Below are 576,716 nucleotides of genomic sequence, written 5' to 3'. Positions count from 1 at the left end.
TGTGCCATTGTAAATTACCATTTGTACCCCATGCAACCAGATCACCACATCCTTGCTATCCTTGTCTGCTCTCACTTCACCTTACCACCATCTGGAAAGAGGAGTTTTCTTGTTGGGGGGATGAAGTTTCTATTTCTGTGTCAACTTTGGCTTGGGATATGTATTTGTTTTGCTTTATTTCATTTGGCAGAGGGAGGTTCATGAAATGTCACTTCTTTCTTTACCAATTGCCCTCTTTTCTTGGACTCTGCCTCTCTTCCATCTCTGGTGTTCTATCTATCTATCCTAATCTCCTTGCTGCCAGTAACTCAGTTTCCACACCCCATCCCCCTCACTACCAGCTGGTTATCCTGAGCCTACACATGGCCCACGGAGAAAAATGGTGAGATGGGAGAAGGGAATGTTTGATATTGGTCAAGATCAGAGCAGGCTGGGTTAGTTTGGTGAAGCCATGAGCCATTGGAAGCTAAGGTAACTCAGATGCCAGCCAGACACCCTCAGATCTTTATGGGTATGAAGAAAATGGCCCAGAACCCACCTCACCTCACCCATTCTGTGGCCCTTGGAAACCCAAAGCTCTGCTCCAAGTGTCTGCTCATTCCAGGGGCCCCTTAACTAACGGCCTCCTTCCCACACATTAACCCCCATATGGAACCAGGGCCTTCTTCATTTTCCATAATCAAAGTGCGAAATTCCCCCACCCAACTCTTCCACAGGTTTGTAGACTTTACCAAAATGTCCCAGGCAGGTTTACCTTCTCTCTCCCTCCTCCCACCTCTGCTCTTATTCACCCCACCCCTCGTTTCCACCCTCGAGCTCCAACTGTTCTGTATTTATCACGGAGAGTGGCTTCCCTTCCCTGGAGCATGTGGGCCAGTCCAGACACCCCTCCCCAAGCACCCACCGAGGCATCTCTTTAATGAAAGACACCTCTTCCCTTAAAAACACTCTGTGGCCAATCATTAGAATAGAAATCAATAGAAAGAGAAATCTTCTCCGCCCCGTTGCTCTGAGAAGTCCTGGTGATGTTCAGAAAATGGGAAGAGTCATATTCTGCTGAGATACTGTTGGAAGCAAAGATGAATTTAGGCAACAGTGAGGGAAGGTGGGCAGAGGTTGAATAGGTAGAATAAGATTTGGGCTGCACAGATACAAAATAAGGAAGGGAAAAGAGGGAGAGGGAGAACAGATATTGAAGGAGAAGAAAAATCAGCGGTTGGAGGTCTACAGGAAAACTTTGGTGACAAAGTTGCCCTCAAGGCAAGGGCAGCAGGAAAATCCCTGGAGCTAGGCTGCCCCAGAACTACTTCTCGGCTCTATGGAGACTCATGAGGGCTCACTCCCAGCATAGGTGGGAATCTGGGCCCCCGGGAACACCGCAGTCTTACTATCACTCCTGAGCCATGGGTAGACCCTGCTGTAGAAATGAGACATTTGGCGGCTCAGTCTCTGACTTTGGGACCCTGGAGTATCACAAGAGCCTTCAGGGTGTTTTTGCTTCTCTCAGCATCATGCCCCCACCGCAGTCTCATGAGCTGACCTCAGCAACACTTGGGCTCACTCACTGTAGGCAAAGACTGTGTTGGGTTCAAATCCTGATGGAACAATTAACTAGTTATGTTACTGCAAACAATTTCTTTTGAGTCTCAGTTTGAGTCTCCATTTCTTCACCTATCAAATAGAGACAGTGACACGTGTCTTACAGGGTTCGGATGAGGACTAGATACAATCTATAAGGCCTGACACGTAGTAGAGCTCAGTAAAGGGCAGCTGGTTACGTATATGAATGTGTGTAAGTCATTTATGTTTAATTATCATTGCAAACAATAATGAACTTAATGTCCCATTAATTTTGTTGTAAGTTTTATTGAGCTATGATCCATGGTGTGTTGGTAAATACATACCACTGATTATAGTTCAATTACAACCAGATTGGGGGAGGGGGAGCCTGATTTGTAGCATTTGCCGACTTCCATGGTGTCAGGACTCCCAGCATAGTGAATTTCAAACTACGCATGTGATTGCACTGAACATGGTGCCAGGAAGAGACGAGGGCCATTGTATCCCTGACTATAATGCTCAAATCTGTACAGATGTGTTCAGATGTCACATGTTGATGCTCACGCATTACAGTTTTGCACTTACAACTTAAAAAAGAGGAAATATCGTAGCATATTCCCACTAAATCAAGAATTGCCTCTTAATAGGAAGCAGGGATCGCCCCTTTAGAATTCTATGTATAGTCTCCCTATTTCACATTCTGCCCCTTCTTTGCCGGCATGTTTTCATGATTTTTAAAGAAAGAAACCCCCATGGGATGTATTTGTGGATATGTGCACAGGCACTGAGCTTTTCCACCCTCTTCTCTGACTATCCACATGAATATGAATTATATTTGAAAATCAGTCTTGACTAAACTAAACTCTTCTAATAGCTTGTAACATCAATTTAATGATAGATAAAGGAAAATTACGTTCTCCTTCACTTAAACACTAAGCCGTTTTAATTGTTTTACTAGAAAAAAACTAATTTCTCCCTGTAATTATCAATATATTTCCATCACCCCAGGAAATAAAAAGACTCCTTTCAGGGGCATTTTTAACACCTGTAAATCCCCCAGATGTTAGAATGAGTCTATGAGAGTAGAGAGAGAGAAAAAAAAAGCTTGTTTTCTAGTCTGGAGTTTCTCAGTTTGCTTTTTATTTTTTAAAATCCTTTCATTATATTTTTGATTAGTAGTGGATACATAATGTTTGGATTAAAAATCCCTACTGCATGATTATACTTCATGTTCCAGTTTCCCACACTGAAAATGCAACGAAAATATATCTGGATCTCAATGCGAGAATCATGATGGTCATACCCAGGGCAGGAGGGAGCCAGAGACGTCCTCTTACCCCAACTTTTACTTTGCAAAGGAGCACATTGAGGGACACAATGACACCACGATTTGCCCATATGGGGTTGTATGGACTTTTACACACTACACTAGACTGCCCTCCATAGCCTCACTCCCCACCCCTCCTCACACTCACACGCATACACACACACACACACACACACACACACACAAGGTGCAGTATACAGTCACAAAATTCAGCAGAAACTATAACATTGGCTATGCCCCTCAAAAATACAAAGGTAGGAATCTTAATAATTGTTTATTTAAGCAATATTTATTAGACACCTACTACATGCTGGGTACCGCCATCTTGATACTATGAATGTTTAAGCTTATGATGGAAACTCTTTTCCGTGAGCTCCCCCATTGCTAGTGTAACGGGCAGTCCTTTCAGATGTAGACTTACCCCCGGTGCTCAGCAGAAACTTGACTGCAAGAATACCATGAGGTTCGGATTTACACCGATAACAAAACCTGGGAATTTTGTTCTCTGCTGTTTCTTTGTTTAACTCTGGACTTTCTAAAGACAACAGAGGATTCATAGGAATAATCAAACCCTTATGATGGAAGAAGAACGCCCTGTGGCCTGCTAGGCAAGTTAACTGAAACGGGATTATGGGCCGTAAATTGTTAAGTTTTGTTTTCCCTTAAGTCATGCCACCCATGGAAACAGAATGGTTCTTGACTTAGTACTAGGAAGATACCCAGCTCCAAGCACTTACTTTCTGGGTGAACTTCAGCAAGTTACTGTGCTCTGAGTCCCAGTTTTCTCGTTTGAAAAAAAAAAAAAAAAAAAAAAAAAAACGGGAATAATCCCACCTAGCTCAGAAGCCTGTCAGGAGATAAAATGTAACCACACAGGTAACAGGGCACCCCACAGGGTAATCACCCTGCACACAGAACTCTCTTTTTTGTTCTCTTCGCTGCTCCCCAGATGGAAAGGGAGTGGACAGGAGGGAGAAAACTCAGAAGGATCAAGAGGAGGAGGGGATGGATGTAAAAATAAGGAGCAGGGAAATGGAAAATGAATGACATAGGTATGGGGCCCAAAGAATAAGAAAGGGAGAGGGGCACCTGGGTGGCTCAGGCCCATGAGCCAGTTCATGATGTCGTGGTTCGTGAGTTTGAGCCCCGAGTCGGGCTCTGTGCTGGAGAGCCTGGAGCCTGTTTCGGATTCTGTGTGTCCCTCTCTCTCTGCTCTTCCCCTGGTCGTGCATGCTCTGTCTCTCTCTCAAAAATGAATAAGCATTAAAAATATTTTTAAAACTTAAAAAATAAAATAAAAGGGAGAGACTGCCAGTGAAGAGCAAGTAGGACTCTCAGAGCCTTCTTTGGGTGATGTTAACCCCCAGAGGTTCCAGAAGAAGGCCTTGGGGAAGCTTCAGGCCTTCTCTGACCTAATGATGAAGGTCACATGGTGTCACTTCCACTGCATCCCATTGGTTTTAAACCAGGTCATGAGGAGAGCCCGGCTTCAAAGGAGGGACGTTACATTCCTCCTGGAAGTCGGAGTGCAAAGTCACATTTTTGAAAACGTTTTTTGGGGGGGAGAGGGAGCACCTGGATGGCTCAGGTGGGCAAGTATCCAACCCTTGACTGCAGCTCAGGTCATAATCTCACAGTTCATGGGATCAGGCCCTGTGTGCATCAGGCTCTGCACTGACAGCACAGGTCTCCTTGGGATTCTCTCTCTCCCTCTCTCTTTGTCCCTCCCTGTCACACTCTCCCTCTCAAAATAAATAAATAAACTTAAAAAATAAATAAATAAAAAGACATGTGGGATTGGCAGATCATTACAAAATATAATCTATAGCTGGGGACCTGGGACAAAAACCTCTGCTTATCTTCCCATGGTGTGGTACCTAAAACAACCTGTTACAACCTTAGGGTCAAAAGTGCCTTTGTCACCACTGAGCGTCTTTGCTCAGATCCGAAGTCGTTTGCTCCCTTAGTTCAATACTGGAACTCAGGCCATCCCAGTCAGAGGTTGGTAGACGACTCTGGCAGAGCCAGTAGGGTTGCAATTTGGAGCATCCATCTACAAAAGGCTCCACAATAATGCTTGGACCTAAAAAAAAAAAAGTCTCTGGAAATATAATGATGTGGAGAAAATTTAATATATCAGAAGTCCTGTAAGGAAGCATGCCACATATCACTGGAACAAGTGACTCAATTAGATCTCAGAGGTGGGAAATGATACTCAGAAGGGGGCATGCTTAAGTAACAACAGAGCGCCTTCCACAGAAGTGCCCTCTAGGGAGAGTGGCCCCAGCCAACTCAGAACTTTTGCTTTCCTGGGTAGATTGTGCAAGTCTGGGGCCAAAGCTGAATGGCTTATGAGTAGAAAAAAGGTAGATGTTGCCATTAGAGGTCCTTCATTTCTGCCCATCCCTCATGTAAATTTCAGCCTCTCCTCTAGAAAAACAGTACACTGATAATTAAAGGGTGATTTGCCACTGTCTTGGCCTTGGGCTCCAGATTCATTTCTCTGGGCATCAAATTCCCTGCCAAAGTAACCTTGGATCAAGATTGGATGATGGTCTCCATGCTGGAGCAATGGGTTTGAGGCTCAGAGCAGGTCAGACCTCCATGGGCTTCATTCTCTGGAGTTTACTTTGCATTCTGAAAACTTTCACCTGAATCTGGATCCATTTTTTTATAAGTAGGGCCAATAAAAATGCTTAGCTCCATGTCAATGTTGTATGAATTAGAAAAGATAATGCACATTGGCAGTCGGTGAATACTGGAGATCATGTTACTCCTATTGGCATAGTGGCCGGGGCAGCATTTTCATCTCTTCCTAAATACTTGCACGGCTGCCTCCCCAGCCACAGTACAGTTTCAGAAAGGCTTAGGGTTGATCTGTGTCACTGTCGCCATTACAAAACTTTCCCTGCTTACAAAGAGTTTGGCTAATAGTTCTCAAATTAAATAAAACACAAAAGATAATCTCCCATCTCAGAACACACAGTGCTCGATATTGCAGATCAGGGAGCTTGCATTCTCCTGGAGCCATTCTTTCTACCCTGGCAACAGAGGCATTTTCAAATAAATATAAATTCCAATAGAGGCTATGCCAAGACCCAATTGTGACAAAACTCCCAGCCAAGCCGGTGGAATTATTAGGAATTATCTCTCTCTTTTTTTAAAGTTTATTTATTTATTTATTTATTTATTGAGAGAGAGAGAGAAAGAGAGAGAGAGAGAAGGCATGAATTGGGGAGGGGCACAGAGTGGGGGGGAGGAGAGAGAGAATCCCAAGCAGGCTCCGCACTGTCTGTGGAGAGCCCAACTCGGGAATCGAACCTACCAACCATGGGATCAGGATCTGAGCCGAAGTCAGATTCTTAACCCGCTGAGCCACCCAAGTGCCCCAGGAATTATCTCTTAAGGAGAGAACTAAATGTTGACTGAATGGGAAAACTGTATAATGCTTGGACTTCACTGATAAGCATGGCTTTCTTTAGGATTTGGGGTGAGCCACCTAATTTCAAATGCCTGAATATATTCAGGAGTCAAACCACACAGGCTTCTCTTAGGAAGAATGAGATGGGCCAAAGGGCTCCCCTGAAGGTGACCCAGAGGAGACACCTCCCCATCCCTGTGTCTCCTGCTTGTGCTCCCCTTTGCAGATGTAAACATGCCACAAAATGGGGCAAGGCAGCAGTGAACCAGCCTGGAAGCTGCTTCATTACTCCGCTAATAACAATACTAAATATTGTAGGCTTCCTTTTTCAGAGCATCAGGCTACAGGTGCAATTTGCACAGACCCTGGTGTTTGGGAAGGGGATTTTCGAGCCTGCTCAAAGGTACCTCCCCTGCCACTTCCTCCATGGCATCGTGCAAAACTCTGGTTCAAACCCAAGGGTGCAGGGACAGAGGAGGGAAGCAGTCAGGCCACTTCTCACAGGCCAAATCACAGAGGCTGAAAAACAAGCGCCTGCCTCTCTGGTGTTTCTGCCGCCAATTCCCCATTTGGCCACATGTGCACATTTAATTAATGTTCTGCTCGTCACCTCCTGCAAGTCATTAATAATGATGCTCTGTAGATACTGGCCCATCTCAGAGCCTGCCAGAAGCATGCCACGGGCCACTATCTCCCAGGCAGTCCACAGCTGCCCACCGGCCGCTCACGTGGCCTTCCAGCCAGGTTTCCATCCATGAGACAGAGCTCGGAACCAGCTCGGTTGAATTCATCTTTCAAGTGAGATTTCCGGATGCATCCATTTCATTTCCTTCACCCACTAATGTTGCGGAGGGTTTTTTTTTTAATTCTATTAAAAAATGCAATTAAATTTGTCTCATGGAATTTGCTCTTTAAAAATCCAGACAGCTGCTTGCTCATGGTGGCATTATGCTCTTGATTCTTACGCATTTTTTTCTTCATCTCCATTCCATTACTTTACTGAGGATTAAAGACAGGCTTACCAGATGGCAAATGCCAGGATCTCTTTCCACCCCCACCTCCCGTTCGTTCGGAAGACTAGTATCATATCAGCCATAATACATACCCCAGGTTCCTCTGTGCAGCTCTTGGAAGAGACAACAATGTTGCATTTTAATTCGTTAGCTAATGCCCAAACACAAGGAGAAAAGCTAAGTACTGCTCCCAGGAACTTCCTGGAAATGCTGCAACAAGTCTCCCCCCTCGTGCCTCAGTTTCTTCATCTCTTCCATCTCACTCGCTTCCTCCACCATTTCTCAGCCATAAAGCATTCGTTAGGCTGGGAAGCAAATGAGGTAATGTCTGTGGCAAGATGGCTTGTGCGTTTCCAAAGAAAGACACCATATAAAAAGCATTCTGATTGCTAACAGTCAGAGATGCTGAGGATTTGGCCTGCCTGGCTTCATAAACTATTTAACTGCCTGCTTCTTGCAAAAACTATTTTTATCAGTTAATTACACATTTTTCTTATTAAATAACAATGTCAAAGCATTTCTTGCTCATTTTCTTGTCATGATTAATTTAATCTGCCTTCCTTTATTAAAAGTCCAGTTTTCATTCTGTCGTCTTAGCCACCCTGACAGACTAGTAAAAGCCCCACAACCATTCAACGTCTCTGATTCACATTAACCCATTCAACTTCTGCTCTTTTTTTCTTTCCCCCTGAGTCCCTGAAATCGTCTCTTTCCCTCACACGAATGTGTGCCTGGTGTCTAAGGAGGCACCGAACTCTAAAGAAAGGACGTTACCCTAGTGAATGGCTTCCTTTCTCTCTTTTCTTGGGCCTTCCACCGACAGGCAAATTCACAGAGGTAGACCAGACTTAAAGATGGCCCTGGGTCATATCCTGTCTGGGAAGAGACAAGAAACTCAGAGGGAGAGCCCTGTTTGTGTTCAATTTCAAAACAGGCACACACGTGATGGGCCCAGGATTTGGGGGAAGGAGTAAGAAGAGAAACACTGATGCCAATGGCATTCACCACACTATGAGACTCTTTCCTAATGTTACTTACTATTATTATTAATTACAGTTAATGATTATTAAAATAACATTAATAATATTGTTCATGATTCTTATATTAATAACAATTTTATGATGATATGCTTAACCCTTGACATGGAACAGGACATGAGACATTATTTTTATGTGGTTCATGTTATTGCTTGCCCCACAGAGAGGGATTAGAACTTTGAGAAAAGAGACTACAATTTTTGAGGCAAAGTAGTCAACCACGATAATTACAGAAATGGTAACAGAAAGAGTAATTTCATGGGATGATGATGATGATGATGATGATGATTTATCACTTGCGTAGTGGGCAGCCTCCCAAACGCCTCCTGATGTTCCCTTCTCTGTGTAATCTCCTCCCCTTGAGTGTGGGCTGGACTTATTATCGATCCACTTGTAATGATTGGAACTCTCCATAAACCGTGAGATGTCACTTCCAAGACTGAGTTACACAAAGTCTTCTTTCTTAAATACTCTCCCTTGCCAGCCACCATGGGGAAAGCTGCCCTACGATGAGGCACACGTGGCAAGGGCCTGAGACACAGCCAGTGAAAAACTGAAGCCCTCAATCCTATGGTCCATGAGGAACAGAATCCTACCAATAACCACATAAGTGAGCTTGGAAATAGACCCTCTGCAGATAGACTTAAGCTCCAGCAGACAGCTTGATTGCAACCACATGAGAGATTTTGAGACAGAAGCACTCAGCCAGTCCACACCCACACTTCCATATCCCACAGAAACTATGCATAGTAGATGTTTGGCATTTTTAAGCCACGATATTTTGGGGCAATTTGTCACTCAACATGGTTGGTAACTAATACATGACTTTTCCTACAGAAAGTTAACCCAGAAGTAACACTACATACTACAGAAATGGGGGGGGGGGGTACTGTTTCCCTATGTTGCCCATGAAATTATTAATCAGCCCAAACCCTTTTTCTTGCTGGATGTGGTCTTAAAACCTTCTGAACACAGCTCTCCAAGCAACCATCCCCAATTAGTTGGTCTGGCACATGAGAGAACATCTATTTGCAGACTCCTGAAATGTTTAAAGGGAAGACTTGGAATTAGAAGACCCGATTTCTACCTACAAGAAGAGACATTGGGTGAATCACTTATACCCTCCAAGCTTCATTTTGCTCTTCAGTAAAATGGAGATGATCTGTCTGGGTGCTTTGAGGTACAAGGAACACAATACTCAACTAAAATAGCCTAACAAAGATTCCTCTTCTTTCCAGTTGGTCACCTTCAGCATATTGGCATCTCCCCTTATGGCCACAAGATGGTTGTAGCCACTCCAAGCCTCACATCCTCCCAAATAATACCCCTTGTCATGAAAAGGAAGCATTCTTGTCTCCTGGTCTATATGTGAGAAACAACTTCTCCCCCAAAATCCCCAGAATTCCCCACACATCATTTGGTCACGCCTAGCTTACATCCCTATCCCTGAATAATCACTGGCTGAAGGGATCCACGTAACCATGATCAGCTTAGACCACCCCCATTTCACCTGTGAGCCTTGAAGGCGCCTACCTGCCCCCGAAGCAGATGGGCATCCAGAGAAGAAAAGCAGAAGCAAAATTTGAGCTACTGTGTACATAAAATGAAGACGGGGAAGTTAATGCTAGGTAAATGCGTTGGTCCACATAGGACAGGTTTTGCTGGAGTAGAACATATATGATGGCTTAACCCAACAAAATCTTATTTCTTGCTCACACTACATGCCCGGTACGAGTCAATCAGGGCCAAGCTGACAGAGGTTCCAGCTCATCAGCACAAGACCTCGAGAATGGCTGCAGCAGCACAGAGAAGCTGGAGTGCACTTTCCTACTCTGTCACTTTTACTCACATTTCTTTGGCCAGAACCAGTCACTGACCCCACTTAACTACATGAGGACTGTGAAGCCCAGTCCTTCTTGTACTGGAAGGAGGAAGAATGGAACAAGAATGGTTTTGACCCCAACCGACAAACACACTGTCTGCAATAACGCTTCATCTCATAAGGTTTTAGGAGGCCCAAATAAGACAACGTGTTTATTCATTTCTCAAACATTCGTTAAACACGTAGGATCTACCAAGCACTGAGCGGGGAGAGCTCACTAAAACATAATCACCACCCTCCTCACAGATATAACCTTTGAGAAGGTAATCAAACATCTGAATCTGAATGCCAGTCAAAATTTATTTGCCCTTTTCTTCCCCTTCCCGGTCTTCTGTGCTCACCTCACATATCTTGTGTTCCTGTCACTGGTTTTAATTTTGCCTTCCTATTGTTGGTTTCGAAGTCTCTGCGATGCCCTCAAGAAGAGTCATGGCCAGAAAGGATGAGAGGACTAATCTGGAGTGGCACAGTGTCCAGGGAGGTGCAGTGATAGTTATCAAGACACCTCTGTAGGCAACTCGAAGCTGTCACCTTTTCTTTGATCCCCTTCAGCTCACAGTGCTGGAAGGACCAGTGGTCACCTTGTTTCTTTCCAAATCCCTTTACATGTGGCTCTGGGGCCTCATGAGAGAGAAGATATTCTTGCTTGCGCCAATTCTAACCTCCCACTTCCTTTAGCCAAAATTATGATTGCTGATTTCACCCCTGTCGTGAGCATCAGCTTCTTCAGGAAGACACCACAGCATTGTTAGAGTTGGCCAGTCTGCAGTTACAGAGAGACCCCAAAATTTCAGTGGCTTCAAACAAACTGCTTGCTAGGATTGCCTATTCAGTTCAGATCTCTATAGAGGGTCTTTATCTGGTCTTCAGAGACCCAAGCTGACAAGGTTTTTGCATTTTCAGCCATGGTTTCTAGGCTTGCCCTGGGCATTGACAGCCTCACAAACCAGAGAGGAAAAATCTTGGGCAGGACACAACAGACGTTTTCAGTGGGCTGGGTTTGAAAACAGCATCCTTCACTTCTGCCCATATAGCATGGGAGAGAACTCAGTCACGTGACCACACCTAACTGCAGGGGAGGCCCGGAAATGTAATTTAGTTGTGTGCCCAGGAAGAAAGGAGAACAGATTTTGGTGGACAGCTAGCAATCTCTCCCACACTCACCCACACAACTTCTTATTTTTTGACTCTGGAAAAGATGAGTTCATGGAGTATTTCTATACAGCATTATATTCTTTGGCCTGCCAAGGCAATGATCTTTCTGGGAGAGGATTCACAAACCTCATGGTGCAATTAGTAGATAGAGACCCGACTCACTGCCCACTTTGCCTACGGTATCCCTCCATCTCAATTCTCGATCAGGTTCTCCAATCCTAAACAGATAATCTTGAGGATAGGAAGTGATCTAGACATTTCCATCTTAGGTCCAAGCCAACTGAGGCCCCCCACAAAAGAAGCCTCCTTTTCTAAGCAGTAATAAAGGGAGCAAGGCTTATGCGAAACACATCTCACCAGCCATAAGACTTGGGCAGAGGTACTTCTTTAAGCACCTGTCATTTGCTGTTTCACTGAACAAATATTTATTGAACAGCCAGTGTGTATCAGGCACTGTGTAAGGCACCAGCAATATCTACACTGATGAGCCAGGCTGACATGATCTGCTGGACCTTCGAGTCCAGACCAAAATAAGAAAGTACACAGAAATATAAATACGTATCATCATAAGTAATTATAAAAGAAAAATGGGGCAAAAGCAGAGAATAACAGCAGAGGCGGGAGGGGTGACAGGTACGTTAAGACCTGGAGGTTGAGGTTCTGGCCAGGCAAAGAGAGAGGAGGAGGAGGCAAGCACTCCAAGGGCAGGGCACCGCATGTGCAAAGGCCGTGGAAGACAAAAGAGCTTGGCAAGACTGAGGAACAGAAAAGCATCTGGTGTGACTGAAAATGATGAAGGAAGAATCGGTGGGAGATGAGACTGGGGTAGTGGGTGGGCCCCCATCATAAAGAGTGTTCTAGGGTTCTAGTGATGCAGGCTTTGAATTTGAATCTGAATAAAATAAGAAGCCACCTGGGGCCTTAAGTAGTAGAGGGGCATGATTCCGCACTGCCTTGGCCTGCTGGGATTGCCATCACAAAGTACCACAGACTGTGTGGCCCAAACAACAAAGATGTACGGTCTCACAGTTCCGGAGGCTGGAAGTCTAATATGGAGGTATCAGCAGGGCCCGTTCCTTCTGAGAACTGTGAGAGAAAATCTGTTCAAGGCCTCTCTGCTAGCTTCTGGTGGTTCGCCGGCAATCTTTGGCATTCCTTATAGGCGGCGCCCTCCCCGTGTCTTCACGTCATCTGCGTTCCGTGTGTGTCTCTTTGTCTCCACACAGCATTCTTTCTAGAAGGAAGGACTCCAGTTGTATACAATAGGCATCCACCCTACTCCCCCTGTGAATGACCTCATCTTAACCATGTCTGCAATTAGTCTATTTCCAAGTTAGGTCACATTCTGAAGTACTGGGTTAAAACTTCGGCATATGAATGGGGAGGGGGGCAGAATTCAACCTATAACATGACCTTTCAAGATTACGCTCTGCTCATTATGAATGGCGAGAAGGTGGAGTTGGGGTAGAGATAGAGCAGCAAGCTGGGAGGCTGGCGTCACCGTTGCCAAGGGAAGAGGTGATGTTTGCCTGCTCCAGATGTCCAAGGAGATTTACAATGTATTTTGTTGATAAAACTAGCATGACAGCTGATAGATTGTATTTCACTGGTGAAGAAAAGGGGTGAATCAAGGATGACTCTTTTTTTCTTTTTTTTTTTTAAGGATGACTCTTAAGTTTCCCACTTGAGCAAGAAGGAAGACGGGGATACAATTTGTGGGATGAGGAGGAACTGAGGGACAGACGAATTTTGGGGTCGAGTCTCATGGTTTCATTTCGGATGTGTTAAGTTGAGATATGTATGAACCATCCGAGCAGATAGAACACATAGGCATTTGTATATCGGAATCAAAGGAGAAATCTGGGTGAGAGATATAAATGTGGAGTCATCAGCATATAGAGTATTTAAAATCACTCAAAAAGGAGAAGGGGGGGGAGTGCTCCTCTCCCAGTACATCTTGTCCCCCAGCAACCCCAGCACTACCAACATCTTTTATCTCGGTGCTTCTGCGGAGGGTCCCAGGCCTACCAGGGGGTTTTGAACAAGAGACTAGAGGCTCTGTTGCTTCTTCTTGAGCGTGGCAGAGGGTAGAGAATCCTGTCTAACATGCCAACCCCTGATGTTCCACCTCGGTCTCTACACACATTCTATGGATCCTCGGTTTCTGGAGAAGATGAACGCTGTGTTCCCAGTTCGCTCAGAGCCAAGAGCCCACCGTCTACACCAGAGCACACCCACATGGCCCAATGTATGTGTCCACCACCTAAATCATAGGAACATTGGTGGACAGGCATACACACACCCCGTCCCTTCCACCGAAATGACCTAAACTTTGTGAGGTTCACATGTCCCTAGAGATGATCTCATTTGCCTGCTTCAAAAGCGCTTTGGTCTGCACAGCCTGTAGCAGCAAATTTACACTTCAAAAAGCAGACAGCTTTTTCCACATCTTATTCACTTAATGGGTGAGAATGTAAAATTAGTTCCGTTGCTGATGAGGACCTTGAGCCAAATGAAAAGTGTTCATTTGTCAGCACAGACTTACAGCCTGAGACATGATTATATAGCTAATCCAATAATGGGTTTTGATGCCGAGCATTTATTTATATACAGTATGTCTTGTTATCTGTTGATAATCAGGACCTACAATTTACTCTTTCTTGTGCGTGTAGTGTAAAATAGCAACATCTTCCAGACATATTGCATTTAAGTACCAACATGCGAAGACATACAAAAAGCGCCATCATCAGCAAAATATTTTATTTGCTTTCTTTTAAAAGAGAAATAAAAAAAAAAGAGAACCAGTACTTGAATTCAGACTTTTATATTTTTAAACATAAGTAGTAAATAAAGAATGAGGTCTCTCTCAGGACTATCTAAGGGTAAAAAAAAAAAAAAAAAAAATCCGTGGAAACAAGATTTCTTTTATCATCTAGAACCACCCTAATCAAGTGACCTCTCCTTCTCATTCCCTAAAAATGCTATCTACAGGTCAAATCCTACACGTATTTTTACGTGTCATGATACAAACCAAAAAGGTGCATAGAGAAAAGCTTCGCTATTTGCCACCACCTGACTCTCTGGGTACCTGGATCTTGCAAACACTCAGCCGGTTGCAAAGATGCACATGATCAGCATGTGAGTACGGCAACTGTAATAATTATCACAAGCAAAACCTTTTCTTAAAAATTAGTAACTTAAAATTAAATATGAAACCACCACATTTCTATAAACTCCTTCAGAGACAGCACACTGCGACGTTATATTGCTTCTTACCCTGTGGATGAGCGTAAATGTCTATCACTAAAATATAGGGACACTTTCGGCCTAATATAAACATAAAATGCATAAAATCCACCATTTAAAACAAGGAGGCATTTTTATAGGTATCGTAGAGTATGATGCATTGTAACATATTCTGGCTATAATAAAACCTATGGGAAAGAAAAGGCACATCAGGATTAAGTATTCTGTTAATTGCAAACGTGTAGCACACCTGCAAAATCTGTGAGAACCCCTACACTACTTGGAGAAAGTCAGTGTGAGTTCCTTCTCATGCTACCGTCTCTTGGATGGGCCTAGAGAAATCCAGAACCAATGCAGGGAGGCATCTGAGAACTGTGGTCTCCAGTTGCCACTTTGCCCCACTTAGCGGTCTCTGACCCGCATGAAGCTGGGAAGACGGGTCAGTCGGTGATATATGAGCAGAACGGGGGCAAGTGCATTTTTTTAAGCTGAAATTTATTCTGCAATAAATACTTCAATGTTGGTGAGACATGATGTTTTATTGGATTACACTCGTTTGCCGAAGAAATCACATTGGGAATAGCAAAGCTTGCGGTTTTGTGGGTAATGCGTTTGTAATGTGAGGGCTTTACACTGGAAGAGTGTTGGAGAAGGATAACAAGGCAAATGAGGAAGTGGCTAACTGCATGCAAATCTACAGTATGGTAACACTGTAACCCCCCCCCCCCCAAGTCCGAGGGGGGTTTTGTGGTGGTTGGTTCACCTAGGCTGGATAATTCATCAGATTCTGACTCCGGGAAGGAATAAATGAATACAGCATACATTACATTCTTACTTTCGTCTCAGAAACAAATCTTTCTTGTACCAGCCAGTGTAATCTTCAGAGTTTTCCTTATATAAAACACCTCAAGAAAAATGCACCTCAGTAAGATTTACACTTTATTACTCTAATGATTCTACAAACACTACCACAATGTGATGAAAGACAGAGCAGTCCCGGACTGATTGAGAGCTAATAAAAATCAGTACTGGAAACTGAAAAGAGCACCCTTATCATCTTTCTTTCATTTAGAGCTGATTACTAGGGGATTATAATGCAATCACAGCTATGTGTGAGAGGTAGCTATGGGAACCAGTTTTAACTGTTTATCTAGCCAAAGATCTTAATTTAAGTTTGAACACTCTGATTCATTTATATGTAAGACACCAAGGAGACAAAATGCAGAAGAAACAGATGCGCACTCGTTCTTTCCATTTAACTTCATAAGCTACCAGCCAATTTGTCTTTCAGGGACAAAATTAATTTCTGATGACAATGTGAGCAAGTAATAAACTAGAAGTTCCTGTCCTGGGAAACTTGCTAATGCCGTGTAATGTTCTGGAGTTATTTAGGAGGGGAAAAAAGAGATTTGCTCCTGGAGTTACGGGGACGTCTGTAACAAACTTGCCTCTGTCCCAGCTCTTAGTCACTCCTCAGAGCTTTATGACACCTTTTCTAGAGGCCGAATTGGGAAAGTTCAAAAGAAACCATGTGGCTTACCATTTCTTTCCTATGGAGTATTTTTAAGCTGCTCATTTTCCTTCATATTCTCTCCGTGATTCAGATTTGCTCATAGCACAAACCTCCAGCTCGTTGCTTCGCAGCCCTGGCGTATGGGCAAGGCAACTGGCAAGGAGGTGAAAATGAATCACGGGACCTCCTTCGTGGAGCCCACGTTGCTAACAGAACACAGCCCCTTGCGTAGAAGAACACTCCGTGAGCAGCCCCATGCCATGGCAAACATCTCACGGAGGAACCCGGATGCGTGCAAGGGAATCCCAGCGATGGGGTTAAATGTGCCAATCCACTGCCATCGAGAAAGAAGGGTGCCAGCATGTCTGGCAAAACGCATGCACGTACACCCTCAGATGGGAAATAGGATTGGCTGGTGGTCTGGGAAGCTATCTATGCCCTCGTGTCGCTGCTAATAACAACGATAATAAGAATAATAAAAGGTAGCATTTATTAAACACTGCACACACCAGAGAATAAGGTGGACCCTCTACCTACATTAAGCTCATTCAATCAGCACAACCACCCTTGTGGTCATTTTTAGGGCCACTTTGGAGGCGAGAAAACTGAGTCACAGAAAAATTAACTGGCCCGATCGCCAGCGGGTGGAAAAGTCAACACTAGAACTCAGTGTGTCAAATTCCAAAACTTCTATTTTCCAGCATTCTCCTAGGGCAAACCTCAGCAGTCTTATTCATCTTAGCCAGTATTATTTTCCCATCTCATTATGTATCCGGTTTTCTTAGGATCTCTGGACTATGTTCGTCCCTTAATCCGTAGCTTCTGTGCTCTGTCTCCCCACGACTTCCCCAGCCTGTATTTTTCTGCTCTCCGGGGGAACTCCCTACGGCATAATGGCTGTCCATTAGTGTGTTTTCAAAACCTCGCTCTCTCCCGTCCTCTGACAGTTTTCATATGCTCCACATGAAGGATCCTTTTCCAGAAATACTTTTGAAGAAAGTCTAAAGTAAGCTGAAAAGTATTACATTTTTCATCTCAACGGGGAAATGGATTTAAGAAAAGGAGAGAAGAGCCTGCAGGTTGTTCAGATTTTAAAAAGAATTCAACACACTGCTGCATTGGCACTGGGAACACATCTATCACAGAAACCAAGAGAGCATCTGCATTTACACGCCGAAACGGTTCCCTGCGTCCTTGATCACGATAATGACTTCAAGTTCTGCTGAGCCTTTCATCCAGAGGGACGCCGTGGCCCCTGCAGAAGCCGGCCCAGCCAGTGGCTCCCTCCACCACCAAGGCTCTGCCTCCTCCAAGGTGAAGGGGGAACAGCTCCATTGGGGGAAAATTGAAAAGGACAAGCGAGCGCTGTAAATTCTATTTCCAAAGGCAACTAAAATAACAGTCCGACTGTCCGTATTTAATTGCCCCATCTGGAACTCGGCATAACAATGCAGTCCCGAAGAAACCTTCTACCAGGCATCAATAGCAACACATAAAAGAGGGGGAATGCTTTCAGGGCCTAGAGAAAGCCTTGCCCTATCAGCACCAGGACGTTTTACTAATTGCCCTATTTCCGGTTTTTAAAACCACGTCAGGCAACTGGGGGACATTCCTCAGGACACTTCTCGCACGCTCCCTCTTGCCCTCAGGAGTCAGTACCATTTGTGATGAGAATGAGCAAGAAAGACAGAAATGGGCTAGTTTGTGGCGTGGGGGAGAATGAGATTTAGCACGGAGCTGCTTCCTTTACCAAGTACAAGCAATCGTGTCAAATACGACAGGGGTCGCAGGCTGTGCTCAGTGGGTTCTAGAATCCAGGGTCCGACTCACTCTCGGCACGCCACACGAGTGGAGTTGCCTTTCCAGCCATGCAATGAATTGGTCCTAAGCTGGTCATTTATGTGTTCCCTACATGTGCTGGCGCCTCTGCCTGGAAGCCTTCTCTCCCCGTCCCCTCCTCACTCCTTTTCCATTGCCAATATTCAGCTCACGCGTCCTCCTCTCCAGGCAGCCTTCCTTGAACTCCCTGAAGTTGGGCTAACTGTCTCCCTTCTGTTCTTCCATGGCATCTTATACAAATTTTGTTCTGTAATAAATAGGCATCACTTATTGAATGCTTACTATATGCCGATCACTGTGCTAGGTACTTTACACATAAATATCTCTTCATCCTTACAATCATCCACAGCAGTATTATCTTCATTTTATAGGTCAGAAAACCAAAGGTCAATGAGTTTAAAGTCTGACAACTGGCAAAGGGCAGAGCTGGCATTTGCTTCCTGTTCCCTGCCCATGCTCATCCCCCGTGGTCTCAGCACTCAGTATCCATTTCAGTGTCCCCAGCACCAGCACATTGCCAGAATTTATAGACACACGGGACACACACTTGTTGTGTGGGGAGGAAGCGTATGGAGATCTCATTGACCTGTGGGGGGGGGGGGGGGGGAGGGGCGGGTAACCAGAGTAAATGGATTGACTCTTCTGATTTGTCTGCATGACAATAGAACTGTTTGGGGTTTTTTGTTTTTATTTTTTTGTTTTTGTTTTTGTTTTCGTTTTAGAAAAAAAAAAAAAAAAAACAGGTAGAAGCAGCTAAGCAGGGTCCTTGGTGTCAAGCCGACAGAGAATGTGTTGTCTTCCTGAATTCAGGTGTTCTTTTCACTGAATTCAGTCAAACCAGTTCTGCGTATTGACACAGAAGGTGTAACACAGAACAAACCAGCCTGGCATCGCTGCATAATCGCTTCTGTCGCCCACCTCTGTCCCTCTCCATCAAGGCTGCTGTGACACCTTGGCAGCAGCTGCATCTTTCCCCAGGGAGTGAGCGTGGCTGAACACTCTGGGTGCAAGGGCTGTGGCAGGAGAGCCCATTCTCCTCAGGATAACAAGAGTTCGTTCTGTCCCACAGGCAGGACGCTGTGCTCATCCTTCTTCCTTCTCCGCATCCAGGAATTCAAGCCCAGCCATTTTGTCTTCATAAACGGTCTCCCCCGCACCCTCCCTCAGTGTCCCTGCTGCTGCCCTAAGCCAGGCCTTGATGGGGTCTCCTCTGGCCTTCCGGCTCCAATTGGTCTGGGTCTTTCTGCATGCCCCCACCAAAGTATTCCTCCACATATCACCCCTCTCTATGCTCAGAAACTATTTGCGGCTCCCCATTGCTTTCAGAATAAAGTCTAAAGTCAATAGACAGTCAAAGCTTCACCAACTGGTTTTAACCTACTATTCCAAACTTGTCTTCCACTCTTCCCTGACTCAACCCCCTGAACCAGTCAGCTGTCTCCTCACTGGTGCCCTGCACTGGGCCTTATGTCCATCCACCCACACCCTGCCTTTACTTCGAGGCCCAGTCCCAGTGCTTCCTGCTGTCTGCAATCTACAGTGACCTTGCTCAGAATCTCATGCACTTCCTGTCTGTTTCACAGTCGCTGATTTGGTACATCTTACTGTGGCCATAGATGTTGGTTTAACTCTGTGCATATTTATGTCCCACATTCCTGGTGAAATTATAGGCTCCTTGAGGGAGAGACCATCTTTCTCTTCTACCACTGCTCCATGAGAACCGAGGCAGTCGATGTCTTAGTGACTCTGTACCAACACCATTGAGCAATTTTTCCTGTCTCTGTACTCTACCCCAGGCATACCAGAATCCCTGTAATTCCCCAAATGAGCCATATCCCCTCGTATTTACAGGTTCTCACACAAGATGCTCCTTCTGCCTGGGCCTTTTCACCGCCCATGCTATCCCTTCCTCCAGCTCCAGTTTTCCTGGAAAGGTACATGGCCTCAGCTCCAACGTCTCTGCTTCTAGAAAGTCATCCCTCATCCTGTAACACCAGATGAGTGTTGGTTCACCCAGCAGCTGTGTTAGGTCCAATCAGGTTGTCAGGCTGTGTGTTACTTAGGACTCTTCTTACATGTAAGGGAAAAACAACTCAAACTGGGGGGAAAGAGGGAATTTGTTATCATAGGTAACTGCATGGATGGGGCAGAGCTAGATTCGAAGTACATGGTCGATTTACATTTCTCTTGGTCTCTCCTGAATCTTTTTCTCTTCTTCTCTAACCACTGGCTCAGCTTCACCCTGTGTGGGCCTCACCTTCTATGAGCAGAAAGTAGGGGGGTGCGAGTAGGGTTGGGGGAGAGCCTGACTGCGGAGGGTACTGGGTTTACATCATCCCGATGACCTCAGAGGAAGCAGAGCTGCTTTCTCCTGGCAGCCACATATTAGACCCCAGGGAATTACCCCTGTTGGCCTGGCTTGGGTTTACATGTTTATTCCTGGGATAATCACTATGGCCACAGGCACATATCGCCTGCCCCCCCCAACTTCCCATGGTTTTGTGGGGGTGGAGGAGAACTACTCTGATGGGTGCTGTCTCCAGACCACTTGAAATTGGAAAAGAGAACTTCCCCATGGGAAAGAGAAGAGTGTTGCCAGGAAAAAAGAAAGGGAGAGATGCTGGACAGATAAAAACAATATATGTTCACTACGTGGCATCTGTCTGTCCCCTCTATCTACTGAAAGCTACCTTAGGATATTATTGTACCTTAGCCACTATCTGTCTTTAGTATATGGCAAGCACGAGTAGAAATTCAATAGTATTTAGATAAATGTATGAATGAATGCATGTTCTGAGTTCCAAATACCTTGAGTTCTGGACAAGGAAACACAGTGTCACGTTCAAAGAGTTTACGTTTGCATATGGTGGCCATTGGCTGCTGCTTTGCTTTCCGAGGCAGTGCGATAGTGGCTACAAATGGGTTCTTGAAGGATCTACGTGGGCTGCTCAACAGATTCATAAAGTGTTCCAAAGAAGGCCCAAAACTTAGCTTAGGCATATCTGGTAGGATATGAACCGACGGTCAGTCACCTACCCTCTTAGACCTGACTTCATTCACTACTGTGATCATAAAAACATCCAGAGCAGCATGTTATCAAGGAAGAGGACAACAGGGGAGAAGCTTCAGGAAAATCAACAAGACGATTTCTTCGGTTCTCATCAGATAGGAGTAAAGAGAGCTAGTAAGTGAGTTGCTTTATTTGTTAGTATATTCACATTTGACCATCCTGTTAGTATATTCACACAATGTAAGACTAATTCCATTCAGCAATTATAGTATAAGTGTCATATACCCCTGCTAGATGGCAAACTCTTCAAGGAGAAGAACGTTGTCTTTATCTCCATGTAATCCCCACAGTGATTGGCACAAAAAAAAGACTCACAAAGAGGAGGCCGGAAGTAAAGTACCCATCTGGGGTTTTCACAAACATAATTTTACAAACCTAGCTGCAATGAGATCATGACTTTCAGAGACAGAGTCACTATCTTGATGGATTCATTGCTTCCAGAAGAACTTCATTTATAATGTGGAAGTTCTTTTTATCTCTTTATAGGTTCTATAATTAAGGTAAACAAAAATGCTTTTATAATCTATTTTAAAATGTAGGTCTTACCCATTTTTCTGTCACCTGCCAAAACCCTGCAGTCTTTTCTAATATATTAGATACCATAATACAGCAAGTGTGGTGATCACATCCGATGGTACATTATTAAATAATGTTGGCCAAACACACACACACACACACACACACACACACACACATCTTGGAAAAATAAATTCCTTTAGAATTCCTATTGGGTAGGATAAAAGAAAGTCATACTCTTAATCTTAGGATGCTCATAAGGAATTTTGGGATAAACTTTAAATTCTTAAATTCATTAAAAATTTTCGTTTATCACTAAGTAAAGCTTGCTGTTAAATAATTGCTGATATTGTCATCTCTTTTTCTTCTCAAAATCTCTGTTAATATTATAACCTAAAATGGTAACTTTTTTAAAAAAAGATTTTATTTTTAAGTAATCTCTACACCTGACAGTGGCCTTGCACTCACCACCCTGAGATCAAAAGTCACATGCTCCACCAACTGAGCCAGTCAGACATCCCTAAAATGGCAACTTTTTTTTTTTTTTTCTATTAATACGATTGATAGAATTAATTGTTAGCTATCTTTCTGTCTGGTCTTCACATTATTCTCTCCCCATGCTTCACAACTATAATTCATAAACACATCTTAAGCACATTGTAGCCTCCTCAACCACAACCTTAATCATGTACTCCTCGTCAAAATCCTCTGGCTGAGCAAAACCTAAATACCTTAGCTGACATTCCAGAACTTTCACAAGGTTCCATCCCCTTGCTAACAAACCTTGTCCTTCCTTGCTACATTCTGTGCTTACCTCACTGACCCACCCACCAAGCACGGCACACTGCAGCCTCCCTCTTCTTGGCCACAACATTCTCTCAGTCTCACTTCTCCACCAGCCTAACTCCTATTCTTTCTTCAAAAGTCAGGGCACTGTAGTCCCCTCATCCGCGGGGGGATACATTCCAGGACTTCCGGTGGATGCCTGAAACCACGGTACCAAACCCTGAATATACCATGGTTCCCCCCCCCCCCCCATACATACATACCTACGGTGAAGTTTCATTTATAAATTCGGCACGGTAAGAGATTAACAGCAATAACTAATTATGAAATAGGACGGTTTTAACAATATGCTGTGATAAAAATTATGGGACTATGGTCTCTTTCAAAGTATCTTACTCTACTCACTCTTCTTGTGATGACGTGAGTTAGTTAAATGCCCGCCTGATGAGATGAAGCGAGGTGACGGACGTAGGCTTTGGGACGCAGCGTAGGTTACTATTGACCTTCTGATATCGGGTGGGGAGTGAAGATCATCTTCTTCTGGACAGGGGCTGACCACAGGTAACTGAAACCAGGGAAAGCGAGACCGCAGTTAAAGGGGAGACCATATATGTTTTGCAGGCTTGAGCTGCCTCCATGAACCTCCAGGACTACAGAGAGCTCCTGACCTATGAAACCATGATCCTGAAGGCTGGCCTCAGACGTGGCACTTAGGTACTGACATGTGACCTACTCTCTCTTGCCTCTAAGTTTTTCTGCATATATTTTCAACTCCGCTGGGTAATGAGTATATTGAGGGAAGGAATCTTATATTTGTTTGCATTCCCTCCACCACTGAGCCCAAAACTGTGGCGGCTTTTCAACATATATTTAACTTTTTCTCAATCTCTGATGCTCTCCTCACATGTCCAAAGAGCATTAGGAATAACAGTCCTCTACTTTAAACCACTTAACTATTCCCCCTGTAATTCAGGACAGGTTTGAGCTCTGAAGACAGTGGGGTTCTAGTTAAGAACCAGAGTGGAGTTTTAGTTAAGAAAGTTCTCTTCCAGGGGCTCCTGGGTGGTACAGTCGGTTAAGCGTCCGACTTCAGCCAGGTCACGATCTCGCGGTCCGTGAGTTCGAGCCCCGCGTCGGGCTCTGGGCTGATGGCTCAGAGCCTGGAGCCTGTTTACAATTCTGTGTCTCCCTCTCTCTCTGCCCCTCCCCCGTTCATGCTCTGTCTCTCTCTGTCCCAAAAATAAATAAACGTTAAAAAAAAAAAAAAATTAAAAAAAAAAAAAAAAAAAAGAAAGTTCTCTTCTGAGAATTGATTCCTTCACAGAGTGTTGGGTTCTGGGTTTACTTAGAGAAGGAGAGGACAGAATAGAAAAGGCAGTGGTCTCCTAAATGGATCTTTCAGTGTCACTTCATTGTTTACTTTGAGGCGGTCTTACGCCTAGGAGAACAGATACATCCATATTCAGATTCAAATTCAAAAAGCATAGAGCTTTTGAACAGGGAGCTCTGGTTCATGAGGGTGTCCTGAGCACCGGTATCTGCTTCCCCTTCCTCCGAAGGTCCTAGGGAAGTTATAGAAAAGAGATGTGTTAAAATAACGAAACCGAACCTATTCAGGAAAAGTGGGATTGCCATGTCAACAGGCTAGAAATGGAGGAATTCATGGAAGACAGCACATGGGAATGGGGTGACAGAGAAATGAAGAGTGAAGAAAACAGCAAGGAAATCCTGGACAAGTTCCAAGTTCAGAGGCAACACATGCAGAGCTGGAGGGGGGGGAGAGGGAGGTGGCGGGTGGGGAGTGAGAAATCATAAGAGCAATTAATTAAAAGAACTACATTTGGAACAGCTGAACCAATGAGGCAAAGCACTCCCCACACCCTATGCTTGCAGATCAGCTAACAATTAATAGCTTTTGCGCTCTGGGTGAAGCCTAGAGAATTATTCCCTGGAGAAGGAGCAGGGTCCTTTACTGGGGCTGGGCATTGAGGTAGAAGCAGGGAAGAGCCAGAGACAATTCTGGACTTCTGTAACAGCTGCCAGGGAGAAAACCAAAGCAAAGATGCTCTGCCTTCAGCAGGATAACCAGTCCTCCTGGGTTTCCCAGTATGTTCCAGTTTACGTGATAATCCCCACACAATCATTAATAAGCAGTTTTCCTTTTATGCTCAGAAAGTCTCAGGTTTTTTGTCGTTGGTGGTTTTTTGTTTGTTTGCTTGTTACAGGGAAAGTTTGGTTCTATTTACAAGGTGAGAGAGTGAAGGCAGACTGAGAAACAACATGTGGACCCACCGAAGAGAGCAGGAGGCATGGATGGCAAAGCCCAGAGGAGGTGACGAGGGAAAAGACCCAGATTTGAGGGAGAGAGTGGCCACAGGCAGAGACAAAGGGAAGAAGCCTAGAGTATAGGACAACTAGTCTGAGATTTTCTGCAGACCCCAGCTAGAAGTGAAGCCTGGCCCAGAAGGCTCCAGCTATTTTAAAACATAGGTTTTATTCTCTGCTTCAGATTCTGTGTCTCCCTCTCTCTCTGCCCACCCCCACTCACGCTCTCCCTCTCTCTCAAAACTAAATAAACATTAAAAAAAATATTTTTAACGTAGGTTTTATTTTTATTCAGGTATGATGGGATCAACAAATCAGGAGATGGCCGGATGCAAGGAACTTTGCCTCTCTTGCTCCCAGTCCCCAAATAGCCAGAGATTCCAGGTTCCAGAAGTTCTGCAGCGTCATATCCTTGTTCCGGCCCCTCAGAGCCGGGTCCAGCTGCTGCCCCTCTTCCTGGGTGAAGTCCACAGCCACATCTGTGAGTGTCACCAATTCCGGGGCCTCGTCATCCAATGGCTGGGCAGCCCATGGTGGCTAGGGACAGGTAGCCAAGTGTACCAAATGTCTCCATTATTACTCCATTGAATGATAAATTATGTAGTCATCTTATCCATGAGCGAAATATACACTGAAGCCATGTTTCTCAAACCAGAACCCAGGCACCAGCATGAAGACAGTCCTCCCCAGACTGGTCTGGTTGTGCAAATCACCATCTGTGCAGAGGGCTCTGATGTCATTTGGGCAACACAAGACATGGATGCCATGATAAAAAACACAAATGCAAATGGAGGTTCTGATCCTGCTTGCCAAACTAGATATTTCAGAATCGACAAGTGATATTTTAAAAGATTATTAAAATGAAAACCAAATTTGAAAATTGTCTTAAAGGACTCATGAACTCCTAAGAATATATATGGAGACACATTCTTTTTTTTTAATGTTTATTTAAATTTTAGCTACTTAACATCCAGTACAATATTGGTTTCAGGGGTAGAATTCGGGGATTCATCAGTTACGTACAACACCCAGTGCTCATCATAACAAGTGCCCTCCTTAGTACCCATCACCCATCTAGCCCATCCCCGCCCATTCACTTCCCTCTATCAACCCTCAGTTTATTCTCTATCATTAAGAGTCTTTTGTGGTTTGTTTCCCTCTCTCTTCTTTTTTTACCCTCTTCCCATATATTCATTTGTTCTGTTTCTTAAATTCCACATATGAGGGAAATCATGTGGTATTTGTCTTTCTCTGATTGACTTATTTCACTTAGCGTAATACATTCTAGCTCCATCCATGTCTTTGCAAATGGCAACATTTCTTTCTTTTTTTGGTGGCTGAGTAATATTCCATTTTATATATATACATCTTCTTTATCTATTTATCAGTCGATGGACATTTGAGCTCTCTCCATAGTTTGGCTATTGTTAATAATGCTGCTACAAACATCAGGGTGCATGTACCCTTTTGAATCTGTGTTTTTGTATCCTTTGGGTAAATACCCAGTAGTGTAATTACTGGATCCTAAGGTAGTTCTATTTTTTTTTTTTTGAGGAAACTTTGTACTGTTATATGGAGATACATTCTAAGGATTATTAAATATTTAAGGAAATTACAAAAAAAAAAAAAAAAGAGAGAGAGGGAACAATTTGCCTCACAGAGAACAGTGATTATTCGGAAAATAAAAGATGACTTTATATAAATATTCAACTACTTTCAGAAAAAATTCAAGAGAATAATGTTTCCAATAACCAAAACAACACGCTGTTTTTCTTAAAGTGCTCAGAGAACAAAATAAGAGTTCTTGAAATAGAAATACATAATGTCTATATCAGAAATCCACTGGGTAATCTGCCTAACTGAATGTGTTATAGATGACAAATGGAGATCTAGAAAACTCCATGAAATCTCTCAAAATAAGACAAGATGTCAAATATGAGCAGAGAGAAGAAATTGAAGAGATCAGTAACTGGCTAATGGGAATTCTAGAAGCATAAGGAAGAGCCTACAGAAAGCAGGAAATAACCAAAGATGTAATACAAGAAAAGTTTTCTAAACTGAAGAGAAGACATGAGTCTTTAGATTTAAAAAGCCCACTAAGTGGTGAGCAGTATGAATGAAAGAAAAGAAAAACCTATTATAAGATACATTCTAGTGAAATTTCAGAAATCCAAGGATAAAGAGAAAATCTCAGATTTCCAGAGAGAAAAAAATAGGCCATCACGACAGAATAAAGATTGGATTGCCATTAGATATCTCATCAACAACACTTGATGTTAGAAGGCAAATGCCTTCAAAGACAGTAATGCCTTCAAAGTTCTAAGAAAAAACGTTTCAAACCTAAAGTTCTATAACCAACCAAAGTATAAACATAGAGTGGGGACAAAATAAAGATTTGCAGAAATGCAGAGGCTGCAAAGTTTGCTCCATGAATTCTATGTGAAAAATAACTACTCAAGATATGTTGCAGAAAAACAAACAAAAAATCAAAATACAAGGCTACAAGAGATAAAAGAAGGAGTGCAGTTGAACCAGAAGAAGTGAATAAAGCTAAAAAGACACTTTAAAAGAATCAATTTGGGGGCATCTGGGTGGCTCAGTCAGCTAAGCATCTGACTTTGGCTCAGGTCATAGTCTCGCTGTTCATGAGTTCGAGCCCCCTGTCAGGCTCTGTGCTGACAGCTTGGAGCCTGGAACCTGTTTCAGATTCTGTGTCTCCCTCTCTCTCTGCCCCTCCCCTGCTCACTCTCTTTCTCTCTGTCAAAAATAAATAAACATTTAAATTAAAAAGAAAAAAGAATCAATTTGACTTTAACACACTAAGAAAATTCTCTTTTGAAGGAAATAGGCTGGCAATCCAGGGTTAGTTTGTGGCCCTTTAGGTCCAACCACAGACTTCTTGGTTTGCAGTAAATATTATTTGCACAATCATAGGACTATGTTTGTTGGTTTTTAATTTTTTAATCAAATTACAAACTAAGCACAGAAAACATTATAATCACAAAACAAAATGCAAATATAAATTTTAACAAGGTGAAAATACTATAATTAAAACTGGAAGAAAAGAGAAGAGCTACAAAAGAGTATAAGGAAACCAGTGTCATTTTTTCATAGCAGGAAATAAATAGAAATCTAATTTCAATAAATCAAGAGGCAGAGGTTTGAATATATATTAATTAAAATTACAAAGTGCTCTAGGTAATAACTAAATATAACTAACAAAATCTGAGAATGAAGTGGATGAGAGGAAGTGAATAGTGCTGCAATTGCCCTGAATACTTCATATTCCGTATCAAGGGGTCAATAGGTGTCACTCCCAGTGACCGATCAATAGTAGAAACACACCGTTTAAAGTTCTAAATCATAGCTATGATAAGAGTTAAAAACAGAAACTTCTAACGGTGATTACCTAGGAGTGACTCGTTTTAAATTACTCCGCTTTTTACTATTCTTCCCATGTGCTCGTATGACTTTGCTAATTTAAAATAACCAGTTTAAAAGCTCTGGCTATGTGCCCTTCACAATGCACAGAGACCAAAAGAAAGTATCTCTTTTTGAAATACTGTTTTGCAAAGATTAGCCCATCCATCAAATTGGAATTATTCATTTTAGCTACAAGGAAAGATCGTCGCTGTCTGAACAGCCTGCTCTCAGTGGGTCGTGTGGCAGAATGAAAGCATTTGGAAGGCTCAGACCCCTTTCCATAGCCAGCTCATGTCCAGTAGCCTTCCATACTAATGTAGTGACAGGGACAATCACGAGCTACAGGATGGGTCTCCTGGTGAGAACCATCTGAAAGGTGTTGCATTCTTATGCAGGCATTATCACACTGGAGTAGATATGGACAAGATTATTATCCTCATGTTATATACCAAGAAATACCAAGAAATAATGGATGTGTCCAAAACTTAAACCCTGGTATCCTTATTCCAGCACATTTCTTCTCAGTCTCTCCAAGGGGAGGAAAAGACTTTTTACAGTGCTCAAGGCAAGGAAATGGAAAGGCTACAGCATCTATTTACTGGATGGCAGTGAAGTTGATGAGAAAGCCGTCAACCTCCGCCACCTATGTGTTTCCAAACCATTAGAAATTCAAACAACCAAAGTTTGGAAGGTAACAATAAAATAGTTCCCTTTCTCAGTCTAATAGCTTGATCTCAACAATGACTTCAAAAACCAAAATATTCTTCTGTAATTTAAAGTGACCTTAGACAAAGTATCTATTACACCCCTTTTTGTCCAGTGAAATGAAAACATATTTTTAGACATAAACAGTTTATAATTATTCATAGGCCAATTATGTAGCTGGTGCATTATCCATACCTTTTGCAATTTTTTATCTTATTTAATGTTTTTTAATGTTTATTTATTTTTTTAATAATTTATTTTTTAATTTACATCCAAGTTAATTAGTATATAGTGCAACAATGATTTCAGGAGTAGATTCCTTAATGCCCCTTACCCATTTAGCCCATACCCCCCTCCCACAACCCTTCCAACAAACCTCTGTTTGTTCTCCATATTTAAAAGTCTCTTATGTTTTGTCCGCCTCCCTGTTTTTATATTATTTTTGCTTTCTTTCCTTAGGTTCATCTGTTCTGTGTCTTAAAGTCCTCATATGAGTGAAGTCATATGATACTGTCTTTCTCTGACTAATTTCACTTAGCGTAATACCTTTTAGTTCCATCCATGTAGTTGCAAATGGCAAGATTTCATTCTTTTTGATTGCTGAGTAATACTCCATTGTATATATATATATATACCATGTCTTCTTTATCCATTCATCTATCGATGGACATTTGGGTTCTTTCCATACTTTGGCTATTGCTGATAGTGCTGCTATAAACATTGGGGTGCATGTGCCCCTTCGAAACAGCACACCTGTATCCCTTGGTTAAATACCTAGTAGTGCAATTGCTGGGTCATAGGGTAGTTCTGTTTTTAATTTTTTGAGGAACCTCCATACCGTCTTCCAGAGTGGTTGCACCAGTTTGCATTCCCACCAACAGTGCAAAAGAGATCCTCTTTCTCCGCATCCTTGCCAACATCTGTTGTTGCCTGAGTTGTTCATGTTAGCCATTCTGACATGTGTGAGTTGGTATCTCACTGTGGTTTTGAACTGTATTTCCCTGATGATGAGTGATGTTGAGCATTTTTTCATGTGTCGGTTGGCCATCTGGATGTCTTCTTTGGAGAAGTGTCTATTCATTTGCCCATTTCTTCATTGGATTATTTGCTTTTTGGGTGTTGAGCTTGATAAGTGCTTTATAGATTTTGGATACTAACCCCTTATCTGATATGTCATTTGCAAATATCTTCTCCCATTCCGTTGGTTGCCTTTTAGTTTTGCTGATTGTTTCCTTCTCTGTGCAGAAACTTTTTATTTTGAGGAGGTCCCAATAGTTCATTTTTGATTTTGTTTCCCAACATTTATTTATTTTTGAGAAAGAGAGACAGTGAGAGCAGGAACAGCCGGGGCAGGGGCGGGGAGGGGACAAAGAATCCAAAGCAAGCTCCACGTTGATAGCAGAGAGCCTGACTCAGGGCTAGAATTCATGAACCGTAAAATCAATACCTGAGCTGAAGTCAGATGCTTAACCTGCTAAGTAAGGCCCACCCAGGTGCCCCTATTTAATGTTTCTAATTGTGTACTTTGTTTACTCCCTTTCACCATTCACACTTTCCTCAATCATCATCACTATTTGTTCCATTAAATTTTTTGACTGAAAATTTCTGAGAATTTCATCTATGTTATGCATCCCCCCACATCAACAAAAGAAAGAATCGGTGTTGGAAATATTCTATTCACAACCATATCAAATTGGAATAGCATTAACTTAACTTAAAAATAAATCTTGATCCTTATAAAGGGAACTTTTTTTCCCGCTTTTTGACTGTGAGAAAGTTTTCTTTAATATTATTATAAATGATTTATAATAAAAATGCCGTAGGAATGGGAAGGTAGTGCATATATTCCCCAAAACAGAGCTGGTAACCCTGAATAAACAAACAAACTCTGTAGTTGCTGAACAGACAAGATTTGTCTAAAAATAAACTAATATGCGAATAATAAACTAAAAATAAACTAAGCAGCCAGGGCTTGGTTGGTCATTTTCTGACCCACGCCTCTGCCATTCCTACCTCCCTTACACCTAGGGGGGATATTGTTGGCTTCACCATTGAGTCCATGAAGGGTCACCGCAAAATGGACTTTGCCTTCCTTTGCAGTGCTGCACCACTTTGGAAAAATGAGCAGGCTATGGAGGGTTTAAAGGTAAGGAAAGAATAAGGGCCACGGAGATGCCTGATGGTAAATCTGATACGGGTACTGGGTGGAAGAAAGTATACGCTTCCCTTGGCTTGAGCATAGCTGAGTCTTGAGCTGGGCTTTCCTAAGCCTAAGAGCTTGCAAACAAGAAAGCCAAGGGGCTCCAAGAAGACATGTTCTTCCTTCTCAACCCTCTCCCCTCACCCCCCAGAGCTCTCCTCTCACATCCCAGTGTTCCTCTTCCATCACTGAACCTAAAACTTCAGTCCTCAGGAAGGACATTTGTGCTTTACTGGGGCCTCCTGATGGCCCTGAAGCACTAACAAATGAGTCTGGTGTCCATATCCACCAGGATGAGGTTATCGAGTTGTCTTCTCCAAAATAAATTGTCAAAGAAAATGGGTCAGGCGGGGAGAGGAAGAGTTTGATGACTGACGAAACTGGAAGGATGTGTCTGGAGCTTAAGGACCTGCCCAGTGAAGGGAAGTGGAAGGAAAGCGACAATTATGTTCCCTGGCATCATTTGAGGTACTTTATGTACAGCCTCACAGCAGCCCCATGAGCAGAGATGACTGTTGCCATTTTCCAGGCAAGAAAATAAAGGCTCAAAGAGGTTTTGTAAATGCCTATTTCAATCACTCATTCCTATGTAACAAACTACCTCAAAATTTAGTGGCTTAAAGCAATAATGTATTATTCCTCACAATTTTCTGGATTGACTAGGGCTCTTCTGATGTCTCACTTGAGTCTCCGATGTCAGATAGGACTGGAACATCCAAATGTCTTCCTTCCATGACTGGTGCCTTGCTGAGAATGGCCACAAAGACCGGAGGCAGATAAGATACTGGGAAGACCAGGACTCCCTCTTGCCATGTAATTTTAGGGCCTGTTTCTGTCTCCTTTTACATGATCTCTCTAGCAGGAAAGCCATATTTCTCACATGATAGCACAGGGCTTCCAAGAGGAGGAAGACGAAGCTGTCAGCTCTCTTCGAGGCTAGGCTCAGAACTGCCAGCGTCACGTCCACTGTGTTCTATTGGTCAAAGCCAGTCACAAAACCAGCCAATCACAAAACCATGGAGCCTACGATTTTCAGCGAAAGTGATAGGATCATGCACAAAATAAACAAGTATCTCATACGGAGATACAAATGGAGCTAGAAACTGTGCATCGGGGGTGGGGTAGGGGGCAATTTTCTTTAAAACAGAATTCGGAGGAGGTCTCACAGAGAAAGTGACGTTTGAACAAAGATGTGAAGAAGGTGAGGGACTGAGCTCTGCTGTATCTGAGGGAAGAACATCCCAGACCGAGGGAGGGCAAAGGCAAACTGCTGATCAGGAGCATGCCTGGCCTCCTACTGTGTTCACAACAGGGGGCAAGGGGGGACCCCTGGGGGGCTCAGTCGGTTAAGCATCTGGCTTCCGCTCAGGTCTTGATCTCACAGTTCATGAGTTCGAGCCCCGCATCAGGCTCTGTGCTGACAGCTCAGAGCCTGGAGCCTGCTTCAGATTCTGTGTCTTTCTCTCTCTCTCTCCCTCGTCCGCTCACGCTCTCTCTCTCTCTCAAAAATAAATAAACATTTAAAAGAAGAAAGAAAGAAAGAAAGAAAGAAAGAAAGAAAGAAAGAAAGAAAGAAAAGAAAGAATGGGGGGCAAGGATAAAGACATTCATTCTTTGAGTCACTAACTTGATAATATTTATCAAATGCCTACTGCCCACCAGCATTTCCCTCAGCGCTGGGTGTACAAAGATACATAGGTCGCTACCCTCAAGGAACTGACAATCCAGAAGGGGGGGACAGACAAACAAAACCCATGACATGGCATTTAAAAACGTGATAATGGGTATAAGTAGCGTCTTTGCAGGCAAGCTGCTCAGCTGAGCTGAAAATGTCTGTTCTCAGTCCATCTGTTGATGGATCAGAGAGACAAGGGTTGTGTTTCATACTTGAAATAGAATCTGCCCATATCCTCAAATATTACAGAATCATAATTTTTATTAAATGCAAATTTTATTATAGCACTTTAAAGCAAAAGTACTGGGTAAACTGCATAATATAATCACCATATGACTATCACTTTGAATTAGTATTGCAGATACTTCTAACTACTTAATTATTTATTTTTAAAATATATTCCAATATTTTAATTATGTTCAGTTAAGTGTACTTGAATATTTGCGGCACTCTGCATTATTTATATTAGAGAAAAAGCAGCCTAAATCAACTTGCTCTGGCATTCCATAATTTGTGCTTGCACATCTCTAAAATAGATTTATATATAGCTATCAAATGGTTATTCTGGATATGCTATGATTTTAAATTTTTATCTGAATTTTATTTTAATGTACCACAAAAATAAAATTTATTGGCTTCTTTATACTAGGAAGTGTCTTATCTGATTATTCATATTCAATATTTGTGGAATACTAACGAGGGCCGCACACTCTTCAATTAATACAAATGCGTAGATTTCAAGTCACCCACACTAACCCCCAGCCCGCTCCACCCCTTGCCGCATTCCTGGAAATATTCCAGGTTGGAATGAACCAAAATCTCTAGCAGCTCAAGGGTAAAGAGTGAGCGAAACCGTATCAACTTAGAACAACACGGTCACAAACAGGGAGAGGGGAGAAATTAGAAGCCCCAAGGGAATTTACTCTGCGGCACCAAGGAGCCTAGCATATTACTGCTTACGAGGAAGACACCGGATGGGAAGCTTACACAGACACGGGCTCTGCTATAACTGGCCTGACGAATAATGAGAGCTGCTTTGTTCTTTGGTATCTGTCCAATGCCTCTCCTAGTTTCTAAATTCATTTAAGTGATTTCTGTATAGAGGATAAAAAATATTAAAGTTACAGTATTTCAATAACCCTCTTTATGACCTACAAATCCAATGGACAGACGCCCACTAAAGAGATTACAGTTTGAATACTTAATCCCAATTTGGATGTTTTTAAACAAGGCAAACCTGGCCTTAAATGCAATGCGTGCAATTTAGCTAAGTATAAAATATTAATGCACAAACATGACTATAAATATAGCCAGAGAATCCGGCAGGTGTAAACCACCTGATTCCCACCACTGCACATTATTCTCCCCAATCAAGGGCCGGGTGAATACTGAACAAGCCCATTCCCAGGTCAAAAGTACGGCTGGCTCATGACAGACCATCTCAAAGTCTGGGCAGGGAGAGCTGCTTAGAATGTAGTCACTTCAGGGGCGTCTGGGGGGCTCAGTCCGTTAAACGGCCGACTTTGACTCAGGTCATGATCTCACAGCTCATGAGTTCGGGACCCCGCATCGGGCTCTGTGTGGACAGCTCAGAGCCTGGAGCCTGCTTCAGATTCTGTCTCCCTCTCTCTCTGTTCCTCCCCCACTCGCACTCTGTCTGTCTCTCTCTCTCTTAAAAATAAATAAAGATTAAAACAAAAAAAGAATGTAGTCACTTCAAAAACTAGGGCAAGGTTAGTAGTAGCTTTATTCAGATGGGGTTTGGTCTCCAAATCTCTCCTGCTTTCCTGAGATTCTCTCTGAAAAAGAAACAGTAGGGTCTCAATACTCAGGGTTGTGGTTTGTACCCAAGGCAACATGGAACAGTGTCACAAGCATGGGCTCAACAGTCAGATTGCCTGGGTTCAAATCTCTCTCCACCACTTGTTAGCTTAGCCACCTTAGATAAACTGCTTCATTACTGTGTCCTCTCAGTTTCCTTGTGTGACTGAGAAAGTCGTGTAAAGTTGTCAGTGCAAAGTCATAAGAGAAGTCATGATATAAAGTCATTTTGAGAATTCAGTTGGAACTAATAAATGAATTCAGTTAAGTCACAGGATACAAAATTAACATACAGAAATCAGCTGTGTTGTTATACAGTCATAATGAGCTATCAGAAAGAGGAATTAAGAAAAAAAATCCCAAATTTACTACTGCACCAAAAAGAAGAAAACAGCTAGGAATAAATTTAACAAAGGAGGCGAAAGACCTGAACTCTGGAAACTATAGGATATTGACAAGAGAAATTGAAGATGACACAAATAAATGAAAAGATAGTCCATGCTCATTAACTGAAAGAATTAATATTGTTAAAACGTCCATACTACCCAAAGCAATCTATGGATTCAATGCAAACCCTACCAAAATACCAATAACATTTTTCACACGATTAGAACAAAAAAATCCTAACATTCGTATGGAAGCACAAAAGGCCCGGAATAACCAAAGCAATCTTGAGAGAGAAGAACAAAGCTGGAGGTATCACACTCCCTGACTATACTACAAAACTGTGGTAATCAAAACAGGATGGTACGGCCACAAAAAAAGAGATCAATGGAACAGAATAGAGTCCAGGAATAAGTCCATCCTGATGTGGTCAATCTACAACAAAGGAGGGAAAGAATACAGAATAGGGAAAAGACATTGTCTTCAATAAATGGTGTTGGGAAAACTGCCATATGCAGTTTTTGCCAAATGCAGAAGAGTAAAAATGGACCACTGTCTCATACGATGTACAAAAATTAATGCAAATGAATTAGAGATTTGAATATAAGACCTGAAAACATAAAAATCCTAAAAGAAAACATGGGCAGTAAGCTCTTTGGCATTGGTCTTGGCATTATTTGGGGGGACCAGTCTCCCTAGCAAAAGCCAAAATAAATAAATGGGACTACATGAAATCAGTGAGTTACCGTAAGGGATCATTTTGTAATATATAAAAATAGTGACTCATTATGATAAATACATGAAACTAATAGGATACTGTATGCCAATTATACTTCAATAAAGAAAAGAGTAAATGAGCTCAATGAATATCTGTTGGGTGAATTAACTCCCGGGCTACGAACTCTCAAGAACACCAGCTGCAAAACAGCGGCCATATCCATGAGAGAGGACGGGATTAGTGAAATGCTCTTGGCTACTTCTAGCGCTCGCCGTGCACGTATTTTGATGAATAAAATCTTACCAGAAAAAATATGGAAAGAAAGAATGGAAGAAGATGGGAAGAAGGAAGAAAGGAAGTTGGGAAGGAGGAAGGGAGCAGAGAGAGCAGAGTGATGGAGCACTCCTCGTGTCCTGGAGGAAGCTGGCAGCAATAATTGTGGTATTGTGACAAAAAGTGGGGGCTGAAATAACATACTGTTCTTTGTGGAACTCACAATCAAGACTTATTTGCATTTTATACTGAAAATGGCAGTAAAATTATAAATTTCACATTTTAAGATGTCTTGTTATAAGAACTTCACAATAATAAACGCTTCTTCTCTTCCATAAGTGGAAATAAAACCCTCACAAGAACTAGAAATGCCAGTTACAGAACTCTCAAGGGTTTTGTTTCTTGCTCTGGAAACCTCAGTAATTTCATCAAAAACCAGTCCTATTAAGATATCACAATCTTATCTTCACAAAAAAACAAAAGCAAACAAACAAACAAACAAAATCCCTCATTCCTTCTATTTTGAGTTCCTCATCTAACTCTGACGCTGGCTGGCTCAAGTTCAAAAATGTGGAGATGTGTCTGACTCTTCCCACTCCTCCCTGCAATGAAATAATTGAACAATCCATCGCTACATGGGAAACCAAGACTACCAAATTCTCACCCTGACTTTATGCTTCTCTGACAAGTTTCCTTAATTTGAAATAGAAATAATCTCTGCTTGGCAGGTTGTTGCAAAGATTAGGTAAGAAAGAAATACACTGATGAAGTGGTCAGTACCTCGTATGTGCTCAAAAAGGGTCAGTATCAAAATCATTACCATTATTAGTATTTTTACTAAGCAGAGAACTGATTTTGGAAAAGTCATTTAACTTCTCTTTGCCTTTTTTTTCCGTACCCTTACAGCCAGAGCTGGGACAGGATTCTCTCTAAGGTCATTTCTGGCTGTAAAATGATATCTTCATAAGGTGCCTTTTTTTTTTTAAGTTTTATTTTTATTTATTTTTGAGAAAGATACAAAGAACAAGTGGGGGAGGGGCAGAGAGAGAAGGAGACAGAATCCCAAGCAGGCTCCACAGTGTCAGCACAGAGCCCAAAGTGGGGCTCGAACTCACGAACCGTGAGATCACAGAGGCGTTTTCTATTTAATAAAGCACCTTTGTGTACATTCTCTCATTCATTCTTTGCTACCCTTTGAAGAGAGGTGGTATTGTTTCCCATTTTAAAGTTAGGAAGTAGAGACTAAAAGCAGCTGAGGAAATGGTCCAAAACAATTTTTGCCAATTGGTGGAAAGTCAGGACTCAAACCTTGATTTTCTAACGCCAAAACCATGCTCTTCTCAACACATAGTGCTGCTTCTCTTCCCGAAGCTGTGTGCACATGTCCTAGGGTCCCCATTCCTTATCCCATATCACTGTTCAGACACTTGTTCATTTAGTCGTTTCTTTACTCATTCAACAAACACTTACTGAATGCCAGGCACAGAGATATATACTGAGAACACAATGGAGAGCAGAAACTATATATTCTTTTCCTCGTGGAGTTTATAGTCCAGTAAGGGAGGCAGAAGTGAATTAGATAATCATGGAAATAAATGTTAGATTAAAACCATGGAAACGAGATGCATTTAGGAGTCTGAAAACATATAATAGCAAGATTTGGCCTAAATTAGAGAAGTCCGTGAATTCTTCTCTGAGGAAGTGACTATTGAGTGAGTCTCAAAGGATGAAGGATGGTGAGCGGAGTCTGCCAGACAGAATGAACAGCATATGCAAAGACCCTGGGTTAGGAGGAAGCACAGCCTATTCAAAAGGCTCAAAGAAGGGACATCTGGGTGGCTCATTCAGTTAAGTGTCCAACTCTTGATTTTGGCTCAGGTCACGGGATCAAGCCCTGAGTGAGGTTCCTCGCTGAGTGTGGAGCTTACTTAAGATTCTCTCTCTTCCTCTCCCTCTGCCCCTCTCCCGTGTGTGCACATGTGCTCTTTCTCTGTCTCTCTCTCTCAAAAAAAACAAACAAACTCAGAGACGACCATTGCAGGGAACACTATGAAAGGGTGGGGTGAAGCAATTCAAAATTTTGCTAGAAAGATAGACCAAAGCCAGGCCAATAAGGTCACATCAGGCTGTTTGTCTATATCTTAAGAGCAAGAAGGAGCGGAAGGGTGGCATGGTCAGATTTTAATTTTGCAAAGATCATTCCAGCTGCAGTGTCTGAAAGGTGGATAGCACAGGGCAAGAGTGGATGCAAATAGATAGGTTAGGAAGCTATTGCAGTGTTCATGTGGGAGAAGACCAGCAGAACTGGAATGGCAGTAGCGATGGAGAGAAATTCGTGCATTCTAAAGGTATATGATAGATAGGCTAAGCCAAAAGGATATAATGGTGGGATTGCTTTGACAGGCTTCCAACTGTTCATCCTACATCTACTCTTTGCAGTTTATGAGCCATCCCATGTGCCACTGCAAAACAATCCATCCGTCCATACTGTTTTTTCTCTAAGGAATATCCATTACCCATTCTATTTTTTTTCTATTACCTAGAACTGCCTCCTCTCTGTTCTCCCTATACCGACAAATAATAACCATTCTTCACTGTTCTGCTTAAGTCTTTCCTCACTCATTAATAATCATCAAATGTTTATCGAACACCTACTATATACCAGGCATTGCTTTAAGTGGTAGAATGCAGTGATGAGTAAAAAAATTCCCTGACCTCCTGGAATTTGTGTTCTAGATTTCTTTGATCCCCCTCTCTTCTGAATATACACTTACGGGTTATGTCTCACAAGATGGTGCTTTCTTATTTTTTTTTTTTTTGTATTTGCTTATTTGTCTCAGTCTTAATCTTGCCTCCTCAAATGAAATTCACCTACTCTTTGAAAGTAAAGACCAATGTCTTAGTTGCCTCCCAAATTGTCTCACCACCACCTGCAACGTACTAAGAACATAAACGACTTAAAAAAAATTGGTTGTAATGTAAAACAATCTTGTATCTTTAGAATTACAAAGTTCTTTCACATTCATTATATCATTAGGATATCTCTAAATTATAAAGCATTATTAGAAAAGTGTTGTTACAATTATTAATGCTAATATTATTACTACTGTTATAGCTCACAATGTCTACTGACTAGACTGTGAGTCTATTCTCAGTCCTGATTCTGATGGATTGAAATGATAATTATTTTATAATTGGGAATCTACACATTAGATAACATTTCTTTGTGAGAAAATCCAGTTTCTGAAGAACAATGGATACCCGTTGATGGTAATCTCAAGTAACACAGACATCAAAGGTATACAAATCCTCATTTATTCTTCTGGCAGGTTATAAGGAGGCAAAATTCCAAAGAAAAACCTCCAAATAGATGGCTCCATCTCTCTTTTAATTATAGTCCTTCTGTTGTTGAAACTGAAATTGTCACTAGTTGAGAGAGTATCAAACCCGGTTCTGAGCACATTGCAGTCTGATGCCCCAGAGTCAGAAGGCTTTGTGATATTCTATCTGAGATTGGTAATCTACCCTCAGTCCCCCAACCTCCAGAGAATAAGGATTAAGACAGCCCCCTTTTAGACAGATTACACTTTGTGGATTTGGGAATGACTGATTTGGGAAGAAAATCAAAATGTAATTTGTTGATAAAGAATATTTTTCCCCTTTAGAAACAAGCATTGAAATTCAGTGTGTCAATGAAGCCTTTACGTTTTCTTCCATCACAACTAATATCTCCCACTGACCTGACTTGACTGAGGGCTTTGCATGGATCTTTAAGTGAGAGAAGAAAAAGCTCTAGGAATATCAGATACCACACTTCATATAAGAAACTAAGCAACATATGTTGTAAGTGGCATATTGCTTCATATTTTCTAGAGAAATATTAAGAGGTGATTATCAAGGACTTAAATAGCAACACAAAGAACCACATTAAAAGTATAAGTCCCCCCAAAGCCTATGAAAATTAATTTTACAAGCACATGTTTTATTAAAATCTATTGTGGCATGTGTTTAAAAAGTCATTTAAAGTAGTGTTTAATATGTGTAATTTAACCATTTAAGCTCATTTCCAGTTTGGCATTTAAATTACTGTCTGATTATGTAATTATCATGGCCACATTTGGAGGTGTCTGCTCTTGCCCTATTCTCTAGGAATTTCTGCTGTTCTCCCTAGTTATCGATGATGGGTCCAGTGACTGACTTTTGACCCCAGCTGAGCCAACCAGATTCTCTACTGAAGATCTGGAGTTGAATCCAAGGGAACATTTATCAGACTCTGTAGGTGCGTGGGCATACAACACAGGATCTCTTCATGTGATCTGAGAAACAGACACCCATGGGGAGGAAGAAGGAGAGAGGAGGAGGAGGGCAGCATGCATTCAGTATGATGAATGTTGGCCTCAGGACACTCAGATGTCATGGGCTTTGTCCCCCCCTTAGCTCTCTCCCGTTCCTGAGGATAAGGAGATGGCAACGGCCTCACTTTTCAGTTCAGAAAAATGAGACACTTGACAGAATTACAGGACTTGCTCCTGAGATCATCCGGCAACTCCAGACATAGAGCTCCAAAGTCGGTGGCCTTCACCAGTTCTCACAGTCACAGGAAGCCTCAAAAGGGAACACACCTGAGAAAGTAGCCCCAAAATTGGGTCTCTTGAGTATAGAGAATTATTGAAAACTACATACAGAATTATTTAAAACTACATCAGAACATATCTCAATGAAAGAGTCTTTTTGGACATTTCAATAAATGTGGTTTTTTTCAGTTATATCCAAAAGACTAATGGGATATAAACCAGGAAAATGCTTTGGGAGAAAGATTAAATATGACAAAGAGAACCCCAAAATATCATGGGGCTGAAACTCAGAAAGAATGAAGTAGAGAACAAATACAAAGACAGTAGAAATGTAGACAATAATGAAAGCAGTGTTTAAAAAAAAAAAAGAGGTAGGTGTGTGTATATTGGTTTGTGGGAGCAAATACTGAATTTTGAAGAAAAAGTTATACTAGCATCAAATGAGATAGGATCAGAGATACCCAAAGCAAGACGTAAAAATGAAACTAATTTTCCTAGTTCAACTTTCCACTCAGAAGCTTAGCAAAAAAAAAAAAAAACTTTCAGGAGAGAACAGCAGGTGGGACCGAGTTTCCATTCTGAACTATCCCAAAACAATTATTGATAATTGCTTGTCCTGAATTAAATGATTTCATCCTAGAAAACCAGATGGTCCAAGCTACTCTTTTATTTGGAGGATTTAGTGAAGTTCAAACAAACTTTGCCACCACACAAAAGTTTAATAAAGTCAGAAGGAACGACTAGTACTTTCTCTCAGGCTGTCTTAGGAACTCTAATCCAACAGCTCTGGCAGGCTGGCCTTGGTGCCTGGCCCTGCTGTCTTTTTATGTTGGTCCTTGATTGCAAAATCACTCCAGCTGTTGAAGGACTTATTAACCCTTTCTCATTAGAACAGTGCGAGAACAGCAAGGCGTCCATCTGGCCCCGCTCAGTGCTGGGTCAACTGAATCCAATCTTAGAAAGGTGTGTTCGGCCCCCAGGAATGCTCAATATGATTCCTCAAACCCACCTGGCCAAGATAGCTCCCTCTTCCTAAAGCCCCTTGTCAAACTTGAATGTGCACGTGAATCCCCTGGTGATCTTCTTAGACTGTAGATCTGATCAGCGGGTCTGGAGTGGGGCCTCAGACTCTGCATCCTAACAAGCGCCACCCCCCCGCCCACCACACTCAAGGTCTTGCCGCTCGAGACCAGACTTTGCATGGGGGAGATCATAGAGGGTTCCCAAAGACAAGCATCTGAGCAATCATGTAGGAAACTTAAGATATGCAGCAAGTAAAAGCAGGTGAGTCTAAAGCACAAATGACCATAAGATGTAGGAACTTTTGTAAAGCTTTCATATCAGCTGCTGCAACAATATCCCCAAAACAGTGACTTTCACAACATGCCAGCTGGAGGTTGAGATAATCACAGGACTTTAGACATGGACTTTATTGCCAGGGCAGATAATCATACCAAAAAGGGGAAGAGAGCCAGAAGGCATTCAAATCTCTGGACGAATATGACTTGCAATTTATTATCATGTGAAAAGCATAAGTGGCAGCAGCATTGTGATTTTTTTTTTCAGGATATAGAGAAATTGATAACATCAGCGTTGAGCTATCTCCTGCCAGCGTCCCCTCCTGGCACAGTCCGGTCCACTGCAGACTTGGAGGGCCTTACTCCATCTATCAAGGGGGTCATGTGTGATTACACAAGCCAGATAGAAAGATTGCAAAAGAAGCCCGGGAGGGCAATGGGCCCCTTGCACCACAAGAGTAACGTGTGGAACAACAGACAACTACTATCCCAGAGGTAGCATTGCATCTGGTATCCCTCCACTCCTGTTTAGAAAAGGAAAGGTCCCAGAAATGGTGATGGAGAAGCAGACTCCAGGGAAACGGCTGGGATCCTGAGGCCCAGGTCCTCTTACCTTCATACTGATCCTTCCTATCCCTGCTGCAGCCTGGAGAGCCCCTCCTGGCCAAGAAAGGTGTCCCAGACTTATATCATTAAGAGGCTCTGCTGTCTTCAGGCGACCGCTTAGACTTTTTTTTTTTTTTTTTTTTTACCTTATTACCAATCTGCCTTTCTTAGCAAAGGTCATGAAATGGACAGGGGACGTCTCATCTTCGTTATAATCCACTGTTTGAAACATTTCAATTAAGCTTCAGATCAGGCCCCAGAACTGAGGCTGTTTTAACGAGGGGAAGTAATGACCTTCTGTTGCAGGTGGTTTCTGGCACACCATCAGTTTTAATTCTTCTTGATCTTTCTGCACCCTTTGATAGCCAGGATCAAGGGTTTTCTTTATATGCTTCAAGCACATTGGAGGACTTTTAGGGACTCCACTGACATGGTTTTCATCCCTGCGTCTCAGCCAAGCTGGTTGTCACCTGCAAGTTCTCCACGCTTGTTCAATTTACCAAAGATTAAAAGACAGCTGAAAAGGCAGGGCCCGTGTGCTAAACTGTGAGTATCTGCATGTGTTCCCAGAGCAAGTGAACATCAGGAGGGTTCCGGCAAGACAGTGAGCTCACCCCTTTGATGCATGCTCCCCGGGAGGAAGGAAGCCTCTCAGAGGACGCAAGAACAGCAGTGTGGGCCTGGTGGGTTTAATGGGATGCACGCTGGGGGTGTGGTGTGCGTGTGCATGTGTGTGTACATGCATGTGCAAGTGTGTCTGGAATCAAGTGCGATGTGAAAGTTGCACTGGTGTCATATTGGAGGATGCTAGCCCTTGTGAAATTTCATTTCCTTAATAGTGACATGGATATTTTAAGGAAAGTAATCCTTTTGAAAAGGATTTATCACTTTTCTCATCCTGGATAAAGGCCAGGAAGGACAGATAAAATAGCTTCTTTCCTGTCAGTACTGAAGAATTTCATTCATTTTACTTATTCTTTAACAATTCTTGAACCCTACTGTGTTCCAGGCTCACTGTTGGGCGGTCACGGCCGGAGGGGGTGGTGGGGACAGGGCGGATAGCAACGAGTAGGACAAATGACTTCCGCCTCTAGTTTATAGTCTATTCTGAGAAACTTATATTCACAAATACTTATGTAAATACATGTTTAATTTTTTTTTTTTTCAACGTTTATTTATTTTTGGGACAGAGAGAGACAGAGCATGAACGGGGGAGGGGCAGAGAGAGAGGGAGACACAGAATCGGAAACAGGCTCCAGGCTCCGAGCCATCAGCCCAGAGCCTGACGCGGGGCTCGAACTCACGGACCGTGAGATCGTGACCTGGCTGAAGTCGGACGCTCAACCGACTGCGCCACCCAGGCGCCCCTGTAAATACATGTTTAAAGTAAGCGGGTGGATGCACTGTGCGGGAGAGGCAGAGGTGTGTGAGGAGAGCCAGCCTGGTCTCATTGGTTGCATTGTGGTACATGTTCCTGGGGGAAGAGTGAGGTTGTCACTTAGCATCATGGTGATGAGTCAGGGCTTAGAATAAAGACGAAGGCATTCTCACCAAGCCAAGGCTGTTAGCGGGTGCTTGTGGGTGCAGATGTCAGCAAGAAACAGCGGAAATCACAGCGAAATATCCACGCACTTGAAGAAAAAAGACCACTTTATTGACACGTAAAGAGCTGTACATATTTAATGTATACGATTCGATGAGTTTGAGGATGAGATTACACCTGTGAAAGCGTCACCACCACCAAGGCCGTAGACATACCCATTACCTCCCAAAGTTTCCTCCCACTCCCTTTCATTATCATTATTATTATCACTTTGTACATGCGTGTGGCAAGAGCGCCTAATGGAACATCTCCCCTCTTAGCAAATCTTTTTTTTTTTTTTAATTTTTTTTTCAACATTTATTTATTTTTGGGACAGAGACAGAGCACGAACGGGGGAGGGGCAGAGAGAGAGGGAGACACAGAATCGGAAACAGGCTCCAGGCTCTGAGCCATCAGCCCAGAGCCCGACGCGGGGCTCGAACTCACGGACCGCGAGATCGTGACCTGTCTGAAGTCGGACGCTTAACCAACTGCGCCACCCAGGCGCCCCACCCCTCTTAGCAAATCTTAAGTGTACAACACAGTATTGTTAGCTCTCCATTCTACCCTCTACTTCTGTGATTTGAGATCCCACCTGTAAATGAGCTCGTACGCACTTCCGTGACCTGCGAGGTAGAATAACCTGGTAGCCAAATGCTCAGACTCTGGAGCCAGAGTACCTGGTGTACTCCCTAGCTTGGTCACTCACTCACTGTGATCTCGTGCAAGTTTGCTTAGCCTCCGTGTGCCTGTTTCCCCAAGTGGAAAAATGGAACTGCGAGGAATACAGACCTCGCGGGGTTCGTCTGAGGATTAAATGAATGAACAAGTAAAAGTGTTTGCTGTTATTATGAGAGGGCCACCAGAACTGTCCCTCCCTCAAAGTCCGCTAAGCAGGGGTGGTGAAGCCCTGTGGGGCCAGCAGCTGTGCTGAGACGGCCCCCGGCCCCCGGCCAGCGGGCACACCCTGTCTGCTGCCAGCCCTCAGCGCGTTCCCCTCTCCTGTAACGAGGGCCGGGCCGTGTTCCCACCAGGACGCTGGGAATGGAATGGATCATTTGAAAGAAATGGCTCCTGGTGCCTTTTCATTCCTTAAGCTGTTCTCACTTGCAACCAGACGGTTTATCAGGAAGGGTATCAGCAAACACTGTGTGCTTTACTGCCGTTAGACGGCGCGGCATTGAATTGAAAAAGCCTTAAAAATGGCCATCAATCATTTGATATACGTAGCCAGTGATCTATATTGATACCGCTCCAGCTACCGTCTGAAATGGTTTGTCTTTCATTTTACCCTTTATATGAGGGTTATTACACTGCACACCACTTACAACAGACATGGTTATTATGGACAATTGGTTACAGTGGACAAAAACTGATTTCCCAAACCAAACATATTAAATCCAATACATTTTTCATAGGTTATAACCGACAGAAACCTTGGTTTCGGCTGACATTTTCTGGGGACTTTAATGACATTACTGTAGGACTCCAAAGAGGGAAAGGAAGGATGGCAGGTATCAAAATGAGGCCAGGGAACACCAGAGGTTTCATTTCCGACGAAATAATTATCCACGGGTGGGAAGCTGTTTCGGACTTAACCCCCCAAGCGCCCCTGCCCAGGTGGCCAGTTGTCTGTTAGCAGGTTGCTCTGCGCAGCCCCGCCCCAGCCGTGGGCCCCAAGATGCTGGCAGCGAGGCTGAGCCACGAAAACGTTCAGCTTGTCCAACGCAGGCCTCCTTGCCGGAAGACAAGTGGGCCACAACAGGTCACGTCTTGTCCCTGAGGTTTCCTGGAGCAAGGAGCACTTTTTTTTTCTTCATATACTCAGGCCAACAGACCCCCTTAAAGGAGTTTTTAAGAGGTTAAACAGGGGCAGGAGGACAGACCTAATGCCCTTTGGAATCCGTGCCTTAAAGTCTCTGTTTCTTCTTAAGCCTGAGGTCACAGGAAATGCACGTAAAACATCAGATTGGGCAATAAATACCACAACTCAGCGCACACCGGCCAGTAAACTTTCTTTCCTGGGACCCTTTACTTGCCCCTCAGAGATTTGGGGTCAGGGGTCAGCAAAGTTTACTCGTCGTCAGAATGCTAAGGTGACTTCGTTCTGCACGGTGTCTGCTCACCCTTTACCCCCCAACCCGCTCCTGTCTCGCCTGTCTGCTCTCCCCATCCAAGGGAGAAAACAGGCTATGGTATTGAGGAGTGGAGTAGAAAAAGTGACACTTTGGGCACTTTGGTCACCTCAGAATGAACAGCATCAGCTTTGGAGTCGATCAAATGTGCGTTCCCCCCGGGTGGCTCAGTCCGTTGGGTGCCCAGTGCTTGATTTCAGCTCAGGTCATGATCCCAGGGTCGTGGGATCAAGCCCCGTGTTGGGCTCCACGCTGAGTGTGGAGCCTGCTTAAGAGTCTCTCTCTCCCTCTGCCCCTCTCTCCCACTCGCTCTTTCTAAAAATAATAAATAAATAAAATTCTTAAAAAATTTAAAAAACCAAATGTGCCCTCCAATCCTTCTTCTGCCTCCTATTACCATGTCACCCTGAGGAAGTTTCTCAACCTCATGGAGCCTCATTTTCTCTTCTGAAAATTGGATGACGATGCCTACATCACATGATGTGAGACTACTCTGAGGCATCACACATGAAGGCATCTAGAAAGGTCTGGCACAGAGTTGGCCCCCCTGAGTATTTGGGGCCCTTCCTCCGGGCTCCCAGAACACACTCACTCCTCCAGTTCACCCTGTGTTATCACTTAGCTTGTCCCTCTACCCACCCCCACACGTACCACCAGTCCTATAAAGACCAGTGTTACAGGTGCCAGGGGCAGAGCCGGTGCCTGTTAAAGGTTTGCTGTTCCCCACTTAGGTTCCTTCCCGCAGAGGTGGTTAAGATCTTCTCTTCAAAGATTCTGTCTTGGGGGTTTTATTTCCAGGATTTGAACCTGATATTTCCTACTTTCAAAATGAAGCCTGTAGCTCTCGGTTCTGACTTCTTTCTTCACTTGTTCTATGCTCTCTCCAGCTCCACCTGGGGGAGGCTCCTCATCTGTCTCCTCTAGAGCCTCAGACCATATCAAGTTTAAACTGCCCACTTGCCCCCTTCTCGAGCACCCAGGCCCTGCTTGTCAGATGCCAGAAGGGGCCTCTATAAAGGCAGCGCAGCGTCCTGAAAGAGCGGGTCCCCGCAGGCAGAGCACCAAGCCTAATCCCTACACGTGTGTTGTCAGCCCATTGCCTTAAACTCGTTCAGCCTCATTTCCTTGCCTGTAAAATGCCCTGCTCTCCCTGCCGAATCTCTGGGATCCAGTGACAGAACACAGGGGAAACGACTTTGAAAACTGCAGAGAACTGTACAGGGATTTTAAGACAAAATTACACTTCCCCTTTAAGGGTGCTATTCGAATTCTTCCCTGCTCGAGTGACTCTTAGACCAAATGATCTATCAAGGTCATTCCTACATGACTGCAAAGCAGCAGAGTGGCAGTTTCTCATTACCGGAGCCTGGCCCCTCTCCTTAGGCCCACTGCCTGGGATCGCGCACCCAAACGGCCTCAGACCTCACAAGTTCCCTCCTGGAGAAGACAAGCCCGGACACAGCTGAATATCTAGTTCCACTCCTCCTGCATCACCAAATTCAACAAAGTGACTTCCTTAAATAATTCACTCCCACCCTCCTCGCCTGAAAGAGGTTTGTTCTCTGGGGAAAGACAATTCTGTGGGCCATTGCTAGGGAGGTGCTGATCTAACACCTCCCCCACATGAAACCCTTCCCACCTCCTCCGGAGCCCCCCATCCCTCTCCACGGCTCTGAAAGTCAGCAGAAATGAGAGGGCATGAGTTAAAAATGACCTTTTCACCTCTGCCATAACATACCTGTTATCAAACATAAACTTTTAACATTTCTAGCTTGATCATTATTAAAAATGTACCAGTTGGGACTCCTGGGTGAGTCAGTCGGTTAAGCGTCCAACTTCAGCTCAGGTCATGATCTCACGGTTTGTGGGTTCAAGCCCCTCATCTGGCTCTGTGCTGACAGCTCAGAGCCTGGAGCCTGCTTTGGATTCTGTGTTTCCCTCTCTCTCTGCCCCTCCCTAGCCTGCACTCCGTCTCTCTCTCAAAAATAAATAAACATAAAAAAAAAAAGTCCCAATTTGTGTGACATTTGCAAACACATTCCGAAGGAATGTCAACACTGAGTTTGTAGACATGTTCACTGGCCCTTCCCACTTCTGCAACTTTTCCCGTGGGAGGCAGGAGAACAGAATGGAAAGTGAAGAACTATTCTGCAGCAACATTTCTGGGTTCTAATCCCAGCTCTGCCCCTGACTTGCTGGGTAAACTTGAGAAAGTTACATGCTTCTCTGTGCCTCAGTTTCCTCATCTGTAAAATGGGAATTATAACAACAATAATAGAACCTTCTTCAAAGAGTTGCTTTGACAATTACAAAGACTTAATCCAGGGGCGCCTGGGTGGGTCAGTCGATGGAGTGTCTGACTTGGGCTCAGGTCATGATCTCACAGTTTGTGGCTTCGAGCCCCGCATCAGGCTCTGTGCTGACAGCTCAGAGCCTGGAGCCTGCTTCGGATTCTGCGCCTCCTTCTCTCTCTGCCCCTACCCTGCTTGCTCGCTCGCTCTTTCTCTCTCTCTCCCTCAAAAATAAATAAAACATTTAAAAAATTATTTTAAAAAAAGACTTAATCCATGTAAAGCATTTAGGACAGTGCCTGACACATAGTACATGTTTTTTTTTTTTTTTTTAATTTTTTTTTTTCAACGTTTATTTATTTTTGGGAGAGAGAGAGACAGAGCATGAACGGGGGAAGGGCAGAGAGAGAGAGGGAGATACAGAATCGGAAACAGGCTCCAGGCTCTGAGCCATCAGCCCAGAGCCTGACGCGGGGCTCGAACTCACGGACCGCGAGATCGTGACCTGGCTGAAGTCGGACGCTTAACCGACTGCGCCACCCAGGCGCCCCACATAGTACATGTTTAATAGAGGTTAATTATTATTATGATTTGGAGAGAATAATCATTCCTTGTTGGGGCCTGGTAAAAATTAAATGAGTCAGCTGCATAGAACGTAGTTTCCAATATTCTTGGCAAACCGTATCCAGTCCATGCAAGCCCCTCCCTGGACTGCTCTGCCCCTAACTGTGCCTGTGAAATTCCCTTCCAGCCTAAGCCCTAACTGGAGCTCCATCCTCCCCTTCCAAGAAGCCTTTCCTGATTAGCACAGCCTAAAGAGGGCTTTCTCTCCCCTGACTCTGCCGTTCACACATGTAACATGATAATTTGTGCACACACCATCTCTCCATTCTAACTAGAAGCTCATAGAGGGCAAGGTGTGGATTCAAGTTTTAGGACACTTACCCCTCATAAGTCCTCGGGCGGATATCTGTGGATTTCTTAGATAAATGAAAGAATGTTCCGGTGGAACTGTGAATTCTTAACGAAAAGACAGTATTAATGGGCGGAACTTTTTTCTTCAAGCTGATTCCTGTCGAGCCTCTGCCCGTTTGGGTGGACACGGTCTCCTTTTCTTTGGGCTGGAGAGCATGAGGGACTTCAGCTTGAACCATTTTTGAAGAAAGCAGAGAACAAACAAAATAAAATACAAGGGCTCTATCCTTTTCAGGATGTGGAAACATTAGCACAGAATGAGTTATTTAAGAAAAAAACAGTGAGTTATTTAGGGTGAGAATGTAAAAGAAATCAGAAAATTGTTTCTTTTGGTGAATGAGGAGAATCTAGTTCCAGCCCTTGGGCTTATAAAAGAACTCCTTCAGCCAGTAACTCTCCTGTTTAGGGAGAAGGCTCACTACTATTTTTTGCCTTCATTTTCAAGCCACTCTTTTGCAGGGAGGGAGCGGGGGTCACAGCTGGTTTGTAAACTGGTCAGGACCCTGAGCTTGGTCTTTGTGCCTCTTCCCAGCTCTGCCCGCTGAGGCCGTTCTTGGCCACACTATGGACAGCAGAAGGAAACTGGCAAAGCTTGAGCCAGTTCAGTTCACGGACAATAATTATGGGCCTAGGTTTGAGGGAGACTAGGCTTGAGCAAGGCTTCTGGCTAAAACCAAGCTTCTGTCCTGTGGATTTCGTCTCACCCCAGTTATCTCTTCTTTTGCCATTCTCTCTGTCACACACACCTTCCCCTACAGTCACTGTGGAGAACTGAGAATTTGTATTTCCCCAAATGTATCCTCTGGACCGGGATGGCCTTGAGCATTTCCCATTACAGACTGCTGGCCTTTCTGGGCCCCCACCTATCCAGGTGGGATCTTCCTAAGAAAGAGGCTTAGGGATGGGATTCTGCTCAAGGCCATTTTCAGCTACTTGTGAAACTCCGTCTCTAGGGAATCCCCTATAATTTGGGTGCACAGAGTCATATTTTCATTGGGTATTTCTGGTCTTTTCTGCGCACGTTGCACATGATGACCCCTCGCACACCTATTCCCCAATGTTTGACGAATGAACGAATGATTGTTCTCCCTAAATAGATCAGTGGCAGTCTTCTCAAAACACAGGGGCTGTGCTCAGTTATTAGTCTCCACTGCCGGCACCCAGACCAAGCTGGGCCCCAGAGAGCCCTCTTTCCATGGGTGGGACGGATAAGGGATGGATTTGCTCACACAGAGGCAGCCCTTCCTGTCTAGTGAACCCCAGGCCCAAAGGGCTACCCAGCAAGTACTAATGACACCCGTGCCAATGCCATCCTTCTGCCACCTCCAAACGCTACCCTGTCACCCCGGAGCATTGGTGTCAGCTGCAGGGGCCAGGGGTATACAGAAACCGAGGCAGAGACAGAAGCTCTCCCTTTGCTTTCTCCAGGTATCAATGAGTGGTGGAGGCTAGACATAGAATTCCCCTTTGCTCTAAGCATTGGACCATACTTTGTCCCAAACAACTTTTAGCTGCTCCACCTTCTGCTGAAAATCTGGCCAGGAATTCTAGCCCTGGAGTTTACCACATAAATTCCCCAGGGCTTCGGCAGAGACCCCACAGGAGGCTGGAAATGCAGAGTGAGAATTACTTAGTGGAACAGATCGGACTACTCAGTTTTGCCAGTTGAAGGGCATGGGAATGAACGATCTACCTTTATACAGTTGTAGTTACTGACTTATTAATCCATTATTTAAGTGTTCCATAATTTAAAAACTTCCTTGCTTTGAAAGTGGTAAGAATTTCCAGTTAAAGACAATCATTGTAATCCCAACACCCACTCTGTTCCTAATTAGCTCTGTAATTAAATTACCAATTAAAGAGACCTGAAGAAACTCTTCCTTGGATAAAGTAAAATGTCCTTAGTTATGATGTTGTATTCTGGACGAACAGAAGCAGAAATATATATACATGCACGCTGACACACAAGAAATTAAATATATATGTACCCATCTATAAATGTCATCTTTTCATAGACTTTTCCGTACTAGAGATTCACACTCAAGCTACACGCCAGAGTTGTGACTCTCCTTGGTTTTTTTAAGAGGGTGGATGAGAGAGAAGAGGGACGAAGCAAGACAACTTTAGTGGTCCAAACTTGCCTCGTGAAAATAATGACATTGATCAAACTTATAGGGCTTGATTCAAAGGGGAATTGTTTGGGCTACTTCCAAATGAGAGCAATATAATTTTTTAAAAAGACACATAAGAGGTAATGCTATCATCTAAAGGGCTAACTTTTGCTACCTATTAACCCTGGTCTCTCTCACATAAAAAGCAGTTAGGAGGGTCTATGAGACATAAGACTTATTTAGAGGAGTCCGTGTGTATTGTGCCTTAGTGGGGTCTGAGGATTGGGCTTTATAAAGCTTCATGTGGCTTTCATGGTTTCCTGATGCATAACACAGAGAGGAAATACAGACTGCTATGAACAAGGAGGAAAGAAACTTTCCTTTTTTTTCTCTCTAATTACATTTTACAAAATTTGCCATTTTTCCCTGAGGGTACAGAATCACTCGTGTGTTAATTAAGTTCACATCTGTACATACCAAGTCAGGATTCCAAAAAGAAGGAGAAGGAGAAGGAGAGGAAGAAAAGGAGGGGGAAGAAGAAGCAGGGGGAGGGGGAGGGGGAAAGGAAAGGAAAGGAAAGGAAAGGAAAGGAAAGGAAAGGAAAGGAAAAAGGAAAGAGAAGAGAAGAGAAGAAAGAAGAAAAGAAAAAAAGAAAAAAAAAGAGAAGAAAAGAAAAAGAAAAAGGAAAGAAAAGAAAAAGTTCTCTTGTTGGGGTTGCCCATGGCATAAATGAAGTTATACACTGCCTTACTATTCTGAATGTGCCAAGTAAATCGCTTCTTAATTATTGGGAGTTTAATTCATTTCCCCAACTCTCCTCAGCCTCCCCCCTGCCCACTGCCTCTCCCAAGTTATCCTACATATCTGTGCACGGCAGTGCATTACTTTTTCAGTCTTGAAGCTAGATTTTATGTTGTATACTTCAATCAGGGAGAAAGGAATTTAGCACAAACATTCCAAAGGAAATTCTAGTAGGGCGATGAAACTTCGGGTGGAAATTTCTATCTCAAAGGGACATGAGTTTGGGAAAGTTCTTATTAAGCAGCAATTTTCCATGGACTAACACTGAACTCTTGTCGCTAAGGTAAGCGTAACAGCCACGTTTGTAAATATCCTTTGTGGATCTATGCATTTGTAATTTGGAATGAATCCTACAGGTGGAATCCTGACGTCTACTGGGCACTTGGCTACTTTAGGGTCGGTGAATAACATGACAAAGTAAAAATGATTGCACTTCTTTCCTCAACAAAACAAAACAAAAAACAGCTTCCAGGTAGGTCTTGGCATTTTCCCTGTGAAAATTCTAAAAAGCCCAAAAGAGGATATAGAAGAATAATGCAGCCATTCATAGTTTGTAGCTAAAACATAGACACAATTTCCAGCAGCCGGCACTTGCCTCCACTGTTCTCACAAGTGATGGAGGACGGTGGCTTCCATTTCACAAACGAGGAACCTGAAACTATCGGTAGCTTCCATTAACAGTCACAGAGAGTGATGGGCTGTCAGGCCACACCCAAAGATAAGAGCAAAACCAAGATCTGAACCCCAAACCTGATCATCTTAACTCTGAGAAACTTATTAAATTTATTAAAGCCATTCAGACAGAGTTTGCTCAAGTTCTAGAAAGTCAGCCTCTCGTCACATCAAAGACATGTGATGTTCTGTTTTTGGCTGAGAAAGCTGTACCCTATATCACACAGCTCTGCAGCAGGACCTCTTTCTACTAAACACGCTCGCTTCCCACATGAGCTGCCATATGTCTTACCCTTCATAAGAAGTTGGGTGTGAATCCATTTTTATTTTAGCAAGGACTCTGCTTCTGTTCGTCATTAATCTTCCCCCTTTGTCTCATCCCTCATCTCTTGCCAAATGACTTTTCAAGTACTCACTGAACTTATTTTAAAGGACAAAGTATTCCTATACTCCCTCTGTGAAGAGATGCCATGGGAAACGAAGAAAATGGCTGGAGGACTTTGTTTCATGAAGGATTTGCGGACAGGCTTTCCACATTTTAGTAAATGCCCTTCACTAAAGGGAACCCGTTAGAGGTGTTTAGTAAATTTATCTAGTGGTCTTTAAGTAGACACTGGTACAGGTGACTCTCAAACTTCAGGATCCTTACAGAATCCCGGGCCCCGTCCCTATGGGGCCCATTCCTTCCTGAGCCCAGGAATCTGTATTTTTGAAAGCTCTTGGTGTCATCCTGATGCCTGGGGTCCTTAGACCACACCTTGAAGAACACTGATCCAGTCAATGTTTATCCACATCTCAAAGATAATTTACAGCCTTGGGCTCAGGCAGGGCCTGGTTCAGGACACTGGAATGTTAAGAGGTCAGGGCCAAAGGGCTTGGCTGACACAGGGGGTCTGAGATGTCAAAGGTCACCGGCCTACTTCTTTTCTGAGTCCAAGGAGTAACTTAGCTTTTCTTGTTTCCGTGAGTTCCAAACTCACCCATTAGCAAAATAAAGAGCAGCCTGTTCAAATTCTTTCTGTGAATCTTTCCTGGGCTCCTTAGGAGCCAAAGGCCTGTGTTCTCCCAGGGGCTGGCTTTCTCTTTGTATGGCTGTGTTTCCTTCTTCCCTGGACTGTCAGGACTCAGCTTAGACAGAGCAGTTTTCTTGTTCCGAATCACATTTTTCATGTGTACCATAACTAATCTGGACTTTGAAAATCAAAATGGGGCACACAACATGTGATCAGAATGCAATTTTTTTTTTTTTCCAATAACCGGAGCTTTTAATAGTTGGCTTTTGCTTAATAACCTAAGACACGGATCCACAAGGATCACTCTTTCTGCCCCATTCAATTCACACACAGAGCAGAATTCACACAACCCGGATTTAATTTTTTTCATATAAATAATTAATTCTACATTTAAAAACACGTTAAGATGTTTTATTTCTTAATCAGCTAATTTGACTGGGAAACAAAGATGCCTTTTATTCACATTCTCTTTTGAGTCGTGTTACTGTAGTAAAAGTTCCCCACAAGATTTGGCCCTGCGCTCACAAGTTTCGAGGGTGCCAATTAGTTTCCAGAGTCGCTATTTGACAAAAATGCTTCTCACTTTTAAAAAATGTAATTGAATGTCTGTTCATCACAGAGTTTCTTGTGTTCAAGCCCAGGGTGTTAACCATTTTTCGGGTTGACTTGGGTCAGCTTTGAAAAATTTCAGACAGTGAAACTTGAGAAGGGACCGTATGCTATAGTGTGTCCCTCACATCCCGTTAAGTATTAAGTGGATATTTAAATGGACTTGTTATACCTCGAGACCGCCTTAAAGTGAGCCATATAGTTTATAAGACTATTAATTAAATGAGAGGATTGCATGGGATGCCCATGCATTTCCAAAATCATTCCCATCGGCCCAGAGTCGCACTTTAATTTTCAGACTAATTAAAGTAACACACGGAACCGCAAAGGGTGGATAGCTGCGTCTCTGCGTAGAGGCTAACCCTGATGAAAGTGGCATGGGGAATTTTTCTTTTTAAAGCAAGGAAAAGGAGTAGGAGAAGAAAGAATTTGTCTGAGCGGCCCTGACTCCATTCCATTCATGGCTTCCTATTTGTTCCACTCCTGGATCAAGTTTTTAGTTTAACAAGACTGCATTTTGGGGGAGTTTTCAACCCCATCTGTTTGGGGCCAGAGTGTGCCCCACCTGGTGGTGCAATTGAGTTCTGAATTAACCGAGCTTTATTTCAGTACAATAGAGCGATTGTTGAGTTGCTTTTAAGCACCAGGATTCTTGGAATCTGAGGGGCAAAAAATAAATAAATAAGTAAATCAGACTGCAACGTGCAGCTCTCTGGGCTGCTAATTGCATTTGACCCATTATCCTCCACAGTCCCGGTTCAAACTTTGACACAGCTGACTTGGAGTTTGAAATGTAAATGGGAGGGCCGCCCTTGCAGGTTATCACACAGACAGGAATGTCTGTTCCTGGAACACTCTCCAAGGTCTGGAAAAGAGAAGAGACAGATATAAGCAATTATCCCAGGACTGTGCGGCTGCTGGCATTGGGGACTGGCGGACACGGCCCTGGGCCCCTTCTCCCTCCAACACCACGCAGGGCGAGGAGCCGGACAGAGGGAGTAGGGCTGCCCAAGAGAGAAGCACAGACACATCACAGGCTCCTGTGTTCCTTGCACCCAGGGAGACAGGGACTGAGGGGAATCTCCCCTCCTGGCTCCCACACCCCACCCTTAAAGAGCGCGTTGCACTGGAGTGATAGTTAGCAACCCCCTCTCTGCCTCTCCAGCTTTATCCTGAGCGCGGTGCTGGGCCTTGCCACCCATAAAGCCTCTTTGAAAAGAGCACAGCATTTATAAAGCTCCTCTTTCTTTACAAAGGAAAGTGCCTCTACTCCTGGGAAGCTCATCCAAAAGCAATAGCTTGCGCTGCTCCCCAGCCTGGATCTAACACAGGATGTGAGCGTTCACCTTCATCTCCGCTCCCCTGGAACCAGCTCTCTCTCTGAGGGGGGGCAATCCTGAGTTGATTTCGCAGTGACTTTAAAAACAGGGCCAGGCCAGTGCTTCTAAGGGATGGATTTGGGCCCTGAGAGGAGACAGGGGAGAAGGATGGAGAGGGCCGATGGGAGAAGGTTGATTTCCAAGTCAGGAAGGATGCTGGGGGTTCAGAGGTGATGGCAGCTAGGAAGAGGAATTGGATCCAAGCCCAGCTCCCCAGGCTGGAAGGAAAACAGGTCCTGAAAAAGATGGAGGGCCCCCAGGGAGCAGGGCTGCGGCCACAGATCCACCTGAGTAGGGCCGCTCTGGGCCGGAGTCTACCATAGCACTGGGAGCTGCACCCAAGGCAGCGGGCTAGAGACGGGTGTCATTCAGGGTGGCAGCCACATGCAGATCCCGGCTTTGCTACTTACTAGCTCTACGACCTTGGCCAAGTTATACAACCCTGCTGCCTCAGTTTACCAAATGCTTAAATGGGCGCAGTAATAAACAGTCACTACCCGGTAGCGTTACGGTGAGGACTCCAGCGTGAAAGCCTGCTGCGTTGTAGGTGTTTGTTAAGTTCCAAGGAGTACTACCCTTGGAACCAAGGTCACGCCTCATGCCGCTTGCTGAGGAGAGCTCAGGGCGTCCCAAAGACAAGCACAAGCACCACAGTGTCAACGCAGCACACTTCTAGAGGGCCCGGACTCCCGGCAGGCTGGGCTCCAGGCTTGACAGAGCTCACCAGTGGGTGTCGGAGAAGAATGCCAGGCTCCTCAAAGCCCCATTGAACTTGAGCCTTGCAGAGCTTGCCACCCTGCCTCTCTGAGGTGCATGCCCCGCTCGGTGCCAAGGCGACAACGTCTCCAGGCCAGGCAGGGGAGGTTTCCCTGCCCACCCCTGAACTTCCCCCCTCACCCCCACCCCTACCGCCCCCCACCCCCACCACCACCAGACTGCAAATCCAGCCTAACCCTGCCACTTGCCGAATTTGACCTGGTTTCTCTTCTCAGTGGGAAATCAGAAGAGGGTGCTTTGTAAGAGTTTAATTATAGCTCCTGTGTGTATTAAAAGGAGGGTAAGGCCCCCCACTTTGGCAGTACTACAAGAGACCTCCCACCCATGTTCTCGGCTCAGAGATGGAGAGATGTACTGTGTTTGGGGCCAGGTCTACACCGCACCTGGATCCCTATATTTGCCAGTAAATAGAAGCACATGGAGTTATTAATTAGCATTTATGAGCTCATTAGCACTCATAAGTAATGTCAACACAAGATGATGAACTAAGCTGGATTGTTTGGGTAGGGGAGGTGAGGGAGAAAACTTCTCCCTCCACTTGGACTCATAGAAATGTTACTTCCCTAGAATCGACCCCCACCTAGAAGTCGGCAGAAATGAACACAAATACACAGGGCAAGACAGTAAATTCCCAGTATATGAGGGTGGCCTCTTCAGAGTTTCTGGTTCCCATTACTAATCTATTTCATATTGAATGGATTTGAGACTCAGTTTAAAGAAAACATACAGTAGCAATATCGCCACCCAGGGTGGCCATATGTGATTCTTTTTCATGAAATTGTTAAGGTGAAAGGAAACTCAGAGATCATTACCTCATCCCACCACGCTTCAGGTAAGGAAACCCAGGTTCTAAAGTTGATAGCAAAACTGGGTCTGGAACCGCCACATCTCTACCTCCTTGTCTATAACTCAAAATGGATAAAACTGACCCATCAGATTTGGGGACTAAAAGTCCATGTGTGTCCAATGTGATCACTGTGTTTAAACGGTCCTTCTCTCCGCCAGGAAGGCAGGCGGGCTTTATTCATTCCGATATCTTTTGGGAACCAAGCAGCATGCACTTCCCTTTTGGGTCCATCTTTGAGCCCAGCTCAACAGGAATCAATGGCAGCTGATGTCTGTACTCTGGTCCCTTCCGGGCAGGGCAACCAAGTGAACCACTGTGGGAACCACCCAGCTTCTAATGGAAACAGGATGGAAATTATTCTGGGCTTAAAGCTTCCAATTTACTAGGGACTGAAAGGGGCTTTTGCAGAGAAGTGAGCAGCAATTGTGTGAAGGAGGGGACAGAGAGGGACTTTCACCTCCAGTTCCTCCAGCCATTTGGAAATCTGACCATTTTGACGCAGATCGACATTTGAATTAAATTTAATAGTAGTTTCAATAGGTTGAAAAGAAACCCATTTTTTAAAGCTTCTCCCACATTCCAATGACACTAGGTATTTTGCTTACAAAAAGCTACTCACAAACAGATGGTCCCACAGCGTCAATTGTAGCACTCACTTCTTGTCGTCTTATATACAGTCTTAGCTGTATTAAACTTTTGTCTGGCTTCTAAAGGGTACCCTGTATCTCTCAATTATGATACGTGATTTCACACCGGATTTTCAGTCGCAGACCATCACAGCCAGTCAGCCCTGAATCTCTGTGTATAGTACATAGATGATACCTCGGGCTATGTGGGGACAAGTTTGGCATTAGATCTATGTAGACTACATGGGAAATGAGGAAAGACCAAGTGCTGACCCAGGATACAAACGGCTCAGTTCTTAGAGGTTTCTATGGATCCCTAATTTGGAACAGCTGGCCCAAGTGGGACATCTTTGGTGACATAATTTTTCAATAATACCACACTTCTGCAAACAAGCAGGGTTTTCATGCTGGGTAGACTGGCTTTAGCTCTTAATCTCATTGTTGATTATTCAATCATTTTGTGTTCTGTATGATTATTAGCTAATGAAACAAGGAAGAAGCCAAAGGTGACCTCTACCTCATATTGAATTCATGTACGTAGAACATTGAGTTCTACCTGGAATTCAGTGTTGACTGTTAACCTCGGTCAGGAGCTTTTTGGCAGAGTAGTTCACATGTCTCCTTGTTTCCTGCCACGTGATGGTCCTTCTTGACATTTTCCCTTCTTTACCTATCAGTTCATCACTGGATATAATATTGTCTGATCATTAAAGTTCATTGCCTTCTGTACACTCCCTTGGGATGCTGAAATCTTAGGTTTTGTGATTAGAACTGGGTGGTAATCTCATGTGGATTCTCTGTCTTCAGAAAGATCATCAGTGAGTTTTACTGACTCGACAAATGGGCGCAGTAATAAACAGTCACTAACCAGTAGCGTTATGGTGAGGACTCCAGTGTGAAAGCCTGCTGTGTTGTAGGTGTTTGTTAAGTTCCAAGTAGTACTACCATGGGAACCAAGGTCACGCCTTGGTAGCCAGCACCCACGTAGACTTTCCAAGCATCAATAACGTACAGGAGCTTCTGGATGGCTATCTCGAAGAACCAATGTTCTTCTGGAACTCTGACCCATTATCAATCACTGACTTCCCCTGCCATGCCTTTGAGTACTGCTGTTTCGAATAGTTAGAGGGAGGGGGGTTGGGCAGGATGAGGCAATTTTCTGCAATATAGAAAAGCTGAAAAGAATCAGCAACTTCAATGCTACCGTCCCTACCAACAGATAGTGACCTCAAGGCTGTCTTTGCAGCAACCAGATTCACTAGTATCTGCCAGAACTGAGACCTCCTGTTGACGTAAAACGCTTTTGTAAGGTGTCATGTATGGTGGCCAAAAGATACACAAGCAGCTGCATTTCAGTGGAATGAGAGGCGGCTGCAAGCAGGAGACTGAAGACAAAAGACAGACAGACACATCAGAACCCCATTCCCCACTGAAACCTGTCAATGGACTTCACATCATCCACAGGATAAACTTGATACTCCTCAACATAGAATATAAGAGGCTTCATTTTTTGACCCCTGCTTCCCCTGACCTTGCCCTGCACCATTGATCTGCCTGGAAGATTCTTCCACAGCTCCCTGGTCTCCCTTTCTTATTGGATAAGACTAATCTCAGGCATCAACCCCTCCTGGAAACTGCATTACCGTCTTTCCTCTCTGACCACTAGGTGGGATAAGGCATCCTTCCTCTATACTCCCTTCTACCACTCCATTTACCACAGTATTTATAATCGTTAAGTATCTTTTTCCTCCATTTGACTGTGATTTTCTCAAGGGCGAGAGCCATGCCTTATTCATTTTCTTATTCTCTGTACCAAGAACAAAGCCTAAGACATGGTAGGAGTGTAATAAATGTTCAATGGATGAATAATAGGCTCCAAATAATAGGAAATGGCTATGGAGAGATGATAAATGCCATCCAGAAGTCTGACCTGCTATATCAGAAATGGAAGCACTAACTTTGAGCCAAAGGATCAGACAAAGAAGCTGAGCCCATAAGAGCAGCAGTGTCTATCCCCTCCAGCCCCAGCCCTGCAGACACGGCCCAGATGGCTCTCTCTGGGGCAAACTCTATCAGTAGTTGGTTGATATCATTATCCCCCTCCTTTAATGACCATTTTCAACTCCCTTCATCCTCAGCTAGCTCCTCCTCTGGTTGGGGTGACTTACCTCATGGAATGTCCCAGACCTTCATCCTTGAAGGATCTGAGCCCCTGAGACTCCTCACAGGCCATGGTTGCCGTATTTTCCATTTACTACCAAAACTGGGTAAGAGAATACCTAAAGATGCCTACGTGGTTCGCCTGGGTGGTAAACATAGGTCCCCTCCCCTGCCCGCCCTGATGTAGAAGAGCAGCCCTACCTCCTCTCTGTCAGGATCAAATCCTGCCGCTAAGATGATGGTCTCCTAGCACAGGGAGTGCAAAGTGTCCTACCAGGAGCCAGAATTTAGAGTCCAGTGGGACTTTTGCTATGTCCTCAGATGGAAGCTTCCTGCTTTTGGAAATCAAGACCTCGAAGCCTGCAGAGCCAAGAGCTATGGGGAAGGGAAGTACCAAGCCTTCAAGGGGGTCACTGGGAGTAGCGATAAGCAGAGCCACACCTACTTTCACCCCTTGGATCCTGGACCCATGTGTCCTTCCTACTGGGCCACGGCTCCTTATAATGGTTGTTGATTTAGAAAGTACACTGCCTCCTAGAAGATAGTTCCTGATCCTCATAGATACCCTCCCCAAGCCTATGCTACAGTGTTGCCTTCAACAGGCCATTCCATCACTCCAGCAGACGGCTTTATCTAGGTAGTGCTATATGAGATAGGATGAGTGTATCCCATTGCCGTGTCCCCTCGGGTGCACCTCCCTTGCCATAAAGTGGGTCCCATGTGTGACATGATGCGATGCAGGATACCTGTTCATCTATCAAATAGTCCAAGCCCTCACTTCCAGTGGTACAAGCTGAGGCTCTGCAGACAGAAAAGGCAAACCATTTTTTCAAGTTAAAATGGATTTCTGCCCCTCTTAACGCTGTAGCTAACTTGCAACCAAGTGGATGATTGGTGATGTCAAAGGATAATGCCATATTCGGAATTATTCCCTGTTGGTTGACAGATCAGACATTTGGTAGCAGCAATAGCTATATTAGTTTGGTGAGTGGGAGCCAGGCTGTGGACCCATGTCTAGCCTCCAACATCCACCATGGCCATTGCATCCGTGCACCCACTGTGCCAGCATTGTGGTGATGGATGGCAGTGGCTAGCTGATGTCAACTAGCCTAGTCCATCTATGTTCTTGTTTGTTTAATGCCTCTTCTGTGTTGGATGCTCTCTGGTGGATGTTATACCTGTGATACCAAGATCTTCCTACTTCATGCCCATGCCCACAAGAATGCCTCTTCCCCAGACCTCCTTGTCTTCCAATCTTCTTTCTTCTGGCTCCTGACCATTTAGCCAAGACATTTGCCATTGCCCATGAGTTTGTGTATATTCTCCTTTCCCACAAAGTGGATGAGCAGGTACACCATTTGAAGCTATGGTCATAGGGAGGATCTCCACTGATTGGTGACCCTTGAGTAGGACTCGGTGCATAGCAATCCACTTTTGATTTGTAGCACGGACCAAGTCCACACATCAATGAACCAAACTGGACCCTTTATATTCTCCATCAACTGGTCATAAGAGACCTCCACGCAGCCACAGGTGTGCAGTGAGGGAGAGGCAGTGCAGTGGTGGTGAATGATGGCATGGGGTCTGGGCCACATGGTCACACCATCTACTTGTGCCCTCTGGCCCTGCTTATGTCCAATCCCAAGTGCCCAATCCCCTTCCGTTTTTCAATGGACTACTCCTGGGCTTACCCCTTAACATTATGACTTGTTGAGTCTGACCAAAAAAACGTTTATGATGGACAATTCTAGTCTCATAACCATTTGATGACCAACAGGCAGAATCCCAAAGTGTACCAGAAGCTGCATTTCATAATGTGTACAGTCTATTCTCTGGACCCTCCTACTGAACTTGGTCATTTGGTGGGATTTCTGACCTTATGTGATATCCCCACTCTGTCATGCCCATTTCTTTGAAACTTTTCATCATTTCTGTCACCAACCACCATGGTGATTCATTTCTTCTTCATTTTATGTGGACCACTACTTTCTCCAAGTTTCTGGGAGCCATCCTAGCAGAATATTAGCAGCATGCTAGGATCCTTACCAGACATCCTGTATCCCAGATGAGTGACCCATATCAGTAAATTCTCCCTTTTATGATTTTATATTCCACCCACCTAGATTCAGTATTCCCAGAACCTAGTCCCTCAAATAATGTTCCAGACCCTGCCAATACCTGTTGGCTAGATCCTGCAATTCCTTCAAGTCATAGTATGTCTCCTCCCCTAGAAGAACCAGCACTTTCCCCAGCAGGGCCATGTTGGGATTTAATCCTATGTATTGGTCTGGCTGACAAGAGAGGGGATGTGGGGACAGATCTTAGAGGGAAGGGGACGCATTTGTCTTGCAAGACTGAGGCCTCCGCTTCTCCTTCAAGCAAGAGAAGAGGGTAGTGCTAGTCTTTAACAAAGAGAAGTGGGCTACTTCTTGGGTTCAGAGGATTTAGGGGAATCTGGGGCCTCCAGATGTTCAAATGCATTAACTCAGATGTCGCTATCTCTTATCTCAAGGTCCTGCTCTTTCCCTATCAGAACCCTGGCCTGGCATGGTACACCTACCTAGGTTGAACATTCAACCTTTCCTGGAACTCTGCTCATCTTATGATTAAGTTCTAGCCCCGACCTTCAACTTTTTCTGCCCACTAACTACAAGAGTTGAGGCTCACTTTATATCCAATCCGTGAAACTTTGTGGTTTTCACACTGAGCCTTTAATTGCTAGCTAATTACTCTCCTTTTCCAAAGCATTAATTGCCCCCAGCAATATAGCCATTCAGTGCCACTGTTCTTATAATTGCTAGTTCCCCATATTTGTCAAATGCCCCATAGATTCACCCACTAGTGCTTTCCCTTCCACCAGCATCCCATCCAAGGTCACCACTGCTACCTTGTGCCAGGATCTATCACTGCTCCTCCTACCCTAGAGATGGGGGTCCTCATTACCAGTGGCTATCAGGTGACCAAGTTCCAGAATCCCATCTTAGATCTCCTTTCTCAGACCACTCCTGATACAAACTGTTTACATTGGGCTCTCTGAGAATTAGACTTTGAATCGGAGATTTATGTACAGGATACTTATTAGTGTCTGCTCTAGGAAATCACCATTTGTAGAAGGAAAAGCAAAGGGAAGCAAAGAGGGTTTGGCCAAGGGAGAAGTTGGGCTACAGTGTAGTCACAACAAAGGCCTCAGCCAACCTGACAGAGACTTCTGAAGCTGGTTTGTGCATAGAAGTTGTCCCAAGCTGGGGTGAGGTAGAAAGATCTTTGTCCCTCCTGAAAACCAATCTTTGGATACAGGATGCCCCAGCAAAGGGGCATGACTTGGGTGAAGAGCATCACTGAGGCGGAGGCAATTAGCAGAGAGGGCTGACAGCTGAGGGCTATCAGGCAACAGCTCTCCTAGCAGCTGGAAGAGTAAACCCTTCACTCCTGAGGGGGACCAGGGAGCTACAGCATAGTGACTACTCAGAACCCAGTTCCACTTCTTATTAACTGTGTGACCGTGAGTAAGTCAGTCGTGGCCTCTGCGCCTTAGTTTCCTGATCTACAAAGTAGCTCTGTAATGACCTATAATGATCTATAATGACCACCTCGTAGGGTTGTCACGAAGATGAAATGAGATAATAATGTAATGCACCTTAAGACACAACCTGGCACATGATAAGTGCTGTGTCTTTTTTGTAGCTATAGAAAGCTTAGGGTTTGTATGGGAAAGGGTTTGTAAGACTAAAGTATGGGCTACAGCAGAAGGAGTTGCTAAACTGTGGTCAGTGGGAGTTTAGAAGAGGGGTGAAGGTCAGGGGAACAAAAAACAGTTTCAAAGAGGACATGGTCAACAGATACGTGGAATTTAGAAAGATGCGACAGGAGGGGACAGCTTCCAGGTAACATATTCACAAGAGCAAAGGCCCGGGAAGCAGACAGGGCATTTGCAGGGCAGTGAGGAAGTCATCGGGGCTGCTACAGGGCTTCCTGCCCAGAAGCTGGCTGGGAGAAGAGTGGGTCAGGGAAGCTTAAAAATCCAGGCAGAAACAGCTGCTCTGAGACCTCAACGGACCATGGTACAGTTGGGTTCAGAAGCGGTGTGAGGCGTGTCCCTGAGGAATGACACATCTTGGCAGGAGAGGGAAAGGGAGGAGGATGGAGACAGGGAAGAGAGAAGGACGAGGAGAGACAGACACAAAGAAGAGAAACATGCCAAGGAGACAGAAAGCTGAGGACAAATTGGGATTAAAAGTCAATCCAGGGGTGCCTGAGTGGCTCAGTCGGTTAAGCATCCAACTCTGGCTCAGGTCATGATCTCACGGTTTGTGGGTTCAAGCCCCACGCCAGGCTCTGTGCTGACAGCTCAGAGCCTGGAGCCTGCTTTTGATTCTGTCTCCCTCTCTCTCTGCCCCTCCCCTGCTTGCACTCGGTCTTTCTCTCTCTCTCTCTCTCTCTCTCTCTCAAAAATAAGTAAACATTAAAAAAAATGTTTTAATAATAAAAAATAAAAGTCAATCCAGAGAGGAAAAGAGAATACCAGAAATGAAGAAGAAATGTGGACTAGTGCTTTAAGAAATGATGGTCTTTTAATTTCTGAAGCTCCGATACAAAGAGTTAGTGTGGTAGAAACAAAATAACAATAATAGTTTAGAGCTAGGTCAGCTGTGTTACTTCCTCGGAAAACAATAGGAATACACTTATTAAGGGGCCCAGTGTTTTCCTATATTATAAATAGTTCTAAATTAACGTCCCTTCCTAAAATGCCTACTTTTCCAACAGGTGCAATATGACACCATCTGCCCAACAAAGGATCTAAATGTCACCAACTTCATAAGAAAATGTAATTGGCTGTTTAGGACCCTAGTTCACTATGATGATATTTAATAATTTGTACTTATAGAGCATGTAGGGGCATAAAATGAATTATAAATGTTAACTCTCTAACTCACACAGTAACTCCTTAGAAAGACAGGAAACACGACAACTCCCCTTTTAACAGATCCATTCATTCAACAAACATTTATTGGCCTCCTGCATGCCAGGCATTGTAATGATGCAGAAATCTGGCTTCGTGAAGTTTGAGCGCCTGCTTCCCAAGCAGAAATGAGAGTCTCCCAAGAGCAGGAACCCTGACGTTTCCTCTCTGAAGTCCTAGGGCCCAGCACTGCACCTGGAAAAAAGAGAGTCATTGCATAAATGCATGCAGATTTTTTAAAAAAGTAAATACCACAAATAAGCTACAAGTCTGTGCTACTGTTATTAAAAACATAAACCCAGAGACTTTTGACCTCCAAGCCATTGTTAGCCACTGGACCTCACTTCCTGTGGAACCCGCTTCACCTCGTGCTCTTCAGCTCTGCCACACTGTAAAGCATTCACCCGCCGACTGTTGCCAAATATGCCATTTCTGTAGCCCTTTGCATTTACCGGGGAAGAGGTCGAGGCTGGGCCCCACACTAAGATTTGCTTTTTTCTTAAAGATGTTGGCTTCTGTGAAGATTTTTATACCGAGCGGAAAAATAGAATTCTGAATCTAGAAATCACTCCAAGTCAATATCCTCTTGTTAGTCCGGGTTGGGTGTGGGAAAGTTCCACTTGGCAGTTGTGGTGAATCACGAGGTCCCGACTACTCTCCGATGGTCAGCAGAGAATAGGAATGATTTGGACACCTGGCTTCTGTCTCGCTCAGGTCTGAATCCCCAGCAAGATTCTTCACAAGGTGTCTGGTAGCTAAACCCCATCTCCCAGGGTCCAAAACCTACGTGTGCCATACCAAAATCCTGGTGAAATGGCGAAAAAGATGAAGTGACAAGTTCGTGCCCGAATCTTGCACTTTCCCCCTGCCACATGCCAGTGTGGACGCCATTAAAGAGCCGGACTGCTAAAATCAGGAAGGAAGAGAGCCCTTTGCTCTCAGAACTAAGGCAACGGTGCCACCGGGGCTAGTCATGAAGCAGAATCTCTCCAAGGGAGGAGCAAAGTGACACCAAAAGGTCCAGGTGGCCCTCCCCAAGCCTGGGGCTATTGCCCTTGGGACATTCCCGGCAGAAGACCCATTTTCACAAATGTCGAAATTCCGGCCCCAGACGCTCGCTAGGCCAAGATACACCCTACATAAGTTACTGGCTATTTCAATTATTCAGGTTATCATCTCTGTTCTCCTTTTGCCCCCTGACTTTCTCAGTGAATGACTGTATAAACCTACTGCTCTCTAAAGACCTTCAAAGCGTTTACAGGTAGACAGTGTATCTGAAGAGGGCCAGAGAAGTCCAAAGAGGAGAACTTGCTTTCCTCATTCTTTAAAAAACATATCCTGTATCACTTGGCTGAAATTTACATCGGGAGGAAAAAAATAAAAAATAAAAAGAATCTCACAGTTTCTTTCTTCTGCTTTTCGGGGGAGGGGGTGGCATTGGCTGTCTACGGCTGAGCCCACAGTTGTACATGAAAGTTAATATTTCCAGGGCCCTGCGTGGGATACCTTTCCCAGAATTCATGTTCTCAATGGGAAACTGAAATAGCGCGTGAGAGTTACCCTAAGTAGATTTAAATAATTAAATTCAAAAATTCTCAAACCACTTGCTGTTTCAAATTTATTTCTTTAATAACAACTCAGACTCAGCAACAGACTGGATTAAGATTTCATTTATTCGAAATTTAAGGTATATCCAGCCCTGGGTGTTGTTTTTAAGTATTTAAGGGGAAATTTGTGCGTGGTGAAAATGAAGAGGCTGTAGCATTATAAATTCATTTCCTCTATTAGAAGCAGGGCCCCGCCTGCACGCCGCAGCTGTTCGGGGAGGTAGTCCCGGCAGGCTGAAGGGCGCGCCGCGGAGCAGACGACCCTTTGTTTCCCCACGAGGGGAGATTTGGCCGGCCCCACACCCTCAGCAACAACTATTTCCTCAGTGGCGCCAGGCAGTTGGGCAGAATCATCTGGGGTGGTTTTCATGTGGCAAAGCAAAGCATCCTCTGGGATTCCAGAGAGACTTCTGAGGATCCATTTTCATCCGTGACCTCAAATCATGCCTGGTACCGGGCACAGAGGACGGGAGGCCACGGTGGCCTGAGCCGAGTTCGCTGACCTCTGGAATAACCCGCCCCGATACAGGCGGCAAGGCAGAGAGCGACTCGGAAAGCAGGTGTTACATCGCAGGTAACAGCCCCACGGTACTTACTATTCATGCTAACAGTTTTACAAACAAGTGAGTTTCTTATACATTCATCGCCACCCCCAGGCATTCATATTCTTTTTAAGTACGGAAACCTTAATTAGATTTTGACCACAGACCCGGATTTGACTTACCCTGACAGGGTTTCCATTAGTGTAATCTGTGGGGGAATTCACTGTTTTAACATCTGTGTGCCTGAGGCCTATCTCACATTTACTGCAAAACTCTGAAAAGCCTCCCTTGTATGGCTGTATGTTTCCTCATGCTCCCAATTTCACAGAAGTCATTTCAGCACCAAACGGTAATTAGCAAAGGGATGGGCCTCAGCTGACATGAATGCAATTTATTGTTTTCCACGAGGCCCTGAACCAAGCAAACAAAGAACACAGTCTAGCTGTCTGGCATTTTATTAACTTGTATTGTGCAGTGCACCTTACTGAAGGGAGATCTTCGGGAGAAATTCAGCAGTTTGTGTGTGGCAATACGCAGACTTTGGAAGAATATTCATTTCGGTTCAATTAGGCAAGTTTTGTGGTACCTCAGTCTGTAATATAGGACAGCCACTTTTATAATTATCTTCCATATTAACTTTATCATCGCCAGACTTTTGCATAAATGCAACCTTTCATCTTTAAAATGCCAACACTTCTTCAATTTTGGCAACCGTACAGCACTGCTAATTATTTGCTCATTATGTGTGGTTAACTGATGAATCATTAATAAATGAATGAATGGCTAATATATTTTTATGGTAATTGGAGATATAACTGATTGCAGACTTCCTTAGCTTCTCAAAACGGCACTGAATGAGCAGTGGCTGCCTAATTGTTTACAGATGATATTTATGCCCCCACCCCGTGTTTCCCACAGTTGTGGTTTATCACTGGCATATTCTCATCAGTCCAGGGTGGCGGCTCGCCGAGGACCAGTCTGGGCAGAGGGGAGTGGGCAGCTGCATAACCGTGCTTCCTTCCTTCCCTTGTGTTTCTGTCACCTCGTTTGTCTCAGCTCAGCTGACACGTAGCCATGTATGGGCCTCAGGGCCACTTGCTAGCAATTCGAAGACTTCTCGTGGATTCTCCTCTGCGCGTCGGCGGGGCCACGGCCACAACACTGCTGCGGTTACCCCTAGTCAACAACATAGAAAGAGTTGGACGCGGACACGGGACCACGCACGCCATCCAACAGCCACTTGCCTTGGCTGGCACGCCCCGAGGAAAGGTGTGGCCAGTGGCCACGCAGCCTGGCGTCTCTGTGGTTGAGGAGCCGAAGGAGACCCTTTGCGAAGTTTGGTTACAAGCCTGCAGTTCAGTTTGCACCACCGACAGAAGTCCAGAAAATAAAATGGACCGGAGATGCTCCACTCCGTTCCCTGACTCGCTGTTCGTGGCTGGTTAATGGGTTTAGAGGTAACTTCTGTGTTACAAAAATTGTATCCATCGTGCACCTCTGTCACCACCTATAGGTTAAAGACAAAGAGTCTGCGTTTGTCGACCATTCTCGTGAAAATGAAAGATAGAATACTGGCCAAATAAGGCTTGTTTAGCTTTATACAAACAGACGGAAGATCAAGTTAAAAATGCAAAGGAGATTACCAATTCTTAATTATAATTATTTAACCAGGTGGGTAGTTTCTCCTAATGAACATTTCCATGAAAACAGAATAACTAATGACAGTCTTAAAGAAGCCTTTGTCTTTCCATGTACTAATGATCACATTTATAAATATGCAGCAAGGCCCCCGTGTACATTGCTAATGATAAGTAATTAAGCACCAGGCGTGGGAAGCCAGTGAAAAGGGTCATGTTAATGCAAGAGAGGAAATTAAAAATGCAATAAAATAAGTTGCCTAGAAAAGATTAAATAAACTTCTGGCTTCTCCTTCCAGAAAGAAAAGAACGGTTCCCCATTCTCACAGTAATGCCGTGTCAAGCCATTCAACAGCTGGTTAGAAAGTCAGACAGTACGGGTGTCAGCCTGCTCACTGCCCCCATCCCCATTTTATCCTACTGGTTTGCAGGCAGGGGGTGTGGCTTCAAAGGGCACTTGGGTCACTGGAGGAGGAAAATGGACCCCTACAAAAGGCAGGGGTCGGCCAGCAAGGACGGACACCTGCCACTGTGCAATTAAACTGAACTTGTTGTTATTGCTGATACACCACTTGCTTATGAAACCATACGGACCAGCCTGGGTTTTTCTCGTCTTTTAGACTGCAGAGAGGACAAGCAGGTTGACTTTTCCAACACAGTAGAATAACCTCGGTCTCTCTTCACATCGTCTGGTTCCCCACCAGACCCCAAGCTCCTGGAAGATGAGATCATGACTCTGTGCGAGTAGACTCTGTATCCCTCACACCTAGCACTGCACCTCACATACGCTGAGTGCTTAATAAATGCTGGTTGGATAAGTGAATGAATGAGTGTTCAGAATAGAGTGTCTCTAAGCCAAGTTAGCAGTTTGTGAGAGAGTCCTTTAACATCACTCCCAGACCAAGCAGCCCTGCCACAGAAAAACACTTGGGCCCAGTGGAAAGATGTGACACATTTCCCTCTTATTCAGGTCCTGAGAAAGGCACCCATTCTTTCTTCCACGTACCATCACCAAAAGGAACAGAAACGTGAGGCTTCAACAAAAAAATCAGTCTTTGCAAAACAAATCATACAGTTGGCATGAGACTCCTGGTTGGTGATTGAGTGGGAATCCCAGCATTTCCGTTAAGCATTAAAGACACACAGAATGGGGTGGGGGGTGGGGTGGGTAGGGGCACCTGGGTGGCTCAGTGGGTTAAGCAATCAACTTCAGCTCAGGTCGTGATCTCTCTGCTCCTGAGTTCAAGCCCCCTGTCAGGCTCTGTGCTGACAGCTTCAGATCCTGTGTGTCCCCCCCTCTCTCTCTCTCAAAAATAAAAACACTAAAAAAAAATTTTTTTTAATAAAAACGGGGAGAAAACACAGAATGAGTAAATGGACTTCTTGGCCAAAGTAACAGGACTTGTATCTGGATCTCCAACGCTCTTAAATAAGGGCAATTTGGGTTCTTTTTTAAAAGCGTCTTAGTGGGGCTCCTGGGTGGCTCAGTCGGTTAAGCGTCTGACTTCGGCTCAGGTCACGATCTCACAGTCCATGAGTTTGAGCCCCGCGTCGGGCTCTGTGCTGACCGCTCAGAGCCTGGAGCCTGTTTCCGATTCTGTGTCTCCCTCTCTCTCTGCCCCTCCCCCGTTCATGCTCTGTCTCTCTGTGTCTCAAAAATAAAGAAACGTAAAAAATAAATAAATAAATAAAAAATAAATAAATAAAAAGTGTCTTAGTGAAGCTCTTAAGCCACTGAAGATTTTTTTTTTCTTTCAAACATTTCAAACTCGCTGATTTCCAGTCTCTCAAGGCTTCCACATTCCCAAACTCTTCTATCTGGTTAATCCCTCAGCGAAGGCAATCTAATTTTCTGCCGCTGCAGTCCAGGGTTAACAAGAAGGCAACCTTGATCTGAAGAAAACAGCAGCGGCAAACAAAAATTAAACCGTGGTTGGATATTTTGGGTAGTGTTTCCTTTTCCTCCCCCAGCCCCCCCCCCCCCCCCCCCGCCTCTCTTTTTTCTTAAACGAGTTCTAAGAAGCGAGTCACAAGGCAGAAAATCCAAGGCTTGGATCTTCCCGGCCTGTTTTAATATTCCTTCTGAATTCAAATGAACCATTTCCTTTTACATAAAATCTTCGACAAGGCCACACTTCTTTTGTTATCAGAGCGTTGTCATCGGCAAGCCTGCTCGGCTCTCATAAAGGCAATTTAGTACCTGACGCGCGCGCGGGCCTAGATGGGCCTCGCAAATAAGAGGCTCCCGGGGCGCGGTGGGGGGACCCCGGGGAGGCCGGCCGGCTGCGGGGACACCTAAGGCGCGCCTTCCATCAACTTCTCAGGCGGGGCCTCGGTGTCTCGGGAAAGTCCGGCCCGCGGCAGGGACGCTCGGCAAGCGCATCCTGACCCCCAGCGGCCGGCCCCGTCATCGGACCCACGCTGGTTCCCACTCCTGCGGATCCCGGCGCCCCCGGGCCCCCTTCGCTTTAATTGACAATTAAAGCAAACTTCAGTTCTCACAGAATCAACCGGGTGAAATTTCGCAACGCGAGTTGCACAACTCCATTCCCTCGAAGCAAAACCGGCAGTTTTTCCCCCCCGAGGTTTCACTCCACACCTCTGCGTTGGTTGCTGAACTTCCCCCTCGAGTTTCTCTTCCCACACACACCGCTTTATTTCAGAGGCAGCCATGGAGACGGTTTCGGTATGTTTCTGGGGGTCCCCGCCTCGTGCCCGGCCCAGTGCTGAGCTGGCGGTGCCGCGACGCCCCGGTGCGATCGGGCGCGTTTCCAAGCGGAGCGCGGCGCCGACCCCCAGCCCGGAGGAGTGGGGGCGCTTGTGGCTCCTGCCCGGCCGCCGTCATCACACAACCCGGATAAGGCTTCCTGGCCTGGAACGACACGCAGTCACCCGGCCGGTGGTAGGGGTGCCCGACTGAGCAAGCAAAAGTGTGGCAGGCTGCGGCTCGTCGTTATACTAAAAAAATATTTGTTGTTTATCTGAAGTTCAGATTCAACTCGGGGTTCTCTATTTTATCCGGCAACCTCACTTCCTCGTTTGGTGGTTGTACTACTGACCAGCTGCTGACCAGACCCTTGGATAGTCCAGGGGGCCTGGGTGCCCCCTAAGAATTGAGGAAGGATATATACACATATATTTATATTTGTATATTTGAAAAAAATATATAGTTTTTTCAACCGTAGAAAAATAGAATGGGGTTCTAGAACGTCTCTAGAGGATCAGACCTCCCTGGGCATTGGCCCATGTCTCAGACTGTTAGTCCTCCTCCCTCCCCCTCTCTTCAGAGGGGAGGCAAGCCCCTGTCCTGAAGGGTCTCTTTCCCACAGTCAGCCTTCCAGAGAATCTGCCACCCGAATCCTTGGCCGCAGATGTTGAAACAAAAGTCATAAACAAGGTAATTTTAGGGGATACTAGATTAAACCGCAGCTTGGTCTTTAAGGGTTAGAAGTGCCTACATTCTCAACTGCCGTTTGTATCCACTGAAATGCTAAAAAGTTCAAAAACCGAGTTTTGGATTACTGTTATCTGTCTGCCATTAAAAAAAAAAAAAAAAAAAAAAAAAAAGAAGGCTATAGCCTTGGGAATACTGTACGTATCTGTTACCAACAACTCTGAAAACCACCTCTGCGGGCTTGTCAGTTAAACCAAATGTTAAATGGAAAATATTTGGCGGGATTTAAAATTAGACCCACACACATTACTTACAGATGTTTCCATGAAAAACACTTGAAACTGAACCACACCAAGTAATAAACCCCACAATGGTGTATTTTTTATACCCCAAGTTAATTTTTATTATATAAGTAGCCATATGAAGAAGGTATTGCATACTGCTTAAATTAAATACGGAGGAATGAAATCAGCAGTATCCCTTTACAGCATATGGCCCAGCAAATCAAATTACAAAGCTTTCCACATCTCATTAACTGCAATGAGTACAGTGAGTTTTCTAATAAGTCACATCTTTTTCATGTGAGTGGTGAGCAGTGACTTATTGTAAGAATTCACAGGATGACCCTTGTGCTGAAATTAAGAACTAATCTAAAATGGGCAGGGTCATCTGGTCAAGACTGATCATAACATTTCCTCATTATTGTTTTAGTTGGCATTGAAGCATATGTTTTCCCGGTGCCCCAGCTGAAAAATGCCTTTGATAATTTCACTGACAGCAAATAACCCACACACTGCCATTTAATGAGTTCAGGCAGGATTAGCTGACAATAAAGAATATAGTATAAATGTTTTTATTAGAACTGATTTATTTTTTAGCTGCAAGAAGAAGAAGAAGAAGAAGACGTCACGTGGAAATGCTGAGCTGACTTCCCCTTGGGATGGCCATGGCGGCAATGGTGCTGCAGGTAAAAGGCAGGAGTCGTACTGCGAGCCCAGGCCTGGCCAAGACCGTGCCTTTGGGCTGCAAATGGTGAAAGGAAAACACCAGCTGGAACCCACACTCAGATGTCGGGTTCCTTCTTTGCACAACAAGGAAAAAAACACTTCTACAATTGCTCATCATGTGGCCTTTGGCTGAGATGAATTACCAATTTACAACCTCTTGTGTTTGGAGAGAAGCAAACTGTGCTCTTCTGAGGCAAGAATCAGGAACCTAAAAATCATTCAAGCCTTCTTGTTTATAAGGCCAGAGTGAGGCCAAAAATCCATTTCCTTCTGTGCTCTAAGCCCTTTCAATGACGAGTTTCTCACCATCTGCACTAATAAATATGGACTGGTGTGTGTATAACCATGCACGGAGGAGAAAGGAAGAGTGAAAGGAGTTTAAATGGTTGCAAATTGCTCTCCTGCTGAGATAACAGCAGTTTGCATGTGAGCCTCAGTTGTTACACATTAAGAATGGGCATTTGGCTTCTTTTCACACAGCTGTGAGAGAAGGGGTAGGTTTCCACCAGCGAGAAAAGAGGTCTGTTCTTAGGGAGACAGGCTTGCTGGTGGCATCTTGCCCAGAAGCTCTTTCTTCCCAGCTCCAACTGTGGGGACTGGAGACAGGATACGCAGATAAGTCCCGGAGCTGGGAGGGAGGGGATCTTTGGGACCGGTGAGGTGAGCCCTGAGATGGGGACCATTCACCCCAAACCTCAGCAGAGACCAAAGGTATCAAAACAGAGGCAAGGCCAGACAGTTGATGTAGCCAGCATGTAAGAAAGTGGGGCACATGGGTGGTTCAGTTGGTTGAGTGTCCCTTCGGCTCAGGTCATGATCTCACAGTTCATGAGTTCGAGCCCCACATCAGGCTCACTGCCGTGAGGTAAGAGCCCGCTTCTGATTCTCTGTCCCCCTCTCTCTCTGCCCCTCCCCTACTTGTGCGCTCTCAAAAATAATGAATAAACATTTAAAAAAAAAAAAAAAAAAGAAAGTTATCCTTGAGGTCAAGGTGGACTGCTGGAAAGATCTGAAAGTTTAGGCACAAGTGGACATAGGATAATATGTCCCGGGAATATGCAAAAAAAAACACCATTAAGAAAATGGTGTATGGGGTAGCAGGGCCTGGCAGGGAGGGCAGCATAGGAAAGGCTCTCAGGGCTGACTGAGACTCAGAGGTGTCCTCCCAAACAGAAAGAAGTGACTCCTTGTTCGCAACATAATGTAGTGTGCAATTATGGGAGCTTCCAAGAGACTGCCCGGTGAACTACAGAAGAGTCACAGGAGTGGAAAAGCAGCCACGTAAAAGTGCTCCCTGAACATCTGTCCATCAGAAAGTGCACTTCGGTGAATGCTAAGGAGCATGAAAAGACCCTTCAGTCCAAACACCTAAATACATCCTCCAACAGAATGCAGACTGCTCCCAGACGGGAATACGGAACCCGAGTCTCATACCTCCCCTCTCGGGCGATGAGAATGTGCGGGAAGAGGACCGTAGGAAGCAAGGAAGACTCTGAAGCACTGCGTTCCAGGGAGGAGACAGAGAGCAAGAACTGGAACTGAAGCAGAGGGTCAGCCACTGAGCCCAGGCTACAGTGGGATCAGGTTTGGAAGACGGGCGAGAAAGATCACTGAGGAGGGGAGATGCTTAAGACGCAGAGCAGCTATGGCTCGAATGCCTGGGTGGCTCAGCCAGCGAAGCAGCCGACTCTTGATTTCAGCTCAGGTCATGATCTCAGGGTCGTGAGTTTGAGCCATGCATTGGGCTCTGCACTGGGAGTGGAGCCTACTTAAAAGAAGAAAGTAGAAGAAATAAAAAGACGACGAAGAAGCAGCAGCAGCTATGGCTGGGAAGGTAAGGAGCTGTTAAGGGTGCCAAGCCTTCAGCAACACCCAAGACAAAATGCTGAGGTGGGGTGTGGGGGAGTTAAATGCAATCCTTGGTATTAAACACAATCCTCCTCACCCAATCCCTGGAGGGGAAGGAGAAGGAATTCGTAGTTACCACCCAAAGCAACTGTTCAGGAAAACGGTATGCGGTTTACCTGTGGTTTCTTCTACGTCTTCAAAATGAAACCCGTATTATCATCTAATTTCACCCTTCAGTTATAATGGAAACTGCCAAGCACTTGGTTACACAGACCCTGGCTACTTAACTAGAACCTAGACGAGGACAATCTCTGCGTATTGCTAGGTAACAATAACAAACTAATATTTGCACAACTTTACAGTTTACCATGTGTTGTCATAACGCCTCTCATTTGCCCTTCATTACTTTGCTCTGAAAGAGGCAACTTGGCCGTAGCTAGGAAGTAAAAGAGCCAGATCTCAGAACCTGAGTCTTCAGATGCCAAGCCTGGTGTAATTTTTATTACAGCAAATAGCTTTTATGTACTATTAAGATAACACAAAAATGCTCTGGCTGTCTGAGGAAATATCCATGTTCTGCTCTTGAGAGACTGCATTCAGGGCTTGAGGCAAAGTTCTCCAGAAGAATCCACCCTCTCCTAAGTTCCCTCAGAATGCCTCTAAATCTAATGTATGCGATGGTCTGCCTTTATTCCTCCCTGACTGGCACAGACAGGACAGTCTTGCCAAGATGGCATCCTTAAGACAGATGATTGGTAGGACATTCCCCTCACCCCACCCTTGGTAGCTGCTTATTGACTGTGCTTGGTTGCTTTGGGGCTGAAAGAAGAACATAAGAGCAGCACCTGGGTGGCTCTGTTGGTTAAGCATCCGACTTCAGCTCAGATCATGATCTCATGGTTCGTGAGTTCAAGCCCCACGTCAGGCTCTGTGCAGACAGCTCAGAGCCTGGAGCCTGCTTCAGATTCTGTGTCTCCCTCTCTGTCTGCTCCTCCCCCACTCACACTCTGTCTCTCAAAAATAAATAACGCTAAAAAAAAAAAAAAGAACACAAGAAAAAAAATCATGTACACGCTTGAATGACAGACAAAAGGACCGTAATAAGTGAACCCACGTAGCTCTTAACGCAGCATCAGCCAAGGAAACAGCTCACAGGAACCGGAGTGGAGTTACCGGGTGGTGCCCTCCATATGTGCCTTTGCCTTCCTTCTCCTGTGTCTTCCTCTTTCTGTCCGTCTCCACCACTGGTAGTGCTCAGGATATAAGTCGCTCTCTAAGGAAAATAGGAAACTCTCACTCCTTTCTGCATTCTTGCCCCCAACTCTAGCTGGTGAGCAGGGCCCAACTTAAAGAGGGTTCTTGAAGAAGAAAGATATAAAGGCTCCAGATGAATGTTAAAGGTTAGTTGTGCAAGTAGATTATAAAACTTCTGCTCCAAGTAGGAGGCTTTGGAGGCCTCGTCCTCTACCGTAGTTTCTAAAACTTGGTATTAGACACTCCCCTCCCGGTTACCCAAAGCAACCAAACATTGTACAGACGGCCCAAGGCACTTTTTGCAGGTAATTGACGTAGGCATTATGGTAATGAAGAGGAAAGCAGTTTAAACCTGGGAAAACATTCCTCCTGGTCATATTCTTCTTTCCCAGACATCCCAAATACTACCATTTGGCCCCACGCTATTACCTATAGCCTTCCTTCATTCCAGCCAACAATGGCTTCCAGCAGTCCCACAATTCTCTTCTCCGTCACCTCCAAGCTCCAACCCAAGATACCCCCAGGAGCACTTCCTTCATGTTTTCTGGGCTTTCCCATCTTCCTTTGAAGTTCCTCTCACTGACTCTGGGAAGACTTCGTAGTACTGTGTTCCCCAAATTGCAGATTGGCAAAGCCTTGACAAGTACCCTGTTTATGTATGGAAAAATTAACAATCATTTACAGGTTAAGATTCATACAGTCTTAGGGGCTGAAAGGGACCCTTGAAGCAGTATTTGTCAGTTTGCAAACATTTCTCTGGCTTCTGACAACTTCCACCTATACAGTGAGGGTTCCGGGCCTTTGTGTCTAATGTTCTAGAAGCCGCATAGTTGGAGTTCCAGTGTGAAAACCTGGGCCATAGGTACAGCTTCCTCCCTTCTCGTCCACACTCTTCATTCCGTCATGCTGTGTGTGCACGTATAAACATGAGCCAACTTGCCTGCCTTCACTCTACTCGAATGCTCATCAATTTGAGACCAAGGAGCAATTTTTATCCTTATACCTTAAATACTTAATATCGGATTGGCCACTGAATCGTATTTTCTTAATTGCAAATGTAAACACTCTACCTTATCCACATTTGTATCCACCCACCACAGGCCACCACCCCCTCCTTGGATGTTTTGCATACCCAAGATGCTTGATAAAAGCTTTTGAATGGCTAAATGAATGAAGAACCTTTCATATCTGGTTATTTCAATGAGTACCGCTTGCCATTGATTGGAACTAAAGTCCCTAATTTTCAAGCGAGGTTTACCTTCCAAATGTGTTCTCCCATGGTCTTGGCTCCGCCATTAAGTAGCTGTATCGCTCAGCAATTACACAACCTTGCTTTACCTCCATTTCCTCATCTGTAAAACGGGGATAAAAACTGTGCTTGCATGAAAGAATTAAATGAGGAAACCCATCAAAGCCCCAAGAACAGTGGCTAGCAATACGTCGCAAAATGCTCAATAAAGGTGACTACTGTTCTTTTAAACTTTGTCCAGCACACGCTTCATTACATATCACTGTGATTCTTGTGTAATGTGTCGACTTCAAAAAGACTATAAGCTCATGTCTGTCTTGGTCTTATCCCCAGCGTGGTGGTCGGGTAGGGGGTAGGTGGTCAATAAATGTCTGAAGGCACCCATACAAGCATGGGAAGGAATATTTTATGGCTGGCACACATTTCCACAGCCTTTTTGGGTGCTCTGAATGACAGTGTTGATGCATGCTCCTACACCATTCAAGATGCAGGAGTGGTTAAGATGCCAAGTGGTTAAGAGCACAGATGGCAAAGCCAGCGAGAAAGGACATGAATCCTTGGCTCCACTACTTACCAGAATGTGATCTTACGTGACTTAACTTCTGTGCCTCATTTTCCTCATCTGCGAAAGGGGAATGATAATAATAGTACCAACCTAAAAGGGGTTTTATGAAGATTAAACAAGTTAATGTTCGAAAAGCCCCTAGCGTTCTATAAACGTCAGCTGCTATCATCATCATCATCACTTGTGAGTAAAGACAAGACACAAAGAAGACCTGAGAGTGAAAACAGGTGCATGGCCTAGTGCTCGGGGGTGAAAAAGAAACGTGCCATACGGGCGCCTGGGTGGCTCAGGCGACTCTTGATTTCAGCTCAGGTTTCTATCTCATGGGTTCATGGGTTCGAGCCCCATGTCAGGCTCTGTGCTGACAGAGCAAAGCCTGCTTGGGATTCTCTCTCCCTCTTTCCCTCTTTCTCTGCCCCCTCCCCACCCTCTTAAAATAAATAAACTTTGAAGCAAAAGAAATAAGGAGAGCAAATTAAGCTTCTTTTTTGGGGCACCTGAGTGGCTCAGTCGATGACGCGTCCAACTCTTGATTTTGGCTCAGGTCATGATCTGATGCTTTCTGAGTTTGAGCCACGCATAGGACTTCTCCACTCTGAGCAGCAGAACCTGCTTGAGATTCTCTCTTTCTCCCTCTCCCTCTGTACTTCCTCTGCTCTCTCTCTAAAAAAATAAATAAACATTAAAACAAAAAAAAACAAAAACAAAAAAACATTGTGCCACAAATAGAGAATCTGTGGGATGGCTGAAAAGCAGTGCTCAAAATAAACATGAAGGTGTGCCATGACGATTTAGCTGTCATCAATATACCGTGGGAATATTTTAGGTTCACCCAATCAAGGCCATACTCGAGGACAGGGAGTCACGGGGTGGGGGCGGGGGAGGGTTTTCAGAAGAGTGTCTGATTGGCAAAATGCAAACACTGCCTTGCCCACCATCTCCCATCGCAAAGGTAGAGGCACACCTGTGGCCCAACACCCCTCCTCCAGTCTTATGGCTGGAACCGCTCTTCCCGCCTTGCCAGCTCCTCCTGACCTGGGTTTTCTCATCACACTCCAGTTCAGAGACCCTCCAGATGTGGGGCTCTCCGCGGCTCCAGGAAACTTCAGGAAAAGACATCTTCGGTCTCAGAGCGATTGAAGGGCAGGCATGGGATTGGAGGAAGGAATGCAGAGAGCTTTGCTTCTTCTGTTTCCTACTGTGTGCCCACGATGGCTTCGGCGCCCCCTGCAGCCCAAAGCCGGGAGGTGATTTTCAGCTCACCACACTTAGCCAGGGATTGATTTTAAGATTATTCATGATTAGCCATCTCACCACTATCTACCTGCCTCAAGATTAGATGCTGCCCCTGTGTTACCATCCTCTTACAAGGGCCTGAAATCAAAATCTCATGGCTGGAATTTATCTGCCAAAATACACCGTGGCTTGAGAGTTCTTTTTTCGAGTCTTTGCACAACCTACCTATCTGATTCATGGCATGCAAATTATATTGCAAATCCTACGTCAGGGACAGAAACATGTCGTGGTTCTGTTACAGTCAATACCTTATTTGTTATATCTATTGCAGACCATGACCTTCTGATATTTATTACCCCCACCCCTTACCCGTGTGCACAAATTGAAATGGGTCTCTGAAGATATATCATGAATGGGTCAACTTTACTCAAGATTCTTGGCTCTTACATAACACTACACTTACATAATAAAGACTGGGGTGGCTACTTAAGTAAGTTTTGCAAGATGTTAATAAATATTATTATTTATAATATTCAAAGGAATATTATTTCCTTGGGATGGCCAAACTATCACATCGTGATTGCAGCAGGAATGCACACAGAGGTGTCTGGCTGCCAACAGAAGTTAAAGCATTTGATATCAGGAAGGGTCTCAGAAGGGATGCAGAGAACATGGGCCACGAGGTTTCTCACTCGATAGATCAGCACAGAAAGCTTCACTCGTGTAGTCATGTGCTCATTGCCTGACTCTGGTGGGCAGATTCCATCCATGTAACATACAATTAAAAACATTTTTTAAATTTATTTATTTTATTTTGACAGAGAGAGAGGGAGAGGAGGAGGGGCAGAGAGAGAGAATCCCAAGTAGACTCCAAACTGTCAGCGTGGAGCCGAAGGCAGGGCTCTAACTCAAGAACCGGGGGATCATGACTGGAGCCAAAATCAAGAGTCAGACACTTAGGGCACCTGGGTGGTTCGGTCGGTTGAGCGTCCGACTGCAGCTCAGGTCATGATCTCACAGCTCGTGAGTTCGAGCCCCGCATCAGGCCCTGTGCTGACAGCCCGGAGCCCGGAGCCTGCTTTTGCTTCTTTGTCTCCCTCTCTCTCTCCCCCAACCTACTCTCATTCTGTCTCTGTCTCTCTCAAAAATAAGTAAACATTAAAAAAAAAAAAAAAAAAAAAAAAGAGTCAGACACTTGACCAACTGAGCCACCCAAGCACCCCTAAAACATTTTTAAATTTCTTTTTTAATGTTTATTTATTTTTGAGAGAGAGAGAAAGACAGAGCAAAAGCGGGGAAGGGGCAGAGAGAGAGAGGGAGACACAGAATCTGAAGCAGGCTCCAGGCTCTGAGCGGTCAGAACAGATCCCGATGCAGGGTTTCGAACCCATGGACTGTGAGATCATGACCTGAACTGAAGTCAGATGCTTAACCGACTGAGCCACCCAGGTGCCCCCAAAACACTTTTTTAAAGGGGATAATGTCACTGTTTAAATCGGCCAGGCAGTGGTATAAAGGACGAAATCAAAATTCTTCGTGGCCTTCCCAAGAGTGGCATCACGCTCTTTGGAGAGAGAGGGAAGGGAGGGGCGGAGTTACACACGCTAGAATGTGCTGGGCTTGTGCCACAGCTCCTCTGGAATACAAGACGGCACAAAACCTCTTGAAGCCGATGGGAGTCCAAGGTAAGCTGCTTCACAAACACTCAGCCAATAATAAAATGTTTTGAAAAGCACTTAAGCTTAATGGGTTGAGGTGTTAACTCAGTGGAAGCGTCTGTTACTATGGAGAGGGACTGTGACAACAGGGCAACGCAACGCCACAGGGCTGGAAAGGGAAGGCCATCAGGAGGAGTCACGCCTCACACAGCAAACACATAACGAGAGGGCCTCCTGTACACAACGGGCGGCCACATCGGGCCCGGAATGATGATGATGTCCCACGGGACGTGCGATCGGCACCAGGATGGTCTCCAGATCCCCTGACGCCCGTTGGCTCGAATCAGCCTTCTTGAGTCGCTACTGTCTCCAGGCCCTCTCTGAACCAGACCTTCTAGGACCCATACTGATTCTTCCAGTCCCCTCTTGGCCATTTGCTCAGAAGCTAAGGACCATGCTGAGACATTGTGAAATGCATAGCCTGGTTCGGGCCTGCTGGTGTCACGGGCTCATGTCACATTCCCCAGAATCTCTGACACAAGGCAGGCCGTAGAGACATCACCAGGCCCAGGAGGTTCTCCTGCAAGAATGATTTTAGTTCCCCATGACTACTCACTTGGTGATTAGTCTTTTTATAATGCTGTTTCCTATCAAACATAGCATTGCCTTTAAAAGGATTTCAGTCTCCAAACTTCCTGTGATTGCATCATACCCTAAATGCTCATGTTCTAGCACCCAGGCCATCTGGCAGCCATTCAAGTTCAGGGGCTGTGCATCAAGGGGGAAAACTGGTTCATCCTAACGCCATTTGACACAGGCCTTCCTGACAGTCTTCTGTGGTACAAGACACGGGGAGAGGCTGAGTCATCAGCCAGCTAAGTGCCTTCCTGACCCATACTGTTGAGTCATCTGAACAGCATTCAGAACTGTTGCTGTTGGCTCGGCAACAACTTAATACTCTGAAATTTATCCTTCATCGGGAGTATCCAGTCTCCTAGTCTGAGATTCACACCATTCTTTGAAACAGATAATATATTTTTTAATGAAAGAACAAAATAACATAATTACTTATCTACGGAATAAACAGACCTCTGCCAGCCCAGGTAGAGAATATGAGAACAAGGGTTTGATTTTTCTAATTACACACAGCTTTTGGATAAGGGTGGTCGAAAGGACACTATTCCTCTCCCTGTCGTCATGATTGCTCTGTTGCAGCTAATCAAACTCTAATTCATTACAAACTGGGACAAAAAACAGAAGAGAAAAATAAATAATGGCGTCCACCAGCCCTTAAGCCCTATGGGAATCGCTGATTAAATTTGGCACCTGGGCCCTGCTAGAATGTGCCCTCCGTGAGAGCAGAGGCCTTGTCTGGCTTGCTTACAAATGTATCTCCAGCACCAAGGTGAGCACCTGGCATATAGGTATTTGCTCAAGGAATGAATGAATGAACGAACGAATGAACGAACTAGGCCAGAGCCATCAAGAGCAGCAAAGAGGCCAAACATCATAGTGGGTAAAGTATGCAATTGAGATAAAATGCCTTGGGTTGAGTCCCAAGTCTTCTGACTGGATGAACTTGAATAAATTACCTCACTTCTCAGAGCCATTTCCTCACCGTAAAATGGAAGTAACAAAAATATGTATTCCGCAGGGCTATTTTGCACATTGAATGATAAAATTCCTGTGAAGGTATTTCGTAAGAAAGTAGCAGTTGCCCACACTAGCAAACTGGAAGTTACCTTATATCCCACTGGCTCACGTCCTCCCCAGTCCCACCAACCCTGCCTTAGCTACATGAGTCATCACCCAGATAGCTCCTGTCCCTTCCTGATGGACTCCCTGCCTTGAGCCTGGCTCCCCTATGGCCTCCTGCTGCCAATAAGCATCATGGGTAAGTGACCACTGCAACTGTCCAGGACCTCATGCTCAGAAAGACCCCATACTTGAGGTCTAATGCACCATGGTTGCCATCTTGAAATTCTTTTTTTTTTTTTTTATGTATTTTTAAAAGTTTATTTATCTATTATTTCGAGAGAGAGAGAGCACAAGTGTGGAGGGACAGAGAAGGAGAGAGGGAGAGAAAGAGAATCACTGCACGGTCAGTACCCCAACATGAGGCTTAAATTCACGAACTGCAAGATCACGACCTGAGCCGAAGTCGGACACTTAACTGACCGAGACACCCAAGCACCCTTCCGTCTTGAAATTCTTAATAATTTAGTGTTTTGGAAGTAAAGTCCATGAGACAATGACCTGTGTGCTGAGGACTTAGGGCCTTGGCTTATATGGGTCACACCTTCCACCACCTCCTACCTCCTGGGACAGTTTCTCAGCCACCCACTTACCTGTGTCCTGGCACCGTAGGCCCTACCCAGCCTCCCGCCTCCTTAACCCCTTCCAGTGACCATTGCCAACTCCACCAGCAGCAGGGGGCTGGTCACAGGTGTGAGAGGTCAGGGTTGGGTGAGCAGCCCTCACAATGCCTGGGGGTGGGCATGATGATGGCTGCCTCCACCCTAGGCTGACAGTGCATTTGGCAGGGACTTTCTGCAGGCAAGCCTTGCAACTAGTGAGTCCTGACACAGACATTGTGATACCCTTTTGGGGGGCAACTGCCTGCCGAGGTGGGGGGCATCTGGCCTCTGGGAAGTAGAGATGCCTGACTCCGCCTGGAGCTGGGGCACAGCCCATTAGTCCAGCAGCTTCTGGGAGTGGGATCCCAGCAGCTAGTGACCACGCGTGTCCCAAGTCTTGGGGTAGGGCCCCAGGATTCTGTGAGGGTCTACACTTGCCCCATGGATATCCCTGTGCCTCACAAAGGTAATATTAAATAGCAAGTTTAAAAAAAACACCATGACAGGTTGAGACTACCGAATAAAGGGAAAATGCTCTTTTCTTTTTTTAAGTACCATTAACAGCAATTTTTTTTCCTGTTTTTGAATAGAGAGCCCCACTTTTCATTTTGTACTGGGCCACCTAAATGACCCTCTAAAGCTTGCCCTTGAATGTGTCACTCATCTGTCAGACTCCTTCATTACTTGTCCATAACGTGGGTCATAAAGTTCAAGCTTCCTGGCGAGGCCCCCAGGAAGACCCTTCCTCGTCTGGCACACGGTGACTTCCTCGGCCTCATTCTTTCCCCCTCACCCACGTGTACCCTTCTCCTTGGCCAGCTTGAAAGATTAGCAGCTTCCCGAATGTGGTTGTCATTGGTCCTCACATATCCTTCCCTGTTACCATTCCTCTACCCCACTTTTATCTGACAATGTCCACTCAAGCCTCCCTTCCCTTCTTGGCCTTCCCTGACTTCCCCAGACCTCCAGACTGAGTTAGGTGCTCCTTGCTGTGCTCCTATATCAGCCTCCACTCTCAGGAGAGCCTTGTCATGACCCTCATCACTCTGTCCTATAATCCCTGAAGCTCCTACCTGGCCTCCCCACCCGACTCAGACGACCTGGTCCTGATAACAGGGATCATGTCTTTGGGAATTTCTATTCCTAGAAACAGTTATAGTGCTGTCACTTTTGGGGGGAACTGAATTCAATACTAAGCCGGACATGCTGGCCCTCTCTGCTCGTCCCCTTCACTGCCTGCTTAGGGAGATGATCTGAATTAAACAAATCACATCAGCCACTTTCTCTAGAGAGAAGAGTCCTTTCAACAACAGAGATTCCCAAGGTATGCTTTTAAACCTATTTTATAGACCTACCGCTTTCTGACCATGACCCCTTGGGTTTCAGCCCTTGCTTATCACCAAGCCTCAGCCACAGAAATTGGAGCTAGAAAGCACTGGACTAATTTTCTTAAGAGAACGAATCATTTTTTCTCTTTAGCACATTCATTAAGCTCCAGAAACTCAACCCTAGGGGTTAGCTCTTCCCTCTACCATTTTCCTATGGAGATTAATGCCCCATCTATTAGGATTCATGATCCTGGACCCAGGATCTGAACATAAGCTATTTGATCATCTGGTCCTCATTTTATAGTTTCAGGAGGCCAAGTGGCAGCCCCTGATTCTGACCTCTGGGACCTTGCTCCTTACACTGCTCCACATGGGCTCTTGTGAACCAGGAATGTTATTTCCTGGCTTTTAATTCACTCTTTTGCCCATCTCTCTTTGAAGATACAAAGTCATCCTTGCTTCTGGGTTTCTTTTTCTCAGGATCTCTAGACCATAGTGGAATCCCATCAAGTGTCTAGTAAGTATACCAGCCAGTACTAAGCGAATGAGGATTCGGTCATTTTCAATCGTCATTTCTCACCGGTGCTTCCCCACCACTCCCCAAACGTCCATCAGGTGGTTTGGTAAAAGTTGGGAAGAAGGAGAGATGAGACTATTGACAGCTATCGGTGACAAGACAATATAGTTTACTTCACTAATGTGGGGGAGAGCCGATGATAAAGAAACGATCCTTGATGCCACGTAATATTGACACAGTAGCCACACAAACCACATTCATCATCTCCCTAAACCAGCTGTCTCCGTGCTCTTGCGGGCAGTGCAATTGCTGCCGCCATGATGTCATGAACAATCCCCTCCCTATTCCACCACCATTCACGGATTCGTTAATAAGCTAGTAAGTTTCTGTTCCGGGCAGAGAGCAGCATGCAAGTCAGAAGCTTTCCAAATAGTCTGGAAATGGGTAGTTTTATGTACACATCCCTAGTCACTTTGCTAACAGCCTCAGCTTTCAGAAATGTCATTAAATATTCCTTTCAAGAAACACATGAACCCCTAAAAAAACCTCCTCCTCCTCCTCCTCCTCGCTACCCCTCCCACAGTCTCCATCCTTCAGGCACACTCTCAACTCTGAGAAATGTGGCCAGGAGAGAGCGAGACTATTTAGTGTGATGCAATACAGCCTGCTCAACTTTTGCATAGCAATTCAGCAAACACAGTTTTAAGCATTCAATTCTACTTCTACAGCTTCTTAAAATTCCCTGCAATATAATTATACTGATGGGAATGCAGAAAGATAATTGCTTTTAGAGGAAAGTTTCTCCTTTGTTCCATGTTCATCTGGCTTCCAGAAATGGAACAAGAGCCCTTGAACAGCAGAAATACGCATCCATGTGTCTCTAGTTATCATTTATTTACAAAGATAGACCTTGACAAATGTAATTTGTTCAATAAAATTAAAAGGATGCACGATAATTCACTTAGACAAAGAGACTTGAAAGGGGACGTCATCGGCAACAGCGCCGTCCATCATTCCAAATGATCAGCTGACTTTGAAGAAGTGGCAGGTGTTCCCCTTTTGGAATGCAGCATTGAAATAGTATTTAGAAGGGGGGGAAGAAAGAAAGAGAGCTCGGAATTGGAGCCATTCTTTATTCAGGCAATAATTATACAAATTAGATCTATGAAAGCCAGAGAATGACTGTGCCTTGAACCCTGTCTGTGTGCATAGAACAATGGGGAAATTAATAATTAAATCTATTACATATGCTCATAATTCAATACAAAAGATACCTCAGTAGTTCAAACACTCCTGTATTTTCATTTGAATAAGGCTTTCACACATTCTCCTCATTATATATGTATTATATTTTAAATTTAACAGCTTATTTTGTTGCCTTTATGTTTGAATTAATAAGGGCCCACTTTAATGTACTAATGGGGAAATGCATTAGCTGGCTTTGCAGACATAACTTTGAAAAAGCTCCAGTTTCCCAAGGGTGAAATCAATTTGCCCCATAACGTGTTGTCTCGCAGACACATCTGGAATCTTGGAAGAATAGCTCCCCTCTACAAGCTTCTGATTTGGGCCCCTGGATCTGAAAGAGGGTCCCCAGAGTAGAAACCTTTGCTAAACTGAACAGACACCTCAAGATCATCTTCTGGATTCTGCAACGGCTTACCCAGCTATCATGTGGTTTTCCGTGCCTGGCCCATGTTAGTGTTTTCAAGAAGCAAAAATAATTCGCCTATGAAAAAGTAAAGGTTTATTTTGAATCCAATAATTCATTTTCTCTTTTTCTGCTTTCTCACTCTCTCTCTCTCCCTCTGGCTCCCTCCATCTCCCTATTTTTAACTCTCCTTCATACTACTTCTGAGCCATGGAGGGTAGTAAAGAAATGGAAGTTAGAGAAGATAAAAGAGAGAGAGAGAAAGGAAAGTATAGAAAGGAAAGTATAACGTAGGGTGAGTAATGGTGGGTGTGGGGGGGGCGGCTTTCACCACTGCTGAGGCACCAAGAATTACTGGGGTTCCAGCATAGGGGGAACACTGGTGAAGGGAAGCCCTAAAATCCAAGAGGGCAAAATGAGGTCACAAAGTGGGGGTCCCACTTACTTAGAAAACAGAGTGAGTGAGTCCCCTGAGGACTGAATGCTAAGGATATAACCAATGGAAAACAATCCATCCCCCTGCAACCAAGGAAAGAGACAAAGAAGTCAGTTGCTGAGAGAGAGAAAGAGAGGAAGCCTAACCAAATGTTCATATTTTGGTGCATAAGCGCTGCCAGCATACCCGGGGCGCCCAGGCCCACGCGAAGGCGCCGCTGCCACAGCGGTATGACGAGGACCGTGCCTTCGGAGGAGCGGAGGAGCGACAAATCCAATGATGCTAATTGCATTGCAGATTTCCAGCATCATTAGCAATTCTTAAAATTACATTTGCCCTGCTTAAGTTCTCTATTTCCACGTTGGTATACGGAGGGGGCAGGTCTCCGAAGGGGATGCGGGTTACGAAGAAATTCAATTGGACACATTGGCTTCAGGTGTGCGGGTGGAGGCAGGCCAGCAGGGATTCACAGCCCAGGAAAAAATGCTTGTTTGTCTTATTTTAAATGCTGATTGCCGGGAGAATAAACAAAACCCGCAGCTAAATGGGCCTTAAAGGAACGCTGGGAATTTTGGAAAGAAAAAAAGCCTTACCGAATAACGGCTGGAACTAGCCCTGTGGGTCCTATGGTGACAAGCACCATCCAAACACCCCGAGCGACAGAGGAACTTGCATTTGAAATAGTTGGTGCAGAAATAACCACTTCTCCCCTCTCCTTTTGTTTGTTTGTATTTAAAACAAATGAATAAAATCCAGATGAATTAGTGTTTTTGCTTTGTTTGTTTGTTTCCTTAAAGAGAACATATTTGCTCATTAGGAGAGCTCGACAGCCAGCTCCAGAAACAAAAGCCCCAACTCCATGTCTCTTTTGGCAAGGACACCTTCCCCCAGCATTCCCCAGCTCAAGCCCCTCCGTGCTGTTGGGACAGGAAAGGAGCATCCCAAGAGGAGAGCGGAGGTCAGAACCTGCCTCTCCCAAAGCTTTGGGGCCCTGACGCTGGGGCAGGGCTCTGCGCAGCTGGGACTTCCACTGTGGAGTCATTGAGAAGCCACCAACGCCACCCCCTCACAGGGTGGCCTCTAGTCTGAATCTAGCAACAGAAAGGGGGCCAGCTCCCGGGTATTTTTCCAACAATTTATGCCATATAATTAAATTGCTAAGTATATATATATATATATATATATATATATATATATAACACATACACACGCTTAGAAATATATATTATATATACAGCTCTATATATAAACACACACATACAAAGTATGTATAGCTTTTAATTGGGCCGTCTTTTAAAAATAATTAAGCCAGTTTTAATGAAATACTGCTTAAGGCTGCTGGCAAGGGAAGGAGCCATCTTGTGCAGAGCATTAATAAACTGAGTCATTCGTACTAGAGGATGGCTAGCCGCATCGGCCAATTCACAGTATTTACTACCAGACGAGCTCAGTTCTCTGCCGCGGGCCCAGGACCACCGTGGGGGGGTACTGAGGCAAGAGCAGCAAGTCTGGGCCTCTCCTGTTCACTGTCTCATATGGTCCTCAGAGCTGCAATGCACTCCTGGCCCTGAGCTGGATGAAGGGTTTGTCTCCTTCCAGACAGGATCACAGCGGGAATCCGAGTCCATTCACTCTGCCCATGGAAGGACGAGGTGACCAACCACAGAGGCTGGTGAGACCTTCAGAGACCTTCAGATGCCTATGGGCATACTGGACCAGGACTGGGAACAAGTGGATGATCAGTTTCCTCTTTCTGTGTCTCAGTTTCCTCATCTACAGAGTGAAAGGTATGTGCTTGTCAACCCCATAGTATCAGTAAGATAAAAACATAGACAGCATTGTTCAAATGCAAGGTGCCGACGTGTTAATATTTCAAACGCAACACGAGGGTAGTACACACCTTAAGCTAACACAATGTTATGTATCAATCGCATCTCAATAAAATAGGAAGAAAAAAAAGATAAGGGTAGTCATTATTTTATTTTTAACGTTTACTTTTGAGAGAGAGAGACAGCGTGAGCAGGGGAGGGGCAGAGAGAGAGGGAGACACAGAATCCGAAGCGGGCTCCAGGCTCTGAGCTGTCAGCACAGAGCCCGACGGGAGCTCGAACTCACGAACCATGAGATCATGACCTGAGCCAAAGTGGGACCCTTAACTGACTGAGCCACCCAGGTGCCTCAGGGGTAGTTGTTCTTTAACAGCACATGACCATCTCTACACAACAAAACAAGGCATTTAGATAAGGCTGTTTTTATATTTTCGGTAGCAAGAAGTATTTAGAGGCGAAGGAATGTCTGGCTTGGGTTTTAGTCCAAGGGATGGTTGACACAGTCTCCCATTCAGAAATCTTTACAAACCTGCTGACTTCCACCAAGACCAGAGATGGGCATGCTGCCATGCACAGGTCTGTACCGACAAGATGCTACAGCAATGTTTCTTGACGGAAGGGGCCTGTGTGAGATTCCCCTTGAATAGGGGAGGAAGCTGACAAGCCCCCACATTACCCTGTTTATTTATCCCCAGTGAGTGGCTACATCATGAAACGCTCTCCTCCAGACTCCTAGGAGAGGAGTGCCGGATGGCTCACAAGTTAAGCATCTGACTCTTGATTTCAGCTCAGGTCGTGATCTCACGGTTTGTGAGATGGAACCCCTAGTGGGGCTCTGAGCTGGCAGCACGGAACCTGCTTGGGATTGTCTTTCTCCTCTCCCTTTGCTCCTCCCCCTGCGTGCTCATGCCTGTGCTCTCTCTAAAAATAAATAAATATATGGGGCGCCTGGGTGGCGCAGTCGGTTAAGCGTCAGACTTCAGCCAGGTCACGATCTCACGGTCCGTGAGTTCGAGCCCCGCGTCAGGCTCTGGGCTGATGGCTCAGAGCCTGGAACCTGTTTCCGGTTCTGTGTCTCCCTCTCTCTCTGCCCCTCCCCCGTTCATGCTCTGTCTCTCTCTGTCCCAAAAATAAATAAATGTTGAAAAAAAAAATTTAAAAATAAATAAATATTAAAAAAAAAAAAAAGAGTCCCAAGAGAAGAAAATAAGCCATTTACCCTCTCTTCCTTTCTAATGAGGAGAGGACATTGTAGCCCCATAAAATGAAGGAGAATACTAGTAACTCAGGGAACTTTCTCCTAATCCCACAGTGAGAAAAGCTTGTACTTTTAGATGTCTGTAATCAGCAAGGTGAAAGATTAGAGCAGTGGCTTAGATTGGATCACGTGAACAGCTGTCATATATTAGCCTTTGCTATTTGCCAGGAGGGCACTAACATGAGTTAATAATCTTCACCACAACCCTATGAGGGTAGGTAGTAGTATTCCCATTTTACAGAAGAGGGAACTGAGGCTCAAGAAGTGAAGCAACCTGAATTGCTTGAGGTCACAGTCCCAGAGGTCACAGATGTCAGAGGCAGGATTCCTCCACCCCAGGTCTGCAAACATGGGGCTCCTGGTTCTTGTAACCCTTCCTGGTCCTCCCTCTCCCTTCTCCTTCCCCTGGGACTCTTGATGCTCTGTCTAGTGTCTCTTTATTCTCACAGCTGAGGCTAATGTAGTTGAAGTTTCCATCAACTTCCCAGGCCTGCACTCCCAGGACACAATACTTCCTAGTCAAAAGGCAACTTCTGGGGCAGAAAAAAAAAGCTGCCTTTATTCACAAATCACTTCCAGATCTGACAGCCCTGGTAAACAGGAAAAGCATAATACCTGAAGTGTGCATACAGCACTAAGGAAGGAAAGGGACCAAACTTGGCTCCTTTCTTGACTCTCCAGAATGGGGAGGTGGCGGGAAGCCTTGGTGTGGGGAGGGACCCCGGATCTGGCCTAAGCCAGGGCCTGAGGGGCAAGACCAACCAAGGGACCTTGGAGAAAGGAGCCGAACTGGAGGAGTGAGGGGGGTGACCCAGTGGGGGCCAAGAAGCCATTTGTCTGGATGGAGCAGAGGAAATTGGCCAGGTGTAAATGGTGATGTGGACGTGAGAGAACAGCAACTGACTTTGAAGTAGGGAAACTTTATTGCGATTTGAGAGGCTGCTGGGAATTTCTGCGGGATCCTGAGGGGCACCGAAAAGAAGAGGGGCGGGGACCCCTGGGCTGCCGGAGGCGCGCCGATCCCCGCTCCCCCGATCGCCTCCAGGGGGCGCCCGCGGCGCAGGGCCGGAGGAGAGGCCAGTCGGTTCGCACCTGGCTGAATAGCGTCGTGACACCTGAGCCGGGCACCTAAACTCCCTGCGGCCCCACAGCCCCCGCGACAATCTCTCTAGGCCGGCTCGGAGGCGTCCATCATGCAAGCATACCGTGTATGACGTCTGCAGCCTTTCAAAAGAGAAAAAAAGGGAGCTATAGTTAGCACCCCAAGGCCCTGGAATGATGCCACTCAAGGCAAATGAATCTTTACTAACACAGGGGGCGGGGGCAGCGAAGAGGAACAAACACGCTTCGTCCTTTGGGTTTAAAATGCTGAACTGGTGAATCCTAAAACCAAATGGGGGTATGACTCCCATCGCCAGACAACACCAGGGCTTTCCCCAGAGGGAAGCCGTGCTTTTGATGGGAGGACAGGGTGGCGAGAGGTGGCCAGCCGGAACCCCAGCCCCGAGTGGAAAGCCCGAGAATTCCGTGGCTCAGCGGCGAGTCCTCTCCACCTGCGACCGCTCCTCGAGCCGCGAGGATGTTCCTGTGGCGCCACCTAGTGTCCGAGGCGCAGACAACGCCCTGACGAGAGCTCCTAGGACCTTAGACTCAGGCCACCCGACTTTGGATTAGGCCTGTCATCCTGAGGACGAGTAACAACCTTAGGCTGCGCAAAAAGCTTCCCAAGACCCCTGTTCCTGCTGCCACCAAAACTAAGTAGAAAATTTGCCAGAATAAGTGGAATAAATGACGCCTCCTTTCAGTGAGACGTCCATGAGGTGATGTCTGGTTTTTCCTAAATACAATGGCAAGTCGATTATTAATTCATCCAGAAAAAATATAGATGCTGTCATCGTATAAACATGAGTCCTAAGCAGAACTGAGCCTCAGACCATCTGGAGGAGCCGTCTGAGAAACACTGAACTAGAATTTTGGGCGGGACAAAGAAGCTTTACTTTTAATTTAATGGCAAGTTGCAGACCTCCAGAGAAGAAGATTCCACAATGTAATGGAAAGAAGAGAGATCTGGGAGTCAGGATACTGGGGTTCTGACACTGGCTCTGCCCCCAGTTATATGTGTGACCTCGACCAGGGGCAAACAGTTTTTACCTCTCACAACAATGCTGTGAGGCTCAGATTACTATTTCCACGTGATAGATGAGGAAATGGGGGCTCCGAGAGGTTACCCAAGGTCAGGCAGCTGGCCAGTGTCAAAGGCAAGCTTCAGACCCACCTCAGTTTAACTCCAAAGAGCACCCTCCTTTCACAACACACCGAATCCCTCTGTTTGGGCTTCCTCACCGACACTATGAAGGGGCTGTGCAAAGTGGTCACTTGGTCCCTTCCAGATATAGCAGACTCTGATCTAAGGTCTCAAGGGTCCCTTAAAACCCACTTCTAGTGCTCACAAACTCCACAGTGATAACAAAAGGGCCTTTAAAAAGGATTTATCTCCCTATAAGAACCATCGGACTTTATTTTCAGCTATGGGCAAGGAAACACCAAAACAGATGCGTCAGAACATCAAGCCTCCTTTAAAATTTAGGCCTGTGGGAAAGAGGAGAAAATCTGCACAGGGCATTGAGTGACAAGTTATGGATCCGGGTCAGAAACCAGACCTGCGGGGTGCTGCTTATCTCTTGAGCCACTGGCCTCCCAGGGGATAATTGCCTTCTGATAATTGTTTAGACTTGATAAATACAAGAAATCAGGCAGCCGGCAGTTTATCTGGCTACCAGTTCAGATCTGGACAGAACTAGATTAAGGAGTCAGGCACATTTGCAATAACCTCAAAGATAAAGCCTTCCTATCTGAAGCAGTTTATCTCCTCCTCAAGGGTCATGTTGCCCAGTAACTGCCACCTCCAAAAGTTGGAAGGGAGAAACACACCAAAGGGCTCCAAATCAGCCCCGAGCCTTCTCTTGCTGCCAATTCTTACAGGTCACCAGCTTGAGAGCAAGGGGGTGGTGCTCTGCCCTTGTCTGGAAAGCCCGGGGAAATATGTTGTCCAAGTGGGACCTGGGCAATTAGACCCCGCCACCAAGGTCACCTGACTCCAAGGTCAATCAATGGTTTTCTCATGGCTCTTCCTCTATCTCAGAGGGACAAGCTAAAGGAACCTCAACTGTCACCAGCAAAGATAAGACCAGGAACTACAGCTCAGATCTTGGATGCTGCTGAGCTGCACACTCACCATGTGACCAAAGGCCAGTTAAAACTCCTCCGGACCTCAGTCTCCTCAACTCTGAACTCAAGGGTTGAGGCAAATAATCTCTGAAACCCTCATTGAGACAGTTCAAGGACCTGAATCAAATAGGCAGGTACCCTTTTCCCCATCTCCCTCACTTGCACTCTCCCTCCACCCGCTTCCCAGCCTAAATTCCTCTCATTCCCTGAGCACACTTCTCTCAATGCCTGGTCACTTCCCTACATCCTCCACCCCCTTCCATCTGCTAGCAGCTGGCTCTACCGGGTGGCTGGGGAGCACTGCAAGAGCATCCCCTCAGAAAGCAGCCCCCCTGGGAGGACCTCTGAGCACTTTGTCTGGGGTATGGACACAGCTTTTATTATCCACTCGTTACCAAGAAGTGAGGCCACCTGTTGTCCCCCCGTCCCACTCGTCTACCTTCCAAGGGCAGCTCTTTGGCTTCCATAATATTCTGCCGGGGAACAGCAGGACATCTTCTTCAGACAAACTCACTTGGGGTCAGATACGGAGGCAGCCCCACCCCTCCTTCACACGCCAGCTCTGGAGAAGGGGCTCCATTAGGAAAGCAATGCGCAGCAAACAAAAGTCTTCTTCAACTTCCCTAAAGGCCTGGCCTGACACCATCCCTTTTAACAAAAAAAAAAAAAAAAAAGAACAAAAAAACCCACAAAAACACGTTGGGGGCCTTTAGGGGGCTCATAATTGAGCTGTATTCCAGGAAAGAATTTTCTAAAGAAAGGAATAAGGCATTGTTTTTCCAAGAACATTTTCTCCCTCAAGAAACTCCAAATTAACTAAGACTATTGTGCCTTATTTTCCTTTTGGTTGCAGAAGAGGCCAGGGAAAGAGTATGATCTTTTTCAGGAAAGAGAAGTCCCACGGGGTTGAGGTAAATCCTTTGTGGAGACAGAATAGTCTCCTTCTTTCAGAGCTGCCCCCAGTAGGCTGGCCCCACAATAAGCATTTACTAGATGTGGTTAATTGACTGGAGGCAACAGTCAGATGGATTTATTCAGGAGAGTAGATTACAAAACTGGGTGCCAGCAAAGACTAGCCAGTCCACCAGACAGGCTAGCCTACTCATCAGACGCCCTCACAGCCACCTCCCTCTCTGCCAGCCTCAGACCAAAGCCGGGGGAGAAAGGTAACGTATGCCCTATCAGGAAGGCCCTCTTCTGCCCCCCAGGGGCCAGAGTGCTGTCCCTGGGTGCCTCTGTTCTGTGCCTTCCCTCTGAGCAATGATTCATGGCGGATATTAGAGAGGAAACAGCACCCTTCCATTCTTTCTACAATTTCTCTTTATAGGGTTCTTATTAAGCAGTATCTTCAAACTTATTTATGTGATGTCATGCTAGGAAGCAGTGCCACTTTCCATGAGCACCGAATTCAATATGAGTAAGAGCCAAATAAATGCCACACGGTCCCCATGCAGGATCTTCTTGGGGAGGCAGGACGGGGAGCCTGGATAATCCCAGAGAGAGGTGGTAAACTCCGGAAGATAACCAGATAATGGAAACCTGGCTCCTTGGCAGTTGAAGAGCTCTCCTCGCCTCTTCTCTGAGTGATTACTCCAGGGAAGCCAGCTTCCTGCTGGAGCACAACTTCAGTATGCTCTTAGAACCAACTCAGAAGCAGGGACACAGAATCATAGGTGCTGCCCATTGCCAAAGGGCCAGGACATTACCCTTCACATCCTGTATCTGTTCTTTTTTTGGATGTTGTAAAAGACGCACAGATATATGTCTTTTATCCCTGTTTCCATATTGAAAAAGAATGGGCCAGAGAAGTAGGGAAGGAGAAGAAGCTAGCCCTGGAGCACGTCAAGTGCCAAGCACTGTGTTGGGAAATTGGTGAGGGCCCAAGCCCTCCAATTTTGGCCAGTGGGGAAAGGGAATAGTCATCACCAATTCCTTTATATTTGAATAAATGCACATATTTGAAAATGGCTTGAGCCACAACCAGACATGGGTGGGGAACCCCACAAGGTCTCCATGTCTTCTCTAAGAGCCCCTCTTTCTTCCAATCGGGTAGACCTCCTTTCATCCCCCGCTAGTTGATCATGTAGTTCCCTTTGTCTTCAGTACCTTCCCACTCTCCGCTCCCTCATTCCCGACCCCTTTCCACTCCTCGTGACTCATTTAGACATCACCCTCAAGAAAGCCTCCCCAATTCTCTCCTGTCCAATTTCAGCTGGGTGGGCACCTGGATGCATAGACATCTTGTGTCTCGTTTGCCACCACTGTGTTGTAATACTCTGTTTATTTGTCTGCTTCCCCAAGTTACTGTGAGCTCTCCTCTTTTCCATATTTGCACCCCCAGCATCTGTGCATTGAATTCTAGGCTACCACTGACCCAGGCAACCCCTCTGTGTTCTAAAACAAAAGATGTTCCTTTTGGGAGAATGCAGGCCCATTCCTCCTACCCGCCCCCTACATATGCAATTGGCCTCCAAGCAAGACCTGACCAGTATGTGACTCTCCTGTTCAAGTCGGAAGAAGATGCTCTTTCCCCCTAGTGGCTGCAGCCCTACAGCAGGCAGCAAGGCCTAGTCAGGCAAACATGAGCTGGATTTCTGTACTCACTTGCCCCTGCTTCCAGGCAACCTGCACAACGGTATTGGGTGACCCTGCTTGAGTCAGTCGCTCAGCCATGACCACGGTGGCCCGCTTCTCCTGACCTCTGGTTCAGCTTCCAAGACACCGGGCTGCTTTTCCACCCTGTTTCCTACCACTCCCCACCTAACCACAGCTGCTCATGAGACAAATAGCTGATGTGTCCTCAAAGTCACAATGCCCCCATGAAACCCAAACACAGTATCCAGGAGAGAGAGGCTGAAGACTTCCCGTTTCTTCCAGGTTCATTGCTGGCCTGCATTCAGGCCTAGGCGCGGGGGCTCGTTTGCATGGCTGGTTTGGAGCCCTTGGCAGATGAAAGTGTGCAGATAGTTTTATATGTGTTGCCTATCATTAAACCTCCCCTTCAGGGTTTCTTGTCACCTTTGGTTTGTGTCTCAATCTGGAGCAAATTGAAGCAAAGGTTTAGGCCTCTGTGTTTTCTTGGTTTAATTAATAATTCATAATAAAATTTAATCAAGGCATAAGCTTTTGTGGAAGGTTATAAAACACTTTTATTTGCCCTGGAGATCAGAATGACCACTTTCTAAATCTGTGAAATGATTTTTTTTTCCCAAATGAGGAAATTTTACTCTCAACTGTAAATTTCAGCTGTTTGCCATATGTAACCACAGAGAATCTGTTTATTGACTTAGTATATTAGAAGTAGTTAGGCAGGAAGAAAAATAAACCCAAACACCAGACGGGAGAAAGTGCGGGGAAGAAAGGAAGAGCTGGAGTAAAGGGTCTAGCAAAACTCTAGCCTCAGAAAGTAAGGAGACAAATGTCTGAACCCGCCTCCCAAAGGAGAAGACAGGGAGAGTAACCAGACTGGGAGACAAAGACAATGGCTGGATGGTAATCACAAGCTAAATCAAGATCTTTGGAGAAATAAGCCGAGAATGCAACAGGGAAGAGGCGCCGTGAAAGGATATCAGACACTGCAAGGGGTCCCCAGGGGGGTATGGAGTCCTGCTTGTTAAAGTCCAACACAGGGCAGGTTTCCACCTGCCTGGAATAGCAGAAAGGAATTCTTGCCTAATGGCAGAGGAAGAATCTAGGCAAGGGGTAACTCAAACCCCCATCTGTGGACAAAGCCAAACCACTAGGAAAGCAACTTAGAAACGCGGATTCCTCAGCATCTCCTTTAAATGCCTTATAAAGCTCTGCAGGTGACTCATGTGCAGCCAGGTTTGAGAACCAGTGTTCCAGATGACCTTTCAAGGATCAGCACTCTCCGAGATTAAACAAATTAGAGCCAGAGAGGAAGGACAAAGTTGATGCAGAAGAATTAGACACCAGCCATGGATTTAGGCAATAATGTGTGATAAGAATTACTCTGTAAGAATTCCTGTAATAACAACATGTTATCAAGTGTGTGACAACAATCCCGAAGGAAGCGAATTAGGATCTTCGCTTTACAAAGGAGGAGATGGAGTGTCAGAGAAGTGAAGGGACTGGCCTAAAGCCGTACTGCCGGTGAGCAGCAGGGATGGGTTTCTTCTTAGAGCACCACCAGAAGGAGACCTTGCAAAATGATAAATTGTGGCTCACAACATGCTTAGAGTACACGCATTTCTCAGTCTTCAGTGTAGCTTGATGACTTCACACTAAAACACGGTTCAGTGAAACTAGAAGGTGGGGCAAGGGAGATACCATGCGGTCCAGATACGCACACTGATGGCCCAGGGAGGCAGGAGAAATGTCTGATCCTGATGCCGTGGGACGGCAACCTGCGTGGACCCCATATGGGGGACCTTGGAACAGCACCGTTGGTATCCCATGTGGACTTGCAAATATTGCCACTGGCCCACCCACCAGAGTTAACACTGATATGAGGCTGGTGTCCCCAAGTTCTCCAGATGGGGAAAATTCTTCCCAACTCAGCTGTCATGCCAGGAGGCTTCAGGAAAGCCTGTCTTCAGTATGTCTACCTGATCCCAGGTATTTCTGAGAATCCCCGAGGAACGTGTCCACGTTCCAGAGGTCAGGCCTATCTGTCACTTGTCACATTGTTTCATTCTCTCTCAGTCTCCTCTGTCTCCCTCATGGCGTAGGCACAGGCCCCTCACCTACTCCTCCAGAACATAATCAAGACCAACCTATCATATCAAGATTATCTGAAGCTTAAAGATAGCAGAAGGGAAGTACAACATAGAAACAGAAAGCTTAAACCCTGGTGAGAGAGAGTCCGAGCTATCTTTGTTCCTATCTTCTAACTTGCCCCACATTTCAGGGGCTAGCCTAACTTTCCCCCAGTTAAATGCTCTGACTGTGTCCCTTTATTAGAACCTAGGTTGCCCATACCTTGCAGGGTAAAACAAGAGACATCTTAAGCTGGTCTCCAAGTCAACGGCAACTCTGCGTACAGAGAAGACAACCCCTCGCCTTATTTTACAAGCCACCTAGCTCCTCTTTGTCTGGAGTCTCTCCAGTCCAAATAGACTTTACTTGAACATGCCTCAATGCCCATTAAAGTGCTTCCTCCAAAATGAAGCACCATTTCCCTCAAGGATGAATCATATGGTTGCAATGAGTACGTCTCCATTTCTAGTTATCATGTTTCCAAAATTGTGGGGCACCAGCTAAGTTCCAACAACACCCTTTTCCCACTTCCACTGAGCAGAGCAGAAGGGGCCAAGCTCATTCCTTCTGCCCCGCATACTCTTTCTGGCAGTGGGCAGGATTGCTTTAAATGTTTGTGGGTTGGTAATTTTTGGACTCATTTGCAAGGCAAATGCAGACTATCTAAAATTAAGGTTCGGTGATGTGGGGCCCTAGCTGAGGCTTTCTTTTGTTTATTTTGTTCTAAAACCACAGTCTTTCTCTACAAGATCATTATTGCAGACCTCGCAAGAGGGCTGATGGCTTTTATTCAAAGTCTGTGCTTTCCTCCCCATAAAACCTGGATGAACATGTCCTACTGGAAGGGACTGTCAAGGTGGGGTGGTTGGCTGGTTGCTGCTAAGTGCCAGTGCCGCTGGGGACAAGTCCAGGCTGGGAAGTTGGCCTGGCCTGGGGGCTGGTCTCTGTGCCAGTGTTATGGGTCACAATCCCCAGTGGGGAGGCTTTGGGCTGATTCCCCTTAGTGAAGTGTGGTGGTGGAGAGTGTTTGGTCAACTTCAAAGCCCCATGCAACTTCCTCAGCTCTTTAGTTCGGATTCAACCCAAGTCCCATCCAAACGTGGGAAGTGGGGGCAGGGAGGGGCGGTGCTTAGTAAACTAGACTTCAACTGAGTTTACTTTTGGCAAAACAGATCTTCCCGAGTCTCAGGGGGGAAAAGCGCAGCTTAGACAGATGTAAACAGGCTCTGAGACCCTTCGGACATCAAATAACACTAGCAAAACAACGTTTAGATGAGTTAAGTGTAAATCAATCAGAAACATATGGACTACATTTCCCTGAAAATACACAGGGGTTTACAAATTACAGGCACAGGGGTTTGGCAAAAATGCAATTCAGGTTTTGCCAAACCTAAAATGTTTGGAGAAGATTTAAAGAAAGTAGACTGACCCAAAATGCCTTCAACTTCGCCCATCCCTGACACTGATAATATCCCACACAACCGCAAGCATTTAAGTGCATGGGTTTTAAGAGATTTATATGTTGAATAAACTTAACTACTCACAACAAGCGGAGATTCTTTTCCAGACGAACGTTCAGAGAAAGCTGGCTGCCAAGTGTCTGTACTCGCAGAAGGCAGAAAACATCTACCTTTTGAGTTGGGCCAAGGAGATATACCTACACGTTTCAACTTGCAACAGAATGAAATATGCTAAGCTCCGAAGCCTAGAGTTGCATATTCATGGAGCACAGGCTCCACTTTTCCACAGCCCACGCTTATCTTTCTGTCTTCGCTCGACTGGCGGTATGGGTCCCCGTGTAGGGACAATATGTTGATAAATTCCCTAGAGTCTCTGTTGCACGGTGACTCTCCCACATGTGGCAGCGGGCCATGACCGTTTCTGTCTCAAGGGAGGTTGTCCCAGTGGAACTAGGGCACCCAGCACCCAAACGTTTAGGTTTTGAGACTCCAGAGTGAAGACACAAGGCAGGGCAGACCTTACCCTGGGAGGAGGTCAAGGCCCCACACTGGCTTGGAGACAGTGAGAGCAGAAGGGAAAGAGAGGACTGAGGAGGGACCCCTGATAAAGCCCTGCCGTGGCTCTGCTCCCCCGCAGAGGTTCGTCTCAGAGGGTCCTCCCTTAGGGGAAGGAGGGAACCACCCAAGAGGTAGGAGAATTGAAAAAGAAAGGTCACCTCTGCCCTTCCTTCCTGTGCCGCAAGGGCCAGCTGGCAGGGGTGGAAGTGACCCTTAGTGTGGGGAAGGCCTGTGACAGTCCCAGAGTTCCCTTAGTTTAGCAGCAGCGTGGGCGGGCAGCGGAATTTCCTGTAGACCCTCTTCAGAAGGGGCCTGGAAGTCGTTAGGGTCTGTGACCGAGGGTGGGACGGGATGATACAGTCCTGGGAGGCTGGCATAGACAGAGGACCTGGGTCAGGGGCCACCTCTCTCCGCTCCCCACTCCCCCCACTCTCCAGCTGCGATCATGAGCCACTCAGAATGGGGACATAATCACCAAGGACAAAAAGCCTATCCAGCAGTCACGGGAAGTGCCAGCCGTCAAGCAGAATAGGGATTTGAAATGGAAAGGACGCTGATGTAAACAAAACATAACCTTTCTTGCACCCTTGAGCTGTGGTGGGAGAGTCTTGCCTCCTCAGGTGGATAAGGTCACAGGGTTGAGCAGACATACCCTGACCCCTAGGAGGCAGCCAAAACTCCCCCCTCCCGCCCCCCCACTCCACTCCAGGCTGAGGAAGGAAGGAGATTTGACCTGGTCTTCAGGGGGGTAGGAGAAGGTGCAGATTGCAACGGAAGGAACAAAGGGATCGTGAAGGGACCTGGGCTGCGTGGATAACCCCCTTTTGTTGTTTTCTCACAGAATCTCAAACGTCTGAGTGACTGATTAGGGAGATGACGTCCACAGACCTCTTGACGTCTTCCCACCCTCCACATCAGAGAAGACCCAGAAGACCCCAGAGAACCCTCCGTAGTAAAGCAGGCATCACCGAGAAGCTGAGCCTCTCTTGTTCTGTCACTTTATGGGGACCGGAGTCCTCCTTCTGCCATCAGAGACCCTCAGGGCTAAGACTGGGCAGGGGCACTGGGCCAAGGGAGCAAGGAGGCCTGGCAGGTGCCTCCAGCAGGGAAGATGGTGCCTGGTATTTCACTCAACAGGGCGGGCGTTTAGTTTCCAGGCAGAGAAAATGCAAATGGTAGCAATAAAAATTACAAAGGATACAAACACCTTTTTTCTCACTTACAAAATGCCTGCTCCTCTAGTGGGAGCCTCTGAGGGGAGGTTTTGATAATTCTGTGGGTTGGTGGTTGACAAGTAGGGACAAACTGGCCACTGAAAAGAAAAATGGCTCCCTCCATCCCTAAGGGTAGAAGCTGGAATTTGTCTTTGGGGCAGAGGCTTTCTTCCTTTCCGGGTGGTTCCTTTTGGTGACTCTCTGAGTTATGCAGGAGTCACTCAGGTGTCTCCTCTGGTCCCGACCATGGTGAAGCTCTCTATGATGCAAAGACTGTAATCTATACTAGGGGCTTTGGAGCAGAAAATCTCCATTATTTTGAGAGAACCACCCAATAGGAAACTACTTGAGAGAGACAATTTTATTGTAAATAGGAGGGGGAGAAAAAGTTCTGTTGGAGCGTGAACTTGAAAAATAAAACAAAAGATTAAGTTAAGCTTTTAAAACTCTCCGATCTAACACAAGTTATAAATACAACTATGCATTAGTTCTTACTGAACAAAAAAATGAATTATTTAAGAAAAATTTAAAAAAAATATTTGTACAACAGCTTTGTATTTTACTTTGATAGCCAATCGCACAAAGAGACATTTTCACAAAAGTATGCAAGAGGGTTATGAATTTCCCCAAAGGCTTCTCATGACTGTTTGATACACACACTTTTTCTTTGAAGCGCCTCTGGTGTCCCTGTCTCTGCCAATTTTTTGTTTTCCCATCATTAACTGGTACACCCCGCCATGCCCCTATTTTTGACAGCTTGCGATGATTTGAGCAATCCTCCAACTTCATTCTCCTTAATGCCACGAAATCTTCCATTGCTTGCAAGATCTGAAACTTGACTTGGAAATGGATTTGCATCACTTCCACTGTCCTGTCAGATATTTATAATATCCCACAACCATCAGGAGTCTGATCCAAAAGGGGCTTCGTTCCGTAGTCGAGTGGGAGAACGAGACGGTGCGTGATCACGGGCAAACATTTTTGCATTTGTCACGACTTTCATTTCCCTAAGCAACCTTCTAGCTACAGGGACTCCAGTGATGAATCCTTGAATATAATTCTGCTTATGAACATTGGGGAAAGAAATAGTACATCCCTACAGGAAAGGTTGTTGTTTTCTGTTGTTTTGTTTTCTGAGCAAGAGAGAGAGGGTGCAAGTGAGCAAGGGGTGAAGAGAGAGAGACAGAGAGAGAGAAGCAGGGCTTGTGTTTTACCCAAAGTGGGGCTCAGACTCACCCTATGTGTGGCTCGAACTCAAGAATCGTGAGATCATGACCTGACCCAAAGTCAGATGCTTAACGACTGAGCCACTGAGGTGCTCTGGGTTTATTTGTTTTTAACTTTTCCTTTTTCTCTCTCCTTCTCCTCTTGGCCTTCTTGAGGAGAACGTCCAGCAATGTTAGTCTTTAGTCTAGGCCTTAAATTTGCAGTTCAGAATAATTCCCGGAGGTCTGCATGAGGGCCGTGGCAGTTCGCCAGAATAGGTCAAACAGTGATTTGAGGCCAAAGCTCTGGGTAGCAAGAGAGCTCATTTGCCTGGGTGTCCATGAAGCCAGAATGAAAACGGTGAGTGGTCGATAGTAACAACATAACTGGTATCTTTAACAAGAAATAAAGGGGGTCAACAGAAAAGACTTGTATTTGTTGCTCCCCCACTGCCCAGTCAAGCCCACCCTGAGGGCGAGCGTTCCCCCGTATCCCTGGGAAATCTCAGGCTACCCCACAGCTTTACCTTTCCATTGAGGTAATTAAGACTTCTGGTCACTTCTAATCACAGCAACAGACACAGCCTGAGCTAATATGTCCGGTTCATGTAATAAACAAAATACCAACTCACTTCTGTCACCGGCAGTGTGCTCCTGCTTCAGGCTGGAAGGTTCCAGCAGTAAAGGCAGAAGGTGAGGGGTGGAGGCAAGCTGGGCTCTTCTATTTCCTGCCAGGAGAGCCACAGGTTTACTCTTCCCGCAACCCCCTCATGGAAGCAGAAGAAGGCTCTGTGAGAGTGAAAGGGGGGCGAAAAGGAGGAGGGGGCACGGAGACCCCTCCCGTGGGTTGGGTGTGGTTGCCTCTGATTTCGGTGGAGAGTAATCTCTTGTCCAAGTGGAGACACTTTTAAGAGTGAAAGTGGACGTGCTTTATAATTACACCAGAACGGCAGATACAAACCGGGACTGTCCTGGACAAACGAGACTAGTGATCACCCTCCTTAAAGCGGACTTTCTCTGGCTCTGCTTGGATCTTCCAGCTCGTCTGAAGTTCTGCTGACCCAGGCACTGCACCCTCCCCCACCAGCTGCTTCCATCCCCCACCTGCCTGCGGACCGCTGCAGACCTCTTCCCCATAGGTTCTCTTTTGGGGTCGCACCGCCCTTCCAGGAGGGCCTCGTCGACCTAGAAGACAATTCCAGTCCACTCTCCTAGGGGACCCTTCAAGTCCACAGAACACACGTTCACCACCCTGCTGGGCAAGGAGGGAGGTGCCACAGAACACATATTTCTTTTGAAAGAAGTTTTCTCTCCAGCCTCGGTTACTCTCTTGGCCTCTGAATCTTCGGATTGTCAGCTCATTGTTGGAACACCAGTTCTGGGCCACATCCTTTCACCTCCTGCTTTGGCGGCCAGCATCTCACTATGAAGACATGGACGAAACTGACACTCATTGTCTTAAAGACTTCAGCTGAAACTACCTTTCTGTGGTAGAAAGGGTCTGTTTTGCTAACCTTTTAGAACAGCAAAAACAATAGTAACAGAAGCAGTCGCTCTCCCTTCGTGTTACTATAACACGGTGACTACGCTTCGGGCCAAAGAGATCATCTCATTTAACCCTTACAACAACCCCAGGAGCTAGGTATTATTATCATCCATAGTTCAGAGATGAAGAAACTGAGGTCTAGAGATCACACAGCTGATGAAGAGCAGAGATTCACATTTATGTTCCTCTCACCATAGGCGATTGTGGAAATTCAGAACTTTGGCTTTATGGGGACACTCTGCTCATGGTAACTGTTTTGGGGTCAACTAATCATGCACCTTTCTAATGTAGGGTTTGGGACCACTGAGGAGTCAAAACATGAGCTTTATTGCTGAGAAGAGCTAAATTGGAAATACAGCTGAACTTCCAACCAAACAAGCCTCCTGCTCTTTCTCCTCTGCGTTGACCTCACCCCCTCAACACCCACCAGTCTAGGAGTAGAGCCTGCCCAAGACGGCTTGCCATGGTGGGGAGACTTGGCACAGAGGGGAGAGGAGGGCACAAAATACCCTGGGGGTCATTGAGGCACATCTCAAAGGCAGAATGGGGTTCCGGTGCTCCTCCAAAGAAATCATTTTCCATGTCAGGCCAACCAGCCACATCCACCTGCTGGGGAGATGAAGGGAGGGGCGGACAGACACGAGGACTTCTGAGGTGGCCAGTGTGCTCCATCCAAGGCTCCGCTCGGAGAGGTAGATGCTGAGGGCAGAGGGGCCTGGAGGCACAGTAACTGTGGAGACGGGAGCAGCTTGGAATTGTTCAGATAGATATGTGCCATTGGCTTTCAAGGGCTGGCCTATGTGGGTGGTTAACTGAAAGAGAGGACTCATTGCCCTAGAGGAAATCCCAGGCCTTTCCCCCGCTTCTGTGGCACAGAGGCCACAAAGGCCAGCCCACAATGTCCCTATTCTCCCCTGCATGTGGGAGTAGAGGAGAATGGGGCACCGGGTGTTAGGGCTTGCAGCTGTTGAATGTGAGGCTGCCTCTGTGCTCATGAAAGCACCAGAGATTTGACACGGGCCTCATCAGCACGAACTACCCAGGGAAGCTGCCGTAACCAGCCCACCCACTTTTGTATCAATATTCGACGACTGGTGTAACATCACCACCGACTTAGCAATGCGTAACGACACAGATTTATTACCTTACACTTCTTGATGTCAGAAGTCCAAAACGGGTCTCACTAGGCTAAAGTTAAGGTGTTGTCAGAGCTGGGATTCTTTCTGGAATCTGTTTTCTCTCCTTTGTTATCTTCCAGAGGCTGCTTGTATTTTTTGGCTCTCAGTCCCCTTCTGTCTTCACAACCGGCCATGGCCAGTGAGCCCTTTCCCTTCCCATCCCCTGTCGCTGATTTTTTTTTCCTCTCCCAACTTCTAAGGGCCCATGAGATTACACTGGGCCTAGCTGGATAATCCAGGAGGCCCTCCCGATTTTAAGGTCAGCTGATTAGCAAACTTAATTCCACCTGCATTCTTTTTTAATTGTTTTTAACCTTTTTACTTATTTTTGAGAGACAGAAGCGTGAGTGGGGGAGGGGCAGAGAGAGAGAGAGACACAGAATCTGAAGCAGGCTCCCAGGGTCCTAGCCATCACCACAGAGCCCGACGCGGGGCTCAAACCCATGAACCGTGAGATCATGCCCTGAGCTGAAATCAAGAGCTTAACTGACTGAGCCTCCCAGGCATCGGGGGGGGGGGGGGGTGTCATTGTTCCGACCAGCACACGCCCCTGAACCCCATCGAGCGCTGAGCATCTGCTAATAGACACACACACACACACACACACACACACACACACAGGACATACCTAAACACTTCTAAAGAGAAAATCTGAACAAGGAGCTCACTCATATCTAGTGGCTTCTGCATCTGCTGTATATGGTCTCCCTCCTAAATGAGGCTGATTTTTACTTTTTCATCAGACATTCACTGCTTGCTGATGTTTAATCTTCTATTGAGTTAGAAATGCTTTAGCCCAATTAGGAACAGCGTGTTGCATGTGGATGTGATCTCAAGCCAGTTATTTCTTTATTTCAATCGGGCTTCTGCCAAGCAGAGTCCTTTCATGCCCGCACGCTCCCTGAGGTGTGCTCAGGAGGGCTCGGCCCAGCCTCTGCACCAACATCTGCACGCTTTCGGAGCTGCTTCCCAGCAGTGGAAGTGTTAACGGCATGATGAAAGATCGTGAGAGAGAGAAATATTTTATATTTTGAAAACCCCACAGTTATCAATCTTTATTATAGAAAACATATGCGCCTCCCCTCCTGTAGTAGATGTGTTCCTGACCGGGTGTATGTAAATCAAATTCTTTATAAATTGAGTCATATTTTAAATGCACTAGGGGAGCTGGCTATTTAAAGGCATCCTGCTGTGAATCTTTTTGTCAAGCCAAGAGGCTGTGTGGGATGCTAATTTTCACCCCTTAATTTGTCTGTTTGGTAGGTGCAGATTTTCATAAAATCCCCCAAATTCACAAACCCAAACAAGGCACACCTGTAAGCTCTATTTCAAGGGTATCTTTTTCATAAGAGCTCAAAGAGCTGTCAGGTGGATTATCTCATTTATCTTCTCAACATTCTTCCAAAGGAGTTTGGGGCACTCATTATTATCCTCAAAGGAGGTATAACTGTCTCCCAAACAGCCACTGCTTGCAGGGGGGCCCATGAAAGGAGAAGCCATGCTCAGCTGAGAGCTATTTATTTTCCAATTAACAATGGGCTCTGTCCTGGGAGGAGTGCTTGGGGAGGGTTTCTTTAGGCCCCAGAATGTTCTTTTTCGCTACTCTTTGTCACTACTGTCCAGAGAGAGAAACAGAAGAACAGAGAAATAAAATGCTCACAAATGTTTTCAGTGTTTACCGAATGCCCACCTTTTACAAGACGTGCTATTGCAGGTGGGCGGGGCAAGTGTCACGACGCCCAGTGTGGCCCTGACCTGGAGCTGGCCACCTAGGACACAGGCAGGTTGGCGATACCTAGAATGCGATATTAGGAAACACAGACACCTTCCGCTCGCCCACGATGTTCTTCTCCCAAGGATGTTACAGACACGAACTCATTCAATCCTCGCGACACTGTTAGGTAAGGTGGGCTTTAGCTTTACTCTTCGTAGATTAGTGATTTTCCAAAAGTCACATGGCAGGAAAGTGAGGGAGCCAGGACTTCAACCCAAGAAGTCTGTCTCATTCCAAAAGCACACGTTTCACATCTCTATGACTGAGCACGGGCACAAGCAATGGCCTTTGTGGGTATAGTGGCAGGAATAATGGATTCTGACTCTTGGGATCAAAGAAACTGTCCCAGAAAGATGCTATTTGAACCAGGCCTTGAATGGTAAGGAGGATTTCCACAGAGAATTGAGAAAAGAAAATGGACAAAACCATGAAAGTGTATGTGAGTGGTCTGGTGTGACCATGTTCTGAGGGAGTCATAGTGGCAAACATGCTTGAAAGGGGAATAAGGGACATATCATAGAAGGTCTTAAATGCTTTACTAAAGGAGGTGAAACTCCTTCCTACAGTGGTGGGAAGCCACTGAGACTTTTCAAGTGAGGAAGCAAATTCTCTTTTTGGAAGACAGTTTTGTCATCAGTATGAAGAATGAGTTTGAGCCAGAAGATCAAATCTCGATAATTAAAGTCAGATAGTACTCTCTCCTCTTATAGAAAGCAAGCAAAACCTTGTGGATACTGCCCTAACCCCTGGTGAGATAGGGGTTCTTCCTATCAAACAAAATGGCTGGACCTTTGAATAAAGAAAAGAAGGGCAAGTCAGGTACTAGCCAAAGCCCCCACGGGCTTACCTCCCCTCCCTCCACACCCAGTGGTGCCAGGCACAGAGGAGTAGGCCATCCGTGTTCTATATTTCTCTTCACCCTTGGAAAGCTTCACAGGTGCTAAACACAAGGTTGCTGGGGCGGGACGGGGGGGGAGCCCAAATCTCACTCTTGCCCTTGGAGGTGACTGTGTCTTCCAAGGCACCTGTTCTAAGGCATACAACCACCAGCTGGGCCTGGTGAGCACCTCTAGGGGCACAGGAGGCTAATATAACCATACCGAACTTTCTTCTTCTAAGACACAAGTCTATTAGACTCATCTAAATGGAGTTCCAAGGTCTTGGAGCTGCAAACCCAAGAAAGAAGATGGTGAAAGCTGGTGGGGCATGGGGGCAACACGAAGCCTCAGGTCTCCGTTCCAGATCCATACCGCCCACCAGAGTTTATGAACTTCTAATATCCACCTTTCAGAGCAAGTGTGTAAGTCCGGGAAGGAGGAGCAGAATTGGAATACGGTGGATATTTTCCCTCGGTTTGTTTTTTTGTCCTGCAGCATAATTCTCGCATTTGTTAAAGAGCTTGGGGCTCCTGGAAGAAAGGAAATTTAAGTATAAAAGTGAGTATGATCAAATTGCTATTAGCAGTCGTGGGATTGGCATGAGGCCTGGGCCACCCGGATACCAGAGGCCTAAGTGACTAAATGGGAGGCTCAGTCTGACTCAGATGGGTCTGATCTGTCAGCCAGAATGGTGCTGGGAAACCTCCCTGAAACACAGCGGGAAGGGTAGGGGGTGGGGAGTTGCACAGGGGGAGGGAAAGAGGCAGTAACAGAGGGTACAGTGGGATGGGGGGCGGTTCTGGGGAGTTCAGGGCAGGTGCCACCTATGAAGCAAAATCTCTGGGGGCAGGAAGCCCTCCTGCTCACGTGCTACTGTGCCAACCCTCCTTGCTTATGGATCCTGGACTTCCACGAGGCAGAGATTTTATTGCTTGAGCGTCAGGCTTTGTATACACTGCAAATTTTCCACTCTGCCCTCCCACCCTGGGAAGGTTAGACTGACTAGGCATTGGTATCTCCAAAGCCCTCTTTGCAGAAAGTGCCTGGGTGTGTAGAGGGGGGAGGGTGTGAACAGTAAGCCACAGAGGGGAGTGAGGGGGTGACCAGGAGGGGGCAGAGACACTGGGAGACAACTAGGCTTTCTTGGGTCCCCGAGCTGGACCATGGAGCCAAGTCTGCTCCATGCAGCACCTAGGAAGACGTTTAGCACCTGCCACCTCCCCAGGGCAGCCTGGACAACCGCCTGCCATGGTGGCTCTTATGCAAAAGGTGAGGCTTGCATCCGGAGCCCCTGCTAGAACAGAGAGCCCTGGGGGAATTTTTCAGGATGTCCCAGCTGGCTCCGGGGAGCCAAGGCCTCAGGTTCGGGCTGCACAGGTACACTGAAAAGCAGACACAGGGCACCTACGGTGATTTTCCAAATGTCGGATCTGTTAGTCTGGCTACTCTTTATAGACAGTTACAACAACAACAAACGGCCATTTGTTGACCTGGGAATGATGCATGAAGAAATAGAGAGTAGGAGGAAGCATTTCCGAAAGCAAAATGGCCTGAGCACGCCCTTCCCCACTCCCAGTTAAAAGCCGTCCTGGTGGAGGCCTTTGCTGGGCTCCAGCCCCAGCTGCAGCCCACGTGGATACGTGCCTCGGCTCCAAGGTCCCATGTCTCCCGCTGCCAAGCCCTATGGGGCTGTGCGGCCAGACGTTCAGTACAAAGCCTCTCCCTTGCCTGCCACAGCCGTCAGAGTCTATGTGGCACAATGGTTAACAGATGGACGTCTGCAGTCAGACCTGAATTTGAATCCCAACTCCACCACTTCCCAGCTGTGTGTTTGTGGGAAAGTGGACCTCGGTGAGCCTCATTTTCCTCATCTGTAAGATGGGGCTAATAGGAGTATCTTCTTCAGAGTGCTGAGAGTGAGAGGAGATAATGTAGGCAAAGCACTCGGTGCAGCACCAGCTGCTAGGAAGTGCTCTGTGGGTGGGCAACAGTTCTCCTCTTTCAAAAAAGAAAGGCTCAGGCTTCTCCTTTGCTGATCTCTAGAGCCTGTGACAGAAACGCCTTGCCTCGCGGGTGTGTATGTGTGTGGGGTCAGTTCTGGTTTCCCTGGACACCCTTGGAGCTGTGGCCTAAGCCTCCGTTTGGGCTCTTGCTTCAAGGAGAAATAAAATGCAGGTGAAATTCATGAGAACCAGGTGGGCATTTTTGTTTATGCCACACAGCTGGCAGGGTCCACATGTGACCTCAGGCTGTGGATCTCAGCTAGGAAAGTCCCGCCAGCGAGGACAGCACGAGGAATTTCCCATACCACCTGAACCCACACCTCCACGGATACTGCCAGGCAGGGAGCAAAGAGCCCTCTTGCAATGAAATCCATCATAGTAAAACGTCAGGAATGAACAAGAACACCGGACCCGGAAAGCTCTGGGTGAAATGTGCGTAGTCTGGGCAGCCATTTGGGACCCTCTGCTCTACGGCTGGATTTCCTGCCCTTGGGGATTCTAGTGGTGATTTTAAGGGTCCCCCGCGCCCTGACAATGTTCATCTCACCCAGAAACCAGAAAGTCAGTAGATGGGGCAGAATTTGTGCCTTACATCCAGAGATGTGTTTCTCTTATTTTTTTTAATGTTTCATTTATTTATTTTCAGAGAGACAGAGTGTGAACAGAGGAGGGACAAAGAGACAGACACAGATTCCGAAGCAGGTTCCAGGCTTTGAGCCATCAGCACAGAGCCTAATGAGAGGCTCGAACCCACTAACCACTAGATCATGACCTGAGCCGAAGTTGGACGCTCAACCGACTGAGCCCCCCAGGCACCCCTGAGATGCGTTTTCTTATTGACCTTTTCTCCTCTCCCCCACTGGATATTTCAGAAAGGAATTTACCAAAATGGAAAATCTAAGATTATTTTAAGGAGCCCACCCGGAAAACACACGGCATCGGAGCTGGAGAGACTTGGGTTCAAATCCTAGCTCACAGGCTCTTTGTCACGGGAGGCCTTTGTCATCTCATCCGTGCACTGGTGCCCTAGGCTAGTGGCTCCTGAACTTGTCTGTGTCAGAACCTCGCGGAGGGCTTGTTAACACAGAGATTGCTGGCTCTACTCAGAAGGTCTGGGGCCCGAGCAAATTGCCTTTCAACAAGTTCCCAGCTGACGCTGATGCTATTGATCCAGAGACAGCACTACACTTTAAGAACCACTGCAACAGTTAATCTGTAGCAGAGCATTTATTCACACAGAAACAGGAACACAGCGAGAGGAAGCTCAGTTTGCTGGCCCAGGCAGCCTGGGGGCTGGTTACTCAGCCCATCTCCCTCTTACTAGCTGTGTCGGTTTCCTCAATTGCCAATGAGGCTAATGACAGCCCCCCTTTAGGTGAGAGTATTGGGAGAAAATAAATGTGAAAGAGCCTTGTAAACTATAACATTCCTCCATGGTAAAGGACTAAACATGAGGATTATTCTAAGGGTTAATCTTTATAGTGCATAGGGAGGTCTGTTGTGCAGCGCCTGGCACGTAGTGGGGCTCATTAAATATTAATTAAATGAAAAAAAAACCAGCAACTAAAAATAGCCACTGACTCCACGCCAGAGATTTTGGTCTCTGTCATATATTTAAACAAACAAAAAATGGTAATAAAGTTACAACACATGAAATTCATATTTCCATCGTGGGTGGCAGGGACCTCCTTCCTGGCTTCTGATCCAACTCATTATTCAAATCCTTTTACCATCGAGCACTTCACTGCTTAATGTGGAACCAACTATGGATCTTGATAAGAGGGAAAGACTGGGCTCTGTTTCCACTTTGCTCTTGGCAGTACTCAGGCCTCCAGGATAACTTTCTTACAAAATGAATAGTGTTGGCTCCCAGAGAGACCAATCTAATCTCATCTTGTCCACTCAGAAGATCCGTATCAAACATTACAGACTGTCTGACTGCAGGAAGGGGCATCTAATTCCATCTGGATTTGGACCAGTGTTTTAAATGATCAAGAAGGGAGCCATTAGCATGGCAGAACTAGAGAAGCAAAATATAACTGGCCCACTTTTTAAACACTGTTCTTGTCTAAGGTTTTATTTGAAAAGCCCCCATATGAGACAAAGACAGAGAGAAACAGAGCATGAGTGAGAAAGCGAGAAGGGGGCCTAAAGCCCACAGCCTTCTTTAAAAAAAAAAAAAAAAAAAAAAAAAAAAACCACACATATGAATGAACCAACATCCTCATTTTTACTGTTTACGGGCATGACAGTCTGATCAGATAACAATGCTGTGCCAAGAGACCTAATTACAGGTCCACCAGAGAATTTAAATTACTTTTCAGAGGGGGGCAGAAAAAAAAGTCTGTGGTTACTCTTGGTTGAATAAAATGTCACTTATTTCCAGTCAGCCATTTACAGAAAGGCTCTGCCCACTTCATCAAATGGCATTACTGGTAAGCTGTTGCTCAGAGAAGGGGTAACTTTAGCCAATCGGTTTTGAGAACAGCTTAAAAACATCAGTTTCTAACACATGAGACTCTGAAAACTCTCAACATTGTTACCTACCTCTCAACGTGGCTGTGTTAAGGGGGCCCCCGAATGAGTAAAAGGGATGCAAATTAAATGTTATTGCCACAAACACTTTAAATCTCTAGGGATGCCAAGTGAAATATGCCAGTTTAGGTCAAAAAGGTTCACATTTGTGAGAGAAAACCAAAGTTCAGAAGCCAGATCACTTGGGGACCAGAAGTCTACCCTTTGCCAGATTTTAACACTCAATGAGATGCAGGCTAAAGCTTTAAGTTGCTACTTTAAGAGGGCACAATCTTTCAAAAAACAAAACATCAGATTAGGTGTTCAAATGTCAGAGTTTCTTTGATGTCAAGTTTCTACTAAGAGATTGAATGATTTAAATTGGAAAGAAAGAAGAGAGGGAGGTGGAGAAAGAAAGAAGCGAACTGTGATGCCAGAGTCCCGGGATAATCCCTCTTGGATCTGCCTGAGTTCCACCCTCACAGAGGATTGCGGCTTCCAGTGGAGGCCCAGCAGGAGGAATTTCCCAACACTCTCACGGGTCAAAATACTTGCTGTATGTTGCCTGTTTGCTGGGAGGGCAGGGAGTGTTCAGCAGTAAAACCTGAACACGGGGTAGTTCCTGCAACTGCTGGAGCCCTGCATTCCTTTCTCAGCATCACTGATAGGCCGACAGCTCTAGTCATCTCGTTGCCCACTGTTTGACTGAAGTTCTAAAATGAACATTGATCCAACAACTATGCTTTCTCTATTTCCCTTTAAATTTGCAGTGCTAATGATGTGAGCCATTTCCAGGCATGGCTTTAATTTTGAGGCTCTGGCTTTAGGAAAATCAGATAAGGCAGAGGCTAAAGTTGACTGATAGGTTTCACTAGATGCCACAGAGCGGTAGCGAAGTGTTTGGGAGGTTCTTTGCCAAACCCTCACCCGGGTCACAAAATCTGAATGTGCAAAAACAGGCATGGGAGTCAAATATCTGATAGTGAAACAGTGAATCCTGTCTTAGTGATCCTAGGTTCTTTGGGCAAACACTAGCCTGTTTTATAAACTTGCACTTGGAAAATAACCATCATTGCATAACTGGGGCAAAGGCAAGAGATGGTGAACGTTTGTACTGTTGCCGTGTTTTGCAAACCCAAATATTGCCTCCCACTCTCCATTTACTGATCACTTCCCATCTGTCGCCAAATGTTGGGGGTTTTGGCCCTGAGACACAACTGCTTCTCCCCAGCCTTGTAATCGCTTCCCGTGACGACTGCAGAAACCTCGGAGGTTTTCGTGTTCCCAGGTTTCAGCCTGAGAGCCCATTCTCTACACCGCTGCAAGTATCTTTTAAGAACGCAAACGTGACTATCCTCTGCTTACAACCCCATCATCCACAGGTGGAAACAGAAACTGCTTAGCTTTAGGAGTCAAGACTAAAACATCTCCTTGGGGGAAACAGCAGAAAAACAGGAAGGGCATAGCCCTTAGCTCCCTCTGCCCTAATAAAGGGATAAATCCTTGCGTGTTTAGATTAAACCAACTTTTGTGGGCTGTGCCCATGTGTATATTGGTTTCACATGGGTTTCAAAGAACTGTTTTTAATAAATTCTGAGAACACAACCCAATTATAAGGTCGGGGCTAGGTGTATTGCCTTATTCGTATTTCTTAGTTTTACTGACTTTTGAATTGAAATAGAATAGAATTAAATATTACACCTGAATGTTAGCAATGCCTCTCACAGTAAAACCGTATCATTTTAATCTATGAACCCAATTAGTTGTCAGGTTCATTTGTCATGAAATTAAGCCTATCATAATAGATGACTATGGAGGTTTACATTTTGGAGCCAACTAATGGGTCCTAGGCATCTAGAGCTTGATTACTTGGGCTAGGTTGGTACCTCTGTGATTTCAAGGTTAAAATTAAGAGATGAGCCGTTCAGTGTATTAAATTAAAAGGTCTGGGATGGGCGTTATGAATCCTTAACAGTAACAAAATAGGTGATTTACCAGGAAGGCAAAAAATAGATTTTTGCTCAGTGCTCTTTATTTCTTTACCTCCTTTCTTCTTAACAAACAGAGGCCTGGACTCTGTTGTTCATCTTTCACATTCCTCGTGCCTGGCACATGTTAATGACTGAGTGCATATACACCTCAACACGGGATATCCGAATCTTTGCCATAGAAGATAGTGTTAGCACTTTAGAGCTCACTAGTAACAGGAACTAAGTAAGTGCTAAGTAAGTTTACACACATACTAATTATCTCAATCCTCAAACTGATCGTTGATATTAGTGTTATTTTACAGAGGAGGAAACTCAGCTTTAGGCTGATTTGTTCAAGACCAGGCAGCTAGTTAAGTGGTGGCACTCCAGAGCCCATATCATAACTACCATAAAACTGGTTTTTCAGGGCCAATCACAGACCTATCTTTCGTAACTGCATCTTTCAAAAGTGACTTTCCGTAGCCCAGCTACGAGCGTGTGCAGAAACAATATGTCTGTGGTGAAAGGCTGTGGGGAAAAGGAGGGAGGCCCTGAATCTTACGGGAATAGCAGAGATCAGATACAGTCTGAGACCTGTTTTCAAGGTGAAAAGCAAGGATATCAAGTTTTTCAAAACAGGGCAAGGTAATCTCACCAGGTTGGTCATCTGGTTTTGAATAAACATGGGGCCCAAAAGTGGGGAGAAAGGAGTAACGAACCAGTCAAACCTTGGAGGGTTATCTTATGAATTCCACAGTTCTCGTTTTCAAACCAAAAAAAGTAACCTATTCCAGGGACTTTATTCTCTCTCATAAAATAACAGAGATAAAAGGCAACAACAGCAACCACAAACTCGACATTTTTCCTGTTGTTTCCCCTCATAGGTCTTAAGTGGTAACTACATTATCTTCAAGTGCATTATACCTTAAATAGGCCCTTGGAATATTTTTTAAACTTTATGTTCCGTCTCATGCAACTAGAATCTAGCAAACCACAGAGAATAGCCTTTATAAAATCTTCCCTTGTTTGCTCATTCCTGGAATAAAAAGGGGTAAACTTGCATTTTGAAGACAATTTTGTCGGTGGTGCGGTTATTTTTTGTTTGGTTGTGGGGGGTGGGGGGGGGGAGACACGTGTGCTCTGTGGTGACAAAGGTGAGACTAGGGCTAATGAAGACAGGTAAGGCAATGGGTAGGGAGATGCCTACAGACAGACAGTGATCTGGAATGTGCATTTCTGTACTTGTTACTGCTGGGAGAAAATTCCAAAAGCTTAAGTGCTACTTTAAAAAGACTGTGCCTGGCTCGGTCGGTAGAGCATGTGACTCCTGACCTTGTCATGAGTTCCAGCCCCACAGTGGGTGCAGAGATTACTTTAAAAGAATAATAAAGCTCACTAGCTTATTCTATTAAAAAAAAAAATAGGTAGTGATGATGAGAGTACAGTGAAAATGTGAAGGCTGAGGCAACAATCATTGCATACTAAATTTGTTTTTCAGATGTCCTAAAACCCTGGGATTCTGACATGATCAGCTGATTTATAACTAAGGCAAGTGTTCTCTTTTCTCACAGAGTGTAGTTTTTTTCTTTCCTGTTGAAAGAGGGAGAGTCGTTTCAGTCTAGATATACTGAGCTTTATACAAGTACTTCTTGGCGGTCCACATTGTTCCCATATGATGTGCGGACACAGCCACTGCTGGAGGCAAGTCCAGTCTCCCTTAGCCTAGTGAGTGGCACCCCCCATTCCCCGCTTCTCTCATAGGAAGTCTGTAGATGGAGACAAGAGCAGGTATGGGAACCATGAATGTCTGTTATAGGCTCGTAAAGAGGCATTACAATAATCACTCATCAGTAAAAAGTAAAATTCAGTGCCATTCACAATATTTCTAAAAAGGTCTTCGATAAGGTGACACAACCCTCTGCAGGGTCAGAAGGGCCGGCCGGCTTCCTCCCCACTTTCTCACAGAGCACGTAAAAGCTGTTACTTAGTAGTCTGCCTCGGGGCAGCACTTTGTATCCATGATATCCAATCCTCACAACACTGTTCTCTCCATCTACTAAAGTCACACTGCCAAAGGCAGGCCCTTCTGACTGTCAAATCAATGCTCTGTGGGTGCAGACCAAACTCCGTGTTTATCACTGAACTGGTATGTTATTCAACACGATACCATACAATGTAAAAAGAACCAATGGCTTGCTGAGAACAATGAGCCAGTGGCTGGGAATTGGCAATCTATGTAATTCAGAGCTTCTCCTTTAAGGACAAAAGACACGTAATCATTAGAAATGTGTGTTCTCAAAAAACACTATGGGCATGTCTACACTGTGAAATAAACGTTAATCAGATTAGCTCCCCCTCCTCAAAAAAAATTTTTTTTATTGTAAGTTGATAGTCCTTTTCTTATTTCCTTTATTCTTCTAATTAAGTGTATATCCTAAGTACATGTTGTAAATTTTCTATCTGAACATTTCAATACTAATGAGGAGATAAATACAAAGCAAAAAAAAAAAAAAATGTGTCGGTCTGTATGTCACAAATAAGCCAGAAAAATCATTACAGACCAGTGATGATGCATACGTTTCTGGTGGCAATAATAATTGAGGCATTCAACACTGAGTCCGCTTGGAAAACGTCCATCAGTGTCAAGGCTACGGAAGAAAATATTAAAACAGGACACCAAACCATTTTTCCCCTTCCCACTGAGTGTTTATTTTATAGCTTTTGCATTAGGTAATCAACTGAAACACTTTTCAACAACAGAAAGCTGGCAGAATGTTAAGGAAAAGGAGTGATTATCTCTCCAACAGATGTGACAAAATGGCTTCAAGTTGGAAACAGTATTGCATAAATGAATCAAGTGAATGGGGGAGGAGGGAGAAGGGAGAGGAAGCCGAGACAGAGGAAGGAGTGAGCATCTTCCGGCATGGATTGTGAGGGGGAAAAGGCACTGTTTAGCTGTCTGTGGCATTCATAAAATAAGAGTCAAAATATACAACCCATGTTCCTCAAAATTACATTCAATGCTGCTTTAGAGATGCTCACGCTCCTGACTCTCAACAGAAAGCTAGGGAAGCTGTCTAAAAAATCAGATCGACAGCACCGGTAGGTCTGAATCATAGGCTCACCAGTAATGTGTTTTAAAGAGATCATCATCATCAGGGTCCTTCTATAAATAGTACTGCAAAGGTCACAAAGCTGCATGAACCTAAATTATAGGATAAATCTGACTAACTGATCGCCCATTACAAGCTCTAAAATTCCCACTGCAGGAAACCAGAAAGTAAGCTCCACTCCAGAGGAGCTGAATTGGCAGTGCATTTGAAACAGGGATGCTTCTCCCTCAAAAGGCTGCCTGAGCAGCAGTTCGGTGGGCTTGGTACAGCAATTCTGCAGAGGGTAAATGGATGCAAAACTCTCACAGCGATCGCCCTGCTTCCTCTCACAGTGAATAGCACTAATTTATGAAGAGGCGGATTTTCAAACCATAAAGTAGAAGCACCTGGGCCTCTTACAGACAAACTTCGTAAGAGGTTACAGTACCATACCCTACTTCTCATAATAAAGGCTTCTAGGACCATAGGTGTGGTTGGAAATGATCAATGGCAAAACCTAGATGGCTTACACAGATGTTCTCTACATAGAATTTGAATATAAATTAAAATACCAGCTATGCACTTGGGAACCAGCCTTTAGTTAAATCCTCTAGTGCGTTTAAGAACTTTTATTTCATTTTATTAGAAAAAGAGAATCATCGTCTACAAACTATTTTCTTTCTAACTATGCAAATACAATGAGCAAATCATCTGTAATATCAAAATACTGTTTGTAAACCACTGATGGCACTAACAATTTCAGGAATTTCCAGTAGGACATATATTGAGAAAGAGCAACACTGGATTTCAAATTATAGGCATTAACTGAATTTTAAGACTACAAAATAAAATTTAAAGTTTAAAAGTCAGTAAGTTTAAGTTCTCTGATTTTCAATAATTGAAACCCAATCACCAAGAATTCAGAAGCACCCAGTATGTTCAAAGTTGCACAGATGGGTATGGATGATAGAAAAGTAATCCCCATGCAATATTTTAAGTGTTGCTATCAGATATATTTAAGTGATACTTTACAGATTAAAGCTCCGTAAAACCAAAATATATCCTCCCCATTATACTTTAAAAGTCACAATAATTTATCAACAGTTGCCATTTCACAGCAATTATAAAACAGGAGTTGATACAAGTTGAACAAAGAAAAGTACTTTTTCCTCTTTTAGGAAATAAACATAGATGTACACACACACACACACACACACACACACACACACACAACATCGTTTCTTTACAATACAGAGTGGTTAATTTGCTTTTGTATTATTAAAAAAAAAAATTCCCTATGGTCAAAATACTGAAAAAGCGCAAAGGCTGAAAAAAGGAAACCACATTTGCCACTTTTAAAAAATACATTATTGTCTCAGTGGTTCTATGTTTTTATTTTTATTATTATTATAAAGTTAGGTATTACGAGGACTCTGCGGTTGTCAGACTCCTAGGGCTGCATTGGACCAGACGGAATTAAATCTAACCCTTTCTCAGTCTCCAGGAAGGATACTCCCTAACCCATCCTACAAGATGACAGAATAAATGCCTCTATTCCAAACTGTTAAACTGGGAAAGAAAACATGCTCACCTGGAAGCAATCTAACTCATGAAAGTTTATGAATCTGTGGGAGAGACCGCCCGAATGAGAAAGATATTCTTTGGATAGAAGTTAGGAGCTTTTGGAAGTATATAAACTTTTAGGTCACTAGAATACAGATTTAAAAATAATTTTTCCATAAATAATGATCTATTACAGGGGTTGGTAAACTACAACCAATGGTCCCTATCTGGCATGTCACTTGCTTTTGTAATAAAGTTTTATTGGAACACAGCCATGCTCACTCATTTATGTGCTATCTATCCTTGCTTTTGTGTTAACATGACAAGCGTTGAGTAGTTTTGACAGGGACTGTACAGACTGCAAAGCCTAAAACATATACTCTCTGTATCTTCAAAGGAAAAGTTGACTGAACCCATGATGTAGGGCACTCCATACTACTCTAGTTTCCTAAGAGTTAATGCACCTCAAGATTTTAGCATGTACTTCAAGAGTAACCTGCATACTGGGGGTTCCTTAGCAGAATAAATGTCAAACACATCACCTTAAAGTGGTGCTTTACTTTTGGGCAAGGGAATAATTTGTAAAGATTTTCAACAAATATCTGTAAAAGTTAATAAATACACAAGAAAGAAAGAAAGCCAAGTAAGAAACGTGTGCCTGCCAATGTTCTCTTAATATCCTCCTAGTATTGGAGGTGGGAGGGAAGGGCGCTAAACTGATTCTTTCCACCAACTTCCTTTAGCTTTTCTTTAAATCTGTCTATGTTTTTTCATTAAGTAGTGTTCCCTCCTCACCTCCCGTACAGTTAATAACCTTTAGAGTAGTCCGCCTAAAATGTTTGCCTAGGTTGTGAGGACTTGTTCAGGAATAGTGTTTATTTAAACTAAACATAGTAAAGATTATTCTTTTAGAAAACGTGTCTAAAAACCTTATCTCAGTTACTCCAAGAAGGGGAAGATGGCAAAGAATGCACAGGGTAATGAAACTCTGCAAAATATATCTGAACAACCAGAGGTAAAAAAGAGCTACCATTTCTGAATGGTAATGGAAAATAAAACCAGACAAGTCTCTCCAAAGTCGAAGAGCGAATTGTACCCTGCCCTGAGTCAGCTAAGAAAGTCTTTTTCAAACAGGGAACCTCCTGAACTCAAGCAGCTGTTCATGAATCTTTAAGAGTTAGTTCACAGGTGTTTCGTATTTCCATAGTTGTTGAAACAGAGAAGATAAAACAGAGAAGATATTTATCAAACACAAATTTCTATCAAGATTCACTTTTTTCCCCAACCAGCTAATAAGTGGACTTTTCCCTTTCTTTGTTAAAAAAATGAATGGTAGGAAACCATATGTTAAAGATGTTTCCATAATACCTTACGTTTATATAGCGCATTACAGTTTTCAAAGTGCTTTCACATGCCATTCTCATGTAATCCTCACAACACCCCTGCGAGGTAGGTACAGCAGGTATTAGTATCCTCATTTCAAGATGAGGAAATTGAGGCAAAGAGAGGTTAAGTGACTTGCCCGAGATCACACAGCTGATAAGCGGCAGAGCCAGGACCAGAAATCAAATTTTCTGACTCCTTGTCCAGTACTCCTTCCACTATAGCTACTGCCCCAATTATGAACAATGTACTGTGTATCAAAATTGAAAGGTTACTGAAGTTCATTTCAGTGATGTCTTAACAGTAAAGTTAAATGAGAACTACAAGAACAGTAGGTCTGATGATTTTACTTGACTTAATAAAACGGGTGCAAAACCACTTTTATCTAATTACGTCTAACCTTTTGGTCCAAATACATAAAATATGCAATATTTACAGCATTTTCCTTTCTTTTTTTGTAAATGCAATGCTTTAAAACACATTATAAAGCACCTTAGTAAAAATAGTCTACAAGTAAAAGTACAGAAGAAGTAGGAAAATCCTACCCATACCACAGCTCACTAATGGAGTTATAATATGGAATCACCAATGTCAGTTTACTGCTTTACAAATAACCCATGGGGGCACAAATACTAAACTTACTTTTTTGATATTAATGTGTGGAAGTCTTAAACTAAAACGCCAGCATTCTTTGAAGTGTCTCCCCAGTCTTAGGTAGTGGGGAGACAGGAATGAGAAATACTGCTTTGATTATTTTAAAATTGGTTTTTAACACTAAAGATCTTTTTTTTTTTAAAAGAATATTAAAACGGCCTACATAAATATGGGCAATTCCAACTACAGCAGAGACATTCTCAGCAAACAGGATCAAACATTCCAGTAAATTTCATGAGACAGGATTCACGAAAACAAAGCACACACTGCCCAACAGTTAATAACACTATTTGGTACAGGTGTGTATCTTGAACCTCCAGGTGAAGGTGGAAGTAGCAAATGGACTCATCTTCATTCATGGTTAGTTGAAAAAAAAATGCTTTATCAAAAAGGGAGTATCAGAACTTTTTTGTGAAATTGTATTTAGCCTCTGACTAGACCTGCTATGTGTTGATTTTTAGGTGATGTGTAGGCTTTTTCCAGGCAGGAGATTATAACTCCCATGAAAATTTAACCAGGGGGGTAAAAAAAAAAAAAAAGAAAGAAAGAAAGAAAGAAAAAAAGACTGAAACTTAAACTTCTCAGGCCACTGAAACTTACCAGCCAGTATCTACTTCCTCGGTGTTTCTGTCTGTTTCCTAACTTGGCTCAATACAAATTGTCTTATACACCTATCAGCAACCGAGCTGTAGAGCTGAGAACTAAGGTGAAGACAGGGTCAAAGTTTTAGTTCAAGAATCGAACAGTCACACCTGTACTCAGTTCGATTTAGGGTAAATCTTTTCATAGAAAAAGTTTTGTGCGAGGATGTAGAGGTCTCCGTCTTTTTCTCGTACGGCGTGGGCTCTGATGAACTGGAACTGCTCCAGAGCAAACTCATAGAACTCATTCTCCATTTTCCATATGTCAGACTGCTGCAGTTTTGCAATGGTTTGTTTAGTGGGGAGCTTCTTCTCCGTGGTTTTCCTAAGATGAGATTTCTTTCCTACTTACAAATGAGAAAGAGAAGAGGTAAATACTTGTGAGAACAAACGATGGATGCTTCTTTATGTGAAAAGATGAAGTCAATGTGGCACATTGAAGGGCGGGTAACAACTGTTTTGCATTAATATCATTCAGACAAAAATGGTGCCCTGAACCTACTAGAACTGTGATTTACTCCTTCATAATGTACATCCTCAACCTGTTTACAGACTTAATTAGCTGTCAAATAATAAAAATAAGGATCACCATCAGTAAAGAGTAGGCTGTCACCTTACATGCTGTAGTCTCAAATGCTTGGTGTTCTGACTAGTTTATTTTTTAAAATATGACAAAAAATCTAACTAAATACTAGTTAGATATTCAAATATTCAAACTAAATGCTAGTTTTACCATAACCTGCATTCTCTATGTGTTAGAAGCTAGGGCCCATGCATACTCTAGGAAGAGTTGCTAGACTGCATCTTTGCAAAGGACAGGGGAAAAAATCAGAATCGGACTGGACCAGAGCACTGTCACTTTCGGATATGTCACACTGTCAAGGCTGCTGAAGCACACTTAACCATGACAGACACAGCACATGCTGATGATCATCATGAACGTGACTCAGTCTCACCATCCCACCCCTACTTTAAACAGCGTTCGGCAGGTAGATCTAAGGTGCAATATGGTCATAATGTTTGGTATCTGCCATTAGTTAATATTACACATTTCTAACTAAGGCTGGTTCTGCAGATCATATTTTTCCACTATTCCTACAATGCCTTCTAATTATCATCTAATGCATGTTTATTCAAAAAATATTTTGTGTGTGTGTGTGTGTGTGTGTGTGTGTGTGTGTGCCAGGCACTGTTCTGTATTGAAAATGGTAAGAAGAAATAGGCAATATACCTGCTTTTCCGGACTTATTTCTTGTGCTTTACTCAAGAAACTGAAATCACACATATTTTTCAAGTTGCAAACAAAGTTAAGGACAGCTTACAAAAGAAACCCATCCTTTGTATACCTGTACGGTAGAGTTCTGTAGCACCCCTGAAGAACCGGGGCAAAGCTGCCTCCAGTAACATGATAAAATCTTCAAGCTCTTCAGTAACTCCCACCAGAAAGTATTCATTAATTAGGTTATACTTGGCTTGATCCATGGCCCACCTGCTTCCCACATTCCTAAAACCAAAGAAAAGGAATTAAAAACCTGGCTGTGAAATCTGCTAAGAACTTTTGATGCCTCTGACCCTATGTATTATGGAGGAAACAAACACATGTCCATCCAAAGCCTTAATGCTCTTTTATTAATGTTCCTCGTGGGGAGAGGGGTACTTGATTTCAAAGGTCCCTCCCACTTCTATGAATCTATGGAACAAACTAAAGAAGTTCAATTCAAATCTTCTCAATAATGTCCAAAAGAGCAATACCCTTTATTGCTCTAAGGTCGGCAAACTTTTTCTGTAAAGTGCCAGAGAGTAATAAATACCTTAGGCTTTGCAGCCCATATGTTCTTGGTCACAATTATTTAACTTTGCTTTTGCAGAATAAAAACAGACAATAAGTAAATAAATGGAGATGGCTGTGTTCTAGTAAAACTTTATAAAAACAGGTGATGGGCCAAATTTGGTCTCCAGGTTGTAATCTGTCAATCCCTGTTCTAAGGAAATGACTAAAAATTGAGAAGATGTTCTTCCTATGCTTGTTATGCTGTTATTATGCTCTGATATAATCTATTAAGAACTTAAGGTGCACAGTGATCCAGTAACATGTCTCAAACAATGAGGAAAAGAATGAAGGCATTCTTTGCATTTCTCGCCACAGTTTTAAGGAAGATACTAACTTTGTGTTCCTTTCTAGTTTTCCTATTAAAATGATTGATCAGAACATATAAATATGTATAAAAATGTGTCATTTTTTAAACTGTAAACTCTGCACACGCTGAGGAAATAAACTCTTTACTGAAGATAAAATATCTTTTTGTTTTCCACCTCCCGTTTATTGGTAAACTAGACCACAACCATAATGTTGGCTTCTCTCAAAGTAAAAAGTCAGTTAATAGTAAAACCTGGTGAATGATTTGCCCACTAAGCCTTTTCTTGATCTAACGTGAATGACTAAAACAATAAGCTTAGGAGAAAACGAGGTTTATGAAATAACCCCTGAACTCTAAATGAAGAGCTCTGCTGGAATAGGGCAAAACATGTAACACCAAAAACAAAAAAATAAAAACCAGCATCTGATGGGGCGCCTGGGTGGCTCTGTCAGTGAAGTGTCCGACTCTTGATCTTGGCTTGGGTCATGATCTCACAATTCGCGGGCCTGAGCCCTGCACTGGGCTCTGCACTAACAGCACAAATGGGCCTCCATGGAATTCTGTCTCTCTCCCTCTTTCAAAATAAAGAAATAAACTTAAAAAAATAAAAACCAGCATCTGAGAAAACGTTGCAAGGATAAGATGTATGAAGAAACTTTTCAATGCGCTTAAAGGTAACTATAAAACTAGAAATTACTTAATTACATGTTATTTTTAGCCTGGTCTTTCACTAATTTCCCTATACCTAGCCCTTGACGAATACATTCACACTTGTGAAATACAGATGCTAGAGAAAACAAAGAAGAGCATCAACTTAAGCTTTATCTCCCTACCAGCATTCCGAGCTGTGGCCGCAGAAGAAAGGGATTTGAAGCCAGAGCTTCTCCGGAGCACAGTCTGAGCCGCCCTCAGCTACACATTCATCAAAGGTCTGGAATAAACACAAAGCAGCACACATGAGCCCTAAACCCAGGTCTCACCTATCAACTACCCTAACAGGGTAAGTAAGTCATTGAATACACGAGGGGCAGCAGGTGGAATGAGCTAGTGAACTAAAGAGATGGGTGGGCTATGACAATAAGATACTGAGGAAAATACATGGATTTTCCTCCTGTCTTTGTTTTATGCCAATGTATATAAGAGGGCTTTTTTTTTTAACTGCATGACTTGAACCCTCTCCCCCGCTTCAGATAATTTGTCCTTGAGTGTAAATACTGGTTTATGTTGAATTTGTGTATTTGTAATTTCTATCCCCCTTAGAAAGGAAATTAAATAAAAATAAAGCTAAAGATACTCTATGTGAAATAACCACTTGAGAAGACTATAAAGTAGGGCTACACTTAAGTCTTCTCTCCTTTTCTCATTAAAGCAAACAAAAGCTCGTTGTACAAAAAACAGAAATGACCTCAGACACTTATGACTTGCGTGCCCTCCTGTCCATGGTATCTGACTGAATTAATTAAAAGGAAAAGAGACTCACAGGGTATGAACGTAAAATTAATCAACTCCACTTCCTCAAGCACTTACTATCTGCCACAGGCACTTTAACAGTAGGCCCCGTCTACCTGAAATGACACTGAGATACCAGAGAGCAAACTTGGGAACTCGGGTTGTGGTGATGAGACACCCACAAATGCCACCTGTTATTTCTGAGAGGACAAAGTGTGAAAGAGTGGAGTCAAGGCTCTTGAGTTTCTGGAAGCAGGTTTGACCATATTTCAAGTAAGTCTTTAAGGACTCCAAACCTCAGTTTCTAATCTATGCAATTAGATAAACTCAAAGGGCCCTTTCAACCAAAAATCTGAGAACAGGGCAAAAAAATCTTTACACCCAGTGTTGGGTGGTCTCTTTATTCTGGCAACATTCAAAAGACAACAGCAAACACAGTCCACAATCTGCCCATTTCTTTTACCGATGACCTCTTCATTGATACAGTAAAAAGATCTATGACTTGGGTTTGAACCCTGAACCCAGAAAATCTAAGTTTTGTGTTTGTTCCTTATCTAAAAAAGCAGGACAGGATCTTACTTTGAGGAAGAAATAAAATCATGGATGTAAAAGAATCTACCACAGCGACTGGTTCACTGTAGGCATTTGATAAACAGAATGTATCTATGTCTGTGCTTGTCTCTCTCCCCTCCTCCCTAATAGTCAAGTACAATGTCTTGTTGGTTCTTGTTCTCCTTGACCTTCACAGCATTTGACCACCCTCTCCTTTCTGAAATCTCCTGGTCTCTCTGCCCCTAAGAGATTCTTGTTTACTTCTTTGGACACTGCCCCTTCTGGCTTTGCTGGTTCTCTGTACCTTTCTGAATGTATTATTATTATCTTCTTTGAAGGCATGTTTTGGTCCTCCTAATAGTTACGGAAATTCATCCCAACTATCTTCTCTTTGCCCACTCCCTTCCTTAGCTTATTCACATTTCCTACTTCCTTGGCTTCATTTATAATTTCTAGGCAAAGAACTTCCAAATCTGTACCTCCAGATCCATTACTTTTCATCTTCTAATACCTCGTGTGCATTTTCATTTGAATTTCCACTATTACCTCATACTCAATACTTCAGGCAACAGAATTACACTGCCTGTGTAATTCAGACTGAAGATCTCAGAATATTTCCTAACACTTCCTTCTTCTCTCTCCCCTAACATCATTGAGGTCATGTCTTTCCAATCTATCTTTTCTTTTTTCAACCTTGCTTTTATCAGGGTCCCACAATGCTGTGTTTCCATTGTTACAATCACTTTCTAATGGGCTCCCCACCTTCCTCCCTTCAACCTGTTCTCTACAGGCATCAGATTAGTGGAAGGAGTCACTTCTAACATCCTCTACTCAAAAACCTTCAATGGTTTCCGGTGTGTCAACAACAACAAAAAAATCCAAATTTTTTATTCTGGCTTTAAGAAATGCTTCATACTCTGCCCTCAATATGCTAGTCTAGCTCATCTCTATATGTAACTTCCATCTTTACCAGATTAGCCTGTTTTGTAGTTTCTCAAGCATGTGATATGTACCTTAAATCTATATACTTTTGTTGACTACATTTACTTCCTCTGAAAGTGCCTTCCTTCTACCATTGTAGTTTACATGAAGCTACTCTCTCCAATGATTCTGGCCCAAAGTGACTCTTACCTTCTTTGGACTCATATAAATTAATGATATACTGCCTTGTAATAGCCATCTCTTAGGATCCAGGTATGTGTATCTACATATAGATCTTTACCTGAAGAACTTGCTTCATGTACTTTTTTTTTTTTTTTTTTATGTGTGTTGTGTTCTCTCTCAACTACAAAGAGAAGTTCTTCGAGGGATCATGCAGTATGCATTTGTGTCCTTTACCGCACACAATCTACTGCCAAGCAAATTGTCTGCATAATCAGTAGTTGTAAATGCACTGCAGGGAACTTACATAAATACTAAAGGCACAGTTCCAGTGAGGACAAAGATAGGGGCAGTAACATCTTTTCATGAAGCATTTTGACAGTCCTTAGAGTTCTCTCAAATTCTCTTAGGATCTCTCTATAGCTAGATACACAAACACAAATTATATATACACAAATAAAGTGAAAACACCTCAGTTTACTCTTCAGACTCAATAAACCCCATTTTAGTGGCCATAACGTTATTGCTCAATCTTACTAGATGGTCTGACTTAGATGTGCTGGCCTAAGTCACTTTCTAAAAAGTAGTTTTATTATCATTTATGCCAACTTGTAGCTCATAAAAATAAAACAACTGATGTATGTATCTCTACCATGTTCCAATTTCCAAGAAATCTTTGGCTCAATGAACTGAGTGATGATATATTGGAAGGTTTCTGACTCCATGCCTGTCCAATTTAAAAAAGATCCTAGATCATAGTGAGGTGCCTCTGAAGCTCAGAAGAAGCGCTTTGCTTCTTTACGCCTCTATCTGATTAAAGTCCCAGACAGAAAATAAACGAATTATTAAGGTGATTGTGGGTGAATGCACAATCTCTACCACCATTTTGTGTAAGACTCAAACATTAAAAAGATTTTGCTTAAATATAAGGAACTAGGATATTAAAATACTGCAGTATTTTTTCTTCCTTTTTTAATTTTTAAATTTTTAAGTGACCTCTACACACAATGTGGGGCTCAAATTTACAATCCTGTGATCAAGGATCATATGCTCTACCGACTGACCAGCCAGGCACCCCTAAATGCTACAGTATTAGAAGTTTCCAGAGTTGCTCTGTGGACAACTTTGGGAATTTATCCACTATTGGAATTAAAACAGATTAATGAATAAGCATGTATTAAATTCTATAGTTAGCTAACTCCTAATTCCTGTGCTCAACTCTTGAAGTATTTTTTTTTTTTTTAATTTTTTTTTTTCAACGTTTATTTATTTTTGGGACAGAGAGAGACAGAGCATGAACGGGGGAGGGGCAGAGAGAGAGGGAGACACAGAATCGGAAACAGGCTCCAGGCTCTGAGCCATCAGCCCAGAGCCCGACGCGGGGCTCGAACTCACGGACCGCGAGATCGTGACCTGGCTGAAGTCGGACGCTTAACCGACTGCGCCACCCAGGCGCCCCGACTCTTGAAGTATTTTTGTATTTCAAATAAAAAAATGTGTAGATATTCTTCAAATCTACTTTTGGCCAGTGATTTTTTTTTTTTTAATTTTTTTTTTTCAACGTTTATTTATTTTTGGGACAGAGAGAGACAGAGCATGAACGGGGGAGGGGCAGAGAGAGAGGGAGACACAGAATCGGAAACAGGCTCCAGGCTCTGAGCCATCAGCCCAGAGCCCGACGCGGGGCTCGAACTCACGGACCGCGAGATCGTGTCCTGGCTGAAGTCGGACGCTTAACCGACTGCGCCACCCAGGCGCCCCTGGCCAGTGATTTTAAATCTGCTAGCCCATTCTGGGAGTCTCCCAAAATCCATTCTTCCAGAGTCATAGAAATTTACCTTCTCTTACAGTTAGGTATAGCCATGTGACTAAGCTCCTGTCAGTGCATTGGAGGCAGAAGTGATGTGAACAGGTTCTGGGTCATTTGGTTATTAAAAGGAAACTGCGGGGCTCCTGGGTGGCTCAGTCGGTTGAGCGTCCGACTTCGGCTCAGGTCATGATCTCGCGGTCTATGAGTTCGAGCCCCATGTCGGGCTGTGTGCTGACAGCTCAGAGTCTGGAGCCTGCTTCAGAGTCTGTGTCTCCCTCTCTCTCTGCCCCTCCCCCGCTCATGGTCTCTCTCTCTCTCTCTGTCAAAAGTAAATAAAACATTAAAAAAAAAAATTAAAAAAAAAAAAAGGAAATTGCTTGCCTTCTACTCCCTTTCTTCCCACAAGCGAGAAGGCAGATATAGTGGTGACCCAAATTCAACCAAGCACATAAGGACAATGTCTTAAAGAACAGCACAATAACAATATGGAAGGAACCTAGGTCCCTGAATAACAGTGTGGAGCTTAGTTGCTCTAAGAGCCTGGGCCCCTCACTTTTAGGGTTTTAAGTATAAAAAATATTATTTAAATTATTTGGACTTCTTTCTTTTAGAAGCTTAGCATCTATTTTAACTAATTCACCTACCAAATATTTTATTAGACAATATAAAGGTGGAAAAATAGATCAGGTTTTGCCTCCTGTGTGGTTCCTTCTTATCATTTGGGGGCAGAGTTTTGCTCCCATCAACTAAAAGAGACGATCGAAACATGGCCAGTAGCAAGGAAGACATGGAGGAAACAACGGACTATGAATAATAAAAAACTGGTGAGCGTACATGAGTGTGCCATGTCTTAGCATAACAGAAATTCTCCCATTTCTACATAAATATTTGATGAATAAAGTAAAGCATTTCCTAGCAAGAGAAACCAAATTAAGATAACTCAATACCATCTTTAGCACATCACCCTGATAAACTGGTCCACTAAGATTTTAATCAAGATGAGCTGTATCACTGACTCCTCTACAGTGACATTAGTACTTGGGTTTCTGTATTCATAGCAGAACATGTCATTCAAATGCATGGTCATCAAAACTTTCCTGCTTACCTGCTAGCTTTTATTAGCTTTGCACACATTTTGGTCATATTTCAGAAATAGGATTTTCTATACATAAATCTTTTTCTCTTAAAAAATTTCAAGTCCTTAAGATAAAAGGCAAAAACAAATAAAAACACTCCAGACTCTGTTCCTCTCCCACAAAACCTGGTTCAGTACACCAAAGAAACAAAAAATTATGATCAGCTTTTTCACTTAAAAGCCATCTTTGTTTAGAAAGAACAATTTTTTGTCAACAAGATACAGATATTTTTAAAAGCATGCAAGTCCAAACATTCTCTAGACTCTTTAGATTATTAGTTTAGATACTTAACTCTTAAAATTGAAGTTTAAAAACATTAATCAAAATTTGATGCTTGATAGTGATGACAATTATATTTACATTGAAACCCTTTTCTGCAAATGAACTTACATAGAAAACCAAAGCTAAGAGTAAGCTCCCTCAATTTCCGGCTTAGACAAAAGCTTATCTGCATCTCTAGCCCCCTGCTGCCCTCATATTTAAGGAGGTGTTTCCTTCTCCTATCTTTGAATACCATCCTCGCCCCTTTCTAAGACCCTGCTCCATCAATTTTCTCTACCCTCCTGTATCACCCATCACCCCTGCTCCCTTTGGATACATAATATGCCCAAGAGTCTGTCATCTTAAAGAAACATTTCCTGATGTGTTTTGTTCCTTCTAAAGCCAAACTTCTGTCTCAAGAGTAGTCTTTCCTCTCAGTCTTAACTTCGTTTCTCAGTTACTCCTTGACCCTTTGGATTCTACTTATATTACTTTCTCAAACATCCCTAATGACCTCCCCATTGACAAATCTAAGGGACAGTTTTAAATCCCCAATGCGCGAACTTCTTTGCAATGGAAATTATTTTCCCATCTATTTCAAGGACCTCATTCAAGGACCTGATTCTCTGGACCTCGGTCCCCCTGGCCGTGCTCCTCTTCCTCTGCCTACCCCTTAAACGCCAGCAGTCCCCAGAACTACATACTTGCTCCCCCTCACTTCCTTTTTTCTTTTTCATTTGGTCCTCTTTTCACATTCTATATGTCTTCCAAGTGCAATTTCATTCAATCTCTTGTTTCAATTCCCACCTAATGTTGCTAACTCCCAAATCTATAGTTTAGTTTAGACCTATTTCTTGAGATACAAATACAATTTCTAGTGGCTAACTCCACTTACTTCTACATGACTAAAGATAATGTCCAGTTTGAACTCATCGTCTCTTTCTTAAACTCCTGTTTTCTCTCTTGTGGTGAAAGGAAACACCTATGGTTCAATCAGAAACCTGGGAAGAAGACAAGTCAAGGCTGACTCTGGGTTGTGTACCTTTTACTGAGCTGTAAAGAATTATATTGCTTTCCTGTGATGCTTTTTCTATATAATAAAATACTTTCTATGCAAACAGTAATTTCTCACATGCCTTTATGAGACAGAATAGTAAAATTCATGCTCTATATACAAACCATGGTCAGGGGGTTGTGAATTGCTAAGAACTTCGGAGGCGATATTTTGTAAGTTAATGGCAGGATCAGGTAGTACGGATTTCTTCTAAACTCATTACTATCTTTTATAAGTTAACACATATTTTTAGGTAGAATATTCTAAATTCACTATTATACAGCAGCTGTCAATTAAGTCTAGTTAATTTAGAGTAAGAAATAAAAAGAATACAAATTGGGGTAGGAATTGTAATCCCTGGGACCACTGAGTACTTAACAACATAAACTGACTCTCCTTCAGATTGTTATTTACAGCAAGTTAACTACTCTAAGAATAACCCCACCTTGGTGTTCTGCTAATAAAACAATAGTTAATAAAAAATGTTTAACAATCTATAGGGGAGTTCAAACCTGAAAGATTTATAAAATAAATTTTACATATTTAGAAAATGTGAGTGATGAGAATTATAGGTGCAGTTAATATTATTTAGAAGCCACAGGAAGGCCTACATTGAAAGAAGGACTGAGAGACAAACCATGGTTATTCAAACTTGGATATTTGGTAGATATTTTCTCCAAATCAACAGTGTACCTGTCACTCAGCAGAAAACAACGACAGTGTTAGTAGCCAAGTGTTTTCAAATGGTGACATCTGGCAATGTCTGGAGACATTTTTGGTTTTCACAGTGGGTGGCGGTGGGGGGGGGGAGGGGGGACAGGATGCTGCTAGTCAATGATCAGAGCTGCTGGTAAACATCCTACATGTACAGGCAGCCCCTCACAACAAGCAGTTGTCTGGCCCAAAGCAACAGTGTTGAGGCTGAGAATTCTGTGGCAGTGACAAAAGTTAAGCTTTCAAACAAAAATAAAATTTCAGAAAACTTGATCTGCCACCGTAAGTTTGACAGTTTCCCAATACTTAAAGACTTCTCTGATGTGATCAGTGGTGATATTAATGAATAGTCTTATATTCTGGTACTATATAATCAAATGCGTCAACATTTGGAAGGTCCACATAACTCAGTGTGTGTGAATATGTTTCCAATGACCAATGCATGATGTTACAAAATTATGCTCTGTTAAAAAATCCATTCAAAGTATAAAATGTATCAATGGATTTTAATGTAGCAGAGCATAAAAAGTTCACTGCTGTGTTTTCAGATTCCGCACTTCAAAGACTTTAAGGAACTACTACTTGCCAGGTTTTAGTATAATATTAAGAAGAACATCTACAATCTTCTAAAAAGGCTATTAAAATCCTCCCTTTTCCAATTACGTATCTGTGCAAATCTGGATTTTCTTTATATACTTCAACCAAAGGAACATATTCAACAGACTGGTTCAGTAGCAAATATGAAAATCCAACTGTCCATATTAAGCCAGATATTGTAAAAAAAACTTGCAAAAATGTAAAATACAACTCTGTATTTTTTTGAAAATGGTTATTTGCACTAAAATATATTATTTATGATACCATATGATGGGCTTCCAACTGTTACCTTTAAATTAATATTTTCTAAATTTCCCAGCAAATTGATACATTTATTGATACTGCTAAATATCAACAGCTGTAACCCACACAAACAAAAGCTTTTTCCAGATCCTTAATAATTTTTAAGAGCAAAAGGAGATCTGACACTATGAAGTTTGAGAATCACTGATTTCTCTATATAGGTTTTTATTGCTTATCTTTAGGTTATTTAATATCCCTACTTTCCAGATGCTGGCCAGAGATTATACTAAGCAAAACTCCAGTTACAAAATACAAAGAACAGAGTATTTGAAATTTCCCAAATAAATCTTTTGTTCCTTACAAGATCAACTGAAAGCTGTCATAGGCATGCATATGCCTGAAATGTGTTTGAAATGACTGTTTGGCAGTGTAAGGAGGGAGCAATGTAGATTACGGAGTACTGCAGTTTAAAACATAACAGTTGCATATTATCTGATATGCTTCCAAGCATCACTTGAGATGTCAACAATATACAGTGTAATGGAAGTGAAGCCAATGCAAGGTATTTCCAACCTTTGCCAGGTACTTCCTGCGTCATTACAGCCACCTTTTAATCCTCCTTATCTTCAAGTGCCCTGCCATTTAAAAAATGTTATATGCCATGCAGTCTTATCAACTCTATGGATACGAGTTTATTAATTAATGAAAGCTCTTGCCAGTTAGATATGGAGTTACTTGTAATAAAACAACATCATACAGGTTTAGGTCCGAGAATGTTGCCAACACTTGTGTCATGAGAAAGAAGCCAAATTATTAAAAATGTATATTTCAATACGTTTCAAGACCAAAAAGTCCATTTTGCCTATCATAAGATGAAGTAATTGTTGTAATAAAGCATTTGTATACGGCCCTGTACTCATGAGAATTAAGGTAATAGCATTGTGTTGATGTTACTAATATTACATCTAAATACAGATATGTATTAATATGTATTTTATGATGACATAAAAAGACAAAAACAAAAACAAACCAAGCCCTATAATATCAGGAGGAAGAATGGTTAAGTCTCTAGGCTTGAGAGGGCGTATCTACTTGAAACTTTCAAATATGAAAGGAAAATGCCTGAAGTTTTCTGTGGGCATTGAAAATGCCACTTTGGAACAACTCTCACATACAAATGTTGGGTAGCATCTGGCATTCCCTCCCTCCTTTATAAAGGGTACAGGGGGCTTAAGACTCTGAGCTCTGGAATTAGAGTACTTGGGTTTAAATTCCAGCTCTACCATTTACTGGTAGCATTAACACTGGGCACGGTACTTAACCTTTCTGTGCCTCAACTTCCCCATCTGTAAAGTGGAGACAATAACAGTACCCACCCTACAGAAATGCTGTACAGGCTACCTGAAAAAATACATATATATAAGTTAAAACAGTACCTGATGCACAATAAGCACTCAATAGATGTGAACTATTATTGTTGTTATATTAAGTGTTATTATTACCTAATTCCCCAAACTACATAGGGCGGCAACCACTAAACCATGGTATCCAGGGCTGACAGTGACAGACAGTGCATGTAGGAACCTCTGTGACTGTAAATCTTTTCCTTACTGACATTAATATTCCTTTGGTCAAAGGAGGGAGATGAACACTAACATTTACTGAGTAAAAAGAGTGTAAATGAGAAGGCTAAACTTTTAAAACACTAAAGGAAGGAAAGGAGAAAGAAGCATTAAAGTGAATTTAGAAATAACTATCAATAAACTGTGAAGTACTAGGCCACAAAAGAGTTTTGTTATTAGGTTTTATAAAGAAAGTAAATAAAAGAAAATCACCCGCTCACGTGACACAGAAAGCCCATCTAACTTAAGAGAAAAAGTAATTGTTAGATGTTAATTATTATATCCAGTATCTAGCATCATGATTACGCAATTCTTTACGTAAAAGAATACATTAAAAGGTGTAGAATTCACTCATTCAACTCATTTGCCAGGCACTTAACAGATGAACTGGGCACTGTGCTAAACACTAGGGAAACCGGGAGGTATGAAATACAGCCCCTGCTTCAGGGAGTTGACAAGCTTTTAGAGAAGACATACATGTAAACAAATAACTCAAATATCACAAATAAATGCTTTAAAAAAGGGTCTGAATGGAGTGCCCTGGGAGCCTTAAAAAGGACACGGCTAACTGCTTATGGGGCACCAGAAAAGACTTTGTCTAACAGTTAACATTTGAGCTGGACCTTAAAAGTGGACAGTTTTCCAGAGTGAAGGAGAGACATTCTAAATATGGGGACAACACGTGTGCCAAAATTATGAAGGAATAATAAGTTTGGAGGATGGTGACATTTCATGTGGCTGAAGCACTGGGTGCCTGAGGGAAAATGAGGCAGGAGAAGTCGGTCTTGGGTTTCATCAGATGGTGTCTCCTGTGCCTTGGGCAGACTTGTGAGCAATGGGGTCCCAGTAAAGGTGTTCCACCAGAAAACTGACAAATCAGTTTGGTTTCTCAGAAAAATAACTCTGGTGCTACACTGGAGGAGCACTTAAATAGAAGACAACCCAAATCTGAACGTGCTTATTAATAAGTAAGATTATTATTCGCATCTTGCCTGAAGAAAACAGCTGCTTTGGCGAAACAGTGTTCCTAAACCAATGAGCACAAATCAATATAAACTGCCATCATTAAGACTAAGAGAACCAAAGTACTTACTCAAAACCATCATACGAATGAATAATTATAATCGTCTCATAGAAAACGGTTAGTTAGGACTATTGTAAAAGAAATATTCAGCTCTAGAACTAAGGTAAAATATTTTTTAAATGACAAAAAATTATGTGTACTCCAAAATATCAACTATATTTTACTTTTGCTTCTTTATACTTTTGGGTTCTTTTCAAAATTTCCACAATAAGCTAGTAGTACCTTCATAATGAATAATAAATTTTAAAGGCAATTATTCATTGCAGTTGATAAACAATTACCTTCATAAACATCTTAAAACTTAACTATTACCTTCTTGTCTCCTTGTTTTCGTCTTCTTAACCCTGGTCTATAATCATCTCCGAATCTCAGAAAGTAATAGTAAGAAACTAGCCTCTCAATAGGATCCCTTATAACATTAATGTAAATTGGCTTCTTCTTCACACCAAATCTGAAACAGAACAAAACGTAAAAGGTGAAATCTATATTGTCATTTGTTTTGGGGTGTCCTGAAATTCTAAGTTTGAGGTATTATTACTTCTATATGGAAAGAAGAGTGTGCATTTATTTAAATAAAATAGACTATGTGGAGATTAGGAAACAGTTTATAATTATTTGTTACAATATAATAACCAGGAAATAAGAATTTAAAAATCACTGCTGAAGATAAAGAAGGGAAATTTGAACAAAAATAATTTTTTAAAATTTTACTGGCAAGAATTACATGAAACATCTTAATTTTATATAGCAATGATTTCTCATTTCTGGCCCACCAAACCAGACAAACATTATCAACGGATACAGCATTAAGTCCACACAATATGACCACTGGAGTCAACCTTCTGCTCTTGCTGATTTTATTTTTATTATTATTTTTTTAAATCTTCATTTATTTTTGAGAGAGAAAGAGAGAGCGTGAGCTAGGGAGGGGCAGAGAGAGAGGGAGACACAAAATCTGAAGCAGGCTCCAGGCTCCAAGCTGTCAGCACAGAGCCCGACACAGGGCTCAAACTCATGGACCGCGAGATCATGACCCGACACGAAGTCGGACGCTTAACCGACTGAGCCACCCAGGCGCCCCATGCTCTTGCTGATTTTAAAGACAAGAGTGAAAGCCATTTGGTTTCAGCACTGTTTCCTTGGGGAATGAGAAAGAGTTGAAGGAACAAAGGAAACACAGAAGGCTTTTACTTTAGCAACCCATGCAGCCCCTAGAATTGTCCAGCTGGCTCCTGTTCTAACATCTTCACTTGTCCCAGTCTTGAAACCTTCGTGTTATCTTGACCTCTACTTTCCTTTATTCTTCACTTAGTACAGTTACCAAGTCCTTTGATTTTTTTCTGCTGTTGGCTTCCCCACAGATCTGACCTGTCCTCATCATTCCCTTCCTTTCCACCACCGTCCTCTCCCAAGGTCTCTGGTTTGGATTACTGCAATAACCTTGCTGGTTTTCTTGCATCAGTGTTTCTCCCTTCCAACCTACCTTTTAGAGCAATTCCCAACTGATATTCCTAAAACACCATTTATTAGATCACTCTTCTTAGAAACATGAAATAACTCTACTGTTTATGTTGACATCGAATCCAAACTCCTTTGCCTGGCTGCTAATGTCTTCTGGCCTATGTCTCAGGCACCACCTTATTCACCTAACTGTATTTTTAACTGTCCTCAAAGAAGAAGCCAGCTATCTGTTATGGTTAGGCCCACCTCTTCTACCTCCCCCAACCTATCACAGTTACTCCTCTTCCTCCTTGCGTGCCTTCGCTCATTCGGTCTTCCTTAACCAGAATGCCAGTCTCATTTTTCCATTTTTTTCTGTCACATTAATTAATTTAAAGAAACACTTTTTTGCATATGCCAGCACTATTATAATATGAAGAGTACAGCCATGGGAAAACAAATTCCTTGGCTTTGTGGAGCCAACGCTCTACATGGGAGAGACAACATAAACATAATAAAAAGTACTAAGGAAAAGAATGAAGGGAAAGGAACAGGGACTGCCAGGAGAGGTGGGAAGAGTACAATTCAGAAATAGGGTTTTCCAGGAAGGCCTCACTAGTATTAGGTGATGATAGGAGGGAGCCATGTAGATGAAAGTGTTCCAGGAAGATGGAACTCCAGGAGTATGAAGCCCTTTAAGCAGCTAGGTGCCAGGTGTTCTCAAGGAATAGCAAGATGGGCCTGGCTGCAGCAGAATCAGAAATGGAGAGAGAAGGGGGAGGGGGGTGGAGGAAATGCAGATCATGTGGGCCCCGTAGATCTTTATGAGCATCAGGACGGCAGCCTGACTGAGTCAGCAGGGAAGTATCATTATGGGATGTAATGTACAGCATGGTGACTGTGGTTACCAACACTGTATGGTAAACTTGAAAGTTGCTATGAGAATAGATTTTTGAAAAGTTCTCACCATAACAGCAGCAACAAGATGGAAATTATTTGGGGGGAAGGATGTGTTAACTAACCTTATTGTGGTAAACATTTTACAATATATACATGCATCAAATCATCACATTGTACACTTTGAACTTACACACCGTATATCAATATATCTCAATAAAGCAGGAGGGGAAAAAACAACCATTGGCTGCTGTTTTGGAGCAAAACACAGAGGGCCAATAATGCAATCTTGTAAAGTCTAGACAGCCTGTGGCACACGGTACTATCTGCTTTCACGGACACCTGCACCCAGGAGCTACTGCTCTCAGGCAAGTCTATCCACTGCTTATCTTACTCATGCTTGTCTTGTAAGTTGAGAATTTTCTCCTTAGCACCATGATCAACCATTTGAGAATAGGCACAGTACTCTACATTTCTTTTTATAGATTTCACAAGGCCTAGTATACATAAATACTTGCCCACTGATTAATTAGTACTAATTTGAAAGATTAGAAAAATACTAACAATCTCTCTGAAAATAAGAATCACGATGAGAAATGATACAACTAAGCCTGGGTTGTAGGACTCTGGTAAGAGACAAGTGAAAGTTGCTTATTCTTTTAAACCACTCCTGGTATGTCCACTCATCTGTCCACAGAAACCTTCATTTTAGTGAATAGCTTAAAATTTAAATTTCCCTTCTTACTAAAATCTTTTTCCGAAGGCACTAAAAAGCAAATAGCTAAACTAACCAACCATGTCTCCCCCTTATTTCTGCCTACTGCAATCAATGTCTTACACACAGCGGGCATTCTATAAATGTTTTATACTTAATTCTTAAGCAAATGAGTAGTGAAAGAGACTACAGATAAGAGAAAAAGCAAGGTGCCTGGATAACTGGATTCTTTCAGTCTCTAAATTACTGAAAATTAACTAAACAGGAAGTTTCTAACCTACAAATAAGTTGTATTCTACAAGAACCGTTGTGTGTGTAAAAAGTGGTCAGCTGTCTTGAATTTCAGTTCTTTTCTCACCATTAACACTTAAGGGCACTAAAATTTGTGTTCACATGGAAATACTGAAAACTACAGAGAATCCTTTTGTAAAACATTAATTACAATATTACAGTTGTGAATTGTTGATCAGAATTGGGATGCATTTTTTTAAGTGAACAACTCATAAAACTATAAAACCAATAATGCAGTAAAAATTTTTTTCACAATGTTTTATTTTTTATTTATTTATTTATTTTTTTAAATTTTTTTTTTCAACGTTTATTTATTTTTGGGACAGAGAGAGACAGAGCATGAACGGGGGAGGGGCAGAGAGAGAGGGAGACACAGAACCGGAAACAGGCTCCAAGCTCTGAGCCATCAGCCCAGAGCCTGACGCGGGGCTCGAACTCCTGGACCGCGAGATCGTGACCTGGCTGAAGTCGGACGCTCAACCGACTGCGCCACCCAGGCGCCCCATTCACAATGTTTTATTTTTTTTTTTTTTATTATTTTTTTTTTTTAAATTTTTATTTTTTTTTTCAACGTTTATTTATTTTTGGGACAGAGAGAGACAGAGCATGAATGGGGGAGGCGCAGAGAGAGAGAGGGAGACACAGAATCGGAAACAGGCTCCAGGCTCTGAGCCATCAGCCCAGAACCTGATGCGGGACTCGAACTCACGGACCGCGAGATCGTGACCTGGCTGAAGTCGGACGCTTAACCGACTGCGCCACCCAGGCGCCCCCCATTCACAATGTTTTAAAAGACGAAACAATATCATTACAAATATATGGCACTGTCACACTGGGTATTACAGTAGAAGCTCCGTGAGGGCAGGACTGTTTCCCTCTTGTTCATGGCTTTGTTCCTAGTATTCAGCACAGCACTAGACACACGAGTGTCAAATATCACAGAATTACATTGAACAGACTATTGGGAAGTAACCACTTAGGAAGCCTTTCTGTGGGACAGTGCACTCAGCAGTGAGAAGAGGTGGGGAGGCATCAGGAACACACAGGTGCTACATGAAATAAGTGGAAAATCTTGTAACAGGAAGCAACAAGGAAGGGAAAGTACAAGATCGTGGGGTAAGGGCTCCAATCTTCAGACTGTGGGATTTCCTGGGAACCCCCTTACCATCTTCTCCATTATTAGCCACTGACGACTCTGAGTCATTCTCTTGGGAATTACCTCCTTCCCGTATCATCTTCCACCACTGCTTCCTCTTTTTTCCTTCCCCCTAGTCCCAGACATGTGGGACAGACAGCAATTCTTACCAAGTGGCAGTGAAAAGGGGATATGGCACTTTACCAAATTCTCCTTGCTGTCTGGAAGATGACTTTCTGGAACATGGCTTTGGATGGCATTTACCTGTATGAAGTATGATTTCAATGAAATACATGAATGAATGAATGAATGAATGAATGAATGAATGAATGAATGAATGAAACTCATTCTGAAGATGGATAAAACTACTGTTTATAAGGTAGGGTATGGTTATAAGGTAGGATATGGCTACACAGACAAGAAAGCAAGAGATTCTAACAGAAAACAGGCATGGTAAAAACAGCATCTGGACTGTTTAGCTCAGCTGGTTAGGAAACAGGCATACTTTTAGGTTTGTGGGTTTAATTCTTTTGCCAACCAGGTAGTTTTGTACAGGGGGAAGTGTTCTACGGTTGTAAACTCTGCCTTTAACCTGACCAGGCATCTGAACTGTTCCTCAGGAGGGCTCAGGTGGAAGAAGAGACAACCCATCTTCATTCCAAAAAATATAAACTATTATTATTGACCTGTTAGAACATGATCTTCCTAGGAAAAGAACAGCATCATTTGGTAGGCATCTGTAATGTTCTATAAAGATCAAAAGGCAAAAGTCCAATGTGAGCAGCAGGTTGGTAAGAAGACATTTTAGGAACCTTGCTCTTGCCACATCAGCATATGTGGAGTGACAAAGCATGGACACAAACTCGGCTCGTTTCTTTACAACCACACCCTACATATTTCGGATAGAAGAGCAGGCATCAAGAATTGTCAATAGAGCAAGTACATACCCAGAACATCTGAAAGGAACCTTTTCAACAAGCTGGACAGATCTCAAAGAGGGCTGACTAGCCTTCAGGAAGCACAATGCTTTATGATTTCTGCTTCATACTAGGGGTAACATCTCTAGGAAAGCAGCAGTCTCACTGCTTAGATGGGACACTCCCATCTAATATATATTTATTCCAGACTCTCTTAGCCCTAAAGGGTTCACAGAAATTTCAAATCCTCCCCAGTGTGGCAGGTTCCCAGTATCTTGTTTTGAAAATAGTATATGACCTGTGGGTATTTGTTGGTTCCGCTGGTGATGTTGTGATTTTTGTAGTAATTATTTATCTCTTAAAAAGGGCATTCATCTACTATGCGTCTATTAAAATAGCCCAAATTTAAAAAAAAATTAAAAAAAGGTCTAACAATACCAACTGGTGACAAGAATACACAACACCTGGGCCTCCCATACATTGTTGGTGAGATTGCAGAGTAACACAGCCACATGAAAAAAGTTCTGCAGTGTCCTAGAGTTACCATAAAATCTAGCAGTCCCACTTGTAGTTTTTACCCAAGAGAAACGAAGACATACGTTCACATAAAACCTGAGTGCAGGGGCGCCTGGGTGGCTCAGTCGGTTAAGCGTCCGACTTCAGCTCAGGTCATGATCTCACGGATTGTGGGTTCGAGCCCCATGTCGGGCTCTGCGCTGACAGCTCAGAGCCTAGAGCCTGCTTCGGATTCTGTGTCTCCCTCTCTCTCTGTCCCCGCCCTGTGCACGCTCTGTCTCTCTCTCTCTCTCCCTCAAAAATAAATAAAGATTAAAAAACAAAAACACAAGAAAACCTACGTGCAAATGTTTCCGCAGCTTTATCCATAATCAACAAAAGCTGGAAACCCAAGTATGCAGAAACTGGTGAATGGATAAAGACTGTGGCATATGCACACAATGGAATACTACTCATCCAAGAATTAACTACCAATATGCATAAATTGGATGCATGTCAAAAGTCTATGCTAAGTGAAAGAAGCCAAACTCAAAAGACCTGGTGACTAATTAAAAAGTATGTGGTGAAGAAAAGGGTTGTCCAAGAGGACTCTAGGTTCTGGCTTCGATGTCTTGATAAGTAAACACAGGTAAACTTCCCAAAAGGGAATAATGGAGGCAAACACAAGAGTCTTGAGCAATACCTTAGTTGGGAACAGGAAGGGCCAGCACAGGTTCAGGTAGGGAGAAGAAGAAAACACCGGTAGGACAATGTGGTAAACGAAAGGAGACAGAATTTTAAAAGAACATAGCACTGCTTTGCATGAGACACAGAACCTACTGCTTCATATACATTATCATATTTAATCCTCACAACCACCACGAAGTAGTTACTTTAATTATCTTCACTTTATAAACGGGGAAAACGCAGACCTGAAGTAACGTGCCGGTAAGGAACCGAAGCGATTTAATTGCAGGTCTGGCTGGCTTCGGAGACAGCTCCCTAGCAGTCTACAGGATCAGTGCTGTAAAAAGGGCTGGTGGTAGGAGGTCAACAAAAAGGCAACTCTCGCATATTGCCTGTAATGATTAAAATAAGGAATTTCTCTAGTGTTGTGACGTATTTGTTGAAAGCTATAGAAAATGGTGCTGACTTCAACCGGCTCAGGAGAGAATTACAAGGTAAAATGGACAATCTCACATAAATCTATAGACCAACAAACTATATTAGGCCTAAAATATTGTCACTTTATTACTCTCTAGGATACCTTAGACCTAGTGAAGCACTCAGTTATGTGTCTCTTGTCCTGACGTATCTGTGCTTTACTGATTTACCTTAATTGTTCTGAAAAAGACAACAGGGGTGATGTGGACAAACAAAATGACAGTGATAAAAACCCATACTCTTTCCTGGGACAACCACAAAGGTACACACCTGACATGTACCTGAATAAAACTGCTGTACCAAAAATCATTTCCAAATAGCTAAGACAGATACCGACATGTTAGCCATAGGTAGCTAGGTCATAGACAATCTCAGCAGTCTGATCGAAACCAGCATGAACAGTTTTCTTTTAGCTGAATATTATTCACTATAAAGGCAAATGTCACTGAAATAAACCAAAGAGATGTTCTAATGTTTTTATTTTGTAAAATCTGAAAAAAATCAAAGAGGAGGTAATAGATGGTGCTGGTTAGGAGTATGAATTTAAAAGGGAGGATGATCTGTAATATTTTCACTGTTTATAATAAAACATAATTCCGGGGGAAAAATGGGGCTTCAGTGAACTCACTGAAGACAAGAACTACAACTTATTCAACTTCATGTGGCCGATACTCTAAGACATTTTGAAAATGTCCAACCTATACAATTTTTTAAGTGGAAAATTTCTACATTCATGACATTAATGATCATATCTGCATTATTTTAAAATTATGGTGTTCACTAACTGAATAGAAAAAAAAACATAATTGTACACTAAAAAGAATGAGGAAATATGCTAAAAAAAATCGAGAGTAAAAAAAATCAAAAATAAGACTAAGACAGAAAGGAGCAAGACAGGACAGGAATACAAACTTGGAACAAAGATATTTCTGTTATTATGCTAAAGTCCTGAATAAAACCAGATAAATATAACCAAAACATGGCTTGAGCACATATAGGCTTACATATAAAATGTGTGTTTCTTAGTGATTGGTCTAAACCAGAAACCACTTTTCATTTTTTCTTTATCTTGCTTCCTGGGTTTCTGGGGACATACTGAGTTTATATGCTTTTCAGGGACTCTTTTAAAACAAATGAAAAGCTATGTGATTAAATATTTGTTTCACCAAATTCAAATGTTTTCTCCTAAAGGCAAGTATTTTAGTGGACTCCACAAAGTACTATGGCAGTCCAGAATACATTTTGAAGAATAAAGTATTTTAAAAATTAGTAAGGTTATGTTTCTTTCCTCTTAGTCATTCATGGTGAGTATGCCTGTTACACTAAAATTTATTTTAAAAGATACTAGTTACATCTACTATAGTTCTTGATGCTATACATCAAAATACATTTCCTCTAGGTGATTTCTTTTAGGTGTTTATTTAAAATCTTGTAAAAGTCCGTTGAAATTTTTTACAATATTTTTAACCTCTGATAGCATGAGACTCATTATGAAAATACTCAAAATCTTAAATATTCGTTAGTATTTAATAAATGAGATTAATCTTTTCAAGAAATTTTGTAACTTTTTCATCTGCAAGAACCCTAGCATATACCAGAGCTTCAAGTACAAGACTTTTGCCAAAAGCAAAAGCACTCAATATATTATTTTAATAATGGAAACCTCAAGTATTAGAAACCAAGCTGTATTTGGAAAAAATAAATCATTTAGGTGAAAGAGTAACAAACATTCAATTGAAGGATAATGCAGCCCTCAGGGAAAATATGCATATGAATCGAGTTTATGAAATTGGTTCAGTGCCTCTGCAAGGAAAAAATAATTAGTTTATTTTAAAGCTGCCCATAAAATGTTTTCAATATTGCATTATGAATTATTTACAGAAAAATGTACATCTAACTTTAAAGCTACCATTTTACTGAAACATCTTGAGTACTGTAGAGCTAGAAATAAGAATATATTATTTCATGTACATAATATTCTGGAGATTCCCTTTTAGTTACATGCTTTTCAAAAAGTTAAGGTTTAGGGGCGCCTGGGTGGCTCAGTCGGTTGAGCGTCCGACTTCAGCTCGGGTCACGGTCTCGCGGTCCGTGAGTTCGAGCCCCGCGTCGGGCCCTGGGCTGATGGCTCAGAGCCTGGAGCCTGCTTCCGATTCTGTGTCTCCCTCTCTCTCTGCCCCTCCCCAGTTCATGCTCTGTCTCTCTCTGTCCCAAAAATAAATAAACGTTAAAAAAAAAAAAAAATTAAAAAAAAAAAAAAGTTAAGGTTTAGTATCTGAATCAGTAATAATTCACTCAACTCTTTTTCTTTTCAAATTCAAGAAGTTAAAATGACTGGGATATCAATTTAATTTTCAAATTTTACACAGAATGTTCTCTGGAGTTGACAAACACATGACAGTATATTACTTTGAAGTCATGACTGCTAATGAAATGACTGAGGGGACCATGTCTGAGTTTAAATCATTTTAAAAATACATTTTAGATGTGTCTTTGAAGTTAGTACAGGTTATTGAGGAAAAGATTTGGATTTGAGGTTTTACTATATAATGCTACACTATGTGCTGTGAAAAAACATTCAAATGGATTCACAGAGTAGCCCATGTTTAGAATACACCTTGTGCCCAGTTTGTGGAACAGTATCTTAATATGGCACAGACTCCAGGGGGAGTCACACAGGACTTGCATACCATGCAAATGCCTGGAGTTTTATGAACTTTTCTTGAGAGAATTACGATAGGAATACCCTGAACCCATTCCACCCCAAAAATATGGAAAATGAGAATTATTTATCTCGTTTCAGACAAATCACCATAAAGGAAAATTACCATCTTTTTAAGAGTGTCTTTTGAATACACCACAATTTTAAAACAAACACAAGGTGGCCTAAAAGAAAGTGTATACTTTTCTATGTCTTGGCTGAAATGCAGAGGCATTGGGAAACCAAAAACTGTGTGATGGGGTTCTCTGTTTTCTCAGTTCTCGGTCAATGATGTGTTAAGTCAGAATCTGACTGGCCTCTAGGTTAAAACGTGGGGCTCTCCTAAAATAGTGTCATTTGGTTGTAAAAGACACATAAACAGAATAATGATAAATAACTTTAAAGAGTATTACCTGCATTTAGTCTAATTTGAATTTCCAAAATTAATATGACAATTTTCAATTTATGAACACTAGAGGGCAGTAAAACACTAGAAGGTATATTTAAATTACATTATCTAAAAGTGGCAAAGGCAAGCCAGTAGTACATTTTTAAAAATCAAAATAGTAACAATTTGATACATTTGTGTCTTTTTAGGTTGCTAAGGTACAAAGCATTCTTCAGTGTGTCATTTCAGGTATAACTTACTTTGCAAAATCCAAATAAGAAACATGTCCATGATAAAACCCTGGTTTCATCTCTTTCCAGGAAGTTATATTCTTTACAAAGCGTACCTAAAATAGGAGAACACACTCATTACTTAAGTTCAACTTAAAGAAAAATGAAATTTGATGATAGTAAAATAGTTTCCATTTAGGCTTTTAAAACAAATCACACCAGTTGGACAATTACAGAGCTTGAAACACAGGTTTCGACTAAGGAGAGCACAGTGTGATCTGTAATTACCAATTCATCATAGAGAGAGCTATTATCACCACACTCAGAAAAGAGTGAGACAGAAGCCTGAAAAACCCACACAATGCAATCATTTACAATGCTGCACAGTGAGTAATTCACAAGGGGTGAGGGGAGGGGAGGTACCAACACACGCGCTCAAGTCTGTTTTTGACTCCCAGAAACTCATTATTCACAAAAAATCGTATTAATGGCTCAACAAATGAAACAAAAAGTAATCCTTAAACCAAAATGATTAAAGATGATGATTAATCAGAGAACTTTAAAGAACTAAAGATATAAGATGGTTGATAAAAAAGGTTAATAAAATTAGAGATGTGATATAGAAAAAATTTTTTAAAATCTAATTATGTCACTATCACTATTTTAATTTGCTGGAATTAAAAGTATGCAAAAGATTAGTTAATAAAAAAATTCTTTTACTGCAAATATATTTTAAAAATTTAAAGAACTGGTTAATACAGAACTTGATAAGCCTAAGTATCACCAGCTATAAAAGAGCAGTGATACACAATTTCTCAAAGAAAAATGGCATCTGTTTTTGATAAGCAAATTTCTGAATGATAAACAGCAAGTGGCTAAGAATCTTCTAGGTACTAGATATAGTGTAGGGGCGGGTTAGGGGGTAGAGAAGGGCTAATGAGTAGGGGGCCCAGCACCCTAAACTGCACTGAAAGCATCTGCAAGCTGTGACCACAGCCTCTAAAGAACAGGCCTATCAATTGCATACTTCTGACAATTTATCAATCTTTCATTTACATTTTAGAATAGTTAGTCATATGGAAATATTCGGGACCACTTCTACCAGATTAGTCAATAAATTAATAGCACTGAATGATGATGGCTGCCTCCTAGAAAAGGCCTGTTGGTAGGGCAGAGCACAAAACAGGGCAGAAGCAGCCATATGTCAGAGAATGTGAACTAGGGAAAAACAGAAGGTTCTGAGGAAATTTATTTTTTAGGGGAAGCATTAATAACTCATATGCTAACAGAAATAGAGTTCTGGGGTGCCTGGGTGGCTCAGTCAGGTGAGTGTCTGACTGCGGCTCAGGTCATGATCTCGCAGTTGACAAGTTCGAGCCCCACGTTGGACTCTGTGCTGACAGCCTAGAGCCTGCTTTGGATTCTGTGTCTCCCTCTCTCTCTGCCCCTCCCCCGCTCATGCTCTGTCTTAAAGATAAACAAACATTAAAAAGAAATTAAAAAAGAAAAGAAGTAACTTCCCTCTTGGAAGGGAAGTGATACGAACCTTATCTTATTATACACACACAACACCCTTAAATCTGAAAACTACTACCATCATGTAGATGATAAAATTATGTTGCCTTAGAAAATACACCTGAGTGCCCCATAGTTGGTTGAGCATCCAACTCTTGACATCGGCTCAGTTCATGATCCCAGTGGGATCGAGACCCATGTCAGGCTCTAAGCTGAGTGTGGAGCCTGCTTGAGATTCTTATATTCTCGTATTCTCGTATTCTCTCTCTCTCTCCCCCTACTCTCCCCAACTTGTTTTCTCTCAAAAAAAAAAAAAATACAAAATTATATTTTAGCAGATATTTATGATTGTTCCCCACCAAAAAAAAAAAAAAAAAAAAAAAAAAAGAGCCAAATGTGTGATTTGAGCTTCTCATGTTCTTTCCTATCTGTTTAAGGAAGGCACCAAATAAAAACATCAAATTGCAAATGAAAAACAAACAGAAAATGAAAAATTAGATAACCCAAAAACTGAATCCTTAAACAATTTTACATGTTGAATATAAAAAGTCCTTATAACTGCCATTTACTAGTAAATTATTTCATATAAGCTTTTGCTTCTGTGAAAATCAGTTCCATTACTTCAGCCGAAAATGAGGGGGAAACAGAAAAGAAGGAAAAGAGAAAAAGAATGGGAAATGGTGGTTTAAGGGTACTTAAGGCATAGTTAGCAACTCAGCTTTATTTCCCAGAAGCCTAGATTTAATGGGGATGTGATGGTGTGGGAGAGAAATGAAAGGAGACTGGAATCTGAGAAAACAGTAAACCAGTACATAAACCAAATGTTAGAGCGGATCAATGGTACAAACTGTGAGTACACTGTGGTAAAAGACTCAGGTGGAAATAAGAGTTAGGTATAAATATAAACTTCAAGCATCCCTCATTCTTCCACCTTTCCTAAGGATGGTCAGGATTAAACTGAACCCTCCTAAGAACATACTTTATCCAGCACGTGTCCTTCAACGTGAGGTGAAGAGCCCAGGAAGCTGGATAATATCTGGACTGCTGATCTGGACTGCTGCAGGGCTTCTCAAACTCAATGTGCAAATGGGTCATCTGGGACTCCTGTTAAAATGCAGATTTTGATTCAGCAGGTCTGGAGTGGGGCCCAAGATTCTGCACTTCTAACAAGTCTCCACATGATGGCACGTCAATGGACCGACCACATGGAGGAGCAAGCCTCCAGCATGGGTAGGCCCAGGAGTTTCTGCTTGGTTTTATTTACACGAAGCTTGTTTTTGTAGTGCTTTGCAGAGGAGGCCCTGAGGTGTATAAAAGCTCTTCAGCAAAGATATAGCTCATATTCACTGCTTTTATAATAAGGGAAAAAAAGTGTACTGAAATAGAGTGAACTTTTAAAGACTGCCTTGTAAGCTCCCACAGTACATAAAACAGAAGTGAGGACAGGGGCAGAATAAACCCTGCCTACTCAGTCTCCTCCTACCCACGCAGTGATGCCTGGGGCATACTAGAACCAAAGCATTCCAAGAAACACTATTTAAAAGCGAATAGAGGGGCGCCTGGTGGCTCAGTCGTTAAGCGTCCGACTTCAGCTCAGGTCATGATCTCACGGTTCGTGGACTGGAGCCCCGCATCGGGCTCAGTGCTGACAGCTCGGAGCCTGAAGCCTGCTTCGGATTCTGTGTCTCCCTCTCTCCCACTCTGCTCATACTCTGTCTCTCTCTCAAAAATAAACAAACATTAAAAGAAATTTTTTAAAAACCTAACAGAAATGAGAAAAAGGGTTGTGCCTTCCAGTTGGACTCGGGAAGTTTAGTGATGGCGGAGAACAGAACAAGGCAGGCATCTTCCACTGTTGTCACCAGCCTCAAACCCTCTTGTTTACAGAATCAGCATTTTAGATGTGAAAGGGACTTGGGAGATCCTGTACCCCTTATTTTATAGATAAAAAAACCTGGAGCTCAGGAACCATATACTGTAGATTTTGGTCCAATCATCTTTCTAGGCCACATGCTAACTTCCTTAATACATTATTGTTCAATTTAAACAAGGAGGAAAAAACCCAGAAGGATGTGAAAAGGAGAATAGCATTTGTATCATGTTTCTGATCAACAAACTTGGGCACTGAGAATTTCAGGTTTTATCCACTGCCAAGGAAACCCCTCAGATCCAGTCATTCGAAACTCCTCAACCTACAAGACCTCAAAGCTGTTGACAAAGCTCTCGAAACTGTTTATTTTCCTCATCACATTCATTATACTCTCAGCTTCCAATTCACCCTGTTCACTACTCTCGTATTGGACAACCATTTTTCAACAATGACCGCTGACTTACTCTTGCCTTTTTACTGTCTTGGGTAACCTCAAGGGGTGCTGAACACCGTCAGTCAAAAGTAAGAGACCTGGTTTAAATGTCTATGCAGGGCTTTTGAATTTTATTTCCTAAAATCATTCTGAGGTAAATTCACGTGAGTTATTGCTTTTAAATTCTCTACACTATTACTGTTAAAGTCTCTCGAAACGCACAGAATCTTCCGCTAATCTCCAACTATGACAACACCGAAGGCTACGTATGTGCATGTGTTTTTTTTCCCTTTCATCTCACAAACATTGTACCAGGGCGATGTGTTAAAGTCTCACTAATAAAGCTGTGGCTGATTTACAATCAGCAATAAATCAAAAGATGCTGAGCTGAGATTTACCTTCTCATTACAGGGAAGAAAAAAAGTGCTAAGCAAACAAATGATGTCAATAAGGTTCAAGTGGTGGTTCAGACTAATCTGCAGCGTAGTTGGAGCATTTAGAAGTATCATTTACATACCACTGAAGTTCTATAACCATCCTTTAACCCCCTTTGAGGAACAGTCTCTTTTGAAAAGTTTCCTTTTCAAAGTATGAATTTCGCTGCTTGTCCCGAGTTTCCCTGCCTCTCCACTCTCCACCCCCCTTCTCTCCCTCTGTCAGGAAACCTCACTGCAGCTCCCGCTCTACCACTGGCTGCCTTCTCACCTCTCCTGCACCATTCGCCTTGTCAGTTTCTCTTCTGGCTTTCCTCTGCAGTGGGGCATTCTGCTCCAGACCTTGAGATAAAGCTCCGGAATACAGAGGAGTGAGTGGAAATCGAGATCAGGTGAACAAGCTTCTACAGCATTCACTGGGTGCGCTCTCACCGACTATACTTGGCACTAGTGAAAGGTAAAGGGGTGGGCGAAGGGAGCTAAACATAACAGTGGCAAATGAAGTTAAAGAGACGGAAGACCCTGAAAACAGTGGCTTGGGGAGAAGACATAATGTCACTGTAGTGACTTTACTCAAAGAGTAGTTCCATACCCCCACTGAAATAGGCTATCAAGAAGGATGTTTCAGAAGCAGTTGTTAGATACGCTACATGAAAAGAGATGTTTTTATAGCTAGCCTGAAGCAGATCCGAAACTGATTTTTGTCAGATTTTATAACTCAAGCAGAGTCAGGCTAGCAAGTAATCAGAGGAGACCTTTAGGGAAAACCCAAGCAATGTAGGGAGTGGTGCTGTGATTTATTTGCTGGTGGAATCAGACTGAACCAGTGCTACAGGAAAAAGCAAAGAAAGCACCATCTCACAACAGTGCACCTAGACCTACATTCTTAATAAGATTAATCTCAACATTATGATTATCTGAAAGAACTTGTTTTCACTATCTAAAAGTAGCAATGTCATCCTGACAATCCTGGCCAAATTCCAACTTTGTAATTACTACCTAGTGAACGAATACTACTATTAACTCGGATAATTACTATCTACCAAACTCCCACTCATGTCTATACTTAAAATAAATATCCATTGTACAGCTGTGGGTAGTTTTTCGAGACTAAACTAGAGAGAAAGTTTTCTATGCAAAAAGGAAAAGTGAATAATAACTGGATAAAACATAAGAAAGGTTCGGCAGCAACAGAACACAGTATCTTCACCAAAGTTCAGGATTGTGTTGTTCAGGCTTTCCTTTGCAGGAGGCACAGTGGGTGTGTCTCAAATCACCTGAGGTAAGGGGAGAATACATTGCCATCGATAAAAGGGGCTCATTCTGCCAGTAATTATCATCAGTGGTACTATGCTCAACTAGGAACTGCTTTCAGTACCTAAGTTCATTTGTTCTCTCATTCATTCTTTCAACAAAAATTTTCTGGAGCATATATACTATGTCTCAGACACCATTCTAAATACAAGGAATACTGGGGCACCTGGGTGGCTCAGTCAGTTGAGCGTCCAACTTCAGGTCAGGTCATGATCTCACAGTCTGCGAGTTCGAGCCCCATGTCAGGCTTTGTGCTGGCAATGCAGAGCCTTCTATGGATTCTCTGTCTCCCTCTCTCTCTCTGACCCTCCCATGCTCACTCCCTCTCAAAAATAAATAAATATTTAAAAAAATTTAAAGATTAAACACAAGGAAAATGGTAATGAATAAAACAGACACGGTTCCTGCCCTTTAGGAGCTTATACAGAGGAAAAGACCAATAGTAAACAAATGAGTAAGTAATAAGAAATATACAGAAAGAACGCTGATGGTACACAGTAACTTGGAAGAAGTATTTAATACATAGGATGGGTAGTAAGGTTTTTCTGAGAGGATGTCATTTAAGCTGAAATGTTAAAAGGATAACATGAAGCCAATCAGGAGAAACCAGAACATTCTAAGATGGAATGGTTAAGTGCAGAAGCCTTGAAGTGGAAAAGGACTGGCGCAGACAATGAACCAAAAGGCCAGTGTGTGGCTGGTAAACAAGAGGATACAGCAATGGACGAGGACTAGATTTAAAAGAGCCTGTTGGTCTAGGTAAGGAATCTGGATTTGGTTGGGGAGGTGGGAACATGATTTTAAAGATTAAGCTTCACTATCCTATGAAGATTATAATACGTACGTTCTCATAACCCCACTGAGACCTGTGTTCTAGATATTTTGCTACTTAAACTATAGTTCAAGGACCAGAAGAATCAGTTTTGGCATCAGGTGGAAGATTTTTTAGAAATTCACATTATCATGTTCCATCTTAGTCTTCTGAATCAGAATCTATACTTTAACTGGTGGTTAATATACACATGACAGGATAAGAAGCACTCGTCTAAAGTGACGCTTGAAAAATCAGTATCTGCAACTAACCAAATCATAGGCATTAATGCAAAGATCAGAAGGTGCCTTAACCGTGAATTAAAAGGAAAAAAAAAATCACTATGTTGTCCTACAGAGAATGCAAATTCTGGATATTTTCAATGCTTAGAAAAGGACTAAATATGATCACAAACCTAAACATATGAGTGTAGAAAAGAATTAAGAAAGATCCTAAAAGATGCTGCCACTTAACACCTATTTGACAGTTACTTTAAAGACAAGACGTTCTCTAATGTAGAAGTATGTTCATGATAGCAAAGTAAACTTCATTTTCCAACTACAAGAGCTAAATGATTCCCTGTCTCTTGCCAATTCCTGCCTATTCACTGAGTAAGGCACACCTCACAAATATAACTCCCAAGACTGCCTCCGGCTCACTCTCATTGCTTCGTCTTCCCACGCCTCACATTCTCAAATGTTCATCTTTCCAATCCCTTGTTCTAACTTTCCCTCTTCTTTTATTCCAATTTCTTCATTGTGAAAAATCCCTAAACTACAGAAAAGATGAAAGAATAATATGGTCAAAATCTGCATACTCATGCACTAAGATTCACTAACTTCACCTTTTGCCACCTTTGCTTATCTCTTTGTTCTTTCTCCATATGCACACACACACTTAATTTTTTCTGAACCATTTGAAAACAAGTAGCAGACATTTTTGATCAAAGATCCAGTTACAAATCACACATTACGTTTGGTTTTCATGTCTCTTTAGTATCCTCACCTCTAGACTGTCTTGCCTCACCCCCAACCATACCTGGTTTAGTTGTCATGATATTGATACCTTAGAAGAGTTCAAGACGATTATTCTAGAAAATGTTCCAACAAGACGGATTTCTCTGTTTCGTTCAAGATTAGGTCTAGATTAAACATTCTGGTAAGAAACATTTTGCATTAAGTAATTTTGTGAGAATATCATGAAGTGATATTTCCTTTTTTTTTTTTTTAAAGATTTTTAAGTAATTTCTACACTCCGTGTGGGGCTCAAACTCACAACTCTGAGATCAAGAGCTGCATGCTCTTCTGACTGAGCCAGCCAGGCGCCCCAGATCTTTTCTTTAAACAGTCCTCATGGTTCCTGCATCTATGTTTTATGTTCTGAGTAAATTACAAAGAAGCTTCTTCAAAGATGTGGCCTTGCTTTTTCGTTCCTATTTCAACAAAGAATATAGCACAAACTCTGTATATACTACATACTCAAAAATAAATGAAAACTGGAAAGCAGAGTGGACAACTACTTCTCAGGATGATAGAGTATGCATAGATAGCTATTACCCACTCAGTAGTTTTATATCAGACTCAAAATATTTGGACTTGGCCTCTAAAATTTTTGAGAAAAATAATTAAGCATGTGAACAATTTAGTACAATGCCTAGTACAGTAAGTACAAAATACATTTAGGAAAGAACTGGAGCTAAAAAGTATTTCTCTACACAGCACAATTTAAGTGCTGTTCATCATGTAATCCCACTGCATTTAAGATAGTGTTTATCAGGGCGCCTGGGTGGCTCAGTTGGTTAAGAGTCTGACTTCGGCTCAGGTCATGATCTTGTAGTTCACAGGTTTGAGCCCTGTGTCAGGCTCTGTGCTAACAGCTCAAAGCCTGGAGCCTGCTTCTGATTCTGTGTCTCCCTCTCTCTCTCTCTGCCCCTCCTCTGCCTGTGCTCTGTCTCTCTCTCTCTCTCGAAAATAAACATTAAAAAATTTTTTTTAAAAAGATAGTGCTTTTCTTTTAATGTTCTTTTTGTCTACATGTAACTCATGAGCTATTGAAAGAAAAACAGAAGCTTTAGCTCATCCAAATGTAACTGGGAAAATGTATCACTACATGATGCCTATAAATGTCGTATGTGGAGAGCTTCCATAGATTCTTACTTCATAAAAAAAAATGGTCAACGTCACTGTCAGATATCTTGTAGCTGTCATAAAACTTTGTAATGCTGGACACAAAATAAGCAAGATAACTTTACTTTTCTAAAAAAATACTACGGGGCTCCTGGGTGGCTCAGTCAGGCATTCAACTCTTAATTTCAGCTCTGGTCATGATCTCACAATTCATGAGTTTGAGCCCCATTTGGGATTCTTTCTCTGTCCCTCTCTCTCTCTGCCTCTCCCCCGCACATGCTCTCTCTCTCAAAATAAACTTAAAAAAAAATAAAGAAAGAAATAATAAAAGATACTACCAATAAATCTAAATCTAAAATTACTATGTGAGTATTGAGTTGTTCCTTTTAAACCAAGATACATTTTGAAAAGCAATCAAGCAAGAAATTTAAAATCTACCACACACTACATATAAACTGATTATTTAGGATACTTGCCCTTGAGATATACAGTATTACATAATGAATAGTTTTTATGACCCACTTAGCTAAATAAGCTCATGTTTCTTCTCATTTACAGAAGAGTTATTTAGTTTGGCTGATGAATGTAGATTTTTGGTTTTATGAAAAAGAGTAATTGAGGATAATGCAGAAAGCCAAGAATTATATGGGCAGATGATATGCCATATACTATTAGTCTTTACAAACAGCTCTCTAAGAAAACAAATCTTAACCTTGTGTATCAGTGTTACTCTCTTGTTTCTGTGTAAGGATTTTAAGTATACTTAAGAATGGGATTAGAGTCAATTCTGTGACAAATAAAACAAGTTCAGCTGCTGTCAAACAGATAAATACAATCTTAACTATATGACTATCAATAATCTTTCTAATAAGGCTACTGCAATATGGTATTTAATCCTAGAGAGTATTTTCAAATATCTTCTTTTCTCCTCATCGAGCCCAATTCCCATTCCCTTCAATATTTATAGAGAATTCTATTTATTTATAATTACAGTCAGAACTCCAGGTGTGGAGAAAATGTGTGCTACCACTGCTAAAGAGATAATTTTTTTTTCATGAGATAATTTCCTCTATTTTTCTTAAATCTATTTCATAGCTACCCATTTGCTTATCTAAAGTTTCTTGACAATTTAAAAGGCAAGATTATGTTAAAAATATAAGCTCCAATTCCTGTTCTCCAGAAGTTTGTAGCTAATATTATATAAATTACTAGTATAGACAAGATGAAGTTCAGGAGGTTAGTCACAAAACTGAGTGATATAGGACACAGGTACTTGGCTGTGAACATAGCTGTGCTGACAGCTCAGAGCCTGGAGCCTGCTTCAGATTCCGTGTCTCCCTCTCTCAGAAACAAACAAACAAACAAACATGTAAGTAAGTAAGTAAGTAAGCAAGTGAATGAATGAATGAATGAATGAATAAATAAATTTCTCTACCATAAAATGAGACAGCAGAACGATTTTTATTGCAGGGTATCTTGCTAAAAAATTTTCATATTTTTAAAAGGATATCAAAGGCATCATTTTCTCTTCACAAATCCAAACCTATTCATAAACTACTTTTTATAAATATTTGAATACATATAATATGCAAAGAAATGTATCAAATACTGTGCAAAAATGTAAAATTATAGAAAAGGTGTGTTTGGTCCTTCCCCCAAGAGACTTACAATTCACTGCAGTCAGCACACAGATCTCTTAAAATGTTCCTTCCTCTTGAGACACAAAGAGAGTGGGGAAGTATCAGAAAACATTTATTCATCTCCTAAGTGTTTACCTGGTCTTGTAGTGACATCACTGGATTATTTTTGGTAGTGTTGATGTGAAGAACATGGTATTTATTCTTTGCACAAAGGTCATAGGCAATATTGGTAAAAGAGGTGCTTGCAGTTTTGGGGACTCTGTTATAAATGATCACCATATCCTCCTCCTCATCTAGCGCTGCCTCTTGTCGAGGACCATCCATTGTATGTCGCTGCTCAATTTCTCGAACTTCATGTCTTGCAATAGCCCTTTCTGCAAAGAAAAACAGATATGAACTAAGTTTTTAAAGACAATGAAAATAATTTCTCATTTCTAGAACATAATTTTCCTACTCAAGAAATGGGTAAGAGTACTTGAAGAAATGTTCTGAAGACCCAAACCTCAGAATTACCTTTGAAGGATAATACATATACATACACAGAACAAGAGAATAAACAGTCATTAAGTTTAGAATACCAAAGACCAGAGATCAGTGTAGTTCAAAAGTCACTCTACATTCTAATAGAATTTCTACAGCCTGAATTCATTCTCAAACACACAAAGACATATTGCATGGCATACTAAACTTCACGGTAAAAAATGCACTTACAAAATGAGTCATTTATAATTTAAGCAGAGATTCTGAAATTTATTACTTAGGATTTAATTACTCCCTGGTTTATCAAAATGTAGCAGGACAGTGGTTATAAATGCTAGAGTGATTTTTGGTAACAAGAGGAGAAACCACATCATCACAAGCCCTTTTTCATTTTTGGTGTTGCATTACATTCTAAGTCCTGGCTGTTCACTCCTTAAATTCTACGGTTCATCTAACTCAAATCACTACCACATGGTTTGAAAAGCAGTTACCTTTTGCATTCTATTACTATTACTCTCTATTTAATATAAACTTTAGCTTTGAGGGTTTTTTGTTTTTTTTTTTTTTTGTTTGTTTTTTGTTTTTTTTTAGAATAAGGAAATAAGAAAGGGGCAAGAGAGAAAAGAGGGGATAAAAACCTCTACCAAGATGACAAGTTACCTTGCACAGAGACAGCTGCCCACACACACTATGCACCTTCCTACCACCAGATCTCGGTGCAAGCTGTCTCACTTGAACATTCTTCCATTTCCCCCATACCCTAATGCTGCCTGGTGAACTCTTCAACCTCCACATGGAATTTCATCATCCCTTGAAGGCGAAGCATTATCTCATCTCCGTAATTAGGTAACATCACACACACAATGCATGCATATGTACCACATACCACATGTCTCATACTAATCAGAGTTGTGATTTTTTTAATATTAAATGTATTACTGGTGTCTGTCCACCATAATGCCGACAACTTAATAAAATGACACAAAAAAGCAATGAGGTATAATTACAGTAACAAGCACAGGCTTCAAATACTGGCAAACCATATATCTTATATTTTGGTTCAGAAGACACGGTCACCACCACATTATAGAAAGTATACTCTGAGCTCAGGATTCACATTCAGAAGACTTGAATAGAAGTTCCAAGCCTGCTACATATTAGCAGCGGGCTTTCCAAAACAGGAGGAGAAGCCCATATACTCTATATGTATATGCATGTGCGCACGTGCGTGTGTGTGTGTGTGTCCACATTCTATATGTATGTGCATACATGTGTTCTTTTATTTTCCCTTGGGAGAGTTAGATGGGAATGTGCAAAGAAGGAGATGAGCTTAATGTTGAACATATCACTGAATTGCCTGGGACCATCCAGGAGATGTTATGTAGATAATTGGGCACATAGGTCAAGGGTTCAGAATAAACATTCAAGTAGAAGAAAGACATCTGGGAAAACCATGGAAATGAATGCAACTGCCTAGATAATCTAGAATATGTAGCATGGGAGAGAGACTCTGGAACAGAATCTTAGGAAATACCAACATTTAAGGAGCAAATAAAGACAATCTATAGAATGAGGCTAAGAAGAAACAGAGAAAGGAAGCAGGGTAGACTTTTAAGAAGCATATGCCACATGATAGAAAGCATAATATTTTTCAAATTGACAGTGCTTCCCAAATGGATCTATAAATCAAGGTAATGTATGAGGCTATAAGCATCTACACAGGATTTGGAGGTTGTCTCAGGTTAAACTCAAAGAGTATTTATTGAGAACCTACACACGTTATTATATTCAATAATTTTTAAGAAATCTTATCTCCCAAACAACCTCAAACTGTCATCATAGTCTAAAACTATTATGATATTGTTATGTACACACACCGCCCTCTTTCCACAAAGGAAAATAAAACAGTGCTGTTGTCATTCAGGTGCTGACAGAAGCGTGAGAGGTCTCCTCTAGCAGCCCAGACATGCATAAAATTGCCTTTAAAAGATTCACCTACAAGCAACAATGCTGAATTTACTTTCACTAGTTTTTCTAAAACCAAGTATTTGGAAAAGAAGATTTTATGTGCTGTTTCACAACTGGGTACCCATTCCATCTACAGAATACATAATGACAGAATATATAAAGAAATTCTGTAATATTAACAGTTTTTGTAATTATTCCATCTACTTATAAAATTTTACATACTCAATCACTGCTGTGAAAATTAGCCACAAAATTAATTAAAAATATTTAAAAAAATTTTTTTTTTTTTTCAACGTTTATTTATTTTTGGGACAGAGAGAGACAGAGCATGAACGGGGGAGGGGCAGAGAGAGAGGGAGACACAGAATCGGAAACAGGCTCCAGGCTCCGAGCCATCAGCCCAGAGCCCGACGCGGGGCTCGAACTCACGGACTGCGAGATCGTGACCTGGCTGAAGTCGGACGCTTAACCGACTGCGCCACCCAGGCGCCCCTAAAAATATTTTTAAAAAGGGGTGCCTGGGTGGCTCGGTTGGTTAAGCATCTGACTCTTGATTTTGGCTCAGGTCATGATCTCATGGTTCATGAGTTCAAGCCCTGCATCGGGCTCTGTGCTGACAGTGTGGAGCCTGCTTCAGATCCTCTCTCTTCCTCCCTCTCCCTCTTCCCTGCTCGCTCACTCTCTCGCTCTCTCTCAAAAATAAACTTTTAAAAAGAAGTTATCGTTTTGTATGTGGAATTATTTTTATTATTTTAGAGAGCAAGCAAGCACAAACATGGAAGAGGGGCACAGAGAAAGAGAGGGAGAATCTTAAGAAGGCTCCACACTCAGCACAGAACCCAATGTGGGGCTTGATCCCATGACTATGAAATCATGACCTGAGCTGAAATCAAGAGTCGAACACTCAAATGACTGGGCCATCAGGCAACCCTGTGGATTTTTTAGTTTTTAAAGTGATAAAACTCTAGCCAGACCATGAAACATGTTGTAAAAATTAATCACTGTTCTTGGTTCATCATGTGTACTAAATTATATGCACTGTATATTGAACACAACTTTAAAAAATTTCTATAAAAACGTGAAAATATGGGAGTCACTACTTTCCTCATTCAAATAATATATTTATATGCACGTTCTATTTTTCAAGTGTTTTTACTTTGCTTTAACAAACATGATAATTAGTAACATAGTGTTATGCCTAAACATAAAATGATAAAAAGTGTGGAAAGTTAAGAGGATTTTTATTAGTAATGTTTGTTTATAGAATCAAATCTCACTTAGTTGAATAATAACAGTAATAGCTCTTGATGGTAAAATACTCTCTTTCCACCTGTGACAAATGTAAAACCAATAAGGGTGTTTGCAATATAGCCATATTCTTGACTTGCTAAGTATTTGACACTTCCAAGTCTTTTTTTTTTTTTTTTTTTTTTTTTTTTTTTTATCAAAGATGCTCTGCATCTAGTTAGTACAGCTTCTTCTGAGACTCTCTTAAATCAGTGGGGAAGCTTTATTAGTTACAGCACATTTGCAGTGCACTTAGAGAATGTAGGCAGTATATTTAAAATCCTTACGATGCTTTTTTGAAGTAACATTTTCTTCATGTTTGAGTAATGAATTACAGAATCTGCTACGCAAGCTATTTCAGGACCACCACAAAACCTATCACCTCCAAACAACATGGGCACAACCTGAGAGTCATAAAATTACAGGTGGGTTAGGGACTACTGGCACTAAACCACCCGCCCAACACCAAAGATAGACGCTAAACTTCATGGCCATTCTAGTTCTTCAAGGCTCCCGTGCAAGATGGCATAGACCTTGGCTCAATGAACCTTTCCATATGGCAGATTATCAACAAACTCAAGTCTTTTAAAAGACTATTCATAACAGCAGTAATTACCTATTCCTGCACTGGCAGGGCATTAAAGGCCTTATTTAGTGCAAGAAGGTAATGATCAAGCTACATATGAAACACTATAGCTGCATTAAAAACACCAAACTAAATTCTACACATCACTGAAGTCACCAAGATGTATATACATCAGGCTACAGAAAAACTGATGAAAACAGAACTGAAGATTAAAAAAAAAAAAATCACATGTCGTTTAATGACGATTGTTTTGAACATTACAGTTGTTTTGGAGAACACCCTTCTCTTTGAATGTGTAATTAAATGTGCAATGAACTAAATAATTTAAGCTACACATTTAAAGAGAAATAAGAGAAATTATATGGAAATAAGTTTTGTGGTTTATACAAATTAAAGGACCCACGAATATATAACTATCTCTCCCTGCCACAGCTCAATTCTGCAATGGTCTCAGCAGAAAATAAATACCTCACAAATATCCCAAAAGTGTAGTATTTCTGTACTGTGGGTAGCAGATTAGGACTTCAGAGAGAAAAGATATAGCAGAAGGAAAGAGCAATCCATTGCCTTGCTTTAAATACTGAAACTTCTGGGGGCGCCTGGGTGGCTCAGTCAGTTGAGTGTCCGACTTCGGCTCAGGCCACGATCTCACGGCTTGTGTGTTCAAGCCCCGCGTCGGGCTCTGTGCTGACAGCTCAGAGCCTGGAGCCTGCTTCTGCTTCTGTGTCTCCCTCTCTCTCTGCCCCTAACCCACTTGCATTCTGTCTCTGTCTCTCTCAAAAATAAATAAACATTAAGAAAAAAATTTAAAAAAAAATACTGAAACTTCTGCATGTTAAACTGAAAAGTATATAGACAACAGGTGAATAATAAAAGGCAAAGAACACGAAGAAAAAAATTACCAAATTTTAATATTTATAAGAAAAAACCATACAAATTGGCAATGACATCATTAAAACTTCAGTAGATAATAAGCTAAGGTGCTTTATAAGAGATTTAAACTATATATGCATGATAGAGCAGAGTAAAAGTATTACTGGCATTATGATTTTTTGGGGTCATGAACTCCTTTGAGAATATGTAGAATACTGTGGACACCCTCTCTCCAGAAAGACGGACTGGTACATTTTAGGAAGGGGGTGGTCTGTGACCCCAGAGTAACTACTCCTAAAAAAGAAAAAAACAAAAACCAAAAAACTCCCCAAACAGCAAGCCTAATAGTAAACTGCTTAGGGCGATAGTATATATATAGAAAAAAAAAATAGGTTACTCATAAGTAAGACCTGGAGGCAAAGAGAAATCACTGAAGAAACTGGCAGTGTCCATCTGAGAAATGTCTGCAGGTGAGGATGCAGGGCACAAAACTTGACCCATCAGGACCCCATGGCAAGTACACCTGTTGCACAGCTAGATGAGCGGGGCTGTAAGAGCTTGGCGCATCACATAACTGAATTAAAGTGGATCTTCAGTATTTTCTAGGGGAAAATCTGAATTGTGTAAATCCCCCAAACACTGTTATGAAGTCTAATTTATTCCCCATAAAATGTGTGCACTATGCAAAGTAGGAAGCAACAAAGCTGCACCAAAAACAAGTTATTATGAAGCTATTTAACTGATCCTTTCTTCCGCAACACTCACCGTGAATGTACTGTCCAAACAAACACTACCTCATCTGCGTGGACGGAGCATTTGGCAATCACTATAAATTACATAAAGTGGTTGTCTGACTGTATACATCATTTTCTTAAGAATATTTTTAGCTTGGATCACTCTCCTTGAACTCTTCTCCCTGAACTCAATCACATCATTTTCTTACGAGTATTTTTAGCTTGGATCACTTCTCCTCGAACTCAATCACTATGAGAAGTGACCAAATAAATTTCTATATGAAAGGCTGAAGGCTGGACACTGAACACTGCCAAGTGCTTTCCTGTGTGGTTTCCAGGCAGTCAACAAGGGGTGCCTGTGCTATCATTAACACTTAAAAGTTTAAGTAGATCATCCTGTAAAAAAAGAAGTGATAGCACCTTTCACTTCAAGGGAGATGGAGTAGACCAATGTTTTGCTATTCTTCTCACTATGTACAACTAAAAACCCTGGACATCATATATAAAACAACCACAAGACTCTAAGAAGGTGGAGGGAAAGTTCCTCTACAAAATCCTACAGCTACCATGACATTAATAGTAAAAAACTGAAATTGAATGTTTTCCTTCTAATATCAGAAACAAGGTATAAGGTATAATCTCATTACTTTTATTTAAAATAGTGTTAGAAGATCTAGCATTACCAACAACAACAGCAGCAACATACAGATAGAAAAAGAAGAAATAAAACTAACCCTATTTGAAGATGATATGATTTTCTATGAAGACAATCACAAGGAATCTACAAAAACAAAACAAAACAATCCTAGAATAAGTGAGGTCAACCAAGTTCCAGGATACAAGATAAAAATACAAAACCCAACGTATTTCTATACTAGAAATAAACACATAGAGACAAAAATGAAAATTACAAAATCATCTATAATTACACAAAAAATACCCAGTTGTAAACCTAACAAAACATATAGAGGACTTATATGCAGAAATAAAGGTTGAAAACACCCAAAACTTGTTGTAAGACATGAATCTACACATTTAAGCTCAATGAACTACAGGAAGGATAAAGTCAAAGAGATCCACGGTTACACATTAAATCAAACGGTTAAAAGCCAAGGCCAAAATGAGAATCTTGAAAGCAGCAAGAGAAAAAACAACTGATTACATATAAAAGATCTGCAATAAGATTAACAGTATATTTTGGTCCACTTGATCGTGTCCCATAAGTTCCTAAGGCTCTGATCACTTTCCTTCACTAGTTTTTCTTTTCACTCCTCTGACTGTAATGTTAAATGATCTTTATGTTCACTGATGGAAACCAAAAATAGGAATAGATCACTTGAGAAATCTGTAAAAACATGGAGGATGTTTTGAGATGTACTATCTTGGGAAAACTCAAGAAAAGATACGAAGAATTATCAGTTGGAGTTCCCATCTTCTATCAAAGTATTCATTTTAAGTGATTGAGAGGCATAAAGAATTGTCTTGAAATGGGCTTACCCATGACTATAATATTTCATATTTTAAAAATAGGTACTTGAGGAAAAAAGGTACTTCTACTATATTATCATTCTGTATTTAACCGTGCAGTTAAATTCCTTCTTAAAATAAAAACAAACCAAGTCTCAGACAACCAGTCAAAGGTGGAGCACAGGCTCTGGAGCCAGATTAACGTGGGAATAGTATCCTGACATCAGTATTCAGCTGGTGATCACTTTGACACCAAGTTTCCTCATCAGATGACAATAATAATGGGGCCTCTTAGGTTTTTTTTTTTTTTTAATTTTTTTTAATGTTTATTTATTTTTTGAGAGAGAGAGAGAGAGCACAAGCAGGGGAGGGGCAAGAGAGAGAGGGAGACACAGAATCCGAAGCAGGCTCCAGGCTCTGAGCTGTCAGCACAGAGCCCGATGTGGGGCTCAAACCCACAAACTGTGAGATCATGACCTGAGCCAAAGTCTGACGCTCAACCGACTGAGCCACCCAGGTGCCCCTCTTAGGGTTTATTTTAAGAATCAAAACATGAGAATGCATATAAAACACTCACCACAGAGCATGCACAGAACAAATGATGCATATAAAGCACTTAAAATACATAATGAGAATTCCACATTAGCTACTACCAATATTATTATTTCATATAGGTGATTAGTATATTTCTCAGATTGATAATAAAAAAAGGTTGTAATGTATAAGGATTTCACATTTTTTAGGGGCGCCTGGGTGGCTCAGCCGGTTGAGCTTCCGACTTAGGCTCAGGTCATGATCTCACAGTTGGTGGGTTTGAGCCCTGCGTTGGGCTCTGTGCTGACAGCTCAGAGCCTGGAGCCTGCTTCAGTTTCTGTGTCTCTCTCTCTCCCTGCCCCTCCCCCACTCATGCACTGTCTCACTCTCTCAAAAATAAATGTAAAAAATTAAAAAAAAAAGAATTGCACATTTTTTAATTTGTGCAATAACTGTAAAACCTATAATCAAGTTTAGCAAGTACATTAAATAAAATATAACTCATATTCCTTTAATTTAGTAACCTAACAACAAAAAGAATTATATTGGTGGTTATCGGACTGATGGGATATTTAATAGCTACTTTAATTTTCTTACCTAATCATCTCAAGAGCATTAACCAATATATTTTTAGTGGCAGTTCATCAGTGAGATTAGGTTGGGAAAGAAAATTTGATTTTTGTAATGTATTTTCATTAATGTTAAGAATTAATGTATAATTAATGCACAAGCATAATGTATATGTAAAACATGTATCTACAGGGCCTAGGAAAAGATACTGCATATAGAGGCATTCAATAAGTGCTTGTTAAAACTGTTGAGTTTATAAATGCTTTTGTTTTTAGTATTAATGAACTCATGTAAGATTTTGTGAGTACTTGCTTATTTTTGGTGATTTTTAAAAGTGAAGTTCTGGGGCGCCTGGGTGGCGCTGTCGGTTAAGCGTCCGACTTCAGCCAGGTCACGATCTCGCGGTCCGTGAGTTCGAGCCCCGCGTCAGGCTCTGGGCTGATGGCTCAGAGCCTGGAGCCTGTTTCCGATTCTGTGTCTCCCTCTCTCTCTGCCCCTCCCCCGTTCATGCTCTGTCTCTCTCTGTCCCAAAAATAAATAAACGTTGAAAAGTGAAGTTCTTATAACAAAATTAATCATTTCAAAGTGAACAATTCAGTGGCATTTAGCACATTCACAATGGGGGCAACCATCATATCTATCTAGTTCCAAAACACTTTCTTCACCCTCAAGGAAATCCAATACCCATTAAGCATTTCCCTCTCCACTATCCCCTGGCAACTACCAATCTGTGTTGTCTCTATGGATTTACTTCTTTTGGATATTTCATTATGCAATATTGTGATAAAGATCAACAAGTATTATCCATATCCAAAAAAGAAGAAGCTGGTAGTGAAAGTTTAAGAGGAATTTTTATATGTAAACATTAAAATATCTAAGCCCTCATTTTAACTTTAAGTCTCCTAAGTGCTATTTTTTTTTCCTTCCAAACTTTAAGATTTCCTTTCTCTTATATATCCAAGGGGAAATGTTAACTTACTCATATGGACACATACTGATTGTGAAGAAAGTAATCACATGGGCAAAGCCCCTGATTAATATTTCTCCAAAGAAGGTACACAAAATGATCAACTAACACATGAAAAAATGCTCAACACAATATTAGTCATTAGGGAAATGCAAATGCAAATGCAAACCAGTTTACATCCCCTAGGATGGCTATAATTAAACCAAACCAACCAACTCACAAAGATGTGGAGAAACTGGAGCCTTCATGCCCTGCTAGTAGGAATGTAAAATGGTGTGATGATGGAAAAGGGCTTGGAGGCACACAACACTGCATGCATGGTGCATTTAGACCCCAAAAGTGGTTCTTGATAAGCTTAGAATATGGGAAAAAGGGTAAGGGCAAAGTAAAACATAAGACAGGCAGTTGGGCAGAAGCCAGATCATAGTATCTTCATCACCACGTTGGGAATGTGAACTTTTAAGTCAGCAGTTCTCAAACTTACTGATCTTGGAACTTCTTTATACACTTAAAAATTGAGGACTTCAGAGTTTTTGTTCATGTGGGTTGTAGCTATCATTATCTTAGTAGAAATAAAAATGATAAAACTTAAAATATTAATTCATTTACACATAACAATAAAACATGTTAGAAATAAGTGATATATTTTTGTGTTTTTCCAAAACAAAAAATCAGTAAAGGGTTTTTATATTTTTTGCACATTTTTAAAAAATGTTTGGCTTAATGAAAGAAAGCTGGATTCTCATACCTGCTTCTCCATTCAAAATGTAAACATATATTCTTTGGATTGGAGTCTATGAAGAAAATCAGACTCATGAATATACATAGTTGAAAAAGGAGTATTTTAATAGCTTTTGCAAACAATTAGGAATATTCTTTGACACTACATTAAAACTCACCAAGTGTTGATTTCTTAAAGGTTAATTGCAATGTGATATAAAACTATATTGTTAAACTTTTCATACATTGTTATACTGATCTACCTTGTACTGTCACTTGGAAAATACTGGCTCATGGCATTATGTAGATCCTCCAAATGCTAGCACATTTAATTATACGATCCCCGCCCCGGCCCCTAGCAAAAAAAAAAAAAAAATCACATTCATTGTATCACCACCATTCTCATAAGAAAAGTCTGTAAGTATTGGTAAGCTGTCATATTTGTGGTGACAGCCACAGTTTGTCAAATTTTATAATAGCAATAAATACAGTCAGTCAGTTGGTTTTCCTTGAAGTGACAAGTTCACTTTGTTTGTTTCTGAGAAAATGTCTGCCAACTACCCAAGTCTGAATAAACATAGTTTATCTGTTGGTTTTTCTTTCAAGTAAAAACAGTGTTCTATGAAAAAATGGCTTGTTGAGCTTACAATTCAAACAATCAACACAATTGCTTTTTCTCAAGACAATCATTGTACTTTGATACGCAGAAGCGCTTGGTATATCTTCCATTTTGTCACAGAGTATTAAAAATATACATATACTAAATAGTCAGGATTTATAAGGTTAATGGTTTTGACTGCTTTATAAAGGACACCGTTATATGAAAATGACTTTGTTTTGTAACTATGATCAAACTGGTAAAGAATACAAAGATTAAATAGTACAATCTGGTGTCATGACTGCTTTTGTACCATGAGCACAAATGGCAACTAGTGAAAAAGGCAACTAACATCTCAGAATTATTATGGAATAGTTGTGGACTACTTTGTGAACTCCCTGAAAGGGTCTTGAGAACCCCTGACACCCATGGATCATACTTTGAGAACTTCTTTGCAAGCAATGTAGAGACATTTTTTAAGAGCTTTAAGTAAAAGCCCATACAATCCCTCCACAATGCAAGGTTCTATGAAGCATCACTTTATAGGGTGACAGCCCTGGAGTTGAGTATTAATCAGCTGAAGACATAATGGAGATTAAGACCCAAAGGAAAGCAGTTGCAATACGGATGAAGCCTGGGAACCCAGAAGAGGTTAAGGCTTTTTTTCTAAGCTATACTGAGGAGGAGGATGGTACCCTTCACTGAGTTTGGAAATTAGGAATAGGAAGAAAAGCAATTGGGGTAGAAGAGGAAAGGGATTCAAGACATTTGGAAATCTACACTGAAGTTCAAACTGACAAATCAAGTATGTAGGGGGTATGTTGAAGAGTCTATTTCATAAGGGCTTTTATTTCGAGCTTATTATATAAGAATACTACCAAGCCTGACAGGTGTAGAAGACAGGATAGAGAAAGCACAAGAGCAGAAAAGATCTGAACTAGAAAGTGTAATGTGGCAGCTGTTCTCTCCCAGCCCCATGGACAGCCATATACCCAAGTGTTTGGGTTGGAGAAAGGAAATACAGGACAATGATAAAGGAACTGTTTTTATTTTTTTAAGTTTATTTATTTTGAGAGAGAGAGAGAGCACAAGCAGGAGAAAGGCAGAGAAGAAGAGAGAGAGAGAGAGGGAGAGAGAGAATCCCAAGCAGGCTCTGCACTGTCAGCACAGAGCCAGATGCAGGGCTCAAATTCACAAACCCTGAGATCATGACCTGAGCCAAAACCTAGAGTCAGACGCTTAACCCACTGAGCTACCCAGGCGCCCCAAGGAGCCGTTTAATGAAGGGCTCTGTAATACAGAGGGGTACTATTTTAGTTAGGGAAATAATAAGTACTAGAACACATAAAATTTCAATCATTTACCATAACAGAAGTTTAGTTCTTATTCAAGTACCAATGTATGTTCCAGACTGGTAGATGGCCTTTTATACAATGATTCAAGGAGTCAGCTTCCTTCCTTCTTGTAACTTTGACATTTCTCCAAGAACTCAAAGTATTTTGCATCTAGTTAGCAGATGTGGGAAGACAGAGTGGAGAAAACACAGTAATTTCCCAACTATCTTGGCAAACACTAGTCATATGGCTATCCCTAGCTGTAGGGGTGGTGGTAAAAAATTGAGCCTTGGGTGGGCAGCTGCTTCCTAGCAATAAAGACATACTATGAGAGGGAAAGCATGAATAGTTGTATAGTCAGCCACCTCCCCACAAAGCCACACGAATCAGATTCACAAGTGATAAAGTATGACACGGATTGAGAAGGATACAAGAATTTTCTCTATTTCTGTATGGAACATAGCATCAATCTTGGCACCATGAGGGCTCTACTTTCTGACATTTCCTTTTAGGGAAGCAGCAGAGACAATGATGCTTGATTGGAGATGGTTGTTCAGTTGACAAAAAGTTGATAGGGCAGATGCTTGGAGACAGAGGGGGGATTCTACTTTTTATTTTTTTCCTTAACACATTTGAGACACCTCTGGAAGATTTCCAGAAACATCAGAATGACATTTTAATGGAGAATAAGGTCCTGTGTGAATATCTGGGATCAAGACCATATGAAAAACAGACTATTATTAACTCTGATTCCATAAATGTCCACAGGGCTACTGTGAAGAAAACTTGGATTATGAGTTTTAGACATAGGTGTCTATGGAACGTCTAGTCAATAATGTGTAGGTTGCTGAAGACATACAACTCACAGGAGAAATTTCTGAAGTAAAGACAGAACTTTAGGAGTCACAACATAAAGGCAGCAGCTGATGTCAAGGGAGTGAATGAGATCATGAAGATAGAGTTAAAAATAAAATAAAGAGCATCAAGACAGGATTTTAAGACCATCAGCCTTTGATCTAAAGATTTATTTTACTAACACTACCTAAATATATGTGCAATACAACCCAAACGAATCTTAGAATATTAGTGTAAAATCATGTGTTTACCTACTAATAAACATCTTAAGTGTTTCTGACCACACTGTCCACTTTTAAATACCCATTTTAACTCACTTCAACAGGTAAAGCAATTTTAAGACCTATATCCTTGGCTTCACATCTTACTAATATGCCTTTGGAACACTTTTTTTTTTTTTTTAATTTTAAAAATGTTTATTGATTTGAGAGAGAGAGAGAGAGAGCAAGCATAGGAGTTGCAGACAGAGGGAGACAGAATCCCAAGCAGGTTTCACACCATCAGTATAGAGTCCAACGTGGGGCTCAAACTTATGAACCACGAGATCATGACCCAAGCTGAAACCAAGAGTCAGCCACTTAACCAACCTAGCCACCCAGGCGCCTCTGGAATGCCTTCTGGGAACTTGATGAGTTTTGTAATTCAGAAAGCATACATTTGGGCCTTATTACTATAGGATGCACTTTATTAACATAAATCTCTGCTAGCATTCTTTTTAAAAGTAAAAATAAAGATGCAATAATATGAAAGATGTAAAAGTACAAAGTTAAGTTATTCAGGGAAGACAAAAATTGTTCCTAAAATGTAAACACAGGAGGAAAATTACAATAGGAGGAACTCAACTACGTGTAAACTTTGTAATCCAGCTAAAATATTAATTTTGATATTAAACTGGCAGGAAGATTCAGAGGTTTCCTCCAATTTTATTGTAAGTCCAAACTGCCATTAAAATAGATGTGCTTTGATTACTGAATACCATAGCAGGAAAACTAGAGCATTTTCAAAATCAAGAAAGAAATGCCAATACTATCTACAAAGCTGAATTATTTTCACACTTCAACAACTGCACCTGGTGCTCCATTGACTAGTAAGTAAAAAGAATAAGGAAATAACTTGGATTCAACTCCAGCTGGGTTTGGAGATCATTAACTAAAACCTAATGCAACAGCTGTCTGAAAATTAGAATTCGTTATGCTGAAAACTTGCCATTATTTCACTACAGCTTGGTGTACGTCATACTGTAAAGGAGCAGTTTTGAATTTGAGCATGTACCAGAATGACTTGCAGGATTTGTAAAATATAGATTCCTGCCATCCTACCTTCTCCAGTTAACTAATCCTCAGGGCCCAAGAAATGTGCATTTCTATCAGGTTCCCAGGTGATGCTGGTATGATGGTCCAGGAACCGAGAAATCATGTTATACAGAGTATTTCTTTTGGTTTATGAAAAAAGTTTTAGAATATCCTTTTTTTCTATGCAAATAGTTCATTGGTATTCCCATTAATTTGGAATTTACAGCAATTTTTGAAATAGTTTAGATCTGTGAAAAATAATGCTACTCAACTTCATGGTATAAACTAGTTAGTTGTAAGCGGTGGAGGCGGGGGGGGTGCCTGGGTGGCTCAGTCAGTTGACCATTGGACTCTTGATTTCAGCTCGGGTCATGATCTCACAGTTCGTGGGTTCAAGCCCCATGTAGGGCTCTGCGCTGACAATGTGGAGTCTGCTTGGGATCCTCTCCCTCTCTCTGCCATTCCCCTGTCTGTGCTCTCTCTCTCTCTAAATAAAGAAACAAACTTAAAAAAAAAATTAAACCTGTTGTATGGGTATTCCAGTCAAGATAGTCTTTAACTGATGGGACTGATTCTTCTGGGCTAAGTGCATGTCCCATCTCCCTCACTGCTCCCCACCAACCATTAGGTCTCCTAAGGCTGGGCAGTCCCTTCTTTCAAGGATGCTATAACCATCATTATGGGAGGCATATAGAGAAATATGTTAAATGTTCTTGAGAATAAACTGTTTGTTACCAAACCCAATGAAATGCAACATTTATTAATTCTGACTGGCCTTCACTGCCCCCATCCTTTTAGTTTGAAATAATAAGATTTGGATACAACCAGTAGTTCAAGAACCAATGTTAAAGGTATTTATTTTGCAGGATTCTACTACAGATGAAGAAATTCTGATCAGATAACGGTTTCCAGTCTTAGCTTGCTAAAATATCAACTGAAGTTCACATAGACTAGATATCACCATTGTCATTAATTTTTATATTTTAATAACAAAGAGTTTTGATATTAATTTTTTCATATCTTGAGATATGGATACATTATAGCTTTTTAGATGAATTCATGCTTTAATAGATCTTTAAAAATCAGTTACAGGGGCGCCTGGGTGGCGCAGTCGGTTAAGCGTCCGACTTCAGCCAGGTCGCGATCTCGCGGTCCGTGAGTTCGAGCCCCGCGTCGGGCTCTGGGCTGATGGCTCAGAGCCTGGAGCCTGTTTCCGATTCTGTGTCTCCCTCTCTCTCTGCCCCTCCCCCGTTCATGCTCTGTCTCTCTCTGTCCCAAAAATAAATAAACGTTGAAAAAAAAAATTAAAAAAAAAAAAATCAGTTACAGATTTTAAGATTCTAGAAAAGTTAATTTTTAAGCACCAGTTTCCAAAATTCTCCTACTTTACTTATGTCTTATATAACAAAAACTCATTATCCAGCATCCTGTTAACTAGAATTCCTTACTAGCTGATGATTCAACGTGCCCAATGCAACAATGATTGGTATTCTCAGTGATAACCAAAGATGCAGGAAAATTGTAGGCAGTAGTATCCATCGGTGAAGACTAACATTTAATCATTTGGCTCTTAACACGTGTTTTATTGTATTTTAATTATGTGAAACACAGATAATCCAAGTATTATATGGATAAGATTCTCAAGTAAGTACAACATTCTTTATCTTGTTGAAAAGCAAACATTTCCCACACAATACTACTAATGGTCATTTTAATATGTATTTTAAAACAACTTACTCAAAACTGACCTACTTTATAGTCATCTTCTTCTATTTGAATCAGGCAAACATAAATAAATACATTCTAGTTCACACTGAGACCAAGGAAATTGTAGAAACTAAAAAATCATGGTAGAATTAATGTGACTTTTTGGCAGAGAAGTGGGGTGGAAGGAGAGGAAGAACAAGTTTAAAAAAACTATTTTCTTTCTCAAAAAGAAGATGATGACCATTACCCAGCAAGAGAGTAGGTAATAAATTTGCTTAATGAAAACAACATGGTATTACTAAATTAAACCATACAGAAGGTAGAATTCTTTACTGAGCAACCTAAGGAAGAAAAATTTTTTAAAAAGAAGTGATTTGATCCCTACTAACCTAGCAATTTATACACAGCATAGTCAAAGCTGAAGCTACATACATGTCAAGCCTGTTTCCTCCAGGCTTGATATTCTAGGTTTGTCATACCTAATCCTCAGGGCTTTTTCCTCTGATGGTACCAAGATTGTGTGAGAAAAGGCTAAGAAGCAGAGAAGTTAGAGATTAAAGGGGTCAAATAACCATGGCGGCACCATGGTTTCCAAACCTATGAGCTAAGAACCCTATGGTGAGTTATATATGTTATCTTAAAATAGATTTCAGGGCATAGGCCTGGGGCAATACTGGGGATGAGTATTTTTAAAAAGCTCCCAATGTGATAGAAGATTCTGGGTGACCTAATGACTATACCAATATGAGTCATTACAAAGCATACTAGAAAAACACTGGAACCTGGTTAATATATTTTTGTTAATTTTGGTTTATGACCCTCTACATATCATTCACCATTTTACCCTTATATAACTAACATATTATGGAAGCATTCTCTATAGCACAATTTCTCATCTTTGGAGATCATTTGATTTCTAAGGAAGTCCCACCTTGTTCTCAATTTTGGGCTTTTTTTTTTTTTTTTTTTTTTTTGGTGGCTGAAGGCAAACTGGAAATAATAAATCTAAATAAAACAAAGTGGTCTTAAGGACAATTAAAATTTAGGAACAAGGTTTGGGCACCTGGGTGGCTCAGTCAGATAAGCATTTGACTCTGAATTTTGGCTCATATAATGATCTCACAGTTCATGAGTTCAAGCCCTGTGTTGGGCTCCATACTGAGAGTGAAGAGCCTGCTTGGGATTCATTCTCATTCTGTCTCTCTCTCTCTCTCTCACAATATAAATAAGTAAACTTAAAAAAATTATCTAGGAACAAGGTTACCTGATGGGATCTACCAAATAATTCAAATTCATAAATCCTTATTTATAATTATGAAAGCTATTTACATATTAACAGCAAATAATTTATAAACTACAATAAAAAGGCAAAGATTGTCAAACTGGGTAAAAAAGCAAGATTCAACTATATCCTGCCTACAAGCAACCTACCTTAAAAGAAACAAATAACTTAAAAGAAAAAAGGTGGAACATTTTACATGATAAAAGAAAAAACATTTATCATGTAAACATAAATCAAAATAAAGCTGGAGTAATCAGATTAATAACATGGATTTCAGAAGAAAGAATACTGCTAGAGAAAAAAGGTTATTCCATAATTTATAATAAAGGGGTCAATTTATCATGCAGACATAACGACGTTAAAAACCTGTGCATCTATAAGTCTCAAAATACACAAATAAAAAACTCACAAAAAAACTAGACAAATCCACAAGTATAACTGGTTATTTCACCATTATGCTCTGAATAATGGACAGCACAAGTAGACAGAAAACCAGTAAAGACATAGAAAACCTGAACAATACTATCAACTAACTGACCAACTGGTATTTATAGAACACTCCAACCAGAATGCAGATACACATTCTTTTCAAGTACACCTGGAACTTTTAACAAGATAGACCATATTTTGTCTTAAAAACAAGGCTTGATAAATTTGAAGGAATTCAAATCATACAAAGTATGTTCTCTGACTACAATGGAATTAAATTAACAAAATAACAGAAAAGACATTAGAAAAGTGCACTAATGGGGCGCCTGGGTGGCGCAGTCGGTTAAGCGTCCGACTTCAGCCAGGTCACGATCTCGCGGTCTGTGAGTTCGAGCCCCGCGTCAGGCTCTGGGCTGATGGCTCAGAGCCTGGAGCCGGTTTCGATTCTGTGTCTCCCTCTCTCTCTGCCCCTCCCCCGTTCATGCTCTGTCTCTCTCTGTCCCAAAAATAAATAAACGTTGAAAAAAAAAAAATTAAAAAAAAAAAAAAAAAAGAAAAGTGCACTAATATTTGAACTAAACAGCAAGCTTCAAGTAATCCAAAGGACAAAGAAAACACCAAAAAGGAAATTAGAAAAGCATTTTGAACCTAATAAAACTTAAATATACTGAAATTTCTAAGATGTAGCTAAAGCAATGCTTACAGGGAAACTTACCATATTAAAAAAAGAAGGAAGGTTCAGGGGTGCCTGGGTGGTTAAGCATCCAACTCTTGATTTTAGCTCAGGTCATGATCTGACAGTTCATGGGATTGAGTCCCATACTGGGCTGTGCATTGCCAGTGCAGAGCCTGCTTGAGATTCTCTCTCTCCCTCTCTCTCTCTGCCCCCCTACACTTGCGCGCTCTCTCTCTCTCAAAATAAACAAACAAACCTAAAAAAAATTTTTAAAAGAAAGATCTAATATCAATGAACAAGCTCTGTCCTAAGAAACTAGAAAGAGTAAATAAAAGCAGAAATCAACAAAACAGAGAAGAGAAAATAAAAAAAAAAAAAAAATCAATAAAAACTGACAAATCTGTAGCCAAACTAATATGACAAAAGAAGAAAAGACACAATTATCAATATCTGGAATAAGAAGCCACTATAGAATATAAAGGAATATTATATATAAACAACTCTATGCCAAGACAACTTAAAAGAAATGGCCAAATTCCTTGGTAAACAAAAATTAACAAAGCTCACTCAAGTACAGATAACTGAATAACCTTTTATCTACTAAGGAAGTCAAATTTGTAGACTAAAAACCTTCCCACAAGGGGCGCCTGGGTGGTGCAGTCGGTTAAGCGTCCGACTTCAGCCAGGTCACGATCTCACGGTCCGTGAGTTCGAGCCCCGCGTCAGGCTCTGGGCTGATGGCTCAGAGCCTGGAGCCTGTTTCCGATTCTGTGTCTCCCTCTCTCTCTGCCCCTCCCCCGTTCATGCTCTGTCTCTCTCTGTCCCAAAAATAAAATAAACGTTGGAAAAAAAAAAAAAAAAAAAAACAAAACCTTCCCACAAAACAAAGAAACATCTTCCCAAAGATAAAGCAATGGGCCCAGATTGCTTCACTAGGAAATTCTACCAAACAGTCAAGAAAAATACCAACTCAACACAAACTTAAAGAAAACTGAAGAGAGAAAACACTTCCCAACTCATTCTGGGAAGCCAACGTTACTGTGATACCCAAAACGAGACAGATATTACAAGACACTACAGAGTTGGAAGCACAGTGCAATGAAGGGCTAGGTGGCAGGATCTCACAGGCTGACTAGTACCTTCTCTGCCTTGCTTGTACGACCTTTAGCAAAATCTGAAACGGCAAGCGGTAATTACGGCTGAGAAGGCTCCCAAGGCCAAGACAAAGGCAGTTTCCCACTCGTGGATAGCCAGCTTGCAGTTCCCAGTGGGCCATATTCATGGACACCAGTGTTGTACGAGTGGGCATGACTGCCTTGGTGCACAGCACAGCCATCTTACTGTACCTCACTGCAGAGGTTCCTGAATTGACAGGAAATACATCAAAAGAATTGAAGGTAAAGTGTATTACACCTCCTCACTTGCAACTTGCTGTTTGTGGAGACAAAGAATTGGACTCTCTTATCAAGGCTGTAATTACTAGTGGTGGTGTCATTCCACACATCCACAAATCTCTGGGAAGAAATGACAATAGAAGGCTGTTTAAAGGATGCATGGATTCCTTATCATCTCAAGACTCTAAATACTTTTTTTTTTTTTAATGTTTATTTATTTTTGCGACAGAGAGAGACAGAGCATGAATGGGGGAGGGTCAGAGAGAGGGAGACACAGAATCTGAAACAGGCTTCAGGCTCTGAGCTGTCAGCACTGAGCCCGACGTGGGGCTCGAACTCACGGACCGTGAAAGCATGACCTGAGCCGAAGTCGGCCGCTTAACCGACTGAGCCACCCAGGCGCCCCTCAAGACTCTAAATACTCTTAACAGCTGTCTGGTGCTGGTGATTCCAGGGGACTGTATCTCTGTGAAAAACACAATTCTGCCTTGTAATTCCATTTGGTCAAGCTGGAAGTTTAATTAGCTTTCCAACCAACCAAATCTCTGCATTCAAGTCTTAACCATGTTCAAGTGTAACTGCGGCTTCAAAAAAAGCTATTGAGGGGCACCTGTGTGGCTCAGTTGGCTGAGTGTCTGACTTCCGCTCAGCTCATGATCTCACTGTTCATGAGTTTGAGCCCCGCATTGGGCTCTGTGCCGACAGCCTGGAGCCTGGAGCCTGCTTCGGATTCTCTGTCTCCCTCTCTCTCTGTTCCTCCCCTGCTTGTGCTCTGTCACTCTGTCTCTCTCTCTCTCTCTCTCTCTCTTCCTCTCAAAAATAAATAACGATTTAAAAAAAAATTTTTTTTTAAGCTATTGATTCTGACTGAAGTAGTGCATTTTTCACTTGACTGTTTTTAAACAACTGTTTGGATTTTAATTGTGAGGCAGAAGTTACAGTAACAAACATTTGGTTCTATACAGGCATTATTTCCACTCCAGTGGATAAGCTCAATAAAGATCATATGCCCCATCCCCCCCCCACCAAAACACTATAGAACAAATCCCAGACAAACACAGAGGCAAAAATTAACATTTAGTTAAGTGAGTACAATACATAAAAGGATAATCATCCTACCCATGTGGGAATTCAAAGTTGGTTTAACATTTGGAAGTCAATGTAATTCATCATATTAACAAACTAAACAGAAAAACCATATGATCATCTTAATACATGAAGGGAGGGGCGCCCGGGTGGCTCAGTCAGTTAAGCATCCAACTTCAGCTCACATCATGATCTCAGGGCCTGTGAGTTCAAGCCCTGCATCCAGCTCTGTAATGACAGATCAAAGTGTGTAGCCTGCTTCATATTCTATGTCTCCTTCTTTCTCTGCCCTTCCCCAACTCTTGCTCTGTCTCTCAAAAATAAACGTGAAAACAACAACAACAACAATAACAACAACAACAACAAAACACATGCAGGGAAAGCATTTGACAAAATCCAACATCCATTCGTGATCAAAACAAATCAGCACAGAAGGTATAGAAGAGAATTTCCTCAGTGATAAAGGGAGACCTTTGAAAAGTCTATAGCTAACATCATTATTAAAATACTGGGTATTTTTACCCTAAGATTAGTAGTAAGGCAAGAGTGTCCATTCTCACCACTTTTATGCAACACTGTCCTGGAAGCTCTAGCCAGTGCAGTAAGGTAAGAAAACGAAATAATGGCACACAAAGAGCAAAAAGTAAAACTGCCTTTTGTTGCAGAAAGCACAGTTGCTCTGCAGAAATTCCTAAGGAATCTACAAAAGACCTAGGAGAATTAATGAGTTTAGCAAGGTTACAGGATACAACAATCAGTAACACATGACTATTTATTTCTATACACTAATAACAATCATATTAAATTTTTCAAAACTACCATGTAAAATACAATAAAAATATGAATAAATTTTCAAAAAGATATATAAGACATAGTAAGACATTATAAAACATTGCTAGGAAAAATCAAATAAGATCTAAATAGAAAGATACCATGGTTCATGGTTGAAAGACTATTATTAAGATGTCAATTCTCTCTCGAATTTATATATAGATATATAATCAAAATCTTAGCGGGCGTCTTGGTATAAATATTTGTTATAACACAATCACAAAACTTACATGGAAATGCAAAGGCTCTAGAATAGCTAAAACAATTTTTTAAAAGATCAGAATTGGAGATCTTATAGTAATTTATCTCAAGAATTATTATCAAGTTACAGTAATCAAGACATTGTGGTATTGGTGTAAAGACAGACATCGAGATTAAAGAAACAGAACAGTTAATCCAAAAATACAAGCACACATACATGATCAATTTATTTTTTACAAAGTTGGCAAGGCAGTTCAATGGAAAAGCTGATCACTTTTTCAACAAATGATACAGGAACAATTGGATAGCCGTAAGTTTAAAAACATACTTCATAATACATGGAATTCTCACTTCACACTACATAGAAAAACAAAATCAAAATGGAACATAGACCTAAACATAGGAACTAAAATTATAAAACTTCTATAAAAAATATAATCCTAGTAACTTTGGGTTTGGATTATTTCTTAAATATATCATAAGCAAGAACTACAAAAGCAAAAATCAATACATTCAACTTCACTGAAATCAAAAGACACAAAAATTAAAAGGAAAGCCGCAGAGGAGGAGGTAATATTTGCAACAAAAGCTCTGCATCTGGTATGTAGAGAAAACAACCAATCTCATTTTTTTTTTTTTTTTTGAACGGACAAGATTTGGACACTTCCCCAAAGGAGATATAGATAGAAGATAAGAATGTGAAGAGATATTCAAATTCCTACTCATCAGGGAAAAGAAAATTAAAAGGAGATAACACATGACTTATATAAATGGCTAAAATTAAAGAATGACTGGGGCGCCTGGGTGGCGCAGTCGGTTAAGCGTCCAACTTCAGCCAGGTCAGGTCCGTGAGTTCGAGCCCCGCGTCGGGCTCTGGGCTGATGGCTCAGAGCCTGGAGCCTGTTTCGGATTCTGTGTCTCCCTCTCTCTCTGACCCTCCCCCGTTCATGCTCTGTCTCTCTCTGTCCCAAAAATAAATAAACGTTGAAAAAAAAAAAATTAAAAAAAAAAAAAAAAAAAAAAGAATGACCATACCAAGTCTTCACAAGAATGTGGACAAAATGGAGTTCTCCTGAACAGCTGGTGGGAATGTAAAATTGGACAACTACCCTGGAAAACAGTTTGAGAGTTTCTTAAAAAGTCAAACTTACATTTGACCACAGAACCCAGCCATTCCATACCTATGTACTTAACCAAGAAAAATAAAAATGTATACCCAAAGTCTTGTAACCAAATGTTCACCTTTATTTTTAATAGTGCCAAACAGAAAACATCAGTATGTTCATCAAATAAATTACTAAACAATTGGGGGTATATCCATACAATGGATTACTACTCAGCAAAAAGGAAAAGACCTATTGACAAATACACCATGAATGAATTGCAAATATTGTGCTAAGTTAAAGAAGCCAAACCCCACTCCCCCCCAAAAGAATACATACTGTACTAGACAGTAATGAAGAACAAAGCTGCTAGTTACATAAAGTTCACCATTTGGTCAACTGTTCATTCCCAAACCAGATGATAACACGTTATATTTAATATTTTAATTGTATAAATCAATGATACATGAGTGCAAAAACTAAGAGTGCTGTTGCTTCCATGAAAATCAAATGGGATACTGTGGGAAGGCCAAGTAAAAATTGCTCTTGAATCCGGTATCGACAAGACAATTGCAAAAGACTTGAGAAAAAAATCTGGAGATCTAGCTGGCTTTGCAAAGGATTAAGTTTTTTTTTTTTTTTTTTTTGGTTACTTATTAAAGAAGCCCAAAGTGGAAAATACAGACTAAGTATTATAATAAGTGTGCTTTATAAAACAAAAATAATGTGGAACTCCCACAAGCAGATTTATAGTCAAAGAAAAAGATTTATTTTGTAGTTTTGATATGTGCATGAATGAATGCACTTACTACAGATTTTGAATTAAAATATTTAAGGTACAATTCCTGCATGCATCAAACAACAAAATATGGGCTTAATCCCATTGAATAATTTAGCGTCTTTTTTGAGTTTACCTTTTTCTGTTGCAAAAGCTAATACACTCCTGAAAAAAAAAAATGGATTCACAAAACCAGAAAGATGAAGAAAATAACATATAAGTTCCTCATTCAAATATAACCCTTGTAAATATCCAGGAATTTACTATTTCTTCACTATTTTTCTCCTATGGTTTTATTAAACAGTAATCATAACATATAACCACTTTTGTATCTGCCTCGTCCCATGTTTAGAAACATGTTATTTTTCCCTTATCACTGAAAACAAATGGCCATTTCTAAGACTCGCATTTGGCACAGGCTTTTCAAATCACAGAAGCCACACATGTACATACTAACGTATACCTGTACTAGGGTACAGAGAGAGCCATTCATTTCTCTTCTTGAATTGAAAATCAGATATTAAAGACAGTATGAATTAAGAAAGGCTAAAAACTGGATTCCTAAAAGTGTCATCCTAGGCGATAGATAACTGCTACTTTAAGAAACAAGGTCTGACCTATTATTTCTCCCCTTTATTCTCATTTATTACCTCAGCTTATTTAAATCTATAAAAGCAGCGTCTCTGAAAGACTGAAACAACCAGAAAATCGCTGCTAACTCAAATAACAACCTGTGGCATTAGCGAAGCACTTCCCACTTCAAAGAACAGTAAAAACAATGACCTCTGTGGAGTTTCCAAAAGGAGTTTCCAAAACACCCTCCTTTATGTGTAGAGACAGATATAAATTCTGACATCTCAGGCCTGGTGTCTTAACTGCCACTTTCCTATGTTTGCATTCTAGGGAACCAATAAAAAAAAAACATATGATAAAGATGACAGGAATAGTTAATGCTGTCAACTAGAAAGCTAAGAGCAAGTACAGCTGTAATGTCCGAAAACGTGGGTACCGCCCAGAATTGCTGCTTATTTAATGGCCTTTATGTTCTTATTTTCTAGTTCCATATAACAAAAGTTACACACATTTCAAAATTATGTGACTGAATAATGCTATTATTCAATACTATAAAACTTTTCTCCTGCCGGGTGTTTTAGCCTATTGATTGCCAAATATTTGTTCTAAGCTCAACTTTCAATGGTTCCACATAAATTTCAAAGCTTAACTGCTCTGAGGCTTAAAATACTAGCGTATTTTCCAGTTATTTCCCAAATTTTCTAAAATAAACATTACTTCTGGAACCCACAGAAAATTTATTCTCACAGAATATATTATGGCACAAATATAGTCACTCAGCTGAAAGATACAAAATACTATATATTTCTATACATGCATTTTGTGGCTACATACACACTTTTGTTGATAAATACTAACGCTGATATAGAGAATCAGAGATGATGCATTTAGTAAAGTCCTATTTTAGAAGCATTTTTATGTATATAAAAACAGAAACATCCACTTTTTGAATGAGAAAGACATCTTTTTAGTTCCAAATGACCATACTCACAGCAGGGCACAGACTAACCATGCAGGATACAAGGCAGGACTGTAACAACAAAATACTTATTTTCACTTCTGACTACATAAGAATGTAATAACAAATCTCCATCAGCGGTTTAAGACAGAAAAAAAGTAAATCCAGTAGTTGTTTTGCTTTACTACAATAAATTTGAATAAATTTTTTTATTGATTGCTAAATCAGTTAAAGTAAAAGGCACTTTAAACAGGTTTACCTGGTCTCATAACATGATTCAAGCTAAAAGGCTTAATTTAGAGTCACATATAAAGTAACACTAAAGACTAGTCCTTACAATGCTAATCTTAAAAGTTTGACAGCTCTCAAAGTTACAAAATTTCTTACATTATACCCAGAAATCTAGGTTATTACCCCTTCCCATCAGCCCTACTCCATACAAAATAGTGTTAAATTACCAGGAAGATCCTCCCTAGTATGACAGCTTTGCCTTGCAGTATATTTTGAGTTAGAAGGCACAATGAACAGAACTGTTTTCTATATGGAAAGATTTGTTATATCCATTTCCTTACACCAATATGTGGCTTTCCACAGGCAAAATTTCATCTTGAAAGGTGAAAAGAAAGGAGAATAGACAAGAACATGGCTCCTCTTCACTTTCATTAATTTTTTTGAAGTTTTATTTATTTATTTTGAGAGACAAAGAGAGCAAGCAGGGAAGGGGCAGAGAGAAGAGAGAGAGAATCCCAAGCAAGCTCCACAGTGTCAGTGTGGAGCCCCATCTGGGGCTAGAACTCACCGACAGCGAGATCATGACCTGAGCTTTCAAACCCAAGAGTGGGATGTTTAACCGACTGAGCCCATCCAGGCCCCCACTTTCATTTTAGATGGCCACCATGAAAAGAGCTGGGTTTTAGTAAGGATGCACTCATTTTTTTCATGTGGTGTAAAGCTTAAAAAAAAAGTTGGTTAAGTGTCAGACTCTGGATTTTGACTCTGGTCATGATCTCACGGTTCGTGAGTTGGAGCCCCAGTCAGCCCACACTGAAAGTGCAGACAGAGCCTACTTGGGATTCTCTCTCTCTCTCTCTCTCTCTCTCTCTCTCTCTCTCTCCCCCTCGCTCTCTGCCCCTCCTCCTCCTCCTGCTACCAGGCTCTTGCATGCACGCTCTCACTCTCTCAAAATAAATAAACTTAAAAAAAAAAAAGTCCGGAAAGGTAATTCCTATGAATCATATACTTTTTACACAGTATTTCATTGAACATATTCCCTAACATACATACAGTATTATGTATAATAAATACAGTATTATAAAATACAGCCAATTATAATCTATTTAATGATGACTATGGAAACACATAATCTCCAATGAATGACACATTTATCATCTTGATGCTTTAGAAGAACTAAGTAATACACAAGCTCTCTTCACAAGGAAGTTAATCTGTTTTGAAGGAAAAAGGTTTATATGTTTAGACATGTTTTGTGGGCAATGCAAGAGAGCACTTTTTCTCTATTTAACACAGCTAATGCCTATCTCTCCAAAAATATTAAAAGGAGGCACGCATAAAAAGAAAATGGGCTTTTCATTTTTATTTTAAAAATAATAACTGCTGTAAAAAGAGCAACTGCAACTCAAAATAGATTAAAGACTTAAATGTAAGACTTGAAACTATAAGACTTAAAAGAACACATAGGGAAAAAGCTTCATGACATTGGTCTTGGCAATGATTTCTTAGCTACAACATCAAAAGCACAGGCAACAACAACAAAAATAGACAATTCAGACTACATCAAACTAAAAAGCTTCTGCACAGCAAAGGAAACAACATTAAAAAGTAACATATGGAATGGGAGAAAATATTTGCAAGCCATATATCTGAAGGAACTCCTATTAACTCAGTAGCAAAAATACAAAAGCCCAATTAAAAGATGGACAAAGGACTAAATAAACACTCCTCCAAAGACATACAAAGGACCAAGAGGTACAGGAAAAGATGCAATCACTCACCATCAGAGAAATGCAAATGAAAACAACAAAGAAGTATCACCTCATACTTGTTAGGATGAACATAATGAAAGAATGAAAGAAAGAAAGAAAAAAAGAGAAAATAGTAAGTATTGATGAGTGTGTGGAGAAACGGCAATCCTTGTTCACTACTGGTGGGAATGTAGAATGGTATAACCACAATGGAAAATAGTATGTAGGCTGCTTAGAAAATTAAACAGAGAAGTACCCAGACGATCCAGCAATCCTACTTCTGGGTATTTATCCAAAAGAATTGAAATCAGGCTCTTTGTGCTCACATGTTCACTACAGCATGATTCATAACAGCCATGAAGTAGAACAACCTAAATGTCCACCAGTGAATGAATGAATAAAGAAAACGTGGCGTATACATACAACGGAATAACATTTAGTCTTGAAAAACGAATGAAATCCTGTCATACACAACAGTATTGATGACTTCGGGGGATGTTATGCTAAATGAAATGAACCAGCCAGAGAGGGCAAATACTGTATGATTCCACTTATTCCAAGTATCTAAAGTAGTCAAACTGACAGAAACAGAAAGTAGAATGGTGGCTGCCAGGGGCTGAGAGATGGCAAAATGGGCTGTTGTTGTTCAGTGCGTATACAGTTTCAGTTACGTAAGATAAAAAAAGTTCTAGCGATCAGGCGTACAACAATTATGCTTATAGTTAATAATGTACTGTACCCCTCAAAATTTGTTATGAGGGTTCAAAAAAAAAGGCTCATGATTATTTTTGCCAATTTACTTTTTCCATTGAAAATTTAAAAACTATTTACAATTGTACACAACAGGTATTTTATTAAAATTATAGATTACCTTGAGAGGAAAAAAAGCAATATATTCAGGTGGTTCAAATATTAAGAAGTATTTTTAAATACTTTTTGTGCAACAAAAAGTCTCAAGAGGTCCTGTTCCATCTGCCCAATTTGCATTCTTCACAATATGTAACCATATTACTGAAGGTATTAGTTACACCTTCAGAGATCGTTTTATGTAAATATGAGCAAAAACTAATAAATACCTTTTTGACTCAAATATTAAGATAACATATACTTCACCTTGCCTTTATTTCTTTTAAAATTTTTACATATCAAAACATAAAGAACTTCCTTGTTCCTTTTTTTCTTTTTAAAGTGGCACAGCACTCCACTACGTACATGTACCATAATTTATTCAATCAATCCTACTGATGGGCATTTAGCTGGTTTCTATTCTTTAGTCATAATAAAAATATTTTGGTATAATCTGGTACATACATCAAGTTATGGAATTTTTCAGATCCTTAAGAACACGAGTAAGAATGCTAAAGGCTTTAGGTATAGAAACCCTTTTTCTTTTAAATATTTATTTTTGGGCGAGCGCAACTGGGGGAGAGGCAGAGAGAGGGAGACACAGGATCTGAAGCTGGCTCTGTGCTGACAGGCTGACAGCAGTGAGCCCAAGGTGGGGCTCGAACTCATGAATTGCAAGATCGTGACCTGAACCAAAGTTGGACGCTCAACCAACTGAGCCACCCCAGTGCCCCGAAACCCTCTTTTCAACAGGTTTGGCTGACACAACCCTTCAATAAATTTTTTTCTCTTATCTATAAAATGGAGGATTGGGGCTGGATTATATCTCTATGGTCTCCATAATTTTTACTGGACTTTCCATACCATCTATCACATATAATATTTTTAGCTTTCGTTTTATAAACTTCAATTAATTTTACTGAACTTATGTTTTCCTTTGATATTTAATTTAACATTTTTTCATGACAGTAACCTTAAAAGTCAATGTTAGAATATACAAGAGTAGTTTAATTACTTACACGTGTAATAAGTTTCCAAGATGGCACCCCCAAACCCAAAATAAAATGCATGTACTGTTAATTATATTATGTGCTTAAAATAATTATTTCAGTGGTAGTGATTGATATACACATCTGTACTTTCAATACATTTCACTATTTTCCTTAGTAATAAAAGACTCATCTTGAGGTAATTGCTGGGTGTTAACAGCACAGCATACTGTCACAGAGCAGATCAAAGCTACCCAAATTATACAAATGATCCTGACCTAACCAAACATAATTTGATAACTTTTTTTTCTTTTTAAGTAGGCTCCACACCCAGCAAGGAGCCCAATGCAGGACTTAAACTCACAGCCCAGAGATCAAGACTTGAGCTGAGACCAAGAGTCAGACCCTTAACCAACTGAGCCACCCAGGCGCAGTAAAGTGTATGTCTATTTATAACTAAAACACCACTGGTTAAAATAAAGTATATTGATCACTAATTCTACAAAGCTATTCATTGTCATCCTTCTCTTATAAAAGCAACCAGAATCAAATTGTACTACATGAACTGAACACTGACCAAGAAATAAGCTCCCAATAAAATGTTAAATGAGAAAAGAGGCCACAAAAATATATAGACAGTAGAATCTCACTTTTAATAAAAATTATACACATACAAACACAATATGTTGTGAGTAGTACAAGCTGGTACAATCACTCTGAGGGCAATTTGGCAATATAAAGATGTGTACCCTGTGCCAAGCAATTTTATTTCTAGGCACCTACTAGAAAAGTATTTGCTCATGTGTACAAAGAAACGAATAATTATGTCGACAGCTGAACTGCTTAAAATTGGCAAAAAAAAAAAAAAAAAGATTATTGGGTGAAAATGCAAGCTGTATACAGAGTGACACATACAGTATGTTAAACATCTCTGCAAATAAAAAATATTTTTTCTCTGGTTATATACATGTGAGTAAAACTGTTTACCAGAAAAATAGTAGATAAATACACATCCAATATATAATCGCTTCTAAAAGAGAGACGGGTATCAGAATTAGAGATGGTCATCAAAGGGAGTGTTAGCTTTATTTGAAATTTATATATTTAAGAAATAATTTCTGTAATGTAAAAAATGTTGCAGTGGCTAAATGTCTGGAAGTAAGTATGCCAACATGTTAATATTTCATAATTCTGATAGAATAGGAGTGATTTATTTATGCTTTTCTGTATTCTCTTAATTTCTAAAATGTGTTTTTAAAAGAAAAAAAATTTTTTTGAGAGCAAGAGAGAGAGCTCATGTGCGTGAGAGAGTGAGAGCAGGAGAGAGGAGCAGATGGAAAGGAAGAGAGACCATCTTAAGCAGATTCCATGTCCAGCTTGGAGTCCAACATGGGGCTCAATCCCATGACCATTAGATCATGACCTAAGCCGAAATCAAGAGTCGGAAGCTTAACCAATGAGCCACCCAGGTGCCCCCAAAGAAAAATATTCAGTACAACTTATGTACGGATTTATTAGGCCAGAGAATTTTATTTTACAATTACAAACATGCAAGACAATAGAAGGACTAGAAAACATTTTAACTTGTGCTTTTCAACAGCAAGATATGTTGAACAATTACAATAGTTATCCAACTTGCAAATCACCTTAGCAACCTTCAATAGCTGTCTCATATCATCACAGGGAGACATTTTTCACTTTGGAAGCAAAAGCAAACTATCACCAAGATAGTCACTATTCAAAGTATTATTTAATTAGTAAACATTCAGGTACCTCTTTTCCCAGAAGATGAGCACATTCAAATGACAAAAAAGCAAAAGTTGGGAGCAGATAAAGAAAATGTCAGTATCCGTGAATGTGATAAATTAGATAATCAAATAAATAAATGAATTTTTATTATTAATTTCATTAGAAGAGGGAAAAAAACCACTTCAATTACCAAAATGTATAATATGTCATTTAACAAATACTGTTGGGAAATGATGTGACATATACAAGTGAATTTTCCAGATAAATGGAACTCACCCTTTTAAAATCAAAACCTTCCAATTTAACCATTCTGATGAAAATCCCTCAAGAATTACATACCCCCCTGTGGTTTAAAACACACATACTGAACATAACCAAGGTTTTCCTTGAAAACTACAGGTTGGTATTCACTCATTCACTCATTCATTTATCAAATTAGATCTGTCTTCAGAGAGCATGCAATCTAGATATTCTAGTCTTGATATTAGTCTGATTAATTTTACAGTTAATTCATCAATTTAATTAAAAATAAAATCTACAAAAATGGAAATTCTTAAGCACTTTTTCACTTCATTTCAGTATTCTCTTCCACTCTTTCCCTAAACAAATCTTCTAGCCAAACTGTTATGCCCCCATAACCTAGTCCATGTTTTGATATCTTTGAGCCTTTGCTCAATATTCATTCCACTTGGAATATCCTCCCTCCAACTGCTGTCAAAAACCTACTCATCCTTCAAAGCCTATCTCAAATTCCAACTATGCCATGAATGGTATTTCTTATTTTCTCAATTAAATGAATGGTGCCAAAAACAAGATATTCACTTTCCTCAACAACTTGTATTACTTCCTAAACAACAGTACAGAATTTTAAATCCTTCTGGGAGGAAAGATTTACAGAACAAACATTAACTCATTTCAAACTAATTAGTCATGGATCACACTCAAGATCCTCACTTGTAAAATATATATAATGTCAAACTTACAAACTTATTGTGAAACTTGTATATATATATATATATATATATGTATGTGTATATATATATATGTATATATATGTTTATATATATACACACACATACATATATGAAGTATCCATATCAATGAGGATTATATAGTAGATGCATAAAAAATGATCAATATAATCCACACTACAAGTGGAAAACCAAGTAGAGAAAATGCTTGCCAAATTATCATGACAATATCCTCCTTTAACAGGCATGTACGAACATCAGAAAATCTGGGCCATGGAACTCAACCATGTGATATCTCTAAGAGAAAAAAGTAACTTGCAACAAGAGCTCCCTTATTTATCTGAGTATATGAACACTCTGAATCCTAAAGGAGAATAAGTTTTTCAAGAAAAAAAAATATTTAAAAAAATGTTTAGAAGTAATGCTTATAATATGAACAGGTCAATGCCACTATTAAAAATTATTCATGGGTATATTAGTTTCCTATTGCTGCTGTAATAAATTACCACAAACTTAGTGGCTCAGGAATGGAAACATGAAAAGTCCTAAAATCAAGGTTTTATCAAGGCTGCTTTCCTTCTAGAGGCTCTATGGTAAAGTCCACTCCATAGAAGCTTCTTCTAAGCTTCTAAGGGCTCTCTCTATTCATATCTTGGCTCATGGCCTCTACCCCTACCTTCCAAGCTAGCATCATAGCTTTTTTAAGTGTCTCATTATGACCCCTGATTCTATCTTCTCACCTCTTTTTCTGACTCTGACACTCCTGTCTCCTTCTTGTAAGGACCCTGGGAATTACACTGATATTACCTAGATAATCCGGGATGATCTCCCCATCTCAAAATGCTTAATCATGCCTGAAAGTCTCTTTTGTCATGTAAAGTAACATATTCACAAGGTTCTGGGGGACTATTATTCAACCTACCACAACAGGTATTTTTATCTCTTTAATTTTATAGAGATTACTGACACTAATTCTTTGATCCAATTTTAAATAATCTTTTAAAAGGAAAAGCTTACTATAAATTCTTGGTAAAACTGATAAAATTTGTAACGTTTTTGCAAGTTCAAGATTCTTGTAAAAGATTTTGATTTCTTGGAGCCTCACTCTACTAGCCTGACAGACTATAACTGCATTTTTGAAAATATAGTTCATTAAGTGGTCACTTACTAACACATTTACAACTTGAGGACAATTTTAGTGAATTTAAAATCCCATAATGAAAAGAATAACAATTGCTTGAAGAATAAAATGATCAATCCATTATTAATTTATTTTCTTCCCTTTAGCATCTGGGAAAACCATACATAATAGTTACCTTGGAGTCCCTATGTCACAGAAAATGAAAGAAAAAACAACCAAAAAACAAAAAACACAAACCCTAACTGCTCTAGGATAATGATTTTCCAAGTGTACAATATATATTGGCTATTTCCTGTAATACTAACATTTCCAATCTCAAAGAGTTTACAATTTGTCATGGAATAATAACTTACTATGACCGTCTTCACTGGTATCTCATTGAGCCACTTACAAAAAATCCCATTTTTAACACTTGGAAACAAATTAAAAGGTAGGTAGTAGTCTACTCATTTTTTAGATTTAATCAAGATTAAGAACTACTTCCCTTGTAAAAGCAGCAAGAGAAAAACAGCTAGTTAGGAACAATGAAATCCCCATAAGGCTATCAGCTTATCTTTCACCAGAAACTTCACAGGTCAGAAGGGAGTGGCAAAATATATTCAAAATGTTGAAAGAAAAATATCAACCAAGAATATCTGACCCATCAAAGTTATCACTTGGAATCCAAGGAGAGACAAGTTTTCCAGACAAGCAAAAGCTAAAAAAGTTCATCAATATTAAATCAGCCTTACAACAAATGTTTTTATTTTTTAAATTTAAATTTTTTTTTTTTTTTATTTTAGAGAGAGAGAGAACATAAGCAGGGGAGGGCAGAGGGAGATGGAAAGAGAGAATCCTAAGTAGGCTCCATGCTCAGTGCTGAGCCTATCGTGGGGCTCGTTCCCCAGCTGGGATCATGACCTGAGTCAAAATCAAGAGTCTGATGCTCAACTGAATGGGCCACCCAAGGCACACCTTACAAGAAATGTTAAAGCGACTCCTTTAAATGATGGGGAGGGTGGGGGGGTGGGGTGGGGGGAGGAGAGGGAGACCATAAATAACAATAAGAAAATTATGAAAAAAAATATCTCACTGACAAAGGTAAGCATATAGTAAAGACCAACGACCTATGTAGCTAGTATGAAGGTTTAAAGACAAAAGTAGTAAAAATATCTAGATCTACAATAATTAGTCAAGGATACAGAAAATAAAAAGATGTAAAATAGGACATCACAAACAAACTGTAGGGGGAGGGGAATAAAAATGTAATGCTTTGAAAATGCACTTGAACTTAAAAGACTACTAACTTAAAATTGACTGCTATATACATAAGATGTTATATATGAACTTCTTGGTAACCATAAATCAAACACCTATAATAGATACACAAAAAATAAAGGGAAAACCATATAAACATAACACCAAATCTCAAAGGAAGAGAAGAAACAAGAGGAGAAAAAAAGAAACAAGAGGAGAAAAAAAGAAACAAGAGGAGAAAAAAGAAACAAAACTAAAAAACAATCAGAAAACTGACAAAATGGCAGCGAGTACATAAGAGCACTTCATATTCATCCTGCAGAGTCTTAGTAATGCAGTTTACCATAGGAGTCAACCATTTAACTCTAGCAGAAAATTCATATTCCTCTCTAGGAAAGATTCTTCATTACTGATTACCTCTGAACAGCCAAAGGAGTTCTTGTAGTTGATTCATTCTAGTTTGCCAAATATATGCCAATAATCCCCTTGAGGAATATTTATGAATAAAATGATAACAATGTCTGAGATATGCTACAGAGGGAGGCATAAATGAAATAAGATTGTATGTGAGTTCATATTGCTGTATCTTGGTGATAAGTATACAGGGATTTATTTTACTATTCTAGTTATGTCTCTTGAAAATGATTCACAAATATATATAATCTCAGCTTTCATAACTCATTAAAACTTTTAAACAATGGCATTTATCATTATTATTTTTCAATCTAGAGGCTCATCATAATTAGAAGATTGGGTTTACAACACACTAAATGGATTAGGAAAACCAAAGACTGGGAATGAGTCAGATGAAAGGGAGAAAATTATTTTTATAAAGGGCAGTAATCACAGATGGTCAAATGGAACCAGCTGTTCATCCATACAATCTGTGGGAGTTAATCTGGAGCCTATTCAAAACTTTTAATTACACTGGTCTTCCAATATATACATTTCATAGCTTTTTAGGCCAAGAATGTCTGTTGTTGGGACTACCTTCATTATCAAAATAACTGGGGGAGGGAGGAAACAGCAATAAAAAGAAAAGGAAAATGCATTTTTAAAATCTTTTTGTTCATGTTTATTTATTGTTGAGACGGTGCACACAAGTGGGTGAGATGCACAGTGGGGGACAGAGGATCCAAAGCGTGATCCGTGCTGACAGCAGAGAGCCTAATGCATGCAGGGCTCGAATTAAGGAACTGTGAGATCATGACCTAAACCGAAGTCGGATGCTCAACCAACTAAGTCACACAGGCGCCCCATAGAAAATGCATTTTTATTCAAACTAAGAACTCAGAATAGTAAGCAAGACCATAAATAATGAGAATTCTGACTACTTTGGGAATTAACCCCTGATAGTAAAGAGCTATCCTAACCAATCTAGAATAATCTACAATATTTGCTCTGAGATAAAGCAAATAATTTCCTATAAACATCTATAAGTGAATCAAAATAACAAAATAAAGTCTCAAATGTATCAATAACAGAAAGAGAGAGGACCTTAATTCTGTCTTAAAAGTTAGTGGTTCAAATTAGAGCTTTAATTAAATTACCATTTTAATATTCAGCTCCATTTTTGACCTTTAGAATTTATGCAGAATTAGGAAAGAGAACTGACACACCAGTTACTCCAAAATAGATGAATTTTCCTCCAATACTGTTCATAGTACTAATATCTTCCTCAAATATAGAAAAGTTTATACATTTCAGTTGCACATCATCCAGTCAATTTTAGTTTCTCTGTGATAGTCAAAAACGTTCTCATGAGTCTGGTATTCTCAGTCCACTCATGAGCAATCCTTTTGGTATGAGCTATTTGCACAATGATGTTTATTGATTAACTGAGACACTTAAGAACAACTATGTTCTTAATTTTCTTCAGCTATCATCATTGGAGTCCTAGTCAATAGATCACAGAAGTTTTTACATTTTAAAACTGACCTGCAATCATTTTTAATAATTAACCATGTGTAATTCAATTCTCTCTTGTGACAATGAAGAAAGAATGGTACACTGAAGCAGTAAATTATGCCATAAAATATTAGAATTATAGTATCATGGTAGCAGGGTGGAACATTTTCCATTTTAGAGGACTAACACCTGCACTTTTTCATTTGTCCTTTAAAAAACTGTCACTCAAGGGGCACCTGGGTGGCTCTGTCGGTTGAGCATCCAACTTCAGCTCAGATCACGATCTCATGGTTCGTAGGATCGAGTCCCGTGTCTGGCTCTGTGCTGACAGCTCGGAGCCTGGAGCCTGCTTCAGATTCTGTGTCTCCCGCTCTCTCCGCCCCTCCCTCGATCATGCTCTGTCTCTCTCTAAGAATAAACATTAAAAACATTTTTTTAAATTGTCACTCCATATTTTTAACTTTTCAAACTTTGCCATTTTCATTATCTAAACAACGTTCTGTTTGTTATGATTTTAATTAATATTGCAATAATGCTTTAAATCAGCAAATCTTAAACGACTGTATAGTGAATATTCGGTTACAGTTTACAAACTAGGAAAGATCTTCGAGAAGTCCTACTCAAAGTGCTCATTTGAGAGCAGATGAGGACCCTGTGCCTGAGTGTAAATTAAATTCGCTCCTTTCTAATCAACAAACGCTGGCTACCAACACCAAAAAAAAATTTTTTTTCCAGCCTAATTCAATGGTGCACTAGTGCTTTAGCTGATTTACATCCTGGCACTAGCACCACATGTCCTCACGGACTGGTAATAAACATTTGTAGACCGGCAGGCAAGCAACCCAAGGACCACACTCTTGAGGTGCACTGTCTTACCGATGATCTAGTGCAGTGGTTCTCACTTCTGGCTCCACAAGAGAATCAACCGGGAAGTGCCAGAAAACAGGAACATCTGGGCCCCGTTGCAGAGATTCTGATTTAATCAGTACTGGCTGAGCCTGGGGCATAAGTACTTTTGCTGATCTAGGCTCATCCCATTCTACACATGATAACCCTGAGGCTAAGAGAACCAACTCATTCCCAGCTTATGAGACCTGAGAATCACAGAACCAACTTTCAGTGCAGTAACTTTTCACTACACACGGAACATAAGATTGGTTACAATTATTACAGCACTATTTTATATTCAGGATATTGGAAAAACAGTAACGTTTGTGAAATTTTTGCTTTCTAACTATTGAAATAAGGGACGCAGGGCTCGAACTCACAAACCAAGAGATCATGACTTGAGCCGAAGTCGGAAGCTTAACCGACTGAGCCACCCAGGGGCCCCTAGGTTATCTAAATTTAAGTTAAATTTGGGTTGTCTTCCTTAAGATACAAATAAATTTGTTACCTGAGATAAATGCAAAAGGGGACATTACTAAATTAAATAATCTGTGCTTTTCTTCAAAATACTGACATCAATTCTCGAGCAGCAAGCTATCAACAAATTAACTTGTTTTAATGTCAAGTGTACATATGTTTTTTTCTAATTTGAAAAGATCCTATTAGCATCAAAGGCAAATGGACTTTTATACCTTTCTCTCCTGATTTAATGCTCAGTGTGAAAACAGTCAGCCAGCTTCTCCTGGCCAGCAATGAGGATGTTTTCAATAAGGAGCCCAGGGCTTTGTAACTCTTTCTATAACGCCTATAAACCAGCGAAAGCATAGATGGGAGCAAGCTAGAACTTACACTTGTACCTGCTGGAGTGCTTTGTTTCCCCTGCATCTGAAAATAAAACTGTACATTGATTTTTTCTTTTCTTTTCTTTTTTTTTTTTTTCATTTTTACTGAACTACTTTTCTTCTGGGGCATGAAACCAAGAAGCAGTATATATGTTATAAGTGAAACTCAATTCTACTTGTAAGACCAATACACTTAAACCTGGTCTTTCCCCTTTGTATGTGTCATATGAAAATGTTTCTTCACCTTTTGGAGCTTCAGCTTCCTGATCTGGATAAATCTTCTAGCCACTATCCCTAAGTGCCCTGCCCTAGATGAACTGAGCGCCTCTCCTTTTTATTTTAGCCTCTAATATACAGAGAGCTATCTCATTTTAATGAGGCTACATGGAAAAATTAAAGAAGAATATAAGATAGCATGTAACCTTATAACAAGTATTCAACTGTGTGGTTCAGGTAGTAAAAGCTATACATTTCAGAAGAAAGGGGGACAAATGAGACCTAGGATTGTTTTGTACACAAGACGGGATCTGACCTGGGCTTCAGAAAATGGGTAGAATTTCAAGATGGAGGAAAGCAATGAAGCACGGTGTATTAGTCTGCTGGAGCTGCTATAACAGAATAACACCGACTCAATGGCTTTAACAATATACATTTATTTCTTATGATTCTGGAGGCTGGGAAGTCCAAGTTCAAGGTGCCGCTGATTTGGTTTCCTGGTGAGAGCTCTTTTTCTGACTTAAAGATGGCCATCTTTTTGCTGGTGGAAAGAGTTCTCTGGTGTCTCTTCCTCTTTTTAAAAGGGCACTAAATCTTCTCATGAGGGAGTTAATGCCAAAAAAATATCCAGAAATAATGTAAGGAAGTATTTTTTAATATTGTAAAATAAAACTAATCATCTCCCAAAGGCCCCATCTCTAAATACAATCACACTGGGGGTTAGGGCTACAAAATATGAATTCTGGAGGGGTACAGTTCAGTCCACAGTACAGTATTCCATCAGAGAAGAATAACATTACTGAAAGCATAGAGGTGGCAATGAATACAATAGGCAGAGACTTCTTTAGATCCAATGAACCTTGGAATACAGTAGAAAATTCAAGGGATATAAAGAATGGGATAAAATTCTGGAAGATCTAGAAAACTAGCTTAAAATTTGACAACACTAGAAATAAGGAGATACCAAATGTCACAGAACAATGCAGTGACAAAAGGAAAACATTCTTTGAGACTAGCATGGCAAAAAAGAAGCATGGCTTGCAGTAAGAGTTCCCAAAAACCCCAAATGAAAACTTTAAATCAACATGTGCCCATATTAACTCTGTATACAGGGGCCCTAGAGACTCAAGAGTTGAGATGGCCTAGGGATAGGTATGAACTTGAGATGTAAACAACATTGTAACCTGTAGTCAAATTAAATGTTAAGGAAGTTATAGAACAACCCCAAAGTTGAAAATCTGGGTAAGGACTACTTAGATACTTTATTTTTCACAATCACTGTTTTTTATTGACTTCTCTCAACCATCATCATCCTCATCCTATCACGATCAAAACAAAATACAAAAACCACCAAATACCCTTTGCACCAGCCCCTCTCCCACCACAATGAATTTAATCTAAAAGAAAACACTTGGGGAGGTTTGTTTCTCATGTCCAAACTGAAGATGCCCAGTTCTTTTTTTTTTTTTTTTTTAAGTTTATTTATTTATTTTGAGAGAGAGCATGAGTGGGGAAGGGACAGAGAGAGAGAAGAGAGAAAACTCCAAGCAGGCTCCATGCTGTCAGCACAGAGCCTGATGCAGGGCTTGAACTCATGAACTGTGAAATGCCTGAGCTGAAATCCAGAGTAGGATGTTTAACCAACTTTCCCCATATATCCAGTTATTTCAACCAGGAATAGAACACTAGAGCAAATTTTGTTTTGTTACCTTTGTATAAAAGAGCCTCTGATTTCAGTAGAGGTTAAAAAAAAAAAAAACAACTACACTTTTTAGTAGAAACTTACTTTTCAATAGAAAAATAACAAAAGAATAGTGGCACTATATTTCAGAAATAATCAGCTTTCCTATTTTTACAGTGTTTTTTTTTTCCCCCATATAATCCTTTTCAACCATTGAGTATAAAAATGATGGGCCATTATTACCTTTAGCTCTTGGTAAAGAACAACAGTATCTTAGTCCATAGGATCTTCCACTCAAATAGAGTATATGCTTTTTAGGAAATCCTTTAAAATACGTTGCCATCTCCCAAAATTAGACTGCAAATGTGTGTGTGTGTGTGTGTGTGTGTGTGTGTGTGTGTGTGTGCGTATCCAATCCCACTGTTAAAATTTCCAAACTGGGAAGTTTTAATTCGCTTTATAAATCTTTCCATTTACTTAAAGGGTGGTAAACAAAATAATGTCAGTTTCATGTGGAAGAATAGAGAGCAAAATCTCTTTAGAAAAATTCCCTAAACTGAGTATACCCACCATAAAGGAAATATGGTGTTATTTGTGGGAAGGCTCTTCAACAGTTATCCAAATTATTTTTTAAGACAGTAGGATTATTTTCTTCCCCTAGTAAAGTATTTTGCAAATTAACCAAATAAAAACAGAAAAATGTGGCAGTGCTCTGATTTGAAGGGTGATTTGAAGCCCAACAGGCTTCTACCCTGGCTCTCAGAGCTGGCATTGAGGCACATTTATTTGTAAGACTCAGAGATTACCTGGTACACTATTTAGAAATCACTGCTCAGATTTATCTCAGTTGGGAGTTTCAATCTGGAGTTCTCCCGACATGAAAATCATTTGACTGGTAGAGATATCTGAACGGTCTACTTAAGTAGTCGTTCTCTAGTGTTCTCCTGTATTGTGTGGCCCTTCAAAGGAATCTTTGAAGTAGGAGGGAGTTAGTGCCAGAAAATATCCAGAAATAACATAAGGCAGTATTACTTAATATTGTAAAAACATCTGTCCCATTCTGGTAACAAAAAAAAACTTTTCCCTTCTTCTCAGTTGAGGATCTGTAACGTTTCATCCCCATCGGTTACTGAACTTTACTCCTGTGGATTGTATTACAAAACACCACCTTTTGGGGGCACCTGGGTGGCTCAGTTGAACAGCCAACTCCTCATTTTGCCTCTGGTCATTATCCTAGGGTCATGGGATGGGCCCTGCACCAGGCTCTACACTGAGCAAGGAGCCTACTTAAGATTCTCTCTCTCTCTCTCTCTCTCTCTCTCTCTCTCTCTCTCTCTCTCTCTGGGCGCCTGAGTGGTTCAGTTGGTTAAGCATCCAACTCTTGATTTTGGCTTCAGTCATCATATCATGGTTCGAGAGTTCAAGTCCCGTATCAGACTATGTGCTGACAGTGGGGAGCCTGCTTGGGATTCTCTCCCCCCCTCTCTCTACCCCTACCTCCCCCTCCCCTGCACTTGTTCTCTCTCTCTCTCTCTCAAAATAAATAAATAAACTTAAAAAAAAAAAAGATATTCTTTCTCTCTGTCTCTCTCTCTTTCTTTCCCTCTCACTCTGCCCCTCTCCCTGGCTCACACACTATACCCAGAGGCATTTACTAAATTCTCCCAGTTCCAAATTAGATTTTTGCTATGATAATTCAATCACAAGCATATACAAGTGTATACTTAAAGCAGTAACATAAAACTTACAAAAATATCAGTTTTAGAATGGACCCTAGAAACCAAATAGTATCTTGTACTACCTTGTATCCAAAAGCATTCCTATTTCAATGGCAATAGTCACCATTTATTGAGGGCATAATATACAACATGGTATTGGGTACTTTATGCTTTCTTAATCCTTACAGCAATCCCATGAGATACATTTTATTATACTTGTCCTGTAGTTAAGGAAATTTTAAAAGCTATTAAGTTTCTTACTCAAGGTCACAATAGTTCCTAAGTGGCAGGGCATTCAAACCCAGATATGCTTGGTTCTAAAAAAGGACTACAAATCTCTCCATTTCACCATGAATCCTGACAGGAATCTTTATACAAACAATTGCTACCAAAGGCTTTATAACAACGCTCTCTCCATTGTTAATAGCTGTTAGCTAGCTCTTGCATTAGGCTGAAATTTGTCTCCCTGTATCTTCCATATCCATTATAGTCCTACTTTTGTCCTTTGAAAAAAAAAACAGAACTTAAATAATGCCTCCTGATGACAGCTCTTCAAATATTAAAACTTTAACATATCTGCCCTTTGTACTATTCCCCTCCTTCTCCAATTTCTTCAATGGCTCTTCATCCCTTAGTTTCTCTACAATGGATTATGTTGCAGTAGCATGATCAAAAAAGATACATTTAAATCAAAATCCTGATAAAAGAATAATGTTCTAAGTGCAGGAAAAAGTGCACTGCTTGAAAACAAAACAAAACAAAACAAAACAAAACAAAACAAAACAAAAAACAAAAGCCAGTAATACAAATGAATACCTTAGTAACTCAATCCTCCCCAGTCTGTTTTTCATTTCATATCCTGTGTATCAAATTTTCTTACAGATATGAATGTTAGGAGAAATGTCCATTTATCTTATTCAACATATCCTTATTTGTGTGCCTGGTAAGAGCTAGGTACTATGCACCCTGTTGAGGAGAGAAACATAAATAAAACAAAGTTCTTGTCCTTAAGGAATTCCAAGTCTGGTAGTATCAAGATATTAGCATGTGCCTCAGTTTTATTCCGTTCATATAAACACACAAAAATTATTACTTTTTATGCAAGTGACAGCACATTATACATACTATTCTCAACTCTTGTTTTTAAACATATCTTAAAGAACATTACACATCAGTTTATGGAAGCAGTTGTCCTTAACACAGCAGCGCAGTATTCCTCAGAATGCATGAACCATAACTTATTTACCCACTGATCTGCTAATAGACATTTAAGATGTTTATAGTCTTTTATTACAAGCAATTGCTGTAGTGAATATCCTTGTAAATACATCATTTTGCATAAGTACTTATCTCTAGGATAATTAGAATTTGTGGGTAAATGGGTATGTACATTTGTAATTTGATACATATCCTCAAATTATTACCCATAAAAGTTACACCAATTTCTGCTATAACAGAAATTTCTGTTCTGCTATAACACTCACTTTGAAATGTGAATTTTTTGCAACATAACTGATATGCTGGGATACAATGTGAGCATGACACAAACTTTGTGTTTGCTTATGGACTGACCTGATCCCTAAGAAGCTCTTGATAAATACAGAAAAACACACCCAGAACCAAGCAAGGTAGGAATACACAAGTTGCATACACCTCAAATTAAACCAGATACCTCAGTTTTCTGCTTATGTCACAAGTCACACTCATTCACATCTGATACTGCCAAGTTTCCATCCCATTTCAGATAACCTTCCTTCTGCCACTTCACAGTAACTCCCAAGGTGCTACTCTTCCAATGCCCAATGCCCAGGCACCCTGCCCTGTGTTTTTTTATTGCACGATTTTGCCTATTAGCATAGTGATTTTTAGGAACACATATGTCAAATTATGGTACAACTGAATGTACTCTCTTGTAAGAACTTTTGAAGATGTCTGTTTTCCACTACCTATTAAAAAAGCATATTGGAAATATTTTAAATCTTATTAACATGATAGATAAGAAAGGTACCTTAGGGTTAACTTGCATTTCAGTTGTATTTTTAATATGAAGAAAAACTCGTCCGTAAGAAATAAAAATATTCATTTTGCCACTTATTAAAACTAGTGAGGAGCGCCTAGGTGGCTCAGTCAGGTAAGTGACCGACTCTTGATTTCAACTCAGGCCATGATCTCACAGTTGGTGGGATCCAGCCCTGTGATGGACTCCCGGGGCTCCGGGGTTCCAGGGCTCTGTGCTGCGTTTAAAGCCTCCTTCAGATTCTCTCTCACCCTCTCTCTCTACCCCTCCCCTACTAGCGCACACACCCATGCGCACTCTCAAAATAAATAAGTAAACTTAAAAAGCTCCAAAACAAACAAAAGAGTGAATTATTTGTCAAATTAAAATAATCTGTCAAAATATACCTACTGACTTCAGCCATTCTACTACTTTTCCTTTCTAATCTCTCAAAAAAAGAATTTTAGGAATCCTGTGCCAAAATAGTATACCTGCTCCCTCCACACACATATATTATCTCAAAGTATAAAACTGTCACTTTCAGACTGTTGTGTGATCTTCAGCACCACATATTACAAGAAGAGTGACTAACATTTCCTAACAAAATAAAAGAGAACAAAACTTCTGGTTGAAATATACAGTTAATGAATCTGTGTTATCAACACGTGTAGGAAATAATATTGTCAACTACCAACTATGAGATGGGTCTTATTTAATTTTTGTTTGAAAAACATGACAAGTAAGCTGAGGACCCTGACTTAAAAGGTACAGTACTTCATTATTTCAAGAAGTGATTCATTAAAGGCAGAATCTTTATATGGCATACAGTTACTGGCTGAAATAATGAATCAATACCATGTGGTCTCTAAACAAGGTGTAAATTCAGCACTTCTTGCAAGCTCAAAATAAGAGTTGTGGGGAGGGCAGATCCAGAGGGCTGGAAGGATGGGCCCACAGGGGATCTATTTGTATGTAATGAAAAAACTTCATACTTAAGGACAAACCTTTAGGTTTGTACAGATAAAACACTCTCCACTAAATCCCTTAAATTACCCCTTGACTAACTTCCTAGGCAATATCTGAGATAGGGAAAAAGGTGATCCTAAATGGAGGAAAGGCAGCCAGGATACAAAGGAACTTGATATTAAAGGTGAAGAAGACTCTTGAGTATATTCTTTACAGAATGATGCTCAAAACTGTTAATGGTCATGCTTCATTTGGGTGAAGGCTAAAGACCTTGTTAGGTGAACTGTGTCCACTCAGTGATATAATAAGAAACATATACAGACATATCTATCTATCTAGACATATATATATATATATAGACATATATATAGACATATATATATAGACGTGTGTGTGTGTGTGTATATATATATATATATATATATATATATATATATACACACACACACATACACACTCTTCACCCCAGTTCCTGGCCAAAGCTCCTTAAATCCCTTGTAATTTCCTAAGTGAAAGAATGAAAGAAGCACCTTTTATTATATTTGTTTTTTTGTCCATATAAGTGAAAAGAGTGTCTTAGGTTCTTCATAACAAGCCCCTTTTAACCACATCTGAGTTTAAGCTAATAAGATGATTTTTGGAAAGTCCCTAGATAACCTCAGGATGGAGGGGTGGTGGGCGAGACTGAGTAAATCATTAATGGACAATGATTTAATCACTCGGGCATATAATAAAGTCCCATTAAAAAAAATCAAACCAAAGGAGCTGACGCAAATGCAGGTGCTTGGAGAGTAGCATACCTGGAGAGGGCATGGAAGCTTGGCACCTCTTCCCCATAACTTGTGCTATGCATCTCTTACATCTCACTGTTCCTGAACTGTATCTTTTTATAATAAGCTAATAATCTAGTATGTGAACTCTTTCTGAGTTTTATGAGCCATTCTAGCAAATTATCAAATCTGAGGAGGGAGCTGTGGGAATTTCCAACTTACAGCTTGTTGGTCAGAAGCACAGATAACAACTTGAACTTGTGATTAGCGTCTGAAGGGAGAGTGGTACAGACTGAGCCCTTAACCTGTGGAGTCTGACATGAACTCCAGGTGACTGGTGTCATAACTGAACTTTACAAAACCCACTTGGTGTCTGGAGGTTAGAAAGTTAGTGTGGAAAAACACGCAAGGTGGCAGTAGTGTGGAAGAGTCCAGAAAGCAGAAGAGGTGTCCCCTTATAGACACACACACCAAAATTCATGTACTGATGTCCTAACCTCCAGTACCTTAGAATGCGACTGGACTTGGAGACAGGGCCTCTAAAGAGGTAATTAAGGTAAAATGAGGTCTTATGGGTGAGCCATAATCCAATTTGACTGGTGTCCTTATAAGAAGAGATTAAGGCACAGACAAGCAAGCTATTAACCAAGAAGGGTAGCCTCAGGGGGGAAAAAAAAAAAAATCAACCCTGCCCAAACACCTTGATCTCAAGACTTCTAGCACCCAGGACTGTAAGAAAATAAACTTCTGTTGTTTAAACCACCCAATCTGTGGTAATTTATAATGGCAGCCTTAGCAAACTAATACAGACCTAAAGAAAAGGGACAACAAAAACAAATTAAGAACAGTATCTAAAATCTGTCTGAAACTCAGGAAACACACTGCTACTTTGTGATTAAGAGTGCAGCACCTGGGTGGCTCAGTTGGTTCAGCCACTGACTTGTGATTCAGGCTCAGGTCATGATCTCACGGTTCGTGGGTTAGGGCCTTGCATGGGGCTCTGTGCTGACAGCACAGGAGCCTGCTTGGGATTCTCTTCTCTCCCTCTGCTCCTCCCCTGCTTGCTCTCTCTCTCTAAACAAACAAACAAATAAAAGAATGCAGCAGAGCACGGATGGCTGGAAGTATGGTTTTCCTCACTTGCTGTAGCATTGTATCTACAGGCATAGAAAACAGAAAAGAAAATGACCAGAGAGCCAATCAGACCTGAGAATAAGAGGTGCATTTGTAAAAGTGTAATAGAGGCAAATGTACACTTTGGGAACTAGAATCAGTTGGAAGTACTCAACACTCTATATACTCCAGGGACCATCATTTTTATCTCCTTTTTTCTATGCTTAACTGTAGAGCCAAAGAGATGTACAACTGCTAGAGTTCCATATGATAAGGGAAACTATTTTTATTCAGTAAATGTAAACATATTCCCAAAATAAAATTTAGCAAAAATTATACTGTCACATAACAACACCCCACCCACTCTCATAGTTAAGTCACACAAAATAATGGAAGATATTCTCCATGGCAATAGAAAAAAGATATTTTTTTAAGGATATTCAAATTGACTTATACTATCTCCCTGCCTGCCTGGCTTCCATTATTAGTATACATATGAGCAAACTGATCAATTTCTAGGAGAGTCAGAAAAGTTTTTATTGTTGACAGCACAAACACACACTGTAGAGCAGATGCTGTCATCAAATCGTAGTATTCAGTTACTCTGCTTTGAAATTAAGTGAAGTACTTGTTTAAAAATGTTTTCTCATTAGAATGTACAATGATCATTTTAAATTCTATCTGCTGTAATGGGATATTTCTATCACCCTACAATCTGGACTATGCTATAAACACTATTGTACGTGAACAGATGGAAATCATAAAGTGATATTTAGCTACAGATTTCCTGTCATATAGTTTTGCAAACTGAAAAAGGAGAAATCAACATTTGCAATCAACTAAAAACAAAATACTATCTAGTAAGCTGAAGTGATGCTAATGTGACACAGGAATATAAATGCTTTCAATTTAATGTGCTGTAGCTTTCAGGGAAAAAGAAAATATTAAAATGGTACCTCACAAAGTTCGTCAAGACTGTGACGTGTGGGGGCAGAGCTGGGGAAGAAGTGATATATGTAAGTTATCTACAATAGACATGTCTGGCATTGTGCAAACAGTTTTAACTGATCAAGTGATACATGTTCCAGTGAACTTACACTTGATGGTTAAGAAATATCCAAGAGTATTAGAGAATACCCTTTGAACTTCAGAGTCTTAATTTCTTAGAGAAAATGGGGTGATGATATTTGTAATATAGTTCATAAAATTACTAAGGAAATTAATAAATTTATGCATAGTACTATAAACTGCAAAGTGACTTTAATTCCACAGAGGTTTTTTTTTTAAACTTAGTAGATGGATGTCTAATCTATTAACCACATGACATAAGGTCACATTGCTGATGCATATATCAAAATTCTGAGTCCTGAGCTTACAGTTAAAAAAATCAATAGTCATCAAAATTAACATTAAGATGAGACATACTCCCCTCGTATGCTCAAGAATAGCAATCTAAAGAAACACCTTAAATAGAAATTTATATGTATTAGACTCCATGCATTTTATAAACACACAGTCACGGTCCAGTTAGGAATTAAAAGCCACCCAGCAATTTGAACAGAGGAAGTTTAATATAAAGAATTATTAACTAAACAGGGTATTTAAGTAATAAGAAATTAGCTACCAAGAAAAGAACTCTGAAGAGTAAAAAGAGCAGATGCAAGGAGCAATGACTAGCCCTAGGACTGAAAGAGTGACCAAGAAAGAACCCCACATCCCATGCCTGGCAAAGATCCGTATATTTTCAGAAAGGTCACAGTTAAGACTCACTGGATGGTAGAGTTCTGTGGTACTGCACCAGCAGAACTTGCTGGAAATCCATCCTCAAGAATGTTAAAAAAATCCATTCATGGGGGCGTGTCTCACCAGAAGCACTCCATTATGAAACCACCCAGAAGCTGCCGGCTGTCATACACTGCAGAAGCTGGATACTGTGGTTGTAACCACTACAGGCAATAGAAGTAGTCGGCTACAAAACTGCCTGGTCAGGGGAGGTGAAGGTGATAAAGGACTCACAGGAGGAAGCTACTGGTTGTTGGGAGTTGCTGGCCATCTGGTTGCGGGAACCAGGGTAGCTGCAAACACCCCGGAACCATAAAAGAAACTTTCCTCCTTCAATGGGACTGTCCCAGCAAACGCAACTGACAAAACCTGACACCATGCCAACTGGTCAAGGGAAAACATTTAAAAGGCATACCCCAATTTTGGCTGAGCAGCCAATGAAGGGTGAATATGGAGTTGAGAGGTAATAAATTGATGAGTGGAACACTGAGCTAGAATTCTAAACTGCTATACATTTTACCTTGAAAACTAAAACTAAAGATGTATTTGAATGAGTCAAGGACAAAAGAATCTTAGATAAAATCCATTCTTTGAATCCCAGTTTTCCTAATTTAACAATGAAAGAACAACCATTCACATTTAAGACTTACTCGAGGGGAACAGATTAATAAAATACAAAACTGAAGACTCTCATTTAGGGCCTGTTTTCCCTCTGAAACCTAAGCTAAGCCAGGGGAAAAAACACACTTGTGAAAAAAACAGAAACATAAACCTCATATGCAGTTACTATGCAAATAACTATTTTTGCCAAGTCTGCTCCTGTTGAAACCCAAGACCTAATGACTGTTTCCATTCCCTTTTGCTATCCTGCCTGCCAAGCACTGCCAAGTGTGAGCTGCTAATATTTAAAATATTTCTCCACACCAAGTAGGTATAACATACTGGTTAAAATGGTTAAACAATAGTATATGATAAAAGTGAAGAAAATGTTAATTAAAAAAAAAAAAAAGAAAGAAGCAGCTAGATGCAATATCTGATCTTGGTTCCCTTCACTATGAATTTTAAAGCCTTGGCCTAGAAACCTTACTCACTTCCATGCTGATGATTAAATCTTCAATTCCAGGCTAACTTCTTTCCTAAATTCCAGACATACAACATACTATATGAAATTACCAAGCACCTAGAAAAATATATAAAAATTTACCACCCTCCCACAAAAGGACACTAATAACTATGAAGGAAATTAAAATGGTAGTAAAAAAATCTCCACCATACTCTAACTCAAAAGGCATCAGATACAAATCATTCACCACTGAGTTTTACCAATTCTTTTAAAAAGAATGAAATTATAGAAGGAAAACAGAATGCCATTTTATGAGGCAATTAATACCTTATACCAACTTCAATAATATAACTAGACACATATAGTACAATAAAAGAATTCTGCACACCAATATACCTTATAGACACAGATGTAAAATCCTAAGTACTGGCAAATTAAATGTAACGTTAATAATAATGGTAGTAGTTAAGTCCATCAAGAATTTATTTTTTTTTTTAATTTTTTTTAATGTTTATTTATTTTTGAGACAGAGAGAGACAGAGCATGAACAGGGGAAGGTCAGAGAGAGAGGGAGACACAGAATCTGAAGCAGGCTCCAGGCTCTGAGCTGTCAGCAACGGAGCCTGACACAGGGCTTCAACTCACGGACCATGAGATCATGACCTGAGCTGAAGTCGGACGCTTAACCGACTGAGCCACCCAGGTGCCCCTAGACTTTAAAGGATTGTAATAGTCAAGACTTGGAAAGAACCTAAATGCCCATCAATGGATCTATGGATAAAGAAAATGTGGCATATATATAAGGGAATTACTGTTTAGCCATAAAAAGGAAGGAAATCCTGACATCTGCAACCATGGACCTTGAGGGAATTATGCTAAGTGAAATAAATCAGACAAAGAAAGATCAACAGTGTGTGATCTCACTTATATGTGGAATCTAAAAAAAAAACGAACTCATAGAAACAAAGAGTAGATTGGTGGTTGACAAGAGGTAGGGGTGGGAAAAATGGGGGAAGATGAGCAAAAGGTATGAAGTTCTAGTTTATAAGATGAATAAGTTCTGGCGATGTAATGTACAGCATAGTGACTACAGTATTGTATGTATGAAAGTGTCTATGACAGTAAATCTTAAGTTCTCATCACAAAGAAAAAAAATCTGTAACTATGTGAGCAATGGATGTGTTAATTTAAATGTATTATGGTGATTTCACAACGTATCCATGTATCAATTCATGCTGTATACCTTAAACTAATATAATGTTATATGTCAATCATATATATCTCAGTAAAACTGGAAAAAAGACTAAGAAGGGTGTATCCAAAGAATGATAGGATGGTTTATTAATTGAAAAACTCAGTATAACTTATTACATAAATAGATTAAAGGGAAAAAAACCAAATTACTATTTCAGGGGCACCTGGGTGGCTCAGTCAGTTAAGCGTCTGACTCTTGATTTCGGCTCAGGTCATGATCTCAGTTTGTGGAGGCGAGCCCCGCATCTGGCTTGGTGCAGACAGCATGGATCCTGCTTGGGATTCTTTCTCTCCCTCTCTCCCTGCCCCTCCCCTGTTCACTCGTGTGTGCACGCACACGCACACACACTCTGTCTCTCTCAAAATAAATAAATAAACTTTAGAAACATTCCTATTTCAACGTGTACCTTGGTTTTACCTAGAACTGAAACTAGTAGCTTTGGTCTTAACTGTATTCTTCCTCCTATGTTTTAGGTAATCAGATATGCACATGTAAACTATATAGTTCTTTGTGAACTTTTCCATATGTCTCATTTTTCTCTCATCCAATTCCTCTTAATCATACCTCCAGAGTGCCTTTGCTACTAGAACAGAAATACAACCACGCTTGACTCCTTGCCCCCAAACAGATTCTCACCATCTCATGCCCAGATTATTAGAGTCTACTAGTGTCTGCCTCCAGCACCTTTACTTAGTATTGAATATTTTTATACCCTTGTTCTCTTTCCAAAGAGAAACTAATTTAATTTCTTTTAATGTTTATTTGTTTTTGAGAAAGAGCGCAAGTGGCGAGGGGCAGAGGGAAAGGGAGGGACAGAGGATCTGAAGCAGGCTCCAGGCTGACAGCAGCAAGCCCGATGCAGGGCTCCGACTCCTGAGCTACGAGATTAAGACCTGAGCCAAAGTTGATGCTCAACCGACTGAGCCACCCAGGCACCCCAAGAAACCTTATTTTAAAAAGACATCTCAATATGATTGATTAAAAGAAATAAAAAGAAAAAAAAAGAGTTGAGAAAAAGAAAGCAACTATGTCAGTCTTAAGGGTCAACATACCTGCCATAACTGAAGCTTCTAAGCACTCACGGCAAGAAAGAAAATTCACTCTTTCACAGAAATCTTCATTATCAAAAATGAGGAAATATGCCACTTCTTATAAGATTGACCCCAAAATAAACTCTCTGAGAAACCTGTCATGTGTGAAATAATATAATACAATGAGCAGTGTCCTCAACAATAGAATTACAGTAAGTTGGGGGCACCTGGGTGGCTCAGTTGGTTGAGCGTCCGACTTTGGCTCAGGTCATGATCTCGCGGTCTGTGGGTTCGAGCCCCGCATTGGGCTCTGTGTCTCCCTCTCTCTCTGCCCCTCCCCTGCTTCGGATTCTGTGTCTCCTTCTCTCTCTGCCCCTCCCCTACTCATGCTCTGTCTCTCTCTGTCAAAAATAAATAAACATTAAAAAAAAAAAATTGAATAGTATTCCAGTAAGTAAAGAGCATTCACAAGGCTGATTTTCCAAAGACTTAAAAAAAAAAAAAAAAAAAAAGGAAAAGTATAAAACTGAGGCATAGTGCAATAATTTTACAGAACATCAGGGTGATTTGGTCCAAGTTTATATTCTCCCAGGAACCGGAATGGAGCTAAGGAAAGGAGTTAGAATGCCTAAAGGGAAGGATGGATTGCCCGTTCTTTGAACAAAATGCTCTACATTCTATTCCTTAGATCCTGAGTAGTTCCCCCAGAATGTCAAAAAGGCAGGCTGATATAGGGCACAAAGTAGAGAGGACAAGGTGGGATTCTAATCCCTTTAGTATATCAGTGCCACTCTACCTCTGTGTTTATATACCGGCATAAGCCACAAGGTGTTACAGGAGTCCTAGGAAAAAATCTTGTGTTCTACAAAGTCACTCACTGTAAATAATTGGCCTTGGGAAGAAAGACAGGGTATTAAAGGCCACTTAAATGCAATGCAATTTGAACCAGAGAACTAAAAGATGTAATAATGACTCAAGTAAAAAGACATGGTAAATTCCTAATGAATAATTATAAATAATTACTATAGTAAATACAGAGCATTATTTTAAAAATAAAATTGAAGAGAGTTTGGCCTAAGAGGTGGGGGTGTGAGAAACAGCTGAGTTCTAAGAAAATGGGCAAAATGAATGAAAACTGTGGAGCACAGAGAACAAATACCGTTCAGACAGAGCAGGTGGTCAAACAGAACCAAAAGGTAGAGTGTGGGGTGAATGAGCTGCAGGCTTTCAGTTTCAAGGTTCAGTTTAATGTTTTCATCCAACTGCTCCAACTTTGAGGTGCTGAGAAATACGACATTAACCAACCTACTTCCATATTACACTGACATCATTCCCTTATTTACCAATGTGTATTAGCCAAAAATGAACACTGCAACAGAATAGACTGTACTGTGTTTTTCTAACATTTTATTTGAAAAAGAATTATACTGAAAGGAGGGAAGACAGAAGTATGGGAGGAGCTGAGAAAAAAAAAAAAGGAAAGGAGGGAGAAGAAAGAAGAGAGGAATTAATTAATTTACTAATTTGGAAAACAATTGTATTACATTATCACTTCTCTAAAACTGACTTCTCCCATCCAGGTGTCTAATTGGTGGTGAAAGGGTAATGAATGACCTGAAGATTAAACATCATTGATGATAAACTAAGATTCCCAGAGCCCATCGCATTCTGTTTTTAACTGGGTCTATCCAGACTGGGTTGACACATTTGGCTTTAACATCTGAGTTAAATCAAGATATAGTACCTAGAAAAACATTTATTCTCCTTGAGAAAAAAGCTAAATTACTTTTCATTGGCAGTAATTTTCAACTCTGTGATATAAAATTCAAAACCGTAACACTCCAAACCACAAAGTTTAACTTAGACTAGGATGGGCCATCTTAAGGTATTTCCTTCCAAATGCCCTTCTAGAAAACACCTAACCTAAAGCCTGATCCCAAAAAAAGGTACTGCTGAGTAAAGGCATGTAATAATAGCTCTTTTGAAATTTCATTTTGTGAAATGAATGTTGACAATAGTGATAGAAAAATCTATGATTTGGATACAAGTGCCAGTAAAAAGGTAAAAATACTGATGGGGAAGTAATTCTCAGATGAAGAAAAAAAATGTGGACAACCTCTAAACATTACTGGCAATTTCTATTCTCTGAAAAGCATTGGAAGACAATATTATGGAGAGGTGTGAATCAATTAGTTATGAATAAATACACTGCCCATATACTGAAGGAACACTTACCCAGATACAAAAAATGAATTGAGAATTCAAGTTAAAACCTTCCTAGCCACTAAAAATATATAACTAATGTCTTAGGTATGCTACTTGCATCTCCAAAATCATGTATAAAGAAGAAAGTTACAGCAACAATTCCTCAAAGTACATACTGAGACCTAGATCTGTCATTTTGACAAACTACCTTTAGCTTTGGATGGTACTGCTACAAAATAAGAAAAATTCTTGTCTACCCTGATGGAGGTGCTCAACATATTAAGATTTAAATTATGCTGATTTTGCTAGATAAGACAGATGGCTGTCCTATAAAGTAACAACACACAATGCCCTAATTCTATTATTAATAAGTGAATTAAGGAATAAAAAGAAAAGAGAGTAAGTTTATAAAATTAAACCTTTCAAATGGTATTAAGAATACTGGGGACAGCAGCCGAAACAGCTCAGCGGGGAGAGTGTTAGACAAAAGAATACTTGGGATCCAGCACCTGGGTGGCTCAGTTGGTTAAGCTCTGACTCTGGATTTCAGCTCATTATGATCTCACCATCGGCAAGTTGGAGCCCTCGCATTGGGCTCTGCACTGACAGTGCCCAGGGAGCCTGCTTGGGATTCTCTTTCTCTCTCCCCCTCTCCCATTTCTACACTTGCTCTCTCTCTCTCAAAATAAATAAACAAACATTAAAAACAAAGAATACTGGGGATACAATTTTGGTAAAAATAAATGTTAATAACTACAGAATGAAAATATAATGAATCTGGGGTTGTGTTGACAGAAAGGAAGTTCAGAATCCCTATTTTTTTTTTACATTTTTTTAATGTTTTTATTTATTTTTGAGATACAGAGAGACAGAGCATGAGCAGGGGAGGAGCAGAGGGAGAGGAAGACACAGAATCCGAAGCAGGCTCCAGTCTCTGAGCTGTCAGCACAGAGCCCAACGCAGGGCTCGAACTCACGGACTGTGAGCTGACAGTCCAAACTCATGACCTGAGCTGAAGTCAGATGCTTAACCGACTGAGCCACCCAGGTGCCCCCAAAATCCATATTTTATGTTCAAAATGATTTGCTGTTCATTACTAAGAGTATTTCTCTGTAACAGATTTGAAGAAGCCTGAAAAATTCTCAGGTTATAGGACTGCCACTATTTCCACATATCCGAATATATTCAGAGTAATTTTTCTTTTAAATTTCACTTGGTTATCACCAATGCAATATTCTGCCTAAAAATTTCCTCAAAAATGCATGGAGCGCCTGGGTGGCTCAGTCATCAGACTTTGGCTCAGGGCAAGATCTCATGGCTTGTGAGTTTGAGCCCTGCATAGGGCTCTGTGCTGTGGTCTCAGAGCCTGCAGCCTGTGTCTCAGTCTCTCTCTGCCCCTCCCCTGTTCACGATCTGTCTCTCTCTCAAAAATAAACAAACATTAAAAAATAAGTAAATAAATAAAAATTTCCTCAAAAATCTTAACAACAATGCTATAAAATAGGTACTACTCCCATAGATGAGGAAATTGTACCATGAAGAGGTTTAGGAACTTATTCAAGATGATAAAGCTGGTAATGAACAGCACCGAGATAAAAGTCTAAGATAGCAGAAAAGTTTCTGATTTCTGTTTTCCTGTGTAATTAACATCAATAGCTGATAGTTTTCTAGGTGAGTTGGTATTGTTAGTTAAATGAAATTTCCACAGGAAAATCAATTCTGAATTACAAACAAAGAACAAATTTTACAAAACAAAACCTTTTTTTATAACTTGGGAACTCTTTCCCTATTTCATCACATCTACTGTCACAGATGCGGTAATACTGTGGGGAGTAAAACACAGGTAGATACCTTGCAGGAAGCGGAAAGAGCAGAGCCAGGCAGGGTGGCATTATAGTATAATAAATACTCCTGAGTTTAAGGAGGCACATAACTCAATCCAGTTTGATTCAAATACTTATTAATTCACAGTTCATTCCGATCTTTTTATTTTGAAGATTTTATTAAACTCAAGAATTAGAGTAAACAACACAAATTTGAGTTTTTTCCTAATGTTTTTGTCTGTGATATGTTAAAATCTCCATTTGTTACTTTATCCGCTATTCTCCTGCCTCAAGTAGCCTCCTTTTAACAGCTCTCTTGCTTCCCACTTTTATTTAGTTATTAATTCTTGGCTTCATCCCAGAAATCTTTGTCAAATCCTATCTTTCCATCTACAAGGCCACTGTCATAGTCTTACTTTTTAAACTACCTAACATGAATGTTAACAACTGATTCCCATAAATGTAATTCTTCACTGTTGTTCATGTTCCACAAAGGAGATAGGATTTTATGATGGAAGGAAGGTTATTATTTTATCCTATTCATCACTTCTAGGCCTTTTGGCTAAGATCAAGTGTATCTTACTCAAAAAAGAACTTCTTGAGGCTCCTGAGTGGCACAGTTGGTTAAGTGTCCTACTTCAGCTCAAGTCATGATCTCACAGTTTGTGAGTCTGAACCCTGCTTTAGGGTCTGTGCTCACAGCTTGGGAGTTTTGGAGCCTGCTTCAAGTTCTGTGTCTCCCTCTCTCTCTAATCCCTCCCCTGCTCACACTCTCTCTCACTCTCTCTCTCTTTCTCTCTCTCAAAAATAAGCACACATGAAAAAAAAAATGAAGAAAACAAAAAAACAAAAAAACTTCTTGATGCCATAAATCCAAACTCCATAGGCTGGCAAACAAACCTCTTGGTAATCAAGCCCCAAACAACCATTTCCAGTTTATCTATCCCCATTTCCTTCTCCACAATGGATTTCTCCCTATTCTCTGTTTAACACAGTTTTGTATCATTCCCTTCACTCTAACTACTGTTCCTTGTTCCTGGGATGCCCTTCCAAACCTCCTACTCAGTCTAAGAGGCCCAGCTCAAATCCCACCTTCCTTGAAAACATCAGAGGAAGGCCTCTAGACATTAAGTTACAGTAATTTGTTTCCATCTAGAACATAGCTGAATACATTTTACAGTTTTTCACTACTTAAATGTCTGTCTTCCAAACCAGAGGTTTAGTTCATCTTTATAACCCAAACTTCTAATCCAAAGCCTGGCTTATAGTAGGTACTTGATTAGTGTTCATTGTTTAAACAATTAAGAGTACTGTATTGGAGTGACATTAACATGACTGTAGAATAGGAAGTCCCAGCCCTCATTTACTCATAGAAACATCAATTTAACAATAAAGACCAAAATAGAAGATTTCCAGATTCCAGTTAAAAACCTGCAGTACCCCAGGCAAGCGCTTACAAAGCCAAAAAGAGCTGTGAAATGGGTAAAAAGAAAATATCACTATTCCCACATCAATCCCTCTACCAAGCCAGGACAGATCAGCATCAGGAATAGCCCTGGCTTGGAACTTCTCCCTGGGAGAAGCAGAATGGAGCCATACACCCAAGGTTCTGGCTTTTTGGAAGGAATATCTGAGGGACTAGTTTCTGTCACACCCCAACTCTTAACCAAAGAAACAAAAGACTTGCATAGTGAAAACTACAAAATATTGTTACAAGAAACTGAAGACAATACAAATAAATGGAAAGACATCCCACATTCACCAATTAGAAGACCTAATATTGTTAAAACAGCCATACTACTGAAAATGATCTATCAATTTCAATGTAATCCCTATCATAATGCCAATGACATTTTTTTTTCAGAAACAGAAAAAAAGAATCCTAAAATTCACATGGAACTACAAAGGACCCCAAAGAGCCAAAACAATCTTGAGAATAAAGAACAAAGCTGAGGGCCTCACACTTCCTGATTTTAAAACATATTACAAAACTGGGACACCTGGGTGGCTCAGTCGGTTAAGTATCCAACTTCAGCTCAGGTCATGATCTCACAGTCTGTGGGTTCGAACCCTGTGTCAGGCTCTGTGCTGACAGCATGGAGCCTGAAGCCTGCTTTGGATTCTGCCTCCTCCCCCCGCCTCTCTCTGCCCTTCTCCTGCTCATGCTGTCTCTCCCCATGTCTCAAAAATAAATAAATGTTTAAAAAAATTTAAAAAACATATTGCAAAACTACAATAATTAGAACAGTATGGTATTGGCATAAAGACTGAAATATAAACTAAAAAAACAGAAGTTAAAACACATGCATATACAGTCAAATCATCTTCTACAAGGGTGCCAGGACTACACAATGGGGAAAGGATAGTCTCTTTAACAAAACATGTTGGGAGGGGCACCTGCGAAGCTCAGTTGGCTGAGCAACCACTTCAGCTCAAGTCATGATCTCACAGTGCATGAGTTCAAGCCCCACATCAGACTCACTGCTGTGAGTGCACGGAGCCCGCTTCAGATCCTCTGTCCCCTCCCTTCTGTCCCTCCCCTATTTGCACTGTCTTACTCAAAATTAAATAAACATTAAAAAAAAAATCATGCTAGGAAACTGGATATCCACATGCAAAAGACTAAAACTGGACCCTTATCTTACACCACACAAAAAAATCAACTGCAAATGGATTAAAGACTTAATCTTAGAAGAAAACAGAGGGGGAAAAAGCTTCATGACATTAATCTTGGCAATGATTTCTTGGACAGGATACCAAAAGCACTGGCAACAAAAGGCAAAAATAGACAAGCAGGACTACATCAAACCAAAATCTTCTGCTAATTAATCTTCTTGTTAATAAATCAATTAATAAAACGAAAAGGCAACCTACAGAATGGAAGAAACTATTTTCAAACTATGTATCTGATAATTAATACCCAAAATATGTAAGGATCTCCTATAACTCAATGGCAAAAACACATCTTAATTAAAAAATGGGCAAAGGAATACACTCTTCTTTAAAAAGGATTTACAAGTGGCATACAAAACACATTTGGGTATAGGAAAAGACATTGGATATCACTCATCATGAGGGAAATAATGCAAATCAAAACCACAACAAGATGTATAACCTCGCATTTGTTAGGATGGCTATTATCAAAAACAAAAAGAAAACAAAACACAAAAAATAACAAATGCTGGCAAAGACATGGAGAAATTGGAACCCTTGTGCACTGTTGGTGAGAATGTAAAAGGGTACAGCTGCTGTGGAAAACAGTATGGAGGTTCCTCAGAAAATTAAATATAGAAGTACCATATGATCTAGCAATGCTACTTCTGGGTTTTTATCCAAAAGAATTTAAATCAGGATCTCAAAGAGATATTTGCACTCCCATGTTCATTGCAGAATGATTCACAATAGCCAAGAGATGGAAAAAACCTAAAGGGCCATCCAGGTATGAATGGATTAAAAAAAACTGGCATATACGTACAATGAAATATTATTTAGTCTTTAAAAAAAGAAGGAAATCCTCTCATATGCAACAAAGTGGATGTACCTAGAGGACATTATGCTAAATAAGCTAGTCACAGAAGGATAAAAAATGCATGGTTCCACTTACATGAAGTATCCAAAGCAGTCAAACTCACAGAATCAGAAAGTACAATGGTGGTTGCCAGAGAATGGGGGTGGGGGAGGAAATGGGAAGTTGCTGTGCAACTGGGTATCGTGTCAGTTATGCAACATGAAAAAGTTCTAATAATCTCTACAACATTGTGCTTTACCGTTATAAATATCTTAATTTACACTTAAAAGTTTGTTGAGAGTAACTCTCGTTATATGTGTTTTTTTCACAAAAACAAAAACAAAAACAAAAACCCAAACAGAAAACTAAAAACACTACAGTGTTGATGATGTGTCCGCTGGAATATTACAGACTATCTTCGGAAAAAGCAAAGATCCAGACCCATGGGGGGCCATATGCTGACAGCTCAGAGCCTGTTTGGGATTCTCTGTCTCCTCCTCTCTTTGTCCCTCCCCCACTCACACTTTATCTCTCAAAATAAATAAACATCAAAATAAAAATTTTAAACTATAATAGACAATGTGAACTTGAACGTTATATATGCATTCAGTCTTTTCCCTTCATCTTTACCTACTACTCTCTTTTTTCTAGTCTAAATTGCTTCCCCCTCAGCCATAAGTTGCGTCAAATTCTTTGCGTATTCAGAAAAGTTATAAATAAATGTGTAAAACATAACACTTAAAAGTAAAACAAATTAAATATAATTGCTTGAAAAAATTTTTTAATTTCCGCAAATATTTTGCATTGATTGGATGACGTTGTGCAGTGATGCAGAATTAGAGTTGGAATTTAGTGATTTTAGTGAAGACTGCATGATGTAAAACAATTCTGTTTTAATTACTCTAGCAACTAAACACAGTATTTATTATTACAATCATAACATTTGAAATGTGTTGACAATGTTTTAACTTAAGCCATCATGGATTTGAGGAGAAAAGAAAGGAAAAAAAGCTATCTATTTAAAATTTGGCTTATTATGGTTTGTTCTGACTATTCCAACTTTGTTTTGTATGTACTTACTATCTTAAGACCAATTTTCTTTTTTAATCCTAAGAAACTGCCTGAAAGACTAAGAAACGTAAGCACTGGGGTTTTTTTGTTTGTTTGTTTTCATCTGTTTTAATGAAAGATGAGCAGGAGAAAAGCCTGGACAATCTGAAACATATCAATACCAAGTCCCAGTCACTATATACAGAAGGAGTACCCTTCAAGTTTTGTTGGACTTTGCTCAGATGGGGTGACTTCAGCTCAATAATCTCATCAATCTGACTGGATAAGAGAAGCACTTTTTCCATTTACAGTGGGGAGAGAAATATACTGAAAACTAGTGAGAATACGGTTTCAGATCTGGTGTTGTTTCAACTTCCTAATGAGGTGGCCTCTAAGGAGTCAGTCTTAAGAAGCCCACGCAGAAGTGTAAGACCATTATAATGTTACCAAACACCCCAAAGAATTTAGTAACTGAAATGGAACATGGCTTTATAATATATAAAACTACTAGGACCAACCTCTATTACAGCATTTATATTGTCTTTCTCAGAAACCAGGACCTAAAAGATTATAAAGTCAATAGTCTGTTAAATCAATGTTTTGCTATTCAAAGCACTTTGAGTCTACCTTCCAAAATGTACGAGTTGATTTTAAACCAACTAAATGCAAGCCAAGCAAAAATTTTAAATAACTTTTTAATTAAAAATAAATTCAGGGGCGCCTGGATGGCTCAGGTCATGATCTCGTGGTCCATGAGTTTGAGCCCCACATTGGGCTCTGTGCTGACAGCTCAGAGCCTGGAGCCTGTTTCAGATGCTGTGTCTCCCTCTCTCTCTGCCCCTCCCTCGCTCACACACTCTCTCTCTCTCTCTCTCTCAAAAATAAATAAATGTAAAAAAAAATTTTTTTAATAAATAAATTCAAGGTATCCAAATCAGATGCAGCAAATGATGGAAAAAAGAATGCAGAGAACTCTTCTGGTATAGTGAAAAACAAAACTCCACAATCTACAAATGAAGTAAGACCCAAAATATATTAAAATACACCAAAAGGTATGCTTTCTTAAAAAGACACTATAACTTATAGTTAACCTTGACAATTTCCAGGGTAGAGTGATTTGTATTTTAAGTAGCTGGTTACTAAATTTGTGTGACAGATACACTTAATGCACTAAAATTACAATACTGTTCTTTTCTAAATGCTAATAACAAATGCATGATTAACATTATGTAAATATACCCCCTTTCTGATCAGGACCAGGCAGAATATTTCATTAAGATATGCACACAATACATGGAAGTTAGTTCACATTACCACAGTAACATTTCTATACTAATAACTAAGGATACGCAGAACGCAGGTTGGCTTACAGAGGGCCAGACAATAAACAAATACCCAACAGTAAAAATCAGAAAATGTATATTGCTTTTATCAAGTGAAAGCACAGAAGTTTATTTTGATTTTTATGAGCTTGTATTGAATTTTAATGAAAAACCTTACTTTAAAAGCTTTGGTACTTCAAAATATTTCAAATTTATATCCATATGAAAATAAGAGCAAGACATCTACTTTTAGTCTGATGAAAATTATTAATATGAGATATAAAAATGTATTGTAGCAGGATTCTCACACAGAGAGTCATGACACCGAGACTTTTCTTTCCAGGAAGCAACTTTATTTGTGAGGCACAGGCTCAGTTGGGTTCGTACCTGAAAAACTGAGCCTGAAATGCCACATGGTGTAGCCTTTTATGCATTTTCAACTTCTCTGTCTCCCATATATGGGTATCATATAGACATACAGTTTGATGAAGTGGTCTCATGTTACAGGGTCGTGACGGATGTCATGTAGGCACATAGACAGGCTGCCTTCCCTTATCCTGAGGCTTTTTTTCTCATCACATTCCTTAGGGAAGGGATCCTACCACAGTATAATACAAAGTAATTTGTTATTCTGAATTTCTCTACTGGTTCCTTAATCTCCTAAAAGGTATTCTATAAAAAATAAAAGAGGAGGAAAAGGTCATTTTTTTCTACATTACTGTCAACTTTTTTTTGTAGTTACTCAGAAGTCATCACCAGTATGGATATGAATAACATAATATGCTCTGTAAACTAATCTCTTTACACTCACCAGTGTCACTGATTTCTCTGTTACTTTCTAATTCTCGGCCAGTCATATGTAAATAGCAATTAAGAAAAAAAATCAAGAATCAAATAAAACTAAAAAAAAATCTGTACTTCTGTACCATAAACAGTAGAGGTAAGGGCTGGTTGGTAAGGGTGGGGAGATGGAAATTTTATGACCTACAAGATAGATTTTATTACTGTCCTAATATTTGCTGCCCCTCTTTACTAGACCTATTTCCATAGGAGAGTTATATTTCCTGCTTTTATTTGACCTGCTTTTATTTGACCTGCTTTTATCAATGAAACATGTGAAAGTGCATGCACCTGTTTAAGACCCATCATACAGTTCCATCACTTTCTCCTTCTACTTCAGGTCTCAGAATGAGGACAGCAACTAGCAGGGCCACAGCAGATCCGCAAAGTATACATAACATGAAAATAATTAAGCCTCAGAGCTTTTAAAGTTGTATAATATCACAATTTAGGAAAGCTCTCCAATACACCCTATCTATGGCAAATGAGAGAGGTAGCCAGTATTATTAATACAGACATTAAACAGTCAAATGGTACATATCCATGGCAACTGTTCAACATAAAGCCCATTACTGTATTCCTAAGTGCTAAGCTGGTTAAATGTCAGGAGACTGCCCTAACAAGGCCAGCTGTTGCCACTTTCTTGCATGTGTCTCTGATGTCTGCAATAGCATATAATTTGAGCCCACTTACCTTTTCTTTCTACTACTCTCCAAAGATCACAGGCGGCCAGTAATCATACTTACTACATTTCACACAGGGTAAAAGGATGGGGAAAGGTAAAAACATAATGCACACTGGACACAACAGAGGTGGTAGCAGCCAGCTAGCCACTGACAATAGTGGACACAGGAATTTTCTAATCTCAAATTCCTTCTCAATTTTGCATTTGGGTAGCTATAGAATTAGTTAGTTAATATTAGTGTAAAGGATTTTTAATATAATTGGGCTTGTCTAACTTTCTTAAGATATAGCTAGCCAAATATAAACAGTCATTGCATCTATTCAAAGTCTTTTTTATTCTATTCTGCGTTGTTTCATAACACATTCACCTACTTGCCATTTTAAAAGGCTTGTCAAAACTTTAATTCATGTGCTGGGCTAAAAGGTTATATACTGCTGAGTTTAGAAAGTTCACTGAAGAAATGTGTTGAAGCTTTTAGAGAACTGATAGAATAAATGCTATTGAATAAGGCGTTCGTATGTCATTTTTGCTCAGCAAATATATATATTTTTTTAATTTTTTTTAAGTTTATTTATTTTTGACAGAGATAGAGTGAGAGCATGAGCTGGGGAGGGGCAGAGAGAGAGGGAGACACAGAATCCGAAGAGGGCTCCAGGCTCCAAGCCGTCAGCACAGAGCCCGACGCGGGGCTTGAACTCACAAACTGTGAGATCATGACCTGGGCCGAAGTCGGACGCTTAACCGACTGAGCCACTCAGGCGCCCCATCAACTATATTTCAAAATACCACAGTACATAAACGCTTTATCAAAAGATGGCACAATCAGTCTTCATTCTTGCTTGAGTGCTGGATATAATTTAATTATCAAATTTCAAATATGAGCCATTAACTAATGGTATATATGTCCTTCAACATGTCATGTTATTTTGCAGTAAGAACATGAGTTGTGGAAAGAAAATTGAGACACATTTCCATCTAAGAATTGTTGAACACGTCTTATAATTGGTTAGTCACCCCATATATGTTGACTCTATTTAGGGAAGATTTTATACAAGTTGATTCTGAGATTTAACACAGGTGTTATTTGATTTAAACCACTTGTCAGGAAGCCCAGACCTAAAACAGTGACCAAGAATGCTCGATTTAAGCAATTTTCTTCCTGATACATTACTGTTTTCTCCACAATTCAGAAACATGAATAGTTCTTTTAGCTGGCATATGCTACAATTTAAAGAAGCAATTTTTACATTTGGATTAAATTTGTAAATGAGATTAGTGGAATGATTTGTACCATTTTACTGAAAATGAAGATAACATAGTTGAGGTTACTGACAGTTTTAAAACTGGATACACAGGGGCGCCTGGGTGGCTCAGTCTGTTGAGCGGCCGACTTCGGCTCAGGTCACGATCTCGCGGTCCGTGAGTTCAAGCCCCGCATCGGGCTCTGTGCTGACAGCTCGGAGCCTGGAGCCTGTTTCGGATTCTGTGTCTCCCTCTCTCTGACCCTCCCCCGTTCATGCTCTGTCTCTCTCGGTCTCAAAAATAAATAAACGTTAAAAAAAAAATTTTTTTTTAATTAAAAAAAATAAAACTGGATACACAGAAGTACACAAAAAATCATAAGTACAGCATTTAAAGGAGATTTCCATGTGACTGTGTTTAAATGATAGAGAGGCAAGGACACGGACACTGAGACAGTAATGGTATTATGCATTAGTGTTGTGCATAAATAAAGCATGCCACACTGCAACATACTCCTTAAAAAATACTGAAGAGCCATGTATTGTGGAGTAAGCTCAGAATGGAACAAATACTGTTCCAGCTGTGCATGACACACCAGAGATGTCAGAGGAGTGCCACATATTTTGAGGTGAAAAAAAAAAACTTTGAATGAAATAGACAGGAAAACAACAGATGAGAGGTGAAACAGAAGAGGTGGTCTCCTCTACCACATTTTATGGAACCTTGCAGTGTAACTCATAGTGCTTCAGTTCGTGTTCTTCTGTGTGCTCTCTATGATACCAAGAGGCCTGCCAACAATCATTGTGGGAATCTTGGCAGGATCTCCAAACATTTGGTAGATCTTTTTCTTCATGTGCTAGGAAGCTAAGGACTACAAACTCTAAAGTAGACAGAAAGATGCAGATACATATATATGTATTTATTAGGATTTTATACGAATATACGTGAGGGTATGTGTATGAAAGGGTATTCTAGAACATAGCTTTCTTTTTTTTTTTTTTAAGCTCCAACAAACAGTCTCATACACTCTGCTGAGCATGAGTTCCTAAATGGTTGAGTTCCCACCAGCTCCTGGTGTGGCCATATGCCTGAAGAAGAGAGATTAAGAGGATATTTAGGTACAATCCATACAGAATTTGGTAACCAACAAACTTTTATGGTATTGTTAGAAAGGAATTGACTCTTCTTCCCATTCAATGGATAGCCTTATCCATCTAGATGAAAAGCACCACTTTAAAATGCTTTCTCTTTTATAACACTGCTAGTCTCACTCAATCTACACTATAGAGGAAAAGAAAGTTATAAGTTAAAAAATACCAGTAACCACATAATGAAAGGACCGGAAAAATTATCCAATAGAATGTTAACAATGACTTATCTTTAACTCTAACTCAGCAGCTGCTAGTGAACAAAAATTATTGCTAATAAAGGAATTAAGCCAACATCTTATGTTAGCAAATATTTGGAAATTCACTTCAGATCATAATATATTAACATTAGAAAAATGGACTAAAATCATTCAAACTTTACTTAGAATACTCATAGCATGAGTTAGCTATAGGTAGCAAGCTTAAACTTCAATAATTTTAGGTAGAGTGAGTTAATATAATAAAATGATTCAATCTATGCCAATTAGAATTTTCACCTTGCCCATTTTAATTAATTAAAATCTATAATTATTTGGCTATTAATCATTTGTGCACGGAATTACTGAATTGTTACCTTTAATAAATACAATCTCATGGTAATAGACCACATCAATCAGCAGGCAGGTATTGCCTATATATGCAAACCAGCCCCTGTTGACTGCTAAATGCTCTGTGTGCATTATTTACTTTGATGCCATTTAAGGATTCCCTGCATATTTGGGTATTGCTGTAATAGGGAACTAGCTCAGCAAATCCTATGGTTCACAGCATTATAAATGTCTTCTCCTGGATATTTTGACAGCAAAAAGTAAGCTGAGTGGGTTATGTCAATGCTACAATTTTTTTATTAATTCACTACTATCCCTAGGCATTAGGGGTGCATTTTAAAGTAATGGAAAACATTACAAGGAAAACAGTGAAGTATTTCTCAAACCTTGCTGGGATGCTAAATAACCTATTACAAAACTTGCCGGCACATTTTTAAAATTTCATTTAAAAATTCACCTAAAATTTTGTTTCCATAACAAATCAGACAAGAATTTTTCCTGTTCTGATATTTAAAATATCATGAAAAACCCTACTTTTACTCAAAAATAATATGGCTCTGTTGTATGTAAGTGATGAATCATGGGAATCTGCTCCCGAAGCCAAGAGCACACTGTATACTCTGTATGTTAGCTAACTTGACAATAAATTATATTAAAACAAGAACAAAAACAACAAAAATAACATGGCTCTAGAAATACATCTTTCCCTTCACTCAACTGCACAATGAGGATATTTTCTTTACATGAAAGAAGTGGAGGCAAAGGTAACGTAATCTTCCACTGCTCGAAACACTGCTAATAGAAATCCACTCTTTTCTGCAATTGTACTCATTCTAAAAAAATTAGAATAAAAGGTTATTTCACTAGAAGAGAATTCTTCCAAATACCCTAAGTTTTGGTAATGGAATTAGAAGAGAACAAAGATTGGCATGTGATGTCTTTCACTAATTACACTTTAGAAGCATCTCAGTTCTTCTAATAAGAGTCTCTTAAAAACACCACAAAAGCAACCTAAATACTCCTGTATCTAACAAGTAATGATCTGTAACGGAGGAATTTTAAACATACTTATCCCACTCCTTTTGTACAATCCACGATTGAGTGAGCTGGAAAAACATCAAAGGCAAATGTATAGAACCTTGCCATTAATTCCTCTGCTCGATTAATTTTGTGACTATAATTTTCTTAAGATTCTTCTCTTTATATAGCTGCTCTTCATTTTCCTAAATTTTTTTCTCCCTAGTTTACTCCATTAATAAAGGATAACTAAAATAGACACTTATTTTATCTAATTCTTGAATCCAAGACTGCTTACAAGGAGATAACGTGTGTTAACTATCCTTTCAACTGGTGTAAAGTACTGACATCTATTTAAACACAGAACTTCCAATATCACTCAGTTTTGGCTTTTATTGGAGTTAATTTTGTAAAGACTATGCATTAATATTCACTATATCATTAAATACAGTGATTCTTAAGAGTCCATTTTTTAAATACATGAAACAAGATGAAAACATTTTCTATGCCTGAAGTTACCGGGATTAATCTGAACAATTAGAAAAATTACAGGATCATGGGGCCACTGGGTAGCTCAGTTGGTTATGGGTCCAGCTCTTAATTTCGGTCATTATCTAAGGGTTCATGGGATCAAGCCCCATGTCAGGCTCCGCACTGACAGCACGAAGCCTGCTTGCGAATCTCTCTTCACTTCCCCTGTCCCTCCCTGATTCGTGCTTTCTCTCTCTCTCTCTCAAAATAAATAAATAAACTCAAAGAAAAAAAGAAAGAAAGAAAGAAAGAAAGAAAGAAAGAAAGAAAGAAAGAAAGAAAGAAAGAAAGAAAGAGAGAGAGAGAAAGAAACATTACAGGATCAGGTACCTACCCCTCAAAGTTTCTCAAGCTATCAAGGCATAAAATATGAAAAGTTCAAGAAAAATGACAGCGCCAACATACACAGAAGAGATTCTGCCTATAAGTGGGCAAAAGGGAATTTATATATGATAACTGATCCTTCTGAATTTGAATATTATAGCAAAAGATATATACTAGGTATTTAAAAAAAAAACTTACTGGAGGAACATGATAAGTATCTTTAAACAGGTCAACTGCCATCATGTGGAACTTGAGATAAGATTAGACTTAAACTATTAACAACAACAAAAAAAAATTGTTAACACCAGAAGTCAAAACGGAGACCACAGAACGGAAAATAAGAGACACCTTTAGTTTAACAATTTTTCAATAATGACAGTTACTTAAAATTGATCACCCTTTACTAATGTCACTGTTTCTAGAAATTTTAAGTAGAAGACTTATGCTGGCCTGTCAAAAATAATACGGAGAGGGGCGCCTGGGTGGCTTAGTCGGTTGAGCATCCAACTTCGGCTCAGGTCATGATCTCGCAGTCTGTGAGTTCGAGCCCTGTGTCAGGCTCTGTGCTGACAGCCCAGAGCCTGGAGCCTGCTTCGGATTCTGTGTCTCCCTCTCTCTCTGTCCCTCCCCCGCTCATGCTCTGTCTCTCTGTCAAAAAAAACCACTGAAAAAATAATAATACAGAGATTTCTATATTGGTTGAGACTATGTGGCTTCTAACTCTCACTCTATGCTGAATATTCTTTCAAACACCTGAACTTCTTTAGCACCCTAGTGTTCATGAATCCACAGCCAATACTGCTAGATAGGATATTTTTTCTTTTACATTCTCATATCGAACTACATCAATGAGTTCCGGGAACACACTCAACTTGGTGCATAAATATTTATTTGGTCATTCTTCAGATGACAATGACTTTAATACACCAGTAAATATTTCTTTTATAAAAGCTGATAAACAATATTTGTTATATGATGTACTCCTCTGACAAAGAAGCACCTCTTTAATAAGCAATGACATATAATAACAATTTAGATCCTAGTTAAATGTTGGAGATGTACCGCTGGCATTCAGTATTTTCTGAATCAATAAGTAAATAACAAAAAGTATTTGGAAACTATGCTTGGTGGCATAAGCAAACATCTGCCTTGGCCACATACTAAGAATCCTATTGCTAAAAAACACAAACTACACTAAGCTGCTGACTAAAGGCAACACAATTACATACCTGACAGTGCCTATAAAGGCAACAGCATCAACCACAATTCAAGACAAGCACAAAATTATACAGATTAACTTTTGGTTCTAACCCTAACCCAGAATATGCACCCCTAAGTGCATATGATTAAATGGGTCAACGGTAATGTAAGCATTTAACTTTATAATGCCATTTCATGAAAAGATGAAAAAAAGCACCTCAACAGCTTTTGTTTGTGAACACAATACATTCAAAGATTTTTTTAAGATTTGTTTTTTTTTTTTTTTTTAAGTAACCTCTACACCCAACCTGAGGCCTGAACTCATGACCCCGAGATCAAGAGTTGCATATCCTCCAACTTACACACTCCTCAAAGCTTACTGTTTAACTTTGGTTAACTGTATATGAAATCCCATCTAGTATGAATACTAATGATAAGTTTCTACCCAACTTCAACACTGTGTAAACATTAATCTTTTTCTGTTGAACTTCAGCCTCAACTAATTTCATATCTAACACAAAACAGATGAAAAGCACCTTAAACAGCTGTTGATTTAATTCTATGACCTACTTCAAGGAAGTCAACCATAACCAACCAAGTGTTTACTCAAAACTTATGAGACAGCACCCTTTGCTTCTCCTTTTGAAAGATCCTTCTTCATCAGACCCATTACTTACTAAAGACTTAGTCTGAAATGCTTGTTCACACAACAGATAGGGCTCAAACCCCCACCTCTGCGCCTACTGCTTCAAAAGAGCAACAATACGTTAATGTGTCTCATATTTATACATGCGAAGCTTCTAGGAAAGATTTTAAAGAATTCCACTGCTAAAAATTTTGAGGAGCTATTGCTCGTCTATATGCTAGATTGAGCAATGATTCCCAAAAGACCTCAAATGGTTCCCAAAGGTCCAATCAGAAGTAAAACAAGGATTTTCAGAATTGCTGGTGACCAAAAAGTGGACTACACAAGGTATTCAGTGGGAAAAAAAGAAAAGAAATTGGTATTTTGTTGAAAAGACATGTAAAAGAATTAGAATTTTACATAGTAATAATCTAAAAACTACATTGAGATAAGTGAGATATAAAGGCTTACCATTTTAGAGTCTACCAAAGATTCAGAAGAGTTACTAAAAAAAAAAAAAAAAAAAATACAATAGGAATTGATCATAATAAAAACTTTTTTTAGTCTTTTTCAAATTATACTTTAAAGTTCCTTATTCTAGGGGTGTCTAGGTGGCTCAGTCAGTTAAGCGTCTTACTCTTAGTTTCAGCTCAGGTCATGATCCGAGGCCCCATGCTGGGCTCTGTGCTGACAGCAAGGAGCCTACTTAGGATTCTCTCTCTCCCTAAAAAAAAAAAAATTAAAAATAAAGATAAAAGTTCTTTATCCTAAGCTCTAAAGTCCTAAAAGGCTCTTTGACTTAATCTCAGAGCGTAACTGTTTTGAATCTTTAAAAATCACTTGGGCGCCTGGGTGACGCAGTCGGTTAAGCGTCCGACTTCAGCCAGGTCACGATCTCGCGGTCCGGGAGTTCGAGCCCCGTGTCCGGCTCTGGGCTGATGGCTCAGAGCCTGGAGCCTGTTGCCGATTCTGTGTCTCCCTCTCTCTCTGCCCCTCCCCCGTTCATGCTCTGTCTCTCTCTGTCCCAAAAACAAATAAACGTTGAAAAAAAAAAATTAAAAAAAAAAAATAAAAATCACTTAAAAGTAAATACTTGAAGTCACATTAAATTTAGATCTCAAATAACCCCCTTGCAGATAGCCCATACAGAAAAGGACAAGGCAAGGAAAATTTTAAAACAACCACTAAAATAGACTTAACTTTTCAAAAAGCAATAAAGATTTGAATTTCTTGATACTAACAAAATTTAACCCAGAAATTACACAGACATATCTTGGAGACAAGAACTTGGTTCAAAAAGATAAACAACAGATTATAAGAAATAGCCTTACAGTAAACCCACAGTGCCTCTCTCTCTTCTACTGACTGTTCCCACCACACACTCTAGCATTTTAGGAAAATGTTTTTAAAGGATATTTTTGCTCTCATGATTTATCTATTTTTCCAATTCCCCAAACTAATCTAGTGAGATTATCAGGATTATGCTCATTTCAATAAGTGCAAAAATTTTCCCCCCATTATACTTGAGACTAGGCTTCTGTGTAGCTGCTCATCGGGTACCCCTCTCTGTCCAGCCCTCCCTATGCCTGGGGGATGGGGTGTTTTCTGGGTGAGCATTAGTGAGTGGGAGTTACTATGACTCAGGCCCCTTTCACATCTGTATTCAGGTCAACTGCAGAAACCCCCTCCCCAGATGGGGATGAGGCTTCTCTTACTCCTCACAGAGTTCCAGGCTCACATGGGAAACCTCAACCCACACATCTCGTCAAAACAGCAACAAAAAGGAAATAAACTCTGGAAACCATGGGGCGCCTGGGTGGCGCAGTCGGTTAAGCGTCCGACTTCAGCCAGGTCACGATCTCGCGGTCCGTGAGTTCGAGCCCCGCGTCAGGCTCTGGGCTGATGGCTCAGAGCCTGGAGCCTGTTTCCGATTCTGTGTCTCCCTCTCTCTCTGCCCCTCACCCGTTCATGCTCTGTCTCTCTCTGTCCCAAAAATAAATAAACGTTGAAAAAAAAAATTAAAAAAAAAAAAAAACTCTGGAAACCAATATATTACAGACATTAGTTTTTACTCTGAGTGACTGGTATCTTAATTACCTCTAAAATAGTAGGAATATTTACCTACTGTTCAATTAAAAAAAAATGAGAGTAAAATTATTAAAACTGTTTTAGTAGTTATAGCCCAAAAAACAAGGGAGTTATTTTCCTAAGTGTAAAACTGAATACATTCCCACTGGGCTATATAACTGAAGCATACAAAAGCTATAAAAGCTATAAAATGCTCACCACACCTTACAAAGAAAAGGTCCGTTAGAAAAAAATGCAAAGAGTGAAATTGGCAAAATCTTGTAAGCTTTTAAACACACAACTGTAGACATGCCCAATAATCCATTAACTGCAAATTAACAGACACATCCTACCCTTTAGATCATTTTTAGAACATGAAGTTTTTTGTGTTTAAAACTACTCACGTGCACAGTCTGATGCCAAATGCTGTCATTTAAGCCACGTGTTAACCTTTTATTCCAGATTGGAAGTGCACGTAATTTGTAAATTATACATCTTCAAGCTTCTGGATTTTAGACTAAAGATCAAAAAAGCTTAGAGATGTGTCCTGTATACTGTTTTGGCATTAAATAGAAACATTTAACTGTTGTTTCCTTTAATATAAAATAAGAGGGCTATGATCTTTCATGTTCTTCCATTCTAAAATTGTTTTTTTTTTAAGTTAGTATTAGTTTCCATTTGTATCATTTAATTAGCCTTAAGAAATAACTACCTGTCCATTAATGTTATGTAAATATTACGTTAATGTAAAGGTTAATTCCTCTTTTTATGTACCTAAGCATGAACACTCGGATATATCTACTTTATAAGAACGATTCTGTTGTTGGGGTTTTCATTTAGTTTTTGGTTTTTGATGAGTCAAATTGTGGTAAGAGTTGGTTACTGCATAATAGGGAAACCTTGTTAACTGTAAAACACAAACTTAAAAATCAATGTTCACAGTCAACCAATTAGCAAAGTATACTTGCTGGCATACATTTTCAACTTAACAATTTACAGTAATTTTTTTAATTTAAAAAGATGCATTTTATTTTTTAAATGTTTATTTTGAGAGAGAGGAAGAGAGAGAGTGTGTGTAATCAGGGGAGGGGCAGAGAGAGAGGGAGAGAGAATCCCAAGCAGGCTCCACTCCATCAGCACAGAGCGTGATGTGGGGTTTGATCCCACGAACTGCGAGATCATGACCTGAGCCGAAATCAAGAGATGGATGCTTAACCGACTGAGCCACCCAGGTGCCCCCCAAAAAGATGTATTTTAAAGGCTGTTTTCTGGGGCGCCTGGGTGGCTCAGTCGGTTGAGCGTCCGGCTTCGGCTCAGGTCATGATCTCACAGTTTGTGAGTTCGAGCCCCGCGTTGGGCTCTGTGCTGACAGCTTAGAGCCTGGAGCCTGCTTCGAATTCTGTGTCTCCCTCTCTCTCTGCTCCCCCACTCACGCTCTGTCTCTCTCTCTCTCTCCTTCAAAAATAAATAAAAACATTTAAAAAATAAAATAAAGGCTGTTTTCTGTCAGAAACTTCATTTACAGAAGTAGAAGTAATGTGGAAATAGGAAGTTGTGTTGAAGACGTGAATTCCAACTCTTTTTCTTCTAGAAGGGATAAAAAGGGGCTACAGAAATAAAGGGGAAATCTGTGTATACAAGAAAAGTTGTGAAAAGACACAGAATTTGATGATGTACTGAGGCTAAAACAGATATATGATAAAAGGAAGTTAGGAAAGGAAGCATTTTTTAAAAGGATGATAATACATTCTTTAAAAAAAAATATTTTTTAACATTTGTTTAATTTTGAGAGAGAGACTGAGAGCGAGCAAGAGCGTGCACACAAGTGTGCAAGCAGGGGAGGGGGAGAGAGAAAGAGGGGACAGAGGATCTGAAGCAGGCTCCGCACTGACAGCAGAGAGTCCAGATGGGGCCTCAAACTCACAAACCGTGAGATCATGACCTGAACCGAAGTTGGCTGCATAACCGACTGAGACACCCAGGCGCCCCAGAATGGAATATATTCTCTCTGGGTCACGATGAATGTCAGAAATGTAAAGTTAAGAAAGAGCTAAGATGGAAAACTTAAGGCTGATAATGGTTTAAAAGTCTACAGCAAAAAGCTGAGAACTGAACATGTGACTGGATTAGATTAGCAGAAAGGAAAGGAAAGGAAGGGTATATAACAAAAAACATGGTAAAACCACTAGGAACAAAATAAATATTATTTTCTTAAAAGTATAGATTACATCAGCCTCTGAGATATTCCTTGAAAACTTCTAAAAAATGCTGATCTGGGGCACCTGGGTGGCTCAGTCGGTCAAGTGTCCAACTCTTGATCTCAGCTCAGGTTATGATCTCCTGGTTTGTGAGTTTAAGCTCCTCAACACTCACATCTTGGAGCCTGCTTGGGATTCTGTCTCTCCCTCTCTCTGCCCCTCCCCTGCTCGTTCTCTGTCTCTCTCAAAATCAATAAATGAAACTTAAAAAATAAAAATTAAAAAGTTAAAAATGCTGATCTTTATGCTTTTATTTTTTAAAGTATAGGGGCCCTTCCCTTTAAGGGTTAGCTAGATTTACTATAAGCACTAGGAAACAGGCTGTTAGATCAGTGTTCCTCAAACTTTAGTGTATATAAAAATCACTGGAGCATATTAAAATGCAGATTATGATTCAATAAATCTGGGATGAGACCCAAGATTCTGCGTTTCTAATAAGCTCCCAGGTAATGGTCATTAATGCTATTCCAAGGACCAAAGTTTGAGTATCAAGGTTTTAGATGAATTTCTAAAAACGGGCCATGAGATTAGATCTTGGGAAAGAAGTAACAAATATTACACTTTGTGAATTTTATTGAAAAGTTCAAGTGAAGATGCTTGAAACATGGCAAAAAAAAAACCCATACACTATAATAAAGAAAAAACACTAACTTTAAAAAGCTGTATTGTGTGTGTGTGTGTGCATGCATGCGTGCACACATACATATATAGGAAAAGAAACCTAGGAAAATTCAAGACCTAACAAAATCAGTCTTATAAAAAAACCAAGAAATTAATAATTCTCATTGAGAAGAAAACAGGAATGACTTGTGGTTTTATAGTATAACTACTGTGAGCATTACATAAATAGAGACATTATGTCACTTGAGAAAACAGTTTGTTTAGTGTTTTGCTTTACGTATTGCTTGAACACTTTTCTAGCGCACTACGCTTATTGACTTAGACAAGCATATATGAGAAGGTACTTTAAAAATAATTCTCAGCAACAGCTCTGTAGAAAATTCACTGACCTGTAAAAAACATGCTGCTGAGTGCTATATGTTCCTGTGGATGCTGAATGCATTTGGTCATGCATTAAGCGTGCTGGTCAATTCTGAGGACATTTTAGTGCTTACATTAAATTTCCCTAAGCATTTAAAAGTCAGTTGTATACGAGAGCAAAACAAATTGAAAACTCTTAGAAGATGAAAACAAACAAAAGGACTTACAGAATTATATATAGACCAACATATGGATATCCAGTGACCTCTAAGTACTTCTTACCTCCTGTAGCAATTAGGTAAAGCAAATGAAAAGTCGGTAAGAATCATATATTGCTTTTTCAGATAATGTGCAGTTATGACTCAAAGATGTATTATTTTCATAGTTGAATCTCCAAAAACTCAAGCAACATTTGCATTTGGGCATAGCCTAACTCCTCTCTATTTTATAAGACAAATGATCACAATGTGTGGTCTATTGTATTTCTTTAAACAGATTTTCTCATCATTAGCTCTTAAAAACAAAATAAACTATACATAGGTTGAGTAAATCCAGCAGATATGTATTTTTTTGATAATGGCTTAAGTGTGCCACTTACTAGTTTCTGGTGGACCTGAACTCTAATCTGTACTCCCCAAGTTTGCTGAAATTTCTGCTCAGCTCTTTATCCTCAGTCAATGTTGTCTGATGGGTTTCCAAAGTCCTGCTCTGGCCTTGGTAGTTATTAAACTAACATATCGAGGAAGAGTGTATGTGCAGATATTAGATGTCGAATATTCAATTCTCTGCAGTTTTCTGCCTCAGGGATTTGGCCTCAGTTTCATTTCTTTGGACCCTTTGCCCAGTGAAAATGCTGCTTTCTGCTTGAGCTCTATCCGGCATTGAGAAGTGGAAAATTTCCTCAAGGGAAAAACCACAATAAATACAGAGATCATTCCTGAGCTTTCCTTTTCTGAAGAAGCATAGCCCCTCAAATCCAGCTTACACTGCTTGCTCACCAAGGCCTTCAACTAGTTGTTTTACATCCATGACCCAACTGTTGTTATAACTGATTTCAGCAGGAGGGTTCATCTGATTCAAGCTAACCAACAACCTGAACCAGAAGGCTCACCCACTTTGTTAACTGTGTTTTTCATTTCTAAGTCACGTTTCTTCTCCAATCTGCTATGATACTTTTTATGGTTTCCTTACAGATATTTTCATGTGTGTCAAATTTGTAAGCACAGTTACTTGAAATCTGCATCTAATAATTTCAGCATCTGAAGTCTATGCAATTCTGATTTTGCTTATTCTTGCTAGTTTTGTTAATTCAAATTGCCTTATCTTTGACTACCTGCTCAGAAGTGTGCTTGTAAGGGTTCATTGCAAGACAATGTGACTCATCTAGAGACGTTTACATTTGCTTGGGGGGGACAATACCAGACCATCTCTAGCCAAGCTGGGCTACATGTGTCTGCAACACAAATATGTATGAAAGGCAGTCTGCGGCCATACTTTCCCAGTTATTTCTTTTAAAAATATCTTCCCACTTAATTCTTTATTCTGCTCAGCACTCGAATATTCCTCTCTTCAGTCCCTATCTGGTTATAGGCTGTTATGTAAAAAGTAGCTATTTTTTCAGAGCTTCGGTATTTTTAAAGCATTTACAAATATATTTTATCCAGTGTATTTACTCTCAGTGAAAAAGCTGATCTGAATAATTTAGCTCACCATTTGGAGAAACCAGACACCACTGGTACTCTCTCATTATCTTAATTACCCCCCTTTCAGAGAGACCTTCCGTGAGCACTGAATCTAAAATAGCTCCCCCAATCACTCTTTATCACTCCATCCTCCATTGCTTCCTTCATAGCACTTATTGTTCTATGAAATTATCTTGTTTACTTATTTTTGGCTATCCCTGAATACAACGTAAGCTCCAGTGAAGCAAGAAGCCTCTCTATCCTGTTTAGCAATATATCCCCAGAATTTGTCTAGCACAGTTACTGACATAGTACAGTTGTTCCAACACATATTAAAGGAATATATTAAAACAATAAACTAGGTTAGAAACCTCAAATTTCCAAATAAAGTAGTAAGCCCAAGGGGGGGACTAGGTTGGGGAAGGGGGACAGAGAACACCTTTCATTTCGTTTCTCTTTAGACAAACCTCTAATTTCTAACAGCTCAGTCCCAAGTGGCCAAATCTAATCCCTTCTATCTAACTCTTCATCACATCTCTGTGTCACCGAGGAACTGCTAATAAACGTTGGTGTTTTTAAGAGCTATCAAGTATCAGACTGTGAAAATGACTGCAGATCATAACCTGATAAATAGATTAATACTCATTAGAACTCTTAAACACTAAGGTAACCACGCATGCCTTAAGAGCAGCTATTTTTACACAGAGATATTCATGCCTAATGGTTTATAATAAGTGTTTTTTTAAATTGATTTATTTTTGAGAGGGAGAGTGTGCATGAGCAGGGGAGGGGGAGGAAAGGAGGGGGAGGAAAGGAGGGAGAGGGAGAGAGACAGAGAGAGAGAGAGAGAGAGAGAGAGAGAGAGAGAGAGAGAATCCCAAGCAGACTCTGTGCTGTTAGAGCAGAGCCCAAGGTGGGGCTTGATCCCACAAACAGTGAGATCATAACCTGAGTCAAAGTCAAGGGTCAGATGTTTAGCCAACTGAGCCACCCAGATGTCCCTCACATTCCTATTCTAAGTACCTTTAGTCCGTTAACAGAACCACAGAAAACTTCATTATTTAACAGAACTATGTACTTTCTGTTGTTTGAAGACACTTGGGAATGACACTATAAATCAGTGTTAAGCAATAAGCACATGCACTTTTAGTCTATTCATTTTTCAAGAAACAATACAGCTTCCATTTTGGAACATAAGAGCCTAAAACATTAGCTTTCCTTACCCAGCGTCAGACTCAACCACTGCAATCCCACCACAAAATCTCACATCTCACAAAGATGACAGCACCTTCTTACACTCTACTTCTGAAGTCACCAATATTATTAAATTTTTTAAAAGAAACTGAATCTTCCCAAAGGAGGGAGGACACTTTTGAAAATTTTAATTGCACATTACAGTTCTTATTACAAATACTTTTGTATTCTAGAATTAGCCAACAGTCAACTTGCAGCTGTTTTCACTATGGGACCCAGTAAGTGGTAACAAGGCCAATTTTGTTGCCCATAATTAAGAGAAAACATGTACCCCATCCAAATTCTCTACACACCACATAAATACACATGACATAAATACACCTACTGAAGAGCACTGAAAAGCAAAATGTGTAAACCTGCATATTCTGTGGAACATTTATTTGTATCTATACAAACATCAGTTTATCAAATTTCATCAAGAGAAAATGCAATCATATTGAATAGATTATATGATTATGAAATGATTATATTAAGTTTTCCCTCTTGGTGTAATTTGGCAAATGTTAACTTATGTAAATGTGCAGTGATAATTTATAGGTAATATAATTCATACAGAAATGGAATTAAGGATCCTCTTTAATATACTTCTTAAAATACTACATTTATAAACTCTCAGTATCAATATAATTGTGTGTATGTGTTTAAAGTACAGTTAAGGGGGTGCCTGGGTGGCTCAGTTAGGTTAAGCATCCCACTCCTGATCTGAGCTTAGATCATGATTTCATGGTTCCTGAGACTGAGTCCCAAGTCAGGCTCTGCACTGACAGCATGGAGCCTGCTTGGGATTCTCTCTCTCCCTGTCTTTCTGCTCCTCCCCTGCTTGTTCTCTCTCTCATAAAATAAATAAATATTTAAAAATAAATAAACATAGTATCTAGATGTGTCAAATAGTAAGTATATACATCTTAGTGATAAGAGTGCATGAATAAGCCCCCCAAAAGGGTATGTAATCCATTTTTAAATTATCTAGGAACAAAGACAACAAAACTTTAAAATAGCATGTTCCTGTAGACATGTAAACAGGAGACAAAAAATACTGCTGTAGTTTTGCAAAGAGAAAACAATTTTTATCTAAGTACCAGATAAGCACATGTAATAGATTTAGGGGTAACCCCTCCCTATACTCTTATCAGGTTTTAGATTTCTGAGTATGGTTGTCCAAATTACCAACAGGACTCTTTATCACAAAGGATTCAAAAGTTTTTGAAATGAAAGCCAGTATACATATAAAAGAACAGAAAATTAAAGTATTACAAAACTCCAACTAACTTTCAGAGTATGAGTTACTCAAAATGGAAAAGTATTCCAGACAGTTGAAATCTAATCTCTTCAAGACTCAAAGAATATTTAATAATTTTGGTTACTAAAATGTATCTTCCTTCTTAAAGTGTTCTGAATGTATTTTATCCTCTTAATACTGAAGGGTAACAGAGTATGCCACCCCAAAATATGACTAGGACTTGAGGACATGCCAGCCCAATAGATGCTATCTTGGTTATTGATTATTTTGAGCTGTAAGATCTGGAGAAACATCAAATGCAGGGAGAAGCTTTTTTCTGAACTCTTCATATCTGTCTAAAAACATATCTGCAGAAAGAACTCTACTGTCACAAATCCCCTCCCCAGTTTCATCAACCAGAGGACTGCCTCCTATCTCAGGAGAGGAGATGAGAAGCCAACACCACACCCTGACAAACTTTGTCTCAAGTTATCATACCTCGTATCTATTCCATAAGGACCCATTTATCTTTCTTAAAAACCCTTTACTCTCCCCTAAAAGGCCTTCCCCTCTTCCTATTAAATATGATAATTAAGTCTAAATTCTAAACCACTTCAGGGAGTTATTCCTTTTTCCCTGGGTATCTCTTATGTATGCACAAGGCATCCATGTTAATCAACGTGTTTGTTTTCATCTTGTTAAACCGTCTTTTATTACAGGGGCCTCAACTAAAACTCAGAAAGGTAGAGGGGAAAATTATTTTTCCTAGCCTACAATACATTAATAAGAGTATCAAAGGGCCAAACTATGCTGAACATTTTTATACATTTTCTCACTTAATTCATAAAACACTCTATGAGACAGGTCTTATCATTTCCATTTTGCAGATGAGAAAACAGAGCCTTGGAAAGGTTGTTTCTTGTCAGAGGAAGTGGCATGCTTAGGATTTACCCTTAAGCGTGTTTTACTCCACATACAAGCTCTTTTCAAAATGAGTTGTTCACCCAATTAAAAAAGAAAACTACCAACATGGTTTTTACCTGACATGCATATACACAGAGCTTCATTATGTTTTTTTATCTGACATGCATAAACACAGCTTCAACAGCAAAGACAGGCACAGCATATACTAAGAGTCAAAATCTTTAAAACTGTGGAAAATTGAGGTCATGTTTCCTTACATTTCTTAGTGTAAACAAAAGGTACAATATATTTGTGATATAAACTGCAAGTGTCTATAAGACAATAGGCTCATGACCTTCTGAAGCCCTCACCCCAAGAGAACTGGTGCCAATCCATTAACTAACTTAAAGAACAAAATGAAAAATAGAGGATAATGCATATGTAGATAGACATGGGTTAAGAGAAAGAAGAGGAAACAAATCCAGAGATGAAAGGAAAAGGAGATGGAAAAAAAACCAAAGGAGTAGTGAAATGAATTCCATTTCTTAAAAAGGAGACTTTGTGGGTGGTAACACACACACACACACACACACACACACACACACACACACAGGAAAGGAAAGCTCTTATGCGAGAGAGTAAAACACTCCAGAGGTTTAGGCAATAAAGATACTATAGAGGAAATACACTATAGAGAGGAGAGCAGAGTCTAACTACTCACTGAGGTGTTATGTTGGCATTTGTGTTCTGCACTGTTGTATTCTGACCTGCAATTTCCTCTTCCCATAGGACTAGGTAAGGCAGGAAAAAGTCCTGAACAGCCACAATGTCGTGTCCTACCAACCCTGCCACCATCCTCATCACCTCTGCTTCTAATTGCATCATTAGAAGATTTAGGAGACTTTTTTTTTTTTAATCTTACTTTCCATCTTCTTGATGTGACCTCAGAAGGACAGTCTTTTTGATCTTCATCCAGACCTTCATCCTCACTGCAAATGAAGCTGAAGGGAGAGACTAGCAACTCTTATGTGGATCAGCAGGAGAAGTGAGCCTCTCAAACTGAAAATCTGAATTGTAATGAGGGGTGGGGGAGGAATGGAGAGTCAGTGGCCACAGACTCTAAAGGCAAAAAGAGAGATGGTAAGAATTAGCAAAGGAGGAGGAATAATGCTATAAAGTTAAAGGAAGAAGGTGTGTGTGTTTGGCTAAGGATAACTTCTCTTTACACACTGAGCAAATGAGCTGTTACTATGCACCAGCTAAATGCGTATACTCTTGAGCACAATCTTAAGACAGCAGAAGAGTGTTCTGAGTAGTATGAAGATATTCCAGGGAATAAGAATGACCTGTAAGGTGTCGAGACAAAAGAGGGAAGAATATATACAGATGCCAACATGTACACTTAGATATTAAGTATAAACAACACCATTTCTTAAAACACAGTAATGGCTGTACTATGGAATTTCTCAGAATTTTGATTGAGGATATCTGAGAAAATAAAGTAAGGAGAGCAAAGTCAGAGTATGGACTGCAAGTAATGTCAAGCAGGTCTACTAATTTTGAGTATTTATTTTATGAGTTATGCCTGAGATCCACCACGATCCCTCACAGGGGCCTTGATATAGTCAACTCATGGTCCAAGCTTTCTTAACAATACATCCACCATTAGCCACATCTAAAATGGTGGTAATCTTGAAGTTGACATTATTTATGACATTATCAGTTGAAAACTGATTGAAACAAGGGAAGAACAGTTGGTGCTCTTTCCTCCTCTGACTAGTTTGGAAAATAAATAGTTCTTCATGTTGAATGCTTAATTATTTGATCCATGTGAATGGTTTAGGGAGATCTGAAATAAACCTGCTCCCTACCATTAATTCCTGCGGTTTATAGAGATCAACATCACTTATAGGGCAAGCAACATTTACCAAAACAAATAAGAAAGAGTAGTGTTCCTCCTACTAGAGAACATAAAGGGCAAAGATCTGAGAGAATTTTAATATAGGGCTAAGGACAGAGCATAGTAAGGATTTCTTGCAACCTACTCAGCTATCCATAGTAAGGTATATAACTGAAAAACTGAAAACAGAAATTAAAAAAAAAAAAAAACAACTCTAATCCTGACCATTACCTGCTAACTCAACAATCACAAACTTTTCCTCAGTTGCTAAGAAGTTGTAGGACTGATTCAACCTTTACTTTCACTGCTAACCTCTGAAATTTTAAAGAACATATAAACACAGGAAATAGAAATAAGAGGTTTTATTTATTTATTTTTTTAAATCTGTAATTTGGATAACCACTCTTTGAATGAATAGTGAGTTCACACTTTATATGTCTTTTCTGAAATGAGTGTCAGTATTGTTTATTTTTTCCAGGGCAAGCAAACATTTTCTTAAAAAAATATATGGATCCAGGGGCAGCTGAGTGGCTCAGTTAGCTGAGCATGTGACTCTTGAATTTGGCTCAGGTGATGATCTCACAGTCATGAGATCAAGCCCTGCATCAGGCTACACGTTAACAGCACAGAGCCTGCTTAAGATTCTCTCTCTTCCTCTCTCTCTCTACCCCTCCCTCACACTCATGCACATGCACTCTCTCGAAAAAAAAAAAAAAAAAATTTTATATATATATATATATATATATATACATATATATATATGTATATATATATATATGTAACGGTCTCTACAAAATCAAAAACAAAAATAACTTTTGAAATTTATGTTCAAATGCTCTACATATCATTTTTGGACAAATCAGATCAGTATAAAGTTTCCTATTCTACCATAAATGAACACTAGAATTTATACAATAGTAGTGAATGGCTTTGAGAAGTGACTCCAGTTTGTTCAATAAAGATGTAGATGTGAATGACACAGGCACATGGCAGTAAATATGGTGGTAGTAGAAATAAAATTGAAAATAATTCCTCTGAATTACCAGAACACTCTGGCAAGGTACTACTTTTTCAAAATTAACCTGTAGATTAAATGATAAAGCTACATTCAATGGAAGTCTTATTTAGAATCAAAAAGCCTCTAGAGACTAAAAAATATATAATGGGTCATGTAGCCTTTCCAATTCTTGAAAAAACAAAGCACTTTCAGAAATGTGCATTTACTTCTTCAAGAAATACTTACTGAGAACCCATAATGTTTTGGCACTGTTATTGGTATTAGAGATATATCAACAAAGAAAAACTGCTCTAGTGGAATGAAACATAATTTTTTAAAAGCCAAATGAGTAAATTATATAGTATATTAAAAGGTGACATGGGGCGCCTGGGTGGCGCAGTCGGTTAAGCGTCCGACTTCAGCCAGGTCACGATCTCGCGGTCCGGGAGTTCGAGCCCCGCGTCAGGCTCTGGGCTGATGGCTCAGAGCCTGGAGCCTGTTTCCGATTCTGTGTCTCCCTCTCTCTCTGACCCTCCCCCGTTCATGCTCTGTCTCTCTCTGTCCCAAAAATAAATAAACGTTGAAAAAAAAAATTTAAAAAAAAAAAAAAAAAAAAAAAGGTGACAAATATTGGGGCGCCTGGGGGGCTCAGTCGGTTAAGCAGCCGACTTCAGCTCAGGTCATGATCTCGCAGTCCGTGAGTTCGAGCCCCGCGTCGGGCTCTGTGCTGACAGCTCAGAGCCTAGAGCCTGTTTCAGATTCTGTGTCTCCCTCTCTCTGACCCTCCCCTGTTCATGTTCTGTCTCTCCCTGTCTCAAAAATAAATAAAAAACATTAAAAAAAGGTGACAAATATTAAGGAGAAAAATAAAATTAAGAGGATTAGATGTACTCAGGTTGCAATCTTAAAAAGGGTGGGCAGGTAAAGTCTTACTGCAATAGTGTTATTTAATGGAAAAGCTGAAGATGAGGACATAAATCATGCAGGTGCCAGGTGGAAAGAGCAGCAAATGCAAATGCCCTGTAACTAAAGCATGTCTGAGAGTTTAGAAATAGGAACAAGACGATGTTCCTAGACCAAAGCGAAAGGGATAAAGGAATAGGAGAAAGGTACAACAGGGTCAGATAGTTTACAGCGATGTGGATCACAGTAAGATTTAGGTCATGGCAGAGGCAAAATGACCTGGAGCCAGCAGCTGTGATAGCAGCCTTCAGATTCAGTGGTTTCCAGACCAAAGCACAGGGAGCAGCAACTTAGTCTATATACTTCAGCAGTGTGGTTTTGAGAGCCCTTCCTAGAAGCTCAATCTGTTCCTCTAGTCCTCCAAACAATTTCCCATGCTACAAAACCTTTTACAAGTGTGTATTAAAACTAGCTACAGTGGATTCCTCTTCTGTGACTCAGTATCCTGTCAAATCCAACCCTGCTAACAAAGGAGAGCCTAGGGACTGTAGCTCTGAAGTCAGCTGGGGAAAAGCCCTCCCAGGCTGTTTAGGGAGCATCTTTCTAGGCCTAGAGTGACTAACAAAAAGCAAAGGTCCTGGGAATTAGGTGGTGTATTATTTCTATAGATGCTTTAACAAAATACAATAAATTTAGTGGCCCAAAACAACACAAATTATCTTACAATTCTGAAGTAAGTCCCAAATGGGTCTTACTAGGCAAAACACAAGGGGTCAACACGACTGCATTTCTTCTCAGAATCTCAAAGGGAGAATCTGATTCCTTGCCTTTTCCACTTTCTGGAACCCTCATACCCTGGCTCATGCCCCTTTCATCTTCAAAGCCAGCAATAATGGTCAAGTCTTTCTCACATGGCATCATTCAGACATTGACACTCCTGCTTCCCTCTTCCACATTTAAGAATTCTTCTGTTTATACTGAGCACAGGTGGATAATCCACAACAATCTATTTTAAGGTCAGCTGATACTAAACCTTAATTTCATCTACTACCTTAATTGCCCTTTACCATGTAAAGAAATATATTCACAAATTCCAGATATTAGGACACAGATGTCCGTGGGGGCCCATTATCATGCCTACCGAAGGCAAGAGAAGCAGAAGACTGGCTGCGTAATAGGATACTTAGGATGGAACAATTGTTGAGCAGTAAGACACCAACCTAATGAAACTAATTCAAACTAATTTATCAAGTTGACAAAGTATGTAGCCAAGTTAACTGTAACAAACGTGGGCCAGGAAAGACTTTTTGCTTTGAGGATCTACATACAGAAATACTTATATAAAAAGTTATTTTAAAAACTCACTAAATGATATAAACTTACATCATACACTTGGTCAATCATTTTTAATAAATTTAGAAGTAAAACAATATTTACCAAATGCATCAGAGAAAATTATCCTTAATTGTATGAAGTTAGGGCTATTCTGAAAATCTGGGAGGCTTTTTCAATTTCTGAAGAAATAAAGCCAAGCTCATTAATGCATTACAAACAGACAACGAACTTTTTACATGCTGTAAACATGCAAAGTCCATAAACTTAAAAGGATTTTATAAAAGGAAAATAATTCGTGTAACTTTCTAAAAAACCAGGTGTCAGTTCCTATCTTCTAGGTTAATAGAAATGGTTGGTTAAAAAAAAGAAAAGAATTGGGCACCTGGGTGGCTCAGTTGGTTGAGCGTCTGACTTGGGCTCAGGTCATGATCTCGCAGTTTGTGAGTTTGAGCCCCAAGTCAGGCTCTGTGCTGATGGCTTGGAGCCTGGAGCCTGCTTTGGATTCTGTGTCTCCCTCTCTCTCTCGGCCCCTCCCCCGCTCATGCTCTGTCTCTGTCTCTCAATAATAAATAAACGTTAAAAAAATTTAAAAAATGTATTAAAAAAAGAAAAAAGGAAAAAAGAAAAGAAAAAAGAAATGGTTGGTTTCCTTTGTATGGTTGTAGATCAAAAGTATTAGGTACGGGGTGAGCAAAATGGATAAAGGCAGTCCAAAGGTACAAACTTACAGTTGTAAAATAAATAAGCCCTATATATGTGAGGTAAAGCATGTGGATACAGTTAGTAATACTGTATTTTACATTTGAAAGTTGCTAAGACAGTAAAATAAAAGTTATAAGAAAAAACAATGTGTCATTATGTGTGATGAGGGATGGTAAAAAAAAATTATTAGTAGTATGAATTAAGGTGGGGGGGAAAAGGATGCAGTAAAATACTGTAAAATATGTAAAAGGTTTTAGAAGCTCTGGCCTTTGAAAATATGTTTTTAGAGGTAAAATCTCCCTGAATTAATGAGACTGAGGGTGTCAGATATTCTGTCAAGTAAACAATATAGGATTTCTTTGTTGTTGTTGGATGAAATTTAATCTCCAACACATTAAAAAAAAATCAATTGTAAATATGTATTAAGATTGGAATTGGGATTATTCTGTTAGAAAGGTATATACTTTTGGGGTGCCTGGGTGGCTCAGTCAGTTGAGCCACTCAGTCAGCTGACTTCTGATCTTGGCTCAGGTCATATCAGGGTCATGGGATCAAGCCCCGCACTGGGCTCTGTGCTGAGCATGGAGCCTGCTTGGGATTCTCCCTCACTTTCTCTGTCTCCTCCTTCGTGTGCTCTCTCTCTCTCAAAAAAACAAACAAACAAAAAAAGATGTATACTTCTAAAAACTATTTGACCACAAATTCCAGAAGCAAAATAGGTTTAAATGAACAAATACCAACACCTTTACCTAAAAAAAGCATGATGTCAAAACAAAATTGACTTAAAATTAACCAAGAATTGGCATTACACAGATTCATAAATAACTCTGAGGAACTAATTCACAGTAAAGAAGACCTTGATTTATAAACCAGAATGTCAATTTACAGTATTAATTAATGCACAAAACTAAGACAGAAAGTTTCTATCCCTATTTGTCAATAACCATTCAGTAAGCATCTCCATACAGAAAAACCTAGCTAAAATATGTATTTAACTAGTAATTAACATATACCAGTAATTAAAGAATAAAACAGAATACATGGGTATCAACATCTAGGGAACTGAGAGAGATTTATACATCTTGTAATTTCTTGAAAATGCTAACAGGTTACTTAATAGTTTATTGTATTCAACTGGATTAAACTGTTATCTATAAGAAGTGGCATAATTTATTTCTTTTAAACATTTAACTCAAATGAAGCTATAAAAATCCCATAAGAAAACAGGATTAAGCTGAACATATTTTAAATCTCTCATTTTCCTTCCTTTTCATATCCTAATTAATCACCTTACTTCCATTTTCTCTCATTTCAATGGAGGAAAAGAAGAGGACAACAAGGGACAGTGACTTTTGAAAAAAATTTCCTCCTAGACAGTTGAGATGACAAAATGAATTCACAGCTAGGTATCATGCAAACTAGGTAGCTACAATATGTAGCTCATAATTTTGAATCAAATATCAGAAATCTATGAACACATCTATTTCTAGGCCTATTGGACATTTATTTTATCTAAAGTTTCTTATGTACTTTTTTTTTTTTAACCTGAAACATAAAATATTAACTGTGACTTTAGAAAAACTGAATAAAACTGCTAGGCCCCAACTTTCTCTTCTACTTTTACGGGATTAGAGACACCACATGCTCTATGGCATTAAGTGGCTATTACTCAGTTGAAAATCTTCATTTCTTTAGAAGGGGCATTTTCTGTACTGGTCAGGAAAAAGTGAGAAGAGTACACTGACAGTTTCTCCAGTGCTGGTGGTCTTCAACAGTCAGAATGCCAGAGTTCAGGATAAAGGGGAGTGAGAAGGCAAGGGTCAAGCCTGACTAACTGGCTCTCTTCTTCCTTCAAAGGCATATGAAGAGTCCATTCCTGCCATAACTTCGATCTCTGCTCCTCTGCCATAGCAGCACACAGCTTCCTCTCCAGAGGCTCCTTCTGAAACATTATTACTAGGTAATACACCGCACTTGCTATGCTGAGGGGTACTCTTCAAATCAGAATGTGACATCAAATTAGAACAACAAGGTTATTCAAAATTCAGTGATATCCTGTGGTCTTATTTACCAGTGTGTGTGTGTATATATATATTTTTTTAGCCAGAAAGAATGGACTATAGCCAATGTTCCACTATTTCCTTTCTTCTTGATTAAAATGACAAGTTTCCCTTAATAAAAATTAAGGTAACTTATTTTTTTAATTCATATCCAAGTTAGTTAGCATACAGTGCAACAATGATTTCAGGAGTAGATTCCTTATTGCCCCTTACCTTAGCCCATCCCCCGTCCCACAACCCTGCCAGTAACCCTCTGTTTGTTCTCCATATTAAAGAATCTCTTATGTTTTGTCTCCCTCCCTGTTTTTTATATTATTTTTGCTTCCCTTCTTTTGTGTTCATCTGTTCTGTGTCTTAAAGTCCTCATATGAATGAAGTCATATGATATGTCTTTCTCTAATTTCACTTAGCATAATACCCTCTAGTTCCAACCATGTAGTTGCAAATGGCAAGATTTCATTCTTTTTGATTGCCAAGTAACACTCCATTGTATGTATATACCACACCTTCTTCATCCATTCATCCGTCGATGGACATTTGGGCTCTTTCCATACTTTGGCTATTGTTGATAGTGCTGCTATAAACATGGGGGTGCATGTGTCCCTTCGAAATAGCACACCTGTATCCCTTGGATAAATGCCTAGTAGTACAATTGCTGGATCGTAGAGTAGTTCTATTTTTAATTTTTTGAGGAACTTCCATACTGTTTTCCAGAATGGCTGCACCACTTTGCATTCCAACCAGCAGTGCAAAATAGATCCTCTTTCTCCGCACCCTTGCCAACATCTGTTGTTGCCTGAGTTGTTAATGTTAGCCATCTGACAAGTATGAGGTGGTATCTCATTGTGGTTTTGATTTGTATTTCCCTGATGATGACTGATGTTGAGCATTTTTTCATGTGTCGGCTGGCCATCTGGATGTCTTCTTTGAAGAAGTGTCTATTCATGTCTTTCCCCCATTTCTTCGCTGGATTATTTGTTTTGTGGGTGTAAAATTAAGGTGATTTTTAAGTGGTACTCCTTACTTAGGCTAGAATATTTGGATAATGCTGGATGGAAATTTATCAAAACTAAAAACTACCTTCCCAGAGCTAAAATTAACATTCTTCTTTGATCACAATAAACTCTGGATTTACTTAGCATGAATTGAAGGTGGACAAAATGCTCTATAATACTGAGCAACATAAGAGAAAGAAGAATTAAACAGCATCCCTAAATTCTTTTCCTTTGCTGTATATGTAATTATCTGTAATTTCTAAAGTAATATAATATGTGCACAGTGTAGGAATGTTAGGAAATTCAGGGAAAAAAATAATGAAGTGGCTCGGCATCCTAGAACCACTGTTACCATGTTTTATATTATCTAACAGTGTCTTTTCACAAACATTTTTAAAAATGAGATTGTGGGGCGCCTGGGTGGCGCAGTCGGTTAAGCATCGGACTTCAGCCAGGTCACGATCTCGCGGTCCGTGAGTTCGAGCCCCGCGTCAGGCTCTGGGCTGATGGCTCAGAGCCTGGAGCCTGTTTCCGATTCTGTGTCTCCCTCTCTCTCTGCCCCTCCCCCGTTCATGCTCTGTCTCTCTCTGTCCCAAAAATAAATAAACGTTGAAAAAAAAAATGAGATTGTAACTGGATACATGCAACATAAAATGCTGCAATATGTATGCTTTAATATATTAACAATTTTCCCTGAATACTGTATACATTGTGTTTGAAGCCACAATGTTTTATAAATAAATTCCACAATAGTTATTGTCTGTCTCTCCCGTTAAACCCCACGTTACCTCAGGTGAGGGGCTTTGATTTCCTTATTCATCACTGCATACTCACTGCTTAGTATACCGTGCCAGGCATGAAGCAGGTGTTTAATACATACTGGTGAATAAATGAATGAATGAAGGAACTCAGTTAGCCATTCTCACTGTGAAATAATTCTTCTCCCTTAAAGCAACCACTTATGCAGTGTAGTAATCTTTCATGCCGAACAAAATTTTTCGAACAAAAAACATAATAAATCCAATGAAGAGAGGGATAGATAATCCTAAGCAGTAGGATGGCTACTATCAAACAAAAGACAAAACAAAACAAAACAAAAAACAGAAAACAGCAGGTATTAGCCAGGATGTAAAGAAACTGTTACCCTTGTGCATTGCTAGTGGAAAGTAAAATGGGGCAGCCACTGTGCAAAAGTCATATGGTTATTTCTCAAAAGTTACACACAGAATTACGATATGACCCAGTAATTCCACTTCTGGGTGTATACTCAAAAGAAGTGAAAGCAAGGACTCCAACAGATATCTGTACACCATATGCATAGCAGCATTATTCACAATACCCAAAAGGTGGAAGCAATCCAAGTGTCCACTGATGAATGAATGGATAAACAAAATATAGTAATACACATACAGCAGAGTATTATTCAGCCTTAAAAAGCAATGGAATTCTGATAACTGTGACCAGTATGAACCTTGAAGACATTATCTTAAGTGACATAAGTTAAGAATAAAAAGGCAAATACTGCATGATTCCATTTAAGTGAGATACCTGAAACAGTCAAATTTACAGAGACAAAAAGTGGAACAGTGGTTACCAGGGACTGGAGAGAGGAGGGAAATGGGAAATGACTGTTAAAAGGGTGTAGAGTTTCAGTTTAGGATGATGAAAAGTATTGGCAACAGTGGTGATGACTGCACACAATGTGCATGAACTTAATATCACTGAACTATATGCTTAAAAATGGTAAAAATGGTAAACTTTTATGATATATATATAAAAATAAAATAAAAAACTAATAAAGATTCATGGTGGAAGAAAAAACACCCTAGGAATCAGTGTTTTCTAACTAAAAGATTTCAACGTTGGGGCACCTGGGTGGCTCAGTAGGTTAAGGGTCCAACTCTTTAGTTTCAGCTCAAGTCATGATTTCCCTGCTTCGTGGGTTAGGACCTCACCTCAGGCTCAGTGCTGCCAGCTTGAGATTCTCTTGCGCTCTCTCTGCCCCTTCCCCACTAGTGCTGGCTCTGCCTCTCTCAAAATAAATAAATAAACTTAAAAAAAGAAACGATTTCACTTTTAGGTAGCACTGTCAAAAGGAACTAAGACACAGTTCAGTACCGATTTTACCACTATCAATGTATTACACTCTCAATCACAAATAATTCCATCTCTATTATTATACATGTATAATTGTTCAGTTAGGAATGTAATCGTGACTAATCACATATTCTCAATGTTCAGATCTTCTGCAACATGCCAAATTACACAACTGGAGATGTAGTAAGCATTCAACTACAATATCATCTGAAGACTTAGATGCTACTGTTTAAATATCCTAAGTCTGATCCTTGGCTATATATGAATATAGGGTACAAGGAAAGAACATTTCTCAAGGATTTCTAAATTGATATTCTACACCTAAGAAACTGGTTAGAAAACTGCCTTCTAACAGTACATATTCCTACCTTTTAGAGTAAAACTTGTCTAGTACAGATACATTTGAATTTTCTCCACCTTTTGACACTGCCCAGTGTATTTTATTGACTAAAACGTGCAAGATACGTAATAGTTGACAAATTCTTAAAACTCTCTACAAACTTAAAAATACTGAGAGTTCTCCAAGATTCTTATTAAATTGTACATGTGTATTAACAATAAACAAAACAAAGCTATGAACTTTTATTTTTACTTTTAAATTTCCACCATATTCACCTCTACATTTCTTCATGTCTCAAAAACAAAAAAGTGTTGCCTTCAGCTACCATGTTCATTCCCTTAAGTATTTAGCCTTAAAAACATTATCAAAGAGCCAACAGAACAGAGAAACGAGACTTGATAAATTGGTGACATGGTCTTGCTTTCTTTTGTGCTGGAGATTAAAAGCCTTTCCTATTTGAAAGGTTAAGTAGTAAGTGGCATCCTCATTTAAATACAAGACTTTTAGTCTTTCATTAGATGGCCTTTCACATGCTCAGATGACCAAGGAATCATAATTCTGCCTCAGTAAATGTCAACACAATAGCTGCATTATCTCAGGACATGACATTACAAATATGTAATGTGTCTTAAAGCTGCCAAGCCAATACGATACAAAATACCTCCAATTAATCAAAGACATGTTTGTTAGCCTTACAATACACTGGGATACCACTGCCCATAGCAGTGTGTACATTAAGAATCAAAATCACAGAAATTGAGGGTAATGCAATTAGAAAATAGTCATTTACCAACAAAGGCCTCTCTCCCAGATAAAAGAATGTGAATTTTCAGAGACACACACAGTGGAGTGAGAAGAGTCTCTCCAGTATTTCTACATTGTCTGAGGGCAAAAATGAGTCAAGAAAAAGACTAGATTTTTAGTTGAGGGTTAATATGTATCATATAGAGAATTATTAGTCTGGCAAAAGTTGAACTACTATTCTTCCTATAAATACGTTAACGAAAAACAAACTATACAGTTATGCTTCAAAAATCACTTCTACCAACCAGATTATAATGCCATGGTTTTCAAGAGAACAAGTGGGAAAATGAGGTGGAGGCTGTGGCGAGCAGGAGGCATGGGGATAGGTTCTTTTAAAATCATGGCTATACAATTTTATAAAGAAAAGATCAATTTGCACTTGTCTCATGGTCTGGAAATAATACTCAAATAAAAGTAAGCCTTTTCATAACTTACATTTGGAGAGGTTATTCATTGAATTAGTCAAAAATAATGTTATACTAGGCTCATATTTTTCTTCTTTAAAAATGTCCAGCTTTATCTTGCCAGTTTTTAATTGAGAAGAATCCATTCTAATTATACCTAATCAAAGCCAATTGTTTTATTAAGCTTTAGTCTTTCTAACTTCTATCCCATTAGGAAGCATTCAGCATTGTCCTAAAGAAAGCCTTCCAACAGAACAAACAGTTCATCCTTCCTACCCAGGGGAATAAGCAGCCAGAAAGATCACTTCAATGGCAAAGATAAAAGATGAGATAGCAAGTTACTTTGCCATGGCAACAACTTTTAAAATTCTAAACAGATCACTTTCTCCTATTTGAATATAAATGCAATCTAAAGCAGCTGCTACAGTGACTGACAAGTTCTCAATCAAAATCTATTACCATGAGGGTTTCTGACTTGGAATATGTAACAGTATCCACTACTGAACAGATACAGAAGCTTAAAAATTCATCATTCCAAACTATGTTTCAACTATAGATAAATGAATTGCAATATCTGAGACTAATCTTAATCATATGTTCAATAAAGTGTACTTTGGTTTTATTCTAGAGTATTAAGATCAATAATATGCCAAATATACATGTGCCGTAGCTTGGGTTTGTAAAGCTGGATCTAATGGGAGCTATTTAATTCCTCCAAAGTATTTGTCAAAATGTATAGCCTATAGGGGCACCTGGGTGGCTCAGTCAGTTAAGCATCTGACTTCAGCTCAGGTCATGATCTCATGGTTCATGGGTTCAAGCCCCACTTCGGGCTCTGTGCTGACAGCTCAGAGCCTGGAACCTGCTTCAGATTCTGTGTCTTCCACTCTCTCCACCTCTCTCCCACTCTCTCTCTCTCTAAGAACAAAATAAACATTAAAAAATATATTTAAGAAAAGTGTATAGCCTATAGAAATACCTAATAGAAAGACAGTTATTTTTAGTTATTAGCCCTTGTATCCCACCCCAAAATAGGTTCTCCCAGGAATATAACCTGAAAACAAAATTTGTAAGATTTCTCTATTAATAATGCATATACATATTACATACACATATTATGTAACATACATATTCTATATTTACTAAATGCCATCAGTTACATTTAAAAGAACAACATATTTGGCAGAAGGTGTAAAATATACAGTACTTTAAAATGAACCTGAATTTGAGGTAAAAATCCAATCCTGACTTTTTACTTCAGATTTAAATGTAACATGTAATTGTAATTTATCCAGCACAATTCAAAGTCATCTTGATACCACTAACAAAACTGTATTAAACACCAACTACATGAGTCAAAAGCTGTGCCCCTGCCTTTAAGCAGTCTATCAATTAGTAGCTTATCTGCAGATTTAGAATTTCTATTTAAATATATTACTATCTAAAAAACTATACATCTTTTCCTTAATCCTTTCAGCCTTTGATCTTTCTAGGGGGAGAGCTACCAACTGAATTTACTACAATCAGAGAAAAACAAAATTAAACAGCTTTTATATACTGCCAATTAGAACTGTGAGCACTACAAACCCTAACAGCACTCCTTCTTTTGCCTAGCATCAAAACAAGAAAAGTCAGAATTATAAAATACTAATCTACTTTCTACAGAATATGACTTTTAAATTACATGGAAAGGAACAAGATCTTAAAATACACATATAAAAATTATTTCTCTACTAAAGTCCTTAAACACTCTAAGAATAAATTAGACATAAGTTCATATGTATATACGCACATGGGTACACCAATCTTAAAAACTACAGATTACCAAGTAAGAATTCCCAGGAGCTTGTCAGGATTCAGCATATTCTGGAGTTACAAAGGAAAGGATAAAATTCTGTACTCAAAGAGTCTCAAGAGTGGATTTCAGTCAACTTGACCTCCTGGGTAATCAACACACACCCCTCCCAGATCATTAATTTAAAAGCTTCTAAGAAGACCAAAGGCTCTGGATTCAAATCACACCAAAGAAGATCCCTAAGGGTTTGGAATCTACTTAAGAATGAGTGACTTAAGGGGTACCTAGGTGGCTCAGTTGGTTAAGCATTAAGCATGCAACTTCTTAAGCATCTGACTTCAGCTCAGGTCCCCACTGTTGAGTTCCAGCCCAATGTCGGGCTCTGTGCTGACAGCTCAGAGCTGGACCTGCTTGGGATTCTGTGTCTCCTTCTCTCTGCCCCTCTCCCACTCATTCTCTCCCTCTCCCTCTCTCTCTCAAAAATAAACATTAAAAAAAATTTTTTTTAAGTGACTTAAGAGACTTAGACCCAAGACTTACTAAGTTATAAAGACTACAGACCTGAATGAACTCTTGGATCACTCTGCACATGGCCATGATGTCACAAGGCTCCTCTGAACTAGGGGAGAGCTGGATGATTTTGAAAACCAAAGACTTTTATGGATTCCAAGTAATCATATCTTGCATCATTAAATAGCAAATCATGTTCAAAAAGAACTTCAGTTCTTAAATTAACTTCATTGCCATATAATTTATATACAATAAAATATGCTAACTTCAAATGTACAGTAGGATGAGTTTTAGAAAAATAATTAAAATTTAGGAATTTCCTTCATCTGAAAAAGCTTCCTCAGCCCCCTTTGAACTCAGCTTCCCATCCTTAGCCCCAAGCAACCAATAATGCACTATCATTACAGATTAGTTATGCCTTTTTTAGAATTTCATATTTATTTCTCATTAATAATTCTGTGAGATGAACGTTTGGCTCAGTGAAGTTAAGCAAACTGCACAATTTCACACAACTCAAGACTCAAAATGAGGATCTGAAATCAGGTCTTCTGATGCCAAAGTATACTATTAGGTGATACTACAGGATTTGGCACTTGTTCATTTTTACATTCCTAGCATTTTGCATACCTGACCCTTTTTTTTTTTTTTTTTTCAACGTTTATTTATTTTTGGGACAGAGAGAGACAGAGCATGAACGGGGGAGGGGCAGAGAGAGAGGGAGACACAGAATCGGAAACAGGCTCCAGGCTCCGAGCCATCAGCCCAGAGCCCAACGCGGGGCTCGAACTCACGGACCGCGAGATCGTGACCTGGCTGAAGTCGGACGCTTAACCGACTGCGCCACCCAGGCGCCCCTTTACCTGACCATTTGAACAAGGAACTAAATTTAAGGAAGCCGACCTGAACTGGGTGGGACCCAAGGAAAACAAAGATCCATTTTGAATGGTCATTAGTTAAAGGGAGAAAAGAAAGATAAAGGGTCCTTGACTGTTATTTGCAAAGTCTCAAAGTATCTCCCAAGAAATTTATTAACTACAAAGGGAAAGATAGTAGCTTTATAGTGGATACACCAGCAGAAACCACCTGAACCAAGTGAACAAAATCAACATCACCAGTAAATAAAACATATTGACTTCATGAGCACATACCATTTTTGTAGTATTCTTGTCAAACCTGTGTAACTTCAGTCTAACTGATGAGGGATAGAAGCAAAAATGTCCACCTTTAGCCCAGGAGGATGACCTACAGCCTGCATAGTTTCTGCGAGGATAGTAAGTGCTGGTTGCTATATTCTTAAAGGGTTTCATGACTGCCTGTACATCTCACCGATAATTAATATCGAGCTGAACAATAAGCACCAGAGAAATCTTGTGAAAGTAGTTTCACAAGTAGAAATCTGAAGAAAACATTTATGATCTAATACTCCTTGCATGTCCCCTCCCCCTTGAGCACTAAGCACAAACCACCAGCTTCAGAGAGCAAAAGTGCAGCTCTTTCTGCCCATGAGTCTTGTCCCCATGCTACTTGAGTGAACTATTTGCACCATGAAACATCTCAAGAATTCTTTCTTGACCGTTGTGCTCAACGATCTCACAACATAATCATGAGAAACCACTGAACAACCAAACTGAGGTCATGAAAGACAAAGCACTAAAGTACTTCTAAGTACTGAAGAATTAAGATGAAAGAACAACTAAATCCAATGTGGGATCCTGGACTGGATCCTGATCAGAAAAAGGGCATTAGTGGAAAAACAGGTAAAATTCAAATAAAGTCTATAGTTTACTTAATAGTATTGTACCAGTGTTACTTTCTGAGGTTTGATAACCATCCAATGGCTACACAAGACGTTAACATTAGATGAAGCTGGTAAGGGATATATAGAAACTCTGTCCTATTTTTGCAACTTTTCTGTCTAAAATCAGTTCAAGATAAAAAGAAAAGAGAGGACCTTGAATATTTTTCTGCAACTAAAAAATACTTCATAATCTTGTAATAATGAATTCATTTAAACCAAACCTGTGATAAAACTATATATGGTCAATTTTTGTTAAATTCAAATGATGCCAACATTTATTGAACATCATCTCTGTGTAAGATGGTATATATAGAATGTGGTGACATGGTGACGGCCTTCAAGCTATTAATGATTTAATAAGTGAGCTATGAGAAATACAAAATGTTGAAGGTCAAAATCTTGAAAGCATTAGTTCAACACACAAAAGTAATTACTGTGAAAAGAAATAGTTTTTATATCTTCTGAGACCAGAATATTTTTGCTTTTTTCATCTTTTGAGAACGAAGAATTCAACTTCAGACAGACTATTAAATATAAGTACTAGATCCTAACGTCCAGAAAGTTCCTATAACTTCTTAATAAAAACGTGAGATACTATAGAATACAATTTGAAAATCCTAACACAACACAACATTGGTATGCGCTGTAGGGACATTGTTTTTGTCTATAGAGAAAACAGAACAGATTTCTGCGGTAAAGTGCTCATTTCTCTATTCTTAAGATTGAAATTGTTAAGAAGTTACCATTTGTATGCAAATCCCACATCTTCATGGGCAAGCTGTCTGTCCAGTCTTGGAGCAGACATCTAACCTAAGTGGAGTCCATCATAAAACCCTACTCCAGGCCCAATTATATTTAAGCTCTTTTGGTTTAAAACAAATTGAAGAAATTATAAATAAGAGAGGGAAGCAATCAGCTTTATTGGAAAGACTGGAAGGATACTGAAGTAAGAACTCCAGTTCACAGAACTGAAGAAAGAATTAAATCATCAGGATGACAGAACCAGGGGAGTTCTGCAGACCTTGATAGCACATATTTATGGGTCTTCCCTCATGAATGCCACCATCTCTATGTCAAGCCACAATTTAATTTGTTTCAGGAGGGCAAGAACTTTGTTTTATCTGTCTTTTCTACTATTATATCTCTAGCAATTAAAACAATGTCTATCCTATAACAGGCCCTCAATAAACATTTGGTAAATGAATGAACAGATAAATTAGCTACAATAATTCCCGGGTAAGAAAATGCCATTGGTCCAGGTTATTTCAGGAATCTACCCCTTGATCCTAGATAGGTTGATGCCATTTGGGGGAGTTTTCCATAAATGAGACACCTGTAAATGATGCTAAAGGGTACTTACAAGATACACAAATATTAAAATATTTGACCGTAAATTATTGTATCATACCAAAGAAAGGCATTTTTTATGTACACTTTAAGACCTCTAGATTTGCATATTTGTATCATCCCTTAATTTTCTTATGTTTTTTTTTTCTCAAAAACAATGTGTGAATCAAACTAACTTTAAACATGGACAATCACCCACACCACTACTGCCAAAACTAAATAAAAAGTGTAAGTGCTAAAATTAGGCTTAAAATCTTTTAACTTGGATTTCATTAAGCAGATTTATTCATTCAGTTTTTGATTCAAAAATGATCAATATTTCTTTCAGATTCTTCTGAGTATTGTTATATTTACTAACACAGCAAATTATCTTAATCATGTTTATATACATTAGTTTACTATTATTTGTAAAACGTGCGTTAATAGAATGAATAACCTAAAAAAGGCTTAATCATTGTTACAAAATGTTAGTTATCTCTTGTACTGAATACTCTTAATTTAAAAAAAAAACTTGTTAAAGATTTTATACAACTCCATCTTGCCAGTAAACAAGTTTAATCTAATTGTCACAGCTCAAAAGCAAAAGCCAAGTAAACAAAGATTAATTTATCAAATTGTGCTTGTAAATTTATATCATAAGCTCCTCCAATTCATATGACCATAATTCCAAATTTCAGAGTACCTACATGGGTATCTATTTGTTTATAATATGTGTTTTAAAATGGAACATTATAAAAGTCTACCCTTTGGAAAGAAAACCATTAAATCATTCCAACCTTCAGACTGAGAAGAATTATAGGAAATTCGCTGAGAAAGAATGACTTGCAGCTGCAACCCTCCCACCCCTCAACATCTTCGTGCATAAGCACAACGTTTATAAAGCTACTTGAGCAAGTCAGAATTAGAGAGATGGGCCCCACTAGATAAATTAAGATGTCTGCTGCAGAAAGAGAAGGCACAGAAGGTAAATTGACCCTTAAAAGAAAACCCAATTGAGGTTTTAAAGACTCTAACTAGATACTTGTAACTAGGTATAGAATTAAGAAATAAAATTTTACACCTGAAAAGCAACTTTAAACCTGAAAGATTAATGTAACTTTGTTTATGAACAGGCTTTTAAGAAAGAACCTCTGTAGGGGCACCTGGGTGGCTCAGTCCATTAAGCGTCTAACTTAGGTCATGATCTCACGGTTTGCAGGTTTGAGCCCCAAGTCGGGTTCTGTGCTGACAGCTCAGAGCCTGCAGCCTGCTTCGAATTCTGTGTCTCTGTCTCTCTCTCTCTGCCCCTCCCCTGCTCTTGCTCCTGCACTCGCTAGCGCTCTCTCTCTCACGAAAGTAAATAAACATTAAAAAAAAAAAAAAAAAAAAAAGGAATCTCTGTAAGTAGATCAAAGTAAAGTTGCTATAAGCCAAGTAAGAAAAGTATACTTAGAATTTTGGAGCACTAAATGCAAAATCAAATTATCTTTGATCCTGGCAGACCTTGTATCAACTGTAGAACTTAACTTCTCTATGTCTCAATTACCTATTTGTAAACACCTCACAGGTTTATAAATGTATATCAATGTAATATTACACACAAAACACTTGGAATTGTGTTCGGCACACAGACCTCAATATAGGCAATAATTTTTTTAAAAATAGCTAGATAAAGTGAGGGAAACTTTTTACATTACATAAAGACACTGTTGTGGCATTTTTCTAAGGACCAATTAGTTATCCCCATTTAAAGTTCAAACTTGGATTAACAATAACCACACCAATCTAACAAAATAATCCTCATTAGGGGTGGTTCAAAGAAGCTTCTTTTAACACTTACTCCCACCCTATATAAGATCAATGAACTAATTCTAGGAATTGAAGAGATTTATAAAAATTGATGTAAATGGTTGTCTGTCATAGCAGTATTTATAATACTGAAAAACTAGAAATATGTCTACAAATAGAGGACTGATTAAAATAGTAATCAACACAAATTAATATCACACCACTGCCACCATAATCATCATGGCTAACAATTTTCATAATACTTTACTAAGTTCCAGGCACTGTTCTAAGTGGTTAACATACAAACTCATTTAGCCCACAACTCCATAAAAGAGATCATTTTATTTTCTCCATTTTAAAAATGAAGTGATATGGGCGCCTGGGTGGCGCAGTCGGTTAAGCGTCCGACTTCAGCCAGGTCACGATCTCGCGGTCCGTGAGTTCGAGCCCCGCGTCAGGCTCTGGGCTGATGGCTCAGAGCCTGGAGCCTGTTTCCGATTCTGTGTCTCCCTCTCTCTCTGCCCCTCCCCCGTTCATACTCTGTCTCTCTCTGTCCCAAAAATAAATAAACGTTGAAAAAAAAATTTAAAAAAAAAAAAAAAATGAAGTGATAAAATAACCTACTCTAAATCAAATGACCAAAGAAGGAACCAAGACTTGAGCCCATGTAGTTCCAGAACCAATGCTTTTAACCATAGGTATGAAACTAACACTGCAAAAACTGAGGTTACTATCTTGATTGGACTGGGGTGTATCTTCAGTACTGATGATCCCTGAACAACACAGGGGTTAGAGGTGCTGATCCCCCCCCACAAGCAGTTAAACATCCACATACAACTTCTGACTTCCCTAAAACTTAACTACTAATAGCCTACTGTTGACTAAAAGCCTTACTGGTAATAACAGCTGATCAACACATATTTTGTGTATGTGTTATATACTGTATTCTTATAATAAAGTAAGCAAGAGAAAATAACATGTTATTAAGAAAATCATAAGCATGGCAGGGGGGTGGGGGGGCAGGAGAGGAGGGAGTAGTGGCGCTCAGTCAGTTAAGCGTCCAGACTCTGATTTTGGCTCAAGTCATGTTATCACAATTTGTGGGTTTGAGCCCCGCATCTGGCTCTGTGCTAATGAAAGCCTACTTGGGATTCTCTCCTTCTCCCTCTCTCTGCCCCTTCCCTGCTCATGTTCTCTCTCTCAAAATAAATAAGTAAACATTAAAAAAGAAAAAAAAATCATAATGAAAACACATTTACAGTACTGTACTTAATGGAAAAAAATTTGTATATAAGTGGACCCATGCATTTTAAATCAGTGTTGTTTCAAGGGTCAACTGGACCTTTGGAAAGCTTTAGTTTTGTTTTTAATCATTGCTTGCAACATCTACTCCAGATGTTTACTCAAAGCACAGGAAGATAATTACAGATGTTTTTTATAGAACTCTGATATGGCCAATAAAGACTTAAGCTTTAAGTTACTGGCTTTTTATCTTGGCTGAATATTAAAAATTACAAGGACAGTTTTTAAAACATACCAATACCCAGGTCCCAAACCTAGAGTTCTAGCTTAAGAGGCATCCTTATCCTAGTTCAAATAAATCAGTATCTCTGAGTATGGGGCTCAGACATAATTTTTCTTTATTCCTCTGGTAATTCTAGGTGGAAACAGGGTTGAGATCCACAGCCTTAAATAGTAAGTGTCTTGAAGAAAGGAGATATTTTACATGAGTTTTCAGCAATTCCTATCAATAATCAAGAATTTAATTAGCATCTGGGTGGCTCAGTTGGTTAAGTGTCCAACTTCGGCTCAGGTCATGATCTCACGGTTCATGAGTTCAAGCTCCACATCAGGCTCTGTGCTGACAGTTCAGAGCCTGGAGCCTGCTCCAGATTCTGTGTCTCCCTCTCTCTCTCTGCCCCTTACCCGCTCATTTGCTAGCGCTCTCTCCCTCTCTCAAAAATAAATAAAACACTAAAAAAAAATAACTTAAAAAGAATCCTATTAGCCAACATATTAGATAAGAGAAACATAAGGCCAACAACAACAAAAAAAAGACTGTGGAGTTAAGAATCAGAACTAACCAAGGCCATGAGATTAAAAGGAGTAAAAGGGGGGTAAGGTCCATGAAGCTGCTACATCCAAAGTCAATGATCAAAGCTCTATCCTGAGGATAAGAGCAAGCTGAGATGCCAGGGTTCCTCTTTGGGAGACTGGTTGATTATGGTAGGAATGCAAAAGTGGAATGCCCTTCAACCTGACATAAGAAAAGCTTAAACTATGTGAAAGAAAGCTTTAGAAAAGGGGGCAGTGCTTTGGGCTAGGACTCTAAAGGGCTGCACTTGAGAAATAATCATGTGAATCAGAAATAAAACAGTCCTTGAACAGCCCACAGCACCCTGGCCTTAAGTCATCTCCGTGACCTAGAAAATCTGAAGTCTCCAAACTGAAGGTGCTTCTGAGTGCTAGTACTCCCAAGGTACCTGGCCCAGGTAAACACAGGAAAATTCTCCCTGGAGGAAAATAACAACATCCAAGGCTTCAAATTATCTCTATAAATAATTTTTTTTTTTAATTTTTTTAACGTTTATTTATTTTTGAGACAGAGAGAGACAGAGCATGAACGGGGGAGGGGCAGAGAGAGAGGGAGACACAGAATCGGAAACAGGCTCCAGGCTCTGAGCCATCAGCCCAGAGCCCGACGCGGGGCTCGAACTCACGGACCGCGAGATCGTGACCTGGCTGAAGTCGGACGCTTAACCGACCGCGCCACCCAGGCGCCCCTATAAATAATTTTTTAAATGCGGAGCCTAACATATAGTCAAAGGAGATGAGACTACCCAATAAGAGCCAATAGTAGATGAAAAAAAGCACAGAATACAGCCTACCAGGACTCAAGATATTGGAACTGTCCATTCATTGTAAACCAATGAGGCTTATGTTTAAGGAATTTTTTAAAAAGACTAGAAAAACCTGGCAGGGAACTAGAAAACTCTAAAAAAGCAACTAAGCTTATTTCAAAAAGAAACAGAGGAGCACCTGAGTGTCTGACTCTTGATTTTGGCTCAGGTTATGATCCCAGTGTTGTGAGATCAAACCGTGCCTGAGCTCCATGCTGAGTGTGGAGCCTGCTTGAGATTCTCTCTTTCTCTACCTGTGTCTCTCCCCCTCTCCCCGACTCGCACACTCCTTTACTCTCAAAAACAAAAACAAAAACAAAAACAAAAAACCAACCAGTGGAAAAACAGAATAACTAAAGAAGTCAACAGATGAGCTGAACAGCAAATTAAATACATCTGAAGAGTTACTTACTGAACTAAAAGGTCAAAAGAAACTATGCATAAAGAAGAAAAGTAAGAAAGAAAATAATAGAATGTACAGAAGAGATAAACAGAAAACAATGAGATATTCTAACATACATTTAAGAGGAGTTCAGAGGAATAAAATGTATACAGCAGAGACACTATTTGAAGAGATAATGGTTATGTATATTCCAAAAGTAATAAGAAATCAGTTTACATATCCTAGGAGCCCAATAAATACAAAGCAAAATACGGACCCATGTTTAAGAAAAAAATAAAAGATCTCTTCAGGCAAAAGAAAAAAATATCCCAGAAGTAGTAAAAGTACAAAGACCAAATAAAAATGGACTGCACTGGGGCATCCACAGAGAGAAAAGAAATCAGAGGGTATATGAATACAGAAAAGGAAGAGAAGAAAAGAAGGGAAGGGAGGGGAGGGGGAAAATAGGGGTGGCAGAGAAATCCGTATCATTTTCAGAAGTGAAAAAATCTTAAGTCCCATCATCTTGATTCAAGACAACTACACAGGAAAGATCAAAGAACTAAAAATCCCAAATTAAACCAAACCCCCAAAAGCACCCAAGATATGGTATGAGTATCCATGGTCCATAACTCCACCCCTAACACCAGCACCACAGTATTTTTGATAAAAATCTGAAAACAAACATTAATTCATCCTCAAAGAAAATATATTTTAAGAGTTCATCTGGAAACTTGCGTTTTAGATTCTGAAACACATTTTACCAATGAAGTAAAAGTTATAAATGATGAATAAATCAGATTCCCAGGCCACTCTACAAAGACATACTTCACATGAGATTATAGGCTGCAATGACAATGACATAGTTAGTTAGTTAGTTAGTTAGTTAGTTAGTTAGTTATTTTTAAGTCTAAGAGAAAATGTTTGAGAGTTTCAACGTCAGGAAACTTTTTTCTCAGTTGCTCCAGTACCAAGACAGTATTTTTTCTCCTCCTTATCTCACATGCTTATTCAGCATCAGAAACCCTAACACCTGAACTAGGGAATGAGTTTAGAATATGGTAGGTACTGGTAGCATCCAGGAAGTGTTTGCCCTGCTTTTGGAGTAAAATATAGTTAACTGGTTGGAAAACAGAAGTCTATAATCATGAACAGGGAGTGAAATGATGAAGTCATGGGTAAATGAGGAGGTAAAGTAGAAAAAATAAGTTATATGGTTTTTCCCAGAAAAGTGAGAAATACATACATGTTCCTACCTAAAGGACACAAATATGTCAAAAAATCAAGTATTTGGAACAACCTTACCTACATGGAATTGGTACAAAGAACAATTTGATTAAAATGTCTTTATTCCACTCTTTCAGCAAAAAAAAAAAAAAAAAAAAATCCAATTTTCTACACTACTCAGCTGAATGGTACTAATGATTTCTTATTCCTATCTCGACACAAATGACAGAGAATAAAATTAATTTACAAAACTTATTTTCAACAGCATTGAAATTAAATTTCCAAATATATGATTTTTTAACATCTCAAATCTTAAAATCTAGCAGCACAAAGTTTGTTTTGTTTTGTTTTTTTCAAGCAAACCAAAGATACTTACACAGTCCTTAGAAATAGGGGTTAGAGGAACCTTATGTTTCAAAGACTAAAGAAATAAGTAATCCAAAGGTGACCTAAGCCAAAACCATACAAACACCCATTATTTTTTTCCCAGGACTTCAAGAACTCTGCTACCAAATACATATATATGCTTTGGATATCATGCAAAGCCTATCTCTGAATAAATAAATCTCTGGAGAAGAAGAAATACAGTGAAGTGGGAATATTAGTGAACTAATTAATATGACGCTTAAAAAACTAAAGATCCTAAAACTTGTTCAAAGACTACATAAAGAACTATAATTATTTTGATAAATTTAGCAAGTATCTCAAGTGTTAGCTGCTTTAGTATTACATTCCCAAGATCTCTGATGGTTAAAAAAAAAAAAAAAAAGACAATCAATTAAAGTCTCAGTAATATGCTCTAACAAACAAGTAATATAATTTACTATAAATCTTCCTTTCAAAATGAAAATAAAGGTCCTTGTTGAAATAACTCCTTCGTACACTAGAGTGCTGATCTAAAATCCCTGAAGAATGGAATACATTCTATTTTTTTAAATAATCCAAATTAAAGTTTACTAAGAGATGTATACCATGGGTCAAAATGTAAAAAAAACAAAAACAGTACTGCTAACAGTATTCTTTAGAAAATAGTTAATGGGTGGGGTGCCTGGATTGCTCAGCTAGTTAAGCCTCCAACTTTGGCTGAGGCCATGATCTCGTGGTTCCTGGGTCTGAGCCCCTCATCGAGCTCTGTGCAGACAGCTCAGAGCCTGAAGCCTGCTTCAGATTCTGTGTCTCCCTCTCTCTCTGGCCCCTCCCCCACTCATGTTCTGTTTTCTTCTGTCTCAAAAATAAACAAACATAAAAATTTTTTTTTAAAAATAGTTAATGGGCAAGAAGCATCATTTAAAAGATGATTACAAATATATTTAACAGCAAATTTCATTTAAGAAGTTCATTATAAAAATATACCTCCTATCACGTTTCTAATCCAACAGAGAAATAATATTAGTAAGAATTTTCCCCCCATACTCCTTAGTATGAGTATCTACCAATCACTAAATCCATGCATAAGCCCCTGAGATAGAAAGACAGAAGTAAAACTTCAGAAATGAATCTAAAAGCTAAAAGGCAAATGACAACACAGAATATACCCAAAAATCTCTTCTGGTATTAGTAGATATCATATAGACCTTATATTTTATCATTTATGTCATACCCTTGTCTAAACGAAACCTTTTCCTAAAGAGGGTAGAAATGTTTTTAATTCATTATGCTATCTAAAAATGTAAAGATTATTTCTAAGTAGTTCAAGCCTTACAGGGTTTCAAGGGTCATCTTGGTTAGATTTAAATCACTGGCTAGATATTTTAATCATCTAACAAAACAAAAACAATGCCAAGTTCCCCCAACCGTGCCCCCAGACCAACTATATCAGAATCTCCAAAAGTGGAACTCAGGCACTGGCAGTTTCTTTAAAACTTTCCAAAGTGATTTTAATGTGCAACTAGGCTTGAGAACCACTGGTCTACAAAAGATCTTGTTAGAATTCTATGGATTAAAAACTAAAATATGCTCAGTGACACCCTAAAGTCACAGCCAGAAGAGGGCAGCAAGGAGCTGTTATGGAAAGCCACACATGGGAAAATAAGGTGCTAAGGAGGTGTCTTCAGGGAAAGACCCCATGGAGATTCAAGTGTTTGGGGAGAAACACCATGCCTCAAGTGGAAACTAATGAATGGTGGGGAACCAAGCAGAGATGAGCCAGCAAACAGAATGATTTGAAGAAACAAGAGTGCCAGGAAATGTCAAAAGAGTTCTTGACACAAAAAAGACTTAAGGTATAGAGAGGATAAGTTTAGAGTCACTAGCATGCAGCAGGTAATCCTCCAAAATAAGAAGGCAGAGGTTAGAACAGTTTCTTGAAGCCTCCATCTTCGACAATAAAAATCTTAGCTGAACTTGAAAAATAGTGTGAATCTTGAGAGGTGGCTTTGTAATTCACAAAAATAGAATAACTTTAGCGTAAAACAGGTAGCTTAAAAAAAATCTTGGACAGCATAATATGACAGACCAATATGAGATGCTGGAGTATTCTATAATAAAGAACATATACTCATTTTAAAATCAAAACTACAGAACCTTTAGCCATGAGTATAACACTTCATATCCCTCTTCTATAGGATGCTTGCGGGGGGCTGGGGTGGGGGGGGGGGCTGGATGTTCCAATTCAGAAACACCTACAACTATTTATAACCTATAATATATATTTTGGCAAAAGAAAAAAAAAAGCGTATCTCATATTTTACAAACCAATCCTTCTTTTCATTAGCCATGAGGAAACTCAGAGCTTTTAAGAACATTTTTTCTGAGCCTTTTAAGGTTGCATGTTATGACATACATTTTTGTGCATTAACGTTATCCTTAGAACTCTTTATCTTCCTCATGTTCATTTTCCAGTCATCCTGATTTCCTTAGCTATTTATCTTACTGTATCAGTGAAAAATGAATAAAATCCTTTTTGAAATGAGACTGAGATTAAGGGAATCAATTAGAATATGATCCAGACTCATCTAACCTCTGCTATCTGATCACTTAGTACTTTAGAAGCACTATTAGTAAAGTAATATTACAAATACACGATACTCAAAAGGAGTCCAGTGGGGAGTTTACCAGTACAAATCCATCTTGACAATCAGAAGAACAGCTCTAAGCATACGGGACATTGTGATCCTTTATAAATGAAGAAAATATATCTACTACTACCAATATCCCCACCTAGAACCACATAATATAAACAATACACTGAACTCAAAAATTATACCTTTAACACTCAGACTGGCACTGAACAACTGTTATTTATTATTTTTTAAAAAATGCAAAGAAAATTACTTAAAATATTTCAGCTTTAAGATTTAAATTTCTGACAATTTTTCTCACTTTCTGCCAGAAAAACATACAGAAAGGCACTGAAAATTTCTTGGAACTCTTTGCTTTAAACTAAAACTGTAGCCTCTACCCTTCAGTTTTTTCAAAAATAAATACAGCAAAACCACTTGTTCCTATACCATCATCATTATACAGGGGCTGTGGAGCAAAAGAGAATCATAACCTTGGAAGAAAAATCAATGATCAGATTTTCACTTGTAATCACAAATGCTTAGCTTAATATCCTAACCAATATTCTGTGTGCAAATTTCATATAACTGTATTAACTCAATCTATATTACCTTAAAATTACTTCATGGGTAGTCTCAACTCTGTGCTGTAGCTTTTGAAATGTATACTGTCAGTTTACAGCTTTTACAGTAAAATTCCACATGCCGAATTATTTATAAATTTCTGGGAACAGGACCATGCTTAATTCATTTTTGTATTTCTCAATATTCAGCACAATGCCACTGATGACAGTAAATATGGCATCAATGAAATCTTTTTTTATTTTTTTCATTATTATGTATATACATATATATACACATATATACATATATATATACCTTACATACATTATAGTACATAAAACTATATATACAGAGTAATTATAGAAGAATTACTATTAATTCCCAAAAGGTAGAAACCCAGATGTTCCTCAATGGATAAACAGATGGACAAGTTGTGGTATATACATATAATGGAATATTATTCAGCTATAAAAAGCAATGAAGTGCTGATATATATCACGACTTGGATGAATCTTGAAAACATTATGCTAAGTGAAAGTCGTCAGACAAAAAGGTCATACACTGTAGGATCCCTTCACATGACACACTCAGTATCAGCAAATCTAGGGACAAAAATCAGATTCAAGACTACAAGGGGACTGGAGGATAGACATTACTGGACTTCCAGATTCAATATAAAGCCATAGTAATCAAGACAGTGTGATCTTGGTAAAACAATAGACAAAGTAATGAAACAAAACAGAGTCCAGAAATACACCCACTTAAATATAGTTACCTGATCCTTGATAAAGGAGCCACGGCATATATCAATGGGAAAAGCACAGTGATTTTAACAAATGGTACTGGAACAAAAGGATATTCTCATAAAAAATAAGTTAAACACAGACCCTACATCTTTTACAAAAATTACCTCAAAGTTGGTCACAGACCTAAATGTAAAACACAAACCCATAAAACTCAGGGCACCTGGCTGGCTCAGTCAGAAGAGCATAAGACTCTTGATCTCGGGGTCATGAGTCTGAGCCCTAGTAGGGTATAGAGATTACTTAAATAAATAAAAATTTAAAAACATATACACAAAACTGTAAAACTCCTAGAAGATAACACAGGAGAAAAACTAGATGACTATGGGTTTGGATATGACCTTTTAGTCACATTTCAATGTTAAATACAATGCATTTTTACTATCCAAAGATTCAGGGATGAGAAGGAATCCTATTTTACAATTTCTGAATATATTCCCTAATTCCTTAAATTCATCTAGCAAGGGTCTGTGTGAAACTAATAAGAAAATGTTACTCGAAGTCTAAACAGAGAAAATCATGCAGCAATATAAGCCTTTCTAAACACAGGATAATTCACCAGGGAGATGCCAGAGTTAAGTGGCATTTTTCCTAGTGGGGAAATCTTAGTATCACCCCATAAAGAAGCCAATCCTTTCTACCTAAACTGCAGGTTTTCCTGTAAGAAAATCACAAGTCAAGACAGCAGAGCAAAAAGTCAGATCATACAAACTGGAAATAAAGCTATCACAAGTAGATAATCTGAAGGAAAAAAACAGTTCCTTTTACCATCAGTTCCTCTTGGGCAGCTTCACATTGCTCAAAACCAGATTTTTATGGGAGTACTATTGCTATTTCCTATAACCATGGTGGCCAACTGGGAATATTGTTTGAAACTATCTTCCAGCTAAACGTATCTAGGCCATGCTACGTTTTAAAGAATTTTAAGGACTTGACTGATTCCTTTTCAGCACTGCATCAGACACAGAATTATTCCTTCAGAAAAATCCTGGCTTCAAATGCAGGTTCTCTATTGGCCTACTTTCCTCTGAATGTGGGACAACCTTGGAATCAAAAAGAATTTTTTTTTAAATCCTGAATTTTCAGAAAAGGAAATTGTGACATGATAGAAAATATATGTATCGGTCTCTGCCCCTAGATCCTGGCACAGAGCTCTTAAAACCCTTGTAATTTCCTGGGTGATAGGAGTTATCTTTTGTTCTAATGAGGTGGCTCTGGGCGAGATGCTGGATAAAACACAGGTGTAACCTGGGCTATGACTGTCATCTGAAGGCAGCAGGGGTATTCTTGCTACTGCCCTTAAGCTGTCGGATCTGTTGCTATCTATCTCCAGGCAGATAGTGTCAGAACTAGTGTCAGTGAGTTCAACTGTAGGAGATCCAGCTGGTGTCGCAGAGAATTTCCTCTTGTGGGGGAAAAACCTCCACACATTTGGTGACGAGGAATATGAATTCCGTGTTAAGTAGTAAAGACAAGTCAGAGAGAAAGACACAGTAGGGAAGAACTAGGCTTTTTCTCTACACAGAAAGTGGAAAAGTGAGTTGTTCTTTTATAGAAATTGTCACCTGCATGTTTATTCCTTAAAGCAATGAATCCACTCCTAGTTGATAATCCCAAATCATTGTTGCTCAAGCCCCTTCTTTGACCAATTCTTATCAAAGAGATTTAGAGAAATTATATACATACACATATCTATGTATAATACAGTTATGTATATAATACACATGTATACAAACATATACACCTACTTACCCACAATTTATAAATGTGCATATACATACATAAAGAAATTTTATCTCAAGGATATACAGGTCAACTGTTTCCTGATACACTCCATGTTTTATTTTTGAATAAAGATGACTTATTTAGATCCCCACCCCCTAACACCTCAGCATCACGACTTCAGCTTTCACTTAGGATATTGTAAGAAAACAGTTTGTGAAGCCGACTACATCATTTAGTACTCCCTACATGAAGACCTGTTCAAGTTCTTTCAGAAATATGCACAAGGAAGATTTTTGCCCCCTCTAAGGAACTACTGTGTTTTATTTTTTACTTTAGATAAAGGAAACTCTCAGAACCAAATTCCCAGATCAAACTCATCAAGCTGTACAAAAGATTTATATATTTTACTATAAATTATAACTCAAAAAAGTTTTTTTCAGGTCAAACTCAGCAAATGATTAAGGACTCCAAGACAGCATATGTGTTCTGTTTCTATAGTCTTGACTTTCTATTCTAATTTATATTTTGCTCTGATCCTAAAACTTTATTCCTTTTCCATCTATTTCATCTTCCCCTGATAGAGGTCACCTAGAAAGGCCCTACAACATACATGAGAAGAAAGCAGAACAAAACAGACTGGGGCTTTGACACAGCCAATCCTGACCAGTGAATTATCTCCTAGAAAGAGGAATAAAATACATACTAATTGCTTATGCATACATGATATTTATAATCACTTGAATAGTGTACAATGAAACAATTTGGTAAATCTATTAACATGTATCCATATTGTACATGGAGACATTATTCTCAGACAAATGTCTTTTTATCTTAAAATCCTAATTCAAGAATCTCAACCAAATATTATTTACAATAAATATCTGAATCTAGTTGGGCACCAAAATGCTATAAAGTTGAGACATCGACAGCATGTCTGGGGTAAGTGCTATTAAGAGAATTTATATGCAAATACTTCTCATATGCATTCCAATTTGCCATAAAAGGAAAGAACAAATCTGAATAATCCACTGCCAATAAATTTGAATTGAAACAAATATTGAAAATATACACTACTGGGGCACCTGGCTGGCTCAGTCGGTGGAGCATGCGACTTGATCTCAGGGTTGTGAGTTCGAGCCCCACATTGGGTGTAGAGATTACTTAAAAATAAAATCTTGGGGCGCCTGGGTGGCGCAGTCGGTTAAGCGTCCGACTTCAGCCAGGTCACGATCTCGCGGTCCGCGAGTTCGAGCCCCGCGTCGGGCTCTGGGCTGATGGCTCAGAGCCTGGAGCCTGTTTCCGATTCTGTGTCTCCCTCTCTCTCTGCCCCTCCCCCGTTCATGCTCTGTCTCTCTCTGTCCCAAAAATAAATAAACGTTAAAAAAAAAAAAAATAAATAAAATAAAAAAATAAAATCTTAAAAAAAAAGAGAAACATATAAGCTACTAAAAAGTGCTTTAACTTATGTTGTTTCCTTGCCTGAAATGCTTATCTTCCTATTAGGTGGCTGAACCAACTTACTTACAACTCCTCATCAGAGGTTCAGCTCAATACCACCTTCTCTTGAAAGGACTACGCAAGTTGGACAAATCTGTTCCACTGCAATCATATGACAGGAAAAATGGAGGAGCATTTCCTGGAATTGTCTGCTAAGCAGACAGAACAAGGCTTTTCTCTTACTTATTATTTTGAAAAAATTCAAACCTAAATTAAGTTATAAGAAAGTACAATGAACACCCTTACATCCTTCATCGGATCATTCAGTTTCAATGAGGGCAAAACTGGTTCTTCAGCAGGATGAAAAACTCTTAGACATTACCAGAAGGTTGTGAAATCTAGACAGACCAATTATTAACATTTTGCCTCATTTGCCTTCTCTCTTTACACGCACATACACCTTTTTTCTTTTTGGTTGAACCCTTTGAAAGTTACCTGCAGCATCATGACACTTCACTCCTATATATGTCAGTATTTAACCCCTCAGAACATGGGTATTTTCCACTATCATCAATACAATTATCCCACTCAGAAAAATCTATGATGATGATTTACTATCGATTCTCAAGTTTCTCTAATCACTCCAAAAATGTCCTTTATAATCTGTCTGACCTTCCAATCCAAGACCCAATGAAGGATTCAGCAAACAACAGTTATGGCCAGGTCTCTGTAGTCTCCTTTAATTTTCCTGTTTAGTTTTTCATGATACCAATATTTCTGAAGAGGGTGAGCCAATTTTTTGGTAGAAAATTTCCTTTTTGTATTTTTCTGGTTGTTTTTTCATTACATTATCATTTTTAAAAACCAGAATAAGTACTACATAAGTGAAGCTGCATTCTTAGTGTATCACATCAACAAACATTTAATATCAGTTCATCCTATAATATTAAGTTTGATTATTTACATAAACTGTTAAGATTTCTCCATATCCTATCCTAATTATCCTCCCACCCAATGATTTCAGCATCTTACCTCAATCAAATATTTCTGTAGTGCTTATTCTACAGATTTTTCTATTTCTCTAATTCTTTCCACATTTATTATTTCCTTTCAAAAAGAGAAAGACAGAGCAAATGGTCCAACTATGAACCTAAAGGTCCTGTTTCCTGACAAAACAAGGGTAGATTAACTGAAGTGATTTGGGGGTCTCTTTTGGACCATCTCTGCATCTTACCTCCTTTTATATGGGATTCTGTTTAAAATTGCATGATTAAAGGGTTCTACTAATTGGGGTGAAATACTGAAAACCACTACCTCAGAATAGCACTGTCCAATTCAACTTTCTGCAATGATGAAAATGTTCTACACCATCAGCAGTGGCTATTAGCCACACGCAGCTACTGAGCACTTGAAAGGTGGCTGGTAGGACCAAGGAACAGAATTTTTCATTTCAACTGAAATAACCACATGTGGCTTATTGGTACTGTATTGAACAACACAGGTTTAGAGAATCTCTGTTTTAAAATCCGTATCATCATTTTCTAGGATAGCTTGCCACTGGGTGGCTCAGTCGGTTAAGCATCCAGCTCCAGCTCAGGTTATGATCTCATGGTTCATGAGTTCAAGCCCCTCACAGGGCTCTGTGCTGACAGTGCAGAGCCTGCTTTGGATCCTGTCTCCCTCTCTCTCTGCCCCTCCCCAACTCACACAAGCGTGCAAGCTCTCTCTCCCTCAAAAATAAACATTAAAAAAAAAAAGCAGCTTTAAAAAATAATAATATGGTAAAAGAAGTAGTAACTCTCATTTAAGAGCTTTCTAAGTGCCGAATTTTACATAAGGTGCTTTACAGGTATTCTCATTTAGTCCTATGACCTTCTAATCAAGAGTATACCATTTCAAGAAATGTTTCATAAGGAAATTACCCATGTAATTAGAGCATAGTTCTCTTGAACAAAATACATTTAGAAAGGCTAGGGTCCGTTAAACTATTAATTGCATCTGTATTTTAATACACTAAAATTTTTAATACCAGAGTAAAACAACTCTAATTGCTAGACTTTTTAAAAAATAACCACCACCTTTACTATTCGGATTAAAAAGAAATGGCAGAAGGAAAACTTTATTTAATTTCTAATTTCATGGACAGCTTAAGAATATGGACTATACTGTACCTGGATCAAGTGGTAAGTTTTTCAAATGTAAAACCCACGATCCTGGTCAATAAGCAAATACCTAAGTCTAATTAAATAAGGGTATTTTGAAAATGTTATTACTGATACATAACTACACAAGAAAGAAAACTATGCTTTAAACAGGAAACTCACAAGGAGTTTCCTGCACACACTGATGCCTTCTGATTCTGTAGCATTCTAACATTCTAAGATCCATAGTGAAATATTTCCCACTCCTCTTCTCCTCCTGAAAAGAGATTTGAAAAGTCTGCATGGAAGGTTTCATACATGATAAACACAACCACTGAGATCCACAAAATCAGAACTTTACTCCCTGATCGAGTATAATTTGCAAAATCCTCAACAGTTTACATTTGGAACTTTAGTTTAAAAAGGAGTTTAGTATCAGTATCATGAAGTACGCAATTCTATATTCTTTCTTCTAGACCTTCAACATATGTTGTTGCTCTTCTTGGGATGGCCTTTAGTGTCTATTTCCTGTCTTCTCCAAACCTTGTGTATATGTTGTCCACTCGCCCAGGAATACCCTTTTAATCTTTAGCCTACACTGTCTGCTTCCCTCAATTTGCACAGAATGGTGTGGGAATTAAATAAAAACTAAAATGTCTGGCATGTAACAACCCCAAATAAAGGACAATCTTTCATATCTATATATAAAGCTAGCACACAGTACCTTGTCTATGACGGGCACACTCTTAAGTATCTGCTGAAACAAAACAACACAGAGGAAAAATGGTTTGAAGTAAAAACAGGGAAGGGAAATAAAGGGACAGGGTATGTTCTTTCAGCATACAGGAATTTGAATATTTTAAGAGAAAATTCAGTTAAACAGAATACCCTACATCAAAACTAAGGAAGTTAATTTTCATGTTACTATACTCGCAGGGGTATGTAATACGCAAACGAAAGGTTTTTTTCTCGAAATAAAAACAAAGCGCACAGAGGTCACACTCCTGACACCCTGTTTATTTTTTAACATATTTCATCTAGATTGAGAATAAACAATGGTCTAGTTTGTCTAATATAATACAATGCCTACTAGGAGGCAGTTTTCCACTGGCCTATCACATTTCTGCATGCTCTGCGAGCAGAGGCAGTGACCGCTGTTTGGTCGAGACTACTTTTTCAAGGGCAGCTGTAAAGCAATGGCCTTAGAAGACAGAAATAATATGTCCTTCTGGAGCAAACACTCATGCTCCCTAAACTCAGGGCTGCTCTGCAGTAACACACCTCACTGGTGTGCAGTTGTCATTCAGCCCACTTCATGCCGCCCTACGCCAGGTGGCGCTCAGGAAACTGGTACAAAATGCTGACACTCACGTCTTCTTACCAGCATCCATGAAACTATGGCACTCTAACTTGCTGGCTTAAAATAAAATCTCAGAATTTATATATACGTATAAGTAATCATGTGGAAGAATCAAAGATAACACAGATCTTATTTTTTTTTTACTTACAGTTTTCCAGAACATATATGGATGTCTTTTGTGAACACTGGAAAGGATAACTTTATGGTATCCACCTGCAATGCTGTCATTAGATTATTAAGCTGCCTGTTTTCAGACATATTTTTCCAAAACACAAGAATATTCTGCATGTTTTATAGACACAGGGCCTACACTTAATGGTTAAAGATGCTCTTCATATGATGGGTTCTTTAGCCAAGTGGTTTTCAAAGAAGGAAAAGTACATGTATTTTGTGAAAGATTCCCAGAAGATATATCTCAACCAGATAGGACCACTGCTTTAGGAGGCCAGCCTCATAACCAGTAAGAGACTCTGATGGTTATGGCTGTGGTCTACATATATAAGAGGGTAGCTAGCTGCACTGGGGTAACGCAGTCTGGTAAAAAGTGCTTTAGCTCTAACAGCCTCAAATAAGTAAGTAATTGCAGCCACATCATCTAATTCCTTGCTTCATTTGCCTTACCTGTACAAGAAGAATTTGGTAGACAATTACTTATTAGTAACTTCAACCCCAAAGTTCTTTAATTCTCATGCTATCAGTTACTAAAATTGCTGTGGTTCAAAGGAAATCCTTCACCTGCTCCATCAATAACAAAAATACTTGTTTGGCATTCTTTTAATATATAAAGAATGCCACTTCTGGGTTAGAAAAAATTAAAACACACATATGAATCAGCTTCTAAAATCAAGGAGCCAAAAGGTACATAGCCACATTAGTAAAACCAGATGCTTTCCAACCCAGACCTAAATTGTCAAATACTTAAAGCCTAGACAGAGTGATGAGAGTCTCCACGAACATATAGTTTGGAGCATTTGTCCCAGAGGCTTTCTATTATTTTAAAAAATCTTGGATATCAAGAAGTTATTTTGTTATCCAAAATAAACACAGTCTTCTCTTTGCGGCCATCAGTTCATGACCCTGTACTAGCGAATTTATATTTAAAGTTCGTCTGAAGCTTGGTACATTAATAATCATGGCTCTTCACTCAGTCCAATGTAACAGTAACTGTCTAGTTTGTGAGAACGAAGTTCAAGACCACTGCACATTTCTTGTATAAAATCTACAGGTCACTACAAAGCAATTTTAATTAGCTAGAAAGGCCTATGATGGCAACATATCATAAGAGAGATATGGATTCAAATCTAACTTATTAGCTCTTTGAGTCTTATCAACATATTTAACCTAAGCCCCAGTTTCTTCAGAGGATATTACCTGCCACGTAGGATAGTTGTTTGTAAGAATTAAATGAGATTATTTCATAAAGGGCTTAACACAGACTTGAATACATAGTAGGTAGTCAATAAGTGATAGATAATATTACTAAATGACCTGGAACTCAAAGAGTTCTACAATCTTTTCCTTATCTTCCCAATGGTATCCCCTCCTATATCCTAACAATACTGTACATTTTTACTATGCCATATCACATCCCATATGTTGAATATACTGTATGTGCCTCCACTTTCATACCTTTGATCATGCCATACTCTGCCTGAATTTCCCCTGTCAAATTCCTATCCTTTCTTAAAATCCTTGATCAAATTCCATTCTCCTTCAAAGGAACTTCAAACACCTACTCCTCTCAGAAAGTCAGTCAGAATGCTGGTGCTTGCAGCTGGTGCTCAAAGGGAAACAAATTATTAATTCCCAAGAAAATTTAGAAAGCTATAAGAGATAACAGGTGCTGGCTTTTTAGAAGGAAGAAACTAGCAGTCTGAACATTAGAAATAAGCCAAAGGAATAGATCATTTCGAAGCTACACTTGTAACAAAAGTGGGGCGAAGACAGCAAAATATCCAGTATCCAGTGGAGTTCCTTCATGACTACCTGAGTTAATGAACATAAGGAAACAAGTCTGAGAAATTAAAAATACCATTTTTCACCGTTCTTTGCAGATTCAGGAACTAGGTTAGCTACATTAGAGAAAAAGGCCCAAAACAGCCTTTATAGCCTTCAAGTAAATATGCTTTCCACCATTTAAAACAAAAAAACCTAAATTATCAAAGTGCCACTTAGAAATATATGTCAACTTTCACTAATGCTTCATTTAAAAAAAAATTTTTTTTATGTTTATTTTTGAGTGAAAGAGAAAGAGAGAGACAGAGTGCGAGCAGGGAGGAACAGACAGGGAGGGAGACAGAATCCGAAGCAGGCTGCAGGCTCTTAGCGGTCAGCACAGAGCACTACACAGGGCTTGAACTCATGAACTACACGATCATGACCTGAGCCAAAGTCGGACGCTTAACCAACTGAGCCACCCAGGTACCCCTAAAGTTTCATTTTTTTAATCACTAAGTCAAAAATCTTTATGTCATTCTGGCCTTTAATATTTTCTAATTTACTCAAATTTAACCACCCACTCTACCTCAAAAGTCAAATCCTCAAAAGCTAACGTCCTCAAAACTTTGTTTGGACTCTCACAGAAATCTTCCCCTATCAAATAAATTCTTTCATAATTCTCTCATAAAGAGACCAAACCAATAGTCTCTTTTCACAGTGTACGATCCCCAAAGGAAATGAACAACACACTATAAATCTTTCAAAGTGACTTTTGAAATACTTTGAAAGAGGACTTCAGAAATAAAAATTTTCAATTAAAACCTTTTTTCCTTGGGGACCAGGTCCTCCCATTTGCCCAGATGTTGGTCAATATAATATTAGAGTAAATTTACTCTTCTCTCTTCAATAAGAACTCAAAGTTTTCTCCCCAAAAAAAATGAGATACAAAGTTCAGTATCAGACATTTAAACCTTATTAATATTCAATGATTCACATGTAACATTAATACTAAGACTTCACACTAAGCACAAAGTTCTAAATGTCTTACTTTCAATTTTTAGAATCCTTTTAGAGGAGTCTGATCTAAAATCAGTACTTTTTGTTCAAAATTTATTATTAATATTCCTTCAACAAGCCTTTAATATGACATTCTAACATTTAATTTTAGATTGTAAAGGTCATGTAGTATTTTAAAGTTGGAAGAACCCTCAAACATCTCATGCTTGTTTGAAATGAAAAGCTTACAGTTAGCCTGTAGTAAGCCTAAAAGAGAAAGAACAGAATCCAGGAAGTTTTGTGATTCACTATACATTAAGGGAAAAAGAATCAAGAATCACTCCCAGCTTTCAAGCCTAGGAGATAAGGAAATATTAAGGACTAACCAAAGTAGAGCTCTAAAGGGAAACGAAATCAGGGGCAAGAAGAGCGGAAGCAAGAAAGGTCGTTTTGTTGTCATTTTAAGTAAATGGAGTGTGATGCTAACCTCACCTTATTAATGAAGAGAAGTGTAGTTCTTCTTAGAGAGATGCATGGGGGCTGGGGGAGCAGGGGGTAGAGAAGAGGCTATTCACTGCCTCAGCTTAAAGCAGGAAATCTATCTCTAACCCATACATGGATCCTTTCTCATTTCCCACAAACAGCTAAATGAGAGCCACAGGAAAAGTCTTCCAAAAAGTCTATTTTCTTAGAAATAATGCAAAATATTTCCATTAACTCTGAAATAATTTTACTTACATTTTTGAATTCTAAAAAGGTTTATAATCTTTGTTTTACCTTCTTCTGCATTACTTCAGCCCTTTTCATGTGAACCAAATAGAATAGCATTATCAGGATAATCTAATCAACAATAACTTATTTCAGCTGTGCACTGTAAATTACAGTCTAAATGAATTCTATTCATTATCTAAAACTTAAAGGGACTGATCTCTTATTTGACAGAGATAAAAGAGTTGGCTGGTTATGGTGATGCTGGCACTGTTAATTGTGCCTGCCAACAACCTAGTCCCATAAACACTGAATTCTGTTCATCCAATGGTTCCTTGTCAACAAGCCATAATCACATTTTGACACACATTACTAGATTTTAACAAAGTAGAATTAATCCTCTGTGTCCCCTTACAGGATATGTTCACAAGCTTTTTTCGAGTTTTTAACAGGAAAGTCTCTAAACAACCAGTACAGAACATTCAGATTCAGAAGGATGAACAAAATCTAGTGGCAGAATTGGTTTTATCACTAAAAATAACCTCTAAGTGGGGTATCAAGTTTCTGTTCATAAACATTTCCCTCCCCCACTATGGAAAACAATAAACGGCATGGAGGTTCCTCAAAAAATTAAAAATGGAACTACTCTACGACCCAGCAATTGCACTACTAGGTATTTATCCAAGGGATACAGGTGTGCTGTTTCGAAGGAGAACATGTACCCAAATGTTTATAGCAAGCAGCCCTATGGACAATAGCCAAAGTATGGAAAGAGTCCAAATGTCCACCGACGGATGAATGGATAAAGATGTGGTATATACATACAAGTGGAGTACCACTTGGCAATCAAAAGGAACAAAATCTTGCCATTTGCAACTACATGGATGGAACTAGGGGGTATTATACTAAGCGAAATTGGTCAGAGAAAGACAAACATCATATGACCTCACTCATATGAGGAATTTAAGATACAAAATAGATGAACATAAGGGAAGCAAACATAATATAAAAACAGGGAGGGGGACAAAACAAAAGAGACTCTTAAATATAGAGAACAGGGGTGCCTAGGTGGCTCAGTCAGTTAAGCATCCAACTTTGGCTCAGGACATGATCTTGCAGTTGGTGAGTTCGAGCCCCACGTCGGGCTCTGTGCTGATGGCTCGGAGCCTGGAGTCTGCTTCAAAGTCTGTGTCTCCCTCTCTCTCTGTTCCTCCCCTGCTTGGACTCTGTCCCTCTCTATTTCAAAAATAAATAAAGATTTAAAAAATATATATCGAAAGAAAACAAACAGAGGGTTACTGGAGGGTTTGTGGGAGGGGGGATGGGCTAAATGGATAAGGGGCATTAAGGAAAATACTCCTGAAATCATTGTTGCACTGTATGCTAACTAACTTGGATGTAAATTAAAAAATAAATAAATAAAAATTAAAAAAAATAAACATTTCCCTTTCAAATTTCCCTCATTTTGATTTATTACTTAAGAGATTGATTTGGTTTATGAAAAAATTTTGGAAAAAAAATAAACTCCACACAGTGGTTATCCATGCAGAGGAAAAGAGGGAAATGGGTTCAGTTAGAAATACCAGAGGCTTTGACATATCTGTAATGTTTTATTATAAATGTGGAAATACATTAATACTTAAATAAAGCCAAATGGTGGGTATACAGGCTATAAGGTAAATATATGGTTGGGGGAAAATTTCATGAATTGTTTTCTCTCTCAACCCATCATTCCTACCCCTCCAGTAAAAACTCTATGGCTAAGAGAAATTTTGGTTACAAAGAGAGAAGAAATTTAGGGAATATTATACATTTCATAGGCCAGACACTTTATAGAAGGTAACTGGGAGGAACAGTGTCGCAGCACAACAGACAGGGTAGGAAAGACTCCAGAAACAGGCAAGCACCCAATACGAACTATGATGTAATTTTTCTAAGAATCAATCAGCCTGGATCAATAACTGCCCATGGAGATGCTTCTAAAATTATCCTTAATATCATCTTTTTCCAATTCTACAGCAGATTACAGATGCTTGGGTCACATACCTTTGACCAGTGTGTGAATAGCTTATCTACCTTCCAATGTGTTTTTATTAGTCATCATTTTCCAAAGTCATATGAAAATGTTGGTTTAGTAAATTTTCCCATACTCAAACATGCTGAAATAAGACAGTCACCATTCCCCAAGTAACATCAGCTGCTCTGAATAGAAGATTAAATGTCAGTTTAGATCTAATTGGCCTTCCTATCATAGTCTATCAAATTTAGAAACCTATATGAAGTCACCTAAAGCTCTTAAACATGCAGTTTTAGTAAATAGTAATTAAGTATTATTAGAATCATGAAGCTATTTTAATAACGTTTGCACATACAACTTCAAAAATCTCTGTTCCAATTTTGAGAATGAGAGAAAAAGGACTAAAATGCATTTGACGGATTTACAAAACACCTTGTGAAAACGTATAGCTGACAGCAAATGTACTAACAGGGACTTTATTCATTCCCTGAATTATAGAAGTTATGAAACAACCCCCCCCCAAAAAAAAACAACCCCAGTATTTTTCTACTTATGTTTTTATTATATTTTGAAAGTAATTTAACTGTTAAGCCTTTTAATCTTTTGACCAAATCCGGTTAACTTGCAGATACAGGTAGCATCAACAATGAATGCTCATTTGAAGGTGACCATGGTAAACTCAAAAACATGATTTAAAATATTCATAATAGTCTTGTAACTATGACAAGAATTTTTAGGAGCTAATTTAAAAAAAACATCAGCATATGTTCAAAATAAGTAGATTCAGTCTGAGTCTCTAGAACAGAGGCTTTCAACCTTAGCTGCACAGGAGAATCACCCAGGGAAATGAAGCCCAGGCCACACCCCAAACCGATCAAATCAATCTTTAGAGGGTGAGACCCAGCCAGCACCATTTTAAAAGCTTCTGAGGTGACTCTAGCAAGTTACTAACGTTGAGAATCATGAAAGATTCTAACAGTATAAACTTGATTCACTATTCCACAAACAGAAAATGCAAGCACATATATGATATGGAGCAAAAAAAAACAAGTAGTCTTTTTTTTGTGGTACAACACACTGTAACTTTTTCCTAAGTGATCCTGACATACTTCAGCTCAAATTAATTTTTCCATCACAAGAACAAAGTCAACAAATTGAACAAATAAGAGATAATCCACAGATCTGGGAGAAATGGAAACACCTTTTACAACTAATTATTACATAGAGCTGCAACTAGTCTGTACCCTGAAATAAGTGTGACATGAAACATTTATTTTTCCTAAGGACTTACATTTTAACTCTTGTTCTTAAAGAAAATAAAAGTACAAAAGCTAATGATGAAAATGGTTCAGCCCTATCAATGAGAAAACACCTAGTCTGAAAGCAAACCTCAAGAAGCCCTCCTACACATTTTATATGGCAAGAAATTTAAATTGAACCTATTTGCATAAACACTTCACAACTTAAAAAAAAAAACACTTAGAAGTTTTACATATGCTCAAGAATTAATTAGTATTCAGAAATAAAGACCATACAGAAACTCAAATCCAATCTCGCCCTTAAAGATTCTTCTACAAGTTCAATTCCTTTTTTTTTTTTTCAGAGCAGCTTTTATCATAATAGTTTGCATTTATACTGTTTTGACATTTCTCTGTCAACACCTCTCTGAGGTGGATACTAATCAGTTAGCCACACATTATTCTCAACTCCTTATTTCTAAGGCTGAGGAAACTTACTCATAAGCAGTCACTGATTGGAGCCAAGGTGAATGATACAAAAGAAATACCTGAACACTTGCCAATGTTCACTGTTTTTTGTTTTTGCTTTTCTACTAATCCACACCACCTAAGCCAATAAAAGGAAGTTATAATGTGAACATTTATCCCACTGTTTTTCATAACTGGGCTATCACAAAAGCTACATAGGGAGTCCTTGCCTTTCAAGGGGAAAAAAAAAAAAAAAAAAAAAAAAGCCCTGTCAAAAGAGTGTGAGTATAAAGAACTCAACTGGGAAAAGAATGAAAAAGCTTAACAGAAATGGACAGGAGGAATTATTCACAGCAACTTAATTGAAAGTGATTGATATTTTATGTATTGGCAAAGAAGATTCTCATTTAAAAAATTAAGCAACGGTGCTAGAAAATACCCCTATGGTCATACAGAAAAGTCTATGTACACTTTAATTTCAAATTTTCAAGCATCAGAACCAGGCTCAGATATAACAGATATTTTTAGAATTACCATATCTGAGAATTTAATATAATAATAAATATACTGGGGCTTCAATGGAAAAAGTGGACACCATGAAGGAACAGGTGGGTAATGTAAGCAGGGATATGGAAACCCTAAGAAGGAACCAAAGGAAAACAACAAAGATAAATTACCATTAACACTGTAACAGAAATAAATGCCTTTGATGGGTTCATCAGTAGACGGGACACAGCCAAGAAAGGAATCAGTGATCTTGAAGACATGTTAGTACGAATTCCCAAACTGAAAACCTAAGAGGAAAAAAAAAACAACAAAAAAAACCCCAGGGTATCCAAGAACTGTGGGATGATCACAAAATGTGTAACATATGCATAATGGGAATATTAGAAGAGGAAAACAAAACTACAGAAGAAATTTGAAGTAATAATGGCTGAAAATTTTCCAAAATAACAGATACCAAATCACAGATCCATAAAGCTCAGACACCATGAAACAGAATACTGAAAATATCTACACTTAGGCATATCACTGTCAAACTACAGAAGAGCAAAGACAGAGAAAATCTTGAAGGAAACCAGAGGAAATAACACCTTACCTAAAAGAACAACGTTAAGAATTACATCAGAATCCTCTTCAGAAACCATGAAAGCAAGAAGTGACTGAAGTAAAATATTTTTAAAGTGTTGAAAGGGAAAAAAAAAAACAAACAAAAAAACACCAATGTAGAATTCTGCATCCCAGCAAAATGATCCTTCAAAGGTGAAGGACAAATCAAGATTTTCTCAGAGAAACAAAAATTAAGGGAATTTGTTACCAGCAGACCTGCCTGCAAGAAATGTTAAAACTTATTCAGAGATAAAAAAAAATGTTAAGTATTAGCAACAAGGTTTATATAAAGAATGAAAACTCTTACAGAAAGAATAAAAATAAAATAGCATTAAGCACATACACACTTAGATAGAATTATATACATATATACATCTTTACTTAAATATATATATAACCAAAGGCAAAAACCCTAAAAGATGAATAATTTTAACTATTTCAAAATCACCATCTATGGCATACATAAAAATACCATGAACCAAACTAAAAGCCAATTACTATCTAAGGAAAGTTGTTAGTAGTCTTAATTCCTTTATTTTAATACCTTAAAAAAAAAAAAAAAAAACATAGTGTGGGGAGGGAGAAAGTAAAAGACTTCTCTAGTGAATTTGGGAGATGGAACTGGGCATGCTCTGTTCAGTGTTACATAGGTTCCTTCCCATTTAGAGCCAGTCTTCATCTGCAGATGCACAGTTTTTGCTGTTCTGTGTTACAGACTTAAAGGAATGTATGCATTCAGGCCCTTGGCAAGAGGACTGCAGTTGTCTACAGCAGTAAATGGCTGGATAAATCTTAATCAGAGATGAAGCACTGGGAAGGCCATTGTGGGGACATATCTACACCAAACCTTCCAATCCAGCTTTATCCAACCAAAATTCTGATCTCCACCTGCAAATTTCTGATCTCCATCTGATTTCCTTATGTATTTGTTCAATCGGTAAAGAATTCAACAGGGCGGAGGGTGGGTATATTAATTATCTGTTCCCCAGACCCAAGCAGTTATCTCCAACATCAACCATGTTTTATAACTTCATCTAAATGTTTCGCAAACCAAATATTCACAATTAAAAGGGCTAGGGTGTAGGTATAGAGAAAGAAATGTACAGATGAAGAGACATAAAATTTGCTTTAAAGAAAAACAAAGAATAGTTCTTTAGTATATCAGAGAGCACTTTCCTTCTTGGACTTTGAGTATCATGAGGCATCAGAAGGATGGAATCACGCATGGATTTACACTCTAAAGCTAATAAAGTTTAAACTTTCAGTTCATACACTTGACATGGTCCCATCCAAAAGTTGTAGGCATGATTTTATATCCATAATTTTGTACTTTTTTTTCTTTAAAAAGGACCCCAGAAATTATAAAAGTTTGAGGCCTCACGAAACTTGAATCCACGCTGGATGAAACTCACGAGGGAAAGCAGAATAAAGTCAAATGCATCCTAGATTGGGATTTTAAATTTTAATCCAACTAAGGAGGTTCTGAAACTCATATCTTACTATAAATATTCTAGAATTGGGGTGCCTGGGTGGCTCAGTTGGTTAAACGTCCGACTCTTGGTTTCGGCTCAGGTCATGATCTCAAGGTTTTTGTGAGTTTGAGCCCTGCTTTGGGCTCCATGCTGACAGAGCTTGCTTGGGATTCTCTCTTTCTCTCCCTCTGCTCCCTTCATCCCCACTCATGCTCTCTCTCAAAAATAAAAAAAAAAAAATTTAAAAAAACCTTAAAAAAATAAAAATAAATATTCTAGAGTATTACAACTAAATGAAACAAAATCAGTACAAGTGGTTACTTCATAGTTTACCATAATGAAAGGCTAAAACCCTAATAAGTCTATTTCCCCTCTTCAAAAGAGAGCTTATCATTACACTGTTATGTTAGCTATCATGATAGCAACCTAGGAAAATGTTTATGATCTGATGTTAAATGAAAAGATAAAATATTATAATCACTTTTATCTAAGAAACCTACATTAAAGAAACTTGCAAAGACTTGTTAGTATGTGTAATAAGGATTACCTTTTCTTTCCCCTTTATCCAAATAATCTATAATTACTTGTATAATTTAAACATTTTTAAGGTTTTATTTGTAAGCAATCACTACACCTACTATGGGGCTTGAACTCAACCCCAAGATGAAGAGTCGCATGCTCCTCTGACTAAGCCAGCTGGGCACCCCTATAATTTAAATTTTTAAATTATAATTTTAAACTATATCCATAAAGAAATAAAAATGATCTTGTGTAGTTTTAAAAGTTCTAAATCCAATTCCATACAGTTCCAAAAATATTTTTAGCAACTACATTATTTTTAATATATAACTTTCTCAAGGTCACTACTTTGACAAATAATATTATTATTGCATCCTATTATAAGCATACCATAACTGCATTACTTCCTTCAGAACTATGCTCAGAAGCTTTTAAGGAAGACAGGTGAACCATTTTAACTTAACCTAGATCGTTACACTTTTCCTGCCCTCTTCGGTCTCCTCCCTTGAAAAGAGCTCCCACTTATTATGACTCACAGTACTTGTGCCTTTAGTAACTACCTTACTTATTTCCTATCATTAATGCTGTTCTAATAAAGAAAAATGACTATTAGGCATTGCTACTTATTAAATCAGCAATCTTAATTTTATAAATCTTAAGTTTATATATTTGATCATGATCCTAGCCTAAAACAAAATGTTGTATGACTTCTGTGCATCACTTTATTTATTCAGAAATATTTTCATCCCCATCCAAGATAATTAGGTTGCTACTGCTTGGACTATAAAATAAGTCAGTATATTACATCAATTAAGTAAAACTGTATGTACTATACCATGAATAAACAGAGGAATAGTAAGAAAAAATAAATAAATAATAAAAAATGATTTAAAAATATTAAAAATAAAAGCAACAGCTCTCCTCAAAACTATCTTTCATTTAAGCACTGGCAATTTCTTTTTAGCCTTTAATGTTAATCTAACAATACTTATTTTAAATCCTATTTGAAACCTGTAGCTTAAAAATGCCAACTGAATCCATATTTTTCTTAGCCATCATGGCTACGTGAATAAGTTACAAACCATTTTATCAGATTTTCTTAAATTAAAAACTGAATAAAAAGATTATTTATATACCATAAATAATCTTTTTCTAAATAATCAACATGGTCTTAAATTCTCTGTCAAAATGTAGTTAAATAATCAATACATATATGGTTCTACCTTAATGGATTTTACAGTGAAAACAACCTTAAATCACAGAGCATTATCACAAAGCATTTATGCTATAATATTATAACCTCATGATTAGATGCCCAATTTTCCCAAACAATCTTTGTTATTACTAAATTATTAAGAGTTTCCCACTTTGCTTTCATTGTGTAATCAAATGCAAGTATGGAATGCTTCCCTGATTCCCTAAAGAAAAGGCAGCAAATATGCTACCATTCCAAAATTTACCTCAGAGGCTGAAGCATTCTATTTAAGTGTAGTTGAAGGTTGAAAAGCCTCTGACGCTGTATAAGAGTCAAGAATTCTGTTCTTTGAGATTCTCATAATCCCAGCATTAAAGCTATAAATACAATCAAATAAAAAATAAGAAAAAGTTGAAGTTCCTAAATTAAAGGATACAAAACACATTTTTTCCCCTGTATTTGAGAATATGACAATGAATCATTGTGGTAATATTGACAAAAAAGGAACTATCACATAAAACTTGTTCCATAGTGGAGAAATAGACTTAGGTTCTTTCTCCCTCTACTAATTTGACTATCAACACTTAAAAAAATTATTTAGAAGCTAAAGAACTATTTTACACAAACACACACAGAAATTCCTGTCACAATTCAAATTTAATGTGCATTTTATAAAAATCTATCCTTAAACCGCCAACTTGGCAAAAATTAGGAGGAAAGACTGAAAAAACTTTAGTCATGTTAAAAAGGGCTTTTCTATAATTTTTATGAAAGTAAATAGATGTCTATTTTTAGGAACAATAATATGAACTGCCAGTGATTTTTACTCCTTCCTAAGAGGAAAAAAATAGCCTGAATGTCAAAACTTTAACTCCTGTAACATCATCATTTGATTTATATATCAGACGACTATAATCTTGGGTATAGGCACTGGGTAGGTAGGGCAGTGGGCAAAGCCGACAGCAGCAAAAAAAAACAAAAACAAAAACAAAAAACAATGTAAACTCAAAACTACATTACACTAAAAGACAACAGCAACAAAGAGAAAGTAAATATATTATTAACAATTTATAACTGTAGTTTTTATAGTTTACAAACATTTTCATTGTATCATTTGAAGAGCATTTTATCTTCCCACTCTCTGAGAACAGAAGTAAGCACCACTTTTATTACATGCAGTTACACATATAAAACACTTAAAGTATCTCTAGTTTACAGTAAGTATTCAATAAATGTTAGTTATTATTATTACAGATGAAGGTTCAGAGGTCATGAGGCTTGCCACTAGTGGGAGAAGCAGAAAACCACTGAAGAAACATGGGCACAATGGTAAAGAAGGAAGAAATTCAAGTCAAGTAAGAAAAAAAAAAGACCAAAGCAGGGGCGCCTGGGTGGCTCAGTCGGTTAAGCATCTGACTCCCTAGTTTCGTCTCAGGTCACAATCTCAGGATTCCTGAGTTCAAGCTCTGTGTCCGGGCACTGCACTGAAGGTGCAGAGCCTGCTTGGGATTCTCTCTCTCTTCTCTCTCTCTCTCTCTCTCCCTCCCTCTTTCTCTGCCCCTCCCCAGCTTGTGCACTCTCTCAACATAAATAAATAAACAAACAAACTTAAAAAAAAAAAGACCAAAAGGAAGTCAGAGTGTCATGAGTAAGATTAGATGGTAGCTAGTCCCAGGCTTAAACCTAGGACAAAACAGAAAGCGCACTCTATGGCATCTCATCAATCAGACATTCCTGAAAAGGTCCATCCCAAATCAGAGAGAGACTATTATAATAATTCCCAAGTTCAGGATCAAAAGTCACACACACCCCTAGTTTTCCTTGCTGAGAAATCTATCTTGAGACACTAAAATATCATTAGAAGCGTGTTTGCTTCTTTTATTTTAATCTTCAAAACGTGAAGGACAACAGTGAATGGTTTTTATTCTATCCTATATAATAAAATGAAGAAGCTGTCCGTTAATCTATACCTTAAGATCATGTCAAGCCAGGTTTTCTAATAAGCTCTTCTATGGAGGAAACAATTGAGCTACGCTGGCCTTCTGCCAAAGGTGTATAGCACACAGGGAATATGCAACACTTTATTAGAGATGGGTGTGTTTTGTTAAAAAACAATACTACGGTGAAATTAAAAATCCTGGCAATTAGAAGTAGATTTAATACAAAATAATTTAAATACAAAATAATCACAAACTTCTCAGTTATATTTGATCAAGAATCTTCACGTCATTGGGGTGCCTGGGTGGCTCAGTTGGTTAAGCACCCAACTTCAGCTCAGGTCATGATCTCACAGTTCTCAAGTTCGAGCCCCACATTGAGCTCTCTGCTGTCAGCACAGAACCTGCTTCAGATCCTCTGTACCCCTCTGTCTCTGCCCCTTCCCTGCTTGTTCTATCTCTCTTTCTCAAAAATAAAATAAGTTAAAAAAAAAAAAAAAGAATCTTCATGTCAAAACCAACTGCTGAACTAGTTTCAGTATGACATGAACAAAACTAAAACAACTAAGTCAAATGCATGGTTGAAAAAGGATTTTATTTATTTTAATTCAATAACTCAATTTACTCAAAGCTCGAACATTCTTCCCTATATTCAAAATATTGTATTTCTCATCACTGACTACTTAAGATATTGTCCTTTTACATCACACCTTAGAAACTGAAAGAGGAGTACCTGGGTGACTCAGTGGGTTAGGCATCTAGCTCTTGGTTTCAATTCAAGTAATGATCCCACAATTTGTTGGATCGAGCCCCACATCAGAAATAAACAAACATTAAAAAAAAAAAGAAGAAATTGAAAGAACCACAGATAGCTCTAATGAATCATGAGTCTCTTTTCTGAAGAACAAAAATAGGGTAGAATTTACAACTCTCTTAAGACTAAAGAAGAATTCATTTTTTGCAGTAGGATTTTAGTTATGATGTTTATACAGTGCAGCCAGATTTTTAGTTTCTATTTTTTTAAAAGTTACTGTTAAGCAAAATACTGTTATATATACTGTAACAATATTAACAAAAATAACACACATACTATTACTGGGCAATCAAAAAGAATGAAATCTTGCCATCTGCAACTACATGGATGGAACTAGAGGGTATTATGCTAAGCAAAATTACTCAGAAAAGACAAATATGTGACTTCACTCATACAAGGACTTTAAGATACTAAACAGATGAACATAAGGGAAGAGAAGCAAAAATAATATAAAAACAAGGAGGGGGACAAAACATAAGAGACTCTTAAATATAGAAAACAGAGGGTTGGTGGAGAGGTTGTAGGAGGAGAATGGACTAAATGGGTAGGGGGATTAAGTAATCTACTCCTGAAAACATTGTTGTACTATATGCTAACTTGGATACAAATTAAAAAATAAATAATTACTAATAAAAAAAGAACTCTGGAAGTATAAATACATACACACATACATACATACATACATACATACATAAAACACATACTAAAACATGAAGAAAATTACAGCAAGGCTCATTTTAGTTACTTAAAACCTAGTGAAAATCTTAAAAGCAGTCAAAAGAAAAAAAGGACATTATGTACAGCTGGACGAAAAGAATAATGATGGCAGCCTCATAAGAAACAACATAAGCCAAAAGACAATGGAACAACATCTGTAAGGTACTGAAAGAACAAAAATATGTGTCAACCTAGAATTTCTATACCCATCAAAAATATCTAAGGCAACTAGGGACTTTTTCAGACATACAAAAGTGAAAAGATTTCATCAACAGCAGACTTTCAGTATAACTAATTTTTAAAAAATCCTTCAGGATTAAGCAAAATAGTACCAAATGAAACCTGCATCTACACAAAGGAGTGAAGAGCACTGGGAATGGAAAATGAATGACTAAATATAAAGCAGGAACATTTAATCTCTTTAAAAGATAACTGTTTAAAATAAAATAATGTATAATAGAACTTACATGTAAAAGTAAAATATATAATAACAAGAGCAAAAATCCAGGAGAGAGGAAATGGAAGTACAATGATTAAGGTTCTTACACACAACATAGTATAATATATACCATTAACCCTACAGCAACCACAAAAAAAAATAATAAAATAAAATCACAAGAAAGTGCACTGGTAGTAAGTCAACAAATGAGATAAAATGGAATAAACAAAATACTCAGTTAATCCTAAGGAAGGCAGCAAAAAAGGGAAATGGAACAGATGCAACAAATAAGAAACAAATAGTAATGCAGCAATGTAAACCAAATCATATCAATAACTACATTAGCTGTAAATGTTCTAAACACCACTATTTACAATGGGGATTATGAAATTGGATGAAGGCCCCAACTATGTACCGCCTACAAGAAATTCATTTTAAATAAGATACAAACCAGTTGATATCAAGAGTGGGAAAAGATCTACAATGTTTACACTAATCAACAGAAAACTGAAGTGGCTAACCAGACCAACTAGGTTTCAGAGCAAAGAATGTTACCAAGAATAAAAAGGGTCATCTCATAATGAAAAGGAGGTTAATTAGTCAAGAAGACATGACATTCCTACACGTTTATGTACTAATCATAGTACCTCAAAATACATGAAGCAAAAAGTAACAGAGCTTCAGGGGAAAATAGACAAATTCACAATTATTATCAGAGACTTCAAAACTCCTCTTTCCATAATTAATGGAACAAGTACACAGAAGGAAAATCAAGGATATAGAACAACTTTACCAACCAACTTGACCTGACATTTACTGCATGTTCCACCCCCACAGCAACAGAATATACATTTTTCATGTTCACATAGAACACTTACTGAGACAGTTTATATGCTGAGGTATAAAACAAAATAAATAAATTTTAGGATTTATGCAAAGAAATTCAAAAAATTCAAATGTATGCTGCCCTCTTCTATAATACACAGTTGGAACTGGTAAGTAACTGCCAGCTAAAAACCCCATTTCCCAACCTCCCCCCTTGCATATGGATAAAGAATAGTCTTCATCAATAAACTGAGGATACAAGAGGCCAAAAAAGTTCAGAAAGGGGGGCTCCTCACTCCTTTCCTGCCCCTACCCAGGGATGACAGCAGAAAACTTCCAAAGACTGGATGGTAGAATTATAAGGCAGGAGGTACCTGAGACCCTGAATCAATCACCCATGTAAAGGAAAACCATCCACCAAAATGATCATTTAATACATGAATGGGAAAAAAAGTCATTTACTGTGTTTAGTCAAAAAAAATTGTGGGCTTTGTTTTAAAAGGAGTTAGCATCACTCTAAATCAGTAAGTTTCTAAAGAGGAGTGACATGATTTGATTTACATTTTAAAAGGATCACTCTAGCTGTTATATTAAGAATAGTCTGTAGAAAGGCAAGTGTGGAAGCATTCTAGTTAAGACATGGCAGTAATCCAGGGAAGAGATGATGGTACGTATCTTGAACTAGGGTGATAACAGTGCGAGTGCTGAGTAGTAGTTATATTCTAGAAATATTTGAAGATAAAGTTAACAACATTTTTCTGACAGATTAGATGCAGTGTGTGAGAAAAAGAAAAGGCAAGTAAAACCCTGGCAACTGAAAGGATACAGCTGCCATCAACTGACTGAGATAGGGAAGGTAAAAGATAAAATAGATTTAGGATGAGGCAGTGGACAAAGATATCAGAAGATCCATTTTGAAAACACTGAGCTTGAGATGTCTACTAATTACTCAAAGACAAATTCAAGTGGGCAGCCAAATTACTAGGAAATAAGCCTGAATTAGAAATATATATTCAATTGGGTAAGGGGCATTAAGGTAGACACTTGGTGGGATGAGCACTGGGTGTTATACGTAGGGATGAAATCACTGGAATCTACTCCTGAAATCATTATTGCACTCTATGCTAACTGGGATGTAAATTTAAAAATTTATTTTAAAAATGTGCCTTCAAAAAAAAAAGAATTATATATTTGGAAATTGTCAGCATATAAATCACCAACTAAGGGAGAGTAAATAGAGAAGAGTAAATAGAGAAGGTTATTCTTATGCTAAGAGGTTGAGGAGAAAAGGAGAATCCAACACGGGATTCAGAGAAGTGACCAATGAGGTGGGAAGAAAACCAAGATTATGGTATCTTGAAAACCAAGTAAAGAAAATCTATCAAAAAAAGAGGAAGTGATCAATTGTGTCAAATTCTGATAGGTCAAATAAAATGAAGACCAAAAATTGAGCATAGGATTTAGAGAGATTACTGGTGAGTTTGGCAATTGGAGTCAGTAAGACAAGTTTTTAGTTATACTGCAAAGGGAAGCCAAAATATGGAACAGAGGTTGGCTGAGAAAAGGGGAGTCAAGAGAAAGTATTGTTTTGGTTTTTGGATGGGAGAAATAATAGCATGCTCATACGCTATTTCTGCTTAAGAATATTGAAGCAGAAAGAGAAGACTTGATGATTATAGGAGAACAAAGGAAAACTTCTGGAACCATGCCTTGTAGGTTAGGGAACAGCATCAGGTGCACAAGTGACCTAACAGGCAGTTAATCCATAGTTAACAGGCAGAAAGGCAAAGTACATAAACACAGTTACTAGTGGGTGGGTAGAAAACTGTAAATAATTAGGCTATAGTGAACCATGATTGTAAAGTCCAGATATGTGTAAGACCATGGCTCAAAAGTGGTCTTTCGGGAAGCAGTGTTTGAATATTCATTTTTATTGCAACTCCAATAGGTACCAAAAAGCTATTAGAAGTCTTAAGAGTGGTAGACAGACATCCTGGGGTTACCTTAATTGAGACCAACTATTTCTAGTGACTACTCTATGGCACTAGATATCCTATCCAGGACTCATAAGTGAGGCACTAATTAGCAATTCTACAATAACTGCATTCCAATTAATCCAAAGTCCTCTAAACAGTAGCTACCATGAGTTTTGCAAACAATTTCTACTTGCAAGAGTAGAGAAATCTATCATTCTTGGGAACATTTTACAGATACCGCTGAACGGTTTCAGGCACTTTAAATACTACCAAATTCCAAAGAACAGTATCAACTTTAGTCCCGGAATTAGTTCATAAGTTTAGGAGGATTATAAGAACATAGAGAGTAACATAATTTTCATCCAGTGAAGAGGATTACACAATCCATTCTGAGTTACTGTCCTCATTTAAAAGATTATATCCTAATGTATTTGTAAATTCACGTAGTGGTGTTAGAAGTAGTCAAACAACAAACATTATTTTAAATGCTTAGACCCTATAGACAATAAAATTATCAAGCATATAATTCTAATATTTATGTAACAAAGGTTTCATTGCAGTTCCATCAGTCAGCATTAGCTACACGTGTCTCTGAAGACTTAGAAAAAAACTGCTTCGTAAAAGCAACAAATTGCAGCTCTAACAACTAAGTAAATACTAAGCTAAGTAACAGTTTTCATTGATTCCATGTCATCTTACATTAGAAAAATTAAGTATACATTTTAATAAAATGACTTACATAAAATGACTTAAATACTATGTTCTTCAACATAACATCCCAAAGACCTTTTCTCCTAACTAATGTGTTCGTATCCTAGATGTAACTCACAAGCTGCATGTTAATATTAAAAACAAAGAAATAAAAAACACACTTAAATACAAACCATCTACTCCAAGTCAGTGATTCCCACTATTGAGGGATCGCATATGCCTTCACAAATCTAATAAAAGCTGTGCATATAATTTCAGGGAATTTATGGGTACCTTGAAGTCCATATACAGGTCCTTTGAGGTTTAAAGAATCTCTAAATTAGTAAAAAACATGGAGTTCAAAATCAATTCTAAAACATAAAAAAATTTAATATATGAAAAAGGAACTATGTGAAAAAAAAACTAACATACAGTGGGAAATGAATTATTTATTAATATTTGCCATAAGTGGCTGTTCATTGAGAGAAATTACAATAAATCTCTACAAATATATGAATGCTTTAAAGAACTAAATGTAAGAAATAAAAATTATAAAATACTATAACAAAATCTAGAGAATGTACATAATCTTGGTTGGGGAAAGTCTTCAAGAAACAGAAGAAACTTAGTGGCTTAAATTAATAGATTTGCCTGTGTAAATTTTATAACTTTTGCATAAGCTAACAGAAAGCTTTACACTTAAAGAAAACAACCACAGGCTTTTTTTTTTTTTCTAAAACAGAAATAAACTTGCAGTCGTTTCATTGGGTAATATAATTATATTCATTATATGGATATAAACAAGGAGCAGACATTACACTAAACCAATTTCTTTGTGTCAGGAATTAGATTTTCTCAGAATTATATTCATTCTCAGCAATAAACACAATTAAACATTGATATTACCATTTAAAAATTCTACTCAAACTGCTAAATCTTAGTGTAGCGTCAGTACAAAGCCCTAAGCAGGCTGGTCTAATTAAAGAAGCACTTGGTGTGGAATCACACTTAACCTGGGTTCCAATCCTGACTCTGCCACTACTAGCTCTGTGGTCAAGTTATATAACCTTTGAGCCTATTCCCACATCTGTAAAAATAGTCTTCTATAGTGTTCTTGGAAGATTACATAAGAATATCCCGTATGGAAGTGCCTAGTACAGAGTCTGATTATCAACTATGCCTTCTCTGCATTCCTTCCCTAAGATTACTAACTGGTAACATCCGTTTTAGTACTGCTTTTTATAAGACTTTTCTTTTTAAAAAATAAAAACTAGTGATATAAAGTTATACATTTTCTTTGCCATGTTTTTGCAGCTCCAGAGCATTATTATTAGTGTCTTCAAGTGTTTTGTATCTGAGCTCCTCTTGTTAGCTTATTTTTGAGTACTTGGTTTGATCCATATTTACTCTTTCTGATGGAATTTAAAGGTTTCTTACAAAATATAATGAAAAAAAAACCACATTGTTTTCTACCCGTGGCTTTCTACATGTTAAGATAATCCTCTTTTTAAAATAATTTAGGTTGTGTCTATGGAACCCACTTTCAAGTATTATGAAGAAAATCTGAGGCAAAAAAGGAACATAAAAAAGTGAGGTTATCCTTACCAGCGTAATGTGTCTAAGAAATCTAAATAGCAATATAACAAAGAATAAGTACAAATCTAAATTTTAATATAACTTTCAAATTTCTCCTAGAGTCATTTTTTTTCTGTAAAGCTGGGTCATTAAAGAGGCCAGAATATGACCCTGAATGCTGCGAAGTGTATCCAAACAAAAAGAAAAACTGTACTGGCCAACCTTCAATATGTAAGGTGAACAATTTTTCCATCATACAAGATACATATTAATAAAATCATGGTAAATAAATGTGATCTCTCTTCAAAACCGTATAGTTTTACCCTAGAGTTCAGGACTGGAATTATCCTTAGCTCCTCCTTCAACTTTAGTTGCACTTCAGTTAGATTTATCTGATGCTCTTTGATAGACTGCTCTTCAAAATGTTTCCAAGGCTTTCTGCAAAGTCTGCCAAAACTGCAAATAGGAAGCTATACTTGTAACAATTATTTGCTAATACATTTTCCTTAATATTAATAATCACCCACAGCAGCATCTAGCTGTTACTCAGTCTAAATGATTTTGCTGCTATTTTATTGCTTGCTTCTCAAAAAGTATTTAAAACAACAGGTGACAGTGTACCGATAAAAACACTACATTTCTTTTCCATATTCAAATTATAGCCTCTTGAGCTGATTTTAAATGCCGTGTACATTTTTTAATCAAAATGTATCGCAGACATTCTTTTAACACTCCCTCTACATGCAAAATTCCTACCAAATGCCAAAGTTCCTTACTAATCTGAAAGTACCTATTATCTGTGCATTTTTCTGGTCTTTCACAACTTCATACTCCAACATTTTGTACTTGAGACCTCTTCTCTCATTAAAGTAATCACTGTTAACTCCTTAAGATACTTAAGGATATGGTTAATTTATTGTACAATGTTACTTTTCCTTCCACAAACTTCAATCTAACTATAATTCCCCTTTAGCGTTCCCTCCTCTTCTAAATTCATTACATCAACATTGCCGGGAACCACGTACATCAACATTCCTATTCTTAAGCCCAAAATATTAACAAAATTCAGCTCCACTAAAAAAAGAAAAAAGTTTAAATGCCTGTATGCCTCCTTTCAGTACCTCACTGAAAAGCTTTTTATTTGCCTTCCTGTCCTACCTGGCAGCCTATTTCCCCGTCAGTTGTGTGGTCCCCTGCTGCCCCCAGCACAAGAGTGCAACTCACTACAGTGTATTTCTTTTACTCACCATCATTCCCAGTATCTCCCTCCATTTCTGAGCATCTATCCCTTCGTGAACCGCCCCATCCCCAAAAGATCTGTCTCCAGGTGCCAACGTCTCAATTAGCACACCCCTGGACTGGCACTGCCAGGGCTTTCGGCAGACTCAAGAAAACACGCAAGGCTGAGCGTTTCTGCCTCCTCCAGCAGTTACCGCACTCTACTGAGTTCCGTCTTCTTTAGCTGTCTCCCCCTTGGAAAGCTTACTTTGGGTAACCCTTAGGCACAGGAAAGACCACCCTAGCAACCTCTGCCCCGTGACCTCGCGAGCCCAGCACGCCACTCAAGCTTAATTCACACCTTTCTTGGAGCTTGTGTTCTCGCTGCCCCCAGTCCTAGCTCTCTTTGCAAGCTCTTTCAGCTTCCTGCCCCCGAGCCAGACCTCAGGTTAGACGAAAGCCCACTTGCTCGGGTTGCCATGCCTCCCTGGCCCGACCCCTTCTACACCACTCAGCCCCGAGTGGCTCTGCTCCTTACCTAGCTTCGATCGGGACTCCTCCAGTTTCTGGATTTGGTTCTCCAAGAAGAGCATCGCCACTGCGAAGGCCACCACCGCCAGCAGCTGCAACTTGGGCGGCATCATAATCCTAAGGAGCCCCATGAAACCCGCTGCTCGGGATCAAGACATACCGCGGGGGGCGGGGAGCGGGGCCCCGGAGGCGAGTGAGACGCCGGGGGAAGCCCACCGAGCCGGGAGAAAGGCAAGGAGAGCGCGACAGCGAGAGAACCACCGCAGCGACCCCCCTTCTTGCCTCTCCAGTCCCCCGCCCCCAGGCGCCAGCACCAACGCCGCCGGTGCCCGCTTCTCCTGGACCGACTCAACGGTCGCCCCCTCCAAAAGCCCGCGCAGCAAACACAGCGCGAAGCGGCTGCCGGGCTCTCGCCTCTCTCTACTGCCTCAGTCCCCGACCCCCGCGCTTGCCTGCCTGCCCGCCTCCTTCTCTTCCTTCCTTCCCTCCCTCCTTTGCTCGCGGCCGCGCGCTCCTCCGCCAGCGCTGCGGCTGCGGCTGCGCCGCCCTCGGCTCCGCCCCCTGCCCATCCCCCTCAGCCACCACGCGCACGCATCCACGTACGCTGCTCGGCAACCAGAGGCTCCACCCTCTGCTCCCGTTCCGTTGTGCCTATTGGACCGAAGAACCCCAGAGCTTTGCTCTTGGTTCGTGTTACGGTTGGTTTCCTTTGCCGCAGGTGTCAACCAAAGCGACATTCGATTGGGTAAACTTGGAGAAGGAGGCAGGCCTAGACTGCCAAAGGCGGAGCTTCTTGGCTGCTTGACGAAATGTCGTGAATAAAAGGAAGGAACGCGGAGCTTCACAAGTTTGGGAGCTTAGGTAAATGCCTGATAGGGGTTATCGAAAGGACCCAGCGACTTTATATTTATATGAAATATAAAGGTATTCGACCATCTTTAAGCTTCCATATACCCTTAGGTAATACGCGTCTCTGCAGAGTAAGAGATTTGATGGCAACGGCCATTAGTAGCCTGTTTTGGATCAGGCTCTGGAGTGGACGCCCCTAGCTGCGGGGTCCTCTGGGCAGTTGGAGACCTACCGAAGATGGTAGCGATGGCGGCTGGGCTTGGTGGATGGCTGGGGCCGGCGTTTGGGCTGCGGTTGCTCTTGGCGGCTGTACTTCAAGCGGTGAGTGAAGATCATCTCCGCGGCATCCTAGGCGCGAGTGGGGGATATTGCTCTGAGGAAGACGAAACATTCAGTACTGAATGGGAGCCACACTTGGAGAGGGTGGGAGGTCTGGGTTTCCTTAGCCACCGCTGTGGCCGGAATGCTACGTGGCTTCATTCCTGATTTGATGTTTTCCCTTTCCCGTCCGGGTTTCTAGCGGTTCTTTCTCCTGACTTCAGAATATCTTGAGTAGTACTTATCTTCTTTTGCAGAGCTCCAGCTAATAACAGTCTTACACCACACAGTGAGGCGGGGGGTGGGGGGGAGGCAATAGATCTTGGAAAGGAATGAAGATTGTTTTTAAATGGACGAAATACAAGGGACTACCTACCGTTCCTTGTGACAAGGCTCCCTAAATCTTAGAAGAAAGCCCCAAGTCTTTGGTTCAGGGTACATTTTCTGTTTATTTTTTCCCCTGAATTGTTAGTGGTGTCTAATTCACTGTTAGACAAACCTTTTTATCTCTGATATGTTATTCACGTGCTGTTGGGTACGTTTTAGTGCCATTTGTGTTTTTTGACGTTTCAGTTAAAGGAACTACTCCGTGGTAAAGCACAATTTTTTTAATTGATTTTCTAAAATTGATAGCCTTCATCTCGTTTAAAATCGGGCAGTGTTAAGTTTTTTATTTAATTTTTCTCCATTAACACAACAGATGCGTTCTCAATCTTTGAACGGGATAGAGCTAATTTTGTCTTATTTTTCTGTTGGGTTAGGTACAACTTAATATTGGTTAATTCCTCCCAAGAATCTTGCAGTCCATGTTTTGCTATGTGAATGAATAACTTTTTTTTCTAGGCACTGCGGGAGCCTTTACATGCTTCATTAATCAACGTAATTCTTCAGGTATTTATTTTTCTGAACCTGCTGAAAATTTTTCTCCAAGGAGACCTGGTTTGATTGGTTTATCCAAGGTTTGAGGGAGTTAGGACCTATACCGAAGGCTTCTATAAACACCCCTGCTTTACTTTCCTCAAAGAGTTTGAAGATCCTGGGGCACCTAGGTAGCTCAGTGTCCAACTTCAGCTCTGGTCACGATCTTGAGTCCTTGTGTTCAAACCCTTCGGGCTCTGTACTGACAGCCTGGAGCCTGCTTTGGATTCTCCCTCTCTCTCTACCCTTGCTCCTGCTCTGTCTCTCAAAAAATACAATAAAAAGTCAAATTAGAAAAAAAAAAAGGTTTGAAGATCCTGCCTGTTTTTGCAGCCATACTTAAAAGGTGGATTTTTTACTTCTCTGATTAATATTACGGTACTCTGTTATTCAGGCATTTGGTGCCTTAGAAATTACTGAAAGACCCCTCTCTGAACTTTCTACTGGAGGTTGGTTTTTGTGTTGGGGGGGGGGGGTGTTTTGTTTGTTTTTTTGCCTATCTTGGGTAATTTGAGTCCACCACCATGCAAAGATAAGGAATAACATTTCACGTTGACTTCCCCTCATTTCACTTTATCAACTGCTGTGTAACCACCCCAAAACTTAGTGGCTTAAAATAACAAGGATTTCTCATAATTCTGTGGGTCAGCTGAACTGCAGGGTCCAAGATGGCTTCATTCTTAGTTGGTGCTGTTAGCCAGGATAACTTGGTTCTCCTCCATGTGACCTCTTGGCCTCCAACAGGCCAGCCCAGCTTCTTTTCATAGCAGTCTCCGGGCAGCACTCCTAAAGAGCAAAAGCTGCAATGCCTCCTGAAGCCCAGGAAGCATTTACATATATTTTGGAATTACACATATCACTTCTACCCCCACAGTATTTGTCAAAACAAATCATAGGGCGGGTCTAGATTTCAGGGATGGAGAAACAGACTCTACTTCTAAATGGGAGGAGTGACATACTCCTCATATGTATATGGAAATATACATATCAGGATAGGAGGAATTTATGGCCATTAAATAATCTACCACAGTGACCACAGAATTTAAGTCAGAAAGTTGGATATTTGATTCTTTCCTTTCTTTACATCCCTCACATCAGGCAATTGCCAAGTCTTGTTGATTTTACTTCCTAAATCTCTCTCAAATGCATGCACTTATTGTTAATCCCTCATTCAGGCCACCAATATCTCTCTCCTTAGCAATAACAGCCTCCTGGCTCACTCTTATAATTATCAGAACCTAAATGGTTGGCTTTGCCAGCTTCCCAATTGCCCAACCCAGCAAGTAGTCATTTTAAAATTCTTCTCTTTCACTCTTTGAATCCAATTAGTCATTAAACCCTTAAAAATTTCCAAGCCAGTCCACTTAATTCTATTTCCATAGGCAGTACCTAAATTCAGGCCACTATTTTTGCTTGCCTGGAATTCCCACAACAGCTTCCTTAAACAAGGTTCCCTATTTCATTTTCCCCCTTTTTAGTTCAATCTTTATGATGCATCCAAAGTCATCTTTCTAAAACTTAGAACTGTCATTATTAAAATTCAGTGGTTCCCTGTTGCTTTTAAGGTGGAGTCTATTTTGAACATTTCTTAACAAGGCCTGTTTCACCTGATACGTATTTGTCTAGCCAGGTTTAATTCCCGAATCTTACCTCTACTGCGAGAGCCAAAAGGTAGAGCTGAAGAATTGGGGTCATTTCTTTTAGCATATCTCCCATACCACGCTCTCCCTCACCAGGCCTAGAGTAGAGTATTTAGATAAAATGCAGAGCTTAATTTACATACCATTGCCAGATTTGCAAAGCCAGGTGTACTCTCTCCCTCGCATATTCTATCATCATATCTTATACTCTGTTACACAGATGCACAGTCTTAACAGCACCATAACTCTGTGCACTCCCCCAGCTCCTGTGCCAATTAGATCGTACCCAAAGGGAATACAGAGACCTTTTTGGGGGCTGTTTTTTTATATTGTTCCTCGTATGTATTCATTAAAATCCTTCTGATCATTAAAATCCTTCTGACGTGTGGATGGCTTCCTAGTTCACTTGTGTTTGTTCCTTGCTATCAGAATCCTGAGGATATCTGTAGTTTGTGTAGATTGGTGATGAACCCCACCCACTCCCACAAATGCAGAATGACTCCAAAAATAGAGAGTTCTGAGGAATTCACCCTTGTTGAAATAATTGTTAACTTCCCTAAGGTGTATTTCTGTCTCTTCAGTAATAAGTAGTATTTTTAAGAAAATAAGTCAATAAATTCCTTGAGAATGAAAAGGGAAGCATGGAGGGTTGTTGGTAAAACACTAAGAAGTTAGAAAACTGCATTTCCCAGTTAGTCTAAAGCCGGGGGTGGGGGAAGGCCAACTAGAATAAGTATTTGGCAGTGGTAACAATAAGCCAAATCTTTGGAACCTGACAGATGAATGAAAAGAGAATGAGGAAAGAATTCCTTGGCACCTTGAGGTTGAGCTGCTGGGTTGGTTAGAGGATTTAGCTCCTTCTTTGTTTATTTAAACCTCTGAGTCCTTAGACTAGACAAGTTTTCATCACTGTGCCATTGTAGATCTCTAATTTAAAGTTAATAGTAATGCATAGTTATCAGCATTCCAGTGAGGTGACATCTGGGAGGATATAAAGTGATTTAATCTGAAAATACATTCTGAATATGCTTAAGCATTAGAAAAGTAATAGTTTAGTATGGCCTATGGGAGCTGTTCTCTGGGGCACCCAGAACTAAGTGGTATTCAAGTCTTCATTTAGCTCATTCATAATATTTCTTCAATATTTTGAAAGGCACTATATACCCAAAGCAGTACAGAATGATACTGTATATCTTTAATTCTGAAACATAACACTTCATTCCCCTTTTCTTCACAGGTTAACACCTCCATCAGTCTGGGGGACAGGATTATAATTGCCAGCATTTTTGTTACTATTCTTTGTGGTACATACAGTAATGGTGCATCATGGATTCTTTGAAATGGTGCATCATGGATTCTTTGAAATAGCTCATAGTGAGGGTTTTGAGGGCCAATCAGGATTACAATCTTGATGCTGCCACCTCCTGTGTGCTGTGTTATCTTAGATTACCTTAACTATCCTAAGCCTCTATTTCTCTGTAAAATGGGGATAATAACTACTTAAGAGAGTGGTTGAGATTGAATGGAGTAATGATATAAAATGCTTATTAGCAGAATATCTGGTGCTTTGTAAGAGCTTGCTATAATGGCCATGTTTCTGGTATTTATTTTCATAGGGTTGATCGATAATCCCATCCCTTTGGCTTAGTCTCAGATTTGAAATCCGTTCACAATTATATGAGAAACTTATGAGTTTTCTGAGACTAAGGGTAAGTTAAGACACAACTATTCATATGTATGTATAGTAAGTTGTATATACCAGACTTCTGCCTGAATAGGTAATGTTACAATATGGTTGATTCAGTTTCCCTGACAACAACCCTCATCTAGAAAGAAATAGTGATACCAGAAAAATCATGAGTAATGCATGAAGGAAAGAGTGGAGTCTTTTAGCTTGTCAATCCTACTTTGAATTAGGGAAAGTTAAACTTAAATGGTTATCCCAAACAGGGTTATCCCACCCTGTCCTTAGAATCTGTGTCTTTCTTACAAGTGTGGCCGATTATTTTAAAATTTAATGTGTGGCCTTAATGTGGCCATTTAAATGTTGTACAGTTTTTGCTAATAAAAAGATCATCATACATTTATAATTTTGAACTCCTATATTATTTAGCATTTGATATTTATTAGTGAAGTACTAAATATGTTCCAATCTCCTTAGATTCAAAGCATTGAGTCTGCAAAACTAATGATAGAAGAGCTAGAAAGTAGTTCATTCATGAAACTCATGAATGTAACTTCACTACACTTGTCCTCTATCCTGTGTCTAATGATTAAAACATAAGTAGTGTGTTGTGTTTTTTTTTTTATTTTTTTTTTATTTTTTTTTTTAATTTTTTTTTTTTCAACGTTTATTTATTTTTGGGACAGAGAGAGACAGAGCATGAACGGGGGAGGGGCAGAGAGAGAGGGAGACACAGAATCGGAAACAGGCTCCAGGCTCCGAGCCATCAGCCCAGAGCCCGACGCGGGGCTCGAACTCACGGACCGCGAGATCGTGACCTGGCTGAAGTCGGACGCTTAACCGACTGCGCCACCCAGGCGCCCCTGTGTTGTGTTTTTTAAGAAGGTTTTTAAGAGCACTGGAAAGTGGGAATAATGCTAACATTTATTAAGTACCTACTGTGTCTTGGCTAGGAAACTAGATGCTGCCAGTACTTTTTCTCCTTTAATCCTCAAAATTTTGTGAGATAAATAGTAATTATTCGTATTCAGAAATTCAGAAGTAAGGTTGCTCTGTGCTGACATTTGAATCAAGATGTCATCAGACTCCAAAACACCTGTTTTGCATATTATGCCACCTGTCAGTAGGTGCTCAATAAATGCCAGAATAAAACCAAATAACACAACTGCATGATCATTCGAGATTTTTGTTTTGTTAAACCTGCTTTGGCAATAACAATTTCTTGACATTTGTTAAGCAGTTCATAGTTTCAAAGTGATTTCACCTTTATTGCCTATTTTAATCACCATGGCTGCAAAACAAGTCACCATAAAATATAGTGGAATAAAAAAAAATTGTTTTGCTTTTAGATTCTGTGGGTGAGCAGTTCAGACAGGGCACGACAGGATGAGTTGTATGTTCCATGGTGTCTCAGCTGAAAGACTGGGGTCTGAAATAATGAAGATTCTTTTCTCCTATGTCTATTAGTTGATGATGGTTGTCAGTTTGGGGCTTCAGTTGCTATCTACATGGGAATCTCCATGTTATCCCTCTAATTTAGGTTACCTTACAGTATGGTGTCTAAGTTCCGAAGTTGAATGTTCCAAGAGAGACAGAGGCACAGAATGTGGGACCAATAGCCATGCTGTTTCCTTTTTTATGACCTACCCTCAAATTACATAGTATCACTTCTTTTGCACTCTCATCAAATCCGTCACAAGCCCCTGTCCAGATTCATGGGGAGGGAAATTAGACTCCTACTCTGCAGTAGAGGACTGCCAGTCACACTGTAAGAACATCGTGTGGGATGATGCATATATGTTCGTGTGGCCATCTTTGAAAAATACAAATTAACCTGTGAAGTAGATCAAGCATATCACTTTACTAATGAAGAAATACTTTATTCGTAGTAGAGTAGCACGTATCTTAGGTGCCTCCCATAAGACTAGGATACTTGATCTATTTGAATATTATACACATCCCACATTATTACTGAGATAAGGTAAAAGATGTATAAAGTATCCAATTAGGGTATTGACTAACACAAGACCAGTGGGATGATCAGCATTTTGGGAGAGTATGCCAGCATTACTTAGTTTTTATATTGGCAGATGTCCTTGGATTTTGATCTACCTGGTTAGCTTAGAAGGTTGACAGACTACATACAGCGGTGGCCCAAATCCAGCTAACCCTGTTTATGTAAAGTTTTATTGGAACACAGACACCCACTCATTTGTTATTTTCTGTGACTGCTTTTGTGTCGCCATGGCTGAGTTGAGTAATTGCAACAAAACCATTTAGCCACCAAAACCTAACACAATTACTAATCTGGCCCTTTACAGAAAGTTTGCATACCCTTGGTCTAGAAGATGAATCAATTGCAGTCAAACAATCTGAAATTCCTCTAGACTTGAGGCTGTAGTTTTGACCAATTCATTTGTTCAGTACACATGAGAACTAGCACAAGTGCTATTAAAACAGGTAACTTAATGCTTGCCCTCAAAAGAGTTCACAGTACTAGGGAATCAGACAACTCTAGATTCACATAGTACAGTGTCATGAGTGGCACCATCTTAGACCTATGCACAGATTTCTTCCTCTGAAAAGTACTATGGCTAAAGATAGGATCTCATAGGGGCGCCTGGGTGGCGCAGTCGGTTAAGCGTCCGACTTCAGCCAGGTCACGATCTCGCGGTCCGTGAGTTCGAGCCCCGCGTCGGGCTCTGGGCTGATGGCTCAGAGCCTGGAGCCTGATTCAGATTCTGTGTCTCCTTCTCTGTCTGCCCCTCCCCCGTTCATGCTCTGTCTCTCTCTGTCCCAAAAATAAATAAACGTTGAAAAAAAAATTAAAAAAAAAAAAAAAAAAAGATAGGATCTCATACTCCCCCCCCCCCCCCCCCCCACACACACACAGAGAAGGCTTCCTGGAAGACTGATTCTAATCAGGTTCTTGAAATAAGTTGAAAAAGGAGCCTTAGATGTAAGAAAAATTTGAGCAAATGTATGAGTGGGAGGTTTATTCTTCCAGGAATTTGTTATAGCTGAAAAGTAGAATGGGATTGGAGAAGTAAAGAAAGGTAGGACTGGTGGTGACCATTAAAGCCACTGAGACAAGGTTATGGAGGTTATCTTGCTCAGGGTCACAACATCTTTTAAGTGATGGAGCTGGTACCTAATCCCCAAAGTTCATTTCTTTTTTTTTCTTTTAATGTTTATTTTTTAGAGAGAGAGAGAGACAAAATCACAAGCAGGTTCCACACTGTCAGCACAGAGCCCAGCGTGAGGCTAGAGCTCACTAAACCATGAGATCTTGACCTGAGCTGAAATTAAGAATCGGACACTTAACCGACTGAGCCACCCAGGTGCCCCCATAGTTTTATTTCTGATGTGCTCCGGCTCTTCTCCATCCTCTTCACCTTTCCCCTGCTAGATGTGAATGAAGAGAAGTCTAGAAGTTAGTATTACTCCATAGACCCATATCAACAGGGGCATTGGTTTATCTTCTAAGGAAATTCCTTTTCAAAAAAAACTTGAGTGTTTAGTAAAGGTATTGTATGTAATATACACATCATAAAGAAAGCATATTAATTCATATTTCAGCTAAGCTGAAAAATAGCAAATTTTTAAGAAAAAAATTGTGAGGGAAGTAGGAAGAGCCAAAGACTCATCTAAGGTTATAGAGTTCAAAAATATTTAACAATTTGTCTCTAAATGAGGCATTTCGGAAATTCATCTCCAGTGTGTTAGATTTGGGTAACCCTAGTTTTTCCTTTCTGGGAAGTTTTGTGATACAAATATGGAATAATGTTTTATTTCTCTTTTTTTTTTTTTTTTTATTTTCAGGTGTGTGCACTTGGGGTAGAGTTTTCATCGGAGGCTTGCAGAGAGTTGGGCTTCTCCAGCAACTTACTCTGCAGCTCTTGTGATCTTCTTGGACAGTTTAACCTGCTTCAGCTGGATCCTGACTGTAGAGGATGCTGTCAGGAAGAAGCACAATTTGAAACAAAAAAGGTATTGTTTCCTAGGATCTCTCTTCCATTAGTTGGTGTAGTTGAGATAAGGTGAAATACTAAATTGTTTACTCAAGTTAAATATAAAGAAGTCTCTAGCTTTTACATTTTGTATTTTTAAAAACTCAACTGATTTCTGTCTGGCCCACTAGATCAATTAAAACAAATAGGAAGGAAAAGTAAGGTTACATACCAGGACCTCATTCTATCATGGTTGTTCAGCAGAGAGGTTGCCGAATTATTGTAGCATGATTGGATCCTAAAGTCCTCCAGTCTTCCTAACTTCTGGCCACATGATGACAAAGAAGAATTAATTAGATGCTTATATTCATTTGTAAGAAGAACTCCGTCTTTACAATGAAATTTGAGACGAAAGTATAGCACCTATTACCTGGCACATAATTGTAGGCAGTAAACTATAACTTTTTATCTGGTTAACAAAGAAAATTCTTTGTTAATTTAGACAGCTTTGTGTTAATTTACACAGCTATCACTAATATTTACAGATACCTAATCTCCTCTTTAACACCTGAAAACAGCCAAGGATAGATAGTTCTAACTGTCCAACAAAATCAGCTATGTTTTGATTCATTGTTCAGATTAATAATAAGCTCGCTCAATTTTTAAAGCTTTTCATCAAAGCCCTTATACTTTTTAAAATTAGAAGGTGGCCTGAAAAGATCTTTTATATAAGCCAAATAAAACTGAATTAGTGAGTTCCCTTGTTCGGAGTAAGGAAAAAAGTTCACATCTCTGTGTTATTTTCCCTTTTAATATTCTCTTTCACTTGTACATACTGAATTCTATTTTGAAGTGTTAGAGTTTAGAAAGCTTTCAGACTATAATTCTATCTTATTAGGTAGTGAAGGTTTGTTTCTAACACAGAATATAGTTTTATAGTTCTAAAAGGAAAACAAGCTTTAAATGTTAATATTTAACCAAAACTTACTTAATATTTGATTTTTTTTTTTTCATTTTTTTAATGTTTCTTTTGAGAGAGGTGGGGAGAGAGAGTGAGAGAGGGAGAAAATCCCAAGCAGGCTCTGCCACTGGCAGCATGGAGCCCAATGCAGAGCTCAAACTCACAAACTATGAAGTCATGACCTGAACCAAAGTCAAGAGTCAGACACTTAACTGACGGAGCCACCCAGGTGCCCCTTTAATATTTGATTTCTTAGTTGTGAACCTGAAATTCCTGGTGTCCCAGAAATAAGTTCCAAGCCTTCTGTGTTTTTTCATTTTCTTGATTCACATATACCATTGATATTTTTTCATGTTTAGAAGATTTCCATACATAGGAATTAGTCTTCACTGCATGTAGGTCATGTCTAAACAAGAAGTTTTAAAAATTTGATTTTAAGTAGGGGCGCCTGGGTGGCTCAGTCGGTCAAGCGTCCGACTTTGGCTCAGGTCATGATCTCACAGTTCGTGGGTTCGAACCCTGCATCTGGCTCTGTGCTGAGAGCTCAGGGCCTGGAGCCTGCTTCGGATTCTGTCTGTCTCTCTCTCTCTCTCTCTCTCTCTCTCTCTGTGTCTCTCAAAAATAAACATCAAAAAAACATTTTTTTTTTATTTTAAGTAGATTTAAAATGTATGACTTGACTAGTAAAACCCTTCCACTTGATTTTTGGGGGTGTAATTTTTTTTTTTTTTTAAATGAGCTATTCACATGGGACAAATTGAGGAAGGAATCTATATGTCATCCTCTAGTCATAGTGCTTTTATTCTATGGTCCATACTACTGCTTAGCCGACAACAATTCTTTCCTAAGATACCAAACTTACAAGAATTGAACAAGGAATGTTTTATAATAAACAGTGTTCATCACAGACAGTGTCTTATAATTAAGGGTAAATTGAGAGGTTCTACTTTAAGTGATATCAAATATTCCTAAACTGTAAACCAAGTGCATATACTCTATTTTTATTTACTGCCCTTTCTCAGTAATCCTCCAATAGTATACTATTTTTATGTTATACTTTTACTAGAATCAAACTTGAGTCACACACTTCAAATTATATTCCTGTTCAGTTTTCGTCATTAATTGTGTGGTATCTTGATAATTCTGACCACTTACAGCTCAGTAACCGTAGGCAAGTAGTCTTCCAGTTAGTATGCCTAACTAATTACAAGCTGAAATGATTATTGTATGTAAGTACAAGTGGGTCTTATCCTAATATGACTTTATGCTGTTTCCATTGTATTTTCTTTACTCCTTACTCCTAATTACTACAATATACTTCTCATTAAGCATTTGCTAGCACACTGCTGCACAAAATTGATGAGTGGTTTTCTTTAAGAAGCCTAGTGGAACCAAAACATGCCAAAAACTCTTAGAAATATTGCTGGACATATAAAAGTATGGCATTGGACAAGGCATATTAGATGCAAACCACATTAAAGTATAGAAGTAGTACTTAATTTAATGTGTGCAGTACTGCCCTCTGGATTACTGGTATGAGATCATAGGTAAATATGTGCAATGTTTTCTTCTATCTTAGCCCTGGCTTAAGGCTTAATTTTGAAATCATAGTTGGGATGGCTGAGTGGCTCAGACCTTGATTTCAGTTCACATCACAATCTCGTGGGTTTGTGAGTTCAAGCCCCATGTCGGGCTCTGCACTGACCCTGCAGAATCTTCTTGGGATTCTTTGCTAGCCTCCTTTGCTCGCATTCCCTCTGTCTCTCTCAAAAATAAATTAAAAAAAAATTTTTTTTTTAATGTTTTATTTATTTTTGAGACAGACAGAGACAGAGCATGAGCAGGGGAGGGGCGGAGAGAGAGCGAGACACAGAATCCGAAGCAGGCTCCAGGCTCTGAGCCGTCAGCACAGAGCCCTGTGCGGGGCTTGAATTCACAAACTGCGAGATCATGACCTGAGCCAAAGTCGGACGCTTACCCGACTGAGCCACCCAGGCACCCCTCCAAATAAATAAACTTTAGAAAATTACGAAATCATAGTTAAATTTAGTTCTAATTTAAAACTAAAATTTAAAAGGAAAAATCTGTAATATATAGACTAGTGCCTTACATTAAAAACATTGAAAATACTTAAATACATTTGTGTATGTGTGTAAATCATTGTGAATGTAAATTCTTTAGGAGAGAAAATTGTAAATGTATTCATCAAACAGCAATGTTTTCCTAACTTATATATAAGTGCAACCAGAATATTCATTTTGGTTCTTGCTTAGCTGTATGCTTTCCAGAGCTGATATGTCTTTCTAGAGATGAGGCTAATTGTTTTTAGTAATGCTTATTCATTTCACAGGCTAAATTTAGCCTTTGATAGCCAGAAGTTTGCTTTAAAAAATAATAATAATAACAAAACTTGATAGCATAGGATGTCTTTGAAATCCCTTATCATTCTACAAATGTGTACTCCATTATTTTTATTTGATCTTGTTCTCCCCTACCCATTTTGATTATAAAGGACCTACTAAACATCACAATACTAGCTAGAATGAAATTTTCTTTTTTTTTGGACAGTTGCTATTTATTACTTGTTAAATGTCCGTTCAAATACCACTTTTTCAGACCTCCTATCTGTCACACCTTTACTACTTTCTATGCATACATCTGTGGTGGCACTCATGACATTGTAAAGAAACAATCTTTTTTAAAATTATATCCTACTTTGGACTATGTTAAGTCTTCATAGAATGAAATTTTTTGATAAGCTGTATTCCTACTAATTTTGCTCATAACTATGTACCTAAGTACCATTTACAACAAGGATGTTGGCTTAATTGTGAAGCGTGTACTAATTTGTAGTTTGAAGAAAAAACATAAACTAATGAAAGAAAGGATATGTATACAGTTAGTATTTACTAAGTAGCATGAGTAACTTCAGCTTAGTCCATATGTAGAATCTTTGGATGGAAGGGAAGGGACCATTGTTTTGTTTTGTTTTTTCCACTACTGATTGGCTTTCTCCTTGTGGTGGGACAGCATAGTAACTGCCAGTTCCTTAGTGTTGTATCTTTTAGCTCTTCCCATGAGAAGGGGATTAATTCTTCCTCGTTTACTTTTTTTGAAATATTTCAGACAGGGATTTTTTTCTAGCTCAAGTTCGGTCACTGACTATTAGCTAAGATTATGGAATAATGTAAGGCCAGTTGGCTGCCACAGCAGCTACGTGAAATGCTGCACTGGGGCACAGACAGATGAAGCAGCAAAGAGCAGAGACTAGGTAAGCAATCCCATAGATAACTTACTTTTTTCCCCCCTCAATTCCTAGAGTAAACAAATTCTACTTGGGCTGTCTTTAAAGATTTAGCTCAATTGTTCCCCTCTTTTTTGGAAGGCTTCCCTAATTTCAATTCCCTTACTTATCCACCACTAGCACTCTCAGTTTATGTTAGCTGTACCTCTGTATTCCCAAAAACACTTGAGGATACCTTGATATACACTTAACCTTCACTATATTATGTTGCTTTTCTCTTCCAGTAAATTATGCTCTTTGAAGTCTAGGACAGTTTATTTCTGAATCCACAGGCTTTAGCATATAGTATTTCATAAGTTTTTGTCTTTGAATGAGACTGTTTTTACTAAGTTGGAAAAGTTGATTTTTTTTTTTTCATTAAACATGTATTGAGAGCTTTCTATATACTAAACACCTAGACAGACTCTATTGATACAAATATTGAAGGGCAGTCCCTACAATCAGTGGGGAGGTAGACCAGTAAGCCAGTAGGTAAACCCAAAGTGATAGGTGTGGTGTGCTGGGGGGAAAGAAGACAAAGCTCGGAAGAGGTGAAACATAATTTGAGAATTGAGGGAAAATGTACCCAGGTGAGCAGAAGAAAAGGGAATCAAAATGGCATCTCTGGCTACAGGAGACTGGGACCCAGAGTACAAGGTGGCAGGTGAGGAGTCCAGAGGACAGTCCTGAGACCAGGACATCCTGTCTCACAAGTCATGCCAAGAAGTCTGGACTTTATCTTAAGGGCTGTGGGAGCCATGGAAGTTTGTAAGCCAGGGAGTTATTTGATCAACTATGTATTGGTAGACAGAAAAGGTAATTTAAAAAATATATATACATGTATATACATGCACACACACGCTGAAAATATACTTGAACTTTGTCGACACTTGTGAAAGACTTTCATACATTTCACTTACACATGCTGAGTATAAAAGATGAGATTTGTCTTTATGTTGGCAGTTATCCATTTATAACACTTAATTATTATCATCGAAGTGTAGATCTTTCATTTGTTTATTTTATTTATAAGGACTTCGTAAACATCCCAAATGTATCTAAAAAGAGATGTTAGTGAGCACAGATTTCAAGTGATCCCAGTCTGACTGCTAACCTTAATAGGTATTTTTTTCAAACCATACATGACCATCAGATTAAAAGTTTCCTGGGATTTTCCTGAAGATAAGCATAGATCAGCTATTTTTTTCTATAAAAAAATTTTTGGCTTCCATTATCTAAGATTTATAAGATTAAATGTAGTATTCCAATAGATGGGTTATTTTTCTCATCTTTTTATAATCTTTGCAGTTCTGTGAATTTGACCTTGATTAAGGAAGCTGGGTGCTTTTTTCCTGTGTCCTCATTCATTTAAGGTTTTCATATCTTAATGATTTCAGCTTCTTCTGGACGCAGTTATTGTAGAACTTTTATATTTCTCCTTAATTGTATGCCTCTATTTCCATAGCTAGTACCTGTTCTCTTTAAGATCTTGGTTCATCAAGATGCTTGTAGTTGCACTGCTTTCCTTTTTCCTTCAAAATATTTTATATTTAATTATTATTTAATTAAATCCATTATTTTGTTGGTTTTTAGTACTTCCTATTCTGCATTTATACCTACCTTATCTCTGAGGGATCATTTTGAAGATCTGGCTAATGACCAAACCAGAGTACCTTCTTTTTTAATTTTAATGTTTATTCACTTTTTGAGAGAGAGAGAGAGAGACAGAGTGTGGGTGGGGGAGGGGCAGAGAGAGAGGGAGACAGATCTGAAGCAGGTTCCGGGCCCTGAGCTGTCAGCACAGAGCCTGATGTGGGGCTCGAACTCGGGATGGCGAGATCATGACCTGAGCCGAAGGTGGACGCTCAACTGACTGAGCCACCCAGGTGCCCACCAGAGTACCTTCTGAGAGAAAAAAATCAACTTACCTGAATTATTAAAAAATATGAACCAGTAAGCAAATGATTGCAACTTAATTTGCTGTTCAATCTTGATTGTATCAGGAAGGAGTTTAGAGTAGTGTTTAAGAACACAGGCTCTGGAACCAGACTGTCTAGGTTCAGAAAGTCCTTTGCTACTCATCTGATGATCTTGGACAAATTACTTGATAATTCTGCTTATTTCCTCGTTTATAAATTGGAGATAATAGTTACTATCTCATAGGGTGGTTATGAGGAGTAAATGAGTTTATAAATGCACTGCTTAGAATAGTCCCAGCATGTAATAAATCCTAGGTAAATAATTGGGTCTGGTGGTGGTATCTGATTTGCTGATTAAAAAAACAAACAAGGGGCTCCTGGGTGGCTCAGTCCATTAAGTATCCAGCTTCAGCTCAGGTCATGATCTCATGGTTCGTGAGTTCAAGCCCCGCATTCGGCTCTCTGCTGACTGCTCAGAGCCTAGAACCTGCTTTGGATTCTGTGTGTGTGTCTCTCTCTCTCTGCCCCTCCCCTGCTTGGGCTCTGTCTCTCTCTCAGAAATAAACAAACATTTAAAAAATTGTTTAAAAAAATTTTTTTGAAAAATAAAAATATAAAATTTGGAGGACTCCAAGAATAGAATTATAATGATTGCTCTTGGCAAAGTAGGGTAAAAGAAAATAGTTAAGAAATACAACATGAACTATTAGATTTGCCAGTACTAAAAATTAGCAGCAAAATTTTTGGTTACTCCACTTTTGAGCTCCTGAATCAGTTGAATCAAGAACAAGAGGAAATACGATAACAGAATTGGTAGTATGAAAACTTACCGTTCACAATTACTTGTTTGTATGGAACAACATATAGAAATAAATTGTCAAACATAACCATAGGTTTCAAATTTTTGATTGATGTATTTTAATAAGGAAAATACTACAAATACGAATTTTTTAAATGTGTACCATTTTCATCATTATTAAATGCATATAAAAATTGCATTTGAAGAGAAAAGGTTTTGCTACTTAAAAAAATTTCAAAACCATTATAAAGCAAAGCTTTTTCTTAGGATAAACCTATTCCAGAAATTAATTGAGACCCTTTTAAAAATCAGTGTAGAATAAAATATATTACTGGCTTTCAAAGTTTTTCAGATGGTAGATCAGATTGAAGCTATGGGATTCTTTGAAATAATATTATAAGAAAATAAAGTGTATGTTTGTAATATAAAAATGATTGCTTTGTGAACAAACAAGTCATTGGACTAATTACAAGTATTTTTCCTAACATTCCTCTGCTACTTATATTTTTGATCTAATACATGGTTATGGATTTCAAAGGTTTAAGAAAATTCTGGAAGAGAAAAGCTTAAAAGTGATTTTAAAAAAATTCTACAGATTGAGATTTTTTTAATTTGAATTTTGGAACATCTTGGTCTCATTCTCAGAATACAAGTAGAACCCTAGTCTGCAGATCAACAATTTATACCATTACTGGTTCTGGAAAATAGCTCAACAGTTCTGGTATTTGATAAAGGGGCTTTATTTTCATCTAAAAATATACTGGTCAGATAATATTTGAAAAATACTTATCTTCAGTAATGATTACACTAGATTTGAATAAATGGACCTAAGGAGTGCATAAAATAATTTTAAGAAGATAGTTAGATCCCTTCGACTTCCCCTGCATCCCTTCTACTCAATTACCTAATTAGAGTTAGACTAATGTAAATTGACTAGCTTATATAGTAACATTCCCATTTTCTATGTGTACAGTACTCTTCTTTTGACATTTATATGCACTCCCAGCAAGCCAGAGACAGTAGAGAGGAAATATTAATATCTACAGTTTATTAGAAGTCTGTCCCCTTCTTTTTACAAAAGTTTTTGAAAGAGTTGAATTTTTATCTCAGCTACTAGTTTTGTGACTTTGAGTTAGCAAGTTGCTCTGGAATCTTCAGTTTTGTTGTAGTAATTACACTGGCTTCCCTCTGAGTGTTTTTTTATACCTTGGTTATATGCTAAAGTATCTTACCTACATTATTTAATCCCAACAACTCTCTAATGTAAATACTACTGCCCCTATTTAACAGAAAAGGAAACTACAGTGTTATCTGTCCAGAATTACCAAGCAATCAGGTGCCACAACCTGACTTCACCTCAGGTCTGTTTGACTCCAGAGCCCCAAGTTTTTAAACCTCTTCTATTTTCCCTTTCATCTTGGAAATATGAATAGTAATATCTACTTCACAGACTTACTGGAAGAAAATGAATGAGTTAAATATAAAACACCAGACTGACTTTTTGAAGGTCCCTTTTGCATTTATAATTAACATAATTCCATTGGTAGTTTTTATTTTAAATTATTAAATCTTTACTTTTCAGTTTACCATAGACTTTAATGACTCCCATTACGTGTTTTTTTCTCTCAAGGATATATTGACAAATTTGGCCTAAAGACCCAAACAAACATTTTCAATAATATTTCATATAATATTTCATAATTCAGGGAAAAGAACATCAAAACATTTAGTTACATTCAATTTACATAGAAAATCTGTAGCTGGTTTGAGAGTAATTTAGAAGTCAGCTTAAACAGCATTATTCAAGAAAGTGGCATATTTTAAGCTTTAGCCTATCTACTACTGGTAGAGCTGCTACTGGTGTGTAAAACATAGAAGGATGAAATGGAGGTTAAGCTAACTGCGTGAAATTGTCATCGCTAAAGAAATTTCACAGTTACTTAAAATAGCTTCTCTTTTGTAGTGTGTCTGTAGCATCAATACATGAGCTATTTCTTCAAAGGAAACAAAAATATGTCTTCAGTAGATTATTCTAATTATAGTATTAAAACATTATTCACAAAGAAGCTTTTTTTTAAAGATCTGAATATTTGGCAACAGTTCTAGTTCAGTGAAAGAATCACTAAGATTCCTACATGGCAACGGTACAAAATAATAACACAAATATTTACTTAATAATAGCTACTAACATTTGTTATTATGTGAAGCTGCTGTTCCAAGCCCTTTATATTAATTAATTTATATAATCCTCACAACAACTCTGAGGTAAGTGCAATAATTATCCCATCTCATAGTTGAGTCTAAGGCCTGGAGATCTTGCCTAAAGTCATTCAGCTGATAAATGGTTATAAATAATGTATAATTTATGTAGGAGAAGTTTTAAAATATTTTATGTAGTTATTTCATTGAACTGAAAATATTAATTTTTTAATGTTTTCTAAATGTGGCATTTCATCTATCTTCAATTGAAAAATAAGGGGCACCTGGGTGGCTCAGTTGGTTAAGCGACCACCTTCGGCTCAGGTCATGATCTCGCAGTTTGTGAGTTTGAGCCCCACGTCGGGCTCTGTGCTGACAGCTCAGAGCCTGAAGCCTACTTCAGATTCTATGTCTCCCTCTCTCTACCCCTTCCCTGCTCACGCTCTGTCTCTCTGTCTCTCAATAATCAATAAATGTTAAAGAAAAAAAAATTTTTATGAATGAAGAAAGGGAGGGAGGGAGGGACAGAGGAAGGAAGGAAGGAAGTCGGGGTGCCTGGGTGGCTCAAGTCAGTTAAGCATCTGACTCTTGATTTCAGCTCAGATCATAATCTCAAGGTCATGAGATCGAGCCCTGTATTGGGCTCTGTTGTGGGCATGGACCCTGCTTACTCTCTCCCTCTTCCTCTATCCCTCCCCAGCTCACTCGTGCGCGTGTGCTCTCTCTCTTTCTCTCTTTTTCAAATAAATAAATGTAGTCCGTTTTTTTAGGTATTTAACAAGTTCGGATCAAGGTTCTATCTATGCATATTAAAACATTTTGTCACATTTGCAGATTACCATATTTAAAAAGGAAATAAACCCTTAAAGTAATTCATGATCGAGGCTGCCTTACAACTACATTTCTAGACATACCTACCTCAGAGTCAAAATAAACTTTGTTTATACCATAAATATTTCCTCTTGGTATGGGCTTTGAGAATGTCAAAATAAGACAATAGTCACTGTCATCGAGGAGTCAGGTAGAGAAATAGGCATGGAAATTGGGCTGCTAGAATGCATTTGGCAGGATATTTTACTGAACTAACGCATAATATCCAGTGTTATGAAGGTAACCACTAAAAGAATTAGGAATAAGCTAAAAGTTGAAGACAATAAATCTCTTTAAGTTGATATATTGAGAACTGTAGATATAACCATGTTAATCATTACTAACAGAAGAACTAAAAACAGTTTAAAAGTTATTGAATGGCAGGTAGGAGGCAGAGGAAAATTTTTACTTCTTTTATACCCTTCTGTACAGTTTCTTCTTTATTACTTCCAGATGTATTGGTTTCCTGAAAGAATTCAGTGAAATGCATGCTGTAAATAAAATACACTTATGTGCTATGAACGCACACAGAAAGAAGGGCATATAACCTTTGACATTTCAGGTAAATATCACCACTTGCTTATGTAGAAGTTGCTGTTTATGATAACATGGAAAATAACTAGGAGAAAACTCCCAGTGATAAGGCAAAGGTAGTGAAAAGGCAAAGTCATGAAAAAGAGGGCCATCTCAGATAGCTTGGTTATGATGAGAGAGGGTGCTGGTTAGGAAGGTAGGGCCTATGTACCTTGGTAAGAAGTTTGGACTCTGTTCTATAGGCAGGGGACAAAATTAAAAGATTATAAACAATGAACTGGCGTCAGATTTGTATTTTAATTACATTCGTTGTCAGTGTGAAGGAAAATTGATAGGACAGAGGGGAATACGGTTGCCAGAAAAATATATTGCTGTTTTCCAGAGGCAAGATAAAAGGGCTTAAGCCAACATATTGGTAGTAAAAATGGAGAAGGGACAGTTCTAAAACAGATTTAGGCAATAAAACCTTCAGGATTTATTGATTATACTGGATTGGAGGGGGGAATAGGTGAGTAAAGATGCTTCCCATGTTCTTATTTGAGAAACTGGTAGCCTCAACAAAAGAGGACTACAGTAGACCTCAGCTATTTGCATGGTAGCCCCCTAAAGGCAGTAGTTGGGGATGAGAGAAGGGGCAGTAAAGAGGATAACTTTTCATAAAAGCATACCCCGTAGGTACAGACTGCCTTTTCAGTTTTCCTTCTGAAGAAGTGTTAGAAGTTTTAACTTAGAAGGTCATAGATTTTATGAGTACCTTAATGAAATGTAAAATTGATAGTGTGCTTGTCAAAAAATAAAATGTGTTGAATGGTCTAGTTTCTTTTGTTCTGCTTTCATATTGCCATTCTTAATATTTAAAATAACCTTCTGGATTATTACAGCTTTATTTTTGTATCTTTTTACTATAAGGAGATTACCTTCTTTAGTTTTAATAGAGTGCAACCATAATGTAGTTTGTGCTGGTTGTGTTGTTTTATATTTCATATATTTGTAACCTTTTTTTTTTTTAAGATATTTGTAACCTTTCTTAAAGATGATCATAATTGCCCATTTTATGACAAATAATGATGTTCAGTTTTGACATGGTAATAACACCAACAGAATTTAATTCTTTTGAAAAGCAGCTTTTGCTACCATATATAGCACCTTTGTGGTCAGTTTTTGAGGCTATTGAATGTTTGGATTTTGAACCATATTTTGTCTGGATCTTATTTTTTCAAATCCAGAAGAAAATGTATTGAAAATGTATTTTTCAAACATTAAGGAGCAAAAAGACATTGAATTTTTTATTGGGAACTATATACTAAATAGCCGTTTTCTAAAATATTTTTACTTTACCAAGGGGCTAGTTGGTTTTATTTTAAAAACTACTTACTAAGATATTCAAGCTGGAGCGCGTGGGTGGCTCAGTCAGTTAAGCATCCAACTTGAGCTCAGGTCACGATTTCATAGTTCATGAGTTTGAGCCCCGTGTCAGGCTCTGTGTTAACAGCTCAAAGCCTGGAGTCTGCTTCGGATTCTGTGTCTCCCCCTCTCTCTCTGCCCCTCCCCTGCTTGCACTCTCTCTCCCTCTCAAAAATAAATAAACATTAAAAAAAATTTTAAGATATTCAAGCTTAGGCTCATTTTTACTAATTCTTTGGATATTTTGAACTCAGGAAATCTAGTGGTGGTGTGTCAAGTCATTTCTTTTCATTCTGTGATGTTTCCTAAATATCAGTAGAATTGAATGTGTTGTTCCCAGATGATGCCCTTGGGTCATTCATACTAGTGGCTGAAATGTAAAGGGGGAGGGGGAGTATATCTGTGGGTGTATTTGTTTTCATGTGACAGTCCAGTCGTTACAGTCTTACCTCTTGGTGATGAAATTCTCTTTGTTTTAGGTACATATGCAAATTCTGTTATTAACCACAATACTGAAAGAAACCTTGTTCTTTTTTTTTTTTTAAATCAGATTTCATATTTGGAATGATCTGATTTGGAGTGTGATGATGTCAAAACATTTTATATTTTGGTTTTTGTGTCATTTTGTTTTAATACATTTTTATTGAGCTTTTCAGTGGAACAATGATTGTATGTTAATGAAAGATTCCCCTGGTGTATTCTTACTTCCTTGGAATTTAATTTAAATTAAGGTTGATGTTAGCTTGTTTTCTAGCTTTCTCAATCTCAGAGCAGAAACTAAAGATACAAAAATAAGTAGCGCTTTAATACTATAGTAGAATAAGCTTTAAACTTAGGGAGCTTCCTTAGACATGGTCATTGCTTTGTTTTTTCAGAGTTCATTAGAAAGCACCTAAAAATCAATAGTGTAATCTCAGGGATATAATGTCAGAGAATTATCTTTACCAGTTTGGTTTTCTATAATTGTAAAACTGAACTTACTTCCCTAATCCTCCATATTCATTCATTGTTCCTTTGCAAGAATGCCATTAGTCAAAGTGTATGAAAGTGTCAACACATAAACTATTTGCCTTATACATCTGCTGCTTCAGTGACTTAAAGTGAAATCTTGATCAAAGCTTTACTACTAGATCTCAAAAAATGTAGTACCCTAATTGTCCATGTGTAACTGTAACTTGTTTCTAGCACTCTGCACTTTAAAAAAATATCAACAAATACGGGAATGATAAAAAAAATACCAAAAAATATGGGAATGATTTGATGATGAATAATGAATTAAAATTTAAGACATCAGCAGATCACTAAACGTATAGTTCTGTTGAAAATGTTTTTCTTGAGAATTAACTGACCAAATTTTGCTACAAGTAGCTTCTGCGTGGTGTATTTTGTCCTTCATATAAAAAAGTAAAGTTAACTTTAAGAAATTACACTGGATGCAGTTAACCATTTGGAAGAATGGCTTATTTAATATATTTGAGTGCATCATCATTGTTTTTATTTAAGAGCTCTAAATAATACACTCGGTTTTAATTGTGTTATAGCCATACTCCCTTATTTTTAAATCTGTACATTTTATTTAAGGGCAAGCCTTCAGTAGACCTATAAAATAGTGACTCCCCATATCTGAATTTTATTCAACTGTTAAAAGTTTTTCCTTTTGTTCGTGTAACATTAGAGCATTTTCTTCATATTGCTACTTAATATTCAAAGTGTTGTAGTTTTTTCTGAATGTACCAAGTTGTATTTACATTAAAGCTTTGCCTTTAAGAGGATTTCAAAAATAAGATGCAAAAATAAGTGCAAGCAAGGCTTCATAAGGGAAGAAAACAGTATTACAGCATTTGTCTTGCTTTGGCCAATGCCCACTAGGTATACTTTCCAGAATTGGCTAGTCTCCTGTTTGGTCATTTTGCAATTTTTGCCTTATTAATACTTGAGTATAGTCCACGGCAGTGATTCTTCTCTCTCTCTGTTCATTACAATTACTTGGGTATCTTTAAAAGTCATAACAGTAATTAAAGTACTGATACCAGGATCTTATCCCCAAGTATCCTAATTTAATTTGTTTGGGATGGGTTCAGAGATCAGTAATTTTCCTGTTTCTGCATGTGTCTAGTTGCTTTTTAATGTACACTTGATATTGTGATTTATATGTTTCTAGGTCTCTAGATTATAATACCATGTGTGAAGAGCATTGGATTTTGCTCTTGCATACTGTTACACTATGGGTGAATACCTTGATCTTATGGAGTCTTGGTTTTTAGCTTTATTAAAGAGTGGTTATTCCGGTTTTTTCATTACTACTAAGGTTAATTCTTTAGCATAGGCTTAGAAGTGGTAGATAGAGTTTAAATGAAAAGCCAAAGCAGTTTGCCTAGCTCTACTTTCTAGCACAGTGAAGCTGTTCAAATTTTTGTCCATCTTTTATGGCCCATAGGGAATGTTGTCTATCGTTATGTCTAGAATTCTTAGCCTAATATAGTTCAATAGTTCTTAAATGTGCATTTTTGGGGGAAAGGCCAAGTTTTGAAGAGAGTTTATTCACAGATTTTGGGAGTACCCCCTTTTTGTGGCTCCCTCCATTCTTTGATGTTACCTTCAATTTCCAGCTGCTCTGGCATCGCTGAAGTTAAATTTTTGATTTCTCAACCCAACAACACTTGTTCTTATTTCTTATGAGCAAGAGACTGCCTTCTGGGAAAATTAGTGGAAGATGTCTGACATGGAGCGAGTTTACGGGTTTGTCGTGGTAGTGCGATGGCAGAAAAGTTAGCAAATTCAGAAAATTTACATAACTCGAAAGTGTCCCCTTTGTTCAGTGTTATAAATTAACATGTCATAATCTAGTTATCTGGTGAGAAACTGTATAGACATTTTTTTTTTTTTGTCTTGCCTGTTAATTTGAACCATTTTGTATAGCCACATAGTTATACTTTAATTACAGAATAGTTATCACCACAAAATTAAGATTTTGGCTGTTTTCTGTATATGAAAACCTCATTATAAGCCCTAACTAAAAAAAAAATTTTAAACAAGAGGTTGGCCAAGTTGGTATGTGAGGGAAAAAATTATTATATTCCAATAAATTATTATTCTCTGATAAATTATTATCAGAGAAGTCTTGCTATAATCAAAAGGAATATAACTCTTAAAAACTGGGGATAAACTGAAGGTTGATGGGGGGTGGGAGGGAGGGGAAAGTGGGTGATGGGCATTGACAAGGGCACCTGTTGGGATGAGCACTGAGTGTTGTATGGAAACCAATTTGACAGTAAATTTCATATTAAAAAAAAAAATCAAAGGAGTATATTGTTCCAAAATATTAGGAAAATATATGAATCTACAGTTGAGATACATACAAATAATAATCTTGGTAATACTTAAAATATCTTAAATTGGGAAAAAATCAGCAGACCCCAAAGCTGAAATTTATTTTAAGAATAGTAAAAATCACTTGTTTTTTCTTTTGTTTTTGGTTTTACCCATTCTGACAAGTATAAGATGATATGTCATTGTGGTTTTGATATGCATTTCCCTGATGATTAGTGCTGTTGGGTAGCTTTAAATGTCTGTCTGCCATCTGTGTATCTTCTTTGAAAAAATGTCTTTTCAGGTCCTCTGCCATTAAATAGATTATTTGGGGGTTTTTGTGTTGAGCTATAGAACTTGTTTATTTTAACAATATTGATTCTTATCCATAGACATGATAGGTTTTTTCATTTTTGTGTGTCCTCTTCAACTTTCCTCAGTGCTTCATAGTTTTCATAGTACAGATATTTCACATCCTTAAATAAGTTTATTCTGAATATTTTATTTTCTGTTGCAATTATAAATGGGATTCTTGATTTCTCTTTCTGCTTCATTATCAGCGTGTAGAAGTACAACAGATTTCTGTACATATTGTATCCTGCAACTTTTGAATTCATTGATTCAGTTGTAGTTTTTTGGTGGAGTCTTTAGGGTTTTCTGTAGATAGTATCATTTCATCTACAAATAGTGATGGTTTTACTTCTTTTTTACCAACTTAGATGTCTTTATAACTTTTTCTTGTCTGACCTCTGCAACTAGGACTTTCTATACTCTGTTGAATAAAAGTTCAAGTGGATATATTCTCGTCTTGTTCCTGATCTTAGAGGAAAAGCTTTCTGGTTTTCACCATTGAGTATGATGTTAACTTTGGGTTATTCATACATAGCCTAAGGTATGTTCCCTCTAAATCTGCTTGTTGAGAGTTGTTATCATGAATGGATGTTGTACCTTGTCAAATGCTTTTTTTTTTTTTTTTTTTTGTATATTGAAATGATCATACAGTTTTTATCCTTTGTTTTGTGAATGTGGTGGATCACATTGATTGATTTGTGAATAGCGAACCACCCTTGCATTCCTGGAATAAATCCCTTAATCATGGTGAATAGTTTTCTTTTAACATATTATTGGATTCAATTTGCTAATATTTTGAGGGTTTTTGCATCCATAGTCATCAGAGATACTGGCCTGTAGTTTTCTTTTTTAGTAGTGTCTTTATCTGGTTTTGGTATCAGGGTAATGCCTCATTGAATAAATTTGGAAGATTTCCTTCCTCTATTTTTTGGAATAGTTTGAGAGGAATAGATATTAATTCTTCCTTAAGAGATAGAATTCATCTCTGAAGCCATCCATTCCTAGACTAGTTTATTGGGAGTTTTTTGAATACTGACTCAATTTCATTACTGGTAATTGGTCTGTTCAAATTTTCTATTTCTTACCGATTCAATTTTGGACGTGTGTTTCTAGGAATTTATCCATGTCTTCTATATTGTCCAATTTGTTGGCACATAATTGTTCATAATAATCTCTTATAATCCTTTGTATGTCTGTGGTGTTGGTTGTTTTTTCTCCTCCTTCATTTCTGATTTTGAGTCTTCTCTCTTGATGAGTCCTGCTAAAGGTTTATCAATTTTGTTTATCTTTTCACAGAACCAGCTTCTGGTTTCAATGATCTGTTGTAGTGGGTTTTTAGTCTCTATTTTATTTCTTTCTGCTCTAATCTGTATTATTTCCTCCCTCTTACTGGCTTGGGCTTTGTTTCTTTTTTTTTTTTTTTTTTTTTTTTTTTTTTTTTTTTAAGCTCCTTTAGGCTTTAAAGGTTAAGTTGTTTGAGATTTTTCTTGTTTCTTGAGGTAGACCTGTATTGTTGTAGTCTTCTCTCTTGTAACAGTTTTTGCTGTATCCTAAAGATTTTGGATCATTGTGTTTTCATTTTCATTTGTCTCCATGTATTTTTTTAACAACTTCTTTGATTTCTGAGTAGACCCATTCATTGTTTAGTAGTATGTTATTTATCCTCCATGTATTTGTGTTCTTTTCAGGTTTTTTCTTGGTTTTCATACCATTATGGTCAGAAAAGATGCCTGATATGATTTCAGTCTTTTTGAATTTATTATGACGTGTTTATGGACTAATGTGATCTATTCTGGAGAATGTCCCATGTGCACTTGAAAAGAATGTGTATTCCACTATTTTTGTATGGAATGTTTTGAATATATTTGTTAGGCCCATGTGGTCTAATGTGTCAATTATAGCCACTGTTTCCTTGATTTTCTGTTTGGATGATCTTTCCATTGATGTAAGTAGGATCTTAAAGTCCCTTACTACTACAGTATTACTGTGTACTTCTTTTCTTATGTCTGTTAATAATTGCTTTATGTACTTAGCTGCTCCCATGTTGTGTGCAGAGATATTCACCACTTTTATATCCTCTTGTTAGAAGTAACCAGTGTTGGCAAAGATGCAGAGAAAAAGGAACCCTCATGCACTGTTGTGGGAGTGCAAATTGGTGTAGCCATTGTGGAAAACAGTATGAAGGTTCCCCCAAAATTAAAAGTAGAATTACCATATGATCCAGTAATTCCATAACTATTTACCCTAAGAAGATGAAAACACTAATTCAAAGAGATGTACTTCTGTGTTTATTGCAGCATTATGTACAGTAGCTCAGTTATGAAAGCAACCCAAGTGTCCATCGACAGATGAAGGGACACACACACACACACACACACACACACAGTGGAATATTACCCAGCCATGAAAAAAAAAAGTCCAAATGCTAGGGGCGCCTAGGTGACTCATTAGGTTAAGCGTCTGACTTCGGCTCAGGTCATGATCGCACGGTTTGTGAGTTGAAATCCCACATCAGGCTCTGTGCTGACAGCTCGGAGCCTACTTCAGATTCTGTGTCTCCCTCTCTCTGTTCCTCCCTGCTTCTCACACTTTTTCTCTCTGTTTCTGTTAAATAAAAAAAAAAAAAAAAGTCCAAATGCTAAGAGGGAAAGTCAAGGAGTTAAAATTTTTAACCTTTTTAAATCCTTTCATACTTTATGCCCTAGAGAATTTCTGTTAGAAGTAGCATATTTCCAACTTTTCTTCTTGATATTTATTTTGAGAGAGCACATGAGGGAGGGCACATAGAGAGTAAGGGAGAGAGAGCCCAACATGGCTGTCTCAGTGCAGAGCCCAACACGAGGCTCTGAGATCATGACTGAGCCGAAATCAAGAGTTGGACACTCAACCGACTAAGCCACCCAGACGCCCCTTAATAGTATATATATTTTATTATGTGAACTTGTGTGATGCCAAAGATGCTTATTATTACTTTATAAGTCACTGAAAGTTGACCGCAATTTGTAGTTAATTTAAATTATTCATCATGAAAAACCAGTATTGTCCTATGAACAAATTCATAAGTAAAAAACCAACTAACATAACAAGTTAATGCTTTTAGAATTTAATATTAATAATGTTAGGCAGCTCTGAGATAAATTTTCTGTTTACCCTAGACTGAAACTAAGCACAATGTAGTCTAGTCTATAAGTTGATATCAAAGGAACTTGAAATATTTTTAAAGTTCTGTAATGAAAAAAGAGGTATTTAATTCTGTTAAATGAACAATTCTCTCCATTCAGCACACATACATTGAGAAGCTTTGTATCTAGTTCTGGGGATAATTACGATAGATAAGACATTTCCTTTCCACAAATTATAGAATATTTATAGTACATCTTAAGAACAGATTTCCACTGAAAGTACCACGAACAGAATAGAAAATAAACAGAAGTTTTCCTGGAGAAGGTCACATCTGAGCTGCTATTCACTAAAGAATATGTTTCTAACATTTTTAACCAGTTGATGTTTCGTTGTGCAGAGATGGGCTTTCCATGAATGCATTACAAGTGTGCTAGGATATGGAGTCCTTCAATCCTTGTGACAACCAAATGGAGACTGTGGTGCTCAGGGCCCAGAAAGCTATTCATCTGTTATAAGCAGCCGCCTCTTACCCCAGGACTCCATAAAGTTGTTAACGTGCCATGATATGAAGAATATTGGGAAACAGCAGTGTAGAGAAATGTTACTACGGAAGCTAATCATATCTCCACTTAGAGTTTCCGAGGGATCACAAACTTGCAAATAAAATATAAATCAAATAACCAAATTTTACTATGGGCCTTATAACTTTTTAAATTTTCTTAATTCTGGTAATATATACATAACATAAAATTCACCATTTTAACTATTTTTAGTCCTCTATCTCCAGAACTGTTCCATCTTCCTAAACTGAAATTCCATTCCAATCTCTGTAAACAGTAGCTCCCCATTCTTCCCTCCCCCAGCTCCTGGCAACCACCATTCTACTTTTGTCTCTCAATTTGACTCCTCTAAGTACCTCATAAAGGTGGAAATGTACAGTATTTATCGTTTTGTAACTACTTTGTTTCATTTAGCTTACTGTCTTCAAGATTCATCCATGTTACAGCATGTGTCATAATTTTCTGTTTTTAAGACTGAATATTTTGTTATATGCATATGCTGCATTTTGTGTATCCATTCATTTGTCATTTGAGTTGGCCTCTAACTTTTTGTTACCAAATCATATAATTCTATTTTTAATTTTTTTTTTTTTTAATTTTTTTTCAACGTTTATTTATTTTGGGGACAGAGAGAGACAGAGCATGAACGGGGGAGGGGCAGAGAGAGAGGGAGACACAGAATCCGAAACAGGCTCCAGGCTCTGAGCCATCAGCCCAGAGCCTGACGCGGGGCTCGAACTCACGGACCGCGAGATCGTGACCTGGCTGAAGTCGGACGCTTAACCGACTGCGCCACCCAGGCGCCCCTATTTTTAATTTTTTAAGGAGCCACCATTTTATCTTTCATGGTGGCTGCACCACTTTACAGTTACCAACATAAGGTCCCAGGGGTTCTAATTTCTCCACATCCTCACCACCACTTATTTTTTGTGTTGTTGTTGTTGTTTTTGTTGTTAATAATAGCCGTTGTGATGAGTGTGAAGTGGTATCTCATTGTGGTTTTGATCTGTATTTCCCTAATGATTAGTGATGTTGAACATCTTTTCATGACCTTGTGGGTAATATGGCCTGTTACTCTTAAAGATATTCTGAGGGGTTGTCTAATGGATTAACTAAATCTTACTCAAAAGTGACTTACTGTATAAAGTTATGTCAGATTATTAATGCTGCAAAGACTGTTCGGAGATTATCAGTTTTTTGGTTTTGTTTCTAATTTTAGTTAACATATGGTGCAATATTGGCTTCAGGAGTAGAATTCGGTGATCATCACTTATGTACAACACCCAGAGCTCATCACAAGTGCCTTCCTTAATACCCATCACCCATCTCCTACCCACTTCCCTCCATCAACCGTCAGTTTGTTCTCTATTGTTAAGAGTGTTTTGTGGTTTGTTTCCTTCTCTCCCTCCCCTCCCCGCACCTTCTCAGATGTTCATCTGTTTTGTTTCTTTAATTCTACACATGAGTGAAATCACATGGTATTTGTCTTTCTCTGATTGACTTATTTCACTTAACATAATACAATTTACCTCCATTCACATCATTGCAAATAAGCTTTTATTATTTTTGTGTATACACACACCACATCTTTATCCATTCATCAGTCAATGGACATTTGGCTGTCTCCATAGTTGGGCTATTGTTGATAATGCTGCTATAAACATCAGGGTAAATGTACCCCTTTCAATCTGTAATTTTTATCCTTTGGATGATCGTTAAAGTTCTTAATCTGAAATCCATCAGTATTTTCAGAGAGTCCATGAATGGTCCGAATTAAAACAATTTCATCAGATTCTCAAACGTATCTATGACCCTCAAAACTTTAAGAATTATTGATTTAGCTCAGAATCTCTAAAATGTTTTAAAATTCATTATCACTTGGGTAGGTAGAATTAAAATGAATTTCTGATTTCTACTTTGTGCTTTTTTATATTTTCCAAAGTATTGAATATAATCATACATAGTACATGGGATTTTCATGTTACTTTATAACTTAAAAAGTAAAAGTCATCTTTAGCTCTTGGACTTATAATAAAAAAAACAAATGTAAAAGCTAACAAATAAAAACAAATGCAAAAGCCAACAAAATATAGTATGTTCCTATAATTGCCTGCCTTCTCTTAGAGTCCTAGCATTCCCATGTCACTAAAAAAAAAAAGGGGGGGGGGGCAGGCTCTAGAGCTTAAAAAAAAGTGATGTTTACCATTGATTCCATTTCAGCTAAATTCATTGCAATAAAATATTTGCATTGGAGTTTTTCATAATAAGCTTTTACTATAAAGAGATTGTGCAGGTTCTATATAGCTGGAAAAGCAATATTTACCATTTAATTCATTTCAAGTGAATTTCATTAAGGGAAAAAATTTGCATTTTAGTTCTTTCTAATGAGATTTTACTGGTTTTTTCATAATATCTTTACATAGTACATACTATAATTATTTTTTAAAGATACTGAGGTTTTTGGGGCACCTGGGTGGTTCAGTCAGTTGAGCGTCTGACTTTGGCTCAGGTCATGAGCTCACAGTCTGTGAGTTCGAGCCCTGTGCCGGGCTTTGTGCTAACAGCTCAGAGCCTGGAGCCTGCTTCAGATTCTGTGTCTCCCTCTCTCTCTGCCCTTCCCCCACTCATGCTCTGTCTCTCTCTGTGTCAAAAATAAATAAACATTAAAAAAAAATACTGAGGTTTGTTTTTTTTTATTTCATTTTAAAACACTGATTACTTAATTTTAACAGCAACCAGAAAAAATTCTCATTAAGTATCTATGTTGGATAGATGAATAGAATACATACCTGTGTTCAATATAGCATTTTAAAAATCCATAGGAAATCTTAAGGATTTTGTGAAGAACTTCCAAGGACATCTTACTATTCAAATCCATCATCAATTCTCCATATCTCCTTCAATCTTTTTCCTACTAAATCTAAATTCCTCTATCATTTAATGTCCCCAGGCCTCTATTTTCTCTTCTGTTGTACTGGAAATACATCGTTCTCTCCAACTCTGACATTTATTTTATTCCATATTATCTGTTTAACTTCAGTGTTTATGCTGTGAAATAACTACATTTTTAAAACTATACCAGTTTTTTTCAATTCTTGTCTTTCTTTTTGCAGCTTTATGCAGGTGCTATCCTTGAAGTTTGTGGATGAAAATTGGGGAGGTTCCCTCAAGTCCAAGGTATGTAAAATTATCTCCAGCAAATTCTCACTTTAATAATTTTAAATCAGCATTTTACAAGAATAATTTTATTAAATATTCCCAAGAATAAGAATTTTTAGGATTGTACTTTCTCAACAGTATATTTTTTCCACATTTGTCTTCATGGAGGTAGAGTTTTATAGTAATTGTTGAATACTAGTAGTTTACTTTAAGCAAGCATAATATATGATATAACACATAATGAAGTGATTATTTTCTTAAAAGGAGAGCCTTTCCTTTACCAAGTATAAATTTTACAAGAGCTTTTGTTTTACCAGATATAAATATAATCCCCTTAAATAGCACACCATTCCAATATATCTTAAATGTGAATTCATTTATGTAAAACCCTCCTAAGGAACAATTGGAGTGAGAATAGACCTGTACAAAGTGACAAGTCGTCAAAAAGAGAATTAATTACTATAAAATTTGAGGTGCAAAGAAGTTGCATGTACATGTACATCTTCACAGGAAATTTTAAAGATAAATATGTAAAAGGATAATTGTGAAAATGTGTTCTTTTGGTTGACATCACAGTAGTGGAGCTTCGCATGTCAAAAAAGACATGGGCTAAGACTTTTCTGTTCTGTCCTGGCTTGTCATTTGAAAATCAGTTTTATAAAACTAAAATTGTCTAAAGGTAAAGAAGTTCTTTTGTTTGTTTGTTTTTTAATTGAAGTATGTAAGTGCTCTATTATATGGCTTATTTTTATATCTCCTGACTTTCTCGTGACTTCTTGCCTTGTTCACTTAATGGCAAGATAATTTTGTGGATTTAGTATCTTAATGGCAAGATAATTTTGTGGCTTTAGTATCTTATAAAACTACCTGTATTCACAGCTGACCTAGGATTATTTATGATAAAATATTGCTCATTTTGGCACAGAAATGTAATAGTAAGTAAGGCCCAAAGCAGATACACATTTAATTAAATACATTCTTTGTTAGAATAAACATATTCTAATGTAGCACAGAATATATCTACTTCTGCTTAGGGAAAAAATTTCTCACGCTGATTTTTTTTTTTTTTTTTTTTTTTTTTTTTTGCCTTCAGCAAATAGATTTTATTATGTCTATGGTAATAATTTTTCTACAGTTGGAAGTTCAATCTTTAAAAGCTTGAGTGGAATTTATCAAACCTTGTAGTAGAAATTAACTATATATACATTTCTTATGTATACTTATTATCATACTTGGGGTGCATGTAGTCATACTGTCTTTTCCTTTTGAAAAACAATTAGAGTTTAATCCTATGTATAAATATTTAATGTAAGTTTAAAATGAAAATGATTGTTTAATTCTGTAATATATTACCATATTCAGTATAATTATATATGATGCCATTGTTTTCTGAGTCCCTGAGAAGCTGGTATATTTTAAGTATAACCATTATTATATTCCCTAAAGATATTCTGGAATAGGGCATGAAGGACCATTGTCACTTGTTGCAGTAACTACAAATACCAAACTAACTTTCCTGTCATCATTGCTTTATAGTCTTTGTCATCAACAAACCTTTTATTGAACTTAAACCACTCAGTGCCTGTGGGGAAAAAAGTCCCAAATTATGTTCCAAAGCCAATTCCAGGTCTGGCTCTTAAGATTCTTCCGACTTCCATGTTTTGGTTGTTTAAGTAGAAAGGGCAGTCTGAATACTTTCTTGTAATCCTTAATATTTTATTGAAGTATATAATTGACATAGTGTTTCATGTGTACAACATATTCATTCAACAATTTTATGTATTCCACAATGCTAACCACAATAAGTATAGTCATCATTTGATACCATACAGTGTTATACAATATTACTGACTGTATTCTCTATGCTGTACTTTTATCTGACTTATTTATTTTATAACTTGAAGCTGGTAACTCTTAACTCTATTCATCTATTTCACCCATCCCAACCCCCATCCACTTCTGTGGCATCTACTAGTTCTATGTATTTAAAGTCTGTTTTTTGGTTATTTTATTTTTTAGATTTCACATATATGTGAAATCATATGGTATTTTTCTTTCTCTAACTTATCTCACTTAGCTTAATTCCTCCAGATCCATCCATGTTGTTGCAAATGGCAAGATCTCATTCTTTTCTGTGGCTAATACTCCATTGTGAATTCCATACTTTGTTTTTTTAATTAAAATGTAATTGACACACAATTTTACATTACTTCCAGGTGTACAACGTAGTGATTTGACAAGTCTATGCACTAATGGGCTGTACTCACATGGACAGAGCTACCGTCTCTTGTTATACAGTGCTATTACAATACCATTGACTACCTTCCTTGTATACCTGTTCTATCTTTAGCCATGCATTCATTAGTGGAGACTTGGGTTGCTTCCCTATCTTGGCTGTTATAAACAATTCTGCAATAAACATAGAAATGCATATATCTTTTTTTAAATTAGTATTTTTGTTTTCTTTGGATGAATACCCAGTAGTGGAATTATTGGAATATATGGTATTTTTATTTTAAAATTTTTCAAGACTCTCCATGCTGTTTTCACAAGTGACTGCACCCATTTACATTCTCACCAGCAGTGCATGAGAGTTCCTTTTTCCCCACATCCTCACCAACACTTGTTATTTCCTTTTGATTCTAACCATCCTGACAGGTATAAGGCTATCTCTCATTCTGATTTTGATTTGTAGTTCCTTGATTAGTGATGTTCAGCATCATTTCATAGGTCTCTTTGTCATCTGTCTTTTTTGTAAAGAAATCTTTTTAATTTTTTTTTTTCTTAACATTTATTCATCTTTGAGAGACAGAGACAGAGCGTGAGTTGGGGGAGGAGTAGAGAGAGAGGGAGACACAGAATCTGAAGCAGGCTCCAGGCTCTCTCTGAGCTGTCAGCACAGAGCCCGATGCGGGACTCAGACTCACTGACTGCAAGATCATGACCTGAGCCAAAGTCGGACACAACCGACTGAGCCACCCAGGTGCCCCTGTAAAGAAATCTTTTTAGGGCCTCTATCCAGTTTTTAATTGGATTGTTTATTTGGTGTTGAGTTCTGTAGAAGTTCTTTATATATTTAAGATATCATCGGATCATTTGCAAACACCTTTTCCCATTCAGTAGGTTACCTTCTCATTTTGCTGATGGTTTTCTTTGCTGTGCATAAGCTTCTTATTTTTGTATAGTTCCAGTAGTTTGTTCTTGCTCTTGTTTCCCTTGCCGAGAAGAAACCAGGAAAAATGTTGCTAAGGCCAGTGCTAAACAGATGCTGCCTATGTGTTCTTCTAGGACTTTGATGATTTCAGGTATCCCATTTAGGTCTTGAATCATTTTTAGTTATTTTTGTAAATAGTAGAAGAAAATGGCCGAGTTTTATTCTTCTACATGTAGCTGTCTAGTTTTCCCAGTACCATTTGTAGAAGATACTGTCTTTTCCCCATTGTATATTTTGTCTCCTTTGTTTTAGATTAATTGACCATACCCATGGGTTGTTGTTTTTTCTTTCAGACTTTGTACTCTATTCTGTTGATCTATGTGTCTATATTTGTGCCAGCACCATACTCTTGGTTAGTATGGCTTTGTAGGATAATTTGAAGCCTAAGGTTTTGATACAGCCAGCTTTGTTCTTCAGTCTCAAGATTGTTTTGGCTCTTCAGGGTATTTTGTAGTTCCATACAAATTTTAGGGTGATTTGTTCTAGTTTGGTGAAAATGCTGTTGGTATTTTAATAGGGGTTGTGTCACATCTGTAGGTTGTTTTGGTTAGTATGGACATTTCACAACATCAGTTCTTCCAGACCATTTGCATAGTATCTTTCCATTTTTTTATAGCATCATCAATTTCTTTTTTTTTTTAATGTTTTTATTTATTTTTGAGAGAGAGACAGCAAGTGGGAGAGGGGCAGAGAGAGAAACACACACACACACACACACACACACACACACACACACACACACACAAAATCTGAGGCAGGCTCCAGGCTCTGAGTTGTCAGCACAGAGCCCAATGCAGGGCTCGAACTCATGAGCAGTGAGATCATGACCTGAGCCGAAGTTGGATGCTCAACCGACTGAGCCACCCAGGTGCCCTTATCATCTTCAGTTCCTATTGTAAATGTTTTATACTTTTCAGAGTGCAGATCTTTCATGTCCTGGGTTAAGTTTATTCCTAAGTATTTTATTGTTTTTGGCGCAATTGTAAATGGAATTATTTTATTTCCCTTCCTGCTACTTCATTGTTAATATATAGAAATATAACCAATTTCTGCATTATTAATTTTATATCCTGAAACTTTACTGGAATCATTGATCAGTTCTAATAGTTTTTTGGTGGTATTTTTAGGTTTTTATGTAGTATTTCATCTGCAAATAGTGACAGTTTTCCTTTTTTTTTTTTTTTTTTAAGTTTGTTTTGTGAGAGAGAGAACACATGAGCTGAGGAAGGAAAGAGAGAGAATCCCATACAGTCTCCATGCTGTCAGCATAGAGCCCGAATGTGGGGCTCATTCCCATGAACCATGAGATTATGACCTAAGCTGAAATCAAGAGTTGGTTGCTCAACCAACTGAACCACCCAGGTCCCCCTTACTTCTTTTGTAACAATTTTTATGCCTTTTATTTCTTTTTCTTGTCTGATTGCTACAGCTAGGACCTCCAGTACTAGGTGGAATAAAAGTGGCAAGACAGGAAGTAGGCATCCTTTTCTTGTTTTGGATCTTAGAGGAAAAACTTTCACCATTGTGTACAATGTTAGCTTTAGGTTTTTATATAATGGCCTTTATTATGTTGAGGTATGATCCCTCTAAACCTACTTTGTTGAGCATTTTTATCATGAACAATGTTGTACTTTGTCAAAGAATGACTTTTCTGTCTTTGTTGAGATGATCATTTGGTTTTTATCGTTTCTGTCATTAATGTGGTATACCAAAGTGACTGATTTGTGAATATTGAACCCTCCTTGCATCCCCTAGAATAAATTTCACTTGACTGTGGTGAACGATCCTTTTAATGTATTGTCGAATGATTGAGTAATAATGTGTTGAAGACTTTTGCATCTATGTTAATCAGGGATATTAGCCTGTAATTTACTTTTTTGTAGTGTCTTTGTTTTGGTATCAGGGTAACACTGTCCTAGTGGAAAGTATTTGGAAGCTTTCCTTCTTCCTCTCTTTTTTGAGGATAGTTATTAAATCTTGAAATGTTTGGCAGAATTCACCTATGGAGCCATCTGGTCCTTGAGTCTTGTTTGTTGGAAGTTTTTTGATTACCATTTCAGTTCCCTTAACAAGTTAATTGGTCTGTTCAGGTTTTCTGTTTTATTTCCTGATTGAATTTTAGAAGATTGTATGTTCCTAGGACATTATCCATTTCTTCTAGGTTGTCCAACTTGTTGGCATATTAATTTTTCATAGTATTTTCTTAAAATCTTTTGTTTTTCTGTGTGTTGGTTACTCTACTCTCATTTCTGATTTTATTTTGAGTCCTCTCTCTTTTTTTCTTAATGAGTATGGCTAAAGGTTTGTAAATTTTGTTTCTTTCCAGAGATCCAACTCTTGGTTTCGTTGATCTTTTCTGTTGTGTTTTTAATCTCTATTTATTCCTGCTCTAATCTTGATTTTTTTTTTTTCTTCTAACCTTTTGTTTTTCTTTTTGTACTTTAGATGTAAGGTTAGACTGTTTGAGGCTTTTATTGTCTTCTTTACACGTCAGCCTATATTGCTATAAAGTTTCCTCTTGGTGGGCTCCTGGGTGGCTCAGTCATTAAGCATCTGACTTGTCATGATCTCATAGTTCGTGAGCTCGAACCCCACTTTCTCTCTCTCTCCCTCTCTCCCCCCACTCCCCCGTTCTCTGTCTCTTTGCCCCTCCTGGGATTTTCTTTGTGTCCCTCACTCACTTGCACCCTCTCTCTCTCAGAAAAAAAATAATAAAAACTTCCCTCTTAGAATTGCTTTTGCTGCAGCCCACAGATTTTGAACCATTATGTTTTCCTTTTCATTTGTCTTTATCTATTTTTTATTTCCTCTTTGCTTTCTTCATTGATCCATTGGTTAGTTAGAAGCATGTCATTTAGCCTCCATGTGTTTGTGTGTGTGTTTTTAGTTTTTTGGTGTATGATTTATTTCTAGCTTCCTTGTGATTGGAAAAGATGTGTGATATGTTTTCAATCTTAAATAAATGGAGACTTGTTTTGTGGCCTAATGTGATATATCCTGGAGAATGTTTCATGTGCACTTGAATGTGTATTCTGTTTGTGAATGGAATGTTCTGTAGATATGTTAAACTCATCCAGTCTAATATGTCCTTCAAAGATGCTTTTTCCTTATTGATTTTCTGCCTGGATGATCTACCCATTTATGTAATTGGGGTGTTAAAGTCTCCTACTCTTACTGTATTACTGTCAGTCTCTCCTTTTATTTGCTTTATTATTGTCAGTCTCTCCTAATATTTGCTTTATGTATTTAGGTGCTCCATTGCTGGGTGCATAGATATTTATAATTGTTAGGTCCTCTTACTGGATTGATTCTTTTATCATTATGTAATATCCATCTTTGTTTCTTGTTAGAGTCTTTGTTTGATAGTCTATTTTGTCTGATAAAAATGTTGCTACCCAGGCTTTTTTTTTCCCCACTTGATTTGCATGGAATATCTTTTTCCATCCCTTCACATTCAGTCTGTATGTGTGTTTAGATGTGAAGTGAGGTCTTGTCAGTGGCATATTGATGGGTCTTGGTTTTTGTTTTGTTTTGTTTCTATCCATTTTGCCACCCTAGGTCTTTAGATTGGAGCATTTAGTCCATTTACATTTAAAGTAGTTATAGGTAGCTATGTACTTGTCATTTTATTGTGTTTTTGGTTTTTATAGTTCTTCTCTGTTTCTTACCTTGCTCTCTGATGAATTATTATCTATAGTGTTTTGCTTGGCTTTCTTTCTCTTTATTTTTTGTGTATCTGTTTTGGGTTTGGGGTTTGTAGTTACAATGAGGTTCATATATAATATCCTAAGTTTATAGCAGTCTGTATTCATTTCTTTATTGTTTTTTGTTTTGTTTTTACTTTTTAATTAAGGCCTTTTCCACTTAAGTCCCTTTAACATTTCTTGTAAGTCTGATGTAGTACTGATAAACTCCTTTAATTTTGCTTGGGAAGTTCTTGGTCTTTGCTTCAATTCTGAATGATAATTTTACCATATCGAATATTCTTGGTGATAGGTTGTGGGTGGGGTGGTTTTCTTGTTTTCCCTCTCCGGACTTTGATTATATCATGCCACTGCTTTCTGGCCTGTAGTATTTTTGCTGAAAATTGAGCTGATAGCTTTATGTAGTTTCCCTTGTATGTAATTTTTCACTTTCTTGCTGCTTTAATGTTTTTCCCTTATCTTAAACCTTTGACATTTTTATTATTCTGTGTCCTGGTGTGGATCTCCTTAGGTTCATCTTGTTTTAAACTCTCTGTGCTTCCTGGACCTGAATGTCTGTTTCCTTCCCTATGTTAGGGAAGTTTTCAGCTATTATTTCTTAAGTTTTCTGCTCTTTTTCTCTCTCCTTCTAGGACCCTTGTAATGCAAATGTTTGCTGCAAACAGTTCCTGTTATCAAAGATATCCCTTAATATCATCATTTTTTTAGTTTTATTTATTTTTTTATTACTTTTCATTTTTAAAAACAAATTTTTAATGTTTGTTTATTTTTGAGAGAGAGACAGAGTGTGAGCAAGGGAGGGGCAGAGAGAGAGAGAGAGACACACAGATTCTGAAGCAGGCTCCAGGCTCTGAGCTGTCAGCACAGAGCGCAAACCAGGTCTCAAACCCATGAACCGTGAGATCATGACCTGAGCCGAAGTTGGATGCTTTACAAACTGAGCCACCCAAGCGCCCCTTAAGTTTTATTTATTTAAGTAATCTCTACACCCAACATGAGGCCTGAACTCACGACCCCAAGATCAAGAGTCATACTCTTTTCAGACTGAGCCAGCCAAGCACCGCTCTATGCATTTTTAAAATTCTTTTTGGGGGCACCTGAGTGGCTCAGTCGGTTAAACATCCCACTTCAGCTCAGGTCATGATCTCATGGTCTGTCGGTTCGAGCCCTGCATCAGGCTCTGTGCTGACAGCTCAGACCCTCGAGTCTGCTTCAGATTCTGTGTCTTCTTCTCTCTCTGCCTCTCCCTCTCCCTCCCTCCCTCTCTCTCTCTCTCAAAAATAAACATTAAAAAATAATAATTTAAAAAATAAAATTCTTTTCATTTTGCTATTCAGCTCAGTTGCTTTCTGTAGCAGTTAAAGTCTTCCAGATCACTAAACCATTCTTCTGCATCTGCCAACCTACTGTTGATGCCTCCTAATGTATTTTTCATTTCTGTTATTGTATTCTTCAACTCTAATTGGTTCTTACATTTTCTCCTTTTTGAAGTTTCTCAGTTCTTCCCATTCTTCTCTGCAATCCAGGAAGCATCTTTATGATTAAACTCTGTCAGCCACAAGGCTTGTCTGTGTTTCATTTAGTTCTTTTCCTGATGTTCTGTCTTATTCTTTCATTGGGAGCATATTCTTCTGTCTCTCCACTTTGCTTTACTTTCTGTGCTTGTTTCTGTGGATTAGGCAGAACAGCTACTTCTTAACTTGCAAGAACAGTCTTGTGTATTGTCGTCCCCTGTGTAGACTGTGAAGCTGATCAAATGCATGCTGAGGTGTCCTGGGGCCCTCCAGAGGGTGCCCTGGCAAAGCAGCTTGATTCAAGGTGGGGCATGTGCCTGGGGGTCCCATGGTATTCTGTGTACATGGCATTTTGGTAAGACATCTGTAGGTGAAGTGGGCATGGTCAAGGTGGTCCTAGAGCTCTCTGTGTAGAGGGTGCCCTGGAAGGAGATCTGAAACCACAGTGGGTGTTGGTTGTTGCTATCCCAGGGCTCTCCAGGTAGGAAGTATCCTGGTAAGACAGCTGAAGCTGAAGCGGGTGTAAGCCAGGGTGTCCCAGAATGTTCAGTGCAGGGAGTGTCCTGGCAGAGGACTGGATCTGGGCCAGCATGCGCTGGGGGTTCCAAGAGCTGAAGCAGGTGAGAGCCAGGAGTCCCCAGTGCACTGTGTGCTCAGGGTGCCCTAGGAAGCCATTTGAAGCCAAAGAGATTGTGGGCCCAGAGTGCTGCATCACCTTGGCACAACTGCTAGATCTATAGTGAGCACCAGCTAGGGGTGTCCCAGAGTGCACTGTGCTAGAGCTGCTTGGTGGGGTGGTTGGGGCTGATGTGGGCTCTGGGGCTCACTGAAGCAGCAGGCTGGTTAGGGTACCTGGACCCTCTTCCCATCCAAGCTATCCAAGTTGAAGGAGAACATAAACCATGGTACTGCCCAGCCCCTCCAGCCTGGAGAGAGTACCAGCAGCAATCCCACCATTTGGCAGTGTTCTAGTGCTGGATCTTGAAATTCTGGTACACTTTTAAACCCATTTTTTGTCTGTACCCCAGGGTTTCTGTGGCTGGTGTGGGATGGGAACCCTGGTCTTGTTTGCACTGTCACAGTGGAAAGGGAATGTAAACCATGGCGCTCACCCCCTCTTTTGACCCAGACAGAGTTCCAGCAGCTTCCTCACTGTTTGGCAAGGTTCTGGAGCTAGTTCCTTGAAGTTCTAGTTGCTGTTTTAAACCTTGGCTCTTTTTCTGTGCCTCAAGGGATCCGGGGCTACCGTGGGCTAGGGGCCAGTGCAACAGGCTATCCACAGGGCAGATGAATCTACTTAACCCTCAGTACTATCCCTCCCCACTGTAGTTCCTTAGTGTCTCTTCTCCTGCCATTCTCTACGTGGTCTCTATCTTGTGTTGTGCAGAAGCTGTTTTCAGCCCTCAGTTCTTTTTGTTGTGTCCATGGCCATGATGAAGGTGAGTTCACGATCTTCCTGAGTCGCCATCTTGGGCCAGAACTCTTCCTGTACCATATTTACTTTATCCATTCATTTATCAGTGGACACTTGGGTGGCTTCTGCATCTAGGCTATGATAAGTAACGTTGCAGTAAACAAAGAGAGTGTATATATATCTTTTCAAAATAGTGTTTTGTTTCTTTGAGTAAATACCCTGTAGTGGAATAACTGGATCGTATGGTGTTTCTGTTTAATTTTTTGAGGAACCTCCATACTGTTTTCCCATCAGCAGTGCATGAGTGGAAAGTTCCCTTTTCTTCACATCATAGCCAATAGTTATTTCTTACCGTTTTCATATTAGGCACTCTGGTGTGAGGTGATGTCATTATGGATTTGATTTGCATTTCCCTCGTGATTAGTGATATTCAGCATCTTTTATGTGTGTTTGCCCTGCATATGTCTTCTTTGGCAAAATGTCTGTTTAGGTCCTCTGCCCATTTTTTAATCAGATTGTTTGATTTTTGGTGTTGAGTAGTGTAATTGCTTTATGTAATTTGGATAGTAACCCCTTCTCATGTATGTCATTTGCAGATCTCCTGTTCAGTAGGTTGCCCTTTTGTAGATAGTTTTCTATGCTGGGCAAAGACTTTTTGTTTTAGTGTAGTCCTAACAATTTATTTTTCTTTCCTTCACCTGAGGAGACATTTCCATAAATATGTTGTTAAGGCCAATATCTGAGAGATTATAGTCAGTGTTTTCTTTTAGGAGTGTAATGATTTTGGGTCTCACATTTAGGTCCTTAGTCCATTTTGAGTTTGTCCCTATGAATGGTGTAAGAAACTGGTCCAGTTTATTAATTCTTTTGCATATACGTGTCTAGTTTTCCCAGTACCATTGATTGAAGATACTTTTCCCATTGTATGTTTTGCCTCCTTTGTTATAGATTAATTCACTTTGTAAGCATGGGTTTATTTCTGGGTTCTCCTGTTCCATGATCTATGTGTCTGTTTTTGTGCCAGTACCATACTGTTTTGATTACTAACAGCTTTATCTTGAAATCTGGGATAGTGTTACCTCTAGCTTTGTTTTTCCTTCTGAAGATTGCTTTGGCTATTAAAGGTCTGTTACGGTTCTGAAAATTTTAGGATTATTTGTTCTAATTCTGTGAAAAATGCTATTGGTATTTAATAGGGATTCCATTGAATCTATAGATTGTTTTGGGTAGTATGGACATTTTTAACAATAGTAATTCTTCCAGGTTTCTAGAGCACAAAATATCTTTCCATGTGTTTTTGTCATGTTCAGTTTCTTTCATCAGTGTCCTATAGTTTTCAGAATACAATATAGGTGTTTCACTTAAGTGGTTAAATTATTCCTAGGTATTTTATTATTTTTGGTTCAATTTAAATGGGATTGTTTTCTTAATTTCTCTTTCTGTGTATTAATTTTGTATCCTGAAAGTTTGCTGAATTTATCTGTTCAAATTGTTTTGGGTAGTCTTTAGTGTTTTTTGTTTTGTTTTGTTTTTAATGTTTGTTAATTTTTGAGAGCGCGCGCGCTCGCCTGAGTGGGGGAGGGGCAGAGAGAGGGAGACACAGAATCAGAAGCAGGTTCCAGGCTCAGAGCTGTCAGCACAGAGCTCAACGCGGGGCTTCAACTCACAAACCAGGAGATCATGACCTGAGTCGAAGTCAGACGCTTAACCACCTGAGCCACCCAGGCGCCCCAGTCTTTAGTGTTTTCTATATAAAGTATCATGTCAGGACACCTGCATGGCTCAGCATCCACCTCTTGATTTTGGCTCAGGTCATGAGATCAAGCCCCGGGTTAGGCGCTGCCCTGAGCATGGAGTCTGTTTATGATTCTCTCTCCCTCTTCTTCTACCCTTCCCCCACTCATGCATTCTCTCTCTCTTTCAAAAGAAAATTTTTATTAAATAAGGTATCATGTCATCTGCAGATAGTGACAGTTTTACTTCTTTATGAATTTGGTTGCCGTCCATTTTCTGGCCTGATTGCTACAGCTATGACTTCCAGTACTATGTTGAGTAAAAGTTGTGAGTGTGGACATCCTTGTCTTGATCTTAGAGTAAAAGCTTTCAGTGTTTCACTATTGAGTGTGATGTTAGCTGTGACTTTTTCATATATGGCCTATATTATGTTGAAGTATTTTCCCTCTAAAACCCACTTTGTTTTGAGTTTGTATCATGAATGGATGTGGAATTTTGTCAAATGCCTTTTCTGCATCTATTGAGATGATCACAAGGTTTGTATCCTTCTTACTAATTTGATATATCACATTGATTTGCGAAAATTGAGCCACTCTTGCATCCTTAGAACACATCCCATTTGATCATAATGAGTGATCCTTTTAATGTATTGTTGCATGTGGTTTACTAACATTTTGGTGGGGATATTTGCATCTGTGTTCATCAGGAATATGAGCCTGTAGTTTCCTTGTTTCATGTGAGGGCAGTGCTGGCCTCAGAATATACAGTATTTGGAAGCTTTCCTTCCTCCTCTATTTTTTGGCAACGTTTGAGAATAGGTATTAAATCTTCCTTACATGTTTGATAGAATTCACTTGTGAATCCATCTGGTTCTGGACTTTTTTGTTGTTCATTGGGTGTTTTTAGATTTTTCAGTCTCATCACACATGATTGGTCCTTTAAAATACATACTCTCTTTTCTCCCTGATTCTATTTTGGAACATTGTGTGTTGCTGGGAAGTTAGTTATTTTTCATAATATTCTCTTACAATTCTTTGTATTTCTGTATTTCAGTTGTTTTTTGTCCTTTATTTATAAATTTTACTTGAGTCCTCTCTTTCTTGATGAGTCTGGCTAAAGGTTTGTTAATTTTATTTATCTTTTCAGAGAACCAGCTTTTGGTTTCATTGGTGTTTTTTTTCTTTTCTATTGTTTTTGTGTTTCTATCTCATGTATTTCTACTCTAACCTTTATTCCCCTTCACTGACTTTGGGCTTTGTATGTTCCTCTTTCTCTAGTTCCTTTAGGTGTAATGTTAGGTTTTTCGAGATTTTTCTTGTTTCTTGAGGTAGGCCTATATCTCTAAATTTCCCACTGAGTACGGCTTTTGCTCGATCCCAAAGATTTTGGACCATTGTGTTTCCATTTTTATTTGTCTCCGTGTATTTTTTTATTTCCTGGATTTTTTTTTTTTTTTTTTAGTTGACCCATTGGTTGTTTAATAGCATGTTTTTTAACCTCCATGTATTTTGCTTTTTCAAGTTTTTTTTCTTGTAGTTCATTTCTAGTTTCATACCTTTATTGTCAGAAAAGATTCAGGATATGATTTCAGACTTCTAAAATTATTTAAACCTGTTTGTGGCCTAAGATGATCCGCCTGGAGAATGTACCATGTGCACTTGAATGTATATTCTGCAGTTTTGAGGTGGAATATTCTGTGTATATTTGTTAGGTCTATCTGGTCTAATGTGTCATTCAAAGCCACTTTTTCCTTGTTGATTTTATGTCCGAATGTTTATGAATTGATATAAGTGGGGTGTTTAAGTCACCTATCGTATTATTACCAATTTCTTACTTTATGCCTGTTAATATTTGTTTTATGTATTTAGGTGCTCCTATTTTGGGTGCAGAGATATTTGTAATTCTTAAATTCTCTTGTTGAAGTGATTATTTTATCATTATGTAATTCCCTTTGTCTCTTGCTGCAGTCTTTGACAAAAGTATTGCTACCCCGACTTTTTTTTCCCCTTGCATTTGCATAGAGTATCTTTATTCTTACCTTCACTTTCACTCTGTGTGTCCTTAGGTCTGAAGAGTCTCTTGTAAACCACATATAGATCGGTCTCCCCGCCCCCCCCCCCCCGCCCCCCCCATTCAGTCACCCTGTGTCTTTTGATTGGAGCATTTAATCCATTTACATTTAAATTAATTATTCATAGGTATGTATTTTCATTTGTTAATTGCTTTGTGTTTTGTAGTTCTCTGTTCTTTGTCGCTTTTTGGTTTAATGGCTTTAGTGTTATGCTTGGATTCCTTTTTATTTTTTATGTATATCAGATTTATTTTTAGTTACCATTGGGTTCCTATATAACATTCTCTGTATAGCATTCTGTGTAAAGTTGATAACCACTTATATTTGAACATGTGCTCAAAAGCATTCAGAAGTACTAAAAGCACTGTTTTTAACCTCCCTTTCCACATTTCGTGTGTATGATTTCATATTTTACGTCTTTTTGTGTATCCCTTGACTAATTTTTTTTAATGTTTATTTATTTTTGAGAGTAAGAGAGCATGAGTAGGGGAGGGAGAAGGACAGAGGGTCCAGAGCAGGCTTTGTCTTGATAGCAGAGAACCCGATGTGGATATGACGCACCAACTCATGAACCACAAGATCATGACCTGAACCAAAGTTGGATGTTATCTGACTGAGCCACCCAGACACCCTTCCCTTGACTAATTTTTGTAGATGTAATTGATTTTACTACTTCTGTGTTTTAATCTCCATACTGGCTTTAAAGTATTTAATCTACTACCTTTACTATATGTTTGCTTTTACCTTTGAGAATTTTTCCTTTCCTAGTTTTCTTCTCATTGTGGCCTTTTCTTTCTGCTTAAGGAAATCTCTTTATCATTTTTTGTGAGACTAGTTAACTGGTGATGAACTCCTTTAACTTTTGTCTGGGAAACTATGTGTTTCTAAATGATAACCTTACTGCCTATTCTTGATTGAAGGTTTTTCCCTTTCAGTACGTTGAGTATATCATGCCACTTCCTTCAGGCCTCAAATTTTCTTGTGAAAAATGGGATTTCCCTGATCGTAACTGTTTTCTCTTGCTGCTTCTAAGATTCTCTCTTTATCTTTAGTCTTTGATACTTTAATTATTATAGGTCTTGGTGCAGACCTCCTTAGATTTACCTTGTTAGGGGCTCTGCATGCTTCCTGGATCTGGCTGTTTCTTTCCTTTCCCAGGTTAGGGAAGTTTTCAACTATAATTTTTTTTAAGAAGTTTTCTGACCCCTTGTTTTTCTTTTCTTTTTCTGGCATCCCTATAATATGAATGTGTTACAGTGGATGACAGTGCAAATTTCCTTTAACCAGTTCTCATTTCTTATTCTTTTTTTTTTTTTTTTTAATTTTTTTTTTTCAACGTTTATTTATTTTTGGGACAGAGAGAGACAGAGCATGAACAGGGGAGGGGCAGAGAGAGAGAGGGAGACACAGAATTGGAAACAGGCTCCAGGCTCTGAGCCATCAGCCCAGAGCCTGACCTGGGGCTCGAACTCACGGACCGCGAGATCGTGACCTGGCTGAAGTCGGACGCTTAACCGACTGCGCCACCCAGGCGCCCCTCATTTCTTATTCTTTTTGATGTTCAGTTTGGTTGCTTTCCATTACCTTGTCTTCCTGATTACTGATCCATTCTTCTTCATTCTGTTATCTGTTGATTCCTTCTAGTGTATTTTTCATTTTAGTTATTGAATTCTTCGATTCTGACTGGTTTTTATATTTTCTCTTTGTTGAAGTTCTCACTGTGTTCGTCTACTGTTCTCAAGTAGTATCCTTATGACCATTACTTTAAAGCTTCATCAGACATATTGTTTATTTGTTTAATTTAGCTCTTTCACTGTGATTTTTGTTCTGTTCTTTCATTTAGGACATATGCCTCGGTCTCCTCATTTTGTCTTACTCTGTATTTGTGTATATTAGGTATGTCAGCTATAGCTTTTGGTCTTGGAAAGCAGTAACCTTGTGTAGAAGTGGTATTGCAGTGTCCTATGGTGCAGTCCATTCTTTTCACCAGAATCAGGTGCTCCATGGGTGTCCCCTCTGTGGGCTGCATGTGCCCTCCTTATTATGGTTGCGCTGTGATTGCCTTCCATTTAGCTGATCGCAGTCACCCACTTTGCCCACTGTGGGCGCACCGGAACAGGATTTGTTCCCTGTGCTATTAGAGGTCCCGCTATAGCTGATGTGGCCTCATTGGTGGGTGGGGCCAGCAGTCATCCTACTTGTGTGCAGTTAGCCTCTCTGCCACAGCTACAAGCATACTGAAGAACAGGGCTTCCTGCTTGTTCAACTACTAAGAGGCTCAGCTTCATGAACTACGGGCATGCTGGTGTGAGGGATTATCTCTCCCCTTCCCCAGCATAGGAGTCACTTTGGAGTGGCCCTGTCGACCTAATGATTTATCACTTGTGGTAGCATAACTAATAATGACAATTCCTTCTGAAGCATGAGTCTTACAATGTTAAACGTATCTGTGTCTCAAAAAAAAAATCAATTTTCCCAAATTTTGCAGGTCTCGGCAGACTTGTTGTGAAAAGTTAAATAAAAATTTTCGGCTTTACCAGCAACAAATTCTCTGCTACAACTATTGATCTCTTTTGTAGTATGGAAACAGCCATACTACAGTATTTAAATAAGTGTGGCTTTGTTCCAGTAAAACTGTATTTATTAAAGCAACAGGCTAGACTTTGGCCCTCAGACCATAGTTTGCCAGTTCCATATTAGAATCAGATACCTTTAGGGGCACCTGGGTGGCTCAGTCAGTTGAGCGTCCTAACTGTTGATTTCATCTCAGGTCATGATCTCATGGTTCATGAGTTTGAGCCCTGTGTTGGGCTCCATGGTGGCAGTGTGGAGCCTGCTTGGGATCGTCTCTCTGCTTCTCTCTCTCGCTCTCAAAATTAATTTTTTAGAAAAAGGATATACCTTTGGAGGCAGAAAAAAATTTAAAGTAATACAGAACTGAGATAGGACATAGGCTTTCACTTCTCATACTAACTGTGATTGATTGGTAGTGATGGCTAGGATTATGGTGCTACGTTGGAGTTTTGCTAGCAGTATCATTCTTTAGTATTAGCTTCATCAGTTTTTCTCATTTCTAAAATGGATAATAGATGGTATAAAATTATAATACCTATATAATAAGATTGTTTTGAGGATTATCACACATAAATTACTTAGTATGTGTGGCACCAACAAATACAGAGTACACCATTCACTAATTCTGTGAGTACTTAACTGAGTGCTTACTGTGTGTCAAGCACTATTTCAGTACTGAGGATATTAAATGGTAGGTATTGTCTTAACTCCAGCATTTGAAACTCTTTTCCTTTTATTTGTTTGAATTTCTTACCTTCTAGTTTCTCCTACATCTAACAGCCTTTCCATTCTCCTTTCCTGGCATCTCATCTACCACCCACCTTTCAAATACTAGTTGCAGTCAAGGTCTAACTTTATATTTTATTTTCTTACTCCCTTGAATGTCCCACTCCCTCAGTTCCAATTACAGTATTTACCTAATGACTCCTAATCTGTATTTTTAGGTCACACCTTTCTGCTGTTACAAATCACATTTTTAAAAAAAAATTTTAAATGCTTATTTTTGAGAGAAACAGCACAAGCGGGAAGGGGCAGAGAGAGAGAGAGGCACAGAATTGGAAGCAGCCTGCAGGCTCTGAGCTGTTAACATAGAGCCCAAGGCGGGGGGGGGGGGGGGGGGGGGGGGGGGGGGGCTCAAACCCATGAGTCATGACCTGAGCCGAAGTTCGATGTGTGACCAACTGAGCCACCCAGGTGCCTCAGAAATCACATTTCTGACTGCAAGTGAACAATTTTGTTTGTATGATCTCATGGGTACCTTAAGCCTATTTACATATGAATCGTCAGATCTTGTTAAATGTAGAATGTATATTTGGGGTGGATCCTGAGATTCTTCTTGCTAATATCCTACAGGCTGCAGGCCACATTTTTAAAAAAAAATTTTTTTAGGGGCGCCTGGGTGGCGCAGTCGGTTAAGCGTCCGACTTCAGCCAGGTCACGATCTCGCGTTTCGTGAGTTCGAGCCCCGCGTCAGGCTCTGGGCTGATGGCTCAGAGCCTGGACCCTGTTTCCGATTCTGTGTCTCCCTCTCTCTCTGCCCCTCCCCTGTTCATGCTCTGTCTCTCTCTGTCCCAAAAATAAATAAACGTTGAAAAAAAAAATTTTATTTTATTTTTTTTTAATGTTTATTTATTTTTGAGAGAGACAGAGACAGAGTGTGAGCAAGGCAGGAGCAGAGAGAAAGGGAGACCAAATCCGGAACAGGCTCCAGGCTCTGAGCTGTCAGCACAGCCGAAGTCGGATGTTTAACCAACTGAGCCACCCAGGTGCCCCTGCAGCCCACATTTTTGGTAAAAAGGCCTTAAACCCAGCATGTCCAAAAACTGAATTAATCCTCTTCTGAAAGTATACTATCTTCTGTCCTCTTTCTACAGATGTCAGTATCACCAAGCAAAAGCATAAAATAATCATGATTAACCTTTCTTTCACTTCTTTTACACCTTATATGCAGTTAATCACCAAATTGTCTCTTCTCCTCAAGAACTTTCAAATCTCACTCCCTTGGCCTTCTCTAGGAATTTAATCAAGCCTTTGGCATCTTTCTCCAGAAGGATTAGTTACTTGTTATCTGGTCTAGGTATCACTGTTCCCTTTTCCTTCTTCTATTGCATCTTATACACAACTACCAAGAAGACCTTTCCCGTTAGACATATTTGGTTTCTGTGGCCCTCTTGCCTAAAAGCCTTTATAGTTTACCCATCACATACAGAATAAATGTCAAACTCCATAACATCATGTAGAAGACCCATCACAACGTGCTTTCTCTTTTCTAGTTCATGTCTCTAGTTCTTTGCAGTTCTCTGAACTCTGACCTCTTAAGTCTTTGCACACACTGCATGTTTCTCCTGACTCAGGCCCCTCCTCAGTTCTTCTGGCAAACTGCTCTTCGTTCAAACATTGTTTTTGTGTGGACTTTAGACAAAATTTTTCACTCCTTTATCTTCCACAGTTTCCATTATTTAATTTTATAATATATTTATTTGCTTTGTTGGTCTTTTGCCTCTACCAAACTAGGAACTCCTTAAAGCACAGAATTTTAATGTTTTTGGTCATTAATATGCCCAGAATCTATCTAATACTGTTCCTCGTATTAAGAAGAATTCAAATATTTATTGAGTGGATGAATGGATTTATGAAACTTACCTAATTTAAGGGTGCCCCACTTTTGACAGGTGGAATTCGAGTGAAAAGCTTGTGTGTACATTGGCTGATATATTCCTGATGAATTTATAGTCTTCAAACATTCTTTTTCTGACTTTATCATTCTGGACTAAGAAGTCATATATTTAGTTTGTCTTCATTATTGTACCTCCAGTCTCCTCAAGTTCTTTCAATTATTTAAGTTGCTCTTCTCTGGATATTTTTAAGTGCTTTTAAATTGTTTTGTTGGTGGAAATGCAAGCTGGTGCAGCCATTCTGGAAAACAGTATGGAGGTTCCTCAAAAAACTAAAAATAGAACTACCCTATGATCCAGCAATTGCACTACTAGGCATTTATCCAGGGGACACAGGTGTGCTGTTTCGAAGGGACACATGCACCCCCATGTTTATAGCAGCACTATCATCAATAGCCAAAGTATGGAAAGAGCCCAAATGTCCATATATATGTATGTATACACACACACATACATACATACATACATACATACATACACACACACAATGGAGTATTACCCGGCAATCAAAAAGAATGAAATTTTGCTGTTTGCAACTACGTGGATGGAACTGGAGGTTATTATGCTAAGTGAAATTAGAGAAAGACAAAAATCTTATGACTTCACTCATATGAGGACTTTAAGAGACAAAACAAATGAAGATAAGGGAAGGGAAACAAAAATAATATAAAAACAGGAAGGGGAACAAAACGTAAAAGGCTCTTAGATATGGAGAACAAACAGAGGGTTACTGGGGGGGTTGTGGGAGGAGGGATGGGCTAAATGGGTAAAGGGCACTAAGGAATCTACTCCTGAAATCATTGTTGCACTATATGCTAACTAATTTGGATGTAAATTTAAAAAAATACAACAAATTAAAAAAACATTGTCTTGTTGGGAGGACCCACATGACTCCTAATTCTACACTCCAGATGGTTTGTATACAATAGTATCTTTTCTTTATTTTAGATATACTCTTTTAAGTACCCAGAAGCTGTCTTGAGCAAAGTTGAGAATTCAGTTCTACTGTTTGTTGTTTCTGTTGTTGTATTGTTGTTTCTGCATATGATGCAACATTTTTACTTAGAATACATTCTGATTCAAATAGTTGTTTTTACTAACAAGAAAACATCAAATTGTCATTCCTTATAATTTCGTGTGATAGCCACAAGTTTTAACCATACTTGCTATACGCCCTTATACTCAAATCTTAAAACCAGTACATTGTATGACGACTTGTGATGTGATCAAAAGCATATCATTACAGGTAGTCAAGTATATTGTCTTTTTTCATTTATATTTTTACTTACTTTGAAACTACATTAATTCAAACATGTTTCTTTAACTTCGAGACTATCCTTCCTATTATCCCATCATCCTCAATTTTATCTTCTTTTTGAAATGAGGATAGATTTTTTTTTATTTTTGTTTATAGTTAACTCTCAAGAGTCTGAATTACAGGAGTTCTGCAAGTTTCCCAAGAAATAATGTATAGCACAGCTAAGCTCTTATTTTTACAGGGTTGCTGCATAAATGACATGCTGATAAGAATCCAAAGTGAAAAGCTAAAATATTTCATGTGTTGTCTAATCACTTCTGTATATTTGATCACTTTAAAGGATTATTCCCAAAACTGCCTTTATAACTGACAAATAAGTTGGCATAGGAACACTTTCTGGGGGTGCCTGAGTGGCTCAGTAGGTAGAGCATCCAACTCTGGGTTTTTGGCTCAGGTCCTGGTCCCAGGACTGTAGGATTGAGCACCCTGTGGGGCTCTACTCAGAGCATGGAGCCTGCTTATACTGTCATATAGCCCATCCTAGTGCCGTATGTACAGAAAAGTAGTCAAGTTTATCTGTTAAAAGATTACTTCACAGCTTGTAAAATGTGAGTTGCTACTACTGAGTATTTAACAGATATTCCCGTCATTCAAAATTAGGAGGCTTTATAGATCTGTGCTTAGCAAAGAGCAAAGAACTAGTGAAAATAGTCATTGGTGACATTAAATTTAAATTTGTTCATTTATTTCAGCCTATTAAAAATCTATTGAATAAATGAATGAACATTATTAAATGCACTAGGCTCTATTAAATGGATACAAAAAATATATATAAGAATAGTCCTTTTCCCCAGGCACCTTGATTTCATGTCCAGCTTGATTTCAGGTCAGGTCGTGATCTCATGGTTTGTGGGATCGAGCCCCATGCAGACTGCAGGGACTCTGCTTGGGATTCTCTCTCTCTGCTCCTCCCCTGCTCACACTCTGTCTCAAAATGAATAAATGAATTTTTAAAAAAACAACAACTTTAGAACAAAAAAAGAGTAGTCTTTTTCCCCAGAGAGATTTCTTAGGCAGTAGAGAACACACTTCAAGTTAAGCAGTGTTTTGCACAGGTGTGCATATAGCCTTTGCCAAAGGGATGGTATAAAATGCAACAGGATATCATGAGATCATTTTTGTTTGAGGATTCAGGAATCTGCAGAGTATTTGGACAAGGATGAAGTTGATAGAGAAGAAATCCTAATAAGCAGACTAATGACCAATTTTATTTTGAACTAAATTTTGTAGGGAAAATACAGATAAGGGACTTTTCCGACAAGTTCTTAACCTTAAAAAGAAAAACTATTTACCGCTCTTCGTTTTATATACTTGCATTTAAGACAATAAAAGACCTTCGTAATGAAATGTGTGTAGTGCTTGTTATTGCTAATTAATTGTAAGTTTAAAAGTAAGTTCTCAAAAGCATGTATATCACCATAAAATCTAAGAACTCTCAAGTATCTAAGTGAAACATCTCACTTGAACAATTTAACGTGATCATTACTAAAAAATTGATAAAATATAGACCCAAAAAAGGAAAAGCATTCATTTGAAACTTCCCCAAACCCTGTACTCCAGATATAACCCCTATTAAAATAATAGTTAACATTTTTTTTAAATGGTTCTGTGTATTATACCAGGTATTTTATATATGCTGGGTTAATTTAAGATTTTGTATAGTGCTTCTGGCCTTTATTTACAAATATGAGTTTGCTTCTATGTCACTAAACAGATTAATTTTTAATGATTGGATGCATTCTATAATGTAGTCCATGTTATTAACATACTTATTAACCTGTAGTTTTTGTTACAAGTTTATAGTTTTTTCCCCCAAGTTTCTAGATTTGGTTAGCAGGACCTTATATATTATAGATCTTTGCATTACTGTACAATTATTTCCTCAGAATCAATACCTAGAAGGGGACTTTCAGATTTAAAGAATATGTACATTTTAGGACTTCAGGTTCATTTTGTTAAGTACCTGTCTGGAAATATGTGTCCATTTATATTTCTCCCACAACTAACCCCCAGAAAAATCCTTCTCTCCACCCCCTCTCTAACCCTAAATGTGTTTAACTTTTGTCACTCTGAATGAGGCACTTCATTGTTTTGACATTTGATTTTTAGTGAGGTTGAACATTTATTTCAAATGTTTATGACCATCTGTATATTTGTACTACATGCTCCTGTCCCTAGCCCTTTTCTCCATCTAGTATGCATTTCTTAACTTAATAAGAACTCTTCCCTACATTACATGGTGGGCATTATTTTGCTAGGTATATTAGTGTTTTAATTTTGTTTCTAGTGGTGTTAGCTATCCTGAAGTTTTCATTTTTATAGAGGCATATCAATAAAGTATTTCCTTTATGGTCATGATTAGGAAAGGAATTTTATATTCCACATTCAAGTCATCTATTTTAAATACTATGGCAGTATTCTAAACTTGTAATGCTTCTCACAGTTGAAATTATTAGTGTGATTACTTATTTAGCATCTTTCTTCCTCACCAGACTGTAAACTCCATAAGAGCAGGAATCATGTTTTGTCTAGCTTTATCTCTGTTGTCTGGCATACATTTAGATATGCAATAAATATTTGTTGAATGAACTGAAAATGTTAATCCATGTGGATTGAGATATATATGATAATAGAATAATACATAATAGATTATATAATAGATTATATTATATATCTTACATTAGATATAAGATAGAAAAACAGGTGCCTGTATCCATTTTTTTTTCCCCAAATAGTTTGACAGTTTTCTCCAGTGTTTCGTGTTTGTTTGTTTGTTTGTTTCCAGAGAGAGATCACAGGCACACAAGCAGGGGAGGGGCAGAGAGAGAATCCCAACCAGGCTCTGTGCTGACAGCACAAGACAGGGCTCAATCTCATGAACCATGAGATTATGACCTGAGCCAAAATCAAGGGTGGGAGGCACCCCTCCAGTGTTTTGAATAATTCGCGCACACACACAATCTTTCTCTCCTTCCCTCTCTGATTTGATAGTTTTACCATATTAAACAACTTATGCAGATGTTTGAATTTCTCCAGATTTCATAATCTGTTTTACTATTCTAGTATTGGTATCACATAGTATGTTAACAATAGAACAAATTCTCCTCCCATATTTCACTTTTTCTAAACTACCCTGACTTCTTACACATTTACTCTTCTCACAGAACTTTACTGCCATTTTGTCAAGCCCTTAGAATCCCATTGGAATTTGGGATTTTGATTAGTTTGAAACAACATCTTAAAATATTTATTCTTCCATTGAATAATATGCCTTTCCACTTATTTATGTATTTTAATTTCCTTAGTTTTTTTTTGTAGAAGATCTAATGTTTTATTGAGCTTATTTATACTTTTCGTATTAATCTTTGTAGCTAGCTTGAGTTTGGAAGTGAACAATTTGAATCTTTTTCTTTTTTCTTAAGCTTTCGTCAGGAGTGATAAACCCAAACTATTCAGAGGACTACAAATCAAGGTAAGAGGATTTTAATGGAATCCTTTTTTTTTTTTTTTCCTTCAGTATTGTTTTCTGAATTAAAATATTTGAATAGTTTTTTTTTAATACCTTAGAGCAATTTTAGGTTTGCAGAAAAACTGATCCAAAAGTACACTGCTCCTAAATATACTCCCTCCCTACTCTCACCTTACTTCATCCCCACTTCCCTTATTAACATCTTACATTGATGTGGTATAATTGATGAACCAATATTGATACAGTATTCATAAATTCTGTAGTTTGTATTAGGGTTGATTTTTTATATTGTGTAGTTCTAGGAGTTTTGCCAAATATATATAATATCATGTATGTACCATTACAGTATCCTACAGAATAGTTTCATTGCCCTAAAAATCTCCTATGCTGTACCTATTCATACCTCCTCCCTGCCCCACCCCAAACCCTTGGTCACCCTTGGTGACCACTGATCTTACCACCTCTGTAGTTTTTTCATTTTCCAGAATGTCATATGGTTGGAATCATACAGTTTGTAGCCTTTTCAGATTGGATCCCATATCTTCTTGTAGCTGGATAGCTCATTTCTTTTTGACAATAAATATTATTAATATTCTGTTGTACCATCATTTGTTTTTATATTCACCAATGGAAGAACATTTGGGTCACTTCCAATTTTTGGCAATTACAAATAAAGCCGCCATACACATTTTTGTGTTGACATAAATTTTCAACTTGTTTAGATAATTACCTAGAAGCACAGTTGCTGGGTCACATAGTAAGCCTGTTTAGCTTTATAAGAAATCCCCAAACTGTCTTCTAAATTGGGTGTATCATGTTGCATTCCCACTAGTTAGGATGAGAGTTTCTGTGACTCCACATCCTCACCAGCATCAAGTATAGTCAGTGCCTTGCATTTTAGCCATTCTAATAAGTACATACATAGTATTATCTCATAGCTTTAATTTGCAGTTCCCTAATTGAGCATCTTTTCATAAGCTTATTTGCCATCTATTTATCTTCTTTGGTATATCTGTTGATCTTTAGCCTACTTTTTAAAATTTTGTGATACATTAAGTTTATCATCTTAACTATAAAAATACAGTTCAGTAGTATTAAGTATATTCACCTTGTGCAACAAATCTGTAGAATTTTTTCATCTGGCAAAACAAACTCTATACCCATAAAACACTAATTCCCCCTCTCCTCCTCCCAGCCCTTGGCCAACCACCCTTCTACTTTGTTTATGTGATTTTCACTACTTTAGATACCTTATAGGAGTTGAATCATGCAGTATTTGTCCTTTCATGGCTGACTTAATTCACTTAGCATCCAGGTTGAAGCATGCAACTGGATGTCTTTTTCTGCATCTACCGATGTATTTTTCCTATTTAGCCTATTGGGGACGATATATTATATCCATTGATTCTCAAATGTTGTGCCAGGCTTGTATACCTGGAATAAATCTAAATTGACCATGGCATATAATTCCTTTATACATTGTTAGATTTGACAATACTTGGTTGAGGATTTTTACAACTACATTCTACATGTTTATCTCTTGTAGACTAAAATGAGGTTTTGAATAGTCAAATCTTTTACTTTGTAGATAATTAACCAAAAATCATTACATAGTATTGTTATTGATTCATTAACCTAGAGGGCCTATATTTCTGAACTCCACAAATGGGTTGAGAATATACCAAATGCTGGTAATCACATCAGAGCTTGTCTCCAGCTCTAGAGTTCACAATCTAGAAAAACTAAAGCATAAATTGCTGAAAGGTCTAAGAGCTGCTTTCATCATCACTGCTACATCTTTAGTTATGTAGTTCTACTTAATTTAGCAATGAAGATTGATTTTTGAAATGAATTGGGATATGTTTGTTGATGGTGTTGATCACATTTAGCCAGAGTTAGAATTTCTCCATTCTGTCAAAATATTAGTCAACCAATTATAACAACAACAACAAAATCTTTGGATTTCTTAAAGAAAATTTAAAATCCAATACAGAATTCTGGTAATTTGTGTGCACAGCCTACTTCCAGTCATTCTCATTTGGAACTTGTCTGCCTCCTCTAAGTTTTAAGCTCATCTAGAGTTTAAGTGTATGCAATAAATATGTTACATTTAATCTTAAATCTCAAATGATCTTGCTACCGACAGGTGTTTTTCTTTTTAGAGGTAAATGTGATTTTCTCTTTTTTTTTTTTTTTTTTTTTTTGAAATCCCGGAAGACCTGTTGTGATGTCCTGTAAGCCTTATTTTTATTGGGTTAAGCTGGATTGAATTGGTTTGGGTTTGGGTTGAGGCTGAGAAGCCTCTTCCAAGCAGATAATAATGATTCATTATTGTCCTTCTTTTTTGTAGTATGTTCGTGGTTCAGACCCTGTATTAAAGCTTTTGGACGACAATGGGAACATTGCTGAAGAACTAAGCATCCTTAAGTGGAACACAGACAGTGTAGAGGAATTCCTGAGTGAAAAGTTGGAACGCATATAAATCTTGCTTCAATTTTGTCCTATCCTTTTGTGACTTTATCAAATGAAATATTACAGTACCTAGAATATTGTAGTTTTGCTTCCTTCTCTTTTTCCGTGAGGCATTAAACATCTAATTAACAGTTGAAGTGGCAGCACAGCTCACGTTACCCAGGGATTTGGCACGCTTAACCAAACTCGTTTTTAATAAAGTTCCATCCTCCTATAGTTGTTGGGACCACTAACAAAATGCTTTGTAATAGACCTGTGGTTAATTAGGCAAATGATGGTTTGTAATAATTGGTCCAGTTTTACAAAGGACAGATTTTTAAATCAGGGAGGTTAATAAGGGAGAGGATTGCTGTGCCTCATCCATGCACTGTGTGCTCTTTGAAAGTAATAACAAAAAACTACAAAGCAAATAAGATAGACTGAGCCTCAACAGATTGCCTGATTCTCAGATTCTCTCATATTTTTGTAATACCCAGCTTTCCTTTGAATAGAAATGTTATAGTTTATAATGAATGTGTTGCGTTAAAACTTTATGGCTTCATTATTGTAAAACAGATTCAAGATCTACAGTAAGAGGGAAACATTCACAACGATTTGCATTAATGAAGACTACACAGAAAACCTTCGTGAGGATTTGTGTGGATCTGATGATATTTGGCAAATTTTTGTGCTTTACCTTCTTACAGAAAAGCCAATTTAGAAATGATCGTTTTTAAGACCAAAATATAAATAAAGTTTCAAAAATCAATGAGAATTTGAAATTCTGATTTGTTCTTTCATGTCTAAAAAATGATACATTTCTCAGTGTATTTTTTATGTTCTTTTCGTAGAAGCCCTCCCTTTTTTATCCAAATTATTAAAATGGCTACACTGCTAGAAACTTATAACTTATTGTGGGTAATGTTGCTTTATATTTGCAATTTTTTTATTTCTCTAAATTGCTTTCATCTGTGAACACATTTTTATTGATACCTTCTATAAGGAATATTTCAAAAGACAGAATTTTTATGCACTATTAAAAATGATTTTTCTTGGGGCACCTGAGTGGCTCAATTGGTTAAGCTTCGGCTCAGGTCCTCATCTCACAGTTTGTGAATTCAAACTCCACATCAGGCTCTGGGCTGAGCATGGAGCCTGCTTGGGATTCTCTCTCCCCCTTTCGCTCCCCCATATCCACATGTGTGTGCACGCTCTCACAGAAATAAACATTTTTAAAAAATGATTTTTGTTGCTTGACCCTCTGTTTGATGGTTCACTCAGAACAACATTCATCCAAATGAATTTAGGTCATTTAAACCTCTTACTAACTTATCAAATTGGTCTAATCTTATTATGTCAGCTTAATCTTAGGATAAATTATTTTAATCTGGAAACTTTAAAAATAAATCGAGAATTAAACCATCTAAATGAAGGATATTTGGAAGTCTTTAAAGACAACTGTACCAGAAAACTGTATATAGAATATTTTAATAGAGATTGGTTAATTTTTACTAGCATTTTGTATCCTGTCCTATTTTAAGTATGTTTATTAAAGCCATGAAGAGAATAAACCCTAGGCAAGTTGGTTAATCAATATATGAGAAGTCTTGACAAACAGACTGTGATCTACCTTTGATCATTTAGAGTAATGGGAAGAACCATCATTGTGATAGTACAAGACCCTGGATAGTGTGGCACTAATTCCCAGTGGTTGTTGTTACTTCAGAACAAGAGGCAGGGGAAGCAGTCATGGACAGTGGAAAAAGCAGCACAAGGAGGTGCTACCACATACAGATGAACAGTAGAAGGGGTGACATTTCAAAACTTCTGGATTGGCACAGGACATTAATTGGACTGCAGTCTGGGCAGGGAGAGCCAATTAAATGAGTATCTGGCATTGGTTTAAAAAAAACAGTGATGAGAAGTTTAAAAAGTCCTTTAAAGTTATTATATTCAAGTTATTATGAGAGATCAAAAGAGGCTAAAGAACCCCACAGGATCTTAGAACGTGAAGTTCTTGAGTTGATGAATAACCGTGTTTCTACCAAGCTCCACTATTTTAACTGTGAGGTTCACTGAATCAGCCAATTCTGACTTTTTCACCAGTTCCAACCAAAGGACACCCGAAAGCCCTTTTTAAAAAAAATGATTACCAGGAAAGAGAAAAATACTGATCCAAAAGTGTCATTTTGTAGCCCAGTTCTGACATCTGATTAAGCTTATTTATGTTCACAAATATGAATATGTAATACTTGATACTTATAAATTTGTTCCCCCTGCCAAAGTGTTACATATAACCTAAAACAGTTTATCTCTAAATTCCCGAATTTGGCAAAAGCCTCATAAAAGGAACTACGAACAAAAACTAGCATTTCTTGTTTTAAGAGGATTTGAGGTTTAAAAGCTAATCTAAAATTAAAAGATACTAAAATGCAGAAAATGCTTTTGAAAGCAAATACTGCAAAACTTTGGAAAGTAAAATCGGCCTTACCTTGTACGTGAAAGCAAATACATGGAGAGAAGGGGTACAGGTTCCAGATAGGAGCACAGCTAGGTAAGTAGTTCTTTTACTTGAGAATTCTAAAGTGCATTCTAATTACATTCTGTGGTGACAGAGGACTTGTTCTGGGAGAAGGCCTGCATTTGTGCCCAAAAATTCAGACTAGACATTTGCTGATTAAATATAAGCATTTTAGGGGCGCCTGGGTGATTCAGTTGGTTAAGCGTCCGACTTCAGCTCAGGTCATGATCTCGTGGTTCGTGAGTTCATGCCCTGCATCGGGCTCTGTGCTGACAGCTCAGAGCCTGGACCCTACTTTGGGTTCTGTCTCTGGCTCTCTCTCTCTGCCCTTCCTCCGCTCTCACACATGCTCGCTCGCTCTCTCTCAAAATTAAGCATTTTTTAAAAATGTAATAAAAAAGGGGCGCCTGGGTGGCGCAGTCGGTTAAGCGGCCAACTTCAGCCAGGTCACGATCTCGCGGTCCGTGAGTTCGAGCCCCGCGTCAGGCTCTGGGCCGATGGCTCAGAGCCTGGAGCCTGTTTCGGATTCTGTGTCTCCCTCTCTCTCTGCCCCTCCCCCGTTCATGCTCTCTCTCTGTCCCAAAAATAAATAAACGTTGAAAAAAAAAATATTAAAAAAAAAAAAAAAAGAAATCTCTTTCCTCTTACCTCTAGGTTCATGCTCTGTCTCTCTCTGTCCAAAAATAAATAAAAAACGTTGAAAAAAAATTAAAAAAAAAATGTAATAAAAAAGTAATAAAACTGTCTATAACCCCACAATCCTAATACCCAAGGCAGTTTTAAAGTCATTCACAGATGTGTGCAGAGCAGCAAAAAATTTGAATCCCCCAATGCACACATTCCCAGCTAAAGTCAAACAAGTGACACTGACTTATTTCAGCTCTCATGCTGTAGACAAATAGCCTTTTCATAGTCTATTTAATGCCACGTTTTTTGTATTTTTGTGCTTTTTGTTGATTTAGCCTTTTAAAATGGCCCCCAAGCTGAGCACTAAAGTGCTGTCTAGTGTTCCTAATACGAGCAAAAAGGCTACAATGCACCTTATGGAAAAGAGGCATTTTAGAGTTTTGTTAAGGCATGAGTTACAGTGCTAGGGGCCGTGAGTTCAATGGTGATAAAATCAACCGTATGCTTCAAGTGTCTTCAAATAGAAACACAAATAGGTTGACAAAAATTTTGTGACCAATGGCTTCCAGGAACTTAACCCTGCCTGTATGTCCCCTGAGAGCAAGGGTCTGTTACCTGTAAATTCAGCTTTGCAGCAACTTTATAGAACTACCATAAGTACTGGAAATGGACTATTACTGTACATTTTTATTGAGATACAATTCACATTACCCACTTAGAGTATGCAATTCAATGTTTTTTTAGTATATTCACAGAATTGTGCAATCATCATCCACTAAATTTAGAACATTTTCATCATCTCAAAAAGAATTCCTATACCTATTGGCAGTGACTCCCACACCCACCTACCCCCAGCCCTGACAACCACTAATCCTGCTTTTCTGTCCAAGTGGGTTTTCCTATTCTGGATATTTCATATAAATGGAATCATCCAATATGTGGTTACTTGGCTCACGTCTTTCATTTGGTATGTCCTCAAGTCTCATCCATATTACAGCATGTGTCATCAGTGCTTCATTCCTTTTTATGGCTAATATTCCTTTGTATGATTGTACCATATTTTATCCATTATTTGGTAGACATTTTGGTTGTTTCCACTTTGGGGCTGTTATGAATAATGCAACTATATGTACTCATGTACAAGTTTGTGTATAGAATTAACTTTCATTTCTCTTACGTCTATTACTAGGAAGGGAACTGCTGAATCATACTATCTATGTTTAACTTTTTGAGGCACAGCCAAACTTCCAAAGTGGCTACACCATTTTACGTTCCCACCAGCAAATGTACAGGATTCCACTTTCTGTAGGTCCTAAATTTCTTGATCTCTCATTAAGAGTACTCATTTTATAGTCTCATCATCAGGGGCTACTGAGATGTGTTAAGTGCTTTGCCCCCCATTAACCGTCTTCAGACTGTAATTGTCTTTCAGTTCTTTATTCTCTCAATTTTACCTGCCCTACTGTCACTTTACTCTCTTTCCCAACCTCAGTCATTAAAAAAACTAATGTCCCGGGGTGCCCAGGTGGCTCAGTCGGTTAAGCGTCCGACTTCAGCCAGGTCATGATCTCGTGGTCCGTGAGTTCGAGCCCCGCGTTGGGCTCTGTGCTGACGGCTCAGAGCCTGGAGCCTGTTTCAGCTTCTGTGTCTCCCTCTCTCTCTGACCCTCCCCCGTTCATGCTCTGTCTCTCTCTGTCTCAAAAATAAACGCTAAAAAAAAAAAAAAATTTTTTTTTTAAAAACTAATGTCCCCACATCTAGTAGAGGTCACATTCTAATGAGAGCTAACAATTAAATAAAAGCACAAATATAACAATTATGGTAAAAGTAAAGAAGAAAAAGTTACTAGAAAAGAACTACAAAGGAAACTAATGAGCTTAGGGAGCTCTGAAGGATGTGATATTTAAACTGAGGTCTAAAATATGAATAGAAGCTCTCCACGTAAAGAGTGAATTAAAATGTCTTCCAGTCAGAAGGGAGAGCATGTGCAAAGATCCTGGCTTAGTAGAAAGTTTGGAAGCCACATACCTGAAAGAAGGCCAATGTGTCTGGAAACAAGTTAACCAGAGAAAAGGGTAGTAGGAAATGAGGTCATGAGGGTAGGCAGGGAGGATCCAATACATGTCATCTAAGAATTCAGCTGTATTCTAAGTTGCTTTTAGAATAAAACCTTGAGCCAGGGAATGACAAAATCCAATAAGGCCAACTCCAAAGGTCATAAACAATCAACAAATATTTATGCCTACATAAACACTTAGCTTTCACCAAGGACTAATAACCTCTTCGGGAACCTTTAGTATACAACTTGCTTTGAGTCCAATATTCATTTGTGCACAATACTAAAAGGATTCTTAAAATATTCACTAGTTATGTGGACTAAGAGGAAGTGAATACCCATGAATACCAAACTAGACTATCCTGTTCGCCACTCAAGATTTTGAAATCCATTATCCTGGCCTGAATTGTGCTTCCATTTCTTCTTTCCTGGCTTGAACATCTGGATACTGAGGCTGATCTGATTTCTGTGGTTTCCTAACTCACCCACTTTAAAGTGGATATTTTATCTCTGCATCTTAGTCCAGCAATACAGAATTCTCAGTTCTTTCCCATATGGAACGAAATCTCTGTCCATCTCTACCCTTTGCCTACCCACTTGGTATTAGCTACATCTTACTCCACAGGCCCAGCCAGACCCCAGCCAACCATCTAGTCTAGTTTCTTTTACTGCATAACAAATCACACCAAAACTTTAAGTGGTTTAAACCCTAATTATTTTGCTCACAGATACATACTTTGGGCAGAGCTCAGTGAGGGCAGCTCATTTCTGCTCCATCAGGCATCACCTGAACTAGCTCAACTGGGACAAGAGGATCCACTTCCAAGATGGGCCACTCGGAGCTGGCAAACTGGCACTGACTGTAAATTCTATTCCGTTAGGCAGTGTAGGCTTTCTCACAGCATGGTGCCTGGGTTCCAAAAGCAAGCATCTTTCTAAGAAGCAGGAAGTGAAAACCCTATTTCTCAAGGCCTGGGCCCCAAAATGACATGATGTCACTTTCACCATATTCTATGAGTCAAGCAGTCACAGAGCTTAGATCGAGGGGAAGGAGACGTAAACTCAGTGGAGGAGTGTCATGTTTCAGAGCCATGTTTTTTTGGATTTTTGGAGCCATGTTTAAAACCACCACACCTGCTCACCTACAGCCCAGTGCATTTAGGCGATCTTTTCTTTCTGCCCCACCCCCCTTTTTTTAGTATGTTTTTATTTTGCCTTAAGGGGCATTTTTCTCATTGCAGACTTGCTTTTAGCACTGTTTGAGAAATTCTTAGTTGCTACATGTGGTTCTAGGTCTAAAATTTGCCTCTGGGGGCACCTAGATGGCTCAGTCGGTTAAGCATCCCACTCAATTTCCACTCAGGTCATGTACTCACAGTTTGAGAGTTTGAGCCCTGTGTTGGGCTCCATGTTGACAGCGTGGAGCCTGCTTGGGATTCTCCCCCTCTCCCTCCCTCCCTCTCTCCCTTTCTAGCTGTTCCTCCCTGGCACACACACTCTCTCTTTAAATAAAGACACTTAAAAAATATTAAAACTTGCCTCTTGGACTTCTAATTAGAGCAAAACAACTTTGCCAGTTTTGAACTGCTAATTTTCAAAGCAACATGAACATCTCTAAGTTAGTGTCACACATGACACTCCCAACCTTAAAGCAGACCTGATGTAAGATACCTGCCCACTCAGCCAGCACAATCCAATAATTCTGTTTATCTGGTCACCTTATTTCTAATTGGTAGAAATAAACTTCATATTCATGAATATGAATGATGATTTGTTTTAAATCGTCAACCTTTCTTCCTGTGATGGGTCAAAATGGCCAGGCTATGGTACCCAGTTGTTTAGTCAAACTCTAGTCTAGATGTTGCTATAAAAGGTACTATTAAATATGATTCATAGTTGTAATCATTTGAAGGCCCTAACAACAAAGACTGAGGTTTCCTGAAGTAGAAGGAATTCTGCCTCAAGAGAGCAACACAGATAGTTCTCCAGTCCAAGGTGGCAACATAGGAAGACCCTGAACTCACATCCTCCATGGACACACCGAATCTACACCTCATTATAGAGCAGTTTGTCCTAAATAATTGCCGACTGCAGCTTCTGCACAATAAAAGATAGACCATATAGAGAAGGCCAAGGGAGACAGAACAGAGTAACAAAGAGCCCCCAACACCTGATTCTGTAAACTGCAGTGGGGAGAGACGATACGGAGGGACCACGAGCAGATTCATCTGCCCTGGGGCACAGGAAAAAAAGGCACAGTTTAAAACGGCAACTAAATTATAAAGGAACGAGCCTAGAACCCTATCAAACAGTGGGGGAGACACTAGAACTCTGTCCAGGTCAGAGGGGCTAGTGAGCACCGTAGTTTACCTCTCCCCTTCACCTTGAGAGTACAGATGGGAGCTAACTCTGGGCACCTGTTGCCTCAGCAAGCCCTGGACACTCCAGGGCACAGAGAAAAAGTCTGTGGTTTTAAAAAGCAATGAGAACATAAAGAATCCAGCCCTAGAACTCCACCAAATGGCTAAGGAGCTGCTGGAACTCTAGGTGGGAAGGGCTGGCAAGCACCAAAATTATCTATCCCCTCCACCGTGACAGTGCATACAGGAGCAGGGTCTGGATCCCCTGGCCAACCTACCATCTCAGTAAACTCAGCCCCAGCCCACACCAGCCCAAGCCATCCCACCAAGGAGTTCCAGAAAAGTGCACACCAGGACAATCCTGGTCAGCGCTCACTACAGCTCCAGTTGTCTTGCTAAGGTGACCCAAATACAAAGCATCCTGGAACACTCCAGGCCCACATCACTTTGCCTCCAGACAACTTGCCAGGACAATATTGGCACATAGCACCCCAGGGACTCCCTGCTCATAGCTATTTTTATTCTAACTATCCCACCAGGGTGCCTTCTTTACAAAGCGCCCTGGGACTCCCCAGCCCAAGCCTGCCTTGGCTCCTGCCACCTTGCCAGGACACCCCCTGTGTGGAGTGCCCTGGGACCCCCTGCACCATATCCAATTCTGCTCCAGGCACCCCAGCAGGGTGCTCCTGCACTAAACACCCCAGGACAACCTGACTTGCACCAACTTCAGCTATCCTGTCAAAACATCCTAAGTGCAGACAGCCCCAGGACCCACTGGCTTATACCCACTTCAGCTTCACCTGTCCTGCCAGAGCATCCTCTGCACAGAGAGCCCTGTAGGCCCCTGACATGCACCTGTTTCAGATTTCAGCTGTCCTGCCAGGGAACCCTCAGTGGAGAGCCCTGGTTCTACACTATCCCGTGCCCACTTCAGCTCTGACCATCCCATCTGGGCAGCCCCAGCAGAGTGCCCCACGACCCCCAGTCCAACCAGCCACAGCTCAGGCAGCCAACAGCAGTCACTAGGCACAAACCGTCTACACAGGGGACAACCATACACAGACCACTTTCAATTTTAGAAGTAGCTATTCCACCTAATTCATGGAAACACAGAAAGTCAAGCAAAATCAGAAACGAGAATATTCTCCAAACAAAAGAAAACCACAAAACCTCGGTGAAAGAACTAAAGGAAATGGAGATAACCAACTTACCTGATAAAGAGTTCAAAGTAATGGTCGTAAAGATGCTCATTGGACTGAAGAGAAGAACTTCAACAAAGAGATGCAAAATATAAAAAAGAACCAATCAGATTTAAAGAAATAAGAAATATACTAGAGGGAATCAACAGGAGATTAGAGGATGCAGAAGAAGGGATCAGTGATTGGGAAGACAGGGTAATGGAAAGCAGCCAGGCTGAACAGCAAAAAGAAAATTATTTTTATTTTTATTTTTATTTTAAGTTTATTTATTTTGAAAGGGAGAGAGTGAGTGAGCAGGGGAGGGGCAGAGAGAGAGGGAGAAAGAATCCCAAGCAGGCTGCACGCCGTCAGCGTGGAGCCCAATGCGGAGCTCGATCTAACAAACAGTGCATGACATCATGGCCAGAGCTAAAATCAAGAATTTGTCGCTTAACCAACCAAGCCACCCAGCACCCCCCAAAATTTTTTTTTTTAATGAGGAGAGGTTGAAGGATCTCTTGGACAACATCATCAAATGAAGAAACATTAACATGAAAAGGTCCCAGAAGGAGGAGAGAGAGAGAGAAAAGGACAGAAAATGTATTAAAAAATAAATAAATAAATAATAGCTGAAACCTTCCCTAAGCTAGGGAAGGAAAGACATTCAGCTTGAGAAAGCACAGAGAGTTCCAAGCAAGATAAACCCTAGGAGTTCTACACCACAACTCATAATAATTAAAATGTCAATGATTAAAGATAAAGTGAGAATTTTAAAAGCAGTGAGAAGCAACTAGTAACATGCAAGGGAAACCTCATAAGGCTTTGAGCTGATTTTTTCCAGCATAAACTTTGACTATCTTTCCACTCTCTTCGGGCCTGCAACGTGCTGAAAGAAAAAAAAAAAAAAAACTACAACCAACAATACTCCACCTGGCAAGGTTATCATTTAGAAATAGAGAGATAGAAAAAAAGACTTTCCCAGACAAACAGAAGTTAAAAGAATTCATCACCACTAAACCAATCTTACAAGAAATGTTCAAGGAACCTCTTTAAGTAGAAAAGACCATAGTTAGAAGAAAATGCTAACTTTCATGAGTGAAAGCAAACATTACAGAATAAGTAGCAGCAAAATCACTTATAAAGCTAGTATCAATGTTAAAAGACAAAGTAAAATTAAGTATACCTAAAAATTTAGTTAAGATTAATCACAAAATAAAAAGATGAATATAAAAAATATACATAAAACAGAGGAAACAGGGGCGCCTGGGTGGCGCAGTCAGTTAAGCGTCCGACTTCAACCAGGTCACGATCTCGCAGTCCGTGAGTTCGAGCCCCGCATCAGGCTCTGGGCTGCTGGCTCGGAGCCTGGAGCCTGTTTCCGATTCTGTGTCTCCCTCTCTCTCTGCCCCTCCCCCGTTCATGCTCTCTCTCTGTCCCAAAAATAAATAAACGTTGAAAAAAAAAAAAAAAACAGAGGAAACAGTAAAAATAACATTAAGAATAAGGTTGAGGGGTGCCTGGGTGGCTCAGTGATTAAGCATCCAACTTCGGCTCAGATCATGATCTCACAACTGTGAATTCGAGCCTCACATTGGGCTCTGTGCTGACAGCATGGAGCCTGAAGCCTGCTTCGGATTCTGCGTCTCCCTCTCTCTCTGCCCCTCCCCTACTCACAGTGTGTCTCCCTCTCAAAAATAAATGTAAAAAAATTTTTAAAAGAATAAGATTGAACTTAAATAATCATCAATTTAATACAGACTGCTATATACTTAAATGTTATATATGAACTTCACAATAATCACAAATCAAAAACCTATAATTGATCCATATATAATAAAGCCAAGTATAGGACTACAGAAATTCAATTACAAGAGAGAGAAAAATAAAGGAACAGAGAACAACAAAACTAACCAAAAGCAATTAATAAAATGGCAATAAGCAGAAACTTATCAAAAATTACTTTAAATGTAAATGGTCTAAATGCTCCAAAACACATAGGATGAGGATATGAACAAAAATAAAAACAACCCATCTATATGCTGCATACAATGAGCTCGTGTCAAAACTAAGGACACATATACAAGTGAAGGCATGTAAAAAAATATTCCACGCAAATAGAAGCAGAAAACAAAACAAAAACAGGTTGCAATACTTATGTCAGACAAAATAGACTTTCCAAAACAGACTGTAACAAGAGACGATAAAGGGCATTACATACTGGTAAGGTTCTCAAAACAAAAAGGAGATTTAATAACTGTAAATAAATATGGACCCAATATGTTAGCACCAAAAATACATAGGCAAACATTAACAGACCTAAAGGGAGAAACGCAGTAATACAGTAAGAGTAGCAGATGTTAACACTTCACATACACCACAGGATATATCATCCAGGCAGAAAATCAATAGAGAAACAATGTTTTTGAAGAACACGTTAGACCAGACTCAATTAACAAACATATATAGAACATTCCATTGACGAATAACAAAATATGCATTCTATTCATGTGCACACAAAACATTCCCCAGAATAGATCAAACAAGGCTATAAACAAGTGTCAGTACATTTTAATATTGAGGGATATATGAATCTATTCTGAACACAGTGATATGAAACTAGAAACAAATTAGAGTAAAAAAAAACAAAAATACACAAAACAGTAGAAATTAAAGAACATGCTACTAACAAGAAGCAGGTCAAGAAGAAATTTAAATTAATAAATGGGGGGTGTCTGTCTGGCTCAGTCAGTAGAACATGAGACTCTTGATCTTGGGGTTGTGGGTCCAGGCCCCATTTTAGGTGTAGAGAAAATTTAAAAAGAAAATCTCAGGGCGCCTGTGTGGCTCAGTCGGTTAAGTGTCAAACTTTGGCTAAGGTCATGATCTCACGGCTTGTGAATTCGAGCCCTGAGTCAGGCTGTGTGCTGACACCAAAAAAGAAATAGACAAAAACAAAACAAAACACAAAAAAAGTAGACACTAAGGAAAAAAAAAATCAAAAAAGGGAAAAAGATAACAACAACAACAACAACAACAACAACAACGAAAATGGGGCTAGGAGGGGGAATCAATTAAACCAGAGACTGGTTCTCTAAAAAGGGACCAAAATTGATGACTCTTTTGCCAGACTAGTCAAGAAAAAAAAAAAAAAAGACAACATCTAAATGAATACACTATGATAGGAAAAAGGAGAAGCAGCAAATGACACCGCAGAGACAAAAATGGTTATAAAAGATTATTACAAAAAATTACAGGCAAACCAATTAGAACACCAGAAGAAATGAATAACTTTCAGTAAATGTACAATCTTTCAAAACTGAACCAGGAAGAAGTAAAACCTCTGAACAGTCTAATTCCTAGTAACAAAATTGAGTCAGTAATCAAAAAACTCAAAACTAAACAAAATTCTAAAAGCAGATGACATCACAGGTGAATTCTACCCAAGATTAAAAAAAAAAAAAAATTATTACCCTATTCTCCTCAAATAACTCCAAAACAGAAGCAGAAGGAAAGCTTCCAAATACATTCTACAAGGCCAGCATTACCCTCACACGAAACAAGAAAACTATGGGCCCCTATCCCCAATGAACACAGACACAAAAAGCCTCAACCAAATATTAGTAAAATACATGTAACAACACATTATAAGGATCACTCACCACAACCAAGTGGGATCTATTCCAGGGATGTACTGGTTGTTGAACAAAAACCAAAGCTGGACGTATCCTCATCCCAAATCCCACAGAGTGACAAGAATCAAAACAGGACAGAGAGACCAGAAATAAACCCATGCTTACATGGTCAATTAATCTCTGACAAAGGTGAGAACATACTAGGGGAAGAAAACAGTTGCCACAATAAACGGTGCTGGGAAAACTGGACAGATACATCCAAAAGAATGAAATGGGACCATTTTCTTACATGAAACACAAAAATAAACTCAAGATGGATTCAAGATCTAAATGGGAGACCAGAAATCAGAAGACTCTTGCAAGAACACACAACACCTTGGCACAATATCTTGCAATAACACCTGTTGACATGAGCCTTAGCAACAGGTTACTAGCTGTGGCTCCTCAGGCAAGACAGAGCAAAGCAAAGCCAAACTAAAATATCTGGGCTACAACAATGTAAAAAAGCTTTGACACAACCAAGGAAACCATCGATGATATGAAAAGGCAACTGACCAAATGAGAGTAGATAAATGCAAAGGACATATGTGATAAGGTCTTCTGTCTACAATATGTAAAGAACCTGTACAACTTGACACCAAAAAGACAAACAATCTAATTAAAAAATGGTCAGAGGACATGAATAGACATTGTCCCAAAGAAGATGTACAAACGGCCAACAGACACAAGAAAAGATGTTTAACAGCAGCAATTGTCTCAGAAATACAAATTAGAACCGCCATAAGATACCACCTGACCCCTGTCAGAATGGCTGGAATCAAAAGAAATCACAAGAGTCGGCTATGAGGCAGAGAAAAGAGAACCATCACGCACTGTCGGTTAAGAGTGTCAGTTGGCACAGCCACTGTGCAACACAGTGTGGAGGGCCCTCAAAATATAACAAATAGAGCATAGGATCCAGTAACACCACTATTGCATATTTGCCCAAGAAAACAAAAACACTAATTTCAAAAATTTGAAAAACACTAATTTGAAAAGATATCCCACCCCCCTCAAGTGATAACTGCAGCATTATTCTCAATAGCTAAGATGTAGAAGTCCTTCAAGTGCCCATCGATAGCTGAAATGGCTAAAGAAGATGCAGTACCTATCTACACACAGTGGTATGAGATATAGACACACACACACACACACACACACACACACACACACACACACACAGATGAGCCCATGCCATCAGCAACAACAAACATGGACCCAGAAGGCACTGTGCTCAGTGAAAGAAGTCAGACTGAGAAAGATAAATATCCTAGGACTTCACTCCTCTTGTGGAATCTAAAACACAAAACCAGTGAAGACACAAACCAACAAAAAAGCAAAGCACATCCTCTAAGGGCAGAGAACAAAGCGATAGCTGCCAGACCACCCAGAGGGGTGGTGAGATGGGCAAAGTGAATGAAGCAGAATAGGAGATACAGGCTTTTCCCCTGATGGAATCAACTGATCATGGCAAGAAAAGGCACAGCATGGGGAATATAGCCAATATTATTGTAATAGTGTGGTATCGGGACAGACGGTAGCTATGCTTCTGGTGAAGTTATCATTATGTAAAGACTTGTTATTCACTGTGTTGTTTACCTTAATCAAAATAATATTTTGTCTCAGTAATCAATCAAGAAAGGACTATAACACAGAAGTCCCATGTTTTTAGTCTACTGATGCTATCCATGGGTTTAGACCCAAGAGAGCATCAACACTTAACCGAATTTCTTACCTGATGTACTACCATATACATTTTAAACTTTCTGAACTGCACATCAAATGAGTCCGTTCCTAGAACTGCACTATCAAATGACAGGTGATGGTAGGACTGGTAATTAATCGGTGTTTGGTAAGTCGGTGGGTGATTGAGAGGTCCTCAGTATAGCCAGAGATCTTAGTTTGTCTGACATTATATGGTTATTTGTGAAGTAGAAAAAAATTGATCTAATCCCTTAGTTCTCTTAGATTTTATGTGTGTCCATTTGAGAAAAGTATGAATACTTCCAAAATTTTCAATTCATCATCAACATAGAGCAAAGCAAGGGCCATCTTCAGATTTTCATTAGGATGTGATTTGCTAGAATCCTGTTACTCAACAGAGTGGGAAAACCCGTACAGACAGTTGGAGAGTCCCTTACTCCCTGTCATTTTTTCCATTGGTATCTGACTTTTGTTTGCCCTCCCTGTGGCTTCCCCTGGACTAATCTACAAATTTGCTTCAGTTTCACACTCCTTGGTGCCAGTCATCTATGAAAGCAGTCCCTCTGCCCTCTTAATATTTGGCATCATACTGATTTTTCTCAATTGCTGGCTACATAAGAGCTTTGTCTCCTCCATGCACTCATACATTTTGGAGTACTGAGGGTTGGGACCTCAACATAGAAGTTAGGAAAGGAGAGGGGCACCTGGGTGGCTCAGTCGGTTGAGTGGCTCAGGTCATGATCTCAAGGTTGGTGAATTTGAGCCCCACATTGGGCTCTCTGCTGTCAGCCTGTCAGTGCAGAGCCTGCTTCGGAACCTCCGTCCCCCTCTCTCTTCTCTTTTCCAATTTTCCCTCTCTCAAAACTCAATATTAAAAAAAAAAAAAAAAGAAGTTAGGAAGGGGGAACACAATTCAGCCCATAACACTGCCAGAAACGTATTTTCAAGGGAGTAAGGAAAGAAGGGAGTTGAAGAGATATTGAGCGCCCAACTTCGGCTCAGGTCACGATCTCGTGGCTTGTGAGTTCGAGCCCTGCGTCAGGCTCTGTGCTGACAGCTCGGAGCCTGGAGCCTGCTTTGGATTCTGTGTCTCCCTCTCTCTTTGCCCCTCCCCTGCTCATGCTCTGTCTCTCTCTCTCTCTCTCTCTCTGTCAAAAATAAACATTAAAAAAAATTTTTTTTTTAATTGGCTTAGAATAGTTGCTGAGGAAAGCAGAGAAGAGGCAGATGGAGGACAGATCTAGAGTCACATTGATCTTCCTACTTGAGTCTAACCCTGTATCTTCACTAACCTCCTACGTGAGTTTGGCTAAATGATCTGATTATTTTTCATGTTATTCTCATCTGTGAAATAGGGTTAATGATAGCTACTGTAAGCACTCCATGCTACCATGAGGATCAAATAAGAAAATGGTTTAATTTTTTTTCTTTTTTTTTTTTTTTTACATTTTATTTATTTTCGAGAGAGAGAGAGAGAGAAAGAGAGAGAGAGAGAGAGTCTGCGCACAAGTGGGGGAGGGGCAGAGAGAGAGGGAGACACAGAATCTGTAGCAGGTTCCAGGCTCTGAGCTGTCAGCACAAAGCTCAGTGTGGGGCTCAAACCCATGAACCAGGAGATCATGACCTGAGCTGAAGTCAGATGCTTAACTGACTAAGCCACCCACATGCCCTGAAAATGGTTTAATTTTCAATGATGTTAAAAGCATTCTGTTTCTTGTATTACTCAACACTAGCACTCTGGTTTAGCTAACTAGTTCTAACTTCTCATTTTTCTTTATTCAAGCTTCACCCGGGCTATTTATCAAGGGCACATTTGTTTGATTGTATAGGTTTGATAATGGTATTCCCATTTTTCATTCAAAAGTTAAGCCTGCCCATGTAGTCTTAACTATATCCAGAACATCCCAAATAAAGCCTGCCTTTTCTCAAAGAAAATAAAAGCCACACGTACCAAAACATTTTCAAATTAAAATAGGCACTGAACAGACGTATTTCTGCCAAGAATAACCTCTGCTCTACTCAAAGCTGGTTTACAGGATTGTAAATTGAGACCAGTCTTTGCTGCTTACTCTATAGGGGCAGTGAGTCAGGATTTCCTGAAATTAAGCAATCATGTAAAATGCATTAGTGGCTTCTAGAAGACCTCATGCTTCCTTGTGCTAAGAAATTAACCTGGTTTCTACTTGGCAGCTCTTTATATTCTCCAGTGACCTTAGTTAAGGTCCTTCCATCAGCCACAGAGTCAGTATGATAATGTAGCTAAGATTCATCAGTGAGAATTTATTTTGTTCTATGCTGCCTGCTGCAGATCGGTGAGCAGGTTGGAATCCAAGTCTGATTCATGATTTTTTCAGGCAAAGTTCCACTAGCTATTAGAACTAGTTCAATTACTCCATTGTTTAACCCAGTTACAACCTAGTCTAGGTTCTTGCCTCCAACAGTAATTCTTCACTGCCAATCCCAGTTCTCATTCTACTTGATCTTCTCATACCAATTTCACTTCTGTCTTGAACACCTTTTGCTTCCAGCACACTTTTCCTAGTTCTCTTCTATCCATCATTGGTTACTTCTCCTCTGCCTACCCTACAGATTCCCTCCATTGCCCACCCTCTGGCAGGTGTCAGAGATTTCAATGACAGCAGGGGCCAGGCCAGGTGGGCCACACGCAGGCCGGATATAATTAAGAGGAAGTGATAAGAATTCTGGCAAAGAGAACATACATACCCATATAAGAGCACCCATAATTGAAAACTTAAACACCACCTTGGCCAAAAGCCCTTTCATGGACTGCATTAGATTGTACAGCTGTTTAGTGAGAGCTGTTCTCAGGCCCCCAGCCTTCCTGTCCAGGATTCTGAGGACAGAACCCATTTATAGGAGGTTTTGTAGACCACTTAACCCCTGTATAATTAAAGACCAATCATTCCTGACTTTGAGTTTAGGGGCTTTGGGTAAGTTGCCCAACAGGGATTTACTTTTAGTCTACAAAACAGACTTCCCTGGAGGCTCACTTAAATTTGTTTGACATGATGTAAACGACCTTTTACTAAGTGGCAGTGACATCATTTACATCTTAAAAGTTTTCCAAAGGGCCCTTTCTACTTTTGTAACATAGAAGTGTCACCTCCATGCACCCTGAGGTCCTCGGTGTCACCCACTCAGAGTTCACTTATACTGTACCTGCAACACTTGGGCAGAGCTCATGAGGGAACATCATAGTTCATAACAAGGGAAGAATTCACCTTGTTTATATATAGTTTTTGATGCTCTGCCTGTGCAGTGTTGGAAGATTCTATCTTCCTGGGCTTAGCATTATGATTAGGTGTTTAACATGTTTTCTCCTTGAAGTTCAATTTTCTCTGAGAAAATGTTCAAAGAAGAATCTGAATGAAAATCCTATATCGGAAGGTGTTTTATTCTTAAACCGACTAGACATTGAAAAACAGACTATTTTGAGAGAGTTCTTGAAATGATTCAGTCTTAAATAGTTTTCATGCTTGCTGATGCTGCTACATGTACACCAGAGGGATCATTCTATGGACGTGAGAATAAAAAGATACTGCTGCTTTTCCATAATGTGTGATCGCCAGCTCAGCAGGGCCAGTTTGGTTTGGCTGGTCCTCATTCTTCAAGGTTCTGAATAAGCCAACCTCAGTCTGACATAAAAGAGGACCCAGGTTAATGAGCTAACAGACAAAAACAGACACAGGAAGAAGCTTAAGGGCAAAGTTCAGGCTTCCCACGTCCTCCCACACTGCATTCCTCTGTGTCCCCTATCTTAATCCCTCTGCATACCAAAGATTAAAATACCATGCATTTTCATCAAGTCCTTTCTTGAAGCAGTTACTTCAGGTCTATCCTTTGCGGGCTAATCTGCTTGCTCTTTCTCTCCAACTATTCTGTGACAATCGATACAACTTTGTTTCTTACCCAAGTGTTCCCTGCATTACCCCACTAGAGTATAGGAGCTGCAAGGGAAGGGACCTGGTTCCTCTTATTGGCATGGTATTTGCAGGGCCGTGTCAGGCACAAAGTGTCAGTCCAGATACCAAATCTACCAGTATCACCAGATACCAAATCTACCTTGATCTTGAACTTCCCAGCCTCCAGAACTGTGAGAAAAAGATGTTTGTTGTTTACTAAGCCACCTGGTCTACGGTATTTTGTTATAGCAGCCAGCTGAACAAAGACAATCTCATTCTCTGAAGGGGGATGGCATGTCAAGTTTGTTGTGTACAATTTAGTGTTTGAATATCTCCCACAAGGATGATATCCCTTCAGTTTTCAGACAAAGACGTGGTTGATGTTAAGTGTTTGCTGCTCCTAACACAATAGGTTGCTTAGTGCACACTGCACACTTAAGTAGACACTTACTTATAATATCTGCAACTTGCCAGGAGGAACTCCATTTATGTTTGAGGATCAAGACTGCAGTTTAGCTTTCAAATAAGTCTGCTTAATTCCAGGAAAGTATGAGTAACTGCAAGAAAGGAGTCAGAAAGGATAGAACAAGCAACCCTGATCTAAGGACCATAAGATCCACCTCATAGGAGAGTCATTTCCTAGGAAGTGTGATAAATTTCCTTGACAGGAATATTAGGTCTTTCCTAAAGATTCAATTCTTTCCCTCCACACAATGCCCACCCCCCCCCCCACTCCCATTTTGACAGGGACAGAATAAGAACCCTTCTATGGGGTTATTAGTGTTTGCAGATGATACCCTCTGGGATCATTGAAAGGCATATTTTGGTCTCTTGTGGATTTCCTGCTCTAAGGCAAAGCCTCATGGGGATACTTGTTCCTCTTTTGTGACATGAAGGAGATAAGCACCAGTTAAAACCCAATTTTAGAGGTAAAGACACATGACCCTAAACAACTAGCAATTGCAGAATGGACGTAGGGAATTCCCCTGCCCACCCTCCCCACCCCCACCAAAGAAGTTTCCACTTGAGAGAAATGACCAATTTCTCTACCATTAGGGAATCAATCTATGACATACAAGATTGATTAAGGTCATATTTGATCAAATGGAAGCTTTTATCAGGACTCTTTCCATTTAATTGCCATAAACCTAATTCAAACTAGCCTAAGCCAAAAACAGAACTCAATGGCAAACCTAACTGAGAAGCCCCAATGTTGTCCAACCTTAGGCATGGCCACAGGGCAGGAGTTGGCAAACTGTAGGGCATTGTCTGCTATTGTAAATAAAGTTTAACTGACATTATGTATGGTCTACGACTGCTTTCAAGGTATAACAGCAGTATTGAGTACTTGTAAGAGAGATCTGATAGCCTGCAAAATTTAGTTACTATGCAGCCCTTTCTAGAAAGGCTTGCCAGTCTCTGGCCTTGGGGCTCAAATAAGATCATTAGGGTTCTCTAGCTCTTGGCTATGACAGTTGTCTCAGATGGTTTCACTTGTTGGCTTCATATGTGTCTCCAGTAACTCTTGCAAAAGTTCTAGGATTTACTCTCAACTGACAACCTGGGTGAGATTCCCATCCTTGGACTGATGCCTTGTCGCTAGGAGGATGGATTTACATGGATTGGCTTGGGCCTGTGTCACACCATTAGCCCTGTTGCTGGGTTGGGTCAGGCACCTCCAAGCTGCAGGGACTGAAAATAAGGGGCAGGCTTTCCAGGGGGAAGCATGCTAGGAAGGCAAAACCCACAAATGGTTGGTCACATTTCTCAAGGTCTGTCAATGAGAACTTCATGTGATTTCATAGACGCTTAAGGAATTACTATTAATAATAATCAGTTGTTATTGATGATGTTTCAGGGCCAAACACTATTCTAAGCACTTAATAAACATTATCTCATTTATCTTCCCAACAGCTCTTAAAACTTAGGTATTTTTATTTCCATTTTTACTAATGAAGTAACTAATGAAGTACTAATGAAGGATGAGAGGTTTAACAACTTGTTGTTAAAAGTTAAAAGTCCCAGCAGCAGAATTGGAGCCTAGATTGATTTAACTCTGCACTTGAATTGTGCTGACTTCCTTCCCCAACCTGGTAGAGCCTCACATTTCTGAGAATCTCCTACCACACCCTCAGTGCCTGAATAATGCTTGAGCACTGAACTGGGGACCAGGAGGCCTAGTTCTAATGAACAGCTCTGTCACTAACTCACTGGGAGACTTTTAACAAGTTACTTTCTGAAAGTTTGGAATCTCAGTTTCCTCATCTGTAATGAAAAGCTTAAATTACTAGAACCACATAGAACTATGGTCTACAGAGCATAAGAGCTTGTATAGCAGGGTCTTAAGAGTTTGCCCTGATGACTGAAGGGACACCCAACAAGTACTCCCTCCATCTCCTTCCATGGCATCCTTTCCATTGCTTTCTTAAGTCTAATATACAAAAAATAATAATAAAAAAATAAAAAAATGAAAAAAAAATACATGTTTCTATTGAAAAAAAAAAAATTAACCATGAGACCTGTAGGTCTCCAAGATCTCTACCAATATGCTCTGCTTATTCTTACAAAACCTTTGCTTTTCTCCACTTTGCTCTACGTCCTGGGAAGCTCACCTGTATGGACTGCGTCAACATGTTCCCTGTCCTATGGCTTCCTTTTGGTTTGGTCAATAGAAGAGAGTACCAGAAACACAAAGGAGGGAAGGAGATAGAAGTTGGGTTATTAATTCTCAGTGGCTAAGTTCAAAGACTACAGCTCCTATTGGGTGGCCCTCTTCAGGTTTAGGAGAATGTGACATTCTGTGGCCCCATCTGGTCTAGAGGTGGTAATGGCTCACTGCTGTTGCTAGCCCTGGGGTGCATAATTATCCTTTGGAAACTTGTTGCATTGAAAATGTGTCTAGTTTAGGTCTATACTGTTGTAAATTGTCCCTTCTTTAAATAGTTGTCCTTTGTCCATTTTGAGTGGGCCATCAGAACCCTGCTGTATGATCTATTAGGATTTCAGGATCTATGACTCTATGCATAATAAACATAGGTTCACCTACCCCATATCCATTCTCATATCACTTAAATGTCTGCTAAATGCCAGGTACACTTGACAGTGGATAGTTCTTTCAGCTCCAACATTCTTTCAGCCTTTGACTCAAAACCCTTTATCAGAATTTCTTTGTAAAGCAAAAGTAAGCAAAAGATAGAAAAATAAACTGACATCTAGGTATTTTCCCCCCAAATATCTAAAAGAATAAGCACATACTTTTCCCCGATTGTTGTTGCTTTTATTTTGTTACTTCTCTGTTTAACAAACATCACGGAGTACCCGTGTTCTAGGCATTTGGATTGACTCTGGAGATATAGGTCCAGCACTAATGTCAAGGATTTTACAGACCCATGAGGGAAAGACAAGTAAATTTACCTATGATACTCATGATTCTCTTTCAGACTTGCAGAGATATCCTGCAGCATCAAAGACAGTTCAGAATCAATCTTTCAATAAGGATCACAATGAAAATGTGTCTGGTTAACTTTAGTTACTCTGAATATAAAATTTACTGTTAAAATATAATAGGTTTCTAAAATGAATTCTCATTCATTTGGATTCTACCGATTTAGATTTTAATTCATTAAAATATTCATCTTCAGGGGCGCCTGGGTGGCGCAGTCGGTTAAGCGTCCGACTTCAGCCAGGTCACGATCTCGCGGTCCGTGAGTTCGAGCCCCGCGTCGGGCTCTGGGCTGATGGCTCGGAGCCTGGAGCCTGTTTCCGATTCTGTGTCTCCCTCTCTCTCTGCACCTCCCCCATTCATGCTCTGTCTCTCTCTGTCCCAAAAATAAATAAACGTTGAAAAAAAAAATTTTTTTAAATATTCATCTTCACAACTGATTGGAATTTCTAAGTATGGTAATTCCTGCCTCTGCAGATTATCAGAGCCTTTTCATTAACATAAGAAATTCAATACAAAACTTAGGGTTAGTTGGATTAAGATAAAGATATAAATTCTTTAAAAATAATGGAGCAATAGGAGAAATGTGAGAAGAATTATGCTCAGAGAAAGAAACACAGTAAGGAGATAATATTTAAATTGTAGGTCCAGGAAGGATTGGTTGGTAGAGCTTAGAAGAGGGAGATAAGTGTTTCAGATCAAGAGAAAAATTTCATTCACCAGTCCCACTAGCAGGAAATTATAGAATGTGCTTCAGACACTATAAATAGTTCAATTTGACTATAATGCCTGTGTGGCAGACATCTATTATTTTTACCACTCAACAACTACAACTATTCATCCTCTTCTAGTATATAATGAAACTACATATTGTACATCAAGAGTAACCCCTCGCTAGTGTCAGATTAGATGTGAGACAGGTAGGTTGTGGGTGGACCTCAATTGGTCTCACTCAGTCAATCAGCATAGTCTAGCCCACAGGCCAAAGTGATTGGTTCAGTGATAGGTTTGTAACCCAGTTTAGACCAATGAAAATCAGATACAGGACTTCTATTGGAATGTGGCAGAGATCTAGTGAGAATTCAGCTTTAAGAGTTAAGAGGATGAAGAGGATGTAGAGGCAGAAGCTACTGTAGCCAGCTTGTGACAGGGAGGGCGAAATCTAAGAATGAAGCCAGCATAGAGGAAAGGCATCTTAAAGATGGAGAGAGAGAGAAACTGGTTTCTTATCTAACTGCTGAAGCTGAAGCAATCCTTGAGTGTTCCATGAACCAATTATTACATTTATCAATACAACCTCTTATATTTCCTAAGCCAGTTTCAGTTGGGATTTCTAGGTTTACATGTAGAAGAAAACAGTGATAAGACTAGATAAATAGTTTGAAACCAGAGCACAAAAGACCTTGAATAACCAGATTTTGAATTGGATTCAACAGCAGGAATTTTTGCAAGGACTGACATAATTCTTAGAATTTCCTTTAGGGTGTACAAAGCACTTTCATACAAATTATCTCATTGCATCTTTAGTTACCCAATGCAATACATATTATTTGCAATTCATGAGCAAGGAAATGGAGTCCCAGAAAGGCTACATGACTTGTTTAAAGTCATGTAGCTCATGAAAGAGAGCGCAAAGCCTCGATCTTGGATCTTTGATTTTGAATCGATGATGCTGATACAAAAGCTGTCTCACCAACATACACAAAGTGCTGAATCTGAAGACCTGAGGAGGATTCACAACCACAAAGAAACCTTTCTGATTTCATGATCTACCTGTGTTGTAACTGATGTAACTTTTGGACAGAATAAGGGGATGCTGGTCTTTTCTGATCGTAGGAAGCATCTGGAGTGTGTCACCATGGAAAGAACTGTTGACTACACTCCTTGACAGTATGGCCACTGGGCAAGTCATGTAATATTTCTTCATTTGGAAAATGCTGATAATAATTCCCACCTCATTGGGTCAATGTGAGAAAAATAACATGGGTTCCTGGCACACAATAAGCATTCAGTAAAAGCTCTTTCTTCTGGAGGGTTCTGGAAGCAAGGCTTTTGAATCAGACAGACCTGGGTTCAAATCCTAACTCTGCTCCTAAGTAGCTATATGATCCCAGCTATACAGTAAGTTTCAGGATAGCAGGGACCATGCCTGTCCTTATTCCTGCTGAATCTATAATGGCAGGCAGTAAATGCTTGAATGAATTTAAGCATATGACTTTATTTTTAATTCAGGCTTAGAAAACTTAATTTTGAGATCATATACAAGACTGTTGTAAGGAATGAAAGATAGAGCACATCTGAGACACTTAGCTCAATGCCTGGCCCATAGTAGGTTCTCAGTAAATAATATTTGCAGCTGATTTTTATTGAATGCTTACCATTTGGCACTGTTCTCCATGCTCTACATAAATTCATTCACCTGATTCTCAACTCTCCCCCCTTCCCTATTTTAGGGATAATAATAAAAATAGGACTGCAATTCATCTATCCAAATACTTGATGCTACTTCAGGCCCCATGACTTGTGAGTCCAACGCTTTCATTTCTTTTTAAGGTTTGGGACCCTCAAAACGTCTAATTCAGGTTCTGTTAAATGAGGGCGTCTCTTTTTTCTCTTTGCATTATGAGGAAGAAATAAAAGCTTCTTTCTTTAAGAACACAATGAAGACTTTCTCTGCTCCTCCTCCTCCTCCTTCCCCCATTATTTCCTGGGAGTGAGGTTGGACTGCCTGAGGTTTTGTCTGGCAGGAGCCCTTTAATTCAAAGACCGCCAACAACTCAATGAGCCAGCCAGGCCCTTGCCCTCTCCTGGCTGACTTTGAGGCGGCAACGTTGGACCTCCTAGTTTCAGAAACCTCTCGGGTTTTTTTTTTTTTTGTTTTTTTGTTTTTTTGTTTTTTTCCCTGAATTGCCTGCTGCCATCTGCTGGCCAAATTAAGTTAGAATGATCACATTGATGTTTTCCAAGTTTCCAAAGGAAGCTCCAGCTGTTTCTCAGCACTGCCTCCTGGGCGTCTTCAGTAACTGCCCCAGAGGCAGTGTGAGCAGACAGACCAACCCAGAGAGTCTGTAGGCCTTGGTTCAAGGGTAAAGGGCTCAGACAAACGTGGCTGGCAGCTGATTTCCATTGAGGAACACAGAGGTGAATTTCCATGTTACCTCCCAAGTGAAATCAGGGGACCTCTCAAACCATTATACCTAAACTAATCCTCCTCCCGTCCTCCTAGGGTGCCATCTTGTCTGGAGTCAGGTGTTTCACCTCCTTCCTCCTATCCCTCAAATCCCGTCTCCCACCAACCTCCCTGCCATTCTTCCATCCACACTAAGGACTTGCACAAAACTCAGATTACCATGACAAGCATCTAGGACTATGAATTTTTTTTAGTAAACAATACCACTGGAAAAGTTATCAAAATAGTAAAAGAAGTCCCCTGTATCCTTCCTGAAGAGTCCCCACCCAAGTGTTCCCAATTGTTCTAGTAGCTCCTTCACAGCAAAGGAGTCAATCCACGATCACATGTTGTTCCATTTGTCATGTTTTTCTAGTATCGTTCAATCTGGAACATTCATCTTTTTTCCTTGACGATCTATTATGACTTACTTTCATAATCTTGGCATTTTTAAATAAATTTTTGTAGAATGTCCTTCAGTTTGGCATGTGTCTGATACTGTCTCATGATAAAACCCAGTTTATGCATTTTGAGCTAAAATATAACATATGCTATGTCTTTTCGTTGTATCCTATCTGCTGGTACAAAATGTCTACTTGGCTGTTTCTGATGGTATTAGTTCTTATTTATTTTTATTAAAATTAAAAAAAAATGTTTATTTTTGAGAGAGACAGAGACAGAGTGTGAGCGGGGGAGGGGCAGAGAGAGAGGAAGACAGAATCCGGAGCAGCCTCCAGGCTCTGAGCAAGCTGTCAGCACAAAGCCTGACATGGGGCTTGAACCCACAAACTGTGAGATCATGACCTGAGCTGAAGTCGGACACTTAACCAACTGAGCCACCCAGGCGCCCTTGATAGCGTTAGTTTTGATCACTTTCATAAAGAATATCTGTCAGATTACTGTGAAATTATTCTTTTTCTGTAATTGTATTAGTGTCCTGTTGCTTCTGTAACAAATCGCTACAAACTTAGAGATTTAAAACAACACAAATTTGTTATCTTACCGTTCTGGACATCACAAATCTGATGGGTCTCACTGATCTAAAACCAGAATGTCAGTAGGGCTGTGTCACTAATGGAAGCCGGAGGGGATGATCTGTTTCTTCACTTTTCCCAACATCTATAGGCCACCTGAAATCCTTATCTCACGGACTTTCCTTCCATCTTCAAAGCCAGCAGGGAAGCATCTTCAAGTCTTTCTCTGACTCCGACCTCCACCCGCGCCTGCTCTCACATCTCTTTCTCTGTCTCCCCTTCCCACCTCTCTTTCATTTATCGGGACCCTTGTGATTCCATTGGGTCCACCTGGATAAACTCCCCATGGCAAGACCATTAACTTAATCACATCTGCTAAGTACCTGTTCACAGGTTCTGGGATAGTATGTGAACATCTTTGAGGGGCTGTTATGCTGCCTCCCATGGTAATTAATAAAAGTTTTGTGGAGAGATACTTGAGACTATGGAAACTTCTGTTACTTATCCCACTTTTACGTATGAGGTTTAGCATCCATTGATGTTTCTTGCCTGATTAATTATTACTATTGTTATTACTGATACCAAATGGTGATTTTCTAATTCTATCATTCTTTCTTTCTACATTTATTAGTTGGCTTTCTGTAAGGGGAGGCTTTCTCTTCTCTCCATTTGTTGATCCATTCATTCATTCACTTATTTATATCACTGTGGACTTCAGATATTCTTTATTTTGTTCCATAGATTACGATTCATTATTATTGCTAGTTATTTTGATGCTTGAATCATCCCAGATTTGGTCAGTGGGGACCTTTTGAAGTTGCCTTTTGTATCCTTTTAACATTCCCTGTCATTCTTTGAGCTCTTCCTAACTTCCTGTTAAAAGGTAGTCCGGGCTTATCTTGTCATTTCTTTGCTCCAAGTCTGGAATCAGCCATTTCTCCAAGGAGCCCTGGTTCCTTTTGGTGGAGAGGGATGTTTGGAAACCAAGATCTGGGCAGTGCGTGTGCTCATTGCTTCTAGGGTATCACAGAGAGTCCAGTTCCTCCAGGTGAACCTGAGGGCCAGGAAATTTACATTTCTCTATCTACTGTACATAATGAAAAACAGGAGTTCATAATGACGTCAACAGTTCTAATTTACCACCACCGGATATATTTTAGGTTTTCTTTTTTGCATATTTATGTTGCCTTTGTGAGAAAACTGACTCAGGGTTACCCTCAGTCTATGTCATTATTTGCTCAGTCTTCTGTATGCAGTTGATCTCCTGACCCTGCTGCAGTGCTGTCCCCATTTCATGCAGAATACAGTCCCTGCTCAGGCTTGTCTCCTCCACTCAGCCTGCCTACCTTGTCTGGGCATGCCTTGAGGAAGGAAGGAAAAAAGAAAGCAGATAGGCAGGTTTAAAAAAATTTTTTTTAAGTTTACTTATTTATTTTGAGAGAGAGCATGCAAGCTGAGGAGGGGCAGAGAGAGGGAGAGAGGGGATCTCAAGCAGTGGCAGTGTGGAGCCCAATGTGGGGCTCAAACTCACAAACTGTGAGATCATGACCTGAATTGAAGTTGGACACTTAATCGATTGAGCCACCCAGGTGCCAACCCCCACCCTTTTTTTTAAGGGAAGGGAGGGAAAGGAAAGAGGAAAAGACAGTTCTACACATTTTTAATGGACCTCTGCTCTCTATCACTATTATAATTATTTGTTTAAATATTCTTTTCTCCATTAAAATTTAAACTCCACGGAGACATTGACCATGTATGCCTTGCTCATTGTGGATTGAACCCCTGGGGCCTAGCACAATGCCTAGCACATAGTACGTATTTAACATATTTTAAAATAAATGAGTAAGTCGTGCAAGCAAGAATAGCAAAATTACAACTATTAAACAGTTTTTAGCACAACCAAAGGGTCACCACCTAAACAGTTACCAGTGTCTACATAGCCCAAACCACCTGTGACTTTTTCAACTAGAAACCAAATTTTGATACCTTAAATAAATTTTCTTCTTAGAGTTTTTTCCAAGGCTAAGTGCCTGGGGTAAAGAGATCTCATTTATTGAGTCTTATTGTTATTAAACATTTCTTTGGTTTTGGAGTCTAATGTTATTTCAAACAGATTTTTTAAACAAGAATTTCAATACAAAGTTGTATTTCAAGACAATGAAAAAAAATCATTGTCCTGCCGCATTTGGTAGAATTGATGTTGGCCACATAGGCAAGATGATGCCTATGAATACAGAGATTCATTGTGAGAAATATCACACCTAGCAGTGCGACAACAAACTGGGTGTATTCTTTTTTTTTTTTTTTTAATTTTTTTTTTCAATGTTTATTTATTTTTGGGACAGAGAGAGACAGAGCATGAACAGGGGAGGGTCAGAGAGAGAGGGAGACACAGAATCGGAAACAGGCTCCAGGCTCTGAGCCATCAACCCAGAGCCTGACGCGGGGCTCGAACTCACAGACCGCGAGATCGTGACCTGGCTGAAGTCGGACGCTTAACCGACTGCGCCACCCAGGCGCCCCTGGGTGTATTCTTTTATGCCAGGCCCATCATTCTCCTACAAGCATTTGTAAAAATAACTGTAATTATTTTCCCCCAGCTTCTACCAGCCAATGTCAAAGTCAGTCTTTATATATAGTGCCTCCCTTCCAGCCCCCTGTTTTCCTCTCAGATGCAAAGTCCTAACATATTTGTGCTTTCCCAGAGTTAACGGGCATCCTTTTCAGTGACTGACAGAAATAAACAGCTGGACCCTCTCAGAGGGCACGTCAGGAAGTGATGGAACAGGCTGACACACAGCTGTTGCAAGGGCTCAAAGTGGTTGCTCAGCACAAAGGGCTACAACTTTGGGCATAAAGAGCCATACAGTTTTCCCTCTTTCAGAAAATCTGCCTTTCTGGGTCACTCTGGTTCAGTGGAAAACAAACATATGTGGTAGTGCCTCCCAGAAGTTGTAGCACCAGTGAGGAGGAGAATGGGGGCTGAGAGCAAGAACTCAGGATGCTTTTGATGCCAGAACCCCTCAGCCTCTCCCTCGTCTCTGTGGTGAACCCCACCCCCACGCCCCAGTGTCCCCGGCTACAGCCATGGCTGCCTGCCTGTGTAGACTGATAAAAAGTAAAGGATTAGAAATCCCAAGGGCTACTTCTGGCTCTAGGTCTTGGGGAAAGCAATGAACTGACCTCCCACTTTTATCTGTCTCATTTGCAACCATATTTCCCAAACCAGTGGTTCTCAACTCTGGCTGCCTAGAATAATTGTATTGAGATTCCAGTGTCCAGGAACCACCACCACTGATTTTGATTTCATTGGTTCAGGTCGGGCTCAGGCACAAGTCCATTCAAAAGTGGCTCTGTGAGCGCTTTCAACAATAGCCAAGCTATGAAAAGAGCCAAAATGTCCATCACATGATGAATGGATAAAGAAGATGTGGTTTATATATATAATGGAATACTACCTGGCAATGAGAAAGAATGAAATCCTGCCATTTGCAACAACATGGATGGAACTGGAGGGTATTATGCTAAGTGAAATAAGTCAATCAGAGAAAGACAGATATATGTTTTCAGTCATATGTGGATCCTGAGAAACTTAACAGAAGACAGGGGGAAGGGAAGGGGAAAAATAGTTTCAAACAGTTGGCGGGGGGGAGGCAAACCATAAGAGACTCTTAAATACAGAGAACAAACAGGGTTGATGGGAGGGGTCGGGGAGAAGGGAAAATGGGTGCTGGGCATTGAGGAGGGCACTAGCTGGGATGAGCACTGGGTGTTCTATGTAAGCAATGAATCATGGGAATCTACCCCCAAAACCAAGAGCACACTGTATACACTGTATGTTAGCCAACTTGACAATAAATTATATTAAAAAAAAAAAGTGGCTCTGTGATTCCAGGGAGAAGACAGCGCTGAGAACCACCATCCCCATGTTGGGTTCTTGCCTAGGTGTGGGAGAATGAAACTGAGAACACCAGGGAGCATAAGTTTTCCCTCAGCACAGTGCTTCTCTACCTTGACACACATTAGAATCACCTAGGGATCTTTCTAAAATCCCAGCGCCCAGGGGAATAATTCCCCAGGGGAATTATATCATAATCTCTGGGGATGGGATCCAGGATCTGTATTTTTTTAAAGCTCCTCGGGAGATTAAAACGGGCAGCAGAGTTTGACAGCCATTGAGCTTGTGTGGTTCCCAGTGTCTTCTGAAACGGTGCTTCTCAACTGTGGTGAAAGACTCGCTTTTTTAAACATTTTTACTGCTGATAATTTTGTAAAATACAATAAAAATGCATCACTAGAAAAATTAAATTTAAAAAGCAGACATAAAAAAAACAAGCCTGGGGCGCCTGGGTGGCTCGGTGGGTTAAGCCTCTGACCGACTCTTGAGTTGGACTCAGGGCATGATCCCAGACCGCTTGGCATACATACTGCGTTTTGATTGGCTGTTGACCCTACTAGCCCTGAACTCCTCTGGGACAGGGTTTGTGTCTTACTCATTGTCCTATCCTCAGCACCTGGCACTCTGCCTAGCACAGGCAAGGTAATCAATACACACTTGTTGACTGAATGGATTGATGAGGGAGCAAATAAATCCCGTGCCATCCATGCCTGAACCACAGAAGTCCCAGAAGACCCCTGAAGATTGAATTTCAGCATCTCAGAAAGTCACCAGTCCCAGCTAGTACGGCCATTCAAAGGTCATCATCAATCCAGCTGCTAAGGGCTCTTCTTTTTTCTTTTCCTAGGATTCTGACTCTCTGCTCAGCTCCTTCAGGCTGACACCTTTGTGTGACAAACTGCCTTGTTTGTAGTTTGGGTTTTGCTTTTTTGAAACTGCCTCTCTGGTCATTCTTAGTCATAGTCCTCATCCCAAGGATGTGCGATCCTCCTTTCCTGACTACAGATCAGCAACTCGGATTTTACTTTTCCTGGTGGGGTTAGAGCATCCAGCCTCAGCCTACTGCATCACTTCACTCCAGCCCAGGTTGATCTGGCCAGTGCAGAGAAGGACTTTCTGACACTTGTGGATTTACAAACCTGCTGGGCTGATTATTCTGTTTTGTCCTTTACATTCATTATCTACCCTTCTCTGTCCTCTCTGTGCATCATAGTGGCTTCCATGCCCTGTGGGTTCCTGTTGGATTTAGTAACATGAGGCACCAGCAGGAGATTGGAGTGACGAGGAAAGAGAAGTCTGGAATGTTTTCCTTAGCTCTGTCCTGTTGGGCTGGGGTTTGGTAGTGCCTGAGTTCCTCTGTACCATACCTCCTGTGGGCTGGCTTCTCTTCCAGGGCTCCAGCTCTCCTCAGCTTCTAGTAACATCATCCCCTACTCTTGCCCCTTTCGGGCTGCTGGTGGTAACAACTTCCTGCTGCTGTGAGTCCCTGGATGCTTCTCTCTATTGCTGGTTCACGTTATCCTGCTCACACTCCTGTAAATAATCCCCTGATTAAACTCTCTTTCATTCACCCTGTGAGTGCACCATCAGGGTCTTGCTGGGACCCTGTGTGATGAGATCCTCTTCTTGTATGGTGTCTTCACTTTCCAGCAGCTAGGACCCATGTGTCCTGGACTAGTCCAGTGCTCTTTCCACCACACTATCATCTTTTTCTTGCTCTGACATCTAGAAGGTAACTATTTTTTTAAGATTTTATTTTTAAGCAATCTCTATACCTGATGTGGGGCTCGAACCCACAATGCTGAGATCAAGAGTTGCATGCTCTGCCCACTGAGCCTGCCAGGTGCCCCTAGAATCTAAATATTAAACACGTAATAATAATAATAATAATAATAATAATAATAGTAATAATATCATTTGAATTTTTCTTATAAGCCAAACAACATGCTAAGTGTTTTACATAAATGATCTCATTTAATCCTTAGAGCAAGCCCCTAAAGCAATACTGTGAGGCAGGTATTATATATTATCCTCATTTTAAAAATGAAAGATCTGAATATTACAGAGATTAAGTTATCCAGTAGAAGTCATGCAGCAGGTAAACAACAGAGCAGGAATTTTTGTCTGACTGTTTGACTCCAAAGCTGCTACTTTTGTCACTACTCAGTTATTTGCTCTTGGGATGACCTCAACACTCTATTGACTCTTTAAGCTTCCTGTCAACCCAAACCCCACCAAGTGATAGATGTGGTTGGGCTGGAGCATGCTGGGAAATCAGGACAAGGGCAAAACAGCACAGGAAGCAAGCACTGAGATGAGATAGTTCTGATTCAACAAAGGGGTTGGCAGAGGGTCAGAGTTTAAGAGACAATGGTAGCGTCTTGACAAAAGAAAGGGCAGAACCACTTCAAGTGGAAAAAGCTGCAGGCAGTTTGCATCACACTCCCCAAGTGTCTTCCTTCAGTGCCTAGAAGGCTAAGTAACAAGAGTTCTGGAGTTCTCAGAGTGAAGTCAGACTTGTGCTTGGATTTTAAAGAGCAGAAGAGTGGACTTGGCCACTACAGGGCACCCAGGCCAGAGTCAAAGTAAATATTGTCTATTTACCACTCACATCTCCAGGTGAAGGAAAAGAAACCATGAGCCTTTGAGCATGGGGGGACCACGCTTCTTTTACATTCTTCTTTGTCAAGTGGCCCTAAAGTGATCAGAATGAGACCTTTATTTTGTCACTTACGTGTCTTCTAATAAAAGGCAAAAACTTGAGTCCTAGACTTCTTTGTTTCCTTACATATGTTTTTTAAATTAAGTGTTTTTTGATAAAAATACATTTTGTGGAAATTGAAAAAAAGATGTAGAGAAAAAAGTGAAATAAATAATATCACCTTTAATCTCATTTTTCATGGATAACCATTAGTTGCATTTTGTTGTAGAATATGATTTTCAAATTGCTTGAGAGAACTCCTTGGCATATGGGCATGTCTAGTTCCCAGCACCCAAGAGACCACATGGACAGTGTTTCAGGTTCCCCACTTGGGTTACACCAGAGCTCTTCCCTTTAGTTTCTAGTAGGATTTAGGGTTCTGTGTGAGATGTTTTTGTTAGGATGTCCTTGGAACCACAGTAGAGAGGATGGCCATCTTGCCAGCACAACCCATCGAAAAGCCCCTAGTAGCTGCCAGAAAGAATTGGAGGTCAACCAATCACCGAGCGACAGCACGACCTGAAGCGAAAAAGGCCCACCCGGACCTAAACCCGGAACTGCTGCAGCTTAAAAACCCCACCCCACCCCACCACAGGGGGCGACTTCCCTGACTCCTCTCCACCCCCCCCCCCCATCATGGAACATCACCGGAGACCTTAGTTCCCAAATAAAGCCTTTGACTGCTAAAATTTTTTAGCCTCTGACTCCTATCTTTACCCTGCCTTACGCCTGACCCTAACAGTTTTAAAGCTGCTTTAAAAAGACATGAAAACAACCGTTCTGCATCTCAATTTCTAATGGCTTCATAGTATATAGATGGGTCACGATTTGTTAAACTATCCACCCCAAATTAGACAAGGTCTGTCTTCAGAGACGTATCTGGGAAAGGACAGTTAGAGGTAATCAGTCGAGAGAGTTTTCACTCTCTCAGTCACTGTCACATTTATTTTACTAGAATTAAATCCAGAATTCTTCAGTTCCCAAAGACTCCTTAAGACCTTTGGTCCTATAAATAGCTCAGTGTCTTTCTCCATCAAATAGTTTATTAAATTCACGACCATGAAAAATAACCACTTGAGCAAAGAAAAAGAGTGACATTTCATGAATAACTGCCATTTGGGCTCCTCCCAAGTTCAGAGCTGTGGATGAACTCCTAGGTTCCTTCCAAAGACAGAGAGTGAACAATTCTAAGATGTTCTCCTAAGAAACACAGAGAGTTGGGAGGTCATTTTTTTGTTTTTTTGTTTTTAACCTGTTCTAAATTACAGAACAAAGTTGTTGGTGTCATTGATACTTCTACATTTTATGGTTACACATGAAGAAGACAGACATCCTGTGTTACAACCATTTTCCCAAGCTCATTTCATGTTCCCTGAAGAATGAAGTTATTATGGAGCATGTACTGTCATGAATACTTTTCAACGGAGAACTATGATTCCAAAAGCACTACATTTATGAAGTGACAATTTTGGAAAACAGTATTACATATATGAGGAAGGAGTCATCAAGCCTGTGAGAAGCAGTGAATGCTCTCAATAGAAAGTGCACTGCTAGAAGGGAGAGGAAGGCCGAAGAGCCAGGGGAGGAGAAAGAGAAAGAGGAGCCTGTGGCATTGGGTCAAGATGCCGTCCCTGATCCTTTACACAAATCACAGTGCCTCACCACACTGAGGCTTGGGCTCCATTTTCTTTCTTTTTTTCCTTAATTTTTTTTTAAATGTTTATTTATTCTTGAGACAGAGACAGAGCGTGAACAGGGGAGGGGCAGAGAGAGAGGGAGGCACAGAATCTGAAACAGGCTCCAGGCTCTGAGCTGTCAGCAGAGTTGGGCTCCATTTTCTATCAATGTCTCGCGTTAAGGTTTATAAACTCCACATCTTCCGGGCCCATCCCAGTTAAGAGTGTTTTATTTGCAGAGGGATAACGATCAGATCTTTCTTTTTTCTTTTTTGAAGTGGCAAATTTCCCAATTCATTATTTCAATTTTAGCAGTTTGCTTCTACTCATAATCGTGTAGAGACATTTTAAAGCTTTAATTCATTTTGCAATACTAAATAGTTCCCCTTTAATCGTTCATGTCAGACACCTATTAACATTTCTTAAAAATTTATAAAACAATTCTGAGCTGTCAGAAAAAAAAGCCTCTTTAAAATGCAGATTATTAACCTGCTGCCTGTTCTCCATGTTAATGTGTTTTTTATCAGTCACTGGTTTCACAAAACTATTTGTACAAGGCTTAATATTCAGAAAGTAATTTTATATTTTTACACATGGGAAATGTTTTCCTATACTCTTAGTCTTCAATATGCTGTCAACCTCTTCGTTATATTTTGCTTTATCTTTGACTCTTCTCAGTGTCTTTAATCTGAAGGGGTTGATGGCAGTCTACGGCCGTACCACCCTGAACATACCCAATCTTGTCTGAAGGGGTTGATGACTACCACCTGTGGGAAATGAGGTAGCTATATAAACAGCAATTAAGAGATGGCTTTGGAATCAGGCAGGCCAGGGTCTGAGTCACCATGGCCTCCTCCTAGCTATGGGACCTTAAATAAGTTAAAATCTTCTGAGCATCAGATTCTATGACTGTTAAACTGGGCAGCAGTACCTACCTCACAGGTAAAGGTCAAAGTGAAGACCCTAGCATGGTCCATAGTAACTGCTTTCTAAACTGTAGAGGCACATGTATGTGCACATGTGCGTGCACGAACACACACACACACACACACACACACACACACACACAGAAAATACTATAGTCTGTTGACATTGTGGTGAAGTAACTGTTCATCCTTCATCTTTAGGGTTAGGATAGTTGAGAGCCATTTTTATTCCTCACAGGAACAACTAGAATAAAGGCGTAAGAGAATGCAGAGATTGGAGGTGGAAGTCATCAAGGTTGTTATCTACCTCTATGGTTACCAGAAGTAGACGAAGTGAGTAGAATTCACGGATATGAGCAAAAACTTACCTAGACAAGTAAATAATGTGAAATGAGTTCTAAGACCTCCTTAGATACTAAAAAGATGATTTCTTACCCTCTTTCATTTATAAATATTCCTAACCACAACTCAGAATTTTCAAATAGGCATGCTAAATGTGTCGTTAATAAACAGTGATTAAATATTACTCCATACCTAAGACATGCTGAAGAGAATTTTAAAAACATGAGATCATCCTGCTGGTGGAGTGGGGAGAGAGGCCCTGGGGACTAGGTTAAAATCCTGACTCTATACCCATTCACTCTGGGATTTGGGATGAACAACTTAAAATTTTCTCTTCTGTGAAATAGGGATAAGAGGAAATGTCTCACAGAGGTGTTGTAAAACAGAGACAATGGATGTAAACATGCCAAGCCCTGTGCCTGGTCCATAGCGAGGGCTCAATGAATATTTCCCGCTTTCCTTCAGAGAGTTTACAGATTTTGAGGACAGAAATAATTAGAACAGATGGTTCAAATGCTAAGATGCTAAATATAATCAAGGGCAGAGAGAAATAGGTGTGTCTAAAATGTTCAGTAAAGGCGCCTGAAGGAAGGGTCTCAACAGAGTAAGGTGGAGCTGATGAGAATGTATCAACCATAAATCCAGAAATCCATTCAATTTTCTACTCATCAGTGAGGGAGGGGCCTAAGTTTGGGCACTCGTGCTTCCTAGAGAGCAGGACTCCGTCCAAAGCCCAGTCATCGTTTCCTTCATGATGGAACAATTGGGGTTATGAATCCTGTTTGAATCCTAAGCAGCAGGCTGACTGGTACAATAGTCTGCTCCGTCCCCTTCAAAAAGCCAGTATAAGCAGATTATGCTTAGGGCCAAGAGGCAAGGCTGTATTCCATTGCTTTCCAGGCTGTGAAGATGGGAGGAATCCTCACTGTTGTCACCCAGTTTTTAAGCTAGAACCTGGTTCTTCAGCAGTGATATTAGAGTTTTTAAAAAGCAAGTCAGGAATGAGGATGTTTAAAAAAACAAACAAACAAAAAACCTTCTCTGCTGTCTCCTTTCATCTGATAAAGGCTGATTCTTCCCTCTTCTTGCCTGCTTTGGCATCCAAAAGAATTTCAGCACCCAGCAGCGGAATCTCACCCGCAAGTCCCAGTGGCCCCAGGCACAGAACACAGCTGTCCCCTCCCCAGGCGATCCGTTGCTTTCCCTGCACTGCACTTCACTCACATCTGTATTCTCACTTGCCCTCCTTCCCCGTGACTGCAGCCGAGGGAAAGCTCAAGGGAGGGGAACAGTTTTGAGAAAAATCGAGGACCAAGTTGGGCCTCTGAACATAAGCAATGCGTGTTTACCCTCATGCCCTCTGCAAACGGCTCCTAAAACCACAAATGGATTTCTTTCCTCTGAGTACTCTCTGTAACAGCTAGACGTTTCTGTTTGTTCCAGACACCAACAGAAGAGAGAACTGTGGTCACATTTTCCCTTTTGTCCAGAGAGTGAAAAAATGAGTTAGAGGGGGAAAATAGCCACAGATATGCTTTTGAAAGCTTGACACTTGCCGGCCTGACATGTTTTAGTAGGGATATCAACAACCCCAGTGAGAACCTCGCGGGCCGCAGTGGTGAGAAACGATGAGAAATGATTCTCCCTGCCACCAAGAGCAGGACCCAGAGCAGTGGTGCGGGGGCAGAGGTGACAAAGCTCATTCCGACGGAGGCTCCAGTATTCCCAGCATAAGGGCTTCCTAAGGGCTTCTCAGAAAAGCAGGTGTCGAAGGAACATAAAACCCTGCCACCTGGAACTCCTGAAGGCAAGTAGAACAGCGGTCGTCAAAGGTGAAGAGTGTCATTACGGTCAAGAGAGATTAGGTTTGTTCCAGTGAACCTGCACCATGGGGTGGATCTAACCACCAGGGTCTAAAATCAGATATCTGTATTCTAAACGGCTGACTTGTTGAAAGGAAAGGGCTATTTTAGGAAGTAGAAGCATCATCAGGGAGGTTGTATTGGTCCACTTTCAAAGTCCCTTCCAATCTTGAAATTGTGTGAAGAACACAGCAGAGAGGTGCTGCTGCTCCGTTTCCTTCCTTTCTCTTCTCAACAACCCCCAGTTTGGTTTGGACGCCCCGCACGATTCTGGGAGCTCATTCTGCGTGAGCCAGTGGGTGACCTGGACTATGCCAGTTAGCTCATCACACACATGCGCGCGCGCGCACACACACACACACACACACACACACACACACACACACACCTATGATTAATCCAGTCTTTACTGGGCATGTCCCTGTAGATTAAGTTACAAGAATTTTCTAGGGTTATTAAAACAAATACTTTCTTTTCTCTGCCACATGTGACTAAGGAAGCAAGAAATCCTAGTTGCTATTGGCAGATATTTGGGACCACTACAAAAGCCGTCTGTAAGAAAAAGGTAGAGATGGGGAAAGGAAAGACACAGGGACCTTGGTGACATTGTTGTCTTGGATCAAGCCTTATGGGAAGTCAGACCTACCTCTGAGCCTTCTGTGCTATGAATCAACAAAATCCCTTGATTGTTTAACCCAGTTTTAGGTGGGTTTTCTCTTATTTGCAAATAAAACTGTGTTGATCAACGCATGGGCACTAATAAGAAGGGTAAGTCTTAGTCCCTGCCTGCAAAGAGCTTCCAATATGAATGGGGAGATGAAACATTTATAGGATAAATAGAACAAATACAGGATAGGAATAGAAGAGATATCAGATGAGACTGCAGGAGATAAAGTACCAAATGGGTATTACCCAAAACATGAAAAACCACAGGAAAAGCTGAAAATAATTCTGTAAGCTACTCAGGAATAGGGGCTGTTTTCTTTCCTTCCTGTCTTATTTATGGTAACCATGGTGAGGACTTGTGGCCCAATGATTGAGAGCATGGTCCCTGGAGCCAGATTGTAGAGACTTGACTTCTGGCTTAGCCATTACTACCTGTGTGATCTTGGTTAATAACTTACCCTTTCTGCACCTTAATTTTCTGGTCTCTAAAATGGACATAAAATAGTAATTACTTCTTAGGGTATAAAATGTACAGTAAGTACAGCTTTTATCATGATTCAAAGAATAGTTTTTGTTTTTTTTTGTTTTTTTTTTTTTTTTTTTTTTATTTATTTTTGGGACAGAGAGAGACAGAGCATGAACGGGGGAGGGACAGAGAGAGAGGGAGACACAGAATCGGAAGCAGGCTCCAGTCTCTGAGCCATCAGCCCAGAGCCCGACGCGGGGCTCGAACTCACGGACCGCGAGATCATGACCTGGCTGAAGTCGGACGCTTAACCGACTGCGCCACCCAGGCGCCCCGAAAGAATAGTTTTTGAATACCTATATTAAACACTCTATTTGGAATAGGACAACAATGAATAAAACATAATCTTTGCCTTTAAGGAGGTTATAACTCTGATGAAGGATACAGAATAGTGAACAGGCAATTGGAGGAAAAGAGGAGAAGCTGATGAGGAGGAGAAGAAGGGGGAAGGAAGAGGTGAAGTAGGAGGAAAGATGGATGGTAGAGATTTCCTTCCCAGCTGGTCTCTTTGGTTGAAAGAAACTGAAGGAGTTATTTTCCAGCCAGTCTCTGTGAGGCTTGGGAGGGGGATAAAGGCCAGAGGACAGCTGTTCACAGGAAATAGTGTGGGATCCAAGCAAGAAAATAAGAACATGGTGGCTGCTGTGGGTGATACAGCTCATAGAGTGTTTCATGGAGCACATGAACCCTCTTTTAGAAATACTTGGGGAGAGGGGTGCCTGGCTGGCTAGTCTGTTAAGCGTCTGACTTCGGCTCAGGTCACGATCTCATGGTTCATGGGTTCAAGCCCCGTGTTGGGCTCTGCACTGACATCTCGGAGCCTGGAGACTGCTTCAGGTTCTGTGTCTCCCTCTCCCTCTGCCCCTCCCCTGCTCCCGCTCTGTCTCTCTCTCTCAAAAATAAATAAAACATTAAAAAAAAATAGAAATACTTGGGGAGAGGGGGAAGGGACTTAGGGGAAGAGCTGAGCTCCTACTTGTGTGTGCGTGTGTGTGTAAATGCAAGGGGTGTGCGGTAGAAGTCCCAGCGGGCCCTCATAATTTGGGCAGAACTGTAAAGAAATCTCATTTTGTAGTTATGGGCTGGAGGCCTGGTCTCTGAGCCAGACAATCTGGTGTTAAGGAAACAAACAGAAACATACTGGGTCAGGATTTAAGTATTATTTTGTTCCCATGTCACTTGAGTGGGGGTATTTTTCCTAACTCTCTGGGTCCATGGGACACATTACCATGCCAGTTGGCCTCACTGGGGATTTTCCAAAAGCCTCAGACCAGTGCAGCTGAGCTGTACCACAGGTAAAGTTTCCACAACCTCACAAGGGCATTTTCTACCAATCAGACAAGACAGGACGTTTCTTTTTATAAAACTAGAAGTAGTATCTAGAAGACCTTTTTTAGGGTGAATGATATTTGTTAGATTTTTTTTAAAGACACACTAAATTAATAATTTTAAAAAGTAATTTTGGGGGCATCTGGGTGGCTCAGCTGGTTAAGCATCTGACTTCGGTTCCGGTCACGATCTCATGGTCTGTGGGTTCAAACCTCGCATCAGGTTCTGTGCTGACAGCTCAGAGCCTAGAGCCTGCTTCAGATTCTGTATCTCTCTTTCTGCCCCTCCCCTGCTCATACTCTCTCTCTCTCTCTCAAAAATAAATAAACATTAAAAAATGTTTTTTAATAATTTGGGACAATATTTTATAAATGTCTTTGTTTACTTATGGGAAATTCTAAATATACTCCATAAAAAACTGATAATGAAATATTTGATCAAAAAATTTCCATTCATGTTACAAAAGATCATTTACCATTTTGTGTAGTTAAATTTACTTCTGATGGCAAATGTACTACATGAAAATCCTCAATGGTTTGGGAATAGAGGCTTCTTTTAGAAAATCAACTGTATTGTGGTCTGAGTACTTTGAATCTGACTAATCTTGAGGCAAATTCCTTTGATGAAGAGATTCAAATCTGGATATTTTGCCACAGAATAAAAGCTCTTTTGTCTTATGATGAAGTTAGTGCATTTATCTTGTGTTCTATTACCTTGAGGATGACATTATTTCTTGATAAGTGGACATGCTTTTTTTTATTATTATTAATGTTTTTATTAATTTTTGAGACAGAAAGCATGAACAGGGGAGGGACAGAGAGAGAGGACAGAGGATCTGAAGCTAGTTCCCCGCTGACAGCAGCGAGCCCACATGAGGCTAGAACTCACGAACCTCGAGCCAGGAGATCATGACCTGAGCCGAAGTTGAACGCTCAACCGACTAAGCCACCCAGGTGCCCCAGTGGAAATGCTTAATAAAAAAAAAAGAAAAAGAAAAAGTTCTAAGTGCCCTGTCCAAAACCTTGGACTCTACCAATTCAATAAACTCCAAGATTTCTAACTGCCTGTGTTGGTCCTTTCAAGCTTGTGAACTTTTTCCAGAACTGAGGAAAACTGCCATTTAGCAGGCTGGAAGTACTGAAGAATTAATACTACCCAGGAATCGTCCTCAATAAATGATTGAAAGGAATTGGGGTGTAAATTCCACAGCTTGACCCTCCTTGGTTAGGATAATTCTGACATGTGTGTTTTATAATGTTTCTTGCAGTTTCCTTATGGGATTAAACTCCAACGTCACTCACAATGGTAGTAGGCTTAATGACCCACTCTAATTAAACAACGAGGCCATTAGACTGAGGTGATTCTAACACTTTAGTAACCTACATAAGCAAACTAAAACCTAAGCCTGTAATGCTTCAAGCCTAAGAATACAAAACTAAGGACAGCCAATCACAAATAGTTGACTCGGCTTTCCCAAATAATGCAACTACCTAAGCTAGTAGTCAAATAATTCCTTCACTGTGTTTCTGTCTCTTCTCTATAAGTCTTTCCCCTAGCTCCTATATGCGGAGTACTCCTAACTACTGATTTGGTGATGCCTAATTCAAATCAATTTTTGCCCAAATAAATTTCTTTTTTATGGCTGAGTAATATTACATTATATATAGATACTGAATTTTCCTTATCCACTCATCTATCAGTGGACATTTGGGTTGCTTCCATATCTTGGCTGTGGTAGGTAAAGCTGCAATAAACATAGGGGTGCATATATCTTTTTGAATTAGTGTTTTTGGGGGCACCTGGGTGGCTCAGTCAGTTAAGCATCTGACTTCGGCTCAGATCATGGTCTCAAAGTTCGTGAGTTTGAGCCTGGCATCAGGCTCTATGCTGACAGCTCAGAGCCTGGAACCTGCTTCAGATTCTGTGTCTCCCTCTCTGCCCCTCCCCTGCTTGCGCTCTGTCTTTCTCTCTCAAAAAAATAAATATTAAAATTTTTTTTTGAATTGTTTTTGCAATAACCAGCCTATTTTTTTTTTTTTTTGCCTCTAATAACTTCTTTGTTCTGCTCCTTTCTGCCTGAAGAAGACGTCTTTCATTTTGTACAGTTCCTCAGTGTTCCTTTCTATCTGCTAGATTGTATGCAATTTGATTCATAAATTGAGTAAAGCCAGTAAGATCTCTAGAGTGGTCTAAAAAGAAAATATCACAGGACATATATCACCATCCTCTGAAAATTGTACTTTTTTTGTTTGAATCTTAAAGGAATCTGAATGGACTTCTTTAAGATCACAATGTATTTTTCTCCCCTGTGTCATATGGTGATCAATGATGTAAAAAGATGAAGATAATGAATTCCTGCCTTCCTAGGTACTTCGTTAGAAAGCACTGAAGGATTGTCCCATTATCAGCTAATGAAACCCACCTGCCCACTGCCGAGTCTGGTTAAACACTCAGTTTGAAAACTCAGAAAAGATAAGTGAGGAGCATCACCTGCTCTCTGACACCAGGCAATTTATAGTGGAAAACTTTTGCATATTATGAGGAATTAAATGGAGGTATTTCAGGAGACATTCTCAAAGCCTGAGTTCAAACAGGCTTTGCTCTTCCTTGATCTCTTTGAAAGCCAGCAACCTCTGAATGCTGGCAGGAGAAGGGAGCATTTTCTCATTGTAAATTGAATGACCTGATTTTTATCTCTAGTTGGATTCCAGGAGGAAGCATGATGTCATTTCAACCACTGGCCAGAAAACTTCTTGCTTAATGAGCACTTTGAGCTTACTGGCAGCCAAGAAGGTCTTTGTTTACAGTGCTTGGAAACAGAGGTCAAAGATCCTCTTTCTCTGGCTTTAAGGAACAAAGGGACAGGCTTGCTAACCAGCCCTTGTCCGGGAGCAAGTTTCAGACAATGGCAGACAGATAAACACACAGGCTCCCCCAAAAGGTTATAAAGTCTGAGAGGTCAATCAGACCGGAAAAAGAGGGAGCTGAAATGTCATCAAAGATGGGTTTTCTGCCTCCTTACTATGGTACTATGGCACCTAAGTCATCCCTATCTGACCCTGAGGGAGGGGCTGGGTTTCAGCCCAGCATCCAGTGGCAGGTGTGTGCCATTCTCCTTGCTCCCCAGCCCCTCTGCCCCTCACTAACTCCTGCACCCAGCCCCCACCGGGCAGCTTCCCTCAGCTGTCTGAGCAGTTGCTGAGGGCTCAAGTGGTCTCCACCCACTGGCAGCTGTTAGATACATTCTAAGAGTGGAGGCAGATCTCCGGAAGTCTGGTTACTAACTACTGAGGGCAATACCAACAATATACGAAGAGAAAAAGGGGAGTGGTTGATTTCTGCTTGTGGTACATAGTAAATTATATATTAGGCAAAAAGGTTGAGTATGGAGAAAAACACAGAGAAGATCATTCTCCAATAGAAATAGTGTAAGCCTTCTGAAAATTTTCTTTCCTTTTCTTTTTTTCAGTTTATTTATTTTGAGAGGGAGAGAGAGAGGAAGAGAGAGAGGGAGAAGGAAAGAGAGAGAGAGAGAGGGAAATCGAGCGGGGGAGGGGCAGAGAGAGTCCAAAGCTGGCTCTGTGCTGACAGTAGAGAGCCGGATGCTGGGCTCAAAATTATGAACATAATGACATAATGACATATGACATAATGACGTAATGACCTGAGCCAAAGTCAGCCACTCAACCAACTGAGCCACTGAGGTGCCCAATTTTTCTTTCTTAAAAACAGTTTTACTGAGATATAATGGACATAAACTAGACATGATTAAAGTGTACAATTTGGTAAGTTTTTACATATCAATCATCTCAGTCAGGATCATCACCCCCAAAAGTTTCCTCTCTGTAAGCCTTCCTTTCCATGGCTGGCCTTTCCACACTCCCCTATCCCCATCCCAGGTGACCACATCTGGGTGACATAGCTTTGTGTCACTATTTTGGACTTCCAAGAGCTTTATATAAGTAGAGTTATACATTGTATACTCTTTTTAAAACCTGGCTTCTTTCACCGCCCCTGGGTGGCTCAGTCAGTTAAGCATCTGATTTCGGCTCGGGTCATGATCTCGCGGTTTGTGAGTTCGAGGCCCACATCGGGCTCTGTGCTGACAGCTTGGAGCCTGGAGCCTGCTTCGGATTCTGTGTCTCCCTCTCTCTCTGGCCCTTCCTCTCTCTCTCAAAAATAAATAAACATTAAAAAAACAAAACAAAACAAAAAAAAAACCCTGGCTTCTTCCACTCCGCACATTATCCATCTTGCTGTGTATATCAGTAGTTCATCCTCTTTATTGTTACGTAGTATCCCATCTGGCTAAACCACAATTTGTATATTTGCCAATTGATAGACATTTGGTTGTTTCCAGTTTTGGATTAGTACAAATAAAGCTACTACAACCATTTGTGTACAAGTCTGAATGTGGACACATACTTTAGTTTCTCTTGAGTCAATACCTAGGAATGGAATGATTGGGTCCTATGGTATGGGTACATTCAACTTTTAAAGAAACTGCCAGACTGCTTTCCGAAGGGGTTGCAATATTTTACATTCCCATCAGCAGTGTTTGAAGGTTCCAATTCTTCTACATCCTCGCCAACAGTTGGTATAGTCAGTCTTTTTAATTTTGGACATTCTAATAGATATGTAGTAGTGTTCGACTGTGGTTATAATTTGCATTTTCCCAATGACTAATGATGATGGGCATCTTTTCCTGGGTTTGTCATTTGTACACCTTTTGCCATTTTTAAATTAGGATGTTTGTTTTCCTATGATTGTTTTAAAGTGCTTTATAAGGGTGCTTGGCTGGCTCAGTCAGTAGAGCATGTGGCTCTTAATCTTGGGCTTGTGAGTTTGAGTCCCACGTTAGGTGTAGGGATTTAAAAATAAAATCTTTTAAATCTTTTAAAAAGATTTAAAAATAAAATCTTGAGATGCCTGGGGGGCTCATTCGGTTAAGTGTCTGACTCTTGATTTTGGCTCGGGTCATGATCTCGTGGTTCCTGAGGTAGGGCCCCATGTCAGGCTCTGTGCTGACAGTGAGGAGCCTGCTTGAGATTCTCTGTCTGCCTCTCTCTCTGCTCCCACCCTGCTCATACTCCCTGTCTCTCAAAATTAAATAAACTAAAAAAAAAAAAAAAAAAAAAAAAAAAAAGAATTAAAAAAATAAAATAAATAAAATCTTAAAAAAAAAGTACTTTATGTATTCTGGATATATGTCCTTTATCAGATCTATTATGCAAATATTTCTTGTCAGTCTGTGGCTTGTCTTTGCATTCTCTTAACAGTTCTTTTATTTTTGTTTAATTTATTTTAATTTATTTAATTTTTTTTTCGAGAGAGAGCATGGGAGGGGCAGAGGAGGATAGAGAGAGATAGAGACAGAGAGAGAATCTTAAGCAGGCTCCATGCTCAGTGCAGACCCCAATTCAGGGCTCGATCCCATGACCCTGTGATCATGATTTGAGCCAAATATGGACTCTCTCTTTTTTTTTTTTTTTTAATGTTTATTTGTTTCTTTTTGAGAGAGAGAGAGAGAGAGAGAGCAGGTAAGGGGCAAAGAGAGAGGGAGAGAGAAAGAGAATCCCAAGCAGACTCTGCACTGTCAGCACAGAGCCTGATGTGGGGCTCAAACCCACCAACTGTGAAATCATGACCTGAGCCGAGATCAAGAGTCAGATGCTTAACCAACTGAACCATGCAGGTGCCCCAAGAGTCAGACTCTTCACAAAACCGAGTACTCAGGTGCCCCCCACCCACAGTTCTTTTAAAGAGCAGAAATTCTCAACTTGGATGAAGTCCAATTTATCAAATTTTCTGCTACTATTTCTACAAGTTTAGGTAATGAAATGGATTTGATATCATTTTTTAAAATGTTTATTTCTGAGAGAGAGAGAGAAAGAGAGAGAGAGAGTCTGCACACACACGCACACAGAGAAGGGGGAGAGAGAGAGAGGGAGAGAGAATCCCAAGCAGGTTCTGCACTGTCAACATGAGCCCCACTTGGCTTGATCTGTGCGATCATGACCTGAGCTGAAATCAAAGCCGAAATCAAGAACTGGTTGCCTAATGGATGGAGCCAACCAGGTGCGGCAGACTTGATATAATTTTACGTGTCTTCACAAATTTATGACTTGATTTTCATCTTAAAAATTTTTGGTTTTTTTCTTCAGAAAAATTTTTTTAATTTTTTTTTTTTTTTTTTTTTTTGAGAGAGACAGAATGCGAGTTGGGGAGGGGCAGAGAGAGAGAGGGAGACACAGAATCCAAAACAGGCTCCAGGCTCCTACCTGTCAGCACAGAACCTGACACGGGGCTCAAACTCATGAACTGTGAGATCACAACCTGAGCCAAAGACCACACTTAACCAACTGAGCCACCCAGGCACCTCTTTTTTTTGTTTTTCAATTGTTCTATTTTAATGTAGTGGAATTTTTCTTAAGCTAGTGTTTATTTAAATGTGTGGGGTTTTTTTTGTTTGTTTTCAGAGTTCATTCCTAATTTTAGATTTTAAGAAATATTACAGTCTTTTAGCTAATCCAAACTTTGACTGTCTTCCTAATTTTTAAAACATCATATCTGTATCCAAAACAGAAATACAATCTTTTGCAATTGCTAATTCAAAAATGATTTATTTCCTCCCAGAATGCTCTGAAGAGAGGTCATTCCTTGGCATTAGATTTAATCTAAGAACTTTTTGTTTTAATAACACTTTTTATAAATCTACTTACCTAGTTTTCTAATATTTTTAAAACTTTCAATGCACTTTTAATTACTTTTACCTGACATATTTATCATACTCTTTAATGTCTATTACATATTTACAGATGAAATATGTATCCTGAAACATTTCTTTTCCCCCTGTATTTTTTTTTTTTCAACGTTTATTTATTTTTGGGACAGTGAGAGACAGAGCATGAACGGGAGAGGGGCAGAGAGAGAGGGAGACACAGAATCAGAAACAGGCTCCAGGCTCTGAGCCATCAGCCCAGAGCCTGACGCGGGGCTCGAACTCACGCACCGCGAGATCGTGACCTGGCTGAAGTCGGACGCTTAACCGATTGCGCCACCCAGGCGCCCCTCCCCCTGTATTTTTAACTGCATGATTTTATCTGAAAGTTACCAGCTTCCATTTATTCCCGTTACCTTTTGTAAAATGGTAAAATACGAGATAGGCTACTTCATTATCTCACACTGTTTTCTGATCACTTTGTATGACTTGGTTTTTAAATGTGGCCTAGTAAATTCTTTCCTGGTCAAGTCTCATTACCAAAGCGATCAAATAACTACAGGATATCCAGGTTCCAGTGCCTACCCGCTTATTTCAAGCAAAATTTGATAAAGCAAAATTTCAGTACCAGAAGGAAGCATGGACTAAAACAGAAAAAGGGTGGTGGTGCTATTTTTATAAGCACAGCTACAGGAAAGGATAAAGCTGAGCTTCTGGGGTCTGTGGGGAGAGCAGCTTTGTCTTCAACTGCAGGGGATAATAAGGGCCAGAAAATTAGGCCCAACTCATCCATGAATCAGATATAAAAAGATTCCAGTTCTGCCACTGGGGGAGGAATGAGCCACGGCTCTATACATAGGCATTTGGCAGTTCTGCTTTTTAGCGTGAGCAATTCTCCACATGCCTCCACGATTTTAAATTATTTACAATTTGTTTATTTATTTTGTTTTTAAAAAATGTTTATGTATATTGAGAGAGAGAGACAGAGAGAGAGGGAAAATGCAAGCAGGGTAGGGGCAGAGAGAGGGAATCACAAGCAGGCTCTGCGTTGAGAGCACGGAGCCCCACGCAGGGCTCGATCCCACGAACTGTGAGCCTGCGACCTGAGCCGAATTCAAGTGTCAGATGCTTAACTGATGGAGCCACCCAGGTGCCCCTAAGTAACTCTAATTTAGATAAAGGACCATGCCTAGACCCAAATAATAAAAGTAACACTTACCATGGCTACTGCTTACGCTTGCTAGAGGTGTGTTTTCATAGTACCTCATGCAACCTCCTGGCCACCCTGTGAGGTAGGTACTGGTACTGTCTCATTTCATAAATGAGGAAACGGAAGCACAGAAAGATCAAGTGAGCAGTGAAGCCAGATGGTTCTCACTTCAGATCTACGCTCCTCTTCCTCACCCTCCACGGACTCTACTTTCTCATGGCACTTACGTAACTGTCTTTTACCTCATGGGTGGTCTTAAGTACATCTTGTTTATTTAAGTCTATTCCCTATTTAAGCGAATCACTTTAAATTTTTTTTTTCAACGTTTATTGATTTTTGGGACAGAGAGAGACAGAGCATGAACAGGGGAGGGGCAGAGAGAGAGGGAGACACAAAGTTGGAAACAGGCTCCAGGCTCTGAGCCATCAGCCCAGAGCCCGACGCGGGGCTGGAACTCATGGACCACGAGATCGTGACCTGGCTGAAGTCGGACGCCTAACCGACTGCGCCACCCAGGCGCCCCTTAAGCGAATCACTTTAAATAGGGAATATAAGGAGGGCACACAAGGACAAATAAGGGCACAGTGCTGAGCCTAGGAGGGGTGGTGGGTGCTTCTTACCGGGGCCCTGCTAGTGTCCCTCAGCCCTGTGCTCTGGCACATGAGCTGCTCTCAGCACTTGCAACCCACTGGGAGGGTCCTGTGAGGAGTCTGTCTCCCTCGCTAGACTGGGAGCCCCTGAGGGTAGGGACAGTCGGATTAGTGCCAGTGCTTAGCTGCTTCTTGATATCATTCGCTGATTGAGGAGTCGAAGGAATCTCCCATCCTAGCCCTGATGAAGTCTTTGATTCTAAATTTACATGCTTAAGAAAGACGGATTGCAGGGCACCTGGGTGGCTCAGTTGGGTAAGTGGCCGACTATTGATTTTGGCTCAGGTCACCATCTCACTCACAGTTTGTGGGTTCAAGCCCCGCATCGGGCTCTGCACTGACAGCATGGAGCCTGCTTGGAATTCTCTCTCTCCCTCTCTCTCTCTGCCCCTACCCCATGTGCCCTCTCTCAAAATAAACATTAAAAAAAAAAAAAAAAAAAAAAAAAGACTGATTGCTTCATGTAAAAACTCAGTTAGCAACCAGGTAACTGGTGGCGTGTGCCAGATCAATTATTCCCATAGGGAAGTGGTCAGACTAACTCCAAAGATAGCTCAGATGTCTTTATTCTGGAATCATACTGTTATCTTGTTACCACAATGATTCAGAGCCTCTTTGTGGACCTATATACGTTAAAAACTAGGGACTCTGATATTGGGCAGTCCTTCTGAGGGGCCTATACCATAGTCATGGAAGGAAAGAAGTAGGGCACTTCACCCAGGGAAGCCTGCACAAGAGTCACCATCATTATCACAGTTGTCCCTGAGAGAATCTTGGCTGCTGCAGCACCGTTCTTTACGTGCATTAACTCACCTTCTCTCCACCACAAGACAAATGAACAGTGAATTACCAATAAGTGCAAACTGATCATTGTTTTATAATTTATATCAATCAACAGAGTTTTATAGTGATAGTTATTTTTATGCTTTTATCATTTAAATTCTATACCTGCCTTAAAAGTGATTTATGGCCCACCATTAAAGTATTATAACATTCTTTGTGTATTCCCCATCACCAGAGAGCTTTATATTTTCATACGCGTTTCTATTGCTCTCTAGCATCCTTTTGTTTCAACCTGAAGGACTCCCTTTAGCAATTCTTACAAAGCTAGTCTAGTGATGATGAACCCTTTCAGCTTCTGTTTCTCTGGGCAAATCTTTATCTCCCCTTCATTTTTGAAGGACAGTTTTGCCTTCTTGAGAAAGCAACTCATCAGGTACAAGGAAGCTCCCCAGATACACACAAGTTGAGTGAGTTCATCATCACTATGACTGCTGATTCCATTCAAATGAAACAGCTTTTCTCGCTCATTCCAATGTGGCTGTTTTTGGCTTTGAACTTGCCTTAGGTGCTGTGACTTCCGAACTGGTTTCTGGAGTTCTCACAAAGTCTTTTTGACTATATGTTGTTAAGTCAACGTCTCTATAGGGGAACAAGGTCTGGAGCTTCCTATTCTGGCATCTTGCTAAAGTCACACCATAACCTACACAATATTTTTGCTAAAAATGTTTAACTTGAATCTAAACATGAGGAAATAATTAAACAGATCTGGGGACAATCTGAAGACAACTAGCATGCATATGTCAAAAGTGTTAATGTCATAAAAGTCTTCCCCCACTCTCAAAAAAGGCTGAGAGAGTATTCTGGATTAAAGGAGACAAAAGAGATATGATAGTGCAGCACATGAAGCTTGATTGCATTCTGATTTTTTTTAAAGAAAGCCATAAATATCATTTTGAGGATAATTGAGGAAATTTGGATATATACTACTTATTTAAAATCAATAGTAGGGGCACGTGGGTGACTCAGTCACTTTAATGCTGTCCAGTTTTCCCAGCACCATTTGCTGAAGAGACTGTCTTTTTCCCATTGGATATTCTTTTCTGCTTTGTCCAAGATGAAGCCCACCTAATTTGTGGGTCCGTTTCTAGGTTCTCTATTCTGTTTCATTGATCTGTGTGTCTGTTTTTGTGCCAGTACCATACTGTCTTTATTATAGCTTTGTAATACAGCTTCAAGTCCGCGATTGTGATGCCTCCAGCTTTGGTTTTCTCTTTCAACTTGACTTTGGCTATTCAGGGTCTTTTGTGGTTCCATACAAATTTTAGAATTGTTTGTTCTAGTTCTGTGAAGAATGCTGGTGTTATTTTTTTTTTTAATTTTTTTTAATGTTTATTTATTTTTGAGACAGAGAGAGACAGAGCATGAATGGGGGAGGGGCAGAGAGAGAGGGAGACACAGAATCGGAAGCAGGCTCCAGGCTCTGAGCCATCAGCCCAGAGCCTGATGCGGGGCTCGAACTCACAAACCGTGAGATTGTGACCTGAGCTGAAGTCGGACGCTCAACCGACTGAGCCACCCAGGCACCCCATGCTGGTGTTATTTTGATTGGGATTGCACTGAATGCATAGATTGCTTTGGGTAGTATTGACATTTTAACAATATTTGTTCCTCCAATCCATGAGCATGGAATGTTTTTCCATTTCTTTGTGTCTTCTTCAATTTCTTTCATAAACTTTCTATAGTTTTCAGAGTACAGATCTTTTACCTCTTTGGTTAGGTTTATCCCTAAGTACTTTATGGTTTTTGGTGCAATTGTAAGTGGGACCAATTCCTTGATTTCTCTTTCTGCTGGTTCATTATTTGTGTATAGAAATGCAACCGATTTCTGTACATTGATTTTATATCCTGTGACTTTGCTGAATTCATGTATTAATTCTAGCAGTTTTTTGATGCAGTCTTTCAGGTTTTCCATATAGAGTATCATTTCATCTGTGAAGAGTGAAAGTTTGACTTCTTTGTTGCCAATTTGGAAGACTTTTATTTCTTTTTGCTGTCTGCTGAGGCTAGGACTTCCAACACTATATTGAACAACAGTGGTGAGAGTGGACATCCCTGTCATGTTCCTGACCTTAGGGGGAAAGATCTTAGTTTTTCCCCATTGAGGATGATATTAGCAGTGTGTCTTTTGTATATGGCCTTGGGGTATGTTCTTGGGGTATGTCTTGGAGTATGTTCCTTCTATCCTTTCTAACCCTTCTTGAGGGTTTTTATCAAGAAAGGATGCTGCATTTTGTCAGATGCTTTTTCTGCACCTATTGAGAGAATCATGTGGTTCTTGCCCTTTCTTTCACTAATGTGATGTATCACACTGATTGATTTGCAGATATTGAACCACCCCGACAGCCCAGGAATAAATCCCACTTGATTGTGGTAATTCTTTTAGTGTATTGTTGGATTTGGTTTGCTAGCATCTTGTTGAGAATTTTCCATCCCTGTTCATCAGGGAGATTGGTCTGTCATTCTCCTTTTTTGTGGGGTTTTGTCTGGTTTTGGAATCAAGGTAATATGCCTCTTTCATGGAATGAGTTTGGATGTTTTCCTTCTATTTCTATTTTTTGGAACAGCTTCAAAAGAATAGGTGTGAACTCTGTAAATGTTTGATAGAATTCCCCTGGGAAGCCATCTGGACTCTTGATTTTTGGGAGATTTTTGATTACTGCCATATCTTCTTTATCCATTCATCAGTTGATGTATACTGGGGGTGTTTCCATAATTTGGCCATAATGCTGCTATAAACATCAGGATGCATGTATCCCTTTGAATCAGTATTTTTATATTCTTTGGGTAAATGCCCAGTAGTGCAATTGCTGGATCATAGGGTATTTTATTTTTAACTTTTGAGGAAACTCCATAGTGTTTCCAGAGTGACTGCACCAGTTTCATCAAGATATCCTTATCCACCCACTTTATAGATGAGAAAACCAAGGATCAGAGTGGTTAGCAGCCTACTCTATGTCACACAATAGAAAAGCTGGGAATTCAACCTGAGTGTGTTCACACAATTTTAATGTTATGTTAAAGTGAATTCACTGCACTCAAGGTAGGAATTGTTGTGGCCACCTTCTCATAAAGAAGAAATCTGAGGCCCTGAGATGAGGTGGAATTGCCAAAGTCATGAGGTGTTTTGGCTGAGCCAAAGTGTCAGCCCAGTGTTTCTTTTGGAGCTCTTTTCCATTATGTGTTGCTGAGATAGGTAGAGAGAGAGACAGACAGGGAGACAGACAGACAGAGAGAGAGAGAGAGAGAGAGAAAGGAACTGATTGATTGGGTGGGAGATAAAAGCCTTACATTTTCTCTTTCTGATAAACTCCCCACCGTTTACCCTGACAAATATTTTAGTAAGATCTGGGATTGGGGCCAATCATGAGGTATGGCAACTGTTGGCTCAGTTTCTGTCTGATGAATCCTGTTCTCTTTGCCTGCCCTCCTCCCTCCTGACCCCTGCTCATCCTACTCTACTCTCTCTCCGTCTCATCACTCAGCCCTACAAGCCTTACTCCTACTCATCCTTCAGGCCTCAGATTATTCAACTCCATTTATTTCAAGGAAGTTAAACAATTTTTTTAAATGTTTATTTATTTTTGAGAGAGAGAAAGAGAGAGAGACAAAGAGTGAGTGGAAGAGCGGTAGAGAGGGAGGGAGGCACAGAATCTGAAGCAGGCTCTAGGCTCTGAGCTGTCAGCACAGAGCCCGACATGGGGCTCAAACCCATGAACTATGAGATCACGACCTCAGCTGAAGTTGGATGCTCAAACAAGTGAGCCACCCAGGCTCCCTTTCAAGAAAGTTTTCCTAACCTTCACAAACCCCTGTCTCACCTCATCCCTGTAGGCTAAGATCCCCTTCCTCTCAGAGCTCCCTGTAATCACAGCTAATATTTATTGGTATAAGTTATGAGCACTTTACATGCATAAATTCATTTAGTCCTCAAAGACCATGAAGGACGGATAGTAATAGCATTACCTCCATTTTATGATAAAGAAATCACGACATAGAAAAGCTAGCTAACTTCCCTAAGATCACACAGCTAGTATGAATTCAAACACAGGTATCTGGCTCAGAGCCTAAACTTTTAACCGCTATGTAGTAATTGTTTTTCTTAGTACATATAACGATTACAAGTATTTGTTTACTGTAAGCCTTCTCTGTTTAACTGAAAGTTCTATAGCTTGTTCACTAGTATATCTTGGCACTTAGTCTCAGGCCTATTATCACTGGGGCCCAATAAATATTTGTTGAATGAATAGTCATGTAGGTCGGGCATTGGGAAGAACAAGGTAGCAGGAGTCACACAGACCAGAGTCAGTCACTTGGCCACTTACCAATTAGGTGATTTTGGATAGGTCAATTGACTTTCCAATGGAGTAGTTTTGCATTTGAAAAATGGAAATTAAATCATTGTGTGACTATATTGCAACTACGTGGAAAATTGCATTCTGGTGTAAATGTCAGTTATGACGGCTTATTGTACCTGATAGGTAACCAGAATATGGTTTTTCCACTTCCAAAAAAGAAACAAGATAGAGACTCTGTCCAGAAAAAGTCACTCCCTGCCTATATTGAGCAGGCCTCAGGGATAGGCCAGAAATTCTAAGTTAGGCCAGAAGAACCTGGCCAAAGAGACCTGACAGGTTTGTTGGCTGGCAAGCCAATGTCTGCTCCTCTCTGTGAGTTCCTCTAGGAGTATGAGACTTAGTTTGCCTATGTGGAACTGAGGGCTGAATCCAGGGATGAAGCAATGCATGGGAATCGTGCTGGGGCAGAATCTGAGAGTGGGTGTGAGAAGAACAGGGAAATCAGAGTCCCCACTCATCCTCATCCCAGCGGAGGACTGCGAGAGATGGACTAAGGGCTCTCAGAAGAGGGCACCCTGGGCACCAGGAAATGTGTTCCCTTCACGTGCCCATTCTAACTGTGCACGGGTTGCTGCCTTCTCTTCAGACATGGAGTAAACGCAGGATGAACAGGTAGCTGTGAGGAATGATGTGATTAGACCCATCTTGAATGATGTTGGGGAAGTAAATAAAGCAAAATGAGAAATCCTAGAAAAACTTGGGCTCGAGTGCATAAAGCTTAGAAGTAACTAGTTCTTTAAAAATATTTCTGAGTTGTCTGTGTCTACAGGTGGTAAGTCACCTATAAGTTTGGCTAGAGTCTAGTATGATTGCTAGGCAGAGATTTTGTGAAGACCAAGAAAAGAAAGTGATACCTTTCAGAGCTAGCATGAATCCAGTAGGAACAAACAATGCCTTTCCTAAAAAAAAGCTGGTTGCTTAATTAGAGGCCATGGGAAGTTGTAAACCCAACAGGCCTTGATGTCGGAGCCAGATGTCCTGAAAGACATGGGAGAGAAACATGGGTGGGAGACAACTGGCTGCCAGACCCTGGGCTTACAGATAATAGAAATACAAAGATGAATAAACATACTTCTTGCCCTCAAGAAGCTCTCAGTTTAGTGGATTTTTGTTTAGGTTAATTCTAAGCAGTTAAAAATATCACAAAGATAGATGGATTAATGAAGAGTTCACTGGATTTTTACTTCTAGTGTAGTGCTATTCAACTGAAAAAAGAAAGGTAGAGAGACACAGAAGGCATGACAATCAAATTTTTAGGTGACAAAAACCTGGAGGGGTGACTAAAAGTGTGGATGTCTGAATAAGTACTCTTAAAAAGTTCTGACATATCAGAATCAATTAAGTCCAAGTTGAACCTTCACTTAGTTTCAGAGTAATTAATTAAGCAAGTGTACTGTTGAACAACCTCTGACTTGTGTTTTGTTTTTTGTTTTTTTTTTTTAACAGTAAGGTTGTTTTAGTCAACCACAGACTCATCGTGAGCCAGGAGCACGATGTGGTTGCTACAAGCATGAATGCAGATGGAGCATTTAATAATAGATGTAGCACATCTGGAACAAGGGAACTTATGACACCACAGTCTACTGTTCAGGTCTAGTCTTGCTCAGAAAGAATGGTGTGTGGTTTGGAGTACCACATTACTTAAGGGATATATTCATAAGTTCCCTATTCTTCCATAAAGTATGTCTTTTGTTTTTTGGTAAATAGGCTGTTGAAAATGCATTGAAAATTATTATAATCACCCAAACAGAAGAAGTTTTAAATAATGACCCAGACTTAAGAGATGAAAGCCACAATAGTCATGGATAGAGTTTAGTCTTCCTGGATTTTCCTGGATCTCATCATTACATTCCATAGATTTCACCATTCTGTTCTTGAATTGCCTCCATGACACAACATCCTCTTTCTTTAAACTCTTCTCTAGCTCGTGATTGCCCCACTGACAAAGACTCTCTCCTTGACTAAACTTTAGCTAGGCCCCTCTTAGCCCTCCTTTCTGCTAGGCCTTGTCTTTGGGCCCTGTCTTCAGCCTGCCTACTCCAGTTGTAGAAAGAATCCTGTTGAGTCTATCTAGCAAGAATCCCCCTACCCTTGATTTCTCCTCTTAGTAATTTTCCATCCACCACGTCCCTCACCCCCTTGGCTCTGAATCCCCAGCTGCCTTTACCACATTCAGAGTTGAGGCTCTCCCCTACTGTGAGAGTCCTGACACCTATCACAAGAGGCCTGAATAAAGTCTTCCTTATCATATAAAGTCTTCCTCTTTCTCTTCCCTTTCTCCTTGAGAATTCATCTACTCCTGTGGTTTACAACTTCTGACTTCTTTGATAACCTAGAAATCTATTGTTGCACCTGGTGCTTTGAATTCCAGTGCTGTGTCCAACTGTTTAGGGAAAAAGGATAAGAGAGTAAAAATGTGTTTACTAGTATTTTACCTATGTGATCTTACTTAATGCCCACAATATCCCTGTTTAGTGTGAGTAGTTATACTCATTAACTCAATGAGGTATAACTCAAAAATAGTTATACCTATTTTTCAGATATGGACAATGAAGCTCAGAGAGCCTGAAGTCAGACTTTTGTAGAATGACAAGTTGGTGATTTGCACCTTGGCCTTCTGGCTCCTATTCTAGGACTTTTCTCACCATAGCACAGAAGCGGCGCTCACCCACAGTCGGGTTTATGCTCACCCCAGGCAGGGCTCAAGCTCACCCGAAGTGGGGCTCAAAATGAGGAACAGTGAGATCATGGCCTGAGCTGGAGTCTGATGCTTAACTAACTGAACCACGCAGGCACCCCACAGTTCTTTCTTTTTGAAGCTAACAGTCTAGAAGGCGAGATGATAAAAAGGCAGATGACAGAGCCAGGTTACAAGGACTTGATCTACTATGGGATGAGCAGTTTACCTTAGATACTTGAGGAGGCAGTATCTGACACTGGTGGGGTCACCTCTCCTGACACTTGGTGGGGTCTTGGAGGAGAAGTAGAAATTTGACTAATATAGCTGTGCCTTTTATTTCACTTTGCACATTTATATGTGTTATCTTTCTCCCCACCTCATGTATGTGCGCAGTAGGCCCTCAAATTGTTGAATGCAAGCTTTGAACAGGACTATGGCTGTAATGCAATCAAATATCCACACTTAATTCTTACATGAAAATCTCAGTACATCAAACAGATGGTTTTTCATTACCTGTATCAGAATACTTATCAGTAGAACATGTTGCTTCTTTATTTTGTAAGGGAAGAAATCACGTAGCAGGGCAGTTTAGTTACTTGTGGAAGGTCACACGGCATTCAATGTCAAAAACTCCGTGTTGGATCTGTTCTTTGGGCCCCCAATCCCTGGTGCTCACCATTGTAGCAATCAACATCCGAATGTTCCCATCTCTTCAAAGAACAGCTGGAGATAGAGCCTGAGCAAGAATAGACATGTGTTTTATCACTGTGGGTGAGAGAAAGGTCCACAAAAGCACACTCAGTATAGAAATGCTAATAACTTATTAGGATCTCAAAATTTAGGCAATTTCTTACCACCTGGACATTAATGGCTGCAATCAGTTATCCACCTTGGTCTGACCCTGGGGAAACCTGCCAAGTGCTGTCCCACCCTATAGAAACCACTTGGCTGGCAAGAAGAGAAGGGCCATTTTTTGTCACTGAATTCATAGAGGGGGAAGCAGTTGGCTCTAATAGTTCTGGAATCTGAAGTTTCATAAAAGGCACCGTATCTCTCTGACTCTCTCATATGTCTTCATCTGTTCCATTGACTCTCTTTGATGGAATATACCAGCAGGTGCTGCAAAGTGCTTTTTAATACTTTAGTAAACAGTTGAGAGAGAAGCCTCATTACAGATAAAGTGAGGAGTGAAGTTGGACAGCCCATTTATCTTACTTGAGATGAAATAAGTGCCATTGTTCAATTAGGCTAAAATAAAATCTCTCATGTTTCTTTCCTAATGTCTTGTTTGGGGCAGAGGTGTGTGGGGGTGGGGGGAAGTAAGCGGCAGGATGAGTAAGCTTCTGAAATATTGCCCAAGATGTGACAACAGAAATATATCCTCTTTTGAGGAGGGGCGATGGGCATGGGGGCAGGGGAACAACAGGCTCAGCAGCTGCTCCCACAGAAGTTGCTTTGCACTGATTTCTGCTGGCATGTCCAATTAGGAAGCAGGGGCATGACACAGCAAGGGACCCATCAGAGAGAGCCAGCTCAAGTCCTTCTTCACTGGTGGAACTTTAATTAGCATGTCTCAGAGAGGAAAAGAGAGGAGGGAGATAGATGGCAAAGGAATATCGCTGGGGGTTTTAGGAAGGGGAGTTTGAAGAGTCAGCTTGATCCCTACCAAAAATGTAGGAAGATTGCATATCTGCTCTTATCCTTTAGCCATTAATCATAGCAAATGTTTTTGCTGATTTTTAAGGGGATGGAAGGGGGAAAGTGTTGAGCTGAAGGGTGGGGTGTAGGTGTTGGGAAAGCACGGTGGTTGTGGAGGAGAGAAAGAAAGCTTGTCTTGTCACCGAAGTTTGCACCTGGCTCTTTCTCAGCTGCTGTTCTGGTTAAGAGAATGCTTTCATTTGTTTTCTCCCTGTGGATACACATGCTTGGTTTCAAGAAATGTGGGAAAATCCCATTTTTGCTCCCAGACTGTTCATCTGGTAGAAGGCTATGATCTTTGCTAGGAGATATCTTTCCCCCTGACTTTTTCTACTTTGCCTGAACCAAATCAAATTTACTGTAAGGTATCTGATACACTGGGGGGAGAAAAAAGGCAGTGAGAATGAAAGCCGAAGTTCTGGCTCATTCGTTTGAGGTTTCAGACCTAGGTAGAAATATCCCCTCCTGCTCTCAATAGTAATCTTGTTTTATATGTGATATCCAGGGTGATAAGTCCTTGTGTTCTACTCTTTCTGCTATGGCTCCAGTGTTTTTCAAATATTTTTATCTACATGGAAAATACAAACTATTCACCTATTTCTTCAAAACTTTTTTTGTTAGCCTAAGAGACTCATGCATGAAAGTATTGCCAAATGGTGTTTTGATTCAGTTCCTGATTAAGTTCTTAAAATAAGAGGATTTCACTTCCTCAAACTTTCCTCTACTTCAAAAGGCAACCATGTGCCTCTAGTTGGAAGGATAGCAGCCTCCTGGTCAACTGGCCCTCAGCATGCTGAAAACCAAAGAACTATCACAATACTAAAACCTGGGCTCAGGAGTACCTGCTTGTCCTGGAAGCTCCAGGACAGTGTCCTAGAGCTGCCTCTCTTAAGGCCTCAGGAAAGAGAAAATGCTTCAGAAATCATTTAGAATACTTAACTCATCGTATATAATAGAGCAGAACGAAAAATCTGGATTTGGTTTATGGAATGGTAAAGAAGCAATACCTTGTTCAATCCTTGTTATTAGGATAGATTAGTTTAGAGATTAATTTACCGGGAATGTGCCATGAAACAACACTAAGAGGCAACTGTGAAGTTCTTCATACAGTTATTAACTTCTGAAGGGAGAAGTCAAATCAGATGCTTGTTCAGGGTGGGTCGAACTGGCAAGAACCAGGCAACACCCAGAGAGCAGAACCAAGTGACCAATGCCCAATGTCTCTTGAAAACCACTTTTAAATTTTAGGAAACTTTACAGTCTTTGGGAAGGCAGATATGGTAGCATTGCAGTTATAAATTGCAATTGTTTGTATGAACCTCAGCCTCCTATAATCTGAGCTCCTTGAGAGTAGACATCCTGTTTCTTTCATTTACTCAGTAGGCACAGAGAGTGGAACAAACATGACTGAGCTGAACTGAACTGAACTGAGTGGATGGCTGGACATGTCCCACTGTTGTAGACTATAGCGAACACAGTAGTTTCTACTTTCTAGCAAATTCAGTAAGAAACCTTCACAAAATAGGAGGCTGAAAATCCCCCTGGAACAAGAAGCATATCTCCCCAGAAATATTCCTATCACTACAGAAGGGTGTGTGGTCTATGTTGGAGGCAGGGGAAGTTGCTCAAGCTTTTCCACAGCTGCATCAAGGAACTTCAAATTCATAAGTTATTTGACCATCATTCATAAGTAAGATAATCCAACTCCAAATTCAGTTTCTGCATTCACCAACCTGCCCTTAAATTTCCATTGTGGGTTTCCTGATAACTTTTAACCAAGAAGGGGATGCCCCAGCCAGGACTTTCTTTTCAGACAGGACAAGAGAAGCCACAAAAAGTTTTCACAGTGTCTTCATTCAAGATATTTAGACCTCCTTTCAGAATAAAAATGAAAAGAAGTCACAGTTAATGGGCAACAAAAAAATGGAGGACTGAGTGTATAATCACGAAAGGGTTTTCTGAAACCAAAATGTGGATCATAAAGTTGGCACACTCAATACTCCAATGCAACCAAGCCCGTGTGTCAAATTAGACTTTGGGTCTCCTCTTGGGACTTCAGGATGGTGCCTTACAACCCAGGGAATGCCCACCCACTGGAGGAGAACAAATGAGTTCTTAACAAATTAAGGGACCCTTAAGTTTAAGTTAATAAATTTCTAGATCTTCAATTTCCAACTGTACTCTTTTCTAAATTTGACCTGCCAAGTCTGTGTTCTGCTGATTCTTCCCACCTCTTATTTTAAATTACCTTTTTACAAATGAAAGACAAACCTTTTACCCATCTTAAGTCTTATAATTGCCCCAGAGTATCAAAGAAGAGGACAATTCCAAAATACCTTGCTCCAGAGGGGAGTCCTGTAAGTGCTAGCAGGACTTATTGAAAGGAGAAGTCCCTTATTTCATCTGAGAGGTGAACTCTTGGCAAGGCTCTGAGGGCTTGCTTATCTACCCATTCATCCATCCATCCCTCCTCTAGTTAAAATTCAAAAGTGAGACGGCTATCACAGGACTGAGCTTTAACATGCTTATTTGAATTGAAAAATAAAGACTTTCTGACAGAAAGTGATTCTGTTTGGGACGGTTGGTTTGGCAATGAGAACTGGGTTTGCTAATATATATGGTAGATATTGTCTATAAATTAACTGAATTAAGTATGAAGCTCCAAGATTTTGACCAAAAAAACATATTCAGAGCACATAGACATCATAGAATATGATAGAATATGTTGGAAATTAAGCATATGATGAACATTTCTCAATGTCAGCTCAAAATCATGGAGGGTCACATAGATTATTTTTCAAAGATTGTAACGGAATGTGCAAGGAAATTTGAAGACAGCTGCTCTGGGGATTCAGCAGGGACTAGGTTAAGCTAGATCAATCTGAAGAGGTTCATTGAAGTGGATTGGTTTGGGTGTTAGCTAGGATGGTTCAAAGTAAAAAGGCAGGGTAAGGATACCTGGTCATTTGTTCAATGTTGACAGCACATGCAAGGACTTCGAGGTTATGCCAAATGTGTCCAGTGGCAAGATGATAATATGACTGGTGTCACTTCAGGGCAGGAACCAATGGGATGGAAGGGACAAATACTTGGGCCATCTGTCTCAGCCTGGAAAAATTTAATATCGTTCTTGCTGGGGAGTAGTAGGGGAGTAGATTGGACAGGTGAATGAGAAATAGGGCAGGTAAGAAAAGGTTTTGAAAACCCCATGAAGGACTTTTGTGAAAATGTTTTTAGGGGCGCCTGGGTGGCGCAGTCGGTTAAGCGTCCGACTTCAGCCAGGTCACGATCTCACGGTCCGTGAGTTCGAGCCCCGCGTCAGGCTCTGGGCTGATGGCTCAGAGACTGGAGACTGTTTCTGATTCTGTGTCTCCCTCTCTCTCTCTGACCCTCCCCCGTTCATGCTCTGTCTCTTTCTGTCCCAAAAATAAATAAACGTTGAAAAAAAAAATAAAAAAAAAATGTTTTTATTTATTTTTTAAGACAGAGAGAGCAAGTAGGGGAGGGGCAGAGAGACAGGGCCAGAGGATCTGAAGTGGGCTCTGCACTGATGGGCTGACAGCTGCGAGCCCGATGTGGGGCTCCAACCCACAAACCATGAGATCATGACCCGAGCTGAAGTCTGATGCTCAACCCACTGAGCCACCCAGGCGCCCTGAAAAACCCATGAAGGATTTTAAACCACATGAACAAAGCAGGATTTACTCAGTCTTAGTCCCTCAACTTTTCTAAGCAAGGCATGTTGCTCTTCTGGATTCCCATAAAATTATTTCCATTTTCTGTTAGAGGATGTCTCTCATGACATGGCAATTGTTTGGTTACAGGTTGGTCTCCTCCATTATTAGTCTGTGAACTCTTCAATAACATCGGTTATGTCTCATATATCTTTGTAACCCCAAGGCCCAGCACGTCTTCCCTCAAGTGATAGGATCTTATAAACTTTTTCATAAATAAAATAATAAACAAAGGAAGTCCAAAAGGAAGGCAAAAAGGGATGAGATAGGAAAAGAGGCCCAATATGCTATATAGTCCTGTATACCAGGGACTGTGTGCTAGTTGTCCAAAGTCCTCCCAGCTGAAGGGAAATCCTTTCTCCTCTGACCAGCTGTTGTGCTCTGTCTGTAGCTTTGCGCTTTCAGGTTGGTGTATTATCACTAATTTGTCATTATTATGTTGTTAGGTGTATGAAATTTGATATAACTCACACATTGGTAGCGTGCAGTAGTAAAAAAAGCAACACTTCAAGGAAATACCTAGGTTTAAAAAAATGTTTTTTTTCCTTTAAGCCTTGGATCACAGCAGCTGACAGAGAACATCTGAAAGTGCAACCCCAGAAACATAATTTGTCTCTTTTTTTATCTAGTTCTTAAATTATTTTCACCCTAAAATCTGTCCTATCTATGGAATCCTTCATAATGGACACTACAAGTTGCAAACTCAATACCCATTCCTTGCTTTCTTGCTAAGAAAACCCTAATTTCCTTTTCAGGCATCTACTCTTTTCCTATATGACTTCTGGAACTGCGTCCCCAGCTCCTAGGATAGATCCTACAGATCTAAGCTAATTATGATAATCTCATTTCCCCTGCTAGTGATTGGTTTAGAAATGACCAGAGAAAGTGAAAACAGAAGTGTCCTTGTACAGTGGGAATTTCTGCAGAAAGGCCCAAATCTCTTTAGCCTAAATACAATTTAAGGGAAGGAAGAAGATTCCCTTTAGGGCATTGACCAGACATTAGGTAAAAGCAGAGATTTTTTTTTTTTTTTAAGCTGGTGAGGTCAGCAAGGATCTTAATTTATTTCTCATGCTTTGCTTAGACAAGATAATGCACTTAGTACTGCTTGGTCGGTCTCAAATGCTTGGCCAGCTCTCAAAGAGCATTTGATTTGGGGAAAGGATAGAACAGGGCATTCCCAGCCAGCCTTATCAGGACCAGACAGTACTCAGAACTGCAGCCTCAATTGTGTGTGTGCCCTTTTGTGAAACCTTTAAAAGGCTGGATCTGCTTACAGAGCCATTAACTACGGGGTCCCAAAAGTCACCTTACAGGGATGGCTGAGCATCCCTCTCCTCAATGCATAGCAGTCATCAAGCTGGAGCCTTTCACTCTTAACCATTGCCAACCCACAACATACTTAACAGATGCAGGGAAACTCACCAAATCTGTGTGGAAATAAAAATTTCTATTTATTCTGTTAACATACCATTAACTGACCCTAAAATGGGATGGTCACAGGGGGCAACTTGGAGGAAGTAGGATTTTGATTCATTCATTTCCTCATAAACTCAGCCTTTCTCAACCAGGGTTCCCCTTTTGAACTATAGCACACAAACAGTGATTTCAGTGACTGTTTTCTCATTCTAAGAATGGTACAAAGCTAGTGCCATTCATGAGGCATGGGAGAATAAATTAGTTCATGCAGTGGATGGGGCATTAGGGCTTAATTCTCTCATGGAACCACAGTTCATTTATTCATTATATTTATTGAATGTTTACTATGTGCCAGATACTCTTATAGGTACTGGTTATACAGCAATGAACAAAACAAAGTCCCTGTTTCATGGAGCTCACACACACACACACACACACACACACACACAAACACACATACACACACTCTGTATGTATATAAATAATATGTATGCTATATGCTTGGGTCTTGAAGAAAAGAATGGAATTTGGATAGTGGAAGGGAAGGGGGAGCCATTCAACATGATCTAGGAAGGCCAGACCATCTGGAAATAGATCCAGTACCTGGATGGTTTCTGCTCTGGTCATTTCCACCAACCAGAAGGGCTAAAAGGGCAGGCTCTCCCCATCTCTGACTGCCAACCATCATAATCTCTAAGCATATGCCTCTTTGTCCATGGGGCCACGGTCAAGCTCCACTTTTGCGGGGCTGACAGTACAGGAGCCAGATGTCACTTAGGTTATGACCAGGAATTTGGTAACAAGGTTGGGCATCTTGAGTCACCAGAAAAGTAGACACCAGAAAAGTACATGGTGTGATTTAGGGATCCTGAAGTCATCCTTCTCACAAATTCTTTCCCCAGAGCTTGCTAAGGAGCTCCAGATGCTACCCTTACTTTCTCTGTTAGCCTAGGGCAGAATTTCCTGAACTTTCTCAGTTTATGGTACATTTATTTTTTTTCATGGTTCTCCTAGGTCAAAAGAAAGATCTAACAGTTTTATTTATTAAGTAGTTAAGACCAAATACTGTAACTTAGTTTGTAGTAGTTCCTGCAGAGTCTGGCAAATGTCTCTATGTTTCCCTCCAAAATTTAAAATATCCCACAGTACCCCAGTGAGTTCACTGTGGAAAGCTTGGCACATGTTTGTGGTTGTAGACTCGATGCACTGAAAGTCCCTGTTAAGATATAAGTCATCTATCAACCCTGAAAGCCAAATGTGTGTCTCTGGTTTGTTGGAGAGTGGTCTGAGCCTAAAGAGATGGAACACATGACGGTTCAATTTGGATGGAGGGAAAAAGACGTAAAGGCCAGGATATAAAGTGCTATGGGAGTCAGACCTGTGAGGGGGAAAAGGCTGCCTGCCAGGAGGAGAAAGAGAAAGCAGTGAGAGTCCCACATGGGGAGCCTGCAGAGCCATAGGAAGTGAAGGCAAGGAGGAGGGTCATGAAGTAGATGCAAATTTTCTGCTGCTAGTACACACTGCAGCCCCCAGTATGGACCCAGTCAAGTGAGAGCCTCTCCTAGGTGTGAGAAGTCACTCTGAAGGGCTGGCTCACCCTCTTCAGATGGACCCGCGCTTTAGTGTTCCTGAAATTCCAAAGTTGCCCCTCTTGGCCATACCTCTCCCACTCCTATATGGACTTCCAGGACAGGTAGGAGATATCATCTTGGCATCCCACTCACTTTGTTTCTATAGGTGAACATTTACCAGGGCTCTACCTTGAGAAAATGCTCAGGTGTTAGGGATGAATGAAATGCAATTTCTAATTTTATGAGCTTAGAGTTCCAACATCCATCTGGAAGACCTTTGTATCTTCCCTGTCTTCTTCCCTTTTGGCTGGGAGTATTTAGATTCATCAGGTGTTAGAAAAGTATGGGTCTCTTGACTAGTTCTGTTGCACATATTCTCTTTGAATTTTACCAATTAATTTCCAGATTCCATAGGGAAAATCTAAGAGAGAACTACCAAATTCCAAAGGCTCTAAAATGACAATTCCAAGATGCACCCAATATTTATGTATCTCTAAGAAAGAAAAAAATGTTCTTAATTATGGTTGTGAGATTTTATTGATTTTAAGATATAACTTGTCTTTAGAAATGTTAAAATGTTAAAGAGAAGGTGTGTCTCAGAGAAGAGAAAATATAGTAACATTGATTAAGCATCTGTCATGGTTAGGGACTGAGCTAGACACTGTTTATATATTATCTCATTTAATCCCTGTTTTCTGCAGGTAGAGACTACATGACCAATCTCTGAATAACTAAGGCATATTCAGATGGGTTTTTTGTTTGTTTTTTGGGGTTTTTTTTTTTTTTGCTGTTACTAATAACTTGATCTCTTAATTTAAGTTTCTCAGAAAGTCAAGCATTTAGATAGGAATCTAGTTATTTGGGAAGTGATTCCAAATAATTCCCTGAGGGACCATGGAGAGTGCACAGGGAGAAGGAAAAAGTCAATCAGGTGTGCATTATCAAAACCACCGATTTTGGCTACAGGGGCTGAACTCTGCAGGGACCATTGAGGCCTACAGAGAGGCTTCCAGAATTGTCTCTCCATCATAAAGGAGGTTGGGGCATCTGTCCAATGGATCCTATTTCCCTTTGGCTGAAAGTTCTCCCTGGGGGCTTTAACTACTCCCACGTCCTGGAGAACATGTGTGCCGGTTGAGTGGGTTCTTCATGTGTTTTTAGAGAAACCCTTGAAATGGAAGAACAGAGAAAGGCAGGGGTACACTTCAGGTGAAACTGTGATAGCTGCAAGCTGTAGCTGAGAGGATATGATGCTATGAAGATACTTTGCCATCACTTGCAACCTTGAGTTCTGACTAATCTTATAGTTTAGGATGAGTCAAGGGGCTGAGCTCCACACAGTACTGTGTAGTCTTGGGCAGGACCGTTCACATATCTGGGCCTCAGCTTCCTCCTCTGTTGAATGAGGGTGGTGGACCACACCAATTTTGAGGAGCCCCTTAATCAAATATTCTATCACTTGACCTCAATCTTCTATTTACCATGATTATACTATTATTAGTTTCAGCATTGGCCACCTTCCTATCTACTCCTCTCTTTGTTAGATATCTCCTTGAAGACCACCCAGATGGTATGGGATGAGACTAGAATTTACATGCAGCGTTGTCTGGTATAGACTATACAGTCTGAATCAACGTTAAAATCAATGCTGAATCAACATTAAAATATAGAACTCAAGTTACATTTTCCTCTTTCTTTAATCCATTCATTCATTCAATAAAATTTTATTTGATGCCTACCACGTATCAGTCACCAAGCCAGGCTCTGGTACACAGCAGCAAACAAAAAGACAAAGTCCCTATCCTTTTGAAATTTATATTCTAATGGAGAAGGACATATAATAAACAATTAAACATTTAAGTACTGAGGGGAAGATAAGTGCTATGAAGAAGAAAAAAATAGGCTAAGGAGATAGAAAGTGGTGGGCTACTATTTTCTATAGGATGAAGGTTATTTGCCAGCAAAGTCTTCATTGATAACCTTAACTGGTGTGGTAGATGTGGCATGTCAACCCTTACAACTTTTCTCTTACCGCAGTTGAAGACCCCTCCCCAGTCTTTCCTACCCCTACCCTCTATTTCTAGCTGGAGCCTTGTATGGCGGGTTGCATTTTCCAAAGATGGCTATAACAAGCTCTTTTGCTCTGCGTGCTCTTCTTATAATGTGACTTTTAAACTCCTTTCATCAGGAGGTAGATACTATGCTCTTCCCTTTGAATTTGAGTGGGTTTATGACATTAGAATAAGTGATGTTATTAAAATTCTGAGGCTAACTCATTGAAGGTAATGCAGCAAGCAGGGACTCAAACAGGTATTTGCATACTCATGTTCATACCAGCATTATTTGCAAGAGCTGAGAGGTGACATTTAGGTTGAGATTGGAAGGATAAGAAGGCAATTGTCTTCTACTGGAAGAATACAGTGAAGAGTAATCCAGGCATAGGAGACAGCACTTGTGAAGGTTTTGAAGCCCAAAGAACTTGCCATGTATAATAGACTCAATACATGTGTGTTTGCCTGGGCCTGCTCAGAGCTGTAGGTGTGGTCCAGGTTATTCCACAAGTCTCTCATCCTGTTTGAACTAATGTTAGCAGGGTAGGCTCTTCTCTGGTGCTGGCAGAAGCCCAAGAAGACAAGCCCAATTGTGTAAACACATTACAAGCCACTGTTTACATGCTTTAAGCATCCCATTGGACCAAGCAGGTCACATGACCAAGTCCAGCATCATTGGGGGATCCATGGAAGAGAGGGAAAAGGGGTACATCCTGTTTTGGGGGCAACCCTCTACATTTGTCAAATTCCCTGTATCCTTACCTATTATGACTATTGCCTGGGCTCCTCCTTTTGATCTATGAATGCTAATAATTTTGTAGATTGTATTGACACCAACTAGACTGTTCTTCCTGACACTTCCAGGTAGGTCATGCCCCCTCTCCGGGCCCCTCCAACCATCCATCACAGCTCATGCCAATGCCTTGTTTGATTTTCCATCCTCATCAGTCTGCCCCTCTCTGCAGCATTTAACTGTCTGTACCAGCTGCATCCGGCTATGACAAGAAAATCTGATGAAAATGTAGGGTGCTGGCAAAAATCATTTCATGTAGATAAATTAAAATAAAATCGCCTAGGCTGATTAAAACCCTGAAGAAGAATTGAATTGGAACAGGGTAATAAAACTCACTTATCTTAGAGAGATGCCATGAAAATTAGCTAGTCAGTATTCATGATTTGAACACAAAAGAAAAATTGTTATTGATTTACATATAATGTCTCTGTTCTGTCTTCCAAAAGCCTCTTCAACTAATATATAATGGGATGGCAAAACCAAATGTTAAGCTTACGACCCATTCATCATGGCTTTCTTTTTTTGTGTGTTTTTTTTTTTTCCTTTTTTTTTTTTATTTGGTCAATCAAAGAATACCATTAGCAGAGGCAAAGATAGCAGCTCTCTCGGCAGTGGGTGGAAAAAGCAAAGAGAGCTGGCTCTGGACCTAGACATCTTAAAGAACTGCAGAGTAGATCGTAAAACACCATTACATTCATAAAGTATGGTTCATTAGATTTTTGATGAAAAACTTCAAGAGGCATCTGTTTTCCCCTCTCCGTTCTCGCCCCACCCCCCATCACCATTAGAGGCCATTTTGGAGTAAATTATGGCCTGTTCTCAAGCCTGATTATTCCGGGCCTGCTTGGCTTGGCTGCTTTCTTTTTCCTGCCAACCAGCGTCCCTCCATCTCACAGCTTCTTAGCCCTAACCTCTGAGAGCACAGAAGCAGAAATAAAGAGGAGGGACTCATGCCAATTCATTATGCCTCTTGGTGGTGGTGCTGGTAAGAGGTTTGCTGGGAAAAGAGATTGGAATTATGGCCCTCATTAACTGAGGCAATGGAAGGCGGGCCCTGCACTGCTGCTGTTCAGCACTACATCACAGTTTAGGGGTAAAACCTCCTTCCTTCCAAGCTTGTCTTAGCAATGTCTATTGAGAAGAACTTTCCAGCAGGTTTTGTTTTTTTTTCAGAGTCAAATGATATTATGCTATGATAATGGTTATAATTACAAGAAGACATGTTCAGTTAGGCACTGTGCAGAGTATTTCCAGTGTATCATCTCATTTAATGCCCATAAAGACCCTAGAGGTGAGAACTGTTACGGTGCTTATTTTACAGAGCAATAACCAACTTGCCGGAGACTGTGGCCCAGAGCAGCAGTAGAAACTGTGAAGAAAAGAGAAAACTGTTCTCCACCACAAGCAGCTTCATCATCTCTTATGGCTGTCCCACTGACACCCTCTGTCCCCGAGGTGCAGAAGCTTGTGTGGGTGTAACCCTCTTTCCCACCTTTGTGGAGGGATTCACCAGAGCTCCTTCCCAGCCACTCCCCACCTGCTTGCTTGTGAGATTTCGCTGTGCATATCATGGCCTCTGCCTGCATGATAGAGCCTCCATGGTTTTCTCCCCAACCCTCAGACAGCAAACAAAGGCTCACCAAGGTAATACAGCACACTTGTTAGTCATTCTGGTTTTGGATCCAGACTCCTGGGCTCCATCCTTGCCTCTATTACTGATCCCCTCTGTGACCTTGGGAAGTCAGTTAGCTTCTCTGTGCCTCAGTTTGCTAAGGCTAATAATCATGCTTACTGTCTACAGCTGTTGTGAAGGTCAAATGCACATAGTTTCAAGCACTTGGCAAATGCTCAATAAATACTAGCTATTATTATGTCTTACTACATACTGTCCTAGGACTAAAGAGGCATGAAAAAAAAACCCACTGGGCTCAGATAAATTTAGGGGTCTTCAGTAACCTTACATTTTTATGGACTGCTCTAGGTATTAATACTATTTTAGGCATATTTTTGGTTAAATAGATTTTGGTGCACTGACTCGGGAGCCTTGTTACCATTTATGACATATCAATGTGCTCTGAGTTTGAGCAACTAACTTTCAAGGACCCTTGGGAAAGTTCACTTACTGGGATGAGCTGAGTAGACTGGAGAAGAGGCACTCATTTCCTACACTAATGATGAGGCTAGGAAGGGAGGGTCCCTGATTAGGAGAGGAGCGTTCCCAACCTGCTGAACATTCCAAAATGGTGGGCACCACAATGGGTTAAGAAACAAGAGGAAAGAGAAACCATTTCTTGGAATAGCATCCACTGGGCAGGAACCATCAAACTGTGGTTGAGTATTATGTTTAGCTGCATTTGAGAAGCTGCACTCTATCTTGTTCATAGAATAAGTGTCTGCTCCTACCCATTTTAAATATTGGTTAGGCTTAATGGTATAATAGTTCATTGGGGGGAACCCTCAGTGTAGAAACTGAATGCGAGGCTTTTGGAATTAGGGAGACTTGGGTCAAATCCCAGGCTTCCTACTCTACCTGCTGCGTGATTTAAAAGCTTTTATTTCCCCTTTTGTAAAACAGAGATAAGAGTGGTACCCACCTCACATGTTGTTAGAATGAGATAATGGGTGTAAGTCACCTGTGCCTGGCATGCAGGAAGCACTTAAATCATTGCAGCTATTATTATTTCATTGTTTTCTTAAGTTGCAAGGTTTCTGTTGATAGGACATTTGGAGAGAGGAAGTTGGGAAGGGGGTAGGGAAGACCAGCAAAGGAATCCCTGTCCACTACCTGCTCGTGACTGTGGTTCCTGTGATCGGCGATGTGAAGCCACCTCAAATGAAGCAAGTGGCCCCAAATGGGAGGAGATCTCTCCAGCACAGCCAGATCGGTTTCTAAGATAGACACCTGGCTGCTAAGGGCTTGACAAGTTTCCGGGTCACCACCAGTGTTTGTCCACTACTAATCCAAGGAGAATTTTTTTGCATTATTGCATTGGAATGTATACACTGTTGGTGGATCTATATTCTCTAATCTAGGGAAATATAGGTGTGACCAGTGGCCTCTCCAAGTCTGAAGTAGTGAGCAGACAGCTGTCACGTCTGCAACCCCTGAAGTGTGGCACTATCATAGTAGCAAAGTCACTATTCCAGCAAAACAACACACGAAGTTATCCAACCCATCTAATAATTTGCATACTAATTATTTTGCTATATGCTAGTGAAGCAGATATGGTAAGCTATTTATAAAAATCACCATACTTCTGTTGAAACCAAAACCAAAGAATAAAATGAAAAACAGCCTTGAAAATTCCCCAAGCAGATAAAACCAGCGTGGTTCCACAAGCAAAGCTTCATTTAGCTTACTTTGTAAGACAAACTTTACCTGGGTTATTTCCTGCTTATGCCTTTGAAAATCATAAAAAAAAGCTTAAACCATCTCCAGGGTTAATAAGAGGTAACCACTAACCAATTCCCTATCATTTAAGAAAATTCTAGGGGCACCTGGGTGGCTCAGTCAGTTAAGTGTCCGACTTGATCTTGAGTTTGAGTTCTGCGTCTGGCTCTGTGAGGCAGAGCCTGCTTGGAATTCTCTCTTCCTCTTTCTCTATTCTTACCCCATTTGTGCTTACTTTTTCTCCCTCTCAGAATAAGTAAACAAACTTAAAAAAAATTAAAAGCCAACAAAATAAAAAGGAAAAGAAAATTCTAATATAACTAATCACTGTGAAGAATAAAAGTCCCTTCTTCCTCACTATATATGCCACTTTATAGTAATATACCTTTCAGCCTCATTCCATGTTTTGGTTTGTGTTCCTCTGGTTTGCAAACAGCCTTTTTGTTGTGTGGGCACACTAAACTTTTACTACTTACTTCCTCAGTGATTAAGTGGCTTTACTACTGTTATTTCTGAACTTTTGACACTTCCCATGATTTCCATATGGACCAGTCATATTTTTAGTTGTTCTCTTTGCTAGTTGCCTAGTATCTCTCTGCTCAGGGTCACTATTGACATAGTTTTCCACCTTCTAGAAGTCATGCCTCCTGCTACTACTGCTATTCTTCCTTTGTCCTCCCAGGAGGTATTCCTGTCCCCCCTCCCAGTGAGCTCCTGGGTCTCAGCAGCCCTCCTAGATCAGCTGTCTGGGAGCTGGAGGGCTAGAGTTTGCAGAAATTGAGCTTAAAATCAGCCACAATGGGCATCATGTTGGGAGTGAGAGAAAAAGTGGAAATGGGCTGAGAAGAAAGACCTAGAGCACTGGCCCCGGTGCTTAACAGTACTTCCCCCCCACCCCACGTAAAGGAATGGAGGGTTAGCTAGCAATATGGAGGGAGAGGAAAGAGGGGCTACAGTTTAAGGAATGTACCGTCTCTGGAGACTCCGAGCTCTGAGCTAGTGAAGCTTCAGTGTTCTCATCTGCAGAGTGAGGACAACAAGGTCTCCCTCACAGTGTTGGTTCAAGAGTAAAGACAGAGGGGCGCCTGGGTGGCGCAGTCGGTTAAGCGTCCGACTTCAGCCAGGTCACGATCTCGCGGTCCGTGAGTTCGAGCCCCGCGTCAGGCTCTGGGCTGATGGCTCAGAGCCTGGAGCCTGTTTCCGATTCTGTGTCTCCCTCTCTCTCTGCCCCTCCCCCGTTCATGCTCTGTCTCTCTCTGTCCCAAAAATAAATAAACGTTGAAAAAAAAAATTAAAAAAAAAAAAAAAAAAGAGTGAAGACAGAGAATGTGTGTGAAGCACTCCATACAGTGACCAGCATCCTGTAAATGCCGATGAATGGCACCTGCTGTTTTTTTGTAATGGCGTCCTCTTGTCTTGCCCAATAGGGCATATAAGCCCCTCCGTGGAAAATAAGACTCTGGCTAGAAAGAATATTAATGATTATATAGATCTGTTATCTTGATAAAAGACAAATTTTTAGGACATATTCCATTATGGCTAAATTTTGGAATAAAACTGCTTTAATCCATGGGCCCTTTCCCCTGTTCTGATTATATTCTGAGTATTTCACTTGCTCGCCAAATTTCTCACTAGTAATGGCCTATTTAATTGACAGAGTCAGTAAAGTGGTATTACATTTCAGCTTATTTTAACAAGTTAGAGTAATATGGGGGGGCTGTCATTGCTCCTTTTTATTTTACTGTTTCTGCAGTAAGTCAGCTTTAAAGTGAAAGACAAAAAGGCAGTTTCAGTCTCTGCTTTATTTACATCAGTGTTTCTCAAATGTACCCATCAGAATCACCTGGAGAGCTCTTGAAACACAAGATGGCTAGATCTCACCTGCAGAGATTCTGAGGGCTGTGCTTTGAGAACTACTGATTAAACCCAGGCTGATTTCTTTGCCCTTTTAGCTGTGCTGGTTAATGAAAGATCCCCACTTGGCTTGATGAACTTTGTAGATACTTTTTTTCATTGGTTAAGAATCAAGAAAACATTTTTTTTCTGCTCTAAGAAAAGTTACTAGGCCAGGAGGACAGCAGGGAATAATAGGTCATTGACCATATTTGGGGACACATATAAAAAAGGTTTTGGGCGATTGACTGGCTCAGTCAGTGGAGCTTGCTACTCTTGATCTTGGGGGTGAGACGTCAAGCCCCACATTGGGTGTAGTGGTTATTTAAAAAATAAAATCTTTAGGGGCACCTGGGTGGCTCAGTCGGTTAAGCGTCCGACTTAGGCTCAGGTCATGATCTCATGGTTTGTGGGTTGAAGCCCCGCATTGGGCTCTGTGCTGACAGCTCGGAGCCTGGAGCCTGCCTCAGATTCTGTGTCTCCTTCTCTCTCTGCCCCTCTCCAACTTGTGCTCTCTCTATGTCTCTCAAAAGATAAATAAATGTAAAAAAATATTTTTTTTAATAAAATGTTTAAAAAATTAAAAATAAAAATAAAAATGGTGTCTATGTTACACACTGATTAAGAGCTTGGGTTTTGGGGTGGGAAGACAAGAATGAGACCCAGCTCTGCCACTGTCTGTTTCGGTGGCTCCCCCAACTTTGTTTCCTTTGTCTGTAAAATGGGGTCAAGGATAGCTTGTTGCCGGGTTTAAAGCAGGAAAATGTACATAAACAATTCAATAAATATTAGCAACATTTTTCAAAGCAAAGTAAAAAGTCTACAATGCCCAAGACTGTTGAGTGCCACTGTTCATGACGTGAAGGCTAGTTAGACTCTGTCAGTCCATGTGGAGAGGGATTTCCAAAGGAATCTCTCTCAAGTTGTCATTCAGTCTTTTCTAGAAAATTCACACTAAAGAGTTTTGTTCTCTAAAATTAAATATTAATAAAACAGCCCCATTGATTATCTGCCCATAGGTTGTGCGTGCTGTTTAAGTCAATTAATAAATTGGGGGTTAGCATCAGTTACTACTAAAACATGAACAGCTTTGCCTTTTTTAGAATATCTTAGGATGCAAGAGTTAGGATGGTAGAGATCACCAGCCTCAATACTTTTATTTTACAGATAAGAAACCTCTGGGTCAGGCGGGTTAAGTGAATAATTTGCCGGAGGATACATAACCACAAATTTAATTGTTACTGGACTTGCTATCCAAGTGTTCTCAGAAGGAATGGCTAATGATGAACTATTCTAAAACCACAAGTATTTTAGTCTCTTGCAATATGTAATTGGTTTATATCCACACACCCTAAGTAGAAGGTAAATCCATTTAGTTTCGCAGGGTGACATGAAACAAATTTATCTGGAGACATTTCTCGGGAAGTTACAGGGAATAAAGCTAGTCATTTTATGATTGCATCGTTGCAACTGTTTCATAACCACAACATCCAACAGGTAACATACGCTTTCAAACACCTCGGGTCAAAACATCATGGGTCCTGGGTGTATTCTATGAATAAGAACATTGGAGCTTCAATGTCCCCCTTTTCCATTCACGTAATTACACACTGGACTGTTTTCTGAGAAAAATCTTGACCCTTTCTCCAGTTGCTCCTTTTTGCATAGACGGAATGATGTTCTGTACTTTCAGTTGGTGAATTTTTGGTAAAAACAAGTTCAACTCATTTTCTACACAAGTGGTTAATGTATAGGGATTTGTGCTCCCTTTCTTCATCAGAGACCTTAACTTCAAACGTTCAGCTGCCAAATTCTTATGAAACGTTGGGTAATGAAAAAACTATATGGAACTTTGTGTGAAGGGTGTGTAGTTCATTACTTTAGAAATTCTGATAGCGATGATAATAACAATAATAGTAATAATAATAGACATTGTTAAGTATTTACCATATGCCGATTACCATGCGCCATGAGTCAAGATTTTTCGTGCACTGTTTTATTTGATCCTTAGAATCAGCGGTTCTCCAACTTCAGCATGCACCAAATCACCCAAGGGCTTGTTAGAACACAAATTGTTTCTGATTCATTTGGAGTCTGAGAATTTGCATTTTTAATAAATTCCTAGGTGATGCTGATGCTCTTGGTTTGGGGACTGTGTTTTGAGAACTACTGCTTGCTATTCACCTAGGAGGTAGGGATTTCAATCCGTATTTTACAGATGAAGAAACAAGAATTGAAGTTATGTAACATTCTCTACACACAGCTAATAATGGGCAGAGGTGGGATTTGAAAATTTGCCTCTTTGATTCCAAAGTCTATATATAGTCTTAATTTCTGTGCTAGGTGGTTTTGCAAGAAGACATTCTGTTTAGGAAGAAAAGTATAGGACTCTACTGCTCCCAATACTGAGGTTCAAATGCAGGCACACTTCAGACATTCGCAGGTTTGGTTCCAGACCACTGTAATAAAGCAAATATTGCAATAAAGCAAGTGAAATGAATTTTTTTTTGTTTCCCAGTGCATATAAAAGTTACGTTTACACTATACTGCAGTCTATTAAGTGTGCAATAGCATTGTGCTAAAAAATGTACTTACTTTAGGGGCGCCTGGGTGGCTCAGTCAGTTAAGCATCCGACTTCTGCTCAGGTTATGATCTCATGGTTCATGAGTTCGAGCTCTGTGTTGGGTTCTGTGCTGACAGCTAAGAGCCTGGAGCCTGCTTTGGATTCTGTGTCTCCCTCTCTCTGTTCCTCCCCGCTCACACTCTGTCTCTCTCTCTCTCAAAAATAAATAAAGATTAACCAAATGTACTTACTTTAATTAAAAAGTACTTTATTGCTAAAAAATGCTTGCCGTCATCTGAGCTTTCAACAAATCATCTCGCCTCGATGTTGATGGCTGCCGACTGATCAGGGTGATGGTTGCTGAACGCTGGGGTGACTGTGGTGATATCTGAAAATTAGTGAATTTGCCACATCGACTGAGCCCTCCTTTCAAGAATAAGTTTTCTGTGGCACACGGTGCTGCTTGATAGCATTTTAGCACAGTAGAACTTGTTTCCAAATTAGAGTCAGCTCTCTCAACCCCTGATGCTGCTTCATCAACTAAGTTGATGTCATATTCTACATCCTTTGTTGTCATTCCAACAGTCTTCACACCACCTACACCAGGAGCAGATTCCATCTCAGGAAACCACTGTTTTTGCTCATCCGTAAGAAGCAACTCCTCGTCCATTAGTTTTGATCATGAGATTGCAGCCATTCAGTCACATGTTCAGGCTCCACTTCCCATTCTAGCTCTCTTGCCGTTTCCACCACACCTGCTGTTACTTCCTCTGCTGAAGTCCTGAGCCCCTCCAAGTCATCCATCAGGGCTGGAATCTTCTTCCAAACTTCTTCTCATGTTGATATAGTGAAGTTTCCCCATGAATCACGGATAGTATTAATGACATCTAGAATGGTGAATCCTGTCCAGAAAGTTTTCCATTTACTTTGCCCAGATGCAACAGAGGAATCACTGTCTGTGCCAGTGATAGCCTCATGAAATATATTTCTTAAGTGATGAGATTTGAAAGTTGAGATGACTCCTCGATCCACGGGCTGCCGAATGGATGTTGTGTTAGCAGACATTAAAAACAACATTAATCTTGGGGCGCCTGGGTGGCTCAGTCCGTTGAGCATCCGACTTTGACTCAGGTCATGATCTCACGGCTAGTGAGTTTGAGCCCCACGTCGGGCTCTGTGCTGACAGCTCAGAGCCTGGAGCCTGTTTCGGATTCTGTGTCTCCCTCTCTCTCTGCCCCTCCCCTGATCGGGCTCTGCCTGTCAGTCTCTCTCTCTCTCTCTCAAAATAAATGTTAAAAGAATAAAAACAAAAGACAAAAAACAACATTGATCTTATTGTACTTCTCCATCTTGTAGGTGACCAGGTACATTGTTAATGAGCAGAGATATTTTGAAAGGAATCTTTTGTTCTGAGCAGTAGATCTCAACAGTGGGCTTGAAATATTCAGTAAACTATGTTGTAAACAGATGTGCCCTCATCCAGGCTGTTGTTCCATTTCTAGAGCATAGGCAGAATAGATTTAGTGTAATTCTTAAGGGCCTTAGGATTTTCAGAATGGTACATGAGCCTGGGCTTCAACCTAAAGTCCTCAGCTTCATTAGCTCCTAACAGCAGCATCAGCCATTTCTTTGAATTTCAAAGCCGTGCATTGGCCTCTCCTCTCTAGTGATGAAAGTCCCAGATGGCGTCTTCTTCCAATAGAAGGCTGTTTTGCCTATATTGAAAATCTGTTGTTTGGTGTAGCCGCCTGCATGAATTTTCTTAGCTGGATCTTCTGGATAACTTACTGCAGCTTCTCCATCAGCACTTCTTGCATCACCTTGCACTTTCTGTTACAGAGACAGCTTCTTTCCTTAAACCTCATAAACCAACCTCTGCTAGCGTCAAACTTTTCTCCTATAGCGTCCCCACCTCTCCCCACCTTCACAGAAAGGAAGAGAGTTAAGGCCTTGCTTTGGATCAGTCATGCTTTGGCTTCGCAGAATGTTGTGGCTGGTTGGATCCTTCATCCAGACCACTCCAGCTTTCTCCATATCAGCAATAAGCCTGTTGGGTTTTTTTTTGTTTGTTTGTTTCCTTTTTTAAAACATTTATGTGTTCTCTGGAGGAACACTTTTGATTACTTTCAAGAACTTTTCCTTTACATTCACAACTTGGCTAAGTGGCACAAAAGTCCTGGCTTTAAGCCTGCACTGGCTTTCAGTATGCCTTCCTCACCAAGCTTAATCATTTCTAGCTTTCGATTCAAAGTGAGAGATGTGTGACTCTGCCTTTCACTTGAACACTTAGAGGCCGATATAGGGTTTTTAGTTGGCTTAATTTTAATATTATGTGTCTCAGGGAATAGGGGAGGCCTGAGGAGAGGGAGAAAGACAGGAATGGCTCATTGGTAGAGAAGTCAAAACAAACGCAACATTTGCTATTTAAGTTCCCCATCTTATATGAGCGCGACTCGACTTGTGGTGCCCCAAACCAATGACAATAGTAACATCAAAGATCACTGATCACAGATTGATTGCTGCCAGAGGGGAGGGTGGTGGTGGGACAAGCAAAATGGGTGAAGGGGAGTGGGAGACACAGGCTTCCAGTTACAGAATGAATAAGTCACAAGAATAAAAGGCACAGCATAGAGAATATAGTCAGTAATATTGTAATAATTCTATAACAGTGACAGGTGGTAACAACACTTGTGGTGAGCGTAGCATAACTTATGAACCTGTTGAGTGACCTCTGGAGCTAATACAGCATTGTGTGTCAACTATACCCAAATCGAAAACTTTTCTAAAAAGTAAAAAAAAAAAAAAAAAAAAAAAAAAATCACTGATTACAGGTTACCGTAACAATTTATAATAGTAACGAAAAAGGTTGGGAATATTGCAAGACTACCAAACTATGACACAGAGACAAGATGAGAACAAATGTTGGTAAAATGGCACTGATAGACTCGTTCGATGCAGGATTGCTGCAGACCTTCAATCTGTAAAAAAATGCAATGCCTGTGAAGCATACTAAAGGGAAGTACGAACGAAGGTCTGCCTGGAGGCTGGTGAGCAGCCCTCCTCCCCCAAAGGCTATGGGATGAAGGGGAGTCTTGTTCCAGGTGGACACTGCAAAGTGTACGATCGTGGGATTTGTCTCCACCAGCCATCCTCGTTGGGGCTTGTTCCCAAAAGATTTGGCTGCATGTGGAAACTGAAAGAACTCTTTAGCTTAGGGAGCTGTGCTTTGAGAGGCCCTCAGTTGAGCATCATAAGGAGGAAGAAATGGCTTATTGTGCATAGTGCTCTGATTTCTACCTCTAAGGGAGCAGTAAACCTAGCATGGGGGGCCATAGTTGGCACTGAAAAAGGGGGTGGTGGATTAGGGTTAACAAGATGCATGGGTGACTGGGTAAGACCTGTATTGCTAAGGTAGTGCATCCTCATGAGTTATATAGGGGAGGGGAAAAGTTTTGTCATGTAACAGCTATAATACTTCGAGTCATGATGAGCAACCTTATTGCTTGCAATTAAATTGTATTAATTAAAACAGCATTCCTTGCTCAATTCTGTAGACTGTTACATCAGAGGCCAAGGGTGACCTTGCAGTTTTGCCACTGTAACCCCTGCATCATTGGCTGCAGCTGCAATTTTTGAGGCAACTGGAATGGGGGGTGTGCAAGATGGGGTGGAGGGCCTAGGCTGTCCTAGAATGAGGCAGGAAGCTGGTCCCTGAATCCTTTCTGCACTAGCAGGTAGAAAGAAGATTGATCTGTGGTCTTTAAGTGTCCCTGGAGATTGTGAGAAATATGTAGGGAAGGGGAGTCCTTGACAGGTGAAAGCTGGGAGTCATTGTATTTCAGGGTGTTAAATGAATCCTTGTGTGCTCATTTATACTCCCAGGTTGAGGAAACCTACAAAATAGCAGATATGTAACATTTAATTCCTGAATCAGGGCAAGACCTCTGGCCTCTTTTTTTTTTTTTTTTAACTCTGCTTTGGTGCTTGATATTGTCTTTGGTGCCACCCCAATGAGTGGCCTTTGGAGCACCAGCATGTTTCTATAGGTGGATCATTGATATGAAGTTCAATCATACTTCCTTCTTTTTTTGGTTGCTAAAATCTGAGTCAGATTTGCCACTCAGGAATAGAAATTGACCAAAATCAATCATACATTTTATTTTTCCTATTTGACCATTTTTCTTTTATACATGTACCTTTTTCCTGTTATGTGGTATACATTCTCCTAACCATCTAATCTTTCTGAAAGAAGGGAGAGGGAGTATGCACAGAAATAGAAAAAAAAAGTAGGATTAAAAAAGAGGTAAAGGAGAGGAGACAAGAAGGAAAGTTAACCCATTTTACAGAGGACATTTACATGGAAAAGCTAATGACCTAAATTGCCCAATCTTCACTTAATTGAGATGACTAATCCTAAATTTAACTTGAAGTATCTAACCAGCAAAAAAATGTCCTAATAAATTATAGTTTTGCAAAATACAAGTTAGTGATGGCAATTGTTTAAAGTGGATCAGAATCAACAGGAAGTAATAACAATAGATTCTGGAGTTTATGCTCAAAGAAAAGTAGGCATCATTTTCTATATTGGTGTGCAAAAGGAGAAATGTTTCTTAGGGCAAACATACATTTAATAGCACCAAGTCTGAATCATTAATGGATCTTTTGTAGAAATTAGAATGCTGGAAGCAGCTTCGGGGGTGCTGGAACTCAGCTTTAGGTGAGCTAGGAGTTAGGGGACACAAGGTCCCTGTCCTTGAGCTCAGCTATGTTGGCAAGTAATTGCAATTCAAGGCAATAAATGCTATAGGTGAGTTACACGTATAGATATATGGATAATTAATTCTGCCTAAGGGAGTCCAGAATATCTTCGTAGAGGAGGGAGCCTTTGAGCTTGCTCTTAACAAATGAGGGTCTTCAGGCAGACCGAACAGAAGAAACTACACAGAAGGCAAGCAGCCATCAGAATATGTGGTTGCTGGGGATTACCCAGTATTTCAGACACTGTCACTGGAATGTGAGACAGGGCAGAAACATGTGCGCTGAACCCTCCAGTGCATCAGGCTTCCAAATATTTGCTGTAATAATACCCCATTTTCTTTTACCTTATAATCATTTAACTTCTGCTTTGTTCTCACAAACCTGAAGCCTCCTCTATAGGCTTTCTTACTTACATCCCTCTTTAGTTCTCTTATTACTCAGTTTTTATTGGCTGAGTAGCTCCCAGTTATAATCAACAGACTAGAGGCTAATTTAAACTTACTGGGGTTCATCCAAATGTGACGAGTTGGTTTCTGGGGTTTTGTCTGCTATGATTACTGTAGCTGTTAACCCTGAGACATCTATCTTTTGGAAATACTGCTGAGCAACTTTTAGAATTTAGATACATCTCTAAATTTCTTCCATTATGGATGGATCAATTCTCTGTCCTCTAGTTCTGGAGATGCTATTGGGACTTAGCAAATTACCGTTACCTGTATATTGAGCTGAGCCCTTTGTGCCAGGTTCTCAGACTAGTGTGGGGCAGTTTCCATTAGGAGAAGTCTGGCATGGTCGGCCTGTCCAGCTCACCATTTTAGAATAATCTGATCACCACTTTGTTATGGCCATAAAAGCATAGCAGTTGAAATCTTCTATGTTACACCTTGACCGAGAGTTTTATTCTGGTTAGGTACTTGAATGCCTAAGTGTGCAAAAATTAGACAGCTTGTTAAAGAACTAGATTTTGTAGGTATAGCAGGATATACCAGGCAATATCCATTTATCACGACAGCTTCCAGGAAGATTTTATTCGGCAACAGCCGTGATATTCACTCCACTGAGGTTGGTAACAGCAGCTGCCCTAACACACTCAGCTGGAAAGAGTAATAAATTATTATCTATTGGGTGCCAGGCACTTTGTAACATGGTACTCCTTTCAACCCTACAAGAAAGGTTTATGTTACTCTCATTCTAGAGTTGAGCAAAAAGGCTCAAGGAGGAAAGTCAGTGTTCTGCTTACCTTCCAAAGTTTTTACTTCTCTTCTTTTTTATAGCTAAGCTTTCTAAAACCAACTACAAGCCTGCACTAGAATGCAGAGGGGCCCCATTACAGGGGTGCCTGGGTGGTTCAGTCGGTTTAGGGTCTGACTCTTGATTTTAGCTAAGGTCATGATCTCCTGGTTCATGGAATCGAGCCCCGAGTCGGGTTCTGCACTGTCAGAGCCTGCTTCGGATTCTCTCTCTGCACCCTGCCCCCTGTCTCTCTCTCTCTCTCTCTCAAAATAAACAATAAAAAAAATTACAAGGTTCCACTCAAGATTGTTCTCTTACCGTTTCACCACAGTCAGAAAGGTGATTGTGTTTCCAGGAGATTGAATTAAAGGAGCAAGCTAGTACTACAAACATTCCCAAAGGATTACAAAACACATCATAGAAAGTAGAACAGTAAATGACGTCACATTGGAATAATTTAAGACTGATCTTGTCTTAATTTTGCAGGGTCATTTTACCTTCCTCTTACACTTCAGTTTTAAACCGAAGGCCCTAAGAATATTTAGTGGGAAGCCCTCCAAAAAGAAACAGTATTCTTTTACGTACTACTGATAGAAGTGTAAATTGGTGTTTTCTAGGGGGCAAAGTGGCAGTAACAAAAGCTTTTAAAAACTGGCATATTCTCTCCACTAGCAATTCCAAGTATTCATCTTAAAGAAATATTAAGAACACATAAAAGATTTAGCAACACAATGTTCTTTAGAGCAGTTTATTAGTGAAAAATTGGAAACAGCCTAAAAGTCAACAACAGTTCAATAAAATGTGGCACATACGATGGCATACTGTGCAGCCATTAAAAAAGATGTAGAAATAGATTCAACACAGCAGGATAGTTATGGTATTGTCAAGTGAAAAAAAGTTACAAAACAGTACGTACAACTTGATTCCAATTAAAAAAAAATGTATAAATGCACAAAAGAGTCTGGAAGGCTATATACCTCAATAACAGTCCTCCCGGATGGTGGGATGATAGGTGATTTTTATCTTTCAAACTAAATTTTCATTTTTTCCCCCTTTTTACCAACACATCTATGACTTGTATTATTAAAAAAGCATTAACAATTCTCAAAAAGTCTCCTGTGAAGTAGGAATGAGAGTGGAGCTTAGTAACCTGAGGCACAGGGATGTAAACATTAGTCTGAAACTGCTTTAATGGCTTGTCAGGGTGCTTTGATGTCAAACTGTCACTGTGTTTAAGTGGAAATGTGGGTGGTCGTAGAGCTTACCCTTCTTCAGACTAAGGGATTCATTCCTAAGAAACCTTCCACAGCAACCAAGAACTGGCATTCCAAGCAAGATTTCCCTTGCACACACTAAGCATACCTTTTTCTCACCCACTTGTAACAGAGCCCAGCAAGGTGCCTCTACCCTTGAGAACAGTGCTGGGTGACAGTACAGAAGGCAGGGAAAATTTCTCAAGTGATGTCAAAGAGTACCTGAAGGTGAAAGGCAAGTTTTTTGTTCTACTGAGGTGGTTCTCAAACTCACAAAAACAGATTGCGGGGCCTTACCCCCTGGGTTTAATTCAGTGGATCTCAGATAAGGCTTACGAATTGCCTTTCCCCCCCTTTCATTTGACAAGTATTTATTGAGTACATAAAACGTGCTAGGTCTTGTATTGTTGGAAATTTGTGATCAAAAGAATTATAGCCTCTATCTCAGAGAGCCTATATTGTAGATTGACAGATATATATTAAATAAATTATAAAAGTAACTCTATATATAATTAAAATTATGATAGTGCTAGAATAAAGATCAGAAGACAATTTTTGTCTCAAAACTATTTTTTAAAAATGTTACATGAAAGAACTAAGACCAGTTCTATAACCCCTTCAAGACAAAAAAATTAAGTACAAACAAAGAAAGTACTTGGATATACGAATTAGCATTTTAGACAAGTCCCTAGATGATGCTGATATTGCATCTTAGGGTCTCACACTGAGAACCACTGCACCCTAACTGAGTAGACTTTCTAATTAGGATAATGTGGGAGGAAGGGGACAAGGTAACAGCCATTTAATCATCTGGGGGAGGGGCTGAGGCAAAGCTAGCTAGCTATTATGGCTCCTTACTCAGGCTTCAAGTGTTACATACTAGGCAACACAGATCTCAAAATTTTAAGCATTTGGGAGGCAGGGAAGAGATTTTTGAGGAATCCTGTCAACAAAGCATGGAGGTGAGCTGAGCCTCTGGGTAAACGGAGCTGTTGCTTCTTGTCCTGCACTTGTCACCTCTCCCACAGTATCTCAGAAAGGTGCTCCCGTATCAGCTCCTCCATTCACATTCTGTTCTTTTGTCCTAGTGGGTAACAGCAGACTGTGTGGATGGACTCGAACCCACTGGTGACCCTAGCCTCAGGTTTCTTATTTCTCCTGTTACTCAGAATGAGGCACATTCCCATTTCTGGGACCTAATGTTCTAATGTATCAGTTTTTCTGATTTAGCACCATAAAAAAAGATTTAACACCATGACCTTTCAGGTTAGATTACTTTGAGAACAGATGTAGAGGCAATCCAGTAATTTTTTTCAGTCTGTAAAAGAGCCTACAATTATTTCCAAGTTTATTACATCATTCGTATGTGCATCTTTCACGTTACTATACCTTTAAGCTCTGGGCCACAGAGCTTATTTAAATAATTTTAAATTGCACCATAAATTATTAGGCTTCCCAAGCTTTTCTTCTATGCCTAAGAAACTTTATGGGCTTTTACCTGAGTAAAAATTAAACTTACGACTTCATAAGTCAAAGCCAAAACCAAAAACCCACAAAAAACAAAACCAAAAAAACTCCCAAACCACCAAACAAAACCCCTTTAACATAAAAAGCAATGAACATGAGAACAAGCCCATATATTATGGTGGATTTGTGGTAGACAAAGGCACTAGAAGCCTTTGGACCTTAACATTATTGAAGGTTACTAACATTATTGGATTACTATAGTCAACATTCATTTGATGGAAAACAAAAGGTTCTGATAAAACTTACGCTCTGGTGAGGTTAAACCTAGATCTAGGTCTGATTTAAAGGGGGTAGAGGATACAGGTAAGTAGAAAAGAGCTTGGATATAAAAGGTATCTCTGGTACACAGTCATAAACAAGGCCTATAGTCTGGATTGGTCAGGAAGCTATGGGGGCTAACAAAGGGAAACTGGTATTTACAGAATGTTTCTATTATGTGTCAAACTTTTCCCTAAAAAAGACTTACCATACAAGTTAACATTTGCTATATAATCCTCACAATAACCTTAAGGTGGCATAACTATTATCCCTATTTTACTAAAAAGGAAGCAACAGTTTATATAATATTGAAGCTCAAAGAGCACAGGATATGAGGAAGACTGGATTTGAACTCAGGGTGGTTTCACTCCAGTATGCATACTTTTTCTCCTTGACTACTCTACTTCCCATAAACTTCACTTCCAGTTGCTGTTTAAGTTGACCTAGATTTTTTCTATGATCTCCTAAATCCTAAACCTGGACTGATGTAACATAAAAGATGGTACTCTCGGCTGGCTACAGAACTTCCCTTCTGGGGAAAGAAAAAGTTCACTCACTTGGCTGGTGCTATAGCTAACTAACCAGCTTGAACACCTGTTAGGGTTACGAGTATGGTGATTCACAGTGTGAATCAAAGTGTCTTTGTACAATTATAAAATTGTAGAGGGATGTGTCTCAGCACAGAAATAAAAGGGTAACAACTACTGTTAAAGTTTGGACTGTGGGCTAAATTATTATCAACATGTTGACAAAGTTCTGATTAGGAGCTCTTAAATAAATTTGAAAATACTTTTTGTGTTATGTGTTCATTTTTTAAAGTACCAAAAAGTGTTTTAATGCATTAACATTCCCTGAAGAAATGAACTACATTTTTGCACTTCACAAGTAAGCCAGACTGAACTCCTTTCAATTGTCAGAACGTGTCACATTCTCTTGGCTCGAGGCTCTTTTTCCCTCTGCCTCGAACACTTCCCCTCCATACCATCTCCCACTCCCCAAATCCAAATTAAGTGACTCAAAAGGTCTCAAACACAACACCCTGCATTCCTTCTATCATGACATGGATTCTGTTATATGGCAACTGCCTATTTATTTACTTAAGGTCTGCAGGGGGAAGGACTGTGCATCTTGTTCAGGGTAGTATCCCCAGCTGATCAGCAAAGTGCCTGGCCCTCAAACAAATGTTTGATGAATGAACGAATGAGAATGAATGCAGAAGTCCTAACATGGAAACAATCTGCTAATTCATAGCAATGCTCCAAACAGCAATTTTCTGACTGTAAGTGTGTTTCACAACCTAACCTAAGTTCATTAATAAATATTCAAAATTTTATTAGTAAATTGAGTAACCAAAAATGTATTGTTTGTATGCAATTTTCCTCTATAATGAGTGTAGTTGCACTAATTAATATTTTGATAAGAATTTGTTGTTCCATAAGAACACATTCTCTTTACTGAAATATGTTCTTAACAGATCCAGTTCTGATTATGCATTAAATTGTGCCAATTAAACAATCTTAAAAACATTGTTTAGCAAATTGAACTTGTTCCAGATGTTTTAGAACCTTAACGAAATATATACCAGAGAAATATGGTAATCCTTTTCAAGGATTTCGAGGACTAGTTGTTCTTAAATTTGAAAGAAATCATTCAGTAGTGTTTAATAACCACCGGCCCACCACCCCCCCCCCCCTCAAACCTCCAAAATAAACCATTGAGATACAATATTGAAATCACTCCATTTCTGTTGGAAAACAAGGTAAACATGGTAGATTAACTGCATTTCTGTTTATGGAAACATTCAGAAATATTATATTTTTCACAAAAGAGGCTTACACCCTAGAGCTCTTTTAAAACCAACAGTTTAAAACAAATTTTAATTTTATTCTTTGGCTATTAAATTATACCTAATAAATGAGTCACTGATATCAATTCACAATAAATTTATTTTACATAAAAGAAAAAGCTTGCCATTAATGAAAAAATTCAGTAGAAAACAGTTCTTCTGCTTTAAGTTGGAGCTCAAAAGTAGAAGCTGCTTATTAGTGAAACTCAGTAGAAAGGGAATTTTGTAAGAAAACATTCTTGGCATGAAAGCACTAACATAAATTCTGTAATGAAATATTTACCATGCAATTTCACTGGCAGAAAGGCTGGTTTCTGACGGCTGGTATTTCTTTTCAGTCTCCTAAGAACATTAACATGGAAGATACTTAAACCTGCTTTATTCAGAGTTAATTGTATATAAATACTGGTGTCATGATGGGTAATCTTTCCATAGTCCACCTATTTAATTGAGCAGTTCTAAGTAGGTAATTGGCACCCTGCCCTTCTGATTTCCCCTTTCCCCCATTAGCCAGTCTGAATCCATTCCAACGACACTGAACACAGTGATCACCTACAAAATAAAATAGTTCCAGTTATTAACTATGTTAGAAAATAAACATTTGTAACTTGTTTAAGCTATTCATTATCAAAGTTCTTTAAACATTATTAATTTTGCTGAAAGATAAAGGATTTTATTAGAGGCAGTTTTAGAAATTTTCTAGTTATTTAGCAGTTAGAAACTTTAAATCTGTGCTATTCTATTAAAGAATAGTAGTTAAAATTTTTATAAAATGTTGATATAACCATCTTAAATCTATGAAAGCATTCATGATAAACTATTTCCCAAGAAGTAATAAAGAATTTGCATTTTATAATACTAGAAGGTATGTCAATCTATGATACAGTTTTCTTCTTAAACCCATATATTACTCACCTCATCTGCCAGAAGTGATAATTCACTACTGTTTGCAGCATCATAATCATACAGAACCCTGGCCTTCCTGCTGCCACTGCACTCCTTAAGGTCAATGAGGTTTGAAGGGGAGGTGATTACCAGACCACTTGTTGAAGTCAAGGCAGAAGAACCAATCACATTTGATGAAGCAGATGGTGTAGGTGCCACAGAAGTCTGATTGTTGTTACAATAATTGGATGGAAAACTGTTGGAAAAAAATGGCCAATTATCAATTTCCAAGTGACTATAGCTTCTGAATACCGCCACTTGGTGGCAGTGTTTACTTTCTACCAACTTCCACTTTGGCTAAAGATTTACAGATGTAATATTTTAATAGCAAAGTACCCTAACTAACTTATGCCTCTTAGGCCATAGAGAGGAAGACACAGAATCTGAAGCAGGCTCCAGGCTCCGAACTGTCAGCACAGAGCCTGATGTGGAACTTGAACTCATGAACCGCGAGATCATGACCTGAGCCAAAGTTGGACGCTTAACCGACTGACCCACCCAAGCGCCCCATGCAGGTGTTTTTCAAATATAAGTACTTGGAAGTTTTTTTCAAAGCTGTCTTTACAATTATAAACTTGAAGTTTAAAAACAAACCCCCCCCCCCCAAAAAAAACATGCTATTTCCAGAAAAAAATGAGTTTATCCTTAAAACACTTCCAAAAAACTTCTACTAGTATGTTTTATTAATCTTTTCTTGCCTTTGTGAATTGTTAAATAAAAATATCAATGAATAACACTTCTATACTAGACACCACCACAAGAGTGAAGTCTTCTCAAGTTAATTCTTTGAGAAATATTTGAATAACCAAACTCTTTTTATAAAACTGGTCCAATCACACTTTCCTATTCATTCAAATGACAAATATTTATGGAAAATCTACATGTCCAACATCACTACCACAAGCTAAAGACACAAGGATGAAACAATACCCTTCCTTTATGGACATATACACAAGGGAAGGACATGGACATACAAATACTATGTTATGAGTAATAATTACCATAATGAAGACTCGATGGGAGAATAGGGCAAATTTCACAAGCTCATTCTGTCTTGTATTTTTTGTAGGGGAAAATTAGTAAAGTTTTATTAGAAACTAGTGAAATCTAGGGATGCCTCGGTGGCTCAGTTGGTTAAGAGTCCAACTTCAGCTCAGGTAATGATCTCACGGTTCGTGAGTTCAAGCCCTGCGTTGGGCTCTGTGCTGATAGCTCAGAGCCTGGAGTCCGCTTCGGATTCTGAGTCTCCCTCTCTCTCTGCCCCTCCCCTGCTCACACTCTTGTCTCTCTCTCGAAAAAATAAAACATTAAAAAAATTTTTTTTTTTTTAAAAAGAAGTTAGTGAAATTTCTGTGACAAATGTGCTTGTAAATATTTTAAAGATAATTAAAATTTTCAATTTAGTGTAAAGCTACTGTTTCTCCAATACTACATGGAAAAGAGCATAAAATGGCTGGCCTATATTCATTCTCATCCAGCCATTTCTAAGGTTGAAAATTTCCTATGAAAATTCATATTTAAATTTTAATAAATATAAAAGGTCTCATCTGGTAAGATGGGTGAAATTCATCCCTAAATAAAACACAACTTCCTTCTTCTCTTTATGACCACTGTGCCATCTGGAAATCAGTCAGCCAACAACACAATTCTCGTTAGTCTCATAACCTCTTCTCTAAACTTTCCTTCACCCTCTTATGCTTGTGTTTATTTTTCATACTTATTGAGTCTACAAGTGGATGGAGTAGGAGTTGTATGGTCCTCATTACCATTTCTACACTCTTCTAACCAATCTCGCCCAATCTTGGAATTTCAGGTTATTTGACTCTTTACTACCCATCATCTCTTGTTGCCATCGTCTATGGATGTTTCATTCCCTTCACCATTTCTACAAGATTTTAGTTCCTGGCTCACAGATACTGTATCTCACCTGGTGATTATAATATCCATAGAGACAATTCTTCCAACACTTTGCCTTTTCAGATCCATGGTATCTTCTCTTTCTGTACCTGATCCTGTAGTTCAGCCACCCATTTCTACTGCCTCATCTAGACCTCATTAATTCCAAAAACTATAACCCTTGCAATAATAATTTCCAACATCCCATTGTCTGACCATCATTCTTTTTTTTCCCCAGTACTCTCCAACAAGTCTATAGTGGATCTATGGTCCTACTAATACGTCCTTCATGGCCATGGTAATTACTATAATCACTCCCTTGCATATGTCTTCATTTCCTATATTCCTCACTTTAAATTACTCATTTGGTAAAAATCTATGAACCTACTCAGTATCCATGTTATTTACTGTTGAGAGGAGAAAAGTACAAAACCATGTTGTCTGGCCTTGCCCTCAATTTATGAGTAGGAACCTCAAGTGGGTCCACAATGCTGCTTAGCAATTACTATACATTTCTCTAAGTCCATTCACTTTCCATTCTTCTAATATTTCATACACTTTCATCCATCCTCAAAATTCTAGCAATTTCTCCTCTAACCTTATACTCGGTTGATGAGTTGTTTCCTTTTTCACAGAGAGGAAAAAGAACAATCAGGACACATCTACGTGTTTGTGGTCATCTCTCCTCTTACTACAGATGAGCTGTCTATGCTTCTATGGCTAATTTCTCCACCTGTGCACAAAATCTCATTTTTACCTCTCAAGGATATCACGCTAGCAATTCTTCCTTTTCCCATGCTATCTTATTTCTCTATGTGCTGTATCATTCTCATCAGCTTGCAAACATGCTCTGATTTCTCCTATCTTAGAAACAAAAATCTGCGAGACCCACTTTCTCCTCCAGCTACTACTTCATTTTTCTGTTCCTCTTTACACTAGAACTCCTTTGAAAGATTTATCTAAACTTACCATCATAGTCCCTCCTCTTCTGTTCTCTTACACTGTAGACATGATCTGGCCCTATTGTTCTACCAAAACTACTCTTGTCAAGGTCAGCAAGGACTTCAATGTTCTAATCCAATGGTCTACTGACATTCCTCACTTCACTTGACATATCTAGTGATCACAGTGGATCCTTTCCCTCCACTTTCCTGTACCTTCCTCACTTGACTTCCAGGCCACACTCTTGGTTTATATCTTACCTTACTGTTCATTCCTTACCGCCACTTCCTTAGCTGTGCTGGAGTACTTCAGGGTTTAGCCCTTAGCCCTCTTCTTTTCTCTGCCTATATTTACTACCTTTCATCTAGTCTGAGACTTAAACATCCCTGATATGCTGACCACTCACTAACTTGTATCTCTAATTTAGCTCCCTAACTCCAGACCTGCATATCCTAAAACTGGGCATCTCCACTTAGATGTTTAATAGACATTTCAAACTTCATTATGTCTAAAATTGGGCTTCTGGTGCAAAACTGGGGTGATCTACCAACCCAACCTCCTCCTCCTGTGACATTCCCATTTTAATTAACTACAGCTCCCTTCTTTCAGTTGCACAGGCCAAACACCTGCAATAATTCTTAACTCCTCTGAGCCCTATGTAAATGAAGTCTGTCAGCAAATCCTGCTGGTTCTACCTCTAAAATGTACCCAGGGTTTGATCATTTCTACCACATCTATCACATTCACCATGATCCAAGCCACCATCATCTCCTGACTGGATAGGCTAAAAGTTTGCAATCAGCTCCAAACAGTTCTGTGTGCTTCCACTCATGCCCTCTAGCATTTATCTTTAACAAAGCAGCAAGAATAGTCCTATTAGATGCTAGTTGAATCTGTCACTCTTCAGGGCAAAACCCTCAAAGGCTTCTCACCTCTGAATAAAGGCCAAAGCCCCATGTGTCCCAGCTTCCCGTTTTCGTTTTCTCCCGTTTTCTCGATTCATCTCCAGCCGAGCCCTCCTCACTGTTGCTTGAACATTACAGCTATGTTCCTGCTTCAGGGTTTTGTACTTGCTGTACCCTCTCCTGGAGCAATTTTTCTCAGATGCTTGCATGGTTTGCTTCCTCTCATCTTTCAGGTCTGTCTTCTCTAACTAGTGCAAACCTTTACCCCTAACCAAGGCACTTCTCCACTTATTTTTCTTCACAGCATTTATCACCCTCTAATGTAGTATGTAATTCACAGCCATATCGATTTTCTACTTCCCTCTGCCCCCAAACAGATGTAGGTTCAACGAAGACAGGGATTTGCTCTGTTTTGTTTACACTGTATCTTTCATGCCTGGAATAGTGCATTTTTAAAAATTAAAAGCGGGGCGCCTGGGTGGCGCAGTCGGTTAAGCGTCCGACTTCAGCCAGGTCACGATCTCGCGGTCCGTGAGTTCGAGCCCCGCGTCAGGCTCTGGGCTGATAGCCTGGAGCCTGTTTCCGATTCTGTGTCTCCCTCTCTCTGCCCTTCCCCCGTTCATGCTCTGTCTCTCTCTGTCCCAAAAATAAAATAAATGTTGAAAAAAAAAAAAATTAAAAAAAAAAATTAAAAGCAAATGTTTCTCTGATAGATAATAGGGTTTTAATGACAAAAAGAACTAATTTCTAATTCAGGTTTTACTATAAAGTTAGGAACACATTTCTTAGCATCTCTTGCTCAGTGAACTCAGTTCCTCAGCAGTGGTTAAATATACACATTTCTGAAGATTAAAAACAAAAAAAAACCTCTCTTTCCCCACATCAGTGTGTTTATACACACGTGTTTTTAAAGCCTCTAACTATGGAATTTTACTTTCAAATTTACTAGTATAATTAACCTTTGTTCACCACTGACCTCTACCTATGTCACTTTGGGGGAATTAATGGTAAAAAGAAAAACACCCAACCCCCATCCCTCCAACCAAACAACAACAAAAACCCTGAAAGACCATTTTTACCTTCTAAGAACTTTTATTGATATTTTAAAAACTATAGACTTTCTGCTACTGTAGCTTGATGTATTAAAACCTTCTAATTATTTAAAAATAAAATACATTTGCTAGCCTTGTGACTAGTGCTTCTGTTTCCTCATTTGTAAAATGTGGATAATGGTACCCACCCTCACAGGTATGAGGACTGTAACATTACATATGAGGTGTCTAGAGGAGTGCCTGGGGACAAGTAGAGCCCTTCCTAAATGACTACTGTTTTCAGTTACTACTACTGCTACTAACACTGCTATTATAACCTGGTTCTACTTCTCAGAAATAGCTTCTGAATTAGCATGGAATTGGATGATTTGTCAAGTTCTGCAACTGAATACTTCTATACACTCTTAAAAAGCATAACCTGGGGCGCCTGGGTGGCGCAGTCGGTTAAGCGTCCGACTTCAGCCAGGTCACGATCTCGCGGTCCGTGAGTTCGAGCCCCGCGTCGGGCTCTGGGCTGATGGCTCAGAGCCTGGAGCCTGTTTCCGATTCTGTGTCTCCCTCTCTCTCTGCCCCTCCCCCATTCATGCTCTGTCTCTCTCTGTCCCCAAAATAAATAAACGTTGAAAAAAAAAAAAAAAAAAAAAAAAAAAAAAAAAAAAAAAAAGCATAACCTGCAACATTAAAGACTTTAAACTCTTCCCGCCCCCCCCCACTCTCTATCACTGGTCCTTACCAGTAATCTAATTCTTTGAGGGCAGGCTTTCTTCCCCAGAACAGCAGCACTCATTTCACGGTAATGTCTGAGCTTACCCTAAAGTGCAATAACTAGCATTTTGTTTGGGGAAGAGTTCCAAGCATTTGTATGGCTTTAAGCAGAGTGCAAGTATAGCTGGTAACAACAGCAACCCCTCTGCTGTATCAGGACACAGTGAAAAGAAAGTACTAAGGCTTCTTGGGCTTAAAATAGTTGTGACGATGTGGGGATAAAGTGGTGTTCTGCTTTCAGGTATTTAACACCACTAACAAAACTTTAAATATACAGAAGTGTAAATCTTCTCTAAATCCTATTGGAATAACCAATGGTATCAGACCACGATTCATTTTTAAGATCTAAATTGGTTTTGTGGATGTGCCTAATATTGTTCTAAACCCAGTTTTAAAGGATTACGCAGAGAAGAATATTGAATCCACTTAAAAAAACCCCACCTTATTCCTTAAAATTATCTTCTCTTGATATTTTTCCTTCAAATATTACGTATCACCCACTCCCTGCTTTAATGGTTTCTCACTATATAAATCTCAAACTCCTTACTATTACTTACTTTACAGGACATTGGTGACATGACCCTGCTTCACTCATCTAGCCTCATCTACCATCCCATTCCTTAACTCAAACACCATGTACACTCTAGCCAGAACGAACTAGTGTCAGTTCCCTGAACTTGCCACACTACTCTTTTTCCCTGGCCTTTTTACATGCGTGTTCTTCCTTTGTCTGAATATTTGTTGTCCCTGCCCCTTTCTTCACCTAAATTATTTCCACTAAAATAATTTCATTTGTGAAACTTTGCTAGACCCACCTGAGTCACAGTTAGATGTCCCTTGCAGGAACCTACACTTCTACCTTTCCACTTGCCATCTGGCCCATCCCCCAATGGCCTTTATTTCTAGCTAGACTTTAAATACCTGGGTATTTCCATCTAGACCTTGTAGAGACCATGTTTGTCCTATACATCATTTTATTTCCAGTGTAACCTTACAATGTGAACTCCATAAGGGTAAGCAATTTTGCCTGTTCTGTGTGCTGATATAATCCTAGAGTACAGAACAGTGCTTGGTATATGGCAAGTGTTCAATAAATATCTGATGAATGAATGACTGAGCTATGCATGTTATACGTTATCACTTTGCTTTAAAGTATATTAAAATATGATTTTTAATAATAACATCAATGGGCTTGAGGTCTTACAGACTATTCCAAAACTTTTTTTTTTTTTTTAAGCAGTGAACAAGTGAGTAATGAATAAGTATAAATTAGCTAGCTGATCTCTAAGGGCAAATAAGTGTCAATGTAACTAGTTAATCTTCCTCAACTAATTGCAAAGGTATTCCACAGAAAAGTGAACTTCAAACACTTTTGGTGCCAGGAGAGTTCAAAATGTTTTTGCTACCTAACAAGTCTGACAATTACTTTCCTTAAGAAAAAAAAAAATCTGATTTTAAGCAAGCTAACACAAGCCTTTAATTCTTTGAATCTTCACCTCTATCATTAGTTCATATGCAAAAATCTGAATTTCTTCTCTTATCAGGAGTTTTATGTGTGAAAAGGAAATTACCACCTTCCTAGTTGTTTCTGGAGGTCTAACATGTACTGGTAACATTGTGCATAATAAGTCATCTGGGCTTCCACAAAGTCATTGAGACAGCGGAGATGATGGGCCTGTAAAGGAAAGTTACAGTTACTTCTCAGCTCTACAATCTACTTAAAAGTGTTACATTCCAAGGGGCAAGAAAGCACGACATATACTCATGGCAAAACACCAGTAACTAGCATTCTACTACAAGGCTTATTGAGACTGACCTCGGTCAGCAGTGTAAGAACAAAACGTGTAGCCAATAAAGGCCAACAAATGATGATAGTGGGAGAACTAGGTGATGAAGTATAAACAAAAATTTAAAATATTTCTCCACGTATCTTGGAAAGTGCCACAATTTAAATTTTCCTTGATAAGTGACTGAAAAAGAAGTTCAGTTTTCCCCCCTCAAAGTGCCTTGGGACCCAAAGTCTTCTGTTTCAAACAAACTTCCAGTTAATGAACACTCACGTGCGTACTGCTGATTCCCTCTAACAGAAGTCTTGTAATCTCTGCTTGACGATCAAATTCACTTTGGGTTATTCTCAATTCCTGTTCAGACTTAAATTGGAATATAGTTTTAGAATTTTGCTTAATGACTTAGTCCGTTTTATGTACATTTGTTTAGACAGTTTACAAATCTCTCAGGTAAACCCTGAATGATGAGCTGGCAATGCTCTCATTCTGCTTTGAGTTTAAACTGTTCCCTGAACTCTACACCTCAGCTTTTCTATATTACTCAATCTAGATAGAATGTATTCCTTACCATTAATTGACTCAAAAAAATCTATTAATGTCAAAGCTTAATGACATACACATAAAAGCCTAGAAACACTACTATGGGACAGTCAATATACTGTCATGTATTTTGTCATGTCAATATAAAAGGTCATAACATTTTATAAAATCTTAAGAATATTAGTTTATATGTATATTTGAAAAAATTCTCAATTATTACTATAGTTAATTTATTTTGAAGTTAAAGATAGCCTTTAATCTCACATGAAAAAACTTAAGAGTAAAGCCGTAAGATTTTAATCTCTCTCTTTTTTAATGTTTGTTTACTTTTGAGAGAGAGCACGTGAGGGAGGATGGGATAGAGAGGGAGACAGAGGATCAGGAGCAGGCTCTGAGCTGAGAGCTCAGAGCCCGATGTGGGACTTGAACTCATGACCTCAAACTCATGACATCATGATCGGAGCTGAAGTCAGACGCTTAACTGACTGAGCCACTCAGGTGCCCTAGATTTTAACCTCTTATGCTTAGTTATCAAACATACTGTTTCTAGGCATATAGTTCTTAGGTTCCTTAAGAAGGAACTCTTTTTGCATAAGGGGTGACTTTTTAGTTTTCTTTCTAAACTTTGGATTTTATATGGCTTAAGCACCACTATTATCTACAACATGTACTAGGGTTTTTCTGCAAGTTATGGGTGACCTTTAATCAGTAGTGTGCTGATAAACTAGCTGGGGTTGGGGGAGTTCTAATGTGCTGGTAAACTAGCTGGGGTTGGGGAGTTCTAATGTGTTTCATGGTGCAAATACTCCAACCACACATCATTTCAAGCTACCAAGGTGAAGTCACTGACCTCATGGCTGGAAAGAGGTGTATATAATAGCACTCCACTACTACTAGCTTCAACCCTCTCATACAGGTTCAGCGCTGGGACAAAATAGTTCACTAAAAAATCAACTCAATAAAAATAGTAAATACTCAATAAAAATCATCTTAAACCTTTAGCCAGAGTTGGTTGGTAGTAAGTGAGGAGGAGAAAAATAAAATCTCACACCTCACTCAATACTCAGCTTATCCCACACAGGGAATCATCATTGGTGAGAATATCATTAATACTGTTATGTTATACTACCTCTCCAGGATAAATAGCTCCCCCCACCTATCCAAGTAATATTTCTAAGACTGTAGTAAGTATAAAAACTAGGTCTAAACTTTTTCCTTGCACATCCCATCTTCCTCTCCGTCAACGTTTGGTGGCAATAGTTAACCTAGTGAACCAGTCAACAAGGAAGCAGAATAATCAGTTGCTATAATCATTTTCATCCCACTGGTAACAGACCTGGCAGAGTGACTAAGAAGTGACCACTAGATTGGATTTATGGAAATGAGCTTGAATTACTCAATAGTTCAAAAGTTAAAATTAAATTTTACTTGGCTGAAACCAGAATGCATGGTGCTTTGATAACAGAGCTGAAGTTACAAGTTTCATCTAGAAGCCAGTATGAAGCAGAAAAAAGTCCCAGGAGAAGGAAAGAATCAATCAATATTCTTCCTAAGTAAAGTGTTAAGGAAAACCAATCACTTCAGAGTTACATTTGCATTATTTTTTGTTCTGCTTGGTTGAATACAAAACGGTTTTTTTTTTTTTTTTAATTTTTTTTTTTTTTTCAACGTTTATTTATTTTTGGGACAGAGAGAGACAGAGCATGAACAGGGGAGGGGCAGAGAGAGAGGGAGACACAGAATCGGAAACAGGCTCCAGGCTCTGAGCCATCAGCCCAGAGCCCGACACGGGGCTCGAACTCACGGACCGCGAGATCGTGACCTAGCTGCAGTCGGACGCTTAACCGACTGTGCCACCCAGGCGCCCCCAAAACGGTTTTAAGAAGTTACCGTAATAAACCCAAAATAAATGAAAGTCAGAAGTAAACAAGACTAGTGAAAGTACAATTTGATTTAATGGCTTTTAGTAGAAAGGGCAGAAAAGCCTACTAAATAGCAATATTTCTATACAAGGTGTAAACAAGTAAGCTAGATAATAGATCAAGGGACTGGAAAGTCTGAGTATGAAGTGGAAGTGTTTTAGTTAAGGACACTGAGTAAAAAAGTTATAAAATGATCTCACAAAGGATAAGAGATCAGTCTTCCGTGTTTGAGCAAAACTGAATGATTTCATTATGAAGAAAGGCACCATGTTACAAAGCCTAGGAAGTCATTCTTTGAACAATTCAGACTTTGTATTTAGAAAAGGTAAATGACAGGAAGGAAATGAATCCCATTTTTTGAACAAGTTTCAGTGTATGCCTGGGGTAGCTGCAGTCAGATGTCCCAAACCATCTCTACTGCTGACACATATAATGATCATAATAATTAATATAAAAGGCTGAGGTATCTAAAATAGGTTTGGCATCATTTACTTAGGAAGAGAATGATCCCTATTAGAAAGACAGATAAAAAGGGTTTAAAGAAAGAACTGTCTTTCTTTAAACATTTAAGGGTTTTTATTCTGTCCTCCAGAAGACCTCATTCCCTGACGAATTTTACAATTAAGACAAAGAGTTCTAGGGGAAAGACCTTTTCCTGCCAGAGTATATGACAGCATAACTTGGGTTAGGGAAGCAAGAAGAACTCTTTTAGGATGTAACTTGGAAAAAGGGCAAGAATTTGTTGATCTGTGATATCAGGACTGGGTAACTAGAAGCTAGAAATTTGGTGGTTATGCTTTTGAGGCATTTGCTGTGAGATTTTGTTCAGTGTTATTTTTTTCTATAGGCTTAAATCTTAAAACATTTGAAGATATGAAGTTTTAAAATTATATATTTTTTAAATTATAAAAATGACAGAAGTGAGAATGGAAGAAAAAAATCTCCCTAAATCCATTTTGATATATTTTCTTAAGTTTTCTTAAGTTACACACACACACACACACACACTATAAATATTTGTTTCATGGGCTTCTTCCCATTGTATATATCACATATTTCCCAGAGACTGCAGTATCAGAGATTTTTTGGTGTATCTGTTTGCTAACCAGAGTGGAAGAGACCCTGGTTTCATTGTTCAACTTATATTCTCTTCCATGTTACTCTGCCCTCTTTTCATGCTAGCGGTTCAGAAACAACCAGAGGCCATGGCAGAAACATAACTAAGCTGACAAATGGATTTCACAATAGAGGATGGAAGAAGTCAAGCATTTCATACTGAATTTCCAATTCATAGAGTCAAAACCCCATAACCTATTCAGGGAACAGACTGTATAGTCAGCATTCCTACAAAGTCAAAAAATAAAAAGTTAAAGTTTGAAAAAAAAAAAAATAAACAAATAGGGGCCACAGTTACCACCGGCCCTTAATCTCCAGCACTGTCCTCATCTGGAGGTCAAATTTTGGTAGGCATGAACATGAGGAGTAAATAAAAAATGCTTCTGAAGACCTTAAGTAGCATTTGAAACAAATCTGCCTAAAGTCATAATTTTATTCCTTACATTCTTGCTTATTATTTTATTTCCCAGCCTAGATAAAATGAGAAATGGAAATACAGAAAGAGGGCCTACTAGTAGCAGTAGCAGTCATGTGGGGCTTCTAAGTGACAGTCCAACACTGAGGGAGGAGACAACATACTTCAAAAACAAACAACAGATCTAATTGTTATACAGTACAATAATGTACATTTATAATAGTGACCCTAACTGTAAATGACATTAAATACATGCTATCCTATATTTACCTAATGGAGCAGTAAAATACTATTTTAAAACTGTTTTCAACTAAAGTGACAGAAGACTTAGCTCTGGTGCTGGAGGAACAAGCTTTGGTTACCTAGGAAACTCATTTGTGTGACATATGATATATTCAATCTCTGAATATACAAGACATGGCGTAAACTATATTTTACATAATTGTCACGTAAGTAAACCAAGTATTTAAACTGTTTCCTGGCAAGCACTGTAAATATTACTACTTAATGTAGCATGTATCTAGTATTTATCAGAGTGTGTGCACAGTACATCTCTGTAATATTCTTCTACTGCTCTGTGGAGCTACTACTAGCCAAAGAGATCTGAGCTTTCTATAATAATTTTCAGATTTTATAAGTAACAAAGATATAGTAACAAAGACTGTCACTGGCCCTATCCTATTGGCTGTTGTCCAAGAAATATTTACTGAATGAATGACAATTAAATTCTTGTTTCATAATTCTGTAGTTTAATAATTTACTTACTTTTGTCACTTCCTCTGCCCAAATCTAGCCAGCATTAAAAATTAGAGAAAAATATACAGCATGAAAGAAAGTTGGAATTTAACATTTTCTACAACTTAGTATAGAAAAATGTAATTATTTTAAATTCAAAGGGCATACTCTCCTTTTCCGGAGTCACATTAACACAATAGTGAATCAGTATAGTTTAATATACTGTGAAAGTATGCCTTCATATGTATCAATACTGTTAATTTTTGAATCTTATACTAATTTTATAAATCAATAAGAGTAATAGTTTTCCAAAATTGGGACTATTTAGCCCCTCTTAGTTGTAGTTTTCTAATCTGTAAAATGAGGGGTTTGGACTAAGTAATTTGTAATTTCTCATTTAGGTCTAAAATTCTAGAATTTTGGGAAACTAAAATAAAGCAAGGATAAACAGACAGTGAACATTGATATAGCCACTAGTGGAGCACATTATACTTGAGAAATAGTTTAAAATTACCAGAGTTAAACACATATAAGTAGATGACATCAGTAGTAACACAAATGCCTAATAAATGGAACATAGTCTTGCTAACTGTTTAGGATACTTTTACCTAAAATAAAAGAAAACCTATGATCTATAGACAATTACCAATGACTGAAATAGTCTAACACTTTCATTTACCTACAAATAGGACAATGGAAATAAATGAATGCATTCTCTTGCTATCTAAGGAAAGCCCTGATTTAGCCAGGGCTTTGGTGATCATAGTAGTTTAAACAACAAAAATGCATTTTAAATATTGTTTACATAAACTTTCCGATTACACGGACATTTTCCCCCCTTCAGCTCAATGCTAATGGAATAAAAACAGCTGACTGTGAATTTATTATAAACTGTACTACAGATTCCATGTCACTTCTATGGAAGTAATTTATCTAGCAGTATAATGCCAAACACCACATCTATAAATCTTTATTGGCTGATGTTTATGAGTTTTGGGGCTATATTCAGATTTTATGAATTTCCATTTTGTTAAAAATTAAAAATTACTAACATCTCAAAAATTTCCTCAAGCCAGACTCAACATATATAGAACAATCCTCATTCCCAATTCTTACCCAAGGCTATTAACTAATATCCTGAAGCTTTCCAAAGTAAATTAGCAATGGATAGGGAATGGGCCTTGCTACTATAAAAATACCCAAAATATCAGGGGGAGGTGGAGTGTCTTGGCCTGAAACTGAAGAAATTAATTCAATGTTGAGTTTGGGTGAAAGTTAAGGTAAACATCAAAGATACTAAGAAACAAAGTAAATCTGTACACCTTACACTTTTCTCTAAGTAAATTTTGTTAATTTTCTTTGCTAAAAGTAAAAATGCAAAGTGCCAGCCAAATTAATGTCTTAATTACTAGGTATAAAAGGCACTATATATTTATATATAAATTCATATTTTAAAACCTGAATTTGGCATAGATAATAATATTTGGCAATTAGAACACAATTTCTTTTCTTTAAGTTCCAATATTACTTCAGCTAGTATTCCCTGTGATTTTTGCTGGACTAATGAATTCATGGCTTCGACTACTTTAGACTTTTGCATGCAGATAATAGCAAGAGAAGGCACTTTACTGAGGATGTAGGAAACACAGTAGGCCAACAAACCTTCAGCCATTTTACATGCAGGAAGTTGAGCATGTAAGAGAAATTTACCATAATGTTATCTCCTTCAAGGCGAGCTGAGTTTAGTTGCTTAAGTGCATAGGTAAGAGACAAAGAACACATTATACCAATGAACACAGTGAAACAAGTTACTTCTTCACAATAAAGAACACACAAACAAGTATTAAGAGAGCTGAAAAATGGTCTTCTACTTAAAAAAAAACCCACAATAAACTATATTGCTCTATGGAATGTCACATAGTGGTGCCTATTCAAAATTTTCCAAAAGATACAAATTTTTAAAGACAAAAAACATGGTTGATGCTTGATTTTAAATTAGAATCATTTAAGGAAACATCACTTTAAAAACTGCTGCAGTTACCTATAATTTTTACTAAATTTTCACCTATGAAAGCCCTTCTGCCTACCCACAATTTTCCTATTCAAAGATCATTTCTATTTTATGAATATATGATGCCTTTAACCACATTTTCTTTTCAGTCAGCCTCAGCCAGGTCTTGGCATACCCTAAGGAAATATGAAAGGCAGGTCAATCCTTATATTTTTAATAAGCTTTAAATTCTCATATGTGTACATTAAGGTTAAAGTAATATGATGGTGCTCAGTTTACAGATTAAAGATTTAGACATCTGTGGAAATAAATGCTTAAGCAGGCAGAGGGACATTCATAATACTGTGATATTTGAAGATGTATTTTCTGTATTTGTATACCTAAAAGTGAGGTCTAAACCTCGAAATACTAGCTTTGAAACCAGATGATTTTTTTCTTCCCATTAACAGAAGTCTAAAATAATTTTAAAAAATTTATATAGAACTAAATAAAGCTATTTAGTGCCTTATATAAAGTGCCTTATAATTTAAATGCAGAAATTTTATTTGCCTTTGCTACTTATGATGTAAGTTTTAGAATATTTTCAAAACTGTGTTTCTGTTCATTATAAAACATTCAAGTAGGTTTTCTTTCTGCTCAACTGGTATATTTTTGAGAAAAGCTTTTGATGTTGCGTTACCATTCTTCAACATGCTAACTAATAAAATACAAGTTAGTAAAGTAGCAATACTGTATACAGGCATAAATATTTTACTGATAGGGCTAACATCATCAAAAAGTTCAATCTAGTGTACTATATTGTGAACTGAGGGCAGCAGAAATTTTGCATTATTTATCTCTGAACTCCTCAGCAGAGCATGTTATACAAAATAAGCATTTGATAAATATAGAATTGAAAAAGAGGTCACAAGAAGCCAGTAAACAAGCTAAAAAAAAAAGTCTTCAGGTACACAGGTCCCAAACCTTACTTGCAGAGAAATAACTACTCACAAAACAATACATGGAGATTTATAAAGTGAAATCAAAGAAATTCTGAGATTAGAATAACCTCTTCAAGCTGCCAACTAGGAACGAGGAAATGGGTCAAAGAAGGAAAAAAAACCCCGCAAATTCCTAGTGGTTTCTATTTTTCTGTATTCTTCAAGTAAACAGAAGAGAAATACAGAAAACAAACCCCACCAGAGATCAAAAAATATAGGCATGCCTCAAGGTTTTATGTAATAACAAACTAATAGGACTTTTCCTTTCTAAAGTATTTCAGACTTACTGCTATAAAGTTGGAAGAAAAAGGAGTTGGTTATCTAGGGGAAAAGAACACAACTAAAATCAGGAAATGTGAATTTCTGTTTGGACTAACATTTTAAGTATTTGGCTATAGTTAAATTTGTTTTACGTAATATATAAATTCTAGAAAAGTTGTATAAAAATAAAATTGTTCAATAAAGTCATTTGTATACTCTTTGGTATTTTAAATGTAATTTCTCATGGAAAAAATTCTGCCCTCAACAATACTCAGTAAAGAAAAATTGCCAAGAGCTTTTCTGGATACATCAAAAGGAAACATTTCTCAAAGTTTGTTTACTATTATATTTAGTTCTTACAAACTTTAATAGCAATGGCAAAATAATTTAGAATAACTAAAGGACATTTACAGTGTTAAATCTACGAGTTTTCTGGAACTTTTTCAGGTAAAAAAGTAGACACAATTATTATCCCGTAATAGTGCTTGTGTAAGCACTACAAAATAAAGTTTTGTACTGACACTTGACAACGATATTCTTCTCATTCCACAATCATTATTGGGCACATGTAGGCATTTTGAATAAAGAGATTTTGTTCTGGTTCAAACACTTATTTCCAAATGATCCTTATTTATCTTAACATTTTTTTTCCTGATTATGACATTAGTATCTTAAAAAAATCAATTTATACTTTACCACATAAATCTTTTATTAGCAACTAGAAACCAATCCTAATTTAGAGTCTCTTGCCACCTACAATGTTCATTTTTAAAGTTCTTATTCTGCAAAAAGCCTGTTTTGGGAAGTTAGGGTGTTCTTGATGATGACATCATAATAAATTCTGAGGTGAAATAGCCAGTGAATTTGGATTCAATGTTCTGTCAAAGATAGCTCTCCAGCAGTAACTAATACAGTGTCTTCCAAAGAGGAGCTGTCTAGAAAAAAATTTTTCTAGAAAAAAATTTATTCAGCTCATATAAGGTTTTGGGGTAATTTCATAAGACATCACAACCCAATACCAATTTTACCAGTTTTAAATTTCACTGTAAACCAAATGTCAACCTCTTCTTTCCCAAAACAAGAGAGCCACAGTCAACTTCTGCCAGCACTGTTGTTTATGTTCCTTAAGGCAATGGTTCTTGATGAGGACAGTGGTAGTTGAGTTGGGATCAGAAGGCAGGGGGAACGTCATGCCTCTTAACAAAACTTATCCCTTAATATATGTTAAGAATTTGTTAGCCTTCTCTAATAAATTCAGACCGGTTTACATTGTACTATCGTAAAGGCATAAATCTCAAATCTGATTGACGTCTCCAATCTTTGGAATGGAAATATAAACAGTATAAATACTAGATTAAATAAGCTTATAAATAAAATCTTTCAATAAAGTTATAAATATATACATACATAAATCATTAAATTACTACATTTAATATAAACCCACTCTAAAAAGACTAAACTGAGGTTGATTTTATGAAAAATATACCAGAACTTATGTATCCAAATGAGTTTCCTCGCCTGCAAAATAGTCACCTGGGAGTCCATGCTGCCACTGTTTGAATGGTTTTGGAATTCTTGGTGACAACTCCTTTAGCCAGTTTGACTCACATGTGAAAAGGAGTCCAGTTTAATTTTTACGTCACACACAAGCAATCTCAAATTTGATTCTTTCTAATCTTAATTACTATTTGTTTTTCTATTTCAAAGATAATAACCCTATCTCCAAAAGAATATTTTCTAACATTACTGATGATATTTAAAGAACGTGATACAGCTTTAGGAGCTCTCACAATTTTTATTTTTTAGCAACAGGTATATTACTGAAACAATACTACCTGTTGATATAACTATTCTGCATTGATTTGGATGCATTAAGCTCTGGTAAGTTTGTTTAAAAACACTAAAAGTCATAGTCTAGTCTTCATAATTAACTATAGCTTGCATGGTACAGGAGTAAAATATTTTACAAATTTTAAAGTTATCAACCTAGAATGTTTTTCTATTAAAAAATACTACTTACTGAGGCTCTAGTTTCTGCAGCTTTTGCCTTTTTTAGTCTGGTTTTCGCAGCATCCAAATCCAGTCTCTTATTTTGTAATAGTTTCCTTTCTTTCTATAAATATAGAAAAGAAAAAAAAGGCTAATGATGCTAATGTCCAGTAAAAAGCATACACATTTAAAGTATTATTCTCCATTAAATATATGAATCATCTGCTAAAGATCTAGGATTACAAATTGACTATGAAGTGACACTTGATTCCTTTTTCTCATGGTTTTCAATTTTAAAATAATGGAGACATTCTAGATGCTTGAAAAATCTAGGAAAGATGGCAGGTGATGGCAGAAACAAATGAATATTAATTTTAATATTTTGTGGTTTTGCTCTCCAGGAAATGTTTTGCTCTATCTTCTTGGTTGTCACAATTGGGGGTGTGGGTGTGTTACTGAGTAGAAGCCAGGATGCTGCTAAATATCCTACAATGCAGTATGGCTCCCACAACAAAGAATTACTTGACTCAAAATGTCAGTACTGTCCAGGATGAGAATGTTTCAAACAGACTATCTAGGAAATACCTATGATAAAGGAGATATGGGCCTAGGGCAAAGTTTCTTGATACCTTAAGTGATCTACTTTAAGAACTATGCAGGTTCACTTAATGTGCCATAGCAGTGAATGCAGTTCTACTACTCCAAAGTGGAATTCCAGATTTCATATATCAAATTTCATCCTATTGACAACTTAATCTTTTAAATCATCTTTCAACTTGGTAGCTTTTCTTTTGTCTCAGGTGAAATACTTTTTACCCAGACAAATTCATTGTAAACATACTGAGTTTCTGAAATAAATTGTAATAAGAAATCTGCAAATTAAAGTTTAAAGTAGTATTTACAATAAAGAATAATCTTGCAAAAATCTTAGGAAAAAAATCCACCTACATCTCACTCTCCATCACTGAAACAAACAAACAAAAAATAATACTAGGCTTGGGAAGGTGATATTTATTTCTTTGGCAATAAAACATAGCTGTGTGAAGAGAAGATAACAGGCTTCTAGGGATGCAAAAAACAGGAAGTCGAACAACCAGAAATTAGCTTCCAATAATTAGGTTTTTTGCTTCCAGTTTAAATGAATAGTTACATGTCTATACTATCGTGATATTTTGTGCCATATTTTTATAATAATTCCAGGAACTTCTCTACAAATTTTAATGCTGGTAATGGACAAGAATTGATGTAAAGTAATCTCAATAACACTACAGAGACACAAAAATAGAGTACATATCTTTAAGAGTCCTTCATTTTGGTTAGGTTTGTGTTCTGCTGGATATGCACCTAGCTAGATTATTTAAATTTTCTAATCTGCTACATCTACATGATCAATAAGAGGGTAAATTATTCATTAAAAACTGGAATTATATATCTTAATATTGTACTAAAAAAAGGGAACATTTTCCAACTCACAGCAATTGTTTTGTAATCTCCTTCTATAAAGTTTCTTAAAGGAGTGAGAAAATTTAGGGCTGATGTTTGAATCAGCTCTCTGTCTGCTGTTCCAATTCGTTTTTGTGTTTCTCCACATTTAATAAGGGCATTACCTGCAAAGGAAAAAAGTGTTGTTTGGTTTTTTGTGTTTTTTTTTTTCTTTTTTTACCATTTTCTGGTAATGTCAGAAAATAAAATCAGCAATTTGATCTGCTTTAAAGTTAGTTGTCACTTCTTTACTTAAGTAAAAAATAAAATAGAATTAACTGTAGTTAGTTTTATTTTAAAAGGTAAATTTAAGACTATAAATATCTAAATAAAAATGACAAAGGTGAAGTCCTTATCATACCATAGTTAATTGTACCAATTCAACCAATGGAACACAAGAGAATAAATATACTAAAAAGTATTTATGGTCATAGCTCAAACAGTGGAGGTATGTTTAGAAAAGCATTAATGCTTAAAATATTTTAATAAGTCAAAATTTGTCTTCTGTTTCTATATTAATGCATGGGCCTCAAGTATCTCTAAATAATAGTATAAATTTGCATCTTAGGTTAAAGAAAAAGCCATGTTTTGTAACACATATACCTTAATGTTTAAATAGGACAAGTACAGTGGAAAATCGAGCAAATGAAAGGGAACCACAAGATCAAGGTTCTACTCCCAGGTCTACCTCTAATAAATTTTAATTCTATGGATCTTGATTCCTCCATGTTAGCATGAGATCAGATCTGATTGGCAAGGAGGATAATATAACACAGTAGTTAAGAGCTCCATGTCTGGATACATATCTCCATTTGAATTATTAGATGTAGGATTATGGATGAATTATGTAATCTAAGACTCAGTTTCTTTGTCTTCAAAATGGAGATAATTTATATTGTAAGTAGGATATAACTGAAGATTTACAGAAATAATATGTTGTGCAGTGTTAAGCCCAATGCCTGAAATACTCAATTGTTAGCTACTATCAATTACTAATAAATAGATTCACAAAGTCCAATTCCAATAATCAGGGTAGAGTGATTAATAGAATTACTATGGGTAAAAACAAACTAAGTGGATTAAAAAAGGAAAAAATGTTCCTTTTGAATGTTCATGTCCCACTAGGCCTTCAGCTTGATGAAGGTAAGGGCTGGATGCCCTTTATGACCCCCAGCATCTAATTGCATCTGACACAAGCAGGCACAAAAAAATCTGTTTAATGTGTAAAATTTTTGTAAAATAGTTAAAATTTAGAAATAGAACTATAAAAATTTTAAGCATTTTCAGACTTCTGAAAGAAGTACATTTTGAAAACCACAATGTAAAAGTTTCAGTTGCATATCTAACAGTCAATGGATTAATGCCATTCATTATACAGTATTTAGGATATTTCCTTCTGAAATAAAGGTAACTACTAAAACTTTAAGTTCATTTTGCTCCAGAATTTAGTAACTATTTTATAAATCAGTACTATATGAGGAAAATCATTTACCTACCATTTCATACCCACATAAAGACCAATTTCTTGCAGAAGTCTTTTTTTTTTTTCAACGTTTATTTATTTTTGGGACAGAGAGAGAGCATGAACGGGGGAGGGGCAGAGAGAGAGGGAGACACAGAATCGGAAACAGGCTCCAGGCTCTGAGCCATCAGCCCAGAGCCTGACGCGGGGCTCGAACTCACGGACTGCGAGATCATGACCTGGCTGAAGTCGGACGCTTAACCGACTGCGCCACCCAGGCGCCCCTCTTGCAGAAGTCTTAATAAAGAGAATTTTTAGCCATGAACAATAGGAAAAGACGCTATAGAAATCTGAAATAGTCTTATATTCTGAGAAAATTAGATTTGAGGGATAATGAGCTTCAGAGTTATACATTTAAAAAGTCAGTACAGCAACCAGCAAAGCTGACGTAACTATAAAGCATGATGATAGAAAATTTGAATTACATGAAGAAAATAGAATGAAATATAATCCAAACATGTAATCCAAATAGTTATCCAGAGATAACCATTGTTAACATTTTTGTGGTACCAACATCATTGTGTAATGAAAGCACTAGTGATGTGTTCAAACACTATGTGCCAGGCATTTTATTATAGAAATCAATAAGCTCTCATGAAAGCTTTAAAGAAATCATCTAGAGAAGACATATGTAAACAAAATTACAATATATCAAAAGAAGTACTGTAACAGAGGTTGCAAGATTCAATGGCAGTACCAGTAAGGAATTAATTCATTCAACTTTTTAGATCTAAAAAGATTAATGTGAATTCTCAGAATAATATATACTAAAAACATTACATTGAATTGCACATATTTACTGGTCACCTGTATTTCTCACTTTATCTGAAATTTAAACATAAAAAATTTGAAGTTAAAATTGAGTCTACTAATGTTTGGCAAATGTTAATGATGTCTCTAAGTAGTAAAAAAAATCTAAAAGGAAAGTTATTAACTTAGCAGATCTTTTTGCCTTTTGCTTACCATAAGCTGTTCCTGGGCCAAACTCAGTCCCTGCATCAATCATATATTGTCCCAAAAGTTCTGGGTTGTTTATACGACTTGGAGCTTTTCTATCCAGTTTCTCATAAACAAATTCTTCTATCCTGGCATCTAGGAGAAAGGTTTAAAACTATCAATGATTTCAAAAAAGCAAAACTACTTAAAAGACTTATTGTTGTTTTTTTCCCCTCTGAGCCATTTATCACTCTGTAAAATAAACATGAAGTTAGCATGCTTCTAAGTACATATCTTAACAGAATTTTTAATTTTTATGTTGCAGTATTATATAGCTCAAAGAAACTTATACTTTAAAAATATTGTAAAATATTTTGGCACAAAAATACTTAAAGTAAAACTATTATACGATGAGCATTCTATGAGATTTTAAAAGAGTTCGTTATTCACTTAATACCTAATGAAGTTGCCTTTGTCCCACTCATACACAGTCTAATTTTTAACTTTGAATACATGTTCATTTCAATTTCAAAACCAGGGATTTCCAGCTATGAAAATATAGAGATAAGGCACCTATAAGAACTAAAGAGTCACATACTTCTAATACCCTTTACATGCTTTTGCTTGCTCGCATGCTTTCTCTCTTTCCTAGAATCTAAATATAGGCATGGGAATTTAAGGAATAGAACAATCTAGGCATGGAACAGCCACAGACAGAGATTAGCAATATGGTATCTTAGCTTAATTTTATTTAATTTTGCTTAAAGTACAAGATATATCTCTCAGCATGTATTCACATTAAGATTAGGGTTAAAATACAAAATAGGTTAAAAGCAATAATAGAAGGCTAGTGTACATGGAAAGGAAAAAAAATCAGTAAAATCTGAATATAAACACTTGGTTAGTGTAATGTACAAGACATTCACACCTATACTGTCACCCAATAGTGAGGTATTTTAGAGACAAATGAGAAAAAGTCAGTTTCTAGAAATAATGATGAACTATGAATCAAACTTACAATCCAAAGAGAAGCTAAAATAAATAGGTCCCTTCTAAGCAACTCAGATAATTCCTCCACAAGTGGAAACTTCACACAGTACATTGAAAATTTAAAAAATGAATTAAACCAATAAAACAAACACTTCAGGAGCCAGGATAAGCATTAATTATAATACATAAAATAGGCTGCTGCAATAATACTTGCTTTTGTGGTAGACTCTGGAGCAGCGTCAGAAGTTTTTAAGCAGGACTTTTAAAACCTTTAAATTGGTTAAAACCCTAATGAGTCAGTCCAAAATATAACCATTTAAAAGATGTTAACTACATTTCAGAATTTCATTTTCTGACTGTGAGAGGGATTCTTAGCTTTGTTGCATTTCTATCTATTTGGTCAAAAGTTCAAAGTTGAATCCTATGTTGATTTCATTCAGTTAATAAAACATTTGGTATGTTTAAACTAAATGTTCATTTCATTAGGACATCAATGGACCATAATAAAATCTTAAAAAAATCTGCGGGCAATTCTGCTATAAAGCAATAAATATTTCTGAAAAACTCTAGGTTCTGGAAAATTGTACCCCCAAATTAACAGGGTTTACAGTAAAATGAAGTTTGTGCCTGACCACTCATAATCTATGTAACTTTATAGTCAGAGCACAAACAAAAAACCCAATTTTTGTTTACTACTTCAGACTTAAAACACTAATGTAAAATTGTACTATATGAGCCACTGTAACTTTATGCTGATGAAATTCCCGTTTGCCAGTTGTGTATGAGTTTGTCTGCCATTCAGAAAAACATACAGAATAGACTACTTATGTGAGGAGCTCTGGACAGAGCAAGGAACAAAAGGCAAAATATCTACTACTTTTTTTAAGATGCCATGGTATATAATTTAAGTAGCCTTAAATGAGTAAGAAATACCACTTGGTGTTCAAAGACCACAGGCTTCAAAGTGTGAAAGGCCTGTTTCAGAAGGTCACCACAGTTCAATTAAAATGTACAAAATTACTAATATTTTGTGTAGTGCTTCAGGTTCACAGAATAGCAATAAAGTTTAAACCTTGGAAGTTAGTACCTAAAAGTAAGCTTATGGAATTTCACAACATGGTCACAATACTGGGGCAAAGGGGAATGAAAACATTTGCTGCTTTGTTCTTCACTGCTCATGTATAAAGCTCACAGTGAAAAGACTGGGTGTCAATACACCAAATTCAAGTTCAATTTCCACTTCTAACTGGCTAAGCTACACTGTATAAAATGCTAACTTGTGATTTGCAATTAATAAACAATTATTGTACACCTTATCTGAAAGATTACTGAGATTGGTGATCTGAAACCTTAGAATTGTCTGAAAATCAAATGGAATAATTTATGTAAAAATATAAAACTTAACATAAACATAAATAATTGGTAACTAAGTTTCCACATAATTTTTCCTTAATTATTTAGGGACAATTCCCCTGTATATGTAAAAAAAAAAAAAAAAAAAAAAAAAGGTTAATTTTTTTTCACAGCCTTCCTAACTCTTAAAATTAAAAGTCACTCCCTGAAATTGAGTTTTCAAGAGGATTCTACGAAGGCATGAAAAACACGATTAGTCCAGTTGTCAGAGGGTACACAAAGAGGTGTTTAGCACCCTCTTCTTCACCAAAAGCACAACACACAAACCCACAGACCCTAAAGCCACAAACCAAAAACTTCTGTTTTCCAACAGCTATCAAAACCTTTTTTGTTTGTTTATATTAAAAAAACCCCTACTAACAGTACCCTTTAATGAGATTAGTCAATAAGGTAGACAAAGGTAAAAAGTTTCTTACTTGGATTTGGCTGCAATAACACTTCAGTTTGTTTCATTATTTTTTCTGTCCATATTTTGGTACATTCAGCTTTGCTAAGAAGATTCTCTAAGTGAGCATCCAATTCTGTCTTCTCTGCCTGGCCAAGCTTTTCTTCTGTGAACTGTTATTAATTATAAAAAAAATTAAATATACCTCAAACACATTTTAGGAACCTATATCAGTAATTAAAAACTCAAATCCAGACACTCCCAAACATACAAATAATTGTTTGCAAACCATTGCACTGCTTTTTTTGCCCCTATAGAAATGTATCCATACCTCTTAATCTGGACCCTCTCTTAAGATTAACGTATATCCTCAGTTCTGCTAAAAATGTATGGTGTGAATTCTAGAGGAAATCTAGCATACTGCCTGGTATATAAGTATTTCTTACATATAAAGGTAGGATAGCATAGTGGTAAGGAGTAAGAATTTTGAGTCCATGGTGCTGAATTCAGATTCTGGCTGCACTGCTAATTGTGTGACCTGAGCAAGCTTCTGAATGTTTTCTTAGGTCTCTACTATCATAAAAGAGAGATGATACATATCGTACAGTGCTTTGAGAATTAAGTAAGAGTATGTACGTAAATCACTTTTTTCAGTGTCTGGTAATTATTATTTTGAATTTAAAAAGGGCTGCTTATGTTAATGTGGCTTTGTATTAATGGCACTTTAATCACCTCCAGTTAAATATGCTTTAATGGGATGTTCTGGGAAACTACCATTTGTTTCTTCAGGATATGTTACAACAATTGATCTATAGACTAACTTTTGGGGCATATCTTATTCATACTGTGGAGGCAGGTTTTAAAGATCATAAAATATAGTTAAATATAGTCAGCATATCAATTTTTACTATCTTGAATGTGGTGGGTTTTGAGGAAAAGCAGCACTGCCCATTCAAGAACAAAGAGGTAAAAAGATTTCCATGTGCATTTTATGGGTACTTCTGAAGACTTTCAATTGAACACTAGCAGTGACGACTTGGGGGGGAAAAAAAAGAAGTGATGACTCAGGCTGTTTACCATGCAAAATTTTCTTCTAGAATATGTGGCTTTCTCTCATCCTAACACAGGCATATCACTAGCACTAATTCTATACTCATTAGTCATGACTCACTTCTGGGTAACAATGTAATGTTTACTGTGCTTTTTTCCCCCTTTTCATCTCTTAAAATATCTTCTGCTACTTCATTTTTCTGAGTTTTATTATCTTTTTCTTTCAGCATCCTTTTTATTGGTCTAATACTTTCTGTTGATTATCAGTTAACATTTTTAGCTGAAAGGTCCTCTAGAATGTTATTCTTAGAGTCTGGTGTTAATTCCCCACTGAAGGTCTTGTTCAGGGGCTAGAAATAAAAGCTTCAATAGCTTTTGTAAAGCCTTATGTCTTTTTGAGACTGGCTGATAGACAAGCCCTGACCCAGTGAGTGCAACTGAAAATAGCAGTTCCAAAGCTACTGCCTAAGCCCACAACCTTGCAATGTACTGTAACTGAGGATAGGAATAGGAGTTGCATTGGGCAAAAGGTCAAAACTCTGATGCCACAGTCAGTTGGGTAACTACTATAATTTCACTCTTAAGAGTGAACTCTGGTATTCTCTCTACAAATCCCTAAAGATTCTAGGCTACAGACCTCCTACAGAGGTTAGAATTTTACATGTTCGAGGTCTACCTCTAGTGGTTAAATAGGTTATCTCCCAGATAAAGCAACCAATAGGAGGCAAACAAAGGAGGAAATACATCCAGGTTAACATGATCTATGAAGGCTGATCTACCAATAGAGAAAAATTCTTAACTTAGCACCTTAATAAGTATATGTATTTCTTTATTGCATTCATTCCTTCAACAAATATTTTTAAGTACCTTAATATGTGCCATGCACTATTCTAAGCACATGGGTTTAAGTAGCCAGAACAAAGTTTCTGCTCTTAGAAGCTTACATTTTAATAGAACAGACAATAAACAAGTAAACAATCCGATAATAAGGATACAAAAAGACAATGGATATAGGACCGACAAAGTTGGTCCTATTATTTTTTGAGTGACTGAACAATTAAATGAGTGAATTAATGAATTTGAGTGTAGAAGAAGGAAGAATTCATTCTGCAGGGAAAGGGAGAAGCAGGAGAATCAGGGAAGGCTTCAAAGGGAGAGGAATATGCAACCTGGGCCTGGAATGGGGAACAGGAGTTTGAAAGGTGTGAGATGTGGGTGGTTAGAGAAACAGCTTCTCTGAACAGGTAACAACTGATCTAAGAGCAAATGATAAGAAATGGGCTATGTAAAGATCTAAGGGAAGGGTATAAAGTCCTTTCATGACTGATCTTCCAGTTGCATTTCTAGAAGATTCATCAGCACCGCCTTTATACATGTTAGTTTTTTTATAGAAGTCCTTAACAGGGAAGTCAGATGCCCAACCAACTGAGCGACCCAGGCGCCCCTGTTAAGGACTTCTATAAAAAACTAACATGTATAAAGGCGGTGCTAATGAATCTTCTAGAAAATACTTCCGTATTTTTAACAGTGTCAGGGCTTAAGATAAATTAGAAAATGCCATATACCAAGCTGTGCATTTTATACCAAATACTAAAAAGACCTAAAACCCAAAACCAAAATAAACTCTTATAACACATAGGTAAGAATCACAACTGCAGTGATGAACATTTTGCCTAACGTGTCAGTGTTGCGATTCAATCTCACATCTGTTTAAATCACAGTCTCTTTATACTGTAAGACTTCCAGTAAATAGTTGCTGATTTAAAAAAATTAGTATTTTCTTCTACCATTATATGAATATATTCTGTTTTTCCTTGCCTCTGTGTCTTTGTTTGTAGCACTCTGGTCAGCTGTATCCTACAGTCCACCTCTGCTTCTTACATGATATTCAATAACTATCAACTTAAGGTTAACTTTAATCCTATCTAGAATGAGCAAAAAAAAAAAAAAAAAAAAAAAAAAAAAAAAAAAAAAAAAAGGTGCCAGTACAGAAACACACTGCAAATGTTCTATATTTAGGTTGAAATTATACATTTATATTTTATTACTCAAACTTATAATTGTAAAAGACACAGTATCTCCCATGACTTTACTGTGGGGGTTTAAGGATTTTTTTTCTATCATTAATCAGCAGGTATGACATATTAAGTTAACAACATAGTATATTTAATACACACATTTTTCTCTAAAATATTTTAAAGAAAGCTTACAGAAAATGAGCTACATCAGCTAAATTTAGGCGTTTTAAATTGTTAATAAAGATATTTATGTGGTATATATTTTCTTCTATCATAAGTGAGATAAAGTATCAGCATATGACACAGTTCTTTTGCCATCAAGGATTTTATGATCTTAAGAATGCTGGTTAAACACAAACATGAAATTATAATAATGGCACCCTTCTGAGACAGACAGAAGACCTTTTCTTTCCAAAAAAACCCAAAAAAAACACAAAATTCCTGGGGCGCCTGGGTGGCTCGGTCGGTTAGGCGTCCAACTTTGGCTCAGGTCATGATCTCACGGATTGTGGGTTCAAGCTTTGTGCTGAGTTCTGTGCTGATAGCTCAGAGCCTAGAACGTGCTTTGTATTCTGTCTCTCTCTCTGTCCCTCTTTAGCTCACTCTCTTTCAAGATAAATAAATATTAAAAAAAAAAAAAATCCTTTCCCTAATTACAAAAAATTTAAAATTTTACTTTAAAAAGTTTTTGTTTTCGGGGCACCTGGGTGGCTCAGTCGGTTAGGCATCTGACTTTGGCTCAGGTCATGATCTCACGGTCCGTGAGTTCGAGCCCTGCGTCAGGCTCTGTGCTGACAGTTCAGTCTGGAGCTGTTTCGGATTCTGTGTTTCCCTCTCTCTCTGACCCTCCCCCATTCATGCTCTGTCTCTCTGTCTCAAAAATTTAAACAGAAATGTTTAAATAAACATTAAAAAAAATAATAAAAAATTTTTGTTTTCAACATATTTAAGTCCAAAATCACTAAGTTTGTAGTCTTCTGAGGATAACCAGTTGTTAGTTAAAAACAATAGTTGAGGGGCACCTGGGTGGCTCAATAGGCTAAGCGTCTGGCTCTTGATTTCAGCTCAGGTCATGATGGTGAAATCTGGTCCAACAACAGGCTCAATGCTGAACATGGAGGCTGCTTAAGGTTCTCTCTCTCCTTCTCCCTCTGGCCCTCCCCCACACACATTCTCTCTCTCAAAACAAAACAAAACAAAACAAAACAAAAAACACCCACAAAAAACCCCCTATAGTTTGATTTTAAGCATTTTAATGAACTTTCAGCAGTACCAATAAAAACTTTTGTGAAAACAACCTACAATGAAAGTCAAAATATGTCCTGTAAGTCCAAATCCAATGTTCTCTAAAATGTAATTTGACGTACAATTCTTTCATAATGATTTCATTAGGAATATAGTAAAATGACACGAGAACCGAAAGCTTAATAATCCCCTTCTCTTTACATATTTTCTTCACACATTTCTTTAAGGAAAGGACTGTCTTTGAGTCAGCCACATTATGCCAGACACTGTGATCCTTTCTTTACTACAGGATAGGCATCTAGCCTACAGGATTCTATCCCATGCTTTACTACAAAGATAAAAGCACAAGCAAAAAGACTGTATGATGAAAGACATCTATTTAGTATGAACTCTAATCATCAATTCTTTGAGTGGGTAAAGTAACATTTTAAAAGTTATCTAAACTTCTTAGGGTAAAATATATAGCACAAATTCTGAATATAATGAATTCGTAAATTGTAAAATTAGATCCTTCTCAACTTATTCTCAATTTTGGCTGCTCTTTGGAATTACCTGGGCAATCTTTCTTTTTTTTTTTAATTTTTTTTTTCAACGTTTATTTTTGGGACAGAGAGAGACAGAGAGAGACAGAGCATGAACGGGGGAGGGGCAGAGAGAGAGGGAGACACAGAATCGGAAGCAGGCTCCAGGCTCTGAGCCATCAGCCCAGAGCCCGACGTGGGGCTCGAACTCACGGACCGCGAGATCGTGACCTGGCTGAAGTCGGACGCTTAACCGACTGCGCCACCCAGGCGTCCCAACCTGGGCAATCTTTCAAAAACAATGATGCCAAATCCAACCACAAGGATTCTTCTTTAACTAGACTGAGATGCAGCCTGTAAAGATTTCTGAGGTAATTCTAAGTGCAACTAAGACTGAGAACTACTGTTCTAAGCTCATAGGTGATTATATTAACATCAGGTTAACAAACCATCTTCTATCAGTCAATTAACACCAACAGCACCATAGGATGTGAAAAGTTTTGGGTAACACTAAATATGTAAAGTTTTTACACAATCAGAAAATGTATGGACTTTGAATGTGACATGTTTTATTTAGTAGAATTTGAGAGACATGGTGAAGTTGTCGCAGTTTATATTCTATAGAAGAAACAGGATTTCAAAAGGGCTTGGGTGAGTGTTTGGTCACGTTAGAATTCCATCCAGAATGGATCTCACAGAAGTTAGTTGAGGGCAGCAGCATATTCATCTTTACCTCTAGGCTTAGACACACCATTGTTTGCTAAATTAAACTGGAGATGAAAGCCAAGCTTGCAACTAAATTTTAAAGACTTTTTTTTTCCCCTCAGAAAATAGCTGGCATTCATGAAGTTTATACAGTAACTTCAGTAGGCAGTTCAAAGGAAATATTAGAAAATTAAACTCCTAAGTAATTTAACTTGAAAATATTTTTTTAAGAAACAATATGGTCTTATTTTAAAGATGGTGAGCAAAATTTTGCTTCAATATCAATTCTGAAGTAAAAATGTGTCCACTTGGAACATTTATCAAGTGAAGTAACAGAATAGTACTTCACAAAATGGATATTTACTACAAAGAATAAAATAATTATGATAAGTTGGGGTTAGCCTATGAAGTCTATGAGGGCAGAGACCAGGTCTCCTTTACTTTTGTACTTCAATGCCAAGCACCTAGAAGGTACTAAATAAATACAGGTTAAACAGTTTAAAATTTTAGACTGGCATGAGTCAACTTCAACTTCAGCAGATTTAATGTTAGAAAAACGCTAATAAAAATAACAAATTATTTAACATACTAAATGATTCAAAGAGTAAACTTTGAATATGGATACCCTGCCTGACTAAAATGACAGAAACTTTTTTCTTTCTTTTTGAGAGAGAGAGAGACAAAGAGCGAGCATGAGCAGGAGAGAGGGGCAGAGGGAGTGAGAATCTTAAGCGGGCTCCGTGCTGAGTGGAGGTTCACGACCCTGGGATCACGAGCTGAGCTGAAATCAAAAGTCAGATGCTCAACCAACTGAACCACCCAGGTACCTTCTAAAATTATATAAATAAAAGAACGATGTTGGATATTGTGAGATGGGAATAAGAAACAGAGTTGATTCCTTAGGACACACAAACTTATAAAGATGTGAAAGCCATAGAGTAATAGAATTTTACAGCTCCAAGGACCTTCATTAGAAGAAAAAAAAAGCCAAATGATCATACAGAATTGAAAAATGACACAAGATTTCACATCAAGCTCTTGGGGTCTGAGATGGACTGAAGTTTCATCCAGTGGGAAGGAAAAGACTACACAGAGAGAGGGTGGAGGGCACTGAAGAGGAATTTAAATGTATGAACAAAAGTCTACAGTTAGAAAAGTACAAGATATTTTGGAAATTAAAAAATAATTTGATAGGAATACAGTGTGTATACATGAGTGAAAAAAAAGACAAGGCCAGAAAGGAGTATGTAATACTCAACTAAGGAGTCTGGACTGAAAAGACAGATACTAAGACTAAATGGCTTTTAAGACCCTAATAAAGTAACAATTTATGGAGGATAAATTACCTGATGCTTTTGTATTCTATTATTTTGAGGGAGTTAAGAACAACAAAAGCACCCAAATGGAATAAATATTCCTACTGATTTATACATTTTACCTTAATATTCTTTCAAAGTGGCAAGGCATATAAATATAGCCCAACGCAGTGCTTGAACTCAAACTGTTGTGATCACGACCTGAGCCGAAACAAACAGTTGGACCCTTAACCGACTGAGCCACCCCTGTGCTTCCATATAAACAGATTTTATAAGAGAGTAGAGTGATGAAACCAATTTGTATGTTTAATAGTCTCTCTTTTTTAAAACAGGGAATGTTTACTTTTTAATCTGAAAACTTTTAAGTACAATGAAAAAAAGATATGGCAGTTGGCCACCAAGAGCATGACCTATTCCTTAAGGTATAATTCGATTTGAATAGAAATTATTATTTAGAAATGTGAAAGCTGAATTCCATTCCTACTGTTTTTATTACTTATAATGAGTAACTGGCATAGCTCTTACCCTATTCTTAGCATGAAACTTGGCACTTGGTACTATACTGATGTCAACTCAATTTAGACAGGGAATTCAGTTATTAACTAAATAGCAAAATGACAAAGCAGTGTTTTTGTTGAAAATTCCTACGCAGCATTCCAAATTTCACATGTTGCATTTTGGAATCATCTTTTTCTTCTTACATAATTAAAAAAATAGTACTGTGTAAAAGGTCAAACATTCAAAAGTATAATAGTATATTGAAACTCAGCTTCATAACTGTGAACATTCTGCCATTGTTTCAACTACTCCCTTTTTCTCTTCTAGAATATTTTAAAGCAATCCTCAGATATAATATAGCTTCTACATAAATATTTCAGAATCTATTTCTTTTTTTTTCAACGTTTATTTATTTTTTGGGGGACAGAGAGAGACAGAGCATGAACGGGGAGGGGCAGAGAGAGAGGGAGACACAGAATCGGAAACAGGCTCCAGGCTCCGAGCCATCAGCCCAGAGCCTGACGCGGGGCTCGAACTCACGGACCGCGAGATCGTGACCTGGCTGAAGTCGGACGCTTAACCGACTGCGCCACCCAGGCGCCCCTTCAGAATCTATTTCTCAGAAATACAGACTTAATAGAAAAAGATAATATTTAAGGAGTCTGTTCCTCCTGAAATTTTTCCCTTCTCAGTAAATCTCAAGCCAAACCTCATAGTCATCCATAACACATCTTTCCCTCCTAGCCTCAAGCCAATATGAGAAGCAATACTGAATAGGTTCTGAATCTTCCCTGCTATTACTGTCACCTAAGTCAATATCACCTTTTGCCTATCCTATGGCCACAGCTCCCTAACTGATAACCCTGGTAACCCAGAACATCAGGGTCTTCATACTTTTTCCCTCTGCCTTAAAATGCCTTTCCTCCAAAAAAATTGGAATGGTCACTTCCTTGAGGTCTCTTGGAATTTGATCCTGTTGGAAAGACTTGTCCTGAATCATATATCTATACAACCTGGCAAAAACCACCATCCCCGCCATTAACATATCACTTCTGGCCTTTTTCTTCATCACCACCTGATGTATTTACTAATTTGTCTTTTGCTAGATTATAAGCTCTACGAGAACAGGTATTTTGCTGATTTTATTCACCAGTGTATCACCAGAGTCCAAAATAGTAGTGTAAGACAGACATGGCAGTAGGCACTTAAGTATTTAGTACTGAGAATAATTTGATAGCTGAGATTAGGACAGAATTTAAAAACTAAAGGATTTGAAGCAATGAGCAATTAAAATCCATCTGAAAAAAAAAAATCCATCTTTTGAGAGCTTTGCTAGATTTATTTTTTTTATTATTTAAAAAAATTTTTTTTTAACATTTATTTTTGAGACAGAGACAGAGCATGAACGGGGGAGGGGCAGAGAGAGAGGGAGACACAGAATCGGAAGCAGGCTCCAGGCTCTGAGCCTTCAGCCCAGAGCCCGACGTGGGGCTCGAACTCACGGACCGCGAGATCGTGACCTGGCTGAAGTCGGACGCTTAACCGACTGAGCCACCCAGGCGCCCGCTAGATTTATTTTTTAAATCAAGTCTACTAACAATTTAAATCAAATTCTAAAAATCAACCAATCAATCAAATTCTAGTACATGTGTCTTATTTAAGCACTGTGGATTCTATACCTGAAAACACATCTCTCTTTAAAAGGATGGCAATACAACATCAAATCTCTGCTCGGCAAACAAAATCTTTGGGAATCAGCAATAAAAAATATCGAAGGCCTCTTTTCAGTCAACACTAAGTCTCACAAATCAAATCATTTCAGACTCTCAACCACTCACTCTCCTTGCACTTGTCTTTTAACTATCGGAAGTAGGCTAATTTAAATCAATAAATCATTTTAACCAATGTCTTCATAATATAGCATATGTTTTATTTTTAAAATGTTTATTTATTTTTGAGAGAGAGCAAGCAGGGAAGGGGCAGAGAGAGAGGGGGGACAGAGGATCCGAAACAGGCTTGGCGCTGACGGCAGAGCCCTATGAGGGGCTCGAACTCACCAAACCTGAGATCATGAGCTGAGCTGAAGTCAGACGCTTAACGAGCCATCCAGGCCAAATGAACCATCTATAGCTTATATTTTAATGAAGGAGGAGGAGATAAGGGTTAAGGCAGCTAGCTTATTACTCACCATGCAGATTTTGGAACTTAGAAATCAACACCTAGAAGGAATTTCCCACTGCCTTAAGTATTATCTGCTTAAGTGTTATTGAAATGCTCAGATTGTATTAGATGATCTTTAAAGTCTCTCCAGTCTGCAACATTCTATATTCTATATCTGCAATGCCTACTCTGCAAGAGAAAAGCAGCTTTCAATGAGTAGTAGATCAGGCAGCACTTGGTTATTTACTAGCCATGCAAGTTAAACAAGTAACTTAACCTCTATGAGGCTGCTTCCTCATATATAAAAGGGGTTAATTAACAGCATCTATCTGGCAAAGTTACAGAAAGGACAGTAGATCATCTGTCAAATGCCTTGCATATGTGTGACAGTTTTTTTCACAATATAGGCAGCTATTACCTAGCTCGACTTCTACCATTCTCTTGCCAAGAATAATGCAATGTAAGATCAACTCCACCAATGAAACTGGGGTAAATGAGAAAAGTAATAAGGCAGTGCAACTGACTTACATTTCAGTATCAGTTTGGTATGTGTATTAGAAATTTTTTTTTTTTGTTTTCTCTTTACAAAAGGGAATGTTGTTGCTACTATGACTATGTCATTAATTTAAGCACCAGATTGTTTATAACTCATGTTGTGGTGAAATTTACATCTGTTCATAGATTTAACCCAGTTGACATAATGTGGGTGATAGCTGGGGAAAACTGTCCAAGTTCCCCAGTGCTGACACTTCCTTGACTGCGGAATGCCGCAAGACGGCTAAATTTCCCCCTTACAGTGTATTTGAAATATAACAACTCTGACAACACGCATAACGCGAATCTTCCCCTCCAGCGTCTCCTTGTCCTGCTGCCGATGCTCCTCATTTTGAGAACGAGGTGGGAACCCCCAAACTCCAGGCTTCCCAAGGCCTTGGCAGAGTATGGACGCCAACCGACGATCTCCATTTCGCCCGCGGACCGCCCTAAGCCCAGGGACCTTCCTTTCAGGGAGAGAGAGGGCTGGAAGGAACTGCGCTGGCAGCTCTTTCGGTTCAGGGGCAGGAAAAGGAAACTTCCTTCTTGGACTCGGCGAGGAGAGGGAGAGAGACGAAAGGAAAGGGTGGGGGTGGTGCAAGAAAGGCCCGTCTCTCTCGTTACCGCGCCGGGCTAGCAGGGCCTTTGCCCTCCCCGGGAGGGCGGCCACACCAGCCCTGGCGATGTGGGGCCAGAAAGGCGGGCGGTGCTGTCTCTCGGTCCGGAGCCGAATTCAAGGTGTCCTCCCGGGGCGGAGGAAGCTCCGCACCCTCTCCCCACCCCGCCTCGCTTCCGGGGAAGCGGCGGTTGAACTGGAAGGGGGCAGAAAACCGCCGCCGTGCCCGGAGGGGGCACCAGGCCGCGCCCATCACCCAAGCCTCCGGCCGCAGGCCTGCCAGCGGGTCCGTGTGGTCGGGTGCGGGGAGCGCCGCCGCCTCGCGCGGCCCCTCCTCGGCCCTCTCGGGCGCCACCCTTTCCCCCCCACCGCGGTACCTGCACAGCACGACTGAGGAAGGTGCCCGCGTCCGCCGCCAGCTTCTTCACGTTGAAGTCCATGATGTTCATCCTGGGCGGCGGCAGCCGGGCGGAGCTGCCGGCTGACTTAGCGGGGAGGCGCCGAGGCCGGGCTGGGGCACCGGGCGAGAGTGGCGGGGGCAGACGTGGTAGGTGGAGGGAGGCGGCGCCAGCCCCGCCGCAGCAGCTGTCGTTTCCGCGAGGGGGAAGCGAGAGGGTGGGGCGAGGGGAGAGAACGAGCCGGGCGGGCCGCGCGCCCGGGTGGCGGCGGGGGCGGCCGAGACGTCGGGCCTGCTCCGCCGAGTCTGGCGCTAGCGTCGGCGCTGGCGGCCGAAAGCTTGAAGGAGACTGACGGACTGGTAATGAGCTGTATGGGGCGGGGTCCCGGACGGAGGAAGCCCCGCCGCCCGCGGGGTGGAGCCTTTTCAGAGGTTGTCGCGGGAACAGCGACCCCTTCTGGATCGCCGCGGCGCAGTCGCGGGGCGCGCCGGAAGCTCGGCCAGCTCCACCGGAGGGAGGGGCATGTTAGCTCCCAGAAGTGAGTAGTGAGTCGTGGGGGCCCTGGTTTGCAGGTTAGCCGCTGAAAACTGAGAGCAGAGACAACCCAAATCCCCCGTTTTGTTTCAAGGGAAAATATGAAAATTGTAGCACAGAATGACGATATTATGAAATTACAACCAACAGATAACTCCTTAGCATCTTGTAGCAGCCACGCCCCGCTGATCCCTGACGCCTGGTGGCACTCGATTTACGTTTGCTGAGCAGGGCTGAGTTTATAGTTCCCACTGAGTGTGTTGTTCATTAAGGATTATTGAGAATCTTCTGTGTACCAGGACTGAATCAGGGACTGACATACCGTACTGAACAAAACTGTCCCTGGTCTCAAGGAGCTCTCAGTTGGGTTACTTGACAATCTTCGGGCCCTTCACCCCCACCAGAAGCTCCGTTAACTATCTGCTGCTGCGGGGGGGTTTGAGTGCCTTAAAGCAGCAAGCCCACGTTGGATTATTCGAGCAACACAAGCCGCCTACTGTGTGCAAAGTACGGTGACGGGGGATACAAAGTGCCAGGTGGGAGACACAAGGAAGTATAAAATGGTGAGTGAGACTGAATAACTCTTAACCCTTAACATTCAGTGTGGGGAATTTTAATAACAAATGAAAATATGAAGTGAAATCTGTTCAAAAGCCCATAATGCCAAGTAACTTCCAAAGCAGCTCTCACGATACGACCTATGCTTGAACTAAGTTAAAACAGGCGATAGCACAGAGGGAGAGACAGTATTTCATGAATAAAACACTCCATGTTATTTTTTTTGTCACTGTTTCCTTTTGTTACATTAGGGCTGGGAAAATACAGGCCCAGCAGGCAATGAAATGAGCTCATGTTTTACTGAAGCAGCAGAGAAGCAGTAGCTATTGTTAACAGCTGAAAGATTAGTTCCTGAAGACATAAAGAAAAGCAGATTCATATAAATATTTGTATTCTTTTATTCTCTGTGGTGGTGACAGAAACAACCACTTCTTTCTAAGGTAACTCCAATAGAATGAGTCTCCAAGACCAAAATTACTGCATGTATATTTCATCTCAACCTATTTTCCCAGAAATATGGAAAAGGAAATATGTAATCAGGAATCCTGTTTTTCATTTATTGTCTATTTTAGGTTTTTATGTGGAAATGCACTTTCTCTCTTTCCAGATGTCTGTCTTCACAATAAATATGTTTGCCATCATTTGTGTCCATTCTAGTTTAGAATCACAAAACTGTGTCCACCATTATAGGAAAAAACTCTGAATCCTGTCCTCAAACATGTAGATCTTCCTAACTTGAAAAAAAAAGTCACTTCTTTTTGTTGAGCCCTTTAGAGTTCTAATACTGTTTCTCTCGTTTCACAAATTCATAAGACTCGTGTGTTGCCTGTATTAACTTACTATCCGTTTCCTGCCTGATTCAATGCAGTTGACTTCTATTTCTGTAACTATACCTAAACAGCATTCTTGAGGTTGCCTGTTCTGTTCATGATAAACTCATTGGCCTTTTCTCACTGGCCACAGTGACTGTATTCAGTGCCTTCCCAGCAATACACCCCTTTCCAGGCCCTTATTGTTTGCTGGCTTTCCCAGTACCTCCTAGACTTTCCCATTCTACTCTGCTGGCACTTCTGATGGCTTTAATGCAGGTATTCCTTAAACTCAATGTTCAGCACTTTTTTTGTTTTTTTTTCTCTCTCTTTTTTAATGTTTATTTCTCTTAGAGAGAGAGAGAGAGCGAGCACAAGCAGGGGAGGGACAGAAAGACATAGAATTCGAAGCAGGCTTCAGGCTCTGAGCTGTCAGTGCAGAACCCACTATGGGGCCAAACCAATGAACTGGTGAGATCATGACCCGAGCTGAAGTTGGAAGCTTAAGCGACGGAGACACCCATGTGCCCCTGTTCTATTTTCTTTGATTAGTTTCTTAATCCGTATTTATACCACTTCATTCTTTTATGCATTCATTCAGTAAATATTTTTTGGATATCTACTCTGTGCCGCATGGCATTATTCTTGTGGCTAGGAATATAGCAGGCAACAAGACAGATAGCCCTTGCTCTCATGGGAGTTTATAAATAATTCCTAAGACAGAAATTGAATAAGTACAATGTGATGAAATGCCTAGGAGGAATCCAAAGTGCTCTTAAACGTTCACTTCCAGCCTGTACTTAGTAACTTGAATTCTAATTTGGATGGTAGGTCTTTCTGTAAGGGTTCTAGATTACCTTTTAATGCTTTCTTTAATCTGTTCCTTATAGTAACTTCTTATTCCAATACAAAGTATTATGAAAGTGATGTTTTTAAGATCATACAAAGTGTTGAATACCTGAAATCTTCCCCAAAATTTTTAGCTTAAAAAATAAATAAAACCTTTATTAAAATGGTATTGTAGGTAGTATATGCATTTTAATTTTTTTTTTTTGTTAGTGGCTGACAAGATGTTCATTACCTCATACCTAGACCAGTGACATCTAAAGTGGTGGTTTATATGTACCTCAGTGGGGTGTGCAATATGATCCACTGGGGCGCTGAAAAAATATTGGAAGGTTGGTTTGTATTTTATCTAACAAATAGAAAAAAATTTGTTTCACTAAGTTTTTAAGAAAATATAGATTGACACTGGTGTTCTCACTTTACATTTATCAGGTAGACACATGTCACAGTAAATGAGGATCTTAAGAGAATAATGGGAACTTCTCAACTTGGAAGAGTTGAAATTAGTAATTTCCTTTGATTATTTGCATCAGCTTATGATAACATAATACAGTGTGGCTGATTAAGTGTATCTGTAAATTACATTATCTATCTAGTTTTAACTAAATAAACCTTCACAAAAATGGGCAAGTAGCCTAAAGAATTTCCCCCAAAGAAACCATCATTAAAAGTAAGGAAACAAGAAATGCCAGAATCAAGTATTTTGGGAAGGTTGTTGAAATATGGATTAAAAGATGATTTGCAAAGTAAAACACAGTCTGAAAACTATAAAGTATAAAAGTTTGTGTAGGATTGGGTGAGAGTGAGAGGAAGGGGGTATTAGTAGGGTAAGAGAGGTGATAGTGATAATTAAGACTTCTTAGGCTGGCTTTTGATTGAATTTATCTGGAAGGATGAGGTTTGATGGTGGGGAGAGATGATCAGGCTTTTAATTTATAACATGTTTGCAGTGTGGCTAATCAATTGGGGAGGGACAAAGACAGGTAGGAAGAACAATTAAGATTCTGTTATCAAAACTTTTCCTGTACTCTGCTATCTTGAAATCTTAAATTTAGAAATCTCATTTTGGCCAAAATTACCTCTCATTTGACCTCTCTGATTCCTTTACTCATTTAGTGTGTTCTTACTATCATCAAGGGCTACAGTCCCATGACTCATTACTATTTACCGATTTTTAACTCTCACCAGAACTCACAGTTCCCATCATCCTTCTGGCCCATCAGCCTACGTTCCCAGATGAGTGTTTTCTCTGTTCATGCTCTCAAACTGTCAAGCGTTGTTAGGGGAAAATTGCACAACATTGTAGGTGGATGCTACTACCAATGCATGATTGCCTATTTCCGTTGAACCTTTAACTGCCTAGAAATGTTTTTACTTCTTCCTAATCAACTCCTTTTCACTCTCTCTGCAGACCCTACTGCAAAACTTCACCACTCTCCTTAAGATTCCTACTTTATTCTCATATACCTTTACTCTCAGCCTTTGATACTTTTTCTTTACAGAGAAACTATATATCATAAAGCTATTTGGCAGCTCCTTCAATCAAATTCCCTTATTTCCACCTTTTATCCTTTCTACCCCACCCTCTGCACACTCATCATTATTACCAAATGCTTCAAAGGAAAAGGTATCCTAGGTGTTGTCTTCTGAGTCAAGCTATTGCCTCTTATCTTGGCTGTGCATTGGCATCACCTGGAGAGATTAAGCAACCACTGGTGCCTCATCCCCTCCCCCAGAATGTGGACTGGGCATTGGGATGTTTAGAAGCTCCTCCAGGTGATTCTAATGTGTGCCTGAGGTTGAGAATGAACCCATCATCCGATGGGAACGTGCTCCCCCACCAGTCTATCCTTTGCTAACAGATAGATTCCATTTCTCTTACTGGATTGAGTCCTCAAGGGCAGAAACGATTTATTGTTAATTTTTATACTTTTATGGTCTACATTCCCAGCAACACAGTGGATTCTCCATTTGTTAAATGAATAAGCAAATCAAGATGTATACCGTTTTTTTTTGTACCCCTCCTCTCCTATCTAAACATCCAACTACAGCGCTTAAATATTTCCAGCGCTGAGTTTTTCTTTAATGTTGTTTTTCTTCTTGGATTTCCTGTAATGGTAAATTGAATTATATGCACCAAGTCACCTAGCTAAAAATCCCAGTCCCCTATGATTATTTCCTCTTCTTTATCACGTCCAACAGATCAGATCCTGACAATTTTTTTCTGTGCACTATTTCTCATCTTCATCTTCCTTTTCTTTTTTTAAATTGAGGTATAATTGACATATATTACATTAGTTTCAAGTGTACAACATAATGGTTCACTATTTATATACATTGCAAGATGATCACCACAGTAAGTCTAGTTAATATCCATCCATATCACCATGTGTAAAGTTACAATTTTTTTTTCCTTCCCGCCCCCCAACATGTTACAAACTACAAGAGACTTTTAATGATAGAGAATGAACTGAGGGGTGATGGAGGGAGGTGGATGGGAGGAATGGGCTAGATGGGTGATGGGTATTAAGGAGGGAAGTTGTTGTGATGAGCACTGGGTGTTGTATGTGATGAATCACTGAATTCTACTCCTGAAGCCAATATTGCACTGTATGTTAACTAAAATTTAAATTAAAAAAATAAAAAGGTAGTAAAAATTGTTTTTGTGTGGTGAAAACTTTTAAGATCTATTCTCTTAGCAACTTTCAAATATGCAATATGGTATTACTAGCTATATTCACCATGCTGTACATTACATCCCCATTACTTATTTATTTTATAATTGGACGTTTGTGCCTTTTGACCCCTTTCATCTGTTTTTTTCCTTTGAGCCCCCCCTGGCAACCACCAGTCAGTTCCCTGTATCTGTGAGCTTGGGTTTTGCTGTTGTTGTTTTTAGATTTCACATATAAGTGAGATTATATAGTATTTGTCTTTCTCTGTCTGATTTATTTCACTTAGCATAAGAAGGCCATCTATGTTGTCACAAATGGCAAGATTTTATTTGCTTTATGGCTGAATAATATTCCACAGTGTGTGTGTGTGTGTGTGTGTGTGTTTGCATGTCACATGTCATATTTTCTTTATCCATTCATCCCCTGATGGACACTTAGGTTATTTCCATATCTTCGCTATTGTAAATAATGCTGTAATGAAGGAACATGGGGGTGCAGATTTGAGTTAGTACTTCTTCTTCTTCTTCTTTTTTTTTTTTTAACATTTTTTTTTCAACGTTTATTTATTTTTGGGACAGAGAGAGACAGAGCATGAACGGGGGAGGGGCAGAGAGAGAGGGAGACACAGAATCGGAAACAGGCTCCAGGCTCTGAGCCATCAGCCCAGAGCCCGACGCGGGGCTCGAACTCACGGACCGCGAGATCGTGACCTGGCTGAAGTTGGACGCTTAACCGACTGCGCCACCCAGGCGCCCCTTCTTTTTTTTTTTTGATAAATACCCAGGAGTGGAATTGCTGGATCATATAAGAGTTCTATTTTTAAATTTTGGAGAATCTCCATACTATTTTCCAGAGTAGCTGCACCAGTTTACATACACACCAACAGTTCACAGTTGTTCTCTTTTATCCACATCCTTTCCAGCACTTGTTGTTTCCTGACTTGTGAAAATAGCCATTCTAACAGGTGTGAGGTAGCAGTTTTGATTTGCATTTCCCTGATGATTAATGATGTTGAGCATCTTTTCATGTCCCTGTTGGCCATCAGTATGTTCTCTTTGGAAAAATGTCTACTCAGATTTTCTGCCCATTTTTTTATTGGATTTTTTTTTTTTTTTGCTATTGAATTGTATGAGTTCTTTATATATTTTGGCTATTAACCCTTATTGGACATATGACTTACAAATATTTTCTCCCATTCAGTAGGTTGCCTTTTCATTTTGATGACATTTTCCTTTCTGTGTAGAAGCTTTTTAGTTTGATATAGTGCCACTTGTTTATTTTTGCTTTTGTTGTTTTGGTGTCAAATTGAAAAAAAAATCCTTACCAAGACCTATGTCAATGAACTTACTGCCTATGTTTTCTTCTAGGAGTGTTATGGTTTCAAGTCTTCTGTATAAGTCTTTAATTCATTTCAGTTAATTTTTACTTATGGTGTAATATAGTAGTCCAGTTTCATTCTGTTGCATGTAGCTGTCCAATTTTACCATCACTGTTTATTGAAAATACTATTTCCCCATTGTTCTTGGCTCATTTTTCATAAATTAGTAGACCATATATGTATGCATTTATTTCTAGGCTATCTATTCTGTTCCATTGATCTATGTGTTTGTTTTTTGAGAATACTGTTTTGATCACTGTAGCTTTGTAATACAGTGTGAAATCAGAGAGCATGCCTCCAGCTTTGTTCTTCTTTCTCAAGATTGCTTTGGCTATTTGGGGTCTTTTGTGTTCCATATACCTTTTAGTATTGTTCCAGTTCTGTGCAAAATGCCATTGGAGTTTTGGTAGAGATTGCATTGAGACTGTATATTGCTTTAGGTAGTATAGACATATTAACAATACTGATTCTTTATTTTTTTAATATTTATTTATACTGGGTGAGGGGAGGAGCAGAGAGAGGGAGTGAGAGAATCCCAAGCAGGTTGCGTGTTCAGCGTACAGCCTGACATGGGGCTCGATCCCACTACTGTGAGATTAGGACCTGAGAGGATATCAAGAGTCAGATGCTCAACCCACTGAGCCACCTAGGTGCTCCTAACAATACTGATTCTTCCATGAGTACAGAATATCTTTCTATTTATGTGTGTCTTCTTCAGTTTCTTTCATTAACGTCTTGTAGTTTTCAATATACAGATCTTTCACCTCTTTAGTTTTAATTTATCCCTAGGTATTTTACTCTTTTTGATGAAATTGTAAATGGGGTTGCTTTCTTAATTTCTCTTTTTGTCAGTTCATCATCATTGTATAGAGACACAACAGATTTTTGTATATTAATTTTGTGTCCTGAATTTCTACTGAGTTTCTTTATTTTAACAGTTTTTTGGTGGAGTCTTCAGGGTTTTCTATAGGTAATGTCATAAAATAGTGACTATTTTGCTTCTTCCTTTCCAATTTGGATGCCTTTTATTTCTTTATGTTTTCTGATTGCTGTGGCTAGGACTTCCAATACTATGTTGAATTAAATGATGAGAGTGGACATCCCTGTCTTGTTCCTGATCTTAGGGAAAAACTCTCAATTCTCCACCATTGAATATGATGTTAGCTGTAGGTTTTTCTAACGTTTATTTATTTTTGAGACAGAGAGAGACAGAGCATGAATGGGGGAGGATCAGAGAGAGGGAAACACAGAATCTGAAACAGGCTCCAGGCTCTGAGCTGTCAGCACAGAGCCTGACGTGGGACTTGAACTCATGGACCGCGAGATCATGACCTGAGCTGAAGTCGGCGGCTTAACTGACTGAGCCACCCAGGCACCCCATCTGTAGGTTTTTCATATATGGCCTTTATTATGTTGAGATATGTTCCCTGCAAACCTGTTTTGTTGAGTGTTTTAATCATGAATGGATGTTGAATTTTGTCAAGTATGTTTTCTGCAACCATTGAGGTGATCATATGATTTTTATGCTTCATTTTGTTAATGTAGTGTATCACATTGATGGATTTGCAGAAGTTGAACCATCTGTGCATTGGGGGAATAAATCCCACTTGAACCTGGTGTATGATCCTTAATGTATTGTTGAATTTGGTTTGCTAATTTTTATTGAGAACTTTTGCATCTATGTCCATTAGGGATATTGGCCTGTAACCTTTTTTTCTTGTGGTGTCCTTGTGTGGTTTTGGTATCAGGGTAATACTGGCCTTGTAAATGAGTTTGGAAGCATTCTATCTTCTATTTCTTGCGGGAATTTTGAGAAGAGTCAGTATTAACTCTTCTTTGACTGTTTGATAGAATTCTCCAGTGAATTTGTCTGTTCCTGGACTTTTGTTTGTTGGGGGGGTTTTTGATTACTGAGTCTATCTCCTTACAAGTAATTAGTCTGTTCAGGTGTTCTGTTTCTTCATGATTCGGTCTTGGTAAGTTGTATGTTTGTAGGAATGTGTTCATTTCTTTTGGGTTGTCCAATTTGTTGGCATATAATTGTTCATAGTAATCTCTCATGATCCTTTGTATTTCTGTGGTATTAGTTGTGCATCTCTTTCATTTCTGGCTTTTGTTATTCAAGTCTTCTCTCTTTTTCTTGGTAAGTCTGGCTAAAGGTTTCTCAATTTTGTTTATCTTGTCAAAGAACCAGCTCCTAGTTTCATTGATCTATTCTATTGTCTTCTTAGTCTCTATTTCCACTCTGATCTTTATTTCCTTTCTTCTACTAACTTTGGGTTTTGTTTGCTTTTATTTTTATAGTTCCTAGAACTGTAAAGTTAGACAGATTTTTCTTTTCTTTTTTTTTTTTTTGAGGTATGCATTTATTGCTATGAACTTCCCTGTGAGAACTCTTTTTGCTGCATCCCATAAATTTTGGTCTGTTGTATTTTCATTTTCATTTGTCTCAGGCATTTTTTGATTTCTCTTTTGAATTCTGCTTTGACCAATTGGTTGTTTAACAGCATTGTGTTTAATCTCCACGTTTGTAAGTTTTCCAGTATTCTTTTTGTAATTGATTTTTAGTTTCATACCGTTGTGTTCAGAAAAAATGCTTGATATGATTTCAATCTTTGTAAACTTATTAAGACTTGTTTTGCAGCCTAACATGTCATCTATCCTGGAGAATGTTCCATGTCTACTTGAGAAGAATATGTATTCTCACATTCTTTTGCTTTTGGGTGGAATGTTTTGTATACATATGTTAAGTCCATCTGGTCTAATGTGTCATTTAGGCCAATGTTTCCTTATTGATTTTCTGTCTGGATTATCTATTCACTGATGTAAATGGGGAAAGTCCCCACCATTATTGTATTGCTGCCTATTTCTCCCTTTAGATCTATTAATATTTGCTTTATATATTTAGGTGCTCCTATATTAGATGCATAAATATTTACAAATGTTAAAATCTCTTGTTGTATTGACCCCTGGATCATTATGTAATGCCCTTTATCTCCTATTAGAGTCTTTGTTTTAAAATCTAATTTGTCTGATATAAATATAGCTACCCCAGTTTGTTTTATTTTTGTTTTTTGTTTTGTTTGTTTTTGTTTTTTGTTTTCATTTGCATGGAGTTCCTTTTCATTCTTTCACTTTCAGTCTGTATGTGTCCTTACATCTGAAGTCTCCTGTAGGCAGCATATTTATAGATCTTGTTTTGTTACATTTAACTATTCTGTGTCTTTTAGTTAGAGAATTTAGTCCATAACATTTAAAGTAGCTACTGTAATTATGTACGTAATTGTTTTTAATTGTTTTCTGGATGTTTGGTAGTTCCCCTCTATTCCTTTTTTTCCCCTCTTGCTCTTTTACTGGTGGTTTGATGACTTTCTTTAGTGGTATGCATAGATTCTTTTCTGCTTATTTTTTGTGTATCTACTATAGAATATTCCTTTGTGGTTATCATGTGACTTACGTGTAACAACCTATGTACCTATGGCAGTCTATTTTAAGTTGATAACTTAAGTTTGATTGCATTCTAAAGCTCTACATTTTTACTGTCCTACCTTTCTGTTTTATGTGTTTGATGTCACATTTTACATCTTTTTATTCTGTGTATCCCTTAACTAATTATTATAGTTTTAGTTATTTTTATTTTTGTCTTTTAGCCTTCATACTAGTTTTATAGCATTTAATCCATTACCTTCAGTATATATTTACCTTTCCAGTGAGATTTATTCTTTCATATATTTTCTTGTTACTAACTAGCATTTTTTCTTTTCAGCTTAACGAAGTACATTTGCCATTTTATGTAAAGCCAGTTTAGTGGTGATGTACTTTTTTAGCTTTTGGTTGTCTAGAAAACTCTTGATCTCTTCTTCAGTTCTGAGTGATAACTATTCATGTATTCATGGTTGAAAGTTTTTCTTTCAGTGATTTGAATATATTGTGTCACCCCCTCTGGCATGCAAAATTCTTACCAAAAAAAAAATCTGCTTGTAGTCATGTGGCGTTTCCCTTGTACATAACAAGTTGTTTTTCTCTTGTGGCTTTTAAGATTCTCTCCTTTTGTTTGACTTTTGACATTTATTTAATTTATTTTTTTGTTTATTTTGAGAGAGAGAGAGAGAGAATTAGTGGGGGACGGGCAGAGAAAGAAGGGGACAGAGGATCTAGAGCGGGCTCCATGCTGACAGCAGAGAGCCCAATGTGGGGCTTGAAGTCACAAACTGTGAGATCATGACCTGAACCAAAGACTGACACTTAACTGACTGAGCCACCCAGGTACCCTTGACTTGACATTTTAATTATACTGTGTGTTAGTGTGGGTCTCTTTTGGTTCATCTTATTTGGAACTCTCTGAGCTTCCTGGATCTGGATGTCTGATTTCTTCTCCAGGTTAAAGAACTTTTCAAGCATTATTTCTTCAAAAAAATTTTCACCCCTTTCTCTGTTCTCTTTCTGAGAGTCCTATAATGCAGGTGTTAGTCTGTTTTATGTTGTTCCATAAGTACCATAAGCTATATTCCCTTCTTTTCATTATATTTTCTTTTTGCTGTCCTTGTTGGGTGAAGTCAACTGTCCTGTCTTCGAATTAACTGAACCTTTTTCTTCCTTCATCTCCTCTGCTGTTGAACACCTCTAGTCTATTTTTTTAGTTCAGTTATTTAGTTCAGAATCTTCAGCTCTGTGACTTTTGTTTAGTACTTTTCATAGATTTTCTGTCTGTCTGTTGAAGTTTGCACTATGTTCATTCATTCTTCTCCTAAGTTTGGTGAGCATCTGTATGACCATTACTTTGAACTCTTTGTCAGATAAATTAGTTATCTCTGCTTCATTAAGGTTTTTTTTTTTTGAGGTTTTATCTCGTTCTTTTGTTTGAAACATATCCTCCCTTTCTTTATTTCACTTGACTCTCTTAGTTTCTATGTATTAGATGAAAGATACACCTCTCTCAGTCTTGAAGTAATGGCCTTGGGTAGGAGATGAACATTGTCATTCAACCCTGCCCTAGCTTGAGTTGTCTCCCAAACCTTTGTAATTGTCTAATTACAGCTTATTATATTTTTAATAGCTCCCAGTAGTTGAGGGTGTGCCAAAACCTGTCAGTGTCCCAAAGGTGAAGATCTCAATCAGCACCTAGATTCAGGCTGATTTGGATGCTAGACCTTCAGGCAGTAAATATACACAGTCCTTTGGGATTTCAAGCATAAGCCCTGCTGGCCACCAGAGATAGACAATCTGGAGGTATCCTCTGGGCAGTAGTCACAAAAATTGTGGCTCCAGACAAATATATAAGGTCTTTTACAGGTGATTCTGGCAAGCTGTAGTGAGGCAGAGGGAGACTGCAAAGATGGCATCCACTGGATTAGTTCCCTGGGGCCTCCACAGGCCCCCAGGTGTGTGCCACACCTGAAGGCTGTCCTTCAGGCTGAAAACTGCAGGTTAAGTAATAAACCTCTTTGTAGAAAGACTGGGGATGTGCTTCAGTGTGTTGTCTGTGCACCCACCATCCTAGGGGTGGTATCCTACCAAGAACTATCTCTTTGATTATTATAGCCCCATGGGACCCAGGAATGCAAGCTCCCCGGGCTTCAGAGCCAGGTGATCAAGGAGCATTCTCTGGGTAGCAGCAGCACAAATCAGAGCACCAGACATGTAAAAACTAGCTTCCGGGAGTTACCGATGTGCTAGTGTACAACAGGATAGAATGAAGATGGTGCTCACCAGCTGTAGCAAGGGAGAAGGGGAATGTAAAGATGGCACTAGAAAAAGAAAACGAGTTTGTGACTGTAGGCTAGGGCAAGGCAGTGAGAGAGCCCAAAGATGACGTCCACCAGCAAGTGCAAAGTGAGGGAAACAAAAGGTGGTGCTTGGTGGAAAAAAGAACACTTTGGCACCTGTTGGCTGGAGCAAGGCTGAAGGAGAATGTAATGATGGTGCCCATCAGTCTGTGTCCCCAGAGAGGGTTTCAGCGTGTGTATGTCAAATTAGATGTCTGCCCCCCAGGCCAGTGCTTTCATATAAGCAGGTGAATCTCTTTCACTTAAAGTCTGAGTGCTATTAGCTCTTCTGAGCTGGGCCCTGGGATGAGTCCAAGCATGTGAGCCCCTTGAGATCCGTTTCTTAGATTGCTGCAGTCTTGTGGCATGAGCCCCACTGGTTTTCAAAGCCACGTTTTTTGGGAGCTTGTCTCTCAGGTGCAAGTCTTTAAAGTTGGGTTGCCAAATATGGGGTTCATACCCTTTGCTCTTTAAGAACAAGCTCCAGGTTATGAATTTTCCTCTTGATTATAGGTTGCCACACTTGGGGTGAGGTATATGGCAAGATTGTGCCCAGCCTTTTTTACCTGCTTCAGTGTGACTTTTTTCTTGTTTTCCCAATGTGTAGTTTTTGCTCAGCCAGCCTTTAGGTTTTTTCAGAGGAAATTATTCCATATGTGGCTGTAGATGTGGTATGCCTATGGGAAGAGGTGAGGTAAGGATTGTCTTACGTGTTGAACTGGAACCAATCCTCTTATTTTGAAAAAACAATTTTTTCATATTGAACCAATTTCAGACCAAGAAAAAAGTTGCAAAAATAGTACAAAAACTTCTGTATATCCTTTTCCAGAAAGTTCCTTCAAGCTTTCCCAATTATTCCACCAACGTCTTTAAAGCAAAAACCTCTAAGCCAAGATCAGGTGTTGTACCCATTTGTCACGTTGCTCAGTCCTCCTTAAAACTGGATCAGTTCTTCATCTTTTTTTTTTTTTTTTTTAACATTCTATTCCTGCCTTTTTTCTTTTTGAAGAATTAGCCACTATTCTTAAGTTGCATGATTAATACCTATTGTGTTTTCTACTTTCACTGATTATATATGGATCTGTAAATGATACTAGTTTATATTTTAAACTACATAACTGTTGTCATACAGATGCATCCTTTGGTGATTAGGAATATAATACTGTTTGTTGTGTCTGTTGACTCACTGTAGATCGATACCTTTTGTATCTCGTAGCTTCTTTTTAAAAAAATAAACTTATTTTTAGTGATTTTTAAAAAATGTTTCTTCTGTCAGAGATTCTTAGGGTTATCAATGTCCAGAGACCAATTTTTATATGAACTTCTTTCTTGGCTTGGAAGTTCCAAGATTATTCAGATATTGTAAATTTGAAACCCTGAGCAACTGGAATACAAATCATGATTACAGATTCTCTTGGAAGTCCATTTTTTCCCTCTTTTCAGAGTTCATTTCATGACAGAAAAGCGTCCTTGTCCTCTTGATGTGCTGCGGGGGGGGGGGGGGAGGGGGTGAATTTTGTCTAATCTACCCTTTCATTGAGGGTACAGAACTTCCCAGAGTTTTAATGTATGTAGGGGTGAGTATGAGGAAGAGCTCATCGTTTCTAGTTCCCGCTTTTCTCAAGGGCTCAAAGTCTTATCTCCAGTTACCATGGGTTTGAATATTCCAGCACTTTCCTCACCCATCCCCTTCCCAACTCAAGACAGGGTCATACTGTGTGCTCCCGGCTCTGGTGTTCAGTTTCTTCTTTACTTCTGCCAGTTAAGTATTTCCTTGTAGTTTTGTAAGCTTAAGTATGTATTAAAAATATTATTTCTGCACCTCACCCAGCAAGTGTAGTAGAAGAGATGTTATTTAGTCTGCTGGTATTAGTTAGAGATTGATTTTGATCAGCTCAGGTAACAGAAACCTGGGTAGGGTGACTCACCCAAATAGGGATTTATTTTATCACCTACTAAGAAGCTCAGAGGTAGGCAGCTTTCTTTACTTCTGTTTTGCTATTCTTAGCATGTAGCTTTCATCCTCTCTTCATAAGACGGCTTCTGTATTTCTAGGCATCACATATAAATTCAAGGCAGAAAAAAGGAAGAAAGGTGAAGGGAGAAGGTACTTGCCAACTGAGGCTGCTTTCTCTTTTTTCTAAATGAAGAAAACAGCTTTTTCATAAGCCCCATCTAGTAAACTTGTGTTTACATGTCATTGGCCAGACCTGGGTCATTTGGTTCCTTCTTAATACAATAGAGTTTGGTTAAGTGCAGTGTGCCTAGTTTAAAAATTCTAACGTTTAACAAGGCGTATCGTTCTGAACAAAACAGTGGTGCTCTTGGCACAGAAGAGGGTGAGAATAGTTACAGGACAAACAACTATCAATAACTGCCACGCTACTGAAGGGCAAGAACTGAAAGTCTCCTGTGCTCTTTCTACTACACTGCAACTTCCTTTCAGTTTTTAGAATGATAAATGGCGCAGCAACATAACTTGCAGAGTTCAGTGCAAAACGAAAGTGTGGAGGCTCTTGTTCAAGAAGCAGGACTAAAGTGCCATTAAAAGGTACAAAGGTACTAAAATAAACTTTTTCCTTTCTTCCGTGGTCTCTGTCTCAACTTTCATATTTTTTTAATTTGCTATTTAATGTCATTCTAAGCAAAGAAAAACAAAATTTAAATTGTTAGCATGAATTTACTGTACATCTTCGTATTATACAATGCCAGTTTTAAGATGCAAATATAAGAGCATTTAACATGTGTGCATAATTATCGAAATTACACAATTTGTATTTCATTCTTACCAAAATGGTGGAAGTGCTGTACAAATATAATTCAAATTCTAAAATTTCATTTTTTGATACATGCTCATTCTACCATTATCTTTACGTTTGGCTTATTGATGAGTGAGGAAGGACTGAAAGGAAGAGGAATTCTGGATTGTCCTATCCTTCAGTCATCCTTTTCAGTCATATAAGTTGTTGCCAGGTTCCATGCACACTTGCCTTGTACTCTGGCTGGTCTGTTGGAATTTTTTATTCTTGGAATATTGTGAACACTGAGTGAGTGGGGCAGCAAGGACCTGCAGTGGACGCGTGTATCTGAAAGTGCTAATATGGAAAGATCTCCAAGGTGTGTTAATAAGAAAAGCAAGGTGCAGAGCAATTCGTGCGTCCTTTTGTGTAAGTAAAAAAGGAATGTGTGTGCTATTTTTATATAAGTACATTGTATATGCATGACTTTTTAATAAAAACAATTTAAAGAAACTATTATAGGGGTTATCTTTGGGGTAAAAGTACAGTGGGGTAAAGAGTGAGAAGGGTTGGAGGCTTTCATTTTTCATTTTGTATCTTTTTTTTTTTTTAATTTTTTTTTCAACGTTTATTTAATTTTGGGACAGAGAGAGACAGAGCATGAACGGGGGAGGGGCAGAGAGAGAGGGAGACACAGAATCGGAAACAGGCTCCAGGCTCTGAGCCATCAGCCCAGAGCCTGATGCGGGGCTTGAACTCACAGACCGCGAGATCGTGACCTGGCTGAAGTCGGACGCTTAACCGACTGCGCCACCCAGGCGCCCCTCATTTTGTATCTTTCTTTACTGTTTGGATTTTCAGTGTGTGTGTGTGTGTGTGTGTGTGTATGTATGTAAAAGTTCTGTCATATTTTTATTTTTTGGATTTTAGAATAGCAATTTAATTGATTTAATAATTATGATTTCTACTCATTAAAAATATTCAAAGAGCACAGATGTGGACAAAGAAGAAAGAAACCAGCAACCCAAGTACCACCACCCACAAATAGTCAATGTTAATATTTGGTGAAGATCTTTCTTTGTAAATATAGACGAAGCATGAGGGTGAGAGAGACACCACAGAAAGAAAGAGAGGAAACAGAGAAAGAATTATAAAAGGTATTAAGTTGGATTTACTTGCATTTGAGAGAAAAAAAAAACTGGAATAAAAAGTGAATAGGAGCGCCTGGGTGGCTCAGTAGTTTAAGTGTTTGACTTTGGCTCAGGTCATGATCTCCCAGTTTGTGGTGTTGAGTCCTAAGTCAGGTTCTGTGATGGCAGTGCAGAGCCTGCTTGTGATTTTCTCTTTCTCTGCCCCTCCACCACTTGTGCGCACCATGCTCGCTCTCTCTCTCTCTCTCTCTCTCTCTCAAAAAATAAATAAACTTAAAAAAAAATGGATAGCTAAACCTCATTTATTTCTTCTACACGAGAGATACTAGATCCTAAAAAACCCCTCATTAGAGTCATTTTGTGTGAGTTTTTTCCTTCTTTTTAAAAAACCATCCGTTGCAACCTTAGACATTATCTAATAACTTATTATATTAAAGGTGAGATGATGAGAACTCACTTTTTTTTTTACTTTTCCTTTGTCTCCCTACGGCCGTACATATCATTTATTATTTTTACTTTTCACTCAGGAGTTAAACAAAGAGTTAGCATTAATGTCCAGTGTTATTGAAAGATGTAGGAAAACAAGTACTCCCATACACTGTTGGAGGAAGTATACACCGATAAAGACATCTGGAATGGCAATTTGCATGTTTGTCAAAATTTACAATATATAAGCTCTTTGACTCAATAATTCCACTAACAGGAATCTACCCAAAGACATATTTATACAAAGAGAAGTATACAAATATTATTTTGCAATACTGGTTTTAGTAGTAAAAACTCAGAAACAACTTAAATGTTAATCTGTAAGGAAATGGTTTTATGACTTGTAGTGCTTTCATAATGTAGACTACTGTACAATTGTTAAAAGAATTATGGAGACAAACATACTAAAATGGAAAAAAATCTCTAAGTTATATTGTTAAGGGAAAAAGTAAGTCATATAGTATACATACAGTGTGATTTGGTTTATTTATTCATATGCCTACATTAGTACAGAATGGTACACACAGGAAAAGGGACAAAGAGTGGGAAGGGCCTAGCAGGATAAAGGGGAAGTTTCACATTTAATCATATATACTTAAAAACTGCTCTAGTGTTTTACAACAGAAATATATACATTGTATAAAAGGCAGAGAGGAAGAGGAAAAAAGAAAAAAAAACCCACCAGAATTCCAGCCTCTTCTCAAAAACTTATTATGTGAGAATAAGGAATTGAATTAATTTTGTTTGGTATTTCATGTTTAAGAATTAATATAATTTTTAAATCTGCATTACATTTCAAATGAAAAATTGTGATGCAATCCACATGGCTTGCCATAGATACTAGCCAACAAGCCGAAACTTTTCTTCACCTCAAAATGACATAATTTCTTTCCTATTATGCTTAGGATTTTGGAATAATTTGGTTCACCACACCCATTAATCCTGAATAAAGTGCTAGTTTACTGGCAATGTTATTCTCTTTTAAAATGTTTCTTAGAAATAGCTTGCCCTTTATGCCCGTGTTTTCACTGGGAGGACTTAATATTCATTCCACTATAAAATAAGACTTGGTTGTAATTTTATTTTATACTTTAGTTAGTGGTATTACTTTGTGACTTGGGATGAAGATAAAAAGGAAGAGTAAAATAACAGGTTGGCTCACATTGTTGTCAGTTTGGTTAATGTGACTCATACTAGCAATAAACTTCCTATCCTGAAGGGTACATATCAGTTATTTACTGATGCTTTGAGGTATGGGAGGAAGGAGACAATATCATCAAATGAAGTGGTATAAGTTTAAATTATTAAGTTCCCAAGGAAAATTTCAAAAGGACCCACTTTTCTGTTGCTTACCAATCAGATCAACTAGCAAACACCTATTATGAGCAATCCCTATGATAAATTTAATGGACACCAACCAATAAAAGATTGTCCTTCTGCCAAAGAACAGGCGCACATATGATATTATGGAAAGTCAAGTCTAAGAAAGTCTACTTTGAAGGCATTCAAGTGGTCAGTGAAGTTAAGGATATCCAGAAGTCTTGCTAAGAAGTACAAAACATGATCCTTGTGTTCTGAGGGCTTACAATCTGGTTTTATTCACATGCAAAGAAAACCTACACTGTGAAGCTGTGTATTGCCAAGTATTAATTGAGTAGAACAGAAAAGTGCTTTGGCAAATCATAGAAGGGACACATCATTACTACACATGAAGTGTCAGGTAAACCTCACAGCACGAGACACGAGAAATCTAATAATGTCTGGAAGGCAATTAGAAATAGATAATTAAGGCTTAAGAAAGAACACTGGGTTAAAGATACAGAGTTTAGAGTCACTTGCATAGATGTGATAGATGATGTTTCCATTAGGAGATATACAGAGTGAGAAGGAAAGGACAATTAAAACCTAAAGAAAATAGTTAAGAGTGTGAAAATAAGGATAGATTAAAAAAGAACATCCAGAAATTTAAAATATATCCATTTAAAGTAATTTTATGGACTGATTAATAGCTTATTAGATACAGATGAAGAGATATGAGTAGATGCAAGAGAGTTCTTACAAAATTATACAGAAGGCAGCATGGAGAAATAGGAAATGAAAAGTATGAATTAAGAACCTGAGGGTAGACTGAGGAAGTTCAATATATTATCCAACAAAATTTCCAGAAAGCAAGATGAGAAAGGAGAGAGACAAATTTGATGAGATAATGGTTGATAATATCCCAGAATTGATGAAATCATGTTTCAAAGTCATGGAGTCTCAAGCTGAGTAAATAAAAAAGTACACCCTAGGCGTGTTGCAGTGAAATTATGGTGCAGCAAAGGCAAAGATAAAATTTAGAAAAGAGTCATATAAAAGACAGATTACCCATGAAAAAATAACTATTAGATCAGCAACAGAGCAGCAACAGATTTCCCAAGAACAATAGTAGAAGCCAGAGGTTAATTAAATGTATCTTCAAAGAGTTGAGGAAAAGCTAATAAACTTAGAATATGCCACTAAACCGTCACTTCAGAGTGCCAAACAATGGCACTTCTCAGACAAAGACAGAAAATCTTCCTCTCCCAGACTGTCACTGAAAGATTAAAAGATTCACATCAAGACTATACATTGTTTAAAGATGTATTCATATATATTATGTACATATGATACATGTGCAGTTCAGAAAGTGGTAAAAGTATTAAAGCATGGGAATGAAAAACACCTAAGTCAAAATAGTGATTATCCATGGGAGAAGGTAAGAGAATAGAACTGGACCTTCATTTGTATTTCTTAAGCTAGTGTATATAGGCATTCATTATATTAAGGCTTTTTTTTTTTTTTTTTTTTTTTTTTTTTTTTTTTTTTTTTGTCGATTTGAAATATATTTTAAAGGGCAGGAGAGTTTTAAGAAAAAGAATAATCTACAATATCAAACATCGCACCAGAAACTGAGAACAGAAAATTCCACAGATTTCCATACTAAAACACCACTGAATATGTGCCAGAGAATTGTTTTCCTAGAGAAGGGTGAATGGGAACATCTTTCCAGCCTGCCTACATCTGCTCCCATCCTTTGTTCTTCTCACCTGTTAGAATGAAAGAGCTGTCCTTCTGCCCATTGAAGATCAGTCCTTTCGCTGTGTGTTCTGGATCCTACCTCTCTCATCTTTTTGGGACTCATACATTTATCCCTTTTTTCTCTTATATTTTCTTTCATATATATCACCCCTTCTACTAGTTCCTTACCAGTTTACATTTTAAACTCTTCCCAAATTGCCACAAAATCAAACACTGCCTCTATTCATTCTCACAACCTCATTCCAACCACTGCCTTATTTATCTTCTTCCCATGTCAGCCAAAGATCTTAAAAGCATTATCTCTGATTAGTGTCTCAATGTCTGTACCTCCCACTTAACCTCCCACTCTGAATGTACTCCTCCCCACTCACCCAACAAAAATTACTCTCTGTGATGTCTCTGTCTTGTTCTCTCACCATTGCTTGGTATTCTGCACCACTTCCTTCTCGTTCACCATCATAATACATGCAATATTTAGTGAGCGCCATATTCCAGCCACTTTGTTAAGTACTTTGTGTGCATTATTTGCTTCTTGAAACCTCTCTTCCTTTGGCTTCTGTTGTATAATACTCCTCTGATTTCCTTATACTGCTCAAGTAGGTTCTCTTCAGTTTCTTTGCTTATCCTCATCTCTGTGGCCTTTTTTTCTCTTTTCTTTTTTTTAAAGTTCATTTATTTTTTGGAGAGAGAGAGAGGGTCCCAAGCAGGTTCCATGCTGTCTGTGCAGAGCCCAACGCAGGGCTGAAAGTCATGAACCGTGAGACAGTGACCTGAGCCAAAATTAAGAGTCGGACACTAAACGGACTGAGCCACCCAGGAGCCCCTCTCCAGTCTTTAATAGATAAAGTTCTTCAAAAGCATCATCCTTATTCCTTGACTCTTCTCACTTTATACCACAGATAATTGCCTCATTCATGTATAACTATCTATACAGAGATGACTTCTAATTTTATTTTTACTTCATTAATATTTCAACATGTAAATCTTTGAAAATAAGAACTTCTTTTGGTAAAACATAACCATAATACCATTATTATACCTAAAACAAAATTAACCATAATTCCTTGATATTATCAAGTAGCTGGTCAGTGAGCAACTTTCCAATTGTCTCATAAATATCATAACATTTTCCAAATTTTATAAATTCAGGTTCTAATCCAGTTTTTCTCCTGATTGCAAACTTTTAGTGTTAATATTATCAGAATAAAGAGGAAAATCTGTAACCTGTCCTGCAAATTCTGCGTGATTTGTTTCCTGGCTTAACTGGTCAGCCAGATCAATAGAATCAAAGCTAGAAATCTCAAATGTTGTTTCACATCCAGTATCTTTTTTTTTTATTATTTTTTTTTTTAATTTTTTTTTTTCAACGTTTATTTATTTTTGGGACAGAGAGAGACAGAGCATGAACGGGGGAGGGGCAGAGAGAGAGGGAGACACAGAATCGGAAACAGGCTCCAGGCTCTGAGCCATCAGCCCAGAGCCTGATGCGGGGCTCGAACTCACGGACCGCGAGATCGTGACCTGGCTGAAGTTGGACGCTTAACCGACTGCGCCACCCAGGCGCCCCTCACATCCAGTATCTTAAGTGGACATACAACTGATAATACCAAGTCAGAAAAGGATCTGAAACCCTCATGGTGAAATTTGCATCTTCTGGATTTTGTTTTGACCCAAAGCAGGGAGTTGAGAAATATTGATGAGGGAAGTGATACATGTCTAGCTCATTGAAGGCAAATTAAAAGGCCTCAGTAGACATTACCTTTGGACAGCTTGCCACGTGTGCTCCACACCAATCTCCCAGGGTTTGGGGGAAATTGAACACAATTGAAACTGTTTTCTGTGTTATCCCCGGACAGCCTTACAAGCACAGACTGCCTAGACTGACCTCTTTGCTACCAGCTAATTAGTTTATTTCTAAAGATGTGCAAACAAGACTCAGTCTTCCTAGACTGTCTGTATTTTTTCTCTCAGAAGTACAGTTCTTTGCTTTTCCTTGACAACAATCTATTAATGACTGTCTCCCTCTATGTAACAAAATTTGTTTGCAGATAGATAAATGTCTCTGAGTTATTTATTCTTTGATAAGGCTTGGTTTCACTCTCAAATCTTTCTTCATTCTTTCTCACCTCAATACCTCTACCTATTCAATTGTTCAAGATGGAAATAATGGAGTATTTTCAGTGATTTCTTGTTCCTCACTTCTAGCTCCTTTCCATTTTTTTAAATATGAAATTTATTGTCAAATTGGTTTCCATACAACACCCAGTGCTCATCCCAACAGGTGCCCTCCTCAATGCCCATCACCCACCCTCTCCTCCCTCCCACCCCGCATCAACCGTCAGTTTATTCTCAGTTTTTATCTAGCTCCTTTCCAATATCCAATTCATCACCAGAATCTGAATCTACTTTCAAAATGTATCTTGATAGTAACCACTGTAATCTGAGCCCAAACTATCTATTGTTAGCACTGTTGAAATTCTCTCCCAATGGGTCGTATTTGTTCTTCCTACATTCACATTCATCTCCTTCCATTTCATTTCCCTGTAGGAGCAATAGTTTTCCTTTAAAACCCTATTATTTGGGGCGCCTGGGTGGCTCAATCGGTTAAGTGTCTAACTCTTGATTTTGGCTCAGGTCATGATCTCATGGTTTGTGGGATAGAGCCCTGCATCAGCTCTGTGCCGGCAGCTTGGAGCCTGCTTGGGATTTGCTCTCTCCTCTCTCTCTCTGGTTCCCTCTCCACTCTCTGTGTCCAAATAAATAAACATTAAAAAAAAAAAATACAATCCTATTACTCATTACATATCTCTTCCTGTTTAAAAACTTCAGATGGCTTCCATTATATATGATAAAATAAAAAAAAAATCATAAATCCTGAACTGGGCCTACTCTTTCACAGTGCCTGCTTGATATGGCCACCACAGACCTCTCTAAGCTGATCGGGTACTGTGTGCTTCCCTTACAACTATAGTCACACTACCTTTTTTTCAAATCTTTTGGCAATAAACCTTTTCCTACCTCAGGACCTGGACACATGCTTTTCCTTCTGTCTTAAATCCCCATTGCTACTTTAGAAATTGGCTCACATATCCCTTCCCTAAAGAGGCCCTTCCTGAACTTCCTACTAAATTAAGGATTCTCTTCTAAAGTCCTTCATAGTTCTAAACACAACTTACAATTTTAATAATTTACATAATTATTTGTTTCATAGCTTATTCTTTACTAGGCTATGAACTCCAAAAGGACAAGGATCATATCCACTTAAAAAAGATTCTGTATAAGTGCCTAGTATGTAGCAGGCACTAAATACTTACTTTGAATAGATGAATGAGGGAGATAAGGTATATGGAAGCATTTGGTATAATGCCTGACAATAAGTCAGTACTCAAGTTGATTTTCCTTTTTTATTTAAAACATTTATATCACATATTGGTCTTTAACAGAAGTTATTAGTTATTTTTCTTTAAGTTATGTATTTTAAATCTTTTTGGGTGGCTACAATCATTCCACTAGATGTCAGGCTAACCTAAAAAATTAATTGCTATAAAATTATGATTCCAGTGTTCGGTTGAGCTGTTAGATGATTCTCATATTTTTGATTTAATGAAGAGAGAGAATGTTTTTGTAGATACCTTTGAAATTGAAGTTGTTGATGCTGCATGATTATATATATTGAGTACCAAGTATGTGATTCTCCTGTGCTGTCGAAGGTTATGGAGACTTTGGATTTTTTATCAAAGGATCGAACTCTATCAGTAATAAAATATATATAAAATATGATAATAAGATAATAGTGGCTGATAATATTAGTCAGCACTAACTACATGTGGAACACTGTTAAATGCTAAAATATTTTCTCTCATTTAATCTCAATTAACAAATTAGGTCAGTGACTACAAGTAGCTCAATTAATAAAACAATCCTGTGACATAAAAAATATTACTAACCCCATTTCAAGAACTGGAGTTTGAAGGGGTTAAGTAGCTGTTCTTAAAAACTCTAAAAGAGATAGCATAATGTATCATAATTACTTATTTATAAAAATAAGTATTTATTTATAAAGATATTTTAATAATGGAGATTTGTCAACACTCATTGCCACTTAGAACTCAGGAATCTGTGTATGTGACAGATAAATAAATGATGTTGTTTGGTAGAATAGATTAAGATTAAGAAGAGATAGGGAATGGAGAGAGCATAGATTTGGAATTAGATAGACTTTGGTTTACATCTCAGTATCAACATTTAGCTTTAGTCTGATCTTGGGCAAGTTATTTCATATATTTGAACCTCAGTTCTCTTATCAGTTAAGTGGGGATATAATATAATTCTTGCTTACAGTGCTAAAGTAAAGGTTAAATAGGTAAATGTATGAAGGTGTCCACCACTTTTTGCCATGTAATAAGTTATGGTTCAATAAATTATACTTTTTATTACTTTTGCTATAAATGTCTCAATCTGAGAACAACAGATATTAATTTTGTGAATACTATGGGTAACAAAAACCCTGATATTTTGGTCATGATAGATGAATATATTACTGGTCAGTAGAATAACAAGATCAAATTCATACTTGAATGACCTAAAATTTATGGATAATTTACATGCAAAGATTAATTATTTAACTTTCAAAATTATTGAGAATATTTCCATTGAGGAGATAAGAATTAAGATTGTACTTAGTCCACATTTTTTAAGTACCTTTGGCGCTTGGGTATTATAATAAAAGAGGTAGAGAGAGAAATGAGATTTACTATCTTCTTTCCATGTTTATTACTACTCATCATTTGTTGATATATTACTTCTTGCTTAGATTTCTCATTAATAGCCTCCCAAATAATCTTTGCATTTCAGTCTCCTTTACACAAGTTTGAAAGATGAATACTCCTAAAAGTACAGCTCATACCATATCATAACTTGCTCAAACATCTGTAGTTTCCATTGCCTACCAAAGTAAGGATACACAAATCTTGGTTAGAGTCATGTTGTAGACTATTTCCCTCATTTTTACCATACGGTATGCCTTTGTATCCAGAACTGGATCAAGGAATGTGGGCACACTAACTAATGTCTTTAATTTAACTTTATATTTAAAAACATATTTGCATATTTATTTAATGGGGCTGGAATGAAATAGATTTTTCTTTTACACTTTCAGAAATTTTTCAAATTCAGGAAAATACAAAGAATAGTATAACAATACTTTTATTGCTCTGATTAAGAATTAAACATTGTTAATTTTTTATTATATCTTATATTTTTCTTAAAAAGGCTAAAACATTACTGTTTATGCTTAAGCCTTAGGGAACTAAACCAACACCCCCATTCCAATTCACCTTTCTAACTCTGACAAAGCTTCCTCTATGAAGAGTTTAATGTATATTATGCCTAAACAACTTTTAAAATACTCTTCCTTATCTATGCTTACAAACAAATATAGTATATGTTGTATGGTTTTAATTTATATACATGATACCATACTGTACCTATCTTTGTGCAATTTTCCTTACTTATCATATATTTGAAATCTCTTCAGTGTAGATTGGGAATAGATATGATTTTTTTTTTTTTAGCTGTTATATTGGCCCATTTCACGAATACAGCACGTTTAATTGTCCAGTCCCCTACTGATGGACACTTAGATTGTTTCCTGTTTTCACTGTTAAAAGCCATGGTGGACTGAATGTCTTCATGTATCCTGGAACACAAATATAAGAGTTTCTTTAGGGGGATCTCCTATAAATGTGCACATATTTTTTATTTTACTAAATGCAACTAAATTTCTGTTAGCAGAAAGTCTATTTCCTCCATTTTCATCAAAATTATTATTGGGTGGAATTAGTGTTTTTGTTTTGTTTTGTTTTAATCTGCACTCCTCTGATTACCTTCCAGATTGAGACTCTGTTCCTAAGGTGGTTGGCCTTTTCATTTTCCTTCTCTATGAATGTCCTTTGCCCATTTTTTGTTGTTGAATTGTTGATGTCTTTCCCAGCCCCCCTTCCTTTTTTGAGCCTGAAAATATCTGCCTTCTATTATCATAAACTTTAGTGTCTTTAAATTGTTTTTTTTTATTAAGCTATCAAAATTTATATATAATCATAATTCAAGAACTAAACTTTTCTTAATATTGAGTATTTTAATACATGGATGTGATGTGTTTCTTCATTTATTCAGATCCTTAAAATTTTTCTTCAAGTAAATAAAATTTTATGGTTTTCTGCATAACAGTCTTCTTCATTTTTAGTTAGATATTTTTCCTTAGGTATTTTATGGTTTTGTTTATATTGTGAATGAGAATTTAAAATTTATTGTTTCCAAATATTGGCTTATAAATAGGAATATTAATGAATTTTGTATATTGAATTCTCATATGCATATAGTTTTGGTATTCTCTCAGGATTTTCTATGAGGATGATTATGGTTTTAAAATAACGAAAATTTTGTCACTTAATACTCATACTTACTCATTATCTTGTTTTTCTATATTGGCTAGTGCCTCCAACATAATATTGAATAGGAGCAGCGCTAGCAGGTATTTTGGTGCATTTTTGACATTCATAAGAATGCTTCTCATGGTTCCTAAAAATCATGATGCTTGATATAGAAATGTCTGGGGCACCTGCATGACTCAGTTAGTTAGGTGTCCAAATCTTGGCTTTGGTTTAGGTCATGATCTCCTGGTTCATGGGATTGAACCCTGTGTTGGGCTCCACGCTGACAGTGTGGAGTCTGCTTAGGATTCTCTGTCTTTCTCTGCCCATCCTATGCTCCCATGTGCTCTCTTTCTCTCAAAGTAAATAAACTAAAAAACAAACAAACAAACACAATCAAACCCAAAACAACAATAACTCTGTAGCAGAGATGGAAAAAAATTAAAAAAAAATACACTAAAAAAAAAAAAAAAAGAATTGTCTATGGGATGTCCACTCTTGCCACTGTTACTCAACATAGTATTGGAAGTCTTAGCCTCAGCAATCAGGCAACACAAAGGAATAAAAGGCATCCAAATCAGCCAGGAGGAAGTCAAACTTCACTCTTTGCAGATGACATGATACTCTATATGGAAAACCCAAAAGATTCTGCCAAAAAACTGCTAGAACTGATCCATGAATTCAGCAACGTTTCAGGATATAAAGTCAATGCATAGAAATTGGTTGCATTCCTATACACCAATAATGAAACAACAGAAAGAGAAATCAAGGAATCAATCCCATTTGCAATTGCACCAAAAACCATAAGTACCTAGGAATAAACATAACCAAAGAAGCAGAAAATCTATACACTGAAAGCTATAGAAAGCTTGTGAAAGAAATTGAAGAAGACACAAAAAAATGGAAAAAAATTCCATGCTCCTGGATTTGAAGAACAAACATTGTTAAAATGTCCATACTACCCAAAGCAATCTACATATTCAATGCAATCCTTATCAAAATAACAACAGCATTCTTCACGGAGCTAGAACAAATGATCTTAAAATGTGTTTAGGACCAGTAAAGAGCTGAATAGCCAAAGCAATCTTGAAAAAGAAAACTGAAGTTGGAGGCATCACAATTCCGGACTTCAAGCTGTATTACAAAGCTGTAATCATCAAGACAGATGGTACTGGCACAAAAACAGACACTCAGATCAATGGAACAGAATAGAGAACCCAGAAATGGACCCACAAGCGTATGACCAACTAATCTTTGACAAAGCAAGAAAGAATATCCAATGGAATAAAGACAGTCTCTTCAGCAAGTGCTGGGAAAACTGGACAACAACATGCAGAAGAATGAACCTGGACCACTTTCTTACACCATGAACAAAAATAAAGTTAAAATGGATGAAAGACTGAAATGTAAGACAGGAAACCATCAAAATCCTAGAGGATAAAGCAGTCAAAAACCTCTTTGGCCTCAGTCACAGCAACTTCTTACTCAACATTCCTCCAGAGGCAAGGGAAACAAAAGCAAAAATGAATTATTGGAACCTCATCAAAATAAAATGCTTCTGCACAGAAAAGGAAACAATCAGCAAAACTAAATGGCAACTGATGGAATGGGAGAAGATATTTGCAAATGACATATCAGATAAAGGGTTAGTATTCAAAATCTATAAAGAACTTATCAAACTCAACACCCAAAAAACAAATAATCCAGTGAAGAAATGGGCAAAAGACATGAATAGACACTTCTCCAAAGAAGACATCCAGATGGCCAACAGACACATGAAAAACTGCTCAACATCACTTGTCATCAGGGAAATACCACCATCAGGGAAAAACCACAACGAGAAACCACCTCACACTTGTCAAAATGGCTAACATTAACAACTCAGGCAACAACAGATGTTGATGAGGATGCAGAGAAAGAGGATCTCTTTTGCACTGCTGGTGGGAATACAAACTGGTGTGGCCACTCTGGAAAACAGTATGGAGGTTCCTCAAAAAATTAAAAATAGAACTTCCCTATGACCCAACAATCGCACTACTAGGTATTTACCCAAGGGATATAGGTGTGCTGTTTCAAAGGGGAACATGCAACCCAATGTTGATAGCAGCACTATCAACAATTGCCAAAGTATGGAAGGAGCCCAAATGTCCATCAACAGATGAATGGATAAAGAAGATGTGGTATATATATTCAAAGGAGTATTACTTGGCAATCAAAAAGAATGAAATCTTGCCATTTGCAACTATGTGGATGGAACTGGAGGGTATTATGCTAAGTGAGATTAGAGAAAGACAAATATCATATGACTTCACATGAAGATTTTAATATACTAAACAGATGAACATAAGGGAAGGGAAGCAAAAATAATATAAAAACAGGGAGGGGGACAAAACATGAGACTCTTAAATACAGAGAACAAAGAAAGGGTTGCTGGAGGGGCTGTGGGAGGGAGTATGGGCTAAATGGGTAAGGGGCATTAAGGAATCTACTCCTGAAATCATTGTTGCACTATATGCTAATTAACTTGGATGTGAATTAAACAATAAGTAAATTAATTAATTAAAAATAACTGTCTAGATACTTGTTCCTTTCAAAAACCAGTTCTGTAAGTTTTTCTTTTTAAAAAATGTTTACTTATTTATTGTCTGTCAACTCAGAGCCTGATGTGGGGCTGGATCCCACAAATGGTGAGATCATGACCTGAGCTGAAATCAAGAGTGGGACATTCGACCGAGTGAACCACCCATGTGCCAAGTTTTTCTTTTTTAAAAATTACAGATAGATGGTGGAATATATCCAATGCCTTTTCTGCATCTCTGGAGATATTCAGCATTTTTTCTCCATGAATTTATTAATATGAATTGCTTTGATAGGTTTTCTTCTTTGTTATTATTATGAGCTTTAGTTTTTTTAATTATTATTAGTTTCTTCATTTCATTTAGAGCTCAGGTATAAAATTCAATTAATAATTTTCCTTAGTTGAGGATAACCTATCATCACTGGAGCATGGCTCCTCTATCATTTCTTTGAAGTGGTACCCTTATTTATTGCCTCGGAGCATAATATTTTAGCAACACAATTAAAACAAAATTAATATTGTTAACAGGCTGGCCCTATATAGATGTTTGTGTTCTGGGGACCAGCCAAAATTATAAGGATGACAAAGTTGTCTTTGATGCCTTCTGGCCTAGCTTTTATTTTCAATTTAAATTGTAGTTAATATACAGTGAAATACTGTTTTCAGGAGTAGAATTTAGTGATTCATCACTTACATACAACACCTGGTGCTCATCACAACAAGTACCCTCCTTAATACCATCACCCATATGGCCCATCTCTCACACACCTTCTTCTGTCAACCTATAGTTTCTTCTCTATCATTAAGAGTCTCTTGTGCTTTGTTTCCCTCTCACCTCTCCCCTCCTTCCCTTATGTTTATCTGTTTTCTTAAATTCCACATGAGTGAAATCATCTGGTATTGCTTTCTTTCACTGACTTATATCACTTAGCATAATACACTGTAGCTCCATCCACATTGTTGCAAATAGCAAGATTTCATTCTTTTTGATGTCTGAGTAATATTCCATTATATATATATATATATATATATATACACACACACACACACACACACACACACCACATCTCTTATATCTATTCATCAGTCCATGGACATTTGGGCCCTCTCCATAGTTTGGCTATTGTTGATAATGCTACTATAAACATTGGGATGCATGTACCCCTTTGTATTTGTATTTCTGTATCCTTTGGGTAATACCTAATAGTGTAATTGCTGGGTCATGTGGTAGTTCTATTTTGAGTTTCTGGAGGAACCTCCAAAATGTTCTCCAGAGTGGCTACACCAGTTTGCATTCCCACCAACAGTGCAAGAGGGTTCCCTTTTCTCTGCATCCTTGTCAACACTCATCGTTTCTTGTGTTATTAATTTTAGCCATTCTGACAGGAGTGATGGTGGTATCCCTGTTCATCAAGGATATTGGCCTGTAATTCTCCTTTTTAGTGGAGTCTTTGTCTGGTTTTGGAATCAAGTAATGCTGGCTTCATAGAATGAGTTTGGATGTTTTCCTTCTATTTCTATGTTTTGGAACCGTTTGAAAAGAATAGGTATTAACTCTTCTTTAAGTGTTCATTTATTTATTTGAGAGAGAGAGAGAGAAATAGATAGTGAGAGAGGGGCAGAGAGCGAGGGACAGAGAGAATCCCAAACAGGCTCGGCACTGTCAGAGTAGAGTCCAATGTGGGGCTTGAACTCACAAACTGAGATCATGACCTGAGCCGAAACTAAGGGTTGGATGCTTAACTGATAGAGTCACCCAGATACCCCTTTACTCTTCTTTAAATGTTTGGTAGAATTCCCCTGGGAAGCCATCTGGCCTAGGACTCTTGTTTATTGGGAGGTTTTTGATTACTGATTCAATTTCTTTGGTGGTTATGGGTCTGTTCAAATTTTCTATTTCTTCCTATTTCAGTTTTGGTAGTTTGTGAGTTTCTAAGAATTTGTCCATTCCTTACAGATGGTCCAGTTTGTTGGCATATAATTTTTCATGGTAATCACTTATAATTAATTATATTTCTGTGGTGTTGGTTGTGATCTCTCCTCTTTCATTTGTGATTTTATCTATTTGGGTCCTCTCTCTCTCTCTCTTTCTCTGTCTCTCTCTCTGGTAAGTCTGGCTAGGGGTTCATCATTTCTGTTGTCTTTCAAAGAGTAAGATCTTAGTTTCATTGATCTGTTCTCCTGTATTTTTTGTTTCTATATTATTTATTTCTGCTCTAATCCTTATTATTTCTCTTCTTCTGCTAGCTTTAGGCTTTATTTACTGTTCATATTCTAGTACCTTTAGGTGTAAGGCTGGGCTGTGTATTCAGGACCTTTCTTGCTTCTTGAGATTGGCCTGAATTGTAATATACTTCCCACTTAGGACTGCCTTGCTGCATCCCAAAGGTTTTGGACTGTTGTGTTTTCATTTTCATTTGCTTCCATCTATTTTTTAATTTCTTCTTTAATTTCCTGGTTAACGCATTCATTTTTTAGTCAGATGTTCTTCAACCTACATGTATTTGAAGACTTTCCATTTTTGTCTCCCCATGTGACCCATGGGATCCTCAGACCTTGCTGCCTGTTCCCAGGGCTCTGCCCTGCTTCCTTACCAGAGCACCACCAGGGCCTGACCTCTGAAACTTCAGACTCTGTGCTCCACTGTTTATAAAAGACTGTAGGCTCTTGTGTGTGTTTTCACTCTTTCTCTCTAGCTGCTTTCAGGCGGAGTGCTTTCTTTATTTAAAAAAAAAATTTTTTTAACGTTTATTTATTTTTGAGAGACAGAGCATGAATGGGGGAGGGTCAGAGAGAGGGAGACACAGAATCTGAAACAGGCTCCAGGCTCTGAGCTGTCAGCACAGAGCCCAACACAGGGCTCAAACTCATGGACTATGAGATCATGACCTGAGCCATAGTTGAAGTCAGATGTTTAACTGACTGAGCCACCCAGGTGCCCCAGGGGGAGTGCTTTCTTATGCAAACACAATGTGCTGCTCTCTCTTCCCCTTATCTTTCTCATCTCCACAAGAAGGGTTCCCTCTCCTCTGTGGCACCATGGCTCTTCTCTCTCCCTATTCACCTCTCTATACCATGTACCTGCCACATTCTTTCCCTCAAGTTATGCAGATTGTACTGTTAATCCTCAGATGAATTCCTAGGTGTTCAAAATGGCTTGATGTCGATCTGTGTTTGAGGGACGAGACAAGTCCAGGATCTTCTTACTATTCTGCCATCTTAACTCCTCTGTCTCCATTGTATAATTTTACTTATTTTTATTTCACTATCCAATACCCTTTTCCATTTCTCCTTCCTTCAAAGGCTTAGGCTTTATGATGTTTGTAATATATGCTGGTAAACTAAAGTGTTATTTTTTTTGCATATGTCTATGTGTTAATGTGTAGAAATGGTATTGTCTTAGAGACAGCACTTTGTTTCAACCCTTTTCACTCAACAGTGTATGTTTAAGATAAATTTTGTTGCTGTATATGCATCTATTATATTATTGCTAAGTGTAGTATAGTATTTCAGATTCTGTATCCATTGCATTTACTTCTCTATTCCCCTAGGGATGGACACCTAAAGTAACTTTCAACTTTCTGTAACTACAAAATAATACTGTGGTGAATTGCCTTTTGATTAGTGTGCTGGTTTCTTTGATGTTTATACCCAGGTGTGTGATTGTTAGAACATTGGACAAGGTGTATATTGAATTCATTAAGTACCATCAGACTATTTTCTATAATACTGCTTCAGTTACACTCCTCCAGTAGAGGATGAGAAGTCTTATTTCTTTACTTTCTTACCTATAATTGGTATTATCTATCTGATTTTTAATTTGTATTAATCCAATGGATGTAAAGGCATATTTTGATACTGTTACAATTGGTATTTCTCTGATTCTAGAGCATTTGTCTGATTTATACACTTATTTGCCTTTGAACTACCTTTCAATGATTTGCCTACTTACAACCTTTGTCTATTTTTCTATTGAGGCTTCCTTTGCTTTTGTTATTCATTTGCAGCTCTTTCCTACACATGCCATGTATTAATTCCTTAGCAGGTTTTAAACATTGCAAATATCTTCTCTGGACTGTCAGCTGTTAATTTTGCCTATGATGTTCTGTGTGAACACAATTTCTCAATTTTGATGTATGTAAACCCATCGTGTTTTTTTTTTTTTTTTCCTTCTTGATGTTTCAAGCCTTTAGTTCTTGAAATCCTTTAAGCCCTGAGGTCACTCAGGTATTTTTCTTCATTTTCTTCTATTAGCTTTTAAAATTTGTCTTATCTAATTGAGACTTCATTCCAGATAGGATTCCCCAGTGAATATGGCATGTGCTTTGTGTATAGCATGAATTAGGGACTACTACTTTATTCTACTAGATATATGGCGCTAATTTTCCTAATAGTATCTGGAAAGTAGTTGTGGTGTGACCTTACTTTTCTGGTGAAATCTAAAAATAACTGTTGATTTTCAGTTGTTTATTTTTTTTCTTGTTATAAGAATGGGGTGATGACCTCTAAGCTGTTTACATGTGAGACCAGTGCTGTTGATTTTTATAAATTGACCTTGTGTCTGGTAACTTTACAGAATTCTCTTACTAGATTGAATTATTTGTTAATTCCATTGGATTTTCTGTGTCATCTACAAATAATTACAGTTTTGTATATTTATTTCAAATTATTGATTCTTCTATTCCTTTGTTTTCTTACCACATAAGAATCTTTCCTCAGTGGCTACTAAAGTTCTATAAATGATTTCTCAGTATAGTGGCCAGATAGCTGAAAACAAATTATCTCCTGACCCTTTGAGACTTTCATAGTAAACGATAAATTTTTTTAATGATTTTTAGGCTCTTAAATAATTTATTTTCCTAGGAATTTAGAATTTTACCTCCCTGGTACCTAATTTCTTATCCTTACTTGAAGATTTAATGCCCCCTTTTATTTTTAAATGATCAGAATTTGACATTAAGGCTCACAATATCAGGTTAATAAAGTTTTCAAAGGTTTCATTTTTTTAAACTTATTTTTGTATCATTTAGTTATTTTTTAAAATTTATTTATTTATTTCGAGAGAGAGAGAGAGAGAGCAAGTGGGGTAGGGACAGAGAGAGAGAGAGAGGGGAGAGAGAGAATCCCAAGAAGTCTCCACACTGTCAGTGCAGAGCCTGATGCAGGGCTTGAACTCACAAACTGTGAGATCTGTCATGATCTCGGACACTTAACTGACTGAGCCACCAGAACGCCCTCAAAGGTTTTATTTTTAGTGAAGAATGATAGTTAAATTATAATATACTTTTATCTATGTATTGAGATGACAATTTTTCTTTTTAATCTGTTAATGAGATGAGTTATGTTGATTTTCTAATATTGAACCATCTTTGGATTCTTGGTATAAATTCAACTTGGTCATAATATATAATAATTTTTTATATATTCTTCTGGATTTGGTTTACTAATGTTTTACGATTTTTTTCCTGACTTTTCCAGATAATATCATATATAGCTTCTTCCTTTCACACATTCAAAGAGTTTTTGAAATCTTTCTGCCTAGAAACAAAGGATTTTCTTCTAATATAACAGTTACTCTCTTTATTTCTCAGAAAAAAATCACACTATTGCTATATTGATAGCTGAATTTACATTTATTAGAGGGTTATAAATTGGATTGACATAATTCAGTTAATTTCCTGAAAGGCTATGTGTTGATTCAGATCACCATTTAAGTGGTTATTATATCAGGTCCTCACGATACCACATGCACATTATATTTTGTGGTTATTTTTTGTTGTAACAGGTCAAATTTGGTTATCTCTGATGCTATGAAAATATTCATTAATTTTTTCCTTTTGTCCCCTCTATGCTCTACCTTTTACCCCCATGACTTACTCCATACCTGGAAGCCTGTATTTCCCATTCCCCTTTACCCATTTTGCCTATTCCCGTACTCCCCTATATTTGTTAATTTTGTTTAACAAAATATCTACTATGTGTCAGGTACCATTCTAGAAGCTGAGGATTTAGCATTGAAAAAAAAAAATCCCTGTCCTGATGGGGCATCATGGTGACGATATTCTTAGGACCTAACAATGGTCTCAGGATATAAGTAGAACTTTATTATGATGTTTCCTATAGTTTATGTAAACATGAAGTATTCATAAGCAAGAATAAAGCCTAAATAATTCTGCTGTAAAATTATTCCTGTTGTGGATAAATACATTTTTTTTTCAAAGGGCTTAGGTAAATTCTGATTTTGTTACTACATCAAGTTAATTTGTAACACACTTTGAAAATGTTTCTTAAAACACCCTTAAGTAAAATATGCATTTTCTTTTTATATTGAGTTAATAAATGGATTTTTCAAAGATAGGAAATGGTATATTCATTTTGATTTACATTTAACAACTAATCACTTAATGAACTCAAACAGGAAATTTACAACTTTTGTACATTTCTATTACACAGAGTTTTGTAATAAACAAGTATTGCAAATTAAGTTCTAAATAAATGTTAACCGAGTATGTATAACATTGAATTTTATTTCTAATACACTTTGTAGTTTAAAATATAGATAAAACCACAGCTAATCCTAAAATTGCCAAACTGGTTGCAGAAGTCTTGGTACCCAGGTCAGGGACACTGGATTCCTGTGGAGGAATAAACTTGATTGCTTGTGCAATGTTAGAAACCTCTGAAGTGAGATTAGCTTCATGGATGGCTTGAATTGCAAAATAGATTTTGGTGCCATTTTCTATTTTAAAAGGTTCTGGTTTAAATTCAAAAACTTCTATTGAGCCAGCCTCCTTAGGTGTCAGACTAGAAGTATTCACTAAAGCAGCATTGTCAAAATCTTCTTGGAGAGCCTGGAAGTGCTTACTTATTCTTATAATATAGCTGTTGGCTGGAAAACAAATAGAAATTTCACGTATATTAAAATCACTAGGATGCCGTATTACCACCACACTGTCTTACATTTAGGGGCCTATCAGAAACACACACTAGGATTTGGGTATAGAAATTGCAGATGTAGATTTTATCTGGTCATTCCATCTTAATACAAAAATGCCCATTCGAAGGGGCACCCCAATGTTTAGAGTAGTGCTATCAACAATAGCCAAATTATGGAAAGAGCCCAAATGTCCATCAACTGATGAATGGATAAAGAAGGTGAGGTATATATACACAATGAAATATTACTTGGTGATAAAAAAGAATGAAATCTTGCCATTTGCAATAATGTGGATGGAACTAGAGTGCATTATGCTAAGCTAAATAAGTAAAGAGAAAGACAAATATCACATGATTTTACTCATATGTGGAATTTGAGAAACTTAATAGATGATCATAGGGGAAGGGAAGGAAAAGTAAGATAAAAACACAGAGGAAGGCAAACCATAAGAGACTCTTGAATACAGAGAATAACTAAGGGTTGATGGGGGCTGGGGGTGGGTGGGATAAATGGTTGATGGGCATTAAGGAGGGCACTTGTTGGGATGAGCATTGAGTGTTATATGTAAGTGATGAATCACTGGGTTCTACTCCTAAAGCCAAGACGATACTGTATGTTAACTAACTTGAGAATTAAAAAAAAAAAAAAAAAAGCAAATATGTGAGCAGTTTTTATCTAGTTATCTAATCACAAAAAATTAATTCAAAATCATATAGTACTAAAAAATGAAATCTAGGTTTTTTTTTTAAGAAATAGAAATATAAGGAGCTAAATCTATTTTTAGAACAAGGAACACAATAATGCTCAAGTATAGGAAAGACATCCAGTATTCCACATCTGTGTTATTTCTCATTAAGCTGAAAGGAAGGACTAGAAGGGAGAGTAGACATCAGTAGTATGGGGGACAGGGATAAGGATAAAGGGCAAAAGGAAGAAGAGAGGCTAGAATGTGTACTAGTTAAAATGTGCTTAAGACCTAGGCAGACTTTGATTAGTACCCCAATTCTACTACTTTCTAGTTGTGTAACAAAGAAAAATATATTTAACCTTTTTACCTTCAGTTTTCTTATGTAAAAAATGGAAATTCAATCGTTCAATTCATTTAAATATTTATTGAATGCCTAGTACTTGACTGGTAAGAATTATATAAGATAATGCATGAAAAGTGTTTAGCAAAGTGTCTGGGACCTAAATGTTTGAAATATTAGTTATTATAACTGTTACTTTGTCAAGAAAAGAAAGGAAGATCCTGACATATTTTTTTATTCCAAAATGCTTTTAGAGATCTACCAGAGCTATCAATATAAAAATATATTCTCATATTCCAAAATGCCATGAACAGTAAGAACATCACATGTCTTTGTTTGAAGTGAAAACTATTTTATCATGAAATATTGAAGGCGTTTTAAGTGTGTGGTGAATAACTTTGATTTAGTGGTTTTAATAAAAATTCAGACCCTCTGTCTTAGCATTCTAGTTTTTTGGTAATAGGCCTGATCAATCCATTTTACTACTCTTCACATATACCCTGCATTCCAATTAGGTGGGTCTGTTTATCTATCTAACCTTTATTTTTAATTCAGGTATTTTATTATGAATTCTTGCTTTTTTGAACTTGATCATATTATTTGGTCTGACTCCCTGAATGTGCCTCCCTCTCCCTACTTATGCAAATTGTACTCATTCTTCAAGGCGCAACAGGAAAGCCCAATGTCTTCATGAAGACTTGTTCACATATCTTATCCACTCAGATGACTCCTAATGAACAGAATGGAGTTTTCCATATTATTTTATGGAGGTTCAATTTATCTTTTTAATTTGATTATATTCTTGAGGACAAAGAGTAGGTTTTACATTCCTTTTTTTTTATCAACTAGAGTATGTGGCACAGTGTTGGGTTTGTATTTGACCTCTTGTTGACCAACAATATAGTTATTAAGTTGATGCCCAAAATAATTGAATTAGAGAATTATAAAATATTAGAATTACATCAACTTGTTTTAATACTTCTAGGTCACCTAGTAATTTTTATATTTGACAGATATGGAAATTGGGTCCCTGAGTTTACGTACTTCATTGGAGATTATGTAGACATTCATTTATTCTTTAAGAATGAGATACTGCTACTACCTTCTTTTGCAATGCTTGATGGTTAACATTTGATAGCAACTACAACCTCTTCTTATTTGTCACAAGGAAAGATAGAGATTAGGTCCACCTAATTTTAGGCATTTGTGGTTAAACATAGTGAAGTTCTTTCTCTCCCAGTGTCCATATGTAATGCATTCTTCCTTCTTATAGTTCCTATAATCAGCATTATGAACCCAATCTTGAACTGAAGACTTGGTCTTAACTGAATTCAATTCGGAACTAAACATTTGGTCAGGTAATTTTATTTGTGGCTTTTTCAGTGCAGGTATTTTTTAAAATTTTATTCTGCCATAATTTTAAGGATCATAGCATGAAAAAATAATATTTTTCAGAAGTTGTCATGATAAGAGTTTTCAACACTGAAGTACAAAAGAGCTCTTTTTGCATATTCTATGTTTCCTTTGTTTTTTTAGAATGATTTTTTTCCTTATGTAATATGATAAAAAGAAATACAGCTTTGAAAAATGCTGTATAGGAAATGAAAGACTAAAAAGCATCTTTTCTTTTGAGAGGCTTTATCTCATATTGTTATTGATAATTTTCCAACCTTAAAGGGAAAATAGCAAGATTGGCTTTATCTCATAAGAATCTACTAGTCTAGCACAATACTGGAATATGATAGGCATTCAATAAATACTAATTAAATTCAGTTTAAAGTATAGATAAAAGTTCCTTACCTTTCATAAATGAGGGCAATTTATTAGAACGAACTTTGAATGAATGAGCTATTTCAGCTTTCAACTTTATTCAAAGTCCATGGCCAAGTCTCTTCTAACTGGTGAGTTTCCCTGCATGTGATCCTCTCTCTCCATGGGACACCTTCACTTAACTTGGCTAACTTTTCTCATTCTTTAAAAGTTAGGTCAGGGATAGTCTTCCCTAGGAAGTTATGATATACCTTGTGATCTGAACCCCCAACCAGGAGTTTCTGGCCTTCCAATGGACTGCCATTACTTGCAGAAAGTGTCTTCTGCACTCAACTGACTGTTGAGAGTAGGGATTATGTCTTAGGAACTTAGTACTGTGTTTGAAAATTCAACAAAAGATCAATGAATAAAATTATACAAGTACATAAACACTTAGAAAATCTTTTCTTTGTTAGGGAGAAGAAAATGCAACAGAAAGGTGTGAGCAGTCTTCTCAAAGTCATTTCTAAGACAATTCATATTGTGAGAGGCTGTTTGACCCAACAGAATTGAAAAGAGCGGGTTAGATTTCCAAGTTATTAAACATAGAAATAGTTTGGGCCAGTTCATTGTCTCTTGGAGCTTCAATTTTTCCATCTGAAAGTAGGTGAGTAATGGCTCATAATAAACACTCTATACATGTTATTTATAAATAGGACATTAGAAAATTCTTAGCAGATGAAAGCCAAAGGGATTTCTTTTTCATATTTTAAAACATAATTTGAAACTTACCTTTTCCTTTATCAAGGACATTGCCAGGGGCAGTCCATGAAAGTTGAATTTGATCTCCTTTAAACTTAGCCTCAAGATCTGTGATTTTACCGGGTGGGAACACATGAGTATGACTACCAGCAGGAGGAGCTCCTGATACAATAAATGACCCTCCAGAGCTTAGTCTGCTGAAGTCTTCTACTTCAGCTTCTGCCATGTCATCATTGACATCAGGCCTGGGTGGGTTCAGTACAATTTTACCTGCCAAAAAAAAAGTAATTTTGTGACTTTTCATAATGCTGTTTCTTTATCTTGTAATCTCATCTTGCAGCTGTAGAGGGTTAATATTGATTGATAGCAGACATTGAGAAGTAACAGCTTTTAGTGAAAAAAGCTTGTTTTATTGGTGTCATTTAAAAGTTGAGGAGACATTAGACAATATTAGAACTATCTCTTAACATATCTATATTTATTACTTAACTGTAAACTCTTTGAGGACAAGGATCGTGTCTTATAAAGCTTTGTAGCTCAAGCCTCTAGCACAATGGTTGTCACCTAGGGAGGTGCTCAGTCATTTTTTTTTCAATGTGAATGAAATGAACTGAGGGGGATGTAAACAAAACATATTGGAAGCATAGTCTTGTGTTAGGTCTATTAACATGAATATGGTTTTGAAATACACAGATGATTATATATATAACTGTATACTTCTGTTTTCCATAGTACATGGTAATTTCAGTGCTTGCCATATGTAACTTATCTAAACAAATGACACATTTCAATCTTAATGACACTTACCGTTTTCAAGGTAGCCTGGCATATATAAAGCTCTGTTCTGTTTTTGTCTTAAACTTAGTCTAGCTGTGTTTTTTTTTGCCTGGGCATATACTTTTAAACTGTATCTACCATTTCCATGGAAATCTGTGAAATATCTTGAGTAGATGCCATCATTCTTCACAGTATCAGCACCTAGATAATACAATGTAATAAAATGTAATAATTAGCCATTCAACAGAGTAACAATGACAGTCCTAACTGTTCATGAGCACTAATGTTAGCAATAATTTTGGAAATAAGTAGAAGTACATGAACCCTGGAATCAGTCTGCTTGGGCTCAGAGACTCGCTTGGCTACTTGCTAACCTTTAACCTTGGAAAAGTAATTCATAGTAAGTATTCAATTAACATTAGCTATTATTACATCATATAGGAATCTTAAAATAAGGAAAATGTAAACTGGAAGAAACATATGGAAAACATTGACACTAATGAAAATGGAGAAAAATTGTACTCAAGTTCCATGGGGAAAGTAAAACTGTTCATAAGACGTAAAGAAAATAAATATGCTCATATCTATGCCTGGTCAAGATAACTGGGTAGAAAGTACTAAAAACATTAAAATCAAATTTGATTTACTTAAAATTGATTCATTCGCATTCTTTCTTTTTTTTTTTTTTAACGTTTATTTATTTTTGAGACAGAGAGAGACAGAGCATGAACGGGGGAGGGGCAGAGAGAGAGAGGGAGACACAGAATCGGAAGCAGGCTCCAGGCTCTGAGCCATCAGCCCAGAGCCCGACGTGGGGCTCGAACTCACGGACTGTGAGATCGTGACCTGAGCTGAAGTCGGACGCTTAACCGACTGAGCCACCCAGGCGCCCCCATTCACATTATTTCTAAGTTACCTGACTGTAGTAGGATTTTAGGTTCAGTGGAAGTTGATGCAGATTCTTATTACCTGCACCATTGTCCCAGAGCTGCAGTATTACTTGATGTCCATCTTCACTTTCTATAATGGCTGTTACGTTGATTCCCAGAACAGGCAAAAACCCTTGACTGACTTGTGCGTAAACAATCATTGGGCTAGGGTAATGTGTTGTACTTTGGCTCATGTGAGCAGTTGCAATTACTGGGAGTGTAGTAGGACTTCTTGCTCGAGTAGTCATTGTCACTGTTAGCACTTGAGATTTGGCTTGTTTATTTAGAAGGTGGTAAGTCCAAGTACCTGTCTGAAAATCCAACATATCTATTTGAGAGCTTCTGTGGTATTTTCCTATTCTTGTTTGGAATACAAAATTATTTAGAAATTTAAGCAGGGCAATAGTAATGGTTTTTGATATTCAATTTTATAAGCTAGTAAATAGTATAGATATGAATCTCTTACCATTCTACTTGGCTTCTTTTTTTTAATGACAGATGATCTGTCACTGCTTTAATATTGACAATATAGTGCATGTTATCTTCATTTTTTCCCCTCAAAATTGATTGATAAATCATGGAGAAAAAAGAATATTCTTACCTCTGCAATTCCTGGTATTCGAAGACGGGCAGACCGAATATTTAGTTTATCTTCTTTGAAATCTGAGGTTTCATATCTTGTCCCTTTTGGATCTTGGAGAAGAATTTCTGGCTTTTGTATTGTCCACGTGACAACAAAGAAAGTGTCATTTCCAATTGTACTATCCACAGGCACTGTACCATTTATCCATTTCTTTCCTGTAATAGTCAAGCTTTTACTTTCCAACTGTTACGTAAATAAAACAAAGAACACAGAGAACAAATTTGTTAACAAAATTAGTTAATAAAATTTCAAAGTTTTGTCAGTTCAGAGTAATTCTAAATTTATGTATAAGATTTCAGTAAAATAATTACTTTGAAGAATGTTGCAAATAAAAGCATTTGTAGTTATAAATAATAGAAGAATCAAAAGAAAAGATGGCTATAAGTGTCACAAAAAAAGGAAAAACAGTAAGAATGTTTTTCTCTACCCCTGAAATATTTTCAGGCAAAAATTATTTATTACAGAAGGAGATGACTATTTAGGATAATGGAGATTTATTACAAATGTGAAAAGGCAAGTAATTTTTCTCAGATACCAACCTGAATAGCCTGCTGAGTGATGCTGCCACTTCTAGATGAAATTCTACTGAAAGCATCAGTGAGGCCATTTATGTCTTTATTGGCATAAAAGCGATGTCCTCCTAAAATGGAATTGTATTTACTTTTATAATATTAATTTTAATTGGGAAAATCATACTTGTTCTTGTGCTGTTATCAATAAAATTTGAAGAAAACTTAAAGAACTGGCCAAATATTATTGTTTTTATATCACTCATTAGATATAAGGGCCTGCCACAGTAACAAAGCTGATCTAATCACTCAATAATGTTATAAAGATGAAACTTAAGACAATTTTTTGAACTGGCTGCTTATTTTTTAGTTGTGACTAAGGTATACTAAAGTAATTTAGAGAATGACAATTTAGAATTAAGTAAAAATTAAGTGAGAAAATAAATAATATAGGAAGTAACAAAAAGAGAAATTACTTAGGTATAAGGAATGGAAAAGGATGGATTGCTGAGGGTAAAAATTGGTAATCAGTACTTTATCTATAGCCTTGGGCAAATTGTTTGTACTCTGTAGGATTCCATTTCTTCTTCTATGAATTAGGGCTATCTGAACCTGGACCGTAGGGTTGAACATGACAAATATGAGCAAGAATTTTGGAATCACAGTCGAAGAAGTCATTAATAACCATGGAGAAAGAAATTTCGATTTGGTGGTTTTGGTAGAAAGTGGTGAGAAGTGAATGAAGACAGTAAATGTTGACTTAATATTAGAAGAAACTGGTATAGGTAGGAATGCAGAGAGGTGGCGGGGGAGGGGAGAGAGGAACGATTAATTTGAAAGAGAAGGACAAGGAAGGGACAAAGATTAATTTTTAGGATAGGAAAATTTTCAGCAGTTTTGTGGTTTAAAGGGGAAAGAACTCTTGGAATGAGAGAGACTGAAAATGTATTTTCTATTCAAGCCACATTCCAAAGGTTTACCTGTCATATTTGACAGGGTCTCCAGTTCTTTGGCAGCAGCAGGTCCCAGAGCAATAGTGTGAATGATCGCACCACTTTGCTTTACCTCCTCAAAGCATAAGCTTATTTGATTATCTTCCCCATCTGTTAGTAATATGATCTCAGAACCAGAAGTACTCTGGTTACTCTGGATAATTGCCTGGTAGTGAAAAATCAGATTGTTAGTTATAGAATGTCATATCTAAATCAATTTAAAATAAGAATAAGCCTGTTATTTAGTCTTGGAGAAGTCTTTAGGCCCATGCATCAGAGTAGGCAAAAGGAAACTTTTTTTGCATTGTCGTTCCAGGCTGAGTTGGCATGGAAATAAGTGTAATGTGTAAATGGTCTTTTAGGTTTTCAAAGACAGAGTGTTAACCGTTCTTCTAATCCTTTCAATATACATTCAAGCTACCCAAGAAAGGAGAATAAAACACTTAGAACAATGCCTAGCAAATAGTAAGTACTAAGTGAATGTTAGTTGTTATTATTGTTTTCCAGGAGATGCTTGGGGTAGAGGCAAATGACCCAGGCGGTTTTGGCAGCACACTAGACAGCACTTGCAAAGTCATGACTAAAGGCAGGTATGCAAAGTTAAATGATACGCCTTTTTATGTATTTTAGTTGATTATTGAAGGATCTCAGGATTTCCTGGGAAAAAAAAACAACAACATAAAGTAGGAAGTTTATAAATTTATCAAGTATTACAAGTTTTGTTTGTTTGTTTGTTTGTTTTTGTCTTTTCCTGACTTCTAGTAAGAGTTCAACTGTTTAGTCAGACAAATTGGGAGTAAATTCTCGTTCTGCCATTTGCTAAATAGAATAGCTAGAGTTTAGTTCTCCACCCCCCTCCCCCCATAGCTCAGTGTAGTGATTAGCTTTTTGGATTTGGGGGTAAGAACAGGTTTTGAATCCGAGATTTGCCAGTTACTGACTATGTGATCTTAAGAACAATGTTTAATTACTCTGAACCTCAGTTTCCTTACATACAAAATAGGTGTAGTAATAATACCTGACTGGAAACATAATGGTAAGGATAAATAAGATCATACATGTAAAGTATTTAACATAGGCAATAAGGTAGTTAGTATATGCTGAATAAATTTTAGCTATTGTGATTATGATTATGATCATGATTATCTAAAAAATGCTTATATATTGCTATGTTTAATTATAAAAATAATTAAGGGGTATTCATAACTTTGAATGTGATTTGACATAATCTATTTAGCAATAGACTCTGTGGTCAAAAGATCATAAGATGTATATCAAAATACATTAAGAAAAACATACCAACCAATATGTGCAAACATTATGACACAGTCCCAAGATATATTACTGTCATATTTTTGAACTGAATAGACATAGGTAAGAATTATGTCTATTATAGTAATAGGAATCCTTTCTTGAGCACTTGCTTATTTTACATAATTCTCACAATTAAATGAGTTAGGTATTATTGTTTTCCACATTTCCTTATTTGAGTAAACTGAGGTTTTCTGAGTGGATAACTTACCCAAGGTCATTTAGGTAATAAATAATAGAGCCAGAATCCTAGGTTTGTCTAAATTCAGAGCTTGTGTTTATCCTTAAACTGATATGCTTTATAAAAAATAGACTCTATGAGAAAGCTAAGAGATGGTATTAGTTAGTGGCCTGGAAAAGAGTAATAATCTCCACTTTCAGGTGAAGCAATGGGAGGATCAGTGAAGCGAAGTTTTTGTGACTTAAAAAATGATATTAGGGGTACCTGGGTGGTTCAGTCAGTTAGCGACCGACTCTTGACTTCTGTTCAGTCATGATACCGCGTTTGTGAGTTTGAGTCCCGCATAGGACTCTGTGCTGATGGTGCGGAGCCTGACTGGGATTCTGTCTCCCTCTCTGTCTGCCCCTCCCCTGCTTGCTTTCTCTCTCTCTTTCTCAAAATAAATAAAAATAAACTTAAAAAAATGACAATAAATAGGCTTAGATAGAGGCTATCTTAGGTTGGAAGAAATTCAAATGCATACCATAAAGGCAGTTTAATGAAGTGCTCAAAAATTTCTCCCAATATTTTATTCCACAATTTTCATTTCTTTAAACTTCCACCTGTGTATCTTGGGTTTGGTCCTATACTGCTTGAGGAACTACCTCTACCTTTGTGATTTTTAATTGTCAACTTAACTCGATGAACTAAGGTTTTCTTTATCCATAACATAGAAATATTGCTAAATTCCCTCTTCCCTGCACAGTCTCCGCCACAGCATTATTGTCCACTCATAGAAGTTCAGGCTGTGGCAGTGTTAACGAAATGGGGAGCTCCTTAAGGAAATCACGGTGATTATGTGTGCACTGGATTTTCCCCCTTATTTAACCACTCCCATTGCAACTCAGTACCTCAAGAGTGTGCAGGTGGAATGATCACATTCAGAGAGGCTCCAGCTGTAAACCACAGGTGGTATGTAATTTAGATATTATAAATTATTTAGATAAGGGCCCTGTGAGCTCATGACCCTTTTTTTTTTTTTCAACGTTTATTTATTTTTGGGACAGAGAGAGACAGAGCATGAACGGGGGAGGGGCAGAGAGAGAGGGAGACACAGAATCGGAAACAGGCTCCAGGCTCTGAGCCCTCAGCCCGGAGCCTGACACGGGGCTCAAACTCACGGACCGCGAGATAGTGACCTGGCTGAAGTCGGACGCTTAACCGACTGCGCCACCCAGGCGCCCCTTATGACCCTTTTTAAAAGATAGTGGGACAAAAAGAAAAGCAATGGTAAATGGCAAATGGTATTTGGAAAAGCATTTTTATTTTACCTGGAATCCTGCTGAGAGACCACTGCAAATTGAAGTTCCACCATCAGCTGCTTGAGGCAGGTTTGCTGTGATCTTTTCATAAGCATTCTCATCGGTTATATTTGTTAGATAATTTTGGATTGTAGCAGAACTTTCAAATGTGACCATCCCAACCAAGGATCCCTTTTCTATAATTTGAATCAAGTATAGTTCTACTGCTTGATTCATTCGAAAGAGACGGTCTTCCTGTAAGAAAAAGATGTCTGCATAACTTCTGAGTCTCAAGTCTTAACAGATTGGTGAAAGACAAAGTTGTTCGTGGGCCAGAGATCATGATAGTAATTGATTACTGTATTTTAGAATTTAACTCCTTTATTTTATTAAGAAGAAATAATGTTGAAGAAAAAATTTAAAAATCAATTATGTTATGCTTAGAAAAGCCTTTAAAATCTATGCCTTTTTATTTAACAGTTTTATTTATATGCAAGAATTCCTGCTAAGAAAATAATTTAAAAATGCATACAAAGATGTTCACTGCAACATAATTTTTTAACACTAATAAGTCGAAAACTCTAAAATGTCCAATAACAGGTTATTTGTAAGTTGCGGTATATGCATATGATACAACCATTAAAAATTATATCATTAAATCATTTTTTCCATAGAGAGTGTTCAAGGTATAGTAAGTAAAAAAATCATATTATACTATATAAAATATAATAACATTTTTGAGGAAAAACAAATACACTAACAGAAAAATGACTGGAATGACATATGTTCAATGGTGGCAGTATGTATAAATTTTTTTGTTCATTTACATTGTTGCTAGTTTGTTAGGCCTAAAAGTTAAAGAATAAACATAATCCATACTCCAATTATCTTCACATAACAATTATTTTCATTTTAGTGTATTATCTTCTAGTACTTGTTCATATAGAATCACTGTACTAAACTTAGAGTAATAAATATATACTTTAGTTTATTTATTTATTTTTTTTTTTAAAGAACAACTTTATTTTTATTTATTTTTTTTTTTAAGAGTTTATTTATTTTATTTTTTTTCAATATATGAAATTTATTGTCAAATTGGTTTCCATACAACACCCAGTGCTCATCCCAAAAGGTGCCCTCCTCAATACCCATCACCCACCCTCCCCTCCCTTCCACCCCCCATCAACCCTCAGTTTGTTCTCAGTTTTTTTAGAACTAAACCTAAGATTAAATTATGTTTCTAGTAGCTCAAATACTTAATTTAAGAGAGCTAACAAATAAATGTCTTACTGAGTCCATACTTCCAGATTTATCAAGTACCAAACAGACTACTCGCTGTTTAGACTTCAGCAATGAAAATGTAGGACGAGGTGGTGAATCTGTTCCTGTCATGGGAGGTGCATTCTGAAAATCATCAGAATCCTTAATTACATCCCATGTGCTTCTGCGATTGCACATTTTGTTTTGTAGGTTTGGAGCTTCCATATTGTGTGTTTCTGCTGTACAAAATTCAGTTACCTGGAAAAAAATCGATGAGAAGACACTATTACAATAATTGGTAATCACTACTTTCCATTCCAAATATGCAGCTGGTTTCCATATACATCCTCCACAGATTTCACCTCCTGACAATTAAAAATTATGCCGTAATCTAACAATCTGACATCCATTTTGCATACCTCAGTAGAGAGGAAGCAAGGTGAAACCATCACTGGAAAGTTTTTTGGTGATCCTTTTAGGTGTAGGGAGATCGTAGAAGTGGGGGGAGTGTGGTGACTCCCACTGCTTAAGCTAACTTCTTATTTTCCCTTCTGAACTCCTGGGTGACTCAAGCTTGAATTAGTTTAATGGAAAAGGGACTGGATTTGCAGTGATTTTTAGCTGCCCTTTAAAAGTGGGATAAAGAAAATGACCTTCTTTAATTGCCCAAGTGTTTTCTATATCTTTATAGTTGACCAAAAAACTCGAGAACAGATATTTTAACAAACTGGATTGTTACTGGCTCCAGTGAACTCTGACATAAAATAATACTCCTGACAAAGTAATGAAAATATAGGGAGAAAATGAGGAAATGTGATTGCTTTTCTCGCAGTCGCAGGTGGTGAGTTGTATCCAGTAATTCTGCCAAATGATGTTTCCTTACTATTGAATCTGTGAAAATCCTCCAAGTTTTGAAAACTTTGTAACTTGGAAAAATTCTCCCATAAGCTAGTGCAGCATTCAGGAAGGAATTCATCTTGCAATAAGCCTCAGCTTATTAGAAATATTTTTATAAATTTATTTTTATCTTTCTGAGACAGAGAGAGACAGAGCATAAGTGGGGGAGGGGCAGAGAGAGAGGGAGACAAAGAATCCGAAGCAGGCTTCAGGCTGTGAGCTGTCAGCACAGAGCCCACGCGGGGCTCAAACTCACAAATCGTGAGATCATGGCCCGAGCCGAAGTAGGTCGTTCAACCGACTGAACCACCCAGGCGCCCCTAAATATTTTTATAAATTTAAAAATGCCCTCCCAATATAGTCTCCAGATGTAAGCTCAAGTTTAGAACTAAATTATTAAATTTGAATACTTTTTATTTAAGTTTTAAGATTTTGTTTTCCTTCTCATATGGAGGACTTACATTTACTATAGAATGATTTACATTTCCCAGAAGGGGTTTATTGGATGGGAGAAAAACACAGTGTCAGTCAAAATGGTGACTGAGAATCAAGTCTTGCTGAAATGAAATGCCTGTCAAATCTGGGCCCTCTTTCCCCTGCCACTGCCTTTATTTGCAGACTTCATGTTCTTTTATCTGCCTACTGCCATGGCCTTCTGACCGGTCTCTCTACCTCCTCAATCATCTCACTCTATTTTCCCCTGCACTATTAGTATGGTTATCTTCCTGAAAGAATTAAGCTGATCATATCACCAGTCTGAAACTAGTTAGATAAAATCCAAACACCTTAGCTTTGTAGGTCCCAGTTCCTTCTTTCAATCTGGCTTCCTGGTCCTTGCTCACCATGCTTTGCTTATACCACCCTGAATTTTTTCCTGTTCTTAGAGTATGCTAGAAATTTTCACAAGGGTCTCTGCTAACCCAAGTGGGAAAAGGCACAGGAGATTTTGTGCACATTAGAAAAGGACCTGTTTTCAAGTTTTTGGTTTTGTTTTATTTTGTTTCAACAGCTTTTTACTTGAAAATTAGTCCAATAAATGTTAAACTTTTTAGTGACCATGATGCAGATAATTTGGGCAGTGCTCAACTGTGTAATCATGCATGGTATCCCTGAACTTTTTCCCACTCTTTGCTTTTATAAACTTTTGTTCCCCCTAAAATAGCCCTTCCTGTTCCTGCTTTGGCAAATTCATACTCATTCTTTTTCAAATACAAATTTTTTTCATCTCTTTAGGAACCATTTTCTGACCTCCATTTGATGTTTGCTGTGCTCTCACAGAACTTGGCTCATAAATCTTTCTCTCTGTATGTATTCTTATATCTCTACCTTTCTCATTAAATTGAGTCACTTAGGAACAGTTATCTTTAATTATTTCTGTATTTCCAGCTCCTAACACAGTGTTGGGCATGATGTGGGATTCGAAGTTTCAGGGAAGGAAATCATGGAATTGAGCATTCAGTATTTCAAATCATATCTCTTTTGGGTCTGAGTTTATGCCTTGAATACAGATGCTATGCAATTCATTTAATCTATGTTATGATAATTAGAAATTAGTGTTATTCTGGACAAGATGTTCAGCATTTATCTCTGAGACATGGCTTATATAATTAAATGCCTTCCATATTTCAGCTACATGATATTTTTCATTATTATTTATGTCTCAGGTAGGCAGCATGAGTTATCTCCTTGACAGATGCTTTTGAGATTTATAGCTTGGTACAGACAGTACATATTCCAATTATCCTCTTGTGTCACCTGATTTGATGTCTATTTGGATGTTGAATTCTTTGGCTAGCCTTTGCAGATCCAGATTCAGCAGGTTAAAATGAACTTTCTTGGCTTGTGTTCCAACTATTTCCAGGAGGGAGCTTTATTAGACTGGAAAACAACTTCTACTTCAATATCTAATTGAGTTCATTTAAGAGTTTTAGAAGAAAATATCAGATCTTTATTTTTACTCAAGTTCTTCATCATTAATGCCATAGGCTCTAAAACAATTTTAAATTTTATTGGAAATAATAGGTCTTTCCAACCTCTACCCATGGAAGTATTTGTTGCTAGTGATTTAGAATATTGAAATTTACTTCTTTTAAATAAGTTAGTCTTACTTTCTAGAGCTGGTATGCTTTATTTTGATTTGTTTTTGATAACTTTCATATTTAAAAATCTTTTTTACATGTTTAGAAACCTTCATTAGGTAACTATAATATGTATATGCTTACATTAATTGAGACTGGACATATCTAGGGTAAGAGACAATTGACTATTATCCAAATATCTTATACGTTAAAACAATAAAACTTTAAAAATTTATTTTGTACTCACCTTGTGCTGAGCACCATGATCATGCTTTATTTATACTGCCTCTTATAAACCTAACAACAATGGCATCATGAAGTGTTATAATTCCCATTTCTGAGAAGAGAAAACTAAATCTAAGATTCAGCAATTTGCTTACAATGACCCAGTTTGAAAATGGTCTACTGCATTTTGATATCAAGTCTTTCTGACTCCAAGGCACCTGTTCTTATCTGCCACGTTTTATACATTGAAACCAGATATTTCAGGTCAAACATTAGCTTTAAAACTTGAATTATTTTGTTAATATTTTATAATTGGTCAGACTGGTAATTGTGAAATCTTCCCTTAATTTTTTGTGTAGAGCCATGTACGTTTGCACAATATCACTTTGCAATAGCTTGATGTACTTTAGTGTGAAGGTAATAGAAAATCTAGAATGTCAGTACATTTCCAAAGCTATAGAATGAATTACTTTAGGAAAGTAGTATGACCAGCACTTAGAAGAGAGAATTAAGAGTAAGGTTATAGTTCTAGAACTACACAAATCCATGGAAGTCAAATGAAAGAAGGGATGTTGTAAGAAATTGTGTGACATCAATGAAAAGGGTACAGTTCTACTTGTGAAGAAGAGAAACCGGTTAATAAAAAAAGGTGGACTCATTTCCAGACACACCTTGACACAGGCTGGAGAAAATGGCCATTAGTTAATTGTCTGTATGATCTCCCTCATTTCTGTTAGTATACATAATTTCATAGTTCTAAATCCAGCTTCCATAAATGCTTTTTCCTGAAGTGTTCCTTTGTGACACTAGAAAAAGAAGGTACTTACAGAACTGAGACTTTGCATAAACATTATGGAGTCCTTTGCAGTCTGGGATTTTTCTGGGATGAATGTACACTTTGCTTCATACAGCCCTGTCAATGAGTCACGCCTGCATGGCCTTGTTATACAGCTGCCTCCCTGACATTCCTTGAAAACCACATTAATGCCAGTAATATGAGTTGAACATCTATGATGAAAGAATTAAATTACATTTACATATAAAGACCAGAAATCACGAAAAAGACTAACATCCTAAAATCTTTCCTTAATGATAATTGCTATAGATCACGGACAAACATTTCATTTTGACAGAGTAGGCACAGTGTTCTACCCCTATTTACAATTGTTGTCAACAAGAATAATGATTCCATTTCATATTTATTAACATTCATTGCTCACTAATGTGACCAATAAGTCTATTATCTGTGTGACCTTGAGCTAAAGATAATTCCTAAGCTATAGGGATGTTGTAAAGATTAAATGAGTTAAGAGATATAGAGGAGTTGCTTCATAGTGGGAATGAGGGAGTCAACATTATGCTGAAAACCCTCTTAAATTTCTGTGTATGAAACACACACACAAATATTGCTATATAGATGTATACATATATACATATATGCGTGTGTACCATACGTACAAAACCACATGTGGTTTTGTGTTTATAGCATCTTGAAATTTACATTTTGAAAACCGTTGAGCTAGATTGAAGGAAGAAATAAAAATAAACCCTACATGGAAATGCTTGTGCATTCAAACAAACCATTTAGTCTTTATGATAAGTAAGATAATTGTGAAGTCCTTGGCAAGGAGTGGGAGATGGGGTATGGGTAAAAGATTCTAAAGAATGCCTGTTTATCTGTAGTATTTACTTTTATTCTGCATTAATATTACGTGTCATGATATTAATCTACTTTGATATATTTTTTGGTATTATAAGAATTAAAGAAGATGGTGAGTCATATATTCCAAGATGGTTAGCTCTAGAGTAAGCCTGAAAATTAAACTTGCACTGCCTCAAAAGTACCTGGCACACAGTTGGAGTTCATATCTTTTTTTATGACTGATAAGAAAACTTACTTATTTTTCATTGACTTATCAAAAATTTGTTGTTTGATACATTTGTTTACCTTTTCCTTTGTGCCAGGCCCAAGGCTAGGGGATTAAAAAATCCTCAAGGATATTAAAGTCTGGTGTGGAAAATAAAATTACACAGACCACTGCTACTCAGTGTGAGAGAAACCCATGTGTACTGCTTGAGGATACTCTCACATATGACCCCAAATGTTGGGAGAGGCAAAAGGCCCTTGGGGAAAAAAACGTTTAAACTGAGTCTGGAAGAATGAACAAACATTGTTTAGATAAGGGAGGTGGTTCAGGGAGGAGTTGCATGGCATGAGAACCCTGTCTGCATGAGAATCCAGGCAGCTTAGTGGGGATAAAGCAAACAACATGAAAGATATGGGGAGAGGCATGTTTCTCTCACACCTCTTTTCTCTAATATGTTTTTTTTTTTTAATCCCAAGGACTTATTTCCAGTTACACTGATTTCTATTGTTCTTTATTTAAAAAAAATTTTTTATTGTTTATTTATTATTATAAATAAAGAGACAGAGCATGAGTATGGGAGGGGCAGAGAGAGGAGAAGACACAGAATCTGAAGCAGGCTGCAGGCTCTGAGCTGTCAGCACAGAGCCTGATGCAGGGCTTGAACTCACAAACTGTGAAATCATGACCTGAGCCAAAGTTGGATGCTTAACCGACAGAGCTACCCATGCACCCCTCTATTGTTCTTTAATACTCTTTAAATACTCCGTATTTAAATATCTCATCTATTTTTTAATAGGACCTGTCTAAATCTACCCAGAATTATATTTATATTTAAAGAATATAATAATAATAATAATAAATTTATGTTTCAAAAGTCATTTACTCACTTATCCTTATGAAAAGTACTTTTTTCAGCTTAAGATTAAATGAAAAATACAATATATATAACATGAAGCTCTAGTAGGTTAACTGAGTTCCATGAAACAGATTCACCTTAAAGAGTTATGAATCAAATGGAATAAAAGATTGGGAAAAATAAAAGATTGGGTAGGAACTTGAACTCCCGTTCTCAGATATCTCAAGGTTTAGGCTACAACTTTTTCCTTTCTCCTCTGGCAATAACATATTTTAGTACAATTCCCATGAATACTGAAATGAGTCCCAATTCCTGATTGATCTTGATTCCTAGGTAGAATCCCCAGAAATATTTGGACATATACATATTGGGCGAGGTTGGATATTGCAATTAACTAAATGAACATTCAATCACCAAGATAGCCTTTGTTTGCCAAGTATAGAAAATTTAGAAGTCATAAGTGAAAAGTTTTGAAAACAAATTTGTTCAATACAATGATACCTTGTTGCTTCAATAGTGTTCCTTCTAGAAATATAGAATGGCTGATCCACATTATACTCATCAAATATTCCCCATCGGAGATGGGCCCACTCGTGGACAAACACTCTGCCTATAAAAGAATATTGCCATTCATAAATTTATATTTACAATATTTTAATACAGTGTCCATGTAATTTACATCTCCCTACCCCATATCCATAGCATCATTGAGTCAAAGAACTTTAGAGATTGACACCTTTCATTAGGTCAAAAATGTTGAAATGGGTTAGTATCAATGAATGACTAAATTTATTATTGACAGACACACAAAGAAGTGTAATTATGTTAAACATAACTACTATATTTCCAGACAAAGGTATTAATCAGTACTTATTTCTCTCTTTTTAATTCTTTAAAAATATTAATCATAGTGTTATATTTGTTTCCAACGGAAATACAAGTAGAAGAATAAAATAGCTATCCCTACCTCGGGACCCATAGATAGGCAAATTATTAGTCAACAAGAAGTTTGGAGTAAAATGTATATATTTTCCTTTTTCCCCACATTGTCCATATTGAAGTGTATAGGGATCATCTCCATATTTTAGGTAAGGATTAGCAACTATGACATCTGCCTAAAAAGCAGAGGAACAAACCAAAACATCACAAGAGTGATAGAAACAAAGATTTATTCTATCTCAATTAAGACAAGTAATATTTCTAATTTAATTACTAAAGTAGTGATTAGGAATTACTAAAAAAAATTTGAGTATTAATTTTTAGGAAGCACAGGAAGAAAAAAGCAATGTAAGAGCTAGATAAAATACTCTACCTGGTCATATGATTCTTGTTTTGGCATTAAGTACTCAGATTTTGACTTCCAGGTCATTGGAATTAAAATGCTTACATTCCTGAAATAAACTCTTCGTTTGGTGGCATGAAATAGGTAAGTAGAAGCTTCGGTTACCATTTCCTGAAGAAATTAAAAATATATTGTAACAATTTCACAGTGAAATAAGCATGAAAGTATATATACAAACAAGAAGAAGCAAATCTAAGCTCCCTTTCTCCAAATACTTTGGCAAAGATTAATTGAAAAATAGGTTGAATTATACTCCGTCTCTTTTTCTGTAAACTCCTCATTTCCATATGCTCAAAAATCAATGCTATTTTCTACCTATCCAGACCTACATTCACTGTTATGGATTGGAGAGGGGCATAAGAGTTCTGGGTGAGATATAAAGGTGATAAAAGACTTGGAGCCTGTTGGCAAGTTGCTTATTTAATCAAAGAGAGGTGCTTACAATCGGGTTGAAAGTTTAAAGCTTAGTAGATTTTATACTTGTTAATTGAAAAAAACCACTTTGCTAGATTTATTTTGTATTACCCTTATGCAACAAGGGTAATAATTTACCTCATAGGGATATTGAGGAGATCAAAAGGGATAGTATATATTAAAAATGCTATATATATATAAAGTGTTTTATTATACTGACTAATCCCAATAAAATTAAGAAGTAAATCAACTTCAAAGAATATGCAATATTTTCTTAAAAGTCAAATATATCAAAGTTTTAAAATGTTTTAGAGTTGAACAAGTATGAAAACTGAAAAAACGTATAATGACAATCTAGCGCTTCAGTGTAGGTTAACTATTTAAACAAAAAAGTAACTTTATAAAGGTAAAACTTGGAAAGAATTCTCCACTAGCTCTAAAGTCTTTCTGTTAAACAAGTTGAAAAAATATTGTGGCTTGGCCTTTTAATAATTTATTAGGGGAATGACTAATACTATTAATATGTGCTAAATCATACTTAAACTAAGCAAATATTAATCTTGACAGTTTAGATACATACTACATAAATGATGACTACTGTCAAAGCAATTTTGGAAAGTTACAACTCTGTGCGAGCATGTGTATGTGTCTTGGCAACATGGATGGAAAATACTTACTGAAATTAAAATAAGTAGATAATAAAATTTTCTCTCTTACCTTTATGTTTTGAATGAGTTTTTCATCTTCTGGTACACTAGGGTTAATGGCAATGACAACACCATCATATCCATTCTTATTTAAATGTACCATTGAGCTTTTCATTCCAGGCAAGAGATGTAAAGCTAGGAATAGAATAGCATACAGACTGAGCACCATTTTTGCATGTTACAATAATCCTTGTGGAAATGCAAGGAGAGTATTTATGTATGTCCTTAACTCAGGAATTTGAATCTAGCCCAAAATATTTGCATAAATATAACATGATGAATTAGTAAAACATATTGATGAACTTCCTTATCTTACTTCCTCATCCTAAAGATTTAAGTTGTTAAGTAGCAATGGAGATTATGCTGAACACATTTATCATACTTTCTAAAACAGCTTAAGTCTTAAGTACTCACCGAATTGAGTAATTCCTTATATTGTGTAGTTGTCATTCTCATTATGGTGGTTAGTCATCGTTGTCATCCTCATCATCAAGAAATTGTCAAATCCTGGGATCTTTTTATAGAAAAGCACTCTATGGAAGGATGAGGAAGTGAAATAAGAAGCTCCAGGAAAAAGCAGGTGAAAAACGTTTGTTTAAAAAACAAAACAAAACAAAACAAAACAAAACGAATGAAGGAACTGGAATGGGAGTGGCAATGAATTAGGGTTTACCTTCTTCCTGTAGATGAGAGTGACATAATCACAGTAGTCAGGGACAACTATGGTCAAGAGGAAAATGGGTTTTTGGTTACCTTCTGTGATGGCTACTTGTGTATCTCAGTTTTCAAGAAGCAGTGGATGCTTTAAGTCTTATATAACTTGACAACGTACTGTGCTTTAATTGAGATTTCTCTTTTGGACTGAACACAAATCTGCCCATGTCCCTTAGCTTAAAATAGTTGTACACATAACATTGTGAGCTGACTTTGGAGTCAGATGAATCTAAGCCTGACTGTTGCCTTGGTCACTGACAGGCACTCGATCCTTAATAACAGGGTGTGGTTCTTTGGAAATCACTTCATACAAGAGTCCTGGCACCTAATGAGCACTCACTAAATATTAGCCATTATTATTAAACATTATATATTATATTATGAATACAAAGCTTCTTGTAAATTTTTGCCAATTCTGTGTTTTCATTGGATTCTTTTGTAAAACTTTATATATAGTCTTCCAGTGTTTAACTGGGGAATAAAGAGTCTCTGAGCCTACCCAAAAACGACTTGAGTAAGGAATGTCAGAAGTGAAACTATAAGTTCAATGGAATGTTCTTGAACAATCTCCATCTCTTGACAATGTCCTTTCCCTGCCAGTCAAGCTTAGATGTTGTCTCACCCATAAATCTTCTCAAACTATCTGCAGTAGGAGTAATCTTTCTTTCAGGACACTTGGGTGCCTCAGTCGATTAAGTGCTTGAATCTTGATTTTGGCTCAGGTCATGATCTCATGGTTTGTGAGATTGAGCCCCTGTGCTGACAGCACACAGTCTGTTTGGGATCCTCTCTTGCCTTTTCTCTCTGCCCCCTCCTGCTCGTGTGTGCACGCTCTCTCTCAAAATAAATACATTAACATAAAATAGAAGTAATCTTTCTTTTGTACTCATTTCAGTCACTTACTACATACCACTTGTATTGCAATACTACTTGTATTGCATTTGTTATTATTAAGACACATAGTATACCTCCCCTGCCTCCCAACATGTATGTAAACTCCTTGGAGGAAAGAGTTTTTTTTTTTGTTTTTTGTTTTTTTTTGGTTCAACCTCTCTCAATCTGAATTCTCTATACTGTAAAATGCAGACAGTAATACCCATCTGGAAGGAATGTTGTGGAGGTTAAATGAAATAACATATATGAAAGTACTTATGTGTACAAGTGCCTGGTACATAGTAGGCCTTCAATTAATGTTTATACCTTGCTTTTCATTATACCTTTTTTGTTTTCAATTTTTTATTTAAATTCTAGTTAGTTAACATATAGTGCAATATTGGTTTCAGGAGTAGAATTCAGTGATTCATCACTTTCATACAATACCCAGAGCTCATAACAAGTGCCCTCACTAATACCCATTACCTATCTAGCTCATTCCCCACTACTCACCTCCCTCCATCAACCTTCAGTTTTTTCTCTATCTTTGAGTCTCATAGTTTGTTTCCCACTCTCTCTCTTCCCCCCACTTACATGTTCATCTGTTTGTTTCTTAAATTCCACATATGAGTGAATCATATGGTATTTGTGTTCCTCTGACTTACCTTGCTTAGCATAATACATTCTAGCTCCATCCACATTGTTGCAAATGGCAAGATTTCATTCTTTTTGATTGATGAGTAATATCCCATTGTGTGTGTGTGTGTGTGTGTGTGTGTGTGTGTGTGTGTGTATATATATATATATATATATATATATATATATACCACATCTCCTTTATCCATTTGTCAGTTGATGGACATTTGAGCTCTCTCCGTTGTTTGACTATTGTTGATAATGCTGCTATAACATTGGGGTACGTGTACTTCTTCAAATCTGTATTTTTGTATCCTTTGGCTAAATACATAATAGTGCAATTGCTGAATCATAGGGTAGCTCTATTTTTAACTTTTCAAGGAAGCTCCATACTCTTCTCCAAAGTGGCTGAATCAATTTGCATTCCCACCAACAGTGAAAGAGCGTTTCCTGTTCGTATCCTCACCAACACCTTTTGTTTCTTGTGCTGTTAATTTTAGCTGTTCTGACAGGTATGAGGTGGTATCTCATCATGGTTTTGATTTGTATTTCCCTGATGATGAGTGATGTTGAGCATCTTTTCACGTGTCTGTTAGCCATATGGATCTCTTCTTTGAAAAGGTGTCTACTCATGTCTTCTGCCCATTTCTTCAGTGGATTATTTGTTTTTTGGATGTTGAGCTTGATAAATTCTTTATAGATTTTGGATAGTAACCCTTTATCTGATATGTCATTTGCAAATATCTTCTCCCATTCTGTAGGCCGTCTTTTAATTTTGTTGATTGTTTCCTTTGCAGTGCCAGTTGTTCCCAGTTGTTCACTTTTGCTTTTGTTTCCCTTGCCTTTGTGACATGTCTAGTAAGAAGTTGCTCTGGCTCAGGTCAAAGAGGGTGCTGCCTATGTTCTTCTCTAGGATTTTAATGGTTTTGTGTCTCACGTTTAGGTATTTCATCATTTTGAATTTATTTTTGTGTATGGTGTGAGAAAGTGGTCAGTTTCATTCTTTTGCATGTCATCATCCAGTTTTACCAACACCAATTGTTGAAGAGAATGTCTTTTTTTCCATTGGGTATTCTTTCCTGCTTTGTCAAAGATTAGTTGACCATATAGTTGTGGGTCCATTTCTGGGTTTTCTATTCTGTTCCATTGATCTATGTGTCTGTTTTTGTTCCAGTACCATACTATCTTGATGACTGCAGCTTTGTAATATAGCTTGAAGTCTGGAGTCATGATGCTTCCAGATTTGCTTTTCTGTTTCAGGATTGCTTTGGCTATTTGGGGTCTTTTGTGGTTCCATACACATTTTAGAGTTGTTTGTTCTAGCTCTGTGAAAAATGCTCGTGGTATTTTGATGGGGATCGCATTAAGTATGTAGATTGGGTAGTATAGACATCTTAAATACTTTTTTTAATGTTTGTTTATTTTTGAGGGAGGGACGGAGGGAGGGAGGGAGGGAGAGAGAGAGAGAGAGAGAGAATAGGGGTAGAGAGAGAGAGGGGGATAGAGGATCTGAAGCAGGCTCTGTGCTTACAGTAAAGAACCTGATGTGGGGCTCGAATTCACAAACTGTGAGATCATGACCCAAACTGAAGTCAGATGCTTAACCGACTGAGCCACCCAGGTGCCCCAACATTTTAACAATGTCTGTTCTTCCAATCCATGAGCACTGAATGCTTTTCCACTTTTTTTGGGTCCTTTTCAGTTTCTTTCATAAGTGTTCTATAGTTTACAGAGTACAGACCTTTTATCCCTTTGGTTAGGTTTATTCATTAGTATCTAACTGTTTTTGGTGAAATTGCAAATGGGACTGATTTCTTTTTTGTTGCTTTGTTATTGGTGTATAGAAATGCAACCGATTTCTGGGGCTCCTAGGTGGCTCAGTTGGTTGAGCATCTGACTTGGGCTCAGGTCACAATCTCACCTCTTGTGAGTTCCAGCCCCGCATCAGGCTCTGTGCTGACAGCTCAGAGCCTGGAGCCTGCCTTGGATTCTGTTTCCTCCTCTCTCTCTGCCCCTCCCCTGCTTGTGCTCTCTTTCTCTCTCTCTCAAAAATAAATAAACATTTAAAAAAAATAAAAAAATAAATGCAACTGATTTCTGTACGTTGAATTTATACCTATGACTTTGCTGAATTCATGTGTTAGTTCTAGCAATTTTTTGGTGGAGTGTTTTGGGTTTTCTACATAGAGTATCATGTCATCTGCAAATAGTGAAATTTTGGCTTCTTTCTTGCTGATTTGGATGTCTTTTTCTTTTGCTGTCCGATTGCTGAGGCTAAGACTTCCAGTACTATGTTAAATAGTAATGGTGATAGTGGGCATCCTTGTTTTGTTTCTGACTGTAGGGGAAAGGCCCTCCATTTTTCTCCATTGAGGATGATATTTGCTATGGATCTTTTGTTATATGGCCTTTGTGATGTTGAGGTATGTTTCATCAATGCCTATTTTGTTGAGGGTTTTATCAAGAATAGATGCTGTATTTTGTCAAATGGTTTTTCTGCATCTATTGAGAGGATCATATGGTTCTTATTTTTTTATTTTTTTAAATTTTTTAAAAAAGTTTTTATTTTAATTCCAGTTAGTGACATACGGTGTTATATTAGTTTCAGGTACACAATATACTGATTCAACAATTTGTTACATCACGTGGTGCTCATCACAACAGGTGTACTTCTTAATCCCCATCACCTATTTCAGCCATCTCCCCAATCCTATCCCCTCTAGTAACCATCATTTTGTTCTCTATAATCAAAAGTCTGCTTCTCTTTCTCTCTTTTTGTTTGGTTTCTCAAATTCCACATTTGAGTGAAATCATATGGCATTTGTCTTTCTTTGACTAATTTCACTTAGCATTGTACTCTCTAGCTCCATCTGTGTGGTTACAAATGCTAAGACTTCATTCTTTTTTATAGCTGAATAATATTACATTTTATGTACACACAAACACACCCACATACACATCTCCTTTATTTATTCATCTATGGATGGACACTTGGGCTGCTTCCATATCTTGGCTATTGTAAATAATGTTACTATAAACATAGAGGTGCGTGTATCCTTTCAAATTCGTGTTTACCCAGTAGTGTGATGGCTGGATCATAGGGTAGTTCTATTGTTTTTTTAAATGAAATTTGTTGTCAGGTTACCTAACATACAGTGTATACAGTGTGCTCTTGGCTTCGAGAGTAGGTTCCCATGATTCATCGCTACATACAACACCCATTGCTCATCCCAACAAGTGCCCTCCTCAATGCCCATCACCCATTCTCCCCTCCCTCCCCCCCCACCATCAACCCCTCTGTATTTAAGAGTCTCTTATGGTTTGCCTCTGTCTCTGTTTGAAACCATTTTTCCCCTTCCCTTCCCCCATGGTCTTCTGTTAAGTATCTCAAATTCCACATATGAGTGAAAACATATGATATGTCTTTCTCTGACTTATTTCGCATAGCATAATACCCTCCAGTTCCATCCACATTGTTGTAAATGGCAAGATTTCATTCTTTTTCATTCCCAAGTAGTATTCCTTTGTATATATAAACCATATCTACTTTATCCATTCATCAGTTGCTGGACATTTGGGCTTTTTCCATAATTTGGCTATTGTTGAAAATGCTGCTATAAACATTGGGGCACATGTGTCCCCATGAATCAGCACTCCTATATCCTTTGGATAAATTCCTAGTAGTGCTATTGCTGGGTTATAGGCTGATTCTATTTTTAATTTTTTGATGAACCTCCACACTGTTTTCCATAGCGGCTACACCTGTTTGCATTCCGCCAACAGTGCAAAAGGGTTTCTGCTTTTCCACATCCTTGCCAACATCTGCTGTTTCCTGAGTTGTTAATTTTAGCCACGCTGACTGGTATGAGGTGGTATTGCAGTGTGGTTTTGATTTGTATTTCCCTGATGATGAATGATATTGAGCATCTTTTCATGTGTCTGTTGGCCATCTCAACGTCTTTTTTGGAAGAGTGTCTATTCATGTCTCCTGCCCATTTCTTCACTAGATTATTTTTCAGGTGTTGAGTTTGGTAAGTTTCTTTATAGATGTTGGATAGTAACCCTTTATCCGATATGTCATTTGCAAATATCTTCTCTCATTACGTCAGTTGCCTTTTAGTTTTGATTGTTTCCTTCCCTGTGCAGAAGCTTTTTATGTTGATGAGGTCCCAATAGTTCATTTTTGCTTTTATTTCCCTTGCCTTTGGAGATGTGTTGAGTATGTTGTTGCAGCTGAGGTCAAAGAAGTTGTTGCCTGTTTTTTCCTCTAGGGTTTTGATGGTTTCTTGTCTCACATTTAGGTCTTTCATACATTTTGAATTTATTTTTGTGTATGGTGTAATAAAGTGGTCCAGTTTCATTCTTCTACATGTTGCTGTCCAGTTCTCCCAGCACCATTTGCTAAAGAGACTGTCTTTTTTTCCATTAGATACTCTTTCCTGCCCTGTCAAATATTAGTTGGCCATACATTTTGTGGGTGCAATTCTGGGTTCTCTATTCTGTTCCTTTGGTCTATGTGACTGTTTTTGTGCCAATACCATACTGTCTTAATGATTACAGCTTTGTAGTAGAGGCTAAAGTCCAGGAATGTGATATATCCTGGTTTGGTTCTCTTTTTCAGCATTGCTTAGGCTATTCGGGGTCTTTTCTGGTTCCATACAAGTTTTAGGATTATTTGTTCTAGCTCTAAGAAGAATGCCAATGCAATTTTGATTGGGATTGCACTGAATGTGTAGATTGCTTTGGATAGTATTGACATTTTAATAGTATTTGTTCTTCCAATCCATGAGCATGGAATGCTTTTCCATTTCTTTGTGTCTTCTTTAATTTCTTTCATAAGCTTTCTATAGTTTTCAGTGTATAGATCTTTTACATTTTTGGTTAGGTTTATTCCTAGGTATTTTATGGTTCTTGGCGTAATTGTAAATGGGATCGATTCCTTGATTTCTCTTTCTGTTGCTTCATTATTGGTGTATAGAAATGCAACCAATTTATGTACATTGATTCTGTATCCTGCGACTTTGCTGAATTCATGTATCAGTTCTAGCACCTTTTTGGTGGAGTCTTTCTGGTTTTCCAGGTAGCATATCATGTCATCTGTGAAAAGTGAAAGTTTGACTTCTTCTTTGCCAATTTGGATGCATTTTATTTTGTCTTGTCTGATTGCTGAGGCTAGGACTTCCAACGTTATGTTAAACAACAGTGGTGAGAGTGGATATCCCTGTCATGTTCCTGATCTCGGGAAAACTCTCAGTTTTTCCCCATTGAGGATGATATTAGCTTTGGGCTTTTCATATATGACTTTTATGATGTTAAGATATGTTCCTTTTATCCCAACTGTCTTGAGGGTTTTTATTAAGAAAGATGCTGTATTTTGTCAAATGCTTTTTCTGCAGCTATTGGCAGGATCATATGGTTCTTTTCCTTTCTTCTATTAATGTGATGTATCACACTGGTTGATTTGCGAATAATGAACCAGTCCTGCAGGCCAGGAATGAATCCCACTTGATCATGGTGAATAATTCTTTTGATATACTGTTGAATTTGATTTTTTAGTATCTTGTTGAGAATTTTCACATCCATGTTCATCACGGATATTGGCCTGTAATTCTCCTTTTTAGCAGGGTCTCTGTCTAGTTTGTGAATCAAGGTAATGCTGGCTTCATAGAATCCAGAAGCTTTCCTTTCCTTTTTATTTTTTGGAACAGCTTGAGGAAGGATAGATATTAACTCTGCTTTAAATGTCTGGTAGAACTCCTCAGGGAAGCCATCTGGTCCAGGACTCTTATTTGTTGGGAGATTTTTGATAACTGATTCAGTTTCTTCCCTAGTTATGGGTCTGTTCAAATTTTCTATTTCTTCCCGTTTGAGTTTTGGTAGTGTGTGGGTGTCTAGGAACTTGTTCATTTCTTTCAGGTTGTCCAATTTATTGGCATATGCTTTTTCATAGTATTCTCTAATAATTTTTTGTATTTCTGTAGTGTTGGTTGTGATCTCTCCTCTTTCATTTGTGATTTTATCTATTGGGCTCTCTCTCTTTTCTTTTTGAGAAGTCTGGCTAGGGGTTTATCAATTTTGTCTATTTTTTCAAAAACCCAGGTCTTAGATTCATTGATTTGTTTTTTTTTTTTTTTTTTGGATTCTATATTATTTATTTCTGCTCTAGTCTTTATTGTTTCTTTTCTTCTGCTGGCTTTGGGGTTTCTTTGCTGTTCTGCTTCTAGTTCCTTTAGGTGTGCAGTTAGGTTTGTATTTGGGATTTTTCTTGTTTCTTGAAGTAGGCCTGGATTGCCTTTGCCACATCCCAAAGGGCTTGGAGTGTCGCATTTTCATTTTCATTTGCTCCTGTGTATTTTTAAATTTTTTCTTTAATTGCCTGGTTGGCCCATTCATTCTTTAGTAAGATATTCTTTAACTTCCATGCATTTGGAGGCTTTCCAAATTTTTCTTGTGGTTGATTTCAAGTTTCATAGCATTGTGATCTGAAAATATGCGTGGTATGATCTCAATTCTTTTGTATTTATTGAGGGCTGTTTTGTGACCCAGTATGTGATCTATCTTGGAGATGTTCCATGTGCATTTGAGAAGAATGTATTTTCTGCTGCTTTTGGATGAAAAGTTTTAAATACATCTGTCAAGTCCATCTGGTCCAATGATCATTCAACACCATTGTTTATTGATTTTTGCCTAGATAACCGCCCATTGTTGTAAGTGGAGTATTAAAGTCCCCCGCAATTACCATATTCTTATTGATACAATTGCTTATGTTTGTGATTAATTAATTTAAATATTTGGGTTATTCCAAGTTGGGGACATAAATGTTTATAATTGCTAGCATTCTTGATGCAATTATGATATAATGCCCTTCTTCATCTCGTTATGGCCTTTAGTTTAAAGTCTAGTTTGTCTGATATAAGTATGGCTACTCCAGCTTTCTTTTGACTTTCAGTAGCATGATGGTTCTCCATCCCCTCACTTTTTTTTTTTTTTTTTTTGTTAGACAGGAAGCAGGATTTATTGGTGGGCATGAATGGGGAAGGGCAGTGCTGAGGTTCTCATGAGTGCAGAGCCCGCCATTTGTCCAAGGGGCCACGATTAGGGATGTATTTGACCCCACAGCCATCTGGGATGAGCCGCTTTTCAGCCACCATGTCTTCAAATTCGTCCGCGTTAAACTTAGTAAAGCCCCACTTCTTGGAAATGTGGATCTTCTGGCGGCCAGGGAACTTGAACTTGGCCCTACATAGGGCCTCAATCACATGCTCTTTGTTCTGCAACTTGGTACAGATGGACATGATGACTTGGCCAATGTGGACCCTGGCCACTGTGCCCTGGGGCTTTCCAAAGGCACCCCGCATACCTGTCTGGAGCCTGTCAGCTCCAGCACAGGACAACATCTTGTTGATACGGGTGACATGGAAAGGGTGGAGCCGCACCCGGATGTGAAAACCATCTTTGCCACAGCTTTTCACCATGTACTTGTTGGCACAAATTCGGGCAGCCTCCAGGGCTTCAGAGGAGAGCTGCTCATATTCATCTGACACCATGTGGCCACACAGTGGGAACTCATCCACTTTTGCCTTCTTACGCCCCAGGTCAAAAATGCGGAACTTGGCATCAGGGACACCTCTGCAGAAACGAGACTTTGGATACGGCTTGTTCTTACAATACCAGTAACACTGGGCGGGGCGGTGGCCCATGGCGACACCAAGATCTTCAGTGGCGTACCAAAGGAAAAGAGCCTCCATCCCCTCACTTTTAATCCGAAGGTATCCTCAGGTCTAAAATGAGTCTCTTGTAGACAACATATAGATGGATCTTGTTTTTGTTTTTGTTTTTTTATCCATTCTGATACCCTATATCTTTTGATTGGAACATTTAGTCCATTTACATTCAGAGTTATTAATGAAAGATATGGATTTGGTATCACTGTGTTATCTATAGGTTTCATGCTTGTGGTGATGTCTCTGGGCTTTTGTAGTCTGTAGCATTCCACTCACAGAGTTCCCCTTAAGATCTCTTGCAGGACTGGTTTAGTGGTCATGAACTCCTTCAGTTTTTGTATGGGAAAGCCTTTATCTCTCTTTCTATTCTGAATGACTGCCTTGCTGGGTAAAGGATTCTTGGCTGCATATTTTTCCTATTCAGCATATTGAATATTTCCTGCCACTCCCTTCTGGCCTGCCAAGTTTCAGTGGACAGGTCTGCTACTACTTTTATGTGTCTACCCTTGTAGGTTAAGGACCATTTGTCCTTAGCTGCTTTTGGAATTCTCTCTTTGTCTTCGTATTTTGCCAGTTTCACCATGATATGCTGTGGAAAGGACCTGTTCTTGTTGAATCTGAAGGGAGTTTTCTGTGCCTCCTGGATTTGGATGTATGCTTCCTTTCTCAGATTAGGGAAGTTTTCAGCTATAATTTGTTCAAGTAAACTTTCTGCCCCTTTCTCTCTTCTTCTTCTTCTTCTTCTTCTTCTTCTTCTTCTTCTGGAACTCTTATGATATGGATATTATTACATTTCATCGAATCACTTAATTCTCTAATTCCCCATTCATGGTCAAGTATTTTCTTTTCTCTCTTTTTCTCAGCTTTATCATTTTCCATAATTTTATCTTCTATTTCACATATTCTCCCCTCTCTTCCTACATCCTTGCTGTCAATGCATCTAGTTTATTTTGCACCTCATTTATGTTTCTTAATTCATCATGACTCTTAGTTCCTTGATCTCTGAGCAGTAGATTCTCTGCTATCTTCTATGCTTTTCTCAAGTCCAGCTACTAATCTTATGACTATTATTCTAAATTCTTGATCAGATATGTTATTTATATCTGTTTTGAGCAATTCTCTAGCTGTCATTTCTTCCTGGAATTTCTTTTGAGGAGAATTCTTCCATTTTGTCATTTTGGCTAGTTTTCTGTCATTTATGTGTTTTAATAGCTTGTTATGTATCCTGCATCTGCAAGCACTACTAAATTAATAAGGGGTCATACTCTGTCCAGGCCTGGCCCTTTAGGAGGTGTTTTTTTGGAATGTGTTGTGTGCTCTCTGTTGTTGTGACTCTGGTTCCTCTATCTTCCTACTCGTAGTGGTGGTTTGGACCTTCACCCAGTGTGCTTTGATTTGTTAATTGAAATAACACCGGAAAATTTTTTAAAAAGGGGGAGGTGGTGGAACATGTCTTATCCCATACAAAGAGAGAAATGACAGGGGTGGGGAAAAAGAAAAGAAACAAAAATGACTAGGTAGAGAATGAGAGAAACAACATGGCTTAATCCAGAGAGAGAGAGAAAAAAAAATAAAGAGATACAGAAGAGGTGTAGAATAGATTAAAAATGTCTATGGCCTGCCAAGTTGTCCCCATGGGCAACAGATGTTGACAGATGTTTCTGTCACTCTGTAGCCCAGATTCCTGGAATTCCAAGTCTTATGGCCTCAGTACTGCTGTCTTTGAAGGATGCAGGGACTTAGGGTCCCCCTACTTCTCTGCCATGTTGACTCCTCTATCCTTTCCTTTATTAATGTGGTGTATCATGTTGATTGATTTGCAAGTATTGAACTAGCATTGTAGCCTAGGAATAAATCCCACTTGATCTTGGTGAATAATTCCTTTAATGTACTCTTTTAATTCGATTTGCTAGTATCTTGTTGGGAAGTTTCACATCCATGTTCATTGGGGATTTTGGCCTGTAATTCTTTTTTAGTGGGGTCTTTGGTGTTGGAATCAAGGTGATGCTGGCCTTGTAGAATGAATTTGGAAGTTTTCCTTCCATTGCTATTTTTTTTGAAGCAGTCTGAGAAGAATAGGTATTAAATCTTCTTTAAGGGGTACTTGGGTGGCTCAATGGGGTACCTGGGTGGCTCAGTCAGCTAAGCTTCCCACTTTGGCTCAGGTCATGATATCATGGTCCGTGAGTTCGAGCCCCATGTGGGGCTCTGTGCTGACAGCTCGGAGCCTGGAGCCTATTTCAGATTCTGTGTCTCCCTCTCTCTCTGACCCTCCCCCATTCATGCTCTGTCTCTGTCTCAAAAATAAATAAACGCTAAAAAAAATAAAAAAAAAATAAATGTCCTTTAAATGTCTGGTATAATTTCCATCTGGCCCTGGACTTTTGTTTGTAGAGAGATTTTTGATTCTGTTTCAATTTTCTTGCTCATTATGGGTATGTTAAAATTTTCTATTTCTTCCTGTTTCAGTTTTGGTAGTTTTCATGTTTCGAGGAATTTATCCTTTTCTTCTAGATTGCCTACTTTGTTGGCATATAATTTTTCATATTATTCTTTATAATTGTTTGTATTTCCGAGGTGTTGTTTGTGATCTCTCCCCTTTCATTTGTGACTTTTATTTATTTGGGTCCTTTCTCTTTTCTTTTGGATAAGTCTGGCTAGTGGGTTATCAATTCTATTAATTCTTTCAAGGAACCAGCTCTTAGTTTTATTGATCTCTTCTGTTTTTGTTTTTGTTTTCCATATCATTTATTTCACTTCTGCCTTTATGCTTTCCCTTCTTCTGCTGGTTTTGGGCTTTGTTTGCTGTTCCTTTTCTAGCTCCTTTAGGTGTAAGGTTAGGTTGTGTTTTTAAGACCTTTCTTGCTTCTTGAGGTTAGGCCTGTATTGCAATATACTTCCCTCTTAGGACTGCCTTTGCTGAATCCCAAAGGTTTTGAACTGTTGTGTTTTCATTTTCATTGGCTTCCATGTATTTTTTTTTTTAATTCTTTAATTTCCTGGTTAACCCAATCATTCTTCAGTAGGAAGTTCTTTACCCTCCATGTATTTGTGGTCTTTCCAAATTTTCTTATGGTTGACTTCAAGTTTCATAGCATTGTGGTTTCAAAATATGCATCGTATGATCTCAGTCTTTTTGTACTTGTTGTGGCCTGATTTGTGACCCAGTATGTGATCTATTCTGGAGAATGTTTCATGTGCACTTGAAAAGAGTGTGTATTCTGTTACTTTAGGGTGGAATGTGTTGAAAATATATGTTAAGTCCATCTGGTCTAGTGTGTCATTCAAAGCCATTGTTTCCTTGTTGATTTTCTGCTTAGATTATCTGTCAAGTAGGTGCTGTTAAGTGGGTTGTTAAATTCCCCTACTATTATTGTATTATTAGCAGTGAGTTTCTTTATGTTTGTGATTAATCGACTTATATTTTGGTCTCCAAGTTGGAGGCATAAATATTTACAATTATTAGATCTTCTTGATGGCTTGATCTCTTAATTATGATAAAATGCCCTTCTTTATCTCTTGTTACAGTCTTCAGTTTAAAATCTAGTTTATCTGGTATAAGTATGGATACTCTGGCTTTCTTTTTGTGTCCGTTAGCATGATAGATGGTTCTCCTTCTCTTCATTTTCAATCTGCCAATATCTTTAGGTCTACAATGAGTCTGTGTAGGCAGTATGTATGTATATGTATTGTATATATGTATCTATTGTATTGTATGTATGTATGTATTGCATTGTATGTATATGTATTGGTTTGTTTTTGTTTTTTTATCCGTTGTGATACCCTCTCTTTTTGATTAGAACATTTAGTCCATTTACATTCAGAGTGACTATTGAAAGATATGAATTTAGTATTCATAACCTAAACTGTGGAGTTGGTGTTTCTGGTGATACTTTCTAGTCCTTTCTAGTCTTTGTTGCTTTTGGCCTTTTGTTCCCCTCTACTCAGAGTCCTCCTTAATATTTCTTGCAGGGCTGGTTTAGTGGTCACAAACTCCTTTAGTTTTTGTTTCTCCAGGAAACTATTTATCTTTCTATTCTGAATACCAGCCTTGCTGGATGAAGTATTCTTGGCTGCATATTATTCTTATTCAGCACATTGAATATATCCTGCCATTCCCTTCTGGCCTGCCACGATTCTGTGGACAGGTCAGTTGCGAACCTGATCTGTCTTCCCTTGTAGTTTAAGGACCTTTTTAATCCCTTTTTGCCTTCAGAATTCTTTCCTTGTCTGTGTATTTTGTGAATTTGACCATGATATGCCTTGGCAGTGGTAGGCTTTTTTTTTTTTTTTAATTTAGTGGGAGTTCTCTGTGCTTCTTGGATTTTGATGTCTGTGTCCTTCCCCAGATTATGGAAGTTTTCAGCTATAGTTTGCTCAAATAAACCTTCTGCCCATTTTTCTGTCTCTTCATCTTCTGGAACGCCTATGATATGAATGTTAGTCCATTTTAATAAGTCACTGAGTTATCTATGTCTGCCTTCATGATCTCTTACCATTGTTTCCCTCTTCAGCTTACTATTTTCCATAAATTTTTCTTCTATATCACTAATTGGTTTCTCTGCTTCATCCATCCTCACCGTTATGGCATTCATTTGATTTTGCATCTTGGCTATAGCATTATTAATTTTGACCTGAGTAGATTTAACTCTTATCTCTGCAGTAACTAATTCTCTAGAGTCTTCTATGCTTTTTTCAAGCCCAGCTAGAATCCTTATAATTGTTGTTTTAAATTTAGTTCAGACATCTTACTTATATCTGTATTGATTAAATCCCTGTCTGTCATTTCTTCCTGTTCTTTCTTTTGGAGTGAATTCCTCCATCTTGTCACTTTGCAGGGAAAAAATAACATTAATAAAATAAAAATTTAATAATTTAAAAAGTGGCACCTGGATGGCTCAGTAGGTTAAGTGTCTGATTTGGGATCAGGTCATGATCTCACAGGTTGTGAGTTCAATCTCCAAGTCGGGTTCTGTGCTGACAGCTCAGAGCCTGGAGCCTGCTTTGGATTCTGTGTCTCCCTCTCTCTCTGCCCCTCTGCAACTCACAATCTGTGTCTCTTTTACTCTCAAAAATAATATAAAAGATTAAAAAATAGTAACTTAAAAATAATAAAGGAAGTTGGATCTTAGGTAAGCTGTGGTCTGCTTGTTAAGAAAAGTGTGATAGACAAAAAAAAAAGAATAAAAATCAAAAAAATAAAATAAAATAAAATAAAATAAAAGTACTCTTTTTGTATCCAAGAAAAAATAGAAACAAGTAAATCAATGACACCCAAAGGAAGCTGGATCCTGTTTCCCCTAGACTGAAGCTTTGCATCACTCTATAATCAGTAGACTTAGTGTGTGGAAGGGCCTTGTGCTGGTCTTCTGAGGGAGAAGTTGGCTGCTCTGATTCTTAGACTTGCCCCAATGGAGATGTGCCTGGAGGGTGCAGGGGGCAGGGCTTGGTGTAAAGGCTCCATTCTCCAGTTGGTGGCATTGTTTAGCTCACTGAGATCCATCAGTGCTAGTGGGCTAGGGGTGAAAATGGCTTCACCTTGCTCTCTGTCTCTGGAGTAGGAAGTTCATGCCCTCACAGACATGTAGTCACCCACCTGTGTCCTCGGCTTCATCAGATCCCTGCCTTCACCCTGTGTCTGAGCTGTCTGACTGTCAGGTGGCACCTCCTTCCTGGGTTTTACCTCAGGTGCGGCTGTGTTTCAAAACCTCACACTTCAGAGAACCCCATGGCTTAGATTATGCCAATCTCTGGTGAGGGGTCTCACTGCACTGTTGCTGGTGCCAGCTTATCCCAGGAAAAGTCACAACCATGCTGCAATAGGTGCTAACTCTGCAACTTCAGACTCTGCACTCCATTGTTTATTAAAAAAAAAAAGTGGTAGGGGTGCCTGGGTGGCTCAGTCAGTTAAGTGTCTGACTCTTGATTTTGGCTCAGGTCATGATCTTATGGTTGTGAGATCAAGCCCAATGTTGGGATCTGCCCTGAGCATGGACCCTGCTTAAGATTTTCTTTCTCCCTTGCTCAAAAAAAAATTCTCTTTCTCTCCCGCGGCTCCTTCTTCTAAACTGATGCATGCTCTTGATTTCTCTTTTTCTCAAAAAAGCAAAAACAAAAACAAAAAGAAACAAAAACAGAAATCTTGTCAGTATTGAAACCCTCTCCTTTTTCCCGTCAATGCTTTTGGGTAACAGTTTTTTTATGCAGTCCTCTGCACGTGTTTTCATTCTTTTATTTTCTTCACTCTTAGCTCACCTCTCCACAATCATGATCCCTGTCTCCTGAAGAACCTGCAGCTCTTTTCTCTCACAAATCAACTCCCTACACTTCCTACCTTCATTTTTTCTGTTTGTAGACCTGTAGCTTTGATCTCTAAGACTTCTGTTTGATTTCTTGGGTGTTCAGAATAATTTGATATTTATCTTGCTGTGTTGGGGGAGGAGGCAAACTTAGTATCTCCCTAGTTCTCCACCATCTTAACCTCTCCTTTGAGAAATTAAGATCTAAATAAATTAAGAGATATATCACATTTATGAGCCAGTAGACACGATATTGTTAAGATGGCCATTTCCCCCCAAATTGATCTTTAAGTATTTTAGAAAATTCCAACCAAAACTCCAGCAATTTTTTTGGTAGAAAGTGAGAAGACCGTTCTAAAATTTATATGTACTTGTATGGAAATTCCAAGGTACTAGAATAATAAGAAAATTTTTTCTGAAAAAGAACAAACTTAGAAGACTTACATCATCTGATTTCAAGACTTATTATAAAACCACAGTATACTGCAAACTATGACATTGATAAAAGACATTGAAGAAGACACAAATAAAAGATATTTCATGTACATGAATTGGAAGTTAAAATATTCATACTACCCAAAGCAATTAAGTGCAATCCCTATCAAAATTCTAATGTCATTTTCCAAAGAAATAGAAAAATAATCTTAAAATTTGTGTGGAACCACAAAAGACCTTGAATAGCCAAAGCAATATTGAAAAAGATCAAATCAGGAGATAGTGCACATCCTGACTTAAAACTATAGCATAGAGTTATGATTATCAAAGTCGTATGATATTGGACAAAAACAGACACATAGATCAAAGAAACAGAAGAGGGAACCCATAAATGAACTCATGCATACATGCTCAATTAATGTATGACAAAGAAACCAAAATATACAGTGGTGGGAAAACTGGGCACCCACATGCAAAAGAATATAACTGGACCCCTGTTTTACACCATACACAAAAATCAACTAAAATGGATTAAAGACATGAAACCATAAAACTAGAAGAAAACATAGTAAGCTCTATGACATTCAGTTTCACAATGATTTTGGATTTGATGCAAAAGCAAAGGCAACAAAGGCAAAAATAAATAAGTGGGACTATATCAAACTAAAAAGCCTCTACACAACAAAAGAAGCCATCAACAAAATAAAAAGGCAACCTACAGAATGTGGGAAATATTTTCAATTCATATATCTGATAAAGGGTTAAAATCAAAAATTTATAAACTTACACAGCTCAGTAGCAAAAATTGCAAATTAAAAAATTGGCAGAGGGCACACAAGGGTGGCTTATGCAGTTAAGCATCTGACTCTTGGTCTCAACTCAGGTCTTGATCACAGGGTTGTGAGTTTGGCCCTGTAATGGGCTCGATGCTTGGCATGAAGCCTACTCAAAAAAAAAAAAAAAATTGGGAGAGGAACTGAACAGACATTTTTCCAAAGAAGATATACAAATGGCCAAGTGGTACATAGCAAGGTGCTCAACACTGCTAATCATCAGGGGAATTCAAATCAAAACCACAATGAGATATCATCTCAAACCTTTTAGAATGGTTATCATTAAAAAGTCAAAAGATAACAAAAGTTGGCAAGGATGTGAAGAAAAAGGAACCCTTGTGCACTATTGGTGGAAACATAAATTGGTACAGCAACTATGGAAAGCATGATAGAGGTCCCTGAAAAATTGATAATATAACTACTATATGATCTACTTCTAGATATATATTCAGAGGAAACAAACAAACAAACAAACAAAAAAACAGAATCTTGAAGAGATCTGCACCATCATGTTCACTGCAGCATTGCAGCATTCCCAAGAGCCAAGATATGGAAATAATCTATGTGTCCATCAAAGATCAATGGATAAAGAAGATGTGGGATATATATATATACAATAAAATATTCAGCCATGAGAAAGAAGGAAATCCTGCTATTTGAAACAACACAGATGGACCTTGAAGACATTACACTAAATGACATGAGCCAGACAAATACTGCATGGTATCAACTGTAATGTGGAATCTTATTTGTTTTTAAGTCAAAGTCATATAAAGAGATGGCAGAAAACTTGTTGCCAGGACCTGAGGGATGGGGAAAAACATAGATAGATTGATAAAAGGTTACAAACTTTCAGCTTTAAAATGCATAAGGTCTGAGGATTTGATGTATACATTGGCAATGGTAGTTGGTAACTCTGTATTGTATAATTGAAGTTTGATCAGTAAATAGAACTTAAATGCTCTCACAAACAAAAACAATAAACATGTGATAAGATGAATGTGTTAATTAACTAGATGGAGGAAATCCTTTCACAATGTACCTGTATATTAAACCATCATGTGGCACAAAAACAGACACATAGACCAATGGAATAGAATAGAAACCCCAGAACTAGACCCACAAACGTATGGCCAACTCATCTTTGACAAAGCAGGAAAGAACATCCAATGGAAAAAAGACAGCCTCTTTAACAAATGGTGCTGGGAGAACTGGACAGCAACATGCAGACGGTTGAAACTAGACCACTTTCTCACACCATTCACAAAAATAAACTCAAAATGGATAAAGGACCTGAATGTGAGACAGGAAACCATCAAAACCTTAGAGGAGAAAGCAGGAAAAGACCTCTCTGACCTCAGCCGTAGCAATCTCTTACTCGACACATCCCCAAAGGCAAGGGAATTAAAAGCAAAAGTGAATTACTGGGACCTTATGAAGATAAAAAGCTTTTGCACAGCAAAGGAAACAACCAACAAAACTAAAAGGCAACCAACGGAATGGGAAAAGATATTTGCAAATGACATATCGGACAAAGGGCTAGTATCCAGAATCTATAAAGAGCTCACCAAACTCCACACCCGAAAAACAAATAACCCAGTGAAGAAATGGGCAGAAAACATGAATAGACACTTCTTTCAAGAAGACATCCGGATGGCCAACAGGCACATGAAAAGATGTTCAACGTCGCTCCTTATCAGGGAAATACAAATCAAAACCACACTCAGGTATCACCTCACGCCAGTCAGAGTGGCCAAAATGAACAAATCAGGAGACTATAGATGCTGGCGAGGATGTGGAGAAACGGGAACCCTCTTGCACTGTTGGTGGGAATGCAAATTGGTGCAGCCACTCTGCAAAACAGTGTGGAGGTTCCTCAGAAAATTAAAAATAGACCTACCCTATGACCCAGCAATAGCACTGCTAGGAATTTATCCAAGGGATACAGGAGTACTGATGCATAGGGGCACTTGTACCCCAATGTTCATAGCAGCACTCTCAACAATAGCCAAATTATGGAAAGAGCCTAAATGTCCATCAACTGATGAATGGATAAAGAAATTGTGGTTTATATACACAATGGAATACTACGTGGCAATGAGAAAAAATGAAATATGGCCTTTTGTAGCAACGTGGATGGAACTGGAGAGTGTGATGCTAAGTGAAATAAGCCATACAGAGAAAGACAGATACCATATGGTTTCACTCTTATGTGGATCCGGAGAAACTTAACAGGAACCCATGGGGGAGGGGGAGGAAAAAAGAAAAAAAAAAGAGGTTAGAGTGGGAGAGAGCCAAAGCATAAGAGACTGTTAAAAACTGAGAACAAACTGAGGGTTGATGGGGGGTGGGAGGGAGGAGAGGGTGGGTGATGGGTATTGAGGAGGGCACCTTTTGGGATGAGCACTGGGTGTTTTATGGAAACCAATTTGGACAATAAATTTCATATAGTATAAAAAAAAAATAAAAAAATAAAAAAAAATAAACCATCATGAAGCATACTTTAAATATCCTCAGTTTAATTTCTCAATTATATCTCAACAAAGTTGAGGGGAAATAAATTGATCCCTAATTAATTAAAAATAGATAAGTGAAGAAAACATCAATAATGAAGAGAATGTATTATTAGTAAAATAATAGACACAAAGAATAATAGAACAGAGAGCCCAGAAATAGACCCACCAAATATAGTCAACTAATTTTGACAAATGTGCAAGGACAATTTGAAAGGGAAAGTACAAATAGTATTGGCAAAATTGCACAGCAATATGCAAAAAGGTAATATTATTCTTGATGCATATCATTAGATAAGTTGTTAATCTTATATAAAATTAACTCAATAATCCACCATAGATTTAAATATATAATTTCTAGAAGAAAACAGATGATAAAATCTGTATGCCCTGGGTTTAGAGACGATTTTTCAGCTATGACACCAAAAGCTTATCCTATAAAGGAAAAATTTATAACTAACTTTATAAAAGTTAAAGATTTTTTCTCTGCAAAAGACATTAAGAAAAAATGAAAAGAATATTTTCAAATCATATATCCAAAAAATAACTTATAACTCAACCGTAAATATATAAATAACTATTTAAAAAGTGAGCAACATATTCTGAACATATCTTCACCAAAAAAAAACATACAGGTGGCAAATAAGCATATGAAAATATGGGCTTTTCCTTTAATAATATTACCATGATGTTCTAATGGTGATTTATTTCCTCATTCCTTCTATATTTCTTAATAGCAATGCTTTAGGTAAGACTTGTCCTTTCTCCTCATTTTTATCCATATCATATGAACTCAGAAATATTTATTTTATTCTTTTATTTATAATACAATACTATCATATTTATTAATGAAGTAAAATTCACGTAGCTTAAAATTTGTAACCATTGGTTACAAATGTACAAATGGTTGTACATTGTAACCATTGTAACCATTTTATTTATTTATTTTTTTTTTTAATTTTTTTTTTTCAACATTTATTTATTTTTGGGACAGAGAGAGACAGAGCATGAACAGGGGAGGGGCAGAGAGAGAGGAAGACACAGAATCGGAAACAGGCTCCAGGCTCTGAGCCATCAGCCCAGAGCCTGACACGGGGCTCGAACTCACGGACCGCGAGATCGTGACCTGGCTGAAGTCGGATGCTTAACCGACTGCGCCACCCAGGCGCCCCCATTGTAACAATTTTAAAGTGTAAAGCCTTAACTATACATTAGATAGGCATCCATGAGCTAAGACTTGCAATTAGAAAAACATTGTAGGGGTGCCTGGGTGGCTCAGTCGGTTGAGCGTCTGACTTCGGCTCAGGTCATGATCTTGCGGTCTGTGAGTTTGAGGCTCGCATCAGGCTCTATGCTGACAGCTCAGAGCCTGGAGCCTGCTTCGGATTCTGTGTCGCCCTCTCTCTCTGCCCCTCCCGGTCATGTTCTGTCTCTCTCTGTCAAAAATAAATAAATACTGGGGCGCCTGGGTGGCGCAGTCGGTTAGGCGTCCGACTTCAGCCAGGTCATGATCTCGCGGTCTGTGAGTTCGAGCCCCGCGTCAGGCTCTGGGCTGATGGCTCAGAGCCTGGAGCCTGTTTCCGATTCTGTGTCTCCCTCTCTCTCTGCCCCTCCCCCGTTCATGCTCTGTCTCTCTCTGTCCCAAAAATGAATAAACGTTGAAAAAAAAATAAATACTAAAAAAAAATTTAGAAAAACATTGTAGCCAGAGTTAATTGCAGGTGCTACAGTGTCCTTCAAAGCTACCATTAAAACATATTATTTTTATTACATTTTTTTTTATAATTATCTAGAATGTAAATAATTGAGTCCATGCCTTTTTGGTACATTCACAACCTTGTGCAACAATAATCACTATTTAATTCTAGAACATTTTCATCATCCCAGAAGGAAACTCTATATCTATTAAGCAGTAACTTCCCATTTCTTCTCCCTCCCCCCACCCTGGTAATGACTAATCTGCTTTCTATCACTACAGATTTGCCTATTCTGGACATTTTGTATAAATGGCATCTTTCAATATGTGGCCTTTGATGTCCAGCGTCTTTCACTTGGCCTAATGTTTTCAAGGTTCATCCATATTGTAGCATGTACCAGTACTTTATAATTTTTTATGGCTAAATAATATTCCATTGTATGGATATACCACATTTTGTTCATAAATTGATGAACATTTGGTTTGTTTCCAATTCTTCTGGATAGTTTTGCTCTATATGGAATTCTTGATTGACAGTTTTTTCTTTCAGCACTTTAATAAATTTTTTAATGTTTATTCACTTTTGAGAGAGAGAGAGAGAGAGAGAGAGAGAGAGCATGAGTGGGGGAGGGAAAGAGAGAGAGGGAGACACAGAATCCAAAATAGGCTGCAGGCTCTGAGCTGCTAGCACAGAGCTCAATATGGGGCTTGAACCCATCAACCACAAGATCATGACCTAGTCAAGTTGGATGCTTAGCCAACTGAGCCACCCAGGTGCCCCTCTTTCAGCACTTTAAATATGTCATCCATGTTCTTTTAGCCTTTATGTTTTCTTTCTTTCTTTCTTTCTTTCTTTCTTTCTTTCTTTCTTTCTTTCTTTCTTTCTTTTTAGCTTCTATGGTTTCTGATGAGAAATGAGCTGTTGACCTTGTTAGGACAATCCCTTTTATATGTTGAGTTGCTTTTCTCTTGCTGCTTTCAGGATTCTCTCTTTGTCTCTGGATTTCAGCTGTTTGATTGTAATGTGTTTCAATGTGGATTTCTTTGAATTTATCCTATTCAAGGCTCATTGAGCTTCTAGAGTATGTAGATTCATGTCTTTCCTCAAATTTGGGGACCAAACTTTGGAAAAATGCTGAGCATTACCTATTCTAGTTTAACATGTGCATATCAGTGAATAAAATCAGAAATTTTATTCCTAATTATATAACCCAAAAAAATGTGTGTACATATGCACTAAAAGACTTGTCAAAAATGTACATGGTTGTGTTCTTAATGAAAACCAAAAGCTTTCAACAATTTTAATATAATCCACAATAGAATGGATAAACAAATTCTGGTATAGTCATATCACTTATAATATCTTCAAAAAACATGAAATACTTAGGGATAAATTAAGTATATTCCAGATCTGTACACTAAAAATTATAAAACATTGCTAAGATAAATAAGAGTACAAAATAAGTGAAGAGATTATACCATGTTCGTGGATTAGAAGACTCAGTCAATTCTCCCAAACTGATCTATAGATTCAATGCAATTTTAACATTTGTAGCAGTCTTTTGTAGGTATGACAAGTTGATTCTAAAATTTACACGAAAAGAAATTACCTATGATAGCTGAAACAATTTTGAAGGAAATCAAAGTTAGAACACTTAGATTACCAGATTTCAGGATTTATTATAAAGTCAAAGTAATCAAAACCATATAGGGATGCATATATCTTGGTATATGGTATAAGGAAAAATATATAGATTGATGAAACAAATTAAGAGTTCAGATGTAAACCCACACATATACTGACTTTTGACAAAAATGCCAAGATAAATCAATTGAAAATAGTGTTTTCTTCTATATCTGAAACTAATATTACACTGTATGTTAACTAACTGGAATTTAAACAAAAAAACTTAATAAAAAAAGAAGAAATGTAAAAAATTTAAAAGTAAACTTAAAAAAATAAAGACATGTATAGAAGGAAAAAAAATACTATCTTTTCAACAAATGATACTGAATAACTGAATATCCATATGGAAGCACAGTGAACCTTGCGCCTTACCTCATGCCATACAAAAACAAATTATCCCCAAATGATCACATAACTAAATATAGAATCTAAAATTATAAAACTTTTGGAAGAAAACTGGAGAAAGTGTTCATGACCTTCAGGTAGATAAATGTTTTAGATGGACATAAAAATTACAAACCATAAAAATTAGATTGATTGGACTTCACCAAAATTAAAACCTTCTGCTCATCAGTAAAAATTGAAAATTATAGGGGCACTGGTGGCTTGTTCTGTTAAGCATCCAACTGTTGATTTTGGCTCAGGTCATGATCCCTCAGTTCATGAGTTAGAGCCTCATATTAGGCTCTGCACTATTAATGCAGAGCTTGCTTGGTCTTCTCTCCCTCTCTCTCTGTCCCTCCTCCCCTGCTACCCCCTTCTCTCTTTCTCAAAATAAGTAAATATACTTAAAATAAATTTTTCAAAAAGTTAAAATTATACATATTATGTATAAAATACTTTATATGTATTATATATTGTATATTAATACTGTATATAATAGTTAATAATTATATATAAAGACACATACATATATTATTACACATATGTGACTAAAGACTTATTCCTAGAACATATAAGTAACTCAATATGTAACTCAATTCAATGATAAGATGGCAAGCAATTAAATGGGGAAATATTTGAAAAGACACTTCATAAAAGAAGATATACAAATAGCTAATAAGAAAATGAAAAGATGCTCAAAATAATTTATCATCAGAGAGATGCAAATTAAAACCACAAGGTGATACTACTATATAACCATTACAATGGCTACAATTTTAAAAACCAGCAATAACAAAAGTATACAAGAATATGAAGCAACTGGAACTCTCAGACATTCCTGGTAGAAATATAAAATAGTAAAACTATGTTGGAAAACAGTTTGGTAGTTTCTCATAAAGTAATATATGCACTTACTATTATACCACTCCTGGAATGACCTGAATAAAATGAAAACATATGTTCACTCAAAGAGTTCTACACAAATGTCCATTAGAGATTTATTTATAAATAACCCCTCCCACCCCAAACTCCAAATAAATAGGGAATAACAAAAATAGCCAATAAAGTAAGGGAAAAAAAATAAATGTTCATCAACTGGTAAATGGATAAGCAAATTGAAGTGTGTTTATATAGTAGAATATTATTCATCAATAAAGAGTAATGAATAACTGATACATGCAACATTATGGATGAATCTCAAAACATTATGCCAAATAAAAGGAGCCAGTCACTGAAGAACACATAATGTGGTATTCTATTTATGTGAAATTCTAGTAAGTATAAATTAATTTATAGTGACAGAAATTAAATTAGTGGTGGCCTGGGGATGAGGATTGGAGAAGAGGACTGATTAAAAAGAAATAATAAAACTACAGCTGACCCTTGAACAATGTGGGGGTTAAGGATGCTGACCTCCTAGGCAATCAAAAATCCACATATAACCTTTGACTCCCCTAAAACTTAACTACTAAGAGCCTACTGTTTACTGGAAGCTTTACTAATAACATAAACGGTTGACTAACACATACTTGGTATGTTATAGGTATTATATACTGTATTCTTTCAATAAAGTAAGCTGGAAAAAAGAAAATGTTATTAAGAAAATCATACGTAAGAGAAAACACATTTACAGTACTATACTGTATTTATCCATTGTGTAAGTTTACGTTGTCTGTTTATAAGATTAATCATCTATCTGCCAGTACATATATCAATGTTGTCTTATATGATACAAAACAGTGTAGATGTTCTACATATTACGAACACTAGACATCAAAAATGAAAATGTGAAAAAGTCATATTTATTTATGGGTAAAATGATCCATGCATTGATAACAAAGTAGTAATATGATTGCTTTATGGTAGTCTAGTGTCATCTGATTGCGTCATGGCAGCCTTGCCCATACACTAATGAATGGTTACAAAATGTTTATGGCACACAGTATTATTACAGTCATATTCCTAATACAGTATTAGAAACAGTGTTATATCTTTTTTCTCCTCATTGGGTCATTTCATTTTTTGTTTAAGTATAATTAACATGTAGTGTATTAATTTGATTCAACAATTCTATACATTATTCAGTATTGACCATAATAAGACAGTTACCATTTGTCACCATACATTATTGCTGTATTATTATTTTCTCTATTCTGTACTTTTCATCTCTATGACTTATGTATTTTATAACTGCAAGTTTGTACCTCTTAATTCCCTTTATCTATTTCACCTATCCCCCCACCAATCCCCCTTCCGACAACTAACAGTTTTTTCTCTGTATTTAAGAGTCTTTTTGTTTGTTCATTTGTTTCGTTTTTTAGATTCTACATATAAGTGAAATTGTGTGGTATTTGCCTTTCTCTATCTGACTTATTTCACTTAACATAATACCCTTTAGATCCATTCATGCTGTCACAAATGACAATATCTCATTCTATTTTTATGGCTGTGTAATATTTCATTGTATGTATACGTGCATGTGTGTATGTACATATATTGTATATACATAGTACCATTTCTTCTTTATCCCTTCTTCTATTAATGGGTTGCTTCCATATTTTGGTATATAATGCTGCAATAAACATAGGGGTGCATATACCTTTTTTGAATTAGTATTTTTGTTTTCTTTAAGTAAAAACCCAGTAGTAGAATTACTGGATCTATGGTATTTCTATTTTTAATTTTTTGAGGAACTCCATATTGTTTTCCAGAGTGGCTGCACTAATTTACATTCCCACCAACAGTATGTGAGAGTTCTTCTTCCTCCACATCCTCGCCAACACTTGTTTTTTTCTTTCTTTTTCATATTAGTCATTCAACCAGTGTGAAATGATACTGTGGTTTTGATTTGCATTTCCCTGATGATTAGTGATGCTGAGCAACTTTCATGAGTCTGTTGGTCATCTATATGTCCTTTTTGGACAACAGGTCCTCTGCCCATTTTTTATTGGATTATTTGTTTTTGGGGGTTGAACTTATGTTCTTTATATATTTTGGATATTAAGCCTGTTTCAGATATATCTATCATTTGCAAATATCTTCTATGCACCAGGTTGACTTTTGTTTTGTTGATCGTTTCCTTTGCTGTGCAAAACCTTTTTATTTTGGTGTAGCCCCAGTAGTTTATTTTTGCTTTTGTTTTCCTTAGGTGAGGAGACGTATCCATGAATATGTTGCTAAGGGATGTCCAAGAGATTACTGCCTATGTTTTCTTTTAGGAGTTTTATGGTTTCAGGTCTCAGTTTGGTCTTTTCTGGAGCCTGCTTTGGATTCTGTGTCTCCATCTCTCTCTGACCCTCCCCTGCCCTCTCAAAAATAAGTTAACATTAAAAAAAAGTGGTCCAGTTTCGTTCTTTTGCATGTAACTGTCCAATTTTCCCAATGCCATTTATTGAACAGACTGTCTTTTCTCCATTCTGTATTCTTGCCTCATTTGTTATGGATTAACTGATATCTCAATCTATGGTACATATTAAGCAATTCAACTTTTTTTTGTAAGGTTATGACTTTTCTCTGCTTCTTGGGAACACTTCCAGCAACATTATATAGCACATCATATGGGTGCCATGTGTTATTCAAGGTTTATGGCATTGCACCAAACATGATGAAAAATACATGAGAACTGTGAGAGATCCCTTTTTACTATGATGTGCAATTTCCTGGAGAGATGAATGGCTCATGCAGAGATGATTAGCGTCACACAACATTTTACATAGATATAACACTGGAGCTCACAAATGAATATAAACTTATTACAGCAGTATGGGATGTTCTACAGTTATTTTTATGCAGTTATTATTTCATATTGCACCTTTGTATCTGTTTAGATTTCTCTCAACTGTGAGGGGTACCATATGTGGTCTGGTGTTTATGTGCATAAGAGTTGACAAATTTTAACTTTGATAATATATTTGTGTATATTTTATGGTAGTAAATGGTAAAATGGACTATTATGTACATATATCATGCATATTTTATGCATTCATTACATGAATAACTTTTATTAATTTTTTCACCATTTTCAGGTTACGCAGTTTGTTTTTTTAAATTGTCACAAATCTCCAAAAAAATTGCCACAAATCTCCAATAAATTTTACAATTTATTTATTAAAAAATGAACCCACACAAATCAAACCTGTGTTGTTCAAGGGCCAACTTTATATAGCATAATGAAAATTTTCTATATCTTGTCTATATCTTGGCTATGGTTATAGTTACATGGGTATGTGTTTCAAGATTTATAGAAATGCATGCTTAAAATGGAATATTTTTAAATGTAAATTATACTTCAATAGAGTTCATTTTTTAAAAGATCATTCTGGCTACAACATGATAATTAGATCTTGGCCAGACAAGGGTGGAAGCAGGTACACTAATTAAGAAGTTATTGCATAGATAATAAGGCTTGGATTAGGGTGATAATCAAATGATAATTTGCATATGCCCTTTATTATGTGCCATGCATTGTTCTCTATATTTTATGTGTATTGATTTATCTAACCCTCACCAAGCCTATGAAGTGGGTACTGTTATTACTCTAAAGCTAAAAAAGCTTAAGTGACTTGTGTAGTAACTAGAAAACCTGGTAGTCTGGCTTCAATCCACATACTTAATCATTATGCTCTACCAGATAGATGAAGAATAAATTAGGAAGGTACATCTGCTAAGAGTTACTGATATATAAGTTACTGATGTGTGCTAAACAACCTAAAGAGAACGTTCAAAGAAAATGATGCCATAATAGGATGAGAAAAATTGGGAGAGTATCATGTTTGGATGTTGTTAAAGGAAGAGGCCTCCATAAATAAGTGAAAGCAAAATTTGAGTTTTTTGTGTGTTAAGCAAAGGAGAATGTTGTTTACAAGTGTATCCCCTGAAGAAACAAACTACTGATATCATTTTGGGTTTCTGGGAGCATGGCGTTCAGAATATAGTGGAATATTACAAGTGTGTGTGTTTAAGGATTGACTGACCTACAGCCACAGAAGTGTGATTATTGGAGTAAGGCTGTTGCTGCTTGGTTGGCTTTTAGAGGTATATCTTCTTTTTTAATTAAAAAAAATATTTATTTATTGAGAGACGAGAGAGACAGAGCATGAGTGGGAGAGGGGCAGAGAGAGAGGGAGTCACAGATTTTGAAGCAGGCTCCAGGCTCAGAGCCTGATGCAGGGCTCAAACTCATGAACCTTGAGATGGTGACCCGAGCTGAAGTTGGATGCTTAACCGACTGAGCCACCCAGGTGCCCCAAGAGGTATATATCTTCTGGTAGGAACTTTCATTGACCAGTTGGGATGAATGTAATATCTGTTCTGTTGCTACATTCTATTGTAACTAAAAATCATTCCATCTCTTCCTAAAGGAATAAGAATTTGTTATTGTTAAGAAACAAAATTTAAAAACTCTGCTTAGGACATGTCAGGTTTGAGATACTTATACCAATAAAGTCACTGCGATAAAGATGACAGGAAGAAACAGGTTATATCAATATGGAATCTCCAGGACATACACATCAAGCCTAAGAGTCATCAGCCCATAAATGGTATTTATACCTACAAGACTGGATGAGATCACCCTAGGCAGAGAATGTAGCTAGATAGAACTCTGGGTAGAGAGGAGTCTCCAAATGTCGGAGATCAGGCAGACTAGAGGGAGAAAACAAAGGTGTTTGAGAAGATTGGATCAGTAGGTCTGAAAAAAATCCTGAATATTCCACAAGATATTTAGAGAAAATATTCAAGTATGTGAAAGTATAGAATTGGAACAACTTTATTTTAAATTCTTAGTACTCAATTGCAAGAAAGTCATAAATAAAACATGTTTATGAAAATAGAATTTAATGATAGCACTGAATGCCTGTTCTATGTCTGGCATTATATAGGCACTTGGAGAGTGAGGTGAGTGAGAAAGCTTGTCTCAAAATGAAGTTTTAAAGTTATTCTCCCATTTATTTTGTTCAGAAATATTTAGCAAATATATTGAAGTACCTGACATGTGCTTAATTAATGGAGATATAACTGAAAAAGACAGACATACTCATGAAGTCTAATGCAAAAGAGAGCACTGAATACACCATTTTAATGTATAAACTGATTTGGGTACTTCTATCAGGGAGAACTAACCTACTCTAAGAAAGTCTCTCTGAGAAAGAAAATTTTAGCTAAAACTCAAGAGGTAAATAGAAAATAGTGTCTCAAGCAAAGGAAGCAGCATGTGCTAAAAGTTTGGCAGGAGAGCCTCAGTCAGTTGAAAAATAGAAAGACTAGCTGATCAGAGTGAGAGATGAGGCTAAAAATGAAGTAAATGGATTTTAATGCGGTGGAGGCCTTGCTAATCTCACTAAGGATTTTGGCCTTTATCATACGATAATTAGGAATCACACAATCAGAACTTGTTTACAAAAGCTCACTATTGTAGGTCATATATATAGTTAAACATTAAAAGGAAAGATATAGTAAAGGTAGTAGATCAATCACTTTTAAAGCTAGTACAAAGGTTAAAGAACAGAAGTAGTAAAATTAGTTACATTTACAATAATTACTCAAGGACAAACAATATAAAAAAGATATAAAATATGATATCATATACACAAAATGTGGAGGGGAGGAGTAAAAACATAGTGCTTTTAGAATGTGTTCAAATTTAAGAACCTTCAACTTAATATAGATTGCTATATACATAGGATGTTATGTATGAACCTCATGGTAACCTCAAACTAAAAACGTAATAGATACACAAAAAATAAAGAGACAGGAATCCAAGCATAACACAAATCATCAAATGACAAGAGATCAAGAGAAGAAAGGAACAGAGAACTACAAACACAATCAGAAAACAATCAACAAAATGGCAATAAGTACATACCTATCAATAATTTCCTTAAATGTAAATGGACTAAGTGCTCAGATCAAAAGACATATGATAATTGAGTGGATTAAAAAAAAAAAAAACAAGAGCCGTGTATATGTTGCCTATAGAAGACTCACTTGAGACCTAAAAACACTTAGAGACCAAATATAAAGGAATATCAAAAAGATATTCCATGCAAATGGAAATGAAAAAAAAAAAAAAAACAGCTGGGGTAGAAATACTTATGTCAGAATAGTCTTTCAAACAAAGACTGTAGGGTCACCTGGGTGACTCAGGCGGTTAAGCATCCAACTCTTGATTTCAGCTCAGATCATAATTTCACAATTCATGAATTCAAGCCCCGTGTTGGGCTGACAGTGGGGAGTCTGCTTGGGATTCTCTGTCTCTGTCTGCCACTCCTCTGCTTGTGCACACTCTCTTTCTCTAAAAAATAGACATTAAAGAAAAAAACAGACCATAACAAGAGACAAAGGGCATTATATAATGATTCAGAGATCAATCCAACAAAAGGATATAACTAATTGCAAACATCTACACACCCAACATGGGACTACCTAAATATATAAAGCAAATATTAATAGATATAAAGGGAGAAAGTGACAATAATACAATAGCAATGGACAGATCATCCAAATAGAAAATCAATAAGGAAACAATGGCTTTGTTTTTTGTTTTTTGTTTTTCTTTTTGGAGCAGAAGCAGAAGAAAATATAACTTTATTTTTTTATTTTTATTTTTTATTATTTTTTTAAGCATGAAATTTATTGTAAAATTGATTTCCATACAACACCCGGTGCTCATTACAACAGGTGCCCTCCTCAGTACCCATCACCCACCCTCCCCTCCCTCCCATCCCCCATCAACCCTCAGTTTGTTCTCAGTTTTTAAGAGTCTCTTATGTTTTGGTTCCCTCCCTCTCTAACTTCTTTTTTTCCTTCCTCTCCACCATGGTCTTTTGTTAAGTTTCTCAGGATCCACATAAGAGTGAAAACATATGGTATCTGTCTTTCTCTGTATGGCTTATTTCACTTAGCATAACACTCTCCAGTTCCATCCACGTTGCTACAAAGGGCCATATTTCATTCTTTCTCATTGCCACGTATATTCCATTGTGTATATAAACCATGGTTTCTTTATCCATTCATCAGTTGATGGACATTTAGGCTCTTTCCATAATTTGGCTATTGTTGAAAGTGCTGCTGTAAACATTGGGGTACAAGTGCCCCTATGCATCAGTACTCCTGTATCCCTTGGGTAAATTCCTAGCCGTGCTATTGCTGGGTCATAGGGTAGATCTATTTTTAATCTTTTGAGGAACCTCCACACTGTTTTGCAGAGTGGCTGCACCAGTTTGCATTCCCACCAACAGTGTAAGAGGGTTCCTGTTTCTCCACATCCTCTCCAGCATCTATAGTCTCCTGATTTGTTCATTTTAGCCACTCTGACTGGCATGATTTCCCTGATGAGGAGCGACGTTGAGCATCTTTTCATGTGCCTGTTGGCCATCTGGATGTCTTCTTTAGAGAAGTGTCTATTCATGTTTTCTGCCCATTAATTCACTGGATTATTTGTTTTTTGGGTGTGGAGTTTGGTAAGCTCTTTATAGATTTTGTATACTAGTCCTTTGTCTGATATGTCATTTGCAAATATCTTTTCCCATTCCGTCAGTTGCCTTTTAGTTTCGTTGATTGTTTCCTTTGCAGTGCAGAAGCTTTTTATCTTCATGAGGTCCCAATAGTTCAGTTTTGCTGTTAATTACCTTGCCTTTAGAGATGTGTCAAGTAAGAAATTGCTGCGGCTGAGGTCAGAGAGGTTTTTTCCTGCTTTCTTCTCTAGGGTTTTGATGGTTTCCTGTCTCACATTCAGGTCCTTTATCCGTTTTGAGTTTATTTTTGTGAATGGTGTGAGAAAGTGGTCTAGTTTCATCCTTCTGCATGTTGCTGTCCAGTTCTCCCAGCACCATTTGTTAAAGAGACTGTCTTTTTTTCAATTGGGTATTCTTTCCTGCTTTGTCAAAGATTAGTTGGACATACTTTTGTGGGTCTAATTCTGGGGTTTCTATTCTATTCCACTGGTCTATGTGTCTGTTTTTGTGCCAATACCATGCTGTCTTGATGATTTAAGTGTTGTAGTAGAGGCTGAAGTCTGGGATTGCGATGCCTCCTGCTTTGGTCTTCTTCAAAATTACTTTGGCTATTCAGGGTCTTTGTGGTTCCATACAAATTTTAGGATTGCTTGTTCTAGCTTCGAGAAGAATGCTGGTGCAATTTTGATTGGGATTGCATTGAATGTGTAGATAGCTTTGGGTAGTATTGACAGTTAAGCAATATTTATTCTTCCAATCCATGAGCATGGGATGTTTTTTCATTTCTTTATATCTTCTTCAATTTCCTTCATAAGCTTTCTATAGTTTTCAGCATACAGATCTTTTACGTCTTTGGTTAGGTTTATTCCTAGGTATATTATGCTTCTTGGTGCAATTGTGAATGGGATAAGTTTCTTTATTTGTCTTTCTGTTGCTTCTTTATTAGTGTATAAGACTGCAACAGATTTCTGTACATTGATTTTGTATCCTGCGACTTTTCTGAATTCATGTATCAGTTCTAGCAGACTTTTGGTGGAGTCTATTGGGTTTTCCATGTATAATATCATGTCATCTGCAAAAAGTGAAACCTTGACTGCATCATTGCCAATTTTGATGCCTTTGATTTCCTTTTGTTGTCTGATTGCTGATGCTAGAACTTCCAACACTATGTTAAACAACAGTGGTGAGAGTGGACATCCCTGTCGTGTTCCTGATCTCAGGGGGAAAACTTTCAGTTTTTCCCCATTGAGGATGATATTAGCTGTGGGCTTTTCATAAATGGCTTTTATGATGTTTGAGTATGTTCCTCCTATCCCGACTTTCTCGAGGGTTTTTATTAAGAAAGGATGCTGAATTTTGTCAAATGCTTTTTCTGCATCGATTGACAGGATCATATAGTTCTTATCTTTTCTTTTATTAATGTGATGTATCACATGGATTGATTTGCGAATGTTGAACCAGCCCTGCATCCCAGGAATGAATCCCACTTAATCATGGTGTATAAATCTTTGTATATGCTGTTGAATTCAATTTGCTAGTATCTTGTTGAGAATTTTTGCCTCCATATTCATCAGGGATATTGGCCTGTAGTTCTCTTTTTTTACTGGGTCTCTGTCTGGTTTAGGAATCAAAGTAATACTGGCTTCATAGAATGAGTCTGGAAGTTTTCCTTCCCTTTCTATTTTTTGGAATAGCTTGAGAAGGATAGGTATTATTTCTGCTTTAATTGTCTGGTAGAATTCCCCTGGGAAGCCATCTGGTCCTGGACTCTTATTTGTTGGGAGATTTTTGATGACTGATTCAATTTCTTCGCTGGTTATGAGTCTGTTCAAGTTTTCTAGGTCTTCCTGTTTGAGTTTTGGAAGTGTGTGGGTGCTTAGGAATTTGTCCATTTCTTCCAGGTTGTCCACTTTGTTGGCCTATAATTTTTCATAGTATTCCCTGGTAATTGCTTGTATTTCTGAGGGATTGGTTGTAATAATTCCATTTTCATTCATGATTTTATATATTTGGGTCATCTCCCTTTTCTTTTTGAGAAGTCTGGCTAGAGGTTTATCAATTTTGTTTATTTTTTCAAAAAACCAACTCTTGGTTTCATTGTTCTGCTCTACAGTTTTTTTAGATTCTATATTGTTTATTTCTGCTCTGATCTTTATGATTTCTCTTCTTCTGCTGGGTTTGGGGTGTCTTTGCTGTTCTGCTTCTATTTCCTTTAGGTGTGCTGTTAGATTTTGTATTTGGGATTTTTCTTGTTTCTGGAGATAGGCCTGGATTGCAATGTATTTTCCTCTCAGGACTGCCTTCACTGCATCCCAAAGCATTGGATTGTTGAATTTTCATTTTCATTTGTTTCCATATATTTTTTAATTTCTTCTTTAATTGCCTGGTTGACGCATTCATTCTTTGGTAGGGTGTTCTTTAACCTCCATGCTTTTGGAGGTTTTCCAGACTTTTTCCTGTGGTTGATTTCAAGCTTCATAGCATTGTGGTCTGAAAGTATGCATGGTATGATTTCAATTCTTGTATACTTATGAAGGGCTGTTTTGTGACCCAGTATGAGATCTATCTTGGAGAATGTTCCATGTGCACTCGAGAAGAAAGTATATTCTGTTGCTTTGGGATGCAGAGTTCTAAATATATCTGTCAAGTCCATCTGACCCAATGTATCATTCAGGGCCCTTGTTTCTTTATTGATCCTGTGTCTAGATGGTCTATCCATTGTTGTAAGTGGAGTATTAAAGTCCCCTGCAATTACCACATTCTTATCAATAAGGTTGCTTATGTTTGTGATTAATTGTTTTATATATTTGGGGTCTCCCGTGTTTGGCGTATAGACATTTATAATTGTTAGCTCTTCCTGATGGATAGACCCTGTAATTATTATATAATGCCCTTCTTCATCTCTTGTTACAGCTTTTAATTTAAAGTCTAGTTTATCTGGTATAAGTATGGCTACTCCAGCTTTCTTTTGAGTTCCAGTGGCATGATACATAGTTCTCCATCCCCTCACTTTCAATCTGAAGGTGTCCTCAGGTCTAAAATGAGTCTCTTGTAGACAGCAAATAGATGGGTCTTGTTTTTTATCCATTCTGATGCCCTATGTCTTTTGGTCGGAGCATTTAGTCCATTTGCATTCAGTGTTATTATAGAAAGATATGGGTTTAAGAGTCATTGTTATGTCTGTAGGTTTCATGCTTGTAGTGATGTCTCTGTTACTTTGTGGTCCTTGAAACATTTCACTCATAGAATCCCCCTTTGGATCTCTTTTAGGGCTGGTTTAGTGTGATGAATTCCTTCAGTTTTTGTTTGTTTGGGAAGACCTTTATCTCTCCTTCTATTCTAAATGACAGACTTGCTGGATAAAGGATTCTTGGCTGCGTATTTTTTCTGTTCATCACATTGAAGATTTCCTGCCATTCCTTTCTGGCCTGCCAAGTTTCAGTAGATAGATCCGTCACTAGTCTTATTGGTCTCCCTTTACATGTTAGAGTGCGTTTATCCCTAGCTGCTTTCAGAATTTTCTCTTTATCCTTGTATTTTGCCAGTTTCACTATGATATCATGCAGAAGATCAATTCAAGGTACATCTGAAAGGAGTTCTCTGTGCCTCTTGGATTTCAATGCCTTTTTCCTTCCCCAGATCAGGGAAGTTCTCAGCTATGATTTGTTTAAGTACATCTTCAGCACCTTTCTCTCTCTCTTCCTCCTCTGGAATCCCTATTATATGGATATTGTTCTGTTTGATTGCATCACTTAGTTCTCTAATTCTCCCCTCATACTCCTGGATTTTTTTCTCTCTCTTTTTCTCAGCTTCCTCTTTTTCCATAATTTTATCTTCTAATTCACCTATTCTCTCCTCTGCCTCTTCAATCCGAGCTGTGGTCACCTCTATTTTATTTTGCATCTCATTTATAGCATTTTTTAGCTCCTCCTGACTGTTTCTTAGTCCCTTGATCTCTGTAGCAATAGATTCTCTGTTGTCCTCTATACTTTTTTTCAAGCCCAGCAATTAGTTTTATGACTATTATTTTAAATTCACGTTCTGTTATATTGCTTAAATAGTTTTTGATCAATTCGTTAGCTGTCACTACTTCCTGGAGTTTCTTTTAAGGAGAATTCTCCCGTTTCGTCATTTTGGATAGTCCTTGGAGTGGCGCGGAACTGCAGGGCACTTCTGCTGTGCTCTCTGGAGTAACTTGTGTTGGTGGGCGGGGCCACAGTCAGACCCGATGTCTGTCCCCAGCCCACCGCTGGGGCCACATTCAGACTGGTGTGTACCTTATCTTCCCCTTTCCCAGGGGGAGGACTCACTGTGGAGTGGTGTGGGCCCTGTCTGGGCTACTTGCACACTTCCAGGCTTGTGGTACTGCTTCTATGGGATCTGGTGTATTAGCTGGGGTGGATCTGCAAAGTGCACAGGGGCAGGAGGGGCAGTCTTAGCTCCCTTTGCCGTGGGTGGTCCCCTGTGGGAGGGGGGCAGGCATATCCATCTTATGGATGGATCCACAGAAGCACAGCATTGGGTGTTTGCATGGTGCAAGCAAGTTCGGTGACAGAAACTGTTTCCCTTTGTGGTTTTGGCTGGGGGTTGGGCGAGGGAGATGGCGCTGGCCAGCGCCTTTGTTCTCTGCGGAGCTGAGCTCTGTCTTCCAGGGCTCAACACCTCTCCCTCCTGGTGTCCTCTCGCCCTCCTGCTCTCCGAGCAGAGCTGTTCACTTTTTAACATTCCAGATGTTAAGTCCCGCTGGCTGTCAGAACTCATGCAGTCTGGCCCCTCAGCTTTTGCAAGCCAGACTTAGGGGCTCTGCCTTGCCAGGCAGGCTGCGCCTCCACTGTCCTGGCTCCCTCCCACCAGTCCGTGTAGCATGCACCACCTCTCCACCCTTCCTACCCTCTTCCGTGGGCCTCTTGTCTACACTTGGCTCTGGAGAGTCCATTCTGCTAGTCTTCTGGTGATTTTCTGGGTTGTTGAGGCAGGTGTGGGTGGAATCTAAGTGATCAGCCAGACGCAGTGAGCCCAGCGTCTTCCTATGCCACCATCTTGTCTCAGAAAATATAACTTTCAGGAAACAATGGCTTTGAATGACACACTAGACTGGATGGACTTAACAGATATATACAGAACATTTAACTCAAAAGCAAGATAATACACCTTCTTTTCAAGTGCACATGGAACATTCTCTAGGATATATCATTTGTTTTGGCCACAAAATTTAAGAAGATTGAATACCAAGCATCCTTTCCACCACCACAATGATATGAAACTAGAAATCAGCCACAAGAAAAAAAATTGAAAAGCAAACAACCCACAAGCAGGTGGAGGCTGAACAACATGCTATTAAACAACCAATGAGTGAATGAAGAAATAAAAGAGGAAATTTGAAAATACCTTTAGAGAAATGAAAATAGAAATGCAAAGTTTCAAAATCTTTGGGACTCCCAAAAAGCAGTTCTAAGAATGAAGTTTATAGTTGTACATGCCCATCTCAAGAAACAAGAAAAATCTCAATCTACCTTACACCTAAAGGAACTAGAAAAAGAAAAACACACAAAGCTCAATGTTATGGGAAGGAAGATAAAAATAAAAATCAGAATGGAAATAAATGAAATAGAGACAAAAATAGAAAAAAATCAATGAATCTAAAAAGTATTTTTTGAAAATATTAAAAAAGATAACTTTTAGCCAAATTCATCAAGAAAAAAAATGGAGAACCCAAATAAATAAAATCAGAAATGCAAGAGAAGTAAGCAAACACCACAGACATCCAAAAGATTATAAGAAACTACTATTAAAAAGTATATACCAAAAAATTATATCCCCCAAAATTGGACAACCTAGAAGAAATAAATTCCTAAAAATGTGTAGTCTTCTAAGACTGAATCAGTAAGAAATAGAAAATTTGAACAGACCAATTTCTAGTAATGAAATTGAATCAGTAATCAAAACACTTTCAACAAAGATGCAGGACCAGATGGGTTCACAGGTGAATTCGACCAAACATTTAAAGAAGTGTTAATACCTATTCTTCTCAAACGATTTCAAAAAATAGGAGAGGAATGGGTGCTTCCAAATTCATTCCATGAGGCCAACATAACCCACACCCAAAACCCAAAACCAGTTGAAGACACTACCAAAAAATTATGTCAATATCCTTGATATACATAGATGTAAAAACTTTAACAAAATATTAGCAGCAAATTCAAAAATACATTAAAAATATCATTCACCATGATCAAGTGGGATTTATTCTAAGAATGCAAAGATGGTTCAATATTCACAAATCCTGGAAGATAGAGGGAGAAGTGCTTATACACAATTAAACCCTTCCAAAAGGAAGGTAGAGGGAGATGAAGCAGAAACAAATGGGAAAAAAAATAATAGATGCTAAATTTTAGAACTGATTAAAGAATCAATCCAAATATTAAACAATCCAACTCCAAAAATCCCAGGCAAGATAAATAAAAAGAAGCCAAATCCTAATTGCATCACAGTGAAAGTGGCAGAACACTGAAGGTATAATAGACAGAATGCTTTCAAAAATAACAATTAGAGTGACAGATGACTTCTCACTAGCAACAATGGAAACCAGAATATAGTTGAACACTGTTTTAAATGTACCAAGAGATTTTAAGATATATTTAAGAATGAGTAAAAAGGATATTTTGGGAGGTAAGAATTGAGAGAAAGATAATTATTAAGAATACAACTTGGGGTAAGGAAATAACTATAGTTAGAACATCTGAGAGATAAAAAGGAATGAAGAGCAAAGTTATCCAAGAATGTGAGTAAATAAAAACAAACACTGATTATTTGTAAACAAAAATAAAGTCTTGTGGTTTTAAATATGTGGACTTAGGATATATGAAAATGATAACAAATTGGGAGCATGATTGAAATTCAAGTTTTCTAAGGTCTTTGTTTAATTGGAACAAAAGATAATTTTATTAACTTTAGAGCTTGTTAAGACAAACATGCATGTTATAATTTCTAGAACAAATATAAATAGAGCATATAGCTTCCAAACTGCTAGAGGAGAAAAAATGGCAAGGGAACTGGCTGATGGTCTTGAGCCCAGCCAGTTAGCTTAACTGGTTAAGGCCCACCACAAGAAAGACTGCTTCTGTGAGTTTTATTGTATATAGAACAGTTGACTTAACCGAGAGAACATTTTGTTTTATGGCTGGACTTTTGGGCCTTTAACTAAGGTAAAATACCTGTTAAGCAGGTATAATTAAATTATTGTTTGAGTAGATATAAAAAAAATAATGTGTTACTTCCAGCACAAATGTATCACTACTACTTCAAAAAGTACTCAGACCACATGACCTTTTCAACAGTGAGGTCTCTTTACAGACCAACAGCTATCCCTGATTCTTAGACCTATTGTATGGTATATACAATTCTTGGGACTCCAATTATCCTAAATAACCACACTTCCTATTTCAATGGGATTTTGTATACACAAATAGTACTTATATGATCTCATTCAATTTCCATGGAAACTCTTAGAGGCAGATGTTAATTGATGTTATAAATGAGGAAATAGAGGCTATACAAGTTGAAATAATTTGTACAAAGTAAACTAGTAGTATATATAGACTTCAAACACTATTCTTCTGGCTGCCTATTAAACCCTCTAAAATATTCCCAAGTTGCCACTTGACTAAATTTCTTCAAAAGAAGTTTAATCATAATGTCTTATAAAATATTTAATTTTCAAGATGCTTATTTTCCTATACCATAAATTGTCTTTCTAACCCATCACGCCTATGATATATATAAACTGTATGTGTTTACATGTATATGTGTATACATTTCAAACTTCCAAACTGAGTTCATTTCAGGGAGGTAGCAAATATCGATTCTTGATAAATAACTATGAAGAAGTGATTCAATAGTTCAATACTGTATATCCTTCCCTTAGTTTTCTTCTTTCAGAGTTTTTAAACTGCTCCTCATTTCATCTGCAAACATGTTCATATATATAACAACAACAACAACGAATTGTTTCCTGGCTGTTAAGGTATGAATTGTTAAAATTCAAGCCAAGTATGGCTTCTTAGAAACTGTTTACTGTTTATTAATAGTTTTTTGAGTATTTTAATGAAAAGATAGTACAAATAAAATATTTATTAATTGGTAATTAAATTTTAAGTGATACCAGTTTTGCTGAAATTTTAGAAATCAGTATTTTTAAACGTCCACTGATTTACAAATCAGATCACAAATCAAATAAATGAAATTGATTCTCTGCTAAATAAATATCAATTGGTGTATCTTATATTTTGAATAGATCTTTTAGCCTTGAACAATTTGTTAATATCATGCATTGGTAATTTGAAAAATATTGGTTCACTAAGATATGTAGAACTTCCAAATGTTGACATATTTTGTTATACAACATCAAAAACTCACAATAATTAATACCACCACCAGCTTTATCAGATAAGTCTTTAAGTATTAGAAAGTGGTCAAGAATTCAATAATGCAAGTTTTCCAAAATACTAATTTTTGAAAACTCAAATTTTATCATTGGCAACAAATACTGTTGGTTGTCTTCCTCCTCACTGAAATTTTTGAAAAAAAAATCTGCAAAATATGTCTGAAAAAAACACAGTTTGTCAGTAGTTTTTTTCAAGTAAAAAGGTGCTTATGAAACTGCATTTACTTGCACATAAAACTCTTATGAAAAGTGACTTTGTCAGTTTTATCCTAAACAAAAATAACTTGAAGATTGTTTTTCACTTGAAAAATAAAAATTTGTACACGAAATTCTCTTTTAAAAATGACTTCAGCTTCTTATTTTTTTCATTTTTTAATTATGAATTTTTAAAAATTTACATCCAAGTTAGTTAACATGTAGTGCAATAATGATTTCAGGAGTAGAATCCAGTGATTCATTACCTATATATAACACCCAATGCTCACCCAACAAGTGTCCTCCTTAATGCCCCTTGTCCAATTAGCCCATTCCCCCACCCCAAACCCCTTAGCAACCCTCAGTTTTTTCTCTGTATTTAAGAATCTCTTATGGTTTGTCTCCCTCCCTGTTTTTATATTATTTTTGCTTCCCTTCCCTTATGTTCATCTGTTTTGTATCTTAAATTCCACATGAGTGAAGTCACATGGTATTTGTGTTTCTATAATTTCACTTAGCATAATACCCTCTAGTTCCATCCATGTTGTTGCAAATGGTAAGATTTCATTCTTTTTGATTGCCAAGTAATATTTCATTGTATATATTTACTACATCTTTATCCAATCATCCATGGATGGACATTTGGGCTCTTTCCATATTTTGACTATTGTTGATAGTGCTGCTATAAACATTGGGGTGCATGTGCCCCTTCAAAACAGCACTCCTGTATCCTTTGGATAAATACCTAGTAGTGCAGTTGCTGGGTTATAGGGTAGTTCATTTTTTTTTTCAACGTTTATTTATTTTTGGGACAGAGAGAGACAGAGGATGAACGAGGGAGGGGCAGAGAGAGAGGGAGACACAGAATCGGAAACAGGCTCCAGGCTCTGAGCCATCAGCCCAGAGCCTGACGCGGGGCTCGAACTCCCGGACCGCGAGATCGTGACCTGGCTGAAGTCGGACGCTTAACCGACTGCGCCACCCAGGTGCCCCTAGGGTAGTTCATTTTTAATTTTTTGAGGAACCTCCATACTGTTTTCCAGAGTGGCTTCACCAGTTTGCATTCCCAGCAGCAGGGCAAAGGAGATCCTCTTTCTCCACATCCTTGCTAGCATGTGTTGTGCCTGAATTGTTAATTTTAGCCATTCTGACAGGTATGACTTGGTATCTTATTGTGGTTTTGATTTGTATTTCCCTGATGATGAGTGATGTTGAGCAGTCTTTCGTGTCTGTTAGCCACCTGGATGTCTTCTTTGGAAATGTGTCCATTTATGTCCTTTGCCCATTTCTTCACTGGATAATTTGTTTTTTGGGTATTGAGTTTGATAAGTTCTTTATAGATTTTGGATACTAATCCTTTATTTGATATGTCATTTGCAAATATCTTCTCCCATTCCATCAGTTGCCTTTTAGTTTTGCTGATTGTTTCTTTTGCTCTGCAGAAGCTTTTAATCTTGATGATGTCCCAATAGTTCATTTTTGCTTTTGTTTCCCTTGCCTCAGGGGATATGTTAAATAAGAAGTTGCTGCGGCCAATGTCAAAGAGGTTTTGTCTGTTTTCTCCTCTAGGATTTTGATGGCTTCTTGTTTTACGTTTAGGTCTTTCATCCATTTTGAATTTATTTTTCTGTATCGTGTAAGAAAGTGGTCCAGTTTCATTTTTCTGCATGTCACTGTCCAGTTTTCCCCAAACCATTTGCTGAAGAGACTGTCTTTATTCCACTGGATATTCTTTCCTGCTTCATCGAAGATTAGTTGGCCATACGTTTGTGAGTCCATTTTTGGGTTCTGTATTCTGTTCCATTGATCTATGTGTCTGGCTTTGTGCCAGTACCATACTGTCTTGATGATTACAGCTTTGTAATACAGCTTGAAGTCTGGAATTGTGATGCCTCCAGCTTTAGTTTTCTTTTTCAGGATTGCTTAGGCTATTAGGGGTCTTTTCTGGTTCCATACAAATTTTAGGATTATTTGTTCTAGTTCTGTGAAGAATGCTGGTGTTATTTGGACAGGGATTGCATTGAATATGTAGATTGCTTTGGAAGTGACTTCAGCTTCTACGTAAACTTGTATAACATTTAAGTCACCTCTGACATAATTTTTCAATTGCAGCCCAAGAAAATTCTTCATAAGATATTAAAGTAATACATTTCAGAACTTAACAAGCCTCAGTTTTGGTAAATATATTCTCACTGAAACCCACTTTCTCTCCTTTTTTTTTTTTAAATTTTTTTTTTCAACGTTTATTTATTTTTGGGACAGAGAGAGACAGAGCATGAACGGGGGAGGGGCAGAGAGAGAGGGAGACACAGAATCGGAAACAGGCTCCAGGCTCTGAGCCATCAGCCCAGAGCCTGACGCGGGGCTCGAACTCCCGGACCGCGAGATCGTGACCTGGCTGAAGTCGGACGCTCAACCGACTGCGCCACCCAGGCGCCCCTTCTCTCCTTTTTTAAATGTAAAATGTAATGATCATATACATTAAAAACTTATCCTTTACTTTGCTGAATAGAATCCTGCCTCTATGTTCATTATTCTATAAATCTGGATTTTTAAAGACTAACTTAAAAAGAAATAATACTATTTGTAACATTCTTTCTCTTTTCTTGGCCCTAGAAAATATTCTAATAATTTAAATCTCTGAAATTACACACCCTTCCATTTCCCAGACCTATGCTCTAAAGCCTTCCTCATTTTTTGTTTATCCTACCAGATAGCTTCCTTTACTGACATTACTGACACCTCATTTCTTTTCCTACCATAGTCCTCTATTAGATCTTATTTTTCAGTGGAATTCAGTTTTGGAACTATGGCCACAAAATGTTTGTTTGCATGGCCCTTTGGATGAGCTTGATTTAGGGCAATGAAAATGACACATTTTGAAACCAGAATGCTCTCTAATACATATTTGTTTTTCTATTTTCTGCATAAAAATTTGAAAGATAAAATTTGGTTATAGAATGTATTTCTTATATGTGCAAACAAAGCATTTATAATTATATAGATAAGATCTTAACAAATATCAGGAATTAATGTCAGATTCAGAGAAGAATTTGAAAATATTGCTGTTCCATTTTAAAATGTTAATGAATTAGTCATTAAGGGAGTGCAAATTAAAACCACAAGATTCCACTAACCCATTAAAACCTCTCAATAAAATGGAAAATTTTACTAGATAAATAGAATCAGTCATAGGAAACTTGAAGAGACCAAGGATTAACTTTTGTTCAACTAATAAACAAGGAAAAGATACTACACTTGTAAAAATAAGTTAATGACATATATTTTTGTAACATTGACAAAAATTTTAAAAAGACAGTCTATCTATTTTTGGTGAGTGTTTAGAAGGCAAATAACTGCCATAGATAGTTGATACAAAAAAAAAGGGTCGGTAATATTTTCTTGTGAATAAATTGCCAGTGCCAATTAAAAACCTGAAAAAAGTTCTTGTCTCTGAAAATGTTCTTTTAGAAATTATTCCTAACAAACTAGTTAAAGATATAAATTAAGATTTTGTTATAAGAATGTTCGAGGGGTGCCTGGGTGACTCAGCTGAGCGACCGACTTCAGCTTAGGTCATGATCTCAGTTTGTGGGTCTGAGCCCCGCTTGGGGCTCTGTGCTGACAGGTCGGAGCCTGGAGCCTGCTTCGGATTCTGTGTCTCCCTTTCTCTCTGCCTCTCCCCCGCTCATGCTCTGTCTCTCTCTGTCTCTCAAAAATAAATTTTTAAAAAATGTTTAAAAAAAAGAATGTTTTAAAAGTGAAAAATAGGGGCGTTGGGTGGCTTAGTTGGTTAAGCATCCGACTTTGGCTCAGGTCATGGTCTCACGGTTTGTGGGTTTGAGCCCCGCATCAGGCTCTGTGCTGACATTCAGAGCCTGGAGCCTAGTTCAGATTTTGTGTCTTACTGTCTCTCTCTGCCCCTGCTCATGCTCTGTCTGTCTCTCTCTCTTAAAAATAAACTTAAAAAAAATAAAAGAGTGAAAAATAGGAACGGTTCTAGATTTCCTTGTATAAATATTATTATATGTATATATGATCATTTAAAATTAATTTAAGATTCAATATGTTAATGATACAGTGTTGAATTTTAAAAGCTAGTATTATATTGCAATGGGATCGGCAAAACACAACTGTACACAGCAATATGGGTGAATCTCACACAAATGTTTCAATAAAAGAAGTCAGTCATAAAAAATACAAATCAAAAACACACTCAGATATCACCTCACGCCAGTCAGAGTGGCCAAAATGAACAAATCAGGAGACTATAGACGCTGGAGAGGATGTGGAGAAACGGGAACCCTCTTGCACTGTTGGTGGGAATGCAAACTGGTGCAGCCACTCTGCAAAACAGTGTGGAGGTTCCTCAAAAAATTAAAAATAGATCTACCCTATGACCCAGCAATAGCACTGCTAGGAATTTACCCAAGGGATACAGGAGTACTGATGCATAGGGGCACTTGTACCCCAATGTTTATAGCAGCACTCTCAACAATAGCCAAATTATGGAAAGAGCCTAAATGTCCATCAACTGATGAATGGAGAAAGAAATTGTGGCTTATATACACAATGGAATACTACGTGGCAATGAGAAAGAATGAAATATGGCCCTTTGTAGCAACGTGGATGGAACTGGAGAGTGTGATGCTAAGTGAAATAAGCCATACAGAGAAAGACAGATACCATATGTTTTCACTCTTATGTGGATCCTGAGAAACTTAACAAAAGACCATGGGGGAGAGGAAGGGGAAAAAAAAAGAGGTTAGAGTGGGAGGGAGCCAAAGTATAAGAGACTGTTAAAAACTGAGAACAAACTGAGGGTTGATGGGGAGTGGGAGGGAGGAGAGGGTGGGTGACGGGTACTGAGGAGGGCACCTTTTGGGATGAGCACTGGGTGTTGTAAGGAAACCAATTTGACAATAAATTTCATATATTGAAAAAAAATAAAAAATAAAAAAAAATATTCTATTTACTTAAAGTGCATATGTCAACTACACTTTAAAAAAACTTTAAACAGATAAAAACAATTTATGTGGTTAGAAGTTAAGACAATGTTTACCTTTTGGGGAGATAATGTAGAGAACAGGGGGGATCCGGTAATGGTCTTGATACTGATTTTGATTAATGGATATGTTTATGAAAATTCATCCTTCAAATAACAAAAGCCAAGGTTTGCTTGTACTATGCTCTAGAAAGGAGTGGGAAATGATATAGACAAGTTATTATATAACATAAATATTTACAATAAACCTCCTTGGCCTGATTTTGTGTCCTCATACAAGAGAAGATACCTACAATAACCAGGTTATTCTCCCCTTATCTCTTCATTCATTCAATGAAGTTAAATTTTGAGAATTTATTATGCACCAGGTCCAGTTGTAGTTCATGATGTGAACAAAACCAACAGGGCACTGCTCTAACGAAACTTTTATCCCAGTAGGGAATATTAACAATAAACATTCTAACATTCTATTGAACATTAAAATATATCAGCCAGTGTTAAAAGCTATAGAGAGAATTTTATAATGAAAGATGACGGTGATTATGTTGCTGCTTAAGACTAAGTTGAAAGAGAAGGCCTAACTGTAAGAGATATTTAAACAGAGAAGTGGGGTGCCTGGGTGGCGCAGTCGGTTAAGCGTCGGACTTCAGCCAGGTCACGATCTCGCAGTCCGTGAGTTCGAGCCCCGCGTCGGGCTCTGGGCTGATGGCTCAGAGCCTGGAGCCTGTTTCCGATTCTGTGTCTCCCTCTCTCTCTGCCCCTCCCCCATTCATGCTCTGTCTCTCTCTGTCCCAAAAATAAATAAATGTTGAAAAAGAAGAAAAAAAAATTTTTAAACAGAGAAGTGAAAAGAAGGAATCAGCAATGAAAAATTGAGATTTTCAAAGAAAAAAATGACTTCTGGGTTTGAATTCAGGCAGCTGGGTGGATCAGTGTTACTGTGTATATAGAAGTAACAGGAAGAGCAACAGGCTGACACAGCAGGGT

At 38.9% G+C, this 576,716-nt stretch overlaps 5 protein-coding genes and 6 long non-coding RNA genes across 20 annotated transcripts; 3 read left to right on the top strand and 8 right to left on the bottom strand.

The window, feature by feature from the left end:
- Window positions 1–22,409: 22,409 nt before the first annotated feature.
- Window positions 22,410–24,944, top strand: LOC123600017. 2 transcript variants are annotated; one of them, XR_006713423.1, is made up of 3 exons: window positions 22,410–22,661; window positions 22,987–23,079; window positions 24,615–24,944. It is a non-coding gene; the product is annotated as an uncharacterized LOC123600017 (long non-coding RNA). The 2 variants fall into 2 exon arrangements; XR_006713424.1 differs by having other exon boundaries at window positions 24,591–24,944.
- A 40,376-nt stretch (window positions 24,945–65,320) lies between these two features.
- On the bottom strand, window positions 65,321–72,410 carry LOC123598184. The gene is made up of 4 exons (XR_006712438.1): window positions 71,691–72,410; window positions 70,098–70,144; window positions 67,637–68,961; window positions 65,321–65,500 (listed from the first exon to the last, which is right to left on the bottom strand). It is a non-coding gene; the product is annotated as an uncharacterized LOC123598184 (long non-coding RNA).
- On the top strand, window positions 71,677–73,853 carry LOC123598185. Its single transcript, XR_006712439.1, has 2 exons — window positions 71,677–71,777; window positions 73,364–73,853. It is a non-coding gene; the product is annotated as an uncharacterized LOC123598185 (long non-coding RNA).
- Window positions 73,854–91,582: 17,729 nt separating this feature from the next.
- On the bottom strand, window positions 91,583–100,416 carry LOC123600016. The gene is made up of 2 exons (XR_006713422.1): window positions 100,170–100,416; window positions 91,583–91,902 (listed from the first exon to the last, which is right to left on the bottom strand). It is a non-coding gene; the product is annotated as an uncharacterized LOC123600016 (long non-coding RNA).
- Window positions 100,417–118,631: 18,215 nt separating this feature from the next.
- HS2ST1 (heparan sulfate 2-O-sulfotransferase 1) lies at window positions 118,632–294,635 on the bottom strand. Of its 3 annotated transcripts, none has more exons than XM_045478155.1 (7): window positions 294,076–294,635; window positions 156,671–156,909; window positions 146,423–146,508; window positions 136,332–136,470; window positions 125,230–125,327; window positions 123,605–123,762; window positions 118,632–122,602 (listed from the first exon to the last, which is right to left on the bottom strand). In XM_045478155.1, exons 1-7 carry the CDS (start codon window positions 294,197–294,199, stop codon window positions 122,376–122,378), a joined length of 1,071 nt encoding a protein of 356 aa, XP_045334111.1. In that variant the 5' UTR covers window positions 294,200–294,635; the 3' UTR covers window positions 118,632–122,375. The 3 variants fall into 3 exon arrangements, with proteins under 3 accessions (XP_045334111.1, XP_045334110.1, XP_045334112.1); XM_045478154.1 differs by having other exon boundaries at window positions 118,632–122,605; window positions 294,076–294,611; XM_045478156.1 differs by lacking the exon at window positions 294,076–294,635 and adding an exon at window positions 163,198–163,244 and having other exon boundaries at window positions 118,632–122,605.
- Window positions 294,636–294,666: 31 nt separating this feature from the next.
- SELENOF (selenoprotein F) lies at window positions 294,667–352,805 on the top strand. Of its 3 annotated transcripts, XM_045478158.1 has the most exons (6): window positions 294,713–294,929; window positions 295,029–295,238; window positions 303,300–303,467; window positions 325,853–325,916; window positions 349,539–349,588; window positions 351,936–352,805. In XM_045478158.1, exons 2-6 carry the CDS (start codon window positions 295,155–295,157, stop codon window positions 352,065–352,067), a joined length of 498 nt encoding a protein of 165 aa, XP_045334114.1. In that variant the 5' UTR covers window positions 294,713–294,929; window positions 295,029–295,154; the 3' UTR covers window positions 352,068–352,805. The 3 variants fall into 3 exon arrangements, with proteins under 3 accessions (XP_045334113.1, XP_045334114.1, XP_045334115.1); XM_045478157.1 differs by having other exon boundaries at window positions 294,667–295,238; XM_045478159.1 differs by lacking the exons at window positions 294,713–294,929; window positions 349,539–349,588 and having other exon boundaries at window positions 295,023–295,238.
- On the bottom strand, window positions 352,687–362,066 carry LOC123598183. Its single transcript, XR_006712437.1, has 2 exons — window positions 362,034–362,066; window positions 352,687–352,857 (listed from the first exon to the last, which is right to left on the bottom strand). It is a non-coding gene; the product is annotated as an uncharacterized LOC123598183 (long non-coding RNA).
- A 76,051-nt stretch (window positions 362,067–438,117) lies between these two features.
- SH3GLB1 (SH3 domain containing GRB2 like, endophilin B1) lies at window positions 438,118–474,470 on the bottom strand. 5 transcript variants are annotated; one of them, XM_045478148.1, is made up of 11 exons: window positions 474,065–474,418; window positions 463,056–463,197; window positions 460,264–460,392; window positions 457,770–457,903; window positions 456,328–456,420; window positions 452,718–452,804; window positions 451,086–451,109; window positions 446,601–446,690; window positions 446,115–446,215; window positions 438,951–439,176; window positions 438,118–438,587 (listed from the first exon to the last, which is right to left on the bottom strand). In XM_045478148.1, the coding sequence occupies exons 1-11, from the start codon at window positions 474,134–474,136 to the stop codon at window positions 438,480–438,482; spliced, it is 1,206 nt and encodes a 401-aa protein (XP_045334104.1). In that variant the 5' UTR covers window positions 474,137–474,418; the 3' UTR covers window positions 438,118–438,479. The 5 variants fall into 5 exon arrangements, with proteins under 5 accessions (XP_045334104.1, XP_045334106.1, XP_045334105.1 ...); XM_045478150.1 differs by having other exon boundaries at window positions 452,766–452,804; XM_045478149.1 differs by lacking the exon at window positions 451,086–451,109.
- On the bottom strand, window positions 443,407–446,108 carry LOC123598180. Its single transcript, XR_006712436.1, has 2 exons — window positions 444,447–446,108; window positions 443,407–444,193 (listed from the first exon to the last, which is right to left on the bottom strand). It is a non-coding gene; the product is annotated as an uncharacterized LOC123598180 (long non-coding RNA).
- Window positions 474,471–513,438: 38,968 nt separating the features above from the next.
- LOC123598178 (calcium-activated chloride channel regulator 1-like) lies at window positions 513,439–530,008 on the bottom strand. The gene is made up of 13 exons (XM_045478147.1): window positions 529,850–530,008; window positions 528,689–528,829; window positions 528,344–528,491; window positions 527,878–527,986; window positions 525,480–525,660; window positions 521,483–521,710; window positions 520,223–520,447; window positions 517,409–517,586; window positions 516,459–516,559; window positions 515,878–516,102; window positions 515,317–515,587; window positions 514,378–514,548; window positions 513,439–513,840 (listed from the first exon to the last, which is right to left on the bottom strand). Exons 1-13 carry the CDS (start codon window positions 530,006–530,008, stop codon window positions 513,578–513,580), a joined length of 2,400 nt encoding a protein of 799 aa, XP_045334103.1. The 3' UTR covers window positions 513,439–513,577.
- Window positions 530,009–539,058: 9,050 nt separating this feature from the next.
- On the bottom strand, window positions 539,059–539,826 carry LOC123598177 (60S ribosomal protein L10-like). Its single transcript, XM_045478146.1, has one exon. The coding sequence runs from the start codon at window positions 539,808–539,810 to the stop codon at window positions 539,118–539,120; it is 693 nt and encodes a 230-aa protein (XP_045334102.1). The 5' UTR covers window positions 539,811–539,826; the 3' UTR covers window positions 539,059–539,117.
- Between the last annotated feature and the right edge of the window lie 36,890 nt (window positions 539,827–576,716).

This window comes from Leopardus geoffroyi, chromosome C1, assembly GCF_018350155.1.
Source record: "Leopardus geoffroyi isolate Oge1 chromosome C1, O.geoffroyi_Oge1_pat1.0, whole genome shotgun sequence".
In the NCBI taxonomy this organism is placed as follows: Eukaryota; Metazoa; Chordata; class Mammalia; order Carnivora; family Felidae; genus Leopardus; species Leopardus geoffroyi.
The sequence above is the reverse complement of the archived record's forward strand: the minus strand, read 5'-3'. Positions and strand labels throughout refer to the sequence as shown.

Excerpts from the sequence above, each read along its gene's own strand:
- HS2ST1 (XM_045478154.1), bottom strand. The coding sequence starts at position 294,199 with ATGGGGCTCCTTAGGATTATGATGCCGCCCAAGTTGCAGCTGCTGGCG. Across the intron at positions 146,509-156,670 it reads TGATGTCACTACAAGACCAG|GTACGCTTTGTAAAGAATAT; the intron begins GTAAACACTTAG and ends CTCCTATTTTAG. Across the intron at positions 122,606-123,604 it reads TACAGAACTCTACCGTACAG|TAGGAAAGAAATCTCATCTT; the intron begins GTATACAAAGGA and ends CTCATTTGTAAG.
- SH3GLB1 (XM_045478148.1), bottom strand. The coding sequence starts at position 474,136 with ATGAACATCATGGACTTCAACGTGAAGAAGCTGGCGGCGGACGCGGGC. Across the intron at positions 463,198-474,064 it reads TCCTCAGTCGTGCTGTGCAG|TTCACAGAAGAAAAGCTTGG; the intron begins GTACCGCGGTGG and ends AATTAATAACAG. Across the intron at positions 456,421-457,769 it reads GAGATTACAAAACAATTGCT|AAAGAAAGGAAACTATTACA; the intron begins GTGAGTTGGAAA and ends CTATATTTATAG.
- LOC123598177 (XM_045478146.1), bottom strand. The coding sequence starts at position 539,810 with ATGGAGGCTCTTTTCCTTTGGTACGCCACTGAAGATCTTGGTGTCGCC.
- LOC123598178 (XM_045478147.1), bottom strand. The coding sequence starts at position 530,008 with ATGGTGCTCAGTCTGTATGCTATTCTATTCCTAGCTTTACATCTCTTG. Across the intron at positions 517,587-520,222 it reads GTCTCTCAGCAGGATTCCAG|GCAATTATCCAGAGTAACCA; the intron begins GTAAAATAAAAA and ends TTTCACTACCAG. Across the intron at positions 514,549-515,316 it reads GCTCTGGGACAATGGTGCAG|GTGCTGATACTGTGAAGAAT; the intron begins GTAATAAGAATC and ends TGTATTATCTAG.